Below are 576,716 nucleotides of genomic sequence, written 5' to 3'. Positions count from 1 at the left end.
TTTGGGCTCTATTTCTATTCCAAGAATAAAGAATTACTATAGCTTTGAAAATTGATTACTAGAATTTACTAGTCATATGAACTGATATGAAGCAAAGAAATGGAACCAGGAAAACTATATAGAGTGATTATATCAATAGAAATGAAGAGAATAATAATGACAAATGAATTGAAATTGACTGCTATGAAATGACCAAGCTCAGTCCTGAAGAAGAGATACAAGAAGGCACCCTTTCGGCACTCTTTGCAAAGGGGGAGATCACTACAAATAATGCAGACACTTTTGATGTGTCCATTAGTGTTGCTGAACTGTTAACCCCCTCCACCACCACCCCATTCTTATTCTAAAAGATTGTTCTCTGGGAAGGAAAGAGGAGAAAAAAACAGGCTGGGAAGTATAAATGATATAAGGGACCCTGCGTTGTTATTGTTGTTCAATTGTTTTTCGGTCATGTTCAACTCTTCATCATGCCATTTGGGGTTTTCTTGGCAATGACACTAGAGTGGTTTGTCATTTCCTTCTCCAACTCATTTTGCAGATAAAGAAACTGAGGCAAACAGGGTGAAATGATTTACCCCGGAATCATACAGCTAATAAACATCTGAGGCTGGATATGAACTCAAGATGAGTCCTCCTGATGCCAGGTCTGGTACTGTGCATTATGGTACCATTTAGCTATCCAAATATTGCACTAAGCACTTTTTAGTAATATAATTTCATTTGATTCTCATAATAAACCTACAGGGTAGATATTATTAGCATCCCCATTTCAGCTGAAGAAACTGAGGCAAATGGAGGTTTACCTAAAATCTAAAAGATAGTAAATTTATTTTAGTTTTAGTTTTTTAAGGTTTTTTTTGTTTTTTTGTTTTTATTTTTTATTTTGAATTTTACAATTTTCCCCCCCAATTTCACTTACCTCCCCCCCAACCCCACAGAAGACAGTTTGTTAGTCTTTACATCATTTCCATAGCATACATTGATCTAAGTTAAATGTGATGAGAGAGAAATCATATTCTTAAGGAAGAAACATATAGTATGAGATATAGCAGAATTACATGACAAGATTTTTTTTTAGATTAAAGGTAATAGTCCTTGGTCTTTGTTCAAGTTCCACAATTCTTTCTTAGGATATAGATGGCATTCTCCATCACAGATACCCCCAAATTGTGCCTGATTGTTGCCCTATTGGTATGAGCAAGTCCATTAAATCACCCCCATGCTGCTGTTAGGGTGTACAATGTTCTTCTGGTTCTGCTCATCTTGCTCAGCATCAGTTCATGCAAATCCTTCCAGGCTTGCCTGAATTCCCATCCCTCCTGGGTTCTAATAGAACAATAGTGTTCCATGACATACATATAACACAGCTTGGTTAGCCATTCCCCAATTGATGGACATTCCCTCGGTTTCCATTTTTCTTTGCCCCACAAACAGTGCTACTATGAACATTCTTGTACAGGTGATGTTTTTACCCTTTTACATAATCTCTTCAGGGTATAGACCCAGTAGTGATATTGCTGGATCAAAGGGTAGTTTTAATTTTAAAAATATATATTTAATATCATTTGCTCTGATAGATGCAACTGGTAGAGTAGTGCTTCATATACTTATTAGCTGTGAGATCCTGGACAAGTCATTTAACCACTAGCTACCTCAGTTTCCCGATTATTTTACATATCTTGACATTTTACCTACTTGAGAATCAAATGCTATAATATTTGTGAAGTACTTCACAAACTTTGAAGCACTTTATGAATGCTTACTATTATTATTATTATTATTTTAAATATGAAGTCAGATAAGCAAGCCAAAATGCCTGCATTGGCAGTGCAAATCCAATGTGTCCTTAATTTATGCTTAAGCCTTCCAAATGGAAACCCTTTTTTTTAAACAGCGGAAACTCACTCTAGAGAAGAAAAGAAATATCTTGTCATTAATCAGATTGATCTAGCCTGGCTCTGAAACCACCCTCAGCTATTCTAGTGGGGTAGGAAGGATATGAAGCCAACATGTGGCCAGTCTGCTGAGCATTTTCTTGATGATATTGTTGATGGCAGTCTACAGTCTATTGATTTCCATCAGAGGAAATGAGTTAGCAGCATCAGAAACTCTCCCATTCTAAGTTAACCCTTCCCTGCCTTATGTATTTCCTGGTCCTGCTTGGTAAGACTAAGTGTATCATTACTGGCATACATATACTAAATATACTTAAGTTTTGCTTCTCAGTAGGGACAGTAACTTGACTGCACTAAATTTAATTCTATTTGTTAACACAGAGTTAAACTGACTCACTTTCAAATGAATGATTTTTATTTCAGTGCTTTCAGTGGCTTCTTTGTTTCATGGGAATGAAAGGTAGGATGAACAAACAAACAAAACAGTCCAAGGATCAACTAGTAAACAGGAAATGTAAAAAGACTTCCTGGGAAGACCTTCAGTCATTAGGGGGATCCTTCCATGAAGGAACTAGGGGAGGTCATAGTTAAGAATCATATTGGATGAAAAGACATAGCAGCAGGATGGGATTGGGGGGAGGTCAAGTTTGGAGGAAAAGGGGAAAGAGGAAGGGAGGGGGATGAGGACAGGGAGAAGGAGTTCAGAAAAGGGGTAAGGGTTATAATAGTCTAAAAATCTAAAAGATAGTAGGTTAGTAAAATTTGATGGGAATATCTACATTGTAAATACATCTTTTGCAAATATATATAATTATTCATAAATCTTTTAAAAGAGGCTATATGGTACAACAAAAAGATTGTTGTTGTATTTGAAATAGAGGTTCTGGGTTCAAAGTCTACCTCTGCCATTTATTGGCACCTTGGGCAAATCAGTTAATCTCTCTGAGAGTTAGTTTCATCATCTACAGTATAGTTTCTATACACTAAGAGAATTGGGCTAAAAAAATCTCCTCCCTTTCCTCAAAAATCTTTTTTTTTAGCTCTAAATCTATGACCTTGTGTACTCCAAGGAGTAAATAAGGCAGGTGAGTTCAAAAGTGAGCACTTTACTGCATAGGCCTAAATTTCTCTTTAACACATGGATTTAACAAAAGACCAATGTCATAACTCCCATTATTTTGTGATTTATTTACATCGCTCTGAGTGATTGTTATTTGTCCTTCATTCTCAAAGAGAACCAATGACTTCAGGAAGATGATGTCTCCATTTACAAGTGGATTGAATTGAAGTGAGGTAGAGCAGTGCAAAGTCATCAGTCTAGCTCTCTCCTCTAGAGTCATCAGAATCCAGTGGCAAGACAGACTGGTGGTAGTTCAGGAGGCAGTGAAAGACACTGGTCTTTTTAAAGTTTAAGTCTTCTCTGAGTGAATCTCATTACAAGAAGGGACCTATTTGGGATACAACTATTTTCTTTGGTTGACTTCTTTTGTTTGATACAAAATAATACATAAAACGTGAGAAAGTCATAGACTTTTAGAACTAGAAATGATCTTAGAAGTAACTCATAGCATGTTTCATTTCACATACTAAAATAATATTTCATACTTAGAAATAGATAACTCATGAGCATGTCTCATATTTATTTACTAATATTATATTGCATACTTTCACAGAAATGGGAAAAAAATTTGCTCTTGGGTCAGGAAAACCTGAATTCAAGTCCTGGTCTGACTCCCACTGGCTGTGTGATCATGAGCAAAAATTTATAAAATCTTTGTGCTGCAGGTAACTCCTTAAGACTTTTTGTTCTGTCATTTTTCAGGTGTGTTTGACTTTTTTGTGACCCTATTGGAGGTTTTCCAGGCATAAGGTACTGGAGTGGTTTGTCATTTGCTTCTCTAACTCATTTTACAGATGAGGAAACTGAGGTTAAAATAATGTTAAGTGCCTTGCCTAGGGTCACACAGCTAGTAAGTATATGAGACCAGCTTTGAACTTATCTTCCTGACTTCAGACCTGGTACTCTATCCACTTGCCATCTAACTTGCCCTTAGTGGTGCAATACCTTGCTTAATCTGCCTCTCTTCTTTGTCCCTCCTTGGTTCCATCTCCACTGCTCATCGTAGAAACAGCTTTTTCTCAGAAAATTTTTTGTGTTGATCAGTGTATTTAAGGACCTCCTTTCTGCCAAACCCAGAGTCATGAATTCTTCATGGAATTCACATTTTCTCAAGGAAATAACAAAAGCATTAGTAAGAATATACAAAATAAAACACAAATGCAAGATAATTATTGGGGCGGCTAGGTGGCACAGTTGATAGAGCACCAGCCCTAGAGTCAGGAGTACCTGAGTTCAAATCCGGCCTCAGACGCTTGATAAGCTGTGTGGCCTTGGACAAGCCACTTAACCCCCATTTGCCTTGCAAAAATCTAAAAAAAAAAGATAATTATTAAGTAGGGAACATTCACATTGGGGAAATCAGGAAGGTCCTCAGACAAAAAGTCAGACCAGCTAAGTTTGTTTTTTTTTTTAGGGGGCATGGCAATGGTGTTAAGTGACCTGCCCAAGGTCACACTGATGCAGAAAAACCTGCCCATGGGAGTAATTAGATCAGTTAGAGACAAACTTTGTAAATCTTTTGTTTGCTTCTTAAAGGGAATCTTCCTTGTCCTTCTACACCTCAGGGCCTGACCTGCAACCTGATTTGGATTGCATTTTTTTTTTTGATGGGGCAGCCAGGGAGTACAGGTCCAGGAAGATCACCCAAAAGAAACCCCCTCCCCAAAGAGGCAAAATCTCCAATGAGGGACCTGAGTCACTCCCAGGTCACCACCCACTTCCCATGGACTCTGGGAGAGAATTTAAGGAGATCAGAGGGAGAGGCTCAGTCTCTTTTACTTTCCAGCCTCCTGTTGAACCCTGGCCAGCTGACCTGGCCAATTCAATCAGCAATCCACATGATCTCCTTTAAACTCCTTTTAAATTTTCTGTTACTTTCTCAATATGCTATAATTTCCTTTAATAAATCTCTATTTTCTTTCCAAATCTGCATTCCTGAGTCTGAGTTGGGGGCAGAACCAAACCCAAGAAATAAATCGGGGGCAACATTTTGGTAATTATTAAGTATCTGAGGCTGGACTTGAACTCAGGTCCTCCTGACTCACAGGGTCAGTGCCTATTACCAAGCTGCCCTTGACCAGCTAAGTTTTAAAGGGAACCAGGGATTTTAAGAGTTGGAGGTGAGGAGGAAGGGCATTCCAGGTATCAAGAATAGCCTGAGCAAAGGTGTGGAGATGAGAGATGAAGTGCTATCTGTGAATAACAGTAAAATGTCACTTTTGGATTGGATTGTAGAATGTGTGAGAGCAGGTCCAACATAAAAATTATATAATGTGTTGCTGTTTACAGAGTATTTTACTTATAGCATCCTTGGGAGACTTCCCACTACATGGGGGGGGGGGGGGAGAATCCTGCTTTGGGATTCAAAGCAACTGGGTTTAAATCTTGAATCCTGATAGTCATTTACTGCCTGTGCAAGCTTGGGAAAATTACTTCATATGTCTGAACTTCAGATGCTCATCTGTAAAGTGAGGAGATAGGGCCACATGACTTTAAGATTTGAGTTTGAAATCTACTTTGTAACTTCTTTTCATTCCAACTTTTATTCTACCTCCTACCCCCATTGTCCAAACAATATAGAAATGAAGAAACCAAGACTCAAAGGGTTGTTCCAGGTGATATGCTGATCTTGAAGAGTCAGACATGACTGTACAGCAGCAATAGTAAATTTCTACTTAATCGAGTATTTATCCTACTCTGATACTTATAGTGGTGTTGTATTTCCTCAAGGATAATAAAGAAGGGGGGCAGCTAGGTAGCATAGTGAATAGAGCACTGACCCTGGGAATCAGGAGGACCAGAGTTCAATGGGACCTCAGACATTTAATAATTGTCTTGCTGTAGGACCTTGGGCAAGTCACTCTTAACCCCATTGCCTTAAAATAAAAAAAATACAATTTAAAGAAAATACTAAAGAATTCTATCTCACTTTTCTTGTATTAAGGAAGAGAAAAAAAAAGAACTCTGGAAAACTCAGTTTATTGGTCTTTCCAAAGATATTTCTGACTTTTTGTGGGTTTTTTTTTTTAACAAGGCAATGGTGTCTGAGGCTGGTGCTCTATCCACTGCACCACCTAGCTGCCCATATTTCAGACTTTTTGGTTACTATTTTTAGCACAAGGGAATTTTGATTTCAGTGTAGATATGGATTCCTTTTTAGAATGATGCTTTTTAAGTATAACAAAACACCCAACCTAAAGTCCATTCTAAGATACAGAATTCAGGTTTCTAAGTCATTCTAGCTCTACTACATGTAGAATCCACAGGCTCCTTTTAGGCTTGGAAATTGTATCAGGTGAGAGTGCCTCTATTGATGCAATTAATCAAAGGCATGAAAACAAATGGTTAATAAATAATTACTTAAGTTAGAAAAGCACAGAATGTTTTAAGTAATTTTATGAAATGAAATGATGCCATTTAGGGATTGAATTTTGTATTAGTTAAAAAGACTCAGTCACACCCTACGGAACTGTAATAAAATGTAAACCAGTTTGACTCTCAAGTTTTTGAGTATCTGACTAGTCTATACTAATGATCAATTCCAGTGAAGCCTCCCCTGCCTCCCCAAAAGTTGACCTTATAAACTTCAAAATGTCAAAAGATTTTGGATTTCCCCACTGGCATCCTACCAGTATTCTCAGAATAGCTAATGGCAATATCTATTCTGGGAATTGTGGACCATCTAGTTGAGTCTAAAGAAAGACAATTATAAGGAGCTGAGAATACCACCCAAGGGAAACATCATCAGAATTCCACTAAAAGAAAAAAAAAGGTTTTCTGTCCAACAAGGGCCTGTGTATTACACCTTTGTCATATATTCTTTCTAAGTTTGAGCTCACTTTCTCTGAAATTCTGTATGTACTTGTGGGAAAGTGTATCTCAACCTTTTTGGGGGGGGGTATACTTGTAACAGCTGTTCTTTCTATACCACTTCAGTAAATTTCTGGTTTTAAGGTCTAATTAAGCCTTCTTGATTAATTGTTATTAAGTGATTGAGAATGGAGGAGTCAGACTAATGGGTGCTTATTAGCTGCAGTTCTAGAATAACCTCTCAGGGTTACCTCTTGAACCTCAAACCCTAAGGACAGAAGCATCTAGCCCTGCTCCTGAGAAACTAACCTGCTACTGCCAATAGGTGTTTAGGATAGTTGTTCCAGAACCTGTTACAAATCTAGGTAGTTTTGTGTGTGGGGAGGTATGAGTCACTAGTAAATGAAAAAAGTCTTTATACAGAAGGTGAACTGAATTTTGAAGGAAGTAAGGGATTCTAAAAGCAGGAGGTGAGGAGGGAATGAATACAGACAGAGAGTATGTCGTTAGAGCTGTGATTCAAACCCACATCTGTTTCTGAATCCAATGCTCTTTCACATCACAGTCAGGAAAAAAACCCAATTTGATATCTAAGACCTTAAATAAACTAGATTTCCTGGGGTCAATTATACCACAGAGGTGGATCTTCAGACTAAATTCTCTCTTCACTCCATTGTCAACATAATGACAGCAAAATAATACTGGACAAAAATGCATTGATATAGATTTTTATGATTATTTTATAGAGGATACCCTTACCTTGTAGATAGTAGTCTAATAGTTCAGGCAGTCCCCATCCAACTTAGGAGATACAGAAGGAAGGGATATCAAGAGTCTTCCTTTCTTCCTTCTTGGCCCTGCCCAAATTCAGGTTGGGCATATGAATGGCCTCTTATTTAAAACTAATGGAAAGTGTTAAAAAGACCACTGGCTCTGAAGTAAGAGATTCAAATTCTGTCTCTGATTTTTACAACCTATGTCATTTTTAGACCAATTCCTTGACTGTAATATCTGTTCTTGGTTTTCCTCCTCTACAAAGTGGGAAGGGTGTACTAGATGGTCTTCCCCAGCTCTAAATATATGAATCTGTGAGTTATTTACTTTCAAAAGATGGAAGGTATAATGGATTGATAGTGATGCTTGTTTGATTTGAATTGACAGGTTTTCAATGATGAGTATTTTGGAGCTTGTCCAAAAGAAAGCAAACTAGATAGTGAAAGGGAAGGCCAAACATTGTTAATTTGGGGGCTTTTAATTTTTTAAAAATTGTGAGTAGGTATTTTCTTATTTTATGAAGATATTGCCATTATATTTTCCACTTTGGTTTTCAAGGTTTCCAGCAGAATAACAGAACTGCCTGTTCTTGCTCAGGTAAACTACCCATAAATGTCCTGTCAACAAGGGCAGCGTGAAGGTTGTTAGTCTTAGCATTCCAGCCTTACTGAAAATATCAGCCTAGGGACAGGAGCTTATAGAAGAGAGCATTCCTCAGGGTGGCAAGAGTCAATAGTGCTAAAAATGAAGAGGTGAAGGAACACATAGTTTTCTCCACTTGCCCAAACTTGGCAGACCCACATAGGAAATGGAATTTCAAGTGACTTTCTGGCAAGGCTTGGCAAGGGGAAAAAATCTGGCAAGGACATGAATTCAGGGCCAAGCTTACCTTTAGAGAAGAAAATGGAGGTCTGTTGAGAAAGTCCCTGACACAAACTATTTCTTCTCCAACTAGTCCCGGTACCTAGAATTCTATTACTGCAGAGGATTGCTTTGGGTTAAGGTACTGACATATCTAGATATCCCTTTATAAGACACAAATATTTTAGGTGATAGATTAAGAAGTTGCTGATTCAATATTTCAGTGTAAATTATCACCTGTTTTCTTTAGATTAGAGCCTGATATAAGACCCTTAGAGGGAATTAGTTTTAATGAAAAAGTTGGGAGATAAACCAGTTTTGAATCTTGGAGCATGGGGAGGGCATGACTGGATGAGAGGCACATTGGTAGAAGATGGTAGTCAGCAGGAGAATGAGGGGATGGCCAACAAAGTTGGGGAGAGGCTTTCACTTAAAACACAAAATCTACTCCTCATCCTTTTCTTTCTCCAGTTTTTTCTTCCTCCTCCTCCTTAAGTTTAGTTTTGAGAAGACTGAGAAAGGGACAGAGTTGTTTTCAAATATTTTAGATGTGAAAAGGGGATTAGATTAATAAGGTAGAAGTCAAAGCAACCATAGAAATTGAAAAGGGGCAGATTTTGGGTTCCATGTAAAAATAGTTCCTTGAGGATTAAAGCTAAGGGATCAGTGATTTGAAAGGGGGGAGAAGTTCTTCACTAGGTTTTTAAGAAGAGACCAAAGGACTATTTTTAGAGGAAATTCCTCCTCAGGTATGGAATAGACTAGATGACCTCTAAATTTCCTTTCAGCTCTGTGATTCTGGGATTCTCTGACTGTTATGGCCATCTACCTCCCCTTTCCCCTTGAGCTAAATAGAGTTCAAATGTAAACCTGAAACTTGAAAGGAAATCAGAAATGTAAACACTCACTTTCAATTACTTAAAAATTATCTCCCTCTCCAAATCTTTTTCAAGACAGCTCAAACCTTTTATTGGAGGATTTTCCTGGTCCCCACCTCCCCACCCTCAGGGGCTGTAACTTTTCCCTATAAGATTACTTTCCCTCTCACTCAAAATTATTTTCTTCTTATCTCCCCTATTAGAATGTAAGCTCCTTTAGGGCAAGGACTGTGGTTTTTGCCTTTCTTTGCTTAGCTCAGGTGGAGGAAATATTGATGTTGTATAGTCATTTGGGGGGTTTTCTTGGCAAAGATATTGGAGTAATTTTGCTATTTCCTTCTGTTGCTCATTTTACAGATGAGGAAACTGAGGCAAACAATGTTAAGTGACTTGTCCAGGGTCACCCTGCCAGTGACTAAGATCAGATTTGAACTCAGGTATGTTTCAGATTCAAGGTGGAGTTCACTATGGTATTTCCAGCTATCCCACCTGGAAGAGATGGCTGCATGTTGATTGATGGATTCTTCTATTCTCTTTCTTTTGGACTCATTAGATGAATTAACTCTAATATTTTAAGATTTAATAATGAACCAGGGAGAGACAGGCAGTAAGTACAATGGAAGGAACATTGAGTCCGCAGTCTGAAGACCATTATTAGAGAACCCCTCTAATGCTTTCAGTCCTTCTGACTTCCAGTAAATGAGAACTCTCTAGGTTTCAGTTTTCTTACGATATGAGAGACTAGGTAAATCTTCCAGTTCTAGATCTACAATTCTCTGAGGAAAAGGAGGGAAAAGTCTCTGCAGTTTTTCCAACCTGTATATTTTCATAAATAACCAGGACAACAGCAAAATCAGTCAAGTTACATTGATTGAATAACTATTAAGTGTACAGTTTTCTTCTGGGCATACAACCAGTATGGTTTATGGCAAATTTAAGTTCTGAGGAATTGTTGAGAACTAATGCAGTAGGACTTAGCATGAATTTTTAATACCTGTGAGCTTTATGTGAGTGTACAAAGACCTTATGGCTTAATCATACAATTACCTTTGGATTATTTTTCTTGAGAGAGCTAAGTGGGAAGCCTAAGATTACAACCAACCAGTTTGGCACTGGCAAAGGCAAAAAATGATCCTTAAAGTGAATGGTAGGATTCTGAAAGGTATTGTGATTATTGTGCTGAGCCATTTCTTTTTCCTAAAGGATTGCATTTTAGACATTTGAATAAAAGTTGGGAGGAAATGTGGTTAATGAATAAAGCAAGACTCACTTCTTTTCCTATCTCCTAGTCTATGATGAATTTATTTGTTTGCATTTTTGTCTTTTCCTTTAAACTCCTTGAAGGTTGGCACTATCTTTTACCTCTTTTTTGTATTCATGGACTGACCCATGGTGGGCACTTAATAAAAGGTATTTGAATGAATGAATGTATGGAATGCACTTCTTGTTCCTTGCAGAACTCCTTCCTTCCTCAAGCAGAGCTTTCTAGTATAACCATTTCTGGTTTCCCCTAACTATTGATGCTCTTCTGTCCAATTAATTTGCATTTAACTACTTTGTATTATGTTTTTATTCTCTTTATATTTATTCCATATGTAACACTAGCTAACGTTGCTTTAAAGAGTACTATTTGTCAGGCATTTTGCTATCTAAGCACTTTACAATCTTTACAACAAGGCTGGAGGTACTCTGTACCATTATTTCCCTCATAGGTGGCACAGTGGATAAAATATTGACCTTGGAGTCAAAGAGGACAGGAGTTCTAATCCAGTCTCAGACACTTGACTCTTACTAGCTGTGTGACCTTGGATAAGTCATTTAATCCTGATTGCTTTTCATCCAGGACCATCTCCAGTAGTTCTGATTCATATCTGACCACTGATCCCAGATGGCTCTGGAGGAGAAATCGAGGCTCTACCTAGCCCCCCCCCCCCCCCCCCCCCCGCCTCAAATCTAATTCATAGGCTTGTCATGGTACCATGTTGTGATCTTCTTCAAAAATGAACAAACATCATTATCATTTTACAGTTGAAGAATCAAATAGGTTAAGTGATTTGCCTACACAGCTTGGAAGGCCAGATTTGAGGTCATATTTGAAATCAGGTTTTCCTGACTCCAAGCTCAGTACTTTCTATGTAATATACCATATATTTGTATATATGTATTGTCTTACTCAATAGAACATACATTCCTTGACAGTTAAAGATTATTTCATTTTTTTTTGTACTTGTATCTATTACACTTAGCACAGGGTCTGGAACATAGTGATGATGGTGATGATTATATGATAATTATCCTTCATTCTCTAAGAAGACCATGACATCAGGGGAGGTGATGCCATAAAAGCCCATGAATTGAATTTGAATGAGGGGGATTCTATGCTAAGTCACCAGTCTCACTTTCTCTGTCAGAGCCATTTGGGTCTAGTAGCCCCAGATGTGAATCAGGGTACCTGGAGATGGCCCTGCATTCAAGGCAGAGTTAAGTGACTTGTCCAAGGTTACACAGCTATTAGGAATCAAGCATCTGAGTCTGGAGTCAAACTCCCATCCTCTTGACTCCAAAGCCAGTGCTCTATCCATTGTGCTATCTAGCTGCCATCATCAAATAAAAAGGTTCAGTATGAATCATTTTCCATACTTGTTGAGTGACTGATGAGAGAGCTACCTACGATCAATGGTGTCACACTCAAATACCTACTGGCCACATACTGACAAAGAAAACTACAAATTAACATTACATATGTTGTATTATATATTTGTGTGTGTGTGTGTGTGTGTGTGTGTGTGTGTGTGTGTGTGTGTGTGTGTGTGTGTGTTAAGCACTTCCCAATTACATTTTATGCTGGTTCAAAGATCTTAATACCTTTGACCTGAGAGCATTAAAAAGTTAAATGATTTGTCCCAGTCACTTGTCAGAAGTGGGACTTGCAGGCAGGTTTTCCTGATAGAGGCTTGCTCTGTCCACTATGCATCACAGTTTCCCAGCAGAAGAATTGAGAAGACTCTAAGAAGCTGACATAAGTTGCCAGAGACATTGCTCACCTTGGTCCAGGGAGACCTAAAAGGATGAACTCACTGGATTCAAGCTATAGTGAATGACTTTAAATGGGTCTGCACCTGATGTATTTATCTTGAATTTTGGTCTCAAGGAGAGGCACTCTTTGGGGCTAGAGCTGGCTGGCTGCCAGGTATGTTCTCAGTGATATCACCTCCAGAGATGAGCCAGTACAGAAAATGAAAGAGGGAGGAAGCATGTAATCCATTGCCTTGCTCTTCCTGTCCCAAACCCTGACTTCTATTCCTAGGTGACCTTGAGGAAATTTACAATCTCTGCCCCACTCAGGAAGAGGGAATGATGATGTATTTGTAAAACACATTAAGTTCCCCAGAATAAAGGCTCCATAGAGAATTCAAGTATTATTATCTTTGTTTGCTTAGCCTTTGAAGGTCTATATAGTTATGCTTTCTCCTGAGGGGAGACAACTTCCTGTATTGAGTCAACAATTTAAGAAACTCCTGGACACACCTTGAGTCTAAGATGTATGATTAAAAGTAGGGAGCAGTAAGAGTTTTCAAAATAACTTTTCTTTCTAGACTTTTCTGTGCCTCGTTGAGTAGTTAAGATGAGTGTTTGATAGCTTGGCTTCTCTACCTACCCAAAGGAACCAACACTCCAACTTCTTTTTTTTTCTTTTCATCTTTTAACAATCATTCCATACTGTCCGTCCCCCACTCAAACAGTTGGTTCAGTCCTTCATTTGTTTTGAGCTCAATAAAAGGAAGCAGCTGAAAAGGCAACAAAAATATGACTTAAGCCGTGTGTGTGTGTGTGTGTGTGTGTGTGTGTGTGTGTGTGTGTGTGTTTAAATCCTATTCTGGGAGTGAAGAAAGCCATCCATGCAGCAGGATGTGGTGAATGACTGTCAGTTTTGTTAATATATTTAACTTCCACCTTCCCTTCCTCTGTGTTTACATTTACTTTTCAAGTAGGTGGAATGGCATTTTCAAATTTACTCAGATGGAGTTGCATATAAAAGAATATACTGGGTCTCTGAACTTCTCCTTTGAGGCAGGGTCAAGGAGAATGAGAATTTATTTATTTATTTGTTTGTTTAGTTATTTATTTATTTAGATTTTTGCAAGGCAATGGGGTTAAGGCCACATGGCTAGGTAATTATTAAGTGTCTGAGGTCGGATTTGAACCCAGGTACTCCTGACTCCAAGGCCAGTGCTCTATCCACTGTGCAACCTAACCGCCCGAAGAATGAGAATTTAGATACTGATGTAGGGATGGTCAATCCCCAAATCCATGATCTCTTGGCTTTGAGATTTAACTCTTCAACACAGAAGCAATTCAATTCACCAAATATTTCCCCTGTGTTCATAACAGGGAGAAGATGGTATTTGAGTTGGGTTTGAGAAAGCAATTCAATTTGAGAGTTAAATGAATAAACTTCCAAACAAAGTGACCAACAGGTATGATAAGTGTAAGGCATGTTTGGGGGACAATTTGGCTAGAAGCTAACTAGGAGTAATGAGACTAGGTGAGAAAGGGAGAGTGGAAATAGAATGAAGAGGGCTTTTATATCATTGGATAGGCAGTGGAGAGCCACTGATGATTCTTTGAAGAAAGAAGTGAATTGATATGGTCTTTGGTGGCACAGTTGATAGAATGCTGGCCTTGAAGTCAGGACCTAAATTCAAATCCAGACTTAGAAATGGCCTAGTTTGTGTCCTTGGGCATGTCTCTTAACCTTTTTTTTTTTTTTTTGCCATTGGAGAAGGGAATGGAAAACCACACTCCATGAAGTGTCAAGAAATCTCCATGAACAAAGGTCCATGGGCACACAAAGAATTGGATATGACCTAAATAATTATTAACAATATATGTATCCCTGGAAGGATAAATAAGAAAAGGGAGGAATGATTTGAAATAAGATGATCTGTTAGGAGCCTAGGTGGTAATGAAGTTCTGTGCTAGAGTGGTGTTAGTGAAATCAGGGAGGAAGGGACAGAAATGAGAAATGTTTCAGGGTGCATGTCTATGTGTAAGGAGAAATCAATAGAACTGCAATTGACAACAGAATAGAGATGATAATGGTAGCTAGCATTTATTTAGACTTTAAGTCTAAATGCAAAGCATTTTACAAATATCATCTCTTATTATCCTCAGCAATCTAGAAGGTAGGCATTATTATTATTCTTATTTTACAGATGAGGGAACTGAGGCAAACATTAGTTAGTGATTTCATGTTGGGGGGGGGTAACACAGCTAGTCAGCTTCTGAGGTTATATTTGAACCCAGATCTTCCAGACTCCAGATTCAACTTGGTATTCTTATTGGGTTATTGAGCTGCCAACTAGGTAAGCGAGATTGAGAGGTAAAAAAGCAAAGAATCAAAGAAAACATTAAAACTATAACTGTTTATTTGGAACTATGCCTATACGGGAAGAAAAGAATCTAAATATTTGGGGATATTTATAGCAGCTCTTTTCTGGTGGTGGGGAGCTGGAGATTAAGGGGATGCCCAACAGCTGGGGAATGATTGAACAAATTGTGGTTTGTGATTGAGATGAAATGCTGTTCTATTATGGGAAATGATGAACAGGATGCTCTCAGTATAAAAAAAAAACTTACATGAACAGATGTGGTGGGAAATGTACCTTATACAAAGTAACAGTAAAATTGCTGGATGATCACCTGTGAATGACCTACCTTTTCTCAGCAAAGCTGTGACCCAAGAGAACTCTGAAGGACTTGTGATAAAGAATGAAAGATAGAGCATACTTTTTTTTCACTTTATTTTTCTTTAGGTTTCTCTTTTTTTTTTTTGTGGGGTGGGTTATGTTTACTTTTACAACATGACTATCGTAATTTTTTTCATGGCTACACATTTTTAACCTGAACCAAGTAACTTGCTTTTTCAATGAGAAGGAATGGGGTGGGAGGAAGAGAATTTGGAACTCAAGGTTTTGGAAGTAAATGTTGAAAATTGTGTTTGCATGTAACTGGGGAGAAAAAACTTAAAACAAAACAAAACAAAAAACCCCAGACTGTAACTGCTTTTGTTTGGGAGTAAGTCACTTCCATCAGAGAAACTATATCTGTCTCTCCTTCTCTACCCCCAGTTTAATTTCCTTTAAGACTCAGCCCCTTCTGCAAGAGTGGCCTTTCTCTGTTGTCTCAGTTCTACCCCCCAACACTCTCTCCACTATCCATGAATAGTGTGCCTCTCTCTAAGATCATCTTTCATTTACATAGTATATAACTTGCCTGTATATAAGGGAATTGAATTATCTGTGGGTAGAGAGGATGAATTCTACGAGAAGACTCCAAGGTGCTATATGTTCATCAGCTTTTGACAGCTAGGTGGCACGGTTGATAGATTGTTTGGTATGAAGTCAGGAGGACCTGAGTTAAAATCTATCCCAATCTTCTTAATCCAGTGTCTTCTCTTTGTTAATTATTGTTTATTTATCTTGTATATAGTTTGTTGTATATAGATTTGTTTGCTTATTGTCTCTCCCCTTAAATTGTAAGCTCCTTGAGGTCAGGGACTGTCTTGCACTTCTCTTTGCATCACATGTTGTCTGGCACATAGGAGGTAGTGCTCCGTATACCATCTGATATATAATAAGTGCTTACACCTGTGCAAGGAACCATGCTAAGCACTGAGGATGCAAAAAAGAGTAAAAGATAGTCCTTGATCTTAAGGAGCTTATAATTTAATGGGAGAGACAAAAAACAAATTTATACAAAACAAGCTATATACAAGATAATTAACTGAGGGAAGGCACCAGAATTAAGAGGGTTGAGGAAGACTTCCAATTGGGACTTTAAGAAAGCTGAGGATATCAGTAGGTAGAGAGGAAGAAGGAGAGTATGAGGACAGCCAAAGATAATGACCAGAACTGAGAAATAGAGTATCTTGTTTAGAACCAGCCAAGAAACCAGTGTCATTGAATCAAGGAATATGGTGAAGAAGACTGAGAAAATGGGACAATCTTAGAGGGAAGGCATTGGAAGGAAGGAAAGGATAGGAAGGTATGTATTGTCTGTCTACTCTATTACTCTGATCCACTTTTATGTTTCTTAGCTAGTACCAACCAGTTTTAGTTATTTAAGGCAATAGAATTAAGTGATTTGCCCAAGGTCCCACAGCTAGGAAATTATTAAGGGTCTGAGGTTGCATTTGAACTCAGGTCCTCCTGACTCCAGGGCTGGTGCTCTATCCACTGTGCCACCTAGCTGCCCCAATCAATCAGTTTTGATGACTGTTTTATAATATAGTTTGAGATCTGATATTACTTAAAACCTCTTTGCTTTACATTTTTTCTAATTAATTCCTTTGATATTTTTGACCAATTAATTTTGTTATTATTACTTTTGTAGCTCAATAATAATCCTTTGTAGAATGTGGATTTTGAGCTGAGTCTTAAAGGAAACCAGCCAATGGAGTTGAGGAAAGAGAATGTTCTAGCATGAATGGAGTGTCCTATGCAGAGGCACCTGAGACAATGCCCTGTTAACCTTAGGAATTCAGGAAATTTCTGCCTATAGATCCAAGTGACATTAGTTGTATGTGGATTTAATCCTTAGGAATTTTAATAATTCAGGAAGTTAGGGAGAGATCAAGGAGACATAGTCCTTTAATCAAGTTATTTATATCGTTAATGTTAAAAAGGAGTGTTATGATTCCAGGAGTGAGCCAAGGGCTATAAAAGCATTAGAATTTTGCCAACACAAATACAGATTCTACAATTTTGCAAAATAGTAAGCATTTTTATCATCATAGCCATCTTTCTCCATGTGCCTAATCACAAACTTAAATGATTTCTTTGGCATCAATCTCCCCTAGGAAGCTGGGAAAAGATGAGACCAAAAGTCAGAAGACCAGGGTTCAAGGTTTGACTCTTCCACTTGGGCAAGTCACGGCATTTCTTTGAATCCCATCTTCCCCAGTGTTATAATGGGAGTGGAGCAGGCTTAGACTAGGTGACTCTTCTGATTCTGACATTCTATGACTCTATTCTGTGAATTTTCATATGTTCTGGAATTCATTGGGATAAGTTGCACAGAGTAAGAAGTCTCATTCCAGAATCCAGGAAGTTTTTTTGAAGAAAGTTATGTACAATGTCATTGGCTTTTTTCTTCTGTGATGATCTCTCAAGTTATTACTGATCTTAAAATAAGAAACTGTATTACCTAAATGTCTTTTGCAATACATGCATCATATAATTTGAAGTTATAGAACATCTCTGACAAATCTGAAACTATTATCTCTAAAAATTGCTTTGAGGTGAGAGTCTCCCCATCACTCCCTTCTCTCTCTCTCTCTCTCTCTCTCTCTCTCTTCAGTTTTTTTTTCCTTACATATTAAGGAAAATAGAAGTAAGCTGCTGAAGTTATTTTACAGGCCCTTCAAACTTTTGTGAAGGTATATAGGCTATATTTCATCCCACCCTCCACCCCCATACTTAGTAAGATAAATTATTCATCTATTTTTGGGGATCTACTATATTATACTTTAAAATGAGCCAAAAATTTTCTGAATTTATGTTTCAGATACAGCATTAGTTAGCTGTTAACTCCTGTAAGGGTTAACATAAGGCATAAGAGGAAAATCACACATAATCTGCAGGGGTTCTTAATCTTTTTTGGTCATGAACCCTTTTGTTGTTCTGGGAAAACCTGTGGATCCCTTTTCAGTTTCATGCTTTTAAATGAATAAAATAAAATACATAGAAATATAAATTGTGACAGGGACAGAGAAAGCAGCCCAAGACCAGCGGTGGTGGTGGTGTGTGCCTGGGAGAGGGAGAGAAGATGAGGAAACTGAGGCCCAGAGAGGGGAAGTGACTGCCAAGGTCCTACAAGTCAGTAACTGAGTTGGGACTGGAATCAGAGACTTTTGATTCCTGTTGGGGTGGGGCAGGGCGGAGCAAAGATGGCAACAAACTAAGGACTCTAACTAAACTTTCCAGAGATAGAATCTACAAAGGGACCCAGAGAGGCGGTTCTCCTAAGGCAACCTGGAAAAGAGCAGAAAGGCTTTGCTCCCCCGGGTCGGAGGGGCAGCCCGCCAGAACAAAAGAACTTCAGCCTCCTGGAGGCAGCCCCAGGGTGCTGGGATCCGCAGCTCACAGCAGCGGGGGAGTCTCCTGAGCTATACACCCCATGGAGCACCAGGCACAAAGTGGGGGAACAGAGGGTGACCTCTACCAGAGCTAGCACGTGGAGCCCAGCCCTCAGGGCACACAGCCACCAGAATGGTCTTTCAGCAGCCCAGATCCAGAAACAGAAGCAGGTAGAGCCAGTAAGCAGGAGCCTCCAGGGCATGAGCCCATTGAGCTGAGGGAGGGGAGTGAAGAGAGACTGCAGAGCTCTGTCCTCTGCCCCTGGAACAGGACTGTGGGGCTCTGACCACATTCAAATCCTGATCGCAGTCTAGGCCCCTCCATAGAACAGCAGCCCCCCCCACCTCAGCCCCGTGGCAGAGGGGGGCACTTATGGTCATTCACAGACCAGGAGGGAGGACAGAACCTCACACACTGAGACCCTTGTGGGAGTGTCCCAAAAGCTCAGGAAGCACCCCAAAGCCAGGCCCAGGCTGGGAAAATGAGCAAGCAGAGAAATAAGAGGAACACCATTGAGAAATATTTTGCAAATGAGCCCAAGAAGGATCAAAATGCTCAAGCTGAAGATGAGGAAGCACAAGCTCCTGCATCTAAAGACTCCAAGAAAAACAGAAATTGGGCTCAGGCTATGACAGAGCTCAAAAAAGACTTTGAAAATCAAATGAGGGAGTTAGAAGAAAACTGGGAAAAGAAATGAGAGAGATGCAGGAAAAACATGAAAATGAAGTGAGCAGCCTAGTCAAGGAAATCAAAAAAAAAATGCTGAAGAAAATAGCATGCTAAAAACCAGCTTACGTCAAATGGATAAAACAATTCAAAAAGTTATTGAAGAGAAGAATGTTTTAAAAAGCAAAATTGGCCAGATGGAAAAAGAGATAAGAACACTCTCTGAGGAGAACAAATTCTTTAGACAAAGAATAGAATTCAGGGAGATGGATGAATTTACCAGAAATCAGGAATCAATACTTCAAAACCAAAAAAATGAAAAATTGGAAGAAAATGTGAAATATCTCATTGAAAAAACAACTGATATGGAAAACAGACTTAGGAAAGATAATTTAAAAATTATTGGAATATCTGAAAGTCATGATCAGGAAAAGAACCTTGACATCATTTTCAAAGAATTACTACAGGAAAATTGCCCTGAGATCCTAAAAGCAGAGGAAAAATAGAAATGGAGAGAATCCACCAATCCCCCTGAGAAAGAGATCCCCAAAAAAACCAACCCCTAGGAATATTATAGCCAAGTTCCAGAACTCCCAAGTCAAAGAGAAAATATTACAAGCAGCCAGAAGGACACAGTTCAAATATCGTGGAGCTGTAGTCAGGATCACACAGGACTTAGCAGCAACTACATTGGAAGCTCGTAGGGCTTAGAATATAATATACCAGAAGGCAAAAGAGCTTAGAATGCAGCCAAGAATGAACTACCCAGCAAGGCTGAATGTCCTCTTCCAGGGAAAAAGATGGACTTTCAATGAACCAGGGGAATTTCAAATGTTCCTTTTGGAATGGCCAGAGCTGAACAGAAGGTTTGATCTTCAGATACAGGACTCAGGTGAAGCATGGAGATTGGAGGAGAGGGGGAAAATATGAGGGATTTAATGATGATGAACTGCATGTATTCCTGCATAGAAAAATGACACTGATAATACTCATATGGACCTTCTCAGTTAATAGAGCAGGTAGAGGGAGCTTTTATAGTTGAAGCACAGGGGAAAGCTGAATTTGAAGATAAAATATGGTGCAAAAATGGAGTCAATAGAAAAAAAAGGGAAATGTAATGGGAGAAAGAAAAAGGAGAGGGGGAATAGGCCAAGATATTTTATATAATAAGATTTTTCATTATTACAATGAGCTATTGCAATGATATGGAAGGGGAGAGGCAAGGGGGAATGAGGGAACCTTTGCTCTCATCAGAGGTGGCTAGGAGAGGAAACAGCATTCATACTCAATGGGGTATAGGCATCTGGAGTAAGAAAGAGGGGGGAGTAGGGGGAAGGGGTGGGGATGTGAATAAAGGAGGAGAGGATGGACCATGGAGGGGGAGTGGTCAGATATAACACATTTTCTTTTTTACTTCTTGCAAGGGGCTGGGATTGGAAGGCCTGTCCAGGACCATAGGGCCAGGTGGATGCTGGGCCTAAGGGGTGGTAGGGGGGCTCAGAGCCTCTTGGCCCCAGGACCAGGGATCTGTCTGCTGTGCCACTCAGCTACCCTACAGCAGAGTCAGAGTGAAAGGAGAGAGAAAATATAGTACATGGTAGTGGAGAAATAAGAAAGGAGGGAGTTTCGGTCAGCAATGGCAACAGTGGAAAAATATGGAAGTAACTTTTGCAATGGACTTACCATAAAGAATGTGATCCACCCATGACAGAGTTGTTGGTGTTGGAACAAAGATCCAAGCACATTTTTTATTATTATTATTTGGGGGAGGGTGCAGGGCAAATGGGGCTGGGTGGCCTGCCTGGGGCCACATAGCAGGGCGATCTTTGGGTGCCTGAGGCCGGATTTGGACTCTGGTGCTCCTGACTCAAGGGCCAATGCTCTGTTTGCCACCCAGCCACCCCTACTATTATTACTATTTTATTTTATTTTGGGTCTTTTTTTTTCTTCTTTTTCGTTTTTGCAGGGCAGTGGGGATTGGGTAGCTTACATGTCACACGGCTGGGTGATTGTTGGGTTTACGATGCTGGATATGGGCTTGGGTGCTCATGGCTCCAGGGCTGGTGCTTCGTCCATTGTGCCACCTGTCCATACCTACAATTATTACTATTTTTTTAATTTTAATTTTTTTCTCCCCTTTACTTTATTGCTCAAGCAAGTGTATATTCATAGGGAGAGGGGTATTTCATTTACTCTTATACAAGAATATTTTATTAATGTAAAAAAAGCATTTGTACAAAATGAGAATAAAAAAGAAAAAAAGAAATATAAATTGTACACAGAAATACAAATGCATAACAATACAAACTGTATTAAAATATAGTTGTCAAAATATATATATATTTTAAAGTTCATGTGTCCAAGGTTAAGAATCCCTTTTTTATTGAATAACACAATCTAAGACATGAAGCAGATCTCAGAGGTCATCAATTTCAACTTCTTATTGAAGGTGGAAATCTCTATCATTATGGATCTATGGCCCATACATTATCTTATTGAGTACTTTGGAGGTAGGGAATTCACTAATTTATGAGATAGTTTATTCAATTTTTGAATAGCTCTCATTGGTAGAAGGCTTTTTCAATATAGCGAACAAAAATCTTTTTCTAACTTCCAACTCCTGAAAGTTCTTATTCTGCCTTCTGGAAATACATATAACATACCTAATCCCTCCCTCATTTACATAAAATCCTTCAAATATTTGTAGATAGATATCAGGTTCCCTCTACACTTATGTTCTCCAGGCAACCCAAATTCCTTACAAAACTCCTCATGTGTCATAATATCCAGACCTTTCACTAGTCTAGTAGACAGACTGTGAAAACTCGATGGATTGCAAATATATTGTGAACAAAAATCTAAATGGGTCTGTGAATAACCTCTTAAAATGTGGTTTTTCAGAATGAAACAAGATTCTAGGTAGGTTCTGATCAGTGTCAAATGGTTGGATTACTTTTGTTTTTCAGAAGATTTCTCTTAAACCCAAGGATCTATCATTTCTGCCAGATTGGATATTCCCTCTATGAATTCAAATCATCATTTTACTATAATTTAGCAGATGATCTCTGAAAGTTTATGTGGCAGAAACATTCATCACTACTGGCCAACTTTGTAAATTGAACAGTCTTGTCTGGAGATAGTTCTGTCATCAGGCCCTATGATTGGAACACAGACCACTTTTAATTCAGAGGATATTTTATTAGTTTTTTTAAAGTAGTAATTTCACAGTGTTGTCTCATGAAAATCTTGTAGTCAGCTCATATGAACGCAGTCCAGTCCTCTTTTTAATTAAGTGGCACAGTGAATAAAGCCAGTTCCAATATTTACCTTGACCCATTATACCATAGAATTGAAAGTGATATATATATATATATATATATATATATATATATATATATATATATATATATATATGAAGGTATATAGGAAAGATGTCCAGTAGTTTCTCAAACTGGAGGCAAACAGGTTCTTAAGAAAGACTGGAGATTTTTAAAGGGGAAAATTCCAGCAGGATTGGGGGGGGGGCAGGGGAAGATAGGGGGAGAAATCACGTGCTCCCTATCTAATTCTAGTGTGAAACAAAAGTGACACACTCCCTTGCAATTTGGGTGTTAGGGAATCAGTAGCACCTTAAAAATAGAGAGTAGAGGAAAAAATAAACACTGCTAACAAAACAATTTATTAAGGAAGGAAATGAAGAGGAACAAACACTGAGCTGGTCATGTGAAGAGCAAATAATAAGACTTCATTTCCAGATCACACTCCAAAAAAAAAAAAAGAAAAGAAAAGAAAAGTAAAAACCAAACCTAAATACATACAGACTGAAAGGAATTCGGGGACAGGGTGAGAGCTAAGAAGGCTGAAATATGACCCATTATTTGTAAGGAAAAGGACTGCCTTGGGCTCAGGATATGGGATGCTGAAAGAGAGTGGGTGGTTTTTTTTTAAGATGGATTGAGAAAGGAGAACTTGGGGTGGGGGCTTTGATGGGGAGGAACATCAGTAAGATGTGGTAATGAATTCCACTCTTTACATTCTTGTAAGGGCTTGGAAAAGGCCAACCCTCCAGTTCACTACAAGTTATAACATCTCTCTTCACTGCTTGTGAAGAGATTGCTACTCACTAGACTCCAGTCCTAATTTCCCCTCCTCCTAAGGAAAACACAAAGGCAATCTAGCTCAGAGACTGAAAAGGTGCAGTCTCCTGCCTCAGACCTCTTCCCCCTTCCAATTCATCCTCCCACCCAGCTGCCCTCCACAGCTTAATTAACTCCTGTGACTCTATTGTCTCTAGGAGTTGAACTTGACTGACTTTTAAAGCCCTTCATGATCAGACTTCAGCCTCCTTTATTTCCTGGCTTATTACACATTACTCCTCTTCACATACTCTATGACCCAGTCAAATCGTTCCTCACACATAGCAAGCATTCTGTCTCCCATCTCCATCTATGGTATAGGCTGTCCCCTAGACCTAGAAGACCTTCTCTCCTCACCTCTCTGTTTCTTTGCATTTCTGACTTCCTTCAAAGCCCAGGTCAACACAAATTCCCAAACAAGACTCTTCTTATTCTCTCTGGCTACTCAAACCTCCCACCAAATTTTTTTTTTGTATTTATATCAATTAATATGCTTACCTGTTATGTAGAACAGTGTTACCAGATGACTGTAGATAGCATGACAGATCTGGCGTTAGGAAGACTCAAGTTCAAATCTAGCCTTCCTGGGCAAGTCATTTAACATGTCTGCCTCAGTTTCCTCACCTGTAAAATGGGGATAATAATGACATCTACCTCCCCTCTCACTCCCCTTCTCTCCTTCTCCCCTCCCCCTCCCATTCCCTTCCCCCTCTCCTCTCCCTCCCTTCTCCTTCCCTTCCCTTCTCTTTTCCTTTTCTCTTCTTCCATTGTCTTCTCTTCTTCCCTTCTCTTCTCCACTCCTCCCTTCTTTTTCTCCCCTTCCTCTCCTGCCCTTTTCTCCTTTCCTATTTCCTGTTTCCTTTCCCTTCTTTCCCCACTTCTTTCTACTTCTCTTTTTCTCCCCACCCCCCTTCTCCTCTCTGAGTGCACGTTGTATTCTTCCATTAGAATATAAACACCTTGGGAAGAGGCATTGTTTTCTTTTTTTTGTATTTTGTGTGTGTGTGTATGTGAGACAGAAAGACATGGGAGATGGCTTTTTAAGCAAAACAGTGTTGATTGAGGACAGCTTTTCCGGAGTTAAGTGGGTGGCAGAGAATTGAAGCTAGAGAATGGGGAAATTTGTTTAGCAGTAAAGGCAGGCTGAACGAGAAAGGTGGGGACAGCTAGAGGGGTCAAGGGGAAAAGTCTATTGTCATTTTTTTTTTAGGATAAGGGAGAGCTGAGCATATTTGCAGGCAGAGAGAGAGAGAGAGGAAACAGGGTGGAAAGAGAGATTGAAAAATGCCAGAGATAGGATGAGTGGATGGTGTAAGGTTTTGAAGGAGGCAGCAAGAAATGGAACAAAAGTACATATGAAGGAAAGGGCAAGGAGGAACATTCTCTTCTACTTGAAGATGAAAGGAAGGAGGGGAAGGAGGGGAAGGGGACTTATAATTTTGGAGTAGAGGAAAAGAGAAGAAGGTGCCCACTTTCCAAGGCAAAACTTCTTTGATGATCAATATTACCCGGAATCTCCTGGAGCAGGCATTCTCTTTTGCTTTTCTTTGTATTCCCAGGGTTTAAAAAAGTGCCTGAGACAAGGCCATTAATAAATGTTTCACTGACTGAAACTGAGGTGCCAAATTTCATGTTACTGTTTTGTGCTTTTAGCATAGGAAGAGATGAAAACTTCTACTCAGTTGTTCCCACTTGTATGGAAATGAGGAAAAATAAAATGTCTGGAATTGGCAAAATGGAAGGTTAATTATTTGCATCATCAAAGAATTCTTGATTTGTAAAATAATTTCTACGAATAGTGCCCTTGAATAGCACTAAAAGACAATATTAATTTATAGATTATTTATTGATAGAGACTTTGAGGAGGGAATGATCCAATTGCAAGTCAAAGCTTTAAAGTCATTATTATTGAAGATCAGGCTGATAAACTAGTTTAATGGTTCAGTGCATAAAGTCTTGGACCCAAAATTAGGAAGATCTGAATTCAAATCCACCCTCATAGCTATATGATGGTAGGCAAATCACTTGACTGCTCTCTGCCTCAGTTTCTTGCCTTTAAAATGACCACAATAAAAGCACCTATCCCCCAGAGTTGTTGTGAAATAATACTTATGAAGCACTCACTTAATGTGTCATAGGTACTATATAAATGTTAGTTATTAATATGAACACATTTCTAAAATGATAATGGAAAAATAAAATCTGATTTATATACAAAATCCAGGAGACAAGTCAACACTAGCATTTCCCCCTTCTTCCTTCACTGCTTTATAGTAGTCAGTGTTAATTTAGTGACTGTTTTTGGGTGGAGATGGAATAGGGTAGAGTGATGTTCAGTATGTGTAGGGAGGGACTGACTATCCTCTTTCCTCTGAGTCATAGTCACTATTCATCCTCAGGGTAGCAACCTGCAGCTAGGAGCTAGCTTCACACTTGTTTTTTGGGGAGATCTTCAAAGAAGAAGGCTGGGGACAATTTGGAGGACCCATTCCAGTTGTCCTGGAGATAGAGGAAAAAATGGAAAGCAAAGATGAATACTTTTGCAAACTCCTGAAAAGTCCATGCAAAGTGCTAGCAAGCTAAGTGGCTCTGTAGATACAGCTCTGGACCTGGAGTCAGAAGACCTGGGTTCAAATATGATCTCAAAAGCTTACTAGCTGTTTTGCCCTGGAAAAGTCAGTTTTCTCATCTGTAAAATGAGAATAATCATAACATCAATTTCCAAATGGTGTTTTGAGGATCAAATGAGATAACAATTGTAAAGCTTTTAGACACAATTATTATAAATGTATAAACCATGCAGGTACTTTGATAGTGAAGAGGTAAATAGTTATGGAATCACCACAAGGTGACCTGGAGGGGAAATCAGATAAGTTTTATGTCCAGTAGAGGAAAATCTATCCTCATGTCACCTGCATAGACCTCTTAAGTGGAGGTGCAAGGTTCCTTGATTCTTTTTGGGTTTAGATACAAGTCTTTTCTTTGTCTTTTGCTGCACTTAAACTAGCTGTTTAAAATGCACAGGTAGGTGGTACAATAGAGTGTCAGCTCTGGAGTCAGGAAGATCTGAATTCAAATCTAATCTCACTGTGTGATCTTAGTCAAGCCACTTAATCCTGTTGATCTCAATTTCCTCATCTGTAAAATGAGCTGGAGAAGGAAATGGCAAGCCACTCCACTATCTTTGCCAAGATGACCATAAATGAGGTCTTGAAGAGTTGCTGGAACTGTTAAAAAGTCATATAATCTTGAATGTTTGTAAAGAGAATTGGGAGCTAGGAGTTGAGGGCTCTCCCTGGAGGAGTTAACAAGTATCGAAGATCTTAATTACCATCTAGTTTGAGGTAATGAATTAGAAAAATGTTACCCCAAGTATACCTGGATCATCCATGCCATTAGGGAACTTCTTGCACCAAGGTTACATAGTTGAACAAAGAAGGATTAGTTTCCTCTTCAAAACAAATGCAAACTCTAGTTTTGAGTTTGTAACTTTTTCTCTAATGGATGGGGAATGGGTAAAAGAAGATTAGCTTTGCAAAAAGACTAGATTCTGGATCTTTTAAGGGCAGGTCCTTTAAAACAGTTGTTATATTGGAAAAGGACTTTGAAAAATTCAATTAAATTTGACAAAAATTTTGTTAAAAATTTGCTATTTGCTGAGCACAGTTCTAGGTTCTGGAAGAGGCTTTTAAAAAATAGATGAGGGGTGGCTAGGTGGCGAAGTGGATAAAGCACCAGCCCTGGAGTCAGGAGTACCTGGGTTCAACTCCGGTCTCAGACACTTAATAATTACCTAGCTGTGTGGCCTTGGGCAAGCCACTTAACCCCATTTGCCTTAGAAAAAAAAAAACCTAAAAAAAAATAGATGATACTTATTGTCAGACTTTATGGGACCGGAAGACCCATATGCAAATAATTCTAATACAAGATAAGTATTTAAGATAAAAAGGGACTAGATAAAATGGGGAGGGGAGAGGAGAATATGGTTACTAATTGGAGGTGACTGGGCCTCAAGGGAGATTTTAAGATAGACTTTAAGAAAAGGATTTTTTTTAATGGCCCCCACATTGGGGCAGCTAGGTGGTGCAATGGAGAGAGCACTGGCCCTGGAGTCAGGAGGATCTGAGTTCAAATCTAACCTCAGACACTTAATGATTGCCAAGCTGTGAGACCTTGGGCAAGTCACTTAACCCCATTACCATGACAACCCCCCCAACAAAGCACCCTCAATAAATGGCCTCCATGTAACTCTACCCTTGAAATATTTTCCTTTCCCTAAAATTAAACATTATAGGTAAACAGGGAACAGATCCTCTTTTCCTTATGCATAAGAAAAGTAGAATTCATCAAAGGGAAGGGAAATAATTATTTTGACATTTTTTTTATCTTCTTTATTACTCTAATTTGGAAACTACATATTTTTGTTTTTTGTTTTTTACAAGGCAGTGGGGTTAAGTGACTTGCCCAAGATCAAACAGGTAATTATTAAGTGTCTGAGGCTAGATTTGAACTCAGGTCCTCCTGACTCCAGGGGTGGTGCTCCAGGGTGGTGCACCACCTAACTTCCCTGAGATTACATCTTTTGAAAATCATATTGGTACCTGCAGGAGCTAAAGATCAAAGTGATAGGAACCACTATCCATAATTTCATTGGTATAAGTAATTCCAAAGGAGGGTATTCCCTATACCAAAATAAGTTTGCACCTTCTCTGCAACTTATAGAGAGGTGCTTACAGAGTAGAAAGGCTCAGCCAACGATGCCTTTAACACTGCTGATGAAGGTTAGAGCCAGTTGACAATGTTAGGAATATTTAAAAAATAGATAAAAATATAATAGAATATAGATAATATTACTATGTGGTTTTCTAAGTCAATGTGGAGTTTGGAGATATCTGTAAGTATGGTTTAGGTATCCCATTTCTATTTGAGTTAGTCACCATAGGTTTAGATCATTGAGCAGTTAAGAGATTTACGGAGGCTACATAACCAGCATATATCAATGGCAGGACTCAAATGCCAATCTTCTTGTTTTTGAGATTATTTTACCCTGAACTACACCATACACCCTCTCCAAAGATCAAAATGCTGTTTGAGAATGACATTTAAAATAACCCGAAAAGAGAAATGTAACCAAAAACCAAAGTACTTTGGAAAGGAAAAATATTTCCCCAAGCATTTACTTCCCCCTTCACCCTACTTTTGAACTTTAAGGTTACCAAGTTTCAATGTGATTGAACCGGTAGTGTATTCTTAGTACCAGGAACCCTGCTGGTTTTTTGTACAGCTTTATTTCTTTTCTTTTTAAGCATTTTTTAAAAATAATTTTTAACTTATATACAAAAATGACAGAAACAACATTTATATAATAATAAGAGAGAAGTCAAATACAATCATCAATTTTTATTTTAGACTATTCACTTAAAAACTCTATGTAATAAATACTACATTGTTTTCAAAGCTACCCTACTTTTTTTGTGCTTCTTTCTAAATATTCTTTTGTGCTTTTTCCTTCCCTCCCTACCTCACCCTACCCTAGAAAAGATTACAATTAAACATAAATCTTTCTATGTATCAGACCTAACTGGTCAGTTCTAGTCAAACAACATAGTTCCTTCCTTCCTTTCTTCCTCCCTCCCTCCTCTTCCTCTCATGGGGGATATCATACCCTTATTGGCCCATGCTCTGCCCAAAAGAATGTACATTTTGATTGTCGAAATCTAGCTAGATTTCTTTCTTAAAGACCTTTCCTTAAGCCCAAATCATTTAGTTCTCTCATAGAGCACTAGTCCTGGAGTCAGGAGGACCTGAGTTCAAATTTGATCTCAGACACTTGATAATTACCTAGCTGTGTGATCTTGGGCAAATCACTTAACCTCATTACCTTGCAAAAAAAAAAAATAGGGGACTCTGAGGATCTTCCCTTCCCTACCTAGTTTTTTAAAAAACTAAGTAAAAGAAGGGCTTCTTCGATTCATTTCTTTTCTAGCCTTACTCATTTGAATGGATGATGCCTCAGCCAAACTGAGCCTGGAAAAGATCTTAAACTAAAAAACTTGAGGTTTCCCACTTGACCCAAATGACTAGAGAAAAGAATGAGGCTGGTGACTTTGCATAGCCTTCCCTCACTTAAATTTAATTCATTTTCAATCATGGTTTTACCTTTCTAATGTCACGGTCCTCTTTAGGAATTAAGGGCAACAACAGTATGTATGTACTATCCATGTCTACCTTAAATTTTATTATACATATTTTTGTTTAACCATTCATTCTCAGAAGGGGATCACATCTTCCTTCATAGGTACTTTAAATTTGGTTTGATTATGATACTCAAGCTGAATTAGTCATTCAATGTTGTTCCTAGGACATAGTTTTTGTTAGCTTTATTTCTTGAGGTTGAATGAAGGCACATAATAAAAAGGAAAAACAGGCTTGCTTTCTGAATGGTTCAGTGATTATACTAGATTTTGGAGTCAAAGTATTTGAGTGGGAATTCCAGCTCTGTGAATGACAACTGCTATAACCTTGAAATGATCTCTGGGCCTCAGTTTCCTTATTTATAAAGTGAAATAGTTGGACAAGACCTAAGGAGTCTCCTCCAGACAGGGGTATGCCTGTAAATATTTAATGACTGACTCTTCAGGAAAAAAAAAGGATAGATAACACATTTTAAAGTTTAATCTAAAATATTATCAGCATTTTCTCCATCACTTTTTTTAAGGCTAGACAATCAATAACACGGTAAGTTAGGCATTAATTTGTAATGTGTACTGATTTCAGAGGTTTAAATGCTCCCACTGAAAATTTAACAACCAGCTTTTGTCATCAGTATAAGCTGACTCCAGAACACTCCTGCTGTTAGCCCTAAATCTGTGATTCATTTGGAATTTCTTAGAGCCAAAAATGATCTAAAAGTGTTTTCCACAACCACCATAAGTTCCAGAGAGGGCCAGTTTTATGTAATATGGGATCCTTGATATATAGTTACTTTACTCAAATTATAGTTGGCATTTCTGTAGTGCCTACTATGGAGCAGGAATTGTTAAATGCCTTTATAATTATCTCAATTGATTCTTATGCCAGCTTATTCTTATTTTCTTATTTTATAGTTGAGGAAAATGAAGCAAATAGAGGATAAGTGACTTACTTGGGAACACAAAGGCAGCAAATGTTTGATGCAGATTTGAATTCAGGTCTTCCTGACTCCAGGCCAAGCAATCTATCCACTGCACTGCTTTAGCTGGAAATGATGCCTAATCTTGACCAAAGAAGTTAGTAAATATAGACCTTCAACTCGGGGTAGCTTAGATGATCCAGTGAATAGAAATTGGAGTCTGGAGTTAGAAAGACTCCTCTTCCTGACTTCAAATCTAACCTCAGACACTTACTGGCTGTGTGACCCTGGCCTCAGTTTCTTCATCTGTAAAAGGAACTGGAGAAGAAAATGGCAAGCCACACCTGTGTGTGCTTTTAGGTTTTAGGGAATCCTAAATGTTTCATTTAGAGGCGTACACAATTAGAAAATGACTGAACAACAACAGATACCTTCAGCCTAGGAAAAATGTATAGCAAATGGTTAATAAGGTGAAAACACTTAAGGAATAGGAGGATGTTATTAAAACTAAGTGACTGAGTTTTTCACTATTTGACTACAAATTTTTCCCCCTAGAAATGTGACATCTAAGCATATTTGAATATACAGTTACATACTGCATTTTAAATGTTTTCTATTTTCAAATATTCATATAGACCTGTGATTTCATTATTTTGGCAGATGCTTCTACTGATGCATGTTGACAATTTGTCTGTAACTTAAAGTCTTAAAATGGTGATTTGGGGCAATCAGAGTGATTTGGGACAATCAGAGGGATTTGCCCATACTCATCCAGCTAAAATGTAGCTGAGTTGGGTCTTAAATCCAGGTTTTCCTTATTCTAAAGCAAGTCTTCTATTTATGACTCCACTTGAAATTTAAAATATTTTATTTTTTTCCAATTATATGTTAAAACAATTTTTTTAACATTTAGTTTTTTTAAAGTTCTGAGTTCCAAATTCTATTCCTCCTTTCTTTCCCCTTCCCTGAGACAGCAAGCAATCCTGTCAAACATTTCCATATTAGTCGTTTTATACAAGATGATTCAAATAAAGGAAAAGGAATGAAAGAAAGTGAAAAAAATAACTTGCTTCAGTCTATATTCAAATAGTATCAATTGGATGTGAATTCTATGCTTTATCAGTAGTTCTCTAGACTTGTTCTCTCATTACTTCACTTCTCTTAGTTTCTGTATTACTCTCTCTCTCCTTCTTTTCCTCCCCCTCCTCTTTCTCTTCCTTCTCCTCTTCTCCCCTTTTTTGCTTCTCCCTCCTCTCTCTCTCCCTCTCCCTTCCTCCCTCTCTTTTTCTCTCCACCCCTTTCATCTACCTGTAACTCCTGCATTTATGCATATATGTATAAATATATATCTATTCTATATGTATATATATATATCTCCTGTATATGTCTATTCTTTTTATCTATCTATCTATCATCTGTCTCCTGTATGTGTTCATGTCTTTCTACTTTGCGCATCTATTTACCATTTCAATCTATATCAAGATCTGCCTATATCTAAAACATATAAATAATATAAATTAATTTATTTTTCCAACCACATGAAAAGATAGTTTTCAATATTCATTTTTTGTAAGATTTTGAGTTCCACATTTTTGTCTCTTCCCTCCCCCCTTCCCTTGACAGTGAGTAATCTGATATAGGTTATATATATGTTAAGTATATTAAACATATTTCCATATTAGTCATGTCATGAAAGAAGAATCAGAACAAAAGAGGAAAAAACTATGAAAGGGGAAAATATAAAGCATAAAACAAATTTTAAAAAGGAAAATGGTATATTTTGGTCTTCATTTAGACTCCATAGTTCTTTCTCTGGATGTGGATGGTATTTTCCATCACAAGGCCATTAGAATTATCTTTGATCATTATACTGTTGAGGAGAGCTAAGTCTATCATAGTTGATTAACATACGATATTGCTCTTAATATAGACAAAGTTCTCCTGTTCTGCTCATTTTACCCAGCATCAGTTCATGTAAGTCTTTCCAGGTTTTCTGAAGTCCTCCTGCTCATAATTTCTTTCAGAACAATAGTACTCCATCACATTCATACTCCATCAGTCATTCTCCTTAGTTTCCAATTCTTTGTTACTACAAAAAGAGGAGTTATAAATATTTTTGTACATGTGGATCTTCCCTCCATTTTTATGATCTCTTTGGTAGTGGTATTGCTGGATCAAAGGGTATGAGCTTAGTCCCAAATTGCTCTCTAGAATCGTTGAATCAGTTCACAATTTCACCAATGTGTATTAGGGTCCCAATTTTCCCACAAGGCCTCCTATATTGATCATTTTCCTTTTTTTTTGCAATATTGACTAATCTTATAAGTATGAGGTGGCACCTCAGAATTATTTTAATTTGCATTTCTATATTCAATAATGATTTAGAGCATTTTTTATGAGTATAGATAACTTTAATTTCTTCATCTGAAAACTGCCTGTTCATATCTTTGAGCATTTATCAATTGGGAAATGGCTTGTATTCTTATAAATTTGACTCAGTTCTCTCTGTATATTTTAGAAATGAGTACTTTAACAGAAACTAACTATAAAAATTGTTTCCCAGCCTTCTGCATTCTTTTTAATCTTGGTTGCAGTGGTTTTATTTGTGCAAACCCTTTTTAATTTAATGTAATCAAAATTATCCATTTTGCATTTCATATTGTTCTCTATCTCTTGTTTGGTTATGAAGTCCTTCCCTCTGCAAAGATGTGAGAGATAAACTAAAACATATGAATAGATAAATAAAATGTGCCCTTTTGTTGGTTTTACATGCACATGGCAATTAATTTAATTGATGCAGCCTGCATTTCTACTTTTTTTTTTCAATTGTTAGATGAATTCTTATTTCCTGTTTCACATCAGTGGCTCCTTACCATGTGGAGCCCCCCCCCCCCCCAACCAAGATCAATCTCACTCTCTAGGAGGTCCCAGCCTTTTGGTTTCATCGTCCCTCTCTACTCCTCCCTCCACCCCTCCCACTCCCCCTTCAGTTCTGGTGGTGATGCTCATTCACCCAGCATTGTTTGCCCAGCAGTCATGGTGGTTCCCAGTGAGTGGCCAGGAAGAGACCAATGTGAAAACCCTAAGGAACCCACATGTGGTATTACAGGCAATTGCTGCTGGCTCACAACCAACAGCGACCAGGGGACTTTGTAGTGGCCTTTTCAAAAGCAGTTGCTATGCAGCTTTTACAATGAATACTTCCCAAAGAAGCCTTTCTTCGTTTGCCTCTTGGTTGTTAGATGTCCTAAATGGAGAAATCTGGTGTCATGTATTGATGTGTGAATGAGCCAAAATGAACAACTTGAGTTTTAGACCACCTTGGGAAGTATTCCCAAGGAAGCCTGGCTCCCTCTTGAGTCCCTGAAACCCAAGTGGCATCTACAAAGGAGGCCCGGGAAATTGAACCACTAATCTGAGTTTTTAGAAATTGTTCTCACTCTAAAAGAAAAGATTGCTTTGTAGGCCAGGCTCTTTTCCTTAGGGGGAAAAGGGGAGTGGAAGGAGGAAAAGGGAGAGCTGCTCTTAACACATATGGGCCCAAGCTTTTAGTTTTCAATTCATGGACTTTCACACACTAGTATCCCAACTCAGCTCTTTTTCCAGCCCCTACCCTGAGGCATTCTGTTATAAACATGCCTCAGATAACTGTCTATTTAGCTAGTTAGCTACCTATCATCTATTTAGTTAACTTTCATTAACCAGTTCCCTTCAGGTTCAACAGGAGGCTCAACATTGTAGATCTCTAGAGATCTTAAGAAATCCTCAGTCTCCCCTTTTGTTATAAATTTTGTTCTTCTAACTGGAAAAAAAAGTCTTTAGTAAGAATCCAAGGATTCTTCAGGCTGAGGTGAACTAATAACTTCCTGCCATGAGGTAATAGAAAGAGACCCACCCACTTATGAGCCTGCCCTTCAGCTCTGTAAATATTTGTCCAAACCCAAAGAGACCTCCTTTCACAGACAAAGTGGGGAGGGGAGTAGGGGGAATATATGGATAGAGTTCAGATCTGGGAGGCAAGCAGAGAATTTTACAGTGGACCTTTAGCTTCACTGCTGACTCACCTGGTGGTTTCTGATAAGAAATTTCCTCTCTGTGCATTGTTGTCCATATCTGGAAAATGTGGATAAGAACCTATATCATTGCTCTGTGACTTGATCCACCCCCAGTTTTTTTTAAATGGTCAATTCAGTGCAAAAAAGAAGTAGTTACTCAACTAAGTTGTTATATTTTGAATGATCAGATCTGGAGCAGACCATGGTTAAGTTTGAGCAATGGGGAGGGAATATATGAGAAATGATGACAAAGAAAATGTCTTATTTAGGATAGGCATATTAACAGTTTCATGACAGTTACCTCTTTAAAAATTACTTTTTAGGAATAATAACTAGTATTCTTTAACACTAAAATTCGCAACCCACTTTACAGATGTCCTATTTTAGTTACATAATAATCCCCATTTTACTGATGAAGAGATTAAGCCTAAGAGTTAAATAGTGAGTTGATTTGAACTCAACTTTCTGAATTCTCAGTTTAATATTTTATTCACTCCATAACCTAGCTGCCTTTTTTTGCATACTTTGCCTAAGGGGCAAAGTTGTAAATCATATATGTAAGCCTGCTTTATATACATACATATATAATATAATGCCCTTCTTCCCCAGTTTTGCCTCTTGTCCTGGTTTTCTTCAAGATACAGCTCAGGCAGGGGGGTAGCTAGGTGGTGCAGTGGATAGAGCACTGGCCCTGGAGTCAGGAGTATCTGAATTCAAATCTGGTCTCAGACACTTACTAATTTGCCTGACTGTGTGACCTTGGATAAATCACTTAATCCCATTGCCTTACACAAAGAAAAAAAAAAAAAAAAAGAAGATTCAGTTCAGGGTCACCTTCTACATTAGGGATAGGGAACATTTTTTCTTCTAAGGGTAGTTTGGATATTTATAACATCATTTGAGGGCCATAAAAAGTTATCAACTCAAAATTTAGCCTGCTTTATTTGGTCAAACATTTAATTAATTTACCCCTAAAAAGCTCCTAGAGTTTTTGAATTTCAAGTCTAGTCTGAGGTTGCTGAGGCAGTGCCAGAACAAATGATTTTGTGGGCCCCATATGGTTTGCAGGCTGGATATTCCCCAACCCTGTTCTACATGAAGCCTTTCTCGGATCCCCAGCCAAATGTATACATCCTGTATTGATTTTTTCAAATGTGCTATCTCTCACATTGGAATATAAGCTTTTTGAGGGCAGGTTTTTCACTTTTGTCTCTGTATTTCCAGGATTGACACAGTGTGTGGCAAATAAATACTTATTGATAGGATGAATTGAGCTCTTGGGAAATAAATATAAAAGTCAAATAGTGCATGCCCTCTATGAACTTACATTCTAATGGGGAAACCAATATATATATATATATATATATACATATATTTATATATATATGTATATATGTATATATGTGTGTGTATACACATTCATATGTGTGTATGTGTATATATATATGTATGTATATATACACATACATATAAGTATATGAAGTAGCTACGAGATTAGATAAAAAGGGAAGAACCCTAACAGTTGTGAGGTCTAGGAAAGTTGCAAAAGGTGGCACTAAAATTGACTAAAAGAAACCAGGAATTCCAAGAGAGGCAGAGATGAGGAGAGAAGAATATATCTACCTACATATAAATGTTTAACAACCAGCTCTCTGGGGGGGAGGGAAATGTACACAATCTGCACTCTTTAAAGTTTAATCTGAATTATTAACATTTTCTTTACCACTCTAAGATAAAACAGTAAATCAAGACCTGGTTTGTAGCATTTGATAATTGATGATGTATAAATGCTCACACTGAAAATGTAATAGCCATCTCTCTTGAGTTGGTTCAAGCTAGCTCCAGGACACCCTTTATTCTAAGCATAGTGGATAACTGATGCTATAGTTAGAAAGATAGTGACTGTGATATTCTGGATAGTATTATTGGATTGTAGAATATATGGGAAGAAATAACATATAAGAAGACTAGAAAAGTAGGATAGACAGGTTGTGAAAAGTTTGAATGTCAAATAATGGAGTTTATCTCTGATCCTAGAGGTACAAGGGAGCCACTGGAGTTTCTTGAGTATTACAGTGACATGACTAGACCTATATTTTTGGAAAATCACTTTGTTAGCTGTATGGAGGATGACAGGAGTGGGGAGATATTTGAATCATGGAAATCAATCTGGAAATATCTCCACTTTCTTCTCAAGTTTCAGTCACGATAGGAAAAAGAAAATTATCAAGAGAACAAAGTGGGAGGTAGGGCAGTAGATTCTAGGAGGGAGTCAGTAATAGTGACTGCCTTTGATATAGCTAGGTAGTAAAAAGAGAAGAAGAAAATTTGATTTCTGCCGCTCAATCTGAAGGGAAGAACTGAGATTTTTGCTGTCTCTGATTTTTTATTCATCTCCTGTAATATCTCCTCATCAGTTATCACTCCCACCCCTTTTTAGGTTTCTCTGTCTCCCAAAGGACTATCTATTACTCTTACCCTGTTTCATTCATTTCCTTAATCTCTCTGGGCATTGATATATCCATTTAATAATGTTGCTGATGAAGGCTTTCCTCTTAACCTCTTAATTCTATATGCTATTCCTGACTAAGTAAGAGGTTATTCTCTCTCTAATACCTTTTGCCTTTTCTCTCCAACTATCAGAGTTAAACTAGTTTCAAAAAATGGAACTAGTTCAATTGTGAGAGTACTTTGACTTTGATATAATAGATCATACTGTTGCCGCTGATTTATGCTCAGGTTTCTCTGTATCAATACTGTTAAGAGTTAATAGGATATTCTAAATTACTTCCTTTTCCTTCACCAGGTCATCTGTACTACTGAAATCCTTTTTTTTTTTTTTTTTTTGAGGCAATGAGGGCTGAGTGATTTGTTCAGGGTCACACAGCTAATAAGTATCTGAAGCTAAATTTGAACTCAGGACTTCCCAACTACAGGCCTGGTGTACTATCAACTGTATTAACTACATTTTTTTAGTTTTTTTTTTTTTTTTTGCGCAAGGCAATGAGATTAAGTGGTTTGCCCAAGGCCACATGGATAGGTAATTATTAAGTGTCTCAGACCGGATTTGAACCCAGGTACTCCTCACTCCAGGGCCAGTGCTTTATCCACTGCGCCACCTAGCCACCCCTGTATTAACTACTTAAAAAAAATACTTTTGGCTTTGTTTTGGTATTTATTTAGAAAATATAACAAATTTTTATATCTATAAGAAATCACATCTAGTGTACCTAAAATTTTTGACAAGTTTAATACCTATTTATATGATAGATTGGATAGATAAATTAAATTCAAGTGAAGTCAATAAGAATATATTAAAACTCCTTTGTGGCATAATGGACATACTTGGAGTCAGGAAGTCTTGAGTTCAAATACATTTGTTTGCCATATGACCCTGGACAAGTCATTTACTCTCTTTCAGCCTTAGTACAAAATGTTTTATGTCTATGTATTTGGGGGAGGGGGTGTGTGTTTGTGTGTGTGTGTGTGTGTGTGGTGAATGTAGGTGTACTGGTCAGCTAAATGGTACAGTGGATAGAGTACCGGACCTGGAGTCAGGAAGATTGAGGTCAAATCTGACCACAGACACTTACTAGTTGTATGACCTTAGGCAAATCACTTGAACCCTATTCATCTCCAGAGAAAAAAATGACAAACCATTCCAGTATTTTGTCAAGAAAATTCGACATGTGGTCATAATGAATAGGATACAACTGACACAGTTCAACAACAATGTATTTATGTGTATCTGTATACAAATATACAAATGTACATATAATATACATATATTTAACATTACCATTGATGTAAAACATAGATCATATAATGTTTATGTATTTAAGTATACATACATATATACATATAAAAATATGGGCAGCTATTGGATAGCAAATCTATTGGATAGGTCCTGGAGTCAGAAAAACTCATCTTCATGAATTTAAATCTAGCCTCAGATAATTGTTAGTTGTGTGACCCTGGATTTTATCCCATTGCCTCAGTTTCCTCATCTATAAAATGAGCTGGAGAAGGAAAGGACAAACCCTTTCAGTATCTTTGCCAAGAAAACTTTAAATGGGGTATGAGGAGTCAGAAATGACTGAAAAATGACTAAACAACAATATATAAGCACATATATGTAATATAAAAATATACTGTATACAAATATAACAAGCAATGCAGAGCTAAAAGTCAGGAAGACCTATATTAAAATCTTCCTTCTGATACCTACTATGTCTATGACCTTAGACAATTCACTTAGCCTCTAAAATCCCCAGGCAACTCCCTAGAATTTGGCTCTGAGTCATAATTACCAGTAGAGAGAATTCCCTAACCAAGTTCCTCATGTTGATGAAATGTCAGATTTTTTAAATACGAAGTATTTCCTTGGTAACAGAAGCATGGAGCAGCATAATCTCTGAAGTACCAAATCTATTTGTGACCCCAAAAGGCAGTGGAGTGATTTATTAGAATGCTGCCAGTGATGATCTGTGAACAAAAAGAAGGCAAGTGTTGTATAGATAGAATCCTGGACTTGGAATCAAGAAGACATGAGATTAAATAGGGCTTCAGACACTTTATTAGTTGTATGGCCCTGGGTCAGTCAGTCTGCCTTGGTTTCTTCAACTGTAAAATGAGGATAATAATAGCACCTCCCTTATAGAATTGTAAGCTCTTAAGTGGGAGTAATGGAAATCTTTAAGAAAATAAGGATCAAATGAGATAATATTTGCACAACTAGTTCACAGTAGACATTTAATAAATGTTTGTTCCTTCTCTTCCCCCAAAGATATCATGAAGAGAATGTATGGTTAGAAAAGAAACTGGGCCAGTCATGTATTGAATGCAAGGGACAGCATATGGTAAGCACTGTACAACACTATTTCCTGTAGAATATTAATAGATCTAGAGAAAAGTTTCTATGTGCTGAGTAGATTATCTATGGAAGATTTATGAGAGGACATGGACAAGGACTGCACAGGATGAGAGGGCTTGTAAGGGTTATAATCTATATCACTAGAAGACTGCTTCTCTGGGTGGACTGAAGTCTTAACTTGTGAGAAAAAAAAATGTTACATCTCCCAAGAGTAAGCACCTTCCAACTTTCTCACAAAGATCAGTGCCAAGGTAGACTGAAGTCATATCATCATCATTTCTTTGGAAAAATGTGATTTGTTGTCTTTTTTTTTCAGTGATACCAGACAACAGGGCTCTTACTTCCAGAAAATATGGAAAACTGCTAGAACTTTGCTTTTCTGCCAGCATCAAGTACTGTGTCACATAGATTTGTTCAATTAAAGCTTATGCCCTTTTTAGAAGAGAAGTAAAGGGTTTGAAGAACTGTTTTACTCTCCAAAATATCAGGACAAATAAGTGCTTTTTTAAAAAATAAAACAAAACAAAACAAAACAAAAAACAGAAGAAAGATTTCAAAGTTAAAAAAAAAAAAGGAAAAGGGTCTGAAAGAGGCAGAGGGTAACCATGACCTGGGTTAGGAGGAAAGAGGGCAAGAATTGAACACAAGGAATCACAGAACCTAGCAAGTGTTTTCTTTAGCAAACATCTGACTTATCAGGTCATAGATTTTGAAATCTTAGAAGTTGAGTCCAACCTTTTTATTTTACAGATGAGTAAACTGAGGCAGAGAAGGGTTACCCAGTTCACATAGTAGATTTCTGAGGCAGGATTTGAAATGGACCTTACTCCAAGTCCAGTACATTCTCCAATGTGCCTTCTAGCTTCCTAGGAGAAAAGAAAAAATGGCTAGTGAGCATTGATAATTATTAGATATGGACTCTTCCAGAGAGAAGGGAGCAAAACCCTCTGATCACCAAGTAGCTACTTGTTCTTTTTGAGAGATGTGGTAGCTTCATTGATGTTGTCAGATGAAACATTATCTGGTAATGGTCAGAAGGAGGGGAAGTAGTGGTGGTTGCTAACTACATACTAGGAGTACCAAGGCAGTGATTTACTGTTCTAATAATGACAAATGAGAGATCTTCTGTCTTCCCAGAACATAGATCCAGGATGTGGTAGAATTGTCTCAGAAGAACTGTCAAATCTGATATCAGCTACTCCCTTCCAGTGATTCACATGAGCACAAAAGATATGGCCAGAAAGAATCTAAGAAGCATTGATGAAGATTATGAAAACTTGGGGTAAAAAAACTCAATAACTAAAAAAAAACCCAACCCTAAAGATCTTAGAGGCATACATGATCTTTTAACTATTGTTTTTGATTAAAGGCAAGGCATTTAGAAGAGGAAGACAGAGTTGGAAAGTGAATAGCAGATTAATAAGATGGTAACTGAACTGGGTATGGTGGTACATGCCTGTAATTTCTGCTCTTAGGGAGACTGAGACTGGTGGATCATTTGAGTTTGCTAGCACTGGGGTCATTCAGATGTCAGCACCCAATATGGTAGTATTGAGGGTGGGGATCAATGGTAGTGCCTAAAGAGGGGTAAACCTGCCCGGGATGGAAATGGAGCAGGTCACAATTTCTGTGACCATCAGCAGTGGAGTCAAATCATGGGTGGTCACTGCACTACCATTTTTGGCAAAATAAGGAAACCAATTTTTAAAAGAAAAGGAAAAAAAATCAGTGTTTGAGACCAAAACCAGACAGAGGGGGGACAGAACTTCCTTTCCTCTCCTTGATGTTTTGGGACTCTTGAGGACCATGTAGAAAGGAGAAGAGAGAGGTCTTCATCATCCTATAGAGACAGGGAGACAGGAACAGCAACTGGCAGCTGCCAGGTTTTTCTTTAAGGCCATCAGAGATGGCATCGATCTGAATGACCAAACTAGGAAGGATGTGTGAGTGTGTTTGTTTTTAACAGAGCAGCTTGCAGGAGAGAAACAAGCCAGCTGAGGTTCACCCTACATTGTGCCCTAATCTCACTTCTATTTGTATATTTTTAAATTTTATTCTGTTAAAAAGTACATTTCCTAAATTTAATATTATCTGTCATAAACACCATGATTGACTATGTTCAATCCTTTGTAGCATGAAGGTACAATGGGAACTACATAAGGAAGAGGAATCTTTCTTAGAAACTGAGATCTCCCACCCCCAAGTCCCCAGACCATTGCTAGAGAGTTTTGTTCTTTAAATGATGACATATGCATGATTCACTTCATAAATATCCTTCTGAATACAGAATTACTATGAATTCAGGCCCTGTTTTATAAATATACCTTATTTCTATTATGTATTTAGACTCAAGTTAAGGTTACAGCTATACAAATGCTAACCATTAATATTAGGAGTAAGTAGAAGGAGGAGAAAGAAATGAGAAAAGGGAAAGGAGGAAACTATTTCTTTATATCCAATAAACTGTATACATAAAGAGTAGCTAAAATATAGGATAAAGAATAGCAATGGTGATGCTCAGAAACTCATAGGAAATCAAAATCCAGGAAATGAGTTAACAATAAACTACATGACTCTATCTAGACCAAGAGTGTACAACCTTAGGTTATCTTAGGGTTGCAATAAAATAATTATTCGAAGGCCCCACCCAGAATAAAAAATACAGTACTCTAATATAATCGTTAATTTGTAGTCTTACCTTAGCTAGGTTTAGCAAGTGCTATGAAAAGTCATGGTACTTTTAACTTCTTAGAAAGTGGGGGAGGGCCAGTTAGATGGTCCAGTGGACAGAGCACAGGATAGAGCAATGGTCCTAGAGTTCAGTGAGGACCTGAGTTCAAATGTGACCTCAGATGCTTAATAATAATTACCTAACTGTGTTGACTCTGGGCAAGTCGATTAACTTCACTATCTTGAGAAAAAACAACAACAAAAAAAAATAAAGTGGGGGGAACTAAAAGGAGCAAAGTAAGAAAGCAAACACAAAACAACCAAGCGACATCGCAACAGTATAAGGATAGGTGCATAATGAGTATCTGCCTCATACAGATGGAATATATTTCACAGATCAATTAATACTGCTTAAAAACACCAAAGAAAATTAACATCAATGAGATTATTTATTAGTGATGGAATTAAAATCTAATATGCATTTCAGACATAATTATTATTTTACTTTTTTGCTTGTGAAAATTGAAGTTCAGAGATAATGTATTTTGGACAGCCCGGATCTAGATGCGCAATGTATGAGCAACAAGCAAGTAGGATGATTGACACCAAGGTGAGGAGGCAAATTTGACTTGAGATTAAATGTGAGAAGTTTCATATATGGAATGTAATTCTGGAAGAGGATAGTTTATTCTAAAGAAACAGGATACATGAAAGGTGGGGAGGTAGGAGTAATAAATAGCATTGTATATTAATGAAATACACTCACACAAAGAGACCTAGGAAACAGAATGGGGAAATATGGTGAAGAGTACTTGGGGAAAGATAATAGAAGCAGAGATCGAAGGATTATTGGGATATAGACCACCTAGACACAAAGAGAAAATTGATGAGAAGTTAGGGAAACAAGATTGCCATGGTGGCATGATATTATAGCCATGAGGAAACTTCAATAATGATAATATAGAATGAGTAATCTGGAATAATCTAGACATCCAATTGAACTCTGTTATGGCAGACTAAGGATTTCTTGACTTGTTTTAATAATAATTTCATTCTTCACTAGAACTAGTTAGTGGAACTACTTTTCTCCACCTGTTTCTCAGGAAGGGGTTAGAGATGATGGGAACCTGGGAAGGGGGGGGAGTTACTATTACATTTTATAATTTGTGGTTGAGGAATAGAAAGCTGTGAATATTTTAACAGCTATTCTAGATTTTAAGAAAGTTTCCAAGGGTTCATTTCTTTTTTCTTTTTTTGGCAAGGCAATGGGGTTAAGGGACTTGCCCAAGGTCATACAGCTAAATAAGTATTAAGTATCTGAGATCAGATTTGAACTCAGGTTGTCCTGATTCCACTGTACCACCTAGCTGTCCCCAAGGGTTCATTTCTTGTGGAAGGGGATAGAAATTTGACTCTGCTTCAGACACTAGACTCTTACTAGGCTGGGTGATCTTGGGCAAGTCACTTAACCCTGATTGCCTCACATCCAGGTCCATTTCCAGTTATCCTGATTAATATCTGGTCACTGAACCCAGACGGTTCTGGAGGAGAAAATGAGGCTGGTAATTTAGCACAGCATTCCTTCAATCAAATCCAATTCATGTACTTGTCAATGGCATCACCACCCTGATGTTGTGGTCTTCTTTGAAAATTGAGAACAAACATTTCTTGTGGACAAGGATACAAGTACAGATGATTTTTCATCCATCCATCCATCCATCCATCCATCCATCCATCCATCCATCCATCCCCATGTATTAAAATTCTCCAGGCAAAGTCAAACCGGTAGGATGGAAAGCTTCTAAGAAACAAAATTCTGAAGACATAAAGTTACCAAATAGTATATGGCCTTGCCCTTTGACCTCATTATACCACTGCAAATCTTGTACCCCCTAAGGAGCCCCACATGTGTCAAGAACTGTTCCCCACATGTAGCATGAGGGGGTCATTGTGTAAACTTAAAGGGAAGCAGAGTAGACTTTAGCCCCTTCTGCCTCCATCCTTTTCCAAAGGAAACTTCAATTCCTGCTGGAGGGGAAGCAGGAAGTTGGAACCAGAGGCCTCTCTGTCCTCCTCAGAAAGAGGGTACCAGGCTAGAATTCTATCTGTTCCCTTAAATATTTTTTCTTTATTTTTTTTCTAATTATATGCAAAGATAGTTTTCAACCTTGATCCTTTTGCAAGCTTTTTGAGTTCCACATTTTTCTACCACATTTCCTTCCCTCTCCCCTCCCCATGGCAGTCAGTCTATACTTCCTCCTATTACCTGCATTTTACCTTTCTCTGAATGGAACTACTTGGCTTAGAGACTTGCCAGTATGGTCTCTTTCAGAAATATAAAAGAATATGTTTGACTCTTGGCTCTTTGACTCCCATTGTCCAGAATCTCTGTTCTCTGAGTGTTATTTTCCATGTATTTGTACCTGTAGTATAATGAAACATGACTAGTTCTTTTGGGTCTTCAGAAAATCTATTGCAAGGTCCTGCCCCTGGAGCTTGACTCAGGATTGAGTGTTTTCTCAGGAAAGAGAAATGAGCCCAAAAAGGTAGACAATGATTTTTAAAAATCATATTCAGCACTCTAAAATATTGCTTTAATGAGAAAGGTCAAACAGTGTCCCCAAATGCAGGAAATGAAAGAAGCATAGAGGGTACTCTTAAGGAAATGTATTTGAAGACTGACTCCTAGCCATAACTTATACCTTCCTTTTCCACAGGCTTAAGGGGAAGTGGTTTCTAATTTGGAGATGAACATGAATCACATAAAATCTGAACTCTACACATTCCTGAGTAATACTTTTTTTTTCTCAGAAAAATACCCTTCGGAGAACTTATTTTTAGGATTTATGTGTGTGTGTGGGGGGGGAGAATTACTAGAATGAGTTTGCTTTTTCCTAACTATAGGTAAGTGACAACCCCATTCTAAGATTTGTTTTCCTTAGCTGTCAATTATGAGTTGATGTCAAAGTGAATAGAGTTTAAGATTTAGAGTTAGGAAAATCTGAGTTCAAATTCAGCCTGGCATTCACTAGTTTATCTGTAAAATGAACTGGAGAAGGAAATGACAAACTGCTGGAGTTAGTTCTGCTAAGCAAACTCTAAAAGAGGTCACTAAGAGTTGGACACAGCTGAACAACCACAACAAAGTAGGATTGGATGAGATTAGAACTTTATAGATTTAGGATGGAGGGGATTTCATAGATTATCTAATATAAAACCTTGATTTTTAGAGAAACTGAGTCCCAAAGAGGTCATAGGGTCACAGACTTGGAGTTGAGGGCATCTTTGCCAATCCCCTCATTTTACAGGTAAGGATAAAGACTAATTTGCTTATGGTAGAAAATGGTAGATCTGGGATCTGAATCCACATCCTCTCCCCCTGGGAGGTCCAGCATGCTTTCCACCCCTGCATGTGGTTTCTCTAAGTCTATTTCTATTTCTATAATTCTATGATTCTCAGGATTTAAATTTGGCCAGAGCCCCTCCAGAAAGCAGATTTGGTTTCTGTATTTTTGATGATAAAGAGAAGGGGCAAGGAGAAGGTTGGGAGATCCAGCCACCTTTATTTGACCATTAAAGACTCCTTGTGGATTCTGGATGTTTATTTTCTGTACTGGGCCAAGCAACCTTGCTGGAAGTGAGATGGGTAAAGGAGGAGTTCCTCCCCCCCCTCCCTTTTTACCCAGGAGTGAAAAACAGAAAGCTGATCTTTGGTGTGAAACCACAGCTCCAAAGTTAAAACGTGTTGAGTGTTTCAGTCCTGGAAAAGGCGACTGGAGAAGCCCTGCAATTATGTCCTTTGCTCAATCACAGTCCAGGGTGGGAAGAGAGAGAGAGAGAGAGAGAGAGAGAGAGAGAGAGAGAGAGAGAGAGAGAGAGAGATGGAAAGAGAGAGAAAGGGAAAGAGAGAGGGAGGGAGAGAGGGAGGGGAGAAAAAGGGAAAGAGAGAGAGAGGGAGAAAAAGGGAAAGAGAGAGAGAGGGAGAAAAAGGGAAAGAGAGGGAGAAAAAGGGAAAGAGAGAGAGAAGGAGAAAAAGGGAAAGAGAAGGAGAAAAAGGGAAAGAGAGAGAGAAGGAGAAAAAGGGAAAGAGAAGGAGAAAAAGGGAAAGAGAGTGAGAAAAGGGAAAGAGAGAGAGAAGGAGTAAAAGGGAAAGAGAGAGGGAGAAAAGGGAAGGAGAGAAGGTGAAAAAGGGAAAGAGAGAGAGAGAAAAGGGGAAGAGAGAGAGGGAGAGAGAGGGAGAAAAAGGGAAAGAGAGAGAGAAGGAGAAAAAGGGAAAGAGAAGGAGAAAAAAGGGAAAGAGAGAGAGAAGGAGTAAAAGGGAAAGAGAGAGGGAGAAAAGGGAAGGAGAGAGAGAGGGAGAAAAAGGAAAAGCGAGAGAGAAGGAGAAAAAGGGAAAGAGAGAGGGAGAAAAGGGAAAGAGAGAAGGTGAAAAAGGGAAAGAGAGAGAGAGAAAAGGGAAGGAGAGAGAGGGAGAAAAAGGGAAGGAGAGACAGAGACAGAGGGAGAGGGAGAGAGAGGAATGAGAGCATTCTGAGAGGGAGGAGGGGAGGGGGATGATTGCAGGGACACAAAAGTCAGGAAATGACCCCTGGGATGGGATTTCAGAGGCGGTAGATTAGAAACAATGTAGCCTTATAACTTCTGTTCCTTTGGAACATACCATCCCAAGCAAAAAAAAAGGAAAAAAAAGGAGAAAAAAAAAAAGAAAGAAAGGTGGGGGCGGGAGAGAATGGGGGTGGAGGGGGAAAGAGAGCCGGGGGCGGAGGTTAGTGCAAGCTGACTTCTTCGCTATAATGAGCTGTGATTGAACGGAGGATTTCCTCCATGAAAAGATGTCAGTGTGCATGTACTCCCTCCTCCCCCAGTGCAGAAACGCGGGCGAGCGACAGCTGATTCTCATTGTAGGGCCCCCCTGAACAAAAAGGAGCCCACCAGACAGCCTCGGCGGGCCGAGCCGGGAGCCTTTGAGCGTTTTGTTGAGCCGGCGAAGCCCGGGCCCGGCCCCTGGCGTGCCGGGAGCCAAGCCCTCGGTGGCCGGAGCAGCGAGGAGAGGAAGCTGCCCCGGCCCATGAATGGGGGTTTTGTTCCCGCGGCTGCAGCGGTTACATTCTGCAGGCCCCGCAGATACAACAGAGGCTGTATGAGAGGGCCATGGAAATGGGGCTCTGGCTCCCCCCGAGAAAGGCCTACTCCTTGCCATTCGGAGGGCAGAGGAATGCTGGCAAGGGCCCTCTGGAGGGAAGGCCACTCGGCCTCTCTGAAGCTCCATTGAGAGCAGCCAGCCCTTTGATGCCGTTTAAAGCCCGTTTCACTGCAGACGTGGGGAGGAGGAAGGGCTCCCAAGACTCCTCTGTCCCGGGGCTTGGGACCTCTCTGTTGGGGTCTCCCTGGACGTCTCTGACTGACTTTGTGGCTCTGCCTCTCCCTCCCCCCACGTCTCCATCCTTCCTGTTTTCTTTTTCTCCCTTAATTTCCCCCTCTTTTTCTTGTTTCTCTCCCTGTTTCTCTCATCACTTCTGCCTTTATCTCTCTTCTCCCTGTGTGTGCCTTTGTTTCCTTTCCTTCGATTTCTTCTCTTCCTTATCCTCATCCCTTCCTCCTCCTTTCTTCTTTTCCTTCTAATTCTTCCAATTCTCCTTCTAATTCTAATTTTTCTTCTTCTAATTCTTTTCTCCCTCTCTCTCTTTTCTTCTTTCCTTTGCTCCCTCCTCTTCCTGTTTTTTTGACTCTCTTGTTTCTTTATTTCCCACTATTCTCTCTTTCATTCCTCCTGTCTCCTTCCTTTCCTTCGGTATTCTCTTTCATCTTCTTACTTGTCTTTCTCTGGTTTAATCTGTCCATATCTCTGTTTTCTTTTCCTTCTTCTTTCCCTCCCCACCATGATCTCTCATTCCTCCTCCTCCTCTTCCTCCTCCTCCTCGGTCTCCCTCTTTTTTTGATCAGTATCTTGATTCTCTTGTCTCTATCTCTGAGTTTTATTCTGTGCCTCCCTCAATAGGTCTTGTTTCTCTTTTCCCTCTTCCTAACATCTCTTCTCTCCCCCCCCTTTCCTTGTTTCTTGGATTCTCTCTCTCTCTCTCTCTCTCTCTCTCTCTCTCTCTCTCTCTCTCTCTCTTTCGGTGTATGTCTTACTTTGGACCTCTCTTTCTCATTCCCAGACCCTCCTCCCCTTTTCCACCATTCTTGTTTTCTGTTTGTCTCTGTCTTTAGTTTCTGGCCTCTCTGTCTTTCTTCTACAAAATCATAAAGTTCTCCATTGAACAAATCAGATTTTCATTGTGGGTGTGTCTCAGTCTGGACCCCTGCCAGACAGACCCCACCCAGAACTGGGGATTTGAAAGGCTTCTTTGGGCCTTTCTTTAACTCACCTGTCTTAACTGCAAAAGTTGAGGGATACAAGAAAATGTATTTTGGGGTATTTTGGTTCTGAAACTGTTGCTCATCTTTTTCCATGTTCTCAGAGACAGGGTGTGGGTCATACTACAGTGGGCCCAGAGACAGTGTCATATCCAGACCCGGAATATGATGTAACTGGGCCCATCCCTGAAATAGTTTATTCTTTTTGGAAGAGCTAGGGTATAACAGGAAGCACAGTGCCTACACACATAGTAGGTGCGCCATAAAAAAAAAACACATAGACACAAAAAAAACTTGCTTTGGATAACAGTTTATTGGGGGGGGGGGGTAATTCCATTGGATTCTCAGGTAATAATAAAGAATATTGCCCTAGTTCTAATCCTGACTAGTTATATCACTTTGATTAAAAAAAAAAAAAACTTAGTTTGTATTTCATTTTCCCCCTCATCTCTATGACTTAATACAGGGGTAGGCTAGAGTGTCTTGAACTGAATAGAGAGTCAGTTGTTAAATTTTCAGTGGGAGCATTTACACCTGGGAAATCAGCAAATGCTACAAGTCAGGACTTAATCTATCATTTTTATTGTCTAGACTTAAGAAAAGTGATAGAGAAAATAACGATGCAGATTAAAGTTAAATGAAAAATGTGTCACTTGTTGTTAAATGCTTGCCAACACACACCCCTGCTATGGTATAATGAGATTGGTGAATTAGAGAGGTCAAACCCTTTTAATGGAAAGGTGACTGAATTAGGAGTTAGGAAATCTGGATTCTAGTCTCAGCTCTACTATAAGAATTATAGAATTTCAGAGCTACAAATTTTTGAGGCAGCTAGGTAGCATACGGAACACATCATTGGACCTAAAGTCATAAAGACAAATTCTAATTTGGGCTCAGACACTTAATAGCTGTATGATCCTTTAAACATTGCTTGCCTCAGTTTCCCAAGCTGTACAATGGAGATAATAGTACTTACCTCCCAGGATTGTTGTGAGGATCAAATAAGCTACTAATTGTATAGAATGCTTGGCAGATAGTAAGCCCTTAATAAATTGTTTCCCTCTTCCATTTGTGGGTAAGTGGGATTAATGTCTTCATTCCTCCCTTCCCTCATCTACAAAGATTAGGGGAGTTAGATAATGATTTCTAGTTTTACATTTGCTGATCTATGACATGTTAAAGTTTCTTAAGCTCTTGGGGAAAAAAAAATCTTTCCAAATCAGTTGGGACTTTTGCTGAACCTTCTGTTCTTGTATATAGTCTACAGCTATTGGGGCTCCATCATACTCAGATTTCAAATGAGTATTTGCATCAGGGCCTGCGGACACTAGCCTGCTCATCGTGTTATCCATTTGAACTAGAAGGAAGGGAAGACAGGTGGTAGTTGGGTATATTGGCTATTCAGAAGAACAGGAGGAGTTGGAGGATGAGGAGGGAAAGGTTTACAGAGTAAGAGATGATTGCCAATGCTTCCTGAAATGACCCTAGGGAGTGTGGGGGCTTTCAGAAGAGGAAGGTGTCACTGTTTCTGAGTGGATGCTTCACCTTGGCAAGGCTGAATCACACTTTATGTTTGCACAGTCATACAGTCCATCATTCATTCATTCTTTAAACATCCCAGGGAAGTGGGTCAGTGTCAGTAATGGTTATGAAGGCTGTGTATCATCGGTTGCTTCATGTTGCTTGAAATATGCCTTGCCAGTTATTTTAATATTGCTATTTTAAGGGTGGTTTGATCTGTAACCTGGGTGTTTCCATCAGAGGCCTGGAAGGGATGGAAGCAATTTGAAAAAAAAATTAAAGAAATTTTTATTTCCAACCAGAGGATTCATGAATACATAAAGGTGAGATGAGTAGGGGGCATACCACCTCAACCCAACAGTCATATACTTACAGGAAATGCCACTTAAGGGAAATGGCCATGACTTAATTAGGGTTAACCATTTCAGCACAGTGTCCAGATCCCATCTTCTCCCCTCCAAATCCCCACCAAATCCCCACCTCACCTTTCCAACACCACATAGGAATAATTAATGAGTAACTTAGAACAGTTTGGATAAGGAACCATTCCAAAGGAGTCCTATTTTGTAGATTCACTTCTATCAGAAAAAAAAGACCCAGTTAATCAGTAAAACGTGTATTAAGAGCCTACCAAGTGACAGATACTTAGTGGTTTGGCGTCCATGGCCTCACCCTCCCATCAGAAGGACAGAGGGTAGTGATGAGTTAAGAGTTCCAAGGCAGCTACATCTGCTACTTCTCTGTTTCATGTATGGCAACATTGTGGGTCTCCATCTTGCTTTCCCAATGGTCTCCCTTAAATCTTTTCCACTTAATAGCTAGAGCCCAGAGGTGACGAAGCAACCAAGAAAGTATACGTTTATTAAGCAATAACAAAATATTATGTTTGGTGCTATAGATAGAATGCAAAATAGTTTGTAGGGAGCTTTACATTCTTTTAGGCACAAAGATAATTTTTTTAAGTTTGATTTTTTGCAAGGCAATTTTTTTGCAAGGTTAGGTGACTTGCCCAAGGTCACACAGCTAGGTAATTATTAAATGGCTGAGGTCCAATTTGAACTCAGGTCCAGTGGCTCTATCCACTGCCCCTTATACTGGATAATTTGAGGAGGCAAAGAAAAATAAAAAACTAGGGGAATCAGTAAAGACTTCCTGTAAGTAGGGAAGGAACAATTATTTATTAAGCACCTACTACTGATTCCACAATAATCTTGTGAGATAATTGCTATGATAATCTTCATTTTGGGAACTGACACAGAAAGAATTTGCTTGGTGCCACATAGCTAGTAAAGTGTCTGAGACTGGATTTGAACTCCAGGTTCTACAGTGTCACCTAGTGACCTCAAATTAAAATTAAGGAAAAAAGGGTTACAATAATACTAATCTGAGTATATCTTACTTTACATAATAGATATACTTTACTCAAAATTAAGTATAAGCCAACGTTGTTTTTTTTTTAACATTTGATTCCATCTTTCCTTTTGTATTACATAAAACTCTCAAAAAGATATGATTATCATTTCTTATTACTTTTTAGTTGTCTGGTGGTTTAGATATTTTAACTTCCAGTATTTTCTGCTAGTCCATTAAAACTTTAATAGTCTTAAACAAACACAAGCGAACATGCACTAGAGAAATCTCTTCTAAAGTTCTAGATTCACGATCTAGATTTGATCTTCCACTCTCCATCCCACATATTCATTCCATTGAGAGATGCTATTGATTTTGCCTTTACAGCATTTTTCATCATTGGCTTTTACCTGGACTATATGTAAGCATATGTACCAATTTCTCCTTCCTAATCCATCCTACCTAGAACTGCCAAAATATAACATTCAAAACCCACTTTACTCCTTTGCTCAAGAATCTTTTGTTACTCCCAATTGATTCTAGGGTGAAGTACAAACTCAATAACTTGACATTTAAAACTCTTTCAGGCGTGGCTTGGTGGCATAGTGGATAGAGCACTGGCCCTGGAGTCAGTTGGGACCTGAGTTCAAGTTTGACCTCAGACACTTAATGATTATCTAGCTGTGTGACCTTGGGTAAGTCATTTAACCCCATTGCCTTAGATAAAAATTTTTAAAAAAGGAAATATAAATCTCTTCCAAATTGGACTTCAGTTTACTTTTCTAGATTTATGTCACATTATTCTTTTTAACTCACTGTCTTCAAGTAAAACTGGTCTCCTCAATATTCCTTGAACTTGGCACTGGACTGCTCCCCTTACCTCTATCTCTTGGAAGCCTAAATTTCTTTTAAGTCTCAGCATAGATGTTACTTTCTATGGGAAACCTTTCTTAAACTCCATAGTTATTGGTACTCTTTCCCTCCTTAAATTATTTGGCACTCAATTCATCCATATAAATGGTGTATTTCCTCAGTGAACTATAACCTGCTTGAGGGTAGGAACTACTTTTTTGGTCTTTTTTTTATCATTAGGGACTAATGTAGTTCTTTGAACTTAGCAAGTGATTAGCAAATACTTGTTAAATGAATGATTTGTGATTCCTTTTATAGAGTCAAGAATTCTTTGTATAATTTATCCCTGTTTCTTCCCTCATCTTTTGAAGGACAAAATATTAAGACAAGTTAGGAAATAATTAGCTTTTCTGCTCTTGGCAGAAAGAAAACTCTAGAATATCTCTGAAGGATGGCCATTTTTCATGACAGCCCATCTGGGTAGATAACCTCCACCTGGAACTGTTGTAAAGTATCAGTCCTTTCTCTATTGACCCTCTATTGATGTTCCTGTCAATGTGCTTTTCCACTTCCTCTCTTGCTGATGCGGATCAAATATCTCCCATATCTCCACCCCTCCTTATGGGAACTCAGAATTTTAACTACATTTTGATTCTTATTCTCTTTCCAATGGTGCCTGGCAGCTCCTCTCTAGACTGTAAGTTCCTGCAAGGCAATGAACTTTGAAGACTCCTGGGACTTTCCATCTGTCCTTTTACATATTTTGTTTACCCCAGCTGTGAACATTTTTAAAACATGGACTATCTTTTATATTTATATAAATATCCACAAATAAAAACATATTTATAAGCCTATACATACATATATTTGTAAATCTTGGCACATAGTTTTTCCATTCATTTATTCATTCATTCAATCACAATATGAGCAAATACTTTCTAATTTTTCTGTTTTTTAAAATGCGGATTTATATATCCATTTTTTCTTAAAAGAACATTAGAATGCCTGATATTGATGGCTTCTTTCAAAACAACTCAAAATTCTTCTCATGTGATATTTTACAATTACACTTTTCCTGGGAATTGAGTGTAGAGATTGAAAGGAATGAAGCAAGGGTAATTATTTCCCCTTTTTTTAGATGGAAAAATTGTCTCAGGGAAGTAATTAGCATATTGGGGCATAGTATAGAGTGTAGAGTGTAGAGCCAAGACCAGGGCAGGAAAGGCACCCACAAAGTACCAGACACTAAGCTAAGGAGTTTTATAAATATTTCATTTGATTATCACAGCAACCCTGAAAGTTGGGTGCTGGTGTTATTCCCATTTTATAGTTGACTGAGTCAAACAGAGATTACACGACTTGTCCAGAGTCGCATAGCTGGGAAGTATCTGAGGTTATACATGCATATATTTATACATGCAAGATGACACATGTATACTATATGTATATAATCGCATGTATTTATAATGTAATATAATGCATATTTACATATGTCATATAACACACATCTATACATACATATAGCCTTGCACCAAACAAATATGTAATTTATGTATTTATTATATATACAATAACATGTAATATAACATCATGTAGCATCATATTAATATAATTATTAATGTTACTGTATTACATTAATGTTATATATGACAAAAAGATAATAATTAGAGAGAGGTCATCTACTGACCTCTCATTTTAACGAAAATGACACTGTCTCAGAAAATAAGCAACTTGTCCAAGGTCAAACAGCTAATTTGAGACCTAGGTCTCTTCCTAGCATAGTGATCCTTCCAGTAATAGCTCCTTGTTTCTCTTGACTCCCAGTCCAGGGTTCTAGCCAGTAGACATCTTAAATACAAGTAAATACCAGTGGCTTCCACAGTATGGACAACAATCAAGAGACATGTGAAATCAATATCATCAACTAAGGTAAAAATTTCCTTTATTATTTAATACTGTATTGATTCCATTTTTTTGAAAGATGTGAATCAGGTTCACTTACCCAACTCCCTAGTCCTTTTCTCTATTGGTGATTTGTCTAAATGCCAGAAAAATCAAGACAAGACCTCCCCTTTATTTACCAGCTGGCCCTTAGCCCATTGGTTTCTATGCCAAGGCTCTCTAGAGATCTAGGTCAAGTCTTTTATTTGCCATGCTCTTTGCGCAATGAAGAGGAGGGGGTGTCTTATTCAGCCTGCCTTGGGCTCCCTGAACATCAGAAGGCAATGTTATTTACTTAAATACGGGGCTTCTAAGTGCTGGGGTGGCCCATGTCTACTGAAAGAGCAGTATGGGCAGCTAGGTGGGGCTTTATGGAGCTGCTGGTGATGTGAAGCTTGTCTGAGCAATGCAAAACCTCATAAACCAAAAGACTTGGGGGGCTACAAAGAAGGGACTAGATGGCATTCTGCCCTTTATGGTCACATGTTCATTAAAGTGTCATCTTTGGGCAATGAGAATTTTATTTGATTGGATTTTAAGCATCAAAAGACATATGGAAAGGATGATGGGGGTAAGGGGATGACAGAGACACAAAAAGGGGTAGCCAGAGAGATAGAAAGACAGAGACAGACAGTAACACAGGGTAAGACAATGACAGGTTAAGATGGAGAAGGGAAACAGAGAGGTGGAAAGGCAGCAAGAGGAGAGTTATTTCTGTTTACTATGTAGGCAAAGTTTAAATAAAGAAGATCTGGGCTGAGAGCAACACTTTGCTTCACCTAATTGCACCATCCTTTGGTCTCATGCTAAATCAGTGACAACTGACAGGCCTGGAGACCTCTTCCAGCCTGCCACATCGTCGGGGGGGTGGGGGTGGGGGTGGGAAGGAAGGTTCCTGTTTTATATTTAAACCAGGGATTGACTCATAATTGTAGCTGTCATGAGGGGGGTGATGGAGACATTATGTAATCTGGTTCTTATAGCGATGTGTGTTTAAGGTTTCTGCTCTGTTCATGCCAGAGGAAATTTTGTCAAAGGGACAAAAAAGAGGCCGTGCCCACTGAGGGAGAGCTCAGCTGACCGATTTGGTGTGGTGAAGGGACCCACAGACTAATGACAGTGACCTCTATTAGACTTTCTCAAGTTTATCCAAATCCACAAATGAATGAATTTCCTGTGAAAACCAACTACCGCCTCCCTCCTTCTTGTTTTTCCACAGATTTTAAATATGGATGTTGTTGGTCAAAAGCTGCAGTAATAAAACAGTGACATAATGCAGTGGAAAGAGTGAATTTGAAATCAGAGGATCTGGGTTTGAATCCCAGCTCTGTTGTTTTGTTCTTGTACAGTCTTGGGCAATTCATTTAACTTCTCTGGATCTCAGTTTTTTCATTTTCAAAATGATGGGCCTGAGCAAGGAAGGGTCTAAGATCCTTTCCCATTCTAGATTCATAAGTCTATGCCTAGAGAATTGTCTATAAAGAATCTTCCAGCTTTAGATCTACATCTTTTCACATTAAGGATAAATGTAATCAGGGTCTTTAAATATATTTACTAGACTACATCTCTTTTCCCTCAGTTCTTTTAGAGTCAACAAGTCTCTCTGTGGTTTCCAATGGCATGAGATGCTTAGGAAGGGCTTGTGTTGTCATCCAAGTGAGAGGTTTTATTTTTCATTTAGGTCTTTTTACCTGCCCATAGTGTGATTTCTTGTGGACTAGGGATAATTTTCATTTAGTGAATGGTTTTAGAGAAGTCCAGTATTCATTATCATGGAATGATATCTGATGAACTCATTTTATTTTAATCTGAAAGGAATGAAATTTCAAGTAGTTTGCTAGAGGGAGGACTCTCGTTTGGTTTCCATCCAATTAGTAATATCTGATTAAAAGACTTATTAGAAGATGGACAACATTGGAAGAAGAACAACATTGAAAGTAAAATCATTTTAAAAATGAGATTGACAGGATAAAAACTAAGACCCCCAAAAATTAGTCTCTGAGAATGGGATTGACTTTTACCAAAATTGTTAAGTAAGCAAAGTTTGTTTTGGGGTCCTAACGTATGAAGGAATCATTGTTTCCTTGATAGTTCTTGAAAGCTGAAATGAGAAACTTTACAAATCCAAATATATATGTTCAATTGATAATGATGATTATGATGTTTGTCTTTTGCTTTTGAAGAGGACCATGACATCAGGGAGGTCAAGCACATGAACTGGATTTGAGTGAGGGGATGTTGTACTAAGTCACCAGCCTCACTTTCTCTTCCAGAGCCATCTGAGTCCAGTGGACAGATATGAATCAGGATAACTGGAGATAGCTCTGGATGAGAGGCAATCAAGGTTAAGTAACTTGCTCAAGGTCACACAGCTAGTAAATGTCAAGTTGTCTGAGGCTGGATTTGAACCCAGGTCCTTTTGACTCCAGGGCCAGTGCTCCATCTACTATGCCATCCATATGTTCAATTAATCAACCAACAAACATTAATAAAGCCATTACTGTATTGGCAGGCACTGTTCTAGGTGCCGGAATAAAAAGATAAAGCAAAAGAGGAGGGGGTGTTCCCTCTAAGGAACTTACATTCTGATAGAGACAATATGTGCATACATAAACATATAGTAAAACAGATATTTTTGGATTTGTAAGGATTCTCATTTCAATTTTTAAGGTTTTTTTTTTTTTTAGTTTTTGCAAGGCAATGGGGTTAAGTGGAAGTGGCACAGCTAGGTAATTATTAAGTGTTTGAGGCCGGATTTGAACTCAGGTACTCCTGACTCCAGGGCTGGTGCTCTATCCACTGTGCTACCTTAGCTGCCCCAATTCTTAAGTATTAGCAATCAAGGAAACAATGATTTTCACACAGAAAATTAGATCCCCAAAACAAATATAGTAATCCAAGTACAATAAAACCTTGGAAGGGAAGGCATTAGCAGACAGGGACTAAAAAAGACCTAATACAAAAAGAGGCTTTGATCTAAATCTCAAAGGGAAGCAGGGATTCCAGAAGATAGAGATGAAAGACAAGGACAATCAACCCAAAGACCTGGAGTTTGGAAATGGATTATTGGATGTGAGGAACAAGAAGGAGGGATGTAATGTATACGAAACCTGGAAATGTAGGATAAAGCCAAGCTTTAAAGAACTTTCAATGCCAGAATATCCTAGAGGAGACTGGAAGTCAATGGAGTTGGTTGAGCAGTTAGTGATATGTTAGGACCTTTATTTAGGAAAATCACTTGGATACTAGATGCAGGATGAATTGGAGAAGGAAGAGACTTGAAATAGGGACATTAATTAGGTTCTTATTATGAGGGTTCCTGTGATAGTTGAAGATCATCGGAAGTAGGTAGTGGCTGTGTGAATAGAGAAAAGGGGATATATGGGAGAGATATTTTAGATAGAGAAAAAACAAAATCCTTGTCACTGATAGAATATATGGAATGAGTGTGAATGTGGAATTTGGGATGAGGTTACTAACCTGGGTGACTAGAAGGATAATGAGCCTTTATTTCAGTAGAAATAAGAGTGATCAGAAAAGAAGTGTATCTAGGAGGGAAAGATAGTAAATTCTTTTGACCCATTGAATTCAAAATGACTATGGAACACGTAGCTAAGACTATCAAGGGTGTATTGTTTGGGACATAATGAGTTTGAGAGATGTATCTAGTTCCAAGTGTTCTTCTCAAAGCCTCAGTTATCTTCATCAGCAAAATAGAGATAATAACACCAACTCCACAATATTGTTGAGGGTTCCAATGAGCCAGTGGATGTAAAGCATGATTCAAACCATAATGAACTATGCAAATACATCTATTGTTATTATTTGGAGCTACCCTATCTTTATGATCTATGTTCCTGGAAAAATCAGAATTGGTACACCATCTCAAATGTTGGAGTATTATTCGCTGACATCACCTAAAAGAGGAAAAAATTCTCCATCAAAGACTCCTATACTCCAAAGTCCCAACCCTTGTTTCATTTCCCCCCATCCCATTCTAATACCCTACAATCTAGCTTATTTTAGATAAAAATTTATTCAGTACCTTTCATGTGCAAAGCATTATGCTCTGTGCTGAAGATGCAAAACCAAAATGAAAAACAGTCCTTCTTCACAAGGAACTTACTACTTTTCACTGGGGATAGAATTTTCAGTGATCAGTTCTGTATAGTTAAGGTGTATTACAAGTTTATTTCACATGAGTTATGCTGATGATGGGGTTTTTTTTGGTCCTTTGTTCTTTTTATTTTTATTTTATTTTTAGGGGTTTTTTTGCAAGGCAAACAGGGTTAAGTGACTTGCCCAAGGCCACACAGCTGGGTAATTATTAAGTGTCTGAGATGGTCCTTTGTTCTTAAAGAAGACTATGACATCAGGGAGGTGATGCCATGACAAGTATGATAACTGAATCTGAGTGACGGGTGCTGTGCTAAGTCACTAGTCTCACTTTCTCTTCCCGAACTATCTGGGTCCAATGGCCAGATATGGATATGAGGCAATGAGGGTTAAGTGACTTGCCCAAGGTCACATAGCTACTAAGTGTTTGAGACCAAATTTGAATTCAGGTCCTCATGGCTTCAAGACCAGTGCTCTACCCACTCTGCCATCTAGCTGACCCTGGGCAAATCATTTAATCTTTCTTTGCCTCAGTTTCCTTATATGTAACATGGGGATAATAATAGCCCCTACCTCCCATGGTTATTGTGAGGATCAAATGAAATGACAATTATAAAGTGCACATTGTAAACATGCTATGCATGTTAACTATAAATTATTCATTTTGAAAGCCCTTAAGATTCCTTTCCAGGCTGTAAATTTCACCAGTTTACATTTTTTTCTCATCTATCTACCACCAGGTCCTAACCTTTGGGTCTACATTTCTTCTAGTCAGTTCAGTCTATTTAATCCTAGTTTTGACTTTTCTTTGACTACTGGAGGAGTTCAAGTACTCTTCTTTTGGAGCCCAAGGTACTTTCCTTCTCACTTCAGCCTCCACAAATATGAATTTTTTCCCCCTCTATTTCTTCTTTATCCTATTTAACACAAACCCTCTGGACTAAGATGGATTTTTTAACCTTTTGTGTCATAAACTCAATTGGTTATCTGGTGAAACATAAAAATTTATTCTCACAATAATATTTTGTTGCCTACATTCAAAATGGAAAGAAATGCTAAATTTCATTTGTAAGTTAGGGAAAAGAAAGGTGACATTGTTGTCCTTTCCAAGTTCACAGATCACCTTCCCCCCTCCCCAATCTGTCCACAGACCCTCTCATCCACATTAAGAAACCCTGTTCTGGAGACTGTTGCCATTCTAGATCAACCTTCATGAATTTTCCTTTCTCTTCTATCTTCTTTCTCTTCTTCTTGCCTCTCTCTCTCTCTCTCCTCCATAAAGAATAAAACAATATTTTTAGAAATTTTGTATCTACCGGAGCTAGCCTTGGAATTGGAACCATATAAGTTGAAATCCTGCTTGTGACACATGCTTGATATGTGACCCATTTAATTCAGATCTCTAGACAACTCTCTTGCTATTGTTTATCCTTCATTCTTGAAGAGGACCATGGCATCAGGAAGGCCATACTATGACTTGCAATTAAATTGGATTTAGGTGGTGGTGGGGAGGTGCTTTGCAGAGTTATGAGCCTCACTTTCCCCTTTGCATCCATCTGCATCTGATAGCCAGATATGGTTTAAGATGATTGGAGATGGTCCTGGTTACCATGGGAGACTCTGACCTTTTTAAACTAAGAACTTTTCCAGGTCTCAGTTTGACTGAGCTCTTCACCTTCTAATGGGAGAGATAAGACATCCAAGGACTCAGCTGGAAGTCAGATGGTAAACTTCCATGGTCTTTAGGGTGTGATGTCAAAGGTGATGGTGATGCTTTTTCATCATTTCCACTGATGAAATCACATCAATTTCTAATGTCAAACAGTTTAATAGGACTTTGATGGAAGAATTCCTTAATAGACAATACAAGCAATTGAGCATGACATACTTTGGTTTAGGGTTTCAAGAAATATCAGTGTCCTTATTAAAAATAACCTGGAGAAGGTGAAGAGGGAGAATGTGTGGAGATTTGAAGTATTCCTCAAATCAAAAGATATTAAAGAGAAGGTCCAACCTACACTGAGAGAGGAAATTCCAAACTGGGAGGACCCTATGGCAATGAAATCATAGGTCTGATCATTATTGCCCTTCCGAAGGTCTACCTAAGTTCTAACCTTTCTTGGGGTGGGGGTGGGGGGGTAGGTCACCAAGATAAAGTGACTTGCTCAGGGTCACATAGGTAGGCAGTGTCTGAAATGGGATTTGAATTCAGGTCCTCTTGACTTCAGGGCCAGTGCTCTAACCACAACCCAGCTACCCCAGGTCTAGTATTTTTGTGATTCTGTAATAGAAATCACCCCTCCTAGTTTCATTGATGCTTTTGTTTCTGATATCTTGTCAGCACTTCTGAACAACCTCAGAGGGTGTTAAGTATTTCCTTAGCAACCTTTAGAGGCAAAGAGAAGGAAGAACAGGAACCAGCATTATGGGTGCTTTCCCCCCTCCCCCTCCCATTTCCAGAAGAAAAGCTCAGTTCTCAGTCTCAGTACTTGGGTTCTTTTATCTAGTGTCTTAGGGAAATGGGAGTGTCCCTTTGCCTATTTGTGGGGTAATAACCCTGCTTTCAGTACTGGGTTATATTTCTCAAATATTAAAGCCAACAGACTTCCTTAAAATAAGAGTTTTCTTTAAAAATGAAAAGAAAACCATTTTCAATGAACATGAAATTTCACCTGGAATTTCACAATTTTAGGTTGTTCCCTTAGTGGGGGAGTGGTGCCAAAGTGATGACTTTGGATTTCCCCATTTGAACCAAGCTATTGTTTTAAATGAGTCCAGTCATTGTAGCCTGGGACATTATAATATGAGTGATAGGTGATGCAGGACTGCAGTCTAGTCTGGATTTATTCATTTTTTCTTAGTTATGGAGGATGAAAATGCTTGATATGACCATCCTCTACATCTCTTCCTTTAGATGCTTTGAATGGATTTTTTCCATCATAGCTTGAGCAAAACTTTGAGAACTGATATGTCTTTTTCCTTATATCTCTGCCCCCCCATAATCTTATCCTACTCCTGAACAACCATTTTTTTTCTGTCAAAGACTACTGGCTAACAAAAAATGAAGACACATAAACTAAAAGCCTTTAATCCATATTCTTATTCATTGTAGATTATTTAAAATAATTTTTTTACCTTTTTAAATTTAGAAAAAAGGAATATGAGAATTAATTCAGTGAGTGAAATATGTATTTCAGATCCATATGATGGCTAAAAATAGGTTCAAAAGACAAAGAATAGAGGAAAACTAGTATTAAGTAATAATGGTTGAGGCGAGAGGGAAAAAAGAAAGAGGCAGACAACAGAAAGAGAGACAAAGAGATAGAGACAAAACTATAAGAAAAATTGAGACACGGATAGACATATGAAAAAGAACAGAAGAGAAGAATAAAATAAGGAAGGGGTTAGTAGAAGAGGAGGAAAAAGAAAAGGAAGAAAGGAAGAGGAAGAGAAAGGGAAGGCGTAGAAGAAACAGTTCGAGAAGAGAGGAGGAGAAAAAGAAAGGAAGAGGAGAAAACTTAGGACAGAAGGAGAAAGGCTGAATTTTAGTGGGAATTCACATTGTTTTTTCATTTTGGATGAAAGCTTCAGAGAAATATTTGTTATCTAATGCTCTTGGAAATTTGATTAATTTAATGATATTTTTCACAGTTCTTTTTCTATGAGTGGAATTACCTGAACAACCTACCGACCTGGGTATTGTTCTCTAAGAGGAAGCAGTAACAACCAGCAACATCAGCCCCAAAGCCAGATGAAATTAAGCTGAGGCCTGATTTGACCCCTAGACTGGAAGTTTCCCTTGGCTCCCTTGGATGCTTGATTGCTTATTCAGCCAGACAACTATGAGGCACCATCTTTAGAAAGGATGAACTAGCCAAAGGGGATACTTGCCAAAGTAAATTGAAAGAATACAAATAGAAGGGGTGGTCTCCATCTATTACAGTGATTTATTTAGGAGTGAATATGAACTCAGAGTTGCTTTCCTCTAACCTTTAACAATTATGATCTGTTTAACATAAAATTTTCATCAAGCTCATACCCAATAAACCTACATTTTCTCCTTCCATAACTTCAATTTTCATGAGAAATGAAATGAAGACATTGATATAAGGCTTCTCTCAGATGTAGCCTACCATTAGGGACTTCTCATTCCCATGTTGTCAGTCTCCACACCTCTTTTTTCCTTTCCTTTTCCCTTCACCCACACCCATTCCACTTTTCATTCAGACCTTGTAAAGCCTCAGAAACAGACTTGGGAGACAAGCCAGCTAAATGTTATTGTAGAGGGAGCAGCAAACTTTTTCCAGGCTATCAGTGGGTCTTTTATGCCTCTAAACTGATGTATGCTGAGGTGAAGAAGGTGCAGAGGAAGGGGGCAGGGAGTGTCCATTAACAGAATTGGGTCTTGAAAGGCCTGTGGTTCACTGGTATCTATTTTCTCTGTGTACTATTTTAGTTAATTTGTCAATATTGGCTCATTTTAATGTGGACATGGAAGAGTAGGAAGAACATTGAACTTAGACTCCTAGGATTATGAATTTCATGCTGGAAGGAACCTTAGAGAAGGGGCCATCTAAACCAACCTCCTCAATTTTACAGATTAGGAGTCTGAGACTCAGGGAAGTTGAAGAGACTGCCAAAGGTCATGTGGCTACTAAGTAGGCGAAAGAGAGACAGACAGACAGACAGAAACAGACAGACCAGTGATACAGAGACAGAGACAGTGACAAAGACAGAGTCAGAAAGTGAGAGGCAGACAAAGGAGACAGAGACAGACAGACAGAAACAGACAGATAGACTAGTGATAAAGAAAAAGAGACAGTGACAAAGACAGAGAGTCAGAGAGAAAGACAGAGACATAAAGACAAAGATAAATCAGAGAAAAGAAAAAGAGGCAGAGAGAAAAGAGACAGAGAGAGACAGACAGAGAGAGAGAGAGAGAGAGAGAGAGAGAGAGAGAGAGAGAGAGAGAGAGAGAGAGAGAGAATTAAAACCTAAGTCCTTTGATTCCAGGTCAACTTTCTTTCCATTATATATGACTTTATGACTTGGCATCTACTACTGGCTTTATCAATAACTCTCTTCAGGACCTTGGGCAAGTTGTTCTCCTACCTCCCTTTCCTCTCCTTTAAAAATAAAGAAGAGGAAAAAAAACCAGCCTGTGCTACCCATGAAAGGATCAAATAAGATAATGGATGTATTAATGCTTTGAAAAGCAAAACATGGTCTAAGTGTGAGGAATGATTGTCATTTATTCAATAAACCTTCTTGAATGTCTGCAGTTTCAAGGACACATACAGTTGCAGAGGGAGTGCAGCTTGCTATCTAGCAAAAATGTGACACATCAGGTAGCCAAGTCAAATGGTACATTGCTACTCCCTAGGTACTAAGAGAACAAGACTAAGGCTTTTAGAGTGTTACATAGATTCCCAGTGGAAGAATAGGGAAAAAAAAATCTAGACAAGCCATAGAGCTCTGGACCTGGAGTCAGGAAGATATGAATTTAAATCAAGCCTCCAACACAACTAGCTTTGTGACTCTGAGCAAATTATTTAAACCAAGCCTTTTTTTGCTTCAGTTTTCCCATATGTAAAATGAGCACAATAATAGCACCTTCTTCCCAAGGTTGTCCAGAGGATTAAATGAGATAATAATTGTTAATTGCTTAGCATATTTCCTGGCACACAGTAAACACTATGCAAACGTTAGCAATTATTATATTGTTATATTTACAGAAGGCGTTACTGGTGGAACTCTGAAACACATCAATGGAATCATGGATCTTTTTTTGGGGGTGGGAAATTATACTTGTGATTTATATATGTTCATGTTATCTGTTAAGAATTATTTTCACTTTTTCTTTGTATCCTTTGTATCCCCAGCACTTAGTACATAGTAAATAATTACTTGATGCTTTCTTACTGATTGATAAATAGATTCTATTAGTTTCAAAGATTCCCTGTGAGAAAATGCCCTCTACTAATGACTCTTTCCATCTTAGGTGTAAGGTTGAACTTGAAAGTCTTCCTGATTTCGGAGGTTTCTTCTTTACCAATTATGTTAAGCTAATCCATTAAGTACCAAAATAATATGTTCAAGTGATACTGTTCCAGTAATACAAAGATGAATGACAGAATTCCTGATTTCAGGAACTATTATCATTAATAATGATGATAATAAATAATATTAGTAGTTACCAATTTGTTTTGACTCCATTTAGCTCTGTGGACCTCATCCCAGATTGCTGTCAAACCTATATCAGTGTGAGTAATAGAGATGTGGCTATACCCTTTCTCTTGCATTCCTAATAATCTAACCTGATGATCCTGGAGCCTTGTTATAATTCTATCTTGGGGCTCTATGCTATGAGAGTGACTTATGAAAGAGAATATCTTCTGATGAGATCTTTTTTGCACTTAATTAACCAAACCCTCTGGAATAGTTGATAAAAGACCCAATATGATCATTTTTTATAGCAAAAGTGTGTGGATTACCAAGCTTTCTTCTATTTCCCCTTTAACATATCTGCTTGTCTTTTTGTCCCATCTCTGTGTATTCAGCCTAGCTATGTCTGTTACCATTAGTGGGTTTTTTTAATGTAAGGTTTTATTTGTGGCATTTATTTATTCAGTTGACAAAATGGAAATGATAGCATGTATCATAGTGGTAAGAATACTGGCTCTAATGTTAAAGAGCCTAAGTTCAAATTTCTCTTTACTACCTTATGTATGTGACCTTGGACAAATTATTTAACTTCCTTGTGTCTCAGTTTCCTTATAAAATGATGGGTTTGACTAATTGGCCTCTGAAGGTACAAGTCTTACCTAAACTTGCCATTCTTAAGAGCTGGTTTTTTTTTTTTTGACCCTCTTTGTATCCCTAGTACTTAGTTAGCCCAGTATCTATCACAAAGTAGGTGCTTGATGATTAACTAAACCTAAAAAAAGCATGATTATCTTATCAACCTAGAATTGAAATATGGAGTTAACTTCTGGTTTTTGGAGGAACCATCCAATTTAGAGGAAGAAGCCTCGAGTGGCAGTGTACTTCCAAAGTTTGAATTTTAGAGTTGCAGTGAGATTACAAGTCTGAAGAATTGGGGTTCAATAAAGTTCTGAGTGCAGCCTGGAGAGGAATAAGAGCATTTCCCTCGGTTGGGATTGTAGACAACTAAACCATATGCTGAGAAGAGGTCCTTAAGCTATACCATGCTGATTTACCAAAGGGGTCCATGACATCAAGAAGCCTAGAACCCTGGGGCAGCTAGGTGGTGCAGTGGATAAAGTACCAGCCTTGGAGTCAAGAGAATTTGAGTTCAAACATGATCTCAGACACTATTAGCTGTGTGATCCTGGGTAAGTCACTTAACTTTGATTAACTTGCTTTAAAAAGAAGAAAAAGAAGCTCAGAAGCCTTTAACTAGATGACCTAGAATGTATATTCAACTTTGCTGTCTTTGACATGCTCATCTTCTCATATTTTACTGAAGCATCTCTGGCTTTCTCCTAATTTAATTCCAGGAATCATCATTAGTAAACAAAGAAAGGAATGAGTATTTACTAAGCTCTTATTATGTGCTAGACTCTATGCTAAGCCCTTAGAAAAAAAATCTCATTTGATTCTCACAATAACCCTGGGAAGTAGGTGCTCTTATCCCCATTTTGCAGGAAACTGAGGCAGACAGATGTAAAGTGACTCTCACCCAGGGTCACACAATTAGGACATATCTGAGACCAAACCTGAGTTCAGGTCTTCTTTACTCCAGACTCAGCTCTTTATCCATGTGGCCACTTAGTTGTCTCAAAAAGCAGTTAGACTTTCCTTTTTTTAAATTGTATTTATTTATTTCTTCCAATTGTATGCAAAGGTAGTTTTCAACTTTCATTTCATTTTCACTTTTTTTCTCCCCAAGGGAGCAACCATTCTGATAAATGCTGTACATGTAGGGGCAGCTAGGTGGTGCAGTGGATAGAGCACTGGCTCTGGAATGAGGAGTATCTGAGTTCAAATGTGACCTCAGATGCTTAATAATTGCCTAGCTGTGTGATTTTGGGCAAGTCACTTAATCCCATTGCCTTAAATTTAAAAAAAAATAATAAAAAAGTTGTTAAGTTTAACATATTTCCATTTTAGTCATGTTGTAAAAGAGGAATTAGAACTAAGGGGGAAAACATGAGAAAGAAAGAATAACAAAAGAAATTTTAGAAAGTGAACATACTATGTTGAGCATGTCAAAGACAGCAAAGTTGAATATACATTCTAGGTCATCTAGTTAAAGGCTTCTGAGCTTCTTTTTCTTCTTTTTAAAGCAAGTTAATCAAAGTTAAGTGACTTACCCAGGATCACACAGCTAATAGTGTCTGAGATCAAGCAGCCTGACTTTTCATCTGGAGATATGCTAAGGGAGAAATGGTTAAAACTAGAGAAAAAAAGCTTCTACTCAACTTCTAAGTATGTTTGCAATGAAACTACTTTAGTAAGAAAAGTAAAACATTAATTTATGTTTGTGAAATACAAAAAAAATTCACATGTGGAAAAAATTATGTTGATGCATGTTCTATGGAACAGATAGTGACAGTCTTCAAAGTTCACTGGGATTTCCCTTATATGATGGAGTGGGGCATTTCAATCCTCTTAAGATTCACTGCATCCCTGTGATATCTCCTATGTCTCTTCTTATAAAAGTCAATGGTTTTTATCATTAATCAAATCATAGACTTTTTTTCCTCCCCAGTAGTTTGAACAATTTGCTTTAATCTGGGCAAACAAATCAATAGTCTGATATATGTGTGTTTGTGTTCTCCTTAGGTCAGTGTGTTTTCGAAACTTTTTCAGAATAAAACTTGATCTCACCCCTGGGAGAGTATAACCATCCTTCATAATGGTAGGACACTTCTTTTGGGAGATCTTTTTAAAAAATATATTTTATTTTTTCCCCCAAATACATGTCAAAATATTTATTTAACATTTTTTTTACATTTTAAGTTCCAAATTCTATCTTTCCCTCCTTCCCTTCCTTCCTTTCCCTCTTCCTGACATAGTAAGCAGTTATAGGTTATACCCATGCAATCATATAAAACATTTTCATATTAGCAATTTTGTATAGGAAAACTTGAATAAAAATGAAAGAAAGACAGTGAAAATGTTTCAGTCTATATCTAAATAATATTAGTTCTTTCTCTGGAGGAGGATAGTATGTTTTATCATTCATCAGTCCTTTGGAATTATCTTGAATCATTGTATTTGAGAATAGCTAAGTTATTCACAATTCATCATCATCCAATGTTGCTATTACTGTGGAAAACATTCTCCTGGTTCTGTTCACTTCACTTTGCATAAGTTCATGGAAGTCTTCCTAGGTTTTTCTGAAATCTGCTTATTCAATATTTCTTATAGAAAAATAATATTCTATCACAATCATATACCATACCTTGTTTAGCCATTCCCAATTGATGGGCATCTTTTGGAAGGTATTTAAGCATATGATTAGATGCTTGACTGTTAGTCAATTATAGTTCAGTAGGATTCATTAAGTTTTTAAAGTAATGACTATAATCAAGGAGAGGCAGTATGGAGTAGTGGTTAGGGAATTCTCTGAGGTCAGAAAGATCTCATTTCCAGTGCTACTTTTGACATAGGCTCATAACAAGACATTAGGCTAAGAGTCATTGGGCAAATCATTTAACTTCTGAGTGTAAAGGCAACTCTCTTAAGACTAAATTGCAGAGCAGACAAGTGCCAATTTATAGATTGCTCACCTGGAAGTTCCTGATATTAATGAAATCACATACAATTTCCTCACTTCTCCTCCACCCCCTCAACAATAGACATTGTGCTAGATCTTAAAGACACACAGGTCAAAATTAAACACTCAAGGAACTGAAATTCTTTTATCTCCAGTATGCAAAATTTTATAATGGGGAAACTAGCTCTGGACTCTGGGTCCCAATTTCACTGGCATGAACCTGACTAGTGGGTTTTGTGTATCCTATATTCCAATGATTCATGTATAGACCTCAGGCTTCCTGATTCTTTGATAACTTGGTCCTATGCCTATCCTTTGATTCTTTTTCTACTATACCAAAGGTACTTGAATATTCTTGTTCTTTGAGTGAATCTTTCTTTTTAGCAGTTTTTAAGGTTTTTTTTTTTTTTTGCAAGGCAAATGGGGTTAAGTGGCTTGCCCAAGGACATCCAGCTAGCTAATTATTATGTGTCTGAGTCAGGTCCTCCTGACTCTAGGGCCGGTGCTCTATCCACTTCACCACCTAGCTGCCCCTATCAATCACATTTATATACCATAGTTTGTCCAGTCATTCCTCAATTGATGGGCAACCCCTCAAAATTTCCTATTCTTTGCCTCTACAAAGAGCTGCTATAAATATTTTTGTGCACTAAACTTATTTTTCTTTTTATTGATATTTTATTTTTCCAAACACATATTATGATAGTTTTCAACATTCATCCATACGCATATGTATATTTTTAAAATGTAAAATTTCCTTCTGCCCTCTCTTCTTATTCTTCTCTTCTCAGAGGCAGACAGTCAGGTTAATATTGTACATACATATTTGTGTTAAACATGTTTACAGATTAGTCATTTTTGGTCTGAGGAATTAGGATTAAAGTAAAGAAATACATAAGGTATTTTTTAAAAAATGAGTATAGTGTTCATCAGATTCCAAAGGATTATTTTTTTTTGGTTTTGCTAGGTGCTGTTTTTCTTCCTCTGGATGGTGCTAGAATTGCCCATAGTTAGGGCTAACAGGGTTGTCCTAGCACTCAGAACCGCTGAAAACAGCTGCATCCATCAAGGTTGATTATCTCATAATGTTGTTAATATGTATATTGTTCTCTAGGTTCTGCTCCCTTCACTCAGGATCAGATCCTGTAATTCATTCTATGCTCCTCTAGAGTCTAACAAGTTATGGTTTCTTATACAACAATAGTATTCCATAATATTCATGTACCATGACTTGTTTAACCATTCCCCAATTGATGGGTATCCCCTCAATTTCCAATTCTTTGCCGCTACCAAAAGAGCTGCTATGAATATTTTGGAACATATAGAACCTTTCTCATTTTTATGATTTCTTCTGGATATAGGACTAGAATTGGAATTACTGGGTCAAAGGGTATGAACAGTTTTATTGCACTTTGGGCATAGTTCCATATTGCCCTCCAGAATGGTTCGATGAGTTCAACCTCCACCAGCAATGCATTAATGTCCCAGTCTTCCCACAGCTTCTCCAACATTGATCATTTTCCCTTTTTGTCATCTTTGCCAATCTGCTAAGTATGAGGTGATACCTCATTGTTGTTTTAATTTTCCTTTCTCGAATAAATAATGATTTGGAGCATTTTTCATATGATTATATATAGCTTTAATTTCTTCATTTGAAACTGTATTCATATCCTTCAACCATTTATCAGTTGGAGAATGACTTGTATTCTTATAAATTTGATACAGTTCTCTATATATTTTAGAAATGAGACATTTATGAGAACTCCTAGTTGTGGATTGTTTTCCAGCTTTCTGCTTTTCTTTTAATTTTGGCAGCATTGATTTTATTGGTGCAAAAACCTTTTTAATTTGATATAGTCAAAATCAATCTTTTTGCCGTTAATGTACTCTATTTCTTGTTTGGTCATAAATTTGTCCCCTTTCCATAAATCTGATAGAGTATTTCTTGGTCTATTACTTTATCTATGTATCACCCTTTATGTCTAAATCTTGTACCCATTTTGACCTCATTTTGGTATAGGGTGTGAGATATAATTCTATGTCTAGTTTTTGCCGTACTTGTTCCTTTTTTCCCTACAATTTTTGTCAAAAAGTGAGTTCTTATCCCAGAAGCTAATGTTTTTGGGTTTGTCAAACAGTAGATTACTGTAATCATTTACTACTATTTCTTTTGAATCTCTCCTAATCCACTGATCCGTTCCTTTATTTCTTAACCAGCACCAGGCAGTTTTGATGCATTTTATAGTATAGTTTTAGATGTGGTAGAGCTAAGCTACCTTCCTTTACATTTTTTTTTATCAGTTCCCTTGCTACAAACTTATTTTTCTTAAAAAAAAAAACAACCTAAACCAAATACAACTCACTCCTGTTTCCCTCTTCTAAAACACACACACACACACACACACACACACACACACACACACACACACACACACTTTCATTCGCTCTGAAAGAGTCACCATAGCTGCCACCAATTGCTCTTAGTGGCTTTAAGAATATCAGTCAGTTTCACAGCTGAAGATGGAGTGATCTAAACATTTAAGTTTTAAAGCATTTCCTTGTGGTAAAATTCAGTTTTCCATTAGGTAACTTTTTTCCTATAAAAATAGAATAGTCTTGTCCTGTTTAGGCAGAGAAGTTAAATTAAATTAAATTAAACAATCAACAGCCAGTGGTCTGACTCTTAAGAGGGTAAAGGGAAGGTGCTCTTGCTCCATTCCCCTCCTCTACTCCCAGCCTGGTATTGCTTACCTGTCAGTAAAATATGATGACCACCATCAAAAAGGCATGGATGGCTCCTTTGAGTATGCGAATTTGGGAAGTACCCTAAGCCCTGTAAAAGTACTGAAATAGTGAGTTGATTCTGAAGTAGCTTCCTGGTCCTCCTTTCAAAGATGCTTAAGTCCTAGACTTGAAAGAAAATTCTAAATCTAAATGAAAAGACTATCATTTAATTACTTTGTATTCTCACTGTATTCTCTCTGATAAATGTATTTTCATTCACAAATTAACACTTTCACAAATGGAGAAATCTTAAATTTCCCAAGAACAAGAATTTTCCCCCTAAACCCTGATTCTGACAAACTTCATTGTTTTGTTTGAAGGTATCACCATCCTTACAGTCTTCCAGGTTAATAGTGTTGATGCTATCTTGGCCTGGACTCTTCACTTTCTCTCATTCCACATATCTGATCAATCGCCAAACCTTGCTTTTTATACCTTTACTACATCTCTTACAACTAACTCAGCTCCTTCCTTCAACTTATATGCCATATTTTCCCAAGTATAAGATGCATGCTTTTTTTTTTAAAAATTGGGGTCTAAAAACTGGGAGCGTCTTATAGAGTGGTTGTAGGTTTTTTTACTTGCATTTTTTGCACTTGTCTTTGCACTCATTGTTTTGCATTTGTTACCGGTATATTAGATTAGGTTTTTCCATATTCTGCTCAGAAATGGCTCAGAAGAGTTTTTCGTGCAGTGCTGAATTCAAGTTCTAAGTGATGTAGTTTGCAAAAGTGAATGGTAATTGTGCTGCAGAACATCACTTTGGTCCTCTTCCAACTGAGAAAGCAGTCCAAGACTGGCTATGGGAAGAAGAAACCCTCCTGACCATGAGAGGGCAAGGCAGACAAATGATCTGAGTTAGAGAGGGAATTGAAGAGATGGGTTGAAGAGCCTAGGGGAAATTGGAATTCCTGTGACCATAAAGATGGTTCAATGTGAGGCAAGAAGAATTGCTGATGAACAAAAAGTGACTGATTTCAAAGAAGGATAGAATTGTTGCTTCAGACTTGAACCAAACTTGCCCAGGGAGTGCTTGTGGTCAACTACAGACCAGAGCACAGGCAGGAGAGCAGTCAGAGCCTCTCCTAAGATGGTGAAGCATCATCAAAAACAGATGAGGATCAGCTAATGGATGGGAGTTTTGAAAGTGATGAGGAGTTGTATGAATTTTATGATGAATAAAACAAGTTCAATAACCTTATTAAATACATTTTTTTCAAATTTTGGACCCCAAAATTAAGGTGCATCTTATACATGGGGAAATATGATAGTTACCATCTTAGTTCAGGCCTTTATCACTTCTCATTTAGATTATTACTGCAACTTCCTAATTGGTATCATTCCTTGCCTCAAGTCTCTCCCTACTTCAATCCATATAACACACTAATGCCAAAATAACAAAAACACAGTTCTGACCATATATCTTTCCTACTCAGCTTATCACAGTGACATTCTTTTATTGCCTTTAGGATCAAATATAAAATCCTCAGGTTGGCTTTTAAACTCCTACACAACATGTCAGCAACTTATCTCAGGGAACTTTTCTCTCTCACACTCTGAGACATAGCCAAAGTGGCTTTCCCTTTGCTTTTCACACCTGGCATGTCACCTTCCATTTCAGTGTCTTTGCACTGGCTGACCTCCCTTCTTAGAATAAATTCTTTCCTTGCCTCATATCTTTATGCCTTATCCTTTTAACCTGAAGCTTTTCCATGAAGCCTTTCTTTCTTCCCCTCATCTGCAGGTGCCCTCCCTTTTAAAAAAAATTGTATTTAATTTACTTTGTACATATTTGTATCCATTAGCTTAATATTTATGCATATATTTTATAAGAACATTTTATTTTTTATTCTTATTTTTTTTATATGTAATAGCTCTCACTCCCATTAGAATAGTAGTTAGCTTTAGAATATAAAGCTCTTTGTGCTGTAGAGATTGTTTGATGCTTTGTCTTTGTTTCCACAGAGCTTAGTGGAGTGACTGGCACCTAGTTACTTAATAAATAAATACTTGTTGACTGATTGGAATTTTCTGTTGCAATGTTATAATAATGTGTTAGGGAATCAGACTTCTTGCCTGAAATTCATTGACTAATATGACTGAAGCAAGTCAGCTACTTTCTATCACTAGTCAGAAACCTCAGGATTCTTAGAGACATATCTAAACACAGAAATCACATCATGAAGATCAGATTCAGAAGAAGAGAGCAGTGAGAAGGCAGGTTTGATAGCTACCATGCATTACAAGGTGGGGTAAGATTGGGAGCAGGGATGGTAATAGGAAGCAGGCAAAGCCTCTTGCAGAATTAGATTGCCTGTCATTGAGAAAAGAGGGAGTTGAGGAACATAGAGATTATCTGGCTATATCTGAGAAGAGAACCTTTGGGCAGATTAAGAAGGAAGAAGGCATTTTAGAGTAAGGGAAAAAGACAAGCACTTGAGTCAGCTCTAGAATCTTTGAATCCAGGATTCCCAGCAAAATGCTGATGTTACTGGAACCACCTCAGTGAATGACTGTACCCAAGAGGCATCTGTAGATTCTCATGCTGGTTACTGAGATCAGGATGAGAGGAAGTGGAGAAGGATGGATTGATTCATAGCTCTGTTTATTCCTGCATAGGAGGGATGAGTTTCCCTAGAAGTTATAGGAAATTGTATCCATCTTTTTGTTTGGAGGGTAGAGGGGTTGAACAAGTAATTCTGTTGATCATTTATTTTCCTCGTAAGTTATCTTGCTCTTCTGCCTTAATTTGATATTTTACTATTTGATTTGTAGTTTTATATAGCTTATAAATAGTCTATATTGGAATGTGGATGGAATCATATTTGCATAATTACTTTTACTTCCAAGCACTATTTTTTTTTTTAGGTTTTTGCAAGGCAAATGGGGTTAAGTGGCTTGGCCAAGGACACACAGCTAGGTAATTATTAAGCTTCTGAGACTGGATTTGAACCCAGGTACTCCTGACTCCAGGGCTGGTGCTTTATCCACTGAGCCACCTAGCTGCCCCCTTCCAAGCACTATTTAGAACCTGTTTTTAAGAGTAGGAGGCTTGGATTATTATAATAATTACTATTTTTCTGAACTGTAAAGACAAATTGACTAACTTAATTGTTTCTCGGAAACTTTGTTTTTAAGTCATCTTCATTTCTGAATATATCTCTTTCTCTTCTTTTATCAGGAAGCTGTCCCTTGTAACAAAATTTTTGAAAAGAAAGAAAAAAGAATTTAACAAAACTAACCATAACCAGTACATTAACTATATCTGACAATATGATCACTTTTCCATACTTGTAGTCTTCTACTTCTAGATTGAAGGTAAATGTTTTCTCATTTCTTTTTCATTTGTTGTTGTTATTGTTCTTTAGATTTACCTTGTTTAGTCTTTCTGTATAGACAGCTAGATGATGAAATGGATAGAGCACCAGGCCTAGAGTTGGAAGACTTATGTTAGTAAGTTCAAATCTAGTCTCAAACACTTATTAGCTCTAGTGGACAAATCATTTTAACCCTTTATGTATCAGTTTCCCCTCTGTAAATGAGCTGGAGAAGGAAATGGATAAGCCTTCAAGTATCTCTGCCAAGAAAATTCCAATTGGGGTCCTGTAGAGTCAGACATGACTCACCCACAATGTCCTTATGAATATAATATTCCTGGTCTTATTTTACTTTAAGTTCCTATAAGTCTTCTCATGCCTCTCTAAATTCAATCTACAAGTCTTTATTAAGTACCATGCCATTAAGCATAAGAGATACAAAGGCAAATTTTTTTTAATATTGATTATATTGATGCACTACTTTTTGTTCATGTATCACAATTAATTTAAATGTTCCTCAAAGGACTTCTGCTTTGCTTCTATATTTCTATGTGTGCTATAAATATTTTGTTGTATGTGGAACCTTTTGTTCTGTCTTTGTTAGAAGAAATCTGGTCAATTAGATGGTGTCAGGAAGACTTGAGTTCAAACTTGACCTCAGATACTAATTGTGACCCTGCACATGTCTCTTAACCTGAGTTTTCTCATTTGTAAGATGGGATGATAATAATAGCCCCTATCTCCAAGAGGAATGTTGTGAGAATGAGATAATAGTTGTAAAGTGCTTCATATGGTGATGGTAAATAGTACTTTAGAATATTACTTATTATTTGGTCTTTTATGTCTTCTCAGTGAGATTTCTGGTTCACAGAGTATGGGCATTTACATCTTTTTTAAAGTCAGTTTTTACATTTTTCCAGGAATTTGTATTGACTAGAAGGATTTTTCATTCCCCTTAAAGTTTCTAATAGAAATTGTAGTTTAGCCTTGGCTCCAATTTGGAGTTAAGAAAATTGGGTTTGTTTCTTGGCTTGCCATTTAAAAGATGTGTGAGTTTGAACTTATTTTTCCTCATCTATAAAATACCTAAATCTTGCCTTAAGCTACTTTTTGTTTGAAGTGAAACTTTTAAAGAAGGACAGAGACAAAAGAAACGACTCTATAGGAGGTCTAGATTCCAAAGAATATTGCTTCTCATTATTTAATAGGTCAAACTGTCTTCTAGGAAATGGAGTTGAAAAGATCAAAATAAATAAAGGTACCAGAATGTTAGATTCAAGTATTCCCATGATTCCTTCTATCATGGGGAAAGAAAGGAGAGGGGAAATAGAAAAAAAAGCATTATTGTATCCTGATGTCAACCTAATGTACCTAATAGTGCCTGATATCATCATTATATTTTTTAGAATTCCTGGTTAATCGTGGTTCTGCCATTAATTGTAACAAGTTTGACTCCACTTGTACATAATTAATTGTGAATTTTGCTAGCGGAAATAATAGACTATTTAATTTTTTGAAAGACAAGATGAAGGTAAATATCACTTTTTATAAAGGAAACATCAATCAGGCATTACTTATTTCCAGAATATGGTACAAGATCAGAATAATATTGTTGTTGATACTGTGAATGCTCACATAAGCCCCTCCCCTTCCCCAAAAGGAAGGAGGAATGACATATAGTCAGAAATAACCAGAATGACTAAGTGGAGACCCTGATAATGGAAGGATTTCAAGACATCTAAAGGGTGTTTTATGACCAGCTATACCTGCTTTCCAAAGTCAATCATTAATTTATACCTCCAAAATCTGCATCATGGGCAGCTAGGTGGAGCAGTGGATAGAGCACCTACCCTGGAGTCAGGAGGACCTGAGTTCAAATCCAATCTTAGACACTTAATAATTACCTAGCTGTATGACCTTGGGCTAATCACTTAACTCCATTGTCTTGCAACAACAACAAAAAAGCAAAATCTACAATTGCAAGAAATCAGGGCTTTATCATTTTACTGATTGCTTCAATTTCTCAAAATAATGGAAAATATTAATAGTACAGATTAAATGGGAGGTTCAGAAAACATTTACTAGCACCCCTACTTGTGAGTGTCCTTTATTAAACTTACTCATGTCTACTATATTTAGAGGTACACGAAGTTGCCTTTCAAACTAGAAGGCCCATGACGAGTTTGATTATCACAGATTGATACATTTTTAAAGGGTTCTAGTTACTTTTGTCCTTCTGATGTGATTTAAATCTCAATGTTCAGAATTTACTCAGGGAAATCTATAATCCTGGCAAAGTTGGATATGCTCTGGCATGTCCTGGTTCAGGACTAAAGGGATCTTGCATGGTAGTGTCACAGGTTGTGATGTGCACATTTTGTTTCCTATTGGAGAAAAGTTTCTTTTTTCCCTAGCTCAAAATAGACTGTTAGAAAAATTAGGCAAGAAAATATGGTGTTTTTCCTAAATAATTTATGGTACTGTCTGGCTACAAATAAGGGCCATTTGGAAATTACCTTTAAAATTAACTTAATCTAAGTTTAGAGCCCTGGACCCTTCTTTAGGACACTTGATGTCTCTCATTTGAAATCTAAGCCAATTCTAATTTTTTTCTGAAATGAATGTTATTTGGAGAATTGGTAATAGTGGGTAGAAGTCTAATTAAGAAGACTTGGGTTTAAGATCTGCTTCTGATATACAATAACCTTTCAATTCCTTGGGCAACTGATTTCCAGACCAAGAAATCACAGGTACTGACTTCTTTATATGGGACAACTGGATTTCTTTTGTTAGAGCAGGTAGAATATGAACTATTTCAAATTCAGAGAGGTGGTGTGGTATACAGGATGAGAACTGGCCTTGAGGCTAGAAGCCTTGGCCTGTACTGAGCCACACTGACCAGGAACTAGGTAATTCATTCAACCTTTCAAGATTCTAGTCTAGTCAGCCCTCTAATCTGTCAGGTTCAAAAGAGGGTACCATCCTATATTGGTTGTGAGGAACTGAAGGCTCTGTAGACTAATGAAAACAAGGGGTCAGTCCCTTATTCCCATTAAGTTCAGAAAACAGGTTGAAACTGGGATGGTGATGATGTATTTTATTTACTCTTAGCCTGAGATAAAAGTTAAGTGATACTTCATTTATTCATTCAAGAAATATTTATTAAGTACCTACTATGGACATTATATTATGGACCAAGGAGACAAAGATAAAACCAAAACAGATCTTGCCTTTGAGCAGCTTACATTCTATGGGAAATCATATATATAAGGTGTCAATATAATATCTATTTATCCATCTGTCTATCCATCTCTTTCTCTCATTAATATTTATCTATGTATCTCTCTTCTATTATCTATATCTCTATGTATCAATCTATCCTTATGTATATATTTCTATTTTCTATCTATATATTTATAGATATCTATATCTATATTTGCACATGTATATTTATCATCCATTAAGCATCTCTAAATCTTTCTATATATGCATTTTCTCTCATCTATATATCAATCTATGTATCTATCATTTATATCTATTTTTCTATGTATCTGTCCAGCTATTATCTATACATTTATCTATGAATATATGTATCTATTAGCTATCAATCATCTCTACATCTATTTATCTGTATATCTTTATTGACTATCTTCTCTATATCTATGTATCTGTCTAGTTATATATTATCTATCACATATATAACTATCTATGTGTCTTTATATATATATTTACCATCTGTCTATTAACATCTCTATATGTGTGTATTTGCCTATCTTCTATCATATATCTATATAATCTATGTAGTAGAGAGTGCACTGGCTTTGCATTTGAATTTGTCCTCAGATGCTTGACTCTTACTGTGTGACCTTGGGCAAGTCACTTAACCCTGATTGCCCCACATCCAGGCCCATCTCCAATCATTCTGATTCAAAATTTGGCCACTGGACTCAGATGGCTCTGGATGAGAAAGTGAGGCTAGTGACTTAGCAGAGCCCCCTTCACTAAATCCAATTCATCACCTCCCTGATGTTGTGGTCTTCTTTGAAAATGAAGGACAAATATTATATATTGATGTATTTATGTATCTATCAATTATCTATATTTCTCTACACTACTTATCTATGGATGTAAATATCATGTATATATTCATTTATTTATGTATTTATTATCCATTTTTCTATCTAATCCTTCTGTCTCTCTGTGTTTTTATTTCTGTGTCTGTCACTATCTTTCTCTCTCTCTCTGGAAAACAAACAAACCCAAAATAACATTGGGGTCACTAACTGTTGGAGAATAAGGAAAAGCCTCCTATGGAGGAGTGGGACATGAGCTAAACCTTAAAGGAAGTTTCCTTTTTGCTGAGACTGATGATGTCCAGTTTGAAGAAGCTCTGCATCTTTGTGGGAACCAGCTGTATGTAACATTCTATTTGAACCACTGAATCAGACTTCCCTAGGGCAAGTCATCTGACTTCCTTATGCCATTCAGTGGAGTTGGAAAGTTGGGCAAAATGCAGGATCTTACTGGAAACTCCCCCAATACCATTTGGTGTTTCTAGCTAGTTGTGGAAACAATTCAGGGTGGCAAAGCCCCAGATTCAGTCCTTTTGTGGATTATCCTTTGTTCCTTACCGTCAGGAAGGAAAGAATGTGATCCTCTATTCAAGCACGGGGTAAAGAGAGGAGTTTTCAGTTCTGGCCTAGTTTCCTGGACAACTTTTAGAAACTTGTTAATTTTGCTTGCCTCAGTGGACCTTTCTGAGGGAAAGATTTGGAGGCTATCAGCAAAAATGATACATTGCTGATCGATCAAGGCCTGAACTCAACCATTTTGACCTCTGAATCTTTTTCTGTCATATTCATACAAAGGTGACTTTCATTTGGAGCCCCGAAAATTATAGGTTCAGATTCTACCCTCTGATTTTAACTATGATATATGATCCCACAGTGTCCTAGAAAATTACAAAAGGGTTTGACAATCTGTAGTGGGAAAATAATGAACACTTTGATGAACTTCTCCAATGGAATTGTGCCCTACTCCCCAATCCAAATATTGTTATTATTATAGCCACTCTCTCAACCATTTTGTTGTGTACTTTATTTTTACTCCTTAGAACTTATTACTGGGGTGATCTCGGGCAAGTCACTTATTTTGCTCTCTCTCTTAATCTTTAAAAGGGAGGGTAGGGAGGGAGGGGGAAGGAAAGGGCAATAAGGTAGTTAGAATGCCATGCCAGAAGTCAGGAAGACATCTTTCTGAGTTCAAATTTGACCTCAGATACTTACTAGCTTTGTGACCCTCAGTTTCCTCTTCTTTAAATGAGCTGGAAAAGGAAATGGCAAACCACTCCAGTCACCAAGTCAGTGACTGAGAACAACTGAACAACAGCAAAAAGTGTGTGTGTGGGGGTGTGAGACAAGACTAAATGGTTTTTGAGATCTTTGACTCTGCTCCCACCTCCACTTTGCCTTCATTAAAACTCATTCTGTTTCCTATTGCCAGCTTCTTCCAGTAAAGAATTTGTATGGTTTGGATGCATCTTCCAGAGCAGTGATAGCAAACCCCAATAGAAACAGGGACTAGCTAGTAAAACATCTATAAGGATTCAAATGGGCCACATACCAACTTAATTTTAAAAATGTAATGTTATCTATGTTTCATTGTATTGTTATTTATTTTGTTAAATAGTCCCCATTTTAATCTGGTTTGGACTTTACTCAAGATGGTAGGTGATGCGTTTGAGACCTCTGCTACAGAGCATAGGTCACTTACTCTCACTTCTCCCTAAAAGATCTTTAAAGCTCCTTCCAACTCTAAATCTAAAATCCCATGAGTCTAAGCTAAGTACTAGCTAGATATTGATGATTGGTGGCTGGATAGCCTTGGGGATTTCTCTGTCCATTGAATCTTGGAGAAAAGCTCCTTAGGCAGAACTGGCTACAGCATTATTAATTAGACTTGAACTAGGGGAGACCAAACCCTACATTGTTGCTGTCCAAGGGCAGTTTCTACTTTAAGGGGTTCAGGGGCTTTTTTCTCCTCCCTCTTTTGAATTGAACTAAATTCCTTCACTTCTCTGCCAGCAAGAAGGAAGAGGCCTTGGTTTGTTAAAAAGCACCCCCTTTTGGTAGATTTTCAGTAGTTAAGTGTAATTAAAGTCTTCTGGCTTCCCTCGGGGCTGGCTGCTCCAAGGCCACGTGGTAATTGTTTTCTGAGGACTTTTGTTTCCCAGATCTGAGGAGGGAGGGAAATCACACTGGAATTAGTCTGCTTGAGTCTCCACATCTGTTCCCTGTTGTTTGCAACTTCCCCAATATTTTGCCCCTCCTCCCTTTTGCTACCTCTTCTCCCACCCCCCCCACCCCCAATCTCCCCCCCTTCCCACTTACCCCACCCTCTGGTCTCTAAACCACTGGAAGTTCCTCAATCTCAACTAAATTTGCAAACATGTGGGCGGGTGAAGCAACCCAACCGACTTGGGGGTTAAGGCTGCTCACTATGGGGACCCCTGGGACCTCCTCCGCATAATATGGAAATAGTCAGGGAGCTTTATTGCATTCCTGGAAACCCGGCCCCTGGCTAACCTTGAGACAGCTACTGATTGAGGGACTGCAGGGTGGCCTGTGGGTCCCTTAAAGTGGATACATTGGTTTTTCTGAGGGATCAGACTTTTAAAATTTAAGCTGTGTGAAATAAACGTTAAAATGCAACTCTTGCAAAGGCAATAGACTCTATATACTTTAGAAGACCCTGGAAAAACCTACATAGTACCAAAATATGGAAGGAAAAAAGCAACAGCTTTCCAGAGAAGGAGCAGGACAGCAATGAAATGAATTTTTTGGGGGTTTTTTGTTTCGACTTTTTTTTGGAAGGGCTGATTCTCGAAGACTCTTTACAAAATGTCTCTGCTCTATCCCTAGGAAGGTGAAGGAGTTGCTTTTCTCTTTTTTGATATTATTTTTCTAGTATTTGTTTAGGTTTTAACGATTATGGATTTAGAGCTGAAAGGGATCTCATAGATCATCTAATTCACTTCCTTCTTTTTATAGAAGAGGAAATAGAGGTTAAGGAGCTAAATGACTTGCCCAGGGTCACACAGGTATTAGGAAGCAGAGTGAGGACTTGAACTCATATCATTTGACTCTAAAGCTACTCTGTTCTTTCAGTATACTTCAGTATGCCTTTGAGAAGTAAAAAAAGTCACCAAAAGACAACATGACTCTTTAAAGACAGGGTTGGGTTTTTTTTTTGGTGGGGGTGGGGAGAGGTATCAGATGTATGATTTCTTTCAATCTGGGGTACTCCTAGTGAGGAAACTCAGCTGGTGCAGATCAACAATGTGTGTTAAATTGTTGTTGTTTATTCATATTTGACACTATGGGACCCCATCTGGGGTTTTCTTGGCTAAGATACTAGAGTGGTTTGCCATTTCCTTCTCCAGTTCATTTTATGAATGAGGAAACTGAGTCAAACAAACCAACTAGCCTCTGAAGCCAGATTTGAACTCAGACAAGAGGAGTCTTCTGACATCAGGCCCTGCACTTTAGGACCACCTTGAGAAGTATGGGTCCAAGACTACATGAACCTGAGACTTGAGTCTAAAGTTCACTTTCTGACCCCAGGTTTTACAGCCTAAGGTAAATGTAGAATAATAACAATTCACATTCACATAGCACCTTACTCTCCTTGAAGTATTACTCTCATTTTGCAGATGAGGAAACTGAGGCAGTATTAGAACCCAGTCTTCTGATCAAGTAGACCTTGGGGGAATTTAACTGTCTTTTTAAGGTGTGAGGTATATTTATGAGTCTTGAGTTTTTTTAAGTATTAGCTAACAGCAAATTTCTTGTCCCCTACTCTTTTATCCTCACCATGTCTAACTCTCAAATTTTAACTGAATCCCCCTGAGTTCACAAAGACAACTTTGCAAAGCACAGCTAGGGTGATAAGCCCACATTCACCTTGTAGTAGAGTAGGCATATTTTGGTAGGTAGGGTGTCCTAAGACCTTGTAATGTCCAATCCTTGGTGACACTTCTTCTTTCTCTCTTTTTTCTTCCTTTCCCTTCTTTCCTTTCTTTTCCATCCTTTCTCTCTTTCTCTTATTCTTATTCAAATCTTATTCTGTTTCAAAGAGTTATTACATATATCATAATTTTCTGAAACAGCTTCAAAGGACCCCTAAGATGAAGTGGAAGTAGAGGGACCCAAAATGGATGGGAGTTTGGAAGGGAGAGCCTCATGATTCTCTTTAATCCCTCCTTAGGGAGTTTGAATAATTTTTTCAGACCACTAGGGGGTTGTATAGTTTACTACATAGTAGATTTAAATTGGTAGTCCTTGAAATGACTTAAATTTTTTTGCCCCATTCTCGTCTATTTTTTTCCACATTGTAGTGTCTTTGGTTGTTCTTTCACTGATTCCCACTGGTTTTCTGGTGACTGTTGGACATAGAAACTCAGGTGAGCTCTCCTTTGCTGTTTCCATAGACATGGTAGTCCCTTTTATTGATTGACTGATTAGGTGAAAGAGGCCATTATTTTAGTCTCATGGTGGCTTCTGGGTATTTCTTCTTGTTACTAGATCCTGGGTATCATTCTCTTCAAGACTACCTAGGAATGAGGCAACTAGGTGGTGGATAGGTGGATAGAGCACCAGGAGGACTGGAGTTCAAATCTGACCTCAGATACTTAATTGCCTAGCTGTGTGACCTTGAGCAAGTCATTTAACCCCATTTCCTTAAATTTAAAACAAAGACTTCCTAGGAGACACTTTCTTGTCTTCAAAGGTTTAATTACTAGAACTTGTGTCTGATAAGGGCAGATTAACAACTCTTTAATTATCACCATCATATCCAGCTAATAAAAACTAGAAGAATGCCTCTTTGATAGGACTTTCTATCACAATTTCCCTGAAACATGGGTTAAGTCCATTCCTCTTCCTTCCTTTCTACAATAAGGATTTATTTTCCCTAAAAGGAAATAATGCTATTTCTAGGATCTGTACTTTAGGAAGATTACTTTCAAAGCTAAGGGGAAGATGGATAGAAATGGGTAGAGATGAGGCAGAGAGTCTAACTAGAAGACCCAAAATAGTTCAGGTGTGAGGTGGTGAGGGTCTGCCCCAGAGTTGTGGCAATATGGAAGAAAAGGGAGACTATAGGAAAGATGTTATGAAGGTAGAAATGACCAGATTTGACAGTTGATTGACTATAGCAATGGAAGTGGGTGAGTTAGGAGTTTGGATAATATGAGGATGGTGACACCTTTAATTTTAATAGACAAATTAGGAAGAGGAGAGGGTTTTGGAAAAAAGATAACGAATTCACTTTTAGACATGTGTGTTTAATATGTCTGCAGAAACCTTGGTTCTGATTAGAGATGTCTAATAAGCAGTTGGAGATACAAGACTAAAAGTCAGGACAGAGATTATGACCACACAAGGAGATCTTCATGCAGATGACAGTTCTTGTCTAGTCTTCCAAGGAGAATTCAGTACCAAAGAAAATGGCTTAGCTAGGTAGTCCTAGAGTGCTGGGTCTTCAGGAGGAAATCTTCCTTAGTTCAAATCAAGCCTTACCTGTGAATGCTCTACCCAAAGGAATATAAATTTTGATCGCTGCAGCCTTGCAAGCTATTTTGGGATTTACAAGCTAGATTTCTCTTTTAAGGACCATGCCTTAAACCCAAATCACCCAGGCTCTGATGGATTGGCCAACAATTCATCCCAGCCCAAGCCTCACTTGATCCATTCATTAGATCCTGATGGCTCAGAGTATAATTAGCAATTGTTTCTGTTTTGTCCCTGAGTGTCTTTCCCTCCCAGATTTTGTTTATTTATTTGACTAGGTAAGAGAGATCATTCTTTGCCTCATTTTTACTTAGTCTTAATCATTGACTGGACATTGCCTCTGACAAACTCAGAGACCTGAGAGAGATCTTAGCCTAAAAAGTCCAAGATCTCCCATTGCATTACAGGGCCCTCTCCACTCCTATTCTTTATCTTACCACTGTACCCAGATGGTACTGAAAGGAGAAAGTGAGGCTGTTGACTTTGCACCTTATCCCCTCACCCAAATCCATTTCACTTGTGAATAATGACATTTCCTACCTGAAGTCTAGGTTCTCAGAGAAGGAAGAACAAACAACAATAATATGTTACTTTAGGGCAGGGACTACCTTGGGGCAACTAGGTGACACATTGCATAGAGTTCTGGGCCTGAAATCAGGAAGATTCATGCTCCTGAGTTCAAATTTGGCCTCAGACACTAGTAGTATGGACAAGTTACTTAACCCTGTTTGCCTCAGCTTGCATAACTACTCTTCTTTATGTGTATGGTAGCAATGTGACCTTGGGCAAGTCACTTTACCCTGTTTGCCTTAGTTTCTTCATATATAAAATGAGCTGGAAAAGGAAATGGCAAACCACTCCAGTGTATTTGCCAAGAGAACCCAAAATGAGATCATGAAAAGTTGGACATAACTGGAAGATCGACTGAACAGCAACATCAATGAGGAGTGAGGGTGGGAGGTTTCAGGAACAATAGGAAAGGTTTTTTTAATCATTGTTGGAATTCTTCACATCAGAATAGTAATTCTTTTAAAGGAAATTAAGGACTAACCCTGTGTGATTCAATTGGCCTAAGAAACAACCAGATGAGGAAACTTCCTTTGCCAGTATATGTTGGTATCTTCTCTTGCTTCAAGGTTATTAGTCAAAAACAATTTGTTGAGCACCTACTAGGTGTCATGCTTAGCACCTGGGCTATAAAGCAAGGCAAAAGACTATCCCTTGTCTTAGAAGAACTCTATCTAATGAGAGAGAGACAGTATACCAATAACTGTACAAACAAGCTATATTTAGGGTAGTCACAAAAGTTACCAGCATCATTTCCTTGTGGGAGACAAGATACCACCTGTGATACCATTGGACTTCTTTGAAAATGATAACAATGTAGGATAAATAGAAAATAACAGAGGAAAGATACCAGAATAAGGATGGGGGGGGGAGGTTTTTTTGTAGAATAAGGGTGGGGAACCTTTTTTTCTGCCAAGGGCTATTTGGATATTTATAACATTATATTTGGCTAAAGATTTAATTGATTCACCCCTAAAAAGGAACCAGGTTTACTGACTTTCAAGTCCCACCTGTGGTCGTCTTGGTTACAGCAGAACAACATAGTAGAAGTTTGGATTTTACCTGGGACTTGAAGAAAACCAGGAGGAAGAGATAAAGAGAGATTATTAGTTTGGTGAACATCCAGGAAAAATGCCAGCTGTTGGAAGATGGAAGGTCTTGTTCAAGAAACCCAATGTCACTATTTAGAAAAGTACACAGTGGACAAGAAGACTGGAAAAGTGGGAGGGAGTAGATTATGAAGGGCTTTGAACATCAAGTAGTTTTATATTTGACCTTATAGCTGATAGGGAGATACTGGAGGTTATTGAATCACGAGGTATCATGGTTAGATCTGTGCTTTATAATAATCACTTTGATGGCTAAATGGAGGGAGGATTTGAGTGGGGAGAGATTTGAGTAGGCAGACCCCTCAACAGGTTATTACAGTACTTCAGATGTAAGGTGATAAGGGCAGTGCAGAAGAGAGATGGAGTTTATTCAAAAGATGTTATGAAGATGAAATCAGACAGGTCTTGGAAACAGATTAGATATGGGGGTAAGGGATAGTAAGGAATCAAGAATCATTCCTGGGTTATGAATCTGGGGGACTTCAAAGATAGTGGTACATTTGAGAGTAATAAAAAGGGTAGGAAGGGGGTGGAAGGTTTAAGGAGAAATTTTAAATTTAAATTTAAAATGTCATATCAACAGAGAAGTTAGGACTGGATTAGTGGATTTGAGAATCATTAGCCTAAGGATGGTAATTAAATCCATGGGAGCTAATGAGATCACCACATTTAAATAGTATTGAAGGAGAAGAGAAATGGGCCTAGAACAGAGTTCTGTGGGATACTTATGATTAGTTAAATAGGCATAACCTGCTTGAAGATCCATCAAAGAGTCTGAGAAGATATTATAGATAGGAGAGGACCATGAGAGAGAAACTTAGAAAAAAGTAACTTCAGAGAGGTAAAGAAGAATGAGGACTGAGAAAAAAATCATTAGTAACTTTGGAGAAAGTGGTTTTGGTTGAATAACTTGCCCAGTCATATAACCAGTGTGTGTCAGAGGGACAGCTTGTACTCAAGTCTTCCTGACTCCAATGCCCATTCTTTGTCCACTATTAGTCTGCTTCTCAGAGCTTTAAAAAGGGAAAATATAAATGAGACTGTCAGTCATTTCCAATTTAGTGTGAATTAACCCATTAGTATATATTTCCTTCAAACATCTTTGTGACTTACTGATAAGTTTTGGTATGATAAGGTGGAGGTAGAAAGAATTTTTGAGTGAGAAAGGAGAGGCTTCTTTAGGGGCACCAGTGTATATGTGGGATTGTAGATTCAGGCATCAAGACCCAGAATTGCCAAGAAGTAGGAAAGGGACTAAAAATGGGAGGAGGAAGGATTCATAAGTCAAATTTCACTGACAACATTTTTGTTTAAGACTTTGGACTTTGAGAATGCAGTAGGTGTCAGTTCTGATAGGTACCCAGATCTCACCAAAAATCAAAATGACATTTTATATTATAAGTAGCTACCCTTACAGGGGCTAAAGCAGTCCCTTATACTCATCTCCCCTTCAGGTCTTTTATGTCTTCCCCTTTGGCTCCCAGTTATTTTCCTTTGCCAGAATCAAACTTTTTGATCTTCTTTTTCAACTATTGTAGCAACTCTCCTTTTGCTTGGCCTCTTTTGTCTCTTGGTGGTTTATTGGTTCCATAAGTTTACCAGCTGTAACACCTCTGGGGCCCCTAGCAACCCTGCTAAATACCTTCCTATACACAAATCTCAGAGAAGTTGATGCATCTGCTGCAGGAATGGGAAGTCTTAACAGCTGGAGCTGTGGTTTCTCTGGGAGGGAGGGGTTTGGGGCCCACAGAGGGTAGGTCTGAAACAACCTCCCTCAGCTCTGGGAGGGAGGAGATAGGGCCGGAAGGGGCTTGGGCTTGAATCAACTAGTATCCTTGACCCTCTGGCAGTAATCCCAGGTTTAAGAAATGCTGGGTTTTTTTTTTTTTTTTGCTATTTTTTTTTTAAAGGGTAGTGGGAGATTAGGGAGTTGTAGGAATGAGGGGATTGGATTTGCTTTTTCAGAGAGTGAATTTTCTTTTTTCTGTGTTCTACATGTTAAATTTGGTGATGTTTTAATTTTCTTCTCTCTTCCCCCCTTATGGGGCTGGTGTATTTCTGTAATGTTTGTTTTGGCTGCTGGAGGAAGTATTGACAAAGGAAATATGAGGACAAACATAATTGTTTAAGCAGCCGGGCTGAGAGGAGCAATAAAGGAGAGCTGGAGACATCTTGACTGGGTTGAGATTCATCAAAGCTGATTAACACCATTTCACTGAAAACTTTGTGCTTTTGACTCATGAAAAGCGGGGGGGGGGGGGGGGGGGGGGGGGATCATAAGTTCAGAATTTCAGAACTAGAAGGGACTTTGGAGATCAATTTGTAAGATATATTGAGTTATAATTTCTAATTGTGATGTATCTAGGCAGATTTATATTCTGATTACCTCCATTCCCAGGCTATTACGTGAGGATAGAGGTAAGGTCTAGGGTGATCCTACTGGTTGTGTTACATTCCCTTCAGCAACCTTGCCCAGAACTTGGCAAACAGCAAGTGCTCAATAAATGTGTGTTATTTTGCAGTTAACTGTTAACTATTGACCAATATATGTATGGGCTCAGAAAGCAAATTGAATGAAAAAAGTCAGGAGACTAAGACATTCCTTTAAGTTTTTCTCTTGGAATCCCTTTCAGGTTATGAATAGTGAAAGTGTATATATAGAATAATTATATATGGATGTATATTATATACATATATATATATATATATATGTCTGTGGATATTTATCCATGCACATATACACACCTCTATTTGTGTCTAATGTGGCCATTTTTATGGCAGCTCAAATGAAGAGGGAAGAAAAAAAGAGAAAAAAAGAATTTACTTGATTATGTGTGTGTATATATATATATGTATATATATATGGAACAGTAAATCAAAGCAATAGATTTGCAGTTTCATGTGCTATCTTCTTTATTATACTGTATTATGGAAATGCTTGTTTTATTTCATAAATTAAAAATTAAATAATTTTTTTAAAAAGAAAAGAGTTAGGACTTAGGCTCAAATCTCATCAGATACTTATTAGTTGGATGACTAGACAAGTCCACTTAGCCTCTCTGTGCCTCAATCTATACAGTGATGGGGTAGGACTTTATGATTCTCAAGTACCCTTTCCTCTCAAAATATGTCAACTTTTAAAGCTTAGGAAAATCCTTCTAGAAAAGAGATGATAAAAACACATATATATGGAGATAATCCCCCCCCCCACATATACTTGTTGATGGGTCCACCTGGCACATGGACTGCAGCCAGGATCGAATCTTGTCTCTGATACTTATTGCTTTAGGATCATGACAAAGTTACTTATGCTCTCTGAGCTGCAGCTTCTTCATCTGGCTTTAATAGGCAGAAGTTAAAGGATGACAGATTTTGGCTTAGTGTAAAGAAAAGAAAACTTGAGCTATTGAAAAGAAGAATGGTCTACATCAGATGATGATGACTGGTGGATTCCAGCTCCATGGCCATTTTGGGGGAATCTTGTAGAGGACTGGTGGATTCCAGCTCCATGGCCATTTTGGGGGAATCTTGTAGAGCAGTCTAAGCTTACTAAACAAAAAGTTCTCTGAGATACACCAGAAATATGGTCATCTAGCTTTTCTGTGAATAAGACCTCCAGAGAGAAAAATACAGTATCTGCTATGGAGCAACTTACTAACAATTACAGTTATCTATGGAATCTTCATGGATTTGGAGCTGGAAGAGATCTAATCCAACCCCCTTGTGACACAGATGAGGTACAACTGAGTTTAAGAGACTTGCCTAATATCTCCCAGGACCTAGGTGTGTTTGGGGAAGATTTGTTCTCCCTGGATAAAGTGTCCTGGGACCAAAGAAACAGAATTGTAGAATTTACAATTTCCTCCTCTTCCTATTGGCCATGACAGGATAAACAAAAATGATTCTAATTTTAAAAAGGAGTCTCTGTCATCTTAGATTTCCTGTCAATACTGAGAATTCCGATAAGACTAACATCAGAGATGTGTGTTTCCCACAGGAATAAACTTGACCTGTAGTAACTCTTACAGTCCTGCCTGTACAGCTTCCCTTATTTGCTTTCTGTGTACTCTTCTTGTTGTTGTTCAGTTGTTATGTCCCACTCTTTGTGACCCCATTTGGGGTTTTCTTGGCAAAGATACTGGAGTGGTTTGCCTTTCCCCTTCAGCACGTTTTCCAGATGAGGAACTGAGACAGAGTTAAGTGACTTGCCCAGGGTCATATAAATATCTGAGACCAGATTTGAATATGAGTCTTCCTGACTCCAGGTCCAGTGCTCTATGCCCTAGTTCGCCATCTAACTGCCTCTCTTGTACTCTAAGTGAACCTAAAATACCTAATATGTAAGGGCTTCCCCCCTCCCCCTTAAAATTTCAGACATGATGGTGAATAAGATTCTTCCTGGCCTCTCAAGGAATCCAGGCTAGGAAATTCCTACAACACTCTAAATAGTTTACTGATAAAACGGATAACTTCTAGTACTTGAAAATTTTCAAGACAGTTTACAAATATCATTTCATTTGATCCTCATGTCAACCCAGTGAAGTAGTTTTTTATTATTACCATTATTTTACAGAGGTAGAAACTGAGGCTGAGAGAAGCTTAGGGACTCACCCAATGTCTTAATAAAGGCTTAGGAAGGACTAGTCCAAGGAAACATATAACAGGCAGCAGGAGAGTAAAGAAAGCTAATTTTATGAAGAGCAGTTAGAGAGCTTGGTGGAAATAGATCAATTCCTTTAGGACAACCCAATGGAATTGGATATATCCCACCAGGGTCACAGAGAGAATAATGAACTCCCCTTTTCCCCCAGTCAGTAAAGTGTGGTAGATTTTTTATAGAGCTCTTAGCTTGATCTAATTGGATCAGACACTTGGGTAAGGGATCCTAGAGAGAGGCATTGGTGTTGATTTTATGCAAGTAGGGGAAGGAAAAAATTGTAGTGTATTGGAGGCTGGTTGATATACAACACTACACTCCCTCCCTACCTCCATTGGAACTGCTGGTCTTACTCCATTGGGATAACTTGGGACTTTTTGAGCTTCCCTGTGACTTCTTTGTTTAATGCAAGAGGCTCTTGGGGTTTTTCCTCCAGGTCACATGGCAAGTAAGCATTTGAAACAGGTCTTCCTGACTTCCATTCCACAAATCTATGCCAGATAGCTGCTCCCCTCTACTTTTGAATAGGAAGCAATGTGATACATTTGGTACCTGAAGATCTGGGTCTGATGTTTGATCTTGGACAAGTCTCTAAATTGTACCTCATCTTTGAGAAAAAGGGCTTTCACTAGGCCACCTTCAGCTCGTAATCTATGAAGATTCTGTAGATTCTAATTGTTAGGAAATTGTTTCTTATTGTTAACCTAAATCTGTCTCAGCAGTCTCTAACCATTGTTCCTATTCCAGTAGTTCTACCCTCTGGGGTCAAATAGGAAGAGCCTAATTAATTAATTACCCTGATGCAACCTTGAATTACTTTAAGAGAAGCATAATGTCCAGGAATAAGGAGATCACAGATCTAAGGCAGCAAGGGACCTCAAAAACTATGCAATCATCTTTGTTTCTCCAGTTTTGTAACCCCATTTCCTTCAACCAATTTTCCTTTAACCATGATCTCAAAGCTCTTCACTATCTTGGATATCCTCTTCTAGAAACTTTCCACCTTATCACATTCTCCCTAAAATGTGGTACCTGAAGTAAAAGCAATACTTTAGATGAGACATGACAAAACCGAAATATAACAGGCTTATTAGCCACCTCCCTAGTCTTAGAAGCTATACCTATTATAATGTAGCCCAAGGTCAAGTTAGTTTTTTGACTGCTATATATTAATACTGACTTGTATTGAACTTGTAGCTTAATATCTGGCACAATACTAAGCACTTAATAAATACTGATGAACCATCTTGATCTTAGTCTACTTAAACCTCCCCTCCCCTCTTTTTTTTCCCCAGATGAAATGTTATCTAGTCATGGCCCATCCAGCTTTAACTTGGTTATGTGTTTATAGTTGAATTTCTGGAACAAATTTTTCATAAGATTGTTAATAGCTTACATTTCTTGCTTTACGTATTGTTTGCTAACATCTTTTGGCTATTCATACATTGGAATAAATCTTTTAGATACCAGAGAAATTTGGTGCAAAAGACGTTTTCCCAGTCAACAGTTTTTCTTATTTTAGGTGCATTGATTTTGTCCTTATAAAAACCTTCAATCTAATTATTTTACTTTACTTCGACCAACATTACTTTATCTTTTTATGATCTCATTCTTTTCTTTTTATCCCTTTTGAAATTCTCCCTATTAAACTTGGCCATTTTTCTAGCATTTCATTATCTTTTTTGACTACCTTTTAGATGAGATCATTCAGTAAGGTCTGAATCCAGCTAAAAAGTGCCATTTTCTAGCTTCAGCCACTTCATCTTTTCTAAAAGACAAATGAGAAGCATTCAAATATTTTGCCAAATACTAGCTAAAATATATGTAATAAAACCCTTTCAGGAACCAAGGTGATATAGAGAGTTTCCCTAAAGTGTTAGTATAGTTTTAATCTAGTAAAGATTAAATATTTTGGAACACACTGTATATGCTGGGGATGGGCATCTGCAAATCAAGATAGAAATTTCCATAATCTTTCTCTCCTTGATCCTCTAAAGGTTAACGATCATAGACTAACTTGAGCAAAGTGTGATTTATAAACAAGACTTCTTTTCCTGAGGAAAGGGAAGGGAAAACCATCTGAGAAGGATCATCATAATCAAAACAATCATCTTCATGACAATAATAACTAGCATTTATAGAGATAGAACTCTATGGTTTGTGAAGAGCTTTATAAATATCTGATTTGATTCTCCCAACAAACCTGGGAAATGGATGCTGTTATTATTATTTCCATCTTACAGATAAGGAAACTGAGGCATATAGGGTTTAAGTTGCTTGCTCACAATCACATAAATCTGAGGCTAGATTTAAACTCCACATCTAATGTTCTATCCATAGAGTCATCTAGATGCCTCATAAAGAACCCTGGGGGTTTGGCTACCATTGATTGAGGGAGTCCTGAGCAGGTGCTCAGAAGTGACTTCTTGTCAGTGTCTCAACTGAGAGGGAAAGAACTTAATATAGGGCCATCTAGACTAAGGTAGAAAGATTGTAGCTAAAAAACATTTATCAGCTTTCTGTTTCTTTAAAGACTATTTTATATTTCTGGTCTTTTAGTTTCTAAAAATCAGCATAAAGATAAAACTAAGGTTAAACTAATGTATTGGTGGTCAGTAAGAATTTCTTTGCCTCCTTCCACTCCACCTTCAGGTAGTGTATACTCACTCACAGACACACAGAGTCTCAGTGTCTGTCTGTCTGTCTGTCTCTCTCTCTCTCTCTCTCCTTTTCTAACTGAGCTTGGGGCTCAAGACAAACCAAAGTAATTTTAATTGGTTAGCTAATATATTAGTAACCTTTTCAAAAACAGAGAACAAAATGAATCCAGTTCATATTGGATTTCCTCAGGGCACAAATGAGCTAATTGGTTGGTGGGATGTGAAGATTTGATTAAGTGACAGTAGGAGGAAGTCCTATATAGATATTGGCCTTAGATAAATCCCCTCCTCGATTCTCTCTCCAGCAGGTTCCAAAAACCCTTCAGAAAGACAGAGTGTGTGTATGTAAGTGTGTATGTGAATATATGCACATTTACTAAGGGGGGGAAAGGAAATCTTCATGACTAGAACTCTTGAGGAGAATTGGGAAATAATGGCACAATATAATGGGGACTTGAGAGAGGAGTAGCCAAGTGTTTATCTTCCACAAGCAACTCCCTACTTCCAGCTACTGTTAGAGATAGCTATAAAAATTCCCTAATCTACCCTTCTAGTTACCTTGTTAAAAATGGAAATTAGGTTTGTCTGGTGTGAAATGTTCTTGATAAAGCCATAAATGGTTCTTTGTGATCACTGTATTCTTTTCACCATTCTTCCTTTAATAATAAAGTCTAGAATTTTCCCAGCAGTTGACTTGCCTACTGACCTATAATTTGTGGGATCAACTCTCTTCCTATTTTGTTTATTTTGAAAAGTTGGGACAACATTTGTCTTTCTTCATTCCTATGATGCTACCTTCATTCTCCTTGATTTTCTAGCAATCATTTCCTCAAGCTCATTTAGTGGCTGGTGAAGTAGTTTTCCTTGGCCTGGTGTCTTGAACTCATCCCAGTCATCGAGGTGTTCTATTTATATGTGCCAACTAATTTTGGATTTTTACCTATTTCATGCTGTCCTTTCTAGTCCAAAGATCATTCTTCTTGGTAGAGAAAAAAGAAAACAAGGATTGAACATGTCTTCTTTCCTTCTTGGCTCTTCTTACCTTGTTTGTGCATTAGTAGTTCTGATGTCATTCTTACAGGATAGTGCCAAGCTTTAAAAATTATGTTTTCATTGATACATTTTTTTTTAGGTTTTTTTGTAAGGCAGACAGGGTTAAGTGGCTTGCCCAAGGCCACACAGCTAGGTAATTATTAAGTGTCTGAGGTCAGATTTGAACCCAGGTACTCCTGACTCCACGGCCAGTGCTTTATCCACTGCACCACCTAGCCTCCCCCTTACATTTTGTTTTTAAGTCATGTTTCTTTCCAAATATCTCCTTTTCTCTGCTTATTCAATAATTCTTCTTATATATTAAAAATTAAAAAAACAAAGGTTAAAGGAAAAACAGTTTAATAAAACCAACCATCTGATGGTACATTTAATATTTGACAACTATTGCTCCCCATTTCTTTCATTGAAAAATTTTCTCAGGTTTTCTCTGGGGCTGAGCTTGATCATTGTAATTGTATAGTGTTACTTTATTTTATTATTCATTATGATATGTAGTTACAGTAAATATTGCTTTTCCTAGTTCTTACTTTCATCTGAATCAGTTTGACTCTCCCCCCAGTCTCCTCCTCCCCAATTCTTTAGTCATTCATTCTTATGGCACGGTAATATTCTCCTACCTTCATGTACCACCATTTCTTTAAACATGCCCTAGTCAATGGACATCTACTTTGCTTGAAATTACTTTGGTATTACAAAATGACTGTAATAAATTTTTTGTTTTGTTTTGTTTTTAGGATTAGGAATTAGGGACTATCAATCTTTATTATCTTTAAGGTTAATCCCTAATGATGGAAACTCTGGGTACTGATACCTATTAGAGCACTTTTTTTTAGCTTAATCCCAGTGAAGAAGAGTTGAACAAATTCACAGTTTTGCCAAAAGTACAAGTGTCCTTATCTTTTCCCTCCATGGACTAGTTTCATCTTTGTTAAATTTCCAAGTCTAAAGGCAAACCTTTGATTTGTAATTTCTCTAATTATTAGACTTTTGTTCAGATCTGGCTTTTAGATACTTATTAGCTGTGTGACCCTAGATAAGTCACCTTTCCCTCAATTTCTTCAACTACAGAATGGGAATAATAACAGCATCTGCCTCTCAGGGTTGTTGTGAAGATAAAATGGGATGACATTTGTAAAATGCTTAGGATAGCACCCAGCACATAGTGGATCCTATGTAAATATTTAGTCCCTTCCCTCTCTTTCCCCCCTCCCCTATTTGTGATCTGGAGTAATCTTTTAAATGATTGTCAATAATTATCTGGGCTGGGCAGAGTGAGAGGGTGTTCATTATATTCAGTGTCTTTATTCCAGTCACTCCCACTCATTGCAGGTATTCCTCAGGGTTCTGTCCTGGACCCTTTTCTCTTTTCCTTTTTGGAAAAGAGATCTCATCAGTTTCCATGGGGAATTCTCAGATCTACTTATCCAAGTACTAAATTCTCTGTTAGCCTTCAAGTCCAGCTTCTATAACTGCCTTTCAGACATCTTGAATTGGAAGTCTGGTAGATATCTCAAAAACACTGAGCTCATCATCTTTCCCCCTAAACCTTCTCCCCTTTCAAGCTTCCCTATTATTGTCAAGGACCTCGTCTTCCTCCTAGTCTTGCAAACTTGTAACCTGAGTGCCATTCCCAATTCCTTTCTCTCTCACACATCCCTCCTTGATTCAATCTGTTGCCAAAATCTGTTTCACCTTTGCAACAAAAATGCCCCTTTGCTCTTTTTGTTACTGCCACCACACTTTTACAAGCCCTCACTTCCTCACACCTGGAACTATATGTCACTGCCTGCTGGTTGTTCTACCTGCCACAAGTCTCTCTCTACTCCAGTCCATTCTCCATTCAACCACCAAAGTGATTTTCCATGTTACTAAAACTTTAATGGCTCCCAATCACTTCTAGGAGCAAACACAAAATCCCATTTTTGCTGTTCAAAGTCTTTCATAATCCAGGCTCCCCTACATTTCTGATCTTCTTTTACTCTACACCTCCACCATCTCCACATACTGTTTTATTCTTCAATCCAGCAACACTGGCCTCTTTGCAATTCCTTGAGCAAGATATTCCATCTTGTGTTAAAACTGCATCTTGGGGGTGGCTAGGTGACACAATGGTTAGAGCACCGGCCCTGGAGTCAGGAGTACCTGAGCTCAAATCTGACCTCAGACACTTAATAATTACCTAGCTGTGTGGCCTTGGGCAAGCCACTTAACCCCATCGCCTTGCAAAAACCTAAAAAAACCAAACTTCATATTGTTCTTGTCCCTCTGATTACCCTCACCCCTTCTAGTTAGTATAGTAAATAAATTTTATAAATAGGCAGTATAAAGGTACAATATTAAGATTGCAAAGAGGAACCTGAAATCATGCATAAACAATCCCAAAGATCAAAGGAATATAATTTGCAATTGATATCCTATTCACCCCAGTTCATAACCAGGGGAAAAGCATCTAGGCTTTGTTTGTCAAGGCTCTGGTCCTATGTGTAAATTCCAGACAAAATCCAGCCCTCCCAGCTCTAGAACAGTGGAACATCAACAAACAAAAAAACAAAAAACTAAACAAAAACAAAGCAAAACAATCCTTTCTTTTAAGGAGTTTTCATTCTTATGGAAAAAACTTCATATGTATTAAGCCTCAAGGTTTCAGTGGTCCTTCTCTTTCTCCTATGTCATATTTTCCCACTCTGTCTTTAGATATAGCAGGATGGCCTTCTGATTCACCAGATTTTTTTCTTTTTTCTTTATTTCCTATTGATAATCTGTAGAGTGGAAAGGCACTCTATGGTATCTTTTACTTTCTCTTATAAAAGAGAAAACAACCTGAATTTCAAATATAACTATTAGTCACTTGACATTGACAGAAATACAATCATCACATTGACTATACCAAGAGATCTTAACATTTTTAGTGTTGTGAATCCCTTTGTCAGTCTGGTAAAACCTATGGACTCCTCAGGAAAATGTTTTTAAATATATACAAAAAAATAGAATATCAAAGAAAACCAATTGTATTGAGACAATTATTAAAATTTTATATATGAATATATTGGTATGAATTTGCACATCCCAGGTTTAACCCATCAATGCATATCATTTCAAATTTTTCTGCTTGTTCCTTTGTTGTTCTTGTTGGTAGTAGTCCCTTGGCCATTTCTGTGGCACACTGCTGGTGGGCATCTAGAACTATTACTTTCCTTCTTAGTTTATTTCATTCCATGAATCTTTAACACTTTCTTATCCTTTTAGTACCATATCACCGTTTTTTTTTTTTTTTAGGATTTTGACAACTAAATATATGCAATTTTATCCTTTTCTTTACTGCTTATTGTCTTGTCAACTTATTTTACCTATTTTGGTTTACTTAATTTGCTTTTCAAACTCTTCCTCCTTTTTTCTTCCTGTAATCTTTTTGCTCCTTCATTATACATCTTTCCTTTTAATTTCTCCTTTTCTTTCAGCAGGAAGTATACTCTTATAATCCCTGAGACCTCATCTTAATGGTATTTGGTGAGTCAGTGATTTTATTGGTACTTTATTGGCAGTATTGAAAATATGATTTGATTAAAGGGGTAATTTAAAAAGCACCTGTGTTTTTCTAACAATAATTGGTGATATGCCTACTACATATAGAGATCAAAGTTAGAGAGGAAGTATCATTTATTTGCAGAATCATAACTTATCTGTAGCAGAGGGATGACTCACAGATATCAGCTTCCTGGGATAAGGTTCCTTTTCCAGACCAGTCTTAAAAGAGACATTGAAAGTGCTTTGCTAGTCAGGGTACTGTGAGGGATAAAGGAGACTTGTGAATGAGTAAGTCAAAAATTGATTGAAATAGATCTGATTTTGCCTCCAACCTATTATCAGCACACCTATCCCCACATTACTTTAGCTTTTCAGAGATATTTGCCCCCTAACTTCCGTTGAGACCATTAGTTTCGGTATCTTTTCTTCAAACTCCCTCTTTTCCCTAACTTTTCTGTTTCTGTCCCTGGTACCACCATCTTTCCCACCTTCAGGTTAGCAATCTTAAAAGCCATCTTCTCTTCCTTACTCTTTGTCTCTCTTCATAATTCAATCAGTTGCCAAGTCTTGGTAATTCCACCTCCATGACACCTTTCATAGTCATTCCCTCTTTCTATCCACTGGTCTAAACCTTTAGAAGCTCTTGCCTAGACTATTACAATTTATCTTTATCTAATTTGTTTTTCTGATTCTTAGCTCTCCCCTCTTTATGCATCTTGAATACAGCTATCAAAGTGATATTACTAAGCATGTCGCCTTCCAATTTAGCAACTTTTAGTGTCTCTCTGTTGTCTCTAGCATAACATGAGAACTTTTATAAAGGTCATTAAAAACCCTTCATAGTCTGGCTCTAGTCTTCCATTCTAAGCTTACTATACATTACTCCTTTTCGTTATACTCCATATTCCAGTCAAATTGTCTTTGGTGCTGTTTCCCTTATACTTATCTCCTATCTCCATGTCTTTGGTCAAGGTGTTCCTCAGGTCTTTCCCTTTAGGATGCTGATTTCTGCCTTGTAGAATTTCTAGAGTATACTCCCTTCTTTCAAGTCAAAGTGACCCACTAACTCTTCCTCAAACTTCACCCTCTGTCTCCTGTCTCTAGGTAGTTTTACAAGTTATTTTCCATTCCTAGGTCTCAGTTGAATCTCTCAAATTCCTATGTCTTCTTAAGGTGTCACCACCTTTATAAAATGTTTCCTGATCTTTGAGTTTCTATTCTTCTCTCCTTTTTCAGGTTAACTTGTATATTGGTTTTATTAGATTACAAATCCATATCCCACTCCCTTAAAAGAATGTAAACTCTTTTTTGGATGGCATTGATTAATTTTTACCTTTATATCCCTTTTGTGTTCTGTCAGGTGGTTATTTAATAAATGTTGTTGAATTCAGTTGAATTGAATTAAGTCTCCCCCCCACACCCCGAGTTATTGTGAATTTCACTTCTGTTCTCTGTACCTTGGTTTTGCCATCTGTATAAATGTCCTCACTTTACCTCACAGAAGGTGTGGGGGAATGTGAGAAGTGATGAGACGTTTCTGGAGCTTGCTGGCATCTGCAGCTTGGGGGACTGCTTGTCTTCTCAGTTGTTGTGGTGCTCAGGGTGCCCTCTGGTGTTTGGTGTTTGGTTCCATTATCCAATCTGGACAGTTGGTGAAAGTCTTGGAGGGTACCTACTTGCTATTTAGACAAGTTAAATTCAACAAAATTTTAGTTTGATTATCAGATTCTCTTAAGCAGGGTCAAACTTTCCCAAAAAGTATTTAGACACTGATGATGGGCACTTTTTTAAGAAAAAATTTTAATTTAATTTTAAAGTTATAGAATAAAACATTTTTATAACAGTACAATAAAAAGATGATTGTACATGAAATTGTGAATCTACTATGCACATCTTGCTATTCCTTTTAAATGTATAACAAAATTATCATGCAAGTTTTTTTCTTTCCTCCTCTCCTTCACCTCTGCACCAGAAATGGCTACCATACACACAAATAGGTATATTACATACATATATTTTTATTTTTAGGTATTATATTTATATTATATTGAATTATATTTATTATTTTATATTTATTAGACAGAAATAGTTTTATTTACATATATATGTAAAATTATTCTGTTTCTTATATTTATTCATTCTTTTTCTGGCTGTAGATAGCTACTTTCTTTATATGTCCTTTTATAGTTAGCTTGAGTATTTATAATGGACAAAATAATTTGCTTAAAGTTATTCCACAAATATTGAATTAGTGACCCAATTTTTTCCACATTATCTCCACATTTTTGGAGTACTTCTTGAGGGGAAAGGATCATAGATTGAGAGCCAGAAGAGACCTCAGAGGATATATAATTCTACCTGTCCTTTTCGTGTCCCCCTTCTGATTTTTCAGAGGAGGAAAATGAAATACAGAATTTAAGTGACTTTCCCAAGGGCATATAGGTAGCAATCAGGAGTTTTTATTTTGTCCTAGAGGCAATAAGGAGCCACTCATACTTCTTGAGTAGGGTCAAGTGACAAGGTCAAACTTATGCTTTAGGAACATGGTTTTGGTATATATATATATATATATATATATGTATATATATATACATATATATATATATATATATATATATATATATATATAGAGAGAGAGAGAGAGAGAGAGAGAGAGAATAGATTGGAGAGTGGAAGTCCGCTTAGGCTGTGGCAATACTCAAGGAGAGAGAGAAGATCTGAACTAGGGTGATAACTATGCAAATTGAGAGAGAGGATAATTGTGGAGATAGAATTAATAAAACTTGGCATCTGATTGGATATTGGGGTTGATGGAGTAGGAAGAAGAGATTGAGGCTAAGATTAGGAATCTAAATTCATAAAGTGAGTGTAAGGGTGCCCATGATAAAAGTAGGAAAATTTGGAGAAGGGATAGGGGGATGGGAGGAAGACCATGAATTCTGTTTTGAACATGAGTTTAAGATTATTACAATGAAAGGAAGAGCAATATATTGGAGAGTATGTCTGATTTGGAGTCCTGAAGACTCAACTTTTAATATTAAGTCTGATCATTAGCCGATAAGGTTTAACCTTTTTGAGCCTCAATTTTACCACCTGTAAAATAATGCCATTATATTCCCCAGGATTGTTTTGAGGCTTAAATGAGATAAAGTTTATAAAGTGAGTTAGTATTTAGCAGAACTAGTTAAATACTATACAATAATATCATAAATGCAAGGAACAATAAAATGAAATTGAATGCTCCTATGCTTGGACTTAGAGAGGAATGATGAGAAAATGCATCTCCCTCTCCCTCCCTTCATTGGAGAGATAGGGGACTTTTGGTATTTAATTTTGCATGTGTGTTCAGATATGGTTGGTATTTCAGTAGACTTTTGCTGAACTGCTTTTTTCTTTCTTTTAAAAACTTTATCATAATGAATAACTCACTGGGTGGGGGAGGCTCGATTCAGAAATAAATGTGATATAAATACAAAAAGAATCCCTCCAAGTAATGTTTTGTTTTTTGAAAGGTATTTACAGCTCCAGTTAATAAATGATCAAAGGATATGAACAGTTTTCAAAGGAGGATATTAAACCTAACAACAGCCATATGAAAAAAATGCTCCAAATCACTAATAATTAAAGAAATACAAATCAAAGAAACAATGTGGTTCTACTTTCCACCCATCAAATTGACAAAGATGACAAAAAAGGGAAAATAAAAGATGTTGGCAGGATTGTGGGGAAAATAGGCTCATAAATGTCCTGTTGGTAGAGCTATGAATAAATCCAAGTCATTCTAGAAATCAATTTAGAACTATGCCCCCAAAGTCATTAACCTATGCACACCCTTTTACTTGGCAATATTTCTATCCTAGCCTTATACCCCAAAGAGATCAAAGACAGAGGAAAAGGACCCAATTGTAAAAATATTTACAGAAGCTCTTTTTATTGTAGCAAACTAAAAATGAAATAAAAATGGGGAATGGCTAAGCAAATTACATTATAGTAATGTAATAGAATACAATTTTGCTATAAGAAACAATAAAGAAGACATTGTTTTAGAAAAAAACTCAGTTGACTTATATGAGCTAATGATGCAAAATAAAGAGCATAACTAGGAAAACAATTTTATTCAATAGCAACACTATAAAAGCAAACAACTTTAGAACTCTGATCAATACAGCAACCAATCATGATTCCAGAGGACCAGTGATGAAACTTACTACCTATCCCTGAAAGAGATGTGATAACCTCAGAGTACAGAATGAAATTTCTTATGATATTTTCATTTTGTTTGACTACAAATATTTGTTACAGGGCCTCCCCCTTTCCTCCCCAATAGAGGGAATTGTAGAGAAAGAAAATAGAATTTAGTCAATTGTGAAAAAAAAAATTAAATTTTATAAAGATGACCACAAGACACTTAGTTGGAGGAAATGCAGGAGAGAACTCAGGAAAAAGATGCAAACTGGACACATAGACATATATACACATACACACATATACATACATAGATCTAGAAGTTATCTGCAGAGATGTCATAATTATATCTATGCAAATTAATCTCTATACCCCAGAGTTGGTATAGAATGAGAAGTGTATCCTAGGATAGAACCTTTGGAGGACCCATAGCAAAGGGATAGGTAGGAGAATCAATCAGTCAATAAACATTAAGTACCTATTATGTGCCAACTACTGGAACAGAGCAATTTTATCAAAACCCTGGAGTAAAAATACCTAGAATTTCACTTGCTGTAGAGATCTGGAAAGAGGAAGATTAACTACAGGCCACCATATTTAGAATTAAAAATCATTGGTAACTAAGGAGGAGCAGTTTCAAGAGATGCCACCATATGGCATCAACAAGTTATCATGAAGAGAACAAGTTGGGGACACTAAATATTATAGTTTTTTTAGGAGAGAAATATAATAATCTTTTTTTAAGTGTTTGCAAGGCAATGCAGTTAAGTGACTTGCCCAAGGCCACACAGCTAGGTAATTATTAAGTGTCTGAAGTCACATTTGAACTTAGGTCCTCCTGACACCAGGGCCAGTGCTCTATCCATTGCACCACCTAGCTGTCCAGAGAAATATAACATCTTGAAGATGGTAGACCCAAGTGAAAACTTTTTAAGGATGGAAGAGATTTGGGGCATGTTTTTAAGTAACCAGAAAGGGTATGGTTAAAAGGACAGATTTAAGATTAGAGGGGGGGCATGGTCAGAGAGAAAGGCTCCTGCAAGAGGTAGGAGGAGATAGGATCAAGTATGAAAACAGAGGACTGACTTTGGTGAGATGGGCTACCTTTAGATTGGATTAGATTAGATATGAACAAATGAGAGAATAGGGGATGCTATTAAAGATAGGGGAGGTAATGGGATAGGGGAGATAGTGGAATAGGGGAGAAGAGAAAATTCAGGATAGGTAGTTTCTAGGTCTCTTTTGTTTTAGTACAGTAGTTGTTGAAATCTTCTATTAAAAGATAGAAATGAGAAGGTGCTGTAGGAGTCTTCAGAACAGAAGAGGAGGTTTGGGATATTCAATATGGAATCCAATGTGATACTCTATCCAGTGTGGTAGTATTAATTTAATGAAAAATTCCAAAGATGATTAGGGGAAAAAGGAAAAGAATCTGTATTTTCAAAATATTCATAGTAGTTCTCTTTGTGGTGACAAAGAACTGGAAATTGTGGATATATATACCTGTCCATTGGGGAATGTCTGAACATGTTGTGGTATATAATTGTGATGGAATACTATTTTGCTATAAGAAATGATGAGCTCAGGGGGCTAGGTGGCATAGTGGATAAAGCACCGGCCTTGGAGTCAGGAGTACCTGGGTTCAAGTCTGATCTCAGACACTTAACTACCTAGCTGTGTGGCCTTGGGCAAGCCACTTAATCCCATTTGCCTTGCAAAAAAAAATAAAAAAAGATGATGAGCTCAATGATCTTCGAAAAAAACATGGATAGATTCGCATGAAATAATGAAAAAAAAATGAATAGAATGAAAAGAACAATGTATACAGCAATTGCCATGTTGTTTTAAGACCAACTTTAAGCAAATAAGCTATTTTGACTATTACAAGAATACAAATTAACTAGAAATTGCATATGAAGGAAGATGATATTTGCATCCAGAGAAAGAACACTTATTTTATCTAATGGTAGTCATCTCTATGGAGGGGAATAGGGAGGGAAGGAAAAAAAAAGAAATTTACACAATAACTTTTATATATTTGAAAAGAATAAGCTATATATATTAGATCTACAGTTTCAAGAGTAATATTCTTTTTACATTTTACTATATTATGGAAATGCTTTTATTTCACAAATTAAAAATGAAATAAGATTTAAAAATAAATAAAAGGTTTTCTATATATCAATGAATCCAGTTGAAATTAGAAAACAAGAATTTGGAATAGACTCGTTAAGATTGTGTGACTTTTTCCAGGCAAATTTAGTAATACTGGTATAGAATCAGAAAACAGGTTTGGTGGATACAGTTAGGATTTGGCAAAGCTTGAGCAATATTGAGTAGTATTAGAGTAAGGGGTCAAAGGTTTCTGGAGTAGAGAACAGTATATGCAGAAGTTGGATACACTAAAGGTTCAAGATTGTGAAGGGGAAAGTGAGGACATAGCAGAGTTAGAGAAGGAGGGATAAAATGTAAATCATTGTATTTCTTGTTGTAGGGGATACATAGAAAAGTTATCTGGTTCATTCTTTACTTCCTCCTTTGAGGTAAGATCACAATTATAATATGATAAATATGCTCTTCCTCCTTCAAACACTACCAAATAAGGTGATTCCACCATATCTCCTGGTTGGTGTTTTCTGAGTTTAGCAATTCTTTCAAGCAGAATTCTCTCTCATTTCTAATGTACCATGTGTATTCTAAATTTTAAGGCTCATGATGTTTCTGTCTCTTCTCAAGCAGTATTGAACTTGTCTCTTTACCTTCACAAATCTGATGTTCTCTGCATGTTTGAGTCCTGAGAATATTGTGGGTGGAGAGTGAGCAGGGTCTCACTGTGTGTGTGTGTGTGGGGGGTACAGAGGCATGTGTAGTGCCTTCATAATTCTCTTTGTGATCTGACTCTAATTTCCTACCAGGCAACTATGACTCAATGTGCAGTAACTAATATGAAAAGTCATCGAATGCTGCTTATAACATACATCCAACTATCCAACCAGACTTAACCTCAGATGACATGGGAGTTCCCCATTTATGGGAAGATAGTGGTTGAAGTTGATGGGAAATGGATTTTTGGCAGAGTGGAAGATTCAAGTACCCTTTATATTTCTATCTTGGCATTGTTTATCTTAGTAAACTTTTCTCTCCACTCCTTTGTCTCCTGCTCTAGACCTCATTGCCTTTTACCTAGTCCTGTAGCAGCTTCTTAATTGGTCTCCTGACTTCTAGGGTCTTCTCTCTCCATTTCATCTCCCACACAGCTGCCAAAATAATATTCCAGAGGCTCAGGTGTGACATCTGCTCCAAAATCTTTAGTGGCTCCAACAGGGGAAAAGGTACAAACTTGTCACCCTGGCATTAAAATTAATATGACTCCAATTTACCTTTCAAGACATTTATACTATTCCCACCTCAATTTGCTCTATGTAAAAGTGGTGTCTTAATTGTTTTCTGAACTTAGCATCCCATCTCTTGTCACCATGTCTAGAATGGACCTTTTTCACTTAAGCTTCTCAGAATCCTTGTCACTGTCAAAGCTCAGTTCATAGACACCTTCTATGTGAAGCTTTCCCTGAAGCTCCACACCCCTGTGTCTGTTTCTCTCTTGCCCTCATTTTCTTTCTAATTTTTTCCCTTCTCTCTTACTTTCTCTGTTACCCCATCCCTCCCTTCCTCCCCTCCCTCCCTTCCTCCCTCTCTCCCTCTCTTTCTCTTCAAAATAACTTGCATTTGCTAATCTGTATGCATTTCTGTTGTTATGGCAGAATGTGAGCTTTATGAAACCAAGGACTATTTATGAAATTGGCAGAGCCAAGCATATAGTGAATACTCTTAGTTGAGGAGGATGACTAACCTGTAATCAAGGTCACCCTAATAGGAAGTATTACAGCCAGGATTTGAACTAAGGTCTTTTGACTCCAATTCCAGCATCACATTGAAGCCATACAACTATTCTTAGGCTAGATTAGACTTAGACTAGAATCCAAGTTTCCAATCTACCAGTCCTGTGTTCTTTTCAGTATGACCCTTATGTAGAACACTAAAGGATATTTTTAAGAATGAAGAGAGTAAAGAGGGAATTGGGACATTAAGGAAGGAAAGAAGAGACCTCTCTTTAGAGATGGGAAGTTCTGAAGGTTCTCTGAGTAAACACAGTTCTGTCACTGGCTAGTTATGCTGCCTTCTTGAGGTAACAAACTACTCTGGTTAGTTCATTAGAAATCTTAACCAAAGATACCTTGTACAACTTGAGCATCATTTCCCCTGATGCTACTCTTCCCCCCACCCTTCCAATAGTCCTTAATATTTTTTGTCAGAGTAATCTTTCTTATCCACTCATCTGGTCTTGTGAAGAAACCACTCTTGTGCTCAAAGGTCTTTAGTGAGTGGTTTACTACTTTCCTGAATAAGACTCAGACTTTTTTTTTTCCCTAGGCATTCAAGCCTCTTTATACCTCTTTTCCAGCCTTATTTCATAGTACTACCTTCTATTATATAAGTATTCTTTACTTACCCTGGACAACTATGGACCCAGATAAAATTTCATTAATGGTGGAAAGTAAAGTCAAGTTTGAGGGGTTGGTTCATGTTTTTAGGTTAATAGGATTTTTTTTTTTTTTTTTTTTTTTAGTGTAGATACATAGATGCCAATGGCTCTTGCATCATGGTAACTGTATTGAATCCCTGCTTTTGATGCTTACTGCTTATGTGACTTTGGGCAAGCTGCTTTCTCTACCTGGGTGTTTTGCTAGCATTCAATGGCATCTGAGATCCTTTTCAGCTCTTTGCCTCTGACTGGAAATGGCCCCTACATAGTCAAAAAGAACAAATTTGCTTCCCCAGAGCAGAACATTGGCTTTCTCCTGGTCAGTCAGAACAAGCCTGTTATTTGCAGAACATTCTACCTATCTTAGAGAAAGATGTAGTATACATTGCCAAAGAATTACTGTTGATTTCTTGACTTAAACTGATTTCTCATTGTTTCTGGACTGGTTAGATTCATCCATTATGAAACTCAAACCGGTGTCATACTTTCTTTTGAATAAGGGATCCCACATGTACTTCCCTCAGGAAGCAAACATTCTTTTATGTGTGTGTACACATGTATGTATGTATGTATTCTATTCAGGAGTCTAGTCATACATAAGTAAGAGTGAGGAATTCAGTTTTTCTCAAACACAGGGAAGCCATGAGGCAAATAACTATCTACCTCTCTCTCTTTCCTCTCATTCCCACCAGACCTTTATAAATTCTGGCATCTCTGATTCACCAACCCCTCTTTCTTCTCCTCCTCTTACAGGACCAACTAAAGTGATTTTTTCCTTCTTTTTCTATATATAGCATGGAATATCATCCATCTGGAATCCCAGATGCCAACTTTCAGTCCCTTTAATTTAGAGGTGCCCTGTCTTTGTTTCTGCATCTGCCTTTCTCCCTTAATAAGGAAGTCCTTTTAGCTTGATGGTTACTTGATGACTTTGACTGTGGGCAACTGTTTGGCAAAAATTGACCTTGAAACATTTTTACATGGATGAAGTTCTGAGCAGTTAAAAAGCAGCAGCAGATCCTCTCTTTCCTGTTGGTAACTTAGGTGTCTAAATTCTAGAATAGCCCACTCTGACTTCCTGTCTTTTTGGAGGAAATCCCTGAGCCAACCACAGTTATCTTGACTATGCTTGTATGTGATTGATTGATTTTGTGTGTTTGTGTGTGTGTGTGTGTGTGTGTGTGTTGTTTTCTGTCTGACTCCATGCTGTTCTCTTCCAGAATAACTGTTTGTAATAGGAAATAGCAAAGATTTCCTTTGCTATTAATCCCTGTCTAGGTGCCAGGCATCTTGGGACTTGTGGGCAAACCAAGGTGGCTTTGTAAGCATCCTCTAATGGCGTGGGTAAACTCTGTTGTTCCATATTATATACAACTGTGGGTGAGCCATCAGCAGGAGCTAAATACAGCTGAGGGAAAACCTCTCAGACCTTCATCAATATTTTTCCACTTCTTCCTTTTCCCTTGCTCCTGCTCTTCCTGGAACCTTCCATTGTCTCTTCTTATGAGTACTCTGTCTAGTCCCATTTCAGACAAAGCTTGAGCCCATATGTCAGACATACCAGTTCTGGTGGGCAAACTGAAACCACACTAGAAGCATCCATTAATAGCAAGGGTGATACCTACTGCTCCCTGCATTTCCTAGGGAAGTTAAATCTTAGGCTAAAGTTGGTTTGCATTTCTGTCTTTGAAGAAAATGAATAAGTTGAGAGGCGCAGTGGTCACCAAGCCTGACTACCTGAACATCAACAACCCTGCTCCTACTCTTTACCCCTTTCAATAGTCCTCAATATTTTTGTCAGAATAATATTTCTTATACACCATCTGGTCTTGAGAAGAAGCCACTCTTGTGCTCAAGGGTCTTTAGTGAGTAGATCACTGCTTTCCTTCTGAATAAGGTTCAGATTCCTTTTCCAGACATTCCAGGCTCTTCAAATCTAATACAAACCTTCTATTTAACAGAACAGCTTTTTATGATATGAACATTCTTCAATTACTCTGGACTACTCTTTTGAGATCCTCCATTTCCACTCCAAACTCTTTCTCCATCAGGCATTACACTATCAAACTTTGAGCCTTTGTGCAGGTTATATCCTATTCCTGCTAGGAAGCCTTCTTTAATTCCTTTGATTGGGAATGACTTCACCATTCAGACTTCTCTTAGCATTTTATTTGTTTTTTAACATTCTGATGTACTTATGATATAGCATTGGTGTAGTCCATCTGATTTTTTTTCTTATCCTATTAAAAGTTCCTTGAAGGTAGTGTTATGTCTTATCTAAATTTCTATCTTTCCAGTGTCTAGAACAATGTGGAATCTGAGGCAGTATATATAATGGATATAGTGATGGAACAGGAGTCAAGAAAACCTGAATTTGAATCTACCTCAAATACTTGCTGTGTGATCATGACCATAGACATTTAGCATCTTTGAATCTCAGTTTCCTTATCTGCAAAATTATTTCCAATATTTGTAAGGTACTTCATAAACCTTAAAGTGCTATATAAATGCTAGGAATTATTATTATCTAGGACCACTGGGTGGGATATAGCAATATTGATTTTAGTTCAGTAAAAGAAGACATTTCTAACAACTAGAGTTATACCCAAATAGACTGTTACCCTACACAGTAGTGAACTACTGGTCATTGGAGATGTTTAAGTAGAAGCTAGATGACCATCTGCCCAGAGTATTAATATAGAGGTTTTTTTAATGGGTGTGAAGATGGACTATATTATCTCTAGGCTTCTTTTTTCTTTTCTCTTTTTTTTAGGTTTTTGCAAGGCAAATGGGGTTAAGTGGCTTGCCCAAGGCCACACAGCTAGGTAATTATTAAGTGTCTGAGACTGGATTTGAACCCAGGTACTCCTGACTCCAGAGCCAGTGCTTTATCCACTATGCCACCTAGCTGCCCCGCTAAGCTTCTTTTCAACTGTAATTTTTAATGATCATATGACCTTGAATCTTCAGGAATAGTTTTAATTATCTTCAGTGTACTTTGTTTTCACATAACAGATGTACATAATACATAGCAAAATGACTTTCATCCCATGTTTGAAACAAAAAAGATTCTGTGCTTAGGGTTAACTTTCATTTATCTAATATTGAATTAATTATGATTTCCTTCCTTAGAAATTCTGGATAAGGCCACACAGCTAGGTAATTATTAAGTGTCTGAGACTGGATTTGAACCCAGGTACTCCTGACTCCAGAGCCAGTGCTTTATCCACTATGCCACCTAGCTGCCCCGCTAAGCTTCTTTTCAACTGTAATTTTTAATGATCATATGACCTTGAATCTTCAGGAATAGTTTTAATTATCTTCAGTGTACTTTGTTTTCACATAACAGATGTACATAATACATAGCAAAATGACTTTCATCCCATGTTTGAAACAAAAAAGATTCTGTGCTTAGGGTTAACTTTCATTTATCTAATATTGAATTAATTATGATTTCCTTCCTTAGAAATTCTGGATAACTGAGAAACCACCATAATTCTCACAAGGTCTAGAAGAATTATATGTATACTTAGGGGCTACTGCATAAAGGTCTTTTATGATGATAGTGATACCTTGCTGTACTTAGAGGGGGAGTATCATTGGTTTTTCTCATTCCTTCTTTAAAGCCACTCTCCTAAAACCCTGCTAATCCTTGTTCTTTTACTTTGAAAGAAATTATTTTCTATCATATCAATAAACCATTATTAATTGAGAACCAGATGATTTATTTCCTCATTCAAAGATCAGTCCCTGTACTTCAGATAGCCATCTCTGCCCTAATCTCTAATGAGATGAGATTACCCTAATCTTCCAAGGAACATGCTCCTTCATTTTAGGTAGACCCCACCCAACTTGGAGATCCTAGTTCTATTTAGAATGTAAACAGACTTTAATCTAGATGAATTCCTACCCCAAAGCAATGAGCTCATGACCTAGTACCCCTTCACTGGAATTTAGGGTGATCCAGCTCTCAGCTGGAGAGTACCAATCAGAGAGGAAGAGGTGGAAAGGGATTCCCCTGTCCAGATTGCTAGAGGTGGTTGAAGTTCATGATCAAACCACATTCTTAGCAGGAGGAACTGAAGACTTTTAGCCCACCGTCTCATTAATTGCTCGTCAATCAGAGTTGATTTTCACTTGGTAAAGGCATATCCTTTTCCAAATTTAGTATCAGCTAGCCTAATTAATAATTACCCAGAAACTCATTTCTCAGGTTTTTCATTAGTCACAGCATTTGGACAGTTAAATCCTATAAAGATAAAATAAAGCACACGTGGATTTCATTCAGTGGCAAAAATCACAAATAGAATACACATGGAGTAGTTCAAGGACATTTCTAGCCCAAAACAAACATGCAAATCTATGTATAAATAGTTTCTCTAAATGGAAAATAAACTCTTACATTCTATTCCCTAAATATCATGACATGCACATGTTTATGCTTGGAGGGAAGAACTGGACTGCCTCTTACTGGAAACCCCAAAGACAGACACAGGCCTAGAAACTCTGAGTCATATGTATCTAGCGAAAACCATAGGAGAGAGATGGCAAAAGAAAATCAGAGAAACTGAGAGATGGAAGAAAATTGAGAGGCCAATCATTCCAACTCATATATCATATACCTGACAAGAAGTCATCCAGTCTCTGCTTGAAGACTTCCAAGACAAGGAGATCACCACTCTTACAGTGGTTTATTCCATTTGGAGATGGCTCTAGTTATCAGGAATTTTTTTCTTGTCATCAAAACTAAATTTCCCCTTTGTGAGTCCCACCATTTGCTCCTGGCTCTGAGTCCAAGCAGAGTAAAGCTCATTTCTCATGCTAGTCATTCAAATATTGGAACACTGCTATTACATCTCTCCCCTAATCCCCTAAACTAAACATGCCCAATAACCAATCATCACGTGACATAGATTCAGTCTTTCACCATTCTGAGTACCTGCCTTATCATAGTCTCCCATTTGTTATTAATAAATTGTAGAGCTCATTCCTGAATAGTATATTTTGGATAAGATCTGATGAGGACAGTCCATTGTGCTCATCATCTCTTTATTCCTAACATTTCATTAGCTGTTTTAGTTGTTACTCATGTTGAACTTGTATTCCACTAAATCCTTCAGATCTTTTTCACAAATGCTGTCTAACCAAACCTCACCTATCTTGTATTTGTGAGGTCGATTTTTTTTGTAATTAAATTGATTTAAATTGATCACCATCTTACTAGATTCAGTTCAATGTTCTATCCTATCATGATCTTGTTCAGTTCTGACCTTGCTATATATGTGTATTAGTTCTCTCAATTATGCATTATTTGCAAATTTGATGAACATGCTATCCTACACCAGAGGTATCAGATTTGAGATCACATGTGGCACAAAACTCTCAAGCTGCCTAAACCACATAAAAATGTAATTATTAAAGTTTAACAAAATAAACAAAAATACAACACAAAATAGATAATGTTAATTTGTGGTTTTTCTGAGACAATATGCTGCTTGTTTCTATTTGAGATTTACTAAACTAACCTACACAAACATGAATGCCATAAATAAAAATGCTAAATAGTACAAGTTGAAGAAGAGATTCATGGGGTAATTCACTGGAAATCTCATTCCATGTTGATATTGAACTGTAAACAACTACTCTATTAGTTCAATCATCTGACTAGTTTTGAATCTATCTAATTATATTATCATCTAGGGTTGGCTAGGTGGTGCAGTGAATAGAGCACCCGCTGTGGAGTCAGGAGTACTTGAGTTCAAATCAGGCCCCAGACACTTAATTACCTAGCTGTGTGGCCTTGGGCAAGCCACTTAACCCCACTGCCTTGCAAAAAAAAAAAAATATTATCATCTAAATCATATATTTTCATCTTCCCCACTATGAAATAAAAACTTGGTTAAAATCTTGGTAAACTATAATCAGCATTCTTCTTATCTATGAATTTAGTAGTCCTACTTTTAAAAAAAGCATTGAGGTTATTCTAATATAGCCTGGTCTTTATGTTATAAAGTTGACTTTATGATCATTACACTTTTTTCTAGACATTCACCAATTATCTCTTTAATTATTTGATTATAGAATTATCCTATGAATTGAACTGAAACTAACTTAGTTTCCAGATTGTTTTCTTGATCCTCCTCCCCCTCCCCCTTTCCTCCCCCCCCCCCATCTTCTCTTTCTTCTTATTCTTCATCATCATCTTGGGTGCCAATTGATTCTTTTATTTTTTTTTAATTTTAATTTTTTTTTTTTTAGGTTTTTGCAAGGCAAACGGGGTTAAGTGGTTTGCCCATGGCTGTACAGCTAGATAATTAGTGTCTGAGGTTGTATTTGAACTCAGGTGCTCCTGACTCCAGGGCTGGTGCTCTATCCACTGTACCACTTAACTGCCCCGTGCCAATTGATTCTTAATCATTTTTGTTCTATTCTATTGCCAAAGTCATTCCTTGGTAGAGAAAATAGAAGCAATATAAGAATCCAGTACCTTTAACATTTTTTCTGTTCACATATTATTGTATCAAATGTCTCCAAAGTCTCATACCTTCTTTGATCCTTCTTTTTCTTCCAATGTAGCTAAAAAGAACAAAATAAAAGCTTTATCCTCCATTTCACCTACTTGCCCACACCCCTTTACCTTCATTTGACTACCTCAGCTCCTTCTGAAAGATTCCTTGATTGAGTCCACAGTGGTGGGGGTGCTTGCCCCTTCCTGTCCTGTATCCAACTATGCTTTTTGGTCTGGTGTCAGACCTGGAAAGACTAGACTCAATTGAGAAGAAGGGTTGCCTATTCTCCTACTAATTGATTTATTTTAAACAAGCTTTTTTTTGGCATTTTATATCACTTTAGTTTCTTTCAGTATCCCTTTCTCTTTCCCTCCCAGAGAGCTGTTCCATTTAACAAATAGTATTTTTAAAAGACAGAAAAAGAAAGGAAACAGCATAATACAGAGAAAAAAAAATCTGAAAACTTGTGCAGTGTGCAACACTTGTGAACCTTTCACCTTTAGGCTGAGAGCTTTTCCCCTTCTCTCTCTACTTTCAAGCATTCTTGTTCTTTTAATTTTATAACATTCTCAATTGATTTTTTGTGGTGTGGTTATTCTTTCCAATCATATTTTTGTAGTTATTGTTCATGTTGGTTTTTTCTTGGTTCTGTTTGACTGAACTGTGTATCAGTTCATAGAGATTTTATCAAACTTCTCTATATTCATCACATTCATCTTTTCTTAAAGTAATATTCCATTACATTATTGGCTTTTTAAATCTAACATTTCAGCTGCCCAAGGGAGGAGTTTAATTATAGTAACAGAGGTAAAAGATTTCCCAAATGGAGGAGACTAAAAAAAAAGGTATCAAATATATAATAAGAATTAGTTATGGAATAATTTAATTCATTGCTACCTACAAAAAGAAATGTTGAACATAAAGAATTGTAGTGTGCATTAACAGAATTAACAGACTTCAAAAACAATGCATAATTATATTTTTATTTATTTATTTATTTATTTTGGCTATTTAAAAGTTTATTTTTTAAAAAAATACAACATATGTAAACATCTTTCAGTCATAAGGCTTTGTAAAATAGCATATCAAGTAGATACCTTAAATTTCTGCAGTATAAGCACCTTAAATTGTTTACTAACAGTGATCACCTTAATTTATCTTTTATCCTAGTAAGACTATTCAATCACGAAAATAAATACAACCACATAGTAGTGCTATAATCAGCAACACATTAAAAGAAATCACAAATTTACAACAGATCTCGATCATCTCCCCCACTTCCCTACCCCGAATTATCTGCAGTGTCATGTAAGATTGAATCCATACTTTGATAGATAATTGTCTTTATTTATAATATATTTTCATATCTCAGTTCATCAGAATGCAAACTGGCCTGGTAAAGCTACTAAGAGGTCTAAAGTTGTATGGTTAGGAAAGGTTATATTATAAGGGAATACAGTATGCAAACATATGCTGTTTCTGTAGAAATAAAATTATAGGTAAGCAACTTAGGTTTTTTTGGAGGGATTTTGTGCACAAATTCATCATTTCAGGCATTTCCTGCAATTTTGTCTGAAGGTTACAAAAACTAATGGCTGAAAACTACGTGGTCAACAATGTTGGTATGATGTATTAATAAAGACCAAAATCATAATTTAACAATTTATCAAAAACTGAAGTTTACAGTGAACAATGATTTAATAAAATAATAATGAATTAAGTACCTGAGATTTTATTGCAACCTAGAAATTGTTTCCTTCAGGATAAAATGTAAGATCATTATCATAATCCTTTTATACTCTGTTTATAGTACCAAAAAATTACAAAAATGTACCTAAAAGATATAGCTTTATAATTTAAGCTATGATATTTTTTGAAAAATTGCTTACTATGCACTTCAAACCTGAAATTCCAATTTTCAATCACTAAAATTTCAGTTTAGTAAAATGTATCTATTTAACTTGAGCAGAAATCTAAAGAAAAAATTAAGCAATATTACTTTAAAAATTTATGGCAATTAAAAAAATAAGTGTGCTTCCAAACTGATAATAGTAAACAGAGGTGATAATTCACATAAGATTTTCTAGAAAGAAACTCATATAATTTGACAAGAGCACCATCATACAAATAGAATTACAATTTTTAACAATTCAGTAGTTTATGAAATTCTTAGCGGTACTCAGGTATATAATTCTATACTCACATTTTTGAGTAATTTCTAATTGCCTTTGTCTTTTAACAACTAAGATTACCTGACAAGTCAAATAATTTTGCAAAATATTTAATTCCCAAGAGCTGATCTCTGATCTTGAAATGTGTTTATTTAAATAATAAATTCCTTTTGGTTTATGGTGCTAGGTAATTTTGTTGTCACTAAAATTATTTTTACAGTTTTACTTATTACCAAAACTATTTCTAGAGACTAGAGTTGTGCATTTTCAGGTACCAAATAAAATGGTTATTTTAGTTTAGGAGAGAATTTTAGGACTCTCTCACCAAAAAAAGAGGCAACTGAAAAAGTTTTTTCAATGGGTACAAGATCATCACATAATTATATTTTTAAAGGAAAAAATTATAATTTTAGTTATTAAACCTTAGAATATTTTTGGAGAGTACTAATTAAGCATTTTACCTAGCTTGGTACCAACCAGTCTTGGACTACCCTCTAAAATACAAAAGCTTTTCTAACTGGTCATATCATGTCTACTCCAGGGGGCATGATCATAGTAATTATAGTAGACGTTGCCTCCCTTATACAATCAGACCTCCAGACCCTTTAAACCTGCAAGGTCACCCACTCAGGAAAGGAAATACAAAGCTGAAAAGGTTGACAAAGGCAGCTGCAAGTTCACTTAGTTGGGATGAGATAATATTACTGGGCATATAGGAAGGTGTGTGTGTGTGTGTGTGTGTATCTTGTAACATTCCATGTTGTGTTTTTTTGGTGTTGTTATTCTTTAAATTTCCCTTTTTGGGGGGATGAATGGCTAATAAATGTTTAACTGTATTTCCTTCCTTTCTTTAGCTACTAGAAGTAGAGTCCACAGAAAGAGTGCTACCCATCCCCCATGCCTTGCCATGAAAGAATCAAAGCAGTGTATATTGTTTTTGGCCACATAGAAGAGATGAAGCCAAGAATGCAAAACTGGAAGTTATTTCTTCTTTTAAACTGATACACCAGAGGGCAGGAAAAGACAAAGGGACAAAACTCAGCATTTACCACATCCTTAAATAACAAGCCCCTTTAAGCACTGGCCATCACATGCAAACAAACCACAAATTTATCATCACTGAAGAGGCCCAAGCAATGTGTTACCATGTTTCTGGAGTTCTTGAAGGATTCTGGAGAAGTTCTGAGTACATGATATATGTAATGGTTCCTTATAGGTTCATGCAGCATCTATTACATGAACTGAAGTGTTCATTCCTGACCCATTATTTTGTAGGACCTGCTGTGCTCTCATAATTAAACTATCTTACTTGGCTTTGCTTCCATCTTCTGTACATTCCTTGTTAAAATACAAAGTTTATCAGTTATTACCTTGTATAACCACCCCGGTCTGGTCTCTTCAAACAAAACTCATTTTTTTCTCTCATTCCTGGAATTGTTTCTTTTTATCTTCAGAATTTCATTCATGAGCATCTTGCATTCTTCTTGAATTCACTTTCTTCTATAGCACTTTTATCTATGGGGTTCTATCTATCTTTCCTTTGAACACTTTGAAATTTGCTTTCTAAATATCTGGGCTATATGTCAGACTCTGCCCAGATTTCTCACAAATTCTAAAAGAGAGTGATAACTTCCCCACCTCCCCTTGTTCTCATCATTTCCACCCCAGCACCAGTTCCTTTTTGTTTCAGAATAGAATTTCCCTTTTTCAGTTCCTCTACCTTTTGAGGGATGAAATTATCACTAAGGAGAACCAGAAGTTTTAACCTTTCTGCTTTTTTTTTTGGAGGTGGGGAGGCAGGGAGGAAGAGAGACAGTGAACAAAATAAGGAATCAAACCTTGATTTGTAAATCTGTTTAATTTGCTTGCTGATTTCTGAGGTGTAAATGATCACACTGAAAATTCAACAATCAACTCTCAAGAGTTGATGAGAACTGGTTCCTAATGATGAAATAATTTTTGTTTTTCCCTCCTTCATTCAAATTCTTTCTTTTCTAGTTTCCATTGATTCCTGGATTTCTTTATATTTGTATGTTAATTGTATCCAATTCTTTGTGACCCCATTTAAAGTTTTCTTGACAAAGATACTGAAGTGGTTTGTCATTTCCTTCTCCAGTTCATTTTGTGAATGGGGAATAGGATTAAGTGACATGCCCAGGGTCACTCAGCTAGTAAGTGGCTGAGAACAGATTTGAACTCGGGAAGATGAATTTTCCTGACTTAAGGCTGGCATTCTGTCTACTATGTCACATGACTAACCATGTGCACACTTTTAAAAAATAAACAAGGCTACTCTGTTTCTTTGTCCTCTCACCTTCTTTTCAACACACATTTTTACCTAATTTCTTTTGAATAGGACCCATGGTTCATTCATGGATTTCGTCCCACCAAATCCCAGTGATAATCATGAAGTTAAAATTTTCCTCTTTTGTGAGGGCATCTAGTTTTTTTGCTTGTTGGCAAACAAGATCACTATTCTTTTTTTTTTTTTTTTTAGGTTTTTTTGGCAAGGCAAATGGGGTTAAGTGGCTTGCCCAAGGCCACACAGCTAGGTAATTATTGTCTAAGGACGGATTTGAACCCAGGTACTCCTGACTCCAGGGCCGGTGCTTTATCCACTATGCCACCTAGCTGACCCAAGATCACCATTCTTTAAATAACTGATTTTTGTTTATAGATATTAGAGGCCATTGGGCTATATTCCTTTCTTGGATTTTGTTGCCTCTATTATCTTTTTTCCTTTTCTATGAGAAAATTCTTCTCCATCCTGTTTTTTTTTTTTATCAGTTAAAGCCTTTTTTGATTAGTTTTGAAAGATGCCTGGCAATATAATATGTACTCTATTTCTGACTAGGAAACTGTTATTCTTGTATTTTAAGCTATGGTCCAGAAATCCAAATCTCATTCTCTAACATCACCTTAGTGACCTTAGTCAGCTTTTCATTTTTCAATTTAATTTTTCTCTTCTGTTAACTTCTGTCTTTAATGAGTAACAGTGAGAAAAACACAATCTATACCTCTATAACTTATTTTTTTTCCAGGAAGTTTTAATCATTGGCAATACCTTTTAGGTATTGTTCTGGCAGCATCATTTGTACTCATGAATCACCAGAAGACCATATGTTACTATTCATTTTCATATATCCTAGGAAGTTCTTTGTTTTGTTTCAAATATATACACACATTTCCATTTCAAACTCTGATCTAAATCTGTCTTAACAATCTATTCCCCACCCCAAACTTCAACTGATCTGTATTCTGAACTTTTGTTGAGGGCACTATTATTTATCCAGGTTTTCAAACTTAGTATTATACTCTACTCTTCACTCCCTGGTTATCCCTACATATCTACTTGGTTCCCAAACTTGTCCCCATGAAATAAATCACATCAAACCTCTTCCCTACACCCTTTACATTGCACAGCTCACTTTATCCACCACCATGATTCAATCCTTTATTACTTCTCACCTGAACTTTTGCAATATCTTCCTAATTGATCTCCCTGACACCAAATCATCTTTCGTAGGACTGCCAAAGTGATTTCTCAAAAGTATTAATCTGACTCCCCTACTCAATAAATTCTAGTTTATATCCAGGATCAAATATGAACTACTTTGTTTGGCATTTAAAGTCATTTATGATCTTCTAAAGTAATGATATTTGAAATAATGACTCAGAAAGAAGAGTTAGTAGGGAGAAGAACCAATTAAAATAGATTCTAAGTACAGTTATTCCTTTCACATCATAAGAGTTAGGGGCATGGAGTCCTGGAAAATCTGCAAAAAAATTTTTGGCACTCCATATTAAAGGTCTGAATTTTTTTTTTCTTTTATGGGGTATTCACAATACCTTATTGTAAAATTTGGTATGAATATTTGTTCATAGTCTCTGTGTCGTCCTTGGGCTATTGCGTGCCATCTATTGCCTCTGCAAAATTCCTAAAATTCCCATTTAGGTTTTTTTTTTATGCTGACCCATGTAATGGAGAAAGTTGAGATGCAGAAGGGATAACTAAAGACTGAAATTCCAAATTCATCTCCCTACTCCCAAATGAAGAAGTTTGACAATTTTAGGAGGGCAAAGATTGAAAGTAGGAAAAATAAATATAGGGGGAAGGTCAGGGAGAGGTATCCATAGATGTGGCTCTTTTGCAGGACAAAAGGAACTATGTCCCTCCTCTGAATTTCCTATTCCCCCTGTTAAGAATGCTGTCCTATGACAGCTTCTTTCATCTCTTTCTCAGTCCTCCCCAAGAACCAGAAATCTCAATCCTGTTCCTTAGAGCTGATGACCTCATCATTCTCCATTTCCACATTCTACAATTCTGTAGTTTCCTTTTCCATCTTACTTTATCCATTCCATTGTATCTCTTTACCTACTTTCATTGATGGCTGTTATTAGACTATATGTTAATGCTCTAATATTATGTGCCACTCCTTCCCTCTTCTTTCATGTTGAAAAGTACATGTAAAGTAATTTTAGACTCATGCTGGGTGGGAGGGACAAGCATTCTTTTTTTTAAGCTATTTATTTTGAATTTTACAATCGCCCCCCCCCAATCTCACTTCCCTCCCTCCATTCCCCCAACAGAAGGCAGTCTGTTAGTCTTTACATAGTTTCCATGGTATACATAGATCTAAGTTGAATGTGATGAGAAAGAAATCATCTCCTTAAGGAAGAAAAATAAAGTATAAGAGATAGCAAAATTACATAATAAGATAATGTGTTTTTTTTTAAATAAAGGAAATAGCCTTTGGTCTTTGTTCAAACTCTACAATTCTTTTTCTGGATACAGATGGTATTCTCCATCACAGATACCCCAAAATTATGCCTGATTGTTGCACTGATGGAATGAGGAAGTCCCATTAAGTTAGATCATCACCCCCATGTTACTGTTAGGGTATACATTGTTCTTCTGGTTCTGCTCATCTCATTCAGCATCAGTTCTTGCAAATCCTTCCAGTCTTCCCTGAATTCCCAACCCTCCTGGTTTCTAATAGAGCAATAGTGTTCCATTATATACATCCATTACATACATATACCACAGTTTATTAAGTCATTCCCCAATTGATGGACATTCACTTGATTTCCAATTCTTTGCCACCACAGAGTTACTATGAATATTTTTACACAAATGATGTTTTTATCCTTTTTCATGATCTCTTCAGGATATGGACTAAAATAGTGGTATGACTGGATCAAAGGGTATGCACATTTTTGTTGCCCTTTGGGAGTAATTCCAAATTGCTCTCCAGAAAGATTAGATGAGTTCACAGCTCCACCAACAATGTAATAGTGTCCCAGATTTCCCACATCCCTTCCAACATTGATCATTGTCCTTTCTGGCCATATGGACAGTCTGAGAGGTGTGAGGTGGTACCTCAGAGATGATTTAATTTGCATTTCTCTAATAATTAGTGATTTAGAGAAATTTTTCATATGACTATGGATCACTTTGATTTCCTCATCTGCAAATTAACTTTGCATATCTTTTGACCATTTGTCAATTGGGGAATAGCTTGTTTTTTTGAAAAAAAAAATTAACTCAGTTCTCTGTATATTTTAGAAATGAGTCCTTTGTCAGAAATAGTAATTGCACAAATTGCTTCCCAATTTGCTACATTTCTTTTGCTTTTGGTTACAATGGTTTTGTCTGTGCAAAAGCTTTTTAATTGAATGTAATTGAAATTATCTAGTTTGTTTTTAATGATGTTCTTCATCTCTTCTTGGTCATAAATTGCTTCCCTTTCCATGGATCTGACAGGTAAACTATTCCTTGATCTCCTAGTTTGTTTATAATATTGTTTTTATGTCTAAATCCTGTATCCATTTTGATCTTATCTTGCTATAACTTCCAATTTTCCCAACAGTTTTTATCAAAGAGAGAGTTTTTATCCCAATAGCTGGTCTCTTTGGGTTTATCAAACAGCAGATTACTAGAATCATTTCCTGCTGTTTCACTTAGTCTATTCCACTGATCCACAACTTTATTTCTAAGGCAGTTTTTATGACTGATGCTTTATAATATAATTTTAGATCTGGTAGGGTTCAGCCACCTTCTTTTGCACTTTTTTTCATTAAAAGGGATAAGCTTTCTTGAACAGGCTGACTATATCATTCAACTGGCTTGTACATTTTCACCTCTTCTCCATGAACTCAGGAACCCCTATAACTCTTCAAAGATAGTTTCAGACGATATTGACAGTTGAAAAAAATGTGTCAGTTGAAAAGAATGTTGACAAAAGTTGTTGGCTAGGAAGAAGCTTTTCCCATAGAAAATTCAAAAGCTTTGAGGATCTTCTACTTTATTACTTAATGACAAGTAATGACAAGTAAGAAGAAAGAGTCAGGGAGAAATTAAACATGTGGAAATGGAAGAAGCATCAGAGATATTTGGAGACTAGGTATGAATTTATTTTAAAAAAAGAAGTCATGGTAGGTTAATCTTTGAGATCTTTTTAGATTGGAGAGTGGATGTAGAACATAAACTGAAAAACACTCAAAGAATTATATTTTAGGATAAAGTACATTTTTCATTTTGAGAATTTTTCTGGGAAAAATATAATTAAAGGTGTGCTTTGTATATGTAAGTTCTAGGAATTTTAGAAAATGAGACTATGCTATCATTAGTAAGTCTGTTGAATTGATTCTGAGACTATTTTTGGCCACCCGAGTCTAATGGATTTTATAGGCTAAGTTGAACAAAGAAAAAAAATCAGGACACAGAGCAGAGAAAGACAATTGCAAAGAGCTCGTGGTTAGTCATCCAAAAATCATTTATTAATCACCTCCTGTTACCTGGCACTGTGCTAAGTGCTAGAAAAGGCAAAATTCAGTCCCTGTACTCAAGGGGTTGATAGCCTAATGGAGTAGACGATATGCAAACAACTATGAACAAACTAATTATATATAGGATAAATTTGAAATAATCAGCAGAGACAAAGCATTAGAATTAAGGGGAATTGGAAAAGATTTCCTATAAAAGGTGAGATTTTAGTTGCAACTTGAAGGAAACTAGGGAAACCAGGAGGTAGAAATGAAGAACATTCTAGGCATGGGAGACAGCCCATGAAAATGCCTGAAATATCTATATTGTGGAATGACTAAGAGTAGAGATTAGTTCTCTCATAGCTTGGGAATGAAGCAAAGAAAAAAAAAATCAAAGGTCACAATATACTCAGATTTGAAACATGAGCTTTATTTCCCACCAGAAAATGCCTTCCTCCAGGGTTTTTTTTGGTTTGTTTCACTTAAATCTAAGTTTTTTTCAGTTCTGAATATGAAGTTATTCATACATGTTCCTTATGTTTTGTGTTCTTGGGAAATGAAAAGCATATATAAGAACTGTGTTGGAATAGCACATCAATGAGACCTCCAAATTCAGACTATTACGTATTTAAGACCTTTATTAAAAGCTTTTACAACCTTCATCTTTCTCACAGACACACATACACAAATCTTTAAATATTTCCAAAGAAACAATATCGACTGAGAAATAAAAATGGTGTGCTTGTTTACAAACTGCCCCAAAGCACCATAACATTTACAATGTTTTTGAATGATTTTTTGACAAACCTTTGACTAAGTTCTCCATTTATTATTTATTCATGTGCTACAAATGTATAACACAGAGCCATATATATATATATATATATATATATATATATATATATATATATGTATAGTGAAAATACTATAGGGTATGATGTCCACATAAAAACCCATTATCTTTAAAACATGATTATGACATCACAATAATGTCAAGAAAAATTGACATGACATTTTTCATGGGAACCTTACATGGGTTTGTCTACCATTAGGTTAGTTGTCAACTTTCCTAAAATAGGATTAACTATGATGACATATACATCCACTTGATCAACAATATGTTGACAAAGAAGTGTTGAACAAATATTCAGATTTGTTTATGGAAATGCAATGGTTTTTGAAGGATCGGGTCATTTGCACCAGAAATTATGGAAGTTTTGTATTCTTAAGGAGCCCATATTTTGTGACTAATAACAGATCACACACAAAACTGTTAGAAATTGTGCAACATATAACTGCAGGCTTCAAAAATGTTGTAATGATGATATCAGTGCCTAACAAGACATGACCTGGTAGCTAGAATAATATAACAGAAACTCACTATGTTTCATGTCCTTATAGAGGACAAATCCCACAACAAAAAATAGGAAACTCAAATATACTTGAGAACTTATACAATGATCATTAATACAACTCAAATATACTTGAGAACTTATCCAGTGATCATTAATACAACAGGGACATTATCATAGAATCATTAACTACAATAACCTAGATAGACTATTGATCCATAGAATCTAAAAAATATTTATTAATAGAAGTTACCATACAAAATACTCACACATCTCTAAGCTACATGGAACAAAATACTTTCAAAATATAGAGAACTAATAGAAAAATCTAAATAGTATGAGAATTGTGATGAGGTATATAATGTCTCCATCATTCTTTCTGCTCCTGGGATTGTACTAAGGACACTTTCAGTTAACCTGCAGAAAATAAGCCTATATCATAATATCCTTATTAAGTGACAGAAGAAGTTCTTTTTATCAACTTGTACAATAGTCCACTGAACATTAAATATATAAGAATAATAGCAGGAAAGTGATTGTTATAATATGAACTCCATCATATAAGATGGATAATAATATCACTCATTATAGGTCATTAGATTTTTTTTTTTGTAAGGCAAATGGGGTTAAGTGGCTTGCCCAAGGCTACACAGCTAGGTAATTATTAAGTGTCTGAGGCCAGATTTGAACCCAGGTACTCCTGACTCCAGTGCCGGTGCTCTATCCACTGCACCACCTAGCCACTCTATCATTAGATTAAAGAACTAGAGCCAAAAGTGATATTACAGGTTATCAAGTTCAACTTTTTCACTTAAATTGAGACCCAAGTTTGTGTCTTCTTAAAAGTCATGTAGGCAATGTCAGAAAATATGTTGAACCAAGACCTTCTGACTTTAGTCAGTGTTTTTTTTGACTGCCTCCAATAGTTATTTTATCCATTTGTGCAGTCATCCACAGATGACTGCAAGATAATAACAAGATGGCAACTTGTCCCAGAATAATTTGTAACTTAACTTCATTGATAAGGATGAAAAAGTGAGAAAATACTAATATTGTGAATATCACTATAATTGTAATTAATTGTAAAAATAACATCGTGGTTTTCAGGTTATAGAACTTTTTCCTTGCAAAAACCTTACAAAAGATGTAAAATGAGTATTATTATTATTTCCATTTTAAAGATGAGAAAACTGAGTCTCAAAGAAATTAATTCAAGTCATCTCAACACATTTATTAAATTCCTTTGAATTTTGACTCTTCCTCCCCAAACATACTTATATATAGTTCCTGCTGGTCTTGTGCATTGTCCTATGTCTAATAATTTTTGATTCCAAGTCTGGTGCCTAATTTTTCTGAATTTTAGTTTCTTCATCTGGAAAGTGATGTAGCTGTGGTGATTTAATTTCTTTCTGCTTTAAATTTCAATGGATTTCTAAGTATAATATCTATTTTGTTATAAAGATGCTAAGGAGATAAGATGATAAAGTTATGCTATTTTGTTTTAGGATATTTGGGTGAGGTGGTTTGAGGCACTTAATTATTTCTCTTCACTCATTAATTCAGTCCCTAATGAATGAATGAATTTGGGTTAACTTTACTGAATTTAATTATAATATCCTGGAGACTAAGAATAAGTAAGACTTTAGAGCTTATCTATCCTAACTTACCTGCCTACCGACCTTTAAAAGTTAGAATCCCTATATTTTAATTCCAGTCCCAAGTCATATGACTTCTCTGAACTCTTTCCTACCTTCAGACCTTTACTGATTCTCCTTAAGTGCTTTTGCTTCTTCCTGAAATTGCTTTTTGTTTTTTAAATACTTTAATGTACAGGTTGAATTCTCTGATATAAGGTAAGCTCCTAGAGATCAGAGACTGGTTCACATTTGTCTTTGTACCCCCAGTATCTACCAAGCCTGAAAATTTTGAGGTCCTTAATAAATACTTGTGAATTTATTTATTTTTAAAATAACCTTTCTGGGGGAAAAGGTGTTCAAGTAATACTGCAATGTGGTTAAAAATATCCTTTTTTTGTTGGTTGATGTTTGAAATTAATGAACATATTGGTTGGCCAATATTCATAGATAATCCTGATTCCCTACTATTTGCTATGACAGTTCTTCAGCAAAGTGTTCTTTTTCTACATGTACCTGTCTTCTTTGGCTTTGATGGTTCAAAAATGTTGATGGAACAGAAGATCTGGGACATACAGTATTGATTGCATGATTCCATTTTCAACTTTAGTTTGTTTTCTTTTAGAATAGATTCCAAATTTTAGAAGTCAATGTTATTTGGAACACAGAATTTTGTGAAGAGCTGCATGAACTGTTCTTCTATAGCATTAAGGCTTGCCTTTCTTAATTCTGTTAAAAGTTTTGCCTGATCAGTTGTGCAGATGGTCAAGAAAAACCTGAGAGTATTCAGAGGAGAAGCCAGGATGGCCAACTTTTCATAGCAAAACCTTCCATTCAGTAATATCAAACTGGGCAGGCTACCCAGTATAATAACAGATGGTACCTCTGTGGCATAGATCCATCATTGTGCTGAACATTCTGTCATTCTTGGCCATCCAACTCTTTATATGATGATGGTCTTTATTTCTCATAGTGTTGATGGTGACTATTGTTTTCAGACTTAGGATGACCATGTAGCCTGTATGATATAGCAGCAAAGTGTCTATGTAAATCTTGACAGAGTATTGTTGGCAATCAAGAAATAATTTTATTATATTGATAATAGATTTGTAAGAGGTAGATCTGTAAGATAGATCCCTATCCTAAGCACCAAGAAGTACTGGATTGCAAGAAACTTCCTATCTGACAGATACTGAATGTAGGGTCCTGGGTAAATTAATCTCCAGCTACTAAGTGTATTTTTTATATATACACGCATCTATTTATATGTCCTGAAGGCATACACTGTTTTTAACCCCTAGTGCTCAGCACAGGGCCTGGAACATAATAAGTCTTTAATAAATATTATCTGACCAACTACTTCTCAGTTCTGTCTTGGGAGTAACTCTCTATTTTTGATTAAATTGGAGGTAGGGAGGGAGACACACACACACACACAGACAGACAGACAGACAGACACAGAGAGAGAGAGAAAGAGGGGGAGGGGAAGGGGGAGAGAGGGAGACAGAAAGAGAGAGGGAGGGGAGAGGAAAAGAGGGAGAGAGACACATACACAGAAAGAGACAGATAGAGACAGACACACAGACAGGGACTGAGAAAAAGACACATGACACTGAGGAAGAGACAGTCACAGAACTACAGATAGAGTAAACACTTGAAAATCTTAAAATTCTATAAACGCCAATTATCTTCATCATCATCATCATCATTATTTATATTAATAGAAGCTTTGCCCCAAACTCAATGAAAACTTATGGAGATCATCTCCTAAGGGACGTGATAGGGGTGATGATCAGCTGTCATGGATAGCATACTTACATCTAATGAAATCTTAAAACCTGAAGTTTAATCATAATACTTTACTTTTACCTGGTACTTTAATGTTTTCAAATCTCTTTGTACACAGTATCTTTGATCCTCCTATCACTTGGGTAGGGTAGGTACTGTATTGTTAGCCCTGTTTTTTTGCAGATGAAGAAACTAAAGCATAGGGAGGTTAAGTGACTTGCTCCTGGTCACACAGGGCTTGTGTCAAAAGCAGGATTTGAGCCCAGATCTCTCATGACTTCCAGGTTAGTGCTTTTTCACTAAACTTTGTTTTTCACTAAACAAAATGGTTTTCCTAAAACATTGACTTAACCATGTTGCTGCCCCACTTAAGAAACTCACTGACTCTTGATCATCCAAGAGTAAAAATGAAGCTCCTTCATTTGATTTTTCAGGACCTTTACATGCTGCAACCTTTGTTGCTAGCCTTATTGATGATGATGATGATGGTGACAGTGACAATTTGGTAGCACAATGGATTGAGTACAGGGCCTAGGGTCAGGAAGACATTTTCATAAGTACAAATCTGGCCTTAGACTGAATAGTTGTGTGATCCTGTTGTGTGGGCAAGTCGCTTAGTCCTGTTTGCCTCAGTTTTCTCATCTGTAAAATGAACTGGATAAGGAAAAGGCAAACCTCTGTCTATGCCAAGAAAACTTCAAATGGAATCATGAAGAGTTAGACATGACTGAAAATGCCTCAACAACAACTTTTTACCTAGAAATTAGTATGCACGAAGCACTTTACATATTAACTCATTTGATACTCAGGGAGATAGGTACAATTAATACCTCCATTTTACAGGTGAAGAAATTAAGGCAGGCAGAGTTAAATGACTTGCCCACTATCTCACAGCTAGTTAGTGTCTCAGACAGAACTGAACTAGGTCCTATCCACTTTGCCATCAGGTTGTGCCATTCTCTTTCACACACTCCAGTTCAGCTAAATTGACTTACTTGCCATTCAGCATATGTGTGGCATATTTCTTCTCTATGATTTTGTCTCAGTTGTGCATGCCTCAGATTTACTCCTTCCATTTTTTTTAGGGTTGTTTCTTTTTTGCAAGGCAGTGGGGTTAAGTGGCTTATCCAAGGCCACACAGCTAGGTAATTAAGTGTCTGAGGCTGGATTTGAACTCAGGTACTCCTGACTCTAGGGCTGGTGCTCTATCCACCACCCCTCCTTCTTCCATTTTTAACAGTAGTTTGTGAATTATTTGGGACAAAGAATATTTTGATATAATTTTTTTATAAAAATAGTCAGATGTGTGTACTTTTACTGACACTAGTCATTTGAATTTGACCATAGTAAATTGGATTCAGTTGGTTTCCCCACTTATAGTTAGTTCTCTCATAGCTGAGAACTGAATAACATATCATATATAAATTTTGTTACACTCTCTTTTGTTGTATTTTTAATTCTGTGAATTTAAGAATGAATATTACTACAAGAAAACATGTAAAAGTCATAGCTTTTAAAGAGTACACTTTAATGACCAACAGAGATACTGTAACAGTTGCTGCTATGGGGAAAATATAGCTATTCAAGTATCATTAAGCCTATAATGAAATATGATCTCATACTCAAGCACAAAGAAAAGTACAGTAAAAAACAAAAACATACCAAGAACTGATAAACTATTCCAGCAAAATAGTATAATTCATACTCAAGAAGCAAGTAAATATCTGGGGAAAGGAAGGACCTGACAACTGGATGGTTTACTATTAATTCCTATACAATGCACCATAAGCTTCTCGAAGTTGGAAGAACAGTGAGAAGACAAGTTAAAAACATCTATCTACCAGTCATTACTATGAAGAACGTAGATCTTGTCATGTGCAAGACAAGAAACATATATTGAAAAAGATTTGAAGGTAGAATAAAGATATTTTTTCTTGATGAAGCTCACTTTTTTAGACAAGGCTATTCCAAAACATGATCACCAAAAGAAAAAAAAAAAGTCTTGTGAACTCATAAGACTTAGCCGTCTTCAACTGGGGGGGGGGGATTTTTTTTTAAGGTTTTTGCAAGGCAAATGGGGTTAAGTGGCTTGCCCAAGGCCACACAACTAGGTAATTATCAAGTGTCTGAGACCGGATTTGTACCCAGGTACTCCTGATTCCAGGGCCGGTGCTTTATCCACTGCGCCACAATTTTTTTTATTTCTAGTAATTCTGAAAATCTTATGTGCATAAAAGAAATGACCTCTAATAAATATATTCATAAACTGAGGTACAGAAATGTACTTCAAGAAGTACAGAAATCCCAAGATAGAGGTGGGATATTGCGACATAACTTGGTATGAAGGGCAAGAAATTTTCTTAAGAGATGGAGATAAACAAGCTTTGATTTCTTGAGGATTCTTATTTAAATTTAACTGAAAAATCTATGGCTTATCTTTAAGGCTAATCTTGGGGAAAAAATGAACTGTCAAAGGTAGGTTTAATATGTAACGTGATGTAGTTTCATGATAAAGAATGAAAAAACAGATATCATATCTTGTGAATTTAATGCTAATTATATAAAACAGATGGTTTCAGCATAAGGGGGCATATTAAAAGTTTTTTAAAGATGGAAAAAGTTTTAAGTTTTACTGAATCTCAATAGTTAATTTTCTTTGTCCTAGGCAATTCACATATGATTTTCTAGAATTAGCATCAGTATTACATTTTTACATAATATTTTTCCCTTTTCTCTTCAACTGTTAATGCTTTTCCTCTCATATATTTATAAAAATATATGAATGGATAGATACTTACATGTGATGGTCTTTCTTAACAATGTAAGCAATTTTATGGTTTCATTTTTGTCTTTGTATACTCAATGTTTGGCACAGTAGCTGATTTAATAAATATGCACTTAATAAGGGTTTTTCAGAAAACTGAGGGTTAGTGAAGTTAAGTATGACACCATGGTCTGGTGAAGAAGAATTTGTGTTATAAATATTCCTTCAGATTTTTGAGATGGTCTAATGATAGTTATTACATAATTTTCTTCACATGGAGACCCCAGTTCTAGTCCCCATTCTACCACAGTCCTCAAGTTCTTCCTTTGTAAGATGAGGATATTGAATAAATTCTTAAGGTGTCCCTTCTTGTTTTTAAAATTCTTTAAATATCACTAAGGTTGAAAAACAAAACTCCAGAAGCTATTATCTTTCAGACTTTTTGTCTAATGCAAAGCCATCTTTGATTCAGTTGAATGCCCTCACCACTCTTTGTCTATATGGATTGTGGGAAACAGGACATGTGAGACCACATCTTCATCATTTTTCTGTTTTCCACAGGAAGCCTTTCCTGATTTCTAAAGATCACACGACTCATTAGTAAATCTTGTGGTTTGTCTTTCCCTAAGTCAAAAATTGAGATGCAGAGAAATTTCCTAATAATCAAGTTTTCAAATGTCTCCTTTCTCACACTGTTCCCTTCTTTGGAATTTCTGCCTCCTCTCTGCCCAACCTAATTTATAGTCTGCTAAGGATTAATTTGCTCTTGTTACTATATGACTGTAAAAACGTGGTCTAGGCTTTGTGTGTGTGTGTGTGTGTGTGTGTGTGTGTGTGTGTGTGTGTGTGTAGTATAAGATTATTTCTTGCTTATTTTGATGCTTTCATCTTCCCTCTGCCCACCAGGAGTGCTTCTATTATTTTACCCTCACTTTTGGTGCCCTTTCTAATGTACTTCATTAACCAGGAGAGGTCTCCTTACTTCTGTGTCCACTTGTTCTTCTCAGATTGCTAGGTTTCTAACAGTAGATAGGTCTGTCTAGGTCTGTCTGCCTACCTTCCCTGTTTGGGGTTATACTCCATTACTCTTTTTGACCCCTAGAGGCTTGTCACTGCCTTACATGTGGCATAGGTTTAATTAAATGTTTATTGAATGAATATTTGGATTTTTATCTTATCCTCCCTTCTAGAATATAAATTGCTTGAGAACAGAAACAAAGTATTTATTCTCTCTCTCTCTCTCTCTCTCTCTCTCTCTCTCTCTCTCTCTCTTTGGTTTTGCAAGGTAATGAGGTTAAGTGACTTGCACAAGGTCACATAGCTAGGTAATTATTGAGTGTCTAAGGCTGAATTTGAACTCAGGTCCTCTTGACTCCAGGGCCAGTACTCTATCCACTGTGCCATCTAACTGTCCCCAAAGTGTTGATTCTCTCTGCCTCCTCACATCCCTGTCTTCCCTCAAGTCTCCCCTCAAATCTCATTATCTATAGGAAGCCTTTCCTGGTCCTGCTTCATGTTTTTCTCTATATTTACTTGTCAGCTTTAGGAGAAAAATGTGGGAATTTTTTGGTAAATTTTGCAGAAGTCACAGACAATACATGAAGACCAGTAGACAATGTGGAACTGATGACCAAATACTTAATCCAAATTTTCCAGTAAGGTTCTATAAACATCCCATAAAAGAAAATATTCATTTTTCTGTGGTTTGAAAGAAGGGTCAAAAATTTTTTTTCCAGATTGTGGGACATTATGCTCCTAATTCCCATGATGTGGAAGGGATAACTGTATTTTGTAAGTTTGCATTTGTTTGCATGTTGTTACTCCTCTTAGAATGTAAGGTCCTTGAGGGCAGGGACACTTTTAGTTTATCTTTGTATCACCAGGGCTTATCACCATGCCTGCCTGGCACCCAGAGTTATTTTTTAAAATTTTTTTTAATCACCCCATGATTATAGTATATTTGTTGAATCCATGTTATATCCATCTCCCTCAGCACCCTCTGTCCAATTAAAAATATAATAGCAATTTATATTTATAGAACACCTCATTTTATCTCATTTAATATTCAAAACCACTCTGTAAGTTAGGCTGGGCAGTTATTTATTGCCTCTAACAAATGAGTGACATTACATCATAGCAGAAGGAAAACTGGTCTTGAAGTTAGGAAGATCTGAGTCCAAATCCTGTCCTGATTGTGTGACCCTGGACAAAAGACATAAAATCTCTTATTGCCCCTGTCTCATTTATGTTCTCTAAGACCATAAATTACAGAATAGGTGCTGATCTGCATTGGTAGAGAGTGTCTCTCACTGGGAGTACCCTATGTCAATGAAATCATAGATCTAATTAAAAAATTAAAATGAGGAAGTCTCAGGGAGGTTAAGTGACATGCCCAAGGTCAACCACAGTTATTTGAAGGGCAAAGTGAGGACTATCTTCTGATTCCAATTTTATTTTAGTTCCTTTCCACTCTTCCAGGTTAGTTAAACAGATACAACCAGTCTTTGCTAATGGAGATAGTCTTTATAGAGTTTTCTCTTCCCCATGACTAGCAAGTCTTCTAGAGACAAATATTCCTAGTAATTTTTACCTAATTGAATGGAATAACTCTAATGGTTACAATTAAAGGTGGAAACTAAATGATGGGACTTGAAGAAAGAAAGAAAGACAGAGAAACATCATAATAATAAAGGATTTAGCTATTATGGTGTTTGCATTTTCAGATTTCCATATGATGGGCACCCACAGGTATATTATTGATTTTGTACAAATCTTTCCCATACCTGGGCCCTGTGAAGTGTGTATTAAGTAGAGTGGGATATCTTTGACTACCTTCAGCAGGTGGATAATTGCTCTTCAACCAAATGCACAGTTATCACAGACTATTCTTGGCTTAGATTCTGCTTCTCTCTTCCTGCCTGTCTCTATGTTCTACATAGCATACCACCTCTAGCTCCAGCTTCCACCTCCCACTGGAATTGAAGGCCCCCCAGACTGGCAAGCATTTCATCTTGCCATGCCTTGTCCCTTACTACAATGCTGCTTCTTAACCATCTTCATGTTATTCATACCATTCTCAAGCAGGCATGCCACACGTTTCCATCTCTGTTTTTCAGAACAGTAACCATGTCAACTCTCCCATTCTTGGCAAAGGCATCTCAATTAGAGGCTCTATTATTCTAATCACCATTCTGACTTCCTTATTCAAAACATCCTTACCTGGCTTCTACTTCCACCTATGTGCAATCTTCCTCTCTTAGAATATAAGCTTCTCGAATTCAGGGATTGTATTTCTTGATCATATCTGTTTCCTCAGCATTTTTTTATTCATTCATTCATTTTTGCCCTGGCTCAAAAGTGTATGTTGTTTTCTTGGTTTTGCTTACTTCATTCTGTATCAGTTTGTACCCTTGACTCTAGCCCAATCCTTGGTACACAAGGCCTTCCTGAGGGAGGACACACATGCCATTTGTTCTCTTGGCTTTATCCTCAGAAGGGTGGGCAGATCAGTGTAGAACACAGACTCAGATGAGATGGGAAATATCCAGAGACCACTTGAACTCCTTCCTTCTCTGCTTCAAGACTGGAGACCCACCTGGCTCTGTCCCTTACCCCAATAGCCTTTCCTCCTCCATCCACAGGGTCCTAAAGGGATAGTAAATATATACAAATGTAACATCTTTTGCTTAAATACACTAGCTGTGGGAAACTTCCATGTGGGTGGAAAAGCTGGCATTCTACCAGGTCAGTCAGCCACACCTGCTCCCTTTCTGCCTCCAAAGTTCCGCTTCATTGATCTCCCTATTTTGCTAACAGTATCCCTGCCCTTTCCCCTTAAGATCCATTCTCCTTCATCCTCCTCTTATCTCCTTCCCAGCTTCTCCTCCCACCTCCCACCCCGAAACATCTCCCTGTCCCGATTGTGAGGGATTTCTCCTAAGACAGCAGGATGGTAACCTTCCATGCTTCTGAATATAGCTCTGACTACACATTTCTGTTCTCCCTTATTTTCATCCGAGGTCTTTCTCTTGTGACCTTTTGAAACTTGTGGATATACTACTTCAAGATGGCCAGCTTGGGTTACTGCTCCAATTTTCTCAGGTGTGTTCCCTCCCTGATCTTCCAGGAGAAACTAAACCTAACTGAATGGAGTTGCCCATATGCCCATAGGACCATAGGTTTAGAGCTAGAAAGCACTTGAGAGACTTTCTAATCCAATAAGTTAATTTTTGAGGTGAGGGAACTGAGGCTTCAAGATACTTAAAGGCATACCATTATCAAGCAGCAAAACCAAGTTTGAAACCCAGGTCATGCACACAAGAGAAATTAGGTTAATTCCTAATTACCTCCTTGGTGACCCTCTCCAGGCATCTTGATCTATATCTGACCACTGAATCTAGATGACTGAGAAGGGGGAGATGGTGACTTGGTAGGGTCTTGACTCATTTAAATCCAATTCACTTGTAAGTCATGACATCACCTACAATCACCTTCTTGCTAGAGTACATAGGCCACATCTGTTCATTTAAATTCTCTTAACCTTAGTCACCTCATCTGTAAAAATGGGAATAATAATATTTATTGTACATATCTCATAATTTTTATAAATATCTTATGAGATTTTATATATATATTAAAAGACAAGATAATTTGTAAATTTCAGATGTTATTGCTGTTCTTACAAGGACTCTTTCTAATATGCCTAAATTATCCCTATGCATGGGCACAGAGTGTGCTAAGCTAAGTATTAGTGATACAAAAAAAAAAATACTATATGCTCGGTGATTGGTACATAGTAAACACTTAAAAAAATGCTTTCAGGTCAACTGTGTCAGCTCAACCACAACACAACACACAGACAGCTGGGCACTATCTGTTGACTCCATTCTAACAAAGCTATGTTGCTATATTGAATATCTAACTCATACTACGCCCTATCTATACTTTCATTACCTCTGTTGTTCTGCAGGCACAGTGTCCTAGAGTAATGATTGCACATGATAACTGGCCAATGATTTGCATCTTCTGGTCAGTTTAAATATATGGGCTTCAATATACCTTTGTGAGTGAAAATACCAAATGTGGGAGCTAGCCTAGTGTGTGAGGCAGCTAGGTGGTGTTTGGCTAGAGCACTGGGTTGAGAGTCATGAAGAGTCCTCTTTGTGAGTTCAAATCTGGTCTTAGATATTTATTAGCTGATATATATTAACTTAGATATTTATTAGCCCAGGGCAATGTCATATGAGACAAGTCACTTAACTCTTTTTTGCTTCAGTTTCTTCATCTGTCAGAAGAACTGGAGCAAAAAAGAGCAAACCACTCCAGTATTTTTGCCAAGACTAAAATAGGGTCTTGAAGAGTTGGACATGAAGGCAAAGCAACACCCCAGGGTAGACCTAGTTATACCTATCCCCTTTTCTGCATTTGCTTCTCTACTGCACTTATTTCCTGGTTGTGCTAAAAAATCCAGGTGAAGAGCTTTTATTAGTTTTCTTTCTAAAGACTGAAAATATTTTACAAGGATATCTGATGACTTGACTTTTTATTTATATTATTTATAATCTGATAATGGTTTAATTTAGAATCACTTTGGTTGCCTAAATGCAATATAACATACTTCTATAAAATTCACCAGGATTGTTTTTTTTCCTTCTTTCCTTCCTTCCTCCCTCCTTCCTTTCTTATTTCCTTCTTCCTTTCTTCCTTCTTTCTTTCCAAATGAGGAGCTTTTATTGCTTTTCTTTCCAAAAATGGAAAGTAATTTATAATAATACCTGTTGATTTGCTTTTTAGTTTGTATCATTTGTAATCTGATAATTGGCATAATTTTGACATTCTTAGGTTGCCTAAATGTAACTTAACAAATTTCATAAAATTCATCAGGATTGTTCATTTCTTTCCCTTTTTTCTTTCCTTCCTTCTCTTATCTATTCAAGTGAAGAATTTTTATCACTTTTCTTTTTAAAATTGAAATATATAATAATACCTAATTGATTTACTTTTTATTTTGTATTATTTATAATCTGATAATTGGTATAATTTGACATCTCTTTGGTTGCCCAATTGCAACTTAACAAACTTTATAAAATTCATCTGGACTACTTTCTTCTTTTTCCTCCTTTCCTCCCTCCCTTCCTCCCTCCCTCCCTCCCTTCCTCCCTTCCTTCCTTCCTTCCTTCCTTCCTTCCTTCCTTCCTTCCTTCCTTCCTTCCTTCCTTCCTTCCTTCCTTCCTCCCTCCCTCCCTCCTTCCATCACATTTCTTTATGTCTCTGGGTTTGTCTTTCTCACTTTCTCTGGGTGTCTCTCACCCCTCCCTCCCTCCCCACTTCCTTCTCCCTTTTCCCTTTCATTTGTACAAGTTGTACAAAAAGCATCAGCAGCTGGTGAAACTTGGGCATGTGACAGGTGGACAGCAGTGGCTTCAATTCAGAAGCTGAATACACAGGCTTCTTTTTTTCTCTCCTGGAGAGTGTGCTGTGTATGCACTCTTGCCCCTGTTTACCCTGGCCTCCTGTTAGTCAGAAAAAACCTGATCCTCTGGAAATATACCCTAAAGTTCCTTTCTTCCTTGACCCAATAGTAGGATATCTAATCTTGATGCAGAACCACACATTTTGCAAAACAATGGGATCCCTCCCTTCCCCTCCTCTCCCTGAGATGGTCTGAGCAACCATCACCATTATGTGAATGGAAAAGAAAGAATGCAGATGATTCTGTTCATTGGACTGGCTGGAGGCTTGGGAGCTTGGAAATTTCAGGGACTTTTATTTGCAAGGCTACTGTAGGGAACCTATAAACAAGCCCCAACATGAACACAGAGTATGTTTTATCACAGGAAGAGAAAGTGGAGCTGTTTTTGTTTTCCTTGGGACAGCTAACAGGGACAGACAATTCTTAGAGAACATTGCCATCCTGTGGATAAAGTTAGTTATAGACTCTTCCTGTGATTGTCTAATAGACTCCCTAACACTGGGCTTGTGGAAATGGCAAAACTCACTGGCTCTTCATTTATTCTGATTGTTTCAGAGTTACTCTTAAGTAGTTTGATGTTTAAGAGAAAAAAGAAAGCAACAATTTGAGGCAGCAGAGGAGAAAGACTGGTGCTTCTGTCAATTGAATTCTGGCAGGTCATCCGTTTTATAGAATTAGTTGAATGTCTGCCTACACGAAGAAGATGGTTTATTATTTAAATTATTTATACATTGCACATATTTACTTATGTATTAAATTATATTTTATTTAAAATGTTTTATTATCTTTTTTTCTTTACAGTTACTTCAACATGATTTCTTCTCTCCCAGATAAATACTCCCCTGAGACAAAAAAAACAACAGTCAAGCAAAACTATCCCATACAATGACTATGTCTGAAACTGTATAGAGTTGTATTTGGAGGTCTGTTTTTATGAATCCCCTCTTCTTTTGGGGTTATAATTTATCCTCTTCAAATGTCAGTTTCTCACAGTTCAGCTTCTTTGGAATATTGTTTTCATTTATATTGCTATGATAATTGTGTATATTGTTGTCTTGGTTCTACCTATTTCAATCTGTATCAGCTCATAGAAGGGAGGCAAGCCTAGTGGATTAGACCAGGGTTCAAGCCTTGTCTCTGACCTATATTAGCTGTATGATTCTAGACAAACTACTTAACTTCTCACTGTTGCTCTAAGTGACTATAATTTCAGAGAAAACACCTGGGACTTCTTTATACCAATGATATCACAGTCCCAGTCTTTATTCCTTTCAATTCACACAAACCCTCCTTCATTTCTGTGAATTTTTCACATTTATCATTTCTTTGTTGCACAATACTGTTTTATTATATTAGGATATCTTAGTTTTTTTTTCAATTGTTCCTCAGTCAACTGGAAGGCTTGACTTCCAGGTCTTTGTTTTCAGAAAGATTGAGGTTGCTCTAGGAGGGGGCAAGAACAGCTTTGCATCCAGATAGTGGAATAAGTTAGAACATCTGATTCTAGATCATTCACTGAGAGAAACTTTGAGCTCATTGGATCCTGTGAAGAATGCCCGAGTCATGTCAAGTTAGCGAAATTTGACTAAGCAGAAAGTCACTACCCTCAGGGAACTTATATTCTAAAGGAGGAAGGCCATACATAAGAGGAGCTAAAAAGGGAGGAGTATCCATTTGAGAGAAAATCTAGTCCAAAGAGGAATGGAGATATAGCTGGAATGGCACTTTTCTTAAAATGGAGATTCTAAGAAGAGCTAGGCAACCTGATGAAGGGACCATCAGAGTAGATTGTATTTCTGGTAGAAGGCAAGGAGTAGGGCGGACTAACAGGATAAGGAGGCTTCTGAGTCGTGGTGGAGAAAGTCGAGTCCGAGAGGAATTATTCAGAGGGAACTCTGAGATGTCTAGTAACTATAGGATTAGAACTAACTATAGTATAGCATAGTATGCTATGGGATGGTGTGGTAAGGTGTAGTATGGTGTGGATGGTGTAGTGTTTAGTATAGTATAGTACAGTATAGTGTGGTATAGTGCAGTGTATAGTATGGTGTAGTGAGGTATGGTATAGTACAGTATAGTATAGTATAGTATAGTATAGTATAGTATAGTATAGTATAGTATAGTATAGTATAGTATAGTATAGTATAGTAATAGTATTAAACTAACTATAGGAATGAAGTCGAATCAAGAAATAAAACACAGGTTGTTGGATGCAGTAGAAGTGAATTTCACAGAACCCATCCACCTCCTGATTTGGGGAGCAAAAATCTGCTTATGGCTATCATTTGTTGTTGTTCAGTTGTTACTGGTCTGATTCTTTGTGACCCCATTTGGAGTTTTAGTGGCAAAGATACTGGAGTGGGTTGCCTTTCCTTTTTCAGTTCATTTTACAGATGAAGAAACTGAGATGAACAGGGTTAAGTGCCTTGCTAGTGCTAAGTGCCTCTAGATCCAGAGCTCTATCCCACTGCTCCATCTAGTTTTATATTAATGAGAGCAAAGCAAAGAATAAGAGTATTATATTTTTTGCTGTTTTTGACATTAAATGGGGGTGGGGGCTACAATGAATAATTAAATGGTGACTTTTTCATTCAGCCTTTCATTCAGAAGGAAAATGTATCTTGCTAGTACTACATCTTCGTGTGTGTGTGTGTGTGTGTGTGTGTGTGTGTGTGAAGTAATCTTTCCTAGGATCTTAGGTGCTGGAGTAGACAAGGATGGAGAATTCACCTGGTTGGCCCTCTGTAATTATCTCCATGAGTTAATGAAGACAGATAATTTTTTTTTTTTAAGGAACAAGGAAATTGAAAGGAGGGTCTCAAGTTTCTGGAGTTCATTGAGAAGTAAAAAGTATCATATAGGATATAAATGTTTATATTGATAAAATGGTATAGGGTTTATAGGGTTTACAAAACACTTTATATATTATCTTTTTTTTGGTATTCAAAATATTTACTTTTTGATGAGTTATTTATACTCCTTTTCCAGTTGACCATACTCCTTTTCCAGTTGATCATTTTTACTTTTAAAGGAGCTGATTTCTTCTATCAGTTTTTCTTTTGTTCTTTAGTTCTTTAGTTTTTGCAAGGCAGTGGGAGGTCAAGTGACTTGCCCAAGGTCACACATAGTTAAGTAATTAGGGTCCTCCTGATTCCAGGGCCAGCTACCACCTAGCTGCCTCTGTATCAATTTTTCATAATTCTCCTGCATGGCTCTCATTTCTTTATAAAATTTTTCTTCTTCCTCTCTTCTTTGAATTTTAAAATCCTATTTAAGCTCTTCTATGAGGTTTTGGTATTTAAAATCAAAGTCATATTGTGAATGGATGGTACAGTGGTACAATCCTATAGATTATCTTCATTATATATAGTAGAGAATTGTGATTCAGAAAGAGTCACTAATTTGAACCAAACAGCAGAAAGACCAATCTGAATTAGTATGTAATCTGAATATATTTTATTTATTTATTTATTTATGTTTTTGCAAGACAAATGGAGTTAAGTAATTGACAAATGGAGTTAAGTAATTATTAAGTCAGGAGTACCTGAGTTCTAATCTGACCTCAGATACTTAATAGACTCCATCCACTGCACTACCTAGCTGCCCCTGAATATATTTTAAAAGAAACAGTAGTTTGAAGAGAAAGAATCACTAATTAGAGGTCTTACTTTAAATTATAGATAATAATGACATAATAAACCCTAGTTTAAGTAGTATTTACCTTTCCCGACATTATTATTTCATTCTGTATGCAAATATGTGCCTATAAAATACTGGGAACATTGTTCTCCTAATTAAGTAAATATTTTATTTGAAATATTCATACTGTTAACTTGCTTGGTAAGAGAAAGCAAGGGTAACCTTCAGCTTAATACCATCGTTAAGAAATTTCAATGTATTGCTTTGCCTTTATTGCCACACGTCTCTGAAGAGACTTTAGAAATGGTAAAGGCAGTAAAGCCAAATGAATTATTTTCTAGGAAATATGGATGCATGAAGCAGTTGAAGAGGAGGAAAATCTAGGCTTAACACTAATATTTCTGATACTATGATAATATACAAATCCCTCAACTTTATCAAAACTAAGATACATCATATTTCACAGATAGGATTCTTATCCTTATTTCACAAATGATAAATCTGAGTTTTGATAAAGTTGAGGGATTTGTATAAGAATCCTATGATGCCTGCCTCGTAGCATTATTGTGTGGTATATATAAACTTTGAAAGGCATAGTTTCTGGGTAATTAATCATTTTATTAATCATGCTAGCAGTTATTAATTACTGCTAGTATAATTTATACTGGACAAATGATATTCTACAGTGCCAAAGCTCCCACTTGGAACCTACCCAAGACTTATTTTATGCCTTTGGAAAAGTAATTCTTCCTGAGGGTGGTAATAAATTCTGATCGGTAATAAATTCTGATTGGTTAACAAATAATGAGACTGAATATTATAATGAAAGGCAGGGGGATATGACATTTCCTTCCAGACCACCCCGGTCTTGGGCAATCTAATCAAATAATTTATCCCCAATACAATGAACTGTAATTTACCACAAATGAAATTCTTCAAAAGATTCTCTAGGTGTAGAGAGCAACAACTCCAAGATTTCTTCTCATCATCCACCCTACCCCTCAGAGAACCAAGCCTTGACCTAATCTCCAAATGAGAAAGGATTCTGTATCCCTCTAATATTAACAATTAGTTATTTAATAATCATTTCTAATAATCATTTCATCATGTATTCCAGACTCTAAAGTGATGCATAAATGTCTATTGGTGTCACTGAAAAGAACAGAATGAAACTGAGTCATCACTTTGTTTTGTATTTCTTTAGCATGGATATAGAAAGAGAGTAGATGAAGTCACTGAACCCTGACTGGGATCTTGCTATGAGATCCTGCAGGCTTACTGCCTTTACCATTTCTAAAGTCTCTTCAGAGACCTGTGGCAATAAAGGCAATTAATTCACTTTACCAACAATTGAAATAAACTGTGTTCTCTCTCTCTCTCTCCCTCTCTCTCTCTCATCTCTTTGTCTCTCAGTAAACCATCAAAGCAATTGTTTTTCTCTTCTGTTAAATAAAAGAATTTCTTCATTTTTGATAATTGTATTTTCATATACTTAATACATTTGAAATCTTTCTGAGAAGGGATCCATAACCTCAGCATCCTTCCATCATCTACACTGAGAGTTGTTAAAAATCTCTTGAAGGCAGGGGAGAGACTGCATTTGGAGAGAAGGGAGGGGAATGGAACAGAAAACTGGCCAAATCTTTCTTTCCCATCTGAGTGTCCTTTCTACTATACTGCAAAAGAACCTTAGAAAGCAACTATGGAGTCTTGTTCTCCTGTCAACTCCCAGGATTTTTTTTATGACTTTCCAAGACTTTTTTATGACAGTCCAAGACTTTCCAGAAGAACTGATATTCACTATATACTTATTTTCTCTCCTTAGCATGTCATAGTGACAACATAGGAAGACCTGAATTCAAATCTTACCTTTCTGATATCTATCATCTGAGTAACCTAGGGCAAGATATTTTCCTCTTTCAAATTCCCCATCTAACTTGCTGAGACTGTTTTGGAGTAGATGCCTGTCTTCATTGATAAGGGAATTTCCTGTTTCAAAGAAATCATAGTTCTCCCTACTTCCCAACCTCCTCCCTCCCCCCCCCTTCTCTCCATGTTGAATATATGTATCTATATGTGTTTTTGTGTCTTTTTGCCTATCCTTATATTAGAATTTCCTCAATTACCCCCACTGACTGGTACACAATAAGTACTGATTAAATGATGATTGAATTGAAAGGATTACAGGTTAACATGACAAAGAATTTAAAACTTCAGTCCTACTGGGTTCATTCATGCACTGGAAAACTTTCTGAGAAAGGGTCCATAGGCTTCACCATCCTTTCATCACCTACATTGAGAGCTGTTACAGAGGAGAGACTGCATTTGTATAGGAGGAAGGATCAATGGCACTAAGTTCAACACACCCATTATTTGAAGCTGTCTTCATGTAATGGGACAGCTTCTGTTTTTAAACCCAGCCTCTGACCTGTGATCTACCCATGGCAAATATACTCACTGTCAATGATCAAATCCTCTGAAAACTAAGCCCAAAGGAACTAATCAATTTTTTGTTATCTGGTGTGGTTAGAGAATGTTATTTAGACTTCCTGGTTAATAGTAATTATGTTTGTCCTTCATTTTTGAAGAAGGCCTTGGTATCAGGGAGGTGATGCCATGACAAGCACATGGATTGGATTTGAGTGAGGAGGTGGCTGTGCTAAGTCACCAGCCTCATTTTCTCCTCCAGAGTCATCTGGATCCTGAATCAGGATGACTGGAGATGGTCCTGGATGTGAGGCAATCAGGTTGAGGTGACTTGCCCATGGTCACATAACTAGTAAGTGGCAAGTGTCTAAGGATGGATTTTAACTCCTGTCCTCCTGAATCCAAAGTCAGTACTCTATCCACTGTGGCATACTGTATATACCATATTTATAGATTGTTGTTTAGTTTCAGGTTTGTCAGATTTTTTTGTGACGTATTCTCAACAAAGGTACTGCAGTGTTTTGCCTTTGCCTTCTCCAGCTCATTTTACAGATGAGAAAAATGAGACAAAGGAGGTTAAGTGATTTGCCCAGGGTTATACAACTGATAAGTGTCTGAAGCCATATTTGTACTCAGGAAGTTAATTCTTTCTGACTCCAGGTTGGGTGCTCTGTCCACTGTGTCACTTATTTGCTCTGTATACATAGATTATTTTCAAATAAATTACTCATTGCACATAAAGAAAATTAAAATTTTTTAGAGAAAGTGTAATTTTCCTTGGATGTTACAAACTGTTTTTGGGTCATGATTATGAATACCATCATTGACCAATAGATGCATGTATGTAAGGACTGTTTAATAAGGAAATTGGATTAGCTGAATAGATAGAATGCTGAATTTGAATCTGGGAAGAATTGAATTTAAATCCTCCCTGAGATATTATTTAGCTGTGTGATTATAAGTCACATAAAACATCCTTAGTTTCTACATCTGTACAATGAGAATATTGTATTGTCATTATAGAAGCATTGTCAGATAAGATGTAAAGCACTTTTCAAATATTAATGTGCTACATAAATGCTAGCAATCATTAACATGATTACAAGTTAGAAATAGCCATTTAAGAGTAGATTATATTCAAATGATTCAAAATTCTTTAACTTTGTTTAGTTCTTGGACACATATTTCTGTAGCTAATATATGGAAATCCATTACTCTTTTTATGTGGAGCAGCAATTTTCCTGTAGCAAATTGAGGGCTAAATACAGGAATTCCATGCTGTTGATGTCCCCAATAGAGTGATGAGGGTACATAAAAATAGGAAATTTCTTGAAGAGGGAGGAGACCAATTCTACATCTCTCTTTTTCCTACCAATATCATTGTCTGACAGCCAACTCTGGACCAACTAGCAGTCACTTGAACTGGTTGTTACACTGTTCCTGACTGATCTGAATAGCATTTTGGTTAGCCAGTAGCAACAGTTGAAAAGAACAAAGGAGGAAAATGAATGGGTCCTCTGTCATTCTTCCCCTCTTCCTTTATTCAGCACAAAAAAGAAAGACTGAGGTATTTAACTCTAGGGACATTGGACTTGAAAGGCAGACAGCTGTTTATGGAAAGAAACAGCTGCTTGAAATTTTTAATTATTCCCTGAAGAATATTTTTAAAAGCATCAGAATCTTTATGACAGAACTCATGAAGAGAGGAGTATTGAAGCATTGGGTATGTTATTGAGAGTGATGAATAGAGAGCTGAATATGACTGGGAATTGGTGTGAGGGCATTTGGGGGTATGAACCTCTAGCACTCCAGGTGGGGAATCCCAAGGACTTTTGAGTTAGGAAGACAGTGTGGTATAATGGAAATGGCTCAGACTTTCTAGAGCTGGGCTCAAATTCTGCCTCATACTACCTGTTTGACCTTTAGTTAGTCACTTAAGGGTCAGTTAGGCAGTGAGGTGGCATGGTAGATAGAGTGCCAGACTTGGAATCAGGGAGACTCATCTCCCTGAGTTCAAATCTGGCCTCAGATACTGTGCAAGTCACTTAACCCTGTGTTGGCTCAATTTTCTCATCTGTAAAATGAGCTGGATGAGGAAATGGCAAACCACTCCAGTATCTTTTGCCAATAAAATTCAAAATGAGGTTACAAAGAAATGACTGAACACTGAGATGACTGAACAACAACAAAGGTCATTTAAATTCCCTAGACTATATTTAAAATAAAGTGGTTGGACTAGATGAGTTCCAAAATCCCTTCCAGCTTCATTCAGTTCTATATCTATGAATGAATATTGGTTTCTGAGAATGGAAAAAGTGGTCTTGGGAGCCTATATAACATCTTGAGTGTAGTGCTCTCCCCTGAAATGTTATTAATGTTTGGATAACAGAGATAAAAGAGCCTTAACTGATATTGTTTTAGCAGATGTTAAATATTAGGAACACAACTTTTTCAGTTTCCTAATCTATGAAACATTGACTACCTTACCCCTTCTGCCTTTAAGCAGGTCTGCTCTGTTTCACTCCTCTCCTAGGTTTTTTCTTTCTTTTTTTTTTTGAAGAGGATGTCTAGGCTCTCTTCCAATGACTCCAGCCCCTCATTAATGGTGTGACTCCATCCTGTGCCTCAATTTCATTTAATCACTAACAGATTGGCTTTTATAGCAGAATATTTAATAAGTTTGTATATTTGTGATTATATCTTAGAAGTAAATATTCTTGTATTTACTTGTATTTACCCTATAACTCACACCTCAGTCTCTGAGGAGGAAAAAGGGATTAGGTTCAAAATTAGCTCAGTTCCTATAGAGCACAGTCCCAAGTTCCAATTCTATTTCCCCACCCCCTTTGTAGTCAAATCCTAGATGACTTGTCTTTTCAGAGCTTCTCTACCAAACTGCCATATCCCACCTAGAATCCTGACTCTTGAACTCCCAGATCTGCAGGGGCTGAAGACAAAAACAAGATAGAAACAGACACCTTAAATCTTTGGGTCTAAAAGGCAGGGAGGAAGATATGCCCTCCTTCCTAGTCAGTTCATGGCATGTATGCTTGGGTTGAATTTTGATCTTCATTTTCTGGATCTGAGAGTGATTGTCCCAGTATGGCAGTTTATAAAGATGCACATTGTTCTGGCGACAATCAATTGAAGGAGGCTTCTCCCTACATTTGGTAGAATGGTAGGATGGGATGGGAACTCCTCCCAGGAATAGCATAGCTGCAAGATTTGGGAATGTACAAAGTAAGCCTAATTACATCTGTGAGTTAAGGTTCTAGTTAGCTTCTGAGGCCCTTGACTTAGAATTCATGATACAGTCATTGTATATATATATATATATATATGTATATATATATATATATATATATATATATGTTTCCACAGATAAAACAATGCCCTTCTTCAATCCTCCAAGGGTATCCCCCTCCTCCTCCTTTCAACTGAGAGTTTTGCCCTATAGATTCCCAAGAAAATGAAGCTATTTGTTAGCTTCTTTTCTCTTCATTCCATAATCCTGGCCTCTTGTGTCCTATAACTCCAACCATCTACAAAAAATTTCTCTGAAGTTCAGGTCTGATTATCACAGCCTGACTTAATTCCAGTGGTTTTCTATTATCTCTAGGATCAAATATAAACTCCAGATCTTATCCTACTCTTCTAGTTATATTACCCATTACAGTATTGCTATGTTGGCCCTTTTGCTATTTCTCATTCATGACACTATCTTCCCCTCTCCATAACTTTGGTGGCATGTGTCCCATTCTTAGGATGCTTTTCCTCCTTACTGCTTCCTCTCAAGATTCCCTAATTTAGGGGCAGCTAGGTGGCACAGTGAATAGAGCACCAGCCATGGAATCAGGAGGACCTGAGTTCAAATCTGACCTCAGACACTTAATTGCCTAGCTGTGTGACCCTGGACAAATTCCTTACCCCTTTGCCTTAAAATTTAAAAAAGGGGGGGGGGAGAAAAGCTTAAAGATTCCCTAATTTACTTCATTGTATGCCAATGCATGAGTTTTCTCCTGGTCTCCCCAGGTGCAGGTAGCCTTCCATCTTCAAAGGTCATCTTGCCATCTGTTTTGCATATTTTTTGGTTGATTATTTTTCCAATTATGTTTTGAAAGTTTTTCAACATTCATCCACTTACACATTCCTAAATTACACAATTTTCTTCCACCCTCTCTTCCCTGCAGTGGCAAACAGTCTAGGGAATGTTATATATGTACATTTGTGTTTAACATGTTTACATATCAGTCATTTTGTATATGAGGAATTAGGTGGAAGGGAAAAGAAAACCATAATATAGGAAGGAAAAACAAGAGAAATTTTTAAAAAGTGAGTATAGTGTTCATTTTGATTCTGCGGTGTTTTTTTTTTTTTTGTTCTGGATGTGGATGGTGTTGGCCATAACAGGCTTCCCAGGGTTATCCATCATAGTTTATCAACTCACAATAGACCAAAACGTACTCTGTGGAAAAGGGATCTATGGAAAGGGATAAATTTATGACCAAATAAGAATCAGAGCAGATTATAAACTGCAAAAAGATTTTGACTAAATTAAAAAGGTTTTGCACCAATATAATCAATGCTGCCAAAATTAAAAGGAAAGCAGAAAGCTGGGAAACAATTTTCACAACCAGGAGTTCTGATAAAGGTCTCATAAAATAGAGAATTGCATTAAATTTATAAGATCACAAGTCATTGATAAATGGTCAAAGGTTGTGAACAGAGTTTTCAAATGAAGAAATTAAAGCTATATATAATCATATGAAAAATACTCCAAATTACTATTGATTGGAGAAATGCAAATCAAAAGAACAATGAGGTATTATCTCACATCTATTGCATTAGTCAAGGTGAGAAAAAAAGGAAGATGATCAATGTTGAGAGAGGTTGTTGGATTGGAACATTGATGCATTGCTGGTGGAGTTGTGAATGGATCCAGCCTTTCTGGAGAAAAATATGGAACTATGTCCAAAGAGCAATAAAACTGTTCATACCCTTTGACCCAGCAATTCCAATTCTAGGACTATATCCATAAGACATTATAAAATATGGGAAAAGTCCTACATGTTCCAAAATATTCAGAGCAGCTTTTTTTTTGTAGTGGCAAAGAATTGGAAATTGAGGGGATACCCATCAATTGAGGAATGGCTAAACAAGTTATGGTACATGAATACTATGGAATATTATTGTTCTATAAGAAGCCATAAATGGTCAGACTGTAGAGGGAGAAGCATGGAATGACTTAAAGAATCTGATGCTGAGCGAAAGAATAGAACCAAGGGAACAGTGTACATATTAACTACAACATTTTGAGATGAACAACCTTGATGGAATCAGCCCCTCTCAGCAGTCCAGAGAGCTAGCTAGGACAACTGTATTTGCTGGTAATGGACTATATTATCCTCAACCAGAGGAAGAAAAACAAAAAACACAGAAAAAAACCAACCCTTCTGAATCTGATGAACACTTTATAAATATTATCTCATATATCTCTTTCCCTTAATCCTAATTCCTCATGCCAAAATTACTAATTTGTGAACATGCTTAACAAAATATCTATGTACAATGTTAATCTAATTGTTCCCTGCAGAGGGGAGGAGATGGGAAGGGAGGTGGAGGGAAATTTTATAATTGGGAAATATGCATGTACATATGGATGAAAATAAATTAAAAAAAACTCACAATGTTGTGGTTAATGTGTATAATGATCTCTTGGTTCTGCTCCCTTTGCTCAGTTTTAGTTCATGAAATTCTTTACATATGCTTCTCAACCATTCATGGTTTTTTATATAACATTCATATACCATAACTTACAACCATGCCCTAATTTCCAATTCTTTGCCACTACAAAAAGCTGCTACAAATATCTTGGAATATGTGGAACTTTCCCCATTTTTAATTTCTGGGTATAGACCTAGTATTGGTATTTCTGGATAAAAGTATGATCAGTTTTATTGCTCTTTGGGCATAGTTCCACATTGCTCTTCAAAATGGTTGTAATTAGCTCACAACTTCAATGTCCCAAAACTCCCAGAGTTTTCCTTTGTCATCTTAGCCTATCATGTGTGAGGTGGTATCCTCAAAGAGTTGTATTTTTCTCTCATCAATGATTTGGAACATTTTCTCATATTTATATTGCTTTAATTTCTTCATTTGAAAACTGCCTGTTCATATCCTTTTGATCACTTATCAACTGGAGAAATGACTTCTAACCTTATAAATTTGATTCAATTACAGAACTTGTGAAAATTGTTTCTCAATTTTCTCTTTTACTTCTAATCTTGGCAGCACTGGTTTTTACTTTAGTAAAAAATTATCCATTTTGCAATCTATAATTACACTATTTCTTATTTGCTTATAAATTTCTCCCTTTTCCATAGAACCAACAAGTAAAGAGTATATCTTGATGTTAATTGGTCTATGGTATCACCCTTTGTTTAAATCCTGTACCCATTTTGACCTCATTTTGGTATAGGGTGCAGAGTATTTCTTAATGTTAATTTGTCTATGATATCATTTATGTCTAAATTTTTATTATTTTGGTATCGGGTGTGATATGTGGGTCTATATACTTAATCTTTGCCAAACTTTTCCAGCAGTTTTTCTTGAACAGCAGCTCTTATCCCAGAAAGTCTTTGGGCTTGTCAAACAATCTTTTGCACCTATCCTAATCCACTGGTCCAAATCTATTTCTTAAGCAGTACTAGGCAGTTTTGATGACTGCCAATTTAACGTATAGTTTTAGATCTGGTACATTTGAATGTATTTTGAATATTCTCAAAGTTTTAGTGTGATTTAAACTTTGTGGGATGCTCAGGATATTTGAATGCTGAGTGCCTTTTTAGAATGGGACTCTTGTTTATTTCCAAAACCTAATAGTCTAGTAAATTAACAAATGCTTCCCGATTATGGGTGTGATTACCTTTCAACCTGACCTGGCTAATTTTGAATGGAACATCATTTGCAGTATAGTTAAGGAACTGGTTTCAATCCATAAATTTGAGAGGACATGAGAATCATAATCAGAAGGTGGACGAGAGCAAAGGTTGCTTAGTTATGTCAAAGATTGCATTTTGCACACAGTTCTAACTGACTTTACTCCTCCCTCCCCCTACCCCTACTCAACTAGAACCTCTCCTACTTAGCAAAATGAATCTAGAAAAGCCTAATGGACAATAAGATTATAAAGAGGAGATAGAGAAGCTCCGCAAAAGTATTAAAATGTTATTAATACATTATTTTGAAGATAGTCATTTCTTTATGCTTTTCCCTCCACCATCTCTACCCCCTTTAATGAAACTTTTACACCTCACATTATATAAACACAATGACAAATTTATCGGGGAGAAAAAACTTGGAAGTAAAACTAAATGGGAAGGTCACCAGGACAGCAGAACTTGGGAAAACGATGGCAAGGGCATATAAGGACAGATCACTTTAGGAAAGCAACTCTTATCCAAAGTTCATCTTCTTTTCTTTTGACCTTGTCATACTTTGTTTCCAGTCACTCAAGTACATCACACAATAGGGGTTAGTGAGGCAAGACATCATCTGCCTCCAGGTATAAAAATGGTTGTAAGAAGCATCTCAGTCTATGCAAGGTGAACCGGGACATCATCTTAGGCAGGGCATTCATTATCACATCTGAATTTACATAATTAATATGGAAAACCAGGAAGCTTTGTAACTTGGTCATCAATAAGATTATAATGAAGAAAAATCCAAAACACCTGAAAAGAGAGTGCTAGATTAGTTGTTTCTCAAACACACTGAGGTAAATTGAAGTCTTTTCCTCTTGGACTAGGTGAAGGCTAACTTTAATTCTATTACTCATTCTAGGAATTGAGAATCCAAGAATGGGCTGGGTAAGGAAATTTTCATTTTTAACCTTATGTCTAGATAAACAATAAATCAAGTCCTGATTTGTAGTGTTTACCTTTGTAGTGTTTACCTTGCTACTCTAACAATAGATCCTCATGAAGTATAAGCTAGTTCTACAATAGCCCTGTTTCAGAACCAAAGGATCACTGAGAAATAGAATCTGACATTGTCCAACTATTTTTGGATGCAGAAATAGAATCCAGCTCTCTGAACTTGGGAGCCCCTTAACCATCCAAAAACCTATATACTCACCAAAAGAAGCTGGACAAAGAAAAGCCTTTTTTAAAAAAAAAGTTTCATGTACTGAAATCAGGAATCTTCCATACCAGGTAGCTCTAGAACCTAGGGAGCTTATCTGGGGATTAGTGGATCTTTGGGGAGTCATCTTCAGGGATAGTCCTATCATCTCTGGAGGACTAAATATTTTGCAAATTTTGCAGATAAAATGAAACATCCCCTTTATGCATTCCATTAAAGCATTCCTGGGATTTATCTTTATGATATCTTGAAATATTTTACCCTACCTTCTAAAATAGAAAACTAAATAAAACTAAAATGACTCAGGTTCATTTTTATGGTATGATAAGTGCATCACATTTGGAATCAAAGAGATCTGGATTTGAGATGGGCTCTATTATTGACTTACTTTAGGTAAGTCACTTAACTTCTCTGGGTCTCAGTTTCCTCATATGATTAGTGATCATACTATTAAGTAATATGGTACTACCCCCTCAAAAGCTCCAGGGATATGGAGTACAATGTGCCCTTACATCCAATGATCCCTGAATTCTCATGTTTAGTCATTTCACTTGTGTGTGTCTGAATCTTCTTGACCCCATTTGGGATTTTCTTGGCAAAGATACTGGAATGATTTGCCATTTCCTTCTCTAGTTCATAATACAAATGAGGAAATGAAGGTAAACAGGGTTAAATGGCTTGCCCAAAGTCACAGATAAGCGAGGCAAGATTCCACCTGAGGAAGATGAGTCTTGCTGACTCCAGGTCCAACACTCTCTAGCTACCCTTTGAATTCTCATGTCATACTTTCAGTACTATTTTCTGCCTCCCCCCATTGTTAACTATCAAATGAGACAATGAATATGAAGTAGTGTCCATGAATATAAAAATTCTAATTAAATTTAATTGAACAAAATTTCTCTTTAAATGGAAGATTATTAGTTACTTCTTATTGATATCAATATGCTTTTGTTTAGCAGCTTTCCTCCCCTTTTGACTTAAATCCCCCCCCCTTTGACTCACAGCTTTCTAATCTATTGGGAAATAAAGTAATTAGGTATGTTAGAATTTGGCATAAAGCATGAACAATGGATTCTGAGTAAGGGAATCTTTTATGTGCTAGCATTAGTGAATGAATTTTGTAAAATCATTTTGACTGCTTAGAAGACTTTCTGGCTCATTTCCAGATTTTCTGATAAAAAGTTGAGATTATCAATGACCTTAGAATAAATGAAAAATTACTGTGTAACATAAGATCTAATCATTGATCACAGTACTATTAAATAGTACTACATCTAAAACACTTTTTTTTTTGACAAAGTTATCTCCTTTCCATCACCCCCACAAGACTCCCTTGTTTGTGGAAGGGCCCATTATGGTAGGCTTGGGTTTCAGTAATTTAAGACAAAGATTTTCTACCTACTTGTACCAGAAGTAGTTTCTCTTTTTTCCAATAGAGATCTTCTCCTGTAGTGAAGAGGGAAGGGTACTAGTGAGTAAGTATAAAAGGACCTGTGATTTTTTTTTAACTCCTCTACCAAACTTTTTTTGGAGAAGGCGGGGCCAGGTTCTAAGCCCTATGATATCTGAAACTTTCAGTGGGGAAGCTCCCTCTACCAAAGCAGAGTAAGTGTGTTATGTTGAGTACTGAAAACTTAGGTACCTCATACCAGAGTTGCTCAGAATATGTCAGTGTAAAGCTTGAATTGTTTCTGGTTCCAAGGTCTGTTTATTAATTATACCACTTCTATCAAATTGGTTCCACTATCCACTAACTAGATTACAAAAGGTATCTAAATGGTATGTCCCTATTCCCAGAGAGAAGATACAAGTCTAAAAAAATAGTGATTTTAGTAGCTTGGAATTCTACAGTACTTTCCTTCCAAAAGGCTAAATAATAATTAAGTGCTCCCTATTTACGACTTGCCATTTGATCTGACCTTGGACATTGCCTCTGTGGATTGAGTTCTGGGTCTGGAGTCAGGAAGATTCTCATTGTTTAGTTTTCAGCTTGTGTCCCTCCTCCCCTCTGAATATATGTGTACATTTGTTTATACCCTTAAGTGAATTTGTTCATAGTCACAGTCACTGTGTTAGAGACAGAACTCAGACCTAATTCTTCTTGGCTTTGATGCTAGCTCTATTTGATATACCAGGCTAGTTCTCATGGATAAAAATTTGTTAAGATTTTTTGGAAACCAACCTCCCCTCTAAAATTGGGAAGAGGGAAAAAAATGCTCACCGCATCATTTTGGATGTCATCCACCAGCAATAACCCTGGTCTTGTTGGTTGAGCACTTAGAGCTTTTGATCTGGGGAAAAACCCACAAGAAAGGGACTGAACAAAGTATATTTAGGCCTTTACATTATAGTAACTGAGGAAAAATAGGGGCTATCTTTCATAGGGTTCTCTTAGCTAAGTCATAATCTGAATCCTAAGCAAAGGTGTTGGAAAACACTTTCAACTCCCATTTCACAGTTACTTTACAGTTTTATGTGGTTAACCTACTATTATATCCAAAATTCAGATTTGAGATAATATAGCAACCTGAAAGGAAAAGTCACTTAACTTCTCAAGGTCTCAGTTTCCTCATCTGATTAGTGATCATACTACTAAGTAATATGGTACTACCCCCTCAAAAGCCCCAGGGATATGGAGTACAATATACTCCTACATTAATTTGGGAGTTATGAGATTTATAGGATCATAGAATTTGATCTGGAAGAGATCTTCAAGCTCATCTACTCTAATCTCCTTACTAGTTTTGCAGATAAGGAAAACTAGTTTACCTAAGATCATGCAACTGTAAGTCTTATGAAGCAGGATTTGAATTCATTTCCTTCTGGTTCAAGTTCAGTCTCCTAAGACCTGACTTTTAAATTCCAGATTTGCTCTATGAATCTATATCCTTATGGATAAATTGAAGTGTTGGATTGGATATTTCCAAGGTCCCTTTCACCTCTAGACCCTAATAAAATCTAAAAGGAACCTTGATCAGGGTAATCTTGTGTAGCATCTGCTATTTCTCCCATTCCACATTACCAACATTGTCAGAATAATGCTAAAAGAATCTACTATTGCATTGATCTGTATTAGCTATTTTGTCATTTAAACTCTTCTCATGATTAAGTAAAATTTTCCCCTCCTTTTGATCTTAATTTTGAGTCTCAATTGTTGTGAATATTCTGGAGTTTTATAGAAATGGATAGCTTAGACTCTATCCAGGAATTTTTTTTTATAGAATTGTCATGTTTTGGGGCTTTCTAGCCTGAGAACTTCCCCCCTATAATTTACTACAATAACTGTTTTTTTCTATAACATTCTACAATAAAAATTACATTGTAAAGTATAGTATTTCCCCTGTCAATGTTATTTTGATTCATGAGTACTAAATTGTTAAAAGACCTCGATTAAAATTTTGGTTCTGCCACTTAAAACTTCTGTGTGCCTATGGGCAAGTCATCTAACATCTCTAGGTTCCTTATCTGTAAAATGAGAAGACCCTGCAAAGTGAAGTGGATGTTACTATTTTGTTTAAAAGTGGAAACAGTAGATTTTAAATCTATCATCCTATCATACCCCCAATACCAATAAGGATTATAGTGAGCTTTGCTCCCCATGCAAAATTTATGTCACTGATCACATAACAAAGAATGGAGATGATCCTGTTTGCTGCTGAGAGGGATTGGGAGAAGGGACTGAATAGGATGAATTCAAGTCTGTTCAAGTTGGGATGATGAAGGCCAGATTGGTTGGATGGGTAGAATTGTTGCTTATTTGACTTTGGTTAGGAAAGGGTAGTAGGAATATTTCTGTCCCAGGTTGTCCTAATCTTAGCAAGTTTCTGGGAATGTTGCTAAAACGCGGGTGTGATTGTTTTCCAAAGCTCACACTTCTCTTTCAAGGAACCGAGTCTCTATTTCTTCTGCCATCTTTCTCAGGACTTCTTGATATTTCTTTAAACAGAAATAAAGGAAACTTCAATCACTTATTGGAAGGTTCAAAAGTTTTAATAAAATTATAGTTATTGTTTTAATTGTCATCATTGGGAATCAGACCCTGTGATTTCATTGGTCTAGGAGATTTTGAACAAGTGAACTCTGTGAATGCAGACCATCAACTGTTCTGCATCTATAATTTAGAGAGTTTCCTGGGGCACTGAGTAGTTAGATTTGACAAGGTCACTCATCCAGCCTGTTGTCAGAGGCAGAACTTGAACTCATATCTTCCTGATTCCAAATTGGGCTCTTTACTGGTTTTCTATCTGCTATAATATATTAGGTTTCTCAGCCAAAACTTGAACATTGTCAAATTGTATAAGTATATGACTTTCCCAACATTCTCATCCTTTAACCATTCCTTCCCTTCTAAAAGTTGTACAACAAGATAGAAGACTTTGAAGGTGGTTGGGTTGGGCATCGTGAAAGTTGGGAGGATGAAAATAAAGTGATTAAGTTAGTTTAAGGGATAGGAGTAAAAACCCTAGGGAAGATATTGCTAGGAATCCAGAAAATAAGCGGCTGGGGGATGCCCACTTGCAGGAGTTTAAATTGACCTGGCCATAGGGGAACATGACTCTGGTCCATTCTATACTTTCTGCCTTTGTACCAAAAACTGTACCTTTATACAATAAGCCTGGGTCTCATAGAGATGTTTCATTGTTTCATATTCCACCAGGACCTGGAAGGCCAAAATTCTGTGTGAGTTGATACAAGAATGAAAATGTTTCTACCTATGTCCTGAATCATTTGCTTTACTTCTGTTACTGCATCAACAACCATTTTTATTGTGTCTCTGGGCTCCCCTTTTAGGAAAAATCTTCCCTTAAAGGCAAAATTTGCTTTCCCTTTTAGATCTAGATTTTGAATAATTAGTGGTTAGAAAATTAATGGACTGTTGGGCTCTGAAGTTTGTAACCATTTATAGTTAATTTAGTTAGGAAGTAGGAGGAATTAAGAGAGCAAGGGGCAGAATAGAGAGCCTGGAATTTATCCTGTTAATTTTGAGATGGTTCCTTTTCCTGTATCATCATAAAGGGACCTAAATCTGAGTATCTGGTAGCTGACACATAGTAAGCTCTCAATGCTTATTGATTTACTAAGCTCACTTTTGTTTCCTTCCCTCCTACTTTGGGGAAAGGAATGATTTTACCTTGAATAGTTCCTTTTCCTTTTCTGCCAAACAGGCTTCAGTCTGTTGTATTTTTGTCTATGGAAAGAAAGGAAGGCATGATACTCAAAGCAAGTAGAATTAGAGAAACAAATGGTACTCTTACTTGGAAAATGAAACTATATAGTCACTTTCCAATTTGTCCATCTTGAATTAAAAGAAACTCAGAGGATATTGGATGGCATCTAATCCAACCTTCTCATTTGATTGAAAAACTGGCCTGGAGAATTGAAGGTGCTAATTTGACTAAGATCACCCAGATAATAAATTGAAGACTCAGAATTTAAACCCAGGTTCTTCAATTCCTGATGTAAATCCGTTTGTCCAGTTGTATTTTTCATAAAAGGAGATGTTACTTTAGGTCTAGGAATATGTTTGTAAATGTTGAAAAACTGATACCCCCCCCCCAAAAAAAGTCAGGACATACTTTTAAAAGTTGAATATAAATTTTAAAACATTTTCAAAGACAATTAAACAAAATAGTAATTGGTTTGATTTATAGGTTTGTCAATTTTCAAAATGCGAAAGCTCACTCACACACTGGAAATTTAACACCTGGCTTCCGCACAACCCTGCTTCAGATCCTATAAATAAATTCTTGTTATTTAACTTTACTATTGTTTGATAATACTCTATAAATTCATGCTATTCAGCTTTGCTATTGCTCAGTAATCCTATTTTTCACCTCTTCCAAATTTTTTTAGCTTATCCCGCCCCCTTCCTCAAATATTGTCTTCTAACCTCTCCAGAACCTACTAGCCTACTAATTTTCTTTTTTAATTTAATTATTTCTACCAGTGGTAACTACCATTTATTTTCCCATTCAGGTATGAAATATTTAACTCTTCATACTCTGATTTCAACTAGATTGGATATGAGATTAAGTCAGTTATTTGACCTGTTGAATCCTTTTCCAGATCTTACCCTCTAATCATAGTGGCCATTCAAGGTATTGTCCTGAACCCTCTTCTCATATTCCTTTATATTACCTTCCCTTTGTGATCTCAACAGCCTCCTATAGTTTCTAGTTTGGTTTCTTTGTATGTTTCATATTTTTAAAAATTTCTTTTTCATTTATTTAAGACAATGGGGTTAAGTGACTTGCCCAAGGCCACACAGCTAGGCAATTAAGTATCTGAGGCCACATTTAAACTCAGGTCCTCCTGACTTCAGGGCTAGTGCTCTATCCACTGTGCAACCTAGCTGCCCTCTCCTATGGTTTCAATGATAATTTCTATATTAATGATCCTTAAATCATTAAACAGTAACTTTTCTCCTGATCTTTGGTCTTCCATTTACAACTTTCATGATACTTAGAAAGATTCTGTGGTCATTTCCTTAAAACCAATAAATATCATCTTGGATTCTTTTTAAGGTTGTGTGCCTTTGCTTGGAATGCTCACTACAACCTCTCCTCCTTGCTTTTGCCCAATTCTAATAGTCTCCATCCAAAATCCAGCTCCATTCCTTCCCTCCTCTCTCTATACACACACATGCCTGTAACCCCCAGAAGTTCTAGTGAAAAGAGCACTGGACATGGAGTCAGAGGACATGGGTTCAAATTCTAGCTCTCTGACTTAAGTAGCACAGAAATCACATTAATCTACTGAACTTTAATTTCAGTATCTTAATTTGAGGGCATTGGAGCAACTGATTCTTGAAGTCCCATCTAGATATTATACCTATGATCTTATGCCCAATTCTAAAATTTGGATGCCTTTCTGGTATTTTGATGAACATGCTCAGGTCATTGAACCTGCTTTGGGTTGTATTGGGTTCCTCATCTAGAATGCCTTCTTGCTCCATTTAATTATCCTAAACTTCTCATTTTTTATGACCCCACTCTAGTCCCATTTCTCCAAGAAGGCAGTTTGCCATGAAATGAATGGAATTGGGAGACCTGGGTTCAGCCCCTAATTTTATCACTTAGTCCTTGTGTGAACTCGAACAAGTTACTCTGATTCTCATTTCTTTATAAAAGTATGCAATTGGACTAGATTGCCTCCAACATATCTAGCTCTAAATCTATGTCCTTATGAAAAGCCTCTCCCTTTTCAATTCTCTCAGCCTATTGCAACTCTTCTTTCATCTTTTATGCCAGGAGGACAGTTATTTAGGGCCTAGTATGTACTGGGCATTAGACAATACAGCATTACCTGTTACAAAAAAACTCTAGGGTTGTTATGAGAATCAATCAAATGAGACAATGTAAGCAACAAGTTTTGTAAGCCTTGACATTTCTGTGGATTGATATTCCCGTATTAGGAAAGGTATCTGCAGGTCTCAGTCCTTTTAAGCCTTAGGGTAAATGATGCAAACTTCATATAACTATGTGCTTTTATAGGAAGTTATTCAATAAATACTCAAGACAATTTTAGATCACAGCAAATACTGGTCAAATGAATGAGTAAAGGGTCAGGGGTCAACTCTGAAGGAAGCTAGAATAAGGAATTTGATTTCAGACTGGAATTTTGAAACTAAAATCAAAGGTAAAACTTTAGAAGCTCTTGGCGGGGTGGCTAGGTGGTGTAGTGGATAAAGCACTGGCCCTGGAGTCAGGAGTACCTGGGTTCAAATCTGGTCTCAGACACTTAATAATTACCTAGCTGTGTGGCCTTGGGCAAGCCACTTAACCCTGTTTGCCTTACAAAAAAAAAATAGAAGCTCTTGGCTCATGTGGTTTTAGCAGAATCTCAGATATGTGGAATTGTGCTGACCTTGAGAGCTAATCCCTAGGGAATTAGTAGGTCCCTAAACCTAAACTGTCTCAGGAATACATTTTCACTCACCTTTAACACTTCTGGGGATTCCAAAATGACTTCTTCCTGAGCCACAAGTGCTTTGGATGCATGAGATTTCCCTGAAAGCTGTAGTTTTACATAAATGCATAATGAGCTTTCTGAGATGCATAAATATCCTGTACAAGGCTAATGGGCTTATTAATACTTATCAAGGGAGGGGAAGTGGGCAGAGGAGTATTGGAGATCCTGAATAGGAATCATGGTGGTAAATAACTCCATTTTGTTCTAGCAAGCCCGACAAAATCTCTTTCCTTATTTCTGGGCCTCTCAGTTTGTGCCAGTCAAGTTAGATAGAACCTTAAATTTGAACCTCATATCCATCCTAAGTTTGAACCTGAACCTCAGATTCATTCTAAGTCACTCAGAGTTGGATTTGACCTTCTCAGAGCAAGGAAATCCTAGATAGGCTTATTCTGGTTTAATCCATGAAAGATTTTCTGGTCATTTATTTAAACCTAATGTGTGTACCATTGTCATCGCCATGTTCTATAAATCCATTATATTGAAGTGAAATGGGGAAATTGGGAATCCTTTGGGAATCAGGTATCATTAGGGAAGCTAAAATTCCCTTGTGAAATTGTCATATATCATAACCATAGCTATAACTCCCTAAATATGGCACAAGAGATACCCCTCAGTGCTTTTTTTTTGGGGGGGGGTGGAATGATGGAATGGACATATCCCATAAAGAAAAGAAGACCTATTCTGAATAGAGGCAGATCTTTTCCCTCATCTCATCTAGAAATGAAATATTAGGTAGTTTCCTTTTTATACTGACCTTGGGATCTAGTTATCAAAGATAATTACTTCTTTACACTTAACATAAAAGAAATCTTATTAAGAAATGTGGGCTGGGGTGGTTGGTGTGGAGGTAACCAGTTTATAGTAAATAGATAATTGCTTTTGAGGAAGGGAATGAAAAAGTGCTTGAAATTCATTGTCAAACCCCCACTGTCCTCAAATATTTTAGGGATGGAACTTAGGGATTCCTTTCATTGTTTATGGGACCATGCAGTCTAATACTCGCCCAGCATGGCCAGAATAAAATTAAAATATAACTGGGAAGTATTAAACAAGATAAAAATACAATAAAATATTACAACTTATGGTTTCCTAAATCAACATGTGACCATTTCTATTTGAGTATGATACCATTTTCTCTAGTCAAATTGAATATACTTATAACTGTCATTAGATCTTTGGATTTCCCCACCCTGCTTAATTGTCCTTGGGTAATTCTTCATCTGAGACAGAGCCCATATCACCCTATTATGTCCCCCTATTATGTTGGGAAGGCCTATGTTCAATGCACACATATATACACACGTGCATTCATATAATCTCATATCATTTTACAAAGGGAAAATTGAGGTTCTGAGAAACAAAATGACTTAAATACATAGGGTCAAGCAGATGATTAAGTTATCAGAAGCAAGGTATGAAGAAAGGATTTTGACTCCAAGACTAAGACTCTCTCCACTATGTTGCCTCATAATCTAAGCAAAGGGAAGGAAATAATTGCCCTTTTTCAGGTGTGTGGAGCCTTTCTGGTCTCTGCTTGATGCCTTTCATCAAGGTTGCTGCTATGGGGACATTAGTAACCCTATGGGACTTAGTTGTGTCTAGGCCTACCTGATTCTGAAGTGTTCTTATACCATGGGTCAAAGCCTCATTGACCTTTTCCTGTGAAGAGAGAAGGAAGGTGAGTGCCTCCAGCTGTCCATATAACCCTATGCTCATTTGAGTTTTTTCTATTTCTCCCTATTAATACTTCTTTGGAATTTGGCCTGTGGACTAATATAGCCCTTTTACAGGATTACAATTTAGCATTGAAAGGGGGTTTAACAACTATCTGAATTTGACCAATATCACCCCAAAAGGAACCCCCTCTTTAGTGTATCTAATGAATCAAGGGATCAGCAAATGAAGGCTCATGGGGCAAATCTGAAATAAGGTTTTTTACACAGTCAAATGTAAAACCATTCTTAGTTCACAGGTCATATAAAATCAGGTGGCAAGTTGGATTTTGGCCTGTGTTTTAGGATGCTTTTCCTTAGATCAAACCCATTTATTTTCTCCTTATCTCCCCCATCCCCCCCATCCCCTACTATTTTGCCTTTTAGGGCCAAATCAAAATAAATTTCTTTTCTCTTCAGGAGGACTGCCCTTCAAATACTTAAAACCAGTCATTTCCAAGTTGCTTCATTCTTTTTTTTTTATGTTCCCAGAGCCAAGCATAAAGTTTTGACACATGGTAGGTATTGATAAATGTTTCCTTCAATTGACCATTAAATGATATTAATAGTCAGAATTTTAAACTATCCCAGTTATTTTTTTTCTTTATAGCAGTTTGTACCTGAGTTCTGTAAATTAAAAAATATATATTTTGAAAACTTTCAATTTAGTTGTTTTCCTTTGTAATCCTATTTCTATGCATTATTCTATGCATTTTATATTCTGAGGAATCTATAGATTTTACTTGACTGCCTAAGACAAAAAAAAAAAAAAGAGAAACCTTGATCTAGCCTCTGGATACTTTTTCTACCTATTAAATGGATTTATTACATTATAAGGAGCAGCTAGGTGGTTCAATGGATTGAGGATTGGGCCTTGGAGTCAGGAGGACAGGAGTTTGACTCCAACTTCAGATACTTGACACTATGACCTGGGGGGCAAGCCATTTAAACCCAATAGTCTCACATCTAGGGCCATCTCCAGACATCTTGATTCATATCTGATCACTGGACCCAGATGGCTCTGGAGGAGAAAATGAGACTGGTAACTTTAGCACAGCCCCCTCACTCAAATCCAATTCATGGTATCACCTCCCTGAAGTCATGGTCTTCTTTGAGAATAGACAGACATTCAAAGGATATGAATAGACAGTTTTCAAATGAAGAAATTAAAGCTATATATATATAATCATATGAAAAAATGTTCCAAATCATTCTTGGTTATAGAGAAATGCAAACAACCAAACAGGGATCAATAAGGGCAAGAAAAAGAACATCCTTGGATTCTCCAAACTTTTCCATTGCTCCCACCTACCACCAAACATAGCTTGCAAAAATTATCTCCATTAACAAGAATGAAATATATCTTTTATGTATTTCTTTTTCCTTAATCCTAACTCCTCATACTAAAAATGACTAAATTGTAAACATGTTTGGCACAAATGTGTGTATACAATATTAACCTGACTGAGGGAGGGTGGAAAGGGAGAATGGAAGGAAATTTTTTAACTTAAAAAATATACATATACATATAGATTAATGTTGGAAAACTTTCATAATGTGTATTTGGGAAAAAATAGATACCATGTGGATTAACTATGTGAAGTCTCACCATACCCTATAGCTCTTACAGCATTTCCAGCATTAAATAATTTCAAAAGCAAATGCACCTCCCCCCCCTTTTCCTCTCTTTATGCCTTCAAAAACTGATTTCCTCTCTATTAAATGTTCTTAATATAGGACCCATGAGAAGGGAGAAGAACCTTTGGGAATGACTGGGGAGTGTTTTAATAGAATTAGGATGAAGGCCTCCTGTAGCTTCTTTGCCAGCCACCCTTACCAGTTTTGATGTCTCCTGTTCCAGTTCTTTCAAATCCTGCTCCTTTTCAGATAAGGAATTTTCTAGCTCTTTCCTCTCTCGTTCTTCTGCTAAGGATTCTAGCTGAGCTAGCTCACTTTCCAATCTATATAATAGCACAAGAAAATGAAATGAGGAATGAGAATAGCCTCGTTTCAGTGTTAGACTGGGAAGACTTGTAATGACAACTAAACAGGGATCAATAAGAGGCAGGAAAAAGAACACCCCTGAATTCTCCAAACTCTTCCATTATTCCCACCTACCACCAAACACAACTTGCAAAACTTATCTGTTAACATGAACACACAAACATTTAAAACATGAAACATTTAAAACATTCACTTTCTCAGGGATCAAGTTACAGAGAGATTATTGGACCTCTAAATTTGAACAATCTGGGCTGCAATAGAACTTCATAAAGCTACTACTGGATGTCTGTTCCAAGTCTGACACCAATATGGTGAGCCTTTGGGAAAGCCTGTCAGGCTGCCTAAGGAGTGATGAATCTGAACTGGAAGCAGATTGAGTCAAAAGTTCTTTTGTCAATTGATAGTGGAAATGGGTCTATGGGTGGCCACTGCATTTCTAGCTTGGGAAAGTGTAAGACCTAGTTTTAGGAGGAAATAAAGAAGGAGGAAGGGCTTTATAGTTTGACCATTTGGGGAACAGGCAGGGAGGCTGCCTCTATATTCTATTCTATCTGTTGATAGGAGCATTACCTTTAATCACTTTCAACCTCAAATACTCACCTCCTGTTCTCAATTTCTTCTTTTTGAATTTTTAATAGAAGAGACTGATTTGCCTCATCTATTCTATGCAGATCCTTTTCAAGATCCATGTTTAGACTGTTTAGATTCTTCTTGGACTGTTCCAAACGTATGATTTCCATCCTTTTGGAGGACCTGTAGACTCATTCAGAAAAATTGATAAGGAACAGATAACCAGAGAACAATACTAGATGACAGGGTCATCTTTTTTTTTTTTTTTTAGGTTTTTGCAAAGCATTGGGGTTAAGTGGCTTGCCCAATGCCACACAGCTAGGTAATTATTAAGTGTCCAAGGCTGGATTTGAACTTAGGTGCTCCTGCAGGATTCCAGGGTCAGTGCTGCTCTACCCACTGCGCCACTTAACCACTTAACCGCCCCCCCCAGAAAGAATTTCTAAGAGTCATAATATCTATTTATTTCCTTTGGGGATTACTCAAACCAATATCCCTTTTGATATCTTGAAAAAAGGAAGATTTCCTATTTTTACCCTTTAATCTCTATAGTCTCTTATAACCAAGGTAGCCAGGGAGATAGTTCCTGAATCTTCTCCAAATTATTTCAGGGCAGAAAAATCTTGTTTTGTCCCTATAAAAGACTACCTCCTCCCTTTTTAAGTCTGATAAGGGTAAATTAAGGGTATATAAAGATTCAAACTAAAGGCAGGATTTGTTTTCTTGTGGGTTTTTTTCCAATTTCAGGGAGAATGATTTTCACTTCTCTAGATTTTGTGCTTTTTTTTCCCCAGCTAAGTGGAAGAAATTTGTATTGTGCTATTGTTATGGGGTGAATCTCTTCCTGAGCAAAGATTATCTTTAAATATAATAGGGACAGGGGGCAGCTAGGTGGCACAGTGGATAGAGCATTGGAGTCATCCTGGAGTCAGGAGGACCTGAGTTCAAATCCACATCAGGCACTCAATTGCCTAGCTGTGTGACCTTGGTTGGGCAAGTCACTCTAACAGGGATGGTATTTGATGGTATTTGAGGACTATTTGTCCCTGAAAGATATCATTTAACCTAAGAGTCATTCCTCAAATTTTTTAAAATGCATGAATCTTAGGAGTAATTCCACTAAACTCTGGAGTTATTAAAAGCTGAGAGTGAGTTAGTTTAGTAGTTTTCTCCCCTCAAAACCATCTGGGAACTGTGCTCTGACAGCACATCACTGAATGAATGAGTTTTAAGAGGAGAGAAGGGAGAGAGGGAATGGGTAATTCTGTAGTTTGAAGGAATCAAGATAAGGTGTCTGGGTGGGGCCTTGCAGTGGTTCTGGCAAGCATTAGAATGCTAGATCATCACAGTGAGAGTAGGAGAGGAGTGCACTCACTCATTATTCAAAGGGATTTGCTCCTCTTCTTCCATTATTGATTCCTAAATACAGATATATGGTACATTAGTGAATTGGAGAAACAGATCACATCCTAGTCTAGGAATACAACAGATATGGAAAACTAGTTATCACTTCCCATATTTCCCTCTTATCCCCAGATCTAGGCCTTCTGCTTCCTAGCTTCACTCTCCCTCAAATTGTTTCTTTTTTCCCTCTGCCTTTTTTGCTTTTGTGACTCAATTTATCCATTAAAAGGTTATAGTTTGGGTAGGGGCTAGGGATCCACCATCAAGCAGGTACATTGACTTGTCAATAAACAAAACATTACAATATAAGATATAGTCATTAATTACATAAATAATACATTCCCATGAAAATAAAAAAATAAAGATGGAGCAGAGGTAATTAAAGAAATTCCTAGGTTCTAGTTTCCTGTAGACCCAGTCTCATTGTTTTAAAAGACCCTATTCATGGGTGTTCATGACTTTAAAAGATCATATAAACACTTTTATTTTGTCTTCCTCCTAAGCCAATAGTAAGCATGAGTAAAACATTTTACTCTATTTCTGACCAAGTTTCAAAGAAATCAAGAAAATAGTTCTTAACCATTAAGTGGAAAAAAGTCTGGTCCTCTTGCTTTTTCCTTCCTCAATCCAAATGAATATTTGTCCTCTCACCACCCCAGAACAATGTCCCAAGAATCACTTCTGTCTCCCAACTGAAGATTGTCTTCAGAATCACTTCTCCCGACTCAAATCTCCCAACTGAAGATCAAGTGTCAAAGAGTCATTTCCTGTCAATTCAATCTTCCAAATGAAGTTCAAGGCTGCTGGAATCAAACAAACTCCCTGAAGAAGTTCAAGACTGCCAGAGTCAAAAGAACCCTCTGTTGTTTGATGTAGCCTAGGAGAAGCTGAGCCTTTGTTATGTCATACGGAGTCAACTGGACAGGGCAACGGCATAGAAAGTGGTAGGTAGAGGAAGTAGCTCATCATCTCTATGAGTGTTTTCTGTAACACGGATTAGTTCATCTTTTGTAATCATTCCATTGGTTCAAACCATTGACTTCCCTTTGCACAGAGAACTAACTTTTTTTTAAATTAAAGACTTTATTTTGTTTTACAATTTCCCCCCAATCTTACTTCCACCCCCCACATAAAGCAATTTGTCAGTCTTTACATTGTTTCCATGTTGTACATTGAGCCAAATTGAGTGTGATGTGAGAGAAATCATATCCTTAAGGAAGAAACATAAAGTATAAGAGATAACCAGATCAGACAATGAGATAACAGTTTTTTCCCTAAATTAAAGGGAATAGTCCTTGAACTTTGTTCAAACTTCACGGTTCTTTATCTGGATACAGATGGTATTCTCCATTGCAGACAGCCCCAAATTGTCCCTGATTGTTGTACTGATGAAATGTGTGTGTTCATCAAGGTTGATCATTGCCCCCACGTTTCTGTTAGGGTGTACAGTGTTTTTCTGGTTCTCATCTCACTCATCATCAGTTCATGCAAATCCCTCCAGGCTTCCCTGAATTCCCATCCCTCCTGGTTTCTAATAGTACAGTAGTGTTCCATGGCATATGTATACCACAGTTTGCTAAGCCATTCCCCAATTGAAGGACATTTACTTGATTTCCAATTCTTTGCCACCACAAACAGGGCTGCTATGAATATTTTTGTACAAGTGGTGTTTTTACCCTTTTTCGTCATCTCTTCAGGGTATAGACCCAGTAGTAGTAGTAGGAGTATTGCTGGATCAAAGAGTATGCACATTTTTGTAGCCCTTTGGGGGTAGAGTACTAACTCTGTGGAAGATCCTTCCACCAACACAGATCATCGACTGTTCTGTGACTTATAATTTTGAAGAGTTTCCTGGGGACACTGGAAGGTCAGGTGATCAATGTGTCCAGAAATTGGGTGACTTGTTAAGTGACAGACACAGTAATTATCAGTGCTAGGATTTAAATCTTGCATCTTCCTCTTTTGAGGCGAGCTTTCTATCTACCATGTTTGCATTGCTTCTCTGGGGCTGCTGCTGATGGTATGAATATATTATATTTGTATATTAGGGTGCCTCAAAAATCTTACTCTTGTTTTAAGTTATTAAAGCTTTGGGACACCTTCTAAAATGCACTTTACCAAGGACTTTCCCCTATAGTCCTTGGATTCCCTTTGAAAAGATAATTTGTGCCTGGGTGTATTCCTCCACTAGCATGCATTATAATCCCTTCATGGTTTGTTAGTAGCCATAAGTAAAAATTATTATCAGCTGGTAGCCACCTTCCTGACACCCTCCTTTTGGGTTTAGTGAGATTGATCCTTGCATAACAGGCACATTTTGTTATTGGAAATCTTGTTCATCTTCAGAATAACAAGCTCTCCCCCAAACCCTCTGATGCTTCCTTCAACTTTGGAGGGGATCCTAGATTCCTTTTCTTAATGTTTTATTTTTTCCAATTATATACAAAGAGTTTTCAACATTCATCATTTTGTAAGATTATGAGTTATACATTTTTCTACCTACCTCCCTTCCCCCCCATCTAGGTTATACATGTTCAATCTTGTTCAACATATTTTCATATTAGTCATGTTGTGAAAGAAGAATCAGAACTAAAAGAAAAAAAAAAACTTGGAAAAAGAAAAAAAAGTTTTAAAGTGAAAATAGTATCCTTTGCTCTGCATTCAGACTTCATAGTTTTTCCTCAGGATGTGGATGGCATTTTCCATCATAGTTCTTTTAGAATTTTCCTTGATCACTGAGCTTCTGAGAGGAGCTAAGGGACCCTAGAATCTTGAAAGTAGTACAAGAAGAAAGAAATCTCAGGTTAAATTAAAAAAACAAACAACTTCTGATCCGTGTGTGTGTGTGTGTGTGTGTGTGTGTGTGTGTGTGTGTGTGTATACTTTATTGGACTTCAAAGGGAGGGAGATATCCCAGGCTATATTTTGGGCTTTATACTTTTTCCTCTCATCATCTTATTTGGTGAGTTTTAATGTTATGGAATTTGATAGGGATTCATTAGGATTATTAGGAAGAAAATGTAATGTCATCTTTGTGCTAGGATCTAGGCTGTCTGTGTGTGTGTGTGTGTGTGCCTATGTGTGTATACACCAGCTAATATATTTGGACATGAACTTTTAATATATAACCTGAATTTATTAAGGTCTTTCTGACTCTTTAATCATGATTTTCTGTTGCTTTTGACTGAAATTATACATATAAAAATAATTTTTTCCTGAAGACCATTAGGCCATGTAATCACATGTAATCATATCCATATATATATATATATATATATATATATATGCAACCAACTCTTGACTAATCATGTATTGTATGTATTGAGGGGAGTAGATTTAGAAAATATTTTTAAAAACCACCATTATACCATTTAGTAGATATTCTGAAAAATGTCTAGTGATGAGGTTACAACTTTTTTGGGGGGGAAGGGTTTTATAAGGGGAGAAATGTAGCATAAATATTCTGGGAAGATCCCATTCGGATGGGACTTTGGGTCTTCCAACTTTGTGTTCACTTTTTGCATTGTAGGTCATGGAACAATGAAGTGCCATACTTTACTGAAACCATTGTAGAGGTAGCATGTTACAGTGGAAATACTTTGCTTTCCCCTTCTATCTGTATGACATTGGTGTGAGTCACTTAAAATTTATGGGATCTAGTTATCTGTAAAATAGTAGAGGTAGTGGTGGGATGGGAACTGGATTAGCTGCCTCTGAAGCAATCTATATCTAAATCTATTAAACTATAATAATATAACTCATGAAATCATAAAGGAACTGATATCATCTTTTATTATGTTTAATTCTTTTTTAGTCCATTTGCTAGCTACATAAGTAAATATTTTTGTTGGTCTGAGGAAAAAATGCATATATTTATTTTTTAGAGTTTTTAGAGGAGAGAGGAGAAAGTTGAACCCTTATCCATGGATCATTTTATTTATGTATTTAAACTACTTGGCTGGAACCTGGACAATCTACAGAAAGATTCCATAGAAACCCTCTGTGTTGTAGGTCCCTATTAATAAGGACCATCCTGAATTGATTTGTGGACCAATGTGACTTCTTAACATACTGTAGTTTCTAACAAACTATTTGTAAAATTAATGGCCTCTGATGACCCCCATTACCATCTTCCTCCTTCCTGAGAGAAGGTATTTCACTGTTTTATGAAGCTGTACACAGAAGAGTAATTAAGTAACAATTCAGGCCAATGGCCTCTCCTAGGAATTAATGATAGGGAGAGTTCATTAACCCCAGGCTGGTTATAGCTTCTTCAGGAAATGCCCTGGACCAAGGTTATTGTGACTATTAATGTATTACATAGAAGCTTTAACTCAGATGAAAAAAAAATTGGGATCTCCTTCTCAGGGAGCCTTTCTCCTTGCTGGTCTCCCAAAAGAAAAACTGGTAGCTGGGGATTTTTCTGAGGATTTTAAAGCAATTGCCGATGGGATATTTCTAAAAGTGGGGGGAAATGAGGCTACATTTTGACAAAACTATGGCATGCCAAGTTGTATGATGAAACTTTATAGCTATTCTTGAAGTCTCATTTCTAGTTGGCAATGGATGATAAGAGTGTTACAGGAAGATTATATTTCTATCTCCCTTGGTTTCAAACATACAGATAAGTCTGATTCATAATAACTCAGATTGCCATAGCATTTCATAGCATAAGGGCTTTCAAGTGCATGATGTCATTTGAGCATCACAATAACTTTGCATGGTAGGTCCTGGTCCAGTCATATTATCATGTAGGGAGCATGAGTAAATACCGTCTCACAGAGCCTATCAGGCAGCAGTAACTTAGTCTTAGAAAGTTGTTGGAGGATATTGCAAGGTCACAGCTGGCTTAGGTACACAACCAATAGGGCTTAGAGGTGCACATGAACCCCTTGAATTCCTAGTTGTTGTCAACTCTCTATCCATTATACCACAGTGACTGATGATATATCCATACATCATCTATAGCTCTATCTATATTTGAATTTTGATGTTTATTTTTGGAGGCAAACAGTGTGAAATAACAGGCCCAAGGTAACACAACTAGTATCTAAGGTTGTATTTGAACAAAGTCAAGGGCTAGTGCTGTCCTCTATATACTATGATCTTACAGTCCCTCATCTTTAGGAATTGTTCTCCTCATTTTATAGAATATGAAGGACTAAGATGTTTGTTCAAGGTCACTGGAGCAAAGTGTGTTAGGATTTGAACCCAGATTTTTCTGACACACACTCTTATCTATTTTATCACATGGAATCTAGCATGAAAAAGACAGTCCACATTCCAATCCAGGGCTGTAGCTTCATTGGGTGTGGTTATATATCCTGGTGTAGAAGCTAGGTCTGGTTTCCTGTCTGTCCCAAGTGGATTGGGTTATCTCTACTGATATACTATCAAGGTAGGTTTTCCAGCTGCTCTTGGATAGTATCTCTATATATAATAGTAGAACAGCATGGTCATACATAGTATTTACCATCATGCAGTTGGTGGTTTTTTTCTGTGTTCTTCTGTCATTCATCTTAATCTTTTATGCAGTTTGGGAATGCTAAGAAGGCTCAATGAGCCTAACAGGACTGTATGATCTCAGAATTGGTAACCTGTTCTCATCATTCAGAATTACTTTTTGCACCATTTCTATCATCCTTACTTTTTCTTTTAAGACCTAAGGTTTAGGGGTGGCTAGGTGGCACAGTGGATAGAGCGCTGGCCCTAGAGTCAGGAGTACCTGAGTTCAAATCCGGCTTCAGACACTTAATTACCTAGCTGTATGACCTTGGGCAAGCCACTTAACCCCAGTGCCTTGCAAAAACTTAAAAAAAAAAGAACCTAAGGTTTAAAAAGTGATTTTGGAAATAACAGAACATTTCCTTTTCCTTAGTATTGTTTTCAAGGGCAGGCATTTAGAGTGGAGTTGGAAACCTACAGAAGAAGTTTCCTTCAATTTGAGCTGCCACAGGGTGGGGCAGCTAGGTGGCATAGTGGATAGAGCACTAGCCCTGGAGTCAGGAGGACCCATTCAAATCTGGTCTCAGACACTTAATTACCTGTGTGACTTGGGCAAGTCACTTTACCCCATTGCCTTGTAATTAAAAAACCAAAAAATGGAGTTGCCACAAATAATTTTAAAATAATAAAATCCCACCTTTATTTAGTGTTTTAAGGCTTACAAAGCACCTTCTATACATTATCTTATTTAATTTTCTATGATAATTCATGAATAAACCAGATCTTTTTTTTAAACAGGATTTTAAGCTAGAATAAACATAATATTTTCTAAAACTAATAAAAAAAATCTGAATTTTAGAACTGATTCTCAATCTTGAATCCCATCTTCAGGGAACTAGGTAAACCATTTGACCTCTATTTTATAAATGGGGAAGTCAAGGGTCAGTGAGGCAAAATATTTTTCCAGAAATCATAGAGCTAGTCAAAAGACAGCCTCAATAATAGACTTTTCTCCTTTTATAATCCTGTTCTTTCTCCAACCCTACCAACCTTTCCTCTTCCTCTTTCCCTACCCCCAATCCATCCCCCCTAACTATATAGCACTTTCCTGCTCTCCTATGAGCTTGGGAAAATGGAATAGAAAATGGAAACTTATTGCATTTTAATCATATTCTATATGGCAGGAGACTCCTCATTCAGAGTCCTTTGAAATGGGTGAATGTAGCTCATAGGGTCAGTTATGTCTCTCTTATTCTTTCCAAGGTAACTGACCCTTGGTCTCTACTATATAAGGCTGTTTCTCTGCCTGTCATTTTGCTAATCTGAACCTTAGAAATGATCGGTTAATGGAGGACAAAGAAATGAACAATGATACTCAGTTCTCAAACTCTAGGGAAGAAAATTATTTTGCCTTAATGTTTTGATACTAAACATAACTCCCAAATCTCCATTAATTTACCATGTTTGGTCTTTTCCTACATTTTATTTAAAAAAACACTTAAATTTACTTATTCTTTTCTGTTATTATTAAGTTCATAGCTGAAAAATTTACGGATTCAGTTATAAGGTATTTTCAAATGATAGTTTTTAGCTTTAACACTTCATCACAAATCTATAAATTTACATATAGCCCTCTTCTTTGTTGTGCATTTGTACCATATTTTATGACTTATTTATTGAGATGTGTCCATTTGCAGAAATGGAGATATTTCTGGACCCTATTTGGAGGACGTTTAGTTTTCTTTTAAAAAACTACCAACAAACCAGAAACAAAAAAAAAAAAAAGAAAATCATGTCCCAAGGCCAATATAATTTGTGCCCCATTCTATTTTTGTTGCTTGCTGAACTTGATAATGCCCCCTGTCTATTGTTCACACCATGAATTAAAAGAATACTATCCTTAGGGTAAATTTATCTTTTCATGCTGTTTAATATTTTCTGCTGGAAATATGTTAGAGGCATTTTTTTTTCTTAAAATTTACCCTCTACTTTTGGTACATAAAAGTGAAATAGAATCAACTCAGTAAGAAAGAAATATAGAAAGACTTGGAGTTAAATGATATGGTTTTGATCCTGGCTTTTTCAATACCTATTTCTTCTATGCTCCTGTGCAGGTCAATGAACTATATTTAAAATCAAGAATTTTATCTCTGAGGACTTTTCTACCTCTAAATTTATTGCTTCTATTTATCCTAAAATCTTCTCCCCTTCTACTTCTAATCACAGTAGGAAAATGACATATCTTTCACTTGATGAGCTCAAAATGAATATGTCTTTTTTGCCCCACCTCATTATTTGTAAATACTTCTAGCTTCTTTCCAAGCAGCATTTTCGGTTCCATTTCCATTACTTCTTCTCTATGGGATAGAAATGTTAGACTTAAGTCAGAATGACCTGTGTTCAAATCCTAATCCTGACAGTTTCTATCTGTAAACAATCTCTCACAATCTCAGCATCCTCATTTGTAAAATTGAAATAAATAATACCAGTAATACTTACCTAATTAGGTTGTTGTGATGTTCAAATGAGATAATGCATTCAAAGAATTTTGTAAACCTTAAGTATTTATAATCTAAGACTCTTAAATTGGGGTTAACACAATTGATGATTATATATATATATATATATTTAATACTATGAATTTTGTTTTCTGCATTAGGTACCATAGGTTTCACCAAAAGGGATCAATAACAAAAAAAAAAGCAAAAAACCTGATTTATATAAATACCTGTGTTGGTTTTTACTTTAGTCTCATCTCATCTTATATTTGATGGAGTTCTGGGCCAAGGATGAGCTGTTATCCCACTGCTGTTATTGTTGTTGATATTGTAACTGTAAGGTAGGGAATTGCCTCCCGCTTCATTTGATCTCATAAAAGGATTATCATGTAGTCATAAGGTATTAATGAGGTGCTAAATTAGTCATAAGGGGAGTGTCTAAGCCCTGACCCTTTTATCAGGTGTGAATATTTTCTAAGTAAGTCAAGAAAGAAGAACTGGATTGGTTGAGATATTAAAATAACTATACTGAGGGCTTTATATAGCTAAGCCCTGTGGCAAAGATTTAGTAAAGTGTAAATATAAGAGTGGAATGGACTATAATCAGGAGCTGATGGGGGTGGGATTTCTCTATCCTTGATCTTCACCATTAACCATACATAGTTTTGAAGGGAAGGTAATGGATCAGGAAGGAACACTGAATCCAACAGGGAGCAGAGCTCTATTCCAGACAGACAAAAATATAGAGTGAGTGACCATGGGAGCATGACATCTAGCAATCATGTTTTAGAATACATGAAGGAACAGATCCAGAGAATTCAACATTGGGTTTCTATGAAGACAGAAAATACTTCCAAGCCCTACTGATGCAGGGGAAAGATGAAGAGAATTGTGAATGAAACAGAAACAGTTTGTAATCTTAAAAGGCTGCTCAAATTGGGGGGGAGATCCCCATTAACAATGATTCATTGTTTAATGTAAAATTTATATCCTGATCTCCTTAGGCTTTACCTTCTACCTAATTCCATGTCAGTATAGGGGATGGGAGTTCACCCTGTGCCCTCTGGATGAGAGGCAAGACATAAAAACCTGCATGGACTCCCACTCAAGGTCCCAGTCTTCTCTGACCATGGCCTAGCCAACACTGCTTTGTTGGTTGTTCTTTTCTCTCTCTCTCTCTCTCTCTCTCTCTCTCTCTCTCTCTCTCTCTCTCTCTCTCTCTCTCTCTCCCCCTCTCCCTCTATGTGTTATAACCTTTTAAAATAAATTTTTGTTTTATTTCCACTCTTGCTTTCCCGAGTCTGAATAATGATTACTCATAGGCAGATCTGAACTCAAATAGTCACCATCTATAGAATGGCGAGCCATCTAGGATAAAATTCTCTGCCCAGACTTGGGAAACTGGATTGAGCTCCATAGGTGAGAAGCACAACCCTTTCTTTTAGATCCTAAATTTTTAGAAAAGTAGGAAAATTATTGTACCTCTAGCCCTCCTTCTGTGTTTCCCTTTTTTAGGAAAATGGAAAAAAGGTTGAGTTTTGTGGGGAATCAGTTAAGCTGATCCCATGTGATATTTCACAGTAGCCCTTGTGTGGGTCTGCCCTGTGTTGTTCAGACCGACCAGTATAGGCAGTTCTGGGGTGTGAGGGTTCTTAAGGAAGGATGTTGGGTGTATGTCCAATTGATGTGTTTGCCTACCTCTAAATTGATGGAGAATTGAAATATGGGGGAAAAACATGGTACCCCAAACTCCCAACCCCCAGCTGTGTGCTTGCTCCTTGGAAGGAATTAGATTTGACAATAGCAAAACATCTGAGCTCCCAGAAATTATCTTTCTTAACTCTCTTTCTCTCTTTTTGAAATGCTCTCTCTAATTCTCTGTTGCCCCCACCGTCTGTAGGGGGAGGGAGAAGGAAAATCTTCCATTTTAGAACTTTGAAACTCCAACCTATGTCTCAGATGGAATGCATGATTCACTGTAGGAAGGGTAAGAACCCCCTAAAACTTGTTTTAGAAAACAGAGGACACCCATGCCTTCTTCCTAATTTGGGGTGGGGGGAGTTGGCCAAAGACCATTTTTTCAATTCCAAACTTCATTCCTTAAAGACATTAGCTAGGCTGAGAACATCTCACCCTTGGGAGGGGGATGAGGAAATGGGCAGATTGATTGAGAAGCCTTGGTGGTCAATTAGTTAAAGAAAAAAAAGGGAGAAGATAACTTTTTCTGGGACTAGGAAATTCAGATTTCATCTTTTAATTAAACCTATGCTTATAAGCAATCTTTCTGTATTAGAGTAACTGGATTTGAACTTTATAAAGTTTCTTAAGAATGCATTCAATTTTAACTATTGGTTGGCTGTTTCAAAATCTTAATGAATATATATATATATAAGGTTCTTCAATAAATTCTGATTGATTCTAAAAATTATTTTTTTTGACTGGTCTTAATTGGTACATCATATATATATATACATCTCTCTCTCTCTCTCTGTATATATATATATATATATATACATATATATAAATATATGTTGTATATGTGTATTTAAACATCAATGGAACGTTTTCACATCTCTCTACTGGCCTAGAGAAATGGGAAAATGATTCTATATTTTGAGATTTGCTACTGGCCAGGGTATCCAACAATCTCAACTTGAATAAAATTGAAACCTTTATACAAAAGAGTTGTTTCTGTGTGTTTGTGCCTGTGTCTGTCTGTGTGTAATTCAAATCTGAAATAGCTGAGTTAAATGTTACTCCTTTTAATTTGGGTTTTGGATTTGCTTAAAAAAGGTTTAAAATTAAGTTACTAGTGAATTTGGGATCTGAGCAAATTTTGAGTAGACTTCCTGCCCTCAAGAGGCTTTGAAAAGAGCGTGGCATTGATAGGAAAAGGTCACCACCTTGTGTTTTAAAAAAAAGAAAGTATCAGGGTGGCTAGGTGGCACAGTGGATAAAGTACTGGCCCTGGAGTCAGCAGTACCTGGGTTCAAATCCGGTCTCAGACACTTAATAATTACCTAGCTGTGTGGCCTTGGGCAAGCCACTTAATCCCATTTGCCTTACAAAAACCTAAAAAAAAAAAAACAACAAAAGAAAGTATCTGAGAGCTAAATGAGAGCAATTTAGTCACCTAAGTTCTGTAACAAGTCTTGAGAATTTGTGTGTTTTTTATTTAAGAAGGAAAATATAAAAATATAATTGGGATAAATTGCATATCAAGGAATTTGGGAATATTGAATCATATATATATATTATATTTATGAGAAGTATGGAGATGATGGGCAACCTCCTAGCCAGAAGGAGAGGGTTATACTTAAAACATAGGAAATAACTAAATGGGTTCATTGCATAAAGTTGACTTTATAAAAAATATGAATTAGTAGTATTGTTGTTTTTTACATCTCAAAATCTGTTGATCACATTTCATTTATAGCACTGTACTTATATACATGAGCAACAATTGAATTATGCTTTTTTTTTTACCATAGATCTCTTATACCAAATTACAGCCTGGCATACTCTTGGTTCTACTTAGTGCTCAAGTCACCTGAAGCTCTGGTTATAGGTAATTGCTTTATTACAGTGTATTGAAACTGATCTGCCTGACATCAGTTATGATAAACTAGAAAGACAATATGTCAAGAAACCATGGGGTTTGATGCTAAATGCTACAGATGGAGTTAGTGACCTTTGAAAGAATGACCCTAGCCTCATCTGGGGTAGAATTCTCTTAAAGAAATCCCTCACCTGGCTCATTGAAAAGGATTGTCTGCATGACTTCATAAGGGAACATGTTCTTGTGTCCCTCTTTGCTCTTTAATAGCAAATTGCCATGATCATTCCAAGTACAACATAATTAAGTATGAGAGTGAACCAGTGGATCAGGATAATGCCTATTGGTATATTTTTTAACTGCTTTAAAGAGAGATCCTTTCTTCAATTGGAATTTTTCTTCATTCTAAACATGGCCAAAGCTAAAATAGAAAATTTGTTGTAAATTACCTTTTGGACACATGCAGTTTTAAAATGCTTTTTCACTACATTTGTTTGTACTATTTTTGAGCTTTTGTTTACAACTTATGTGGCATCCATCAATGAATCTGTGTTATATTGGAACCCACATTCTTATAAAAGGTATTTTGATACTGGCTTAGGATCATAAAATGTAATTCTTGCCCCTTATAAACCTTCTAGTTTTTTCCTACTTATTGGACCTCTGTTAAATAGCCTTCTCTTGTTACAATATCTGGTTTTTGCTTGCCCAATTTTTCCCTTGAGTTTTGTTTCTCTTAGCTGTATAGCTCCAAGACCAGCCTCTGCAAGAGCCGGCTTTGCCAGTCAATCATTCTCTGGACCCTGCCTCAATGAAGTCCTTGCTTAACTGCTGTAATGCATTCATCTCCAAATGGACTCTAAAAGACTCAGAAGAATCTGGGTCCTGAATAATTTTGAGGGGGGGGAATGATGCAAGGAAAAGGTGAAGAGAACTGTGAATGTAGAAATTGGGTGGCGATATAAATTGACTACCACCTGCCAACTCTTGAGATGTAAATTGACTAGAAGTAGAAAATTATGATTGTAACAGAAACAATTTATAATCTGCTCAAACTGAATGGAGATACCCATTACCATTGATTCATTTTTTTAATGTAAAATTTGTATCCTAATCTCCTTAGGCTTCACCTTCTATCTAATTCCAGATCCAGTAAGGGGAAGGGAGTTCACCTTTTGCCCTCTGAATAAGAGTCAAGACATAAAAACCTGGTTTAGACTCCTGCTGAAGGCTGCAGTCTTCTCTGACCATTGCTCAGCCAGTGCTGCTTGTGCTTGGCTGTTCTCTTCTCTTCTCTTCTCTTCTCTTCTCTTCTCTTCTCTTCTCTTCTCTTCTCTTCTCTTCTCTTCTCTTCTCTTCTCTTCTCTTCTCTTCTCTTCTCTTCTCTTCTCTTCTCTTCTCTCTCCATATTTATATATATATATATATAATTAAATATGTATGTATGCATATCCACCAATCTCTTCCTATGTGTTGTAAACTTTTAAAATAAATTTTTGTTTTATTTCCACTCTTGCTTTCCAGAGTCTGAATAATGATTCCTCATAGGCAGATCCAAATTCAAGTAACCGCAATACCAGGAATTTTGAGTTCCCTTTGCCACATAAGTACCTTATATGTGCAGTCCCTTCATTTTGTTCTAAGTTTAAGCTGAACTTGTGTGTATTTGTGGGAGAGTACATACTAGACTTACGATGGTAATGTTTTCAGAGATTCTAATTGTACTGTCATTTTTGTAAATGCCTATGCCAAGAGCTAATTGTGTCTATTCACTTAATGTTAATGGAAAGTTTCGTGTGTGTGTGTGTGTGTGTGTGTGTGTGTGTATGTATATATATGCATACATGTGTATATATACACACATATATATATATATATACACATATGTACATACACATAGATATAGATTAGGTTTGTAGACTCACACAGTAAAGACAAGATAGCATATTACCTCTGGGAACCCAAACAATTCAAATTAAAGAAAAAGTCCAGAGGGGATGCTATAATTATATTGAATTCTTTAGATCAAGTTTTGATCCTCTAGTTATCACATGCTTGGATTATTTTATTTAGCTCATTATTCATTGGATTTCCTGCTTCCAATTCCATCCCTCAAACAGATGGTAATCTGTGTTGCTGCCAAAATAATTTTTCTCACCCATTGCTTTGATCATATCGTCCCTAAAGTACAAGTCTGTAATGTCTCATTTGACTCAGTTTATTTTACCTTTAACTTCAAAACTTTCTATTTTAATTCTTATAATATTCCAGTGGGAATGAAACAATGACATAAAAGATAACTTTAATACTAGGGTGGAGCCCCAGAAGAGTTTAGGTAGATAGAGCATATAATATATTTTGCTTTTTATAAATTTAATGTTTCTCTTAGCTCCTGACAGGGATTCTACAATGCAAATCTTTGGAACTTAATGTTTTAAATTTACTCTCCCTCGTAAAGTTTGCATAGCTGGCGTTTTTTAAAAGATTTATATCACATAGTGTAAAATCTTAAAACAGGCCTCTGAAATAAAATGATTTGTCATTTAGCAAAGGGGAGTTTATTAGGGACCAATTAGGGACAGAAATACCTTTACATATGTACAAATACAGGCTTTGCACCTACAAACAAATGTATGAGCCAAGTTGTAAATTTAAGATGCTAATACTTTGGGGGAAAATTTTGCATATAGATGTTCTGGTAAAATTTAATCATTGTACCAATAATGTTCTGCAAAATAAAGCTGTGATATCCTAGTGCCCCCAAAGAAATCTTGTCACTAAAGAAGTTAGTACTTTTATTTCCAGTATTCATTATCTTGGACTGTTTTCTGTTAACATTGAAAAGATTTTTTTTGTTTTTTTCCCCTTCCCTTGAAACATAGCAATGAAAACAAAGTATAAGGAGTATTTTCTCAGGTTAGTTTTAGGTCTGAATGAAACACATCCCCATGAGGTCAAATTCAAAATAATTTCAGAATTCTAAACAGGTTTTATAACCTCTATTGGCAAGAGATCTATATTTGCAGAATCCATAAAGCTTTTAAGGGATAGTTGATATTGAAACAATAATGACCCTGGTACAGGATATTTCCTGGAGATTAATGACCAGCTGGGAGGAGTTGATGGCCTGAGGTGTAGTTGAGGGCCATTAACCTCAGACAGTCATTAAAGCCCAGGAAATGTCCTATGTCTAGGTCGTTATTGTTATTATAAATTGAAAATGGAAAAAAAGAAATAGGCGTGCAGATTATCTGAAGGGCGACTCCATTTCCAATGGGTTGAAGAGAGGTTCTGGGAGAATTTATTCCCTTGTCCATTAGCCAAAAAATCGGCTTGAATCCTCATCCCCAGTTCTGTTCTGCTGATGGTTCTTTGTGCTGGAAATCCCTAAATTCCCCAGCTGCCCAAGCTGAGTGCACTGTTTCTGAAGTTTCAGTGAATTATTCTTAGAGTGATTTGGGACACACACACACACACACACACACACACACACACACAACAGATCACAATGCAACACAATGGTGATGAACCTTTTATTGCTCATAATGATATTTTATGTAGATATCCATTTACTTCATTCAGAATTGCCTTCTCTTCCCCAGCACCCCACCCCTTCCTCCCTATTTAGTTCTGAGATATTTCCCACTGTTACATTTTAAGACTTTGTGTTTTTGTTTCCCAGGTCCTTTAGGGGTGAAAGGGTTTGCTCTTGTTGGTTCTAGTTAAGTGCAAACATTCAAATGCTTATTCATTGCCCAGAAGTTAAAAAGCACAGTCATTATGGATCATAGAATCATTGATTTAGAACTGGGAGATCCTAGAGATCATCCAGTCCAATCCCTTCATTTTCTGATGGAAAACTGAGGCCCAGAGAGGTCAAGAACTTTTCCAAGGTCACACAGTAAGTGGAACAGCCAGGATTCAAACTTAGGTCCCCTGACTCCTGACCTAGGCTTCCTTGAAGCCACTAACGAGACAATCTTAATTTTGGACAAAGTTCAACCACTTTTCTTAAATTCTGTGTGACATAGAGAACATACCTCAGCTTCTCAGCAGCACTGCAAATAAAGAAACTTTTTTTTAAACTTTTCCATAGATACACTGCCTTGTAATGAAGAGTAGCCTATAAAATATTCAACCCAAATATTTGGAAATGCTGCTTCCAAAACTGATTTTATTCATGTCCTGTAGGATAAGACCTGAGTAACTTTTAAAAAATCACAACAATTTTCCTGGAAGCAAGGGAGCTCCTTCTCTATGCCTCTGCCATGTACATTGCTTCAGTGCAAAGCTGGTGGTCACAAGAGGATTTAGATGCTGTGGACTGAACAACACAGATTCATCACCCCCTGCTGGCAAAGGAAGCTCATTCCCTGCTAATGACAGGTTAGGAGGGACATGTCTTTGATGAAGGATAAGACAATAGGCATTTGATAAAAATTTTGTTTAACCTGATTCCCTGCCATTTGTTCTGAAGCAGCAAAATACCAATAGGAACTGCATTGCAAAGACTTTGCTAAAGTTATAGAAGTCACCCATCAATAGGTGACAGGTGACCTGGTATGGATGGTTAAGAACTGGAACACTTGGTCAACCCAGAACTATCCGACCCTGGTCATACACTTCTGCTACAAAGAATGTTGCTATAAATTTTTGTTGGCCAGTCCTTTCAGTTGAGTCACTCCATTTGGGGGTTTCTTGGCAAAAATACTGGACTAATCTGCCATTTCCTTCACTGGCTTATTTTACAGATGAGGAAACTGAGGCAAAGAGGGTAAAGTGATTGCCTGGAGTCACTCAGCTAGTAAAGGTCTGAGACCAAATTTGAACTCCAAACTTCCTGACTCCAGGCTCAGCTTTCTATCCATTGTGCCACCTAGCTGCCCTGCCATGAATAATTTTGTGTATATTGAACCTTTGTCTTACAACACTCCCACCTCCTCAAAAAACTACAATTGCTTCATATTACTTCCAATATAAAATATGACAATGTTTTGGTTTTTTAAAAAATGAAATGTTATTTTATTTTCAGTTCCAAATTTTCTACCTTTCTCCCTCATTAAGGAGATAAAGAAAACAAAACCCATTTCAAATACTGTAAATAGTCAAGCAAAACAAATTCCTGCAATGGCCACATTTGTTTGACTTTTAAAGACCTTTGCAGGCTAATCCTCTCCTAGTGTATTTGCAAATTGCTTTGTTCTATTTTTGCTCCAATTATCACACATTCATTTTTTCCTCCTCCCACCTTCCCTCACCTACTAAAGAACAAACAAGAAAGAAGTCTATATTTATATCACATAAGGCCAGTTGAGGAAAATAAATGCCTAAATTGGTTACAACAAAAAGATATAATACCCTCACCTGTGGGTACTCTGCCCAAAGTAATGTAAACTAACCAGATTTCATAAGGACTATTCCTAAACCCAAATCATTCTGGTTTTCCTTGATTGGCCAAAAATTGGTCTCAGCTGTTGGGGTCCTACTGGCTCAGTGAATGTAAATAGCAATTGCTTCTGTTTTGTCCAGAAACTTTGAGTTCTTTCTCTCCCAGAGTATTTTTTTTTTTTTTGACTGGGAAAAAGAGGCTATTCTCTGCCCTATTTCTTACCTAGTCTTAATCATAGAATGAGCACTGCCTTGGTCAAACCAGGACCTGGGAAAGAGCTTAAAAAGGCCAAGGTCTCCCATTGCCATCTTCAGTTATCCTGATCCATATATAACCATTGGACTCCAGACAGCTCCAGAGGGGGAGATTGAGGGAGGTTACTCTCCTTTCTTACCTCATTCAACTTAAATCCAATTTACTTGCAAGTAAATCTTGAAAACATGGATTAAAATCCTGACTCATACTATTTCTGACTGAATTTCTTAACCATTGCTCTAACCAGTCCTCCTAAGACTATTAAGTTGTGGAGAAAAGTGCTCACCTGGGAGGGAATTTTTCTCTTGGGAGTTCCCTAAACCAGTGAAATCACAGATATAGTGTCTACCTTATCCCTACAGAAGTAAGTGATGGGCTATCATAAAGTAAGAATGAAGAAGAGAATGCTTAAAAGATAAATTGGGACCACTAGTACCCTAAAAACCTGGCTATAAAGCTTCCAATATGGTGAATCCTTGTGGAAGGTTTGTGGAAAGATGTGGTACCCAGAGATAAAACCAGTAAGAGATGCGATCTGAATCAGTGGAGAAAGAAGCCACATGAATGAAATCATGAATCTATAGAATTAATGGGATATTCTGGTCAGACAAGCATAAATATTCATTAAGTGAGGAGGCAAATAGTGTAGGAAATAAAATGTTGAACTTGGAGTCATGAAGACTTTACCTCAAATTCTGTCTCAGACATTTATTAGTTATGTAACCCTAGGCAAGTCACTTACCCTCTCTGCCCCAGGTTCTTCATCTGAAAAATAGAAATAATAATGGTATATACTTCAATGGAATGTTGTGAGGATCAGATGAAATAATGAGTGAAGCACTTTGCAAGCCTGAAAGTTTTAAAAGACAAACACACACACAAATATTATGGTATATAATTATGCAATATATAACCTATACATAAATTATAGATAGAAAACAAATTATACAATTATACATAAATTTAATATTAGATATTAGCTCATATTGTTATCTCAATGAAAAAATTTAGGAGAAAGTATCAAAAGAAATTCAGGTTGTTATATAAGGAACTCTGATCATGTCCAGAAAAAATATATAGATGCATAAATTCAAAAGATGAATGGATTGACATATGGCCAAAGAAAAATAATAGAGTGGTAGAAACTGTTGAAGAGTAACATCAGGAATTCAGAACTAAAAGAAAATAAAATTGAATTTTATAAAAGGGTAACATCAGGAATGTTAAAGCACAGAATGTACTAAAGACTGTGAAAAAAAGCCAAGGATAATAGGATTTTAAAAAAACAAACCAACAACCAACCCAACTATTATATAAAGTGGTATATGCCTATAATTCTTGCCATTTACAGAGGCTGAACATGGTGGATTTGTTTGAGTTGGGAGTTCTGAGCTGCAGTGGGTTAAAGGTTGACTCTATGGTGAGTCCCCAGGAGTTAGAGGCATTAAGCTACCTAAGGAGGAGTGGATTGGCCCTTGTTAAAAATTGAAGTTGGTTAAAAGCTCTTGTGAAGATCATTGAGTGGGGTCAGGTCATTTGGTAGTCACTGAGCTTCCAGTATTGGTGAGAGAAGACCAAGTGTCTGTCTGTCTCTCTGTCTCTGTCTCTGTCTCTCTTCTCTCTCTCTCTCTCTCTCTCTCTCTCTCTCACACACACACACACACACACACACACACACACACACACACACACACACTCTCTCTCTCTCTCTCTCTCTCTCTCTCTCAGGGAATAGAATTATGTTTCAAGCAAGCAAGAATATGAACAAAGATAAACCTATAGCTTGATAAATAGGATCTAATGATAATTTACATTTATATAGTACACTTTATTAACCTTAATCCTATCAAACCTTCACAACAACAGTCAGATCCTTGGCAGTTGAAGTGATTTTCCCAAAGGGTGGGTCTGATCATTTTTCCCTTCTCTCCCACCATTCAACAAACTCCAGAGACTCTTTACATCTTGTAGGATTAAATATAAATTCCTCTGATTGACTTTTGTCATGCTATCTTGACATTACTCTCCTTCATGTACTCAATGGGCTGGGCATATTAGTTTCCTTGATGTTTCTCACATATAACAGTCCCTCTTCCATACTCACCTCCCCGATGCCTTTGCCCTGGAATAACCTTCCTCCTCATCTTTACCTGGTTTACTTCCAGACTCAGCTTAATAGTCCTATTTTGCAAGAAGATTTTCCTGGTTCCTTCCTATTTCCTCCCCACCATCCTCTTCTCCTTGGGATGGGTTGAAATTGATTGTTCAAATTGTGAGCATTTACACCTTGGAATTTGGTAAAGGTTACACATCATTTATTGTTTTGTTGATTGTCTAGATTTTAGAAAATGATGGAGGAAATGTTAATATGACAGATTAAACTTAAAAGTGTGTTCTCTAGATCTCTATCTCTATCTCTGGAGAAATTAAGGATTTATTTGCTTAGGGTCATCCAGTACTAAGTGAGAGAACTAGATTTGAACCCACATCTTCAAAGTCCAAATCCTTTTCATTGCACCAACACAAATAAGTGAGATGATAGTAAAAGTACATTGAATGATTTTAAATGAGTTCAAGTCTCTATACATTAATTATTAGAAGAGGTGGGGAGGCTGAGGATGAGAATTTGTAGAATTGTTCATGGAACAACTGTTGATAATTTTCAAGTAGTCACAGAGAGGGAAAAATCCCATATGGCAGAAAAAAGTAATACAGTCAAATAGAGCAAACAATGACAATATTACACTAATGACAAGAAGATAGAAGATAAAATAATGACAAGAAGAAAAAGCTGAAAACCATCATGGGTAATTTTACTACACACATCTCTCTCTTTCTCCCCCTGCCCCATCTCTATATTTGTCTATTTATCTCTATTATCTAGCTTTTACCCGATCTGACAAACAGCCTGTTTACTCAGCCCTTCAGCTCCTGGTCTCTCTATCTTCAATAATTATGGGCAAGAGATTTGGGGGAATTGTTTTATTTCCCTTTTGACAAATGCAAGATTATAGGAGAAGAATGGATATGCACAACTATTTAATATGGTGGAGGAGGAAACAAACAGTCAACAGGACTAAAAGAAAGGTGGTGAAGAGAATCCATGGCAAACTTCTCTGAGTATTCCCTCACAGATATGTCCTTGGAGACTCTCTCCAACCCACTGTAACCAACTGAGGAGGCAGTCCAGAGACTGAAGAACATCTTTCTTAGAGAAAGGAGTGGAACTTGGAAGAGTGGAGTACAGGTCCAGCTAGAGCAGCAATGACCCAACAGATCATACTGACTATTTGACCTTATCCAATTCAGGTGATCTGAGAGATGAGAGAATAAGAAGAAAAGGCTGGGGAATGGGCACAATAACCCAGGGCCTACCAAAAAGGGAAAGGACTGATGGTTAAGGGGGGAAGAAAGGCATTTACAGATTCAAAGTCAGAGAAAAATAAGTCAGAAAACAACATTCAAAGAAGAGACATGCTTCAATAAGCAAGTACTTAGCAATAAAGGAACTTGAGTCAGAGTCCTTTGAAGACAAAGAATGGATTAAGACAAAAGTCTATAAGGTACGAAAAGGAGACAATTCTAGGAATCTACAGAATGACTCAGAAGAGCTAAGAAGTGGAAATATTTAATAAATAAGGATAGAAATTGGCCAGGCCACAAAAATATTGAATTTAAAACACTAAAGATTTTTTTAATTGTCAAGTAGAACAGTTGAAAAAAGCAAAAGGCAGAATTAGACTGTGAGATTCCAATTACAGTATCAATAAGAGCTCACATTTATATAGTGTTATATGGCACCACATTTGATCCTTAGAATGAGGTATATGCAGTTATGATCTCCATTTGACAGTTGAGAAAACTGAGACAAACAGAGATTAAGTGACATGCCCAAGATCACAGAAATAGTAAGTGCCTGAGGTCAGAATAGAATTTAGGTCTTCCTAGCTTGGGGGGGGGGGGGGTCCAGTACTCTAACCATTGAACAACCTAGAGACAAAAAAGAAAGATAATGACACAAAATACATAGAAGAAAAAAACCTCAGCAAGGAATATAAGAAAGCTCATAAAAAGGAGAAATCATGGAGGAGGGAAATGGTGCCCCAAAGATGGGGGGAAATGCCTATATTTTCAAAAGGGGGGAAAAGTAGATTTTGAATCTAAAAAACTTATTCCTGTCAAAATTCTAAAAGTACCTAATCTTCAAAACCATGAAGAGTTATTCTCTCTTATTCCTCTGGACAAAGCTGAAGACAAATGGGGAAGTTATAAGGAAGCAGAATTTGTTCTTTCTAAGAACTTGGCAGAAATTAGAAATATTTTCAATTTACTGAGTGACAGCATAGCCAAGTGGATAGAGGGGTGACCTTAGAGATTCTGGAAGATCTTATTTAAAACCTTGCCATTTACTTATTACTGGCTGTATGATCCCAAACAATTCACTTAACCTGTCAGTGCCCCTCAGGTAACTCCCTAAGACTGTAAGTTGAAGAGAATTAGTTATGGAAGAGCAGGAAAATATTTCCTTCTGGGAGCTCTCCACCCTGACCAGGGCAATAGTGGGACAGGCTTCAAGAAATGAGTCATCTGTAATTGGAAGTATTTAAATACTTTTCAGAGGGCATACTAGCTATGGGAAACTACCTTCTAAACTCTGATTCTTTGCTTTTAAAATTTTTTTGATCCTAAGATTTTAGTAGAGGTAGTGAGGTGGCTCAATGGATAGAACACCTGGTATGGAGTAATAATAGCACCTACCTCCCAGAGTCATGGGAAATGAGAAATGAGAATGAGAAAATATTTGTAAAGCATTTCACATATCACCTGGTATGTAATAGAAATTATACACATGTTAGCTATGATGATGTTGGTGATGATGACGATTTTCCTTAAGAATCCTACAGTAGCTTTACTGAATGGGGAAAAAAACCAGATAAGGCTATGATAAAAGGTGATCAGGACAGACTCAGAAAATTTTATCTTGCCTGAGAAGGCTGCTGTACCAGGAGATCCTGTGGGGCTGGTGACAGATTTTCTCATTTTTCTCATTCTCATTTTCTCATCCTACTCCCTTCAGTTGGATCACACCAAGCTGTTACTGAAAATGGAGCAGGGCAGTGACCCTACACCACCTTCACCTACAGTCAGGAGCAGCTTAAGGTAAAATTGTGGATGAAGCAGTTTTTCATTGGTTCATTCTAAGTCCCCTTCTTGTGCCCTCTTCCCTTATTTTAGTACCTTTTCTCTCCCAAGAGCCTAGTGTTCTCTCATTCCCCTCATGTTGAAAAAAAAGCATCTGTTAGACATTTGTAAATTAATGTGTTGCTCCTTCCAGGAGCATTTGCATCTCAAAAGACCAGAGAGAGAAGGGAATTCTTTGGTTAAAGAAATAAATCCCTAACAGTGGAATTTCAGACTACAGTGATAAGCTAGTGGGAGAAATATTTTTGGGGGGTTAGGAGGGGTTTTCCTGTCACAGGTTAAATCATAGCACAAAACTATCTACTTTGTGTATTTATAAGGTTGGTTTTATCTCTACTACCTAACTTTGCTTTTTTTTTTTTCAATATCTAAGAGGACCAAGATTTAGGATTCATCCATGCCTTCCCTATTATCTAGCTATGTCAGTAGCCATAGGGCTGTTTGGGAACTCAAAATAGCTGTTGCTAAAAGATTTGTTGAAAACTTGATCCTCTTTTTTAGGAGTCAGGTTCCCCAGGAAAAGAATTTAGATCTTCCTGAACCCAGAACCAGAGCTGTTTCTGAGAGGGGGTAACAATCATATCATGATTTTTTTTTTGTGGGGACAAAAACAAATGACACATTTCAGGAATTGTCAGAGAGATGTGTGCATCAGATATTAGCTGGCCCAGACAATTTCTGAAGTGTGATGGAAAGAGTAATTTATTTAGAGTCAGAGTTACTGGGTTTTAAGCCTGATTTTTCTGTTCATAGCTAGTGGGTCCTTCTCTTCTTTAAGCCTCAATTTCCCATTTTATAAACTGGGGAAGTTGGATTAGATGATCTTCAAAGGTTCTTTCCAAATTCCATGAATATCTATCTATCTTAATTCTACAATTTTGTGGTTGTTTGATTCTGGGCAATTGTGGTGAAGTTCATTATGGCCCCATGAGGAATACCTCACTATTATGAGATCTAGGTTACATAGAACTTAGTTTTTTTAGATATGTACCCCTAATGTTGCATTAATGGAATGCTTGGTGTCTAATTGATACATTTTGGGGTATGTCTATGGAATTTTAGTGCTGACAAAACCTTTCCAGGGAACTAAAAGATAAATTTTTAGCTGTCTCTAAACTGCCTAACTCTTCAGTACTTGCAAAGATAAAGCAGCTCTGGGTAGCCCCTCAATGACATCAGGATATGCTTTTTTCTTCATTGATTCAGATAAGTGACAAGATGCTGTAGGTCTGTCTTTTGAGATGAAAAATCTCCTTGTGATCATAGGTTCTAATTTATCTTGTAATGGTCATATTAGCTCTATCACTTGCTTGTGTTCTATCATCTGGGGACCCCTGAGAAGTGAGGATATTACCCTTAAAGGAAGATGCTGACTTACTCATTCATACTTTGGTTACTTCCTGGCTGAATTGCTGCAACTCTATTGTTGGAAGCTTTCCAACAGGAACATCCATCGTTTACAAATTGATCAGCCTGGCCAGGGCCAGCACATTTTAATTCCAGTTCCAATTTCTTCTCATATGTCACCTCTACTGAGAGCTCAGCTCAAGATTCCTAATCAAATGCCATATAACTGCTGTATTGCTTTTAAGTCACTTCATTAGCTCAACACACCTTCTCTTAGAGGATGGATCACCCTGTCTGGGCCTCTGACAGTTGATCTCAGTTTGAGGTGACTACTTTATTGTCACACAAAATCCACCTGGACCTTTGGGTATTTTGGTGAATATTTTGATAAATCCAATCCAACCCAATAAACATTTATTAAGCATCACCTATATAGACCATATATATAATATATTATTAATAAGAAGAAAAAGTATCATTGCCCTCAAGGATCTTGCAATGTGATGAGAGAAAACAACACACAGAAGGAGAGAAAGAAAGAAATGTTGGGGAAGGAAGGAAAGGTCAATCCTTCATATACTATCCATTTTAGCGAGGTCCCCTCAAGTTTTACCTCTTCCATTTAAAGAAAGTAGAATGGAAAAGCATTTATTAAGGACTAACATTGCTAAGTCCCAGAGATGCAAATAGAAATGTAAGACAGCTGCTCTCAAGGCACTTGAAATCTAATTCGAGGAGACAATACATATTGGAGGGTTCAGTGACAGGATAAATGGAAAGGTCCTATCCTTGGCATGCACCATTTGGGCTGATATACCTTAGAATGCAAAACAGGCCAATTAGCAATACTCTGGTAAATAGCAGCAGGACAGTTAGTCTGAGCAGAGGACTTGAGTGAGCTATCACTGGGCAGTTAGTAAAGTCCAGTTGTCTACCATCTTATCAGTAATATTTTAGTGAGTTATTCCCTGATCATGGCCAGCCCACGAAAACTCCTAGAACTAGTTTAGCCTACAGTCTTTAATGCATCCTCTAATTTATGGGGATTAACTGTATTACTCATTTGACCCTTAATTAATGACTGCCTAATAGCAACTCTGATATAATCCTATTGTTAATTCTCATATGGTTGATTAAAATTTCCATTCTCTACCTAGTTTAATTCCTCTTTACTTCTCAACTATACAAGCTCAGTATTCATTTATCAACTTTTATTCTCTCAATATACCTACTTATCTCTTGTCAGATTAGATTTTTAAAGCGATTCTGTTTATGTCATCTGCTTATGATTCTCTTCTCCTTCTACTCCTCTTTTCCTTATATACCCATTAGCTTACCATGATGTCAGTTAAGGCAGTTTAGAGACAGCCAAAAATTTATCTTCTAATTCCCCTGGAAAAGTTCTGTCAGCACTAAAATTCCATAGATATATACCAAAGTATTCTTTAGAAGATACTCAGCAATGTGTGTGAATAACTGGATGAAAATGTAGTTATAACCCAATTATTGGCAAAAACAGTGCTTATAGACCTGTGTGAAGACCAAGCAAAATAAACTTTTTGTTTTTGATGATTGGTATTTTACTTATGGGTTATTCTCATTGGTTTCTTATCTTTAACCTGCAAAATGAAGACATTATCAATTACTATATACAGTTTGGGTTGAGATGGGAATGGGGTTTAAAGGGGCATTGCTCTGAGAATCTCAAAAATCTCTTAAAATTTGTTGATCTTTCCTTCATACCAGAGAAGAAGTCTTATTTTGTTTTCTTTTTCTTTTATGTGATGTTTATAGTATCTTTATCATAAAATTTGGGTTAAGTATTTGGTCAAATACTTTGTGTCATATGCTGGCCTTCTTATGTCATCTGCAGCTTCAACAACCCCCCCCCCCAATTCTCATTTAATTTCTTATTCCCACCATTGATATATTGAAACTATGATGGGGGAAAATCCATATTGGAAGGGATAAGTATACTTCCTTGGGTTATGGAGAAGAGCATTGAATGGGAAAGTATGGGTGAGCTAGATTCTACTTAGAAGAAACACCTACATCAAAGAGACCTTATATCTGAAAAAGGTACATCAAAGCATCAGCGCACCTCCTTCACAGGGATGTATAAACTTAAGTAGCATTAAAATTTTGATGTATTTAATCATATACCAAGTTTGGAAAAAATTATTTTATGATTGGTCTGATCCTATCCTGCTAGACTGGTCCAAATCATTAGGAAGTTACATTGTACAATGGAAAGATGGTTAGATTTGGGGATAGGGCCTAGATTCTAATCTCAGTAAATACATAGGTACTTACTACCCATATGATGATAGGTAGCTCATTTGAACTCTTTGGGCCTCAGCTTTCTAGGTGCCTAAATAGAATTTTTCTTAGAAAAGTCTAAATTTGAATCTTGTTTCAAAACTTGAATCTTGACCCTGATCAAAGATTATTTAACTTTTGTTATCCTCAATTTCCTCATCTTTAAAAATGGGGATTATAATTTGTTTAATTGCGTCCAACTCTTTGTGACATTGTATGGGGTTTTCTTGGCAAAGATACTGGTTCTCATCAGCTTCCATCAGTTATTATCTTTACACAGTTGGCTTCCAAATATTTATATATAGTTTTAATTTCTTTTCAGAACTCCAGTTCTGTATGAACTGAATATTATACATTTCTATTTGGATGTTCCAAGAACATCTCAAATTCAACATGTCCAAAATGAAATGTAGTAACTTGCACCCTAAATTGACTTTGCTCTAAATTTCCTATTTAAGTTAAGGGCACCCTTATCTTCTTAGTCTCCTAGGCTCAAAATATTGGTGTAATCCTGAATTCTTCCTTCTCTATCACCTTCCATATCTAATTACTTATTAAGACTTGTTTATTTTACTTTTCTCTAAATATCCCCTTCTCTTTATCAGATCTTCTTAGGATTGAATCTCTTCTGATTTCTACTATTTCAATATCCTTGCAGCTTTGTCTCTTGGATACCACTCTCTCCCCTTTCCAGTCCAGTCTTTGTAGACATGCCAAAATTATTTTCCTAAGGCAAATATCTCATTCTGCTGCTACTGTGCTCAAAGACTTTCAATGACTTCTGCATTCAGTTGGCATTTATTCCAATCTTCCTTCATAACTCATTTCATATAACCTCCTGCACACATTCTGTTTTCTATCCAAAATGGCTTGCTAGCTATTGTCTGAACTCAAAGTTCCATCTTTTTTCCTCAGAGAATTTCTATAAATGTTTCTCATGGCTGTAATATATTCTCTGCCTAACATGATATCTCAGAGTTCTCATCCTCTTTCACATCTCAGAATAGTTATCTTCTCTATGAAGTTGTTCATGATTTGACCCTCTCTACTTTCATTTATTTCTCTGTGAATTTATTGTGTTTTTATTTCTCTCACACCAGTAGAATATGAATTCCTTAAAGGACAGGATCCATTTCATTTTTGCCTTTGTACCTCTGGTGCCTAACGTATTAATGTATTTTATTTATAAACATTCATTGCCAAAAAATTCTGGTCCACTTATGTGAAAATTATTTGTCCTTCATTTTTGAAGAGAACCAAAGACATTATAGGGTGATGTCTTGACTTGTGAATGAATTGAATTTAAGTGAGACAGAGTTACACAAAGTCATCAACCTTACTTTCCCTTCCAGTCATTGAAGTCCAGCGGAAAGACAAAAATCAAGACTACTGATGATGGCCTGGGTTGCAGTGAATGTACCTTGGTATTTTTGATGTCTGACCAAGCTATAAACACTCCTCAGCACTTGCTTCAGCTGCCTTCTTGGGTACTGGAAGATATTCTCCTCCACTCATTCCACCAGGGGAAGTTTTCACCTGCTAGGAATAGACACTCCATGAACTCACCAAGAGATCTGTAACACATTGGTTACAGGCAATCTGGTTTAGCTTGCCTTTGAAGCTGGTTTACTGGTGGGGGTGGGGTGGGGTGACTGCTATGTATGCCACACCTTCTTGGAGTTACAGGTCAGAGTTGAGTGTCAGGTGGAAATCAAGGGTGGATGACCAGCCCTGAAAACGCTCAGCAAATTCTCACAACACAATTCCTTCATTATTCACATACCCCCCATTATGAATGAATAACTATTCCCTAGCCATATTACAATTAGTATAGTTTAATGAATATGATGTCATAGGCATAGTTAAGTACTTTAGAGTTTGCTGAAGTGAATTGAACTATTCAAAATGACTTGTTTGGGTAATCTTATTGGAATAAGTTTTTAAGAAATGGTTTCTTTGCTTCTTAATTTTTATTAACTTTCATAGAAATTGGTCTGATCTTTTAACATTTAGGTCTTGCAATACATTTGAGAATTATTTAGGTGACGTTGAATAATCAAAGAACTTTGCAGTTCTTTGGATAAAAGTTGAGATAGTTTTTACATGTTCTTATAAGTTAGTATATTTCTTGGACTTAAATCTCACTATCTTTTTCTTATTCTTCTCCCAATATTACCTTCTATTTTCCTCTCAGAAGACCAAAGATAGGTACCCTTTGGTTATCAGCTTCAAGAAAGCAGTAAAAAGAAAGATTTAGAAATTTAGAGAGTCCTCCTATCAGGGACTCACAATTTTCCCTTGACCATCCCTTGAGACCATTTTTAACTTGGGTAGTGCAGCATTCTCTAATTTGCCTCTAATTCCCATAAAGGTAAAAGATACACTTGGGGATTAAACAAGTGAACAAATAAACCACCTTTTGTTTTACAATGCTATTAGAAATCTGACCAAAAATTATGACAAAAAAATGGAGTGATTCTGCCTCCTATGCTCACTACCTGAGTGATATTTGAGGTAAAGTCACTTTACCTTGATGGACCTCACTTTCTTTACTTCTAAAATAAGAGCGTTAAAGTAGGTAACCTCTTGAGGTTCCTTCCAACTCTAATCTATGATTCTATGAGAAGAGCAAATTTGTAATTATCCTATATAATTTGATCTTTAATGCTTAACTGTCACCCCCATTTTGGATGAAGACCATGCCATTCTGGTGTCCTTAAGACCCAACTTGAAATCAGGAAGTCCTAAATTTTAATCCTACCTATCTGGAAAAGCCTGGACAGGTCACTTAATCTCTCTGAGTCTCAGTTTCTTCATTTATGTAAAGGGAATAATGATAACATCTACCTACTTGGGTTGTGAGGATTAAATGAGTTAGTATATGTCAAGCACTTTACAAACCTTAAAACTTCAGTTGTTACCTAAACTCTAGATTAATAGAATTAATAGACATATATCTCTTTAATATTCCTAAAGTTCCAAGATTCCAAATTGCAACCCCCCCCACCTTGCTTTACCAGCCAAATAACTCTTAATAACTGACAACTAGTGATTCCGACCTCCTTGCTGTTCCTTGTACAAGATATTATTTCTTGTCACTGCAGACATTCCTGGAATGCTCTGATCACTTCTGCTTTCTGAATTCCCTAGCTTTCAAAAATTTCCAGCAGAAATTCCACCTTCTGCCAGGAACATTTCCTGGTCTCCCTTAATTCTGTGCCTTCTCTCTGTTGATTATCTTTAGTTTTCCTAATATAGATCCTGTTTGTCCATAGCTTTTTTCAAGTTGTGTCCCCCATTAAACCATGAACTCTTAAGAGCAAGTATTGTTTCTTACCTTTGTATCACTAACACTTAGCAAATTGTGTGAAATATATAAAATATTTAATAATTACTTATATATTTATATATTATATATAATTATATAATAATAATATTTAATAATATAAATTATATAAAATAATGCTTAACTAGTGATGAGTCTCTCTGAACCTTGGTAAGGTTGGTCCTCAGACACAAGACTCACAGTTTGTCAGTAGCCCTGTCTTCAGATCTTGTACTGTGCTGGCATAATTCATGAGAACCTAGGATTCATTGCTACATAGACACAAGGCATCAAATTAGAACTTTGAGGTCCACATTATAGGATCATAGGTTTAGACTTAGAAGGGATCCCCTTATTTTTACAGGTGAAGAAAAAATAGAATCAGTGGCTTGCTCAAAACACATCCAAAGTCTTAGGGTTTGAACCCACGTCTTCCTGACTTAATGTCCAGTGCCATGCTGGAAGAGTCTTATCATAAATTCCTTAAAATAATTTTTATCTGCAAAAAGAAGAAAATGAAGGCTCCTATCCTTGAGTCTTATAATTGGTCCTCTAGCTCCTCCTCCTGACTCCAGGACCAGTGCTTTATCCACTGTGCCACCTAGCTGCCCTAAGGCAATATGGTTAAATGACTTGCCCAAGGTCACACAGCTAGGTAATTATTAAGTGTCTGAAGCCTGATTTGAATTCAGGTCCTCTAGGTCCTCAAAGATGAGGGGATTGCTTTCTTAGGGTTGAATTTTCTGTATTGATAATTTTTGGACAGTATTTACTGGATGTTCCTACACCATTGAAATGGGTGGATGAGTCCAAAGAAGTAAACAAACCAGTGAATCTCTAACAATGGTCCATGAACCTCTAAAGTTTTGCTTGTTTTTTTAGGTGGTATACTGTCTTGTTCTAGTAAAAACAATATCCTTGTTATAACTTTTGTTATGGCATCAATTTCTAATTAAGCCAAGTCAACAAACATTTATTCTTATTATGTGGCAACTGTATTAAGCTTTGGGAATAAAAATAATGGCAAAAATAATCTCCTTAAGGATTTCACCATCTAATGGGATTCCACCATCCTCTTGGTTACCCTTTCATCCTCAGCTCCTTACTCTCTCAATCCTCATATCCAATCTGTTGTCACCCTATTTGATTCTACCTTTGCAATCATTATGTCTGGTAAACAGCCTTTCTCTCTTCTGCCACTGCCACCACCTTGGTACAAGCTATCATTAATTAATGCCTAAATAATTGTAATAACCTTCTGTGTGATTTCCCTGTCTCCAGCCTCTCTCTACTCTAGTCCAGACTCCATTCAATCATCAAAGTGATCTTCCTAAAGCATAAGTCTGATCACATCACTCCCACTCTCATTCAATAAATGCCAATGACTCCCTTAACTGACCCTTTCCTAACTTTTAGTCTTCTTATATTTTATTAATTTATGAACCAGTGACATTGGTGGTTTTATTGTTCTTTGTACAAAGCATTCTGTTTCCCAGTTCAGTGCATTTTTACTGCTTGCCCCCATTCCTGGAATGCTTTCTCTCCTTGTGGCTTTTATAGAATCCTTTAAGTCTCAGGCACAATTCTATCTCCTGCAAGAAGCCTCTCCTGATCCCACTTAATGGGTCTTCCATTTGACATCACCTTTAATTCATTCTATATAGATTGGCCCTATTAGTATTAGATTTTTGCAATAACCATCCAATTTAATTCAGCCCAACAAAAGTTTATTAAGTTTATACAGTCTTTCATAAATCATACCATGCATTGGGAGCAAAGAAATGAAAAATAAAATTTGTGATTTTAAGGAACTTACCATTTCATATGAAGCATGTGGCATGTATGGAAATAAGGTAGACAGCAAGGTACATTATGATAGAAGTAGGAGAGATCTAGTCAAATTTGCTCAATGCTAATATACAATTGATGGGGCAGGTAGGATTGGTGATATGTGGGGGCACTTAGCTCTAAGAATTACTATATAACCCTAGAATTGTAACTGGATTTTTTTTCTACCTAGAATAAGTAGTGAAAGTTGTCTCTCAGTTGAACAAGAAAAAAGGTAGAAAGAGATCCCAGGACGCTGACTATGAGGTTCTTGCTGAATGTTTAAGGTTCTGAGAAGCAGCTGAATGCAGCAAAGAAAGTCTCTCTCTAGAATCTGTTAGCTTTTGCTCTTAACTAATTATTCTTGCCAACTAAGTTCAAAGATCTGTTACATCTGTGATGCTGATATATTGCAATCAATGTTCTTTTGATTAGGCACCTTGGTGCAAAGCTCTAGCTGCCTTGTCCTAGTTTTGATTCTTTGTGGACTTCCACAGTTTTAAGAATAGTGATTAAAACCAAAGGTACCCATAACAAATTTAAATAGAATGGACAATCTCTAGAAAGAAAGAAGTCATTTCTGTAAAGCTGAAATTTATGTATAGGATATTAATGCAAAAAAGCATAATGTGAAACTAGGGAACTAAGTTGATCTATACTCTAGGCCTGAATCTGCTGCTTAACCACATGACCTTGGGTAAGTCACTTAATCTCTATAAGTATGACACAGTTTCTTTATCTATTGGGTCTTGGAAGGGACTTGGAAGGAAGATCTTGTAGTTTCATTATAGCATTAAATATCTGATCTTTTAAACCCATGAATTTGAAATAGACCTCTAGGTTTCTACTAACCCTTTGCTTCCAAGATTCTGTTGACGCATCTCTTGTACTAAAGCTATGCTACTAACATCACCTAGATTTGTTCACTATGCAAGAGATCCTAGAAAGATTAGGGGTTTGCTATAACCTCCATGATTTCTTAATTGGGGATCTTGGTGAGGTTTTTGGTGTCTATTCCCTCAGGGAAATCTTTGGGTGAATCCAACCCCTGCTTCATCCTGGGTGAAGAGAGTTCATATCTCCTACCAAGGGAAAGCCAGACATTCAAATGACATGGACTTTTACAGATCTATATTATCTTATCTTTCCAGACTTGAGACAGGTGAACCCACCTCCTGACACATAAGGTATTTCAGTCTTTGAGAGAATAATAGCTGTGTTTTGAATGAAGATAAGACAGACAATCAAGGATGATGCCAGTGGTTAGGGACTGTCTGTTTTGGCTCCATCTAGTCCCTCTTATCTCACCTAATGGCAGAGTGGCTGCCAATGTTTATTTGGCCATTTCCATTCACCAGCTGCTCCTGGACCATGTTGTTTGTCTTCCCAGATGGCAACACGATGTTCCACGATAAAACCGACACAAAAAACAATGCAAAATTTGTCTAAGAGAGGTTCAGCAAGCATGAGAAAAACATCTGATATCTCTCAGAGCACGCCAAGTTGCCTGCTTACAGTGCCAGAGTAATTATGGGATGATTTGAACAGAGGGTGCGCGTGGGGAAGCCACTTCCAAATTTATCAGGTATGTTTCTGGAGGAGCCAAAACATTAGGCTCACCCTCCTCTTTTTGGCACCCAAACAGAATCAATGACTGCAGTCTGCTGGGCTCCCAGAAGTCTCATACATTACTGAATTCCTTGTGTTGCCCCATGCCGACTAATTAATGGCTCACTATTTTAAAAACTCTTTTATTCAATTAGACTCTGCTTTAAATAATATAAACATTTGGGGTATCAAAATATCAGTAAAGCAGTACTTTCATGCAATCCCCTTCTAACCAAAACAACTATTTTTAGACTGCTGTCCTGTTCTTTGTGCACAACTCATTGCTTTTATTGGCTATTGATTTCCTTTGATGTTTATTTAGGCTTTTTGTTACCATTATAGATATTTAGGGTGGTAGTATTCTCTGCTTTGCACAGTAGCATGTATAAAAAAGAAATGTTTATTATATTTGATTATAAAGAAGCATGGATGTCACCTAAATAAGTCCTTCATTCCATATATTTAGTTTCAAAAAAATATGCTCCTTTAAATTGCTATTCTAAAATACATTTTCCATCTGAAATTCTGATTGTCCACTTGACCTTTTAAAGATAGAAGGAACTTAGAGAATCTTTAGTTCAATCTTTGTTTAGTTCAATCTCTTTTTTAAAAAAAATATTTCATTTAATATTTCCAAATTACATTTTTAAAGTTTAACATTCATTTAAAAAAATTTTAAGTTCCAAATTCTCTTCATCTCTCTTGCTTCATTTCTACCCATCAAGAAGCCAAGCATTATGGTATCAGTTATACATGTGAAATCATGCAAAACATTTCCATATTAGTTATTAAGTAACTTATCCAAGATCATATAAGCAGTAAGTGTTAAGAGTTGGGACTTGAACTAAGATCTCTTGACTCCAACATATTAAGGAAACAGTTCTTGGTAAGATCTACACTCAGACCTAAAGAAGTTAAATTCTGAATAGCTTAAGCAACTTTATAATTTTTTATTTAGTGAAAATATTAGAAAAAAATCAAAATTTTCTTTAAGAGTACATGACAGGAGGTAAAGTATTTTGTTCAATGAAAAGCAAGGGGACCATTCTCATTGGGTAATACAGGATTGAGATGTAAGAAGATTGGAAAGGTAGAAAGGGGCCAGATTATGAAAAAACTTTTGAAGCCAGATAGGTTATTTTCTTTGTTTAACAGGCTCTTGTTGTTTCATGAAGTCATTAGTTTCCACAGACTCCATTTTTTTTTAGAGAAGAGTTTTCTTCATTTATTTTTTGCAACTCCTTTTCCAATTGGTCAATTCTATTTTTGACAAAAACTTTCCATTTGACCAATTGAGGTTTTGAGAGATTATTTTCCTTTTGCATTTGCCCAATTGAAGATCTGAGAGAATTATTCTCATTTTGTATTTGCCCAGTTGTATTTTTCAATGATTTGTTTTCTTGTTGCAAGGTGTTAATCTTCTCTTGGGTTTCTTTTCCCAAATTTTCCAATTGATTTTTTTTGCAAGGCAATGGGGGTAAGTGGCTTGCCCAAGGCCACACAGCTAGGTAATTATTAAATATCTGAGGTCAGATTTGAACTCAGGTACTCCTGACTCCAGGGCCAGTGCTCTATCCACTGTGCCACCTAGCTGCCCCTCCAATTGATTTTTAAACTCCCTCCTGATTTATTCAAGGAAGTCTTTCTGTGCTGGAGACTGGATCATATTCTCCTCAGAGGTTCTAGGTCTCTCTGAGTTAACATCTTTTCCTTCCAAGAATTTTTCTATGAACCTCCTTCCCGCTGGCCTTTTTGCTAAGACCTTGAGTTGGGGAGGGGCTGGTTCACAGAGGTTTGGTGTTGGGATCCCTAGAGGCTTTAGTCACCGAGTATAATATCTCCAGCTTTACTCACTGAGTGTAATATCTCCAGCTGGCCAGTGGGGGAGTGCTAGAGGTTTTGGTCACTGAGTGTGATATCTCCAGTTGGCCAGTAGGGGGTGCTTATTGATTTCTCTAGAGTGTCTGTGACCTTGATTGAGGCCCTCTCCCTTGGCCTGGAGGGAGTGATTGAAGTCATTAACTACTTTTGTCTTTGATCAATAGTGGATTACATCCTGGGGTGAGGTCATCACTCTCCCTATTGTCAGCTGAGGTGGTTCTGCTGCTCACATACCTGTGCCCGGGGCAGAAGGTCTGTAATTGTTTTGGTTCTGGGAAGAGGCTTCAGCTGAAATGGAGGTCTGGACTCTGAATTCCTCCTGACCAGAGGAGCCCAGGGATGATGTCTGCAGCTCTCCCCACCAGAACTCTCCTTCTAGTCCTACCAGCAGCGCCAACACCAATGCCTCTACTCCTTAGCTGACTCAAGCCCCAGTGGTAGACCAGGCTCTAGCCTCACTGCTGCAGTCTGGTTCTTGGGTCCTCAGGCTCCCAGGTGCCAGACCCTCTGCTAATCAGGCTAATACACTGCTAATCCAGGCTCCCAGGCTCTCCCTAGTCAGGCACTCCGGGCAGAGTCTGCCCTCTGCACCTGGACTCACCTAGGATTGCGGAAGACAAATCTTGGGCTAGAAGTTCTTTCTCCTGGTTTTTCTTTCTGGGTTTTATTGACTGGATTTCTCTTAAGAGGTTTGTTTCATATCATATATAGAGAAAGATTAGGAGATTTTAGAACTGTGCCTGTCTTCTCTCTGCCATCTTGGTCAGAAGTCCAAATAGGTTATTTTCTAATTGATTCTGATATTATTTGAATTGTTCAAATGGTGTGTGTGAGGCATGGTCAGATTTGCACTTTAAAAGGAAGATCAATTTGACAGATGAAGAGAAGACAGTCTATAGAGTTCAGAAAGACTTGTGGCAGTGAGGTTGACCAGAAGGCTATTATAATAGTTTAGGCATGAAATGATAAGGGCCTGCTTTAGGGAAATGCTAGTGTCAGAAGAAAAAAGGAAGCATATATGAGAGTTGTTACAATAGGTGAGTAAACAGGGTTTGACAACAGTTTGGTGGGAGCTGAAGATTGACATGTAGCATCTAGGTGACTGGGAGGATTGTGGTGCTCCTGATAGTAATAGGGGAATTGAAGGAGGCAACTGGGCAAAAAAGATTAATCAGCTTAATTTTGACTATGTTGAGTTTAATATATCTTCAGTAATACAGTTCAAGATATCTAATAAGCACTTGGAGATGGGAGAGTGGAGGTCAGGAGGGGAACTAGAGCTTGATAAATAGATCTGAGAATCATCTAAATAGAGAGAATGATTAAATTCATGGGAGATAAAGAGAACATCAAGCAAAATAATATAGAGGGAAAAGAGAAAAGAGTCCAGGATGGAGCTTTGGGGGAAACCTTTCCCCTAGATTAGTGGGAATAAGCTGGATGAAGATCAAAGGAGTCTGAGGAAGAATCAGAAAGGGAGGAGGAGAACCAGGAGGGATCAGTTTCACAAAAATTTAGAGAAAAGAGTATCAAGGAGAAGTTGATTGATACTATCATAGACTTTAGGAGATCAAGATGAATGAAGATATAACAGTGGATTTAGTGTCAGGAAAAACCTGAGTTCAAATCTTCCTTTAGATACTTATTAGCTTTATGACTCAGGCAAATCACTTAATATCTTTCATCCTCAGTTTGCTCATTTATAAAATGTAGCTAATAATACTACCTACCTCACAGGCTTATTGGGTGAATCAGATGAAATGAAGTGTAAAGTGTTTTGCAAACCTTAAAATACTTATTGGTAATGATAGCTATCATTATTTTTTCCTCATTTTTATTACATAAATATTTGATTTAGTTTCAATTACACATAATGGTAGCTTCTAACAATCATCTTTTTTGCAAGGTTTTGAGTTTTACAATTTTTCTCCCTCCCCTTTTGTTCCCCCTCCTTCCAACAGAAGGCAATCTGACATAGGCTTCATATTTGCATCCATATAAGCATAGATTGAAAATGAATGTGTTGAGAGAAGAAATAGATCCAAAAGGAAGAAAGAAAGCATTAGAGATGGCAAAATTACATAATACATAAAAACAACTTTTAAAAATTGAAGATAATAAGCTTTGGTCTTTGTTTAAATTTCATAGTTCCTTCTCTAGATACAGATGGTATTCTCCATATAAATCCCCTAAAATTGTCCCTGATTATTGCACTGATGGAATGGACAAGTCCTTCAAGGTTGATTATCACCACTATATTGCTGTTAGGGTGTATAATGTTCTGGATCTGCTCATCTCATTCAGCATCATTTCACGTAGGCTTTTCTGAAATCCCATCCCTCATGATTTCTTATAGAACAATAGTGTTCCATCATGTACATATACCACAATTTCTTCAGTCATTCAGCAATTGATGGACATTCACTCAATTTCCAATTCTTTGCCACTACAGAGCTGGATAGCTATCATTATTAATATTAATCCAAGATTCTCATTTTACAAATGAGGAAATTGAGACCAGAAAGTTTAAGGGACTGGCCCAAAGTCAATGGAAAAACTTTATATCAAGAAAATTCTTTCTAATAATTTAAAGTACTCAAACATGAAATGGACTGCTTTAAGAAAGGGTAAGTTCCCTCAGCCTGGGCTCTTCAGGCAAAGGCTGAATGATCAATTGTTAGGAATTGTTACATGGGAGATCTGTTTTATGCATAGGTTGGACTAGACGACTTGCAGCCTCATATGTCCAGAGGCTGGAGGGACTTTTTTTTTAGGTTTTTTTTTTTTTGCAAGGCAAATGGGGTTAAATGGCTTTCCCCAAGGCCACACAGCTAGGTAATTATTAAGTGTCTGAGACCGGATTTGAACCCAGGTACTCCTGACTCCAGGGGCAGTGCTTTATCCACTGTGCCATCTAGCTTCCCCCTCCTTTATTCTTTTAAAAAAAAGACAGCACCCAGGAGAGATGATTTACTCAATATTACATAGGCAATAAATGGCAGAGGTTAGCTAAGGTCACTTCAAACTGAAATTCTTTCACAAAGTAAATTAGAGGGAGAACTGAGATTTGAATCCAGGCCTTCTGATTTCTACCATAGCACACAACTGATGAAAATTTTTAAATATAACCACCTTCTCTGCAATGGGGACTTTTCACTTTTGTGTATTGTAATTTGTTATTGAAGTCTTAGAGATTCCAAGAAGCCAGGGAAGTATAGATTTAATGACTGCATTGAATATCTGACCTTCTAAGGACAAAGGAAAGATTTGAATTCCATTAACATTTGGGGTCATATTCTAATTCAGTTTTGTAGAAAGCGAAGTCTTTTGACACACCGACCTGCTGTAGGACAGATTGTTGGGTATTTTCCAAGGTTGTGAAAGATGAGGTTTTTCTTCTGTTATAGAAAGAGATTAGCAAATAATAGAGGAAAAGCTGGGAAACAGGAGAAAGGGTGCTAGCAATGGAGACTGAGGATCTAGGTTCAGATCTTGCCTTTGACATTGCCTATTTAATTTTGGGCAACTCAATGAACTTTTCTGGGCCTCAGTTTCCCCATCTGTAAAATGAGGTGGTTGATTCTCTTGAGTTCCATTATAGCTCTTGAAACTGTGATCCTTTGAGTTATTTCAAATAGTTTGAAAAATAAAGAGGGTTTAGCTTGAAAGTCCTTTGTTCCTCAATTGTTAATCTTGATAGCCATTGAAAGTTCAATTAACTTTCAGGTGAATAATTAACATCTGAAACATATGATGTCATGTAATAAGAAAAGATTATTTTAGTAACTAAGTTTCTACCTGTTTGTATGCTACAGGTACCAATATCTAACTTAATAAGTTGTTTTCTTCAATTTATAAAATAGGAAAATTAGTATTTGGGGCATTTTTGTGGGTGCTCGCTTTCTTCTCTGCCCCATTTGTTCTGATTTAGAGATGTCAAGCTCAGAAGTTAATTAAGTAAAAGATAGTTCCTGCCTTTGGGGAATTTATAGTTTCAAACTAGCTTTATGAATCATAGACTTCTCTCAGAGCTATCATATATCCCTGCCTGTGTACTAAATTTAATTCATTATTTATTTTGTTTTAGTTCATGCCTTTGATTTCATTGGTATAGGGAATTTCTCTTAAAGGGAAGAAAGTCTCTTTATCAGCATATGGATTAGCAACTATTCAGTCTCAGAGAATTATCTGGGGTACCAAGAGGTCCTGGGCAAGTATGATTATATTATACTCTAAAATATGCATTTGTTTATAAAGTTTTATCAGCTACCGTTTAGTTTCTGTCTTCTCTCTCTCTCTCTTTTTTTTTTTTTGGCAAGGCAACAGGGCTAAATGCCCAAGATCACACAACTAGGTAATCATTAAGTGTCTGAGGTCAAATTTGAACTCAAGTGCTCCTAACTCCTGGGCTAGTGCTCTATCCAGTGAACCTAGTTGTCCTTACCATTTGGTTACAAGATGATGAACTAAGTTACAATTCAAACTAAAAGTATATTTGAATATGCTTTAAAAGGGAAGCAAATCTGACCCGACCTGGTCAATTCTTCAAAAGCAATCATGTAATTAGGAAATGCAAAAGGAAAAAGATAACAAGTGGCATTACACTACGGCTAGTCATTTTATTGTTGTTTGAATTATAGAATGGTGAGAGCTCAGTGATCCAAAAGGATGAGAAGTATAGTTTCAGTCACAAGATTAAACCCTTAGGGAAGAACTGGAGTCAAGTTGGGAATATTGAAAAGGAAGCTTTTAACACATACAAAAAAAGTTTAATGTCACTCACAAGCTCTTATTTCAAATATATGAAGTTTATTATGATATTATTCTTGTTGATAATTGGGTTGATAAATCTAGCATAGTCTAGTGTTGATATCTATAAATTATGTTTTTGTGTTACCTGGGACCTAAGAATGGTTTTTACACTTTAAAATAAAATTTTATTGAATTAAAAAAAACATTCTTAACTTTTGGGTCATATAAAGACAGATAGTAAACCAAATTTGACACTCAAGCTACAATTGGCCACCTCCTAGGTTTTTTAGTAGATCACCCTGTCTGTACCTTACCTTTAAGTGGTTTCTACCCCAGTTATTTTGTGATGTAATGAGCAGGGGTAAAAATGCCTGGGATTTGGGAATGTATGTGTGCATGGAATCTTCTTAATGTCACTTGAAGTTGCTGTTGTGCATACTCAGATAGTTAGATTATAATTGCTCTAACTGATCCATACCAGCATCAGTAGCTTGAACTTGGACAGAGAATGAAGGGAGTAGAGGGAGGAAATATTACAGATAAATGTTTGTGTTGTAGACCAACTCCATAACTGAATATTCCAGGGAGGATGGGAAGTACCTCATCTTCCTACCTTTTGATTGATTGATTATTTACTTCTTAGGGTCAATTCTTCAGTCACCAGGTTGCCTTGACCTACACTATGGAGCTCACTGGTTTGATTAAGTTGTTAATAGCTTTTTTGAGTATAAGGACTCCTTTTTCAATATTAAAAAATTTCAGACCTCCCATATTAGTATTTAAAGCTTTATTATAAATATATCATACATTATAAATATATACATTGTCATTGAGGAAAATACATGAAGATTAAAAACTGCTTTGAATTCAGTAATATCTTTATAAGTGGATTTGTATTTTATTGATCACAGCAGAATCAACATATAATTTTAAAATATTAATACATATGTGAAACAATATTTATTCAACCTATAGAAATTTTATTTACTTATTTATCTTATTAAGTCTTTAATGAAATTACTGTTGCCATTTTAAAGTTTTGAGATTGGAAGGCTTGTTTCAGCAATGTAAGTTTCCATCTTAGATTAAGGCCTAGACTTTTTGGTATTTGGATTTGTTCACAAAATACAAGGAATCCACCTTCACAAACATTTGTTGTGAGAAGGCATCACAGCTTTATAAGGACCTCTTTGAGGTCTTCAGGCTATAGACTGTGAACCCTTTGTTCTCTTCCAAAGGATCTTAGACTTCAATTTAAGAGATCTGACTTCTGCTTCTAGAGCTTTTTGCCATTGGGCAAGTCTTTTTAACTTTTCTGTCTCATTTTTCTTTTCTGTCAGTACTACTTTTGTATTTGCAATGGAGGTGTGTGTGTGTGTGTGTGTGTGTGTGTTTGTACATATATATAAAATCCCTCTGTCTAAACCTAAATAATTAGAATGTATTATAGATATATGTCAAATACCATCACTAGGAGTACCATTATTGTGAAAACGATTGTGGTAAAAGAAAAATTCCAAGTCTTAATCAGTTATCCATTAATTTTAAGCAATAGTCAATATAATAAGGATTCATAATTCCAACACAACAAAATTACTTAGGTTCTTGGAGATCATTTTACTGAGTTTTGACATATAAGTCAACTAAAAGAAATCGACTGAAATATAGAAAATGATCAGGTGGTATAACAGTTTCATGCAATTAATTTTTCTTTATTCTAAACTGAATTTTTTAACTGATACTCTAAAACTGATTCTTAATGATATTGGAAGCTGAAGGAGGGGGGCAGCTAGGTGGTACAGTAAATAGAGCAGGGGCCCTGGAGTCAGGAGGACCTGAGTTCAAATCCAGCCTCAGACACTTAATAATTACCTAGATGAGTGACCTTGGGCAAGCCACTTAACCCCAATGCCTTGCAAAAAACTAAAAAAAAAAAAAAAGGAAAGCTGAAGGAGGACTTAGAGGCAAATTCATATGATAGAATGGGCATTCCATTCATTTTTGTATCAGGGACTGGATTTGAATACCCTTTGTGTCATTTACTAAATATGTGATCTTGGTTAAGTCATTTAAGTCAACTTGGACCTTATTTTTCCATCTGTATTTAGACTAAATTATCTCTAAGCTCTCTTCCAACTCTCCATCTACAAACTAATGACATATGCAAATAATATTTGGTCCTGTGATGAACTTTTGGCATTATTCCTTCTGAATTCAAAAGAAGTAGCACAATCAAAGGACCAAAACCAGAGAAATGTCTGGTCTTATTCTAATTTTCTAATTTTTTATTCTCATTTCGTGCCAATGTTTTTTTTACATTAATAAAATATACTTGTTTACAAGTAAACAAAATACCCCTCCCCCATGAATATAGATAGACTTGCTTGGGCAAAAAAGTAAAGGGGAGAGAAAAAATTAAAATTAAAAAAAAATAATAGTAATAATTGTAGGTATGGCCAGGTGGCGCAATGGACGAAGCACCAGCCCTGGAGCCACGAACACCCGAGTCCATATCCAGCCTGTAAACCCAATAATCACCCAGCCATGTGACATGCAAGCCACCCGATCCCCACTGCCCTGCAAAAACCAAAAAGAAGAAAGAAAAAAAAAAGACCCAAAATAAAATAAAATAGTAATAATAGTAGGGGTGGCTGGGTGGCAGACAGAGCTTTGGCCCTTGAGCCAGGAGCACCTGGGTCCGAATCGGGCCTCAGACACCCAAAGATTCTGCTATGTGGCTCCAGGCAGGCCACCCAGCCCCACTTGTCCTGCACCCTCCCCCAAATAATAATAACAAAAAATGTGCTTCAGTCTTTGTTCCAACACCATCAACTCTATCGTGAGTGGATCACATTCTTTATGATAAGCCCATCACAAAAGTTACTTCCATATTTTTCCAACGTTGCCATTGCTGATTGCAACTCCCTCCTTTCTTATTTCTCCACTACTGTGTACTAAATTTTCTCTCTCCTTTCACTCTGACTCTGCTGTAGGGTCGTTGAGTGGCTCAGCAGACAGATCCCCGGTCCTGGGGCCAAGAAGCCCTGAGCCCCCATACCACCCCTTAGGCCTAGAATCCACCTGGCCCTGTGGTCCTGGGCAGGCCTTCCAATCCCAGCCCTTTGCAAGAAGTAAAAAAAATGTGTTATATCTGAACACTGTACCCCCACGGTCCATCCTCCCCTCCTTTATTCACATCCCCACCCCTTCCCCCTGCTCCCCCCCTCCTTCTTACTCCAGATGTCTATACCCCATTGAGTATATTTGCTGTTTCCTCTCCTAGCCATCTCTGATGAGAGCAAAGGTTCCCTCATTCCCCCTTGCCTCCCCCCTTCCATATCATTGCAATAGCTCATTGTAATAAAAAAAAAATCTTATTATGTGAAATATCTTGGACTATTCCCCCTCTCCTTTTTCTTTCTCCCTTTCCATTTCCCTTTTTTTCCTATTAACTCCATTTTTACACCATATTTTGTCTTCAAATTCAGCTTTCTCCTGTGCTTCAACTATAAAAGCTCCCTCTACCTGCTCTATTAACTGAAATGGTTCATATGAATATTATCAGTATCATTTTTCTATACATGTAGTTCATCCTCATTAAGTCCCTCATATTTCCCCCCTCTCCTCCAATCTCCATGCTTCACCTGAGTCCTGTATCTGAAGATCAAACCTTCTGTTCTGGCCATTCCAAAAGGAACCTTTGAAATTCCCCTGGTTCATTGAAAGTCCATCTTTTTCCCTGGAAGAGGACATTCAACCTTGCTGGGTAGTTCATTCTTGGCTGCATTCTTAGCTCTTTTGCCTTCCGGTATATTGTATTCCAAGCCCTACGAGCTTCCAATGTAGATGCTGCTAAGTCCTGAGTGATCCTGACTGCAGCTCCATGATATTTGAACTGTGTCCTTCTGGCTGCTTGTAATATTTTCTCTTTGACTTGGGAGTTCTGGAACTTGACTATAATATTCCTAGGGGTTGGTTTTTTGGGATCTCTTTCTCGGGGGGATCGGTGGATTCTCTCCATTTCTATTTTGCCCTCTGCTTCTAGAATATCAGGGCAATTTTCCTGTAGTAATTCTTTGAAAATGATGTCAAGGCTCTTTTCCTGATGATGACTTTCAGGTATTCCAATAATTTTCAAATTATCTTTCCTAAGTCTGTTTTCCATATTGGTTGTTTTTTCAATGAGCTATTTCACATTTTCTTCTAATTTTTCATTTTTTTGGTTTTGAAGTATTGATTCCTGATTTCTGATAAATTCATCAATCTCCCTGAATTCTGTTCTTTGCCTGAAGGATTTATTCTCCTCAGAGAGTTTTCTTATCTCTTTTTCCATCTGGCCAATTTTGCTTTTTAAAGCATTCTTCTCTTCAATAACTTTTTGAACTGTTTTATCCATTTGACCTAAGCTGGTTTTTAGCATGCTATTTTCTTCAGCATTTTTTTGGATTTCCTTGACTAAGCTGCTGACTTCATTTTCATGTTTTTCCTGCATCTCTCTCCTTTCTTTTCCCAGTTTTTCTTCCAACTCCCTCATTTGATTTTCAAAGTCTTTTTTGAGCTCTATCATAGCCTGAGCCCAATTTCTGTTTTTCTTGGAGTCTTTAGATGTAGGAGCTTGTGCTTCTTCATCTTCAGACTGAGTATTTTGATCCTTCTTAGGCTTATTTGCAAGATATTTCTCAATAGTCTTCCTCTTATTTCTTTGCTTGTTCATTTTCCCAGCCTAAGCCTGTTTTTTGGGGGTGCTTCCTGAGCTTTTGGGACACTCCCACAAGGGTCTCAGTGTGTGAGGCTCTGTCCTCCCTACTGGTCTGTGAATGAACATAAGCGCCCCACTCTGCCACAGGGCTGAGGTGGGGGGGCCCTGCTGTTCTTTGGGGGGGCCTAGACTGGGATCAGGATCTGAATGTGGTCAGAGCCCCAGAGTCCTGTTCCAGAGGCAGAGGACAGAGCTCAGCAGTCTCTCTCTTTTCACTCCCCTCCCTCAGCTCAATGGGCTCATGCCCTGGGGTCTCCTGCTTACTGGCTCTGCCTGCTTCTGTTTCCTGGATTTGAGCTGCGGAAAGACCAAGCTGCTGACTGTGTGCCCCGAGGGCTGGGCTCCATGTGCTTGCTCTGGCAGAGGTCCCCCGCTGTTCCCCCACTTTGTGCCTATGCTCCCCGGGGTACAGCTCAGGAGACTTCCCAGCTGCTGGGAGCCACAGCTCCCAGCGCCCTGGGGCTGCCTCCAGGAGGCTGAAGTTCTTTGGTTCTGGTGGGCCACCCCTCTGGTGGGTCACCCCTCCGACCCTGGGGAGCAGAGCCTTTCTGCTCTTTTCCAGGTTGCCTTGAGTAGGAGAACTGCCTCACTGGGTCCCTTTGTGGGTTCTGTCTCTTGAAAGTTTTGTTAGAGTCTTTAGTTTATAAGTTTTTAATCAGAGAGCTCCTAAGACTCGATCCCTTCATGTCGCCATCTTCTGGTCTTATTCTAAATATAACCTTTTGCTTTTCTATGGTCTGGATACATACCTTGGGTGACATTCTAGTATTAGATATGTGCTTTATTTCTTTCATAGTAAATTTAGGAATTAAGACTCAGTTACTATATATTTCGAGCCAAAACATATATGTATGAGTTCCATTATCTATATAGATTACTATGTGATCATATCTACAAAGTCAATTAATAATTTGTAGGAAATTCTCATGCCAATATAAATGATCTATTTTGTCTCTGATAGGAGAAAATTGACTTTAGTAGTTTGCATTCTGTTTTTTTGATTAGTTTTGTATATACTTTGGAACAAAATTGTTATAGTTCTTATGGGATGTTCCATGATTTAAAAGTCCTCCATTTTAGAGCCTACTCTTTTTTTTTTTTTTTTTTTTTGCAAGGCAGTGGGGTTAAGGTCAGATTTGAACTCAGGTACTCTTGACTCAGGGCTGGTGCTCTTTCCACTGCACCACCTAGCTGCCCCTAGAGTCTACTCTTGATGTCTATTAGGTAAATTTTCATCTCTGGCTCTGTCCCATGAATTTAATTAGATCCATTTTCCTATTCAATTATTAATGGTTCCCCAGAATTTATCAGTGTCTTAGCCAATCAGCCCTTTTTACACACACACACACACACACACACACACACACACACACACACACACATTTATAAATATATATATATATATATATATATATATATATATATATATATATATACATATATATATCATATGACTACAGAGGAGAATTTATTTGTTTGCTTCTTTGAAAAAATACCAGCACAGTCTGGGGATTAGATCCTGGTTGAGTAAGTGAAAGGTTAATAAATAAAGGCTATTGCCAGTTTAGAGCTAACTTCCCACCTCTATTCTTTACAGATGAATGACTACATGGAAAAACTTCCTTTGCCCCAGACAAAGAGATCTCTGATGGGAGATGTGGCGCTAACTTCTTAAATTAGATAGCGGTTCTTATAGAAAAATTTGTTATATTATGGGTTACATCACTATTACTGGACTGAACTAGGAATCTGCCCATTACATATGTAAGATAAATCTGTTCTATTTTCTAAAAATATTGGTTGGTTCCTGGGGGCAAGGAACACAAAACAAGACCTCAAATCAATTTTATGATTTGCTATGTGAAAATAATATGAGAAGTAAGATAAATTCAGTTGCAGTGGTTATTATAGCATCTTACAGTCACTAACATTGTTAATTGTTAATAGCAATGTTTCTAATTTTGCCTAATTAGTATTTTTAAATATGTTCTAACTGTAGTTATTTCTATATTGCTAAAGCCATGAATGTGTTAAATTTTTAGGCTTTCTTGTTTTTCTTGCTCTATCCTAGCTTTAATTTATGGAGAAATTTTAAGCCCACCACCTGTTCATGATTTTGGGACTATGAGGCAGGGTCCAATGGAAATTCTGGCTTTGAAGACAAACAACATGGGTTCATACCTGATTCTTCTTCTAACTTTGACCCCTTTCAGTTAAAACCCTCTAAGGTCTCCATCAGTTTGAAGTTTATGATTGCTAGGCATGGTGGTACACAGCTGTAATCTCAGCCCCCAGGGCTACCAAGTGTGGAGAATCTTTTTGAGATCAGAAATTCTGAACTTCAATGGGCCATGAGCATGTATCCATACTAAGTATGGCAAAATGTGAACTCCTGGGAGTGGTGAGTGAGCTTGTGGCACAAGGTGGCCTGAGGAGGGGTGCCCCATCCCAGGTTGGAAAAGGAATAAGTGAAAGTTCTCATGTTAATCACCTTCCTCACAAATTACGGTTTTAAAGAGTTACACAGAGTATTGAGAAGTTAAGTGCTATGTCCAGAGTCACCCAAGTATATGCCAGAGACTGGGTTTGCCATATTGCTTAAAAAAGAGGAATAACTGATAAAAAACAGTGGAAAGACATTTAACAAGGAAGGAGGTGGGATAAAATGAATGAGACATTTGAATCATCTAGTTCAGTTTTTCCATTTTGTAATAGATGAAAACAACTGAGATCTAGAGAAAGAAAATAATTTGACCAAGGTTACACAAATAGTTTTTTGCAATCCAGAGAGACAGGATTCAAACTCACGCTCCGTTTACAAATCCTGTGTGAATCAGATATATAATATGATTTAAGTTTTATTTTCTCTTGCCCAGATATTCATGAGGATGACAACTTCCCTCCCTTTCTCAGATTTGTTGCTCCTCATTTTGCCATAATTTTTTTTGGGGGGGTCTAAATCAGCAAGTTATTTCCTCAGCATTAGGAGCCATTAGTGAGGAAATCTACTGTAGCAAATGAAGCAAATTCCCTACCACTCAAGAGTATTAGAAAATTGTCTTAGGATGTTTTTAGCATCATTTCCATTTCCAATAGGAAAAATTTTTAAAGGGTTGTATTTTCTTATAATAAGTAGATCAATAGCCATAAGAAGAAGATACTAAAACTTTTTTTTAACTTTTTACATTATTATCTTCATTCAGACATTTAAGTTGAAGTATTTGAATGAAGGATGTGTACACATGCTATTAGTGGACCCCAAATTTTCATTAAAATAATTAAAAATAATTATCTAAATGCCATAACTATGAAGACAGATTTCCTCATTTTGTCTCTTCTAATTCCAGGAAGCATTGTTTTTGGTTATGGATGATTAGACATTTTGGAGTCTGCTTTTATTGGCAATTTAAGTGATTATGAACAACTGGACTGATTTATGTTCTTCATAAGTGAAATATATAAGCATGGTGATCAGTTGGAGTATAGTTTTAGTCCAGGAAGGTTTTCTAAATCTAAAACAATGTGGGTCACATGAATAAATAAATTGTATTCAAATCAATGTATTGGATATTTGATTGTTTAAGGGACTATAACATACTGGTTTTATGGGAGATATTCATTTGTTAGTTATTTTATTTGACTATCTTCCCAAGTTAATTTCCTTCAAATATGTATTATACATATACACATATACAAACAATAATATAGCTACTTGGGAACTTTTCATACTGTGCATTTAAAATATGATTTCATTTATGATATACATTACATATGAGTATTCATTTTTTAAGTTAAGTAACACATTTTCTTAAACCTCACTTATTTATTTCATTACTTTGTATTTTCCTGCTTCATAAGGTTATTATTGCTATTTCTATTTGTTATAATTAATTTTTTCTGTCATTATTCATTGTATCTAAGGAATCTATAGAAGTTCTTATTGCACCTATGCAAATGAATGATCCTTTATTTTTCCTTTCTTTTTTTTTTTTGAGGGGCAAAGGTTCAGACTTTGATCTTATAAATTTTAGGAACTCCTGGTATTGAAATTTCATTCCCTCATGTAGATCAGCAACTGGCCTTGCTAGCATGTTGCTTGGGGAACTAAGAGATTATGGGACTTGTTCATGGTTCAACAATTATTATGAGTTAGAGATGAAGCTTGCACCCATGTCTTCCTGACTTCAAAACTGTTCTCCCTACTATACCAAGGTTGCCTCTAATTTAAAGATTAATAATAAATGATAGAAAGTATTATATACATCAACAACAATCTAGAGACTTACACTTCTCTATTGAGTAAAGATTTTGTTTTTTAAGAGGATGGTGGATTTCCCCCCCTTCTGTTAAATTTACATTGCTCACCAATTCTTTCCTCCTGTTTGATAAGGTACTAGTTGATCCATAATTCCCATGCAAGTTTCCTCCCCACACTCTTTAGATATTTTTAGAATATAGAGTGAGATAGAAAAAAATTAATCTTATTTTTTCTTTCTCATTTTCTCTTCTTTCCCATTTGACTTTTCCATGTAAAACTCGGAAAGTCAGAATTTAAGCTCATTGGCTTTATGTCTTTCTCTATATGTCTTTCCTCATCAAATGGTGTTTCTAGATTTTTTTTCTATTCATATCTATATGGATATGGATTTACTTTGAGTACGCTTTTGTCCCATGTAGATTCTAGACTTCTAGGTAGTATGTCTCCATTTTTTGTAAACCTTGTCATTCATTCAAAAATACATCATAATAATATTTATAGGATAAAATGCTAATTTACATTTATATAGCTCTTCCTGCATATGCTTACAAAGCTCCTACATATTATAGGAGCATAGATGACAAGGAAGTAGCCTTTAGAGGTCATCTGTTTCAACCCCTTTATTGGTCAGATGAGCAAAGACTTAGAGTAGAAGTGACTTGCTCAAGGTCACATAAGTAACAAGTGAGTAAGGATTGGAATTCTGGTTCTCTAATTCCAAATGCAGTGTTCTTACATATGTCTCCCTTTCTGTTCCCCAAAACAGTTCTATTAGGTGGGGGTGAGGCTGCCATTATTGAATACCTTTTGCAGAACAGGAAACAGGCTCAGAAAGGGCAAATAACTTGTTCAAGATCACACAACTAGTATGGGGTGGAACTACTGGGACTGAAACACAATTCTGTCATTCAAAGTCCAGAGATCTTTCTACCACCTGAGGCTGCCTTAACAATATGCTTAGTTCTGACCCTGTGAAAGGTCCACAGAATGTACCATAACCTCTTTCCTGAGCAGTGTCTGTGGTTACTGCTATTCAGTAAGCATAAGGTAATGACAAAGACATGTCCCTTCTGAATATAAATCAGCCTGAGAAGTCTGAAATTTATTTTGCTGATAAAATTGATTCCTTCATCATTTGCTGGGGATTTGAAGTTATACAAACTGTATAGAAATAGATTAGTAAAGGGAATGCTGAAAGCATTCTGTCTTTGAGAGGTTTAGATTTCTATGATCAATGTAGATGTCACACATGATCTGAGGTGCTCTGTCACTTTAAGAAATATGAATTACTGTAAACTGTCAAGCAAGCTTTTCTTAAGACCTGTCCATTTAGTTCTCAGCAACTGCATTGTACAAACATTGGAGGAATCATTATCAGGAGTCAGTCTCAGCCCTATCACTAACTTTTGTGACTTTTGTTCCTTAATTTCAAAACCCTCTGGCCCCTCATATGTCTGGCCAGAATATCTCTAAAGATCCCATCAATTTTCAAATTCTATAGTCCTATGTGACTCCTCAAAGATGAAACCCTAGGTTCTTTGCAACAAAATTTGATAAAGAATTATGGAATTTGAAGTTATTCCAATAGCTTTCAAGAATTTGGTCTTTCAACATGAAGGATGACCATTTGGACATCATTTTTTCTGAGTTAGATTGTTGATAACTACAAAAGTATTAATCTTTATAGAGTTTGATCTCTAGGTGCTCTCAAACATTAACCAGGGATACCGTAAAATTTTTGATTACTCTACCCCCTACTCCCTCAACTTGCTTCCATATTTAAAAAAAATTCCTTGAAGTCATTTCTACTTTCCTGATGGCTGTGGTATGTAAGATCCTAAAGAGGTCTCCCTCCTCTGTCAAGCATATTTTGGTGGATGGGGCAAAACTCATCTGGAAAAGATGAAGAAAGAAAAATGATTTAAACAGTAGAATACAGTGCAGAATGTTAGAAATCAGACTCCATTTAGAACCAGCAGATCTATGAATTCTGTCTTATGTCCCTGGGCAAATCAGTTGAACTTTCTGAACCTTTGTTTGCTCATCTTCAAAATGGGCATGATAGAAATACCTAGATTACAGGATGATACCGAGAATCAAAAGGTTTAATGTATGTCAGTTGCTTTGCGTACCCTAATGTACCAGATGTATATCAAGAAGACCTTTAGTAGAAAAAAAATGAGTTTTTCACCAAAAAACATTGGAAAATTCAGTACCACACTTTCTATGAACTTATAGGCAGAATGAAAGTTAGTGCATTCACTTGAAGCTTGCCTTGATGAATTGCCATGAAAATCTAAGTGTTTAACTTGAGAGAGTATTAAGAATGAGCCTGCTTGTTGACCAGGCTGGAGAAGGATGTATAATGAAACTCATCTAATGAGGCTTTCTGTGAGCAGAAGTGCTGTGACTAGAGGCGATTTCCATTTGTCTGGTGAGTACTGCAGAGCTGCTCATAAGTAAAGAGATTTGTTGTAAACACATTATTTTCCAAAGGGTCTAATCTGACAAAAAGAATACATTTGCAATTCTTCTGACTGACCAAGAGAGGGCACTTGGAGCTCTTGAAATAGAGGTGAAAGTACTGCCTTTGAATCTAGTAGCTTAGATTTTTCTGAAGACCTAGGCTAGTCTTGCTGCAGTGGAATGGGCACTATGAGGTAGGGTCCATCCCTGATAGCATTTTGCAGATAAGGACACACACACACACACACACACACACACACACACACACACACTTATTTATGAAGCAGTGCCTACAGGGAAAACCTCTAAACTTGGGGATTCAGGTCCATCTATGCCTTTATAGTTTGAATGTTTTTGCTTCTCCTTTATGAATTTCTATTACTATAGATTCTATTATCTTGGACCACAAAGTATCTACTAGAAGCAGATAGCATGAAACCACCTATTTTTTTGAGGCATTCCAAAATTTGCTTTTGTGGTTCTGAAGCCAAAATCTGCTAAAAAGGATTGGTTTGAGTGCTTAGATGTCTTCTTCCTCCCATGTCCTGTTTTAGGCTTGACATCCAGTTTCTTGTTTCAGAGTCTTATGACAATTGTCAAGATTTTTCAGCTGGTGGAAAAGAGGGGTATGAAAATAAAATCTTTGATGTTGATACACATATTAAAGTTGAGTATGTAGGATTGTTGCAAATATAAAAATCCTTTAAAAAATTGAGAAATGATTATGTGATCTATTGTGCTTCAAGGGAAATGTTGCCTGGAGGCATGAACGAATCCTCTGAATACTAGGTTTCTATTAGGATTTTCATTCATCCTTCCTAAGACAATAAGGTAATGGCCAGAACATAGATTGGGAATGGAAACCAGAAAACAGATTAACTCATCTATACCTTAGTTTCCTCATAAACCATGAGAAAAAATTGTTTTCTCTAGCTTCTTCATTAGGATTTGTGGGAAGGTCAGTCATACTGATAAAAAGCTTCAGCAGAGACAATAAAGTGTATTATTTCCTGAACCAACAAATTATTTTGCTGGGGAATCTTTTAATTTGATTTCTCATCTAACTCATCTGAACTTCTAAAGGGATAATTGATGATACTTAAATTGATGACCTTCAGACCTTGTATCATCCTGAAAGGTAATATGACTCATCAGAATAAAATTAAGTGAAGCACAACATAATTTTAGTGCTACATGCATCTCACCCTTTTCTAATTTTTAAAAAATAATTATTTAAGGCATTGGAGTTAAGTGACTTACCCAAAAGTCACACAGTTAGGCAATTATGAATTAAGGCTCTGAAGCTGGATTTGACCTCAGTTCCTCCTGACTCTAGGGTCAGTGCTCTATCCACTGTACCACCTAGCTTCCCCATCCCCTTTTCTAATTTCTTAAAAAATTAGCACAATATATATTTGGCAGTTTTCTATTATCATAGCTGAATTTCCAGAAATTGCTCCTGCTCCAAATTATAGTTTATTGTAATGTTTTTTTCCACATTTTGATAATAATTTGCATAGAATTATTTCCTGTGATGAGTCTTCCAATTCACAAATGAATTGGGCTGGCACAAAGATATGTCAAATGTAATCAGTTTTCAGGTCAGGATTCAAAATGCAGTTCAAATTCCCAGGGCTTTCTCATCATCACCAAATCATCCTGTTACTATTTAACTATCATTTGCTTTCTTGTTTTCTGATGGATTTTGGATTTGTACATATTATAGTCATTAATTCTCTTAAAAGTATCTAATTATTCCATACTCATTTGATCCATAAGCAGAAGTTAAAATAATTCGTTGTTCTAGTTGAATTAATAAAGGACTGGTTTTTGAAATATATATATATAATGTAATTATAAGTTAAGAAAACTAGGAAAAGAGGACAAAATCAGGTATTCATTAGGTTGATTTGGTGCTTTGCTATCTGTATAGCTTTCACAAATACCTGACTCTTTTTCTGGAGAATTTGGTTTCCTCATCTACAAAATAAGGCATAGAGGTGAATTTTCTAAAAATATTTTTAGCTTTTATTAATGTCTCATGTTTTCTTATCTGATCAACTCTCCTTTGATACATTTTAACACATTATTCAGGTGTGAGGAAACATTTATTTAATAACTAATGCTACTTTAATTCCATAAGGCTTAAAGATCCTTGAATCCTTGAGGCTCTTATTTGATCTTCATAACCACCCTCTGAAGCAATCAGGTAGGTTGTATGGTGGTTAGAGACATGGAATTGGAAAGATCTCATTTCAAGCTCTCAGTTCATCATTTGTGTGCCCATGGCAAGTCTCTTAACCTTCTTAAATATCAGTTTCATCATCAATAAAATGCAGATTATAACAGTAACCTCCAAAAGTGGTTGTGAGGATCAAATGAGATATTTTTATAAAGTGCTTTGCAAACCTTAAAGTGTCACATAAATATGTCTTGACACCTTAATCATTCCCATTTTGCAGCTGAAGAAATTTCAAGAGGTTCAGCCCTCATCCCAGATACAAATCTTCCCCGAACACATTCAACATCCCTCATTGATTCAGAGTTAGAAAGGACTCTTTAATCTTATGACATGCCCTAGGTACATGAACTAATGAGCATCAAAGTTGAGATTTGAACCTAGGTCCTCTGATTCCATAGGCAATGTTCTTTTGACTACAGCCCTTTGTTTCCATATATATTATATAATATATATTAATACTTACATAACCCTTATTTTTATGTTTCTTATAGTTCTATTTTTTTAAGTGACTTACTAAATGACTCAGTGAATTCTTTTCCCCAGAAAGAGAATTCCATGTTCTTTAGCTGTCTTTTGCTAAATCTTTCTGAAGGCTGTTTCATTCTATACTTTTCTATCACCAGTGCTTGAAGAGGGAAAAAAAATGAAACATGTGGTTTCAGTGGTTGAAGTAAAGAAACAGGGTGGGGTGGAGTGGATCTTTTGGGGATAATTGAAATCATTCAATAAACATTTATTAAGCACCTTTGATGTGTCAGATACTGCTAAACCCCAAGAATAAAAAATTAAAAAAGGCAAAGTCAATACTGTTCTCAAGGAACCTATGAACTAACAGGGGAGACAAAATGTAAATATATGTTTGTATTTCTATAGCTGTTGATATGTCTTGTTATAGAGCTCTGTCTACATACATTTATATCTCTCTATATAAATAGACATGATATAAAGAATATATATATCTATATATAGAATATATATAAAACACTATAATAAATAATTAACACTATAAATTAAAAAAGGTGTGGGAAAGGCTTCTTACAAAAGATGGAATTTTAATTGGGACTTAAAGGAAGACAGGGAAATCAGTAGGCAGAGTTGAGGAGAGAGGCTTGGAGGACAATCAGAGAAAATGCCCAGAGCCAAGAAATGGAGGGTCTTTTTATGAAGCAACCATGAATTTAGATGTTGCTAGATGCAGGAAACAGACATGTTGAAAATCCTTGAAATCTACTTTTTCAAGTAAAGTTTAAGCAAATGTTTCTCCAATTCTATGCAGATTATGCACAAAGCATGGCTGAAAATTATCTAAGTATGGCTTCCTGATTTTTTTAGGGGGGGTGGGTTTTTTGGTATTACAGATATACAGGAAAGAATGATGAATTGACTTTCTATGGTGCTTTCTGGCAGAATAATCTTTGTCTCTATCCAAAATTTTCTCCATAAAATACTGATGATGATGATGATGTATTATATTTGCATATCAAAGCACCTTCACATATATTGTATTATTTGATCCTTACAAGGTAAGGTGAGGTAAGGAGGGCTGATATTATTAACCCTATTTTACAGATAAGAAAAAAGAGTTAAAGTGAGTCTCTTGTGTTGAGCAGAGTTCTCTCCCAGTCTTTTGAGTCCCAGATCTGAACTTTCCACAAGTGATGCTCTTCCCTCCAATTTTTTTCTTTATAACTTTCTAAGTTCCACCATACTATGTCCTGTCTTCTATAGTCTACCCCCCCACCCCCACCCCAGACTGCTCTTCCCATACCCTTTCTCCTAGTCTCTGTGGAAGTGGGTAATAGGGCTTGTACTGCCTTCAGTCATTTGTTCCCATTAGACTCAACTAGATTTTTTTTCTTTAATTTCATCACATGGTGACTACAAGTGATCCCTACTTGTCTCCTCCTATTCTGTCTTCAGCATTCCATGCATCCCTTGTCCTAAGTGATCTTGGTCAAAATCTGACATCTGGAAAAAAAAGATTGGATGAACCTCTTCTGCAATTCCCATATAGCTCTTCTCAGAGCCAGGCAAAAAATGAAAAATATTTGTAAAAAGAAAACAAATGATAAGTGAATTAACCCTTAAAAGTTTATTCTGGTTTGAATTATTATTGCCTGACCTTTCTGAATCTTTGGAACAAAACTGCTATTAGAAATAGGTCCTGCTATCTGGTCTGTGTTGTCACCATGTAAATGACCCCATGGAATTCAAGGGCTGGCTTTCTATTAAATGATGCTTTATGTAACTGAATGGAACATTTTTCAGAGTTTTCTTTGAGTTGGGGAGTGAGACTGTGGATCAGGGCATCATCAATAACTCTCGTGACATTAATTCTAATTCTCTATGTGAAATTCTTTTACTTAAATTTTTTTTTCTTAACACATTATAATGTTTAGAGAATTTACTCAAAATGTACTCTGGATAATCATGAAAAGATGCCAGACATATACCCATACACATTACACAAATGTACAATGTATATATTACATCCGTGTTTGTACATACATACATTCAATTCAATAAATATTTATTAAGCATATATAGAATGTCCCAGACATTGTCTTAAGTGCTGAAAATACAAATAAAAAGAAAGATAATCACTGCCCTCAAGGATCTTACAATCTAAATGGGAAAAAACACACAAAAGGTAGCTAGAGGTTGGGTTCATGAGATGCTCTCTTGTTCCTTGGAGGAGAAGCCAAACATACCTTCAGATGGAAAATGAAGTCAGTAGGAAAACACAAATGCTAATCTCCATAAAGGAAAGTTTTGGGGTTTACTGCTCTGCCCTCCAGGCCTGCCCCACCTCCCCAATCAGAGGAGAAAGGAGACTGAGGAAGCTGGGAAGGTATGAGATGGCAGCATGTTGCAAATTAGGAGTGATCCACTTATTGCATATATGTATATGTATTAACACATACATACAAAAGTAGCAAAATATTCTTTACTCTGATCTTGGCATAAATAATCATAGGCAAATGGTAATCTACATGAATACAATAAATGATGCATTTATACAGACTTCATGAATTAGGATTCATTTTCTTAAGGGCATTTCTTCCTAACATCTTTACACTGGCTAACAAAAAACAACCAGTTTGAAAAGTAAGTGGAAAGTAAGAAAATATCAATAGCAAAAAATATCCAGCATAGATTTAATGTTGTAAAAGATGTTAGCAGTCATCTTGTCCATTTCCCTTAATTTAAAGATGAGAAACTAAGGCCCAGAGATAATGTGATTCGCCCATGTTCATTTAAGTATCAGAGTTACAATTGAATTTAAAGTCCTATGATTCTGTAGCAAATAAATATTCTTCTACTTTGGAATAGCTTATTACCCAATCTAGCTAGAAAAATCATTTTAAAGAACTGTGCCTTCCATTCCAAAACAACCATATTGGAAAAGACTGCCAATGACATTTAGAAGTCAGAGACCTCTGAAATTTCCTAAGGGGTCACATCCACACTTAATTCCTGCTTATTTTAAAAATCTATTATGAAGTTCAAGAAATATATACATAAAAGAAAGAAAATAAAAATCATTTCTATATTCTGTCTGGTAATTCATACCGACTGGGAAAAGTCTTATGAAGGACACACATTAAAATCTTCTGGTCAAAGAATAGTATTTTAAAATTTTCAAAGGTGATTTGAAATCTCTAGAGCATAGATAAATGTGCAGGACAGAGTTGCAATGGTCACCCCTTCTATTTAAGAGAGGAGTTTTTTTCCTCTCATCAATGAATTGTACAGGGTTAATAGTTTTCACTTTTTGACTTTGAGGAGGTCTTCATGAATTTATCCTTTCCCCTTTGTGAGAAAAACATGAGGCAATAAGTTCAATATCTTGTGTTTTCAAAACAATCCAATATCTAATACCTCTTACAGATGAAAAACAGTGTGCAGAAAATAGGTGGTCCGGTATTGAGAGATAAGAAATATTTCATCACAAAACTGTTTATCTGAGTTTCTTCTCTGTGACATCTTTCTGCCTGCTGTTTGTGGTTGATATTAATGTGGATAATATGCTAGGCACTTATTTAAATAATAAAATAATTACAAACTTTGCTAACTGTAATTTAAGCTGTGTAAAAAGAAAAACAGACTCTCCTTCCGGCCCCCACTTTCTTAAGGGATTAGAAGTTGGGGAAGAAAGGGAACAGTATTATATTTATTTGCAACCTCCAGATTATTTGTTTGATTATTCTCTTTTTTTCTTGCTGCATTGCATCGTATTCTGGTCTTGGAGGCAGGCAGTATTTCTTTGGTCACCATTTCTTCTTTTATTTTTTAGCACTTTATAGAAATGTTAATTATTTTTTATGTAGTTATCCCTTCTACATTGCTATTTTCCCCATTTGGTTTTGATATTTCATGGATTGGCTTGAGAAATTCCTGGGAATTTCGGGGGGAGAAGTTTTGCAGAAGCTACAGGGAACACACGAAAGCCAACAGATGACACAGAAAAAGTTTAGAAACTCAGAAATGCATAAATATACATGTATAGTATTGTATAATAATACAAACATTTTATTTTATAATAACTTGGTAATTCAGACTTCTTCTCTGGTATGAAGGGAGGGCCAAAGATTTTTATGCAGATTTTTCCAGATTACAGGGGTGCTGCACCTCTCACTCCTGTGATGTGGAAGGAATAACTAATTATTTTGTTGTCTGATACTCTACTAAGACTATTAATCATTTATTTGGTTTTGAATTGATTTTCTGGAGTTTTACTATCATATCTACAAATAAGGATGATTTTTGTATCTCTTTGCTTATGTTTATAACTGTAATTTTGTTCTCTTGTCTCATTATTATAGGTAGTAATATTGTTGTTGGTTTTTGTTCTTTGTTCTTGAAAAAGACCATGACATCAGGGAGGTGATGCCATGAAAAGCACATGAATCGTATGTGAATGAAGGAGTGCTGTGCTAAGTCACTAGCCTCACTTTCTCCTCTGGAGCCATCTGGGGCCAGGGGCCAGATATAAATCAGGGCAACTGGAGATGGCCCTGGATGTGAGGCAATCAGGGTTAAATTTCTTGCCCAAGGTCATGCAGTTAGTAAGTGGCAAGAGTCTGAGGCTGGATTTGAACTCCCACCCTCCTGACTCCAAGACCAGTGCTCTATTCACTGTGCCACCTAAAGAAAGAGGGAAGTCTTAGAAGACCTATATCTTAAAGGTATTACTATTAGATTAATTATGGGCTTTTCTCAACCCTCACCCTTTTTGACCTTTCTATATCACTTCCCTTGATGCTTTCTTCTCTCTAGATTTTCAAGACTATACTTTGAATGGCTTGTAGACATCTTAAACTTAATATGTCCAAAATAGAACTTCTCTGACTGCCCCCCTCTCCAATTCCCTATTACTGTAGAGGGGAAACATCATTCTCCCAGTTCCTCAGGCTCACAACCTAGGAATCATCTTGGGTTTCCTTTCTTTTACCACTTCTCCCCACCCCACTCCATCCCCCTCCCTCCCCTGCCCCATGTTCAATCTGTTGCTAAAGGCCTACTGATTTCAGCTTTGCCACAGCTCTCAAATATTCTCCCTTTTCTCTCCCGGCAAAGTGTAGACTCTCATCACCTCATATCTGGATTATTTCAGTAGTCTACTGGACAGTCTGCCTGCCTCAAATCTTACCCATTTTCTCCTTCAGTCACAGGTTCAATCATTTCCCCCCCCTTTCCCACTCAATAAATGCCATAGAATATGCCTAGATATTCCATTCTGACTACTGACCACCCTGGTTTACTTTCAAATTTCAACTGAAATCCTACCTTCAACAGAAAACCTTCCCCAACCACTTTTAATTCCAATGATTTCCAATGTTTATGATTTTGTCATATTTATTCTGCCTGTAATTTGCTTTGTATATTTTTCTTTGTATGTTGTTTCTCCAATTAGATTCTAAGATAGGAGCTATCTTTTGTCTCTTTTTATATCTTTAGTATTTAGCTATTTATTGATTGAAGAGGAGAAATTCTTGATGTACCCCTATTAATAGAGTATTTTAGTGCTTTTTCAATAGAAATAATGGTAGTTTTCAATTATTTTCTAAGAGTTTTAAACAGAAATTGATGCCCCATTTTCTAAAAAGCTTATTCTGGATTTATTGAAATGATCTTTTTTAAAAAATTATTTCTGTTGTTTTGATAGCAACTGTAGTTAACATTTATAGATCATCTATTATGTGCTAGTTACTGGACTCTATGTTTTAAAAATATTATCTTATTTAATCCTTACAAGAGCAGATAAGGAAACTCAGATAAACAGAGCTTAAATGACTTGTTTAGGATCAAACAGCTAGAAAGTATCTGAGACCAGAGTTGAATTGAGGTCATTCAGAGTTCAGGTCCAATGCTCTATTTATTGTTCTACTTCTCCCATGATGATTAATTGTACTAATTATCTTCTAAATTTGAGTAGTCTTTGCTGTAATTCTGACTTGATTTTGAATTATTTTCTAGATATAATATATTCTCCTTGAAAAGATTTTAATTTAAAATTTTGACATCAACATCCACTAGAAAAATTTGTGTAACATTATCTTTTTCTCTTTTGCCCCTCCCTGGTTTGGGGAGCAGAAACATAGCTATCTCATAAAAGGAGTGTAATAGAGTGACTTTTGTTTTTAATTTTGTGGCATAGATATTAATTGCTCTTTAAAAATTTGAAAAGACTCATTTGTAAATTGATCTGTCACTAGTTTCATCTTCCCTCCCCCCCTTTTGGACAGCTGATTTACCTTTATATATTTATCTGGAATTGCATTAAGAATTCTATTTCTTTTCTAATTAATTTTGATAGTTTATATTCTTATTAATACTCATCCCCTTTTTTGCATTCAGATTTGCTGGCATATTTTATAGTAATTTCCTAATTTCCTTTATGTCTTATCTAGACAGTTTTCATTTTTATTTCTGATTTTAATTTATTGATCAAGTTAGTTTATGGTGGTTTGTTAGTTTTTATAAAGCTCTTACTTTTAATCAATAGTCTTTTAATTTTAATGATCCTCTATTTCTCTTTGAATTTTTATTGTACTTGATCTAGGGTTGCTGATTTGCTTATATTTTAGTCTTTTAAATTACATGTATCATTTATTTCTGATCCCTCTATCCATTTTTTCATTTTTATTAATATTTCAAGATACATTTTTCTCTGAAGACTCCATCCCATAAGTTTTGAGTGTGTTGTTTCATTGTTATTATTGTTGTTCAATCATTTCAATTATGTCTAACTCATTATCTTTGCAAAGATTCTCAAATGCTTTGCCATTTTCTTCTCCAGGTCATTTCACAGTTTAGGAACTAAGCAAATAGGGTTAAATAACTTGCCCAGGGTCACACAGTAAGTGTCTGATGACAGAATTGAACTTCTGAAGTTGAATCTTCCTGATTCCAAGTCCATGATTTTATCCACTGTTCCACCTAGCTTCCCTATCATTATATTTGACATAATTACTTATTTTTTTAGTATTTAGTACCTAATCTCTATCTCTACTTTTTTATATCTTTTAATGTTCTTGTTAAGATATTACCAAAGATTGGTGAAAAATAATTTTATCAAAAGTATATTCAGCTCTGTATTTTGTTTTTTAAATCTTTCTTTTAGATTTATCCAGCTCTTGGATAAAATTTCTTATTGTGATCTTATCAATATTTTGAAAACAATTTTTCTTTGTCTTTTCCTTTATGAACTTATTTGTCCCATTTTATGCATATATATATATATATATATATATATATATATATATTTAAAATTTTTATTTAAGGCAATGGGGTTAAGTGACTTGCCCAAAGTCACACAGCTAGGCAATTATTAAGTGTCTGAGGCCAGATTTGAACATAGGTCCTCCTGGCTCCAGGGCCAGTGCTCTATCCACTGTACTACCTAGCTGCCCCTGATGCATCTATATTTTAAAATAAAATTTGTCTGTTGTGCTTTTAAATACAATGTAGTTATCTGTTTTTAATCAGTTTCCATGGCTTCTTTGTATGAAATCATAATACTTTTGAGTCTTTAGAGTCACATGAATCATAACAAATTTTGTTCCATTTTCTCATTTTCACTCTGTAAGTGTCTACATGAAATGTTATCCTTGAATTCAATAAATTTTTGGATTTTTTAAAAAATCTGTTCCTCTATTCTTTTTTTGTTTAGAGGAATTGAATTCATTTATATTTTGTGTCAAAATATTTGTTTATTTTTCCCATTAAATACACATACACATATATTTGCTTTTTTCTCTACAAAGTCAACAGTCTCTGTAGTTCTTTTGTTTACACTAAGTTCATGCCAGTGTTCCTTCCAGTTTCTCAAATAAACCCTCTCTCTCTCTCTCTCTCTCTCTCTCTCTCTCTCTCTCTCTCTGTCTCTCTCATTACTTTTACTATTTTCTTTCCAAATTATAATGAATATGGAACCCAATCCCCCCTCCTCCACACTTCCCTGCCCTATCTTATCCATTCCATTATTTTTGGTGAGATTAATTTATTACATTATTTCCAAAAAAGAATTGTTTTTCATTTCACTTTATATTCAACTCTGATTTCCTTTCTCTGATACTATAAAGTCTTATTTCTAGTCATGTTAATTCTCAATGGAATCAATAGGATGCAGAGAGAAGTACTTTGTAATCAAAATCCAGAGTGCCTCTATCCTTTTTTTTTTAATTTTTCTCATTCTCTGTAGCTTTTAATGTAATGTCCATTCTTTCTTTGAAACTTTAACCTTCTTAGGGGAGGCTAGGCAGTGCAGTGGATAGAGCACCGGCCCTGGAGTCAGGAGTCCCTGAGTACAAATCCGGCCTCAGACACTTAATAATTACCTAGTTGTGTGGCCTTGGGCAAGCCACTTAACCCCATTTGCCTTGCAAAAAACTTAAAAAAAAAAAGAAACTTTAACCTTCAAGTTTCTGTCTAACCAAGGAGTTTTACTATTTTCTTCTTCCTAATGGGAATTAGCATCAATAATATGACCTCAACTTGGAGAAAATGATATCTTTGTGTCGACTTCCCTATCCTCAATGAAGAATACTTTGCAAATATCTGTTCCAACCACTTCAATGTTTATGAGATTTTCACTTTTTTATTATACTTCTAGGGGAAATCCCAACTGCTCCTCATCTGAACTATGTTCTTATATTATATCCTTACTTTTCCACTACCTATAAAACAGAGGACAACTTCTCCCTTCTTTTCTTGTTCCTTCCCTTAAAAGAAAGGCTTTTTTGTTCACCTTTCCTCTTGACTCTTGACCAGTCTTTTCTTGGGCTCTTTCTGATCTACTTTTCTTTCCCTAAGATGATTTTTTTTCTATATTATTCCCATGATGATAATACTGTTTTTTATTAAAATTTTCTTCTGAAATATTAATTCACATACTCCTACAATCATTTTTATTTTATCCATAATCTCTTTAGCTTCTTAGCATATTAATGCCCTTTACTTTTCACTATCTCTCACACAATGTGAAGCTTTTTTCTTTAAGAAAATCAAACAAGCAAAAATACAACTTCATATTACATGGATATCCTTGAACAACATTTAGTTTCATTACTTTCTGAAAAATTTTAATTTTCTTCTATTTGGTCAGTCTGCATGTTGAATATTCTGTTCAACTGTTGGCTCTTTTGAATGATTCATTTGAATACTTTCCTTGTGATGAATATTTAATTTTCCCCTTTGACTCTTAGGTTCATCTTTAGATGGTATATTAAATTTAGTTGTCAACTGGTCTTTGCTTTTTTTTTTTAGAATGTTATATTCCCATTCCTCCTTTGATTATTTCCAAACTTGGGAGTACTATTTTGTTTGTTCCTTAGAATAGGATTTTTTTTTCATTTTTTTGCCTTCAAAATTTGTTATTTGAAGTTATAATTCTGAAATTTAACTACAATGTTTCTTGGTGAGCTGAATAAGGGTTTTCTTCCTCATGGTGTCCTATAGAATTTCTAACTGAACTTTGCTATCTACTTTCAATGTTTCTCAGCCATTTTTCTGTATGATTTTTTTGAAGTATGATTTTTGTTTTTTTCCGTTTAGAAGACTTATAGTCATTAGAAGATCACTTTGCAACCTATCTTCAAATTCAGGATTTGTTTCTTATAGAACTCAGATGTGGTTTGTTAATCTTATTGTCTTTTGATTTTATTTAAGTAATGATCTTTTTGCTTCCATATTTTTCTTTCAGTTCTGTTGTTTTCTTTTTAAAAGAGACTACTGTGTCAGCTAGTATCTGTATTTTATATTGACTACTCTTCTATTTGGTTAGACTTTTATTGATTTTTTCCCTTAACAATTTTAATTTTTGTTATTTCTTTGATTCTTTGACTTGACTCTTTAGTTACTTTTCTTAACAATTCTTGAGATTATTGAAATTGCTCCATTTTCATTACAGGGGGATTTGCAGATTATGTTTATTAATCTCCACTTTTGTTAGATAATGTGAACTCCAAACATTTCCTTTTAAAATTTTATCCTTTGAGAGATGACTCCTTGATTATTTTTCTTTCTGAAGAAGCTTTTATATATGTCTTTATTAGTAACTGATGATTTTTCTGTAGTGTTTCTCCTGTAAACTTGCTTTCTCCCCCCTCCCATCAATTCTTTTCTTTCTATAGGACAAGCACTATTGTATGACTTTTCCAATCCTTGCTACCTGTTCTTCATTCTTTAATATCACTAGAATCAGAGTAGATCTGTGTCCTTCAAAGCACAAGTGTGACTATTGGAATGTTCTTTTGACTATTTAGAAAGACTGTAGTTGAATATATTCTTCCCCTCTCCTAGTTTCAGTCTTTCAAGGTCTGCTATCTTTTTGGTGGTTACTTTCTTATGTTCTAAGCCTACTTCTTTAAATTGTTGGGTAAGGTCCCCTGAGGACAATTATTATAGAAAACTGAGAGAAAGATCTGAAAGTGAGTTTTGTCTTGTTTATTTTCTCATATCAAATATTGTGATCAGCACCGCACTTTTTTGTATCTCTCTTTCCTTCAATTTTCTATCTCCCTCTCCATCTATACTCCTCTAAAATCTTCTCCTTTTTAAGGTTGGTAATCATAGAATCTAAATATAGGATTTTAAAGGATCTTGAATATCATTTAATCCAAATGTCCCATTTTATATTAAATAAGAATTCAAGGAAGGGTAAAGTGACTTGTCAAAAATCACAGAGGTTGAAATTACTCATTCTCTTGAACCTTGGAACTTTTCTGATCCAATGGAAGAGTCCTTTGGAAATCACTAAGGGGTTAATTCTAAAACAGTTGCCTGCAACTATGACCTTATGAGGTCCAGAATCATCTGGGGATGATAAGGATGTAGGCTTTGGGAGAGAGTAGGAATATCAGAAATATTTTTATTCTGAGTTTTTTAGATTTTTTTCCTGTAAGAATTAACTTCTGTTCATTTTCTTTTTGATTTTCTTCTTCTGTTATTGTTACATTTGCTGCATTGGGGGTATTGTTCTAATTTTTTTCATAAGGTGGCAGAACAGAGCTACAATCAAGGTTTCCTTTCAGTCATTCATCCTCCAAAGATTTCTTGTACTTCTTTCTGTAAGTTGCACGTAGGGAGTTTGGTGACAGTGTGGCAAACCATTAATGGGAGTTCTTTTGTAAATGTATCCATCTAATCCTGTCCTCTCAGGTCTTTGTCTGCAGATGGATGTTAATAATTAGCAGTTGCATCCCCTCCCTCTTTATCAAATTGAATTCTTCATAAATTCATCACTTTTTTCTCAAAGTAGCAGCAGTCATGACAGCCTCTCTTTGTTCTTGTGTTTATAAATAATTTATAACACAGAAATATCTCTTCTTAGTCTTAAAAAATAAACTAATGGAATAACACAACATCCTGCCATATCAACCTTCCACTTGGGAGGGAAAATCCAAGGAGAAAGAACTTCATACTTAACAAAGGGAGATGGAAGATCACATGGAAAAAACACTTATCCATGTGAATGTCGGATTTTTTTTGTTTGTGGATTCTAACAGCATCCTGAGGTATAGTCTAGAAACACTGGTAAATCCCTGCTCTATCTCTTATAATTTCTTTTCCAAAGAGTACACCTTGTCTGATTCCCCAAATATACACCTCATTAAGCTATACCGAAAGGAGACTATTATTCAATTAAAACATCCACAGATGCTAAAAATGTATCATGCTACATTTATTCAACAACTGCATGCCCATAACCCATGCACAATCCTTAAGCACCAAATTACAGGGATCTGGTCCAAATTAGCAATAAAGTACAATGTGTTTGCCCTCTACTGGGTAGTAATGACTGCTCGGTTTTCCTTGCATACCCAGTGGCCTTGTAGGCAGCTTTATAACTGTTTCCTGTAGTCAGTAACATAGTGTTATAAACAAATATGGCTAGGATTGGTGCTAATTAAAGTAAATAGAGCAGCATTGCATCGGTTTGTCTAAGCTAAGATCTGCAGAGGAGGTGGGTTTTTTATTTTTTTATTTCTTCTGTTACTCTAGGTTTGCACAACACATCACAGGAGATAGCTTATAAGTCATCATTTGATATCCTGAAAATATATTCAGGTTGTAGATAAATAACCCGCCTAACAATGCTAATGCGGAGTGTCTGGCATGTAATTTAGATAGGAGTCTGAACACCTCCTTACATCAGCTGTTAAGATTTTGCACTGAAGCAGAAATAACATCTTATCTTCCATCTGGAAATGGGACATAGAATGGTGACACAAGTTATTTACAGAGTTACCGCAAAACAAGAACGGTAACAGAGTAACCACAAAGCACCTCACAGGATTACTGTTGCAATTTAATGCAAGATAAATAATCATGCCAGGGTAAATAAATTGGGAGATGCCTTATTTTATAGGATATAAATGTAACTTGCTTCTCTGTTGTGATAGGGATTCCTTTCGCATATTGATTACAGAAGTACCTTTGCCAAGTCCCAGCCTGCACTGCAAAGTAAGAGATGTGGGTTGGGTCCTTTGGTTTTCTCCAGTTCAGCTGATGGGGCAGTATTCTTGGTCCACCATAAGTAGGCTAACCTCAGTGAAAAGCCTATCCCTGCAATATAAAAATGACTTCTTTAAACCATGTTTCAAAGAGATGTAGATGAAACCCTGTATCAGAGAGATACAGATGAAAACATTTAGGGGTTGTGGGAGGAATTTAGCTAGGGTTAGGGGACAGTCTATTTCTCACCCTCCCAATTGTTTTGCTTTTAGCAAACAATTTTGTGTTTTTAAATAGGGTGACATTATTATCCCTGATTTGGAGGTTGGGATGTTTCTTCCTGAGTTGCCTAATGACATAGGCTATGTCATTAGATGGGATGATTCAAGCAGAAGGCAGACAGAGTAGGATCTAGCAGTCATTCAAATCATTTTAAGTAGGAACTAAGGGACAAATTAATTACTGAATTGAATCTCAGCCCAACAATTAAGAAGAAATGGAGTCATTTCTTTGACTGCAAAACATTTCTGCAAATGCACTGGTCCTTTTCCATTTTCTACTGGCTCCTAAGTATCACTGCCATCCACCTCCAGGAAATCTTTTCTGGTCCTGTCTTTATCCTTGAGGTTGCTTAAATCATCATCATCATCATCATCATCATCATCATCATCATCAATAAACAATAATGACTAACCTTTATATTGAACTTTCTTTGTTCTAGGAATATATTTTGCAATTATTAATCTCATTTGATCCTCATAACAATGGTAGGAGGTATGTACTATTCTTATTTCTTTTATACAAATAAAGAAACTGAAACAAACAGGGGTTACATGACTTGTCCAGGCTAATATAACTAGTAAATATCTGAGATCAAATTTGAACTTAGGTCTTCTTGTTTCTGTGCCCCCTAACTAGTTCTAAATACATCTTGGGACTCTATTAAAGGAAAGGAACATAGTTCATTCAAAGCTTATTGAGAAAAGCATCCTGGAGTTTTCACTTCTCCAGATAACAGTAATCACCCTCAATTTACAAAAGAGGAAACTGAGGTTTTAAGAGATTGCCTTTTTTTTAGGTTTTTGCAAGGCAAATGGGGTTAAGTGGCTTGTCCAAGGCCACACAGCTAGGTAATTATTAAGTGTCTGAGACCGCATTTGAACCCAGGTACTCCTGACTCCAGGGCCAGTGCTTTATCCACTGTGCCACCTAGTTGCCCTGAGAGATTGTCTTTGGAGTTCATCTCTGTTTAATGCCATTGGCAATAAAATTTTAGACTAGAGGAAAGCTGTATTGAATAGAATGAGAAAATGCAAATATTTAGAAAAGGGAGGAAAAAGAAAAAATACTCATAAAGTCAGTTAGCTAAATGCTGAGGAAGAATTCTGGTAGATCTAGTTTTAACCAGACATGTTTCTCAAACTCTGGAATTTTCTTTTTTTTCCTCCTATTATATGATGCTTTTAGAATAACATATCTATTTCTCTATTCAGGCACTTTCCAGAAGAGTAGAGCTACACTTGCCAAGACCACACATCCCCTTACAATCCTATCCTAACCCTCGTCTCACTAATTCTGTTAGAAACTGAATGACTGAAGATACTCTGGTATAATATGAAGCAGTCTTAAGTCCCAGCTGCATTAAACTGCTATTATTAATTACCTCCATTGGCCTAACATTATCCCTTTATAACTGTGCATTGTCAGGCTCTCCAGTATTATTGGGAGGCTGTGCCATACACAAAGGCTTTAAGCTTAAAACAATAGCAGCTGCTTACTTGATAGCAGGAGATGTCAGGTGGAGACAAGCACAGTTGGCTAGAACTGACTTGAAGCTCGTCATCAGGAAATAAGGGGTGAGGTGATCACAGCACGGTATTAACCGTGTGTGAGAGACATACCATTCTACATGGCAGCTTCCATCATGTGTTTCCCATGGAAGAAGGAAAAAAAAGGGTGGGGGTTCTGAGTAAATGATGGGTGAATACAGAATCAATTGTAGTCTATGACAAGATTCTCTTTGTTTAATATATAAATCAGGAACACTTATGAATTGATATTAATTAAAATAATGTATTTGCTTTCTTTCAACAGTAATGTCAGCCTTGTTAAAAAAAATGGAGTGCTAAATCTTCATTAGATTCTCAATATTAAAAAACTTGTATGAAATATGAATTAACATTTAACTTGTTGCTAGTTAGATGAAGGGAAGGAAAATGCATTAAGCTTTTGGCTATGTGGACAAAAGGAAAAAGCTATTGCCCCAAATCATGGGATAAGTTGGTCTCCAGAGGTTATGTCGACCAATGATTCATCCATCATTACTTTCCTCTCTGTCTTTCTAAGTAGAGTGACTATCATAAGGGGAAATGCCGAATGCTTTTGTACCCATAAAATTAATTTAATATCAAAAGGCTAATGAGAAGCACAACAACAAAAGCATTTGAACATGACCACTCAGAACCGAAAAGATGCTTCTATATTCTCTATTTTAGGGGAAATGACTGAACTATTTTTCTTTGATTAAGATATATTCAAATTTATTTGTGGATCTAGTTCTATTCAATTTAAAGCTATCAATTAAATGAACACTATGTAGTAATTAGTACTGTGTAGTTATTACTACCAGGTTGTATCTGTATCATGGAACCTTGCAGGAAAATTCAAAGATCAGTTGTTCATACCTTCTTTCCTTGGAGATTTTATAATCTAGAAAGGGGAAATCTAGATTTCTGAGATTTCATTTGGAGATTGTTTATACATGTTTTATCACATTGTCCAGTGTTAAATTTCCCTTCAGCCCTTTCCACATTTACCCACATGTTTACTTCCATAGACTAATGCTTGGAAAGAGGCTGTATGTTAGTTATACTGAAATACAGAGATCCATTTCTTTGTGAAGAGCCAAGGTAGTTGGTAGTTACAGGTGAACAGGTGGCCACAAATCTGTCACTGAATCTACTGGGGTGAGTGTCTATATATTCCCTGGTTTCTGATACTGCAATACTTGTAGGCTGTATCCTAGAATAGATGTAACTAGAATGACCAGCTTGGCCCTTCCATAACATCTCTCCAAAAAGGATGTTATGAAATTCCAATGATCGCATCTATAATGTGTTGTCTTAGGTGAAAATGGCTCATCAATATGCTGGTGTATAAAGTACAACATCGATCTTATAATTATGTTTCCTCTAGATTTATATGGTTGGGAATATGTAGTGATTGAATCTTGGTGTCTCTCTGGGGCCATGTGTGCTTCCCCAAAACAGCCACAAGGTGGTGGTATGGTGTCATTTTATTATTTTTTTTTAAAGAGGGAAAAACAAGAAAAGGGGGTTTGTTTAATGAGCTTGCACTCACAAGCCTGCTCATCTAGTGAACTGTGACTTTTCAAATACCAACCTATTAATGTCAAAGGCAATACTGAAGGGAACAGTTCTGTTTGATTTAAAAAATACAGACAATGTGAAGTCCACTATGGCCTAATATCTATCACCTATGGGGTTCCATTCATGCCTAATGCTTTATTCAAGCTAAGACCTAGTTTTTATATATCAGATTAATACATATCTACAGCTTTGCACCTTTCTAGTTTGATTTTTTTATCATCAGGGCTCGCTGGGGCCGTTTTCATTCCCTTACTATAGCATCTGCAAGCAGGTGGATTAGAGATAACTCTCATTGTGCTTTGTTTTCTCCTGACACTGTCATTAATCATTCCTTAAGCCACACTTCAACTTCTAGTAATCAGGACTGGCTGCTCCTGAGCTGCACAAGAATTGCCTCTCACAATGTAATATGGAATTGGAAGCGAATGGCTGACGCCAGACGCTTCTTCTGCATTCCCCATCTATCTCATCATTTAGGTATTTATCCATCTCAGGCTTGTACAGGGAGCATCTCTCTCCTTCCCATGAGGGCGCAGATTGCAAGAGAGGATCAGATTTGTTACCCGGGCTTTGGGCTTTGATTGTCCTCTTATAAGTTCGGGATTAAAGTGAAATTTCCCACAGGGCTATGCAGGATTTGCTAGCATTTAACTGTTTAACCTGGCTGTTTGTGAATGAGAATCCTGTGGTCAACTATTCCATAGAGAATATTATGGTAAGCCAGCCCTGAATGACAGACACTTAGGCATATTTCTATAAAGACGGGTACAGTTGATTCCAATTAATTTCATATCTGATGACAATTGTTTTCTCATATGGGAGGAATAGGGATATTAAGGTTAAAAAAAACAAAAGCAATCTCCATTTTCTGAAATAAAGATGTCAATTTTTAAATAAATGCAAAGCTACTACTCAAATTAGTCCCCCCCTGCCCATTTGTGCCCTCCTCTTTTTTTTTTAACAGGAACTAGAACATTAAACTGTGTTGAATTGGTTTATTTTCTAAGGTAGACATTTATTTTATGCTTGCTAATATATTTACTGATTTTAATCTTAACAACTAGTTGATTCCTTCTACGATAGCTAGTTTTTGAATAACCCTTTAAACTGAAATACCATTGTATATTTAACAGCATTTGCAATATTAATGATGATAAATGCATACTTAGAATGCTCTATGTTATATGTGGGACTTAATAAGAAATCTTTTTTTCTAATGTCTCTGGATGTCACTTATAAGAAAGAGGCTTCTTCTAATACACTATCCATTCCTGAAAGCAAGGGGGGTGGGGGTGAAGAGTATTCAGTCCACTGTGAGCTGTCTTTTAATTTTAGCTTTGTAGTCATTTAAGGAAAAGATGGAAAAAAGAAGTCGTGATCATTTTGCTGTCTAGTGTTAAGGGATTGCATGCCAAATCACTGTATGTAGTCTATTTAATGTGGATATGTTTTTCAAACACCTAAGAGAGTGGTGCTGATTTTATGTGCTTCCCCAAAAGAAGCTTAAGGAAAAAAGTACATAATTTTAGCAAAACATTTTAAACTTATGGTGAAATCTGTTCTTTTTAAGGGAATGGACAGAAATTCATACTCTTTCTTCTCATCCTCCTACCAGTCATTTATTGAAACTTTTCCCACTCAATAATTGGAGAGAACATATATCAAATTTCTCCATTTTTTTTAATTTTAAAATAAAACTAGATATATGAGATTTTTTTTATTCCTATTTTGACCATGGAGCATTTAAACAGTTTTAAATATTTAATTGACTAAGTTTTTCTTAGCCGAGAGCTAATGGAGACAGCACACTGGGTGGGATGTCCGTGGTGGTATTAGTGAGGAATGCAGGTAAGCTATAGACTCATTTTTTCTTTTTGTTGCATTTTTATTCAGAGACCCTTCCTACCAAGGTGCTAGTCCAAACAGTTATGATGGACACTGATCTTGTTTCTGGTGTCAGCTCGGCTTAATGCTGGAAAATATCAAGATTGCAGGGTTGTTACAAAACATCCTGAATATCATTTCCAATGTATTCCATGAAATTAAGAAAAAACTGGGTGGGCAGTGTGTGTGTGTGTGTGTGTGTGTGTGTGTGTGTGTGTGTGTGTGTAAATCAACTCCCCCATTTTCTTTCTTCCAAATGCAAGTGAAATCTCCTCTAGACTCACATGAGTAATTTTCAGCTGTGTATTATGCTCCTGAAGTAACCTCTTCATTTCCATTGTTTTAGTGTGAAATCATTTCCTCAGGAGATAATTAGGGTTGCTCCATTTATTACATTAAATGATTAGCATGCACTTGAAATGATCCAGTGTATTTTTCTTTATTGCTGATGACTCTTAAATATGGGCCTACACTCTTAATGGATAAATTAAGGTTGTCTTGGCTCTTTGTAGCTTTCCCTGTAGCCAAACAAGAGAGACTTTCTTTTCCAAACATAGGCCAGGTGTGCTGTGGCAAATAGTCCAGGGCTGAAGAGCTTCTATTCATATAAATGTCCCACCTGGTTCAACAAAGAATCCAGTAACACTGTTTGAAGTGTTCTTCCCTCCCCCTACCTTATTTGCCTTTTTTTCCCTAAAAAAAAAAGAAAAGAAGGGTCTTTAATGACAGTACTTTATCGGGTATTACTCATCCTATGTGTGGAATAAGTCAGTTTTAACACAAAATGACCCAGGATCGCATTTCAAAAAAAAAAATACCTCACTGGAAAGGCATGCCCATTATCTGAGTAAGCAATGTGCCTGACAAAACCTCTGAAAAATGATGCATTAAGATCTCCAAAATAAAGGTTTCATTTGGATACAATCCTTCTTTTCCGCCTTAGTATAGTCTGATTTTGTGATGGTCAAAGTTTTCCAAAATACAATTAAAAGTATGGTTGAAGGAGGTCCTTGCACATGAAAATGACACTAGAATACATATTTTGGGGGTTTTGAATTAAGGAAGGATGGAGGAGAATAGAAGTCAACATATATATATATGTACATACATGCACACACATATATATATACATATACACATTTATATCATATACACCTATGCATATATATGTATACTTTTTACATATATATATATTCTTTTTTCAGTAAATGAGAGATTTAGAATTTAGAGTGAATGTTAACATTACAGCCTTTCATTAAAATCTAGTGCTTTGCTTTAGGGTCATTGCAATAAGCAACCTTAAAAAGAACTATGATGTGCAGTTACAAGATTTGAATTTATTTATTCTTACTAAATCTCTAATGATCTTTAATAAATTTCAGTATTGACATAGTATTTCATATATAAATAAGGCAAAGTTGAAAGCCTGATGAACAATCTTTAAGGGACTGACATGCAGAAAGCATTTAATACTTTTCCGAGAACTTTGAACAATTTTATCAGGTTGGAGGAAGAATCCTTTCCTCTCCTCTTTAGCCATAATGATTTTTAAACCTTTATCATTTGTGTGTGTATCTTTTTTTAAAGCTTAAAAGGTACCTTTGTTTTCTAGAGAATACCAGGCAACAGTACATGGTTTCTGGGAACCTCTTCGAGAATTAGAAAGGAGGAGTAGAAAGAGCACAAGCAAGATTAGGTCATTTTACACTCGTGGTAACAATGGTCTTGGCTTAAATGGGGGTGAGATCTCCTATATTCTCAGCTTTCCTATCTCTTATACAGCGGGCATGGGGATAAGGGACTGGGAATTAGACAATTACTTAATAGGAGAGGAGAGCAATCTAATCTCCTCCTTCCACACCCCTTTATAATAAAGCCCTGAAATGATTACAATAACATATGGGAAGCAGTGACTGGAATTTTAGGACTACAAAACTACATTAAAAAAAATTAAACCTCTGAAAATGGTAGGAGAGGAAGATCATTTTTGTTGTGAGATTTTAGGTGCTTTTATAGGCACAAGATTTTTGTTACCTCATCTCAATACTCCCATTGAATTACTAGCACAGTGACTTGCATGTAATAAGGGCTTAATAAATGTTTGTTACATTGAATTAAATTATACTTCTTGTCCCTTATATCAGAAATATGGTCTTCAAACAGAAATGCCCGTTAACATCTAATTGAGAGAGGCTGCTTATATATATATATATATATATATATATATATATATATATATATATATATATATAACCAAAACACATTGATTTAAAAAGATCTATCTTTTGTTTGTTAAGGAAACGGGGCACATCTTATCTGCATGACCAATCATGAGAAATTCAGCAGAATAATTTTAGGCAGATTTCTTTTTTAAAATGAATTAAAACATTTTTTTAAAGAAAAAAGATGGCTAAATGACTCATTCACATTGCTTAAATGCTTTTACAAGATACAAGCTTAATTTTTTAAAAAAATTTCCTACTTTTCTAGGTCACTGAATTTTGTATTTATTTTTCAGTCTTTAAAAGTGAAACAGTATGCTGCAGTGGATCAGCTTTGGAATCAGAAAAACTTCATTTCAAGCCTTTCTTTTAAAATATACTCACAACCAAATGCTTTAACTTCTCATAGCTTACCCTCAGTTTATTCCCACCATTACTTTCATAATTCTCTTAAGATTAAAAGTTACAGGCACATTTCCAATCTGCATTTGAATAGAGTTTCTACCCCATGGAATTCTTTGATGAAATTGCAAGCTTATACCAAAAAAAATTCCTTCTTTAAATATTGTTGTGCCCTAGTTGAGAGATGCTTGCTTTAGGGAAACACTTCCTGAAGATCCACTATGTAATGAAATCCTCTGAACAAAGCCTCAGTTTACCCTTTGTAATTTATTCCTTCATTGAACAACAAATACAAGTGAAACAATCTAATATTAGAACTGGAAGGGACCATAGGGAACATCTTGTTAAAGCCCTTCCATTTTATCAGACAAGAAGGCTAAGACAAGTTAAGAGAACTTGTCTTACGTCATGTGGTGAACTACCAAAAGAGGTAAGATTTGAACACATAGATCTTATCACAGTATTGCATACCATGCTGAGCAAAAGGCAACTAAGTTTTTGGAAATCAAGTTCTAGTGTTATAATTAGAACTTAATCCACAAACTGAACATATTTATAAACTGAACATAAAAACTTTTCCCTCTCCAGGATTCTTAGATTGGATCCTTGCTAATGAATACAGATAGCACCAAAATTCAGTTCTTTTATGCAACACTAGATTTTATTTAAATGAGAGCAAGTCATTGTTGTTAAAGTTTCTTAATGTGTTCCTTAAATCATACAAAAAATCTTTGGAAAAATAAAACTCAAGATTTAATAAAAAATAAGCCATTGGCAGTCCAAATATGTTAAACACATTTAATTTCTTTAAAAACTTCGGTGAGTCATCTCAACAGATACCATTCAGAGTGAAGATGACATTAATGTAAAAGAGTGCAATAATGCTGTTTATATATGACAGGCATTCTACATTTAAGAATGCTGAAAATCTGTGATGGTGTCCTTAAAGGAGAAATGATATACTATCAAGTGATAGAGGCACAAAATATAGGTTTTAATCTACATTCCTGGATAAGTTTGCATCTTCTTTTTAGTGTCAATTCAGTCTCTCTTTTTTAAAGATGAAGTTATAACAATACCAACACTAGTGGCTGAAAGGTTACAATGGATGAACACCATCTTTTTCAAACATTTATGCCATTTAAGTAAAAATACCTGATAGAGAGCATTTCTATTATTCACGAGAGATCATGCAAAATAATGGTTCCCAGCACTCCTTTTCTAAGAGCTTATTTAAATACTTGGGGCTGCAATTCAGATTTCCACTTTGTTCAGACTTCACAGAAATACTTCTTACAATTGATCCCATTTTTATTCTTTATTGTACTCTAAATCGCCTTTGATTTCTCAGAACACCGGGAGGAGAAATCAGGTTTGCAGTCTTGTAAAGCACAATCCTACTAGTGCTTAAGCTCTCACTAACCTGTCTGGACCTTCCCTGGACAGAAGAAGGAAAAAAAACCCAGTAAGTTATACAAAGACTGATGGACTACTGTGCGTTGCAGACTATTTCATATTGTGTCAAGTCACTTAACCTTTCTGCCCCCTCAGTTTCCTCATTTGTAAAATGAGGAGGTTAGACTGAATAACCTCTAAGGACCCTTCCAGTTCTAAAACTATGGTCCCTTGAAATTAGTGGTTTTCTTACCTAAAAATTATTTTTTAAAGACAAGTTCAATTAGCTGATAAAGAAACAAACTTAAGTCCTTTTTGATTTTGAACTTTTGCCATAAATTAAAGGTAGAGGAAAAAAACATTGAAAAAAAACCCCAATGTTAACTTTTGAATTTAGAAAGTGTGGGTTTTGGAGATTTTAAGTTTTTCTAAATAGAATGTTTATTTCCAAATGATTGTAGAACCATATTTTTGACACATGAAGAGCATAACTTTTCTAAAACTTAAACTTGATAACAGGAACTTTAGCCTTAGAAAAGTCTTTTTTTTAAAGATTTCTTTGAAATTTTCTTGAAAACATGAACTAACGTCATCATTTATTAAGCTTATTTCCCAAGTGTATTTCATAGTGCTTTTATGCAAATGAGAAAGTATGTTGGAATTAACTTAGAAAAAGGGGACAATTCAATAAATACAAAGAAGATGACTTAAGCCCCCCAAATGAAAGGAATTCAGTGTAGGCAAGAAGTATTCTTTTATCTACCTCCCTCTAGGTTTATACTATATACTTCCACTGTCCTATGTGGTATTTGGTTTATGATGATAATACTGTAGTCTTTAAAGTGAAAGAATAAGGAAATCATACCAATGTGTAACCTGGCAAAGAGAACAGAAAGAGTCATCTAATTTAAATATAAAATATCATATATAATTATTCATAATGATTGATTCCAATGTAGTAAGTTGGTATAGGGATTTTCAGTATCTTTTAAAAAGTTTTCCATTGCAAATGTTCTAAAAATTTTATAATATTTTAGAATAGTTGTGATTTAGCTGCTACTATAATTTGAGGCAATAAAGTGCCACTGGAAAATTCATTTTTAGGTAAGCTAAGCATATTTTGAATAGATTGGGGGGAACTAATTACTTAATTATTTGAATTAATTCAATGATATTCACATATTATGAATATTGCACACTTCATGAATGTAACTGTTTGGATAGCAATAGTCTTAATGTTAATTACAGTACTCACCTATTTACATTTTTAACAATTCCCAGGTGACCTAAAGATTTTTCTTGTAGGTACATTGTTTATGTTTTTATACCTTGATGCAGGCGTTCAGAATCCATTCAGAATATAGCTTCTGGCATATTAACCCACATTGCCAGCACTCACTCCAGAGAGACTCCATCTGTTTGTGAAAAGACTGGAAAATGAAAATATTCTGTGATGACTTCACTAGAGCAAGCAGGATTTCTCTTAATTAAGGAGATCATGCTTAATGATCGTGCAGTACCTGCATTCTGAGGAACTGATTTTCAAAGCAGAAAAAGATTTTCCTTCAATATTTCATTTTAATTTCACATGAAGGAACATTATTTAGTTATTTGGTAAGTTTTAAATGTTAAGGTTTGATTTATATGGAGCCAAAAAAAATATGCCCCTTAAAACATCAGGAACAAAATATCCCAAAGACATGGTAAATATATAGTTTCTTAATTGCAGAGCCAAAATAGATTACACACAGGCTTGCAAAATCTAAGACATCTGCTTTGTTTGAGGCAAGAAGAAAGACATCTGGGGGCTTGAATCTTTCTTTATGACTCTTATCTGGAGTAAGTGTTCTAGTAACCCTTTCCTTAAATAGGCATTTAGGAAGACCCCTAGCAGATATTCACTTGGACTGGACCTCTGAGGTCGATGAGGAAGGGAAAAGGTGAAATAGTATATGCAAAAGACAAAAAAAAAATCACTGGATACAGGAAATCAAGGTGGAAATTCTCTATTCCTGCAGCGCCGGGGGTGTGGGATAACATCTAGGGCTCTACCATCCATACCTCTAGCAATCACGATCTGAGTGTGAAATAATTAGTAAAATAATCATAAGTTTAAAAGAGTAAAAATGAAATGGCCAGAGTTCAAAACACCCTAGCTTCTTTTTAATCTGTAGCATTTATTGCATTTTAAAAATTCCCCAATGCAAGATTTTTTTTTCCTACCCCTTGCTGATCACACTCTAGTAATCTGCAACTTCCCATTGATTCTATGCTGAAAAAAACAGCAGCAGCAGCACTGGCTTCTTAGTTACTTTTGAATTGAACTTCTCTCCCTGGCTAGAAAGTCAGAGTAAAGAGGTTGGCTCTGCCTCTGTCTGGTTATATTCCTGGGTAATAGTCTTATGTGTCAACTTTGCACAGAACAGTTTATTTGTTTCAAGTGATTTTTTGTAAAGATTTGCACATATGTTTGTTAGCTCGCTCAAGGGTCCTTCTGAAGGCATCTCTAGACACTGATCTGACTTTGCATGGACCCCCAGTTTCAGTTTATTTATTTTAAGAAACAAAACCAAACAGAAATTGCTTGGTAGTGAGTCTTTCTGAAACAGGTATAACAATTGCCTAGGTCATAGAGATAAAGACTTCAGCATCTGAATTTGCAGAAGGCAAGCTTAACTATTCCCTACAGATCAGAATTTGGCAGAGAGAAAAGCAGCATGTTTAGTCCCTCTTTCTGTGGTGTCTACACATTTAGGTTGGCGTTCATGTGCAATAAAAATGTACATAGAGTTGAGAAGTGTTTTTGATGATGGATAAACAAGTTTAGTTTTTGCCAGATCCTGTTTCCTGCAATTGTGATGCCCACAACACCACTGGTATGCAAAGCATTTTAGTTCTGTCTGCCACTTCTGTCTTGTATCAATGAGCATTGTAAACTGAGGGCAATCATCTGTTGGCACTTTGGAAGAAGTGGGGAGTGAAAAATTACCCTAATTGTAGGACTGCTCTGAATTAAAGTAAAACAGATTTTGTAAGAGAAAGTTCTTAGACTTGGATGGTAAAAAGATACACACTGGTTAACCAGATATCGAAGAATTTTCTTTCTTAGAACTGCTTAGAGATATTCAAATCTACAGCATAGCTAAACTTGTACTAATGGAAGCAAGTAGTGATCACAAGGACAAATGAAACTCAGGAAACCCTAAATGTTCAAAACTAATATTGATCTCTGCTAAAAATAATTAGATTTAAAAAGCAGTTTTCTTTGCAAAAATTTATTTTGCTTTGGTGTCCCTTATGAATTACCATAATGCGAGACCTCTTCTAAAGTTCACAAACAAAACCATCTTTAAATAGCTGTTTAAAAAATAAAAGGAAAATATTATACATACTTTATTTTTTCCACATTTTAGCTTGTGCCATTGAATTTTTTTTACAGGAAAGGAATAAATCAATAAATATTAAGTGCCTACTGTATTCTAGGAACTGGACTTAGTGCCAGGGATACAAAGAAGAAAAAATAAAACCATCCATTCCTTTAAGAAGCTTCAATCTTTTAGGATTCAGTCTGGTATGGCTTATTGAATAGAAAATCAGTCTTTTGGAGTCGAGAAGTCTGGGTTCTAACTCTGACATGTGCTACCTGTGTGACAAATCAGCTTCCCAGTGCCCTCCAAATAATTTTCTGGTTTGTAAGTTACAGAAGAGATACAATTCTAACTTGAGAGAGGGAGTTTCCTCATTGGGAGTACCTGGCACTGATAATAAATGCATAAATCAGAACTATTTTTCACCTTCAATGAATATTAAATGCAAATTATATAACTGGTAATTGTTTTTATTATTCCTACCAACAACTCTACCTCTGTCATTTTACACTTGTATAATGTCTTTAACTTTTGAAAGTTCTTCCACTAGGGATTTGAATTTGAATTCCACTTCTGTTTCTTCTCTGTGTAACCCTGAACTAGTCACTTAACTTAAACGAGCAGCTGTTTCTTCAACTGTAAAATGAGAGGGGTTAGACTAGATTGCTTTACATGGCATTTTCAGGGTCTAAAACCACGATTGCATGACCCCACAACTGGATTTAGAAAGAAGTGAAGTTGGGGAGGTAGTCAAACTGGGCTCCTATATAGACTCTGCTGCTAATTAACTCAGTGACCTTATGCAAGTCATTTGACCTTTCTGCACCTCAGTTTTCTCTTCTGGCTTAGGGTGATGATAATGCCCACCCTCCCTTCCAACAACTCCACAAGGAACAAATAGTATTCTGATGTCCTTGGGTGAAAGGGTATGGTAATTCTTTTCTTCTCTCATGTATAAGTATGGCATTTACTAATTTGTAGTAACTTCAAACATATATACACATATATATTCAGTAGTATAAAATGACACATATACCTACAAATTCTTTTGTTTTCTACCTTGTCAGGAAATTAACAATAAACCAAATAAAAAAGAGGTGATAACGACATGTAGTTGGATGAGATGTTGGAAACAAATGCAATTGTGGCTGCTGGCTTGACAGCTAAGAGTGAGGAATCTTCTCTTTGGGGGTGGTGGTGGGGAGAAAAGATTTATCTATAAATTTAAAAGAATTTCTCCCAATTACATTCCTGTAAGGAATACTTTGCTAATCTTTAAGAGCGATATCCTTTATTACTCTGCTTATTATAGCAAAATGTAAGAATGCACAAGTGGTGGGTGTTTTGTTGTGACATCTGAACTATTTGTAAATATTGTTCACAGCTTTCTTAGCATATTTTAGTGAAGCAACATTTCAGCAAAGTATAATTTATCGCACATGATATAGACGGTGAGCTTCTCAACCACTTGCCTAGGATGAGCATGGCAAAAAAGAAGGTGCCACTGGGCATGTCAGACTTTGAAGTAGGATGTTTCAATCTGTGGGTCTGAAGGTCTGAAGGATCTGTCCTGCAATCATAAAACCATAAGTGGCATTCAGAAAACTGCCTTTTCAATGATTCCAGGGCCCAAAATAATACCAAAGCTACCATGTACTAGAGAGCTGGGAGGAGTTCTGAGCTGTCTAAAAGTCTTACTTTTCCTTAAACTTTATACTTTGGCAGATTTCCTCTGATTTCGGCATTGCAGCTTCAGTAATAGCATGCTTTTAATGCTGTTTTCTTCTTTCAAGTCCTATATGATAAGAATATTTCTTCTGAAGAGGCTTGGCTTCACTTTATTGTGTTAAATTCTCCTAAAAGCAGGCAGGAGACTTGGGTCTTAGTGGCTTTTTCTGTTTGTCTGTCATTCTCTGTCTGCCTGTCTCTATCCATGGCATTAAAAATGGGTTCCATATCCTTTTTTAATTGTCATTTCTGGAAAGAAAAAAATGTGTCTGTTTTGAAAAACTGTTTTGTTTTCAGAATATAAGTTAACATTGAATTATTTGCATGGTAAAGTCTGTTTTTAAGGAAGTAAGACATGGACAGGGTCCTCTGGTCCCTATTGCTTAGGTGTGTTATGGTCTGCCTTTGAGTAGGAGGTTCTGCGTGATTGAAATTGTTTTTTTTTTCATTCAAAGAACTATATCTTTGTCCAGTGGATTGCCATAAAGAATAGTTACCTTCTCATCCTCCATAGTTAAAAGATCAAGGGTATTCATCAATGACACTGATGATGCTTTCTTTGACAAGCTGGCAAAAGAGAGTGGGGTACTTATCAATCCACAGTATATTCAATATGCCATTGCATCTAAGATCCTACAAACTATTTTTCTCCCTCTTATTCATTTTTCTGTGGAAGGGTACCATCACTGTCAACAGAGTCCAGAATGTCTTCTGGGAAACGCTGGGTGCCTTGGCAACTGACATCATTTTTAGAGATGCATTACTTGTTAAAGATAGCAGAAAATGGTCAACAGTGAGTTGAAGGCATTTACAAAGTAACCTGTAATACAGAACTGAGTGACTTTTCAAAGGCTTCAGCACTGAGAATTGGTTCCCATTTGATTGTGATTGCCAGACCCAGACCTAATCCCCAGAAGCATCAATATCAATCTTGAGAGGCGTCTTAACCATGAAATTTTGTTTGCAAAAACAAAAACAAAAGATCTGTTTCATGGTGCTCATATTTTGGTATCCTGACATATAAACCAATCAGCATTGAGAAGATATACAGGAAGCCAGGGGTGCTGCTGTTCATGCAGTATAACTCTCCAATAGATACAACATCATGACAGGACCATATGAAGAAGCTGAAGTCTCTATGTTTGTACCAGCTCTTAACCAAGAGCTCTTTGTGATTGCCAAAGTCATGCTTCTAGAATGAAATCTATGAATGGACTAAAATGCCTCTGTTTTACAATTGTTCCATTCATAGTTTGTGCCAGTAAATGTACTGCTGGCCAAAAATGAACAAGATATGAAAAATGTCTTTAAATCTTTAGCTTAAGGTTTTATAAAACTGGAAAAAAGACACATACTGTTTTAATTTTTGAATGCTTCCAAAGCATCACAGAACTATTTGAGCTATTTTTCCATTAGTGAATATCAACTGATGTGATAAGGGACTAGAGCATCTGCTTTGACCCTATGACCTGTTCACCTAGTAATATTGATATCAAATAGAAATGACCAAATATCATCAAAAGTCTAAAGATGTCATTCCTGGACCAGGTGACTATGCTGAAGGGAGGGGGGAAAAGAAATCTGTGCTCTATGTAAAAACAAACGTTTTCACAAAATGCTCCAGTGTTTCAAAATTACATATTCCTAATATGTTTCAATATTCCAATTGTATAGTAGGTTAAAAGTTAGGGCTATTGGATGTTTTCACAATTAAATCTTCCCAATATATCAGCAACTCCATAGAAATAAAGGCTTAAATAATTACAAAGCACAGCAATGTCTATATATAGTCTTTACCAATCCTATCTTTATCTCTATCATGTCTATACCTTTATCTCTATGTGTGAAGATGAGAAAATATAAACATATATTTATATGAGTGTGCATATAAATATGTAGGGGTATTTATCTATCTATATATCCATATGGAATCTCTCTCTGTATACCCATGTCTGTGTCTATTACCTTAATTTTTCTGTCTAAATTTCAAGACATCTTACATAGTTACGTAAAAAGCAGAACTATGTTTTCCTATGAACAAACACATACAACACACACCCCTATTTGTATTTATGTTTTTGGCTAGGCCTAGGTCTAGATCAAGAGTTCTGGACCTAGGAGTCACAGATTAAGAGTCATGGATAGATTTCAATGAGTCTATGAACTTAGATGGGAAAAATTCCTTTTCTTTAGCATTTGGCTGCCCTTAAAAATCTATGTATTTTGGTTTATGCATTTAAATACATTATTCTGAGAGTTTCTAGATTTCAACAAAATAAGAAAGAGGTCCATGACACATAAAAGAGGCAATCTATTGCCTAAATTATCTGTATCTATACTATTGATGTCTGCTTCTACACTTCTACTCATATATCTCTATTTCTGTCTCCACCTCGATGTCTATCTCTATATCATTATGGGCACCTGTATCTGCATTGATGTCTATCATGTATCTTGCTCTGTTTCTATTTCCATCTATCTCTATAATGTGATATAAAAATAAATGGTCCTATATTAATATCCCTAGCAGTATGAATCTATGCCCCAATAAGCCCAGCAAAGATCTAAAGGAATCAGGGATTGCTTCCAAAGGTTATCACCTTCCTTCTAAGTAAAAAAACAGACATTGAAAATGAATAGCAGAGGGTATCTCAGTTTTTCTTTAAAGTATAAGCAGCAAAGGTGTGTGCCTGCTGTCTTAATTTTCGGTTTAAACTTCAAGACATCCTACACGGCCATGGTATGAAAGCAAAAAGCAGGACTACATTTTCCTATTCAATAATAAGCTATGGAAGTTGCATGGGGTCGAGTCTCTAGGAAATCCCCTCTTTCTTTGAAAAAATGTCATTGGTAAGATAGGAGATTGGCACCACAATGAGCAAAATATAGTGAGGGCTGATACGCATTGTCAGGTAGAATTTGGGTTGAGACACTGACTTTTGTCTGCATGGTGTCTCCGTTCCAAAGAAGATGGAAGATACAAAATTGCAAGTTTCCTATCTCTGGTTAATGCGGTCTATACAACTGAATAATGTATAAGGAGATGTTCCTTTGATAATGTCACAATTATTCATTGTACAGCCATAAACTCAAATATTCACATTAACAGCTAGGTATTATTTTTCTTCTCTGAAATTAAGTGAGTGGCATCAGTGGTCATAAATGAGAGCATTCATCAAAGGCGTCGGCCATGGCAGAGGATTAAGTGAATGCTGATGAAGTGTCCAGATTCCCATACCTTGGAATGGAGCTGCATTCAGCATTCCTTCATTATCCATCTGCCATATAACAAAAAGTCTCCTATATTTAATGCAGCTCTGCCCTAGGCCACGTAATAGGATTAGGAATAATTTCTACAAATTTACAAAAACAAATCACATGGGAAGGCTTAGAATTTGCTAATAATTTCTCCATAGCTGGGAGATCAAAGGGATGTAAGAGTCCCCAGTCAGGGGGTAGTTTGACCCGGGCCAGGATTTTTTAATGAAAGGGTTAATCTTCTCTGAGGTGACCATAGAGGAGCAAATAGTGTGACCAAAGGCAGATTCGGGGACCTAAAAAACAAGGAAGAAAATAGTCTGAAAGTATGACAGCACGAAAACATTTACAGAATAACACTACATTTTCTGGTTGGAAGAAAATAACAATAATAATAATAACAATAATAAAAACTCCACAGTACCTCATTGAAAAGGGTCACACAAAAGAAGAGGGCTGGCTGAGAAATGAACACAGGGAAGATCAAAACCCCTTGCTGCTGCTTAGTGGAATAATAGAAATTAGACTGCTTGCTTTTCACTTGAAGGAGTTTTCCTTTGTGATCAGGTAGTCTGAGCCCACTCACATTGTACCCTTGTTTAGGTGGCTACTTGTGGTTTTTTTAAACCAAGGGCAGCCCTTCTTATTGCAGTATGTGCAGCTGAATGTGGGCATGAGGGGCACTCACCCACACTGTCTGTCAAAACAGTCCCCTTGAAAGGTGTATCACCTCTGGGCCAGATGGATTTAGATAGTGTGAGCTGAACCCTCATTCAGATTGTTTATTACCTTTTTACTTTTTTAAAAATGTTTTTTAGCATTTTATTTTTCAGTAATTACTTGTAAATACAGTTTTAATGTTCGTTTTTAAATTCTCTTCTTTCCTCCCTTCAACATATATATATATCTATAGTCATGCAAAACTACTTTTTTCTTCTTAAAAAGGTAAAGGAAAATGAGAAAGAACAAAGAAGTCTTCATTAATTTATTATTTATTTTTAAACATAAAAGTTTTGAGTTCCAAATTTTCTCCCTTTCTACAACCCCTCCCCCATTTACTGAGAAGGCAAAGCAATATGATACCCATTATTCATGTGAATTCATGCAAAACATATTTCCCTATTAACCATGTCAAAAAAACCAATAAAAATTAAGAAAGCCAGAAAATTGTATTTCAACTTGCATTCAGATTTCATCAGTTCTCTCTTTGAAGGTGGATGGCAATTTTCATGAGTCCTTACAAATTGTCTTGGATCATTGCATTGATCAGTGACTATGTTTTTCACAGTTGATCATAATTATGATATTACTATTACTGTGTACAATGATCTCCTTGTTCTCCTCACTTCACCTTGCTTCAGTTCCATAGATTATTTTTTTCAAGAATATGATGGAGCATTGAATAATTGCCTGTGTTCCATTTCTTCCTCTGAATTATATCAAACAACTTTTCTATGATAAAGTGAGACACGTAATCCAAGTTGTCCACTTCATGTTTTTCTTTTCTCCATGGGTTGGTCTGAAATACTCTCTGTGAAGCCCTTCTAAGTTACTCCTCCCATCTAACTTTTCTTAACAGTGGAGATGCTGATCCCATCACCATTTGGCTTATAACATGTCCTGATGAACCTGACCACAATGAATGTCTCTCCTTAATCTAAGATGACATTCATGGAGTAGAAGAATGAAACAGAGCATTTGTTTAATGGTATAGGCAGGGGTAAATAATTCTCACAGAATAATTTTCACAGACCTTGAACCTATATGAGAGGCTTCAAGGTGGTCAGAATTATTCAGTATAAAGAATATTGGATTTGGAGTAAAAAATCAGGGCTAAAATCCTGTTTCCTTTTACTCTTATTGCTTCGGGTCCATCACCTCAGTTTCTTCATCTGTAAATCAAGAAAACTGGAATAGATGATCTTTAAGGGTCCTTCAGCTACTAATTCTATGATTCTGGAAACCTCAGTCTTAAAAGGACATCTGAGTTTACACAATTTGATCCAAGACTAAGAAAATTAAAGTATCCACTTTTCCAAATTCTTCCATTTTTGATACCTTCTCTCTGAGATTAATTTCTATCGACTCGATATTATTTTGCATATTACATTGATATTTGTATGTTTTCCTCTCCAATAGACATTGGTTCCTTGAGGACATGGATTGTGTTTTTGACTTTCTTTTTATTCCCAGTAGGTATTTAATAAGTGTTTGCTGTTTATAACCCTCAATCTAAAGGAAAGTAGATGTTCTTGTCTTATTTGATATCACTGATTTAGAAGAGAATGGAGAGTATTAAAGAACCTCTCACTTCATCAAAATAAAATATTTAAATACCTAAAAAATGGGACGAGTATTTCTAATCATGGTTGTTATTCATCCTTAATTCTTGAAGAGGGTCATGGGTCCTAATAAGAGGGAAAATCAACTCTATCATTTGTCCCTATCTGTCTTAGGAGAAATGGAAATTGCTTTCTACTTACTTGCTGAAGTCCTCATGGAGAGCTAGTGCAAGGTATGGAAACACAATGTTTTTAATGAAGTTGGCAGAAAGTGTTAAGGGAATTGATAAAGAAATAACTAATATTTTCTGGGATAAGGCCAAGGTAGATTTTGTATTTATAGCAAAGAGCCTTCCCCCAAATCTGTACAAGTCTCTCCCATACTTCAAGTCTACCATCTTTATAGCTTTGTTCTGACTATGCTCCATTCCTGGATTTCTCACCTCAACCTCTTATGATCAATCCCCTACTCATTCCAGACTCAGTTTAGACACTATCTTCCACATGATACATTTCCTGATTTTCCTGTTGTGGTTGACTACTGTCCTCTCTAAACCATCCTCGCTAAACTTCTTGAAAATATTTGCCTATGTTTGTTGACTCTTTTCTCCTCACTCTCATTTTAACTCTCAACACTTTGGTTTCCAATCTTATCAATCAACTGAAATCGCTCTCTTCTCAAACTTTCCAATGATTTCTTAAATGACAAATGTAAGGGCCTTGTCTCAATCATTATCCTTCTAGACTTCTCTGCAAACTTTGACCCTATCAAACATCTTTTTGTCTTTGATTTTTCTCCTACTCTCTTCCGTTTACCTTATTTCAATATTACTTCTTTCTTTTCTCCTTCTACCTATCTGACCATTTCTTCTTAATAGCCTTTTCTAGATCTTCATCTAGAGCATGGTCCATAGTTATGGATGTCTCCCAAAGTTCTGTCCTGGGCCCTCTTTTCTTTTTCCTTCATATTCTTTGCTCGGTGATCTTCTTAGCTTCCTTTGGTTCCGTTTTCACCATTCAGTTATGCAGACAATTCTTAGACCTATTTATCCAGCCCTAACCTCTCTTAATGTTCATTCTCTCATTTTTAACCTCTCTACTCAACATACTAGTAGTCTGAGACATTCTGAAAACTGAACATAATATCTTTCCCCCTCTTCCTAAAGTCTCCTATTGTCATATCACCATCCTTTCAGTCACCAAGAGTTTCAATCTAGGTGGCATTCTTGACCCCATACTTTCTCATGCCTTCCATATAATCTGTCACCAAGTCCTGTTGATTCTATCTTTGCAACTTCTCTCATACAGACTTCATTCTCTCCTCTAATACTGACCCTGGTACAAACCTTTACCAGTTCAAGTCTAGTCTATTGCCTCTGACTTGACTTGTTGATGGAAAAATTTTCCCATTGTAGTCCATTTTGGACTTGACTAACAAAGTGAACTTCCAAAAGTACAGGTTTTATTATTGTTCTTCTCTCCTTCTCACCCATTTAATATATTTTGCAGCAGTAGGGGGGACCTGTTTTTCTGTCAAGGACCACTTTGATATTTATAGTATCATTTGAGGATGATTTTGGTCAAACAATCAACTCACCTCTAAAAGATACTAGATTTATTGAATTTTGAGTCCCACCTGCAACTTCCATTGCCTTGACAATGGCTCACCAATATGACTGGTGGGCCAGAGGTTCCCCACCCCTGAAAGCCCTCTATATCCTCTAGGATTAATTAAAAATCCTGTTTGACTTAGAAAGCCCTTCAAATGCTGCCCTCTATCTATCTTTATATTCTTCTTACATATTACTTCCTTCAACATATTTTATGGTTAAGTAACACTGGTTTCCTTACTATTCTTTACATAAAATCCTCCCTCTCTTGATTACATTTTTTTAGTGACTATTTTCCATTCTTGGGAGTTCTCTGTCCTCATCTCTGCCTCTTTATTTTCCTGGCTTCTTTTAAAACACAGTTAAAATCCCACTTTCTTTAAGAAGTCTATTCTTAATGCTAATACATTCATTCCCCTTTAAATACTTTTTATTTCTTAATGTATTATGTATACATAGATGTTTGTATACTGTCTCTCTCAATATAATGTGAGTTCCTTAAGGAAAAAGAATGTGTTTTTGACTTTTTTTGTATCCCAAGTATTTATCATAGTACCTGAAACAAAATGAGTGCTTCATAAATATTTCCTGGCTGACTGGCATACTACTTTATTATATTGTGTGCTTACCTTACTAGAACTAGACTATAAGTTTCTTGAAGACAGGACAGTATAATTCATCTTCAGATTACTCACAAGGTCTAGAAATGACTAGAATATTTAACTTCCTTCAAAATTCAGTTTAAATGTCATATCTTATTGTAATTACATAGGTGGCAAATATCAGATTTAGAGAGAAAAAAGAGAGTCAAAGAGGATCTGTTTTTTCCTTTTTTTGGTTTTTTTTGCAAGACAATGGGGTTAAGTGACTTGCTCAAGTTCACACAGCTAGGCAATTAATAAGTATCTGAGGTTGGATTTGAACTCAGGTCCTCCTTATTCCAGGGCTGGTGATCATCCACTGAAACCCATAGCTGCCCCCAAAGAGGATCTTGATGGATATTCACTTTAAGTGATTAAAAAGAGGATGAGGAATTTGTAAAGGAGAAAATAACATCTAGTTAAGAGAGGCAGAATAAGTAGAAACTGGTATTTGGAAAACCAGAGTAAGAGGCTAAAGTCAAATTATCAGGGATTGAAGAGAGAGTGTTGCAGAAATTGAAACACTAGAAGCAGAATTTTTTTTGACATTTAATTCAATTTATTCCTCTTTTTAAATTTGTTTGTTTTTTACAATCATTTATTATTTCTGTCTCTCATTTTCCTTCCCAATTGAACACACCAAAAATAAAACCTTCATAATAGATATGCAGAGTCTAGCAAAACAAATTCCCTTCCCCTCATTTTCCAAAAATGTATGTCTCATGAAAACATCGTTTTCCAAGAAGTTTAGCAGTACTATAAAGGAAAAAGGTAGAATAGTAGCTGGATGGAATAGAAGAATAATAGAGAATCATTTTAAGAATTGAGAAGAGTTGAGAATGTTCCTAAACAGATTGGAAAGGAAGCACTGAAGGAGAGATTCAACATGCATGTGAGAGAGAGAGGAGATAGTTACTGAAAGAAAATCCCAGAGAAAGAAGAGGATGAACTCAAAGGCTTGGGTCTGAGGACTTAATCACAGAAGGGAGGATACATTTTTTCTGAGATCAGGGGTGAGGAGAGAAGAATGGTTGATAATATTTTTTTTTTTAAAGAAGAAGGGAACTTGAGAGACATATTTTTTGATGGCTTCAATCTTTCTCAATGGAGTAGAAAACTATGTCTTCTAAGTGTGTGGGATAAGAACTGTAGATGACTCTAGAGGAGAAGAAAATGTTTGGGAATGTTTGGAGAATGAGATAAGGTGGCAATAAAAGTAGAGACTGGATAGAATGCTCAATAGTAAGGAACTAGCTGAGATCATATATTATGAATCTATAAGAGGTGAAATCAATGTTTCATGATTTCATCCTGAAGTACTGTATCTTGAGATGAGAAGTGGAAAATTTGGCTTGTAGGAACTGACAAGAATTCAGGTCCAGAGTTTAGTGGCAGAAGGGTCTGAGGGTAAGGGATTTTAGAATGCTGATTAGTAAAGTATTAAAAAGAAATCAGAGGGCAGCTAGGTGGCACAGTGGATAAAGCACCAGCCCTGGAGTCAGGAGCACCTGGGTTCAAATCTGGTCTCAAACACTTAATAATTACCTAGCTGTGTGGCCTTGAGCAAGCCACTTAACCGCATTTGCCTTGCAAAAACCTAAAAAAAATGAAATCAGAGTGGAGAGAATGGACTGGAAGAATAGTGTCCAATGGAAGTCAACAGAGCAGATTTAGTGGTTTGTGGTGGGAAGAGAAAGAAGGTCATTAGTTGTAGAGGGAGAGTAGAATTTTAAACACTGAGATCTTAAAATGCTGTAGGATGGTAAAGTATAAAGCAATGATTTTGATGTTATTTTGATATACATATGATGAGTTATGCTAATAGTGTCCATTGAGTGAGAAAATACATGATGATAAAAACTACTATGAATTCAGTAGTGTTTTTAGATGTGTTCAATTTTTCATCTTTTGTTAATCATAAGAGCATCTGCATTCACTTGAAAAATAATCATGCATATATGTGCAAGGCATTATTCATTTCATAGAAGATATATTTGCTTATTTATCATATTAAGGAAATATTGTATATTTTGTTCAAAGATAAAATCAAAACAACAATGCTCGATGAGAATATGAAATTATAAATTCTCTGTAATTACTCCATGGTTGTCCAAAGTTTCTTGGCTCACAGTTGGAGAAAGATTCATGTTGGATTGAATTGGGGTATGGAAAGAAATCACTGGATTTGAGGAAGTTGAAAAATTCTATTTTCACTTGATCTTAGCCAAAAGGCCAAGAAGCGATGAGAAATTCTATTTTCAAAGACAAAAATTGTTAACATGAATGTTGAAGTCCTTGAACATGAAGGATGATTATGAAGAGGAAGACTGCTCAAAACACTGAAGTCCCTGAGAATATTCGATAAGTGACCAGGAGATTGTTAAATGATGACAAGAAGACTGTGAAGAGGGCAGTTTACATGAATAGCATACAATATGGTAGTCAATGTATAAACTATTCTCTGGTTCTGCTCACTTCCCTCTGTCTCTGACTCCATAAGACTAATGATGAAGCATGCTATCCATCTCGTATTGGAAATGTGATAATTTGTAGGCATAGAATTTTCAGATTAGATCAATGTAACATATCTTTGTTTTGCTTGACTATATTTATTTGTTGCAAAAGAAGATTTATCTTGACAATGGAGGAGCATTTTAGGAATCAATAGGGATAGTAGTAATAGTGATACTTAAAAAAGTTTCGATAGTGGAGTTACAAAAATAAAAACAGTCCCTGTCCTCAGTTTCCATTGGAGGAAATAAATATATAGTAAGTAAATGTAAACTATATATAAGATAAATATAAAAGGATTTAAAGATAGAAGAAAGAAGGCACTAACAATTGTAGGGCAATAAAGGGTTAAGAAAGAGGCTTTTTGTAGGAAAGAGCACTTGAACTGAGCCTTGATTAGGGTTTTCAAGAGTCAGAGATGAAGTAGAGCATTCTAGGCTTGGGCAAGAGTGTATATAAAAGTACAGTCAGGAGATGGAATGCCACATATAGGGAACAAAACAGCAAGTAAAAGTCATTTTTTCTAATTTGTGGGAATGGAATTTCCAAAGTCATAACTATGTTTTGTAATGGAATATTTTGGGAGAAAGTCAAGGGGCCCCCCAAGACTTGCAAGCCTTGGAATATCCATAATCCCTTTTTTTCAATAAATGTATGATCTTATAATTTGATGGTCCCATGAAAGTGATCTGGGCAGTTGTAGGTGAGAGAGAAAAAATTTAAGGTAAGTCATAGGGAGAGGCAGAGGTAAGTTGTTAAGGGCTGATTTTGGCATACTAGGATTTTTTACCCACTTCTATCTTGATTAGATCTTATAATTTCAAAAAGTTAATCAGCTTCAGGGGTAGTTAGGTACAGTTTATAGAATACTGGGACTGGAGCCAGAAAGACCTAAGTTTAAATGTGGCTGCAGATACTTACTAGCTATATTATCTTGGGCAGATCACCACCTTGTTTGCCTCAGTTCCTCATCTGTAAAAATGAACTGGGGAAGAAAATAGCAAACCCCTCCAGTTTATTTGTCAAGGAAATTCCAAATGGGATCTGAAGAGTTGGATATGATTAAATTAGGACAACAGCCAGCTTCTTTTATGTATATATGAATACACACACATATACACAAACTTTTTTTTTTTAGGGTTTTTTCAAGGCAAATGGGGTTAAGTGGCTTGCCCAAAGCCACACAGCTAGATAATTATTAAGTGTCTGAGACAGATTTGAACCCAGGTACTCCTGACTCCAGGGCTAGTGCATTATCCACTGCGCCACCTAGCCACCCCCTGTGCCACCTAGCTGCCCCTACACAAACTTTTAAATTTATTTTTCATTGTGTTTTGATGATCTTTGATAGACTTAGTTTTCAGCAGATGATCAAAGACAATTCTAAAGGACTGTGATGGAAAATACTATGGAGTCTGAACTATGGAGTCTGAATGCAGACATGCAAAGATAGTTTTCAACATTCTTTTTTTTTTCTTTGCAAGGCAGTGAGGTTAAGTTACTTGCCCAAGGTCACACAGCTAGGTAATTATTAAGTGTCTGAGTCTGGATTTGAACTCAGATCCTCTTGACTCCAGGGCTGGTGCTTCAACCACTGCACCACCTAGCTGTCCCTCAACATTCTTTTTTTTTTATTTTATTTTTTTTTTAGTTTTTGCAAGGCAATGGGGTTAAGTGGCTTGCCCAAGGCCACACAGCTAGGTAATTATTAAGTGTCTGAGGCCGGATTTGAACTCAGGTACTCCTGACTCCAAGGCCAGTGCTCTATCCATTATGCCACCTAGCCGCCCCAACATTCTTTTTTTTGTACAATTTTGAGTCTACATTTTCTCCCTCCTTTCCCTTTCCCCTTCCCTTGACAGTGAATAATCTCATATAGTTATGCATGTACAACTACATTAAACATATTTCTAAATTAGACATGTTCTGAAAGGAGAATAAGAATGAAAGGGGAAAAAACCATGAAGGAGAAAAACATAAAACATAAAACAAATTTAAAAAATGAAAATAATGTGCTTTGGTCTACATTCAGACTCCATTGGATGATATTTTCCATCACAAGTCCTTTAGAATTGTCTTTGCTCATAGTACTGCTGAGGAGAACTAAGTCTATCATAGTTCATCATCACACAATGAACAACAATCAATTTCACCCAACCCTATTTTCTTATCCTATCCTTCCATCCATATGCATGGATGAGGCTATCAACAAAAGCATAAATAAGATTTGTATGCGTGTGTGTGTGTGTGTGTGTGTGTGTGTGTGTGTGTGTGCGTGCACCAAGGGAAAAGGATATTGCCCTATGTCTGGGAGACATATTCTAGGAAACGGATGTGAAGTTACTCCTGGGGAGGTGCTATGAAGTTTGTGTAGGGGAGGGGGCTTAGTGGGGTGAGAAAAGAGACTGCCATCTGCTAGCTTCTTAGTTCAACAAATTATTCATTCCAATTAGTGCTAAATTCTGTTGATTCTACTCTGCTGGATTACAAGTGCTGCCAACCCTCTAAATTTGGTGCCCTGGCACAAAACCCTTGTTGTGCCACCCTAGTTACAGCTTTGCATAGCAATAGCATCATGTATAGCTTATTCTGTTCTCAAGACATTCCATCTGAACGTCATTGCTAAATGTATGCCAGCTGCTTCTTCTAGCAATAATGATGTCTGTGAGCACAGACTGAAACCATTGTCCAGTGTCAAAGATAGGGAAAAATGATGATATATGCAAAAATGTATTTTGTGTGACTCAGATAACAGTGGGCAACTTTGATAACAACTCTGGAGGAAAATAGTTGTCAATCAAGGAGAGTTACTTTGGTAGAATTTGTTGCTATGACTCATTTGAACACTTTCAGGTGTTCGTAAATGGTTTGTCTCTCATGGAAGCAGCAATTTGAATTCTTTTCTTAAGAATAGGGCCTGTTTTTGCATCTGTAAAATGAAGGGGTGGGCCTTCATGATCTCTAAGGGACCTTCTAATTCTGACTCCTACAATGATGACTAATTTATTTGATCGAACAAAATCAGTTTTGTAATCACAAGATCTGGAGCATAATGCTGGTTCTGATGCTTATTTGTTTATCATTGGAAAAGCCACTCAACTTTTACATAGCTTATTTTTTTCAGCTCTAAAATGAAGGAGATGGACTGGCTTTCCTTCAAGGTCCTATCCAATTCTTAATCCATGATCCTCTAATTAACAGAATTTATCTATACAGTCTATGTGAAGACTTAAACAAATGACTAGCAGTCACAATTGGCTGTGGATTATCATTTGTGTCACGATGTGGTATATTGGCACCACAATACTCATGATATGACATTTAAGGCTAGGTAGAAAAGTATGAAGTGGGGGAGGAATTTCTTGGTTGTTTGTTTCTATTATATGATAGAAATAAATGTGATCTTCCAAAAATCTTCCCCCTTCTATTTTTCTAGCTCTCATAGGTTCATAATCTAGATCTATAAGAAGCATCGGAAACTACCTAGTTTAATAATTTCCTTTTAGAAATAAGGACTAAGGCCAAGAAAAATGAAATGACTTAGCCAAGGTTTTGTTCTTACTCTGTTATTGTGGTTGTAGATGACTCTTCATGAGCCTGCATGTCCTGCTTCATCTCATTTTGCACATGAGGAAATTGAGACAAATAGGGTTAAGTGACTTGCCCAGGGTCACACAGCTAGCAAGTATCTGAGGTCTGTTTTTAACTCAGGGATTTCTGACTCCCTACTGTACCACCTAGCTGCCCGACTAGCCAAGTGACACAGGGAGTAAATAGTAAGGATTGGGATTTGAATTCAAGTCCTGTTTCTCCATGTTCAGTGTACTTTCCATTGCACTATAGCATATGATATAGAGAAGGTTTGCATTGAGGGGAAGGAGAGAAATTCCATGAAGGCAAATACAAAGAGTTGAGAGTAAGAACAACTGGGGTGGAGCTATCCTTTTCTTTCCTGGAAATGCACATTTGAGTCCCTACTCAGCCAAGCTTTTGCCAGATGCTTGGCTTTGGCTACAGATGTTGACATTTGGGGCATCCAGTGACCATATGGGGAAGCTGCTTAAAAATGACAATGCACAACATCTTGGATCACCTACTTAACTGGGGAAGAACGAATATGATGTGAGTAAAGCCATAGCATCACATTCCATTTTCCTCTGGGAACAGGCAGAAGTCTTCTACTATTAAGGACTTCAGCATCTCAAGAATTTCTGATGAATTTTGTCCCTTAGGATATCTCAAAGGAATGACTACATTTCTTATGTAGGATGGGACATATATTAAATCTCACATTAGAAAGTCTTAATTTTTTTTTAATGACCTGCTAGGAAGCTAAATAAATGATCTGGAATAAAAAGGGGAGGAATTATACTTCCTGTCCTGGGATGGTCTGGGAAGGTATCCAGGTACTTTTTGGCTTAGAGGAGGCCACTGGGGGGGTGTATTCTTATACTTCTCTCCGAAGGACTGCCATGTAACTCTCTACCTGATAATTCTCCATATGCATTCACTTAGGTTCTTGAAGAATGTTTTCCACATTATAGTCAAGATGCATAGCCTTTCCAAAGTCTCTTTTATTTACAATGAATCTTTGTTGAAACCCCTTTAAGTGGAGAGTTGCTGCTCATGGAAATCACTCCTCCCCAATCCTCAATCAAAATATTACAATATAATTGCAATTAGATTAAAAAATTAAATGACATTTTGTGAACTGTTTAAAAGGGTCAGTAATGTATTTGAGCAGAACCAGATTAACCTTTGTTCATTTGGGAAAATGCAGACTTCGACAGGGAATCTCTGGCTAGGGTTGCACTTGCTAAAAGTTTAAAACAGTAATTTTTTCCCAAGAAAGGTCATCTTGAGCTAAAATGTCAAATAAATTATTTAGATTACTGAATTAGAAAAGTGAGGATCTGACAGCCTGAATTTTTTATGCACATTAGCCACAGTCAGGGTCTCTCTATGCTCTTTTTATTGGGTAAAGTGCACCCCTTCTTTGCTTATTAAAAATCTCTCCATTCAGTTCAATATACTCTCTTTGATAGATTGCTGCTGCATTTGAGCATCTAAATACATGGGGCTGTTGAATTCCTATGATAAAGATGGATTTTGCAGCTCTCCTAATCTGGATTCTAGAGGAATTGGCAGCTATTCTCAAGTGCAAGAATATAAACATAAATTTGTAGGATTATTAAAAAAAATATGTCTCTCCCCCGCGTCAGTCTCTGTGTCTCTTTCTTTCTTTGTCTTTGTTTCTGTTTCCAAATCTGTGTCTATGTCTTTCTCCCTTTACCTTCCATTTTTTTTAGTTTTCAACATTCATTTTTGTAAGATTTTGAGTTCCAAATTATTCTCCCTTCCTCCATTTCCATCCTCTTCCCCAAGACAGCAAACAATTTGATAGAGATTATACATGTATAATCATGCAAACATTTTTCAATTAGTCATGTTGTGAAAGAAGAAATAGACCAAAAGGGGAAAGCTAAAAAGTGAAAAGATGCTTCTATCTGCATTTAGATTCCAACATTCTTTTTTCTGGATATGAACAGCATTTTTCATCACGAGTCTTTTGGAATTTTCTTGTGTGGTTGAGAAGAACTAAGTCAATCAGAGTTGATTATTGCACGGCATCATTGAGTATAATGTTCTTCTGGCTTTGCTCACTTCATCCAGCATCCAGCATCAATTCATGTAAATCTTTTCATTTTTTTTTCTGAAATCCACCTGCCCATCATTTCTTATAGAATAATAGTATTCCATTGCATTCATATACTACAACTTGTTCAATCATTCTCCACCTGATGGGCATTCCTTCAATTTCTAATTCTTTGCAACCATAAAAAGAGCTGCTATAAATATTTTTTGTAACATGTGGGGCTTTTTCTCTTTTTTATATTCTCTTTGGGATATAGAGCTAGTAGTGGTATTTCTGGATAGATGTTTTTTTGCTGGATAGTTTGTCCTTTGGGCATAGTTCCAAATTATTCTAAAGAGTTAATTGGATCAGTTTACAATTCCCCTAACAATATATTAGTGTCCCAACTTTCCTACATCTTCTCCAACATTTATCATTTTCCTTTCCTGTCATAGGTGAAGGTAGAACCTCAGACTTGCTTTAATTTTCATTTCTCTAAATAATAATGATTTAGAGAATTTTTATATGACTATAGATAGCTTTAAATTCTTCATCTGAAAACTGTTCTTATCTTTTGACCATTTAATAGTTGGGAAATTACTTGGATTCTTAAAAATTTGACTCAGTTTTTGATATATTTGAGAAATCAGGCCTTTATCAGAAATACTAGCTATAAAAATTATGTCCCAACTTTTTGCTTTCCTTCTAACCTTGGTTTGTTTTTGTTTGTGCAAACCTTTTTTATTTTGATTAATTTTTTTGATTGGTGGTGAATTCACCTTTTTGATTTTTGATACTGGTATTTTTTTCTTCTTTCTTTTTTTAAATCAAATTAACCAAAATTTTATCCATTCAATTGTTTTCTTCATAAGGCCAGCTGTTAAATTTATTAGTTCAATAGTTTTCTTACTTCCAATTTTATTATTCTCTCCATTGAGTTTCAAATCTTAAATTTTACTTTATATAATTAAAATTATCTATCTTATATTTTAAAAAGTTCTCTATCTCTTGTTTGATCACAAATTTTTCCATTCTCTATATAACTGATGGTAAATTATTCCTTGCTCTACTTATTTGCTTATGGTATTACCTTTTATGTCTAAATCACATACCTAGTTTGTTTCTTAGTATAGAGTGTGAGATCTGGTATGACTAGGCCACATTCCTTTGCATTTTTTTCATTAATTCCCTTGATATTCTTGATATTTTTTTCCTTCCAGATAAATTTTGTTATTATATTTTCTTGCTCTATAAAGAATTTTTGGAAGTTTTATTGGTAATTTATTAGTATTAAGTAAATTAGTTTAGATATAATTGTCATTTTTAGCTTAGCTTACCCTTGAGCAATTGATATTTTTCTGATTGTTTAGATCTTACTTAATTTGTGTGAAAAGTGTTTGGTAATTTTGTTCATATAGTTCCCGGGTTTGTCTTAGCAAGTAGTCTTCCAAATTTTTTATATTGTCTATAATTATTTTAAATGGAATTTCTCTTCCTTTCTATTGCTGCTGAGCTTTGATAGTAATATGTAGAAATGCTGATGATTTATGTGAATTTATTTTGTATCCTGCAACTTTGCTAAAGTTGTTAATTATTTCAGGAAGTTTTTTAGTTGATTCTTTTTCTAAATTTAAGGCAATGGGGTTAAGTGACTTGCCCAAGGTCACACAGCTAGATAATTATTAAGTGTCTGAAGTCAGATTTGAACTCAGGTCCTCCTAACTCCAGGGCCAGTGTTCTATTCACTGTACCACCTGGTCAGTTCTTTAGGATTCTTGAAGTATACCATCATATCACCTACAAAGTGATAGTTTTATCTCTTCATTGTTTATTATAATTCATTTAATTTCTTTTTCTTCTCTTATTGCTAAACATAGCATTTCTAGTATAATATTGAATAATAGTGGTGGCAATGAGCATCCTTGTTTCACCTCTAATCTTATTAGGAAGGTCTCTATTTTATTCCCATTATAAATATTGCTTGCTAATAGTTTAAGATTTTATTATTATACTCTCCAGTGTTTTTAATAGGGACAGGTACTGTATTTTGTCAAAAGCCTTTTCTGCATCTATTGAGATAATTGATTGATTTTGTTATTGATATGGCCATTTATTCTGATGGTTTTCCTGATATTGAATCATCTCTGAATTCCTAGTGCAAATTCCACCTGGTATATTATCATGGTATAAATTGCTATAATCATTTTGATAATATTTTATTTAAAAATTTTGCATCAATATGCTTTAGGGAATTGGGTCTATATTTTCTTTTTTTTTCTCTTTTTTCAGTTTTTTTTTTAGCAAGGCAGATGGGGTTAAGTGGCTTGCCCAAGGCCACACAGCTAGGTAATTATTAAGTGTCTGAGACCAGATTTGAACCCAGGTACTCCTGACTCCAAGGCCCGTGCTTTATCCACTACGCCACCTAGCCGCCCCCGGGTCTATATTTTCTTTTGCTGTTTTGTCTCTTTATGGTTTAGGTATCAGTATCACATTTATGTCATAAAAGGGATTTAGAAGGACCCCTTCTTTTCCTAATTTTTCCAAATAGTTTATTTATTATTGGAAATAATTACTCTTTAAATGTTTGGTAGAATTCATTTTTAAATCCATCTGGCCCTGGAAATTTGATTTTTTCCTTAAGGAGTTCATTGATAGTTTGTTCAATATCCTTTTCTAAAAATAGGGTTATTTAAGTATTTTATTTCCTCTTCTGTTAATCTGGGCAATTTAAATTTTGGTACATTTTCATCTGTTTCACTTAGATTGATGTACATTGACAAAAAAGCTTCTAATTATTGCTTTAATTTCCTCTTGAGTGGGGATGAATTCACTATGTTCATTTTTGATATTGGTAATTCTTTCTTTTTTTTCCCTTTTTTTTCTTATTTATTTATTTATTTATTTTTTAAAATCAAATCATTTTTTTTTCATAAAACCAGCTGTTAATTTAATTTATTAGGTCAATAGCATTCATACTTTCAAATTTATTAAACTCTTTTTTGAGTTTCAAAGTTTCTAATTTGGTGTTTAATTAGGAAATTCTAATTACACTATTCTGTTGACCCTTTTCCTCTTCTCCCAGTACAACACCTTTTTTAAACCCCTGAAGTTTTTTAATCAAGGTCAATTTATACCCACATCCTTTAAGTATACTCCTTCTAACTACCACATTAGAGATACAATTCTTTTTTTTTAGAGATACAATTCTTAAGAGATATAAATATCGTCTTCCTATGTAAGAACATAACCTTATTCAATCCCATGGTTTTTTTTTTCTTTTCCTGTTTTCCTTTTTATGCATTTCTTGAGTATCTGAAGATCAAAGTTTCTGTTCAATTCTGGTCTTTTCCTCAGGAAATTTTGAAAGCCTGTTTCATTGAATGACCATCTTTTCTCCCTGAAATATTATCTACAGTTTTGCTAATTAGTTGATCCTTGGTTATAATCTAAGCTCCTTTCCTTTCTGAAAATTCATATTTCAAGGGCGGCTAGGTGAAGCACTGGCCCTGGAGTCAGGAGAACCTGAGTTCAAATACGGCTTCAGACAGTTATACTGTTTGACTTGATAGTTCTGGAATTTAGCTACAATATTCCTTGGTGCTTTCGTTTTGGGATCTCTTCTAGTGGATGATTGGTGAATTCTTTCAATGACTATTTTACCCACTGGTTCTAGGATATTAGGGTAGTTTTCCTTGATAATTTCTTTTTTTTCTTAAATTTATTTTCAAATTACATGCAAATTTCTAAATTTCTAAAGCCATTTTCAAAATTCATCCTTTTGCAAGCTTTTGAGTTCCTCATTTTCCCACTACCCTACCTTCCCTCTCCCCTCCATATGACAGTAAACAATTTGTAGAATAATATTCTTTTACTGTATTTTCATATTAGTCATATTATAAAAGAAGAATTAGAACTAAGGGGGAAAAGCCCTGAGGAGGAAAGAAAAAACATAAAAGAAGTTTTTAAAAATAAACATAGAATGCTTTGCTCTGCATATTTCTTCTCTGGATGTGGATGGCATTTTCCATAACAGGTCTCAGAATTGCCCTTGATCACTGAATTACCCAAAGAAGTTGCTTCTATCATATTTGATCATCTCATAGTGTTACTGTTAATGTATACATGTTCTGGTTCTGCTCACTCACTCACTCAGTATCAGTTCATGCAAAGTTTTTCCAGGCTTTTCTGATGGTTGCTCACAATTGTCTTAGAGAACAAAAGTACTCCATCACATTTATATACCATAGTTCTTCAGTAATTCCTCAACTGATGGATATTATAAGGAGTATTACATATAATTTTACAAATACATCTATTAGTTAACCTTACCATTGTGATATCTTTCTCCTTCCTTATCCTTTTTAATTAGATCAATTTTTGCATTTTCTTTGTCTGAGATCAGGATTGCTAACCCTGTTTTTTTTCCTCTTCATCTAGAAGTATAATCTATTCTGCTTACTTTTACCCTGTGTGTATCTCTCTGCTTCAAAGGTGTTTCTTATAAACAACATATTACAGAATTCTGATTTTTATTCCACTCTGCTATCCATTTCTCATCCCATTCACATTCACACTTAAGATTTCTAGTTCTGTATTTTCCTCCATCCTATCTTCCTCCTCTTTGTACTTTTCTTTCTCCTTTCCCCTTAGACCTTCTCATCTATGTTTTACTTCTAACTGTTGCATCCCTCAATCTGTTCTCCCTTCTACCAGTCCTCTTTCCTTTTTTTCTCCATTTCCTCTTTAATTTTTTTTAAACTTTAACTTTGCTTTTATTATCCCTTTCTTTTTTATTAGCCTTACCTTCTCCTTTCTTTCCCCTTACTGCCTACCTGTAGGGTAGGATAAATTTCTAAAGCCATTTGGGAAATTATGTTATTTCCTTTTTGAGCCAAATCTATTAAGATTGACTCAGTGCTCACACCCTTCCTTCTTTACCTTTGCTATAATAGGGCTTTTGTGCTTCATCATGTAGTCTTTATCCTCTAATGCCTTCTTCTCCTGATCTAATTCTCTTTTTCAGTACTTGTTTTATACCCATACCTTCTTTCAAAGTATATTCCTTTCAACTGTCCTGATAGAAGTACAATTCTCAAGAGTCATATGTATCCCTACATCATAATCAATTTAATTTCACGGCCTCTTTTCAAGAACAATCCGCCTAATTGTCGCATTATAAATATAACCTTCAAGAGTTAAGGATTTGATCATATCACAGTCAATTTATACCCACATCCTTTTATCTACTACTTATCTTTCCGCTGACCCAATAGGAATGCAACCCTCAAGAAATAAAATGTTTGATTACATCACAATCAATTTATTGTAATACTTTCTATTATTTATTTAGATTTTTTTTGTAAGGCAAATGGGGTTAAGTGGCTTTTCCAAGGCCACACAGCTAGGTAATTATTAAGTGTCTGAGGCTGGATTTGAACTCAGGTACTCCTGACTCCAGGGCCAGTGCTCTATCCACTGTGCCACCTAGCCGCCCCTGAATTCTAATTTTTAAGGAATTATTTTCTTTTAGTTTACTCTAATATCTATTTTCTCTCAAATTCTATGATCCCTATTCCATTAGTAAACAACTCATTAAATACAATTTACTGAATGATTCCATTAATTTATACTTCCACTCAAGATCCTTCATTGCAGTTTTAATATGGTATTAATTCTATTCAATTCAACTATCTTTTATTAAATAACTACTATATGCTGGTCACTGTGCTAAATGCTGGGAATATAAAGTCAAAATAAAATAATCACTGCTCTCAAGGACCATTGTTCATTCTATGAAATCTGTTGCATCTTTCTTGTGGAACAGATGAAGCACCAATCACAAGATTTCTGTTTCTCATACTTCAAGTTTTTAATCATGCCTCTGGTGTGGTCATTCTATCTAAAGTCACAAATCACAACCCCTAAGCAACGTGGTACATGATCGCTAAAATTTGCTGTTCTCCTGCCTTCCCAAACCATTATACTAAAGTTGGTTATTGTTGAACCTCAGCTAACAGACCAATAGTTCAACATTAAGTTTATGCTCAAAGTTTTCCAAATTAGCAGGACTATCCAAATTCTTCGCTTCTTTTGAAATAATTTTTAAGAACTTAAGATCATCTTTGTGACATTATAAGATACTGGGGTAGGATTTCGGTGGAGAATATATGATAAAATACATTAATTTTCAACCTATTCCAGAAAAATACTCAATTTAGCCCAATGTGCTGTCTTTGACAGATACACTGAAGGAGATAGATTGTGGAAGGATTTGTATTCAAGCTGTTCATTGCCCTTTCCTGATATTAAACTAATTTGAAGTTTAAGTACCCATCTATATAAGCTGATTTCTTCAAGTAATATACTATGAATCTAATCTATGTGTTAATTTATTTAAATTTTAAAAGTGACATCTTTATTCTAATTGTCATTTTAGAGTGAAGATTCTATATCTTCTACATGAAGTAGTGCTCATATATTCAAGTGGACATCTGATTTTATTATTGTGTGTTTTCTCTCCAACTATGAGTGGTAGTGCTTTTGTTCATTTGTCCTTTGTTTAACTTTTTGAAGTCATGAGAAAAGTTTTTTCATTTTTTTTCTAGTATTTTGCAAATGTTTGTGTTCACTTTTTATTTCTTTTTATATATTTGATTTGTTGTTGTTGTTGTTGTTGTAGGGCAATGGGGTTAAATGACTTGCTCAAGGTCACACAGCTAGTAAGTATCAAGTATCTGAGATCGAATTTGAAATAAGTCCTCCTGACTCCAAGACTCCAGTGCTTTTATTCACTGTGCTACCTAGCTGCTCCTGGTTATATGTGTTTTAAGAATTTCATTAATTTCCAGCATGACTTTCTTCCATATGTGTTACTTAAGCCCAAGTGGTTATATTGAATTTAATTTTAAAGTTTTTTTTCTACTTCATATGGCATATTAAGTACTGGGGTGATAGCATTGAAATTATTATGATTGTTCATAATTACATCTTTACATTAATTTTACATCTCTCTCTATGATGTCCTCACAGTTTCAACCACACATGTTCTTAGGATTGTCTGGTTTAGCAGAGGTTCACATCAAGTTATCTGCAAATTTTCTTCCCCCCCCCAGCTACTTTTCTGTCTTGTTCATCAATATTGTTCATTCTTTTCCTCTACACTTCTTAGGAACATATATAAATGTATGATCTCATCAATGTGACTATATTTCATAATATTTCTGATAATACCCTTTTCATTCCTTCCCATCCTATGTAACTTCATCCATGTCCTCCTATAAATCCTTAAGTGGGATTCCACTCATCATAAGTGCCTCCCTATAAAACATTTTACATTACATGGGTACCAGTAGAATGCATGAACTGACCATCTTTCATAATATTTTACAATACTCATGAACTTTGTTGCCCTTGGATATCATATCTCTTTACTTGGCAAGGATTATCTGTATTTTTTGATTTACATAGTTTCTTGATCCTTCTTTTTCTAAGACTGAAATTTTCTAAGCCTGAATCATAGCAAGACTCAATATACTTATGACCATTTCCTTTTTTTTTAAATTTGGAAAGGTTGGGTTGGAATTTCTATATGATTATTTAGTATCTTCCAATTTTCTCTTTTCTTCTTATTTGTTATTGATTTTAACTTTTTAAAATCATTTAACGATATTGCTTCAGAAAGATTTTTAAATAACTTTTGCATTAGTTACCAGTTGTTTTCTGTTTATGAAGTTCATTTTATTTAGGGTGGTGGTAGTAGAAAAGGATTTTGTTCAGTGCTTTTCATTTCTACTTCCTTCCAAATCTTTTCTTGAAGTATTTATTATGCCCTGAATGTGTTATCGAAAACAGTAAAAAAAGAAATTACTATTCAAAGACTTTTCAAAGCAGCATTATATATAACTGAAAATCTGGATGCAACCTAAATGTCCAACAGTAGGGAAGTGGTTAAATAAATTGTGGTACATTAACATAATAGAATATTATAGTACAATTAAATTCATCATGCACAAGGAATTAAAACAAAATTCTGGAAAGACTTTTCTTAAATTATGCCAAGTGAAAAAAATAAGAACAAGAAAAAAGAGGACATATTATATAGGACTATGTAAGATGAAAGTGAATGAGAGTGATTGAAGAAACTTTATGCCTTCAAATCAGCTCATGTAAATGTAAATAGGTACTAAGTTTACTGTGTGTTGTATTGATATTTGTTATTTTTTAATTTAAAAATGATTTTTTAAAAAAATATAAAATACAATATTCAAAAGTGAACTTTCTCAAAGGATGTCTACAAGTCTTAGACTTTTTAAATTTCCTGTTTTTGAGTCATGTCCAATATGATTTTTGTCATCACTTCATGTGTCCATATTTTTAATTAAGAAACTCATAAACTTTTATATTATTTGATGTTATTATTCTATTATTTAACTTAGGCTAGGTGGTCTTAATGTCCACAGAAACATAGAGACAAAACAATTTGTATTTTTTCACCAATAACTCTGAATAAGATGGATAAGGTTTATAGCTTTTTTGATGAGATGATTTCTTGCTCCACTGCAGAGTCATTCTCCTTCTGATGCCATGGAGAAACTCTCCTTACTCTGAACTTAGTCCAATCTAAGGATCTCTGACAACTTTTCTGCTACTGTTGGGTCTAATTAGGAACACCCTCTCCTATGTCTGATATCTATTACCTGTTTTCAACCTAAGTCTACCTGGATACCAATTTTGGGCATGGTTCCTCTCTACATTTCTTCCTCATTCTCTAGGTGTGGAGTGAGTTTGTTGCTTATATGAACAAAGCTCTGTTCGTTTTTATCACCATTTGTTATAAATGTATATGTTTTGTTTGCCTGCTTCCTGCATCACATAATAAGCCCATGATTTTATCATTTCCCTGAGTTCAAATTTTCTAGAAATTCTCAAATTCAGATATTTGCTTAAACCCAAATCATAAGGCCAAATAAAACAACAATGAAGCCAACCAAGTTTTGAGTTATATGTTGACCTAGTTTGGAAGAATTTTTTTCAGATAATTCATCACATTTTCCTATTTACAAGCCTTGCTAATTATAGACATCTTAATTCTAGAAGGTTGACCATGTTATAATGGATACTTTAGTCAATGTAACCCTTAACCATATTGAAATACAAGCTGCCAATTCTGAATGGCAATAACATGGTAAAAAGAGAGAGAACAGAAAATTCAAAGAATCTCAAAGGTCTTAAAATGTCTACACAAGCAAGATTTTCATATTTGTGAGCATTATGGCGATAGCATGGCACAAAGGATAAAATACCTGCCTTAGAGTCAGAGTTCTAATCCTATTTCTGATGAATCCTGTCTGTGTGATCATGGGCAAGTCAATTAGCTTTTCAGTTGCTAGGCAACTTAAGACTGAAAATTGCAGAGCAATTGTTCATTTTTATAGATAGGGGGAGTTTCCTACTCAAATGAAATCATAAGGCTGGTCCCAAAAATGAAAACCAATGATTTCACAGGAGCATTCATCTTTCATCTTTGACTTTATATGATTTTAAGACTGAAGTCCTCAAAGCATTGTTTTCGCTTCATCTTGAAGCATCCTATTTTAATAGTTTTTAACATTTAAGCAACATTTGATAACATTGCTTTAATACTTACCCTCTTGCTCCATTTCATTTTTAATGAGATGCAACAATGCTAGTATATTATTGTTTTGTAGGGTGTAAGAACCTTTCCCTATTTATTTCCGATATTCTTCTTGTGTCTAAAATTTAATCTCACTCTTTGTTCACCCCTTTTGGCTTAAGCAGCAACAATAGATGGCATTCACTTAACATAAAGTTTTAAAGCTCTTTGCATCTATTACAACATTTGATTACCACAACAGACTGATAAAGTAAGCGCTATAGGCATTATTATCACTTCCATTTTAAAGATGAAAAAAAAAAACAGACTCAAAGAGACTTGCCTATGGTCACATAGCTTATAAGAATTAGAGGAAGAATTCAAAACCAGGATATCCTCATACCAAGTTGTGCATTCTATCCATTATACCAAATGACTCAATTTTTTTTTTCAGGGGAGAGACTACAATGAATTATATGTCTTTGAGCTCGTTTGTAACATTTAGAAGGGAACTCTGTTCTAAAGCATATATTTTCCCTTCAAGATTTGTAAGGTTCACAATTTGGACAGTTTAGCCACAATCTAATGATTTCTAGACAAATCTCTAGTGAAATTATGAATTATGAAAAGATAACTCACCTTATTAAGTAAACAGAGGTTCAATACTTTAGTTCTTTGATTCTTTCAAAAAGTCCCATGCTTATTATTCTCTCAGAAAATCCTTTATGGCATTTAATGTGGTTCTTTCTTGATATTTCTTCACATGTCATTTTCAGGTCACTACTCTTTCTTGATTCTCCTCCTACTTCTCACTTTTCCTGTTGACTCTCTCTGTTGGTTTAGCTTCCTTAAGTTGATGTATTTTTTTTGGTAAATAATTTTATTATTTTTTATTTTGCAAGGCAATGGGGTTAAGTGGCTTGCCCAAGGTCACATGGCTAGGTAATTATTCTGTGTCTGAGACTGGATTTGAACTCAGGTCCTCCTGACTCCAGGGCTGGTGCTCTATTCACTGTATCACCTAGCTGCGACCAAGTTGATGTGTCTTTAAAGGCCCTGTTCTTGACTTTTTTTTTTGCACATTCCCTTGAAGATCTGACCCATTCCTTTGACTTCAATGATTTTGTCTGTGCAGATGACTCCTAAATCTACATCTCTAATCCCTGAGTCCTGAATTGTCTTCTTCCTTTAGGCCTCAGCAATCTGCTTTTCTGGCATCTCAAACTCAGTACATTCAAAAGGAGGTGATCATCTTCATTTCCTCTCTCCCAGCATCCCTCCCCTCCTGGCTTCCTTAGCACCACTATCCTCAACATTATCCAAACTCAACTTCTCTGAGTCATCTTTGAATATTTCCTCTTTCCCAACCTCTAGATCCACTCAGGTGTCAAGTTTTTTAAATTTCTAAGTTCTAATTTGGCAATTTCTTTGCCATTCATATTACTATCATTGCCCTCTTGCTGGGACAATGACATTGTAATTTTGTAACTGGTTTCCTTTCGAGAAGCTTGCTCTCTTGTGACCTTGAGTAAGTCCCATCCTCTGGTTGCCTCAGTTTCCTCAACTGAAAGAATGGGAGTGATAATAACACCTATCCCCCAGGAATCAAACATAATGATATTTGTAAAAAAGCACTTAGAGATATGAATACTCATGTTCTATTTTTCTATCACCCAGATCTGCCCAGTATTATTCCTTTGCTCAAAAACCACTAGTCTTCTTACTGCCTAATGGATAAAATATCAGTCCCCCCCCGAAATTAAATTTTTCCATAATTTTATCCCAATTTACCTTAAGAAAAATATTTCATTTCCCCCCGCCTTGCATCCTTTTTTGCCAATTAAAATGAATTAGTAGCTGTTTCCCAATTTTGACCCACAATTTTTATGTTGACTTTTTTCTATGCTCCTTGAAATCCTTCTTTTCCTTTGTGTCCTAGTTCAGGAACCATGATCTCCATGGATCTCAAACTAGCAACTTTGGTTCCTGTGATAAGTAATACTAAATCACATATCAATAAATCAACAGTGGGAGGAGAGACCTCAATATTAGCCCATGAGCAGGAAAGAGAGACACAGGGACATTATTCCTATTCCTATAGGAGACCTCATAATACTGGAAAGTGACTACGAGAAACCCTATGACCTGGGAAACTCCTGAAATGACTATCTGATAGCTTTCCAGTTTAGGTAATTCTGTCAGTCAGTAAACTTCCTCTCCAAGAGTTCAGAGCTGTTGTCCAAAGGGCTTTTATTCTGAAGTAAAAAAAAACAAAACCCCCAAAACCAAGCATGTTCAAAGACAGTCCCATTTATGAGGTGGTCTTTTATTTTTAGGTTTTTGAAAGGCAAATGGGGTTAAGTGGCTTGCCCAAGACCACACAGCTAGGTAATTATTAAGTGTCTGAGACTGGATTTGAACCCAGGTACTCCTGACTCCAGGGCTGGTGCTTTATCCACTGCGCCACCTAGCCACCCTGGTAGTCTTCTTTTAATGCAGCATCATAGTGACATAGTTGTCTCCTCAATGGTCAAGGAAAGTATGGTTACTATAACAAACTCAAGAATTTGTATCTTGGCATGTCAGCTCATTACTGATTTTGCTGACATACTTATTTAATATTGCATTTTCTCTGTATTCCATGTTATTATGAAAAATGAACAAATGATCAAATAATGCATCTAAAAGAAAGCAAAGTTATGAAATAATTTTTTTCCTTGCTGAAACTGTAAAATGAATTCCAAAGTAACATCCCCTTTAGTCTATTTCCTGCTATGTTAGACTGTTGGCTGTACCTCTGATTACAGTTAATAATCCCCATCTGTAATCCTTTTAACCCCTCCCATGCCCGACTTCACAGCCTTATATATCTCATCAGGGCAAACAGGGCTGTGTAGCATCTCCCTATGCAGTCTCCTGGATTAGTGGGTTTCAAGCTAAAAGGCCTCCCCTGAGATACTGTTAGAGCTCTGTCTTCAATCTTAGAAAGAAGAGATTTTCAGGGACATTTACAATACCTCCCCATCCCTATTGACTCAAAGGTCCTTGCTACCCCTATCCATAAACAGCTCAGACATATGAAGAAGGCAACTGACTCCTTGGGAATTCCCATCACCTGCTTATTTATTTTTCTCCCTGTCTAAGCACAGTTTTGCCTCTTCACAGCCAGCTCCCTCCCACTCTGACCCTCCCCCAGATGCTTCTGGCCCATTTTCAACTTTCATTCTTTCTGAGGAATTGGAAGTAGTTAGTCATTTGTGCCTCAGTGAGAAGAGGGATTTAGTGAATAGGAAGACCATAGACTTTTCTCTTTGGTCCTTCCTTCCTTGACAAAGTAAATCCCACAGAAAAACAGCATTAATAGAGCATGACGGTTTGAAGAATAGAGCCTTAACTGTTGACATTTCTGTTGTCAAGCTAGGTATTATGCTGTGATAAAGAAAAGACGCATAAAAAAAAGACAGTCTCCATGGCTTTGGGTTTATGAGTGCAATATCATTGCCATTGCTCAGGACTCCCCAATACATTTAAGGGCCTATCAATATTTCCATTAAAATTTCATTTGCTATCATTTATGAGTAGCTCAGTTATGTCAGACCCTTTAAATTGAAATTATAGATCAATTATTTGGGGGGTTATTATTGAACTTTAAGGGTAGTTAAATTTTCTGAATTTGGAAGGTTAGAGGAGGGTGAATCTAAGACTTCAAAAGAAAATTGCTTAGAGTACCAGAAAGATATTGTATAGATCATAGGGACTAGATAAATCACAGTGTTTTTATCCCCAATATTTTATTAGATATGTGATGTTGAATAAGTTGAATCAAATCACTAAGACTGAGTTTCTTTGTTCCTAGGAAAAATAATAATACTGCCTAACTTATAGGGTTGTTTTGAGGAAAGAGCTTCTTAATAAACCCTAATGCACTATATCAGTGTGGGCTATGCCATTCTATGTGAACAGTGCCTGTCACCGAGTGAATGCTTAACAAAAGCTTATTTATTTGATATATTGACATTGGTTTTATTTTTATTTTTGTTATTTGCCACATGATATAATAGATAGTTAACCATTCTTGTAGTCGGAAGATTCTAGATTCAAATCCTACCACTTATGAATATCTATTATCTGGGCAAGATCATTAACTTCTTAGTGTCCTCAGCAACTCTGTAAAGAAACGAGCTATTGAAGATACGCAGATCTGCATATATGAATAGAGTTGTTATTTTTTTAACATCCAGAATTCTTCGCTCTATTGAAATCACACATTAAGACCTCTATTCATATTCACTTCTTTATTCCCTAACCATTCTTATCCCTCTTCTTCTTCTTCCTATCTCCATGTTTTTATTTCTATGTTGTTATTAGCATGTTACCTTCCAAATAGTAGGTTCTTAATAAATGCTTGTTGACTAGGATTGGTAATGAAGTTTGAAATTATCAGGTTCAACTTTTATCGCCAACAAATGGTTTTTAGCCTAATATGTAGCATAAATAGATCCTTCTAGTATAAGCCAGTAATACTGATTTATGTTCATCAATGGGGAGTACATATTAGATCTGAACAACTATGATCAAATAACTTTAGCAATCCTTTATTTGAGAAGTATTAGATTTAATTATAGGTTATATGCAGTATGACATCAGTTATCATCTTATGATATGTGTGAAATATTGTCATATATATTTTTTTAGTGTTACCCTGTTTATAAGTGTCATTATGCTTTTGAGAACCACTGATAAGGTGATGTTAGCTATCGATAAATAGGTAATAACCCAACTCCTTCAAGAGTTGGCACCATGGGTCTAACTCTAAACAAAGCATTGAAGTAGATTAAGTTTGTTTTTGTTGTCTTCTATCTCAATCCCATAAATTAATGTCTTTTTTTCCTTCCAAGTCTTTCAGTGATCTCATTTCAGCTTCCCATATTCCTCCATTATGGTTCTTTATCCAAGCCTTTTCTACTTCATAATGTCCCATGATCCAAAACTGCCAAATTGATTAAACTGTAAGTTAAACTCTAATATATGCTGCTCTCACCAAATGAATCTCTTTGAAAGGAAAAAAAAATCAATAGGTTTACACTGAACAATAATGACACAAAATTACCATATAGATATATTTACTGTGAAAGTTGTATTTATATTCTTTCAATTTGAATAAAGATGTTTTATTCATTTTTATAATTGTTGTTCTCTGTCTTCATCAATTTCATTGTCATTCTCTGGCTGAAAGTCACATTTTGACCACAGTTAGATTTTATACAAGACAGTATTAGTGGGAAAAGTATAGTTTATAGTCTGACCAAGATGGTAAGTCTTGTCTTCTCTTCCAGAATAAGGTGGCTGCCAAGAGGGAGAATCTTTCAGGATATTCCTTGAAATATGTAGTTTGGATGGATAATTTAGCAATTTTGAAAATATAGTCCATAGATGAAGGAAGTGGTAGTAGTTGGGAAGCCAGAATGAAAGTGAACTAGAAAGGGATATAAAAAGGATAAATTCTGACAAGCTGGGTCAAGGTATAAGAAAACTCCAATCAATCATTCAGCAAGAAACAGAGCAGGGTAGATATAGAGAGTTAGAGTAAGCTATCTAGATCATTGCTGACTCTGAAAGAAAGTCAAGGTATCACCCCATGATGTCACTGGTCCTTTTCAAAAATGAAGGATGAACAACCACAACAATAACAACAATAAGATACTTCTGAAGTAGAAGTGGAAGGATTGAGCTCCTTTTTCTCATTGGCAGTGAGTCCTGAGGTTAAGGGATTAGTTGGTTATATCCTACTTGCAGGGACATGAAAAAGAAGACACTGAACACATGGCCATAGCTCTTTCTTCTCCCTTTTTTTATCTTAGTTCTTATTTTTTCACTGTTTTAGCTAGATTTAGAAAGATGATCTGATTAAACTAGTCTCCAATAAAATATAAATATCTTAATCTAATTTGAGAAGTATTTGATCCAAGAAGGCCCCTATTGATTCTTTAATTGAAAGAATTATTTATAATGTGATAAAGTGAAGATTTTCAGATCATATGGACAGATATAATGAAACATGTGGGTCTTTTGATGTGCTAAAACTATATAATATAGCTTACTCTGCTTATTTATGTGGCTGGTTTATATTCCTGTGTCCTTCTCTTTTTTGAGTCAGTATTCAGTTATCCTCTCCTCATCTTGTCATGCCAAAAGAACAGGACTTTAACCTTGACACTGTTTTTGAAATCTTGCCATCCCCTTCAGTAAGATATCAAAATTAATTTTCCAAACAGTTCAACCATGTTTAAACCTCTAAGTGCCGTAATAAAACCCCAGAAATGTGTGGTCACTTTTATGACTAATGAACCTATTTTTACTTCTTATTCATCTCAAATAACATTAGGGAATTAAGCAAGAATTATATTTTTTTTGTTTCTTGTTTTTTCAAACCACAAATTTCAATACCTGGTTGATACTGACTTCTAATTAAATTATTAACTCTAGAAAACATTTTGTCTCTAGAATATTTACTGTGTTGTGATTTTAATATGAAGGTTTCTCCCCAGTATAAAAATACCTAAAAAAATTCTGCAAAACCATCTGATTTTTATGAGGAAGACACTAGTATATAAAATTTCAATATCTCTACATAAAATGACCAATAGGTAGCATTTTGTTTTGCAGAAAAAGATCATTGTATTCTGAGACACTCTCAAAAGAATCACTGAATTTTACTTTCTAGTCACCAGTAATGTGCCGCAGAAATATATTTAAAAAGCCTAATTTCCTCTTATTCTTGTCCTTTTCAATACTTTAATAAACATTATTGTTAACGATGTTAAGATGGGAATAAAAGGAGGCATAAATGAATATGAAAAGAATGCTGTTTTATCAAAAGCATAGTCCAGGAAACAGGTGGAAATTGTGGACATCTTGAATTGTATTTGAAATGCTATTAATGCAATCTACAGAAGCATCTTTCAAAAACAAATTTGAGATTGCTGGTACTATTTTATAAGTTGTGTCCATATCTCACCTAGTTAACATAGCATATGTTCATCATCACAAAACTACCTTTCCCATTCTTTTGCTTCCCCTTGAGTGAGATGAATTCAGACTTTGAGATATTTGAGTTGGGGTATAAATTCTTTCCAGCTCCCATAATGTACTTGATTAATAGCTACAGATCCTTGAAGATTATCCTGGAGCTTCATTTAACACTACTTTAGGGTCAGAGTAGAGGTAGAAACATTTGTGTTACATTCTTTCAGCTACAATCAAATTGAAGCCACCCTTACATAATCTTCAGTGTCAAGAAGGAATTATTTTATTCAGTTATAGTGCTTTGATTTCAATTCAATTAATATTTGTCAAGGAACAAAGAACTAAACTGAAAAGATAAAAGACAAACATGTAAGATCCCTTGCTTCATAGAGCTTACATTCTCTGAGGGGTCAGGAAGAGATTTTAAATATACACAGAAAAGTAAATGCAAGATAATTTGAGGAGAGAGAGAACTTCTATAATACTTAAGACAGATTTTGTGTAGGAGATTGCCTAGGTAAGAACTGTTGAAATGAAATAAGATTAGGTTAAGGTAGACTTGAAAAGATTATACTAACATCTGTTCCCTCCCTGAATTACCATATATTTATCTACTTACTATTTCATATGCACTTATATGTGGATGTATGTATATAAACTTTGTATTTACTTATATATGTACATGTTGTCTCCCCTATAGAATATAAGCTCCTTAGGAATAAGGACTGTTTAATTTTTTAATTTTTATTTCTAAAACCTTAGCTTAGTGACTTTAACATTGTCAACAAGCATTCATTAAATTCCTGCTATGTATCAGTAATTGTCCTAAGCACTGGTAAAAGACAGTACTTGTTCTCAAAGAACCTACTACAATCTAATGGAAGGGATAAAATGCAAACAACTACACACTAACAAGACATATACAAGATAAACTGGAAATAATAAGGGGGAATTGGGAGGGGTTTCATACTGTAAATAATAAATACTTTTAAAAAGGACCTGTGACTTTTCTGGTATAGAGAACATTTGGCAAAGATCCCTACTAAAACAAATTGACATTCTTCAACTGAGTAGTTTTAGAGAGTTATCTAAGTAACTTTCCCAGGGCCACACATCTGTATCAGAGATAGATTTTGAACCCAGGTCATACTGCTCCAAAGTTGACTCTATTCCATTATGTCAGACTGCTTCTCAATAGTTGCTTATTGAACAATTGAAGACTTGAAAGCTAGATGTTTAACATGAAATATGAAATTATTGGATTAGTTATTAGTAGTAGTAATAATAATAATTTGCAATGAATGTGGTTTATGTGAATGATCAGCCTTGAAGAAAGCGAATAGATTGAGTTCAAAAAACTGAAATCAGCTGGGAAGATATATCAGCTAGAAGTTGGTGTGGCTCATGTACGAAGCAATAAGTAAGAGTTTACTATAGGGGGCATTAGTGGAAAAAGAGAAGGACCAATGAATGGATTAAAGAAATATTCTTTAAAAATTCAACAGGATTTAGTGACCAACATTATGGGAAGAAGGATAAAAAAACAGGATGACCTCCAGTGTTCCAAGCTTAAATTCGAGATTTTTGGCTCAGTAATGATAACTGATGACTTGGTCAACACAAAAATTACATTGGTCAGTACAAAAATCTCTTTTACCACCTCTGCTATGCATTTATAGTTCTAAGCAAGGTACCAGATTATGAATAAGGGAGAAGAAACAGAAAGAATAACAGAAAATTCATCACTCAGGGTTATCAGTTGCACTTTTAATTGGCAAATTGCTAAAGAGGGGATAGTACTGTGTGGACATATGTTAATTAAATGTAAATACACCTGTGAACTTCTAATTATGTCAAAAACTAGTGTGTGGTCCTCAGGAAAATACTTTGGACAGCACTGGAGAACTCTGTTTCCCTAGGTTAACTAAAGGCAGATTTTTCAGTCCTGTTTTTGCCTGCTAAGGTACTAAGAAAATTCAGGATCTAAGATTCTATGAGCTAAGTCCCTCCTTGAGAATGACAAAAGAGAACCAGTATGATATCTATTCCCTAGATTTTAAAAGTCTGTTATGGCATGCTCACAGTAAGGTATGCCCGTTGTATTGGCTGTTGAAACTAGTAAAGTATCTGTTCATTCGATCAATAATGTTACCCATGGCTTCAATTCTGAATGGAGTGATTTTAAAACAATTCACTGAATTCCAAGCCAATATTTTTCTATTTCAAAGTGTGCATTTGCTCACTGAAGATGGCAGTCCTGGTAGGTTTGTTTTCCCTCTGAGCCACTGAAACACAGTTTATTTTTTCACCTTATAAAGAAAAGAACGTTTTTTGCCAATGCTCTAGCTATTAAATGGAGTTCACTCTAGTTCTTAAAAAATAAAAGCTTCAAACTGATGGGGAACAGATATGTATAGTTTCAAAGAGTGCTGAAAATAGTTGATTTGATTCCTATGACAATCTCCCAGGTTCTAGGGCCTTTCATCATTATGATTGAAGACCTTATATGAATGTGTTGCTTGGCCCCAATACTACCTTCTAATACCAATAATTCCTGAAAAAATATTTTCTTTTGCCCCTCCTCCTTCTCCTTTCCTGGATTCAGAGTTTAAAAATTTTTCGGGGGGGGGAGGGACATAAAATGGAATGAGTGGTAGAGGAGGAGTAGGGAATAGCTGATTCAATTGATATATTTTCTGAGCCATAATATAAAATGCTTTGTTTGACATTCAAAGTCTTTCATACTCTAGCCATCTCCTATCTTTCCAATTTTCTTATACCTTACCTACTCCTGACTATAGTCTTTGACATCGACTGTAGTCTGTGACTATTCTTAAAAAAGACATTCCATCTCTTGGATCTAGACATTTTTTCCCTGGCTTTCTCTCATGCTTGGAATGTTCTTTCTTTGCCCAACTTTTGACCTTTTTGTTTCCTTTTAGACTCTGGAGGAGAGAGTGGAGGTGATAATTGCACAGCTCTGCCTCACTTAAATTCAAATCAAAAACAAGTCAAGACATCGCCCTTGTGATGTCATTAGTCTTCTTTAAGAACAAAGGATGTGAACAATAATAAGGCAAATAATAAAAGTTCATCTCCTATAGGAAGTTTTCCTTAACTTCTCTAATTTCAGTGTTTTTCCTCTTTTAATTATTTACTAGTTGTCCTATATATTGCTTGATTTGAATATATTTGTTTATATATATATTGCCTCTTCACTTAGCTTGGAAGCTTATGGAGGGCTTCTTTTTATATGCTCATTGCTTAGCTGAACATAGTAGATGCTTAAAATGTTCATTATATTTTTTAATCATATTGTATTATACTGTACTATACTGCACTACACTGGATTGTATTGTAAACACTACCTCTGACACCAGGTGGTCCTAGGCAAGTCACTTAAGTGTCTTTGAGCCTCAGTTGGTTTATTTGAACATTGAACAATGAAGATAATTATGCCTATGCTATGTTATAAGAGGGAAATAAAGTATCATATATAAAGTATTTTATAAACTTTAAAGTATCACAGATATATGAATTATTGTTTTCTACCCCATTAAGTTACATATATTTTATATATTCTCAATTTATTTTTGACTCCAGTTTTAGGGCACTGTGGCTTAGAATATGAAGATATAGGTCAGAGTTTTTGCTAACTTAATGTTCATGGAACTGTTGATAAATCATTTTACCTTTCTGAGTCTCAGGTCCATCATTTATAAAATGGGATGATAAAATGGATATTACCTGTCTTGTAGGGTTGTTTTTAAATGGGAAAATGCTATATAACCATGAACTGTATTATTCTTTGTAGTTCTCTTTGAATTGAACTGTGTTACCTGAAAAGGAAAACTCTATAGAACCAGCATTCCCAAATATTCTCCCATATAAGTATTGTGAATTCAAGTCCAAATTCATTTATTAAGTGCCTACTGTATGCCACTTATATTACATAGAGTATGTACTATGTGTGTGGTAACCAGGATTTGCTCTGCTGAGCATCGTAGCTCAAGGCAAGAATGGATGTGTTCAGGTTACTTTAGTTATAGACCAGGCCTTCTGGTTTTAGATTCAGTGATACATCACCATACAGAGTGTTATCAGATTAAAATAGCAGACTTTTGAAAGGGGAAGGGCAAAATTTAATTGTGTACATTGTAGATAGTTCATATTTTTGTGTTTGTGTGTGTATATGTGTGTGTGTGTGTTTATAGTCTCAAACAGCCAAGCAACTGGTGTCCTTTCTCCCTTCTTTGAAAATGTCATCCATAATGATACCTACAGTTTCATAGTTATTCCAGGACCCCTTATGTATAGATGATGTAATTTCTTTTCTTAGTCCTTTGACTTCATTGCATAAGAAGGTTCTGAATCAGGAACTCTTTAGAATACTCACTAATTTAAAGCTTACTGACTCTTTTCTGACCTTTTTCTACTTAGCAATAATCATTGGGAGCTTACCAAATGTTAGGAAAGATTAAGAAGACTATTATCATGTAACAAGAAGCTTTCTATAACCAGAGGTCAAGATACCTGCATTGGGTCCTCATCTGTATGAACAAATACTTTTATCCCCCATAAGTCAATGATTTCATCACTTTGTGCCTCTATTTTAACATCTGTAAAGTGATATGGTAGTATTAGGTGACCAACTCCAGTGTTCTGTGATTTCAAGTGATCCTTTCTCTTTCTCCAGAGAATTTTCAATGATCTGGTTTAATGGTCTTATGCTAGTTGGAGAGATGAAGGATGATGGGGAAGGGCAAAGGAATGACCTGTTCAGAGGCAGCATTTTTTTGATATGTTGATTTCCAAATCAATTGGGCAGTTCTAATCATATAATTAGCCTTTGTCCTACCAGTTCACTTAATGATATAATCCTCTTCTGTGGCCTGTTTGACATAAGACTTGAGCAATAGATTCAAAGTTCCACATAATTCTTTTTTATAAAACCTAATTAAAACAAATTTAGGCATTTTTCTCTGTTGTTCATAAAGAGTATACCATTAGATGTTTCAGTCATTAGTGATATAGTTAAAAACAAATTTCAGGAGAATATTGTAATGATTAGTAAATTTAATGACAATCTAGATATTTATTAAGTAACAAAGCCCATCTGAACTCTGTACCTTGAGTCCATGTTGATGATATATGAAATGGAGACATCGGGAAGAAATATTTTTTTAAGTGAGCTAATTTATTATATTTATGTAAATTTCATGCAGCTTTATATTTCATAAACTTAGCTCCTGACTGTCTAACCAGGAAAGATGTAAAATTGTGTTTAAAGAGATGACAATATAAACATGCTCTACATTTTCTTTATAAAACCTCAGACCTTGAGTTTAGTAAAGGCAATTGCTACTTAGACTAGATTTAATTTGAACTCTATAGGAGTCAATTCAATTTAGCAAACATTTATTAAACAACTTCTCTTTGTAAGGCACTTAGCCAGCTGCAAGAGGAGATGTATTCCTTTTCAGTATCTTGCTGGACCTTCATCTACTGCTCTTTTCTTTTTTCCATTAGACAATCTCTCTTAGTGATCTCATTGATTCCCATGGGTTAAGTTGTCTCTATGTGGATGATTCCCACATTTTTAAATCTAGCCCTAGTCTCCCCTCTGAAATATAATTCTGTATCAGTAACAGTCTTTTGGATTTCTCAAACTGATTATCTGGGAGTTTCTTAAATTTGACTTGTCCAAAAAAGGAAATCATTATAATCATGAATAAGTTCCCCAACAAACCCAACTTGTCTCCAAAACTTTCCTATTACTGTCAATGGTACTATCTTCCTTTCAATAATCCAAGTTCACTTTCTTGATGTTATCTCTGATTCCTCACTCTTTATCTTCACAATGTCTCTTATATAATTCCCTTTCTCTCTATTCACAGTCACCACCCATTTAAAAGCCCTCATCATCTCTCAATTTGAATATTACAATAGATTTTTAATATGATTTTTCTGCCTTATCTCTCCCCATTCCAATCTATTCTTTATTTGTCATTTAAAGTCCTTTATAACCTTCTTACCTTCCCAATCTTCCTTTTCTTTGCTTTCCTTCAGAGATTCTATGAAGGATTCAGCTACAATGATGTGTAATTTCATCTATAGTTTCTTGAAATAATCCACTGAATTATGAAATGTTTCCTATTTGCCTGAAGTGGATATACTTTTCATTACCTAAATAGAGCATTTTGGAAAACATAACTTATTGCCTTTTCTGTGTGGTTGAAATAGGCCAGTCCCATATATCTATATATCTATATCTATCTATATCTATATCTATCTATCATCTATCTATCTATCTATCTATCTATCTATCTATCTATCTATCTATCTATCTATCTATATATCTATCTATATCTATATCTATATCTATATCTATATCTATATCTATATCTATATCTATATCTATATCTATATCTATATCTATATTGAATCAACAGACTTCTGCTTGTGAATTGACAATTTATCACTCAGTTTGCAGGGCTAAGTAAGTGAAAAAAATTTCCACTTTAGAAGTAGAAATATAAGATCATAGAGATAGGGATGGAAGGAACCTCAGAGGCTATTTAGTCTAAACTTCTCTTTATGGATGAAGAAATGGAGGCCTAGGAAGAGTAGGTGACTTGCTGATTGTTTCACAGAGCATAAGTGGCACAAATGGGATTTGAATCTAGGTAATAATCCAAAGGCACTGATCTTTTTACAATTCCACCAAGGCCCAATCATAGATTATGTCACTACAGGAAGAGGGTATTGGATCCTTCTGTGTCTAATTTTTATTTTTAGGGTTTTTTTGCAAGGCAAATGGGGTTAAGTGGCTTGCCCAAGGCCACACAGCTAGGTAATTATTAAATGTTTGAGAGTGGATTTGAACCCAGGTACACCTCACCCCAGGGCCAGTGCTTTATCCACTGTGCCACCTAGCCGCCCCTTCTGTGTCTAAATTTGGAAGAGATAGTTCACAAATTGTAATCAAGGTTCAAAAGATCTTGATGAGCTAAAATTTTTGGTGAAATCTGATACATTGAAATTTAATAGACATTTTTAATGGGGCAGTTAAATAGTCCAGTGGATATAGATGCTCACTAGCTTTGGGAACTTTGGAAACTTAATTTCTGACTAAAGATTCCTATGGTGGTTCTATCAAATGAGATAACAATTGTTGAGCACTTAGTACTGACCACATAGGAAGCACAATATAAAATGGGGAAGTTATAGCTAGTGAGCAGTTTATTTGAAGATATTCAAAATGTTCTAATGTTCTAATGATGTATAAACTCAGAATGAGCCAGAAATATGATATAGTAGGCAATTAAAATAATTTGATCTTAGGCTAAATCATATTGCCCCAGATTGGTGATAGTTAAAATATACTCTGCCATAGTGAGATCACATCTGAATACTTGTATAAAAATTCAGCCATATTTTAGGAAAGCATCCAGAGGATGACCAAGACTGGTTCATAGATTGTTTCAAGATTGTGTGGGCCATATGGAGATCCAGGAAGGGGACTAAGGATTTTTGGATGAGAGGAAAAAAAAGAATTTGTTGGCATAAATAAAAAACAAATGTGATAGTCACCATCAAATCATTATAGAAGAGTTAGATTTGTCCTACCTAAGCTCAAAAAGAAGAAATAGAACAGTTATTAAGAGCAGATATTAGGAAATATATACCTAACAATTAGTTATTCAAAAGTGAAAAGAGTTGTTTCAAGGGGCCATGGATTCAACACCCACCATGTAAACTAAACTTATCTCATCAAGTTAAAATATGATTATCACTTTTCAAATAAATTATACCATACTAGAATCTTCCCTAGGTATGGGTAGGATTTAGTGGCTTCTGATAACCTTTAACAATGAAATTCTATAATTTGATTTTCTTTCCATGTGAGGGGGTCTTGGAGCTGTTGAATGTGTAAGTTCCTTGATACTTAGGGGTATATAAAAATTTATTTAGCCATTCCCCAGGAAACTACTTTGTTTTCTGTTCTTTACATTCACAAAATAGTGTTCCTATAAATATTTTGGTATCTATGGGGGCTTTTTTCTTATGGATATATTTCTTGAGGCATAAACCCACTTATGGAATCTCTGGGTCAGTGTATGGTCATTTTAATGACTTTATCTGCATAATTTCAAATTGCTTTTTAAATTGCACCAATTAACAGTTATGTATTAGGGTACCTATCATCCTACAGCACTTCCAACATTATTGTAATTTTTTTCATCTGTCAATTTATAGAATGTAAGGTGAAATCTCAAAGTTATTTTGTTTTCTCTTATTGATTTGGAGGACTTTTTCATGAGGTTGTGAATACTTTGTAATTATTCTGAGAATGTTGTATTGTAATCTTTTGATTACTTATTTGTTTTGTTGGAGGTATGATCAGCATAAATATTTATTTTCTAGGTCAGTTTAGTTTTGCAGATCATTCTTACATTTTTTTTTCTTCTACATGGTATAAATATTGTAGTGGAAAAAGTGAAGGGATGGAGGGAAGAAATAAGCCTTTATTAAACATTTACTATGTGTTAAATCTCTAGCTTTATAAATATTATTTCATTTGCTAAACAATTGTGAGTAATTATGTATACATGAAATCAGGCTCCTCATTGTTTTGGCCTTTGTGTTTGAGTGTAAAGGAGAGTTATGAGGGTTTCAATTTCTGTTAGAGAATAATAGACCTGAGATAAAGCATATTTTATTGTATTCAGACAACTTTCAATCAATCAATCATTTAAGAAGCACACACCAAGTATCTACTAGGGCCAAGTGTCATTCTGTGTGCTGGGGAATACAAAAATAGAGAAAAATACTTGCTCCCCTCAAGGAGTGTATATTCTAATGACTGAGCCTGTGTACATATAAATAGGTATATGCATCATATATAAGAGTCTTGGGGACAAGATGGAAATATTCTGTTTTTAAAAACAAAACAAGACACAACAACAAACCTGATCTACTGTCCATTTGGGCTTTGCATCACCAAGGAATTGCATGAAACTAAGTAAATTGCCTTTGCTCCTATTTTGCCATCACTGGATAGAAGCATCAGTATTTACCTGAACATCTACTTGTATTTCTTCATTTCACTCTTGCTGTTAATTGAAGTTTGCTTCTTTCAGGGGAAAAATAATAAAAAAAAACAGCTTAAAGCAACATTTTTCTTCATTGTGTTTCTTTCTTTAAAAGGGTTTTCACATATAATTCAAGGAAGGATAGCTGCAAAGTCCTTTTGGTTCTGGGAAAGCTGTCTTTGTGGAGATGGGCAATTAAGTCTCCTATTTTGGTGTGTTTTCTTGAAGAAGGGCCTCTGTTGGAGTGGCAGTCTATTCAAGTGCCTACTCTACTGATTATTTCCCATTCTTTGAGTGGCACTTCCCACCCACTAATCATTACCAAAATACACTTGGCTGCTAATTTCCTGGAAGATTCAAATGCTCCCACTTCAAGGTCATCTCAAAGGAGAGTTTAAAGAGCATTTGCTGTCTCCCTCCCCCTTCCCTTGTAAAATATGTATATTTACAAGAGCATGCATAAATGGTCACCAGGGAAGATAAGCTATCAGAGAGTAAGGAGATGTCTTTCCTTATACAGTTCACACATCACTGAAGCAGATAAAATTGGTTTTGTACCTAGTCTCTGAATGCACTGTTAAGGACTCTGTCCTGAAAATTGATCTATACCACTAAGATAAAATTCAGTGCATCTCATTTCATAAATATCTAACAATGGCTTCAACTGCTGCCACTCATGCATGAATACCCAGGGCCTGCTGTCCTAGCGGGTAGCAAGTAGCTTGCCAGCTTGCCACACTTGTGGCATAATTGGCTGCATCAGAACTTAATGAAAGCATTAGCTTTAGTGCTCAGAGATGTGAACCTAAGTTTACCGTTATTAAAGTCAGTTGCATGAGTGGTCATGGAATGTTAGACTAAATTCCTGTTTAATTTTAATAATACTAATCATAGCAGTCATAATGGTTCCAGGATCTGGGAACTTGGCATACTCCTACCTCCATATGTAGCTTTCCTCCTTCCTGCTCCTTATGGTTCTGAGTGGCCTACATGTTGCTGTCAGACTTTTGAACTCCTTAAAAGTCAATGAGATTGTGGGTTCTCTTTGTTCTACACTGATGCTGTCTAAAAAGGAAGCTGATCCACAAGACAAGGGTTTGCCTTAATGTGTCACCTGGGGGCCAGATGTGGGTGATATGGGATTCGTATAAAAAAACAAAGGCAATGTGTGGAATCAAATAAAGGCAAGGGTAGTCTATAAAGATTGACCTTAGATTGATATTAGACAAGATTTTATTGACTAATATTGGTAGGACTGCTCTTTTTATGTAGAAAAGACAGACAAAAATTTTAACTTGGTGATGATACCATTCTAACTTGGTTTTGGTATGGATTACGTCTTTTTATGTATTTGCCACATAGATTGAATTTTTAAAATTAACTGCAGGAATGGTAGATAGGCAATGGATAGAATCTTGGACTATGAATCAGGAAGATTTGGTTCAGGACAGGTAAATGACTTTCTGAAGCATTTAGGAAATCCTTTTCATTTCATTCATTATTAACAGTTCCCTCATTACTTTCTTAATTTAGAGACCATAAACAAAATGATCTCTCTGGCCTTCAATTGTAGCCTTTGCAGATTTCTGAGGGAGAAAATCTTCACAGTGAAAATTTAACAGTATACTCTTGGATCCAAATGAGCTATACCCTCAAATTCTGATCTCAAGTCAAGCCTCTAATATTTTTCTGGCTGTGGGACCTGAGGAATACCACTTAGATTTTCAGACCAACTAAGACTACATAGAAGACAGATTTCCTATCTTCCTTGACAGAGGAAGGACTGTCACTGGGGGTTCTTCACACTGACGAATTTGCAAATGTGAGCCAAAACAATATATGTAATAGATTTCACTTAAGTGTAGTATATTTGGACAGGATAGGGAGGTGGGAAGTATATATGTATTTAGACATTTAAATAAGTCTTAAGATTTAAGCATCATTTGGTCCAAACCCCTCATTTTATTTTAAAAAAAAGATAATTTTTGAATTGTATATTTGTTTCCATGACATTATGGATAGAGAACTGTCATTGAATATCGGGTGAGTGATTTAATTTCTCACAACTTCAAGAAACTCAGATCCTAAGTTGCAAAGAAGGTGTTGACTTGCATTGATAGAGAGAGTTTCTTCACCAGGATGATCTCTCTATTAAGGAAATCACAGGTGCAATCTTCATCTTTATCCTTTTGATTTTATATCACTGTCATTTCCTATAACTACCTCTTTATACTCATTTTAAATCTTTCCTGGTAACAAAGAAAACCAATGAAATGAGCATTTCAGAAAACACTGAAGCCAAGCCAACCACAGAGCACATCAGTCTAATAGTTTATACTTCACCACACATTTGAAATATTCACCTCATGAAAAGAAGGAAAAGGTATATTTTCTGTCCTGTACTCCAGAATTTCATCAGAATTTGATTTTTAGTGTTATTATTATTTAAATTATTGTATCCATTGCACATATAGATTTTTGACTCTTCTCTCTTCATTTTGTATCATGGCATACAAGTCAACCTAAGCTTGTCTAATTCCTTGTATGCCATTTCTAAAAAAGTAATCATATATTCATTCATTCTTCAATTGAAAGGTATCCATTTTATTCCCATTATTATACTATATGAGATGTACTACTATAAATATTTAATTATATATAGAACTTTTGTATGTTATTACTTCCTGGAGCATATATGCTCATAGTAGACTTGCAGTATCACTCAATATTATTAGTTTAGAGGCTTTTCTTGCATTGCCCCAAATTGGTTTCCAGAATTGGTCTAATACACTATTCTACTAATGGCATAATAATATGCCTATCTTCCTGAGGTCACTCCAGCAAACTACTCTTTCACTGATGAATAGAGAAACTGAGACCGATAGGGGTGAACTGCCTTGACTATAGTCATCTCGATAAATAAAATAATGAGAAAAAAGGAAGAAGATAATGAGGTAAAAAAAATGAGTCTTAAGTCCAGTTCCTGACTCCTCTTCCCATTATATCAAGTTGTCTCTCCTAAAGTGCTTATAAGAAATGTTATTTTCGATTTTAAGTGGGCTGTGAGATATTCAGATTGATATACAGGGTGATATGTTTCTTAGGATTATGCCATTGTTGCAGATTGGCAGTGGGAGCAGCTTGGATGTTCCAGGCAGCTCTACTGGAGGAGGTAGTAGTATTCTGGAGGCTGAGTCATACCAGAGAGATCTTTCCAAGGGGAAAAAGAGTCTGAGAGCTAGGTTTCTTATAAGGGAGATATAGGAAATGATATGGGGGAGGGGGAGATGGAGCCAAGAAGACAGATAGAGCAGAATCAGCAATAACCCAAATGGAGAATCAGGTAATGGTTTCAATAATGCAGATAGGCTAAGAGAGGTGTGCTATTATTAATTCTATTTTATAGATGAGGAAACTGAGGCAAATAGTGGCTAAGTGATTTGCCCAGGCTCAGACAGCTAGTAAGTGTCTGATGTTGGATTTGGACTCAGCTCTTCCAGACTCCAGGCCTAGCATTCTATCCACTAAGCCTTAGCTGCCCCTATAGATTATAGACAGTTCTCTAAGAATATAAGTAAAAGAAAAGGTGCTGAACTGAATTAACAGAGTGAGTTTATTTGTGGAGGAGTTGCATGTATCAATGAAATTTATGGTCCAATCCTTAACCTTTTTCAGATTTAAACTTGGCAGCTAGGTGGTGCATTGGTTAGAGTGTTGGCTTTGGCCTCAGGAAGACCTGAGTTCAAATTCAGATTTAGATTCTTCAGGCAAATTACCTAGCTTCTCTGTGCCTCAATTTCCTTAACTGTAAAGTGGAGATAATGAAAACACCTACCTTAGAAGGCTGAGGTTATATTTGTAAAGAGTTTAGCATAGTGCCTGGCATATCCTCTTTCCTTTCCTGCTTTACAGTATTACCTTCTTAGTATCTTAGGTTTTCTGGAGAAAAAATATAAATGCATATATATATATCTTATGAATATATATATAATGTATCTGTATATGTATATTTATATATATCAAAAAACTATTTAAATGTGAAGAAAAGGCATTTATAATATAGTATAATTGAGTACTGGCTAGATTAAAATTCAGAATACTTTGGTTCTAAATCCAACTAACCAAGCAATTGTGGGTAAATATTTTAAACTCTATGGGCTTTAGATTCCTCAAAATGAGGGAGCTGTACTAGATAATTTCTAAAGTTCCAGCTCTAAATACTTTTGCTTCTATGATCCTTCTAACTTTATGATTCAAGCAAGAAGAATTTGACCATAATAAAGGGCAATTTTTTGTATGAAGTAGTCAGTCATTTCTTAGATGATCACAGATGCCATGCCAAACTAGCTTTCAGTTGAAGACTCATCTTACTCATGAAATACTGGCACATATATAAGAAGAAATTCAGAAAAGAGGAGCAATTAGGAAGATGCAAAACTAGTCATTTAGATCCAGTGGTTTTCTATGGGAAGACCAATTCATATTTTTGTTTAATCATACCTTTGAATGTATTTAACTCTTCAATGATTGTTAGTCTCTTTGGGGTTTTTCCTTCTTGAATTCTACATTTTGTTTGTAGATATCATATTAGAAGATTCATGAGCTTTAGCTATCAACTGACATTAATAACAGCCTTCCTTGATCTTCTTAGCTTTGCTATTTGAGAGTAGACTGGAAGCAGCCTAGTGGTCCCAACTGGTGAATGCCTTATTTACTTTTCAATATGATAGCTGATTTATAAAGAACAAATCAATACTGAAATTTTGATTTAAGTAAATAATAGCAATCTGAGCATTTTCTGAACTAAAAGATAACTCTCTCCCATATCATAGGGGGACGTCATTTCTACCATTCCCATAGGGTTCTAAACAATTGCAATTTTGGGATAGAAATTTTCAACCCTTTACTGAATGAATGAATGAACGTGCATTTTAAAATTTCTTACCTATCATCTCCTTACCTCTGGAAACACTTCAACTAGAAAATGAATAACAATATTCAATAGTGACCATAAAAGAATATGCAACTACCATAACTGTGAACATTTTTTTTCTTTGATGTATTCCTGATGATAGTTAGATACATTCTTTAAAAAGAAAATTAAAGTCCCCAAATCTAATTATATTTCTGTAAAATGCTATAAGGAGACCTTTCAATCTTGGGTTTAAATTGATTTGAACTATATGGCTTTCTATCTTTGTTCTACTTCAATTTATTTCTCTAGTATTCTTTTGTGTATCAGTATCCTGAAGCAATCTGTGCCTGGGTCCTTTGCTTGCTTTCTTGATTCACCTCTGTGGTGAAAAGGGACCTAAAAGAAAAATAGACAATTGTGCTCCAGGGAAAGGAGAAAATAAAAACAACAATAAAACTTAACTATCTTATCTCATTTAGTGTTTCCCCCTGAACTCTCTTTTTATCTAGGCTCCACTTACTCCAACCCTAGGCTTGTGGTCTTGTTTAATATCAGCCAGTAATAAAGAGCCCTTCAGCTAAATACCACTATATTCCCCTCTTAACTGCAGCTCTTGAAGCAGTCATCGGGGAAAGGGGAGTCGGAACCCTTCAATGTCAAGGCGTTTAGAGGCACTCTGGCATCAATCAACATATACGTCCGCTAAGTGCCTGCTTTCATTTACATGAAATATTCATACAGCATTCCGTTTTGCTTTTCTCTCTCCTAATCATCACTTTTCGGAAGAAGCTACAATCATCTCAGTTAGGGGAGGGTGTTATGGGACGTGCTGTACCTTTCAAAGTCAGACTTCCTGCAGATAGCTAGTTCTGTAATGAGGCAGCAGACTGGATGGACCACCAAAGGTCTTCCTCACATAAGCTAGCCTTGTTATCATGTACCATTCATCTTCAAGTATACAACTTAGTGCAAATGAAAGTAATTAATTAACCATAACAAACCTGTCAAAAAGCTATTTAGGATTTTGACAGAAAAAAATAATTTAACATTTGCTTTAAGTGGAAAACAAAAATCCTCTTGCTCAGGAAAATTCCAAAGCCCTTCTCTTTTCTGCCAGCACTCTTGTAGCCCTCTTGTTACTACACCAGCTTAATTACATAAGTAGAATTTAATTTAATTTTCAGATCTTTTTTAACTTATATGAGTATATGACACTTTGGTAGTTGATGTTGTTTTTCAGACCACTATGAGCATGGGATTATATATTTATGTATGTCTATATTTATATACATTCATATGCATAAAACACACACACACACACACACATATATATATATATATACATCAAATATAGACTAGATTAAGTAATTTCAAAAAGTTTGTATCCTTTACATCCAGCCACTTAGCTATTAAGTGTTCACTAAAGCATTTTTAAGGAAAATATTGATTAATTTGTGAATTATATTATTTTCTTAAATGTTATTGTCAAATCCCACTTTGAGGGAAGCAGAGAGGGCATATCCATTCTTAAAATTCTGAAAATTAGCCAATTGATTTTTGTCCTTAGTGGGTAAAATAAGGGAGATTCTGTTATATCAGAATATTAACATTGATATATTATGCCACAGAAAAAATTCTTTATCTATCTCAAGGAAGGTGTTTTTTTTTTAAGAATTTTTGTTTGGTCCCCTTGCAGCTCTATTATTTGTCATGATTTCCAATGAAGTTTTAGCTTGTTGGAGATAATTTTTGAAAAAGCATTTTTTTGGGAAAGGAGGAAGTGTTAAAGAGAAACCATCATAGTAATCTTTAAAACCTAAGGAAAATGAGAAGAAACATGAAACGTGTTAGTTATGAGAACTATATTTTAACTGACAATCTTTTACATGAGAAGTCTCCAAATGAAAACACCAGAAACGTTAGTGGCCATGAAGCAGTTTATGATGCTTGCCCCCACCTCCTCCCCAATAAAATGCAGACCAACATGATATGCTAGATGACCACAGAAGAAGCTCCAGGCATCATCTATCTGATCCCTGTTTCTGGCTTCAGACTTTTGCTACATAACAAATGCCAAAATTATAGATGATTGACTATAAAAGGCAAAGTGCTGAAACCCTAGAAAATTCCAAAATGTCAGTGCCATCTTGAGTACATTTTTATCAAGCAGATAAGTTTAACATATTTGTTTACATTCAAAAGAACCTCTTAAAATTAGTCATCTTTTTTAAGTTTCATTTCTTTTCTTTAAAATTCTTTTTTTCGTTAGACTTATTTCTCTCTAAATAACCAAAAACACCCTGTGATTATATTTAGAGAAAAGTTACCATGAAAAAAATCTAAATTTCAACTCTTTGTGATTCTAAGGATTCGAGTATAAATAATCTAAAACGATTTGAAACAATTTGGGTCAATAATGTTCAGTTACCTTAAATAAAGAAACAATCATACTTATACAGAAAAAGCAATTGTATTTTTGTGGAATATGAAAGTATGGGGAAAACTTCAGAAAGATTTATGTTATTTTCTCTCTCTTCCCAACATGTTGTAATCTCAGAACCAGAATGAAAATCAAAGTTTTAATTTATTTCACATTTTGCTCTAACAGTATGCATTGCTTTTTAAAGACAAACAACTTAGAAAAGGTTAAGAGTTGGTATCGAGGAGGTTCAAAGTGGCTTTGAGTTTTAAAATGCTATTTTGCAGTTATAGCTCCTATCTAATATGGAGGTGGTTCTTTATTTTTTTTCCCTTAGTTATTTAAGTTTGTTAACTATGGCGAGAAGTTTAATCTCTGAGTGTGTTTTAAATGTACTTTTCTAGGAACAATTGAGAAAAGTGATAGAAGTTAAATGTCGAAACTAAATCAAAGTTCCCATGGGCTTGTAGAGTGAACACGATGGAGTATAATTTTGAAAAGTATTTGAAGACAGGAAGAAAGGAATGAACCCATAAGGTTAAGACCTAACCTATTAAACCTTCAAATACACATAATGAAGTGAGAAAAAAGTACCTTTTGAGAATAAACAAGTTGCAGAACATGTATATTCACTCACACCCCCAAGTCCACCCATGTTGAATAAATTAAAGCTATTAGAAGGGTGAAGTTACAGATTTTTTTAAAAAAAAATCTGAGTCATAAGTGGCATAATCCATTTCTTACCCTTTTGTATGTTACTTTTAAAGTTGATTTACTTCTATTTCAGAATCTGACATTTGCTATTGTGCCCCTATTTGAACCTTTCAAATAACTAACATCAAATCGGTCATTTTCCTCCCCTGCTCACCTCCTGGATCCCCCTCCTTTCCAAATCATGGTTTGACTCAGGCTGCAAGTACTGCCGAGACCAGCTTAAAGTTTGTAGGGTTTGACTCAGTTGCAGCCTATCATACCTGTGGGATATCTTTAATCCAGCAAGTTGTGGGAACTTATGTACATGGTTAGCTTTTGATCTCATGACAATGGTTTTGAACATAACTAGTGAGGCAGACATAAAAGAATTGATTCTCCCTTGTTCTGCTCTCCTAAAGTGCTCTCAAAGTAGTGAATACCATTAGCCTCTGAAGTTTCTGGTGGGTGTTTTCTGGGGGAGGACTAAGGGAAGGGAAAGAAGGAGAGTGTGAGATACAATGATTTCTACTGAGTTTTTATATCAGCCTGACTAGCCTTGGGTAACAGCTGAGGAAAACAATTAGCCTTTGTTGACACATTAGGTAATCTATTGTTCGATTGCTATTAATGCTCCACCAACAAATATTTATTAAAGTCCACTGTGTTCAGGCATTTGCCTAGATTCTGAGAATATAAAGAAAGACAAAAATGTCATGATCTCTGTCCTAAAAAAACCTTAAATTCTCAAAAAACTTAAACAGTGGAGACAACATGTTCATTTGCAGATATATACAAAATCTATGCAAAATAAATACAAAGGAATTTTAAAAAGGAAGGTGTTGGCAGCAAGGGGATCAGGGAAGATTTCTTGTAGATGTAGAAGGTGGTCCTTCCCATGTCTTGTAGAAAAGTTGGAATTCTTAGGAAAGGAAATTCTCAAGAGATGGAGTTAAGAAAGGTGTGTAGTTTTACCTAGATTAAAGACTATTCTTTCTCTCGGCCCCCCCACTCATAATTTCATAAACCAGGGAGGCAATTACCTCCTATCTAAGTGAATCTTCACCAATTCTGTGACAGTCGTAGAAAGTTGCAGCAGTGGACAACGTGGGAGGGCATATATTCATGTCTTCCTAACTTTGAAGTTTGATTCTCTTACCATCACCATACCCTGATTCTCTAATCCATTCTTCTTGAATAAATAAAATATTGTTTCTGTTTTATAAGCAGAACTGACTATAGAGTCACATGACTGTTTTTATAAACTCTAATATCCCAGAATTTATCCAGTCAAGTATGTGTTGTCCCTTTCAAAGTAATCCCCTTGAAATACTTTGTCCTTATTTCAATAATATTCAGAACTATGTGGAAATGTCTTTGCTGCCTGCAAATGTTCTTTTAAATATCTTTAAAAGTGGCAAATATTTGTCCTTTGAGATCAATTTGACTTAAAAATAGCCCAAAGTTATTCAAATCCATATCGGATAAATAAAGTGGGTATTCAAGCTAGTGAATGACTTTTTTTTAAATTAAAATATTGTGATTCTTTAAATCTGTGACTCCTGTATTAGTTAAAATGGTTAAACTGGTGATCTAAAATCAGAGATGCAGCATTGGTAAGATTTATAACTTCCTAAGGAGGCTACAGTGAAGGGCAATACTCATTAAGATGTATGAATTTTGTTTTGTTGGTTTTTTTAAGCAAATCTCTTTATTTTGTAATCACACCTTGCAGGTGCATTGCACATATTTTGAGGTTTGTGCTTGAGGGAGTCAAGCTCAGTCAGTCAACAATTTCATAAGCATAACACCTTTGTTAGCCATAAAAGATGAATTTAAACCAGATCACATTTAACCTTCAGAACAGAAGCATAAACACAAGGAAAAATTAATTAGTGTGGCATTCTGACTATTTATAGTGACCAGATTCCAAATGCTACTATGCCATTATCTTTTAGGTGAATTGTTACTATGGAATAAACATAGGTTTTCAAAGTGTAAACAATTGCTCATCTACAGTTCAAGATGTACTCTCTCTGGATCTGTCTTTCTCTCTTTCTCTTTCTTCCTCCCTCCTTTCTTCCCTCCCTCCCTCCTTCTCTCTGAATCTTTTCTTCTCTCTCTCTCTCTCTCTCTCTCTCTCTCTCTCTCTCTCTCTCTCTCTCTCCCTCCCTCCCTCCCTCACACTCCTCCCTCTCCACTCTCCTTTTCTTTCTCTTTCTCTCCCCCCCACCCTGTCTCCTCTATGTAATGTCTATGTATATATTGAATACAGACTAAAACCTCTGTAGGTTTCTGTTTTGAATATTTCTTTCATGAACACATTTATACATTAAAAAAGGAGCAGTATCAGCATCTTTAGTGACATTTCATTTTGGGTCAGGCTATGTGATTTCATCAGTATAGGGTACTCCCAATAGGGAGACTCCCTCCATCGATGCTGAACTACAATATCTGTAACTTAAAAAGCTGACTAGGGCATTGAGTAGTTGGCTCAGGATCATATAACCCGTGTGTTCAGAAGAAGAATTTTGACCTGGTTGTTTCTGACTCTGGGGCCTTGCCTCTCTCCCTGACACCACACCACCACTGCTTTATTCACAGCATTTTAACTTAAAATGAAATTATTGTGGGTTGTAATGACACTTTTCTAATTTCCATATTATTTTCAAGAGACAAATAAACTATTTGAGATCATTTGCATTTAAGGATTTAAAGGAAAGAACCAACTTCTAGCTTTAATTTTTATTTTCATATTTCTGGCCTTATTTGCCAAGATCAAGCATAAATCCATCAAGCCACTTTGGAACTTTTAAACTTGCCTTCTTTTACATCTCTTGTTCTCATTATCCAGAAGTTATTCTGTCCCCTGTGTTAAATTACTTTATGCTGCAGCTTAAACGAACATGTCTTGCTTTCATCTAGCATTTCAAATAGGGCAAAGACTGCTGTACAATTTCCAAACACAACTGTGCTAACAGAGATGAATTACTAGAGTTTATATAATTTATATTAGGAATTCATAGACCTAGCAAAAGGGATTAGTACATTTTATTTCAGGGCAGGAGATGATCCTGTCATTAATGGTCGATACTTTCATCATCTTTTAAACCTGAGGAATTTCCTGGGTGACAAGACTGTAAGGACATATCAGAGATTCACAGCTGTGAGCTTTATCTGGCCATGTACTGCTTTACTCACAGTATGTGGACTACATTCCATCAAAACTGGATTAGACTGCCAATCATGCCCTCCGATGTATATTGTATTATGATTTTTTGAAAATGTCACTGAGATCAGAGTAATTTCTTGGCTAATTGCATCTTGTCTCTTCTTAATACTGTGCATTTAATGGTTTCATTACCTTACATGACAATCACAGCTCCTAGTCCAGTATTAAGGGCAGTCTCTCTCTCTCTCTCTCTCTCTCTCTCTCTCTCTCTCTCTCTCTCTCTCTCTCTCTCCCCTCCTTTATTCTTCCCTCCCTTCTCTCTCCATCCTTTTTATTCTTACCTCCTCTCTCTTTCTCTCTTCATTCTTTTTATTCTTCCTTCTCTTATCTCTCCTTTCATTTTCTCTCTTCTTTTATTCTTCCATCCCTTATCTCTCTCCATTCTTTTTATTCTTACTTCCTCTTTCACTTTCTCTCCATTCTTTTTTCCTTCTCTTCTTTCTCTTTTTATTTTTCCCTTCCCTCTCTTTTTCTATCTCTTCATTCTTTTTGTTCTTCCCTCCCTTCTCTCTCTTTCTCTCTCTCCATTCTTTTTTATTCTTCCCTCTTCTCTCTCCATTCTTTTTATTCTTCCCTCCCTTCTCTCTGTCTCACCATTTCATTCTTCCGTCCTTTCTCTCTCACCATTCTTTTTATTCTTTCCTCCCTTCTCTCTCCTCTCTCTTCATTCTTATGATTCTTCCCCCTTTTCTGTCTCTCCATTCTTTTATTATTTCCTCCTCCTCCTCCTCCTCCTCCTCCTCCTCCTCCTCCTTCTTCTTCTTCTTCCTCTCTCTCTCTCTCTCTCTCTCTCTCTCTCTCTCTCTCTCTCCCCCCCCTCCTCTCCTCTCCTCCATACACAGATTCAAAATTTAAGGCATCACTTTCATATGAGAACCAAAAAGATTTTTACTTCTTTTGTTATTCCTGAAATGAGATTTGTTTGTAGGTTCCATGAGGCTCCCTGTGGTCGAAGATATACAAAATAACTGAGATTGTTTTTGTAATCCCCAAAGCAGATCCTATGCCTAATACAGTATTTTCACTTTCTGTTATGGAAATAGATTAAAGAAGATATTAACCTTTAAGAAACTGTCATTCATTACTCACACTGCTTCCAGGTTCCCTGAGTCTTTCTCTAGACAATTCTGTCCCCTACACAAAAATATTTGTGAATTCTTATTACTAATTTATCTGGGGGACACTCATTTTGGTGAAAATAGGTTTCATTAAGCAATTCTTTGTCAGCTATTTGCCCATTACCTGGGGAGAAATGAGGAAGGAGAGATGAAAATCCATATAATAATAGATTTGTCTGAAAATATTTTTTATTAAAATCCTCCCTAAACCCACTTTAGATTAGAGTAAAACAAATATAGTACATGATTATAATGTATAAAACTCTTGAAAGCAAAATACTATTATTTCATTAATAATAATAATGGTGGTGATGATAATGTTGATAACAATATTCTAGATGAGAAGAAAGAGGTGATGATGATGATAGTGATTATTATTGGAAAGAAAAATTAACTGATTTTCAATTAAAATTCCAAAAATCTTTAAAAAGTGTCAGCAACACTCTGTAGGCTGTCTTCAGTATTTAGAGTTCTGCAATGATATCCTAGATCTAATGGGGTGCTTACCTCTTTGACAAACAAAGACTTGAACAATAGTCTAATTATGATGACATTCAAATGGCTCCCAACTGGTTTCTCTGAAATTATTACATTAAAACATATATATGATGAATGAATGAATGAAAAAATATTAAGCTCTTACCATGTACCAGTACCATGTTAAGTAGGAAGGAAGTAAAAGGGGAAAAGACTCCATAAACACTAAAATATTTATAGCATTGCCTTTTGTATGGTAATAGAAAAAAGGCAAAACAATACTGGAAAGAAACTTGGGCTTCTTTGATGGGAGAGAGATGGTGGAACATATTTTGGATTTTTCAATGTAATAAAATGTTATTGCACTATTAGAAATTATGACTATGAAGAATTCAAAGAAATGAGTTGATGTGAAATGGCATACAGTGAAGAAAGAAGAACTAAAAGAACAATACTCTGATGACCACAAAATACAATGAAAAGATGACTAGACTCAGATTAATTGACATAATCAATCTTGGTTCCAGGAGAATATATGATAAAATAGACTTCACTAAGTACTGGGGTGGGGAACCAAGGAGTGGGATGTTGCATATTGTATCATATAGGGTTCATTCATCAGAAGATTTTGGTTTGTTTCAAGGGAGGGTTCTTGGGGGGGATTGTATAGGAAAAAATTTTCTTAAAAGGTTTCAATAAACTTTCAAAAATAAATGAAAGTAGGTACTATCAATATAGGTTTCAGAGAGAAGGGATATTGTCAAGGGCTATTTCTTATATCTCTCCCCTTCCAAAGTGGGAGGGAGGAGAGGAAGGGAGAAGAGGAAGGGAGAAGTAACCCCGCTAGTTTTCTTTGGTTTGTCTCTTTCCTTGAAAATGATAATTGTCAGCTATAGGATGGGAGGCATCGTAAAAAGATAGGCATATTCTGCTTGGCATTCTTGGTAGGGGGTTGCTGCTGAAAGATGCACTTGTGTCTGGATCTGACAGCAGCTGTGGTATCCAATTCAGATTCAAGGTGGCAGGGAGAAAGAGTGTGAATACTAACCAACTCAAGGTGTTTGTAAATACGCTGCTTTGCTAACCATTCAGAGCTGGTTTGCATAGCTTGTTGCATTTTCTTTTATAAATGTAAGATGACAGTTTTTAAAGAGTGCAATCAGTGATGAGTTTTTCTTGTAAATGTTTTCTAAAAGAGCCCCATGCAGTCCATTGGTATTCAAATAAAACAGAAGAAGAGAGATGATTAAAAAAGCAGTTTCTGATCATTATATATTTCATGGGAGAATATTAACTGTGATATCATCCTATAGCTATGCAGCCCCTGAGTTCAAGGATCTCTAACCTTCAACTTCAGGTAGGGTTCAAAATTCATTACAAAACTTTTTAATTGAAATCTTTTATTTCTATGACATATTACATTCCAAATATCCCTGTTTTCCTGCAAACCTTGTCTTGCAGCAAGGATGAAACAAAGAATAAAGTAAAAAGAAAAGTTAAAAAAGAATAAATAAAAATCACCGAATAAGTAATATTTCACACCCAAAGTCTCCCACTACTCCAATGAAAAGAGAGGAAAAGATGCATATTTTTAATCCTTCTTTGGCTAGGTTTGGTCATGTTTTAGTATTCTTTTCACTTATATTGCAGTCATTATGCATATTGCTTTTCTGCTTTTGCTTTTTAAAAAAATTCCACATCAGTTCCATAGAAATCTTCCAATATTTCCCTTAATTTTTTTATTAATTGTTTTTAGGTCTAAAAACCTTCAATACATTCATATTCCACAATTGGTTTGGTCATTCCCTACTCATTGAGCATTTCCTTTGTTTTCCAATTCTTTGCTAGTTCAAAAAAGCACTCCTATGAATATTTGTGTCTATATGGACCTTAGCTTTTTTATCTTTTATATTCTTGTGGCTGGCTATTTGTTATGCAGAAGGGTCTTGTCAAAATTTTTGGGAATTCCCTTTTTCTATTCCTTTCCCTCTCCCAAATCTTTCCCTAAACATGGTGGACAAAGAAATAAAGAAAAATCTGCTTTGAGAAGTTCTAAAAATATTTCATATATCATTAATTAATTTCTCTTGACTACTTTCTGTGAATGGAGGAATGTATTTCTGAACAACTGACCTATTTGGATCACTAAGGGTTTATTTACTTAGGGTAAAGGTCCCAGGTTTTCAAAATGATAGCATAAAGCTCCCTATAGATAAAGAAAAAATGATTAGTGATAATTCATTGCTTAAAAGATAAGGGGTCTTTTTTCAGGATTAGTCTGATAAATGGTCATGCTAAAACCAGCAGCATAGCATATTGGATAAAGTATCGAAATGACATCATTGTCTTGAATCTTCCTTCTGATATCTGTATGGCCTTGGCTAAGTCACCTTTCCCAGGTTCTCTTTCCTCCTTTGTAAAGTAGGGATGATAATCCAGCCTCATTGAGCTATTGTGAGGATCAAATGAGGCAGTATATGAAAAGCGCTTGGCTGTTACAATCCAAGCTTAATGTTAGTTATGATCATTATCATTTACACAGATGGCAAGGTTAGGATTGTGGGTAAGGATAGAAGTGTCCTTTGAATCTTATTGCCATTTTGGTTCTGCAGACATGAGGGTAGTAATCTGATATTCTGTGTGTCCAGCAGGTTATTGCATAACATATATTTGGCAAACATCAGAATAAATGGTAATGCAAACACATGACTTTGAAGATGGGAGTGGGAGTACTCAATTTTAATCAAAGTTGCAACCTAGAAAAATTATTTAATCCTTTTTAGTTTCTATTTTTCCCAACTCTATGAAAGGAGATGCAAAAGAGAGTATACGAATGGAACATCATAAATATTTTGTAAGTAAACTCAACTCAGTGGGATGGGAAGAACATTAAACTAGTTTAGGAAAGACCTGGATTTGAATAATGCCTTTGTTGCTAACTAACTGATTCTGGATAGGTCACATAAGTACTCAGAACCTTAGCTTACTTTTGTAAAATGAGTTAATTAAAAGAGTTAATATCTACCTCATAAAACTGTTTTGAGAAATAAAGGAATAAATAAAGGAATGATATGTTATTATGCCATCATTTCAGTCATATCTGACTCTTTATGATCCTTTTTGGGGTTTTCTTGGCAAAGATCCTAGAATAGTTTGCCACTTCCATCTCCAGTTCATTTTCCACATGAGCTAAACTGGTGAAAGTGGGAAAACTTCCTTTCCTTGCTTTTCCTCCTTAACCCAGGCTCTGAAAAATGGTCTGGGGAAGCAGAGGAAGAGGTATTTCTAACTATTGTTTCCCTATCCTTAGTTTCATGAACTGTCCAGCAACTTGAGCCAGAAATAGAGCTATTTTCTCAGCATCATCAGTTCAAGAGATGCAATCTATTGCTATCACTGCAGTGAATCAAAGAAGGCTACAAACACTCATTTGGTAGGGGGCTTCATGTTAGGTGATTTGGGCATACCTAGGCAAATCTCCATTGAATATATAAACAAAATAATGTTTGTAAAGATACATATACTTTCTCACACATAAACAATATGTGTGTATATATGTATGCATGTATACTTGATATAGAGATAGATAGTAACTACATCAAAATGAGGAAAGGTAAGGTCTAAATGAGGGGTTCTTAGCTTTTTGTGTGTCATAAATCCCTTTGGCAGTCCAATGAAGTCTATAGAATATTTCTCAAAATAATAATTCAAAAGGGACAATAAATGTGTATATTAATATATATAGACATATATGTATATTTATATAAACACACTTACATACATATTTTATGTGTATATTGTATGTATGTTTATATAGACATGCTTATTTTTGGTGTATGTGTGTCTATACTCATACATCACAAACATTATTTTGAAAAAGGGTATACAGACTTTATTGGGTTGCTAAAAGTATATATGACACAGAAAAGATTAAGAACCTCTAGTTTAGGTCATTGCCTTTCCCCCTAGGCATCTTCTTTCACTATGAATTAATTAATTGCTCTTAATTGGTATAGTTGGTCTTATCTCCATAGGACTGAGGGACATGATGTTTTTCTTAGCATAGCCTTGCTACTTAGGTTTATAAACCAAATACCAACCTTTTGCATAGCCCCCTTGAGAAGTGATAGATGGTGTGGCAAGCCTCAACTGTTTTTCAAACTGTCTCCTGAATGGATAAATGTGTCAGAATTAAAAGATAGTTTATGCTTCAACACCAGTGGGGGAAAAAATGAAGCAAGGTTATGGTGCCACCTGCCTCATAATGAACAAACAGAGCAGATGGATGCTTGTGTCCCTTAGGTAAAAAAGGTTTACTTAGAATATGGAAAGGAATAACTTTGTAAGGCAGAAGAGGGTAGAGGATGTCTTTTTTTAGTTTTATAGTACTATGGTAAACAATTCTAAATATGCATTCTCCTGTGTGGGAAGTATATTAGAAAGGTGAAGATGAGTAATAATTATTATTGATATTTCATATAAATAAAACTAATATTAGGAGGTAACTTTTAAGGTAAGAAGTAAAAATATAAACTCCCAAAAGAAAATAATGAGAAGTCGGTAATAGTAGTAGTATTACTACTACCAGTAGTAGTAGTAGCAGAAGTTGTAGTGGTATAATGGTAGTTATATAGTGGTAGTGGTAGTGGTATGGTGATGTTACTGGTGGTAGTACTGGTGGTAGTTCATGATATGAAAAGAAGCGGACTCAGAGTTAGGAAGATCTCATTTCAGGTTCCCCTTTAAGTGTCCAAGGCAACTCCATAATGCTATGTTTCCTAGATAATTTTCAACCTGAAACAGTAGAGAGTTTTAATACTGGGACTTAACTACATTATTAAAATAACAGGCCTATCCTCTCAACTCATGCACAAAAATTGACACTATTAATATAATTAATGGAGAGAAACAGCTTGAGAGAGCATAGCAATTCTCAAACATTTTGGTCTCAGGACTCTTTCATACTCTTAAAGTTATTTAGACTCTCTGCCCCAAAACTTTTGTTTATGTGGGTTGAATTTATCAATATTTATTGTATTAGACATTAAAACTGATAAAATTTAAATATATATATATATATATATATATATTAATTCATTTAAAACTACTGGAAATAAACACATTTTATGTTAACAAATAACATTTATGAAACTATTGTCTATAAAGATTTAGTGAGAAGTGTGATATTGTTTTGCCTGTTTTTGCAAATCTCTTTGATGTGTGGCTTAATAAAAGACAACTGGACTGTCATATCTTGTTCTGTATTTGTTTTATTGATATATTGTTTTGGTTGAAAAATATGAAGAAAATCCAGACTCACAAAGCTATGTAGTTGGTAAAAGGAAGAGTTTTAATTGGCAAATAACATTTTAATATTACTGTTTGATCTCTTGACACCCCCCCCACTCCCACCCCAAAAGGATCTCCAGTCCTCTGTGACTGCACTTTGAAAACTTCTGGAGTAGTGTGGATAGGTGGATAGAAGACCAGGCTCAAAGTTGGTGATACATGGTTGAAGTCCTGATTGTTTCCTACCATGTGTCTTTATATATCAATTAACCTTTATTATTTGTGTCTGAACTATGATAGAGTGTTATGAACTTATATTGGTCTGATCAGCCTTGGTTGGAATACTGTACCTTGACTTTAGCACAGTGATGTTATTTTAATCTTCTTTGAGAAAAGTCACCAAGCCCCTAAGCAAACAATGCAACCAACCAAACTTTCGGTTCCCTAGGCAAATCTCAAATATCATATGTTGCATGACATTGTTAATCTGTGTCGATAGAATGAGTTTACACATTGAGGTGTTCTGTGCCAATGAAATTACAAATCTTTGCTCTCTGCTCACCCCCATTTCCCACCAAAATAACAAATAAACAAAAACAACCCTGGCAATAGTAGTGGAAAGGATAGGAAAAATGTACCTGTTAATTTATTGATTTAAGCACATCCCAGTTTAAGAAACTGGGGCAAACAAGATTAAGTGATTTGGCCATAGTCACATAGCTAATAAGTATGAGGCCATATTTGAACCCAGGAAGATGAATCTTCCTATGCTACCTGTTGTTTGTTCTTCATTCTAGAAGAAGACCGTGAGGTAATGGAGGAGATGCCATGACAAGCACATGAATTGAATTTGAGTAAGGGGGTGCTGTGCTAAGTTACTGGTCAACTCCTCCAGAGCCATCTGGGTTCAGTAGCCAGATATAAATCAGGACAACTGGAGATGGCCCTGAATGTGAGGCAGTCAGGATTAAGTGACTTGCCCGAGGTCACACAGATAGAAGTGTCTGAGGCTGGATTTGAACCCAGGTCCTCTTGACTCCAGGGTCAGAGTTCTATCCACTGCTCTACCTAGCTACATACACAAACATAGATGCCTATGTATATTTCCTGAGTCAAATAAGTGGATCTGTTGTTCTTATCAATATGACTACATATATAGATAATTCTAACTTTAAAAAACTGCATACACAAATAAAACAACGCAGGATAAGCAAAATACAATTGCAGTTCTGGAGGATATATGATTGAAATATCTTGACAGTGCCCCAAAACTGAAGTAGACAGGATTTATACTAAGTGGTACTTCAGGCATTAGTTAATGTCATTCTTCCCACTATATATATGTATATATATATATATATATATACATATATATATATATATGCTGCTCTATTGTATCTTTCTTTTTCTTTTTCTTTTCTTCCCCACTATCCAGTTCCTTTCCTTTTTTATTTCTCCCTTTCTTTTGTTCTCTTTCTCCATGTGAATTTAAGATAACTAGTGACTGTGTGGAAATTGTTTAGCCATCCTTGTGGCAGAGAGGTCATTGACTTCTGTCCTAAGGCAAGACCTTGAAAAGCCTGAGAAAATTGCTGATAAGAATACAACTAAGGGAAGTCCATAGCTGCCCATGACTCAATAGTTAAGAATGTAGTCAGTAAGACTGACTCACCCAATAAAGGTAGGAATGGTCATAGCAAATGAGTAAGTCTTATATCCTGGGTAAGTTTTGGATAAACAACTAATCATTGTTGCTTGTTAGACAATAATATAATATTTGATGGAGGCAAACCAGGCATATGAAGGATTTAAAACATTTTGACATTAAAGGAAATATGTGGAGCAAGTAAGTATTCTTAAACTGGAACCTGGGAATTTGAATTAAAAATATTTTGATATTATATTTCTATTTGATAAATATTTCTATATAAATGGTTTCCTTTGTAATCTTATATACTTTTTTGGACATTTAACAATGTTATAATGAGTAGGATTTCATTGACTTCACCAATGGTTTATGAAAAAAAAGTAAAGGACCATTAATGTAGAGGTTTTGCATTTATGCATATGATTGAGATAACTATATTTATCATAAACATTTTTTCCCTAATTGGACTTTACCTCAGTTTAGTTAAGCATAGCCCCCAAAGAAGCCAGTGATTACTTAAATACTACTAGATTTAGGTTTTGTACTTGTATTAAGTTACAATTCTCTTGTATGAATCTGTGGGGATTTTTGGCTTGCCAACTTGATACAGATTCTTGAAAAGCAGAATGCTTAAACTTAGATTCACTATTCTTAGGAACCTGCTAAATGATTTGTGTAAAGAATCCCTAACATATAGGACTACTTTTTTTTTTTTTTGGATTTGGTCCAGGTTTAATTCATCAACTCATAGATTGGTGGTCCTGGGCCAAGGTTCATTCTCAAGGCCCACTAGTAAGGGAAATGCATGGGGGAAGTGGAAGAGTTCCAATCAATTCAAACAATATCCACCATGAATAGCACATTGTATCTTGTTTCATTATTGCCACATAGAGTAAGCTACGGTACTAGTCATACCATAATCAGGTGCAATTTGGATAGAGTAAAGACTTTAAAAGAAATGTTGGGAGATAGGTTTTGTTCTTCTAATAGAGAATTTCTCTTTTCTCTAACTAGAAAAATAGGATTAGTACATGGATGATACATGATAGAAAGAAGATTGATAAACTGGAGAAGAATCCATATATTGAAAGTCATTTCATCCATGAGTATCTGTTGAAGGAACTGGGAATATTTAGCCTGGAGAAGATAGGGATTGATATGGATATGACATGATAGCTGTCTTTAAGTACTTGAAAATTTCTGATGTAGAAGTATTGGACTTACTCTTCTTGATCATCCAGAAAGTAGTACTATGAGTAATGGGCAGAAGTTGAGAAGAGGTAAATTGTCAGAAGAGATATTGTTAGAGCTACCTAAAACAAAATGGACTTCCTTAGGAAGTAGTAGGTTCCTTCTCAATGGAATTCCTCAAATAAAAACTATATGATGGTCATGGTGGTGGACATTCTTGCTTAGATATGGATTGGATTGGATGGCAATTATTTCTAACTCTAATTATGTAGCAGCTATATCAGTCCTAGTGCTAGGAAAACATGAGTTCAAACTCAGCTACAGACAGTAGTTTTGTGACCCTGTGCAAAAGACTTACTCTCTGTATGTTTCAGTTTCCTTAGCACAGCACAGCACAGCACAGAGGCTAGTACCTAGAAGTCACTTGATAAATGCTGATTGATTGATTGATTGATTGATTATAATGGAAGTAGTAATAGAACCTACTTTCTCAGGATTGTTATGAGGATAAAATAAGTTAATAATTAGAAAGCATTATTGTGTATCTTAAAACACTAAATAAATACTAGCTATTATTAGTTATGTAATCAAACTAAACTAGCCCTGAAATATTAAACCCTGACTATAAGCCTTTCCTAATTCATTTGGTTCAAAGGAAATCAGCAATTGATAATAATGACAAAGCATTTCTCAGTTTCTAAATTGTTTTGCTTACAAACATATGAAGAATATAGCACAAGTAGAATTAACCTCATTTTACAGATGAAGAAATGTTGACATAAAAAGTTTATTGTCACATTTTTTTGAAGGGCATTGATAAATTGGATAAACCCTACCTTTCTTGGCGCTCTTCCCCCACAAGATGAAGCTGATGAAAATGGTAAGATGGTAGGAGATCCTGCCATCTGAAGACTGACTAAAACAACACAGAATGTTTAGCTTAGAAAAGATATGGTAACCATAGGATAGGCATTTTCAAGTATTAGAAGGACTGACATGTGAGTGAAATAAGAAAACATTTCTAATTATTACAGCTAAAAGTGGGATGGAATACTTCCTGACATATTAACTTCTTCACTAGAAGTCTTTGAGCAGAGATGGGATGATCATTCATTGGGGACATTGTGGAGAGGATGACTATTCGGGTCCTCTCCTGCTTTCTCATATCATCCTGATCCATATTTGGCCTTTAGATCTAGATGTCTCTAGAGGAGAAAGTGAGACTGATGATTTAGCACAGCAACCCCTCATTCAAATCCAATTCACTTGCTTGTCATGGCAACACCTCCCTGATGTCATGATCTTCTTTGAGAACTAAGGACAAATGTTAGGTCCCCAGATACAGGGGAGAATAGATATCCTCCGAAGTCCATTCTAATTCTTTGATTCTGTAATCTTCCTTGTCTGTAGAGCTGATCTTTTGTTCTTCTATTCAAAATTTATTAAGTGCCCACAAAAGTTCAAACTCCTTAGCCTGGTATGTAAGGCCACCATAATCTTATGCCATCCTTGCTTTCCTGTATGGTTCCTATTTACACTATTTTTTTGTGAGCTATACTGTACCAAATCAGGACTAGTCTTAAACCCATGCTATTCATAACCTTTTACCCATCCCATGCTATGCTCCCTCTCAATCCTTGTTTTTATACTGTTTCTTGCACTTGGAAGTCTCTTTCATTACATCATCTCTGCTGATCAAATATTACCCATGATTTAAAGTCCTCTCATATATTTATTACATATCCTTTTTATTATAGTTTTTTTTGTATAATGCTTCATAATTCCCTACTAGATGTAAACTCTATGAGAGTCTAGACTGTGGCCTATTTATTCCTTATATCCCCTCTGATTTGCCTGACCATGGTGATTCATGCATTTTTACTGACAAACAACAATCCAAGGAAACCTGTTCATAAAAGCATTTTATAAAAATATCCCTGTTTGACCTACTGATATTTCCTATTAGTTACAAATTCAAGAAAAGAGCCAAGAGATTTAAATACATTTATTCAGCGAAATGCATTGAATTTCAAAATGCTTTTTTTTTTATTATTTCTAGGTTTAGAGTGGTTTTTTTTTAGTTTTTTTTTTTGTAAAGCAAATGGGGTTAAGTGGTTTACTCAAGGCTACACAGCTAGTTAATTATTAAGTGTCTGAGGTTGGATTTGAACCCAGGTACTCCTGACTCCAGGGCTGGTGCTCTATCCACTGCGCCACCTAGCTGCCCTTTTTTTGCTTATTTCTAAAGGTAAAATATTTAATTATTGAGTAAAATACTTAAATATACCAGTAATGGTAATATAGTTAGGCAAACTTAAACAACCCAACAATACACTTTAAGGAAATGAAAGTTACCAGAGAAATATGTTGGTTTTTACCATCCATGAGTGGGGGAAAAAACTGGAAAAATTTGTAATTAATTTGTGTATTTTTAAAAAGTAGCAAAGCCACTTAATCTCATTTTCCTTGCAAAAAAGTAGCAAATTTCAGCAGTTTTTAATGAAAATTATTATGTTGCTTAGGAGCATACATTATATTTTCTAAAATAAATGAAATATTGGGGCAGCTAGGTGGCATAGTGGATAGAGCACCAGCCCTGGAGTCAGGAGTACCTGGGTTCAAATCCAGCCTCAGACACTTAATAATTACCTAGCTGTGTGGCCTTGGGCAAGCCACTTAACCTCATTGCCTTGCAAAAACAAAAAAAAATAAATGAACATTGTAAATTTTTTTTATGATGACTACTAGATAGATGATATTTATATAATTACATCATTTAGCACTTTCTAACAGAATCTTATGTATTTTTTTTTTGTTTTTTGTTTTAGATTTTTGCATGGCAAATGGGGTTAAGTGGCTTGCCCAAGGCAGAATCTTAATATTTTCCACCAGGATCAACTGTTTTTAAACCCAACATGTTTTTAAAGCATATCATTTACAATGAAAATTTCCATAATTTGTGTCTTTAGTCTTTGGGAGCTTCTGTGTTTGAACACACAGTACACACGGTCATACCATTTGGGTACCATATATGGTGTCATGGTGAAAGAAAAATCTCTCTTGCTAGCGTGTGTGTGTGTGTGTGTGTGTGTGTGTGTGTGTGTGTGTGTGTGTAGGGTGTGTAGGGTGAGGAAGGGGAGGTAGATGTGGATGTAACAAGGGCAGATGGTCTCAATTTTGGTCAATTTCTTTTTTTTTAGGTTTTTTTTCTTCAACATAAATCATTGACACATTTTATTCAAACACATGTACCATTTAATTAAAACAAATAGAGAGTGGAATGGACATTTGACTTCAGTGAAGCAGTGTTGAATGAAGAACCAAGTCATGGAAAGAGGGCTGTTCTCTGAGGTGGTTGGGGAACAACAACAAAAAGGTTAGACAGATTAGTCTTCTCAATAATTTAATAGAAATAGTGATTGGTACATGTAACTTATTTTCATCTACACAGAGTTAGATGGATGGGTCAAGGAAGTAAAAAGTTGTTCCCTGTCTTTTGATCATCAGTTTATCAATAAGAGAGTTGATTCTTGTCCTTTGTTATTGAAGAAGACCAAAATGAATCACTATGTTTGAGACAAATTACAGTGTGTCCAACTGTGATTAATCAGATCATTGTGAGCTCAGAATGCTTTACCACAGTTCAGGCACAGATAGTCTATGGCACCTGGGGGGGGGGGGGACTCTAAACTTACATATATCACATTTCCTTTGAGTTGCTTCCATTTTGCATTCCTCATAGAGGGCAACACTCTCACTGATGAGGGCATGCCAAGCCGGGTGGTCTTGTGCCATTATCTCTCATGCTGTTCAATCAATTCTAAAGTTCTAAAGTATACTTCTGGAATTCTAACAGCTTGCTCAGCCCATCATAGTTGCATGTTTGTAGTAATGTTGGAATGCCAGGTAGTTTAGCTTGAGAAAGGACCTCAGCATCTAGTATCTTCTTCTGCCAGGTGATCTTTAGAATCTTCTTAAGACAATTTAAATGGAAGCTACTCAGTTTCCTTACATAGCACTGGTAGACTGCCCAGGTTTCACAGGCATAAAACAATGAGGTCAGTGCAACAGGCTGTAGACCTTCAGTTTGATAGTTAATCTAATATCTCTTCTCTCTCCAACTTTCTTTCAGAACCTCCCAAATACTGAGCTAGCTTTGGCAATGTATGTGTCAACCTCATTATCATTGTGTACTCCTTGGAAAGGACACTGCCAAGGTAAGTGAACTTGACCATAATACTCAAAAAACCTCTATTTGCTGTAATCAATGGTTCCACATATGGATGGTGTGGTGCTGGTTTATGGAGCACCTGTGTTTTCTTGGGGTTAATTGTTAGAACAAACTTAGTACAAGCCGCAGAAAATCAATACATACTTTGTTGCATTTCAGCTTTAGATGCTACATTGAGTGCACAATCATCTGCAAACAGAATATCGTGCACCAACACTCCCTTCCACTTTTGTCTTGGCTTATAGCCTGCTTAAGTTGAAGAATTTGCCATCAGTGTGGTAGTCGAGTTCATTCTCAGTGAAGGTTTTTGATAGCATGGCTGAAAATATCATGCTAAAAAGCATGGGAGTAAGAACAAATCCTTGTTTCACTCCATTGGTGACTGGGAAATCTCGAGAACATTGTCCACTATCCAGAACCTGGGCATACACGCCATCATGAAATTGGTGTACAATGATGAACTTCTCCAGGCAACCAAATTTGACATAATTTTCCACAGGGGTACTTAGTTAGAAAGACCCACTATTGATACAGATCAGGGAAAAACTGCTCAAAGATGAGCCCTGGGCCCCCCAAAAGGCAATGGATTCCAAGAAGGAAGAAGGGTCCTTTAAGTGAGGAGCAAGTGAAGATTTTTAAAGTGTGAAGAGACATTGGCTATAATGAATTTGCGTGGGGTCAATCCTGATTGTATAAAGATTTAAAATAATTTTTGTAATTTCCTATTGATAGCATTCTATCAATAGGAATATCAATATATCATATCGATATATTTCAGCTTATTATTAATACTGACCAGAGGACCAGTTTCTAATGTTTTTTAAGGTGGTTATAATTTTAATAACATTCCCCCCACTGATGAAACTTCAAAAATTTAGTTTCATGAAGAGAATACTTTTTTGATTCTTGATTTCAAAACAAGAATTGGTTGATGGATAACTACTCCTCCCTCCCCCAATTTATTATTATTTTTTTCCTAACTTTTTTTTGACAAGGCAGTTAAGTGACTTGCCCAAGCTCACTAAGTATCAAGTGTCTGAAGTTGGTTTTGAATTCAGGTTCTCCTGATTCTGGGGTCAGTGCTCTATCCACTGTGTTACCTACATTTTCCTATTTTTCTAACATTCTTAATTTTTTTGAATTCCAAATTATCTCCCTCCTTCCAATCCCTCTCCTACGCACTGAGTAGACAAATAATATATCAGTCTTTCATGTGAACTCATGCAAAATATATTTATTAACCATGCTTCAAAAAAGGATAAGTAAAGTATGAAAATTATACTTCAATTTACATTCAGAGTTAATTCTCTAACTTGAAGTTGACAGAATTTTTTTATCATGAGTGAATAACTATTTATGATAGGCTGTAGAGGGATTTTTTTAGGCATAACTGTTAAGGTCCCTTCTAACTCTTAAAATTCTGTGATATTGGGATTAATTAAAGAAATACTGTTACTAATGCAACTTTTTGACTCCTTAGGATAATTTTCTGTTATGCTCCTGAATCTCTTTTTTTCACTCCCTTTCCCTCACCTTGTGAAATTATCATTTTAACTGTTGATTTAGGAAGATTGAAGGCCTTTAAATAAAAATTGAATGACCACTTATTTGGTATGTTTTAGAGAGGTTCTTTTTTTTCAGGAATGATGTAGACTATATGCCTTCTGGGATCCTTTCTAACTTTAAAATTTCCTGATATTTTACATTTAAGTTTTTGTAGCACTATTTAGTTTTGAAAGCAATTTCACAAAGCTTCTTGTCTTTTACCCCAAACCTACCCACTGCTCTAGCTCCATAAGGAGTGTGTCACAAAGTCTAAAATTCATTTCATTATGTATTCTATGTTGTTACTGAAATGGAAGCTCTTGATGAAATATAAATATTTAGTCTGGTACAGATAACACATAAACCATTCAATATCTTTTAGCATATTAGCAATGGACCAGTTTGGGGGCAGCTAAATGATAGAGTACTAGTCCTAGATGCAGGAACACTCATCTTCATGAGTTCAAATCCAACTTCAGAAACTTTCTATCTGTGTAACCCTTGGAAAGTCTAACTGTTTGTCTCAGTTTATTTATCTGTAAAATAGCTAGAGAAGGAAATGGAAGATTACTCTAGCCTCTGCTGGATAAAATTGTAACAACTGAACAACAAAAACAGATGGACCAATTTACCAGTTTATCAGACTGAAAAAGACTTGAAGGGGTGAAACACAGGACAGTTAAGTTTTGATTGGGAAGAAAAGTTTGGAAAATTATTCAAGAAATGTTTGGACACTGAAAGGAGATCAGAGAGAAATTCTACAATAAAGAACCCTGTACCACCAAAGTTAATAACATATGGACAATGAATTCCAAGAGAGTGGAAGTGGATCCTTAAATGAGGAGCAACATTGAATAAAACTAGTTTAGATGGAGCCAATCCTGATTCTACAAAGATTTTAAGTGTAAACTTTGTATATTCTCATGACAGTATTCTATTATTATACACCTACCTTTCCCATGGAACTTAAGAGGAAACTCAATATAGTAGATAGGAAGAAGACCTAGTTGTAAATTCTACCTAAGTCATTTATGGGTTGTGTGACCTTGAGCAAGTCATTTAACCCCTCTATGCCTCAGTTTCCTCATCTGTAAAATGAGGGACTTAGACTTTGTAGCTTCTAAGTTTTCTTCCTGCTCTAAATCTAAATTCCCATGAACTTTCAACTGAATGTGTATATGCATATATATATATATATGTATGAGTATATAATTACAGAAACAATTATATACACATATATAAAAGGCAGAATGACTAGATAGTAGCTAGCCTCAGAACCAGGAAGATCTGTGTTCAAGTCCTACCTCTGACATATACCGTGTGACCCTGAACTCCTAAAGGCTCTTTAATTTGAAGAGAAGGTGACGCTCTGGATTGATAGGGGATTTATCATTCAAAGAATTTCCTATACCTATGAAATCCCAGTATCTATTCCTATCCATATATATATATATATATATATATATATATGCAAATTTGTGAATATTATTAGAAATGTATATACACATACAACATAGATATATATATATAATAGATATATATGTAAGTATATACATGGGTATTATGCATTAATATATGTTTATGCAATGTACAAGCATGCATTGCTTATATATATTTAATGAATAATATCTATGCATGTATTTATATAAACATATAATTTAATAATTTTTATTACAAAGCATATTGAATCTAACTATATGCTAGAAATTGTGGAAATAAAAATTAAGTAAAAGATACTATCTTTAATCTAAAGGAACCTGAAATCTACTTGGAGGAAATGAGATAAATACATGTGGAATAGCTCAAAACAAAATTTGAAAGTGTGATATAAGAATACAAGTAAAACTGAAAAAAGAATATAATTCAGAGTAAAGGTAAGATCTTTATTAGGTAGATCTTTCAAAGAAAATCTCACTAAGGAAGTCAGGTTATTCCCCAACATCAAAAAAGAACCCAAATATGCACTAGACTCTAAAGACTAACTAGATTTAGAAAGATGGTGCATTGGCACTGGTGAAATACAGGGATTCTTTGATAAAATGACCTTTTTTAAATGCATAAAATAAAATAGGCAGAATACAAAAGGACCCAAGTCTATTGCTATATAGTTATCAGAATATTTTTTGAAGGGGACAAATCACAATTCCAGGTTAAGAAACTCTAGTCTAGAAAAAGGATACTTTCTACTGCCTCTTGTAATACTTATCTCTATTATAGTTCCCACAGGGAACAATTCATGCTTGATATATTACTATATCTCACCTTGCCACCTCCTTTAGAGAAAACGTCAACCAAATGTGTGATGCAAAACCCATGCTTCTCCCTCTTACATTTTAGGAGCAGTCATGGTGAATAATCCAGATTATCTGCCAAAATGAAATGGAAAGTGGAGGTTAGATTAAGAGCATGGGCAGTCACATAGCCAGCCTTTCGGAATAACAGGAAAGAGAGATGGGTTTGGTACCAGGAAACCTAACCCTGGAATGGCAATGCTAAGAACTTTTAATACAGAATCACTTGTTGTTTGTATATCAATAATATTCAAAACCATGGTTTTATCAGGGTGGGTACTCCTTTCACTGATGTGTATACCATCCCCTTGTCACCATAGTAGATGATATTCAGACGATGTTATGACCATCACCTGGTGGCTAACCTTTTGATAATGTTATTTCTTAACAGTTTTGTTGCATAGGTCTACCTATATTAGCAGGAAGATGGAGAAAAAGTTACTGAACTAGCTTTTGTTTGATTTGGCAGCTTGTCAAAATCTTCATGGCAGGGTTAGGATTAAAAATGAATTTCCAATTTCTAGTCAGTGACATGATTCTGAAACTTCTCTTTGTTTGTTTGTTTGTAGCAATCTTGGATCTCTCTTCCTGTTAGTGTTTAACTCAGTCGAGCTTATTAAATTGAAATAATCAGTAAGAAAATATTAATCACTTAAGTATCAGCCACTGTGTTGAGAACTAGAGAAATAAAAAGTGGGGAAAAAAGTCTCTGTCCTCAAGAAACTTACATTCTAATGAAACATTTCCTTCTTGAAGGAATTCTAGAATTATAGAGTTAGAATGAATCTCCTGAGAGATTATCTCATTTATTTCACCTCATGAAGGTCCACCTCTAATGTCAGCAAAAGAAATGACTTTTGTCCTCCTTTTAGGGATCTCTAGGGAAAGTCAGTAGCAACCAATGATGGTCTCTTTTCTAGTGGTGAATCATCCTTTGAAGTCATTCTTTAAATAATTTCCCTTTGTCCTTTCCCAGCTTGCTTTCTTTTCATTTTTATTTTTACCTGTGCATATTTCTTTTTGGTGAAAATGATTAATTCCCCCCCCCCCCCCCATTTTGCTTCCTGCCCCAGTCTATTTTCTTTTTGTCATCTGCCCTGTCGGCTCTCTTCCACTTGGCTCCTCTTCACATGCATATTTCCTTTCTACTTAGAAATCTGAAATCCTCCCAGAACTCCCCGGCTTCTTAAAAACCCCCATTTTTAGTTATCTTTGCTTAATACATATTCTGTGAGTATTATTTCCACTTGAATCGGCTTTTGTTTCCCTGGCTAAGAACTCTAAATTGCACCTATCTTCTAGCCCAGAACCTGTCCACAGTCTATAACATGCTTTAAAAAAAATTTTTCTCATGGACTTCCCAGATCTGTGCCATCCTTATGGATTTACTATATGAAAACCTGTGGCCAGTGATGGGCTAGAGTTAGGCTCATGCCAATTACCTTATTAAGTAAATTCCACCCTTTGGATTTATATATTGTCTGACAGAAACATATAGTTTAAAAAAGGAATTTAATCACCATACCTTTAAAGCTAATTAGAGCTCATTAAAGAGTTCATAGAGGGGTGGTATGTTTTAAAAAATCATTAATTCTCTCCCTGCAGGTATCCTGCAAAATGTAGTTTCATCGAGTACATAGCATTTACAAATTCTGATTGGCATTTCCTTCTTTGTTGAAAAGAGAGCCTGGCTCAGTTTGCAGCAAATATGACAATGGGCTGTGCAAATGTACATCTGAAATACAGCTCTGTGGGGGTTAAACATTCAAGCTTATATGAGACAGCATCAGTTTCAGGTCAAAGTGCTGTTCTTAAATGATCAGCATAGAACAGGAAAAAGGCATTGAAGTGACCTTGCTGAGGGTCTAAAACTGTGCTGAAGCCTTTTCTGCATGATTAAGTGAGCAGAATCTTAGATTAGCTAAAAGCAGTGCAGAAACATAATGAGTTCACTTATTTTGGAGCATTTAATAACAGTTATAGACAGTTATGTGATCAGGCGGAGTTATGACTTATTCATTCTTTCATTGCTATTAAAATTACTGCATTTGAGGTTTTTAAAGTCATTGAAATAAAAAAAGTCTGATTTATGTTAGGAGAATTTAGCTTGGCCTTTGGTCTCTCAGTTTTTAAATGATATAATTAGACTTTTTAAAGACCATTCTAAAAGCATTATTAGCATTTTGTATAGCTGAAAGTAAATGCATGTTTTGTGGATAGTTTAATTTTAAAAAGGAATAATAATACTTGATTCAGGCAGTGATATTCATAGATTATTAAGAAAAGATTTTTTGTATGAAATTTTTAAAAAGGCAATTGTATAATTTTAGTAATAGACTATATAGAATGTGTGTGGATTCTGCTGTGTGTACACAAAGACACACACACAGACACACAGCACACAGACACACACACACACACATAGACACACAGACACACAGCCTAATTTCGTTTTTGAATGGATGGTACAAAGACATGGAATAATGCAGTTTAGTTATTCCCTCTACCCATTTGGAAAAGAAGGAATGGGAAGAACAAGTATCAGAAGACATGTTAACTCATCACCTTTAACATATTTCCTCTGAAATTATAGAACTATTTATGGGGGGGTGGGGATGGAGGGAACTAAAAAAGCCCACTTTAGTCGTAGCAAAGAGACTCTCAGGTGGTTTGAATTAGCCATAAACAAAAATTATTAATAAATCATTTGGGAGGAATATGGAAATGTCACTGATCCATCAATATTTTCATAGGATCCTATACTTCAACTTTTTCCTATGTATTTCACTGAATGCAAATCGGAATCCCCAGCCCCTGCACTCCCACATGAAGCCTGGCTTCCACATTCAAGAGGGTTATTGCCCAGCACATAAAAAAGCACAGAGGAAACATATCCTCACCATAAAACAGTGAAATAAAGTGCTGGTTCGAGTTGGACACTACAGTAGGATTATTCAATGAGCACATCTTTGCTCATAAAATCGAGCTGACTGCAGCCTCCTTAAATGACAGCTATTTGTGCCACGTGCGTGAGTTCGGTAAACAGTTTGCTTCTCTCTCTTTTGGCTGCTCAAGATGCAAGGATACTCTGCTGCAGAGAGGCAGGAACTTGAAAAGTCGTTCCTGAGGAGAGAGCATAGGGCTGCCCTTCAATTGCCCATGGATGCTGGGATGAGTAGAAGCAAAGGACGGCTCCAATTCCTAGCTGATTTACATGGGACTGGGGACCTCACGAGACATCTGCAGAAATGAATATCCTTCTATTTACCTTTCAGAGGGACATTCCCCTATTTCCTCTAATCGGCTTGATTTGAGGTTTACCATCTTCATTATTAGGTAGCACCCCAGGTGGAAAAAAAAAAGAATCAAGCCTTGGTAGGACGAGACATGTAATGGATCAGATCAATTCTGTTTGTTCTGGGCTATTAATTGATAGGAAAAGATGTCGTTTGATTTTCCAAGAGGGGAAGGTCAAGTTATTTGGGTGACAGCTGAGAGGTCAGAGAAGGGAAGCAGCAGCCTCCAGTGAATCCCCACCACTGATGTTATTTGAGGCGGCTGATCTGAAAACACTCTCACCATTTCCTGACAGTGATGTTAACTCCAATCTGGACAGTTTCCAAAGGAGACAGGACGGTCTGTAGCCGCTTAACGCATCCCTACCACCACGGGAACAAGCTTGCCGAGGGGGTAGCTAGGGGAGCTCATGCAGTGCAGATTTCTGTCCACTAGAGACTGATCTCTGCCCAGTAAACATTGCATTTAAGGCTCTGCAGTTGAGACTTGAACTATGGTCTTAGAGGTGAGAGGCTAGCGTTTCATCCACTAAAGCCATTTAGCCTTTTCCTTTGAAGGAAGATTGATTTTAAAAAAGCTATTAACCTCCAGTGATTTATCTCATCAGATCATCTTCATTTTGTTCTGCTTATAATAAGACTATATTGCATAGTTTTATTCTTCAGTTAATTCAGCTAGGCTCTCTGAAAGGGAAATACATGGAAAAACATAAAGAAGGAGGAGATAATAGAAAATTATCAGCACCCACTGAAATGAAAACGGTTAACAGGAAAACAAAAGGTTCTGAGCAAATGTTATTAAAGATCTCAGAGGTACAATCCTGTATGACAAAAAATTGTTTCTGTGTTAACCCGGTTTTACAGAAAAGAAAAAAAAAGTTTCAGTATGTCCTATTGATTTTAAAGCTAGATGCCATGTTAACAAGGAGACAGAACCTTAACTCCTTTAGTAAAAAGACAAAAAAGAAAAAAGGGAAAAAAGAAAACGGGAAAGAATTCATTTCCTTTCTTGAGATGGTTAACAATAAAACCCAAAGAACCAGCAGTAATTAATTCACAATCAGAATAAATACAGAGGTACACACGAAACAGAAATTTCTAAGGAAATTGTACCAAATACATTCTGGTAAGAGCTTGAAGTTAGACATTTTATCCATTTTCAATGAAAAATGGGGAAAATGTGCTAAGCAGAAACCTGTTTTGCTGCTCTGTCCCCTTTCCTTTCAAATGAACTAGGAGCCAGTCGCTTCCTGGCTACAGACTCATGTTTGATTTATTGTATTATATTGATTGAGTTCCGACTTTGGGGGAAAAAAAGACTTATGTTTTGTGAATAATGCCTTCCCATTAATGACTTTAATTCATCCATCCCCCCACTCCGAATTTTATGACAGACACGAATTTACATTTTTCCCAGAATACCTGATAGAAGAAAAAGTACTGGCATTTTTTTATATATGTGGATATATATCTATATCTATATTTATATATTTATTTATAGTTCCACTCTGCAGTGCTTTGTGAATGTATATACACAGACCCAAGAAAAGTTGATTTATCTCAGGGGGTGTGAGATTTGTCCTTTCTCTTCTCCCCACAGGTATTTAAATGGAAGGTCAAAATGAAGGCTTACAATAACATTTTGATGTTTGATCAAGTGTGCAACAATAGGTTTCTGTCACTGCCCCTTCCCTCTTGAATACTGAGGCCCAGAAGGTTCTTTTGTTTCTAGGATTGTTCCCTTGTTTGGTCTAATGTTTGGGCAGGTGAAACTAGATTCACAAAGCCAGCTCTGACAACAATATCTGAAAGAAGGCCCACAAGTTCTCCCAATAAACATTTGTCCCATGTCTCTTAAACTGGTCAGTGACCAAAATCAGATAAACAAATCTGAAACCAGAGAAATGTGTCAAAAATCAATGAAGAAACCCACAGTTTATCATTCCCTTTTCTATAGTTATGAAGAAAATGGAAATGATGATAAAGTTAATGCTACAGAAATTTGCCCTAAGTCCCTTTCATTCATATTTAACAGTATACAATGAATAGGATTAGTAAGATCTTTCATCTAATATGTCCTCAGAGTTCTCCATTCTCTGTGGTGCTTCCATCAAAAAAAGAGATGTTCTTCAGTTTGTTTTCCATAGCTAAAGTGACTCTGGAATTGAGGATTATTTAATGGATTTTGAAATTAATTCAGAAAACCTAGGATGAGGGTTAAGAAAATCATAGGAAGGAATTTAAGCAGAATATCTTAAAATATCTCAGAATATCTCAAGCTAGGGTAATGCCAAGGGTTAAGGGAGGAGGAGGGATATTGTCTTTCACCTCCATGTTCTTAATGAGGTTATATGCCAGAAGGAATATAATCTTCTTATTCCCTACCCCAACCCCATTCCTATGACTTTCTTTACCTCTTATTTGATAATAGCCCCTGTCATTCCTTCCTCCCTTTAAGCAATAACATACTGTGGTGGAATGAGCTGTGTGACCTTGAACAAGTCATTAAATTTCTGTAAGTTTCACTTTCTTCAACAATATAATTTGGGATACACTCTAAGATCTCTTCTAGCTCTAAATCTATGATTCCTTAGTTATAGGTACTTTTCCTTTCTTTTGATTTCTGCTTTTAGAACCATGACCCTGTGATGTTATAACAGCCCCTTTAACTACCACCCTGATGTACTTGTAACCTGTGGAGTATCAATCCTCGCTTCCAGTCCTAATTCCTCCACTGGATGGCAGAAAATAAAAGGAGAGATATATTGGGGTTGGGGGTGGGGAGAGGGAAGGACTTAACTAAGGCTTAGCTTAAAAGATGCTATTCTTACAGAGTTTTACTCTAATTCTAGGTGGTGCAGTGGATAGATCATTAGACTAGGAGTCAGGAAGACCCAAGTTCAAAGTCGACTTCCTATTCTTACTGTGTGACCCTGGGTAAGTCATTTAACCCAGTTTGCCTCAGTTTTTTCTACTGAAGATGAATTAGAGAAGAAAAGGGCAAAATCACCCCATTATTTCTTCCAAAAAACCCCAACAGGGTCATGGAGAGTCAGACATGACCAAAATGAACAATATGACATAGCTACAAATGGAGGAGCTATTAAACAATGATTTTCTTTTTTCTTTTGTAATGCTTACTTAGGGGAAAAAAATAGCACTTGGTAAAGCTAATCTAAGCTAGATCTCAATTCCTGTATAATTTTTTATTTCAAGCATTTTGCTTCCATTCCTTACTTCTTTTGTTAACTATCAAGAATTGTGAGCACTTCAATCTATATAAATGTTAACTATTATTATCATTATTTGAATGATCATTATTATCAGTATTTGAATGTAGGGACTGTTCTTATTCATTTTTGTATCCCTCCCCTACCTGGCCCCCACCCCAGTGCTAGCACATAGAGGATTCTTAATAAATGTTAATAGAATTAAATTGAATTTGATTGCCTAAGTGAATCACAACAAGAAGTACTCAAAAGCTTTAAAATAGGGCAGAATTTGGCATTTGATTTTTCTATTTAGACATAGCTGTTAATGTTCTTTATCTGAGACCTAGTGAATTTGAACATGGGTCTAATCTTGAAGACTCCTACATAACATGCTCTTTAACTGAAACTATGATCACATGTTATTGGAAGACCAAACAATGCTATGAGGGAAGAGTGGGAAAGAATTGTTCCAGTCATAGTAAGCAAATTTTTTAATTAATTAGATTTTTTTGGTACAATCTAATATAGCTCCTCTACTCCCAATATAGAAAGTTATTAATAGGAGCAGAGAACTTTAGAACTGGAAGTCTTAAATAATATCAAAGTCTACCATCTGGTTTAAAAATATTTATATAATTTTTATATCACCTGTTTTTTTGAATTTATTCTTTTTTATTTCCCTGCTCACTAAGCCATCATTTAAAGATTAAATAAGAAAGAGGGACAAAAAAGCAGCTTAGTAAAACTAATCAGAATATTGCCTTTATTTTAAAATACATGTAATATTCCATACCTACAATCTCCTACTTCTCCAAAAATCTGTAGATAGGTCTGTTTTCTTCTTGGGTCAACATAGTTCATTAGAGTCATATAGTATTCAGTTTATTATAATATTGATGCTATTATTTCCATTTATACTGCTGGGAGTGATTATGTATGTTGTTCCTCTGGTTCAGCTTACATCAGTCTTTATCAATTTATTTCTTTTCATGTTTCTCTTAATTCTTCATATTTCATTTCTGAACTACACAGCCCTCTTATTTTACATTATAAGGAAATGGAGATCCCCTGAAGTAGCGACTAACTCAAGGTCACATGTTAAAGTGGTGGTAGACTAGGACATGAGGCTACCCTTGATCTAGGAGATAGCAAAATTGGGTGGAATTCAGAGAATGTTTAGTGGAAAGTTCCCTGAACTTAGAGTCAGGAGACCTGGGTTTAAATCCTGGCTTTTCCTCTTTTTCTGAAACTTTGCAGTATGTTGTGATGCAGAGGATGTCAAACTCTGTAGACTAGTGTTTTGAGTTTTACCAGATCAAAATTTACTGGGAAACCTTTAGCAAAAGAAATAATTCAATCTGACCAAATAATTTGATAAACATTTAATACATTCTTCATTTCTCCACTCACTAAGCCATCCTTTAGAATAAAGAGTAAATAAGAAAGGACTGTGTGAGGGACTGTGGATACAAAAAGAGGCTAAAGTCAATCCCTGTCCTCATAGATATTCCAATCTAATCAGGGACCTAATAGGCAAGCAAATATCAAGCTATTTACTTGGTAAATAAAGAAAAATTTGCAGCAGGAAGGGATTGGAATTAAGAGGTACTAGGGAAGACTGCCTATAGAAGGTGGGATTTTGGTTGAGATTTAAAGGAAGCCAGGGTGGTCATCAGTGAGAGAGGATGGGGGGGAACATTATATAGGAAAGGAGGACATCCAGAGAAAATAGAATTTAAAACAGATGTATTATATATACATACATATACATATATACACGCACACTTTTATGTATATATGCAACAGAGAAAGAGGAGACAGAGACATAGACAGAGTCAAAGACAGAGAGCCAGAGAGAAAGAGAGAGAGAGAGAGAAAGACAGAGACAGAGACATAGAGAAAAGAGCCAGGGAGGCATACACAAGCAAAAACAGAAAAAGACAGAGACAGAGAAGAGACAGACACACAGACCCAAGAATTAGATCAGAGATAGAAACACACACAGAGGCAGACATACAGGAACAGAAAGACAGGGGGAAAGACAGAGACAGAAAGAGAGATAGAGAAAAACAGACAGAGACAGAGGCAGAGACAGGGAGAGACAGAATGTGTGTTAATATGTGATTGTCTGAGTCAATAGGTGGTTGGCAGGCACCTTTATGTACAAGTGTCCTTCTTTCTATTTGACACCATTGATATAGAGGATAGAGGCTGTGTTTGGAATCAGAAGTCCAGGGATCACATCTTCACCCTGAGACTGTACTAGATGTGTGATCTTGGTGAAATCATGGAGTCATTCTGGATTTTTGGTTTCCTCATTTGTAAAATAAGTAAGTTGGGCTAGGTGGTTTCCAAGTTTCTGTCTAATTCTAAATTGACAGTTCCTTGATCCTAAGGCACATATCTTCTCTAAATCTCATTTTTCTCTTCTGCAAAACAGAGATATGAACACTTACTTTACACACTTCACCATGGTTCTGAAGGTAAACCTCCAGAGGGCAGGGACTTTCATATTGGTCTTTGTATCTCCAGTGCTTGGCATATAAAAGTGCTTAAAATGCTTGAGGATTGATTATAATTCTTAAAATACTTTGCAAATGTGAGTTATTATCATTAGCTAGCTCTCTTTCCATTCTTATTAAGGGGTCATTTCTTGGTCATTTCTTTTGAAAACTAATTGAATATAGCAAGAGCTCTAAAAATAGCAAGGTACCAGATCTCAGGTTCTGGGAGATCACATGTAATCAAAGTATGAAGTAGAATTATCCAACGCCATCCTGACCCTCACTATCCTCATCAGGCTCACCATCCTCACCATCCTCATACCATCACCATCGCCATCGCCATTGCCATCATCATCACCATCACTATCACTATCATCATCAGCATCACCATCCCATTATCATCCAAGCCAGAATTCATATGATGGCTATTATGTCCCAGACATTATACTAAACCTTTTATAAATGTTATATTATCTTATCCTCACAACAACTCTGGGTGATAGGTGCTATTATTCTCCTCATTATATAGTTGATAAAATGGAAACAAACAAGTTAAGTGAATTGCCAGGTTACACAGTTAATAAGTGTCTGAGGTAAACTTTGAATTCAGGTCTCCCTAACACCAGATCCAGTGTTCTATTGACTAATCCATTTTGCTGATCTTAAAAGAGTCTTTCAATATGGGACTGGTTAAACTCTATATTTATAATCTAATGATCCTATTTGTCCCCCCCTTTGGGTACTTTGGGGCTATTATGGGAACAAGAGGATTCTGAGAGTTAGATCTACCAGACAGTGTTTAGAAAAGATACTTTAGAAAAGATACTGGCAAAACAAAGTCAATTGTTAAATTTTTTTTAGCATGAATCTTTCTTTACATCTCAGAAATTGATAAACATTAAAAATCAGGACTTGATTTATTGTATTGTCGATCGCCTAAACTTTGGGAAATGATAGATAAAATGTTAATAATGAAAATTAAAGTTAAAGTATTTTATGAATAAATTTATAGAGTGCCAATGTTAAACATATAAACACTAAAATATATATATTGTGTGTGCACACAGACATATGTACATATATGTGTTTATACACACATGTGTATACATATAATTCTGCTTCCGTCCATCTTTGCCAAGACAGTGTTGCTGATATTTCTTTTTCTACTTCTCCAATCCCTTTAACTAGTACTTAAAAATCATTTGTTTTCCCTTTCTGGAATACCATTGATCATCATCTTAACTAGAAATCTTCTTTATAAAAATATTGGGGATGGGGTGAAAGGATGGGGCCTACCATGTAATTTGTCCTCAAGGGATAGCCTTGGGCTCTGCATGCCCCTGAGGACAAATCTAGCCTTGAAACTCAGAAAATATTAACTTTCCTTCTAGGTCTGCCCCTGGCTCTCTTTGTGACCTTAGGAAAAATTGCTTTCATCCTATGAGCTAACATCACATCATCTACTTCCTTTCCAGGGCTAGCCCAAGAATAAACTAAGCTTTCCTGGTGCTTTGAGATCTTAGCAAGTAGGAACATGTAAATGGGATATGTCACTAGGTATAAGAGGACAATTTAGTCTTGTTATCTGGTATAAAAAAATGTGGACTTGCATGCCAGTCTTGATAGCTTGATTTGAATTAATTAGGCTCTATATAAAGATAGTAGCTAACCTCTCACTTAGAATATATTATAAGATAAAGGTTTTGAAATATACTTGTAGAAATTTTAATCAAGCAAGATCTAAGTCCAGCAAGCAGCCCTGCTTAGAGGGAGCTTAGAGAAAATCTCTTGGTGGAGCACAGGTATAAGAGCAGTGGCATTTTTCCCCAGAGACTTTGTTCTCTCCTGTCCTTTGGGTGGTGAAAGTGGCAGTTACCCAGACTCAGTTTCCAGGTCAGGACAGAGACTTACAAGGAGTTGAAAATGTAAGTTATTCTGATCTCTTTTTCTAACTACCACCTCTCTGGTATCTTTTTATTATTATTATTTTTTAGTCATTTCAGTTGTGTCCAACTCTTCATAAACCCATTTGGGATTTTCTTGGCAAAGATTCTGAAGTAGTTTGCAATTTCCTTTTTCATTCATTTTACAGATGAGGAAACTGAGGAAAACAAGGTTAAGTGACTTGCCCAGGGTCACATAGCTAAGTAAGTATCTGAGGCCAAATTTGAAGTTAGGAAAATGAGTCTTCCTGACTTCAGGCCCTGTGCTCTAATCTAGCTGCCTTCTGATATCATTACATAAGTAGAATCTATCTAACTCCATCAGAAACCATCACAACACAAAAACACAGAGATCAATCTGCAAGAACATTTGCATGGTAATGCCTGTTGGAGCACCCTAAACTACCATCCTTGATGGAAAACTGCAGTGGGAAAATGATCTCATCAATTTGATTCAAATCACAACCCAGTGCTATCATCATCCATGAGAAGGTCGTTCATACAGTATAGAGAATATGCCTTCTATCCTCAGGGGATTTAGCTTGAAATTTTCTCTCTGATGGTTATGATCTATGTGACCTTGGGTAAGTAAATTAAGCTGTTGTGGCCTCAGTTTCCTCAACTTTCAAATGACCTCAGGCCTCTGAGATTCAATATAATGATTGTTCATATCCTTCTGCAAATCCTCTAGAGAGGACTCAGTCAAAGCTCTGGAGGCCTTGTCTTGATTTTTTTTTATTTCAATCTCTTTGGAGTAGTGTGACCTGAAGACACTTCAGAGGCTACTAAAATATATGTAGCCAAAGCCAATGCATGCTATAAAAGAATATGGAATATAGAAAACTGTTTGTGGGTTACACTTCTTGAACAAGTATATAAAGTCACCTTACTCAAAGTCAGGTAATTCAGGGAGAGATAATATCAACAGATATTCCTTAAACCATGTCAATATACTGACTTCCTTTGTAATCATATGTATTTTAGTATAGTGTCTAGCACATAGTAGGTGATAAATTCTTGTTGACAATTTTATTTTATGAATTTTAATACATGGTTAGGTGAAAGGATTTATGGGCTATATTACACTGCCAACAGGGTTCATGTCACAAAAGGTTAAATACTTTTATTAAAAAGTAATTAAATGGAATCTACACATACAAAAGTAATATTACTTTATAGCCCACACCTCTTGCTCTAGCATATTTTGTACAATATCCATCATTTTGCTTATTCTGCATAAATTCTTTAAGCATATAATTAGGGGTTTGAGGGTAGAGTGGACATTTATAAAGTATAACACACAGCAGTGAGCACCATGGCTAAAATCTAGTCAATACTGCATAAATCCTGTTGTATTGAGGGTTGAATAAAGAAAGGAGCATATCTATGCTTTTTAGAGTAGGTAGTTTTTTTGAAAGTATATCACTTTTGTACAATATGAAATCAGTAATATAATGAATCCAACAGCTTTACTTTTTTTTTTAGTCCATATTGAACATGATTCTTTTCCTTGTGTAATATTTGAGAAAAGATAGGTTCAAAAGTGCTCTAATCCCAGGAAAGTAGAGTACTAGCCTTGGTGTCAGAATACCTGAGTATACACTTGAACTCTTAACATCTACCCTCCCCAGTTTCCTTGGAGACAACAGCAGCACTATTATTGTTGAGTACTTGAGGTTGCCAAGACAATTTTTTCGAAATATTTCACACCTAATTTGAAATACAGTAGGTGCTTAATAAGTTCTTGTTTCCAATTTTTTCTTTTACTTCTTTATAAAGGTTCTTCATTCCACATAGTTGGGACCACTGTAATAAAATACATAGGATTATAAAGGAAAACAATTATATGGAAATGGTACTATAATTTTTCCCTCAACCAAACGCACATACCCAAAGTTAACAACCTTTGCTGCAGTATACAGTAATCACCATCACAATAGTCTACTTTGAAACAAAGAAAGTAATAGTGATGAAGATGATAAATGAAATAATAAAATGAAAATTTTATTATGCCTCTGGATTTCTGAGTTCTTTTTCACTCAGAAATCCAGAAGTGTAATAAAATTTTCATAGAAACAGATTTAGAGCTCAAAAGAGAGCTTAGAGAGATATTCCATTTCCTTTATTTTCTAAATGAAGAATCTGACACCCCTTCCCTGCTCCCACCTTCCCCAAAAGAATATAGGTCTGGGATTATCTCCCTTTTACATTTTTATCCTAGTTTTAATGTCTAATACCTGCTAAAAATTTACTAACAATTGTCGAGTGAGTAGGCAATTCATTCAAAGTCACATAGTTGTTAAGTGGGAAAGACAGTATAGGAGCATCTTGCACCCTAAATAAAGTAGGGCAACCTAGCTGTTATATTTTTCTAAGTCAAGTAAGGAGTAACTCATATATCCAAAGTGACTAAGGTTATGACATCTTTCAATGACACTTTTTTCTTTTTTTTATATTGTATTTGTTTTCCAATTATATACAACAGTAGTTTCTATCATTCTTATAAGGTTTTGAATTTTACAATTTTTCCCCACCCTCCCTTCCCTCTCCCCATGCCACCCCCCACAAAAGGCAGTCTGATAATTTTTACATTGTTTCCAAGCTATACATTGATCACAATTGAATGTGTTGAGAGAAACAGCGTATCCTTGAAGAAAAAATAAAATATTAGAAATAGTAAAATTATGTAGTACATAAGACAACTTTTCTTTTATTTATTTTGGTCTTTGTTTTATTTGTTTTGTTTTATTTGTTTGTTTTATTTATTTTGGTCTTTCTCAGGATACAGATGGTATTCTCTGTCACAGATATCCTAAGATTGTCCCTGATTATTGCACTGATGGAATGAGCAAGTCCATCATGGTTGATCATCACCCCATGTTGCTGTTAGGGGGTACAACGTTCTTCTGGTTCTGCTTACCTCACTCAGCATCAGTTCATGCAAGTCTTTCCAGGCTTCTCTGAAATCCCATCCCTCCTGGTTTCTAATTGAACAATAGTGTTCCATAACATACATACATATAACATAATTTGTTCAGCCATTCCCCAATTGATGAACATTCATTCCATTTCCAGTTCTTTGCCACTACAAACAGAGCTGCTATGAATAATTTTGTATGAATGATATTTTTACCCTTTTTCATGATCTCTTCAGGATACAGACCCAAAAGAAGTGGTATTGCTGGATCAAACACTTTACTCATTTTTATTGCCCTTTGGGAGTAATTCAATGACACTTTTAACCAAGTCTGTAACAGAATGGGGTGGAGGGATGTGTGTGTGTGTGTGTGTGTGTGTGTGTGTGTGTGTGTGTGTGTGTGTATTTCTATGTGTGGCTGTGAACATGTAGATAAAAGCATGACAAGGGGTTAGAAAGAGTGATCAGGAACTTCCTTGAGTCTTTTTTGGTTCCCTCTACTCTCAAATGCTGAAATCTTTAACTACATACTTTGAACAGACTCCTGTGTTTTGTCAGACTGTGGTATCTTAAATTTGTGTTAAGGGGCTCCTTGGCAGTCTGATGAAGTTTATGGACCAATAATGAATAATGTTTTTAAATGCATAAAATTAAATGCAAAGGATTATAAAGGAAACTAATTATATAGGAATATACTTATAAAAATATTTCTAAAATTCAAGTTTGTGGATCTTAGGTTAAGAATCCTAGTCTTAAATTAGGAAAATTCTCCTATAAGATGAATTATTGCTCTAACAGGAGATGTATTTTTTTTTAAATTCAGTGACAAATTTTATTCCCATCAAGGATGAAGAAGAGTTTTTTTAAAATTGAATTGAAAACATCACCAATGTTTTGGGATCTCTCCAGAGATAAAATACTATTCCTAATAGGCTAGAGTTAAGGACAAGGTATCTATTTTGATCCACAAAGGCTTACTATATATAAGGAAATGTAAGAGTGTAACATCAATCCCCACCTTTCTTTGAAAGAAAAAAGCTTTAGAAATGCCATAGGTTCTCCAAGGCAGAACAAACTTCTGCCAGTAATTAGGAACTAACATTTATGTTTCAGCTTAGGTGTCATATTGAATAGAGCATAGGACCTGGAGTCAAGAAGACTCTTCTCACCGAGTTTAAATCAGACACGTCCTAACTTGGTAATCCTGGGATCTTAACTTTGCCTCAGTTTCTTTATCTGGGAAAATGAACTGGAAAATAAAATGGCAAACTGCTTCAACATCTTTGCCAAGAAAATTCCATTTGGGGTCACAAAGATTTGGACATAACTGAAAACAACTGAACAACAAGTTGTCATTTATTAAGCATCTACCTTTGTTTGCTTATTGTTCAATTGTGTTCAGCTCCATGATATGGCACACCGATGCTTTCCATGGGGTTTTCTTGGCAAAGATACTGGGGTTGTTTGTCAGCAACACATATTTCAAAGTTTGCAAAATGTTTTATATATATTCTATCTGATTTCCACAACAACTCTTATCAACTTGATATTATTTATTGTTGTCTTCATTTTACAAATGAGGAAATTGAGTTTTGGAGAGGTTAAGATTTGTCTTGTTTCTGGGTTAAAATTTGAATTCAAGTTTTCCTTACTCCAAGTCTGGGTCTCTATTCATTGGACCACCAGTAATAGGGATATTTCACATGTTGAGATGAGAGAGGATAATTTTTACCAAGGATAAATGAGGCAGTGCTCATGGAAGATCGAGAAGTATATTAGAAAGGCAAAGCTGAGATCAGATATCTGAGTGATTGGGAGCTACTGATGTCCAAAGGCTAAAATGAGTGAGGCTGCTGTTCACAGCACTGAAAAACTAAATGGATATGATGAAGATTAGGAAGCAAAAATTTAAGGTGCATTGGGAGGTAACTCTTTGTTTGAAACCACACTGCTTCCTGAAATCTCATTTCTTTTGACTATGGAGGCAGCTCTACATCACCTTGGCTGATACTGCTGGCTACCCAAAGGGATGGGTCTTAGGCCTCATACTCATAATGCAAACTGGCCATGCTTGAAATGAAAGATTATTGATGGAAAAGGAGAATTACTTTATAGCAGCAAAAAGCCCAACACTTCCAGATGGCGCAAATAAATGAAGATCTAAGAGCTTAGCAAGTTTGACCATTTACTAGAAACAGCTTTTTAAACATTGCCTATGTAAGTTTATTTTTCACTTAGTCTTTCAACTGTTTCCCATTTAAGGTCATTGAAAGAAAAGGTATTTATGGATAATAAAGTAATGATACTAAAGAAAACAAAACTCTAACCCCACGTTCACTGAGAATGCCTCTCCTACTGCAATTACTTAGAAAGGACAGTTTAGGTGTGCAGATGTATTTATATTTGGCAGATTTTTCCTGGTTTCCTGACTCTTGAAGCAATATTGCTGATTCTTTCATCTACATTTTAGGTAGGGCAGTTTTGTGATTTTTGAACAGACACATACAGCAGTCTACAGTTTTCAGAGGACTTTCTAATCAAAATTTAAACTTTATGTATTATTTTTAAAAGCAATAAATTAATAATAAATTGCTTAAATATGGAAATAATGGTTAGATTTCCAAGTATATAGACTTCAACAACATTTTTCAAATGCTTCACATGGATTCAGTCAGACTTGAATTAAAATCCAGCTTTAGAGAATTACTAGCTTTGTAATTCTGGTCAAGTCACTAAAAGTCTCCTTTACCTCATTTGTAAAATGGGAATCTAATAGCTCTTACCTCCCAGGGTTGTTGTGAGGCTCAAATGAGATATTTGCAAAGTATTCCTCACTTTTAATTTCTTTTCTACTTGCTTTACTTGACTCTCTTCAAATTTTTTATTTGACCAACTGAGAAAATTGGTTTCCTTCTTGAAAAAGTCTCTCTTTTAGAATATAAAATCCTTAAAGGTAGGGGCCATATCACTTTTGTCTTTTTATCCCCAAATCCTACCAAAATACTTGGTATCTAGTAGGTCCTTAGTAAGTGTTTGTTGATCTTCCTCTAATCATAATGTATTTTATTTGATTAATTTAAAAGCATTATTCTGAAAAGGGGCCAATAGGTTTCTAAACACAAAAAAGGTTATGAACCCCTAAGCAAAAATACTTCACTGAGGCACTGTGATAATAAATTAGAACATAAAAGTCTCATGGTGTTGCTATGATAACTGTCACATTTGCAAAATAATTTGAATTTCTGGATTGAAAGTTTTCCTATGGTGACCTAAGGTTAATGGAGGTCTCTGGGTATTGAAGGATACTCTCTACTTTTATGATCTATGAAGGAGAATAGGTTTTGAAAGTAAATATCTAGCTCTAGAAAAGAAAGGGAAGATTTGTGTTGCTAGGACCAAAACATTTTCTTCCCTTATTAATATTTCTAATGTTCCAATGATTCTATGATGGTGGAGTTTTGGATTTGGAGTTAGTTGACCAGGGTTCAAATCTCCACTCTTCCACTTACTAGCCCTATTAGCTTGGGCCAATCCAGTAACTCTCAGGGTTTCATTTTCCTCAGCTGTAAAATAAGGAGTATTGATAAATAACTTTTGAGGTCTCTTCTGGAGACTACAATGCTTGAGTCTTGTAAATATGGGTATACTCTCTACCAGCACAGATTACTACCACTTCCAATCCTTGGCATAACAATTAAGTATGTTAATTAAAGAACCTAATATATAATGCCCTATGGTACTAGGTGTTACAAAAATAAAGTTACATGCCCAAAGGGGAACACAAATGTGCATACCCTTTGATCCAACAATACCACTACTACGTCTTTACCCTGAAGAGATGATGAAAAAGGGTAACAACATCACTTGTACAAAAATATTCAGAGAAACCCTGTTTGTGGTGGCAAAGAATTGAAAATCAAGTAAATGTCCTTTAGTTGGGGAATGGCTTAGAAAACTGTGGTATATGTATGTCATGGAACACTACTGTTCTATTCGAAACAAGGAGGGATGGAAATTCAGGGAAGCCTGGAGGAATTTGCATGAACTGATGCTGAGTGAGATGAGCAGAACCAGAAAAACACTGTACACCCTAACAGCAACATGGGGGTGATGATCAACCTTGATGGACTCGCTCATTCCATCAGTGCAACAATCGGGAACAATTTGGGTCTCTCGGCAATCGAGAATACCATCTGTATCCAGATGACGAACTGTGGAGTTTGAACAGAGACCAAGGACTATTACCTCGAATTTAGGAAAAAAACCTGATATCTTATTGTCTTATATTGTTATCTCTTATACTTTATATTTCTTCCTTAAGGATATGATTTCTTTCTCATCAGATTCAGTTTGGATCATTGTATACAATGGAAACAATGTAAAGGCTGGCAATTTGCCTTCTGTGGGGGGTGGGGGGAGGGAAGTGAGATTAGGGGAAAAATTATAAAATAAAATAAATAAAATCTTTATAATTCAAAAAATAAAAGTAAAGTTACATAGAAAGCATCCTTTTCTCAAGGTGCCTATCATCTAAAAAAAATGGCAGGGTACAGGGCTTGGATTACCTATCAGTAAAAAGCACTGAATTTGTTCCTAGATTATAGACTCAAGCACTTAAACCAAACTCCCTTTCTCTAAATATATGGATTTTTCCTTTTCATTTTGGTTTAATTCTACAGGGTTCCCCCCCCCTCATGTTTATAATGTTCTAGGTACTGTGAATACAATAACACAATGAACACAGTCCTTGCCCTCAAGAATCTTATTATATTCTACTATGGATATGATTTTTATTGATGTTGGGAAATTTCACTAAGGAAATTTCCTTTGCCAATACATTGGCAGTTGTCCTTAGTCTTTAAAGGTTGCCTGGAACACTAAGAGGCTAAGCAATTTGTCTAGGATTTTATCATTTGTTATCAGGTGTGGGGTGTTGGTGGCAGTGGTGGAGAGGAAACTATTTAAATAGATAAATGAATATGATTTAATTTGAGAAGGAAAAGAGCATTAAGAACTGTGAGGATCAAAAAAAGGCTTCCCATATGAGGTGGTACTTGAGTTGAACCTATAAGGAAATTAAGGATTTCAGAAGACAAAGTTGAGAAGGGAATACATGATGGGGTGCCTTGGGGACAATCTGTTTCAAGGCATTGGAGGGCAAAGGGGGGAGGGAGAAGAAAATGAAATGTGGAGGGCAGGGAACTGCAAACAGGACTGTTATATTGGATCATAGAATATATGAAGGGAATGATGTGAAATAAGTCTGGGAAGGTAGACTGGAGGCATACTATGGAAGGTTTTAAATGCCTAGCTGAAGAGCCTGCATTTCAACCTACCACAGAGATGACCTCAACCTACTGACCTGGAAACGATGAGATATGCCCATTTCCAAATTTTCAAGGCAATAGATCTCAGAGAAAGTATTCTGGGGATGTTGCTAGCTAGAAACCTAAAATAGGTTTTCCTTGAGGCCAAGAATAATTTATGACAGGACATTTGGAAAGAATGTATATTTGAGTGACAACGCACCCTGTACTGATTAAGGAGAGGCTGACCTGGGGAAATATTTAGTAACTAGCAAGTTTTGTACTTTCTATAAGAATATAATTTAAGACTACAAAACACTTTGTGAACACAATGTTTTACTAAAACATAATTGCACAATAATGAAACAGTTCTAAATATATGTATTTTTATGCAAGTTCCCCATAGGTAAGTATCTAGAGGTTTTTCCATTTAATTAGTTACTGCCTACTTCTGGATGATGATGATGATGATGATGATGATGATGATGATGATGGCTACATTTATATATTACTAGCTGCCAGATACAGTGCTAAGTATTTTGCAATTATTATTTCATTTGATCCTGGGAATTAAATGGTATTATTACCATTTTGTAGATGAGGAAATTGAGGGGAATAGGGTCTAAGCCATTCGCTTTCGATCACAAAGCTAGGTAGGCCGTTTGGAAAGAATGTAGATCTGAGTGCCTGAACATCAGTCAGTTTATCATCAACCTTCCTAAAATGTTATGCTCAGCATTCAGCTCAAAACTCCTAGATGTTGTCTCAGTAAAACAAAGTGAATAACAGAAATATCACTTCCTATTCTTGAATTTGATGGCTTTGTTAATGAAACATAGCACTGCCACACACATAAAATACATATAGACATGCATGTATGTATGTGTTGCTCTATATCATACTATTGGCTCATACTGTACTGAGTTTAAAATTCACTTATCTGTACTGCCTATCCCCCAATCCTCCAGTCATTTTGGGGGGTATAGGTAGAACTAGATTTTTCAATTACAAACAAATTAATTTTTTTGTAAGACAAAGGAGTTAAGTGCCTTGCCCAAGGTCACACAGCTAGGTTATTATTAAGTGTCTGAGGTAGGATTTGAACTCAGGCCCTCCTGACTCCAGGGCCAGTGTTCTATCTACTGTGCCACCTAGCTGTCCCCCAATGCATGCATAATTATTATTCTTTAAAAAAATTTTCTACCAGATTTTCTCCCTCCTTTCTCTCCTACTTCATTAAGGTCAGAAATTTGATATGTTATACATATGCAGTCATATGAAATATATTTCCATTTTAGTCATGTTGTAGGAAAAAAAATCCAAAAAAATCCCCAAGAAAAATAAAATTAAAAAGTGTGCTTTGATTTTCATTAAGACTCCATTAGATCTTTTTCTGGAGGAGAATCCTAATACTTTTTAGGTGAAATTAAATTCAGTGATGCATTACCTCAAATTTTTCCTTTTAGAAAGATTCTTTCTTCCCATTCATTTCGTCTCAATTCATTCCATTTTGAAATTAATTATACCAAAAAATCTTAGTTAAACCAACAATATGTAAGACTAAAGAATGGGGTTGTCAGGCATATGTAACAACCCAATTCCTGATGCTCCAGAGACTTGGGATGCCTTCTTTCATTAAGCAGTTCAGTTCTAGACTCATGGGCACTAGATCAGTGTTGGAAGGTTTTAAATTTGGATTTTTTTTGCCTCTTTCCTAGAACCCTTGAGAAAATTACATAAAGCTTAGATTTGGTTTCTGTCTAAGAACTTTTCAAACAAGATCAAAAAGGAATTCAATATAGAAGGCAGGTTTATATATATATATATATATATATATATATATATATATATATATATATATATATATATGTATATGCATGTATATACCCAATATTTTTCTTCCATAGCAAAAAGTAAAGGTTACAGCACAAAAAAGTCACAAGAATTCCTTTATGAAGACTTAAAATGGGATATAGAGATCTATAACTTCAATTACATTCTTGCAGGAGGTTGATGAATGATACGTAAAACAAACAAAAAAAATGGCATATTTATTGGAGCTGTTAATGAGGTAATTGACCTTTACTTCAGCTCTCCACTTTTTGAGGTATTCACTCATGTATTGTGACCAGTTGGGCATGACGTGGAGCCCATGGTGGCTATCTTCTCAAAGAAATGTGTAGCTGCAGAAAAATCTTCCTGTTGCTAGTCAACTCCAACTGAGATAGCTAAGAAATTCCAAACCTTTAAATTCATAAAGTTTCTGCCAATGTTAGGAGCATGTCAGTATTACTACTGGTCATAAATATTTTAGGAAAGAAACACAGCGGAAGAGGTGACTAAGAGTTGAAAGTCTGTGTTCAGATTCACCTAGACAACACTTCTATCTGCTGCTATATATGAGTAATCATTATAATCATCCAGTTCTTTCTTCATAGGAAGTCCCAAAGAATTCCAGGTCACAAGAAGAAAGTGAGAATAGATGATGTGGTTTCTTTCTTTAAAGTATTCATTCAGTAATGATGATTCTTTTTGATCCAAGGTCAAACTCCTTTGACAAAGTCACTTCTCTATTTTACCAGCATAAGGACCAAGGACTGCTGCTATACCATCTCAAAGTCCTTCAGTCCTGAGAACAAGAGCAAACAGTGAATACTCTGATAGAGTAAATTGTAGCCATATCATATTGGGCTATGGAAGTTCATTATTATCCACAGGATTGCTACTTGTTTCTCTACTCCTAGGATAAGAGCTTTTGTATAAGTTGTTCAGCTTCTTAATGAGTTTTCAAAAACTGTCTCTACCTGGATAACAATTAAATGATGTTGTATTTCCTTATTATTTCAAATTTGTTTGGAAAATATTCTCAATTGAGTAAGAAAGAAATTCAGATCTCAATCTCCTAATATGTGTTCAGATTTTAAAGACAAACATTTCAATGAACTTCTGACTCCTATAAGGTTGATTGCTGACTTCTCTAAAGTTGTACTGCTTGATTCTGGGTTATTTGGATATATCTATATATATATATATCTATATATATATATATCTATATATCTATATATATCTATCTATCTATCTATCTATCTATCTATCTATCTATATATATATATATATATATATATATATATATACACACACATATTTGCAAGGCAATGGAATTAAGTGATTTGCCCAAGGTCACCCAGCTAGGTAATCATTAAGTGTATGGGGCTGGATTTGAACTCAGGTCCTCCTGACTCCAGGGTCAGTGCTCTATCCACTGCATTACCTAATCACTCCCACAAATATTGTTAAAACTGGAAAAATATCTTTAGCTTTTGGTAAACGTGCTACTTGCTGTTCACACTAAGTAGAGGGAACATCATCTTTTGAAGATGGACCTTGAGGTCAAGATTGACCCTCTCAGAACAGATGTTTATTATTACCAATGCCTTCTGACCATCTCCCACAGAAGTTACTATTTCTTCTCCATTCCCAGTTTATTCATTTGTGAGGGGGAGGGACAGGAAAAGAAATTCAATCAATCCTAGAGATCTTAAAATACCATTGACTTTGCTTGTCTTTAGAGCTGTGTGAAACTTAATGTTTTCAGTTCTGGAAGTTTTCAAGTCTTGGATCATTTAGGTTCATATCCCTTGGGTGTCATTAGAAATTCCAATTTGAACTAACGGGAATTCTCAGAACTAAATTCACCAAAAATGACTTCATGTTCCCAGAGGGATTTCATGTTTAGGTGAAGTACTGCCTAGAATCAGGAGAATAGAATACATGATCTATTGCAATCCCTTCAGGGCCCCTGATTTAATGATGGTAATTTTCAGTATATTTAAAAAAACTGGTCTGTTTTTGAATTGGTAGCCAAAACTCAATCACCTCAATTTATAGTTCATTGCAAAAAATATTACTATTTTTGCTTGATGAGTTTAATTACCATGTAGCCACAAGGTGGCTTTTTGAATAGTTACTGAAAAGTTACAGAAATGAACACTATTGGAGAAAGTAGACAGCTTTCACTGGATTTTGTAAAAGACTTAGAAAAAAAACAGGGGTATGATATACTCATTTAACTCGGGGCAAATTCCTTAATCTTTCTGGACCATAGTTTTCTCATCTTTAATATAGTCTTGCTTTGTCCTTTTCAGTGGTGTCTGACTTTGTGAATCCATTTGGGTTTTTCTTGGCAAAGATACTGGAGTGCTTTGCATTTTTTTCTCCAGCTCATTTTACAGATGAGGAAATTGGGATAAACAGGGTTAAGTGACTTGCCCAAGGTCACATATCTAGTAAATATCTGAGGCTGGATTTGAAGTTAGGAAGATGAGTTTTTCTAGTTCTAGGCCTGGCATTCCATCTACTGTGCCACTTGCTATTTAAGCTTTAAAATGAGGGAGCTGAATTAGATAGCTTTTAAAGTCCCTATAAAAATTCTAAATCATGATCCTGTGATATAAGCATAATAATAATAATAATAATAACTGACATAGTAGGAGTTTAATAAATATCTGTCGATTAAATGGCATACACTTTAAGGTCTGTGAAATACTTCAAATGTATTTCATAATTACATAATATATCATTTTGCTTCATCATAATTTTTTGAAGGTGCTATTTTCCTTTTTTTTGTAAATAAAGAAACTGATTCTGAGAGAGTTAAAGTGACTTATCCAAGGTAATATAATAAGTGAATGCTTGAGGAGGGATTCAAATTCAGGTCTTTTGATTTCTTATACCTGTTCCAACATTTTGTCCTTTATTCCCCACTGACTCTCTCAGGAAACTAATACATACATCATCTTTTGAATGGACATAACAAAGAATACATATAGCTTTCAGCTTCACATGAAATCTTAACTAAAAATAGAAGAGAAAAAAAGTAAGAAAGGTCAGGATCATCTCTATACTCTGATGAAGCATCAGAGAGGGATTATGGTGGAGTATGTCTGCTCTCTTTCATCTTGTCTATCTACTTTTATATCTTTATAGCATGCATTAGAACTAGTTTTTTTGGGGGTCATATGCATATATGGCAATGATGAATTTCTCTGCCTCTATCTCTGCCTCTCTCTCTCTCTCTCTCTCTCTTTCTTTCTCTCTCTCTCCACACACACACACACACACACACACACACACACACACACCCCACCTCCAGAAAACTGATGCATAATATTATTCTCAAGAAATAGGTAATCCCATCATTGAAGAATTAAGGATAAAAAGTGACATTTATGTAGCCCCTTAAGACTTGAAAAGTATTTTATATTTGAACCTTACAACAACCTTATGAAATAGGTATTACAGCTTGTCCCCATTTACAGATGAAAAAAAATGGCCTTGAAAGTCTTAGTTCCTAATGTTCACAACATTAGTAATTGTTAAAAGCAGGATTTTGAGCCTGGTTGTCTTTCATGATTCTCCCATTTGGGACAAAAAGAACAAGCCTAACTTATCCTTTATATAGAAGTTCCTTAAATGTTCCAAGAAAGCTCTCATAACCCATTCCATTCTTAGTCTTCTATTCTCTAAATTAAAGATTCTCTGTCTCATTAGCTAATCCTCTTGTGACAGGGACTGATCAAACTTCCACATCCCACATGTCTCCTCTGGGTCCTCTCCAGCTCACCAAAATCTTTGAGGGCATCTAATAAAAATCTACCATGTCTACTATATTCATTGTATTGTGCTAGGTAGTGTATGCATTATGAAGATGAGTAAAACTTGGCCTTTTGCTTAAGAAGATTTCAGTCATTTTTAGTAAATAAGAAGGACCGTTACTGAAAAAACAAAACAGACATTGCCTTCAAAGCATTTAATTTAATCAATCAATATAGCAACACTTATTAATAGCCTATTGAGGATTAATAGTACTGAGGATATGAAAGGAGACAAAAGACAGTCCTTATTCTCAAGGGGTTTACTTGAATTTACTATGTGGAGGCAGCTAGGTTCAGTGGGTAGAGCACTGGCTCTGTAGTCAGGAGGACCCGAGTTCAAATTTTACCTCAGATACTTAATAATTACCTGGATGTGTAACCTTGCAAGTCACGTAATCCCATTTCCTTGCAAAAACAAACAACAAAAAAAGAATTTACTATATGACTTTGAACAAGTAGTTACACTTAAGACTTTTTTGGGGGAGTGGAATGAGGTAGAGATAGAGGCTCATTTCCCTCATTTCTCTAATTGGATTAATAACACCTTTAATAATGATATCTCAATTTATTTTGAGAATCAAAAGAATAATAAATGCAAAACAGTATAAATATTAAAGTGATATCAATATCAATTATTATTTTTACATTAAGAAGATTTATAGCTAGAAGGAATATATATAATCAGTTATATTTATATCTAGGATATACATATATAGCTAGAAGGAATTTTAGTCATAATGATGCTTCAATTTTATTTTTATTTTTATTTTTTCAATTATCAATTTCAATTATATATTATTGTTTCTATGTATATATATATATATATACATGCATACATATATGGAAGGAGAAGACAGGAGAGAGAGATCTTTATCAATATGAATATATCTGAGTTTAAGTCCCTTTTCTGACACCATATATATTGCAAATCTGGAGGGTTAATGATAATCTGCATTGGTAGAGGTTGTTCTTTCTTTACTAGTCAGACAGTCAATAAACAATTATTAAATACCTTCTGGGTCTCAGGTACTATGGGAAAACTGAGGATATAAAAAGAGGCAAAAGATAGTCCCTACCCTCAAAGAGTTCACAATCTAATGAGTTCTCTATAATGAAGAAATCACAAGTGTGATTTTATTGTTAAAAAAAGTAACTTTCAATTAACTTCATGTTCAGTTAACTAAAACAATCTATTTTGTATTTTCCTGGGCATATCTAGAGTGCCTGTTTTCTGTATGTTTTACATACACACACACACACACACACACACACACACATATACACAATCTTCCTGAAATTAGGAAAGCCTGTGTCAAAGAGATGAAACCCTTTGAGAAAAATGGGGAAAACTGATTCTTGTGATAAATCCAGATCAGAAGAGGCTGGATGTTGCTTATCTGGTAAGGATTTTGATGTTATCTCTTGAGGCAAGACAGCAGAATTTTATGGAGGTCATATGAGTTTTCAATTTTAGAAAAAGATTGGTTTCAATAAGATATGATAATAATCTGAGAACCTGATAAACAAATAGACTAAAAAAATAGCCTATCTAAATATCTAATTATTTATTCAGGAATAGTGACTGATTAGATCATTCTACCTAACCATTTTATATTCTTCAGGAAGGCTAATTCATTGATCAATAAAAGCCTGCTGAGAATTTCCTGATTTGATCTGAATTCTTCCTCTTTAATTTTCTGGTGTGCATGCAGCTCCCATTTACTTACTTATTCATTTTTTAATATTTATTAGATGTGCCTATCAAGGTAGTCTCTAGGTGCACTTACCAAGTTTAATAGCAAGAGAATGATCCTACATTTTAGTTTATGGCAGCACAGACGCAGGGCCTCAAAGAAATTAATCTGTGGGTGGGCATGTGAGAATCTGAATACAAATCTCCTGTGCCAGGCTATTGTGATGCCTTGACCCTCACAATTATGACAGGAGTAACTCATGTCAAGGAAAGTTGGCTGAGTGGTTTGTAGGTGGGTGTGGGTGTGTATGTGCCTCTGAAGACCAAATACTTTTGAAGTCTCTCTCTCTCTCCAGGGTTTGCTTATAATCTAATACAAAAGACAGGAGGATAGCTTACACTACCATAGCTGTAGATGGAAAAGGGTTGGAAGGATCCACTGTTAGGTATTTCTATCCAGAGGAAATTTACCTTTATCTTGCTGGTCTAGGGTTTCCTAACTGTCATGCCTTCTGTCTTATAGCCTAACAGATCCAAAGTTCATTTCAATCCAATTTTCATTACAATGGCTGCTACAGTCCAAAAAGGAAGGTGATTGAGAGAAGCTAAGACTTGGGGTGGGTAAAGTGGTCTTTATGGTCCTAGAATAACAACGAGTGCTGCAAACTCTGTGGAACTCACTCCTACCAATCTGTTTTAAGAGCTCAGACTTGTTATTCCCTTTTATATTTTAAGATCATGACCCGAAACCTTTGCTTTTTAAGGCATCACAGACTGAAATAATAGTTGATTTTATGTATATCACTTTGAGAGATAATCTAGAATAATGATCAGCCTTGATAACAAAGTGCTGGCTCTGCTAAAATAATGACCAAATGCCCCAGATCATCATTTTTTGGCCTGGATAGTTCTCTTAAGACTATACATTAAAGACATGTTGCTGATTTTTAAAAATAAAGCAGTATAATAGGTCATAATGAGCTCAATAATCTTAGAAAATATGGAAAGATTTGCACAAAGTGAAATGTGAAATGAACAGAACCAAAAGAACATTGTATATAATAACAGCAGTATTCTTTTGAAAATGACTTTTGAGAGAATAAATAATTTGACTATATTAATACCCAAATTAAATAAAAAGGAATATGAAGAAATTATCTGTATCCAAAGAAAGAACTGATAAATTAGAAATATGTATGGAATAATTTTACTTATATAAACCTACTTGTATTTAAAGGTAGCTCTCTCTAGAGGTTGGGGGGTTAGGGAATAAAAAAAATAAATTTATATATCTTTATTATATTTAAAAAGAATAGCAAGTTGTACATAAAAGATTTTCAATTTCATAGGCAATCATTTTTTAATATACTGCAGTGTTAGTTATGCTTGTTTTATTCCATAAAATAAAAAAATTAAATGTAAAAATCAGACCACAATGGGAGTTCCTCACACCTATCAAATTATATTTCTGTATGAAATAAATATCCTTGTAACCTCATACACTTTCATTTTTAGGACAACTTTAAGTAGGTAAAACAGGTATTATATGTATTTTTACAAATGAAAGACATCATGACAGATTTGGCCTTGGAGCTGTAGTTAAGACCTGCCTTTGATTCTTCCTGGCTGCTTGACCAACATTGTCACTTTATCCTTGAATGCTTTTGATAACTCTTTAAGATTTTTGTTGTTTGGTTGTTTTCAGTTATGTCTGACTCTTCATGACCCCATTTGAAATTTTTTTGGCAAAGATACTGAAGTGGTTTGACATTTTCTTCTCTAGTTCATTTTACAGATGCTGGAAATGACGATCAGGGAGATTTCAATAACTTACCCAAGGTTACATAATATACATTAATGAGGATCCTTGAATCCAACTCCTTTTTTCTTCAAGTCTATCTTTCCACTCACTTCACTGTGCTATCTCTTAAAGCTATATTTTGTATAGAACCTGGGAGTTTGCAATATGTTTTCCTAACAAAATAAAGTAAAAACCATGAAATAGTATTATTATCCTCATTTTATTGATGAAGAAATTAAGACTGTGAAATTTCCTTCATTAGCAATCATTATACCCATTTTATTGTTGAAGAAATTGAAGCCTAAAAATTTTAAGTGGCTTGCCCAATGTCACATAACTAGTAAATTAAAGAAAAGATTCATAATTAAGTCCGTTGTTTGTCTCACTCTACTGCTTTGAGTAAGACCTGCACTAAAAATAACAAAGCTCAACCTCCATGTTCAATTTGCTTGTTTTCTTGCTGTGGATATAAAAAAACAGAAATAGTATGAAGAGCTAGTTGGAACCATAGAAGTTGTAGGGCAAATATTAGTTCTATTTTGAAAGATAATTTATAGGGAGTTTCCTTATCTTTAAATTGGAATTATAATTATATGACAGTGCTGTGATATTTTTAAGGTCAGTAAAATATTACACCAATATGACCTGCTATTTAGCTATTTTAAAATGATGATCAAATGTATATAATATCTCTATGGCCCCCTTTCTCATTCATAAAAAGAAAATAATCTTAAAAATGTAAAATTCTCTATTAGACTCTAAAGTCCTTGACAATAGGTATCCATTCATTCTTTGCATTTGTATACCAAAGATGTAGCCTAGGGTCTGATATATAAAAGCACTTCATACATGCTTGTGGATTGATTGAATCATCAAAATTGACTTCTCTGTCCTTTACATCTGTTCTAACACAGGTTTAATAATAATCTAGATTAATAGAGTTAGAAAACCTATTAAGATACCGACAACTGAATAGCATAAGGCACATTATTGGTGACAATGTGCATTCTGTTCTGTAGTATACTTTTACTATATTTGCTTCTTTTTTCCCTTTTCCATCTATTTTTCTTCTTTCTCCTTACCTACTGTGGTGTGTAAATTACTTGGCATAAACAATGATTATAAATATTGTTTTATTTTGAGTAGTAACTCTTATGCATCTAAGCACCTCTTACCATTAGACGGACTCAGAACACCTGACCTCAATTAGAGGTAATCAGATCAACCTAGTTTCCTCTCATTTAGGTAGTCCTCAGTCACTGAGTATAGATTTTGTACCTTACACACATTTTATTACTCACTTTTGATGAGTTTTCAATTAAGTGGTTTTTTAAAAGAAAGGATATTAATTATTCTGATGAAATGTATGAAAATTGTAACTATTGAAGAGCACACTTCAATAACTAGTAGACGTATTACAGGGTCTGTTAGTGTGGGATTTTAAGGATCATTCAAGTCCACAGTGAACAGGATCAAAGTGCAAATGAAAATGTGATTGAAAACAAAACAACTGACAAATTATTGCTGTAAAACAGCCTAATTGATCTTCAGAAAACAAGCAAAGACCTTTAGAACTATCTGACAACTGATTTCTTTACAGTAAAGAAGTTAAAAGAAAATCAAGAAAATGCTATTTTTAAAAGCTACTAACCTTTTCTATAAAGAAAAATGTGTTTAATGGGCAAAGCAATTTAAAGACTGAAGAATTCAAATTTGGATTTTTTTTAACTTAAAAGTTTCATTTTATTTTCATTCAAGGACATATAGTAACCATTATTAAAAAGTCTGGTTGGACAATGAAGATTTGTGCATTTTCCTTGAACTATATATCATTCACTCCAAAGTTGGGCTGGGGTATTAAAAATATTTCTATGAGGCCTAGTTCCCATTGAAAAATGATGAGTTCTGATAAATATGCTGATACAATGGAAAGTAAAATTTTTCATAAATTAAAAATATTTCCAAGATGGAATGGAGATGGAATCCATGACTTTGGACCATTTTCTATCATCATGAAAATTTAAGAAATTTATTCAAGAAATGGATATAAACAAGATTCAATGATTAGAGAAACTCACCTGATTTTAACTGCATTGAAAAGATAAGGGCCTCTATCAAGGCTAGATTTAGAAAATGGCCCATTCATCAAAGGGACGATTAATATCCAATGTGATGCATGATTTCATGATGAAGTATTAAGGAATTTTGTGTCAGAATCTTGTGAACTTAATGACAAATTATCTAAAATGAATGTAGCAAAGGACATATTCAATATGAAAAGTTTTTTAAAGATATAAAACATGTCTTCTACAAGTCTGGAAAATCTATTATTTTACCTTGACCCAATTAATTCCTATCTCACTGTATTTCCTCACTCTGTTTCTTTTCATTTTTTCTGAGTCTCCTTTTTTACCCACCTTTGCATATGCTTGACCCCTGCCAAAGGGCATGCCCAAGAAGTATAACACTGTTTGACTTCTGTCCTAAAATGGGCTTTGAGCTCTTAAACTGCTCTCACACACTAACAAGCACTGAAGTAGAACATTATAGAAGCACAAAGCACTCTCATTAATCTAAAGCCTTAGAATCAGGAAGACCTGGGTTTAAATTCTGTCTGTGACAGATACTAGATGTGTGATGATGGACAATTCTCCTCAACTCTAATTAACTCAACTCTCAAGATTTATAAATGAATGAATTGTTCTGTATCAATGGAGGTAATTTTCCTAATGGAAGTTCTCCACACAAAGATCTAGATCCAACTTCTTTTTAAAAAATTCAATGAAAAGCAATATTTATATTTCACTATCCAATAAATCAAGCCTTTACTAAGCTTAGTTATGGGAAAATAAATCCAAAATAAGGAAAACAGTTTCTACCCTTAAGGAACTTACAACCTTATTTTTATTTTTTTATTTTAAGATCATTTTCAATATTCATTTATGAAAAGTTTTGTTCCTCCCAACCTTCCATCCCCCTGCACTATGATAGTAATTAATCTGATTTAGGTTATACATGTACAATTACCCACATTTCCATATTATTCATCTTATGAAAGAAGAATCAGGAGTAAAGGGAAAAAATAAAACAAAATTTAAAAAAGTGAAGATAATAGGTTTGATCTGTATACAGATTCCATAATTGTTTTTCTCTTGGATATGGATGGCATTTTCCACCACAAATCTTTTAGAATTGTCTTTGATCACTGTATTGTTGAGAAATGCTAAGTGGATCATAGCTGATCATCACACAATGTTGCTGTTAAAGTATAATGTTCTCCTACTTCTGTTTATCTCACTCAGCATCAGTTCATGTAAGTCTTTCCAGGATTTTCTGAAATCTGCCTCTTCATCATTTCTTATAGAACAATGGTATCTAATTAAAATCATATATCACATACATAACATACACCACAATTTGTTCAGCCATTCCCCAATTGATAGGTATTCCCCTTACTTTCCAATTCTTTGCTACCACAAAAAAGATGCTATGGATATTCTTTTCACCTTTTTTCATGATCTCTTGGGATATAGACTTAGTAGTGGTATTACTGAATCAAAGAACAATACACAGTTTGCTTGCTTTTTGTGCAGAGAGGAACTTGCAATCTAATGTGGAAAACAAAACACAAAAGGAAGCTGAAATGGGGGAGGGCAGGAGAGGGAAATGCACATGGTGGAGAAATAGTCAGTGAAGTCCCAAGGTATTGAAGCAAATGAGAAAGGGGAGATAAACTGAGTCAAACTCTCTCCTTAATTGGAAGTGCATAATTCTCCAATCACAGAAGCAGAGGGTAATAATAAGGTGTAACCCCAAGGCAATGAGGTCTTTCAGGATGATTAGGCTGTCCCAAAATAAGCTTCCTGGGGCATAGTGGAAAGGTAAGTCAGAGAAGTCCCAAAGTAAATAACAAAAAACAAGATTGGAGGTTGAGACCACTGACAAATGATATCAGTAGCAATTCAGGTAAGTGTCAAAGTAAGTTGATGTTTGTATTTGGAGAACACAGGAAAACAGGCACATAGGATCTAGTTTACAAGAAAAGTGGTCTAAACAAGGAAGCAACAACACATCAGCAATAGTAATTGTTTTTCAACAGAAAATGTATAATTTTTAGCAAATGTATTTCCCCTGGCATAATGAGAACATATAGGTTCCTTAAGATCTCTGCTAGTCTGTCATGCTATTCAGTAGCTACAGAGAGACATTTAAAAAGTTTAGGGTCAAATTTTTAGTACACGTGCCCTCAAAAACTTTCAGACACTTGATTGCTACCCCTTCCAAGTCCTATCTTAATATGCTGGAATGAAGTGTCAATTTTAGTTATGAATGGAAGAAATATTTGCTCATTTGGCCATTGGGGAGTTTGGCAAAAATACTTTGAGGGATAGAGGAGTCTTTCTGAAAAGTTGTCTTGTGTCCTCAGGATATCTGGGGTGATCAAATGGAAAAATGATCATTTTGATACTTGTGGGTCTGTAGTATTTTTCCTTTGTTTTTTTTGGCAAGGCAACAGAGTTAAGTGACTTGCCCAAGGTCACACAGGTAGTAAGTATCACATGTCTGTGGCTGGATTTGAACTCAGAGCCAGTTCCCTATCCATTGCATCACTTAGCTGCCCCTATAGTATTTATTTTTGTTTTTTTGCAAGGCAATGATATGACCTGCCCAAGGTCACACAGCAAAGTAATTATTAAATATCTAAGGTCGTATTTGAACTGTGTTCCTCCTGATTCCAGGGCCATTACTCTATCCACTGTGCCACCAAGCTGCCCCTGTAGTATTTTTTAATAGGAAATTACTTCCTCCTTGGAAAGGAAGAATTTTTGAAAGGTCTGATAAAATTGGTGCATTCATGTGGTTGTAATGCTATCCATGGAAAGCATTCAGAAAACAATATTGCCTTTTTTAATATACTCTTGTACCAAGAACAGCTTGCTCCATATTGTGGGAGGAAATATTCAGACTGCAGAATAAAGTACTGGTGTAGAAACTAAGTGGATCCAACATGATCAATGTGGATCTATTGTTAATCATGGTTATAAATGTAGAGCCCATATCAGTTTATTTTTTGTTAGTGGGAAGGAAAGGAAGGGAGGGAGAGAGGGAGAAAAATGTAAAACTCAAAATCTTGCCACAAATGATTGGTAAAAACAACTGTTACAAGTAGTTGGAAAAATAAATAAAATATTAAATTAAATTAATAAAGTAAATAAATAAAAAGAAAAAAGAAACTGAGTAGACCAACTGGTTTCTATTCTTTGGAGTCAGAGAATCTGGGATCAAATCCTCCTTCTGAAACTACTTGTGCAAATTTGGGCAAATGAGTTATTTTTTCTTCGCCTCATTTTCCTAGGTAAAAATGAGGGAATTGACTAGAGATATTTCTGATGTCCTTTTTAGCTCTAGATTTAAAAATATGATTCATGAACTAAGTAATCAAGTATTTCTTAGATACTTATTATGTGCAAAGCATTGAAGAAAGTATTAGAGATGCAAATTGAAAAGTCAGACAGCCCCTGCTCTCAATGGGCTCACATTCTCAAAGGGGAAATGACACATATGGAAGTTTCCAGTGCAGGTCAGATGGAGATGTCCAAGGTCTTCAGGGGACAACAGCAAAGTAGGTGGTAGTGCTTTTTCTTTAATCTCATTTCCATTGATAAAATCAAATTACTATATTTTGAATCAATTGACATTGTCAAGGACTTTTTCCTGAGCCTTCAGTAAATCTGGATGCAGCACCTGCAAGAGCATCTCTATAGGAGTTGTTATACAGGTTGATGTCTATGAGTACTGGCTTGGAAGCATTGTGTTCTGAAAATTCTGTCATCCAGGATCCAGGGTTATCTCCATCATGATCTGAGGGGAGATATTGGTCAAGTTGGTGGTAATTTGTTTTCAGAGCACATGCTGCCTCTTGTCTCTCCCTCAGAGTGCCTTGTTTTTTCCCACTAGGATAACTTACCTGTCAGATGACTGGCAGGTGGTTAATTGATGGGGATAACTGGTCCCTTTGCCACAGACTTAGATAATGGTTTCAAGGGACTGGTTGTAAGCAGGATCCATAGTCTGAGGGGTATTGCCACTCTCGGGGCTCTCATTGGTGGTAGTTGGTCAGCAGTTGTTGCTGGTGATGTTGAGGAAGGTGGGCTCCTTCTTCATAATCATTTCTCCTCTCAATTCTGTCTTTAGGGGCTGTACTGGGAGCAGGTCTAATGGTTTTCAGGGTTGGGGAAATCTTATTGCCAAGGCTCTTGGCTCAGTTTTAGTCTATTGCCATCAGGGTTTGAGAGGAGTTGTTGGTCAAGGTGGTGATGGTGGTTTAACTTACTTGACCCTGCCTTCTGTCTCATTCTGTCACTTCTGAAAGCTCATAACTCTTTTTTGCTTTAATTTTTCCCCACATACAATTGTCTAATGCCTCATTTCCTTCCTCTCCCTGACCCTCCTCCATCTCCCTACTTTCATATTCCCCACCCCACCCCCCATCCCCAATCTCTACCTCTCTGCCTGTTATCACTACTTCCTTCCTCTTTCCCATGGAGGTGAGAATTAATTAGATGCAATCTAAAGTGTCTTGTGTTTCTCAAAAAAAGCACTCTAAAATACAAGGTATCATTATTATCTCTGTCTTTCAGACACATTTGGCCACAGATGTCTCCATCTTCATTCTGTGGCCGTCAATTTGAGATATTTAAACTTCAGAAAACAGTTGGAGCTATCTGCTGACTTCTAAAGAGTCATAGATCTGTCGAGCTTAGTGTGAGACAAAGCAGCAGGTAGTGTGGTCAGAAAACTGGATGTGAATTCTGTGTTGTTCTCATTCCCGGTCCCCCTCCATCTTTCCCAACACTCCCTGAACTCTCCCCCCCCCCCCCCCCCGTATCCCTTTTCCTAAAAAAAACCCAAACATATTTCTCATTAAAGGGAGAAGATCTTTATTAGGGAGGAAAACTTTGCAATGACAAAGAATCTTTATCACCTCATTTCCACTGGTCCCCCCCACCCACCTTAAAATTTAGAAATGGGTGTGAAAGGTTTGATGTAGAAAACAATATCATCTTTTCTACTGATCTGTAGCCTGGAACAGGAGCTCAAAGACACCAGTCTTTCTGTTTCACACTGTGCAAGGGGAAATGGCTGGTGCTTATGTTTTATTGGAAAGACAGGAACAAAGGATGTTAAGAGGACTACAGAGGGGCCATGTGAGTCATAACAAGGCTTGTGAAATTGTTTCAACTCTTCTTCAGCTCTTAGCTGTTGTGACAAATGTGTCAACCCTTTAGACAGGGAACAGTACCGGGTCTTCATGGAGTTTGGTGCGATGTAGAACAGGATTTTGCCTCCAATTTGGGGGAATGAAACAGGTAGAAGGGAAAAGGAAAGGTTTAGGAGCAGCGATGGAGGTTGCTGAGATTTACTCCTTCTCCTGTACATTTGCTAAATGTTAAATACTTAAAACAAAACAAATTGAGTTCTGCCCTAGAAACAATGCTGGCCTTTGCTCCAAAGGTTGTGGATATCTTTGTAGACCATCATAAAGTCTTTTTATGAGCCTAAAACTTAGAAATTATAGTGGGTTTTTTTTTAGATAAATCAGTTTTCTCTTGTGCTGAAGTTGCTACCTGTAATAATGAGGACATTCTTATCTTCCTCAAGATCAGTTACCATTAATCTGTTGCTTTGTTTAGAACTTGAATTTGAACAATTTCTATGCTGCTGGCTAGACATAATATCCTTGGGAAATTGTTTTTCAGTTGTGTCTGACTTGGCAAAGATATTAGAGTGGTTTGCCATTTTCTTCTCCAGATCATTTTTCAGAATAAGAAACTCAGAAAATAGGGTTAAGTGACTTGCCCAGGGTAACACAGTTAATAAGCACCTGAGGTCAAATTTGAACTCAATACCTCAGGTATCGACCCCAGGCCTAGCTGTTTATCCTCTGTGCTAACAGTGATTTAATTTACATGATTTAATAACCACCTTATTCCTGTTGCAACAAAAATGGTGTGTGCAAATATATAAACATGCATGTGTGGTGATGAAATACAGATATATATATATGTAGATATATATACACATAAATATACCTGCAAAACAAATGTGCATGTATATATATATATATCTATTATATGTGTATACCTATGTATATTTACACATAGAGACTTGATAGTTCTATAAGGTAGATTATAGTACTTATTTAAGGGACTTTTGCAAACATTCTAAATTTTATATGTGTATGTGTGTGTTTGTGTGTATTTTCAGACAGTAAAGTCTCTATCTACAACCCAAGATTATTTCAAAATTTGATTTTTCCTCCCTAAATTATTTCCCTTCATCTTTCCAGGTCATCCAATAATAGAGAGCTGGTTCCCTTTACTGAAGGAAGTAAAGGTTAGTATGTGTCTTGTGAACAGAATTTGAAGTATCATTGGCTTGGATCCTACTTTAGTTTTAATATCAAAGGGTTCATGACTTGGGACCTGGACTTGATTAAAATTTTTCTTTCATAACTGTGTCAATATAATTGGATTCCTTTGTAGTTCTGTGTATTTTATTTTTTACATCTAAAAATAATTCTTCTTAGAAGGGTCTAGGGGTTTCACAGATACCATCATTCATAGATAGGTATATGTCACAAAAAAAGGTAAAGAAGAACCTCTGCTCCAAATAATTGTCTAGATTTGAGAAGAAGTAGAAGCAGAAAGATGGAGGTTTCTATGGAGCAAAGGAGAGATCTAGCCTCACAGGATGGTGCTTTATTTTTTTTTTGTGTGTGAAATACAATGAAAGGGGGGTACTAGATTTGAAGTTAGGGGACCCAGTTTGAATCCTGCCACTGTCTCTTTTGACTTATGTGTGGCAGAGAGGTGGCACGGTGGATAAAGCATCAGAAAGACTTGAGTTCAAATCCTGACTCAGATACTTACTAGCTGTGTGACCTTGAGCAAGGCACTTAAACTCTGCCTCAGTTATTTTATCTGTAAAATAGGAATAATAACAGCTGGCTCCCAAGATTGTGAGGCTCAAAGGAGTTGATATTTATAGAGTGCATGGCATATGCCTATTAGCACATTAGAAAATAATAAGCACTAAATAAATATTAGTTATGATGATGCTGATAATGATATGACATTGGTCAAGTCACTTAATCTCTCTGGATCTCATTTTCAGCATCTGTAAAGTGAGGGGGTTGAACTAACTTACCTCTAAGGTTGTTTCCAATCTAGATCTATGATCTCAAGTCAAAAAGTGATAGGAAAATCAGATCTGATTTTCATGGCTTCTTTTGACTCATTGACTTGGCCAGATAACATTGACTTTCTGTAGTATTTATACTCTTGTCTCTGTAGTTACAAAAATAAACAGATCGTTCCTTTGGAGAGGCATTTGTAGTGAAGGAGTGAAATAGAGTACTGTCATTGGAGTCAGGATGTAGACCCATAGTAGATCTTTGGAATCATATGATCATAGAAAGATCTGTTTTCAAGTCCTGTATGAACCATACTAGCCAAGTATCATTGAACAATGAAAGTGTCATGTTAGACTTGAAAGGGAACCTGATATAGCATCAGGGAACCTGAGTTAAAAATCTTAGTTTTATCATCATTTAGCAAAGTCACTATTGTTCTCTGCGGGTCAGTTTCCATATATGAAAAATGAAGAAAATTTGATTAGATGACCTCTAAGGTACTCTCCATCTTGAAGGCTGTGATCCTAAAAGCCTATGAACTTCTCTGTGCACCCAGGTAACTATTTAAGATTAGCATATATATAGTTAGGTTACTGATTTGCCTCAGTGGAGGACATTTTTATACCAGAAGTTCTTTTTACTTGTGAAATCATAGGTCCAGGACCCTTGCTTCCTCCATTAAAAATGAAAAAATGTAAGAAGCAGAGGAGGAGGAAGAAGAGGGGAGGGAGAAGAAGGAAGAGGAAGAGAAGAGGAACAAGAATAGGAGGAAAAGGTGGAGGTAGAGAAGGAGAAGAAGAAAACATAATACCTCTAGTGCCTATAAGAAAATAACCTAATTGGGGGGGGGGTGTAGTAAATAGAGCATCAGCCCTGCAATCAGGAGGACCTGAATTCAAATCCAGTCTTAGATACTTGATAATACCTGCTTAGCTGTGTGACCTTGGGCAAGTCACTTAATCCCATTGCCTTGCAGAAATCCTCCCCCTCTCCAAGTGACCTAATTGATTTAAGGTAAAAAATAAAAACAACCATTATTGTAATTCCATTTATATAATGGGGGGCATATTAATGACCTGTTTTTTTTATTTATCTAATGTTTAAAATTCTTAAAGTTCTTAGGGAATTACTTTTATCAACTGAGCTCATGGGGAGTTCTAAATTTGACTACTCTTTGAAATTAATTGGTGAGAAATTTCTGTGTGATTTTGGGTGGATCCTATTGTTTTCTCTGGTCTTATCTTTCCATTTGGAAAATAAGGGAAATCCCAGGGTTCTTGATAGAAAACAGAGATGAAAGGAACCTCAGTTTCTTCATCTGTAAAATGAAATAGACAAAGGTTTCTATGGTCTCTGTGAGCTCTAAAATTCTATGCTTCCATGATTTTAGATAGCATCTATGTTGAAGATTTCAGATTAAAAATGATAAAAAATAATAACAGTAAGAGCACTTATATAAAGAACTTAAAAGTTTTACAAAGCACTTCACAAATATTTCATTTTATCTCCAAAACAACCCTAGGAAGTGGGAGATATTCTCCTCATTTTATAAATAAGGAAAGTGAAGAAGACTGAGCATAATTGATTTGCCCATGGTTACATAGGTAGCAAATATCTGAGAAAGAATTTGAACTCAGGTTTTCCTAACTTCATAGCCCATGAGCCATCTAGCTTCCTATAAAAGAAAGGCCAAAAATAGAGGCCAGTAATTCACAGGCTCTTCTTTTACATAATGACTTTAGAATCAAAGGACTTAGGTTTGAATCCTAGCTCTATCTGCCACTTACCACCTGTGTAATTTGGAGAAAATTACAAATTCTCAGGGCTTGAGTTTCATAATATCATAAATTTACTTTTTAGATTTTTTTTATTTTTACTTTTTTTTACCCCAGTTACATGCAAAGCAAGTTTCAACATTTACTTCCAAATTCTCTCCCTTCCTTTCACCCCATTTCCCACCCCCACCCCTGCATTGAGCAAGCCAATTACTGTAATATCATAAATTTAAAACTGGAAACAATGAGAGAGGTCTTTGAGGACTTTTTTGTCTCAGTTTCCTCATCTGTAAAATGATCTGAAAGAAGGAAATGTCTCAAAAGGGGTCACAAAGAATCAAACATAGCAACAAATATGTCATGGGCTTTATTAAGTGCTTTACAAGTATCATTTCATTTAATCCTTACAACGACTCTGCAATTAGGGGCTATCATTGTACCCATTTTATAGATGAGGAAACTAAGGTTAAATGACTTACCTTAGGTCCCATAGCTAGTAAGTGTTTGACACTGGATTTGAACTGCTCTTCCTGACTTCAGACTCTCTGCTATATCCAACACATCTCATTCACCATTCTTTCCAATTAAACAAACCCAAGGAAGTAGTAATGTCAGAGACCCGTTGAATTCCAGTTCTACCATCTACTACTTGTGACCTTATCCTGGATCTCTTCTGGTTCACTGTGTTAGGCATGAGGATTAAAAAAAAGTTTTTGCCCTCAAGGACTTTACATTTTTTGGACTTATTCAGCTAATTGTATGCAGTGATATGCTGGTCATTGGCAATGACGGGAGTTTAAATAGCAAACTCACCATTGAAAGTAAGCAACTATAAGGGCTGCTAGGTGGCGCAGTGGATAAAGCACTGGCCCTGGAGTCAGGAGTACCTGGGTTCAAATCCGGTCTCAGACACTTAATAATTACCTAGCTGTGTGGCCTTGGGCAAGCCACTTAACCCCATTTGCCTTGCAAAAAAAAAACCTAAAAAAAAAAGTAAGCAATTCTGATGCCAGAAAACATAAAGGACATTAAAGTTGAAAATTAAGAACCCCAAAATATTTCACAACTGGTCAGCAAAAAAGACTAATGCCATGACAAATAAACATGCTTCTCTTCCCCCTCCTTTATGAAAGAATTCAAAGCCCAGGGTATCAAAAGCCAATCACCTGAGAAACCTAGGAACTAACAACATCGCTTCTTCATCAGGAATTGTCTCTATTTCTTGCAGCAGATCTAAATACCTTTCAGCTCTTCTCTGCATAGTTGATAATTCAGAAGCTTTCCCCTATGCAGTAATTAAAGGTGAATTTTCCAACTCTGTTGAAAAACCCCCTCAATTTAGCTCTGACAGGTTGTATTTTATAATGAGGTGAAAGGATATCACTGTTGGAGAAAAAAACACACCCATGGACTCTGCTACTCACAAAAGGCTGTCAAATAAGATATGCTTCAATGTAGTGACTCATTGTGAGAGATATGCTCCTGTTTGGTTCCAGATTTGCCCTGGCATATTTGTATTCTCAGAACAAACAGAGGGGAAAGATACCAGGAAACTCTAAAAACACTTAAACTCGCAATAACAGCTTAGACTCTTTCCCCCTTAGAGATCCCCACAGCAGAATTCCATAGGCATAAATGGCCCTTCATTACCTCTCTGCTGCCCGCTTAGGAGATGCCTAATTAAAGCCAAGCCCTCTATATTAAAGGCAAGACAGAGGTGAAGGAGAGAGTACCACAAATTTCTCCAGCATGATTGTAAGTCTGGGGGTCTTTAGCTATAATGATCTCTTCTTAGATCTTAGTGGTGGGCTTTCATCCCCTGTAATTCCCGTGAGTGTTCTTCTTTGAACATGGTTGACAAAATTAGAGTGATTATCTTGACCCTAACAATAATAAAAGTTACCTAGTCTTATTTCCTGTTTAAATTTATACCTGTGTATCTGTTAGAAATAAATATTACACTGACTGGCTCTTTGGGGGACAGGGAGGGAAAGGTAAAGAAAAAGTACATTCCAAGCCAGAGCTGTCAGACCAAGGTCAGGTCACAGTTTTTGGTGCCACCTCCAATGGGGCAGCTTCACCTCACAAGGACTTCCAGGCATTTTGCCCTTTGAAAGTGGTTGTCTAAGGCTGGGGCTGGTTCATGTCCCGTGATTCTTTTAAACACAGCCAGCTGTGGGAAATCATGAGTAGGCAGAAGCCTTCTTCATTGTTTCACTAGGTATTTCAAAAACTTCCTGAACAGGGTTGTGTTGGTTTCATTTTTTTCTTTCACTCTCAGTAAGTTGAGAGACGTTAATTTTTTTGGGGGGGGGTTGGGGGGAACCAGAAGACCTTAGGGAAGGAACACGGCTGTGAATGATAGATAAGAAGTCAAAAAGGAAGTGTGGAACAGGAGCCCCTAGTTTTGTGCTTAGATCTGTGGCACTGGGGAGTCCAGAGTATAAACAATCTCAAAAGGGGAAATTAAATTTGTCAGTTAGACAATTTCATTTAAAAAATAGTCACTGTTAAAGGAAATATTACCGATTAGATGACAGTGCTTCACCTTTATTTATCCACTTGTTCATTGTCACAGAGTACATTCTAACCTTGAGAGCAACTTTAAAAAATTTTTCAAGAGATTTGAGTCCTTGATTTTCCTATTTACTTTCACTAATAATTCAGGTTTTGTGTCAAGCTAATGATAAATATTGCCAAAAAGAGACAAATTATTTTTGGACTTTGGTTCACATTAAAAACTGGGAGGAAATGTGTTTGTTAAATATTAACTTCAATAGCTCAAAAGCACAAATATTGGGAACCAAAATATGTTGGACAAATGGCTTTATATCTTAGTGTATCTAGGAGAGAATCTAGTCATAAACTAAGGTCTTTTAAGATTTATGTCCCATTGGGGTATTGCTATTTCACTATATTTTGTTTGTTCTTTGTGCAGGTCTCTATATCACTCTCATGTTTATTATATTTTGGTATATGCTTAATCTTTATTGCTTTATCTCTAAATTGTTACATCTATAAGATTATGGTCCACTGAGTACAGTCCATTCTAATTTATTGCAGTGCCATCTAGTGGCTGAATGATTGATTTTTCTCCTTTGCTATAGGAATAGTATTGGATAAAAGAGCATGCTGGGAGTGGAAGCCATATTGCGATGCTCAGAGGATAAATAAAATGGAATAAAGTTAAATTCCATTGTTATGTGCAATATATATATATATATTATTTTAAATCATGAAGTTCTTAGAAGACAATAGTGGCATACTACAATTTAATCAGTGTGAAAGTAAAGGCCTTTGTTAATGATGACTTCCACTTATCCCATGCCCAACCTATAAATGACATTTGCTTTGTCTCTTAGATTCTCAATATCTTCTGGAAAAATAGGGAAGGAAGAAATACTGTTATATAGCCACAAATAGATTTGCATAATTATAGTATTCATGTTTGACTTCAGAGTTGTTCAGCTTTGGGAGGGATTACTTGGTTAAGTTAACTAAACATCTCTCTACTTGGAAACTTTTTTAAAAATATGAGTTTTTATGATAGGAACCAGGATTCAATTATTTCTTGAGTCTTTCAGGTTCTAATATTCTATGATTATTTTCTGGAAAAAAGAAGATTTGAATAAACTGTATATTTGAACCCATTTGAATTAATCTTGATTCTAAAGTTTCCTTATAATGAAGTAGAAAATAAAATAAGACAAATTGAGGAAGGGGACATACTTTTCTAATAAGATTATGTATATTACATATAACATTAGCATAATATGCTCTATTTAACATATCTATGTATTTTTTGTATTATTTATTATATATTTTTTATTAAGTACCTATATGTACACATGTAAGTGAAATGAATAGATCTTTCAATGTCAGCAATATGATGAAGCATGAACAACTGTATTTGATCACAGTTGCTTCAACTGTCTAGGCTAGCTTTATTTCCCTTGTTTCAGTCATTGTGCATATCATTTTGTTTGTGTTTTTGTTTTTTCAGTTTGGGCTTTGGTCTCTTCACTCTGTAGTACTTCTTAAAAATCTTGCTCTGTTTTCTCTGAATTTTTTATGAGTTAATATCTTATAGGACATCCCATGACATTCATATACCTTAATTTGAACTATCATTTTCTAATTCCTCAGCATATATGTTGTTTCCAGCTTTTTGTTTTCACAAATACTGCTACCTTGAACATTTTTTTGTTCATATGACTATTTACTATCAAGAACCTCATCCCATGGTCCTAGTAATAGAATCTATGTAAAAGGGTACAAAAAATTTCATTACTTTTCTTACATAATTTCAAGTTGTTGAATAGTTCCAAAACTTGAGTAAATTCATATTTCCTCGAATAGTTAATAACCTCTCCTTCTGCCTTTCCTTACTTTATCTATTTTTTAATCTTTACTGTGACCCCCAATGATCCCTCAGTTCTTTCCCAAGCCATCTCCCCTTGTACTAGCCATTCTCTACTCTTTCCCCCAACTTCATTTCTTGGTGAATCAATTCAACTCTATACTATCCTCTTCTCTTGATTTCTTAGACCCCTTTAACATTTTCCTAAGTCTCAGCTTTGGATAACCAAAGGTGATGACTATTTTTTTGGATCACTATTCACTGTCTTCACTCCTACAAGTCCTACTGAACAAAGATGGAGAAAATCACACAAATATTCCTTCATTTGTGTTATTCTACACAACCTCAACTGGACCCTCACTGCTGCTACACAATCCTATTATGTATACTACCATCATCAATTCACTGTCTCACTCTCCATAATGACTTGACCAAACCTTTTCAATTCTATTTGAATCTCTAATGGCTCCTCTTTCTCACACCCTCCAAATAGGGAATGTTGCCTCATATTTTCTTAAAAAATAGAGGCCATTTGCCTTAGGCTCTCACTTCTCCTTTGCTCATCTCATACCTCTCAGATGCCATTATTTCCTCCTTCAACCCTGTCTCATGTAATTATGAGATTACTTTTAACCAAGGCTAACCCATTTACCTGCTACAATGATACCATTTTACTCTGTCTTCTTCAATAGATTGTCCCCTCTATCATCCCTACTTTATCTCTTCTTTTTAATGAATCTATTTCCTACCGACTACAAACATGCTCATGTTATCCCTAAGTTTGTAAAAAACAAACAAACATCACTTGATCCTGCTACAATTCTATATCCCTTCTGCCTTTCATGGCTCAAATGCTTGAGGCCATCTACAATAGGTACCTTCACTTACTCTTTTCACTCTCTCTTCTTAAGCTCTTACAAGACAACTTTTGACCTCATGCCTCCACTAAACTGCTCTCTCTAAAGTTACCAAAGATCTCTTAATTGACAAATCCAATGACCTTTTTTCAATTCTCATTGTTCTCAATTTTTTTGTAGCTTTTGAAACTGTTCATCTTTTTCTCTTCCTTGATTCTTTCTTCTCTTTAGGATTTTGGGACACCACTCTTTCCTGGTTCTCCTCCTACATATATGATCTCTTCTCAGTCTTCACTGCAGGATTCTCATCCAGATCATACCCTTTAATTGAGGTGCCCCACAGATTCTGTCCTAAGTCCTCTTTTCTTATCCATCTAAACTATTTCACTTGGTGATCTCATTAGCTATCATGGATTTTAATATGATATGATAGCATGATATCAATCTATGTTGCCTCAACCTCTTTGCTAACTTCCAATCTTGCAACTCCAACTGCCTTTCAGATGTCTTGAAGTCGATGTCCAGTAGACATCTTAAGCTCAACAAGTCTAAAATTGAACTCATTATCTTTCCTTTTAAGACACAAGTTCCCTATTTTCAAAAGGAAAACCATTCTCCCAGTCCCCCAGTATCATATTTGACTCCTCACTTTGCAACATTTCTCAAATATGCTCCTTTTTCTCCTCTGATGCTGTCAGCACATTAAATATAGGCCCTCATCACATCTTGTTTGGACTATTATCATAGACTTGCTTGCCTTAAGTCTCTCCTCACTCTACCCTCCATTTGGTCACTAAAGTGATTTTCCTAAAGTCTATGATTATATCACCCTTTCTCCCCTCCTATCCCCCCCCCCCCTTCCTCCCAAGCTCCTAGTCAATAATATCTGTTGGCTCCCTATTGCCTCCAGGATTAAATACAAAATCCTGTTTTTCATTCAAAGTCCTTCATAATCTGACATACTCTTATCTTTTTATTCTTCTATCACCTGTCTCCCCAGTGCATGTTCTGTCATCCAGTAGCTCTGGCCTGAAAAGACACATAGTATCTTAGTTCTAGTCATTTTTTTTAATGCTTGAAATGTTCTCATTCCTAATCTTTTCCTACTGGCTTCCCTGTGAAATTCTGGCTAAAATTCCAGCATTTTATAGAAAAAACGTCCCGATCTTCCTTAGTTCTAGTGTCTTTCTTTTATCTTATTTATCCTTTGTATGAATTATTTTTACATATTTGTTTATTGTCTCTCCATTTGGTTGTATGCTCTATGAGGACAAGGACTATCTTTTGTCTCTTCCCCACCTCCCCCTGTACTTAGCAGTCTGACACATGTTATTGCTGTTAAATCATGGTCAGTTCTTCCTGACCCCATTTAGAGTATTCCTGGCAGAGATACTGGAGTGGTTTGCCATTCCTTTCTCCAGTTCATTTTATAGAAACTGAGACTAACAGGGTTAAGTGACTTGCCCAGAATCACACAGGTAGTAAGGATTGGAACTCATAAGATGAGTCTTCATGCTTCAGACCTGGAGCCTAGTAGGTTGTTAATATATGTTTATTGACTGATTGATTAGTCTTCCTTTAGTTTTTTAATATTTCTTGTAGCTTGATGGGCTTAGGGTGAAATTGAAGGGTTGCTTTAATTAGCATTTCTCTTATTATTAGTGATTTTGGACATAATCTGTATTTTTTGGTGGTTACTATTTCATATTTTGAAATCTAGCCCTTCATAATCTTTGATCACTTGTCTAATGGGGAATGGCAAAGTGAAGTCTTTAAAAAGTAAGTAGAGAAGCAGATCTCTGATTTTTCCCTAGAAAATAGAACTATCAATTTTTCCCCGCAAAGCCATTTAATCATTCATTCACTTATTTATTTATTCATCCAAAAACATGCTAAGTATTCAGTATATGCTAGCCTATGAAAGATGCAAAATAAGGTTCCTGCCCTCAGGTGTTTATAATCTCATAGGAGAGTTGACATGTAAAGAGAACATGACAAAAATAGGCCATTATAAGTGTGTGAGAGGGATATAAACAAAAGCTACATATAACTTTTTCCAAAAGAGTAATATTAAATTTAATGTATGCTTAACTAGACTAAATTAGACATTGGATCTAGAAATTCTCCTTTTTAATGTTTAATATGGATGTACAACAATAAATTTCAATCTTATATATAAGTCTGAGTCACATACTTACATCTTTTACAATAGATTTTACTATTGTACTCTTCCCAGACATAATTTCCATATCATGATGCCTCTGCACTGGCTATCATCCTCATGTGTCTTTTCTTTTCTCTTCTTCCCTCTCCCCACCCCCAGCCCCCAGTGAAACTGTACTCTTCGATTCTGATAAGTGGGTTTTGACATATCGTTTTCAGAACCAGGCCTCTATAGAATTTCCCGGCTACTTCTTTCATATCCTGTTGCATCATACTCCAACTATCATTCTTTTTTTTCTAATTTTTTTTTATTAAAGCTTTTATTTGAGTTTTACAATTTTTCCCCCCAATATTACTCCCCCCCCCCGGGAAAGCAATCTGTCAGTCTTTACTTTGTTTCCATCCAACTATCATTCTTATCCCCTTCCAACTCTAACCTTATATTCTGTCTTTATCTGATGCATGAACTTTATCTTTTCCATAACTAGAATTTTACCATGTCACTCTTCTATTTCCAAACCATGTCATTATGTGTATCCCCCCATTGTCTGCTTTTGAGCTCCCTTTTTTTTTACTATCTTCCTTTGTTAGACTAAAATCTTCTTGAGGGTAGAGTCTCTCTTGCCTACATGCATCTGTATTCCCATGACCTAGTACAGTGTCTAATAGTTTTGAGCTGGGATTGGTTCAAATCAGTCCCTTGGTAGGTTAGATTCAATATTGGATCACAACAATCCAATTGTCTAAGTCACTAAAAAGTAGAGAATCAAATTAAAACAGCTCTGAGAGTCTACCTTACATCCAAAAATGCTAAACAATTGAAGGACTATTAGAAACAGATATATTGATGATTATTGATGAATAATCATGAAACTGAATTGGTCAAGCCATTTCAGAAAGTAATTGGTCTGTTTGTTATTCACTAGTTAAAAAAAGAAAGACGGATTTACATGACTTTAACAGGAAAAGGGTAGACATTGAAAATACCTCCTGTTGACTCTGAAGCTCCTTTGCTTAGAGGGCTCATTGTGATTGAAAAGCCAAAGAATCTGGAGTTCCTTTTAGAAATTTTGTACTCAGGCAACCAGAAAGTAATTTCAACAATCTGAGCTTTTGGTATCCTGAGTCAACCAAGTCTTAATATTTTTAGAGGAAAAACTAGACTAATATATTGAGGGGATGGCTTACGTATTGTTCCTACCACACTGACACAAAATAGACATTGAATTCATCAGAGTTCATAAGATTTCCAAGACTTGTCTTTACAATGTTGTCATCAAATACATTTTTACACGGTCTTGCTCATATCACTTTGCATTATTTCATACAAGTTTTCTCCTGTTTCTTTGATAATGTCCCTTTCATTATTTCTTATAGCATAGTAGTATTCTATCAATTCTTATACCATAAATTGTCAGTAAGTTGGGCTTCTTTTATAACCCCTTTGTCCTCAATTCTTTGCTACTACAAAAATAGCTGTTTCATGCATACACATGGATGTTTATACAATATACATATTAGCAGACATGCATATCTAAACACACACACATATGAACATATGTGTGTGGGGGAATTCTTTGATTTCTTTAAGAGAATAGTCAAAGAATTTGCACAACTTGATAACTCTTTGGCTAAAAATTATCAATTACTTTCTAGAATGGCTTGACCAATTCAGTTTCATGATTATTCACAAGTAATCATCAATATCTATATTTTAACAGCCCTTCCATAGTTTATCAATTTTTGTCAACTTTGGATGTAAGGTGGAATCTCAGAGTTGTTTTAATTTCCCCTAATTACTAGTGTTTTAGATAATGCTTTACTTGACTACTATTAATTTGGATTTCTTCCTCTGAAAATTGCTTATTCTTATCCTTTAGCCATTTAACAATTTGGAGAATGACTTTTTTGGGGTATAAATTTAAATTGATTCCATTATCAGTATAGTAAAGATCTTCCCACTACCACTATCTGTTTATTTTCTATTTTTCCTTAAAAAAAAGCATCACTTTAAGAATACTGCTTTTATTTATGGAAATCATTTTTAATTTTATGTAATCAAAATTATCCATTGTATCTTCTGCGATCCTCTTTTTCTTATTTGGTCATTAATGCTTTCTTTATCTATATCACTGACAAGTCATTTCTATTTTGCTTCTCTAATTTCTGATATCAACTTTATGTCTAACTCATTTACCTTTTTTCAGAGTTTATTTTGTATATAGTATGAAACATTGATCTATACCTATCTAAATTTTTTTCAGTTTACTCTACACATTCCCCAACAGCTTTTGTCAGAGTGAGTTCTAATCCAGATTCCTGGGATCTTTGTTTTTGGGTTACTGTGCTTGTTTCCTTTTATAAATATTGTGTATATAATCTATTCTTCTCATTGATCTACTTTTTTAAACTAGTGTCAAATAGGTTTGGTGATTTCTGCTTTTTGCTATAGTTTGAGATTTAAGTACTGCTAGATCTCCTTACTTTCCATATTGTCCCTTCCCATTTTTTCTCTTGATATTCTTGATCTTTTAATCCCTCCAGATGAATTTTTAAATTATTTTTTCTAGCTTAATGAAGTAATATTTTGGCAGTTTGATTGGCATGGTACTAAATAAATTAATATCGGGAGTAGTGTCATTTTTATTGTATTGGCTCAGCATATACATGAGGAATTAATATTTTCCAAATATTTAAATCCATATTTTGGTGATTAGTGTTTTATAGTTTTATTCATATAATTCCTATGTTTTTCTTGGCCAGAAGTCACTTAGTGATTTTCATATTAACTAAATATTTTTAAATTGAATTATTTTATTTTTTGGCTGCATTTTGCAGCTTTTGAAATATTTGTGTTTGTTGTTTGCAGTATTTGATATATACTTTTTTGCCATTCAATAATCCTCACGGACTCATGGTACTTAACCTTTAAAAATATTATTGGGTCTTTAACTTTTATTTTATAATTTAATTTTCATATGTGAAGAAATGCTAATAATTTGTGTGGGTTTATTTTGTAATCTGAAACTTGCTGAAGTTGTTATTTACTTTCATTAATTTTTTTAGTTGACTTTCTAGGATTCTTTAAATAGTATTATATATATGATATTACCTACAAAGAGTGATGATTTTGTTTTGCCAGTGATTGTTCACCCAGTTTTTTTTTGTTGTCATCATTATAGTTAGCATTTCTCATAGTACATTGAATAATATTGGTGTTAATGGACATCCTTGTTTTACTTTTGATCATATTGAAAAGGTCCTCTAGCTATCTTTTGCTTTTAAACTAATGTTGGTTCTTGATTTTAGATAGACACTGCATACATCATTTTATTCTATTTCTTGTGGTTTTTTTAAGGCAATGAGATTAAGTGACTTGCCCAAGGTCATATAACTAGGTAACTATTAAGTGTCTGAGACCAGTTTTGAACTCAGGTCTGTCTGCCTTCAGGACCAGTGCTATGCTATATCCACTGCATTAGCTAGCTGCCCCCTGTACATTATTTTGAAGAAAGATATATATATTTCTATACTTCCTGATTTTTTAAAAAATAGGAATATATTATGTCTTTCTTGCTAAAGTAACAATTGCTGGTGGTGGTGTGATTTCAGAAATCCTCAATTTTTTAATTTTCTAATCGGAAGGAAAGGACCCCAGTAGATTGAAGGATGCCTGGATTCTATGTGATCTCAGAACTCTAAATATTCTGACAACCATGAATTGTTGGTGATTTCCAGTGAACTGTATCTGAGTGAAAACAATTTTATATTTTTGTGATTCTATTTTTATTAAGTAGAAGTTTACTTAACTTTCTAGCCAACCAAATTTCTACTTTGAAGTCAATTCAGATTTAACTTTGGCTACAAAGAAACTATTGGTTCTGAATAAATAGATTTTGATTAAGTTGACTTAAAAAAACTTTTTGAATTTTTTGAAAGGGAAGTCATAATAACAAATATTTGGTTTATAGGTTTCTTTCCTCTCTGGTAGATGTTTGATAAAAGTACTTTTTTAAAAAAAGAGCTATGAACAATGGACACAGTAGAATCGTGTATACTGCTGTATAGAGTGCTGTAGAAAAATCATCTATGGTAGACTGAAGGGTATGTATTCTTTTTGTCTCTTGGCTTCTGTCTCTCTTACTCTCTGTCTCTTAAAAGGAAATATTAAGGAACCATAGTAAATTGCTGAACAAATGCCCTAATTGGGTCATCTGGAGAGTGAAGAGGATTAATTTATACCTATCTTGCCCAAATCTATACCTTTCTTGCCTTTTTGCTAAAAATAATATCTACAATCTTTTCCACTCTTTTGTAGTTCTTGCTTCTTTGAGATACCTTGAAAACTATTTTTTAGTGTCTTTAGAGTGTTTTCTTTAGCACAATTTATTTAGCATATACTCTGATAGGTCTAGTTATTTCTCTAACTTCATTTTTTTAAATGTTATTGCAATATACAGTCTATTGGATACTGAGGTAGTATAGAGGATTGGCATTGGTCAAAATAAAGAGGAGAAATGTTCTAATTTATGTATATTTGCTATCTTTTTTCAGTTTCATCTCCAAATATTAGGTCTGTGTGGTCTCACACTAAACTTTCCATTTAATTTCTTTTTATTTTAATGTCCAAGAATTTATAATCTTCTGCCATCCTCTTTATAAATGTGCAATTTTCATACCTTTGGCAAAGGTTTCAAATATTTACTGACTGAGACAATTTCTGGGTTCATTTGGTCTCCTCATTATGATGATTGATTTCAACAACTACATTTCTCTGAAAAACTGAAACTGAAAAATACTTTGCTTTTGCCTATTTCTCATGTTTTTCAGAGTTCATGTCTTCTTTAACAGGTTTTATCAGTACTGTTAGAATTGCATGATATCTTTGCTCTTTATCTTTTCTTCTAATTTGGTATGACTTTTGACCTTTTTTCTTTTTATCTAATCTGACCAAACTGAAAATAGTGCTCAGTTAGTAATCAGAAAGAGAGAGTGGAATTTATTTTTTTATGATGTTGTGTGGTATATATGGTATCTAAAACTTTTCAATTTTCTTTTTGTAGAAATAATTCATTATATATAAATGCATTTTCTACTCTAGCACTATTTTCTTTTGTCCCATCACCTTGGTCTTAAAGTCTCCTTTCAAGCTTCTTGTCATTTGAGGGAGTATATGAGATTGTAACTTCTTTGTGATCAAGGAACATGTCTATACCTTTATATTTCCCACAATTCCTAGCATAGTGCCTTATGTAAATTCAGCAAATATTTTGTGAGTTAAAGAGATATTTCCTTGAAAGTGCTCTTCTAAAAAAAATAAAGATTATTTAAGGGAAAAAGGCAATTTTGTCTGTTGTGATATTTATCAATGTTTTGATGTTAACACTTGTCAATTGTATTATTGCAGATTTTTTTCTTCTGTTTTACTTGGAACTCAAAATATAAATTTAATAAGTTGTTTCTGCATTTTTTGGTGCATTGTGAATTATTATTTCTGTTCCCTCAGGCATAACAACACAATTCAGATACCTTTGAGAAAGATAGCTTTACAACTTAGCCAAAGTATATATTTGTAGTATTCTCTAAATAGAGAAAAATCTTCTAAGTACATTTTGCCTGAAGACTTGTCTATTGTCTCTTTCCTTGTCTGTCTGCCTGCTTTAGACATGTACAAGATGGAGAGATAAAAATATGCCAGAACCAAAATTCATTATGATATTGTCCAATGACATAAGATGGTACCAATGAGAAAACCATCTGGGAATATCTGGAGTGTAGATGGCGTGAAGCATGGAGGCTTATGATTAACCTACTCAGATGAGATTATTTGGTAGTTTCTGTCTGAAACAAATAGATTTTGCTGCTCACCTGAATGATGGTGAGTTAATTCTATATCTTAATAGATCTTAAGGACTGCCCTTCATATTTTGTAGTAGGATAAATGTGCCCCAAACTCACATTGCTACACTATAGTTTTCCATTTCATTATTCCTCAATGTGACAATACAAGACAGTCTATTCTACCATTACCACCCAAAGTATAGTAAAATTTCTCTGTTTTTAGAATATTATCTTAGTATTGCAGCTTAGATACATATTCCTAGTCTAAACCTCAGTTCCTCCATAGTGAGTCATCTGTACATTAAATTCTTCATCTTTTTTTTTGGGGGGGGGAGTAATCCAGACTGGTGATTTCATCTATGTCAGAAGATTCTCAGTGAGTATATTCTTTCTGATATTGCATATTAACAACTTCTCTGACACAGTCTTACAGAGTTGACTGGGAGAATTGAGGGATTAGTGACTTACCCAGGGTCACAAATCTAGCATATGTTGAAACTGAAACTTGAATTGATGCCTTTATACTGAATACAAAAACTTATTATAGTGAAGAAATTTGGGATGCATGCCACATCTATGAATATGCAAATGCCTACGTATCTATTTACTTTCTGAGTTGAAGAAAATGGTATTTAACATGGAGAAAAAAAAACATTGAGGGATGGCATATCCATTGTTTACATTTATGAAATACTTATATTGCGCAATTCATTTTATTCTGCTTGACCCCAGAGTACAAAGAAAGAAGCTGTGGATGGAAATTATAGAGGGGTAAATTTTTGGTTTGACATAAGTAATAACTTTATAATATTTAGAGTTGTCTAACATTGGCTATCTGTGATGTAATGGATTTTCCATCACTGTAGGGCCTCAGACAAGAGACTGGATTACAGTTTGTGAGGGATAACTGTAAACTTGATTCCTATATATATATATATATATATATATACATATATATATATATATATATATATATATATATATTTGTGGTTAAATGTTCCCTCAGTTCCATTTCAATTAGGAAATTATAATTTTGTAATGCTTGCATCAAAGGCTCCCTCATGACACAAAGGGCCCAGCTATGTTGGAATTAGATAGTTCTTTCACTTATTGCCCTTACCCAGATGATCAGGGAACCTCATTATCTTATATTCCCTCAAGGGTAATCATCATATTCCCCATATAAGCATACAGTCTCCTTAGGCTCAAAGTATTATAAATTTATTTACAAATAAATGGAAACTAAGGGGCAGCTAGGTTTCTCAGTGGTTAGAGCACCGACCCTGGAGTCAGGAGTACTTGAGTTCAAAGCCAGCCTCAGACAGTTAATAATTACCTAGCTGCCTAACCTTGGGCAAGCCACTTAACCCCATTGCCTTGCCCAAAAAACCCCTAAAAAATGCAAACAAATAAATGGAAACCAATCATTTAACAAGCATGTACTAAACCTATATGATGTGCCAGTAGCTATGGGCTACAAAGATAAAAATGAACCATTCCTGCCCTCAAGGAGCTAATTGGACTTACCTCCTGTTTCCTGGAACCTCAAATTGAGCAGTGACTATTAGAAATCTTCACAGCCTCTTGAGGGACTGTAGTTTGGAGTGTTTTGGATTTGTTCTGTCATATTGGTGATCTATTTCATGACTCTCCATTGGAGCCATTTTACCTTTCTTCTAGCATCTCTTATCTCTTGTCACTCTTAGCAGAAGTGACCAGTTACTGCTCTGCATTTGTATTTCTATCTTTTCTTGTTCTCTACCACTCAATAGCATTTTTTCTTAGAACCCTTGCCACTGACATTATCCTATGCAATTCCTGCATCCTCCTGCTTAGTTTCAATCTTTTCCTTTACCTCTACTCCCAGAACACTATTTTTCTTAGATCATTATTTCTATTTTTCTGCCAATTTCTATTTTTTGCCAAATTGGACAATTCTGCCAATTTTCTTTTCACTTTTGCTTTCTGTAGTTTAGCTTTCACTTCCCTTTCTCTCTCTCTCCTCATTTAGCTCTTTATCAGAAAATGATACTTATTCTCTTTCAAGGCACAAACTATATAATCTAGTCTTCAGGTGTTTTTATACCTCAAAAACATACTTGCCTCTTTTCTTTTGCAAGGCAATGGAATTAAGTGACTTGCCTAAAGTCACATGGCTAAGAAAGTATTAAGTGTCTGAGGTCAAATTTGAACTCAGGACCTCCTGACTTCAGAGTCAGTGCTCTATCCACTATAACACCCAGCTGCCCCTGCATCATTTTTTATAAATTCCCTACAATACAAAAAAATGTTACAGTAGGTTTTCTGGTGGGATTTGGACTAAACATTTCTTTTTTCTTCCTGAATGTCTTAGGTGAACTGACTTTCTTTTAAACTTCCCTGAGATTGCTTCTAGAGGAGAGGGGGGAATGACACTAATTCCTCTCAATGTGGGTATGTGTTTATGTATGTATGTATGAATATATGCATATATCTCTATATATACATTGTATATATATATGTATACATAAGCATGTATTTTGAGATATTTGAATAGTTTTGAGGTTCTGAAAAAAGGAAGAATTTGTAATTACTTAGCATAATTCCCCAGTGCCTGACACATATAAGATGTTTAATAAAGATATATATGTATTTTCCCAAGGAGAGATAAAATGGAGAAAGAAATTTATAGACTCAAATCTTTTCTGCTATTTATATGAAAATACTAGCTATGATATTTGCAAGTAACACCCAATAATGATGTTAAATATATAATAATAGACAAATATATCATTAAATTAGTTCAATAAACAAAAATCATTAATCATTGTGCAATGTTAGCATTTTACCAGTAATTCAAGTCACACTTTTAACTTATATCAATCAATAGTAAATAATTTCCCTTCTCTGAATATCTGTATATACAGATAGTATATACATATTTATACATGTACCTTGATGTGTTTGGATTTAAAGTTTTGTTACTAATATGATTACTCATATAGTTTCTTAGTATTAAACCATCCTCAAATTCATCATATAAATCTAATATTTTTACAATGAATAGTTTTTAAAATATTGTGATAGACTCTTTGCTAATATTACATTTAATAGTTTTATAGCAATAGACAGTAATGATGCTCTTTAGTTTATTGCATTGTTTCTTCTGTATTTTTGAATCCTGACCATGTTTGTATAATAGCATGTTTGTTAAAATGTCTTTTTGTTTTAATTTTTGAGGATTCTTTATGTAGCACGGAAGTTATTTGTTCTTTAAATGCTTGAGTAATCCTCTTATAAATCCATTGAATCAAGATTAATTGTATGGTTTTTCTCTTGAGGAACTGATTTATTACTTTCTTGACTTCTCTAGCCAATGCTAGTTTACTTCCTTTTTTGGGATAATTTTTCATAATTTTCCTATTTTCATAATGGGATCATTTTATACTTTTTTAAAATTTAAGAGGAATTCCTAGAGTCTACTCTCAGAGGGCCTTAGTAAGTTCCTTTTCCTAGATCCTTCCTGCTTATAGTAATTCATTTAAAAGGTCTCACTCCTTTCTCTTTTGCCTTGACTTTGTTCTATGAGCTATTCATAAATCTATTTTTTCTTTGGAAGATACTTTGTCTCATCTTCCCTTCCTCACTGTTTAAATATCCAAAGGTGTGCTGGAACCAGCTCAAACTGACTTGTGAGAACTGTTTGTTGAATTTTAAATGTGAACATTTCTAACTCAGAAACTGGCAATTGGTACAAATCAGGGCTTGATTTTTTGTTGTTAATTTTTAACCTTAAAAATGTATTAATGTAAATATCCCTCTCATCTTCATTCAGAGAGTCAGTTGAACATTTACCAGTGTACCCACCCCTTTATTGCCATATAAACATTTTTTGAGTTCATCAGAAGTCTCAGGAAATGAAGTCACCAAGAGACTAGAGGACTGGTGCCTATAGGCTAATAAAAATTATGCTAATAATTATTTTTTAGGTAGCCCTTTAATGTGTGCACAGTGCTTTAGTCCAGTATCTCATTTGAGACTCACAATAGCCCTGAATATGTCATTTCTCCATTATTACCATTATCTTCCCCTCTTCTTTGTGATTTTTTTCAAGAAACATTGTAAAATAAAAAACAAATGTTATGAAATAGAAATAAAGGGTACTGTTTTTTCCCATCATTTTTAACAAATCACTTTACCAATAGTAAAAAAAAAGGAGATACAACTGATATATGAATACATAAGTTCTAAAAATTCAGATCAGTCATTAAATGTAGCTTAATGTCAATCAAGTTGAATTTAGTCAGGAAGAGTGGTTCAGTGGAAAGGGTATTGGTTATAAAATCAAAAGATTTGAATTTGAGTCTTTGATTTAAGATTTCCTTCCTATGTGACATTGGGGAAGTCTCTTTATTCTTCAATTTTCCTCAGTTTCTTAATCTGAAAAATGAATAGATTGGATAAGATTAGAGCTTTATAAACTTTGGTAGTCTCATTCCTTCACAAGATCATCATCACAGAGGAGAAAAGAATAAAGACCTTCTTAGAACAAGTATGAAGTAAAATTATTAGATATTTTTACTATAATTTGTGAATTAATATATTCCCCTTTTCAATAAAAACCAAAATCAAATCAAAGTCAACAAATAACTGACAATAAATTTAGGACCTCAATTATTTTAATATGGTATGTGCAGATGAGGTCAAATTTGAATTAGCACATCTTGAATTTCATTATGGATACAATCCACCACTATTGTTGACAGCAGGCTAATGATACTCCTTGTCCTTTATTGTTTTCTGTAAATGTGAAGTTAAATAATAATTGAATAAAAATCAAAAGTTTAGACTTAATCTGTTATGTTTCCCAATATTATTAATTTAGGTAAATATAATAAAAATAAGTGTTTCCAAAATAATTTATTTTAAAGACATGAAATAAAATTTTAAAATAGTTAATTTAAAATTTTTGCAATTCTTAATTTAAATTTAATTATCCTAATGTTATCATATCTATTTTTTAGAAAAGCATTCTTTTTTGATATAAATATATATAAACATTTCAAGTAGCAGTAGTATGAGCAAAAATTTAATTTCAGAAAGTAGGAGTCAGTATATTTATCATAGAGATTCACAAGTTTTATTATTAAAATTGAATATTATACAAGTGCTTTAGTTACTAATTGCATGGAACATAATAAATCAAAATGACATCTTAAAAGTATATGTGCATGTGTTTATGAATATGTACATATAATATGGTGGCAAGGCAAAATAATTTTCTATAGAAAATTAGTGTTTTACATCAAAAGGTTTATCAATAAGAGGTGAAGCAAACTTAGAGATTCCTGATTCCAAACCTTATATCTTTACAGGTGAGGAAACAGGCAAGGAAAAATTAAGTAAAGTTACTTAACTGGACAAGTACTCAGAGTCAAAGAAGTTGTAAATGTCTGAGATGAGATTTGAACACAGTTCTTCCCAACTCCAGGACTATTGCTTTTTCTACTATACCATGCTGATTCTTTCAGGAAGATTTTTTTAAATTGCTTAGTAAAAAATAAACAATTTAATAGGAGAAATGCTGTTATTAACTGAAATTATTGATATAGATACAACTATCAACATTTAAAACAAATAGCTTCACTGAATAATGTGTTCAGAAAGGAAATTGTGCATATTTTTGAAGAACTTTGTGATAAAAAATTACTGGAAAAAATAAACTATTTTGCATCACAAGTGGATGAAACAACAGATATGGTTAGAGGTAATTCAGGATATATAATTGAAACCAATGTTAGAGATAATTTTATACTTTGAAAACCAACCCACACATCAGATCAATATGATTGATGGTTTTAAAAATGAAAATGATGATACAGTTAGTTTTATACCTTGGAAACCAACACATAACCAGGTCAATATGATTGATGGTTTTGAAAATGAAAATGATATAATAGGAGAATTGTGCTAAACTCTTTGCTGACAGAATTTAATTGATGTGTAGCTTGTATTTAAGTATATAAGTATTAGGTATAAATGTGGCCCCTTTTGCAAAATTTATATTTTTGCATGCTTCATAGACAATCGCTTTTATAATGAAATATGAATAAGAAGCTTAAGTGAGTTTTTCAAGTTATTATTAGAGTAATCATCAACATTTATTAAAGTCTCTTAAAAGTAAGGTTCTTTGCAATATTGTATGATTCAAGGGTAAAGCATAGGCATCTTTATGTTATTACAAAATACCCTAGCTTTTTCATGAGGATGTTTGAATTAGGATAAATTACTATTTTTTCTTATTTCTAAAATAATAATAATGATGAAGCAAATGCACTGAAGAACAAAGATGCATAGTTACTGTGTATTTTTGAAGAAATGACTATTCTAAATAAATCAATGTAAGGTTCTCTAATTCATGAACTAGTCTAAAAAGATAAAGTGATTGTATTCCTAAAAGTTAGAACTATAATGCATTTACAAAATATTTTGGTCATAAAAATGAAATAGAAGAAAATGAATACCTACTTATTAATCACTAAAGCTGTACTCAGAAGCAACTTATAATTTATTTTAAAGATGTAGATATTTCTAGATGTAAGTGGTTAAGGAACCCATTTGTCATGGGCATATATGATATATTTTTCTTTTTCTATTTGAACTAGTAATTCATAGACTTGCCTTATGATAGTACATTAAAACAAAAGTTTTAACTTTAAAAGGTGTTATCTATGGGTGAAAAGAGATTTTTTTAATGATACAAATTTTACTAATATGCATCATAACTTATTTGTATGAAACCGAATTTTCTGTTGTACTTCTATAAAGACAAGTTATTAATCTCAATTATTAATTGAGAAATAATTACAGAAAATTTCAGTATCATATACAATGAATTAAAAAATTTGTTAAGGACACATATTACATTGATAATATTATTATGACCATTATTTTATGATTTAACTTAAATTTATTAGGAATTATATTGATAAATATCTCTGTTTAATAATTTTATCATATGCTTAATATTTGTTTAGTAAAATTTGCTTAGTAAAAAATAAACAATTTAATAGAAGAAATGTAGGTATCTGAAATTATTGATATAGATGCAACTATCAACATTCAAACAAATAGCTTCATTGAATAATGTGTTCAGAAAGGAAATTGTGCATATTTTGCGCATACCATATTGGGCATACCAATTATTAATGTAATTTAATAGAATGAGTTAAGAAAATTATGTATATATGTATATTTGTATATATTAAAAGAGAATGGTGCAGTTTTTAATTTTTATTTTTTAAGCTCCATTATGTTATAATTTCACTTGAATAACTTCAGATGCCATTAATATGAGTTGATAGTACCTACTCTCCTTATCAAAGTTGAAATGCTCAGCTATGTATATATATATGTTGGCAAATATTTAACAACCAGCTGTCTAGATGAAAAATGTATTAATGACATACTGTTAAGTTTTAATTTGCATCATTAGCATTTTGTTCATTCTTTCTTAAATCTAAAAATCAACAAAATGATAAATCAAGCCATGATTTGCATAATTCACAGATTTTGAAGTGTAAATGCTTAAACTGAAAATTTAATAATAAACTCTCTTGAACCATTTTGAACTGATTCCAGCTCATCTTCTCAGTCTATTTACTGATGATCATATTTATTCAAAACTCCTTTGTTCGTTTAAGAACTCCATTATGCTTTCAGTTAGCACAGGTTCGTGACCTCAAAATTTGGCTTAATTCCCTACTTTCACACGCACATATTCAATAAGTTGCCAGATCTTAGTTGTTAGTTAACAAGCAATTATTAGTGTTTATTAATATGCTATTCTCCTAGGCATCGCACTATGTGAAGAGAATGCAAATAAGAGCAGAAAGATAGTCCCTGCCTTCACAGAGCATACATTCTTTTGCAGGGAAGACAGTACATAGAAGGAAAAGTACAAAGGGATGAAAGATCGAGCATGATGGAGTAGACTAGCCTTGAGAAGAATTAGACTTGACTGGCCCTGGGTCACTTCTTTAAAAGTTGGTTTTGAGAGGAGCCAAGAGGGAGAGTCTTGTGGAGGGGTACATTTAGTATGTCAGTTCCACAGCTAGAGTAGACTTCAGGCATAATGTCTCTCAAATCTGTCTCCTTTCCACTCATGCAACCATTACCAAAGTTTTTTTCTCTTGTGCTACAATATTAATCTACTGACAATTCCCAGTTAGTAACTCAGGATCTTTAAGCAGTCAATAAAAAGATACCTGCTTACTGAATCCCATGAATGGAATGAAATAAACAATTTTACATGAAGAATGGGTGAAGAACATTTACATGCTTGGTAAAATTTCTAGTTCAGTTAAAACATATAAAATCAGCAAAACTACATTAGACTTCAATGGATCAAAGCATCTATGTGCAAGACACTGTAAAAATGTCTTCTGAATACTTAGGATGCAGTTCTAAGTAGGTATCTTCAAATTACAAGAGGTATAAGTATTTCTGTAAGTAGGATTATAGTTGATTGTCTCTTAGGACTCATTGAGGTGTTTTTTTTTTTTACATAAGACCATGATGACTTTCTCAATCCAAACCAGAGATATAGAGAATGAGAGAGAGATACAAAGGATAACACAGCCAAGTCCTCTCCACTGGAAGCAAAAAGGAAATAAAAAAATGAGATTAAAAGAGTTTTACATTTTTATGCCCTTCTAAATTCTTTTGTTCTGTGAAATTATATATATAATCCTGTTCTTCTCACTAGTAGTGAGAAAGTTACCTCCTTCTTCTTGAGGGTAGGAAGCAAAAAGTCACCTCATATTCTCAACTTTAGGCTCGATCTCAGGGCTAATAAGGAGAACTGCTGCCTTATATGAGTACAAGTTGGTTTTGATTTCAAATAGGCCTAGCCTTGAGAATAATAAAAAATTACTTCCTTAATGCAATTGCAACAGTCTAAAACTGACCCCCTTTTACTGAGACAATTTTATAGCTAAAGCTCAGTGGATGAGGGCCATCCTATTATTTCTATAATTTCAAGTAGTTAGAAGGTAGCCAGAGGGTCAGTTTAAATTTTTGATAATTCTAAGAAAGTTAAGCATTCAGATATCTAAAAAGACCTTGGATATAAGCCATGTCCCTAAAATGAAATCTCTTTGAAAGAAATTTATCTATGTAGGGGGAGAGAGAGAGAGATCAGAAGGGAGATTAGAGAGAATAATATGTGAGGTTAATCATTTAAAATTTTAAAATATGGTGGTTTCTTATTGAAATTTACATAATCACAATCTTATGCTATATAGTGTTCTTGTTTTTTAAAGAAAGATTTTATTTATTTTGAGTTTTACAATTTTTCCCCCATTCTTGCTTCCCTTCCCCCACCACAGAAGGCATTCTGTTAGTGTTTCCACTGGTTCCATGTTATACATTGATTTTAGTTGAATGTGATGACAGAGAAATCATATCCTTAAGGAAGAAATATAAAGTATGAGATAGTAAAATTACATTATAATATAATGCTTTTTTTCTAATTTGACAGTAATAGTCTTTGGTCTTTGTTCAAAGCTCATAATTCTTTTTCTGGATACAGATGGTATTTTCCATTGCAGATAGCTCAAAATTGTCCCTGGTTGTTGCACTGAAGGAATGAGCAAGTTCATCAGGGTTGATTATCATCCCCATGTTGCTGTTAGGGTGTACAATGTTTTCCTGGTTCTGCTCATCTTGCTCAGTATCAGTTTATGCAAATCTCCCTAGGCTTCCCTGAATTCCCATCCCTCCTGATTTCTAATAGAACAATAGTGTTCCATGACATACATATACACCATTTGTTAAGCCATTCCCAATTGAAGGGTATTCACTTAATTTCCAATTTTTTTGCTGCCACAAACAGGGCTGCTATAAATATTTTTGTACAAGTGATGTTTTTACCCTTATATGGTGTTCTTGTCAATTTCAAACTTTGTAAAAATTTTCATCAGCTGTTACTATGAAAGGATGGCATTTGTAATCCTGTCCTTAAGATCACCCAAATAATGAGATTTGGGGGCATTTATTGTTGTTGGTTTGTTTTCTGACTCTTTGTAACTACATTTAGGATTTTCTTGGCAAATATACTAGAGTGGTTTGTCATTTCCTTCTCTAGTTCATTTTACAGATGAAGAAAGTGAGGCAAACAGGGTTAAGAGACTCGCTTAGGGTCACACAGCTTGGTAAGTGTCTGAAACTGGATTTCAGCTCAAGTCTTCTTGATTCCAGACCTAGTACTCTCTCCATTGAGCCATCTAACTGCCCCTTTTGAGGCATACCTGATAGATTTTTTTTTCATGATCATAATGGAAATAGATCAAGTGACTAAAATGGCTAAGCAAAAATACCTCTTCTATTGATTTCAGTCTTTTAAGAAAGTGTCTTACTACCACAAATGCATAACAGACTAATTTTAAAAATCAAAATTTATCATTCAAAATTATTACATTATTCAAAATTCACAAAATAAGTATAAAAGAAATTTAAATAATTATTTTTCCAATGTTTTTAATAAATTTATAGCATTTATATTTCTGAAGTTTTTAAAAATTCAAAGGTACACTAAAACTTTGGGGACACATTGTATATAATTTATATATATATATATGTATGTATACACAATGATAAATAATTACACAAAAGTTCTTTGTGTATAAGTGAGGGTTTTTAAAACATGTTTTAACATTTCTTTTCAGTTAAAGATATCATATTCATTTTCATCATGACTATTTCCCTATTATTGCTAACATTTTCCTTGTCATTTTGTTACTGAAAGTGGGATTACACATCACAACTCAGGCTTCATACGAGTCAGAATTTGGAGGAAAAAAAGTGAGACCTATATTAGAACCAATATGGTAGTACCTCAATTAAAATTTGTTGAATAAATGAATTGAACAAGTCTATCTAGAAGTTTAAAGCTGCTGATGAGATTGTGTCTCCTATTCAACATCTGCCTTCAGGTGTTGATAAATTAAAGCATTTACCCTTTACAAAGCAGTTCTTCCTGTAGGTATGAGTTGCTTTTTAGGCATATCAGGATAATTAGATATAATGTGCTTGCTAGCAGTGAGAGAGGTTACTGGTCCAAATTCATATTTTTAAAAAGCTGTCTCTACTGAGAACACCTTTCTCTCCCATAGTGACCTCTTCAGCTACTAGCAGATGTCCTTTTGTAAACAGGAAACAAAAATCAAGACAAAAGAAGCAACATCCCATATTATCCCGCTCCACACCCTCTTCCCCCTCCCCCCTCCTGCCCAACCCAAGTGCTAAACATGTTTAGTACCTTCAAAACATTTACTGTTCCTTCGGCTTTTAAAGAAAGCCCCAGACATGAATGTAAATACAGTATGTGCCTCTCTTATATTCTGACCTATAAAATTACATACTTTTAAACTTATTTTGAAACTCTGAAATAGAAATGGGAGCTTTAAAATGTAACCATTGTCAACACATTCAAAAATTTTTATAGGTTTGAGCTTTCAGGAAGGTACTTATTATTATCATTTCTCCTGCTTAGAGTCCCATTTATAGAGTGACTTCTTCCCCAAGGATCCCCCAATCTGCTTCACCCATTTTGCCTACCACTGATATAGAGAGCCACCCCTAGGGTGGAATGCAGCTACTGTCTAATACTGAATAACAACACTACCAGGCTGTCAAGCTATGACAGCTTGAATGAGGGAAGATTTCAAACAATTATGAGTGGGATTTTAAATGCCTCACCTGAAATACATTGCTGGGGCCTTATCATAAAAGGGAGAGACTTTCAAAAATACTGCCTTAAAATCTATCCAAGAGGAATTTAAGTGAAACTTGGCAGGTGTTCATGACACAACAGTTGAGAATAAGAAAGGAAGAAGGGTACTGAAGGGATTTCGAGAGGTTGAATATAATCACTGATGTAAGAATGAGGCCAAGGCCCAGGAGAGGAACCTTCTGCCCTTTGCAAAGGGGCCTTCAATGATTGCAAATATCTGGGTCCTTCATTTTTGGTATCGTGTGCCAAGTGATATTTTTTTTTGTTGAATAAAAATAGCCATTATCTAGTGCACTCATGACTAGATCAGAGAGGAAGGCTATTGACATTTATATATTCTTCCTTTTTTAAACCTTTGTTAATGCTGAATAATACCACTATGAAGTTGGTTGGTGTTATTAAGTTGGCTTTGCTGATAAGGACTTGAGGGCTAATGCGACTAATTGGATTCCTTGCTCTTAGCCTTATTCCAATTCAAACTTTGTTCATTGAGCTGCTTAAATCATCTTCCTAAAGCACAGGTCTGAGTATGACCTTGCCCAGATGAAGTTTTTCTTTATGGTAACTTTTGATTGCCACTAGGATATGATTTAAACTTCTCAGCTTGGCATTATAGCTAAACTGGCCCAAGATCCTGTTCACATCAGCAGTGGAGAAAAGATTAAGGCTTTGACATGTCCCACTTTCTCCATTTTCTAGAAAGCTCTACCAATGTCCAATAATGAATTGTGAGTTTGTGCCTACACCATCTTGGAATTTGTAGGCAGGCTTCTCAGAGCACTGAGTTCCTATTTGAATAGTTCTACTACTGTCTTTTCACAGAGAAACTTTGTTTTACTTTTAGGCTTGACCATGTTGAATTGAAATGAAATTAGGGATTCACAGGATAACATCGATGAAATCTAAGCTGCCTTAACCATACTCATGAACATGACTTGCTTCTGGCAATATTCTGAAAATTTCTAAGCCTCTCCCTTAATTTCCAGTTTTTATTTCCTTCTATTACCTTGATATTCATTGGTCCATAATTATTTGGGTAGTTCTTATTTTGTAGACCTAGTCTAAGTAGAATGATAAGCGCTAAAAGACACTTGATTCTGAAAATCAGCATAATTTGATACCCTATAAAATGCTACTTACTCCCTTTTGTTGTTCTTTAATTGTTTTCTAGTCATATATCACTCTTGGTGGCCCCATTTAAGATTTTCTTGGTAATGATACTGGAGTGGTTTGCCAGTTCCTTCACTAGATCATTTTACAGATGAGGATACTGAGGCAAATCAGAAGAAATGACTTGCCCAGGGTCACACAGTTAGGAAGTATCTGATCCCATATTTGAACTCAGGAAGTTGAGTCTTCCTGACTCTAGCCTTATCATGCTATCCACTGTATGATCTAACTGTCCACTTTATTCCTTACATTCATTTAAATATTGGAACTAGGTAGAGAATGACTTTTCCTTTCAAGATGTCTTCTTGACATAAAACCTCAAAATATTTCAGTTAATCTTGGACAAATTGGCTTAGATATATAAAAGTTCTTGATCACCTTGGGGTCTTGTAATGTTCACTAATCATTTTGTAATGAAAAGGAAATGGGTATTACACCTTCATATTTTATTTGTGGTTCTGATCTCTAGAGTATAAGTAGAAAAAGAATTACATTATTATGAAATTGTGGGGAAAATGGTTTGAATTTAGCTTCTGACTCTGGTCAATTCATTCTAGAAGGAATCTTAAACAAAATATCTACTTCAGAGGTGTCAAACTGAAGCCTATGGACCAGCTTCTTCCTGATGCACCCAAAACTTGTTAAAATGTAATTGGAAAATGTTCAACAAAATAAATAAAAATACAATGCAACATAGATAATATTAATCTATGGTTTTCTTACTCAAAATGTGGCTATTTGATTTTTACATCACTGATCTAATCCAATCCCTCATTTTATCAATGAGGAAACTGGTGCCCACAGTTTTGCTGATTGGGCAAGATGGCCTCTAGAAGTCCCTTCCAACTCTTTAGAGAATGTGATTCTGTGATCCTAAATGAAGTGACAAAAAGATCTATAGAAAAGATTATCCCAATGTTTTCATAGTATCTCAAACTAATGTTGACCTTACTGACAATAAACATTCCTTAGGTCTACTCTCTACTTTTTTTGTTGTAATTTAAGACCACCATGGACTCATTAATAACACATATGTCATATAACTAGATGTGTTATGCCTAAACTATTGACTGGTCTTCCTGAATCAAACATCCACACACTCCAGCCTATTCTCCTCATAGCTATCAAAATCATCTTTCTAAAATGTAGGTCTGATCATGTCACTACACCCCTGCCCCTCATTCAATAAATGCCAATAGCTCCCTATTACCTGCAGGACAGATTATGAAATTCTTTTTCTTTTAAAGTCTCTTCATAATCTAGACCCTAATCTTTATCCACTATATTTCCTTCTATGTTCTCTTTGAGCCTATAATTTTGGCCACATGATACTGTGTCTTCCATGTCAAATCCATGTTTTCTTTCCTTCTCTCTTCTTCATTCCTTTCTTTATTCTTCCCTTCCCCACCTCTTATCTCTAGTGCACTTTCATTGGCTATTCAGCATTCCTAGAATTATTTCCCTCTTTCTCTCTGCCTCTTAGCTTCCCTGGCTTCCTTCAAGTACCAGCTCTAATTTCAATTTCAATCCAAAGTCTTAACCAATCCTCTTTGCCAATTCCCTCTGTTGATTAATCCTGTTTATATCTTGTTTGTACATAAGCTGCTTGCAAGTGTGTCCCTCATTATAGTATGGGCTTCTTGAGAACAAGTATTTTGATTTTTTGGTTTTTCTGTGTATTCATGGTACTTACCATAATGAACATAGTAAGTGCTTAATAAAAGCTCATTTAATTTTTAATTGACTTGTCACATCTTTTTCACACGCAAAAGACAACTTATTATACCATCATTAACCAGAAAGGTTAGAAGTTGAACAAAAAATCTGTATTTTAGCTCAGGACCACCTTGGGGGGAAATAAACAAGCTGCAGCTGTTTCCAAGCCTCCAAATGCCAGATTCACTTTGCTTGTCCCAAACTATGCTCTCTGGACCCTGTAAACATCTGAAAATAAATTGGCTTAGATTTATTTATGGCCACTTACTTCCCCAAAGGGCAATAGTCTGTTTCAGGAGTTTGGAGCTACCTGGCCACTCAGAAGTTATCACAGTCCATCCAATGTGGGGCTTAAATTTCCCAGGAAAATAAAGAACACCTTTGTGCAACCTTCTTATTCCTCCTGCCTTACAGTTTTTTAACAGCTGAGTAACCTGCCTCTGCTAATGCAGATTCTTTGAGAATCTCATTCTAAACAATCATCTTTGCTCTGGAACAGGTATTGTTGCTAATATTAGTGATATTTATATGGGGGTTGTATGTGTTTTTTAAAGACCCATTATACAGTATGGAAATAGTTTGTTCAGGACCAGGGAAAGGTAATTTAAAAAATTTATTAAGTGTTCTTGAGATGTTATCTCTGGGTTAAAAACTGCTTTGTAATAAAAAAAATTCAATGATAAAGATTTCCATAATTTCACTCTGGATACGGAAACCCTTTATATCAAAAGGAAATTGTTTATATGCAATTAAGATCTTCAGACACATCAGATAGCTGTAATATTCTGTTTCATAAGGTCAGCAACACCATCAATTCAATTAATCCTCTCAAACTATCCCCTACATTATTAAAAAGCTGTTCTTGACAGAGTAGCAAATGTGATAGCATCAGTGATCAGGAAGGCACATATTAGCATTCTGGAGGATTTTGTTCATTGTTTCTCTCTACAATATCAAAAGATTTATAGGAAAAGACTTCCAGTGCCTTGGTTTTCTAATTTTTTAAGTCCTCTCATTCTGCCTCAACTTAATTAATAATGTTCTCTAAATCTGGTTGAGAGACAGTAAATATACTTTGTCAGCATTTACTTTAATTGTTCTGTATATCTATTTGCTTGCTGTCCTGGCAGACCATAAAATTCAAACCTCTTCTGACTCTGGGTCCAGTTTACATTCAGACTAATTTTGTCATGTGCATGAGACATCCCATACTAGTTTTACCATTATGATCTAGCAAGGACATCATAATCCTGGAAAATTACTGTATCTCTTATTTAAGTTACAGGTGTATAGCTATTGCACAGATCAGAGATATAACAGGCTAGCTGGGAGAACTCTCTCATTTCTTAGATGAGGAGACTAAAGCCCAGGAAAATGAAATGGTATGTCCAGTATTGCAAAAGTAGAAGATATTGGAATTTGAACCTTTGTATTCTTATCCTAGGTGGGTAAGCTTGGTAGTGCAGCAGATAGCATGCCAATTCTGGAGTCAGGAAAACTAATTTTCCCAAGTTCAAAACTATTTTCAGACACCTATTAGCTGTGTGGACAAATCACTTAATCCTGTTTGCCTCAACTTCCTCATCTATAAAATGAGCTGGAGAAGAAAATGGAAAATTGCTCCAGCATCTTTGCCAAGAAAACCCCAAATGAGGTCATGAAGAGTAGGATACAACTATACAAAATTTCAATTCCCAATTTATACTTTCCAACTCTGCACATTTCTTGAGCTATTCACACATAAAGTTTTTGTTTGTTTTCCCATTAGAGAGGAAGTATGGTGATTTGGAAAGAAAGCAAGCAGTCTTCAGAGTCAAGAAGATTTGGGTTTAAGACCCACCTCTAATCTATGCTGGTGAAATTAAAGATCTGATCCATAGGGAAGGAAATAAGCTTTTATGTTGTGCCTACTATGTTTCAGGGTACTGTGTTAAGTGGTTTTACAAATATCCCATTTTATTTTCACAATCATCCTGGGAGGTAGTGCTATTACAATTCTCATTTTATTGTTGAGGAAACTGAGGCGGACTGAGGATTTGTTGAGGGTCATTTTGTAAGTTTATGAAGACAGATTTGAATTTAGGTCTTTCTGACTCCAGCCCTAGTCTTCTATTCATGGTGTCTGCCACCTAGTGGCCTCTGGGGGGGGGGAGTTGTTTTTCGTTTGTGTCTGATTCTTCATGACCTGACAGATTTTCCTGGTAAAAATATTGGAGTGGTTTTCCATTTTTTTTTCTTTAGCTCATTTCACTTCTGAGGAAACTGAGGCAGACAGAGTTAAGTGACTTTACCAGGGTGACACAATTACTAAGTATCTGAGGCCAGACTCTTCCTTACAAAAGGGTTTGCCTTAAATATCTACTACTAGAGTAGAATTGGAAAGAGAACACTATTGAAAAGAGACACAGATTTGAATCCTTGTTTTCCTCTTTGATTACATAACTCTGTGCAAGTCACCCATACAGAATCATGGAGTCTTAGAGTTGACAGAGTCAGGATTTGAACTCATATTTTTCTGATTCCAAGTCCAACATGGTCCACTGAACCATCTAGCTACCTATTAATCCAGCTCTGAACTTTCCATCAAGGTGAAAGTATGTTGTTTGTTTTTATAACTTGACTAAGTAACCCCATCCCACCCATCCTCTGTCCCCTGCCCCCAGTAGAGGATGTAGGGTACTTTTACAGTAACTCAGAAGAATGTATGATTCACCTAAATCACCTGGCCCATTTCTAACGAGAGCTGTTACACTTTCCTAATATTGCAGCAGCTGCAAAAGCATTTTAAGGGTCTTGGTGAGTGCCAGCTAAGTTATCCCAAGAGAAACAGAAAAGTGGGAGGATAAATAAGAGAGCAACTGAAGATGACAAAAACTTCAACATGTATAGAAACAGATTAACAGGATGGAAGATTAACATTTTGGAAGGAAGAAGTGGTGGTAGAGGACACAATTCCAGCAGATGGTAGAAGTATAGTAGAGAGTAGCAGCATAAAAAAAGTTTCATGACCATAGGAATAGAGCATAGTTAGTTATTGGGATGCATATCTGGGAGTCTGACAATTGTAATATGAAACAAACACCATTGAAGCAATCAACCCATTCTCACCACTGATCTTGACTTTTCTGAGATCTTACTGGCTCTCTAGTTATGCTGACATATTTTACCACTCTACTCTGATGACTGGAGGAGAAAGTGAGGCTGATGACTCTGCAGAGCTCTGCCTCCCTTAAATCCAATTCACTTGCAAGTCAAGAAATCACCCTCTCGTCATTGTTCTCTTCAAGAATGCAGGATGAATATCAACAATCTCTATCATCTATCTCCTTCCATATCTGACATCTATCTCCTCTATCTATTGATCATCTATCTCCTTCTGCATCTGTCATCTATCTCCCATATCTATCATATTTCCTTTCATATCTCTATCTCACTCTCTCACCATTAACATAGGCTAGGACAATCAAGGATCTCCTGCATGATATGATGAGACATTAGAGTTGTACAGTAATGAAAACATTAATCCTTATAAGAAAGGAATAAAAAAGGAATAGTAATAAATTGGGTGTTTTTCAGTCTCATTCTCTCTTGCCTATTATATCTATAAGAGAAGTTGAAGAGAAAGGAATAAAAAGGAGGAAGTTCATCCTTCTGATCAGCCTTAGTATTGGCTTGGTGAACTTAATTTCCCCTTAAGTTTGCAATCTAGTCATAAAATGAGAGAAAATGGGCTTTTAGATCAATGTATTTTAAACAATAGTTTGAAGAGAGAGAGCAAAGAGGTGACCTTCATAGCTATATAACAGTATATCCATAACCTTTAAAATATCAATAGATCCAAAATGAACAAAACCCCACAAGACAAAATGGGCAACCCATCCTTTGCTACCTTGACTCACCTTACATAGTCATCATCCACAGCCTCTCCATTAATCATTTTTTGATATTTAAATCCATTGAACTCTCTTTAGAAATGGATCCTTGAAAATTAAAGTGGATATAATATTACATAGCATCTCATCATTCTAAAAACATCAGAAAGACATTTTTTTAACATAAAGGGTTTGCATGATATCAATCAAAAATAGCATAAGCTTCCTAACTAGCTTTCTTCTCTGATTATTTAGATGTTCATTTTTTTATTACAAGATTATTTTTCTTGTTATTTAATAATCTATTTAGTAGATTTATTTAATCTCTTGTCTCTTATAAATCTTATACTAAATTATTTTTTAATTTATTTTTGAGAACTGGTTGTAATTGTGAGGAAAGGATAGGGTCTTGGAGTTAAAATTCTAGGAAAACCCTGAAGCCAAACAATCGATGATAAGTAGCTGCCACGTACAGCATAATGAGTATGAAGCAATGTTCTTCTTTCTCTATTCTGATAATGAAGAGCCAAAGACCTCCCAAATCAGAAAATGGGTGACAGCATCAAATTCTTCTTATACGGGGTTATAAAGGAAAGACAAGGTACAATCAATTTAGAAGTTATCCTGAGAGAATTTCTCTCAGCTGGCTTAAATTGTATGTGAAGGCAGTTCAATCTGTGGCAAGGATAATGAAGGGAGTGAAAAAGAGATTGTATTTTCATTTCTGTTCTTATTATATCTAAGAATTTCTAATTCTTTTTTTAGGGGGGGGATATCCTTCATAAATCACCTAAAAACTTTGATTTCATCACATGCTACTCAATGGACAGGAGAGAGGTACAATCAGGAGTATACCGGTGAGTGTTTAACAACCAGCTCTTGAGGTGAAGTGGGGGAAATGGACTTAAGTGTAACTGCATTATTATCATTTTCTCCATAATGTTCTTAAGTCCAGACAGAACAATGAATCAAGCTCTGCTCTCTAGCATTTGTTAATTTATGAGGTGAAAATATTCTGACTAAAACATTTAACAATCAGCTCTCATAAGCTAGCATGTCACTAGATATAGCAAAGAAATGAATAAGCTGAGGAAATGTCCTTTAGCAGATAGTGTGTCTTACCAACAAACAGTAACTTTTTCACCCCCGAACTATCTGCTAACATTTAGGACCAGAGAAATTAAAAAAATACACTTTTTTTCCACCTCTGAATGGAATAGAAAATAATGTGTAGAAGCAAATAGAACTCTATATAGTTCTGACAGTTCAAATGATACATAAGTACACAGGCTGACAAGGGCTGGTTTGTCACTGTAGTTCATTTCGCTCAACTCTGCATGGTTCTAGAGGACAATGAAATTCAAAGCACTTAGAATTTCCCCAAAAAGTGAGCTCAGATTCTTTTAAAAGCATTTCTATGAGAAAACGGATCATTTACATGCCAAAAGCACTTTTAATGTGACATATTTAGCGCATGTATTATTTAGAAGGAAAGCTGCTTGAACTTGGTGAATTTTAAAGTCTATAAAACGGCACCCTGCTGAGCAGAAAGGGAGCTATTCCCCGTTATGTGATTATTTTGAATAATAGACTTGTACATAACTTTTTACGAAATTAAAGGTATGACATTTGCTTCAGTTTCGCCCCATAAATTGCACTTTAGAACATAAAGAATGGGCTGATGTATGAATTTGTTGTTCCTTCAAGCAATTTAACTGATTTTTAAAGAACAGTTTTTATGTTTCAACTATTGAGTAACACATCAAACAGTTATCTTAGTAGATTTAATGAAGACCCATGGATTACTTAACTCTTCAACAGAACAGTTAGAGACTTTTCAAATGAGAAAGGCAGATGTCAAAGATTTCTTTTATGGTTGAGGTTCCATTTGAACCCAGAACCAAATCAAGACTGACAAATTGTTTGGTTGGAATTTTTTGGTCTAGTGACTTATCTGGTGGACTTGGTCAGGAAAATCCCCTCTATTATAATTATTGGCAACTGTCCTGCAATTTATAATTATCTTTCTGTTGTGGCAAGAAGATTGTGAGTTTTACCAAGGTCAGAGACATAGGGCTTCCAAGACTGACTTCTTTATCAAGTGAATACAGTCTGTTTGATAGCTGCTTTGTAGGTAGTCACCTGAATATGTCTTATCTAAATGGAACTAAAAGAGGTAAATAAAATCTTTCCAGAGAAGAATAAGATTATGAAAGGAATCAGATGTGGCACATCTCTCCTAAAGATTTCCTCAGATCAGCTCCTGTTTTTTAGTCCTAAATTGCAAAAAAAAAAACAAAAAACAAAAAACCTGACAGTGTAATAAATGAACATAAAGTCATCTACTGAATTTTGTTTTGACTGATAAATATTACTTTTTTTAAAAATGGAAGATATTAAAGCCTTCAAAAAAGCCTGTTGAAAAAGTTGAGTCTGAAGATTCTATTTTCCCCCATGAGTTAGAGATGTTGACTGAAATGAAACATGCAGGTTACAAACTAAATTAATATATATATATATATATATATATAACATATATATTATTTATACTTATAGTAGTATAAGTATTATTTACATTATTAATTAGAGGCAATGTGGGATAGTGGATAGGAAGATCACCATAGCTACATGCTTATGGGCAGGTAGCTTAACGTATCAATTTCAGCTAACAACATTCTAAGTCTAAAACTTGATGAAATTATAGGTCTGATTTCCCCTTCTGCTACCCTCATATCTATCTCCCAACCCTAGCAAAATAACTCATATTTCTATTTTGCTTTAAAGTTTTCGAAATGCTTTCAAAGTGTGTAAGTTATTTTCCCCTTTTTTACAGATGAGGAGACAAAGAGAAAAAATAAGTGACTTGTTCATGGTCATATTGCTTCTAAGTGCTGGAGTCAGAATTCAAACATATCCTAAGATTCTAAGAGCAATGCTATTTCTACTACATGATGCTGCCGCTCACAGAATGTTTTCTGTAGCTTGGCCACTCAGAATTACACACAACTCCCTTGCTAGTCTAAAAAAAAAGAGTTTTGAAACTAAGATACTGGGAAATATCACATAACATCTTCTGGGCTATCTATATATGTATTTACAAAGCCTACCACATGAATGTAAGCCAAAACTTTGCTCAAAACACTGAGTCCATTTGTAGTTGATTATTAGAACAGTTATTCATGAAGCTGAATGGAAGGGGGTTTTACTATTTCCATTTTTAAATCCCATCCCCATCCCTACCCCAGTCCCCCCCCCCCCCAAGAGATTTCAAATGACAGTGTTTAAATTTGCTTCAGGCTTGAAACTTGGCATTCAGGAAATTGGCTCAGAAATCCTTCTTCAGTCATTTTCTCTGAGTTTCCAGAAAGACTCTAGCCCCTTTTAAAGTCATCGAGATTCAATTCAAAAGCAAGAGTACTTTGGCAGTCTCCTGTATTTGCTGTGTGTTCTTTCAACTCTAAAAATGGGGTTTGTTTTTCTTGAAGGAAATGTTGCGTTTGCTTAATACACAACATGGAGGTTTTGTTTTGACTTTCCAAATTAAAATATCCAACTTTTGGATATTTGAGAATTGGCACTAACAAATCCGCAGTATTTTTTTAATGTTTGAGAATTCATTTCCATACTGTCATTGTCATGGGGCTTATGCAAAGCAGGATGAAACTGAGAGTGGATGGATGAATAACAGACCCAAAATGTGTAACTATGGTCATCTGAACCCATAGATCGAGTTTGTATATTTATCAACTATGTATCCCTTTGTATCTCAGTATAAACTCTTGACTAAACTTTGTAGCCCCCTTGAAATAATTTATATGCCATCAGGGAAAAAGAAAATTACTTAAATCATACAAATAATTTTAAATATAAGCTAAGATTATAGCAAGTGTCAGGAAAACTAGAGCATGAGATTCTATTTCTTGAGTTCACATCTTTATGCCTCATCATACATCCTTTTTGATTAGTTTGCCCCTAAATGAAAAATACTGATTTTTTTAAAAACCAATTGTATGTATCAACAACAGCAGCATCATTTAGCTAGTGCTACACATTACCATTCAGGTAACAGTCTCTTACTCAGAAGGGCTAGGATGTCTAGAATGTCATTTGAATCATGTTTTCCTGGCATAGATACTAAGTTTCTACTGCCAATATACCCCTCACTCATTACCCCTCCACCCCCCATCCTGTGATTATGAAGACTTATTTTTTAACCAAAATTTTAACATTGTTTTGAAGTCTGGTTCATTTCACACCTTTTCCATGTTATCTTTAATGCAAGTAAGCAGGATTCCCTAATCTTCATACCTTGCCACAAATCCAACCGTTCCTAATATACACATGTTTGTGTTGGTGAAGACGAAGGTTGCTTTTAGCAGGCATGAGGCAAGGTTTTAATTTGTAGCTGATAATTTGCTACTGGAAGCTTACCCTGATTAGTCTTCTTACTGCACCAACAGTTTCCGAGGTGGTGTGAATTACCTGCTGTGTATGTTTTTACCACTCACTCAGGGATGAAAATGAGTTACAACCTAGCCCTCAATTAAAGCTCGGAATAAGACAACCTCAAACTTCTTTTTTATGTCCTCACTTCTAAAGAATAGAATTAGTTGCTTCTGATATTATTGGAATTGTAATTCACACCCTTGGAAATCCTGCAAGGGATCTTTCAGCCCCACTCAAATAAGCACATTTCAGCTGTTACCCAATTACGCTGCCTCTGCTCCAAGTCAAATCATCATCCAACAGCTGAGAATTGAAACAGACTCCATTTGTGAAAATGAATGGTGTGTTTATCTGGTAATGTTGAATGTTTTTAAGTGTTAGCTCTCCTCCTCCCAAAGAAATTAATATGGTATTATTTCTTGCGCTGTTAATTGCAAAGTTGCAGACACCCTAGTTGAGGGTTTCTGTTGCATTTAATGTGAATATGTTGGATGAGTGTTTTGTATTTTATGAGGAGTTTGTATTTTATGGGAAGAATGTGGAGGATGAGAGAAAAAAATAACAAGGAAGATAGTGTGTTTTTTTTTTTTAACTGAACAATCCAGGTTCACGTTTTAGTTCCTAGGTGAAAATGTCGAACACTTTTGGTCAGTTGTCTACCAGTCATTGCAAACAATAAGGGCATTTGCTTTAAAGTCTAGAAATCTAGTACAGAAGCAAAACGTGCCTAGAGTAATCTGTCTAAAATATTCACATACATTTGTTGAGCATCATCTATCTTCTGGCACTACAATGGGAAGAGTGGGGTGGCATTAGAAGGATAAAACTGGTCTCTGCTTCTTTACTTTAAAAATATTTTTAAAAAATCTATTATCTCATCAGTGTGGGTACTTGCTCCATTTATACTAGATTGAGCAACCCTCTCTTCAAGAGGAGCCGTGATAGATACATTCACTTCCATGAAGCCAGACTGGTAAAGAAGCTCAGAAGACAGTCACACAGCTACCATAGGACTGACCTGAAGCCTTCCCAGTTTTGGGGAACCAGTCAGAGCATATGTACCCCAGGCAGAGTTTTTGAGAACCCAGGCATGCCATTATGAGGAATCAGAGTAGTAGTAATGAGACAGCATGTCAAAGTGGGGAGAGTACTTGTCTAGAACCCAGGTAGACTCAGGGTAAAATGCTACCATAGAGTCTTGATGTGTGACCTTAGACAAATGACTTCTCTTGATACTTGGGGAGGGAACTTATACTAAAAGGATTTTAACTTTTATCAAAAGAGTCTTTTTTTATCCCATATGCTATCTACATCTTTATCTTTGTCAAAGGTTCAATTCAGGTGATACCTCCTAACTCCCTCCAATCTGAAGTTAAAAGTAATTTCCCCCTTTCCCCTCTTTTTTCTTCCTTCCCTCCTCCCTCAATTCCTTTCTTCCCTTCTTCCCTTTTTCCTCCCTTCTTTTTTCTCTCTCTCTCCCTCTTTCACTTTCTCTTTTCTTCTCTTCCTCAATCCTGTCCTCCCTCCCCCTTTCTCTTCCTTTCTGCCTTCCTATCTGTCTTTCTTTCTCTCCTTCACTTCCTTTTTCTTTCTTTCACTTTCTCTCCTCTTTCTTCTTTTTCTCTTTCTTTGTCTCTCTTCATTTCTCCTCTTCCTTCCTTCCTTCCTTCCTTCCTTCCTTCCTTCCTTCCTCTCTCTCTTTCTTTCTTTCTTTCTTTCTTCCTTTCTCCCTTTATTTTCTAAGTAAATTCCTCTTATCTCCCTCTCATCATTATCAATTATTGTGTGTTTTTCTTTATCTCAAAGAATTAGAAATTTAGAACTCAAAGCCCCCTAAGAGACCATCTTATCCGATCCATTCTTTTTACAATGAAGAAACTTGAGGCACAAGGAGGTTAAATGACTTGCTCAAAGTTGTACAGGTAATAAGTTGTAGTTGCAGAATTTGAACCTATATCCTCTGACTCCAAATCCACTACATTTTTTTCACATTGTATCATGTAGTTTCCAACAGACTATGACTGCCTTGATGGAGGATTGAATTGTATTCTATTCCAGTACTTCAAACAAGTCTTTTGACTTGGTATTAACAATTATTTCTTAATGGGTAAAATTGAGTGTGTGTGTGTGTGTGTGTGTGTGTGTGTGTGTGTATTCTTTTAAAGAGACAGGGATTAGGAAAATACAGACTTTGTAACCAGAAGAAGGTGAAGCAACTGGGTAGAACTTGATGAGTTTTGGATTTAGAGGATTTATTGCTTAAGAAATAAAAGAGGGGTGGCTAGGTGGCACAGTGGATAGAGCACCGACCCTGGAGTCAGGAGTACCTGAGTTCAAATCCAACCTCAGACACTTAATAATTACTACCTGTGTGGCCTTGGGCAAGCCACTTAACCACATTGCCTTGCCAAAAAAAAACGCTTAAAAAAAGAAAGAAAAGAATCTGTTTCATATCATAGAAGTATGGCAGAAGGTTCTACCTCTTGGCTAAACTTCTATTTTTCTGACAGGAGAAGTTCCTCATATACATACTCAGGCAGTAAAATTAAAGGTGAAGGAAGAAAGGAAAAGAGAGGCTGATAGTGGAAGCTATCTGACTGGGGGGCAGTAGAGAATAGAGAATGAGCAAAAGGTTTAGAGTCAGTAAACCTTAGTCCAAGTACTGAGTCTAATTCCTAATGACTTTTAGACCTCAGCTAAATCCTTTACCTTTCTTCACAGTCTCTTGATCTGAACTGAATGGCCTCTGAGCTCCTTTAAAACTCTAGATCTATGATGCTATGATCTCCCTGGGCCTTAGTTTTCTCATTTATTAAATGAGGGAATTGGACTAGATTATCTTTCTAGTTTATTCCCAGATTTAAGTTTGTGATACCGTGATACCTTTGCTCACTACAACTGGTGGGTGAAGGTTAGAGCCAGATGGATATGTCTGTATTCTATGAAATTATGCTGATGTCTTTGTAGAAAGTTGGAATTTGAATACTTACGCCATCTCACAGGTGAAAAAAGGAAGAGAGTGTTGCATCAATGGCTGTGTAGTCCAAGTGTGGTCGGTATTTTGGAAGAAGAGGAATAAACTCATAGAACCTGTTGTTTGTGTTTCTAGCTCAATTATAAGCTCCTACAATGCTTATACAAAGTCTTTGTCTTTTATTTCTTTAATATCTTTGATGGTAACTATATTAGTTCCTAGAAAGCAGTAGATGCTCAACATTTTTTTTATTTGAATCAATATTTATTAAACCTTTACTATGTATGAGTCACTGAGTTATGCCCAGACTTCAAGGAGTTCATGTACTTTAGCTAAATGGCTCATTGATTATTGTGCTGGATCTCATGCCAGGATGATTCAAGTTAAAATCTGACCTCAGACATTAATTGTGTGAACTTGGATAAGTCATTTCACCTCTGTTTGTATTAGTTTTCTTATCTGTAAAGTAGGAATAATAACTCCAACCTTTTAGCATTTGGTATGGATCAAATGAGAAATATTTGTAAAGCACTTTACAAAACTTAAAATGATATTTAAATGCCAGCAATTACTGCTATTACTACAATTATTATTACTACTACTACAATAACAATGATCCTCCACCACCACCACCACCACCACCACTACCACTATTACTTTGCTGCTACTACTGCTGCAATTACTACCATTAATGTAATGACAATGATTACTACCACTATGACTACTGATATTTGATTGATTAAAAGTTCTGAGCTCTAAAATTATGATTTAGCTTTATTGTGTCCTTGAGAATATTCAGAAGCATATTGAGGGATGAAATACCAGCATCAGAAAATCCACCTTTAGCTATATTTATTTTACTGCCTAATAGTTAGGGGCAGCTCGACAACGGGAATAGAGAGGTGATTAAAGAGTCAGAAAGTCCTGAATTCATGCTGTGCCTCTTTCTTGTCTCAGAGGCTAGATCTCTGGAGATATACTATATATAAATTATGTACTGATACTTTCCTGAAGCAAGCTGCCTCTATAAAGTTAAATGACTTTTGTAAAATAAAGAAACAATAAGTTCATAAAGATCTTATATTCTCTCTATATGCCAGTCAATTATATGACAATAAAGATGGCCATCTGTTATAGAAAGTCATTCATTAAAACTTTCCTATTCTTTTATGTTTTTCTTGAGAATAGTTTCAATTTTTGCATCCTAAACCAAATTGGAGAGTGATTTTAGCTTTGCCTTAGGGCATCAGATTTAGAGAGCTTTGAATTTAAAAGATACTGACAGTCCTTATATTCCTTTAGAAGCTAGATGATCTGTAGGGTGAAGTGCTAGACCTTTAGTCAGGAAGATCTGTGTTCAAATTTGGTCTCAGATACTAGATGTATGAGCAAATTTCTCAACTTTATTTACCTGTTTCCTCAACTATAGAAGGTGATACTACCTCCATCCTAGGATTATTGAGAGGATCAAATGAGAGAATATCTATAAAGCTCTTGGTTGAAAAGTACCTGCATGTAGTAGGTGATATACAAATTATTTTAATCATATTTTAAAATTATTATTTAACAAGGAATGATGAACTTGGGGACAAAAGTGGTTTCTTGGCATTATCCCAGGGACCATGTATCTTGAGAATGACATAGCATATTGTTTCCCCCTCCTCTCATACTCAACTAAGGGTGCCCTATATGCCACTACCCCAGATGCAGTTTGTGACCTATTAATACCTCTGCCTTCATAAACTATTCTAATGATTTTTTTTGTCAAGATGAAGAGATAGACTTTTGGATTGATGGTTGCTAAGGATTTCTTGGCAACTTTCTGCTAAAAGCATTCTTCATTGTATATTATTATTTTTAGCTCCCATGTCAAACAAAAATGACTCTCTAGATGAGAATGGGGTCCCAAAGCTGGACAAATTAGAGTCTGTATTAGCTATGAGAAGAAAATGACATTTGCTATCAAATGACATTTACCAGTTTATCCAGCATACCTTTCCTCATGAATATTTGAAAATTTAAAATTTAAAACTGCGTAAGAAAAAAACAAAAAATAAAAAATAAAATTGCATAAGAACTTTATGATGAACATGACCTTGTATAATTTGGAAGCTAATTATGAATTTGGAGGAGGTAGGGTATGAGGAAACTTCAGGTTAATCCACATTCAGGATTCATTTTCAAGCACATGAAAATGAGAAACATCCAGACCATATTTTCTGGTACTTACTCACTCTGGTCACTTAGAGTAGATGAATTCCACATATTTTTGTTGTTGTTCAGTTGTTATTAATAGTGTTTGTCTCTGTGATCTCCTTTGGAGTTTTCTTCCCAGATCATTTTATAGAGAAGAAAACTGAAGCAAACAGGATGAAATGATTTGCTAGTAGTTGTCTGAGATCAGATTTGAACATCTTCCTGACTCCAGGCCTGGCACACTATCTACTGTGCCACCTCATGGCCCATGCTCCATGAATTCTTTACTGTCATTTGTTTTAGAAAATTTTGCCATGATATTTGGTTAGAGTTGGTGTCACTCCACAGGACTCTTTCTCCTTTGCTCTCTCCCTCTCTCTCTAAGATTGTGTTAGATATCTAGGAAGAGTGGCTATACTTTTATTGGCCCAATGATGAAATAAATAAAAATATAAACTACCTTTGGCTTTAGTATGCTCATTTGTGCATTAGATAGTGTTTAATAGTGAAATAGAGAGTCTGCTGAAGTCAGTCCTTGTAGCCTTGTATTGATTAGGTATTTAGGATGATATAGTGTATTGTTTCCCCTCCTTTTCCACTCAACTAAGGGTGCCCTTTATGCCACTAACCTAGATGCAGTTTGTGACATAGAAAGTCCTAGTAACTCCTCTGCATTATAAACCATTCTAATGAGCTTATGACTCTGATGTCAGCATCAAATAGGAATAGACTTTATTTTACTAAGAGGACATGAGTTGGATTTTGGCACATCTGTTATTTCCCCTGAGAAAATTCTTGTTGTTTTTTTGATTAAAAAGATTGACTGCCAGCTTCAAGAAAACAACTCTGATTTGAGATTTTGGATTATAGATGACTTTCCTCTGGGGACTAAGTGGCAGCCACTAACCTCATTATCAATTTAGAGTATGGCTTATACAATAAAGCTAATAGTGAATGAAGTGATCTGTGGTCACTGTGGATGAAGGAATGGGAGAAGGGTATCTGAATCTGAAAATGCCTGGAAGTGGGGATCCCCACTGTGGAAATTCTTTCCACAGATGAGGTCTGACAATTTAAGAGAATTGCTTGGAGTACTGAGGGTTAAGTCTTTGTTGACTGATTGAAATGTTTTTCCAAGGTTCCCAAGGCCAATATGTGTAAAGGATGAGAGTTGAACCTAGGTCTTTCTGACCACAAAGCTAACCCTCATTCCACAACACCACACTCTCTGCCCTATATTTTCAAAAACTGGAAAATTGTATATGGTCTGAATGTTTTTATATGTAAGTTATTTTAGTAGTATGTTATCTGACTTTAGTTATATCTACAAAAGCTTCTTGGAACAAGACTGAATTAAACTAGGATTTTCACTAGCACATTAAAAGTGACAGTTAAAATCATTCTTCCAAGTGACAGTTTTCCCCAAGTTTTGTGATTTACTCCTTTTGAAAACTAATGAAAGTCCAGCTTCATATTAGACAAACCCTGTCCTCTCCATTCATGTGACAATCTAGTCAGATAAAAACAGAAATTATGGTAATTCTGGGTAGACATAGTTTTAATAATGTATTCTCTATATCCCCTCTAAAATAGAGCACACATTAACATGTAATTTCTAACTGCATTGTACTGTGCTATCAATTTATGATATCATCTATTGACTAGAAAGGTTAGAAAGTATGAAATACAATTCTAACCCATAGGATCATTTCTCATTGTAGTCAATTGGGTCACTTAAAGTGAAGAATGCTCCAGATTCTATTTTTGTTTTTCTTACAATCAGCCAAAAATTCCAAATACTCTATAGGAAGTCAGACTGGGTAATGAATTGCCAATAGCTGAAGTTTTAAAGTCATTATCAAATACTTCCAAGTTTCTTTGAACAAAATATGGAAATTTGAGTGATTTTGGATTCACATCCCATGGAAAAGCATTTTGCTTGGCTTTCAAGTAATTTATTATACTTAGCATGTGATAGCATAAATTACCATAAAGTGAGATAGGGTTGGAAGATCTTTAAAAAATAGCTAAAAATGGTACCTTGAAAAGGTACCCTTATATTTTGGGGAAAAAGGACTTAGGAGGCTTTAAACTAAGTAAATATTGTCTTAATGGTTCTCCACTATTGGCCCTTTTTTCAAATAGTAAAGTGAAAAGTCAGAACAAAGTGTCAAATGGGTAATTTTAATGTGGAATAATGGATAAGTTTAACTTTTAATTTGGAAAGAAAATTCTGAATGTAATTGTGTTTTTTTTTGCAAAGCACTGGGGTTAAATGACTTGTCCAAGGTCATGCAGCAGGGTAATTATTAAGGCCAAATTTGAACCCAGGTCCTCCTGACTCCAAGGATGTTACTCTATCTACTGTGCCGCCTAGCTGTTCCTTGAATGTAAGGTTTTGAGATCTGTCCTCAAAATTACAAGTATTAACCACACATATCTCCTTGAATATTTTTAGTTTGTCTGGATGGATAAAGAACTGGGTTCCGGTCTTACCTCTGACACATATAGACTAGATCACTTAACCTATCAGTGTTCTGGACAACCATTTAAGTCTAAGAGCTTTACATTTAACAAAGGAATTTACTTACCATATATATGTAACCAGAGTTCATTGTATATAATATATATATATATATATGTGTGTGTGTATATATATATATATATATATATATATATAATCATAGTTCTTTATATGGAATAAATTATATTTTTAACCACTCCACAGACCTGCATTTTATTATCATCATAGAGATCATCTTGACATCATTTATATAATGCTATGAAGTTGTGTGAGATAGATTGTATTTTGGGATAGCTTCTCTTTGTATATGATATGGAATAGGCTGAATTTTGTATGAAATTGCCTGTACTTCCTATGGGATAAACGCTCTTTGTATGGAATAGACAGCACTTTGTACCAGTCTACAGACCTGTAGTTCATTATCATCTGAGCATCATAGATATCAACATATTATAATTTACAGAATGCTAGAAGTTGTCAATTCACTTTTTCACAATGTCCCTGAGGTTAAAAATACAAATGTTATTATTTTCATTTTTTTTCAGATAAAGAAGCTGAAGCACATAGAAGTAAAATGGTTCTGCCAGAGTAGGCATCAAAGTAAAGATAAAAACCAAGGTCAATACTTTTTCCATTAAATAGTGCTGCCTAATAGACAAACTATTACTGATTTTTCTTGCCACTACTCCTTCCTCTCCAAGAAAAAATATTTCTTTTTTTGTTTTGGCAGTGGGATTAAGTGACTTGTCCAAGGTCACACAGCTAGGTAATTATTAAGTGTCTGAGGCCATAATTGAACTCAGGTCCTCCTGACTCTAGGGCCAGTGCTCTATCCACTGCACCACTTAGCTGCCTCAGAAAAAATATTTCTGAAGAAAAATACAGATAAAAATGAATAAAATTGCATAATTCAATCAGTTGTTTGAGTGGAGGACTTTAAAAACAAAATGAATTAATCCATTAATTAACAGGCATTTATAGATGCCTACTGTATGACAAGCAAAGTGCTAGGTTTTAGAGATAGAAAAAGAAAAATTAAATAGTTCCCCCTAAAGGAAGCTACATTTTATGAGTAAGACAGGACTCTCACATATAAATAATTCACAGAAGAAAAAATACTAGTTTAGGGAAGGAAGGCAGAAAAAGTATCATAAAGAAGGAAGGAGTAAGCATTCAAACCCTGATTGTTTTAGCAAATGTTGGATTCTTTATACTACCTATTGTCAAATATGTTACTTTTATAATGTCTTTTTAACCACAATTCTAATCTGTCTCTACTACTGCAATTTGTTAAATAAATAATCTACATTTTGGTAAGGCTCAATTATTAACAATTTTTGTTTGTTTTTGAGATATAGATCTTTCCACAAAAAGATTACCAGAAAAATAGAAGTTGAGTTGGCAGTATACTGGAGAAACAACCATTTATATATTGGGATCATGGAGGTATTAGTTCTTTCAAGGCATGTTTCAAGGCATCGTCCCAAAGGAGAAAAGATGTACCCTTTATTTTTCTGAAATCTGGCAATTGCTTAGACAGCACTCAGATATGTCTCCAACATTCTAGGTTTAATGCTAATCAAATGGCAGAATCAGAGAAAACTAGAAGGTGATCTGACCTCATAGCCCTCCCAGGACCCAGAGAAAAAAAGTGAGGCTCACTAGGTCCCCAATTAGGGCTTGGTCAAAGATGAGCCTTTATTATTCCCTACAGGTCAAAACCCTTGGGTTTATAACAAGAAGAAAAAAGGAATTTGAAATATTAAAAAGTCTATACATAAATCCCATGTCTACTGAAAAGCATTTTGGGGGACTTCTCAGAAATTGGGCCATGCTAAGTATTCATTACTAAGTGAGAGAATGGAAATCCATGAAGCTCTCTAAAGCAATGATAATATGTAAGTGAGCTGATAGTTTATAGAATTGTTTACACATTCTTCAAGAATTTACAAGGAGAGTCAAAGTTCATTACTTTGGCAATATTAAGGAACTGTTTTTGTTTATAAATCATAGTTCCAAAGAAAAATGGACTTATTTTGGCAGGTGGACTTTGGATATTAATTTCAAGTTTAGAATTTGTGCTAAGAAAATTCCCTCACTAAGGCAGGCACTATTCTGGTATGAGTGAAGTCCTAGACAATATTATTGACTGAATAGATAGTAATAGTGTGCTCAGACATTGAGACATGAATGTACTCAAGCAGAGGAAAAGAGATGGAAAGACACGAGAATGAGAAAAAGAGAGAGACAAGAGATATAGTCAGACAAATACAGAAATTCAACTCCTGCTTTCCTCTGCCATATGCCCCTCCAAATAATTGTAATTTAATGTTCTATTCAGAAGAACATATTTATACCAGGGCAGCTCAATATTAATCTAAGAATCAGAAAAATAACTTGCCATTTATTTAACCCCAGCAGGATGGGAGGTTAGATTCACTACTGAAAGCCTGTTACAAATAGCTGGGACATTCTAAGGTCACCAAATGACGGCTGTCATTTTTGTATTCAGCCCAATGATAAAAGAGCTTTTCAATGTTTGGACATTCAATCTATGTAGTGCCACGACCTGGACATACCCTTTTACTAAACACTGGCCCACTAAATCCTCCTGGAATGTTGTTTACCTCCAGATAAATCAAACCTGACAATGTAGGTTAACTTCCCTGATTCATTTTTCAGCCGCAAATGATTAATAATTTTTTACAGAACGAAAGCTACAGACTTCTTATTACACGGTGGACTACAGGGAGTGATATAATTCTTGGATGTCATGTGAAATGTGAGGCCATTTTTCTTGGACTGATGTCCCCAGTTCTCTACTAAACACAGTGGCTCCCTTGCCTCTTCTAGAAGATCATCCAGCAATGAATGACCTTATCAATTACAGTAAGTCAGCATCTTTTCCCCCCAGAGTTTGAGCAAGCTGTTCTGTGCAATTTGTACCAGTTGGCCCAGGACTAAATCCCGAATCCATTTCCAAGCCTAAGCATGTCACATACTGTAGTGGTGAAAGACGTATTGCTGTGGTAAGCAGAGCCATGGGGTCTGTGAGAAAAGGAGAGTTTTGTTGGCTGACCAACAGCCTTGTAGAATGGAAAGGAGCCAAAGCACAGAAAAGGAATGACAATGAGGAGAGTCAGAATGGGGAGGGGGGGGGATCCCAACCAACAATTATTCCCTCAGGCTCCTGAATTTTGTGCCCTAGAAAGAATAAGTGGCAAGGGCAGATGATACCCTTGAATGAATCCATTCTTGTTGTTTTTGGCAAACGGCCCCTCCTCTTCTCATGACTCTGGCACGTAGCTCCATGATACATTGGAGTTCAAGGTTTGGGGTCTAAGACCCATAAGTTCTTGGCCACAAGGTCCATGAAAAGTCACATGATAACTTTGGAGTTTGCTTTGCTAGAATCTCATTGATATCAAGATTGGAGTAGGGGAGGGGGGAGGAAACACCATGTCTCCAAAAAGAGTTGGAAGAATAACTTCTTCCCTTTACCTGACATGATCTCCTAAAGGTTACCTCTTGGAAGTCTCCTGTTTATTCAAGACAAACCTCATGTGTCACATCCTATAGGAAGCTATTTCACATACCTTCCCTACTCTTCCCTACCTTCTTCAGTCTTGGCAGCTAGGTGACTTCACAGGTAGACTTCTCACCTTATAGTCAGAAAGACATCAAATCTTGCCTCCTACATTACTGAAATGACCCTGGGTAAGTCACTCATTGTTTCCTAGCCTCAGTTTGCTCAACTACAATAATAGTAGTGTAGGAAAACAGTAGTAACTACCTCACAGGATTCTGTAGGTACTAAAATGAGCTATTATATGTGAAGCCTTTGCAAATGTTAAATTGAAATTTAAATTCTAGCTATTAGAAATTTTCACTGTTTGTTATATATATATATATGTATATATATAGACAAACTAAATAAAATGTATAAATATAGAACATATATAATGTGTTATATCTGTATGTGTGTCTATATACAGAGAGAGACACACACATAAAGACACAAATATGGAGAGAGACAGACAGAATGTGTGTTGTATTCAAGGCATTGTAACCTAAAGGATAAAAAAAGCAACCTTCGAGTCAGGAAAATGAGTTCAAGACTGACAGCTTAGGCAATTTACAACTTCTGGGTACTTTATTTATACTTTCTCTGGTAGACAGTGTTTCTCTATGCACTAGTAAGGGGAGTTTTCTCATCAGCACTTCTCTTTCCTCTGGAAACCCTAGTTCAGTCCTAATCAATATTTCTTTTTTACTTATTTGCATATATATATTATATATATATATATATATATATATATATTTCCTCTGCTTGGCATTTGGAGACACAAAAACAAAGAATGAAACAATTCTTACTCTCAAGGAACTTATGTTCTAATGGCAATATCCATTTCATATAGTGGCATAGATAATGTTCAAGTGTCTTATACTCTTTAGGAGGAAAAATGTGTCCAACAAATTTCCTGTGATGGGTGGGGAACTGCTCTAATCAACTTCACTTACACAAAGTAAATTCATAGAAACAATTCCATAAAATGGGAAGAGAAAAAAAACACATTTATTTGACACCTCTATATGTCAGCTATGCTTAGACATGCTAAATGCTTTTTACAAATATTATCTCATTTTATCCTCAACCCTGTTCTTATTATCCTCATTGTATTGTTAAGGAATCTCAAACAGAGGCTGTGACTTGCCCAGTCAGCAACACACAGCTAGTTAATGTTTGAAGTCAAATTAGAATTCATGTCTTTCTGACTCAAGCACTTTATCCACTTTTCCACCTCAATGTCTGCACATCTAGAATTGGAATCTAAGGATTTAGAGATCCTTCCATTTCATAGATGAACCAATTAAGGTCCCCAAAAAGATTAAGTGCCTTGCCTAAGATCTTAGAATCAAGACTTGTTTAAGTTTAAATTCTGCCTTTGATATTTATCAACAATTTGTTATACCTCTCTGAGCCTCAGTTTCCCCATTTGCAACACAAGGATAATAATACATGTAGTACTGCTTATACAATATTCATTATCTAACCTCTTTGAGCCTCAGTTTCTTTATAAAATTAGAACAATAATAGCTGTTTTAAATTTTCCATAGAATTATTAGAATAAAATGATATAGTGGATATATATTTAGAGATTTGAAGAACCTCCATGTACTTTAAAAATGTTAGGTTCCTATTTTAAGAATTCCTGACTTGTACATGCTTTCTTGACTTTTGGGTCCTACTCCTACAATTGACAAGGAGTTTGTTCAATTGGTGAATAGTGGTGAGAGCACACACACCATATTTTCAAGAATGATCTGGAATGACAGCTAGAGAACTCTCAGGGACCACTTCCCTGGTTGTAACAGAAATGTCCTGTACAGGCTTTTAATCTAAAAAAAAATATAGTAAATTCTCTGAGTTATGGGAGACAATTTCAATATTGGACAAAAATTATTTGCTGAGAGCCTCATATATATATATATATACATATGTATATATATGCTTATTACTTTTGTTCCTGAGTGAGACAATCCTAGATCTAGGATAGATTCCTCATTGTATAAACTATGCAAATCTATGTACAAAATTTTAGTGTATTGAGCCTCAATATCTATTTTAAAAATTTTATTCATGCTGTTTGTTTTTACATCATAATATTTTTCAGATATATCTATTCCTATATATACCTTACCTGCCCAGTGAGCATTTTCTTACAAGTTTTAAAAAAACTGAGTAAAACTGTTAGACATAGAAATTATATGTGATGGGACAGACAGCTTTACATGCCTGTCAGTCCTTCACATCTTCATTAAAAAGGAGGTATTTTGAGTCTAAATATTAGTAGCTAATGAGTTTAGGTTTTACATTTCTTTCTTGTTTTTGCGTCCATTGGAAATGAATAGATAAGAGTGGTGTGGAACAGATAAACTGTCTAATGCATAGTATACATTTAATATATGCTTATTGTATTTGACTGAAGATGGTAAATTGTGGTGCATCATGATATAAGAAAGAGTTGATTTGATTGGTTAAGATTTGGATTGAAGCTTTAGGGTACCTCTAATTTTATCTTTGTTGACTGATCCATCTATATTCCAACCTCTTCTGAAGGCCACCATTTCATTCTTTCATAATGAAATTATGGTCTACTGTGTAGTTGAGGACTTGAGTCGTTATGTGAGACATACATTAGGCAGGCATTGGACACAAGGCTGAAATGATTTCCCTTCAGCTGTTCTTTTCTACTGTGTAATTACATAATTAGGATGCAGACTATCCATCATAAAATTCTTTTTGTAAATCCATGGGAAAAGCTACTGAATATGGACAACAGATGATTTTTAGCCCTCAGTATCACAGCTGGTTTACATTCCCCACCCCCCCCCAGATCCTGTGAGTAGGCAGGCCACATTACACAACCCTTTCATACCAAATTTCCTTTTAAAAATTGAAACCACTTTGGAGTTAGCTAAGAAAGAGGCAATATTTAAGATTACCCAACTTCTACTTACCTGAAGTTTTGAAACAACTTAACCATGTTGTTGTTAAAAGAACCTTTCCCTTCCCTTTGAAGTTATCCCTTGTCTTTAATCCTTAGGGCTATTGCTGCCCCTTCTTCATTTCTTTCTCCTTCTACACCTCTTCTCTCCAGTACTCTTAGTTACTTAACTCTCTTCTTCCCTTTCTATTCATAGTCTTTCTCACCTTTCTGACCTTTCCCACAATCTCCAGCCCATAAGTAACCTCCATCTTGCCTAAATGACCGAACCTCTAAATTCTTTGAGAGCTTGGTTTGACAGAATCCTAAGATTTATGTTCTCTTTAATGCCTGAAGCCCTCACCCAAACTCCATCCTTTAAGCCCCTGCAATAACATAAGGTCTCTGTAGGTCTGTAACATATCTAAAGATAGTTTTGTTCAACAACTTTTGCAATATATTATTATTGGCACAATTAAGAGTTACATAAAAAGGAATGACTGGGGTTTGTGTTTGTTCCTGGGATACTTTCAGTTCTTTTACTGACTCTGAGTCACTCCACATAGGTCCTACTGAAAAGCTTCCATTTTATGGAGGGATGAGTCTGGAGAATAGCACAATAGAACCAACATTGGGTTTGAGTATTTTCAAGTCTTGCCTCAGTTATTTAATAATAATTAGCATTTGTATAGTGATTACTCTATGCCAGACACTCTACTAAGCACTTTATAAATATTATCTCATTTGATCCTCACAGCTATCCTAGAAGGTATTTACTATTATTATCCTTATTTTAGAGATGAGGAAATTGAAACAGAGGTTGAGTGACCCCAGCCTCACATAAGAAATGTGAAGTTAGAGTTGAGTTCAGGTCTTTTGATCTCTGTGATCTCTAGTAATGGGGCTCAATTTACCTATCTGTAAAAATGAAAAGGCTGAACAAGATAGCCTCTGAGTTCATTCTGGTTCTAAATCTCTAATTCTTTTGAAGATTAGGTTAATCGAGCATGTGCTTTGGTAGGTTCTATTAAAAAAGAGAGCCTCTGAGACATGATGAATTATGTCTTTTGGCCAACCAAAGAAACAATAATTTCTAATAGTTTGGCTACTAGGAAACAAATTCTTCAGCCATAGCTACTCAGGAACTGGTTTTTAACAAAACATGACACAAAGTAAAACTCAAAATAAAAGATGGGAAAATACAAAATTGAAATAATGAAGACTCAGAAAGAAAATCAGTTTGTGAGTAAGGAGATAGTAATTTTATCCTCATTTGGTCAATTAATCATAGTAGCATTTAGATTTAGTATACTAGCTTCTCATTTCTTGAGTTTTTTCATCTTAAAAGTGAGATATTCCTGGGAAGGAGAGGAGTCAGGATTTGTTAAATGAAAATGTGAAACTAGAGGTGATCCTTAGATGCTATATCAGTACATAGAAATATCCTTTTTGCAATATTGATGAGGCTTCTGATGGCTGGCATATTAGAACAATGTTAGTTTGATAAAGGGAGGAACAAACATGAAACAATGAGAAAAGACTTGGGTTTGTGGTCCCTGGAACTTGACCTGATTTCTATAAAGATTTTTTTTCTCTCCCTGTTTCTGTGTCTGTCTCTGTGTCTCTGTGTCTCTGTTTCTGTCTCTGTCTCTCTCTCTCTCTCTCTCTCTCTGACTCTGTGTCTCTGTCTCTCTGTGTCTATCTCTGTTTCTCTGTATCTCTTTCTCTCTCTTTTTGAGAGTACAAGTGAAGTTCTATCTCAGTGGGCACAAGTCAGTATTTTGCTTCAGTATATGCCTTCCAGATAGAACAAAATAATTTCCTAACAGGCTTAAAATAGAACACAAATTCAGATTCAATCCATTCTCTCAGCCCTAATGCTTACTCTAGATGACAATCTGAAACTAAATTTCCTTTTTTTGAGTGCATGAGAGAATGAAAGGGATATAAGCATAAGGGAGAGGTGCTTAAAATATGGGAAAGAAAATATCTTAATCTTACTTGTTCTCAATATTCATAGAATATATTATGGTCTTACAATGCCTACTCATAAAATTATTTTTTCTTTTGTGATAGTGTAGTTATCTGGAGTTCTGTTTGTAATTCTGATTTTGAGTGGAGATCTTATAAGTAAAGTATTATTTACATAATTTATTATTTTCAAATTTTAATAAGGAATATGTGATCATTCATAGGATGTGATTCCACAAATTCACAGAATCCTATTATATTAGAAGGGACTTCATAGGCAATTTTGTCCAAAAAAAATGTATCTGGTCAGGAAATCAACCTCTATAATATTCCTAAGGGGGGTGGTCATTCATATTCTGCCTGAAGTTCTCTTCTGATGTGAAAAATCATTCCTTTTTGGAGATAATTCTTTCATTTTGGGAAAGCTTTATCACCAAACCCTCTGAATTTCTACCTAATACTTCTAATTCTGTCTGCTGTGGTCAAGCAAAACATTGCCCATTAGTAGGCACTTCATAAATTATTATTAACTGACTGACCTCTTTTTTTCACATGAGGGCTCTTCAAATATCTGAAGACAGATATTTTAGTTTCCCCATCTCTTCTTCTCTCCAGTCTCAAAATCTCTGAGATCTTCAGTCTGCTACTGTATGGTTGCCAGCCCTATCTCCATTGTTATCATCTTCTAGCTGTGCTTCATCTGGCCAAGATCCTTCCAAAAATGTGCTTCTGAGACATTAATGTAAAGCATTAGATGTGAGTTTATCAGGGACAAAACTACAGCAAGACTATTACTCCTTTTGATACAAACACTATGATTATTTTTATGTATTTTAAGTTTATATTCATTTTTAAAACAATGTTTTTAGCCTTTTGTTTTTACAGAACTTCTTCTAAAACATTTTTCCTTCTTCCCATGCTTGGAAGAAAATTTATTAGTTCTTAGGGTGACCAAAAACACATCTCATGTAGAATGATAAGCTTGACTTGACTCTTAAAGGGAACTAGAGATACCAAGAGGCAAAAGTGAGGAAGAAGAGCATTCCAGCAATGGTGAATGCTAGTACAAAGAGAAGGAGATAATTGATGTAATGTTTGAGAATAGCAAGAAAGGGTGAGTAATGTTTAATAAAACTAAAAAGCCAGGTTAGAACCTTTTTTAATGCCAAAAAGTCTTTTAGATTGATCTCAAAAGCAATAGGAAACCAGTAGAATTTATTGAGAGTGATGGGAATATGATGAGGTCTTCACTTTGGAAAGATATGTTAAGCAACTCTGTGGAGAAAGGATTGAATTAGGGAGAGACTTGAATCTTGGAGAGTAAGTGGAAGGATATTGCAATAATCCAGATGAGAGACAACAAAAACCTGAACTATGGTGGTAGTTGTGTGAGTGGAGAAAAGAAGACATATATGGAAGATTTTTGCAGAGATAGAATCGAGATTTAGCAATTGTTTATCATTATTCAATCTCATTTTCAATTAACATTTAATGGCATGTATTCAACATATAGACTTTGTGTAATTCTTTATTCACCCTCAGGAATTTGAGTTATATCACATGCCCTTAGAGTTGGAGGGCCCATGAGTTCATACCCTACCCCAATCTCTAACCTAATGTAAAGTTCTTTCAATTGACTCTTTGGAAGATGGTTATCCAGACATCCCTTATTTGTTTCATTTTGTTCTGAATTCTAAAAACTAAACCAATGAGGGTTGATTCCATTTCAAATAAGTTTAGAGAAGGTAAAAGAATAGGAAGAGACTTTTCTGGATTAAAATAATAAGAATCCCTATAATAAAAGGGATCCCATCCAAGTATATTCTCTGCTTCTCAATCATTGATAATATAGATGGAATTAACAAATTCTGTTTCCAATCATTTTTCTTTTTTCCATATCTATTCATTTTCAGCTAATATTGGCCAAAGTTTCCTATAAATGGAGTGAAACTTTATTCAATATTCTTAGTCTTCCAATAAAACTTTTAGTGTTAAAGAGAAAGTTATTCATTTTCTTCCAATCCATTATTCCATTCACAGAAAAGCTTTTAAACAACCATCTAAGAACTCAAATTTTAGCTATTCTAAACATGACTGTCTTTTCAGTAAAAGGAAAGTGAAACTTAACTTTTATTATGATTGTTGAATTATTTCTAAGTGCCCTGGGAAATTTTGAAAATCAAAGGCTATCCCCTTAATCCTTACATATTTCATTTTGATCCTGATTCAGAAATCTCAGGAAGATCATCATATCCACATCCCCGATGGTAATGTTAGCATCAGGAAGATTAGCAAGAAGGATTTAAAGAACTAAGGACTCGGGCATAGAAATGATGAAGAAGAGTAGGATTCTCTTTCCTGCAGGACTGATGAAAAAACAGATAAATTTCCTCTTTAGTGTCCCATTGTCATTTAGTGTTCTCCCTCTTCCTCTCTCTCTGTCTCTGTAACTGTGTCTATCTCCTTCTTGTCAGTCTCTGCCTCTCTCTCTCTCTCTCTCTCTCTCTCTCTCTCTCTCAATAAAATCAGCTACTTGCTATAAATTTGAGGAAACTGAATTCCAACTCCAACTCTAGATGAATTTTCTTTATTTCTTGTTCTCATGGATTTTCACTCTTAATTTACTATCATCAGCATGCAAGTGACTTGTTTGTTATCCTTTTTGGCGAAAGAAAAGGACCACCAATGACCATTCATCAGTTTTTCACTGATGCTTTTAGCTACTTGCTGACTACTCTCCTAGTGTCATAATAAATGCAAGAAAATACTGTGACTTTCTGGAGCATATCCATGTTATTCTATATCTATTGATGAGTATACATACTTGTGTTGGAAATTTGGTATCTAACCTCAACTTTGGAAAACTCAATAGATCTTTGTTGTTATATTTAGTTGGTGGGGAGGATAATAGGAAATTATGGTGATAGAAAAAAGCATCAATAGTATATTTTTTATATGAAAGAAAAAAGAAAATGGGTAATTCATATTTATATTTATTCTCCTTTTTAAAAAGTAAACTGTAATTTCTCTGGTATAGGAAACTTTTAATGAAGGCCTCCCTCACCCCTACCCCCACCCCCACCAAAGCATATTAGCTTCTGCTCTGCAACTTAGAGATGTGCCTCTTAAACCAACAGGGTAAATGATTTGCCCAAGACCACACAGCAAATATGTCGGAGGAAGGAATCTTTTTGATTGTGAAGCCATCTTTTTTTCCATTAGACCATGCTACCTTTCAGATAGTATTCTTTTCATATATTGCTCCTCTTTATCCTCCTCTTCCTTCTTTTTCTGCTCCTCATTCTCCTTCTCCTATTGCTCTTCCTTCTCCTCTTCTTCCTCCTCTCCCTCTTTCTCCTCTTCAGTATAATATAGTTTGCAAAACATTTTACTTTTACTTACATTATCTGATTTCATCTTAATAATAACTCTGTGATGCAAATGCTACAGCTCCTTAAGTGCTAGGCTCAGTGTAGGAAGATTTGAGTTTGAATCCTGCTGTAGCCACTCATTAGCTAGATGACATATAGACAACTTACTTGACTTCTTTCAGCCTCACTTTCCTCATCTGCATAATGAGGATAAGAATAGTGCCTACAACTTTACCAGGGTGAAGATAAAGGGAGATAATACATGCAAAGAGTTTGAAAAATTTAAAGCATTGTAAAAAATACTGTATAAAACATTGTTATTATCCTAATTTTGACAATGAGGAAACATGCTGAGAGCATTTCAATAATTTGCCCAAGGTCCAGAAAGCTAGCAAATATCTAAAATGGTTTTTCAAATGCTTATTGGTTCCGAGTTATTAAATAATTATTGCACCAATAGTGCAATTCTGCACTATACTCCAGAATTCTATAAATTATAAATGCCATTGTAACAACTCATCCTGTAGATTATGTGTGATGCTGAGTCTTTGTACTGGTCACTTCCTATGGTACATGCCCTTTGACCTCTTGTGGAACCGGAAACTTCTGGTTGATCCCTATATGTTGCTTCCTGTCTTTTCCTCCAATCTTCCTAGGGACCCTAGTCAAAAAGGATTGTCCCCTAAAGAACAGGAGCTGTCCATTCATCACACATTAAAAAGTGAGATATCTTTGACTCTCACTCATTTATTCTCTTCTGAATGTGAACCATGGGATTCTTATATCTCTCCACTCAGAAGTTCAGACTTCATATGGGAGGAGGCAAGGGGGGGGTTATATCTTCCTCCCCTTCCTTCCACTGTCTTCCAGTCACAACAGTTCTGAGCATAAAGTAACTTGCCTAAGTGAACCTCAGATTGAAATTCAAGTAACTGATTGCTTCTTCTGTTTTGTGTTTCTTTCCCAGAGTATATCATCACTCAGTTGAAACCACTCTTTCCAAAGTTACCATTTATTTTTTCTTTGTCAAGACTTAGGGACTTTTATCAATTTGCATCCTCACTCATCCTCATCTTTCTTGACCTCTCTGCAACCTTTGGCAGTGCCAATCACTCTTCTCTTTAAGTTTCCATTAGGTGCTCTTACCTGCGGCTGCTCTCTTGGTCACCTTTGATGGATTTACATCCAGGTCATGATGGTGTCTCTGTTTTGTTCCCTCTTCTCTATTCCATCAATGTTATTTCATTTAATGATCTCATCAGTTGCTATGGATTCAGTTATCCTTTTTATGAGGATGCTTTTCGGATTTATTTATCCAGCCTTAACTTCTCTCCTAACATCTAAATCTATTGGATATCTCAGTGGAAGTCAAAAACTTGATTCATATCTTCCCTTTTCCAACTATATCAGGTTACATCTCCTAAGATGCTTATAAGAAATATTATTTTCAATTTTAAGTAGATTGTGAAATGTACATTTCGAGAGACAGGTGATATGTTCCGTTAGGATTATGCCATTGCTGTAGTTTGGTAGTGGGAGCATCTTGAATGTTCCAAGTAGTTCAACTGGATGAAATTGTATGTTGTAGGCTGAGTTATACCAAAGAGATCTTTCTGGGGGGGGGGTCAGATCTGAGAGTAAACTTTGTGACTCTGGACCAGTCACGTAGCCATTGCTTGCCTCGGTTTCCTCAATTGCAAAATGGGACTAATAATAGCAACTATTTTGTAGGGTTGATATGAGGAAAACATGAGTAAAAATTTGTAAAAAGTACTTAGCAAAGTCCCTAACACATAGTAGATACTTAATACATTCATATATGTGTTTAATCTTGTAAATATAACAAATAATTTTGGAAGCTTCAGAAGATCTTTCACTTAAAAAAGATCCAGAAAAGTTTTGAATATCATGTAATAATTCAACATTCAAAGTGAAGATGAATATTCATCAGTTGAAATGACATCGACAAAAGTTCATTATCTTTTTTTGTTGCTTCACGCTAAGGACCATGAGGTCTTTCCATCTAACTTGCAGCTGAAACCTCCCATATATGCTGTTTACTCCCATTAGAATGTGAGGGTAGGACTCTCTTGCTTTTTTTCTCTTTGCAACCTAGAACTCTGCATATCTTAGCTTAAATAAGAAATGTTTTTTCATTTATTCATTCACTTATCACATTTTGCTATTCACCTTGAAAATTATTGGTGTGTCTACTTTTGTTTAGTCATATCTTGTTTTTACAAAGCAGTTGCAAGTAAGCCTTCTTGAATTGTACATAACTAATGGTCTGGCAAATATTGAACTGCTTTATACTTTCCTGCTTTTGTCCCTTTGTTGTTCTTTTCTGGGCATTGAGTTGTCATAAAATTGATTGGAAAACCATAATGCTTGGCACTGCATTAACACTTATGATCCTAGCTTTGAGCTCTGACCACTTGACTCTAACAAAGGTAGAAATACCTTAAAAAATTCCACTTATTAATTTAATGTTATTTTTAAACTTTCAAAAGCCATACAGGACTGCCTCAATGATACTATCCCTCTCTGTGAAGGACAGTGATTTCTGTTGCTATAGTTTCCTATCTATTGAAAGAAACTGACCATTCTATGGCTTTCTTCCTATTACTCTCTTAATGTTTACATTTCAACAAGCAAGGAATGAGAGTATGATATCAATAGTTTCCCCTGGCTGATGTATTTTTTTCAAGAGTTAAATGCTTCAACGGATCTGTGTTCTCTTTGATGGTGGTACTCTTACCTTCAGTGCATATTGTGTCCTCTTTATGCCTTTTCATTGAATAAGACTTTTATAATGTACTCAGTCTTCTTTTCTGTCCACCACCATTGCTGCTGAAATGGACTTTACGAGACTGAAGTCTGTTGCAAATTTTTCTTTGTTTCAGATTTTCACTGACCAAAGAATTTTTCACTTAGTGACCAATCCACTGAGGATAAATCTTTCTGTATTAAACTAGGACTCATAGGATAGGTACATATATATTAGGAAGATTATCCTTCAAGCATTTCCAGCTTGGTAGAATCTTAAGTGAAATTGCATTCCATTGATACAGTCTTAGAGAACTCAAGGTGATCTCTATGACATGATGAGGCATTAAGAATAGGTGTTTTTGAAGAGGAAGATAAAAAAGCACAGTTTATCTTTGATGAGCAGGCATAAATGTTATTTCCATTTCACTGGGGATTTCACTGAAACAAATTCAAGAGATGAAGTTTTAAATATAAGATTTTGTTCATTTTCCTTTCTTTTTTTTGTTTTTACTTGGAATTTTAATTATGTACATGAATAGTAACATGAGGATGAGGAGTCCAGGAGCTTAAACTTATCTCTAGATGAAAGAATAACAAACTAGTCCATTCAGCAATATGGCATCACCAGAGATAACAAAGAGGGCAAAGATAATCTTTCCTGAAAAAGAAAGACACTTTTTTTTTCATTCAATAGCAATATCTCTGGCCATCTTTCTTTATCTGTTCAAAATACTGGTTTCTGCATGGAGTCTTTGTAGTACTTCTGTTGAAAATGGGCAGCACTATGATCATTCTATTTATTTCTTTGTTTAGATGACTGCTTCACATCTTCAGCCTTCTCCTGGTTTGCCTCCATTTGAAAGTATGTCTTCCATATATCTTCTAGGACTATGAATATTCGTAAGCTCCAATCATACAATTTCTCCCCATTGACCTGGGCAAATTCAAAAGCCTCTTGTGGATAATATACAGCTGCAGTAATGTTCATAAAACCAACTGTATATAAAAGCTTCTTTACTTTTGAACCTTTACCAAAAAAAGTATCCCAAAATTCCAGAAAAAACCAATCACACCGAGTCTTGGCAAAAATCCTAGAGGTGGATTTTGGAAAAGTTCACAGCTGGCCTTTCCATATTGAATAGCAGTATCTATTGTAGGCTTAGTTTTGTCATAAGCAACCTGAAACCAATATGCATATGGTACAGCATACTTTCTAAGTTGTGAGATGCCTTTTCCAAGGGGCTTCTTGTTTCCTCCACATATTTGGACTCAAAGTTTGGAATTGAGTAGAGTGAAAGCTCATCAACTCGGACTGAAGATTTGTCCCTTTTCTCCTTTTTATGAGATGCATAGACTTTGAAGGAGAGAAGACTCAAGCTGGCAGAACCCACTGACCATCGAATTACCTTGAACATGCTGGCAGCAGCCGCGGAGCCAGCTCGGGGGTCCAATTTTGTTCATTTTCTTTTGCAACACTGTTCATCCATGTTGTTCCCCTTTCCCTTTTTAAAAAGTCAACACTTAAAACAAAGAAATTTTTTTTGGGGGGAATAAAGATAAAGGGGAAATTATGAAAAATGGTCAATAAATGAAAAATAATAATCCATGGTCTATATCTATGGACTCCCCACTGTAGTACTAATGGAAAGAGGTATTTTTCATTTTCTCTTTGTGGGACTAAGTTTACTCTTTATAATAGTTTCATAGCATGCTTCTTTGATTATTTTATTTTGTGGTTGTGAATGTTCTTTCTATTCCCATTGTTATAGGATTTACATACTGCTTTTCTGACCCCTGCTTACTTCACTTTATATCAGTTCAACTAAGTCTTTGATACTTCTCTGTATTCATCATTTATAATTTATTATTATATTAATATTAAATTACATTCATATACTACAATTTATCCCTTCCCCAATGTATAGGCATTTACTTTATTTTGCAGTTCTTTATTACCACATACTAAAAGTGATGTTATAAATATTTTACATAAATAGAACTTACTTTTTTGCTGTTACCTCTTTGGGATATATGACTAGTAGAGGAATTTGTAAGCCAAAGAATATTTTAGCTACTTTGTCTAATTTTAAATTGCTTTCCAGAATGGTTGTACAAATTCACCCTTTCCTCTCCCTCCCCTTTTCATCTTTTAACACTTTAAAGGTAAGATAAGTTTCTTAACTTAACTGAGTGTGTGTATGTTAACTTAAAGCCAATATGATGAGATTAAGAATCAGGCAGTTCAAAAAATGTTGTCTTACGTAATTCTACTATATTTCATGCTATATGTTTCTTCCTTAAGGATATGATTTCTCTCTCCACATTCAAAATTAGATCAATCCATACTATGGGAATGATGTAAAGACTAGAAAACTGCCTTCTGTGGGGGTGGGGTGGGGGAGGGAAGTGAGGAAAAAAAATAATAAAAAAAGTCTGACATCATTTGAGCTCAGGTACTCCTAACTCCAGGATCAGTACTCTAATCACTGTGCCACCAAGTTGCCCCTCTTATGGTTATTTTGAATGGTATTTCTCCTTATGTAACTGCCCATTGAATATTATTGTATAGAAATGTTATTCATTTTTATAGGCTTGTTTTGTGGGCTACAAATTTGCTGAAGCTTTTAATTGTCTCAAATAATTTATTTATTGATTCCCTAGGATTTTTTAAGTAAACCATCCTGTTATCAGCAAATAGAGTTAGTTTTGAGGATACAGTCCTGTAAATTAAATTGAGAAGACAGTGTCTTGATAGATTGTGATTTGAAAACGGTATCAGTTATAAAGACTAATATAGAATAATTGTGTGAATTGAAAATGGGAATTCATGAAAGAGGAAGTCAATGTATTTAGTTAGGTAGCATAATAAAGGAAGGTAAAGAGGAAGGTTCATAGGTGATTAGGTAGAAGGAACTTTAGAGATCTTCAGGGTCAAACTCATTATACAGAGGAGAGAATTGAGGTCCTTTTAGGTAAAAGTGACTTCTTCCTGTTCAAGAATTTTTTTATATGTGCATTCATTTTAACATTTCCATATTATTCATTTTGCAAAAGAAGATTTGAACAAAAAAAGAAAATGAAAAATAGCCTATTTCAGTTTATATTCAGACATCAATTCTTTCTCTATAGACATTAGTCCTTTGGGATTGTCTTGGATCATTATATTGCACAAAATAGCTGTCATTTATAATTCATCACACAATTCTAGTGATGTTATATACAATGTTCCCTGGTTCTGATTATTTTGGTTTGCATCAGTTCATGTTTACCTTTCCAGGTTTTTCTGAAAACATCCTGCTTGCCCTTTTATACAGCACAATACTATTTTATCACAATCATATGCTATAGATTGTTTGGCTTTTCTCCAATTTATGAGCATCCCTTCAATTTCCAATTCTTTTCCCCCACAAAAAACCTGCTATAAATTCTTTTGTACAAATGGGTCCCCCCCCATCTTTTTTAGCTCTTTGGGATGCAGACCTCTGCTCAAAAAATTTTAATGGCTATTTATGGCATTTAAGCTAAAATACAGACTTCCTTAAGTCTTAATATTCAGTGCCTATTACAATCTGGTTCCAATCTACTTCTCTATACTTATTTCGAATAACTTCCCTTCTTGTATTTTGTGTTCTAAACATATAGTTACCTGTTCACAATGCTCTTAACATTCTATCCCTCATCTCCATATATAGAATGTCCCCAGGTTGAAATTACCTCCCTCCTCATCTATACCTCTTAAGGGTACTGATCTTCCTTCAAAGCTCACCTTAGGTGTTGTCTCTTCCATGAAACCTCTCCTGATTTTCCCCATTGTTATCTAGACTCACACTGTCTCTCCCAGTAGCATGTAAGCACTTCAGGGGCAGGAACCTATCACATTATCTCAAAGTAAGTGATTTATGATTTTTTTAAAATAGAACTGTTCTCTCACAAGCTAAATAGTGGCAGAATTCAGATTAATGCAGGTCTTCTCACTTCACTTTAGATCATCAGAGTCAATGTGAAATATTGAAAATGATTAGCTTGGCAATGAGGAACGTCTGAGTTCAAATCCAGCCTTAGACTCTTATTATCTGTATTACTCTGACCAAATGACTCTCTCTTCTTGGAAAACAGTTTCCTCATTTGCAATTTGAGTTCTATGACCTTTTCCAATACAAAATCCATGATTTTTTAATGTGCCCTTCTAGTTTTTATTCATATACAGATCTATTTAAATAGTTCATATAGAAAAATATACTGCCTAAATTAATGGAAGAATGGTACATTAATGAAAGAATGGATGTAATTGGAGATTTTAATATTTTAATGTCCAGTTCATATTCTATTTATTACAACTGTACTATCCTAGATTAGACTCTGGGTAGACAGTTTGAATCCAAATTGGGACAACCACATAGCTATTTTATTTTTAAATAAAAATACTACTTGTTCTGTAGCCTTTCTGAAAGGTTTATATAAGATAATTGATTTCTCTTGTGAGCATCCTTAGCTAATCTAAAAGTTCACCTATTGGAGATGAGCAGGAAATCCAGTCCAGTTTAGGTTCAATTTTTAGGTATAAATGGTCTGTATTTGCACATAGATACACTATAGGGGCTTTGGTTTCGACTGCTAATTTGGACTAAGCATGAGCAAATGCTGGAATGTATATGTACATCCCTTTTGCATGGGTGTCAGTGAGGTCCAAAAGCTTGGAAAATGTTATTTGTCACATTTACCAACCAGAAAAGAGCCTAAATGTGTCTAACAAAAAAGTGTCCCAGCTGGTTAAGTTCAAGGCAGAGTAGCTACCGATTCCCTTAGAATTCACAGAAATGTGGGAAAAAGGACTGCAACATTACTAGGGGAGAAGTCAGTTTGTGTAGGGGGGAGGTGACTTAGATCTCATAAGCATCCTCCTGGGATCCTAAAGATAAAAAAATATGGTTTTCCTTCCATTGAAAAGACACTTCAAAGGGTTAGTAGGCACATCAAAGGATTGTAGTGTGAGTTGTGTTAGCATGTCATTAACACCTTGTGTATAAGAAATCCCAGTAGTTTAAAGTGTCCTTATAGATACTGCCTAAATTTAGGTGCAACTCCACTTCCATTTTGAGTTCAGATGATTTTTGGTTTTGGGGAGAATTTTTTGATGGGCAAGGAAGGTAGAGGGTTATTTATTTAAGCTTTGTTCCTTTAATCTCTAATATAGATGGATAGATAATATATGCATTACATATAATATATAGAATTTTGTGTCTAAATTTAATCATGATGTTTAATTGATTTTTTAAAATTCTTTCCTCACTGTTACAGGTATTGAAGAGTTAATTAGTAAAATGATGGCTACTGTTGAATAATTCACATATAGAAGGTGACTTTTTCAAGGACATATTTTTTAACTTTATATTTTGAATATTCATTTTCTATTATGGATAAAAATTAAGTCTAGAAATTAACTGGACACATGATATTTATTTATAAGTACCCTCTATTATAGAGATTCCCCCCAGCAAAATGATGTTACCATTCTATTTCCCCTCTAATCTTATCTCCTCTTTCTTCTTCTTCCTCCTCCTTTCTTTTCTTCTTTCTCTTCTTTTTCCTGCTCTTCTCCCCTCCCATTTCTCTCTCTCATCTGTGATTTTATCAGTATGGGAACCTCTTATTATGAATAGCCTCTTCACTGATCAGGTGGACAATCCATATTTGATTATAATCTTAGTTGCCTAAGGCACTGAGGTTCAGTGACTTTCTCAGGGTCATAAAACTGATGTGTTAGAGGCAGGATTGAGTTCAGGTCTAAATTTCTCCAAGACTAGTTGTATAATCATACCTCTCTATATCTCATTGCATACATTTCAATTTAATTTGAAGTTACAAGTATATTAGAAAGGGCTCTAGATCTGGGATCGTAGGACCTGCATGAATTCTGCCTTTTTTGTTTATTTCCTATGTGAATTTAGGCAAATCATTTAACCTCTCTGGACCTTAGCTCCCTCATCTATAATGGAAGGAAGCTGGATTAGATGACCTTCTAAGATCCTTTTCATACTCTAAATCAGTGGACCAATGAAATTAAAACAAGGTAAAAACAAATGTAGCAGGATAATATGAATGGAATTTTTAAAAGGTACAAAGCTTTCAGGCTCAATGCTCTAGAAGGATCACTTCTACTTTTATCTCATTCAAATTACTATTTTTCTTTGTCCTATTCTATAATCAATTAACTTTGCTTCTATAGCAGGCTTACCACAGCTTCTGGTTGGAAAAGGGAAAAAAAAGTAAATTATTGACCTTACACCATTAGATCTTTTTCAGAAGGTTTTACTCATCCAAGGTATTCACAAAAATGCAAAACTGAAAAATGAGATTCTTTTTTCCTATTGATTTGGTCAGTTGGTTAAAAAAAAAAGGAAGGGGATGGGGGAGATGGCAATAAGAGGAATTCACAGTCCCTACGCTTTGATCTCTTGGAGGGTTGCGATAGAAAGGCTACACATCTCATTTGAGCTGACAGGAGTTTGAAATGTTATAGATAGGTTTCTTGTGCCTGGTCATTATTTACCATGTGACGGTAATGTCACTCTCTTTCTGCTTTTTCAATATTGTTTGCACTTTACCTTTGTGAAAAAGGGCTAGATTGAACCACACGAGGAGAGATAATTCTATCTGCTTGCAGGATCAATGAAGATGTGTTTACAGGTCCAGGGCACAGTGTACACACCACAATAATGGATTGGAGTTGTGTTGACTGAAAGCTCTTTTTCTTTGTAACATGTCAATCTTGTATCTATTACTTGATTGCGACATAAAAGGCTATTTGGGCAAGACCTGAAATAACAACTGTATCAGCCTTAGCTGAAGTGGTTACCTGAGCTAAATATTCAGCCTTGAGTAAGATAAATCACTTAAAACTTGAGATCAGGCAGGACTATTTACCTCTCCATCTGGGAACTATTTCATGCTTAAGTTCTTGGATTTCAAATGCTTATCCTGAAAGTGTTGTAATTAATGTGTAGGTGCAATGAGGAAGTAACTTTAGGCTGTTTGGAGACTTTCCCACAGAAGCTCCTCTCCCAGAAGGATGAAAAAATTGTCATGGTAGGCACATCTACAGAAGCATCCCTGTTGCTGCTCCCTGAATTCCTAGAAAGGGGGTAAAAAGTTTTCATTGCTTGTCCATTAAATCATTCAGTTTGGTCCTTCTCTGTGTTTGAGGTATTCTTTGACCATCAAAAGAAAATTACCACCCTCCCCATACAGCTCTCTTAGCCAATGATGCAATGCTGAACGAGAAGCCAAGTCCCCCTTCTTGTGCCACTTCAGTGACAGCTGATGCTCTGAAGCATTAAATTAGACTGCCTTTCTCTAGTCACTTCATCTCCATCATTATTCATAGTTGTGAATGTCTCCAAGCCATTGCAAATATGGTCCAAGATATTTGAATGTTGTTATTTTGTTGAACCAGTGATTTATTTGGCAGAGGAAACTTCTAGTGAGTAAACCCCCTCTACCTTAAGACCAGCAACTTTTCAGGAATTTATACTCTTAGAGAGTAGCCAGGGGACTTCTTAAAAGTTAAATGTCATATGTAGGGATACATAGTCATTACGTTTTAGGGACAAGACTTAGATCTTCCTCATTATGAGACCAGCTTTTCATTTATACTTTGCCTTGTTGTCTCATGCATGGAATAACTAGGACTCCACACCCTGAAGTTTCTGACTGGGGTTCATTTTGAAGTAGGCTCGTCCTGGCAGATGCATTGGATTGAAATAAAGGATGTAAAAGGACCCTTTTTCAGTGACTCACCATCTCACCCTATCTATGGCTACACTTCTGCCAAGGTAAATTCCTTTCCTCAACCAGGAAAACCTTGATGAAATGAGTTTGAGAATGAGATAGACATAGGATGGTAAATGTGTCAGAGTACATGTATTAGCCAAAGAAATAGTGGATTTGTATTTTACAAATAAATGTATGTTTCACTTTAAGCAACAGATGTCCTAAAACTTGTGCATAAACCACATTAAAATTAAATAATTACTTAAAAGTAAAAGATATTAGAATTACTACAACAGCTTCTACATCAGCCTCCTATTCCTGAAATGGTTTCACCCATCTCTTTCTCTGAGAATCTTCCATATTCTTTAAATCACCAGTTCAATCACCTCTTTCTATCTTAAAACTCTTCTCTTTATTCATCTGCTGTACTACTACAATTACAACTGCTACTATACTACTTTTCTACTATACCACTATGACTTTGCACCTGTTGTTGCTCCTCCTCGTCGTCCTCTTCCTCTTCCTCCTCCTCCTCCTCAGATTGGTGTCTTTATTCTGAATTGAGTAGGTTACTCTAGGATGTTGAACCCTTTTGAAAACAGATGAAGGCAGACTAGGACATTTGTATGAGATGGAAGGAAATAGATGATAGAAGAGGAAACTGAAGGAAGGTGAGATAACCTGAGACAGAAGCCTCTGTCTGGGAAGGAGGTAAAATTCTTGATTTTCTGTGACCTGGCCTAATCCAGATTGGTCAAGTGGTTCAATTCAGGATTAGAGATCAATGAGACATTTATAGATAACTAGATAACATTTTACAAAAAGTTTATTCAACAATAGTATGAAAAAGATCTATTTAATAGAGTTAAAGCATTGACTTAGTTGGGAACAACTTAACCTCACCTCCATATTTTTCATTATAACATACAAGATCAGAAGAGTTTGATGATTCCAATAGGAGAGAGAAGTCTGTCAAACCTGGTGAACCCTGAATATTCATGGGTTGTGTCTTTTTGTCTTAGGTGAGTGGGGAAATTATGTCAATCATTCAAGACTCTAAAGTATGGTGCAAGTGAAAAACCAATTTCTTGGTATGTATGATAACTAGTGAAATGAAAACACTATACATCTCAGAGCTAGCTATCAAACTTTATTCGTCAAGAGCAAGCAAATATTATTTTATATTTTCTATTAATAATAATTCCTACTAGGAACAAACCACTAATATGATTTCCTAGGGCTTTCCAGTGTGTCTCATACTGGTACTCAACAACAAGGCACTATCTCTGTTTAGAAGAGGCACACACTGTCCTCCAAAATAGCTGCCAGTTGAATTGAGTCTGTCAGTCATCAGCACTAGTGAACTTAGTGACACTTGAGCCTCAGGTGTGGAAGTGGGATGCAGGAACCTGCACTAGTCATAAATCAGAAGCAAGCTGAAGTGTGAGGCATCTGGTGGGTTTCTTATAGCTTTAACTATGGGCAGGTTATACCCAAATTCTGAAAGATTGCTAAGTGACCCAATTTGTTTAACATCAATTCAACTGGTGGCTAATGACATAAGCTTCTGAAGTTGTTCACCAAATTTTCCCATTTGTAGTCAGTTCTCTCTGAGGATCTCATATATTTATCTGTTGTTATTAACACACATTTATTGCTTACTAAGCTACATCATACATGTTTATCTTATTATTACAAAATAAGAAAAACAAACATCAAAATACTTCAGCAGAAAATAGTGACCTAATAAAAAGTTGACTGAGTTATTTCAAGGCAATAAATTTATTTTCACTAGAAAAGCTGAGTTCTCTAACTTAATTATCAAAGCTAATTGCATTGCCTTTTTTGGGACAAAAAAACTAGTTCTATATAGCAGAGATATTCTATCTTCTTGGGCCATGTTTAGCAGTGCAACAGGACTTACTTTCATGAATTCAAATCAGATTATGTTGTTGCTTATGTTTATAACGTTTTATTGTTGTTGTTATTCAGTTATTTCTGATTCTTTATGTCCCCCATAGACCATAGCAAGTCAGGTCCTTCTGTCTTCCATTATCTCTGTTCAAATTCACGTTCATTGTTTCTATAAGACTATCCATCTCATCTTTTGCTGTCCCCTTTTCCTTTTACCTTCAGTCTTTCCTAATACTAGGAATTTCTATTTTCTTTTTATGTAAATAAATCTCATCCATGATTAGACAGTTTGTGAACCTGACTTAAAAGTTAATGTTGGTCACTATACTTGGGAAAGTATCATGTACTATGATTACTGTGTTCACTTTTTTATTTTTTTCTGTGTTCACTTTTAATAGAGTTATTACAAAAAGTTAAATTGGGAGACATAGATATCACTTATCTTAATATCAGCAAAACATTTTGTATACTCTCTAAAGACTCTTCTCTTATTGGTAAAGGGAATTGTTTGTTATTAATAAATATATTTGAAATATATTTTTCTATTACGAACTTATATTAGAAGGTATTTTAGAAGACAAATTCTCTAGGAAGAAGGGGCTGAAGGGGAGTCATCAAAATTGATCTGAGAAATGAAATACCTGAGCCATGTTTCTGTATTGAGTGAATTACTTTCTTATTTCAGCTCTCTCTATGAATCAAGGACTATAGTGAAACTAAGATTGAAAGCAGATTTGGTTAAGAGCAAGCATAATAGTAAACACAGTAAACACACATGGAAGAGAGAGTTCTTGAAGGGACTTTAATGAAAGCTTAGGCTTCATAATCCTATGGTCTCCAGAGATGATGGAGTCTAGTTTCTAATACTGAGAATGAGCTTGATGGGGTAGAGTCCTACCTGACAATGGTTAATGAATCTGCTTCAAGCAAGCTAATTAAGACAGAAAGGAATAGGTGGGGGGTGCCAAATATTATAGAAGATGAAGAAAGTTATGTTATATAAGTGACAGTAAAATCTAATGATTAGGGAAGGATTCCAGAGGATGAAGAGGGAAATATCTAAAGGAACCAGGGTCATTGAGTCTTTAAGTAGGTAGGAGAGAGCTTGGTTAAGTTGATGGGGAAAGGAATTATATATTCTATAATATCCTTGTAGGACAGCCTAAAATCTATAAGAGAAATCTTTGGAGAACCAAACAAAAGTGCTTATTACAAACTAGAAATTCCATATACAAGATAGAAGTCAGGAGAAATTCTACCAATGACCATGAATCCTCTCAGACTTGACAATATGAATGTGTCCTGGCTAGGAAAGTAAGTGCTTGAGTCAGGCATTATTAGAACTGCTGACTCTGAAAATGAGATCTAGAGGATGAATCCAGTAACAATAAAATGGGGAAACTATAAAAAAAATCAAGGATGCATGGAAAACTGGGGTAAACTTTCAAGACTTCTATAACCTTTCCCTCTCTTAGTAACAGAAGAAAAGTTAGATTATAAAGGTGCTATGGATTCTGGTAAATTGCAATTTCCTTGTGATCAAGATGGTACAATTAATTGGATTCATACCTGATTGAACCAATGTACCCCTAAAATTCATTGGCCCCAGCATTTTTGAATATGAAGATTTTCTTTTAATCTAAAAATTTAATTGCATTATATTAGTATCAGACAATTGAGAGAGCTGACAAAACATAACTATGAGTTATAAACAGCTTGGTGGCACAGTGGATATAATGTTGGACTTGGATTCAAGAAGACCTGACTTCTAATTCGACATTAGAAACTGACATAATTATGTGATCCTAGGCAAGGCATTTCACCTTTCTTAGCATCAGTTTCCTCATCTGTAAAATGGGAAAACTAATATCATCCATATTGTAGGAGTTGTAAGAATCAACTGAAATAGTAGGTTTAAATTGCCTTGCAAACCTTTGAGTGCTTTATACAGACTATTCCATAAGTCTTAGTGCAGCTCTAAGTTTAGTATGTTAAAAATATACTAAATAGTATGTTAAAATTTCTCTAAGATTTGGAATACCTTATAAATTCTAAGTATTATTATTATAATTAAGTAATGCTTTTAAATGACTTGCATCTTAATACATATATCAGAATATATACTTGTATTTGAAAAACAATCAATGTATCTATATGTACTATTTATAATTATTTATAAAATCTTAAGTTACACTATTTTCAGACATGCTTCATATTTTATAAAATCTAAATAAGGATTAAAATACCAATGCTAGGTGAAATTTTGGATCTTCTGCCTTATCTTCATGACTTCTTTATGATTTTGGTACACAGACTAAGAACCACTAGATTAATGAATTGGTATCAACATGGAGTGAGGTCTTTACCAATATACCAAAGAATTTTGTATTTAACCATACTCTATTTGATGTTTTTGTCAATATTGGAGACTCAGCAGATAGAGCTCTGGTCTTCAAATTAGGAGGACCTGAATTAAAATCCAGTCTCAGACACTTAGTAGCTGGGTAGGCAAGTTACAATCTCTGTTTGCCACAATTTCCTCATTTGTAAAATGGGGGGGGGTGTAATAGCTTATTAGGGTTAGAGTTAGGGGAATAATAATAGAGCACTATATATGAGTACTAGTAATTATTATTGCAATCATCATTGTCCTTATCCTCATCATCAGTATTTTGACTGAACACAACATTTGCAGCTATCATGAAATTAGAAGGAAGTAGGAAAAAGATGAATGATAGAATCAAGACTGCAAAAGATCTCAACTAGTCTTAAAAAAAAATCGAATCCACAAATGGAGAATGATGGAAACCTTGTTTAGCAGCAGTTGATTTCAAATAAGACAAAGAATTTTAATCAAAGTGGACCCCAAAAGGAGTCAGAAGTATGATATAACTGTTTAAATGCTAATGTAATCTGAGACTGTTTAACAGAAATCTAATGCTCTGAACAAGGGAAGGAACAATTCTACTGTATTCTATTGTGGTCAGGCTGCATCTCTAGTATAGCTTTCCATTCTGTGCTGCACATTCTGTGAAAGTATTGACAATCTGGAATATGTCTCCCAAAAAGGTTAACCAGTATGACAAAAGCTCTGGAAACCAATAACAATTGAAGAAACTGGTGATAGGTATCCTGAAAAAATAGAAGAATTGGTAGAGTTATCAACTCCATTCTTTAAATATTTAAAGACTTGTCCCATGGAATTCAATTCAACAATTTAACTACCTAATAGTGCAAGTTACTATGTTGTAGTAGACAAAAACCAAAACAAAAAGTCCCCTCACTGAAGGGATATGATTAAAAACTAGGTGGACAAATAGAATTATACATATGAAGCTAAAATAAATATATATTATATAATAAATGATGATCATGAAAAATTGATTTATATTGGTAGGAAGGTGATGTAAATATAATTTATATGATGAATTGCCCTGAACCCTTTTGGCAAGGGGTACAATTTTTACTAGATTTGGAATTTGGTACCACTTACATCCTTTTATGCTTGTAACAAATATGTTCTGTGTTCAAAATGCTTATTTGTAGTCATAGTTGGTTAAAAATAAACTGTTTTCAATCTCCTATGGAAAAAGAATAAATACACTAAATTCAGATATTGGAATGGTTGGGTAGGAGAAAGGAATTTGGATAGGAGAAATACATGAGAAACGTTAATATTTAGTATATAGCCCAGGTTATACTGGTAAATGTTTAGCAATAGTTCTCTGGACAAAAAAGGTACCTGACACCTTTTTAATTTTAATCTTCACTGTTTAATCTTCATTCTTTAGGTGATCAAAAAAAATCAAGTCCTGATTTGTTAACACTTGCCAATTTCCAATTTAACAATTGACTTCAACTGCTTGGAGCCGACTCCAGCACCTATCTGAGAAAGTGACTGTGCTGAGAATTGAAGGTTGAGTTTCCTCCCATTTGTAGTCTGGAGTCATACTTCATTTTTTCTGCTAAACTCTACTCCCTGAGGTATCATGAGAAGTTAAGAGGGGAAAGCATGAGGGAACAGGATTTCTCTCAGCATGGGCGAAGACTTCAGATTTGTTTTAAATGTTTTTCCTTTTCTTTTTCAGTAGGGCAGAGATGGGAAGAAGAGAAAAATGTTTGCCTCTTGGAAGAAATGAAATTTAATTTTAAAATGAGAGGAAGGATAGGTAATAGGTTGCTATGTTTGTGTGTGTGTGTGTGTGTGTGTGTGTGTGTGAGAGAGAGAGAGAGAGAGAGAGAGAGAGAGAGAGAGAGAGAGAGAGAGGTCAGAGAGTGAGAGAGAGTGGGAGAGAGAGGAGAGAACAAGAGAAACAAATTCTGTTCTGGTAAAGGAAGTCAGGGCAGTTGTGGTGGTAGCGGGGAGATAGCAATACAGGTCACTTCAAGGTTCTGTTTACTTTGAGGAAAGGCACTTTGCTTATCTTAAGAGATAGAAGAGATACTCTGGATCAGGTGCTTCAGAAAGATAGTTTTTCCTCTAGAGGAGTCTTAAGACAAACTGCTGGCAGAGGGGTACCTATTTGTAATTAGCCTAAAGGAAAAGGGACTGTCAGGGGTCATGTCTTACATAGTAGTATGGCAAGAAGGGGAAATAGAAATTTGATCAGAACACATTTATTATCCTTGAGATAGGAGATACCACATCATGCTATGCCGTCCAGTGGTATTCTTAGCCTCACTGATCCTGAGACCCTTTTTTTTCCTGTCATTTTTTTTCAGCACAGTAGGTTTCTCAAACTTTTCTTTAGACTAGATCAGAATGTGGGATGAGAAAAAGGAAATGATTGAAAGAGTGGATGGAAAAATAAGAACTAAGCAACTGGCTGGTGGTGGCAGCTGGGCATTTCAGGGAATTTAAGGGGAGAAAGGATAGGATTATTAAGGTTCCCAGGTAAGAGGGCAGGTATTGTAGATGAAAATTGCAAATCAGAATGAACTGGAGACCAGGCAGATCAGATCTGGAGAGGCTGAGGAAAAGAATAAACCTCAAAATCCAAGTCATGGCAAAAGCCATAGGATCTGGAAGAAACAATAGGGAACAAGAAATATGTCTATTTCTTTTACTCCATGACGTAGCACAGCATGAGAGAAGATGAATCTATTATTAAAAGCTGGACTTGGATGCTATATCTTCTGGGAAGGAACCAGGTTTCCATGGTAAGAAACTGGAAGGAGCATTAAAGGAAAAGGTATAAGATGGGGGAAAATGAATCAGTGATAGAATGGAAATTACAGAAGGCACAAGAAAAGGGGAGGGCAGAGCAAGATAAACATTTTGGAGGTTGAAGTTGAAGTAAGAATAAGAAGAGCAGGGTCGAAATCTGGTCAATCATTTAATCAACAGGGGTATAATTAAGCACCTACTGTGAGCCAAGTACTATACCAGGTACCAGAATGCAAGGACTCTGCACTTGACTGTCTAATTCTTTGTGACCCCATTTGTGGTTTTCTTGGCAGAGATACTGGGGTGGTTTGCCATTTTCTTCTCCAGTCCATTTCACCATGAGAAAATTAAGGCAAATAGGGTTAAGTGACTTATCTAGAGTCATACAGTTCATAAGTATCTGAGGCCAGATTTCAATTCAAGATGTCTTCCTGGCTTCAAGTCTAGTGTGCTGGTCCACATGGCTGTGTGTGTATATATATATATATATATATATATATATATATATATATATATATAAATATATACATACACATGTATATGTGTGCACACAGGTGTATGGCTTACATATAGACACATCTAGGCATGCACATGTATATATCCAAAGACATGTACAAGCATTATGTATGTATGCATGCATACACACATATGCTATGGTTGCATGTGTGTATATGCATTTACACACACATAAAGTCAGCATGTTTCTAAGTCAGGATTTAAACCGAAGTCTTCTTTGTTCTAAGACTCACTATTCACTATGACATACGAAGTAATCTGAAGGGGGAGACAATAAAAACTGGGTTGAAGGGATTAGAAAAGACCTCATAAAGTAGGACAGGGTTGTCCAAAATATGACCTACTGAGTTTTAGTGTGATTTTATATGGCCCACCTGTGGGTTTTAATTTTCATGAGAGGAAAAAATAAAGTAATAATTTGCATGGAATGCATAATAGGTTTTTTAATTCCATCACTAATAAATAATCTTTTTAATGCTTATTTACTTTGGTGTTTAATGTTACAGATGGAACAAATCCTAGGAATTTTCAGTCAATCTGTGGGCTGCTTCTGCTGTATAATGCAGACTAATCAGTATGCACCTACCTTAATATTGTTGTTTTGTAGCATTGTTATTTTGTTTTTGCTTTTGTGCTTCGCACCTTTGCCTGTTGTGTTGATGATAAGTGTTCTCCTATTTCCAAGAAGCTAAAAGTACCAAGACTTTTCTTAGAACTTGCTAATAAGGTAAGACTACAAATTAACTATTATATTAGTATATTGCATTTTTTTTATTCTGTGTGTGGCCCTTGAATAATTATTTTATTTTAATGAGGTCCTAAGATGACCTAAGGCTGGACAGCCCTGATCTAGGACATAAGCTTTGAAGGGAAATGAGATGATTCCCAGAGGAGAGAGGAGACTTTACTAGCCATAGGATCATGGATTTCCTCATCCCCTTGGCCAAGATCAAATGAATTTGCTCCAAATGTCGGAATTCCTAAGTAACTGTACCTCTGGTCTTGTGACTTTTCAAATCATTGTCACGTCAATCAGCCATTTTTTTTCTCTACAAGAAGTCTCTTGGTGTCATTATCAGGTAATGGACTATAGACTGGACAGAAAGACCACAGACCTAGAAGAGCCTTTTTTCCCCCCTATTCTGTTACTCTACCCATAGTAAATAGATATGGCCAAGACTGTTTCTGCAGGTTGATTGCTCCTGGAAGGAAGTTAGGAATGTCAATTGTCATTAAAATATGTCCTTAGTCCTAGCAAGGAATGCCTTTGGAACTCTTATGCTGCCAGGCAGAGCCAAATGAGCTGATTTTAAAGAAAGCATTTGAGTGATGTTGAACCGACAGTGACTCCATGGTGGATCCATTGTTCATTGTGAAAGACTAGAAAAGAATGCAGCCCAAGGCAGTGATTGGCACAGTGATAATGGGTAGCATTATGCATTGCTGTCATTTGCTAATGTTTTGAAATTGTTATTTGCTAACTTGGTTCCTTAAAAATGCTTGTATCAATAAAAAATTACCGGTAAGGTCCGTTTATTTTGGTTGGCTGCAAAATGCAGTTGAAAACATTAAAAGTAGTGGGCTTTATTTTTGCAAATACACACATACTCAGGCTCTTAACTGTGAGCACTAACCTGAACACGTGGCCCTCAATGATCTTTAGCCTTCAGAGTAATAAAAATGACTTCTACCAAGAAAATGGGGAACTCCTTCATCTGGCTGCTGATATCACAGCCTAATTTCAGGATTTTAAGTCTAGAGCAGGAAAGAAACTCAGAGGTTAGTTTGTCCAGGATCAGAGGAATATAGGAGTAATTGAAAGAGACTTTATCAAACATCTGGTGGTCCTACTCCCTCATTTTACAGTTGGAGAAACTGATACTCACAAGTGATTTGATTAAGATTACACTGGTAGTAAGTGATAGAAAAAAATATCTGAATTCATACCTCATGACTCTGAAGCCATTTTTTTTTCTTGTTTTACCACCATCAAGATAGAATTTAAATTCTCTACAAATGAAAAGAGAGGAGACATAGGAGTATACTTGCCCAAGGTCACACTATTTAAATAGTTTAGTAAATGTTGTAGCTCAAGTCTTCTTATTCAAATACTAATGTTCTATGGGGTAGCTAGGTGGTCCAAAGGATGGAGAGCCAGGCCTGAAGGAAGGAAGACTAACTGTGTAATTCTGGGTAAATTAATTGACCCTGTTTATCCCCAGTTTCCTCACCCATAAAATGAGCAGCAGAAGAAATCGGTGAACCACTCCAGGATCTTTGTCAAGATAACCTCAAAAGGGATCATGGCGAGTTGTACACACCTGAAAAATGGACAAACAAATATTCTTTACTTTTGACTTTGTTGATATAGGGGAATCAGACTAGAATCAGGAAGACCTGAGTTGAAATCTAGCCTCAGGCACTTGCAATAGTGTGATCATAGATAGGCAATAACTTCTGTTTGCCTCAGTTTTTTTTCAATTATAAAATAAGAATAATAACACCAGATTTGATGTGAGGATCAAATGAGATAATTTTTAAGCACTTAACACAGTGATAGATACATAGTCACATAAGTCACATAATATAACCATTAGCTGTGATTTTGATTAAGAGAATGTATATAGCTTATACCATGGCCATTGAAGAACTTTGTCCCTAATTATCTATATGTAAGTTAGTCACTTATACTTTCTGTGTATCAATTTCCTTGTCTATCCCATAAAGTGTTTGGACAATCTATAAGAGTTCTCATTGATAAAGAACTTTGCTCCTAATTAGCTATATGTAAGGACAGTCACTTATCCTTTTTGTGTATCAGTTTTTCTCATCTATCCCATAAGGTGATTTGACTTAATCAGAGAAGTCAAACATGAATCTAGCTGTGTGATTCCTAAGTGTGGGTCAGAACCAGAGAGAATTGATAAACTCTGTGTACAGATAGATGTCTACTTTTTTCACTTATTTTCTTTTTCTTGCTTTTTTTTTTTGAAATGCATGACTTTGCATATATAATTGGCATCATGGTACTTGCCTTCTTCATAGAATGTGGGAGAGAGGTTGAAGATACATAGATAATTTGAAAACAAAATTAAAAAATTAATATTAAAAATATAAAGTTTTTAACCAAAAATATAATTGGGAAACATTTAACAAAATAACAAAAATACAATAGAACATAGATAATATATATATATATATATATATATATATATATATATATATATGTATATTGTAAGTCAATAAGTAGCCACATGAATCCCCCTCTATGGTTTTGTGGCCCCCATTTCTGAGTTTGACACTGCACAGTTACATGAACTTTTTGGTTCATCTAGCCTAAATTTCTCAAAAGGCAAGATGGCAGTATACGAGAATGAGAATTTTGTAACTATTTTCTATGATATTAAAGTAAAATGGTTGTGGATGTACCCTCAGCATTCCTAACTTCACCTTGAAAATCATATTTGACTGAGCATTCTGATGATTAAGGAGTATTATGGAAGTAACACTCAACGGAAATCAGGACCCTTCTTGGGTCTTGGTTTCCTCCTCTCTATCATGGGAGGAGAGAGGGATTCAATCATCTCCAAGGTCCCTTACAGATCTAACATCCTATGATTCTTCTAATTGAATCTGACTTCTGATGCTCCAACACCCTGGCAGGTTTAGCTGACTGAGACACTTTTCTCTTTGCCTACTCTAACATTTGGAACTGTTTGGCTGTTGTGACTGCTGAGTTTCACCTCAGGGGCTGCTGTATTTCAGTAGTTAATTCCATGATCCGTGAATAGATAGTGAATATATAGAGTAATATGGGCAGATAGGTCTGCTCCAGTATGTGATTTTGTTGTTTTCATGAATAAAAAGTTCTACTTTCCCTTCTTTCCTCTTCCCCCACCTTCTGGAATTTCCACTTTCTCATCTTTTAATCCACTCAATAGAAAATGTTAAACATATCCTAGATCTTTCTCCTTAAAAATGCAGAATGAATACAGTGCTGTAATGGTATTACAGACAGAGGGGAGGGGGAAAAGAGTGGGTTGCCCATTAATGCTATGCTAGAATCACCACGTAGAAGTAGAAAATTCAGAATATTTTTTACATGGGGCATTTTTCTGATCTCACCTTTGACAGGTCCTTGTCATTGCAGTGCTGCTGCCACTGTCAATTTCCATCAGACTCTCTCAGTTGGGCTGCATACATATAGATAAAAAAAAATTAAAAAGAAGAGCAGGGATGCTCTCTACTGAATTATGAAAACAAAAGCATTTTCCTCTTAGTCAACAGACATCAATTGTCAGATCTGTTTGTAGTCAGGGGCATGCTAGAATCTTGCCATATCCTGAGAGCTGATTGTTAAATTTTCATCTTGAGCATTTATACTTCAGAAATCAGCAAATGCTACAAATCAGGGTCCGACTGTTTTCTTGATTATCTAGACTTAAAGTAAAGGCACAATGTTAGATTGAACTTAAAAGAGCATCAAGCATACATTTTTTTGGCTTATGAATCTTTTTTAATTTTTTTATTCTCATTTTGTACAAATGTTTTTTTACATTAATAAAACATTTTTGTTTAAGAGTAAATGAAGTACCCCCCCCCCATAAATATAGACTTGCTTGAGCGATAAAGTAAAGGGGAGAGAAAAAATTAAAATAAAAAAAATAATAGTAATAATTGTAGGTATGGCCAGGTGGCACAATGTACGAAGCACCAGCCCTGGAGCCATGAGCACCCAAGCCCACATCCAGCCCCGTAGACCCAACAATCACCCAGCCATGTGACATGCAAGCCATCCGATCCCCACTGCCCTGCGAAAACCAAAGAGAAGAAAAAAAAGACCCTAGGGGTGGCTGGGTGGCAGACAGAGCATTGGCCCTTGAGCCAGGAGCACCTGGGTCCAAATCCAGCCTCAGACAACCAATGATCACCCTGCCGTATGTCTCTAGGAAGGCCACCCAGCCCCATTTGCCCTGTACCCTCCCCCAGATAATAATAATAAAAAATGTGCTTCAGTCTTTGTTCCAAGACAAACAACTCTGTCTTGGGTGGATCACATTCTTTATGGTAAGTCCATCACAAAAGTTACTTCCATATTTTTCCAACGTTGCCATTGCTGATCGCAACTCCCTCCTTTCTTATTTCTCTACTATCATGTACTCTATTTTCTTTCTCCTTTCACTCTGACTCTGCTGTAGGGTCATTGACTGGCTCAGCAGACAAATTCCTGGTCCTGGGGCCAAGAAGCCCTAAGCCCCCATACCACCCCTTAGGCCCAGCATCCACCTGGCCCTATGGTCCTGGACAGGCCTTCCAATCCCAGCCCCTTGCAAAAAGTAAAAAAGAAAATGGGTTATATCTGACCACTCTTCCACCATGGTCCATCCTCTCCTCCTTTATTCACATCCCCACACTTCTCCCTGCTCCCCTCTCCTTCTTACTCCAGATGCCCATACCCCATTGAGTATATATGCTGTTTCCTCTCCTAGCCACCTCTGATGAGAGCAAAGGTTCCTTCATTCCCCCTTGCCTCCCCCCTTCCATATCATTGCAATAGCTCATTGTAATAAAGAAAAATCTTATTATATGAAATATCTTGGCCTATTCCCCCTCTCTGTTTTCTTTCTCCCATTTCATTTCCCTTTTTTCTATTGACTCCATTTTTACACCACATTTTATCTTTGAATTAAGCTTTCTCCTGTTCTTCAACTATAAAAGCTCCCTCTACCTGCTCTATTAACTGAGAAGATTCGTATGAGTATTATCAGTGTCATTTTTCTATGCAGGAATACATGCAGTTCATCATCATTAAGTCCCTCATATTTTCCCCTTCTCCTCCACTCTCTATGATTCACCTGAGTCCTGTATCTGAAGATCAAACATTTTGTTCAGCTCTGGTCATTCCAACAGGAACATTTGAAATTCCCCTGGTTCATTGAAAGTCCATCTTTTTCCCTGGAAGAGGACATTCAGCCTTGCTGGGTAGTTCATTCTTGGCTGCATTCTAAGCTCTTTTGCCTTCAGGTATATTGTATTCCAAGCCCTACGAGCTTCCAATGTAGTTATTGCTAAGTCCTGAGTGATCCTGACTGCAGCTCCACAATATTTGAACTGTGTCCTTCCGGCTGCTTGTAATATTTTCTCTTTGACTTGGGAGTTCTGGAATTTGGCTATAATATTCCTAGGGGTTGTTTTTTGGGGATCTCTTTCTTGGGGGGATCAGTGGATTCTCTCCATTTCTATTTTGCCCTCTGCTACTAGGATATCAGGGCAATTTTCCTGTAGTAATTCTTTATGAAAAGGCTCTTTTCCTGATCATGAATTTCAGGTATTCCAATAATTTTTAAATTATCTGTCCTAAGTCTGTTTTCCATATCAATTGTTTTTTTTTCAATGAGCTATTTCACATTTTCTTCTAATTTTTCATTTTTTTGGTTTTGAAGTATTGATTCCTGATTTCTGTCAAATTCATCAATCTCCCTGAATTCTATTCTTTGTCTGAAGGATTTATTCTCCTCAGAGAGTTTTCTTATCTCTTTTTCCATCTGGCCAATTTTGCTTTTGAAAGCATTCTTCTCCATAATAACTTTTTTTGAACTGTTTTATCCATTTGACCTAAGCTGGTTTTTAGCATGCTATTTTCTTCAGCATTTTTTGGATTTCCTTGACTAAGCTGCTGAATTCATTTTCATGTTTTTCCTGCATCTCTCTCCTTTCTTTTCCCAGTTTTTCTTCTAACTCCCTCATTTGATTTTCAAAGTCTTTTTTGAGCTCTGTCATAGCCTGAGCCCAATTTCTGTTTTTCTTGGAGTCTTTAGATATAGGAGCTTGTGCTTCCTCATCTTCAGACTGAGTATTTTGATCCTTCTTGGGCTCATTTGCAAAATATTTCACAATGGTGTTCCTCTTATTTCTCTGCTTGCTCATTTTCCCAGCCTGGGCCTGGTTTTGGGGTGTTTCCTGAGCTTTTGGGACACTCCCACAAGGGTCTCAGTGTGTGAGGCTCTGTCCTCCCTCCTGGTCTGTGAATGACCATATGCGCCCCCCCTCTGCCATGGGGCTGAGGTTGGGGGGCCCTGCAGTTCTATGCGGGGATCTAGACTGCAATCAGGATCTGAATGTGGTCAGAGCCCCCGGGTCCTGTTCCAGAGGCAGAGCACAGAGCTCAGGGCAGTCTCTCTTCACTCCCCTCCCTCAGCTCAATGGGCTCATGCCCTGGAGGCTCCTGCTTACTGGCTCCGCCTGCTTCTGTTTCCAGATCTGGGCTGCCCAAAGACCCCTGCTCCCTGTGTGACCTGAGGGCTGGGCTCCACATCCTCCCTCTGGCAGAGGTCCCCTGCTGTTCTCCCATTTTGTGACGGATGCTCCCTGGGGTGTAGCTCCGGAGACTCCCCCACTGCTGTGAGCTGTGGCTCCCAGCGCCCTGGGGGCTGCCTCCAGGAGGCTGAAGTTCTTTCACTATGGCAGCTGCCCCTCCGACCCCAGGGAGCAGAACCTTTCTGCTCTTTTCCAGGTTACCTTGAGTAGAACTGCCTCACTGGGTCCCTCTGTTGATTCTGTCTCTTGAAAGTTTAGTTAGAGTCCTTAGTTTATGACTTTTATCAGAGAGCGCCTAAGACTTGATCCTTTCTTGTCGCCATCTTGGCTCCCAAGCATACATTTTTTTAGACAACTGGATTTTAAACATTTTCCGGTATACTTAGGTCAGTGGAAAGAACACTGGCTCTGGAGTCAGAGAACCTCTTTAAATTCCTCCCTCAGCATTTTTTTTTTAAATCAGTCCCTTTCTGGACTTCAGTTTCTTCATCTGTAAAATGAAGGGTTTGGAATAAATGGTCTTTGAGGTTCTCACCTCTATTTCTTACTTCTTTATTCCCATATATAATCACATCTTATAACCCCTCCTGGGTGCAGACAGGAATAGTTCTCCTTGTTGCTTTAATTTGTATTCTCAGCACTTGACTGCCACTCAGTGAGGGCTTACTTGGTGCCAAAGAGTTCACCAGACTGAAAGGCAGGAACCCTACAAGTTCCAGTTTCTGATCCATTTACTGTTTGATCATGTTGTTGAGTTCTTTTTCAGTTGTGCCTGACCTTTTGTGACCCCATTTGGGATTTTCTTGGCAAAGACACTGGAACTGTTTGCCATTTTCTTCACTAAATCCTTTTACAGCTGAGGAAACTGAGACATACAAGGTTAAGTGACTCGCCCAGGGTCACAGAACTAGTAGGTGTTTGAGGCCAAATTTGAACTCAGGAAAATGAATCTTCCTGACTTAAGGTTGGCACTCTGTCCACTGTGCCACCTAACTACCTTGAGTAAATTACCTCAACTCACTAAGCTTCAGTTTTCTCTTCTGTAAAACTGGGATCATGACTACTGTTACCTACTTTATAAGGTCATTTTAAGAATGAAATGAGAGCATAGAAGTAAAAATATTTTGCAAAATACTCAAAATTAAAACTCTGCATCTATAAAGAGATAAAACCATTAGTGTATGTCTGTGACATGGGAGGTAGTGTTTTGATTTCCTATCAGGTAAAACATTCCTATTGCCACCGTGATATTCATGACTCTGTGTCTACTGAAATGTAGAAATTTACTTGTTGCCAATCTAATCCCTATTATCTTTTTAGGATTAAGACATAGCATCCCAGACTTAGAGTTAGAAGGGGTCTCAAAGATCATCTGATCTAACTTTCTCATCTTATAGTTGAGAAAACTGAAATCTCTATAAATTAAGTGACTTACCCAAGGTCACATAGGCATTATCAGAGGGACAATTTTGACCCATGTCCTATGACAAGGCAATAATTCCCATATCCTATGACATGTCCTATTTCCAAGTCAATACTCTTTCTCATGTCATTTTTTTTTTAGATTTTGCAAGGCAATGGGGTTAAGTGACTTGCCCAAGGCCACACAGCTAGGTAATTATTAAGTGTCTGAGGTCAGATTTGAACTCAGGTACTCCTGACTTCAGGGCCGGTGCTTTATCCACTGTGCTACCTAGCTGCGCCCCCATATGTCAATTCTTGTAATTATTTTGAAGAAAGAGGGTGTTTTGCTTTAGTTAAGAATGTGAAATTTAAAAAAGTACATAACCTTGGTTTATCTCTGAAATGCATTCCGATTAGGCTACATTTCCCCAACCGGACCCAAACTGTAACTAGTTATCTGATTGAATCCAAGTTGTGGTTTTAAGATTTCCTCTATGATATTCTAATAGTAAGATATTATTCATGTTTTTCATAAGTGGAATCTTGCTTGAGAATGTGAATGGAGGAAAACATAGAATATCATCAGTATGTAATAAAAACCAAACTAGATCCTTTGTTGGAGTGACAAATGCCCATATTTTTAAAATGTTAAAATTTTTGATGTCTTTTATTTTTATGTCATTTTCATTTTTGGATTGCTTGCTCTTGTAATCAAGAATAAAAAAGAAAACGAAGGAAAAAGAAACTTAGCAAAAAAAAAAAAACTGACCAACATATCAACTGAGCCTGACAATCTAGGAAAAATTCAGAATCCACAACTCCCTCTGAAAAGAAGAGAGGGAACTACGGATTTTCTTATTTCTTGTTTGGTCACCATAATTACGCAGGATCTGATTTTTATTTTGTTGTTCTTTCTATTTACATCACTGAAGTTGTGGAAATTGCTTAGCTTACCATATGCTTTTGTCTTCTCTTGCTTCTATGAATTCTTCATCTTTTTTCTTGCAGAGGATCAATATTCTATCATGTGTATGGGCATCCTTCTGTACCCTAGTTAATTAACATCTTTTATTTAAAAAAAAAGATTCCATTCTTGTACATGAGCCTTGTGGTATTGTGAAAAGAGCAAAGAGTTAGGAGGTGGAAATCTTGGTTCTAGCACTGACCTTATATAATGTAGAAGAAGTCATTCAAGTCTATGGGTTTTGATTCCATTGTCAATAAAGTTTGAAACTTAACATCTGCTTTATGGTTGTAAGAATCAGATAAAATGTTAGATATAAAAATGATTTACAAAAAAAGGGTATTATCAAAAATTGGAAGGCAAAGAACCACCTCATGAAAGCCCTTGAAAGTCATCTTGACCTCCTTCTTGCCCAGCCATGTCATACCTGGCAGAGCATTGAATAATCTCTGTACTTCATTCTACTCATAAGCCACTCTAATTGTTAGAAAGGTCTTGCTAAACTTGAACAAAAAATGTTTTTAGATGTATTTTTCACTCACTGATTGTTATTCTATGCTCTTGAATCATACTAATGAAACTGGCTCACTTTTCTTTCTAATGGATCTTCCTTGAGATTTTTGAAAATAGTTATCATGTGTCAGGCAGCTGGTTGGTACAGTAGATTGAATGATAGTTCTCTTCTGTTAAGTTCTTCTTTAGTTCAAGTCTGACCTCAGAACTTATTTGCTGTGTGACCTTGGGGAAATCATTTAACTCTATTTGACTCATTTTCCTCATTTTAAAAATGAGCTAGGTAATGAAATGGCAAACTATTCCAGTATCTTTGCCAAGAAAACCTCAAATGGGATCATGAATAGTCAGACATAACTGAAAGGACAGTCATGTCTCCCCTTAGACTTCTCTTCTTCACCTTAAACGACTACCATTTCTTTCCCTGCTTTTCAAAGAACATGGTTTTCAGAGCTGTAACCTGGTTACTCTTCTCTAGACACTCTGTCAGTATCCTTGAATTGTGGTATCCTTTACTAAACACAGTGTTTCAAATGTGATCTGAGCAGTGCAGAATACAATCAGACTATTAACTCCCTCAATGTGGGCCCAATGTTTCCATTAAAGGAACTAGATTGAATTACTTAATTTAAGTATTTGGATGGGGATAATGCAAAGGAATCTTTTAAAATTAAATTTAACAGACTTTTGTAAACTTTCTCTTGGGGTTTCAGTTGGAATAAATGTGCTGTATGGTCTATGCCAATACTATCTTTCTATTATTCATTGTAGTACTGACTGGAGATAGTTATTATTACTTTAAGACTGGAAAATTTGTTCTTGTTCTCTCTACCTTATCATATTCTTTTTTTTTTAAAGAAAGATTTTATTTATTTTGAGTTTTACAATTTTTCCCAAATCTTGCTTCCCTCCCCCACCCCATAGAAGGCAGTCTGTTAGTCTTTACATTGTTTCCATGGCACACATTGATCCAAGTTTAATGTGATGAGAGAGAATTCATAATCTTAAGGAAGACAAATAAAGTATAAGAGATAGCAAAATTACATAATAAGATAACAGGTATTTTTTCCCTAAGTTAGTCATTTGGTCTTTGCTTAAACTACACATTTTTTTCCTCTGGATACAGATGGTATTCTTACCTTATTGTATTATTACAGAATTGGCAGCTAGTTAGTACAGTGAATAGAGTACCAATCTGAGTTCAAATTTGACCTAAGATACTCGACATTATCTATGGTAAGTCACTTAAACCTATTGCCTCACATCTAGGGCCATCTCCAGTCAACCTGATTCATATCTGGCCATTGGACCCAAATGGCTCTAGAGAAGAAAGAGAGGCTGGTGACTTAGTATAGCACTTGCTTAGTCAAATCCAATTCACGTTCATGTCATGACATCACCTCTCATGCCATGGTCTTCAAGAATGAAGGACAAAACACACTTACAGAATGACCTAAAGCAAATTACCTCAAGTCCTGATACCTCCCTTTTCAAATGCAAACAATGAGAATTATATCCTGGTTTTTTCATGGGAATGTTTGGAAAGATGATTGAAATGACATCAGCAGAATATTTTGAGAATGTGTATTCATTGATTGATTCGAGTTTTTTCTCTTTCTATTTGACTTCTCAGTATTTCAAGTTTCTGGTTGTTTCCAAATAGCTTTCAAATTAATCATCCTGTCTTGATGAAAGAATTCCATTTTTTTACTTAAATTTTATTTTATTTTCCCAATTACTTGCAAAACTAGTTTTCAACATTCATCCATTTGAAAATTTATGAGCTCCACATTTTTCTATCATCCTCTCGTCCCTTTCCCCTCCCCATGGAGATGAACAATCTGGTAAAAATTATACATGCACAATCATGTTTAACATATTTCCTTATTAGTCCTGTTGTAAAAGAGGAATTAGAACCAAGGGGTAAAAATCATGAGTAAGAAAGGAAAAAAATATAAAATAAGCTTTAAAAAAGTGAACATAATAGGCTTTGCTCTCATTAAGACTACATAGTTTTTTCTGTGAATGTGGATAGTATTTTCCATACTAATTCTCAGGATTGTCCTTGATCACTGAATTGCTGAGAGGAGCTTTGTCCACCATAGTTGACCATCTCACAGTGTTGTTAATGTGAACAATGTTCTATTTGTCCTACTCATTTTACTCATGCAAGTCTTTTCTTGCTTCTCTAATGTTCAGTTGCTCATGATTTCTTACAGATTAAAGTGCTTCATAACATTCATATACCATAGCTTGTTCAGCATTCCCCAATTGATAGGCATCCCTTCAATTTCCAATCCTTTGGAAATTTGCTATAAATATTTTTGAACATGCAGGACTTTTCCTGTTTTTTTTAATGATATATTTGGAATATAGACTTAGAAGTGGTATTACTGATCAAACAGGTATGCACAGTTTTATTTCCCTTTGGGCATAGCTTCAAATTGTTCTCCAGAAAGGTTGCAAAACTGCATTAGTGTCCAGTTTTCCTACATACTCTCCAACACTGATCATTTTCCTTTTTTGTCTTCTTAGCCAATTTGATAGGTATGAAGTGGTACTTCAGAACTGTTTAATTTAATTTGCATTTTTCTAATCAATAATGATTTGGAGCAAATTTTCATATGACTATAGATAGCTTTAATTTCTTCATCAGCTGAAAACTGCCCATTCATATCCTTTGACCATTTATCAATTGGGGAATGACTTATAATCTTAAAATTTTGTTTTAGTTGTCTGTATATTTTAGAAATGAATTCTTTATAAGAATCAGCTGTGAAAATTGTTTTCAGTTTTTTCTTCAAATCTTGGCTACCTTGGTTTTATTTGTGTGAAAATTTTTTAATTGAATGTAACTGAAATCATCTATTTTGCAATTTATAATATACTCTATTTCTTGTCTGATAACAAATTGTCCAGAAATACAAAACAAAAGAAAACAATAACAACCATAAAATTTCTCTTATGTTATTCCTTCCTATCTCATGGTTTTCTTTCTTTTCCCTTAGTCCTAATTCCTCATACAGAAAATGACTAATGTGGAAATAATGTGAAATACAAATGCATATGTATGATGTTCACTAGACTATTTGCCACTGTGGGGAGGGGGGGTAGGAAGGGAGGGTAGAAGGAAATTATGTAACTTATAAATAGGCACATGCGTGTGAATGTTGAGAATCTTTCATAACATGTAATTGGAAAAATAAAACAAAATATCAAATGGGAAAAAAATAAAGTATCATGCAAGGCAAAATTCCTTTAAGATCCATTTATATTTTTACCTTTTGAATACACTCCCTCCAACTATATACTCAACCCTGATGAGCTAATGTATCTGCTAAAGCATCAACACTGTCATGAGCTTACCTTCTCTCTAAGTATGCTTCTTTTAACTATCCTACGAGAAATAAAATTCTCAAGAGTTACAATTATTATCTTCCCATATAGGGATGTATATAATTAAATGTTATTGACTAATGCCCTCTCCCACCCCCTCCCACCCTGTGTACTTTACATATATATATATATATATATATATATATATATATATATATATATATATATATATATATATATCTTGAGTCTTGTATTTAAAGATTGCATTTTCTGTTCTATTCTGGTCTTTTTATCAGGTAATTTTCAAAATTCCCTAATGTATTGAAAGTTCATCTTTGCCCTGAAAGACTATGCTGAATTTTGCATAGTTGATTCTTGGTTGTAGTTCAAAGTCCTTTGCCATACTGAAGACGATAAGTCCTGCATAATCCTGACTGTAGTTCCTTGGCAATTAAATTGCTTCTTTTGGGCGATTTGCAGTATTTTCTCTTTTTGCTGAGTTTTCTGAACTTTGGCTATAATATTTCTTGGAGTTTTTATTCTGGGATCTTTTCTGGAGGTGACTGGTAGATTCCTTTAAGGACTATTTTGGCTTTTTCTAGGATATTACAGCAATTTTCTATGATTATTCTCTTAATATTTTCTATTGAGGCTTTTTACAAAATAATTTGTAAATTATTTCTTCAAGATCTATTTTCCAAAGTGGTCATTTTTCCTAAGAGAAACTTTACATTTTCTTCTATTTTTTTCAGTCTTTTGGTTTTGTTGGATGGAATCTTGGTGTATCATAGAATCATTAGTTTCCATTTACCAATTATATTTTTTAAGGTTTTATTTTCTCCATTTAACTTCTGTTTTTCCTTTTACAGTTGGTTGATTTTAGTTTTTAATTAGTTATATATTTTTTCTAGTTGGTTATTTTTACTTTTAAAGGAGCTGATTTTTTCAGCCAATTTTTCATTAATCTCTTGCATGGCTCTTATTTCTTTTCTCCATTTTTCTTTTTTTCCTCTCCTTTGGTTTTTGAGCTCTTCCAAGAGGTCTTTTTGGATTTGAGGCCAATTCATAAACTCTCTTGAGGCTTCACATGTAGTTATTTTGTCACTGTTTTCCTCTTCTGGGATGGTGTTTTGTCATCCCTATCAGGATAGTAGCTATTTATGTTTAGCACTTTTCTCATTTTGATAGTTGATCTATCAAGGAGTATAGGTCCAAGCTTTTTGTGCTGGGACCAGGATCTGGTCCCTGTTTTATTGTTTGCCTGTTGTTTTGCCTATGTAGTGGGAGTTCCATCCTTTAGGGTAGCCCTTTTTTTTCTGCTTGTCAACTTGTCCCCAACCCAGTCCCATCTATTGCACCAATGTTCTCAGGCTTCAAAATATGTCTTCCAAGCTGGGGTTGGTACCCTCACTGTTGGGCACTGCTGCTGTCTTAGCTTGCTGAGCCAGTACCTGAGCTTCTCTGGGACTAAGAACTTCCCACTGACTTTCCAGCTTTCCTACCTCATTGGGCTATATTCTCCTTTTTACCTAGAAGAGACAGACCTCACTGAAGTTCCTCCATGATATTCTGAATTGAGAACTGTTTCACTCCTTTTTTTGTGGGATCTGTAGCTTTAGGGTCTGTGTGGAGGCTTCATTTGAAGTTGTTTTGTGAAGAGCTCTGGGTGTTTCCTAGCTTGCACTGCTATTTTGGCTCTGTCCCAGAATCAGTTGTTAAGGGATATCAAAGCTCGTCTTTGATTTGACTTTTGCTATAGTCTAATATCTTGAAGGCAGCTAGATAGCTTAGTGGGTAGAATCCCAGGGCCTCTATCTTTCTAAAGACTTATCTTTCTCAGTTCAAATCTGACCTCAGATACTTACTAGTTATGTGATTCTGGGCAAGTCACTTAACCCTGTTTGCCTTAGTTCTTCATCTGTTCAATGAGCCAGAGAAGGAAATGGAAAACACTCCAGTCTCTTTGCCAAGAAAAGCTCAACTGGGGATCATGAATAGTCAGACATGACTGAAACAGCTGAACAGCAATACCAAAATCTTAAAACAAGGTAGGAGTTGCTAAGAGTTTTCAAGTATATTAAAACATCATTTAGTGAAATTTGGTCCATGAGTAGTAAGACCTATAAATAATTCAATAAGCATTTATTAAGTGTTTACTATGTGATGGAAAAGGAAATGATAAATTATTCCAGTATCTTTGCCACAAAACTCTTGTTAGGATTCATGAAGTCACAAAGAGTTGGACATAACTAAATGATGGAACAACAATAGCAACAACAGTATAGATGTTATGTACTAAAAATACAGAAAGCATAAACTGTCCCTGTCCTGAAGAGGCATGTTTTCAATATGTATAAAGATAATAAATGCAAAATGTTACAAGACAAATACTAAGAAAATAAATATGATGTCCAGGGAAGGTCTCATGTAGTGGTAGCTACATGGTCTATGTTTTAAATGAAAGTAGGAATATGGAATATGAGGGGAGGGTTCATAATGGGAGATGCAATGTCAGGGAAAAGGTTCAACTGATAACACGTAAGAAAGTGTTGAAAATAATGGTGCAAAAATCTCTAGAAAATGCATCCTGTTGATGCTTCTTTGCAGATCATATGGGCTTCCTTACAGGCCTAAATATTATATTAGAACTGGAAATGTTAAGGAAAGCTCCTTGGACAGGGAAGAGTGAGGGATATATTTGGAAATGAAGATTTGTAAAAATAATATTTCAACAATTTTTGAAAGAAGTAGAAATGTAAGAAAGGAATAATCTATGCTTCCTCTTGGCTTATATGCTACCTGTGTGACTGGAAAAGTCACTAAAATTCCTTGGACTCAGCTTACTCATATATAAAATCTATGGGTTGCATTAGACATCTTCAGTCCCTTCTAGCTCTAGATTTATAATAAGTTCAGTCTTTGTGCTGGAATGCTATTCTCTACATAATTGGGCCATATTTGAAGGGCCTTTACCTCTGGGTATACCTAGATAAAAGGGAAGGCAGAGTCACTTATGATGATGACTCTGCCCTTTAATAGCTGAACTGCCTTGGCTCTAACAAGGAAGACTAATACCTTCCTAAAGCATTACACTTACATGAAACCATACTATAAGATGCAACTTGACCCTGGCTTTATCAATTTGCAAATCTAACCATGTCTATACTACCTGAATCTTTACAAAGTACCTTTCTTGTTAACAATCCTTTGAGATAATAATGCAAGAATCATTGCCCCTATTTTATACTTAAGTAAAATGAGATACCTAAAGGTCAAATGATTCACCCAATGTCCATAAAATTAGCAAATGTTGGAGCCAAATCTTGAACCTGAGTTTTATGACTTCAAGTCCAGAACTGAGTTCATATCCATCCTTAGAGACTGTTAGCTTTGTGAGTCATTTAACTATTCAGTTTTGCTTAACTATAAAATGAGGGTAATAAGAACACCTACTTCTTCAGGTTGTTCTGAGGATCAAATGAAATATGAGTTGTACATAATTTAGAATAACATAGTAGGACCTTAATTAATGTTTATTCCCTTCCCCCTTTCCCCAATTGCTTGTTACTTTACCATGCTGTTACAGCAGCATGGTCTGAACTCTATCCCAATAAATGTGCAACCAACTTCTGAAGGTAGATTATCTCCCTTGGAATGGGATCTTTTCATATTTAATAGAAGACTAGAAGTGAGTATCAATGACAAGGAACTACTGGGGTCTGAAGTGCCTGGGAGTCATGATCTTCCTAATGGAAAAAATCTGGTGCCTTTTCTTCTGAAGGACAGGGAGTAGGAAGAGTAATTTACTCAATGGTTTCTCTGTTAGATAGAAGTCTAGAAAATTTTAGCATTTTGGGGGGATTAGAACATTGAAGAGCAAATTTTTGAACTCCAAATTTCCAAAGTAGAATTTTTGAACTGAAACAGTACCTGTGATTTGCTCTTGATAATGCATCTCTGCTTCTTGTTCTTGCTTTTCTTCTATTTCTTGCTCTTGTTTGAGTTCTTATTCTTCTTGTTCTTGCTGCTCTTGTTCTGCTCTGGTTCTTATTCTCCTCTTCTTCCTTTTCCTCTCTCTTTCTGGTGTTCTCCTCCTCCTCCTCCTCCTCTTCTTCATTTTCTCTTCTTCCTCCTCCTGTTTCTCCCCCTTTTGCCATGTCTTACTCTATCTTTTCCTTTTTTTCCCTCCTTTCTCCTTTTATCTTCTCTTCATCTTCATTTTTCCTCCAATGCTTCTCTTTCTCTTTTATCTTTGCCTTCTTCATCTTCTTTACTTAGAGTACTTAGAAAAGTGCATAAAAACAAAGTCTGCTGCATATCAAATAACTCAGTGAAACACTGTCTTCATGAGCTAAGCACACTTACATGCCCTACTTATGCATTTCCTTGCCCCCTAAATTCAGAAGCAGGAAAAATAAATTCCTTCAAAGTACAGGGTAGTTTAAAACACAGAGGGGGAGACATTCAGTACAATTAGCTTGGGCTTTTGTTGAACCTATAATATTTCAAATTGAGATGTTTAAAAGATTTGACTTAGGATGACTTTTCATGTCCTTCCTTTTCTTGCTGCCAAATGAAAACAGGAATTACTGTGCTTTCTCATTATCTCATTATCAGAATCCATCGCATTGACTATAACCAATGAAAATCAAGGGGAAGAATGTTGGTTTGATTGGCCAAAGTTCACGACAGGCAAAAGTACTATGTATGGTTTCTACATTTTCATTATGTTGTCATTAGAAATGTTCAGAGACTTGTAAATCCCACAACTAAACCCATTTCACAGTAATTCACATCTTTGTATGTTAAAAGCATAGTGGTATTGTGGTTTTAACCAAGCAGATCATACATTTCAGTATATTTCCCTTTCTTCCTTTCAACAGAATGCAGTCTGCAATAATGAGGTTTTGGAGCAAAATCAGCACATTGTCTCAGAAGCTCTCTTCAGAGCCCTGCTTTATGAATGGGTTCATGTCTTGAGAGGAGAGAAGGAGGAAAATTGAGTGTAAGGTAAGCTCAAGAAATGCTGAAGTGAAATGAAGTAGCGAAGTGTCAAAGAAACAGGATATTCCAGTAAAGCTATTAAAGATAGGATGAAATGGGGATTGGTGGGACTTGGCTAGTATGACACTAGCACTAAAGTTGGGAGAGAAGTCTTTACTATCATAAGATGTGTAAGGTACATTTTGATAGCTGAGTTAATAGAACCTATCTTTGGAATCCAGAACTGTAGGTATCCCAAGATCAATAGCATATGTGAATGACATATTTTAGAGGCACTGTGGTTTAATGGAAACTTCACAGGACTACTCATTAAAAGACTAAGATTCTTTTTCTATTCCTGGCACTTTTTAGATTTCTGACCTTGGGCAGATTATTGTAGATTCTTTTGGACTTTGTTTTTTTCATCTGTAAAATGAAGAAATTGAATTAAATGATCTCTAAACTTCCTTCCAGTTTTAATGATATAGGTTAAGAAAAAAATTCTTGAATTCAAGCATGTCTTGAAAGCAATGTCTAACATTTTAATGTGTTGGAGATACACACACACACACACACACACACACACACACACACACACAAACAATTTCATTCCAGCTTAGATTTGGAATTTACCAAGATATAAACTATTTGGTTTGTCATCTAAGTAATTATCACTTCTGTGAAAAGTGTATTTGTCAAGCTAAGTTCTGGATTGTGATATTATATCATGAATAGGTTAGCATGATATGGCATAAGGCCACTTTCCTTATCCCCAAATTAATAATGAATTTCCTGTAACACTTTCTCTAGGGCAGTCAGGTAGTACAGGTCAGCCAGATGGCACAGTGGAGTCATGACTGAAAACAACTGAATAACAATATCCTCTCTGTGTCTACTTCCCTAGTTCCCACTTACAAATGACAATCTTAATATTCACTTACTTCCCTTTTTAATAAACTAAGACTAACCCTAAGATGATGGAGAATTCTAGTACTGCCACTCCTGAGCCCCCATCTAGTGTGTGCCACTTGATTATGTATAAATCAGTTTTAATTAGCTTTTAGAAAGGGTATTTGTTAATATGGTACAGTAAGAACAATTATTACAAACATCAAACTTAATTTTCACATGAGCATATATAAGGGAATAATGAGCTCATATTTAGAAAACAATGCAGGTGAGATACCTGTATTGAATATACATGGAAAAGGGTAAACCTACAACTTCTGGTTCCTGGAATTCTTTTCTTCATTTCCTGGCTGTCATTGTATTATGATTCAAAGGTTCACATGCCTTGAAGCTACTTTCTTAAATGACTTTCTTTATCTAGTTATTTTTTACTGTATTTGTCCTCATTGGTTTTATCTCCTGATTTAGTCTCTTTGATGATAGAATCAATAGAAGAGGTAGGTTAACATTCCTTCTGGACTCACATTCTTCTTGCTCTTCCTCACTGACTTCTGGTACAGACACAGGAATATGCTTTTCCAGGAATTCAGAAACCTGGAAGTTACTCAAGCTTGACTTCTTCATTACTGGACTTAGTTTTTTTAAACTGGTTAAGGTGGAGTGGTCAAGAGGAAGGTTTAATTTTTTTCATCTAACTACAAAATGTGTGTGTGTGTGTGTGTGTGTGTGGCATTATCTACTTTCATTCAATGAACTAAAGCAATTCACTCCTTCTAAATCAAGTACTTGTGGGCATCTGAAATTTGAGTCTCCTACATTTATATTAATGGGCAAGAAAATACAAATTCTCATTGTTATACTCTTATGTGAACTTAGCTATTCACTATCTCTTACTTCCTATATTCAATCTATTGTCAAAGCCTAATTCACTTTTGTGTTATCTTTTGAATATATCCTCTTCTCTCCTGTAACACTACCATGACTCTAGTGTAAGCACTCATTACCTCAGGAACTGATTATTATAATAGCCTGTTGGTGGGTCTGCCTGTCTCAAGTCTCTCCACTTTTGTTCATTCTCTATTCAGTCACTAAAGTGATTATTTTTTTCTTAAGTGTAGGTCCTCCCCTACCTTTTTTACAGACATACACTCTCAATAAACTTCAATAGCTGCTAATGCCTCCAGGATGAAATATAAAATATCCTATTTGATGAATGTACTTGCATAACCTATATTAGATTATTCGCTGTCATGCTTCTCCCAAAAGTTATATAAGATTCCTTGAGGGAAGGGACCTTTATTTTTGTCTTTGTATTCCCATTTCATAATCCAGTGCTTGGCTCTTGATAAGTACTTGATTGTTTGCCATTCTATAACATATTGGAGTGCATTATTTTAAACAGCTGAGTTGACACAGTTATATCTTTATGAATTTAAATGACAGAAAAGTATACTCACATTTGTATATATATATATATATATATATATATATAGCAACTTTGTAAATGTTCCCATTATTTTCTAATATTGCTTCAAAAATTGTACATATGCTAAATCATATAAGATATTAGGGCACATTATAATGCCAAAGAAGGCAAACAATAGCAATTTCTTCATATATAAAAGGAGAATAATAATATGCATGTTGACTACCTCATAAGTTTATTTTGATGGAAAGTGCTTCACATACTTTAGGACCCCATGAAAATCTGTACAATTATCATCATCATTTTGGTTTAGACTTGTGATTTCATTGTTGTAGGTAATTCCCAGTGTGAGAATTCCATCTACCAATTAAAATCAGGAACTAATTTGTGACATAATTTTAGAGTTGTCTGTGTTGTCATTATTGCTTCACTTTTATAGAAAAAAAATCACTTGTAGAATCCTACATTCCAGAGAAGATGGTCCAGGCCAAAAAACACAAAGCACAGCTACTATTTTATTCTTTGAAATCTATGTACCAATCCATAAATAGGAATCTTACACAAATAAAAATACAACTTTTTGTAAATTCCTGTAAATATAATGTAAACAAAAGACATTTTTTTCATAGATGCTAACTTTGTAAATCACACAATATAATATAATGTCCTTATATAAGAGAACATAGAAGTAGTGGGAAAGTTAGATGTTAACTTTGTCAGTCTCCTAAACCTACTCTCACTCAGTAGAGTCAGTTTCCAGCACATTGGTTTGAGAAAACTGGAAAGTACTGAAATGGAAGACCTATAAAAAAGTCAGATCCATACATGAACATATAGACATCCCCAACTCTAGTTTATATGTAGATTACATGCCATCTCTGTGGACAAATACTCTTTCATGTGTCTTTATGAGAAGCAACAGTGACACACAGTGGTAGATTGAGTCAATCATACATGTTCTCCCTCCAGATATCCCAGGAGGTACAGCAGATATCTCTCCGACTTTCTTTCTTTGGAAAGTTTGGTTGTCTTGTTAATTCAGGCAGGTATTAACTACCCAATATATTCAGCATACCCCTCGTTGTAAGCTGTCAGGTGGTGACATAACATCACATAACATGACGCTACATGATACATAATGCCTGAATTGAAAAAAAATAAAAAAAAATCCCAGACACTTCTTTCAGTGAAATAGTAGGTAGCTAATCTGAATATTTGGGGTAATTGGCTCGAGGAAGAGAGAGGCATCATTATTTCAGGCTCCCTAGTGAGCGTTAATTAGCCATATTGCTTCATTGTTTGACAAAGAGAGCGCTGCTAGTAGTGCTAAATCTATAATGACACATTGGCTTTGGGAGCACAGGTATTTTAAACTACCTTGACTGACTGACATAGAAGTAATTCTATTCAGAGTTGAGTGAGGAAGTCAGACAGAGTTCTCTCTTTTCAGAGGTGTACAAATTCACCTGTAGAGATGGCCATGAGGTTTCCTTTCTTGATCCTTACCTCCAACACAACTGGTCTTCGTACTGGGAGAAGGGGATGGAAGGGAAGCAAAAACATCAGAATCTCCTATAACTTAGTCTGTGGATTCCCTGGGCTATATGAACAATAAATCTCATTTAAGAGGCATTGAACCTTATAGGAACAACTATATTTGCTATTATATATTTGCAGATATCACATTACATCCAGAGAAGGTTTTCTAGACTCCTGAGGACTATCCAAATCAATATTTGAAATGTTAGGAGGATTGGAGGAAAGGCCACAAAAGGGTAAATTCTGTAGTGAATAATAGTATATTATATTTTATTTGGGACTTTAATAATAATAACAGGAAAAGGGAGACTGACAGTAGATATTAACCTCAAAGAATATACTGGACTTCCTAGGGGAAGATAATACTTCAGATTCACCATAATTAGTTATGTACTTTGATTTGTTTTCTCAGGATGACCCTGGAGTTTCCCCTCATCCAACCATGTGTTCACATCATGTCCCCCAGATGATAAAAAGTGCATTTGTGCAAATGGTTAGTTGGAATTAGGAGAAGCAAAATACAATGTCCCAGATGGGGACTGAACCCATCACCTTGATCACAAGTTGCATTAACTAACCAAAAGAAAGGATTGCAATTATTTGTTTCAAGGGAAGGGTCCTATGAGAGGAATAGAATTTATGAGTAGGGGTAGTGATACTGAAAAACAAAGGATAGAAAGAAAAGAGCATTAACAAAATATTAAACAAATATATATTATGTAATATATATTATATGCATATATAATATATATTATATATATATGTATAAACAAGCACACACAAATCTATCTACTGTATCACTTAGATACTTAGTGAATTTCACACTTTTTTTTAAAAATCTGCCTTGAACAACAAAACATTCCTAGATTCTTTTGGACTAGTAGACTCTTTTCTTCTCCAACACTCATTTATGTGACTCATACTTCAATGTCTCATCTCTCAACTAAATACTCAGGGTAGTTTGTTACTGCTCTGTTAAATTAGGATCACAGATTTAGAGGTACCTCAAAGGGTATCTTGTCCAGATTTTTATAGATGAAACCAAGGGCATCTTGTTCATAATTTTATAGATGAGGAAACTAAGGCATAAAAAAGCAAATTAACTTGTCTAAAAATCACACAGGTAATAAGTATCAGTGAGAAAATTTCATCCTATGCCTTTGATTTCAAAGCAATTGTCTGTTTTCACCACTTTATCATTTACCCTTTCATTTACTATATAATTTAGAAAAGTTGCATGTAATAAAAAAGTTTCATATAAAATTTTCTTTTCTGGGGGTAGCTAGGTGGTGCAGTAAATAGAACACCAGTTCTGGAGTCAGGAGGACCTGAGTTCTAATTTGATCTCAGACTCTTGATAATTACCTGGCTGTGTGACCTTGGGCAAGTCACTTAACCCAATTGTTTTGTTTTTAAAAAAACCCTAAATTATTTTCTTTTCTCCCCTAGTTTACTGAAATGTTCTTTTTTTTAATGGTTAGGTTAATAATAAAAAGCCTATTAAAAAAAGATTGAATGGCAGATTAATTAGAATTTGTTGAATTCCTTAAAGAATTCTTCCCATTCTAGGAGTATTTCAAAGACCATATTCTTATTTCTGTGAGAGGAGTAAAAAATTTCTGTCTAGAACTAAAAGAAGGGAAGCACTTTTTTTCTTCTAGATTATAAGGAGGTAAGAATAGAATATTATACATACCCATTTGCAAGTAAACTTATAAGTATATCATAGACTAGATTTTCAGAAACATGACCTTCGATATCAAATCGAATGGACATTGAAGTATGAGTCATATAAATGAGTGCTGGGGAAGGAAAGAGTCTACTAGTCCAAAAGAGACTAGGAATGTTCTGCTGTTCAAGGCAGATTTTTTTTAATAAATGTGAAATTCGCTGGGTATCTAAGTGGCATAGTAGATAGATCACTGAACCTGGAGTTAAGAAGATATGAGTTCAAATTCAACCTCAGTCACTTACTAACTGTGTGATCCTGGGTAAGTCATTTAACCCCATTTTTATCTTAGTTTCCTCATCTGTAAAATGGTAACTGCTGAAGTAAATGATAAATCACTCCAGTATCTTTGATGAGAAAACTCCAAATGGGCTAATGAAGAGTTGGACACAACTGAAATGAGAGCAACATCTAAGAAATGGCTTGCCAGTCCTAAGGGAGGTTGTGTCAAAATTTTAAAAGTATCCTGAATTTTTGACTTCTGGTCTTGAATGACATTCAACAATACAACAACTTTTTATCAAAATCTAGTTCTTTTCCTTTGTTATTGAAGATCAAAATTACATCACTAGGTTAGAGACAAGTTAGTGTGTCCAACTGTGGCTGATCAGACCAAATACTAACTCAGGATGCTCTACCACAGATTGGGCACAAGTAGTCCATGTGAACACCTGGAGTGGGTACTCTAAACTTATGGATGTCATATTTCCTTGGACTATTTCAATTCTGCCTTCCTCATAGAAGCCAGCACCTCACTGATGAAGACATACCATGCTAGGAGGTCTTGTACCAGTGTCTCCCATGCTGCACAATCAATTCTAAAGTTCTTCAGTGAGACCTTCAAGGTTCTTGGTATCATTTCTGACTCCCCTTATGAGTGCTTGCCCTGATTGAGTTCTCCATAAAATAGTCTTTTTTGGCAAGCATATGTCTGGCATTCTAACAATGTTCCAGCCTATAGTAGTTGAATTCTCTATAGTAATGTTGGAATGCTAGGCAGTTTAGCTTGAGAAAGGACCTCAGTGTCTGGTATCTTCTCCTGCCAGGTGATCTTCAGAATCTTCCTAAGACAATTTAAACAGAAGTGATTCAGTTTCCTGATGCATGGCGCAGATAGATTGTCCAGGCTTCACAGGCATATAGCAATGAGATCAGCACAACAGCTCTGTAGACCTTCAGTTTGGTAGTCAGTCTAAAACCTATTCTCTCCCACACTTTGTTTCAGAGCCTCCCCAATACTGAGCCAACTCTGGCTATGCAAGTGTCAACCTTATTGTCAATGTGCACCTCTTTGGAAAGGACACTGCAAGGTAAGTGAACTGTCCACAGCACTCAAAACTTTTCCATTTGCCATAGTCGATGGTTCCACATATGGATGGTGTGGTGCTGGCTGATGGAGCACCTGTGTTTTCTTGATGTCAAAAATCTACTTCTGTAAAAGCCACCATTCTGTAAAATCTTTGAAAGCATCTAACATTAACCAACCTCCTCCCTTCTGAATACTCTTTTTTTTAAGGTTTTTGCAAGACAATGGAGTTAAGTGGCTTGCCCAAGGCTACACAGCTAAGTAATTATTAAGTGTCTGAACTCAGGTACTAAACTGGTCATAAACTACTTCCATTTCTATAGATCTGACAGGTAAACTCCAGGGCTGGTGCTCTATCCACTGTGCCACCTAGTCACCCCTGAATCCTCTTTTAAAAATGTTTTTTTAAATCTTAATAGTATTTTATTGTTTTTTTCTCAATTACATGGAGAGACATTTTTAACATTCATATTTGCAAAAATTTTCTTCCTCCCTCTCTTTCTTACCCTTTCCTCAAGACAGCAAATGATCTGATAGGTCATACATGCACAATCATGTAATTATACATATTTTTTGTTTCCATGGTATGCATTGATCTCAGTTGAATGTAATGACAAAGAAATCATATCCTTGAGGAAGAAAATAAAGTATGAGATAGTAAAATTACATAATAAGATATTTTTTTTCTAGTTTGAAGGTAATAGTCTTTGGTCTTTGTTCAAAGTCCATAATTCTTTCTCTGGATACAGATGGTATTCTCCATTGCAGACAGCCCAAAATTGTCCCTGATTGTTGTACTGAAGGAATAAGCAAGTCCATCAAGGTTGATCATCACCCCCATGTTGCTGTTAAGGTGTACAGTGTTTTTCTGGTTCTCCTCATCTCACTCAGCATCAGTTCATGCAAATCCTTCCAGGATTCCCTGAATTCTCATCCCTCCTGGTTTCTAATAGAACAATAGTGTTCCATGACATACATACACTACAGTTTGTTAAGCCATTCTCCAATTGAAGGACATTTACTTAATTTCCAATTCTTTGCCACCACAAACAGAGCTGCTATGAATATTTTTGTGTAAGTGATGTTTTTACCCTTTCTCATAATCTCTTCAGGGCATAGACTCCGCAGTGGTATTGCCGGATCAAAGGGTAGACATATTTTGTTGCCCTTTGGGTGAAATTCCAAGCTGCTCTCCAGAAAGGTTGGATGAGTTCATAGCTCCACCAACAATGTATTAGTTTCCCAGATTTCCCACATCCCTTCCAAGATTGATCATTGTCTTTGGTCATATTGACCAGTCTGAGAGGTGTGAGGTGGTACCTCAGACACTTTAATTTGCATTTCTCTAATAAGTAATAATTTAGAGCAATTTTTCATATGACTATGGATCATTTTGATTTCCTCATCTGTAAATTGCCTTTGCATATCGTTTGACCATTTGTCAATTGGGGAATGACTTTTTTTTTTTGAAAATTTGACTCAGTTCTTTGTATATTTTAGAAATGAGTCCTTTAGGGGTGGCTAGGTAGCACAGTGGATAGAGCATTGGCCCTAGAGTCAGGAGTACTGGAGTCCAAATTGGCCTCAGACACTTAATAATTACCTAGCTGTGTGGCCTTGGGCAAAACACTTAACCCCAATTGCCTTGCAAAAAAAAAAAAAAACCTAAAAAGAAATAAATGAGTCCTTTGTCAGAAATACTAGTTGCAAAAATTGTTTCACAATTTACTACAATACTTTTGATCTTCATTACAATGGTTTTGTCTGTGCAAAAGCTTTTTAATTTAATGTAATCAAAATTATCTAGTTTGTTTTTAATGATGATCTCCATCTCTTCCTTGGTCATAAACTACTTCCATTTCTATAGATCTGACAGGTAAACTACTCTTTGATCTTCTAGTTTTCTTATAATACTGTTTTTTTATGTCTAAATCCTGTATCCATTTGGATCTTATCTTATAATTATACATATGTCCACATGAATCATGTTATGAAAGAAGAATTAGAACAAAAGGGAAAAACTACAAGAAAGAAAAAATATAACAAGTGAAAATAATATTCTTTGATCTGTATTCAGGCTTCATAGTTCTTTCTCTGCATGTGGATGCATTTTCTATTGCAATTGTATTGCTGAGAAGAATTAAGTTTATCATAGTTGATCATTGCTATCACTGAATATAATGTTTTGGTTCTACTCACTTTACTCAGCATCAGTCCATCTCAGTTGAATGGGATATCATTTCTTATAGAGCAATAGTTTTCCATTACATTTATATACCAACTTGTTCCCCATTCTCCAATTGATAAGTATCCTCTCAATTTCCAGTTTTTTGCCACCACAAAAGAACTGCTACAAATATTTTTGTACATTTGGGTTCTTTTTTTCCTTTTTTGTCATCTCTTTGGGATATAGCTCTAATAATGGTATTGCTGGAGCAAAGGATATGCAGAGTTTTATTGCCCTTTGTGCATAGTTCTAAATTGCTTTCCAGAATGGTTGGATCACTTCACAAGTCCTCCAACAATGTATTAATGACCCAGTTTTCCCACATCCCCTTCAACATTTATCATTTTCCATTCTGTCATATTAGCCAATCTGTAATAGTTGTGAGGTGGTACTTCAGAGTTGGTTTAATTTGAATTTCTTTAATTCTGAATATACTCTCTCTTAGTTATTTTTCCCAGATGCTATTCTCTCTCATTTTACTTCCCACCTATTAAAGTGATCCTTCTATAGTACTTTATAGGTCATCTAGTTGGAATCTCTTTTTATTAATAAGGAAACTGATGTTTAGAGAAGTTAATTAGTTTTTCTAGAGTCAAACAGGTAGCAAGTGACAGAGCTGACACTCACATTCAATCTCATGACACCATATTCAGTGTTCAAAATGGAGTATCCCTTCCATTGCATCATAGACATTTATTTATTTAAGGCAATGGGGTTAAGTGACTTGCCCAAAGTCACCCAGATAGGCAATTATTAAGTGTCTGAGGCCAGATTTGAACTTAGTTCTTCCTAACTTCAGGGCCAGTGCCCTATCCACTGTGTTACCTAGCTTCCCCTATCATGGACATTTTAAAGCACAAGTCATCCATTACTAAAGTTTCAGAATTATTTTTATCTTAATGATTTTAAGGTTTGGGCTTCAGAAGTGGTGAAACAATCCATTATTGCCACTAGATCTAGTTTGAATAAATTCCCCAGTCTTTGGGACTTAATATAATACATGTTATAGAAGAAAACTCCTCTATCTTTGTAATTCTTAAAGAATCTTAAGAGAGTTGAGGCATATCTTTTGGATAGCTTCCAGAAGACTATTCCCAGTTAAGATTCCAAAATCTTTTTGATACTACAAATGATTTACCATAGCATTGCTTGAATTGCAAATTCTCCCTGAATTGGTCAAAATCAAGTTAAAACAAGTATTTATTCAACACCTACAATGTGTCAGAACTGTGTTATGTACTGGAGGTAAAGGAAGACAACATTCAAACACTGATCAATGTCACTGATCACAGTGAGAGTATGGGGGAGTGATGTATAAGAAAACTGGAAAGATATTACTAATACCTTCCTTTTGGAGAAAATTCTTCCCAAAGTTTCTATGTCTACAGATTTGGGGGTATAGAAGATGCTCCATGCCTTTTCTTTTGCTTGAATGAAAGTATTAATGAGAGTCTGGGACATGCTCAGAGTCCTTCAGTTTGCTAAGATGTTGCCATCTGTGATCGTAACTATGGAGCTCCTTACAGGAGAATCACAATGGCTGGAGACTGGCTCTGGTTGGCCTATCAAAAAATTGAGAGGAAACTTTTTTCTGCTGATCATGGAACTTAAAGTTGTCAGCATCTTCAAAAGAATTTGGGTCAATATCAGCTTTGACTTTGATTGATTCAAGTCTGAGAAAGTGAGATGATTCCTTTACTAAGAGCATCCAGTAAAGAAACTAAGATGTTAGGGAAGGTTTAGTGCATTTCTTCAGCTGACTATATACTAAGGAATGCACCTGGATCCTTTTGGCTCTTGTTTATTTCTGCTCTAGGTCTAGGGAGTTTACTCTTTCCCATTAGATTGTAAGCTCCTTGAGGAGAGGGGCCTCTTTTGTTTCTCTAGGGCTTATCACAGTGATTGGCAGGTAGTAGGTATCTAATGCATCTTTACTAAATTGTACTGAATTGAATGTCTGACCTGGGCCAGGAATGTTAGCCACAGGGATCTAAGAGTTCAGGAGTCTAGACTGGGTTTGGTATTCAAAACTAGTATCAAAGTCTTAAGAAAAATAGATCTAAGAAAAATCAGGCATTGCTTTGGAGTAAAACTTGTATAAGGTTATGTAGGAACTGACTACAAAGCTAATTGATATTAAGTGGTAAATAGAACTAGTCACTAGTCCTGTAAATAAATTGAGAGAATTAAACTGATAGGGACTTGAGCTGTGAATAATAATACTGCAAATATCAGTATTGCCATTCTGTCCTTTTGTGAAAAGTTAGTTAATAAAAGAGAGATCCAAATTGATAGAATGCTTGCTGAACTTTCTTTTTAATTTGTTGCCATGTGAAGGAAATAGACTATAAGTTCTGAAGTCAAGAACACATGTTCAAATCTTGCCTCAGACACACTAATTATGTAACTGTGGAACTTTATTTCATTTAATCTCTCATTGTCCCAAGAAACATAAAATTTAAGTTTTGAACAAGTGGCTGAATTGCATTACTGGAGGGACCTCCCATGATGGAAATTCTCTAATTAGATGAAATCACAGATTCAGGCCCTGCCCCACCCCTTCCCCCAGAAAAAAAAAAAAGAAAAGAAAATGGTATTAGAATATTAACAGGAGATTATTTATAAACCTTTCAGATATTTTCTAAACTTTAAAGTTTTTTCCTAAACTTTAAAGAGCAGTTTGTGAACTTATAAACTGACACAACCATGCTGAGAAGCAATTTGGAATTATTCACAAAGTTACTAAACAATGCATACCTTCTGATTTAATTATGGGATTGCTAGGTCTTAACCCAAAAGAAGTAAAAAGATTCTCTATATACAAAAATATTTGTAAATTTTTTTTTTGTGGTGCAAAAAACTGGAAACTAAAGGGATGTCCTTTGAGGAATGGATAAATAATGTGATTGAATGTGATGGAATACTACTGTTTTATAAGAAATGCAATAAGATGATTTCAAGAGACATGGAAAAACTAATATGAGCTCATTCAGAGTGAAGAGAGGAGAGGCAGAAGCAAAATATATAGTATAATTATACTAAAATGGATAATTTTGAATATTTTTATAAATGGATAAAGAATGAAATGAGCATAATCAGAACATTTATACAACTCTTCTATAAAGATAAACAAATATGAAAACTTTAGAACCATATTCAATGCAATAAACATTTGTGATTCCCAAAGATCAATGCTGAAGTATATTTTACTTACTTTCTGCCGAAAAGGAAATGGACTTAGGCCACAGGATGAAATATATATGTTGTATGCAGCCAATAAGGGAATATATTTTTCTTGGCTATGCATATGTTACATGGAATTTTAGTTTACTCCCCTCCCCTCCCCTCTCCCCCCCCTTCCCCACTCTACTTCCTCTTTCCCCTCCACATGGCTCTCTACCCCCTCCCCTCTTTTCTCCTCTTTCATCCCTCCCCCCCCTCCCTTTCTCTCTTCTTTTTCCCTTTCTTTTCCTTCCTAATGAGATGATGGATGGGGAATGGAAGGGAGAGAAAAGAGATTTCTATCAATTGAAATACATTTTTAAAATAGAGAAGTTGGGGGGGTACAAATGGAATTTTCATCTGAGTTCACTGTAGTGTTAGTTTCATTTCATTTTTTTTTATTTTGCCATAATAAAGTTTTCATGAGGTAAGGGTAATCTGGAAATATTTGTAATATAAAAATAAAATGTTTCAATTAAACTTAAAACCCTTAGATTTGTCTACTATTAACTAAAAAAAACAATATTATAAGCAAACTAGAAGTTGGATTTTATAGGTTGAAGTAGTTTCTCTTCCTTTCCTCCTTATCCTTCTTCATTCCAACCTCCCTATACTGCTCTTTGCTCAAAGAATTGTATTAAAGCTAGATATTGTAAAGCACTGCAAAGTATTTCATAGTCTATGAATGGTAAAAGGTAATACAAACTATCAAACAACTTAGAGAGTAAGAACATCCCTTTTCCAACAGGAATATTTATGGCTCTCAAAGATACAAGCCGACTCTTCACTTGAACTAGTAGGTTACTGATGACATCATGCTCTTCAAGGAATAATCTGCTGCTCTCCAGAAATGCTGTGCACTGAAATCTTCAGGCTTGATTAGTTTATTTCAAGGGAGAATGGAAAAAAAAATCCCATTCGCCTTGCAGTGTATTGTTCCTGGGGGAACACATGTTTACATTTTGCTGAATTACACAAATCTACAGCAGTTATTGGAGAGCTAAAGATATATTAATATTGAACTGTAGGCAACCACATGTTGATAATGAGCCATTTTGTGTTTTGGCTTGTAGAAAAAGAATGTGGAAATGCCTTGTTCTGTGTGTTTTTTTCCTCTGACAGTACTGATACCCTGCCGCAGGCGCTCTGAAAATAATACCATAAGGTTAACTGACAATTGCAGGTATATTTACACTGATATCCTGATATTAGCATGTTGCTTTAAAAAAATCCCACTAGTGATACAATATGCATCTAAATAAAGTTTCTGCTTTGAGAGGAAAGTAGTAGAAATGATATGGATTGGTCCTATCAGTCACTTTTTAGGAACAATGAATGTTTACATGTGTAAGACAACCTACTAGATCTTGATAAAAGCAAAGTATGGTAAAATAAACTCACCCACCCACCCCCGCCAACCCCTAACTCTGGCCCAGGAAAGAGAAAGTTCTGGTACTGAGAGTCAGAGGAACTGGGTTGTAAAGTCTTCACACTGCCACTGATGATCTGTGATGTTGAGCATATAGCTTGATCTACCTTGGACTTTGGTTTTTCATCTATAAAATGGGGGATGTGGGTGGGAATGGTAGAGAATATGATCAAGGGTTCTTAACTTAGAGCTCATGAACTTAAAAAAGTTCATTACTATCTTTCAATATTATTGGTTTCTTTTGTAATCTAATATTGTTGTTGTTTATCATATGTTTTTAAATATTATGTTCTTGCCATCAGGGAGGTGATGCCATCACAAGCAAATGAATTGGATTTAAATGAGAGAGGACTGTGCAAAAACACTATCCTCATTTTCTCCTCTGGAGTCATCTGGGTCTAGTGGCCAGATAATTCTATGTATTTTATTAAACAAATTTAAGAAGCAATCCCCAAGCATTCCAGACTGATAAAGGGATCCATGAAACACACACACACACACACACACACACACACACACACACACACAAATATAAAAACTACTGGATTATATTCATACTAGATCTCTATTGTAATTGAGGAGATGAGACTCAAAGAATATTTTAAAAGAGATTCAGTTCAACTCAGCAAGAATTTTTAAAGTTCTTGCACTGCATTGGACTCTGAGGACTCAAGGACAAAAAAAAGAAATAGGGGAGGCTAGGTGGTGCAGTAGATAAAGCAGTGGCCCTGGAGTCAATTGTACCTGAGTTCAAATCCGACCTCAGACACTTAATACCTAGCTGTGTGGCCTTGGGCAAGCCACTTAACTGCATTGCCTTGCAAAAACAAACAAAAAAAAGTGGAAAAAGAAATAGTCCTTATCCTCAAGTCCTTATATTCTACTAGAGGGGAACATCATGCACATAGACAAATAAATAGAAATTTTATATAAAATATATATATATATATATATATATATATATATATATATATATATATATATATATGAAACAGGGCTTGGGAAAGGGATAATAATTTGGAGAATTAGAAAAGAGCTAGCTCTGCAATGGAGGTAAGATGAAGCTGAAATGAGGAAGGAGAGTATTTCAGAAACTGGGCTACAACTTCTGTAAAGGGACCAAGGCAATGGGTTGACTGTTGAAGTATAAGAGTCAAGAGGAGTGTCATTCAATTTCCTTTTTGAGGTAGAAAATTGAAAAAAGATAAAAAAATGTACTTTGAGAGATATTCCAAAACAATAAGAAATTTCAGTTACCCACAAATGTAACCCTGATAGTTATAACCAAAATGTAATATTCTTAACTGAGGAGTGGGTAGAGGCCATGGACTATAATGAAATGGTCTCAAAGTAGTCTGAAAGGAGATATGGGTTCTAGTTCAGTCCTATTAAATGATTCCAAACTTTGATAGATGCCTAAGTTCATCCCTGTAGGTACCTTTTAATTAATGAAGACTACAATATTTATGTTTTCTCATCCTGAATTTTTTCCCATTTCTTCCCTTCAATATTCCATAGAAGACTGAAATAGTGCCCTAGAGATCTTGCTGCCCAAATGTCTATCTTGTCTCTCATCTATGTGTTTAATCTACCCATTTATCATCTATCTATCTATCTATCTATCTATCTATCTATCTATCATCTGTCTGCTCTCAGTCTCTCTCTCTCTCTGTGTCTATCATTTATCTAGCCATCCATTCATTGTTTGTCCATCTATCTATTAAATCTATCTATCTGTTTGTATGTCTTTCTATCTATTTCAGGGACTCCATTTTGCATTCAGGCTCATTTCTCATTCTAGCTATTTAACCTGAAATGGATTCATAAACTGAATTAGAGAGTCTAGATGTTTAAGAAAAACATGCTTGGATTTGAAAATAAAATAAACAGAAGCATGATTATAATGTATACTTTGAAAAAGGACATCTTGTTATTTATGTCAAATTCTTTTTTTAGGGTTTTTTTTTTTGCAAGGCAATGGGGTTAAAGTGGCTTGCCCAAGGTCACACAGCTAGGTAATTAACTGTCCGAGGCCGGATTTGGACTTAGGTACTCCTGACTCCAGACAGGTGCTCTATCCACTGCGCCATCTAGCTGCCCCAATTATGTCAACTTCTTCACAAATGGTTAGCTTCCCATTTTTTTAAAAATCGGGAAAGGAACTAATTTGAGGCAGATGAAAAAGAATAGTAGTTTTTTTGAGAAATCCTTGACTTTGGGGCAGCTAGGTGGCACAGTGGATACATCACTGGCTCTGGAGTCAGGAGTACTTGGGTTCAAATCCAGTCTCAGACACTTAATAATTACCTAGGCAACCCACTTAATCCCATCTGCCTTGCAAAAACCTGAAGAAAAAAAAGAAATCCTTGACTTGCAAGATTGATTACACTCATAGTGAGATTGATTATAGATAGGAATATGCCCTAAGATAACCCTTCAAAAATCTCCTATGATAATGACCCAAATTCTCCTGAGCAGAGATTCAATATCTGTAACCACCTATAGAGTACATCCAATGCAACCCACCCCTTCATTTTATGAATGAGTAGATTGAGGCCTAGTGAAATTGTGAATTTTTGTTTAGGTAAATTGGCAGAGAGATGGGGATTGAATTTGCATTGTTTGGTTCCAAATTCATTTCTTTTATACCAAATTTTCCTGACTTCAAAGCTACTCTATTTTCTCCTGTATAAGATACATCCCTTTTTGAAAAATTTGGGATCTAAAAACTGGGAGTGTCTTACACAGTGTTTGCAGATTTTTTATTTGCATTTCCTGTTTTTTTATGCTCATTGTGGTAGACATTTTTACTTGCATTTCTCACTTTTTCACGCTTGTTGTCTTTGTGCTTATTGTTTTCCATTTGTTATCAGCATATTGTTATGTTTTTCCATGTTCTACCCAGAAATGGCTCAGAAAAATTTTTTGTACAGTGCTGAATTCAAATTCAAAGTGATCCAGTTTGCAAAAGTGAATGGAAATCATGCTGCTGAATGTTAAGTTTGGACCACTTCCAACTGAGAAAACAATCTGAGACTGGCTACAGAAAGAAGAAACCCTACTGAAACGGCCAAGGCATAAGAAGGCCACAAGAGGCAAGTTAGTCAAATGGCCTGATTGTGGATTGAAGAGCTAAGGGGCCATTGGAATTCCTGTGTCCACAAAGATGGTTCAGCGTGAAGCTACAAAAATTGCTGATGAAAAATAAGTGACTTATTTCAAAGGAGGACACAAGTTGTGCTTCAGGTTCATGAAATGGAATGGACTAAGCACGTGTTCATTAACCAGTCTTGCTCAGGGAGTGCTTGTGGTCAATCACAGACTGGAGCACAGAAGGAGAGCAATCAGAGCCTCTCCTGAGATAGTGATTTGTCATCAAATGCAGATGTGGATGAGTTAATGGATGGGAGTTTTGACAGTGATGAGGAGTTGTATGAATTTTATGATTAATAAAACTTGAGTTCAATAACTTTATGTAACAAATTTTTTTTCAAATTTTGGGCCCCCAAATTAAGGTCTTATACATGGGAAATACAGTGGTTCTTAATAGATAAATGCCATTGCCTTTCATTTCTTTGCCTCTTTTTTCTTTTCCTTATGCTGCTGTAATTATGGAAATATTTTTGCTCAACAAGAGGAATAACAATTTATATCTAAATATCTTTAGACAAGTTTGACTCAACTGAAACGAGAACATAGAAAGACAGAGATAGAGGAGAGATAGAAACAAAGACAGAGAAAGAGAAGAGGGAGGAGAGGGGAAGGGGAGAGAGAAGAGAGTAGAGGGAGTGATGGGTGAGAGAGAGGAAGAAGAGAGGAGACGAAGAGTAGAGAGGGGGAATGAAATAAAGAAAAGAAAAGAGTGGTAGGAGGGGGAGAGGGAAAGAGAGACAGACTGTCAGAGGGGGAGAAAGAAAGAGAAGGGGAGAGACGGGAAGGGAGAGGGAAGAAGAGAGGAAAAGAAGAGAGAGAGGTGGGGGGGGAGAGGAGAGAGAGAGAATCTCGTTCTTTGAAGAGAGACAATCTCATTTCAAAAGGCTCATAAATGTGGATAAGCTTTAAAAATGTTAGCCATCACCGGATTACATGACCACCCACACATTTCAGAAGTCATTTTCTTATCCAGAGCAAAAACATAAAAAAAATAAGCTAGAGAAGACCATGATATTGTGCAAAAAGCAGTGAGAGAAATAAACTGCAGTTTGTCTTTCTTTCTTATTACAGAACTCAGCGTTTTTATGTTTCTTCATCAAGGAAAAGGCCTCCCCCCCTACACACACCCTCTGTGCTTTCTACTAGTGTTCACCTGCTACTCAATTAACACCCCATCAAACTCCATACTCACAGGGGGTTTATTGTCAGACCACGGCACTTGGAGCTCTTAACCCTCTATCTCACCTATATTACACATGGAGTTAAAAACAGTCTCCTGACTGTGCTTAGAAAACATGTCTTTTCATTTGGTGTTTGTGTAAGGTTTGCCTTGTGAGAGTTACCCTGGGTGTTTGTAAACTTACAACTGTATCTCTGTGTGTCTGACGTTTATTGCCTTCCACAGGACTGTAAAATACACTTTACTCTTTTAACTGCTTCTGCTGACATGGTATATAAAACAACATTTAAATATTTCCTATAAATTAATTAGCAGCTTTCTGTATTTGAAGGAATAGAGTAGAATTGGTTGACTCTGCCTGGGTTTATTTAGAAGTTTATGTGGCAGTTTGGGCCTTTTCTAGTTGAAAAAGAAATCTACCACTCTCCCCAATCTGGATTTTTTGGAAACCTAGTTCCTAACTCAATTTGAGTTCAAATTCTACCTCAGGAACTTCCTAGCTATTTGATATTGAGCATATTGACCTCTATAAAATGGTGGTGGGAGGGGGTATATAGATTAGATGATCTTCTTTTTCAAAATTCATAATTTCATGAAGCATTTTCTTGCCAAAATTATAAGAAATTTATAATTTTATTTTGTAAAAAATGCTATTTCCCTGAGGATTGAAGGAAGTATACCTTCTTTCTCTTTTCAGACACTAATTACCATGAGGATAGGGATTGAGATTAAATCCATGATTTCATTCATAGGAAAGAAAACTCCATCTACCAAGGCACTTGGCATCTTCCCTGCAAGAGATGGGTTCCTGGACCACTAGGAGAGAGATGAAATGACTTGTCCAGGGTCATACTCCTAAGACTTACTAGCTTCAAAAATGACTCTCTTGCCTGTATGACATGTTGCAGCATTAGATTTAAATACCTCTTGACTCAAAAATTTTCCAATTGACAAAATCTATTTTTTTTAACAAGGCAATGGGCTTTCCCAAGGCCACACAGCTAGGTAATTATTAAGTGGCTGAGGCCAGATTTGAACTCAGGCACTCCTGATTCCAGGGATGGTGCTCTAGCCACTGCAGCACCTAGCCACCTCAACAAAAACTATTTTTTGAAAGCTCCAACACTAATCTGGAATTTGTTATAGAGTAATAATTCAGATTGTCATGTTGTCCAGCAGAAATATTATTGGGAAGGACATTATTAGGTAACTGCATTTGAGAAACTCCATTCCATATTAGTAGGTGTTGGAGACTTTCTGTATCATGTATCTGTATCACACCATAAAGCATAGGAACTTATTCATGTTTTCTACCAGGAGTCAGAGCCTCCAAAAAACCAATACTTTGTCTTTAAAGATAGAACATTGCACATCTCTTCATCTGTGTCTATCTATCTACATAGATATAGATATGACATTCCCTATCTTTTGAGCAAGACTAAGGCCTTAACTAGTAATTTGATGAATATAATTGCTTCTAAAATAAACGTATTTGTAAGCAAGTCGGGAACAGAAAACACCGTTAGAAATAAAGATTTAAGTTCTCAATTCCTATACATTCTTATCCATATCTAAAAATAGTTCATGACTAGTAATGGTTTCATAGGATTTTTCTGGGGAGGGGGCAGGGCAAACAATAAGTTGCTTAAGTCATTGCACCCCAATTTTTTAAAGTTTTTGATAGATGTATGGATCACAGAATTTTTTTTGCAAGGCAGTGGGGTTAAGTGACTTGCCCAAGGCCATACAGCTAGGTAATTATTTAGTGTCTGAGGTCGGATTTGAACTCAGGTACTCCTGACTCCAGGGCTGGTACTCTATCCACAGTGCCACCTAACTGCCCCATCATAGAATTTTCTAATTGGAACATTTGAAAGAACTTTGGCACTCATCTCATCTAACCCACAAACAAAAGAATCCCCAATATAATATTCCTGATAAGTGGTCTATATAACATTTTAGAAGATAAAGGGACAGGCTCAACCAGAGAAAATATACTATATTAAATAATATGTTCATGCTTTCCTCATGAGCCATCATGGTTATAGCTTAGTAACTTTTTAAAAAGTCATTTAAAATATTCCTTCACAAATATTCTTCACATGTGGAAAAACCTTCTTAGAGAATTAAAACTATCCTGTTAATTAATCAGAAATATTTATTCTAAGTTCTTACTATTTTTCTGGGTACTCTGTTTGAATTCATCAAAATATATGTGGAACTGATTGTATAGTAGGATTGTATATTTTAATTGGTAATTCTGGTATGATTTTAAATATGTTTGGAGGCATTTTGATTGAGGAGAGCCTTTAAAGTTAAATTTTGTTTTGCTGGACAAAAAAAGCTACTTTGGATTTTTTTTTTTACAATTATAACTCTTATTTTATTTCTAATGAAAGGACCAAAAACATTATCCCAACTTAAAAAAAATGTGTGTGTGTGTGTGTGTGTGTGTGTATACATATATATGTGTATATACACACACACACACATATATATGTGTGTGTGTGTGTGTGTGTGTGTGTGTGTGTGTGTGTGTGTGTAAACCTCCAAACAGCTTTCCCTCCCTAGATCAATTAATGTAGATTAAGTAAGCAATAAAGGTGCCATTTCTGTTTTTAAATACAAAAACTGCCTTTGCCCAATCATGGTCCTAGTAAAATTATTAATTTTTTTAGCAACCACCAGAAATCAGAGAAAAGAGAACTAGTATTATGAAGGTTAACCTCTTTTTCTCTAGAAATAATTTTCCACAATTCTGGACTGTCTGTGAAGCCAGGAGGTCAGCAAGAGGAAATATAGGGCTCTGCAAGGGCCTCAGGTATCTGGGAATAAATTAAATCTATGATTTTAATCCATCACTAGTTGTTCCTTCAATCTCTCCATATACTTCAGGATTACAATGAAAAAGTATTTCTTGAGATATTTCCTGTTTTATTACAATTCAAAGAATTGAGCAAACTTGGCTTACTTTTCTTCCTGCTTTGGAAAGGACAAAGTTCAATGTAGTCAGAGTATAGGATTTTGGAGGAGCTGAAAATCATATACAACATCTCCTAAGGGAGATAAAGTTCTCTTACTGGTAAGAAAATATTACTGCAACAAAAGTAGCATTATTTTAGTGTTTCTTCTTGTGATCCCTCATGTGTGCAGCAATTGAACCAGCTATTTCTGAATTCTTCTTGTTTTGGCCAAAATAATCCAGAAATTCACCATCTGGGCCAATTAAGTACATTATTATTATTATTATTATTATTATTATTATTATTATTATTATTATTATTATTGTATGGTCCACTATATAGTCTTCATCTTTGTCCTTGGCTGTAATAGACTTTGTAAACTCTGGCAACTTGATCAATCTCTTTTGGACCACCTGCCAAGCCAATGAGCTTGGGAGAAATTTCTTTTTTCTTTTTTTTTTTAGGTTTTTGCAAGCAAATGGGGTTAAAGTGGCTTGCCCAAGGCCACACAGCTAGGTAATTATTAAGTGTCTGAGATCGGATTTGAACCCAGGTACTCCTGACTCCAAGGCCACCTAGCCGCCCTGAGAAATTTCTTTCACATATCTTGCAACAGCTTCTCTGTTGTCTCTCTGGGTCAATAGTGATGAAAAGTGGTATTAAATTTGGCAGAGTTAGAATACTATCAATTTCATCCACTACAGCTATCATTTTTCCAGTTCCTCTGGACAAATATCAGGACAATGAGTGAAACCAAAGTAAATTAGTATCCATTGTCCCAGGTACTCTTTATCTGTTTTTGGGTTCTCCATTGTGATCCATAAGTGAGAAAGGTCCTCCCAGTAAAGGTTTTCCTATGGCTCGCTTCCGTTCCTTCTCTAACTTCTCTGACTTTTCTTTCTTGAAGTACTTCATTCCAGCCAATAAAGCTCCATCAATAGCAAATGCGAACGCCAGGGACTTCTAGGAAACGGGCCGAACGCGCGGGGGCCCACTCGGGCCCTTAGTCCCTCGTGGCAGTAGCCGTGGAGAAGGGCTGGCTCCCGCAGAGCCCACCCGCGGGCGGCCAGCTTCCCCCGGGGCGGTGGCCCCGAAGTATCCCCTCCTCTTGCCTCAACCAGGGTCAGGAAGTCTCCCTTGCTGCCCAGAGTCTGGCTCCGGCACCACAATTCTCACAGTGGCAGCCCCACAGGGAGCCTATGAGGGGCCAAAAGCGCCCTGCTGGGCCACGGCGCCAGCAGGGTGCTCGCCATTGGCTAAGAAGGAAGGACCCGCAGAGACTGCTCTACTTTGGATTTAATAAACAAAAGATATGAGTGATCGCATAATCTCTACATCAGCATTTCTTAAACTTTCTTGCAAGGAATCTCAAAACATTCTAATTTTTAAAAATGAACTTTTTATTATTTGTCAATAAGCACGAAAATAGCAATTTTAGGAGATTTTGCTACAAAGATTCTGCCAGTCTAGCTTAAACTCTAGGCTACTACCACTTTGAGAAAGTTTGAGGACAACTGTTCTTCTATACTGTCAGATCAATTGAGTGACTGAAGATGTCTGCAAAAATCTTGTCTCTTCCCTTCTCATTTTTCCAATAAGAACAACATTGACATATGTATAAACTATTCTCCTAAATTGAAATAATAATAATCATGGCTATCATTTATATAAGGCTTAAAAGTTTGGAAAACACTGTCACTATGTGATCTTATTTGATCCTCCCAACAATCCTATGAGACAGGTCATTATTGTCCCCATTTTACACATGAGAAAACGAAGACCAGGACAGGAAAGTACCTGAGGCTGTATTTGAACTGAGTTCTTCTTAATTACAAGTTCATTGTTCTTCATTCTGCCATCTAAATACTTGGAAAAATAAATATTTTTTTTGTTGTGTTTGAGTCAATTTAGTTGTATCTAACCCTTCATGACATCATTTAAGTTTTTTTTTTTTTTTGAAAAAAGGTACTGGAATGGTTTGCCATTTCCTTCTCCAGCCATTTCCTTCTCCAGTTCAGGGTTAAGTGACTTTTCTAGGATCACATAGCTAGTAAGTATCTGAGAACAGATTTGAATACATAAAGACAGATGAGTCTTCCTCATTCTGAGTCCAGTGTTCTATCAACTGTATCTCCCAGTTGCTAAGTAAATAGGGGGTGGTAATGGCTAATGCATTTTGGGGAAAATATTCTGGTTGAAATAGCATGTCTCTTTTTCCACTCTACTGAACTTATCCTCTTTAAACTATCTTGAAAAATAATCTCTATGTACCTTTAAAAGTACACCACCTCTGGTAAGAATTTCTTCTATATGGGTTATTTTTTAAAAAACTCCATTGATTCAAGGATAAAACAAATACTTTTGATCATATGACATTGAAAGTGTTTTACCCTAAGTATCTCTTATAAAGTCTAAGATCCAAGAGATGTCTTTATCTAACGGAAATATGTCATTCTGAGATGGATTATTAGTCAAAGGATATAAGCAAATTTTTCTTAAACCCAAGAATAACCATACAGAAAGCTGCCCAAATTATTAAAAATAAAAGGAATGCAAATAAAAACAACTGAGATTTTATTTCCTTCCCAAATGATTGTCAAAAATTGCCAAATATAGGAATAGTTAATGTTGGAAGAATTGTGGGAAAGATAGAAACAAATACACTGTGAACTGTGAATTAATCCAATCATCTAGAAAGCAATGTAGAATTTTCAATGAGAGTAAAATGTCTATTCTTTGACTCAGAGATTTCATTTGTAGGTATATAACCTAATGAGATTTTTGACAAAAACAAGCATTCCAGGTACATCAATAAATCAGCCAATCAATAAATATTTGTTAAGTGCCTACTATGTGCCAGACAGTGTAGTAAGTGCTGGAAATGCAAAAAGTGGCAATAGTTCCTCCCATCAAGGGATGAAATAGATCAGAAAATATGCAAGTAAATATATATACAAAGCAAACTTTATGCAGGGTAAATAGGAAATAATTAATACAAGATAGGTACTGCTATTAAGAAATGCTAGAGGGATCAAATTCATGGCACTATTTGGTAGAACTAAGAAAATAGAATCCCCTTATTTGGAAAACGACTAAATAAAGTCAACAACGTAAATGTCTTCAATGTTACAGCTCTAATAAAAATCAAGATTAATATGCAAAATTTAAAGAAGCCTGGGAAGAATTATCTGAATGAAAATTTGAGCAGAACCAGAAAAGAAATATGCACAGTGTCTAGAACAATATTCGTAGAAAGAACATCAAAAACTGAATACCTTGTAATTATAATTACCAAATTTGATTCTAGGCAAGAAAAGAGAAAATGCACCTTGATCTCTTCTCTGTAGAAGTGGGGGACTATATATATATGTTCATTCTTTGTGGATATGTTGCTCATTTTTTGCTCTTTCTTTTCAGTTTTTTTGTTGTAAGGGTTAGATTTCTGCCCAGGGAAGGAAAGGATACCTTTAGAAATTCTCTAATGATTCATTTTGTTTGGCACAACAACTGCATTCCTGGAAAAAAAAACGCTGTTGATTGGTTATAGAGAAGACAAGATATGCCTTTTCACTTGGTACTATGTTACTAAATTGACCATAGTATTTTGACCTTATACTGTTTGCTTAAATTGTTCCTTTGGTTCTTCTTTCTTCACTCGGCATCACATCACATCAATCTTTCCATGTTTATTTTCATTCTTTGAGATCTTCATTTTAATGGCATATTAATAATCCTTCACATTCTTACATCTGAATGATTGCACTATTTGTTCGATAAATTTGCATGTATATTTTATTTCCACTTTTTATCATAAATAATGAAGCTGTGATTCCTTTCTTATTGTCAATTACCTCAACTATAAAATAATGCCATAGTAGAATTTCTGAGTCAAAGGGTACAAACCAATTTAGTAACTTTTCTTGCTTAATTCCAAATTATTTTTTGTACTAATTAACAACTGTTTTCACTATGAATTATTATGTTTCTATTCTCACAATCCCTCCTACAATGATCTTTCTCATTATTTAGCATCTTTGTTAGCTTGATGAGTATGAAGTGTTATCATAGGATTGTTTAATTTGCATTTCTCTGGTTATTTGTGATTTTTGTGCATCTCAGGTGATTATTCATAATTCATATTTCTTTTGAAAACTATTCCATTTAACAATTCAGTATTTTTAGTGTCAAAAATATTTTTGGCAATTTTATAAAGGCAATGGTCTCCCTTTCAGAACAATATTTTAAAGAGTATAAAATAAGAGATATAAAATTACAAAGAAAATTATATTGAAATCCAGAATATGAAAAATATCAAATTCATAGACTCCATGTTTAATACTCCTGGTTTGAGGAAAATTTAGCATTATAGCAGGCATTCTTTACTTAAGGTCCATGAGCTTTTTATTATATATTTTGATATCTATTTAAATATAGTTTATTTCTTTGATAATCCTATGATTTTTTAATTATACATTTAAAAATATTTGGAGAAGAGATTCATTTTGTCAGACTATCAAAGGGGTTCATGACTAAAGATGTTAAGAACTCTTTCTATAAGGAATTGGTATTTATTATAAAGGCTTTTATGTTTTATATCTATATTTATACACATATTATTTATATTTATAAATATTATAAATATTTTTTATATTTTCTTATGATTCTAGCTTCACTGATTATATTTTTATAAACACTTTTTAAGTTAAATTTAACTTAAATTGTCCTTTTAATCTTTTATGATCTTTTCACTTTTTTTTCTGGTTTGTAATTCTTCTATGTATGCTTGTTAAAAATATAGTCTTCATTTTCCTCCTGTTTTTTTAATGGAATAAGTTTTGTCCTTTTCAGAGTCTTCCTCTGATGAACCATTATGAACCTGGGACCTCAATGGCTATACCGATGGGTTCTGGCAGTTTATACCATGAATAATGTTCTTGGAGATTGGTTCCAGTAATGACAACCTATCTACTGAGGATCTGAGATTAATCAAGGACATTCCTCATTAGAATGACTATGGTTCAATGACTTTTTTGCCTATCACAAGCCATGAAGCAAAGAAGAGTCCAAAATGGACCTGAGTCTAATGAAACCTGCTTCTACACTGATAGTGCCCCTGATAAAAAAAAAAAAGAAGTTGGTTGGTTCTTGTTGGGTTTTGTGCTTGTTATCAAAGAAAACCAAAATGGCATCACTGTGTTTGAGACAAATTATAGTGCGTTCAGCTGTGGCTGAGCAACCCAATACCAGGTCAGAATGCTCTACCTCAGGTAGGGCACAAATTGTCCATGTGAACATCTGGGGTAGGTATTGTAAACTTATGGATGTCATGTTTCTTTTGAGCTGCTCCAATTCTGCCCTTCTCATAGAGTACAGCATCTTCACTGATGAGGGTATGCCATTCTGTACCATAGTCTCCCATGCTGTACAATCAATTCTGAAGTCCTTTAATGGGACCTTAAGGGTGTTTCAGTATCACTTCTTTTAACCTCCTTGTGAGTGCATGCCCTGGGTGAGTTCTCATACATCTGGCATTCTAATGACATGACTAGCCAATCATAGTTGAACACTCTATAGTAATGTTGGAATGCTAGGCAGTTTAGCTAGAGAAAGGACTTCAGTGTCTGCTGTCTTCTCCTGCCAAGTTATCTTCAGAATCTTCCCAAGATTTAAATTTAAATGGAAGCATTTTAGTTTCCTGATATAGTTCTGTTAGACAGTCCAGGTTTCATAGGCATATAACAATGAGGTCAGCACAGCAGCTCTGTAGACCTTCAGTTTGGTAGTCAGTCTAATAATGGAAAATTATGTCAAAATTTGGTTACTTGGAGAAGTTCATCAGTATTGTACATCAATTCCATGACGGCATGCTTGCCCAGGTTCTGGATAGAGGAAGATGCTCTGGAGATTTCCCAGTCACTAATGGAGTGAAACAAGGATGTGTCCTTGATCCCATACTTTTTAGCATGATATTTTCAGCCATGTTATAAAATGCCTTCATTGAGGATGAATATAACCTCATGATCAGCTATCACATTAATGGAAAATTCTTCAACTTGAAAAGACTACAAGGAGGGCCAAAGTAGAGGGAATGTTGATGCATGATCTCCTGTTTGCAGATGATGGTGCACACCATGAAGGCTCTGAAGCTGAGATGCAACAAAATATGAATCGATTCTCTGCTGCATGTGCTAAATTTGGTCTAATAACACCAAGAAAACAGGTGTTCCAACAGCCAGCATTACACCATCCATATATGAAACAATCAATTACAGCACATGGAGTTTTGCAAGTCGACTTACCTTGTCAGTGTCATTTCCAAGGAGGTACACATTGACAGTGAAAGTTGATACATGCATTGCCAGAGCTAGCTCAGTATTTGGAAGGCTCTGAAAGAAAGTGTGGGAGAGAAGAGATGAAGAGTGAGAAGAATGACACAATATTAGACCACTGTTTAAATATGTGATCCTCATCTAGAAAACAAGTAGATATAATCCTGAGGCATATGAATCATCAATCTTGATATATTTTATTTTTCAGGAAACCTAAATAAAGAAATTTCAGCTCAATGGAAAGCTATTTCCCAAATGAAGGGGCAAAAAAGGAAAGAAAGACAAAATATTATATAATGAGAATTTTGATCATTTCATATTGCATTGCTCATGATCAGTATTTGCAAAAAATGCCATTAAAATTTTAATATATGTAACAATATGGTTGTATCAGATGAAGAGTATTCTGCATCATAAGTAAGTTACTCCTGTTCTATGTTTCAGGCTTAGGAGAATACAATGAGATCCTCAAGAATCATAAAATACAATGAAAAAGATTTTTTTTAACTAACAAAAGATTTTTTAATCCTTTTTAGGACACAGTTCTAAGGTTTGAAATGATAATTTAGAAGAAAAAAATTCAGTTACTCTCTTCTTCCTTTGCATTTATTAAGGCAACAAGTCATACTAGATCAGAAAAGCATTCATACAGTGCAATCGAAATAATCTTTGACACTGGCAGCCAATTGGCTATGACTTTTATGCCACAGGCAGCAAAGAACCAAACTAATGATGATCCTGAAAATGATCTCCCCACTTTGTTAAAAGAAGACCATCAAGTCTAAATAAATCAGATGCCTTTCCTACCACAACTATGAAATTCAATGAAGAACTTGATATGATTTTCTTAATTAAATAAAATTAAACATTGATATTTGGTGACCTGAATTTAAATTTGAAAAAGGTCAGCATGTTGAAAAATAGTTTAGAAAACTTTGACAAGGAATAACAAATTAGAGGAGGAAAAAGACATTGTATATACAAAAGTCTCATGTTTCTATATTATCTCTTATCTTCTGAAAAAGATGAATTGGTTGACACTAGGAATGGCAAGCACAAATTAACATTATAAAATTAAAATTAGTTATATTTTGACAATCAAAAAAAGAGCTATCATTTGCTCAAGCAAGAATACCTATTGTCCATAATATAGCTAGCACTTAGATGGGTCACTCAATAGTATTTATTCATCAACATGTACATCTGGGGTATAAAGAAATAAATAAGCTGAACTTGGAATTAAACAGCAAGCTGAATTCCCTCCAGGAAATTGCAAATGATAGTAACTATTACCTTAAAACAAAAAATTATCTCTTTGACTTGAATTTTCTTCTAGTATTGTGTGGTTGCAAGATGTGGAATGATACTTCATGTGACATAGTAAAAATAATATTAAAGAAAGGGCAATGGAGAAACACATATGGAAGTGCATGTGAACAGGCAATAGAGGATAAATGAATTTTAAAGAATGTGAGTAAAGAAATCATAATATGTTATTGTTTGTCTCACAGAAAAAGATGGGTTTATCAGATAATACGATTAAGGGGTGACAAATATAAAACTTTACTATTTCACTGATATTTCCATAATCTGTGGAAGGAACAAGGAAGTACTCCAGCATATAGAGTATAGCATCTGTAGTATAGTTAAGGAAAAACTAGGACATGAGTAAAATGAAAAGGGTAGTAATGGATAGACTGCTTTTCAGAAAGTAATACACAAATTGTTGAGATTGCAGATACATTTGAGTGTTTTCTTTTTTATATTGTATTTGGAATTTCTCATGACCTAAAGTATAAGTTGATGCACTGAACTTCTACAGTTTTCACAATCTTTCCAGTCAAATAAAGTCTTACTTATTGCTTTGTGCCCTTGAGCTCCTGAAACACCTGACTACTGTGGGCATTGGTTTCTTTTTCTTATATAAATATAAAATATCTTCCACTTACCTGGTTTTTAATATTTTTGTATATTTCAAATAGCTTTTATTTTCATTGCTTTAAGTTTAGTTTCTTATCAAAGTTTTACTTCTAATTTTTATGTACCTTTATTTTATTGATATTTGATACTTCCAAATAAGTTTTGTTATTATGTATAATCCTATAGAGTAAAACCTTACAATTTGATTAATACTAATCTACATAGTTATTTGAGTAGTGTTATCATATATATATATATATATATATATATATATATATATGTTTTTTGCAAGGCAAATGGGGTTAAGTGGCTTGCCCAAGGCCACACAGCTAGGTTATTATTAAATGTCTGAGACTGGATTTGAACCCAGGTACTCCTGACTCCAGGGCTGGTGCTTTATCCACTGCGCCACCTAGCTGTCACTGTATTATCATTTTTAAGACATATTCATAGTCCAGTTGTGATCACCGAATAGCTCTCCAATTATTTAGGTCTCATTTTATTTATGTAAAAAATATAATGGCATTTACATACTTGACTGGAATAATTCTCAAATATTTAATGCATTCTGATATTATCTTTAAAGAATTTCTCTTTCTATCTTTTGTTCTGAGTTTTTATTAGCAATGTATGGAAAAGTTATTTTTTTCTGTATGTTTATATCCCCATAATTTCCTTAAGCAATTATTTTAATTAGTTTTGGTGATTTTCTTAGAATTCTAAAAATAATTTACCTTTGTTTATACTCTCAATTTCTATTTCATATCATATTGCTATAGATAGCCTTTCTAGTACAATGTCTCATAAAACTGTAGACTGTGAATAATCTATCTCGCTGCTCTTATTGAAAGTATCAAATGTTTCTCCTTGTTAAATGCTAGATTATAAGTTTTGATCTTTCTAAGGAAAAGCATTTTTCTTCCCTTGATTCTCAGTATTTTAAATATAAGTGAATACTATATTTTGTTGAAGTTATTTTCTGTGGTTTTTCAGATTATTTGTTGTTTTAGTATTTATTTATGTGATTACTTATGTTTATAGTTTCTCAATGATTGAACCCTGTGTGTATTCCTATTCAAAGTCACTAGTAGAACCCTACATATTTTTAAAACTATATTTTAAATAAATATACATGAGCAATAATAATCTATAGTTTTCTTTCTCTGTTTTGTTATCCCTAATTTTGGTATCACAATCATATTTATCTTGGTATGATAACTTCCTTGGTTTTTATGAAGAGGTTTTTTGTTTCATTTCCTTAAATGTTTGATAGAATTTCTTTGAAAATCAAATCCATTTAGATAATTTTTTTTTGGTTGGGCAGAGAGCATAGTAGTAAGCTCAAGAAGAAAGGTAATTTATAACTTGCATGATTTTCTTATATGACTGGGTTGCTTTGGCTCTCTATTATTCATGTTTCATTACCCTGGGTATTTTATATATTTGAATAAATAATCATCCATTTCATTAACATTTTGTAAGTATGTAATTAGATAAAGTAGTTATTGGTTATTTTCTTTATTTTTCCAATTTGTGAATTTCTTGTTCTTATTTTTTTGCCATTTGGTTTATCCTAAAACTGGCTTTAAATTGGTTAAATTGCTTTCACTGTGTTGAGCATTTTAATGATTAAAATGTTAAGCTTTTATTTAGCAGCTTATTTTTTGTTTCTAATTTAATTCACTGCTAATATTAGATATAAATGTAAATATGTATGAATAAATATTTACACATATATTCAATTGGGATTAAAATTAATTTATTATCTATTTTTGGTTGCATATTTAAATTCATTGGTTTTCTTTCCTTTTTTGGTCAATATAAAGATTCTTATACATACATTTTCCTCCAAGGTTTGATTTTCAAACTATAGATGTGTTATGTTATTTCAGTGGTATTATTTTCTTCAGTTTATTTGTTTATCATTTCTAGAATTTGTTATTTGATATACATTATTTAGGGCAACAAAACATAGTCTTCATGTAAGTTTTATTGCTCATATTTCCTATTTCCTTCTTTCTTTCCTTCCTTTCTTCCCTCTCTCCCTCCTTCCTCCTTCTTTTTCTTCCTCTGTCTCCTCCCTCTTTCTGTATCTGAAGCTTGTTTTCCTTGGAACAATAAGATCCTAATTCTTTCATTTCTACTTTGCCACATTGTCTAGACCCAAATAGCCGAGTCTTATACTTTATCTGTTTTTTAATTGTAATTATCTTTTTCATTATTTATAGTTTGTTGTTTGAGTTAATCATCTTTCCAATCTTGCCTCTGATTAAGATAGCTTTTTGCCCTCTGTATCCTATCAGTCTCCTTCATCCTTTATTCTATTTTCAGTATATATGCATATATGTATACATTCACATATATGTTTGTGTGCATGCATACATGCACGTTTCCTGTGTTCCTAATATATATTTGGCCAGTGGACTCAGATGACCCTGGAGGAGAAATTGAGGTTGGTGATTCTGTACAACCCTCTAGAACTTAATCAAATTGAGTTGCATATCATGTCATCACATCCCTCATGTCATTGCTCTTTGAAAATGAAGATAAAACAGAAACCGTAGTACCACAACAGCAACCACAACAAAAATAACAAAATATATCATATAAGTATCTTTCTACATCCTTCCTTTTGCCAATTCAGATAGGAATGAGGTTCATGAATCTTCTTTTCTCCTATTCTTTATTTTCAAAACATCTTCAATTGCTGCACCCCAATTTCAAGAAATTCAGTCTTCTCTTCCACTTTATAGTAAGATTGAGAAGGTCTCCAAACCATCAAGTAGAGATAATCTCTGAGCCATGTATGAAATAAGATGAAAAATAACTGGATAAAATGACAGAATGAAAGGGCATGGAAGCATTGTTGCACTAATGGGCAGAATATTTATATCAATGAGATCACAGATTCATGGAAGTATTTAAATATATAGATAGTTCAGTTATTCTAATTCCATCTTCTAAATGCTATTGTCACTTCTCTAATTCTATGGTTTGGGCATGTTAAAACAGTAGTTCATTGAGAATTGTAACCAAGAATTTATTAAGAATCCATGACATGGTTGTGAGGGATTGAAATGAAAGATATAAGTATTTGTCAAATACCTACTTGATTTATTTATTAAATTTATGGAATAAAACTAACATTTCCATATCATGATATAATAAAAAGATAATTGCTCATGAATATGCAAATCTTTTATGTACAACTTGCTATTTATTCCTTTAAAGAACAAAGTTAACTTTGAAATTTCTTTTTCCCCCTTTCCCCCCAGCCCCAAAGATGGCTACCATTGGATGCAAATATATATATATATATTTATGTAAGATCATTCTATACATTTTGCCAGATACTATACTGAGCACATTCTTATCTCAAAACAACCTTGAGTCTCACAAGAAACTTGAGAACTATTAAGATTCCCATTTTAAAGTTGAGGAAATTGTCACATAGTTAGTAAATATCTGAGACTAGCTTTGAATTCAGTTTTCTTGACTTCAGGTATAGTGCTCTAACCATTGCATCACCTAGCTTCCTCAGGAACATTAGGGCAAATGAAACCTAATTGTCCTTGCCTTTGTAGGCACATGCTGCTACCTCAATATCATATGTGCTTATTAAAACTTCACTTGGGTTCTTTGTAAATTATTATTTATGGTATTGATTTGGCATGTTTTAAATTTAAAATCATAAAGTTTTATTAGTCAGAAGTTTTTGACCTTTTTTGTTTCATAAAACCATTTGGCAGTGTGGTGAAGGCATGGATATTTTCTCATAATACACTAAATGCATAAACTAAATTCAAAGGATAACAAAGGAAACCAATTATTGAAATATAGTAATCAAAATACATGCAAGAACATAGACAGATACATACACACATATATGTGTGTAGACATATATATGTATATATACATACATATATACGTATATGAAAACAGGTTTTTGTGGACTCTAGGATAAAAACCCCTTTTGAAAGCCAATACCCTTATATAGATAAACAAATGGATATCTAAAATTTCAAGGAGATCACACAGCTGCTTAGTGAAACATCTAGAACTAGAATTTAAGTCTGAATGGTTGTCATCCTTATTTGATAGATTTCTTAAGATATATCTTTAGGGAGACTCTAAGAATTTAATTCCTCAATAGTTGAAGTATTATTTGTCTATTGTCTAATCATTTCATTATAATCTGGTTTATGCTTTGTGGTCACCTGGAGAGAACACTGAACTATACCAGGTAATAGACTCCCCATAATGACTAAATGAAATTGAGAAATATTCTCTCCCCCATGCATTTTTTAAACTAATCCTTCTTTTTTAGTGCTTCAGATATGAAAACCACAGGGGAAAATGGAAATTGTAATCATATTGACCTCCAAATAGTCACTGATGACATTGTGGCAAAAGACTTTGCATTGGGTCACACACCAGAATTGAAATATTTAGCCATTTCCAGGAATAAAGCACTCATTTCTTTGTAACACAAAGAGATACTTGCTATACTATTTTTTCTTTTTTCTGTTTTCATGCCCAGAGAAAAATCCAAACAGGAAGTGGAAATAGAATTTTGTAATAAACTGGGAGGATAATCAGATAGGTAACAGCTCTGGCATGCAATTCATTTTTACTACACATCTGTTCTTTCATTTTTACATTCTTTGTAATAAAATAGTCCTTTTATAATGCATATGATAAGCCTACTATATTTCCATAATATCATGCACAAATGGTTTGGATACTGTCATTATAGGCTGACTTTTCAGTAAACAAATGTATAATGCAGTTATAATGTACCTGAAAGCGACCATATTTGGATTTTTTTTTTTTTTGCTTTTCATTTCTCAAAGTGAATGTGGAAGTCCCTGGTTGGTGTATTGGTCTTGTAGTTGTAAATATATAGTGAGGCCTCTTATGTTTTTCTTTTATTGTTGATCATATTAAAAACAAACAAACAAAAACCAAGTTCATATAACCTATTGTTATGTTTTCTGGCAGTGACTTCTTTTTCATGTCTAGTATGTATCTTAATAATAAAATCATGTTCAGGGGATTTGTAATTATGAAATGTGTTTAATGATTTAATGGCATAAAGGAATTTCTAACCCTATAGTTGCCCTATATTCTTAATAAAATGAAAATATTATCATGCATTATGCTCAGTTTAATCTTGACTAAACTCTTTCTTAAAAATTTAATATCAAAGAACATTTTATACATCAAAGACAACGATGGGTGGAAAAGCTGTCAAATTGATTCCAAAAATTCCTTTAAACAGGACAGATTAGGGGTTGCTAGGTGGAACAATGGACAGAGCACTGGCCTTGGAGTCAGGAGTACCTGAGTTCAAATCTGGCCTCAGACACTTAATAATTACCTAGCTGTGTGGCCTTGGGCAAGCCACTTAACCCCATTGCCTTGCAAAAACCTAAAAAAAGTCATTTTCATAAAAATATGATATTAGGCAGAGAGGAAAATATTGAGAATCAAGGTGATTCAAAACTAAAATCAATAAATGTTTTCAAAAGAATAAGGTGTCTTGACATCTGAACTTTACTAAGCACTGACACTAACTCACAAGACTAGGAATGATTCCCCAGTCAGCAAGTGATGAATATGAATATTTTTCATAAAAAAGAATTATTAAGTTTTAATAAACCACCTGAAATTCAAAATAAACAGAAACACAAAACAAACAACTAACCAAAGAACAATAACATGAAAATAGAGTCTCACTCCCTTCACATTAGCACACATATATTAAAAGATAGGGAACTCATTGGAAGGTTTGTAGGAAGGCAAACCCACCACTTTATTTCTAGTGAAGCATTCTTGAAAACTCTTTATAATTATTTAAGAAAAGTCACTAAATTTTCCTCCTCTGCCTCAGAGATTCACTGACTGGCACTATAAGCCAAGAAAGTTATTGTTAGCAAGTGGAGACCTATATGTAAAAAAAAATGTCCATAGCAGCATTATCTGTGATAACAAAAAAATTAGAAAAAAAAATTGCTTAATACTGAGGCAATAGTGATCAAATTGTACTATATATAATGTATGAAGTGAAAACCTAAATTAGGATATTGAGCAAAGATCTATCTCTGTGCATGAAAATATGATGATTTCTACATAGCTATGTCCATTGAAAAAAAAATTAAAACATTGTAGTAATAGAGATAAACAAAGTCTTGATTTTCCCAATACAGAGACTTTTGAAAATCAGAAGACAACAAATGGCAGTGTTCTAATCTCCTTATAATTACTCAGAACAGTTTCAGCTTCTTTATTTGTATGATGCATATTAGATACCCTATAGTTTTAATTATCAATATGAAGATGCTTATGAACTTTTAAGAAAAAAAGCAATTTGCTTTGGCTACAATCTCTCATACTGTCAGGCCTATATCATGTCAATCAATAGGACATGATGCCTGATTATCTTCAGCTGATCATCAATCACTTATTATTGACTGTTGTGCTCAACTCTGATTGGAATAGTGGATGTGGACCTGAAATTTAGTTGGTGCTTTTAAAGTTTAGTTTCCTTACCCTCTTGTGGAACACAACTGAAATTTTCTGACTATATTTTCTCTTATGAATCATTATTCTTTGTGAGACTATCCTAAAGAATGCTTATGGCTCATTTTTGGTAATTAACACTTTTGTAAGTCAATTGGCCATTTCAATAAGAGGCAGAGAAGACCTTCAATGCATAGAAATTATTGATTTTATAATGAAGTGAATTTTTAAAAATATGTATAAAACAATTTCATTATCTTCAAAAAATGGTAAATGAAAAAACTGACTCTTTAGTTAGTATATTTTTAACCTAAGAGAAATCTTGTTTTATTATTTTAAAAACATTAACTTGGTAGCTTGACTCCCTTCTTACCTTTCCCAGTCTCCATGCACTTTACTACCCTCCACATATATTCTATGTTCCAGTGACAATAGCCCCCATGTCATTCCTCTCACAAGATACTCCATCTCCCTACTTCATTAATTTTCTGTGTACCATTGCCTGAATCTCTTTTTCTCCTAGACTCTTCTTCCTGAATTTTTTGATTTCTTTCATGCTTCATCTAAAATCCTACCCTTTAAAAGAAACTTTTCCAGTACTCCTTGATGCTAATGCCTTCCCTTTGAAGGGAGTCTAATTTATGCTATATGAATTTTATATATAATTGTTTTCATATTGTCTGTGTCAATAGAATATAGGTTCTTTAAAGCCAGGAACTATCTTTTCCTTTCTTTTTATTCCCCATACTTAGCACTTAGGAGGTGCTTAAAAGTAGATTTAATAAAAGTGAGTTTTAAAAATTAGCTTCATTACAAATAGGATGATTATGCATATATAGAACTAAGCATGCCTATAGAAAAGTTTAAAATGAAGTTAACCTCCAGTAATTATAAGGTCTAGTCTCTTAATTTCAGAGAAGCAAAAAAATCACCCCCCCATTTTCTTTTTTTCTAATTTAATTCCTCAACAACAAAAATCAATCCCCCCCACCTTCCTATGGTGGTGATAGAATGTAATAGGGAGCAAAACTCTTGTCAAAACTATTCATGTTCAAGGAAAACCAATTTATACATTGACCATAACTGAAGTCTATGTCTTTTTAATTGATATTTTATTTTTCAAAATACATGTTTTGAAAGTTTTTTCAACTTTTATCTATATGCAAAATTTCCTTCCACCTTCCCTTCCTACCCCTCTTTTTTTCAGTGGCAAATTGTACGGAGATATTTTTGATAAACATGATTACAGATTAGTTATTTTTAATATGAGGAATTAGTATTAAGGGAAAGAGATTCATAAGAAATAATTTTTATAAAATATTCGTAAGATTCTGAAGGGGTGTTGTTTTTGTTGTTTTGTTTTGTTTTGTTTTGTTTTGTTTTGTTTTTCTCCCTCTGGATGGGGATAACATTGTCCATAGCTGGTTAATATGGTTGTCCAGCTCTCTGAACTGCTGAGAGGAGCTACTTCTATCAAGGATGATCATCTCATAATACTGGTGTTTGAAGTTTTAATCTGCATGCTGAATTCATTACCTCTCAGAAGGTGTAACAAAAGTACAAAGGTTCAATAATCATCTGGAAATATTTCAAAATCAAGAGAAACACAAAAGAAACCAAATGAATAACCAGAGAACAATAACTCTAAGATCGGGCCTCACTCCCTTTAAATTAGCACATATGTTAAAAGATAGGAAATTGTCCTTTAAAGACCCAAGATTTATCATTTTGGGGGGAAGAAGGGGTTTCAAGGCAATGGTGTTAAGTAACTTTCTCAAGGTCACACAGCTAGATAAGTATTAAATGTCTGAGGCTGGATTTGAACTCAGGTCCTCCTGACTCCAGGGTCACTGCTCTATCCACTATACCACCTAACTCCCCCCCCCCCATTATTTTTAAGTCTTCTAAAGTTGTTTATATTTTCTAGGCTGATATTATTAAATAAATTATCTTTCTTTTAATTTTACTCTGCATAAGTTCATACAAATCTTCCGAGTATCTCTAAAACTGTGTCCATTGTTATTATGGCACACTAAAATCTGATAATTTGAACAACAATTGATGGGCATTCTTTTAGTTTCCAGTTCTTTGCTATCACAAAAAGAGCTACTAGAAATATTTATGCACATTTAGGATCTTTCATTCTTGGATCTTTCTAACAAAAGTAGTGCCTTTTCTTGCAACCCTTCAAATATTATAATTTTCCTTTTTCGATCAGTCTTACTCATTTGATGGATGTGAGATAGAACTTCAGAATTACTTTAATTGCATTTTTCTAATATAAGTGATTTGATCATTTTTCCATAAAACTAATTGATTGGATTTCTTCCTTTGAAAACTGATACTTTATATTCTTTCACTTTTGGTAAATCATTCTCATTTTATAAATTTGAATCCATTTCTTACATATCCTAGAAGATATAAATATATATATATATATATATATATATATATATATATATATAACATTTCTAAATTTCAAACATTTCCCTCCAGTTACCTGCTTCATTCTAATTTTAGTTATATTACTTTTGTTTGTACGAAATTTTGCATTTTACCTTCTACAATATTTATTCATTCCTTGGGCATGAACTCTACTTATTGATAGACTTGAAAGCTATTTTCTTCCTTGCTGTGTTCATGATAACACTCTTTTGTCTAGGACACATGTCCCTTTAGAAACAATCTTAACATAAGGGTAAACAATGTATATACACTTATTTTCAGACTACCCCCTCACCCACCACAGAATAATGAATTTTTACTTCAGTAGCTAGGATATTGGAGTACTGAGTGTCAGATTAACGAACTCATTTACTTCTATATATTAAATATATAGTCTTTTCCAATGATCAGCCTCTCCATTTCTTAATCAGCAACAAGTCAGTGTGATAATTTCTGCTTTGGAGTATAGTTTGAGACTTGGTACTGTTAAGTCCCCTTCCTTCTTACTTTCTTTTCCTATTTTTTTCTTCTTGATATTTATAAGTTTTTGTTTCTCTAGGTGACGTTTGCTATTATTTTACCTAGCATTGCAAATTAATTCTTTTTAGCTTAAAAGATGACACTGAATAAGTAAATTAATTTGGGTGGTATTGTCATTTTATTATATTGACCTAGCTTACCCATTAACATTTAATATTTCTCCAATTATTTAAGTCTGCATTTTTGTACAATGCTTTATAGTTGTATTCATGTAGTTTCTGTATCTTTCTTGGATGGAAGCATTCCAAGTAGTTCATATATTATCTAATTATTTTAACCGCAATTTCTCTTACTTTCATTTCTGTTGAATTTTGCTGGTAGTATACAGAAATGTTGATGATTTATGAGAATTTATTTTATGTTCTGCAAGTTTGCTGAAGTTATTAATTACTTCAATTAATTTTAGTTGAATTTTAAGTTTAGGGTTCTCTAAGTAAGCCATAACATCATCTGTAAAAGTGATCATTTTATTCAATTTTAAAGTCTTCATTTGTTTTTATTATTCCTTGTTGTATCATAAAGTCCTTAATTCCTTTTTTTTTTGAGTTCTTCATTTTTTTTAAGGTTTTTGCAAGACAAATGGGTTAAGTGGCTTGCCCAAGGCCACACAGTTAGGTAATTATCAAGTGTCTGAGACCTGATTTGAACCCAGGTACTCCTGACTCCAGGGCCAGTGCTTTATCTACTGTGCCACCTACCTGCCCTGATGTTCTTCATTTCTTTCATGAATTCTGGTTGAACTAATGTTCAATATGTGTTTTTCTTTGAGATTTTGCTTGCAGTTATTAAAGAATCATTATTTTCTTTCTTACAAATTTGCATCTTGTGCATCCCTGTGATTATAATAGCTATTTATAGTTGAAATCTTTCTATTTTTATTATTTCTTCCAGAATTACTTCCTAGCTTCATTTGATTCTTCTTTGTTTTTTTAATGGATCCTACTATTACTTTCTGAGTATTGAAGGCTATGTTCTTCAAATATCTCGGGGCTCAATCAAGATGGTGATTTCAGTTTCTGGAAAGTACCATGATTTTATTATTATTATTATTATTATTATTATTATTATTATTATTATTATTATATAATAGTAAAAGGAGTACATTTTGGTCTGAGCTTTCTTCCTTTGTTATTTCATTGCAGTTATCAACATGAGTTTGGAGTTTAATTCAATTCCCTGTTCCAGGCTTGCAACTATACACCTGCTGTTCACAGCTGTTCTAACTCATTGTCCAGTACACTGAACTGCATACTGACCTGTATTCAAATCTGTGACTATTCTTTGCCCTGGTTTTCCAAACCTAAGCTCAGGTTTTTCTCCTCAATTTACACCAGATCTGGGACCTAGAGCTGAAATCTGAGTGATTGAACTGTCATTTGCTTTGAATTGTAGCTTCTTGAACAGTGTTGGAACCAACCAATTTAGATTTTGGACCTCTTTTTGACCTAACAAACAGCTGAAACCATCTCAGTCTCCACAGTGGAAGGGTCCACATGGAAATCTTCTGGCTAGACCTTGTCCTTAAGGACCACAGGTTTCTTTCTGTCACCTTATGCCACCCAGTCATAGAAAATGATTCACTGTAATTTTTTCCCCCCATACCTCCTAATCAGGATTTGGTCTATTGTTTTTCTTAAATATTTGTTGGAGTAGTTATGGAGTAGAGCTGGGTCTCCCTGCTTTTTCCTATTTTGCCACCTTGACTGGTCTCATCCCCATTTTAAAAATGAACCTCCATGACCACATTTCCATTAGTCATTTGTCAAAGTTGTTCCATTTGTCAGTTGTCAAACACAAGTCAAACAACTTGTGTTGTTATCATACTTTGATGTAATATCTACTTACCAAGGATGGGAATGAAAGTATCTTAATTAAAAAATGTAGACGTTTCCTTTTTGAATCAAGTTCAGGCATTCCTTGATCTTTTTTTTTTCTCATCTTAAAATGGAGTTCATAGTAACAGGAATGTTGTGAAAATGAAATGAGAAAATATAGATAATATAGTTTATAATCCTTAAAGTTGGAAAAAATTATGATATATTATTATTTTTAGACAGTTGCCTAAGCAGTTTTCTCTTAAACTTAATGCAAGGTTTCCTAAACTCTTTCGCAAGCATGATATAAAATAAATTGTATTTGGGGATACACAAATAGTGTCATCAACATTTTGTTACTGGAAAATAATGGCAAAGTATGGAAAAGTTATTTATCCATTTTTCACTGTTTTCTTATGTAAGCCCACTGAAACTAAGGCAGATAATATAGGACTAGCAAATGGATCATATATAGTATAGTCTTTTAAAACAAAATATTTATTTTTTCATCCATATGCACATGTATATTTTTAAGTTACAAAATTTCCTTCCACCCTCCCTGCCCACCCTTCTCCCTCAGCGGTGAACAGTCAGCTTAGCATTGTATATATACATTTTTGATAAACATATTTACAATTTAGTCATTTTCAGTATGAGGTATTACAATTAAGGGAAAGAGATACATAAGAGATAATTTTTATAAAGTGTTCATTGGATTCTGAAGGATTGTTCTGTTTGTTTTGTTTTATTTTTCTTTTTCTAGAGGGGTATAACATTGTCCATAGCCAATCTGATACAGTTGACCTAGGTCTCTGAAATGCTGAGAGGAGCTGCTTCCATCAAGGTTCATCATCTCACAATATTGTTGTTAATATGTTCATTGTTCTCTTGGTTCTGCTCCCTTCGCTTAGCATCACATCCCATAAGTCCTTTCATGTCTTTCTATATTCTGACCATTTATGGTTCCTTATAGAACAATAATATTCCATAGCATTCATGTACCATAACTTGTTTAGCCATTCCCCAGTTGATGGGCATCCCCTCAATTTCTAATTCTTTGCCACTACAAAAAGAGTTGCTATGAATATTTTGGAACATGTGGAATTTTCCCCAATTTTTATAATTTCAGTGTAGTCTTGCAGATGAGACTCTTCATTTCCTAACATTTGCACTGCTTGGGTTTTACTCCATCATTGCCATACCCTTTCCTCCCCTCTGCCCCCACCCTCTGCCCCAAAACTGGGAACTCAAAATCACTGGGATTGTATCAGTTTTGATGCTCACACCTCACCAGTTTTCGCAGCTGCCTCTACCCTCCTGAATGAAGGGGACAGCAAATCACTTCTCCCTCAAACCCCTATTTCAAGTGGATTCATAAGTTGAAACAACTCTTCATTTCCCACCAGTTACATTACTTGGATTCAGCTCCATCAGTATCATGTCCTGTTTTGGGTACTTTCTCCCCTGTCACTTTTCAGCTTCTGTTTGTATGTTGTCTTCTTCCATTAGATTATAATTATGAAAACAGAAGGTTTCTTCTTGTTTCTTATTTATTTATTTTTATGGCCATAGTACTTAGAACCATGCCTGAGACATAGCAGAAGCTTAAAAAAATGTTAATTATATTGTATAGAAGGAAATGAGGGAAGGAAGGAACAAATGGCAATATTGTAAATTTGTTCATCTGTAGACACCTTCACTAGGGTAACACCCATGGTGGCATGTACCATATTTTTCTCCCAATGATGATTCAATTTGACACATACATACTGCTTTACATGAATTTGATGTGTCAGGCTGTGTGACATGAAGGAACCAGACACAATTAACTCAATTTGGTATAATGTACTGTCAACTCACCATCATAAAGAAATGTTGCTCTTTGCCAAGTTGGTTATTTTTAGAAAAAAAGAGGGAGTTTTGTGGATGGCATGAAGTGAAGATAATTGATTGCGCATGAGTTGAGGATGACTAACCCTTTGGGGGAAAACCTGCCACAAATATATCAGCATACTTTAAAAAGATCCACCAAAAAGGCAGCCCAAACTTGGTCTTTGCAGATGCTTACCCTGATTCTAAACTGAAGTGGCTGACATTTCTTCTGTATTTCTTTAATGACCTTAAGAAGATAAACCAGTCTATTGTTTTTCCTCTCAGAGAGGGATTGACTACACAACCTTTTCTAAGTCTAGTAAACTCTTAGGTATCTTTCTTTCTAATCAAATAATATCATGCTTCTTCATGCTGTTTTATTTATAATCTAATTAGCAATAAAGGATTTTTTTTTATTTCTATTGCTTTAAGCTTAGTTTAGGGAAAACCTCTTTCAACATTTGGAAGAATTTAGCTGAGAAAAACCAAGTAAACTGCAATCCAAAGTTCTTTATTTAGACAATCACGTATATTCTGTGTGAACATGTAGTTTTAAAGAACAAAATTCCTTCTTGGGGGAAAATAAATTCATTTTTGTGAAAAACAAAACTAAACAAACAACCTTAACACTTCCTTCTTCATTCAGTGTCACCTAGAATATGTATCTGTAGGTCAAACCATGCCCACAACAAAATAATAAGTTGAGTTTAGAAATATGGACAATGAAATATTTATCTCCTATTTGATGATCAAGTTATTTACCTATTTCTAACAAAACTTAGGATGTTTTACTGAATTCTGAGGAAAAAGTGCTATTTTAATAATTAAGCAGAAGATTTGTAAACAGGTCATTCACTTTTGTAATGATAAGAGACCTTCCAGTTGACTGGTAAAGTCACTTAACCTTTCTTCTTTTAAGTTGCCAAAATAAGAGAGATAAACCGGAACATATCTAATGTCTAGCTGGAACCATATGATTCTAAGATCTATGTGGTATGTTATCTTTAATAAACTAAACTTTGCTGTTCAATTATTTTTAGTCACATCTGACTCTTCATGACCCCATTTGGTGTTTTCTTGGCAAAGATTCTCAAATGGTTTGCAATTTTTTTCTTCAGCTCGTTTTACATATGAGGAAAGTAGAGTAAATGGGGTTAAGTAATTTGCCATTTCCTTTTCCAGCTCATTTTACTGATGAGGAAACTGAAGCAAGAGCTAATAAGCATCTACAGCTAGATTTGAACTCACAAAGATGACTCTTCCTGACTCCAGAACAAGCACTCTATCCACAGTGCCACTTAACTGCCTCAATAAACCAATAGTTTTCCAGCATACTTTATTGGAATGATTACTAGATTTTTATGATTTAGAGACTACTTTCCTGGTGGACATTAGAGAGAAACATTTTTGTTTTTATCACAGTGTATTTTCATGTAGGCATTTTATTTTTTTAAAGAAAGTAACACCTTTGTAACCATTAAAACTATTTGCATAACTTAAGATATGAAGGCTCCCTAAATTTGTTTTTGTATTTCATAGTTTCTATATAAATGTATGTGCTACTAATTTTGAAAGAAGAACAAAGCCCCTGTGAGACATATTGTAGATGTTAATGACATTGTTAAAATGATGACAGATTGCTTTAATGGTAGATATGCACTTAATTGGAGGAAGTCTAACAAAATGCTCTATTTCATATTACTTTAAAGAGTCAGTCAAGAGCCATCTTCCCTTTACAATCCTGTCTTAACTGCACATCACAATGCAAGTAGAGGATCATAACTGATAGACATTGCAAGAGGCATGTATTCATGCACTGTACATTCTTTTAGACAACCCATTAAATTGTGTTTGTTAACCTTTAATTCAGATGTCTGCAATAAGATAATATAATGTAAAACACAAGTCAATGGAGGGTCGTAAAGCTGTTTCTGCTACAGTTTTTATTATCCTGTTAGTCAATGCTAAATGCAGTTACACCCTGAAGCAAGTCTTGTATAAAAAGTACAATGTCAATATATTATGATATAAACTTAACCTATAAAATCAATAGCAAGTATTAGATTTGTTTCCAGAACATACTAAAATTTAGAAACTCATGCCACCATCATGGATACCACCAAGGGCCTATGAAAGTTAACCCCTCCCTGCTACTCAGAAAATATTTTGGATTTGCCATTTATTTTAGACTTCTCCAGAATCCACCATTGTCTCAGAGGTCTTTGTGGATAGAACTCTGGCCTTGGAGTCAGGACTTGCCACTTATTAGCTGTGTGTCCTAGGGCAAGTCACTTAACCTCAGTTGTTTCACATCCTGGATCATCTCCCATCTTCCTGATTCATATCTGGCCATAATGAAGCTGGTGACTAAGCTCAGCACCCCCTCACTCAAATCAAATTCATGTGCATGTCATGGCATCACCTCCCTGACATCATGGTCTTTTATTGAAAATGAAGGAAAAACATTATTAGAGGTCAGAGAAAATGAGAAAGAAAAAGCTACATTAAAGAATATATTGTCCAGTCCCTTCGTTTGACAGATGAAGAAATTGAGACTAAGAGAGTGTAAGTTTTTGCATTACTTTCTGGAAGAGCCGAAACTAGAACCTAGGTTTCCTGAATAATGATTAAACATTATTTCTATAATTTTGTTTTCCAAGGAAATATATACATTTTTAGTATTTAGTAAAAATACTAAAGTATTAAAGTAAAAATACTAAAGTAGTATTTTAGTAAAAAGAACTTTAGTTGATTTTGAGAAAAATCTAGATAGGATGACTAAGAGAAAAGTCATAGTGAAATCATTGGTATTCTCCCTCACTCCCTCCCCCTCCCCCAACATACTTCTATTTATTTAATTAGTCATTCCCTCAGCCATTTTTAATCTATTTCTCTTTTGATAATTCTCTTATACCTAAATACTCAAATCTCTCTTATCCTAAAAAAGGAATGATACTTTGATTCTGATGCATCTGAAAGCTTAATGCATATAAATATACATATGCAAATACATATATATCTCATATAACATATATGTGTTTTTATATATATTTAATTTAAACACATAATATACATACCATAGTATCAAGATGCCAGAATCAAAGTAATGTTCCCATGAATAGATATATATAGCTAGGTATGTACCTGTAATAATGTCCTCTCTCTTGACATTATGATATATACATATCTGGCTATATCTATACTTATATTTCTCTATATATATCTATGGCTATTATTTATATATACATGTATCTATTTATCTATCCATCATATATCCTTCCTAAATTTATATATAGCAATTTGTATATAGGAACAAATAGATAATTTGAATTATATATAACATGCTCTACTATTCTATAATATATGATATATTTTTGAGGTCTACTATCATCCTTCCAGTTCAGAGACATTCTTGACTCTTCATTATCCTTCTATGTTTCTCATTATTTGCCAAGTCATGTAAGTTTTACTTCTATGATATTTCTCATAGCTTCCCTCCTTATCTATACTCACATAATCACAACCTTTGCTCAGACCCTCATCAGTTCTCACTTAGAATATTGGAATAGTCTCCTAATTAGCTTCCCAGACTAAAATCTCTCCCTCTCTCATCTACCTTCATGCATCTGTCAGATTGTCATTTGTAAAGCTCAAGTCTCATCAAGAAAGGCCCTTCAAGAGAGGAAGGATCATGAAACAGGATGGAGGAGGATGAAAGGAAGGAATTTTCTTTCGGTGACCTAGAGTAAGTCACCTCTTCCTTCTGAGTTTCATTTTCTTCATTCATAAAATGAGGAGATTGGATTATTTAATCTCTAATGGGATTTTTTTTAAGTGTCTGAGGCTGGATTTGAACTCAGGTACTCCTGACTCCAGATCTGTGCTCTATCCACTGCAACACCTAGCTGCCCCATGAAACCTGTCTTTTTAAGCCTTGATGTATGTTGATTTACCTCAATTGCCTTTTTTTATATACAAAATTTTTCTGATCCTTCAAGCTTATCCCTCACTTAATATTATATGTATTTATATCAATACACAAATTATATTTATACACACAATTTATCTATGTCCTTTTGAATAAGGGAACAAACTGTTTCTTTCTTTGTATCCTTGGTGCCTATTTTTTGAAGAAAGACTTCCTTTTTTTTTTTACTTCTCACTCATTCCTCACCTGCTTGCAATTTGACTTCTAATACTATCATTTTTACTGAAATTGCTTTCTCCAAGGTTACCAGGGGTATTTTAATTGTTAAATTGAAAAGTATTTTTTTTTTTAGCATTTATCATCCTTGACCATACTATAACTTTTGACACTTTTGACCTTTCTCTTCTTCGTGATATCCCCTCCTTCCTTAGATTTTATGACCCTGGTCTCTCTTTGTCCCCTTTTTTTACACACAGATACTGCCACATCCCTGATTCTAGTCTTTATCCTCTCCTGGCTGCACTAGCCAATCTGGTTTCTCTTTATTTCCATTTTCTCTTTTTTCTGATCTATCCTTTATATAGGTGCCAAGACCAGCTTTCTAATACACAGGTTCCTGCCAATGCTCAAATGCCTTCAGTGTTATCCTACTGCATAGCCTTAGAGAAAAGAATAGAAAAGTTCCTTCATCTGGAATTTAAGTCTTTGTGATCTGTCTTTAACCTACCTTTCTGATCTTATTTCACATTGCTCTTCTTCCTCCATTCTGTCTTTCATGAAATCTGAGCTATTCTCTTTCTCTCTTCCATATGCCACCATATAGATTGCTCCAATACTTGATATGCTAGACTGTATTCCTTCCATATCTGAGACTTCAGAGCTCACCTTTAGCGTCAACTCTTCTGCAACACCTTCGCTTATTTTTCCCAACTAAAAATTAACTATCCTTCCTCAAACTTTTCCTAGAACACTTATTCTGGAAAGAGTCCTTTGTCTCTACTTTAATTTACACTGTCTCATACTTATCTTTGTAAATAGACCATACTTTTCCTTCCCCTCCAGTCCTTGTTCCTCAAAGAAACCAAAGACTACTTTGAAGGCAAGGGCTATTATTTTATATTTTACATAGAAAGAATGCATGCTAAATGTTGTAAACTTGAATTATGTGGAATTATGATGGTAGAGGACTTAATTATACTTTACCCTGGAGTGGGGTTATATCACAATTTAACTTTCAGCAGATCCTTTCAAAGAATAATTGTTAATGGTTGCTCAGCTTCCACAGGAGTGGTTTGATTGAGTGAAAATAAATGCAATGGCAAATTTATTATTTTGGGCCTAAAATTGAATAGAAGCAAGAGAACAAACTGAATCATCTCAAAGAAACTATACAGTGCTTTTAGCCACCTCTTGCTTCTCTCTAAAGCAAAAATTCATCATTCAATATCAGTATTCTTTCAGTGATGTTTTAAGGCTATAAATCATGAAACGGGATTAACTCAGTAGAATAAAAATTGTGAGTCACCCTATGAACAGTGGAGAGATGCATGATGGGTATAAATAGATACAAAATTATTGCTAATGAAGAAATTCACACACAGAATTGTTATAAAGTATATCATTAAAGAACTGCATTTGGGTGGTGGTGGGTCAATCATATAAGCAAGAGAGAAGGTTAGAATGAATAAACCTTCCTTAGTATCTATGAGTTAAAAAATGCAAGTTGGATGTCTGTAGTAGGTTAGGTTGTCTTCCTTCACAGATTTAAAGGAGGTTACGTATAAGTTTCCCTGGATGAGAATCCATTGAGAAGATGTTTTATATTAATGAGACCACAAATCCATCAAAGCACTCATCAAATTTAAAATGTATCTCCCTATGTTCCTCATGCCTTATGTACTGTTCTACAGCATATAAATGGAGATTGAGCAGCTATCTATTTCTAATCTATATATCTATATACAAAAATTTATATGTGTATGTATATACATACATATATTTCTTTATATTTAAGTAGTTTCTTTATAGAATCAGTTGCAAAGTTATCTCATGTTATTTGGTTTCATTGTGAGGGAGATATAGGATTCAAACTATACCCTGCACTCATATAGCAAAATAGCTAAGTAAATAATTAGATGTCACGCGTATTTCATACAGGGTTTCATATACTAATGAGTAACATTTCTTACATACTCGTGAATTGATAGGAAAAAGAACAAATCATCCCCTAACTCATGCTCCAAGGTGTAGAAAGTTTGCAATTTTACTGCTATCTGTCTTGCTTTAAAGTCTTCCTGTCTCAGTTATCATGGCTGTGGCTGACACGAGTTTCCTGTGCCTTAGTGTTGCTATTAGTTCCATGTCCCCAATTCCTTTGTATAGTTCCAGTTCTCCTCTGCTGCTGGTGTTGCTGGGATAGGATGAATAACCTACATTCATCCTTGATATTTATGATCAAAAGAGCAAGATATATGCCAATAGTAGGTTGGGTGAACTTCCTGTTGCAGTAGAAACAGTTCCAGCCTACCTACACAGATGGAGAAAGTTATAAAACTTAGATAAGATGAGGCCCCTGAGTTGTTAGCTTATAGACTAGAAGAATCACATAAAAACATATTTATAATGCATAATAATATATTACAAATGCATTAGAGTTATGCAAAGCAAACATCATGTGACATTTGAACAAGTCTCAGGCCATTATCAGTGGTGTAATTCAGAGACGTCTTGATGGGAGAAATACTGTTTGAATTGGGCTATAAAGTCTATATGGGATTCAATGAGTCCTGAAGGAAGGAACAGGATCATACATATAGGAACTAGCATGAGCAAAGAACTGGAAATAAGAATCTGTAAAGCAGGTTCAGAGTTCAAAAAGTACCATTTGGTGTGCTGTGCTCCATGGAGTCACAAAGAATCAGACACAACTGAACAACTGAATAATAAGAGTGTAAAGCATAAGGAGAGAAATAAACTAATACTAGGAAAGGAAGGTGACAAACTTTGTAGAGTTTCTTGAGAGTCAGACAATGGAACTTTGTTCAAAAATCACCTGAATTGTTATTAAGCAGAAGTGTGACATGAATAGTTCTATAAATATAAGAATGACTAGTCTGTCAACAATATGAAAAATGAAGGTAGTGGAGAGAATGGAGGTAGAAAGGCTTAAATAAATTACCTGGAGAGGAGGAGGCTTAGGTATCTTTCCTAGCAAAGCTTTCCCTTATTTTTGAAATCAGTCATTGTGATGTAGATTGAGACAACATTGCCTGGTAACTAACAAATGTTTTAAACAATAAAATATGAAGACATATTATTGGTCAAACCAATAACCATTTTTAAGCACCAACTATATTCTAAGTTCTGTTGATTCAAAGAAGAGCAAAAACCAGACCCTATCCCCAAGGAGCTTATAATTTAACAGTGGATAGGGTTCATAACTCATCTCAAAGAAAAGTATACAGGTGATTTTCTTGATAGGCAACATGGCCTAGTGGAGAGAGATTCAGCACCCAGAAATTTTGGGTTATTATACAACCTGTAATTTGTATGGACTGCATAAAAGTGAACAAGACATTTGACTTCTTGTACCTCTAGACAAGTTTCTTAAACTAAAAATTACAAAATAGTTACTAATCTTATTTGTAGTGATTATTTACTTACTGCAAAGTCTTATACTGATGAAAATTGCAGGTCCTGACAAAAAAGAAAATAAAAAGTTGAACAAAGTACTTCTCGTATTTCCCACATTTTCCCCTTTTCTTCAATACCTGATTTTCCTCCAGGATTCTGCTGTCATCGTTTTTTTTTTGTTTGTTTTTTGTTTTTTTGTGATACCTAATTTGCATTTCTTTATCTTCTCTGGCTCCCTTGTGCTTCTTCACTCATGACCAGTGATCCAATCTACAGTAGCTAATTAAAGCAGCTTTGGCATGAGCTACTTCCCTAAATAACTGAACACTGGACCTTTGACTCTTTTGCCTGACAACATTAAGCAAACTATATGGTAGCACAGACTGCCCTTGAACCCTGTGGCTATTTTATTTAGCTCATTCTGGTTTATGGAGGGACTCCAAAGAAATGCCTGGAGGGTTATACTTAAAATCACTTCCTCATACATCAACCAAAACTCAGTGATCTAGCTAGACAGTCATCCATAGAAAGTGTTATGCTATTTTTCTCTAAACCGATTTTGGACTGATTTTCTAGACTGATTTTCGAATAGCCTTCAGTCAGGTAAACAAATTTAAAGATTCTTAGTTAAAACCATCAGCACCTCTCTTTAGGACTATTCATTGCTAACAGGGCTATGGGATTATATGATTTGTTCATGTAAACAGTGTCATTTTTCCAATTAAATGAGCTACATGAACCTCTTCAGTTGTTTATTAAGAGAGTTGTCAAGCAGGTTATATTTTTAATTAAGCCCTCACAATGATTTTGGCTACTTTTAAAATTAATCAAGAGAAAATAATATATTACAGTATTTTGTAAGGAGTTCTAGCGAAAGGGTCCTTCTTGCATCAAATCTATATTCTTAAGGTGCATTTTTATGTGCTTGTGAATACATATATTGGATGGGGGGTTGGATAAAGTGTTAAAATTGCCTGGAATAGGAAAAAAGATTGTTTTCAAAGATTTCTTCTCTCCCTGTGATTCTATGAAGTTTGGATAATTTTGAGTCCACATATTTGAATAGTTTGAAATCTCTTGTGAAACCTCATCTTTTTATTTCTTGGGAGTTAAGCATGTATTTCATGGTTGTTTCCTCACTATTCTTTCAACTTCTCATTGGATAGCTCACTATATATAGACTTAGAACTAGAAAGGACCTGAGGTAATTTTCAAACCCATACCACTATCACTATGCTGAAATTACTTTCTGCTAGTTGACTTGTCTTTCTTTGTCTAATTGTCTAATGCATTCAGATTAGAGTCAGCCCTTTGAATAGGAAATGGACCTGAAAATGTGTGAGTCCTTTTAAGTGGATTTCAAAGGATCTCTTTGTCAGTTCCATTTATAATGTTCCACCCTTCAGAAATGACTCTTTTTGGAATTTACTCAATTGGAATTTCAGTCAAGTTTATGGATTTCCCCCTGCCTCCTCCTTTGAGCATGCACAGATAACTTCTAAAAGTGTCTTTCATTCTGCTCATAGCTATACTTTAATTTTCTGGACTGTGTCACCACACCTTAGGAGTGATTTAATGCTAAGCTTTCCCTTTGCCTGAGTCTTCATCCTGGAATATTTATCCTTTGCAATGGTTTTCTCTCCTTGGAATATTCCTCTTTCATGGAACTAAAGGTGGATATGTTCCTCTGGAATATGAATTATGTATATAATTAAGCACAAAGGAACAAATCCCAAATGGAAAATACAGGCAACTATAAAACAATACGAAATGGGTAAAGGTAAAGGACTAATACTTAGTGTTATAGGCCATTGAATTTCTGACTTTAACCAAACAATGCTTATGTCACCACTATCTTAATCAAAAAAGCTCCATCGTGGAAAAACCACATAGGGAAGATGACAAAATCATTTTTATTCATTGTAATATTTATATAGGTGAAGTTTAAAATAGTCAAAAAATTAAATTTATCCTTTACCATATCTTCACAGTGGTTGTTCCATACTTCCTTTCCTTTCCCCTCCCCTTTCTCCCCTTTCCTTCTCTTCTCTCTCCTTTCCTCTTTACTTTCTTCTGTTTTCCTTTTAAGCCTTCCATATCACTCCTATTACTACCCTTGCAACAGAGGATCTTTCTTGATTACTTTCCTGGGAAAACAGATAGCATTCTCTCCTTTCTTCTCTCCTTTTCTGTATTTCTGTATTTCAAAATAACTTGGAAACATCCTCCCTTCTTTACTCCAAGTTCTAATGAAGAGGTAGCCCTTTTTCACCAAGGATTATCTCTCTACTTGGACCCTTGGCTCTATCCCTTCCTATATCCATGGTTCTATAACCTCAGCAATAATCTCCTCTATCTGTAACCTTCAATCTCTCCCTGCCCACTTGTTCATTCCCTCTTGTCTATAATAAACTTAAATATACTCCACCCAGTCCTAAGACTCCTTCTTTGAAGTAAGCATTGCTTCAAGCTCTAATCCTATTTCCTACCTTCCATAATAATCAAATTCATAGAAAAAAATTCTCTATCTTCATACTCTGACTTCCTCTTCTCTGATTCAGTTCTCAACTCTGAAATCTTATCAGTCAAAGCTATTAATGATCATTGAATTGTCAAATGCAATGATTGTCATTTCATATTCTTGACTTTTTGACTTTCTAATCTGATGTTGTTGACCATTCATTATCTCAGGATTTTTAATTCCTCACTTGAACACCAAAAATTAGGATGTTCATATACAGAGTACAATACGAAGAAGGTTCTATATGAAGCTATGAATCTCCATTTTATACTATTTGGTTTTTTTTAAAAAGTATATAATACATTAGACATTACTTTAAATACTTTCCTATTTGTTTGTGCTTCCTTCTAAAGTTCCTTCTGTTCTTTTCTGTACATTTAAAAAATGTTGACATCGCTATTCTTAATCTCCCTTTATTCTCTTTCCTACCCAATTATCTGAGTGAAAGAAAGGAGTGCAGTGCTAGGAACACTTATAACCATTAATGATAGTCAAACTAAACTAATTCATAGTGTCCATGTACCAAAAATAAATCTCTGCTTCTTGTACTCCTCATCTCTCTATATGGAGGAATTTAACATGCTTCATCATAGAATTTCTGGAAAAATGGTGGCTCAAGGTTTTGAGCAGAGTTCAGAATATTTCATTTTTTTTTTTACTTTAAAAGATTGTTTTCCATTTATAAAGTTCTGCTTGCTTCATTCTTCATTAATTCATTTTATCCAAGACTCCATGAAATAGTCTCTTTCATCATTCATTACAATACAACAATATTCCTGCCCATCTTAATTCTACAATTAATTCAGCTATTCCCCAGTGATCTCTAAGGCACTTTATTTGATTCTAGATCTTATAAAAAGAGCAAGAGATAGAAAGAGAAGTTCCATTTGAAGTAACTGTAGACAACATAAAATACTTGGGTATCTACTTGAAATGACAAATGCAGAAATTAAAAGGAACACAATTAAAATACTTTTCACACAAATAAAGTCAGATTTAAACAATTATTAAAACAATAATTGCTCGTGATTAAACCAAATTAAAATAATAAAATGACAATTTTTTCCATACTGAATTACTTATTCAATGTCATACTACCAATCAAACTACCAAAAAACCATTTTACAGAACTAGGAAAAATAGTACCAAAGTTCATCCGGAACAACAAAAGGTCAAGAATATTAAGGGAACTGTACAAACTTCAAAGGAAGATGACCTAGCTGCATCAGATCTAAAACTATACTATAAAGTGTCAGTCATCAAAATTGCCTGGTACTGACAGGTTAAGAAATAGAGTAAGGGAATCAGTGGATTAGAAAAAGGTACAAAAGAAATAGTCACAAATGACTATAGTAATCTATTGTTTGACAAACCAAAGACATTAACTTCTGGGATAAGAACTCACTATTTGACAGAAAACTACGGGGAAAGCTGAAAAATAGTATGGCAAAAATAGGACATAGACCCATATCTCACATTCTATACTAAAATAAGGTCAAGATAGGTACAGGATTTAGATTTAAATGGTGATATCACAGACCAGTTAAGAAAAGAAGAAATACTCTGTTGAATCTATGGAAAGGGGAGAAATTTGTGACCAAACAAGAAAAAGATTGCATTATAAATTACAAAATGGATGATTTTGACTATATTAATGTTTATTTATTATTATTATATAATTTTAATTTTATAATTATATAATATTAATATATTTAATACTAATATATTTATAGTAATAAAACCAATGCAGCAAGATTAGAAGGAAAAGAAAAAGTTGGGAAATGATTTTCACAGCTAGAGATTCTGATAAACTATATAGAAAAATTGAACCAAATTTATAAGGTTTCTTGGGGCAGCTAGGTGGCACAGTGGATAGAGCACTGGCCTTGGAGTCAGGAGTACCTGAGTTCAAATCCGGCCTCAGACACTTAATAATTACCTACCCTTGTGGCCTTGGGCAAGCCACTTGACCCCATTGCCTTGCAAAAACAAATTTATAAGGTTGCAAGTCATTCTCCAATTGATAAATGGTCAAAACATATGAGCAGAAAGTTTTCAAACAAAGAAATTAAAGCTATATATAATAATATGAAAAATGTTCCATCATTATTGATTAGAAAAATGCAAATAAAAACAGCTATGTGGTGCCATATCACACCTATCAGATTGACTAAGATGACAAAAAGGGAAAATGATCAATGTTGGAAAGGGTGTGAGAAGACTGGGATATTAAAGTACTCTTGGTGGAGTTGTAAACTAATTCAACCATTCTGGAGAACAATATGGAACTATGTCCAAAAAGCAATCAAACTGAAGTCTATATCCAAAAGAAATCATAAAAAATGAGGAAAAATCCTACATCTTCAGAAATATTATAGCAGTTCTTTTTGTAGTGGCAATGAATTGGAAATTGAGAGGATGTCCATCAATTAGAGGATGGCTGAACAAGTTATGGTATATGAATGTTATGGAGAACTATTGTTCTATAAACAATGAAAAGGGGTGGCTAGGTGGTGCAATGGATAGAGCACCAACCCTGGAGTCCGGAGTACCCGAGTTCAAATCTGGCCTCAGACACTTAATAATTACCTAGCTGTGTGTCCTTGGGCAAGCCACTTAACCCCATTGCCTTGCAAAAACCCTAAAAAAAAGAGAAACAAAGAATGGTTGAACTTTAGAGATGGATGGATAGAATTGTACAAAGTCATGGAGAACATTGTATACATGAATGACAACTTTGTCAGTTGATCAACTATGCTAAATGCAGCTCCTCTCAGCAGTTCAGTGATCTAGGACAATGTTGGGAGATCTGTTAATGGACAATCCCATGTACATTCAAAGGGAGAAAAACAGTGACTATAATCAAAAAGCTCCACAGAATCTAAGTGGATACTATATTTACTTAAAAAAAACCCTCTCATGTTTTTCCTTCCTATTCCATGGTTTTCTTTTTTCCCCCTCATACATAAAATGACTAATATGTAGGTGTGTTGAACACAGGTATACATGTACAACTTTTCCTGGACTATTTGGTACTAAGTGGAGGTGGAGTTGGAAAGGGAGGGTAGCAGAAAAATATGTCATTTATGATTATGCAGGTGGTTGAATGTTGAAAAACTTTCATGACATGAAGTTGGAAAAATAAAAATAAAGTGTATAAAAAGATTTTAGTTCTTATAATTTCTTCCCATATTTTAGTTGTCCCTTCAAGATTGATTTGTTTTGCTTATATCTATTCTTACCCTAATTTGAACTTCCTTCTCTATAAATCCCTGCTCCTTATCCTTCATTCACTTTTGAATTTGAGTTTCAGATAAGAGTGAGGTTCATTTTATGCCTCTTCCCTCCATTCCTTTTTTTCATTTTTATATTTTCTTCATATGCTTCAATTAAGAGAAGTTGTATCCATTATTCCTCATTTCTATACTACGGTAGTTATCATTTTATCCTTCCTTCTCTTTTCTCTCTTCCAACACTTAAAATAGAACAAATTTCCCCACAGGATATCTGTTTTTCTTAATTAAATTCTTCAATGTACTTTGAAAATATTAATGTTTGAAGATTTCTTCTTCCCTTTATTAGAATAAGTTAACTAGTATATTGTTGTTGTTTAGTTGTTTTTCAATCATGTCCAGTGTTTGTGACCTAATTTGGGGTTTTCTTGACAAAGTGGTTTGCTTTTCCTTCTCCAAATGAGGAAACTGAGGCATAGAGGATTAAGTGACTTTCAAAAAGTCACACAACTAGAAAATTTCTATGGTCAGATTGGAACTCCAGTCATCATACTCCAGGCTCAATGCTCTGTCCACTGCACCACCTATTTGCCACATACTAGTATACAGTCCCTTCCAGTGGTTTAACCCATATGTTCCTTTTTTTTTTTTTTTTTAGGTTTTTCTTGATTCTTGTGTTGACATTTCAAAGTTCATACTTAACTCTGGTCTTTATATCAGAAATAATTAAAAACCAGAATGCCATTAAAGATCTTCCTCTCCTCCCCTCCTTCCCCCCCCCCCCAATAGGATTATTCCCAGCTTTGCAGAGCCAGTTATTTTTGTATTCTTGCTTTATTTTGTATTACAAAATAGTTGTAAATTTTGTTTTACAAAATAGCATTCTAAGGTCTCTTCTAGTTTTTAGTAGAAGCTAGCAAATCTTAAGTGATTCTGACTATAGTTTCTTTGGTACTTGAACTCTTTTCTGGATGCTAGAAGTATTTTTCTTTGACATGGGTGGTCTGGATTCTGGCTATGACTTTTTAAGGTTTCTTTCAAGAGGCATTCTGTGGATTCTTTTAAGTCTTTATTGTTTTTAATAGATCTAGGTGTATTTCATTTATAATTTCCTGAAACATGATGACTAGACTTTTCAAAAATCATGGTTTTCAATAAATTCAGTTAATTTTTAAAATAGTTTTTTCAATTACCAAGTATTTCTTTTGTTTATTTCCCCTTTTCCTTGCTGATTTTATTTTCTGGTGTTCAGAATTCATAGATCTGTGAGGTTCAGGGTTTTGATCTTTAAGTCCTCTCTGGTGTTTTATGATCGAATGTTAGGGACCTTTGGTCTTTGTCTTTGTCTTTGTCTTTGGTCTGAGCACCATGAAGGTTTGCTCATCATTGACAATTGCCTATCCAAGAGTCTTATGAGGTTCCCATCTTTGTACTTCCTCACCATCCAGGTCTTTCTTAAGAGGGCCCTCCATTTTTGCTCCCCTTCAACAGATGATTTTGAAGGTTGTCTCTATCTCTCGTTACTTCTCTTCATGATTGGGAAAATTCCTTCACTGGCTCTGGATTTGCTAACAGGGTCTTCTGCTAGCCTTTTATGCAGTTATAAACTGGAAGTTACATTCTGTGATTTCTCAGTGGATTTCTTGATTACAAGTAAATGGGAGCTGGGAGACCTACCTCCCCATTCAGGATGACATCTTGACTCACAGTCCCATTCTCCATTTTCTTCCATGTATCTGTCTGTTTCCTCTTAGTCTCCTTGGCTAGATCCTAAACCATATCTTGCTCCTTTTCTGTTATCATGCTCTCAGGACCTCTATTCTCTCTATGTTTTTTCCCCCCTAGGTAACCTCATCAGTTCCCATGAGTCCAATTATCATTTTTATTCAGATGATGTTAAGGTCTACAAATCCAGTCTTACCTAGTATGTCTTCTGAGCTCCAGTATAGCACCACAAACTGCTTCTTGGATATTTCAAACTGGATATCTTGTAGTCATCTCAAACTCATCATCATCATCTTCCTCTGAATCCAACTTTTCTCCTAAATTTCCTATTTTTGTCTTGGCTATTGGCTTCATTCAAGTCACTGATATTTTTCATTTCAGTGTAATTTTCCCTTGATCAATTTACCCAATCAATTAATAAGCTTTGCTATCTCTCTGTTCATAACATCTCTTCAGCCCCTTCTTTCCTCTTACATTAAGATAATAGTACCCAAGCTCAGGTACCCATCTCCTCTTATCTCGGTTATTTACAATCCTTATCAGTTTTCCTTCCTTAAATATCTTTCTTGCCCAATCTAGTCTTCAAATTAACAAGCATTTTTTAAGTACTAGTGTGCTTAATAGTGATCTGAGCCTCCTCTTTAAAAATGCAAGTTCTGGGAATCACCAGATGATAGAGGGAAGTTGAAAAGGTGGAGAGCACCTCCAATGTGTAAAGAGTCCAGAGATAGAATGAAATAGATAGTAGAACAGTCCTTCTAAAGATAGGTTCCATTATGTTGCTCTTCTTTTCAATAAATTTTCTTTAGGTTTTTTTTTTTGCAAGACAATGGGATTAAGTGACTTGCCCAAGTCCACACAGCTACATAATTATTAAGTATCTGAGGTCTGATTTGAATTCAGGTCCTCCTGACTCCAGGGCTGGTGCTCTATCCACTGTACCACCTAGCCTCCCCTTCAATTTAAAATATCTTTAAGATCAAATTCCCAGATTGGTATTTAAAGTCCTTCTCAGTGTGATTCTACCCTACTTTTTCAATCTGATTTTAATATTTCTCTCCTTCATAAATTCTTTTGAAAGGTCAACCTTGTTCTACATCTCACACATTCCATTCTAACCTTTCGAGTACAGTAACTATTTTGGACTCTCTTTGCAGCTCTAGTAATTAGCACAGTGCCTGAAATAGAATCATTGTTTAATATATGACTTTTAATCAATTGATTATTTATATAAATTAATAGATTAGTTTGATTTCCAAAGTCTTTAATAAATGACCTTGGAAAGGCTATTATTACTCATGCTTAGAATGAACTCTGTCCTCACTTTTGTCTTTTAGAATTCACATGTCTTGCAAATATCTCCCCATAAATAAGGCTTCCCTGATCTCAGTTGCTAGCATTTCCCCATTACATTCATTTTATATATTTTTTTGTGTTTACTCATATATACATATATATCTATATACATACATACATACATACATATATATATATATATATATATATATATATATATATCCTATGTATAGTTTGAGGACAGGCCCTATTTTCATTTTTAGAACTCTCAGTCTACTATTTAACTTACTACCCAGCAATACATACTTATTAGATGCTTACTGAGTGATTGATTCATTTTATATAAATTATCTCATATGTGGGCTTGCAGCTATTATTATATGAAGCATTTATCATCTAAGACAGTTAAGGTAGTTTAGATTGAGTCAGGAAGATTTGAATTCTTATCTGGCCTCTGATACTAGCTGTGTGACGCTGGGCAAGTCATCTGCTTCAATGTTCTTAACTGTAAAATGAAGAGAATAGCACCCATTTCATAAGATTAGTATGAGAGTCACATGAAATAATATTCATAAGGCACTTAACATATTGTTTAGCATGCATTAGTTACTATAAATATTTATTCCTCTTTCTTTCCAATAGTACTGTTGAGGAAACTGAGGCTTAGAGAAATTAATGGTCACATAAGTAGTGTCAGAACAGATTTTGAACTGAAATTCCTTTTGATTCTGTGACTGTCCCATTACCCTCAGACATTTCCTCCAGAGCCCCAGAATCCATTATAAAAAGGACTTTACCATCACCAATATGGCAGACTGATAACTAGATCCAATGCATTTTACTACACTATTGATTTAGAGGAATGTATTATGCCAACCTTTGAGATGTGGTGGAGCATAGGAGGTGGAAAAGGGGTTAATATTCTTGTGTGATGTATTGTAGTTTAATGGGATTTCTTCCATTGTTCATATGAACTAAAAAGCTCTAAATACCTCTAGAATATTCCCTAGGGCCAATCACTTTGTTAATGCATAGTGAAGGTTGAGAATATATTCCCCCTACAGAAAGCTAAGTTTACTACGACATTTGAGTTAAGATTTCTTCCCTCCTCCTATGTCTGAGACTTATAAGAACTATAGTTCAGTTAGACATTGCTCACTTGGGGGAAAAATTACTGGTGAGAAGTATTCCTTTGGGAGATCAACACTCCCAAAGGTCCTTTTAAAGCTTTATAAATACACTACTCTTTAGAACAACCAAACCTGCTCTGAACAGTATATGGAGAATAGTAGATTTAGAGCTTGAAACAACCTGGATGATCATCTAGTTCAACACTCCCTTTACAGAGAAGAAAACTGAGGCCAAGGGCGGGGAGGGGAGATAACTTGCTCAAGGTCACACAGCTAATAAGTAGCATAGTCAGGATTCAGACTCAAAACTTCTGACTTCACATTCAGTACTATCTCCATACACAGACAACTTATTGATATGGTACATAAGGGTGAGGTATATAGTAAACACCTAATGAATGCAATGACACATTTTTTAACCCTTTGAAGAACAACTAGGTGGAACAGTGAATAGAGTACTGGGTTTGAATTCAAATGTGGCCTCTAACATTTACTAGCTGTGTGACCCTGTACAAGTCACTTTTCTCAGTTTCCTCATTAGTCAAATAATGTGGAGAAGAAAATGGTAAGCAACTATGGTATCTTTGCCAAGAAAACCAAATAGGGTTGCAAAGAGTCAGACATGACTGAGACAACTAAATGACAACAAAATCTTTGAGCTGTCTCAGAAATCCAAGAAGGTCTTGGGGGAAGCAAGGCACTTCCAGGAATTATTAGGATTCTTTGACATGCCCTGAGTTGCTCAATATGGTAGGGTTGAGAGTGGAGAGTGAGCTCTCCAGTGTCTTGAAATATAGAACATTAGTTTGAGTTCTCTGGCTAATTGCTAATTACCAAAAATTCCTGTGGACAGCTCTCCTCTCTGGCTCTTTCCCTTTGGTGCTCTCCCTTCATCCAGTATCTTCCATTATTTCTTTCTCTTTTTGATCCTAGGCACCCCCTTTCTTTCTGTCAAAATGTTTGAAATGTTTTTCAACAGTTATTCATTTGTGCCATTCAAGGGGGGAAAGCACTACATAAAGCTAATAAACAATAATCAATTAAATGGCTCATTCAGCCAGACTCAATGGGGAATAACTCCACAGGAAATGTAATTCAGTATTCACACCAGATGCACACTTCAGTAAAACTTTACCCTACAAAGGGAACATGCTGCCTCCATCTTCTTGAATCAGCAGGTTTCAATGAAGCTGTTGTGAGGGTATTTAAAAAAATAAAAATAAAAACAAACAAGCTATTGAAGGACATGCAACAGCAATGCCAGCAAGGAGTTAGAATAAATTCCTTGGGGGGAATACACTTTTAGTAGCCCAGTGGCACTCAAAGGAATTAGACCACTGATTGATCTATGGGGGAAGTTCACAATGGTGTCCACTTGAAGTAATCAGATAACATCTTTAGAGGTTCTCAAATATGTTGGGTGCACATAAAATGATATTTTCCATTGGGGAAATGATTAAATATTGTCTTCCATTTGGTGGTGAGTGTGGGGCCAGATCTATGAATTCATCCTTAAGAGGAATTCCCTGGCATGAAATCTTTTTCCACTAATGCAATCTGGCAATTATCTGACTTTCTGTCTTATATTATTAGTTGCCTGAGGCTCAGAGAGGTCTAGCTACTTGGCTGGGGTCACATAGCCAGGAAGTATCAGAGCAGGTCTCCTAGACAATAAAGATGATCATCTATCCATTCCAATTATCATCTTAAGTTTTTCAAAATTTCTTTGGTTTCAAAGTCTTTGACATAAGTTCAGCAGTTTAATTTTTTCCTCTTACAACTGAATCATGCATACTATAAACGATCACATGAAGACCATATCTTATTCAACTTTGTATCTCCTACAGCAATTAGAATTGTGCATTGCATATAGTATAGACACAAAAAAAACCTGTTGGATGAGTACAAAAATGAATATCAAAGGGTAATTTATAACTGAGTTCCTTTCCTATTCCCAGTTCATTAACTAAGTGCTAGGTGATTGACTTCATTAAATAAATATGGTGACATATGTATGGGGAATTAACCTTTGTGTGCAGAATTGTCCTAGAAACTTTGTGGATAGTGGAAGTAAATAAAAATTATCTACTCTTGAGAAAGTTTTATCCATGGTATGATAAAGGAAACATTCCCAATGGAGAAGAAAAATACCTAAAAATACCTACAGAATGATAATGTATAATAATAATAATAATAATAATCCATAATGAATTTCAATTAAACTAGGAAATTTATTCCAGAATTCTGAGAGGATGAAAGTAAGACTCATTTGGGAAAGTTTCATGGAGGAGGTGAATTCTAAGGATCATTCTAAGATGAAAAAGTAAGATCTGTATACTGTATAACATTTTAAAGGATCTTTTTAACATTTACTATGTTAGAGCCCTGTAATATTAAAATACATCAATTACTTAAATTCATATAACTAGTTATGATAGTGACAAAACTGGCATTTAACCATCTTATACAAAATAGCTAATAGGCAATAATCATTTTTTTTTCTGTTTTCATCATTCTGGATTTGATAGCTCATACTTCTCATTTTTATTTTATTTTTTATTTTTACTATTTACCTTGCAGGTAATAGCTTTGCAATACTGGACTAGATTTGACTATCATAATATAATCTGTGTATATTTGTAATCTATTGACTTGGCTCTGAAGGACTGTATCTTGCTGACAAATTTCAATATCATGGCCTCATTGTAACTACAAATTTATCAAAGAAAAGGTTTTTCTTATCAGAAGCTTCACATTTTCCAAGAGCAGCCTAGTGTAATTCAGAAATGCATTGACAGGGATATGCAACTGTAAACATCACAGACATTACATTATATCCTCCTCCTTGATGGAATCGTTCATCTTGGTCTTTCTTGCCAACAGCAATGGAGCAAATTGAATGTGGTGGCTCACAGATGGAATTTTGGGTAATCATAATAAATATGTACACTCAGCTCTGAAATATGCAAGAGACCGCTGAGGTCTTTCAAAGACCTATGATTCTCTGACTCCAATTAGGAAGGAAATGGAAATAATAAAGATGTCTTTAAGGAGAACTCATTCCATAATGAAACAGTTATAAAAAATTAAAATTGATCTCTATTGCTCCAATGGCTACATTCTTTACAGTCAAAGTCTGAATTTACGGGGGGGGGGGGTGAGGGGGGAGATCTGAGGCAGACTATGATAAAGTCCCTTTGAGCAGAGATGACTTCTAACCTGACAGATGGGTGATCAAAAAGAGTTATTCAATTTCTTTCATTCATGAATGTGTTTAATGACAAAAGGCAGTGCTCTCTATGAGTATTTTCCCAAAGTCCATAACCAAGGATATTAAATAGTCAGGAGGGCTATATGCATCTTTTCCTTGTAAAAAACGAAAGAAAAGATCATACAATCAGTTATATCATTTGCATATGTCCACTCAGCCCTTGCTTTATAACTTTCATGTATTGTTGCCCCTAAAAGATTTTCATTCTTTATTTTTTTGTTTTATTTCTTTAACACTTATTTATCATCCTTGACCAGAAGAGAGGAAGAAGACACCTGGAATCAAGGGAAAGAACCTAGGAAAACAATGTTATATATCTGACCTACAAATGATCTCTGGATCTCATCTTGCTGAAAGCTGATTGATACAAAATTGACTTTCCCCTTGATGACCTTTAGTTCCATTCCATAACCAAGATTCACAAGTATTTACATCATAGATATTTTTATATGATATCATCAGAATCATCAAAATTTTATAGCTTGTCAAATACTCTGTATATGGTGGTATTCCATCTTACAGCTATTCTTGTGTTCCAGGTGGTAGAAGAAATTACAGGTAAAATTGCATTATGATTGCAGAGGCCAAACTTTAGCCCATTGTTTCTTTTCCTCTACCTCAGGATATAATCCTCTTTCAATCCAGGGGTTGTGGCAGAAGAGATAAGCTTAGGAATTATAGAGCACAGGGTTCCAGAGAAAGCAGATGGTTTTCAGGATGATCCCAGTTAGGCTCCAACAAGAGTCAGAAGGGATTTCAGAGGAGTCTTGTCCAACTTTCTCACCTTACATTTGAGGAAACTCTGGTCTAGAAAGATTAAATCACCACATAGGTAGTGAACATGAAAGGCAGAATTTGAACTCAAGCATTCTAAATCTGAAATTGATGCTCTTTCACTTGCCTACTCAAGACAAATCCATAGAGAAGATTATGTCTTGAATTATGATGTGTAAGGAGTTTTAAATTATATATGTATATGTATTTGTATGAATGTATTTGTATGGGTTTATATGAGAGAGGCAGAGACAGTCAAAAAAGCAGTGAGATAGGAAAAAACAGAGGCAGAGAATCTTTAAATGAGTTCATTTGCCATATTTTAGAGATTTAGAAATTATTTTTTCTGAACCTATGATTTCATTGGTTTAGATAATTCCCAAGGAAACACATTTTACTGAATTCAATATCAGTTTTTCTGCTTTTTTTATGGTCCTAGAGAGTTGTTTGAAGGCCATGGAAAGATAAAGTGCCTATCTCAGGGTCAGGTAGCTAATGTGTCAAGGACAGTACTTTAAATTCAATATTTCTTTACTTGAAGTTAGCCATACACATGTACAAGTATTTATGGGAATTTATATTTGGTCCCTGGAGAAATTCAGACTTAAAGTGATAACTACCATATTCTTCCCATCATTAGCAAGTTCACTTCCAGGTATGGCATAACCTTCTTGCTAAAAAACCCCACAATTTTGCCAGGTCTATCCATGACAGATCTGTACCAAGCCAGAGCAAGCAGTTTCTTAGGTTTGGCAGCTGGATCTCAGGAGGCCCTTATGACTTTTTTTTTAGGTTTTTGCAAGGCAAATGGGGTTAAGTGGTTTGCCCAAGGCCACACAGCTAGGCCATTATTAAGTGTCTGAAACCAAATTTGAACCCAGGTACTCCTGACTCCAAGGCCAGTGCTTTATCCACTATGCCACCTAGCCGCCCCCCCCCCACCATGACTTTTTGAGATCTTATAAGACCTTGTACCAATGAAAAGAAAACACAGATCAGAGGAAACAGTCCACTGTCTGCAAACATTGGTCTGCCAAGTTAAGAAGAAAGGATTCCCTCTCTCAAGGCTCAGCGAGCTGTCCTTATACATGGTGGTCAGCAAGAAAGTTAAAAAAAAGGGGGGATTTGACCTGTATGTGTCTTTTGCATTCACACTCAGTTCTGGTCCACTTCAGTTCAATGCTTAGCACACAGTGGGCACTTGATAAATATTTGTTGACCGCCTGAGTAACTCAGCAGATAATTAAAAGGCTTTTTTCCCACTACACAGTAAGTGAACTGAAAACAGTGACACACTAATCTGAGCATGCTCTGAATGGGGAAGGGGCAGGGTTCCCTCTATCCTGAGTCATTATTCTTACAAGAGCAGATCACACCCCCCCCCACCATGGGTTGCCAGTAAGCAGAGCCCTCTGTGCCTGCACTGAAAACTAGATCTATGTCAGTCAAACTCTCTCTCTCTTTCTCTCTCTCTCTCTCTCTCTCTCTCTCTCTCTCTCTCTCTCTTGCAGCTAGGTAGCACAGTGGATAGAACTCTGGTCTTAGAGTGAGGAGGACAGAGTTCAAATGTGACCTCAGACAACTGACACTAAATACTTGTGTGACCCTGGGCAAGTCACTTAACCCTGGGTGCCTCACATCCAGAGTTATCCCCAGTCATCCTGATTCACATCTGGCCACTAGATCCAGATGAGTCTGGAGGAAAAAGTGAGGCTGGTGACTTAGCACAGCACCCCCTCACTCAAATCTAATTCACTTTCTTGTGATGGCATCATCTCCCTGTTGTCATGGTCTTCTTAGAGAATGAAGGACAAAACATTATTATTATTATCTTTCTATCTCTGTCTGTCTGCCTGTTGAATTCTTAAATTAGTCTCTAACTTGTATTTAAATATCACCAGAATACTGAAAACCTTATCTCAATCTGCACTCTCTCCATTTTACTCTATTGAAATTTTAAGCACTTGACAAATAGGCTTAATTCTTTCTGACCATTCAGGTCTTCTAGTGGAATGAATTACTATTGCTATTCAAATTTCTGCCATAATTGTTAAAGTGAATTACTAGTGGTAGTAATAAAAGTAACTTTCATGCTACCTCTAGCTTGAGAGGTTATAGAAAGAACACTATCTTACATCTAGAAGACCTGAATTCCAGTTCTGATTCTTTTACTGTGGGCAAATCACATTAAGTTTTCTGTGCTTGAGTTTTGTCATTAGAAAGCCTGGGGTAATAGTAGTAGCATTATCAAGTATTATTTAACCATGTTTTGTTATTTTTTTTTTGTGAGGAAAGAGCATTGTTAATCACACTGTACTATAACAATGTAACATCATTAAGAATAAAAAGTCCAAATAAATAGTTCAATAGAAGTTGCTTCTTTTGTATAATTTATACTTTTGAGGATTATCTTTTCTAGCTTGTTAAGAAACCTATTTTTTGCTTGAGTATGTTGTTTTTGGGCATAAATATCTGTGTTTGCAAATATGTGATTGCTTTCTCGTATCACTCCAATATACTCTACAGATTTAGAAACTAGACAAACTCAGGGAAATTGCCAGGATGACCAAAAATCAGATGAAAAATAGTTTTCTCTTTAATCTTTAGAGACCATTTGATTCTTTGCCACTCTGAGAAATTTTTTGAGAAATTAAAGAAAATATGCATGACCACAACCATTTGGTGGGTGTTGATGATGGTAATAAACAATTATATAGCAATTTAAGGTTTATAAAATATTTTTTTAAATATTTTCTCATTTGGACCTCACAAATATCTGGGCTCAAGTAATGAGAAACTTAAAGAACTTTGCATATATTTAGTTCGGTCATTTAACAAGTGTTTTTTAAGCATCTTTGTGCCAGGGACTATTTATATGGTGGGAATACAAAAACAAAAACAAGATCATTGAATTCAAGAAGCTTATATTTTATTAGAGGGTCATTTCCTCATTCTGCAGATAAAGGAAATTGAGATTCATAGATACATCCAATGCCTAATGACTGGAAGATTAAAGTAACAGAACCGCCACACAAACCATCTTCCTTTGACCTCAAATCCAATGTTTTCTCTGTTGTATCACAGAAGAAGGTAAGTTCGGTTTAAGGAAACTGAAATGAGAGGGGAAGTTATTTATTTGTCTTAATTATAAAACTAAATAGAATTTGAACCTAGATCTTTCTAGTTCCAGATTTCACCCTTGCTTTGCTATGCTATAAAACTCCAATCATGCTAAAATAACTAGGGCCTTTTCTAATTTTTTCTTTAGGAACTTAAAAAATAATTCTTATAATAATAGAGAACTCTTCCCCTTTAAGACTACTAACTGGGCAACTTGAGAGGAGGGTGAATAAACCGCCTGTGATTCATTTCAGGAGAGTGTCTGATTATGAAAAAACCCAGCTGGGTTGCATAAGGAAGAGAATAAAGCAGTTCACAGAAAGGAGAATGGCTGGTTAGGCAGAGAAAGATTTTTAGTGTTGGGATGAACAGTGGAAATGCCTTGAAGGCAATTAAATAATAGTAGTAACAATAATAATGATAATAATAATAATAATAATAATAATAATAATAGCTAGTATTTATACAATGCCTACTATGTTCCTGTTACTGTACTAAAAATTTACAAATATTGTTTTCGATCCTCAACACAGATTCTTATAATTATCCACATATTAACTAATGAGGAAACTGAGGCAAGCAAGTTGAGTGGAAGGCAAAAAAAGCGAAGAGGGTTAAATTTGGTAGGAAGGATATAAGAAATGTCTGCTATGCCCAGATTAGAGAGGTCACAATTTAAGAACTTGGCATATTCCCACTCAGGTTCTTTTTGGTATGTTTTTGAGAGGCAGTATAGTTAGAAAGCTTGGCTTTGAGTCAGACAAGTTTAACCTTAGACACTTATTGTTTGTGTTCACCCAAACTCTCAGTGTCACCAGGCAACTCACTCACACTGTAAGTCACAAGTGTCCATTGGAAAATAATGCTTAATTTTTTTACCTATGTGCAAGGGATTGTGCTGTGTCACAGCTGCTAAAGTGAAAAAGAAATAAATCCCTGTTTTCAAGACACTTCTTTTCCTCTGAGGGAATGGAGATGGTAGAGCTACAATAGGGACCCAGATAAGCAAATAGGATGTTGTTTATCCTATGTTTTCAGAGAGGACATCACAGTGATATTATAGGGCAATATCTTGACCTGTGCATGAATTGGATATGTGAGACAGAGTTTTCAACTTCACAGTCTCTTCTAGAATCATCTAAGTCCAGTGATAAGGCAAAAGTCAGGATAACTAGAGATGGTGTTGGTTATCATCCCTGTCTGACGGAGCTCTGTGTGCTCTATAGTAGCTGCTTTAGTCACCTTCAATGGTTGTTGGGACACATTATTCTCATCTACTCAGTCCACTGGGGAAGTCTTCACATTCTTGGGGTTAGCATCCCCCTAACTTACCATCATTTTGAGATCCATTGGTTACCCTCAACCTGTTTAGTTCATCTGCTAAATGGGATTTTCAGGGAGGACTAGCATCTCTGGTGTCCTTTTCAGTATTGCTCATACACCTTTGGTGTCCACCTCTTACCGAGCTCTCTTACCTGTGACTCCAAAAAAACTACAGTATTCCATAACCCAGGAAAAATAGGATATAATTTGAAAGGGAGAGAACTAATTCTTGGGGTTACTAGAAAAAGCTTTGTAGAGGAGGGAGTAATTGAACTAGACTTGGAAAGAAGAGAAGGATTTTGAAAGGGGAGTAGGAGAGAGAAAGGAAGAGAAAGGAGTGTTTTTCAGATATGAGGGATGTCTTAAGTAAATGTGCAAAGGAAAGTTGAATTTGAGGGATAGTTTATAAAAATGTACAGGACTATATTATTATAGGACTTTGAGGACTGTCTAGAATGAAAACTGAAGTACAAAATTGCAAGTATTAAGAGCTTTCTATTAGGTAAAACCTAATAAGAATTTTCTATGGGATGAGATTCAAAACAACTAGATGATTCTAATAGACCCTATGATGCAAGATTTCAAAAGTCTTAGTGCATTTAAGAGCTATGACAGCTTTAAATTGCACTAAAACTTTTGGAACTACCTGTATTTTGACCTCTCGATATGGAAACCAATCAACAAAACAAAACAAACAAACAAAAAAAAACAGCAAACATGTTTTCATAAAAACATATGCTAAAGACTTTGTCAAGAGCAGATTTGATGAAACATGTATTTGTGATGCGAGTTTTCCACAGAGCTGAAATCCCTTAAACATTAGAATGTGAAGCATGGATCAACAAAGTCTTTTCCTTAAGTTTTGATAGAAGAACAAGTCTTTCTCTACTCAAGAATGTTAATAGTTAAGTTAATAAAGTCAGGTTTGTTGCCACTTATGTACAGAATATTCTACTCCATATAAAACTATTATGTCCTTTATTCTTGGAAATGCAGAACATGAGGAAAAATACAGAAAGTGAACAATGTGTTCTCAGTCACATGATACAATATTTAAAGTGTTTTCTCCTTGGGGAATATATAAGTAAATACAAGAAATGTAAAAAATAGAATAATATAGCACAATAAGCTTAAATTACATCAGGAGAGACTTAGGCTATATTTTCAGGATGCCACAACTTCTGCAACTTTTAAATCCAGTTAATTCATTAGGAGCAGAAAAATTAGTCCACTGTTATTGGTCATCTGGAAGGCAAAAAGGGATTTTTTTTAGTCTTTTAAATGATTGATATGCTATTTTTAATCAATATAACCTTAGATTAGACAGAAGGATTATTAACAGCTGAAGAGGCTCTGGAATCTACATGTAGAGAAAAAAATTGAGGCAGAAAATGTTTCTGAAATGGATGATTTTAGATGATCTAGACTTGAGAAATACTTGAACTCCTAAAGACCTGTGAACTTACATTAGACTGTTGAAAGGATGAACATAACAAAATTTTCTTTCATTTAAATGTGGTCTAGTATTGTTCCAGAGATTATGCATTCCTTACCAATTCATTTATTGTGTTTGTCTGAGAAAAGTCAGAGGAGGAAAAGAGAAGTACAAAATGAGTCAAATTCAAAATATTTTACATGAATTTAAGATAGAATTATACCCTAATAACCAATGATATTTTACTTTTCTAGGATTTAAATTTCAAATGATGACAAATATTTCCTGCTTGCATGCATTTTCCAAGGTCTATCCCCTCTCACTAATGCTGAACATTAACAGAAATTCAATGTTTGTTTTAAAAATCTAGTTATTCATTTAAAGACCTTTTTTTTTAAAACAAGGATGGACTGCATTTTTAGAAAGTGGATTCTTCATTACTGGAGTTCTTCAAGTCAAGAGTGGTTGATTACTTTATTAGAAATGTTTTAAAAGCCACTCTAATGTTTGTATAGGTTACACTAAATCACCTCTGAAATCTCTTTTCAAAACTTTGAGATTTGATGATTTTATACCACCTTTATGGTGCCCAGTGATTGAATCATTCATTTTAGTATTCTTCAGATGCCATATCAAAGATTATCAGGCCTCATATCCAGAAGCAATGCCACAGAGGGTGTTCATTGAACTGGAATCCTGCCTCAGACAGTTACTAAATGTATGACCCTGAACAAATAATCTAAAGCCCTCTAGGTCTCAGTTTCCTCATCTGTAAAATAAGGGGCCTGTATTCAATAATTTCTAATGTGCCCTCTAGCTATATATCCGTGATTCTATGTTATTATGACCTTAAGAATAGTTTAAATAAGAAAGTGTTAACTAATATAGTAAGAGTCAGGAGAAACACATTTTTATTTCTTGCCCCCATGTTCTAGCTTGATTCTTCATTTCAACAGCAAAGCTGGCCAGTTTTCTATACCTTATATTAGATAAAAGCTTTGTAAATCAATGAGTTGGAGTCCTTCTGCCCCATGAGGCACTTCAAATATTCTTAGAATGAATATGGGTTTTTATTTTCCCAAAGAACTACCCAAATTATGCTGTCTCTTGCTTTGAAATGTGTTTTAGATCCTGTCAATGGGAGCATCACAAATACATAATTTATTTGTCAGTGCTGCTACCAACTTCATTATTCCTTTTGCCACCCCCAATTCACCCCCCTGCCTTTAGTTGCAATTTTCTCTCTCAGTTTCTATTCAACTTTTTCTTTCCACAAAAGTGGGTAACTATTTCATAGAATTTTTTTTGGCATTGCCTATTCAAACGGAGATCTAATTACTTTGTAACTTTGGGGCACATCTTAACTGCTATTCATTATTTCTACCCTGAAGTTATTATATTGGACATACAGAAGAGCATACCCTTCTATTTCAGTAGTCATCTGAAACTCAGTTAGGGCTTAGTATAGATATTAGCATAAATAAAGGAAACAAGATGGCTTTGACTATATTTATGATAAATCATAATAGATCCTTCACTACAAGTCACAAATAATAATGGTAGGATTGTTGATTTGGAACATTTTGTCAATTAATTCAATCTTTCTGCCTGGGGATTGATCCTGCTTAATTAAGAGTTTGAAATTTACACAAATTTAATAGGAACTCATGGTGGGAATCTCCATGACCTTTCCTACTAATTCTGCTTAAGGTCAACATGATGTAAATATGGCTTTACTTTACAAACAACAGAATATCTCCTCAATGATTCCTAAAATTGATATCATTCAACCCTTTCAAATGCCTTCTTTCTTAGGATTCTTCCCCCAAAATGTAGCTTAGCCTATACATATACACCCCTTGTTAAATCCTCATTTTTGTGAGTCTTTAATAGTTTCATAGGAATGGAATTTAAAAGCAGGTAGAGGTAGAAGGTAAAATTTGGGTCTAGGTATCTGGCAAGATAGGAACCAAATATTAGTACAATGCTCAAACCTAGTAAAAAAATTCCTTTTATGTTGTTATTGTTTTGGGTGATATTATCATGATAAAGTATGTAAAAGTATTTTTGTTGGAGAGGAATATAACTATTTTGTGTGGAAGAAATAACATTTAAAATAAAAGATTTGGAACATATTAGAGTCTTGAGAAGAGCAGAGCATTGTCTGAGCAAATTCTTTCTGCAGAATCAAAAGGAACCACAGGAAAACTATTTAAGTTGCAGCCTAACTTTGCATTCCTTAACTCCAAAATCATCTTCTGTGATAAAGTATCCCTCCTAAAAGCAGGAATAGAATGTGAAGGATGCTTATTTTTGTACAATTAAAAGCAGAATCTCTTCAACCATAAGGGGATAAGGTTAGATGTTTCAGTCAGTTACATTTATTGAACACCTACTGTGTTGATATTCTATAGCAGCAAATCTTGGATACAGACTATTTGTGGAGCCTTCCTTCTCTCAATATGATTATTCAACAATTTTGCTTGAAGAGCAACATAACTCCCAACTCTTAAGAACACTTTGGAAAGGGTAAATGAAGTGGCAGCACTAGGTTTACTTTTACAACTGAAAAAAATGTGTCACATGTATTAATGTCAACAACTGGAATTTTACCTCATTAGGCAATTTCTGATCTAAGGCTCTGATTATTATTCTAAGCAGAAAAAATATGCTAATTATTCACTCTGAATATAGAAGGAAAAAAGGTGTAAAATCTCCCGTTAGCCGTGTGACCATGTACTAATTGCATGTCATGTGTCAAAATAATGCAGCTCCCTGTGCCTAAAGCAATTAGACATACAGAACTCTATTAATGAAGCACTGTCTGTCACTAAAAATGTTTTCTGTGCTATAGTGGAAGATTAAAATATTAACTTCTCAAATATTTATGATAGTTACTGACAGCATTTCAAAATGTTACTTTTAACAAAAGACTTCTATTCAGCTCCAGTTTTTAATTTGGATTTTGTATTCAAAGAAGATATTAACATATGGAAGATACAGGGGATTTCTAAGATATTTGGGGAGTTTGTGACAAAGGTTGGATTTTTCCTCAAAGAAGTTTAGAGAACCTTTGTCACATGATAACCTTTTTTTTTATCCTTTCCCCACAGCCTGGGCTTTTCTGAGACATTTCTGAGACATTTCTGAATGGTCACATTATTCCAGATTGAGTTTTCTATTTCAAGAGGACATACATATGAAAGCTATGTATTATGATTATTTTTGTTGCTTTAGCTCAGATTAATCTGTTCTTAATTCATTCAATTCAAAGTTAAATATTAGTAAGTACAAACAGGAATAAAGAGGTGAAAGAAAAAACAAGAAGTATTTTCTCTCTGAAAAAAAAATTACGATTTATTAGGGATGGGAGAGATAGAAGAGAAGCATAAGATGCATACACTCTTAGGTAAGAAACAAGATAGAATGTAATACAAGCAATGTCATATAATAGAATGAAACTAAATTTGGGGTAAGCTAGACTTGAGTTTGAATCTTTACTCTGGTTCACACTACCTATGTGATTTACCTTATTTGACTTTGCTTCCTTAAGCCTGGGTCTCTATATTTTATCCATCATGAAAATGCAATAGTCATTCAAGGATTAACTTGAAAGGCTTTGATCTTCCCCTTTTCCAACCTGGGCCTGTTTGCCCTCTTTAGCCAGTCTGATGACACCTCCCTTCCAGAAGGTCACCATATTGGTCATAAACCAAATAAATACCTGATTGACTTAACCCTACTGTAGCTCAGAACTCTCAAGCCCTGTTGGATCTACCAGTCTCAGCCTAACCAGAAGCAGGGATTGTAGGGATATATCATCATGCCCATCCTACCTGTGGTAATTTTTATACCTCATTGTGCCTTGGTTTCCTTTTCTACCAAAGGGCAGATACCACATGCTTTCTAGCATACCTTCAAACTCTATCAAAATTTTTTGACATTTATGAAAGGAAAGATCTAATCAGGATTTGCTGCATAATCTGAGAGCAATTATATGCATGAGAGACAGGAGCATTCACAATAGCACAGCTTTGGGTGAGGACAGAGCAAAGTCAGAGAATGATCAGTAGTCTAGTTTGTCTTCAATATAGAATGTATAAATAAATAAGGCTAGGTAAAGTATATCAGTGTCCTATTGTAGATGGGTCCAAATGTCAAACTAAGGAGTATACATAAGCAAAGAAAAATAACTGAAGAGTTGTACAGTACATTTTTCAGTACAACTGAAGTCTTATGTCTCCTGATTAGGAAGATTAATTTGCCAGTTCTCAAAGATGAATCAGTAAAAGGGGAAGATGGAGGAAGGGGAACCATTTAGAAGACTATTAAAATAATCCTGACAAGAGGCTTTGAAGACCTGGACTAATGTAATAGAAATATGACTGGAGAGAAGGCAACCCAGAAGAAATATTTTTAAGGAAAAATTCATAGAATTTGTCAACTTATTTGGATGGTTGAATGGATGGTGGATGGTGGCAACTCAGATCTTAACTGAAAAAAAGGGTTTTGGCGAGATGAATTGTAGAGGGGTTGATGGTCAATTCTATTTTGAACTTGTTTGAGATGTTAGTGGAACTCAGAAGGGCATGGTTAACAATAATAATAAGGTATTTAAAATTTTCAGAATGCTTTACAACTATCATGTCATTGGAGCCTCACTACCCACCCTGTGAGGTTGTTAATATGATTATCCCTATTTTACAGATGAGAAAAATGAGACTGAGAGTAGTGAGGTAACTTGACTAGAATCACAAAGTTTGCAAGTGTCTGAGTAAGAATTTGAATTCAGATCATCCTGATTCCAGGATCAGTGTCCCATCCACTGAACCATTTAATTATATATGTGTGTGTGTATATATATATATATATATATATATATATATATATATATGAGAGAGAGAGAGAGAGAGTCAGTTGTCTGGCTAGAGGTTTAATCTGTAATTATTAGTGTAGATGACATCACCAAAGGAGAGATTATGAAGGGAAAAAAAAGGTAATAGACAGAGCATTGGAAGGAAAAATGTACTGAAATAGGTTGTTAAATTTTTCAGAACATTTATCCCTCAGAAATCAATAAACAATACAAATCAGGTGTTAAGTTATTGTTTTGTTGCTTATCTAGACTTAAGAAAGTAGTGGGAAAATATTAATAATGCATATTGAACTAAGAAGAGTATGGATTTTTAAATATTTTTTTGGATTTTTTTTTTTAGAGAGCCGATTGTCAAACATTTACTAGCATAGGTTACCTGGAAGAAATAATGAAGTAGATAGGACAACCAGGAGAGATCTAAAAAAGCCCGGGAATAATATCCTTTAGGAAGTGGTGGTAAGTAGAGTTGAATATTTCAAGAAGGTCAAGAAGGATGAAACCTTAGAGAAAAAAGACAACTGGATATGGCACTTAAGATGTCATTAGTAATCTCAGAGATCTCAGTTTCACTAGAGTGGTAGAAACAAAAGCCATATTGTCTGGAATGGAGGAGGAAGTGGTCATGAGGAGGAAGGAGCAAACAGAACAAATAGAAACAATAGGAGGAGAAAGGTAATAGATGATGGATATTAGGGAGACTGATGATAGCTTAAGGGGTTCATAGGATCAATATAAAGGTTTCTTTTTTATGTTTTTGGTGGGAAATCACAGATTTATTTTTTTGTAAGATAAGTAAGACATTACAATAACACCAAGCCTGTTGGACAAACATATCATGCAATCATGCAGCAAATTCATAGAATATTTATAGAGTGTCTAGAAATTCCTCCTTTTGAAGTGATCCAGAGTCTAGTAGATGCTAAATCCTGTGATATGTTGTTTATTATCTTTGAAAGAGCTTTAGCTCCATGACCAATCTCACTCTTCCTATTAAATTTCCAATTAAGATATCTGGACACTGTTAAGTCCAACAGCCATTAGTATTAAAACCCTGTCATGGGTTTTGAGTGAAAAATAACATTTAGAAAAGATATAGTATCCATGAAGGAACTAATATATTAGTAGGAGAATATGTAATGTATGATGGTGAGTATATTAGATAGGTGCAAATAAAAAAAGGATTATATGGCATCAGTGGCAAGATAAAAGCCAGTTTCATGGTGGAAGGTGGCATCCAAGGTGAGCTTGTATGGTTATATTATCCAACAAGTGATGTGGGATGGGACATGATATATAAAATGAAAATCACAGAAAGTAGTAAAGGGTTTGAATGTTCTCAAATGAGAATACATGGAGGACAGTAGTATGAGTTAAGTTTGGAAAGACAGAATGGTAACAGGTTGTTAAAGAGCTAGAGAGAGCTGTTAGGACTTTGCTTAGTGGATAATGGGGAACCACTCAAGACTCTTCCTTAGAGGAGTCTCATGGTTAGATCTGTGTAGAACAAAGATTAGTTTTACTTTGAATTCTATCTCTATTTCTTGCTAGCTATATGACAATCTGATACTACTTAATCAGTTCTAAAATGAGGTTTGTAACAAGGCTTCTTGTAGGGAAATTCTGTAGACTAAATCTATGTAAGTGTAACTCACTGCTGTTTTTAATTCTAGAATTCTGATGAAATGGGAGTAGAGAACTCCCTATGTTGACCCACTCTCCACTTTCATGCCAATGCAAATAGGCAAATTATAATTTACAGTCTTAATGTTGCAAGAGGAACTGTGAAGTCTAGTGACTTGCTAATGGTCACATAACCAGTATGTGTCAAAGAGGCAGGTCTTGAATATAGGGCTTCATGATTCTAAAGCCATCACTTTGTCCATAGTTCTATGCTAATGAGATTGCTATTATTATCTCTAATAATCTTCATAGAATTTTACAATATTTACAGCAAGTGGAATTGTTTTAGCAAAAGATCTCACAGCAATATTATTACTGTTCATGAACAAGGAGCATCACATAGAGACCAGAATAGATGGCCTTCAACTTTACTTATAAATCTAAAATTCTGTCATTCAATTTATAGTCCAGATGTATTGATCATTATGCTTTATCTCAGTTGATCTTTTAGCAGTAATTTCCTAAAATTCCCTTAAATTTATACAATTCAATCCTTTTTTATTAACCTTCAGTCAAGTACTAACAGCTGGTATAAATGTACCAACACTATTATGCTGAGTGGTACAAATTGTAATATCAAGATGGTATATATTGTACAGCTCCACTGGCTGAATATATTCAAGGCATTATTTCAACCATAGTTACTTCTATGCATATCTTTTTACTCTTTAGGTCCTTTTAGTGCCAATCACCCTATTCTGAACTGACACAACGAGCTCTCTATTCTTAGCAAACGATATGCTTTGCTTGCTTCAGCCAAAAATTAGACAATGTTTTTGCAGATATTGTGAACTTCTTTTTATCCCTACTTCCAAACTTCTTGGGTAATTTGTGGATTTTATGGTAACTTATACTTCAGTTTCCCAAGGTTTAGTGGTATAAAACTAGAGACATTTCTGTTTGTGTGAGTTGAAATCAGATCTGCTGGAAAAGAAACCCCTTAGTCTTAAAAGCTGGGAGTTATACAGAATGTAGTCACAGTAATTATTATTCCCTCCTATCTTCATGAGCTGAAGTCCTTTTGTCTGATGCACAATATTTTAAATGGATGTACTCCAAGGTCTCTTCAAAGATCTGTGATTTTTGGGAGGGGAACACCCCTCTATGCCTTAGTACCCAGACAGCCTTACTGAGTTCAGACATTCTTGGTGTGTATGAGAAATGCATCACCTTGTAGCCATTTTGGTGATGAATCTCTCTGAACTTCATGAGATTAAGAGAGGCATGCAGTTCCTCATGGGTCTTTATAGGACCAATTCTCTGATGATATTAGTTTTTGACAACCCAGGGTAAGTTTGCCAGCAGGTGAGACATAAAGAGAAACTTCAGTGGCAGAAATATCCAAGGACTGGTACTACTTACTGTATTGTTATTATGGTAGTAGCTTCCTTTTTTGGTTTCCAATGGGAATTCCAGTAGTTCAAGAAGTGGTCCTATGAATTTATCTGATATAAAGGGGCAATTCTTTCAAGAACTTAGCATATTAAGTCTAGACAGATTTTCTTGGAAAACTATTTGGCCAAAGATATCAAAGATAAATAGAAAGGTCTGTATATGCCAAAATATTCATAGACACATTTTTTGGGGTGGTAACAAAAAACTATAAATGCAGTAGATGCACATTGATTGAAGAATGGCTAAATGAATATTTTTATATGAATATTATGGAATATTACTCTATTATAAGAAATGATGAATGAGATAAATCCAGAGAAGTATGGGATGAATTATACAAACCAAAGTAAGCAGAAACATGAAAAAATATACAAAATGGCTACCACAATATAAATTTATTGAACAACAATAGCAAAAGACTGAATACCATGTTTTTATATTAAGCAAATTTGACTCTGAAGAAGGGATATAAAAATGCATCATCTTTACTTCTTTGGAAAGATGATGGACTAAGGGAGTGGAACATTATAATGTATCACAGAACTTGGTTCATTTTACCAAAAGTGCTTTTTTTTTCTCTCTCCCTTGATATAAAAGGGATGGTTCTCTGTGTAGGGGAAGCCAGGGCTAAACTGGGAAATGAAACTGATGTAAAACCAAAAGTATATCAATTGCATTATTGTCTTTACTTTTTAAAACAAATAAATACTAATTGAGACAACAAATTCTTCATGATTATTTTTGTTAACTGAAAAATAACAATCTCAAAACCAGTTGAATTTCCATTTGATGAACTTAACTACTCAATGAAATTCTTGGCTGTCTCCACAATCCTTTTCAATTTGATTTAATTCATCTCAATTCAATAGACATTTATTAAAGGCCTATTAATATACACCAGGAACCGTGCTCAGTACTGGGCTACAAAGACAAAAAAAACTAAATTCTCTTTGCCCTTAAAGAACATTCTATGAAGATACCAAGGTTAAATGATTTGAAATTAATCTCAGAGTGGTTCTTAAATCACTTTTCCAGGATGCTTTCAAATGTGCTATAATAAATAGAAACATTGACTCATTTTCATTCTCTTTTTACAACTCTACAATAATTCTAGATTTGATGAAATCTATTTTAGCAACTTCATTTACTTAAATTGTACACAAAACACTTTCTTTAACCTGAAAAAAATAATTCCACCTTTTGAAGGGAAATATCAACTTCTACTTTCTTTTCTTTTCCTTCATATTGCCAGTTTTTAGGTCATCATGTGCTCTTCTACTTATTCACTTTCAACTTTTAACTTAAAAACATTGTAATACTATTTGCTATATACAACTGACCTTGAACATAACATTTCTGACTTGTAATTTTTTTTACCATTTCTAACTTGGACAAATAATTTCATTTCAACTCAATTCACATGATTTCCTAAAACATTCTGAATTTTCTTTTTCTAGATGAGAGTGATCTGAAGTCAGGAACCAGAATGTTGCTCTCCTACCTCCTGCTCTTAGAAGCTTGGTGACCAAAATAAGTCTCTTAATCAATGAGTCATTTTTTCTCATCTATAAAATGGACCCTCATTTCAATCTGCTTCAGAAAGTAATTAAGTACTGAGAAGTGTGCATATGGAAAGGCAATGTAGCATAGCAATTTGTGGAACAGCTTTAGAGTAAGGAACATATAGTTTAGAGTCTTGATTATAACCTATACTGTGTGACTATAGACAAACACAACCTGTCAGTTCCTCCAATAAAAAAGACTGTAAATCTACTCTCCAACTGCAGGTTTGCCTGTTTTCAGTGCTACTCTTTGAATTTTTTTTAATATTTTATTTTATTTTTCTACACCTTCCCTCCCCCCCCACAATGGTGAACAGTGTGGTAAAAGTTATACATGTACATTTGTGCTTAACATATTAATAATTTTGTATATGAGGTATTAGTACTAAGGAAAAATAAAGAAAACCATAGGATAGGAAGAAAAAAACATAAGAGAAGGTTTTTAAAAATTAACATTCAGATTCTGTGATTTTGTTTTTTTTTTTGTTTTTTCCTTCTGGACGTGGATGGTGTTGTCCATAATAGGTCTCCCAGGATTGTTCTGGGTCTCTGAACTGCTGAGAAAAGTTACATCCATCTTAGTTGATCAGCTTACAATGTTGCTGTTAATGTGTACAATGTTCTCTTGGTTCTATTCCCTTCTCTTAGCATCAGCCCCTGTAATTTATTCCATACTTCTCTAGAGTCCTACCATTCATGGTTTCTTAAAGAACAATAGTACCTCATAACACTCATATACTATAACTTGTTCAGCCACTCCCCAGTTGATGATTTCCAATTCTTTTTCAGTGGCTATTAATATGTTTAAACATGTGGGTCTTTTTGCACTTTTTTGTGATTTCTTTGGATACAAGCCTAATATTGGTATTGCTGGGTCAAAGGGTATGATCAATTTTATTGCTCTTTGAGCATAGTTCCATATTGCTCTCCAGAATGATTGGATTAGTTCACAACTCAACTAACAACTCATTAATGTCTCAATCTTCTCACAACTCTCCAGCATTGATCATTTTCCCTTTTTGTTATCTTAGTCAATCTGATGGGTGTGAGGTGGTATCTCATAATTGTTTTAATATGCATTTCTCTAATCAATAATGATTTGGAGCATTTTTTCATATGATTATATATAGCTTTAATTTCTTCATTTGAAAACTGTCTTTTCATATCCTTTGACCATTTATCAATTGAGAAATGACTTATAACTTTATTAATTTGATTCAATTCTCTATATATTTTAGAAATGAGACCTTTATTAGAACCCCTAGATGTGAAAACTGTTTCCCAGCTTTCTGTTTTCTTTCTAATCTTGGCTGCATTGGGTTTTACTACTACAAAACCATTTTTTAATTTAAAATAGTCAAAATCATCTATTTTTCAATTTATAATATACTTTATTTTTGTTTGGTCATAAATTTCTTCCCTTTCCATAAATATAGCAGAGTATTTCTTGCTCTTTAATTGATCTATGGTGTCGTCATTTATTTCTTAATCCTGAAGACATTTTGACTTTATTTTGGTATGGGTGTGAGATGTGGTCTATGCTTAGTTTTTACCCTGCTATTTTTCAATTTTCCCAGCAGTTTTATTGAATAGTGAGTTCTTATTTTAGAAGCTAATGTCTTTGGGTTTGTCAAACAATAGATTCCTATATTTATTTGCTACTGTTTCTTTTGTAACTATTCTAATCACTGGATCCATTACTCTATTTCTTAACCAGCACCAGGCTGTTGTGATGACTAATACTTCACAGTATAGTTTTAGATCTTGCAGAACTAGGCCACCTTCCTTTATATTTTTTTCATTAATTCCCTTGATCATCTTGAACTTTTGTTGCATCAGATGAATTTTGTTATTATTTTCATAACTTTAAAGTTATTTGATTGTTTTGTATGGCACTTAATAAGTAATTTAATTTGGATAGAATTGTCATTTTTATTATATTAAGTTGTCCTGACATGAGCAATTCAAATTTTTCCAATTGTTTAGATCCATTTGTGGGGTTTCTTCATCTTTTTCCCTGAAATTAGGCTAAGTGTTTTATTTCTTCTTCTCTTAATCTGGGTAGTTTTTTTTTGGTAAATATTCATCTATTTCCCTCAGGTTGTCAAATTTGTAGGCATACAGGCAGGCAAAATAGTTCTGAATTATCTCTTTAATTTCTTCCTCATTGGTAGTGAGTTCACCCTTTTCATTTTTTGATACTGGTATTTGGTATTCTTCTTTCTATTTTTTAATCAGATTAATCAAATTTTTATCTATTTTATTATTTTTTATAAAACTAACTCTTAGTTTTGTTTATTTGATCAGTGGTTTTCTGGAGTGGTCTGGGGGTGGGGGCAGAGTTGCCAGGATTTCCTGCCTTCACTGCTCCATCTTGGCTCTGCCCCCTGATCAATGGCTTTCTGGCTTTCAATTTTATTAATCTCTCCTTTCATTTTCAGTCTTTCTAGTTTGGTATTTTATTAGGGATTTTTAATTTGTTCTTTTTATTTTTAGTTTTTTTAATGCTATACCTAATTCATTGATCTCCTCTTTCTCTATTTTATTCATATAAGCATTTACAGATATAAAATTTCCCATATAAATTGTCATTTTCTTAGATGAAATTGATTATTTTCTATGATTTATTGGTTTCCAATTAATTTTTGGTTTACTTTTACCCTTTATTATATGTAATTTTTATTCCATCATGATCTGAAAAGCATATATTTATTATTTCTGCCTTTCTGCATTTGATTGTAAGGTTTTTATGCACTTAGTTCATTGTCAGTTTTGCTAGAGGTGCCATGAACTGCAGTGTAAAATCTAATATTCTCCTCTAGCCTCAGTCCTTTTTCTACAGAGGTCTATCACATCTAAGTTTTCTAAGATTTTTATTCACCTTCTTAACTTCCTTCTTGTTTATTTTGTGGTTAGATTCATCTAATTTGGAAAGAGGCAGGTTGAGGTCCCCCATTATTATAATTCTTGTGTGTATGTATCCTTGCAATTTTTCCAGTTTTTCTAAAAATTGGGATGCTATACCACTTGGTGCATATATATTTAATGATGATATAACTTCATTGCCTTTGGTGCCCTTTAAGAATATGTAGTTTTCTTCCTTATCCCTTTTAATGAGATCTGTTTTTGCTTTTGCATTGTCTGAGATCATGATTGCTAACCCTGATTTTTTAATTTTTAGTTCCATTGAGGCATAATATATTTTGAACCATTCTTTTATCTTTACCCTGTGTGCATCTCTCTGCTTCAAATGTGTTCCTTGTAGGATTGTAGAATTCTGATTTTTAATCCATTCTGTTATCTGCTTCTGTTTTATCCCATTCATATTCCTGTTCATCCTATTTACATTTATTCATTAGATTACTAATTCTGTATTTGCTTCCCTGCTATCTTTCCTCATTTATATTTTCTCTTTTCTTTCCTCTTATTCAAAAATTTTCTAATAAAAAGACAAGAAATGAACAGAAAATTTGATCTTTAAATACAAAACTCAAGAGATGCACAAAAAGGAAAATGGAAAGAAAAAACACTATTCCAGAACATTAAACTATATAATCCTTACAAAGAAAAATAATACTAGTAACTCTTGAGAATTACATTTCACTTAGGATAGTTTATTTAAGAGGTGAATCTAGTTGAAGGTATTATACTTAGAGGATATAGGTATAAATGAGATATGAAGCAATGTTGATTATGACAGTGTAGTCCAGAGTACTTAGAGAGAGAGGGAGGGTACTTAGAGGCTCTATACATAATTAAATTATGAAGTCTTATTTTACTAGATTCTTTAGGTAAGAAGAATTGTAGTATAGTAGGGACAGAGGGTAGAAGTATACTTAGATGGGTTGGACATAAATAGATCAGGAAGTGATCTTGTCTTAATTTACTTTATTTAACAAGGACTATAGTGCTATGATTGGAGTGCTAAATGCCCTCCAGTCCTTTAATGTTGAGGTTGATAAGTCCTGTGTAATTTTGATTGTATTCCTTTATATTAAAAAATGCTTCTTTTTTTGACTGCTTGCAATATTTTCTCCTTTAGTTGAGAATTCTGGAATTTGATTATGATAGTCCTTGGAGTTTTTATTCTGGGAGTCTCTTTCTAGAGATGTTCTGTGTATTCTTTCAAGGATATTTTCTTCTTGATCTAGCATATTAGGATAGTTTTCCATGATGATTTCCTGGAAGATATTTTACAGGCTCTTTTTTTTAAATGTAGGCTTTCAAGTAGACCAATCATTTGTAAATTATCTCTCCAGTATCTATTTTCTAAGTCATTTGTTTTTCCTAATAAATATTTTATATTTTCTTCATTTTTTTCCCACTGCACCACCCAGCCACCCTTACCATGCTGCTAACTTAAATATGGAGTGCCATTTGCTTCAGGCTTTGCTCCATTCTGGAGAACTGGAGAATGGAGTACCAAACTCCTTGCAAAACTTCATGAAACTGTCCAGTTGAACCCATGGGAGACAATGAGATCACCAGGTTACACAGTACAGGGTAAGAAGAGATGGTTTCCAAATGGACCTTGAAGGACAACCAAGCTTGTGTGTGACCTGGATAAAAATAACTTCAACAAATCTAACAAAAGATATCTAGAGGGATTGTTCAGAAAGGTAGGAGAAACGCTGAAAAAGGGAATGTCATAAAAATGAAAAGAAGAGAATTTCCAGGAGGAGAGAATGATTGACAGTGTCCAAAAACACAAAGAGGTCAAGAAAGATGAAGAATGAGAAAAAGACCATTAAGTTTGTCAATGAAGAGATTAATGCTAACTTTGGAGAGAGTAGTTTCAGTTGAATAAATTCAGTTGAATGAATCTAGATTTCATGGGGTAGGATAAGGTAAGAGGAGAGGAAGTGAAGACCTAGAGTATAAACAATTTTCTCAAGGCAAGTACTATGAAACAGAAGAGATATAGGATATAAAATGATAACTAAATGAAATAAGTATGAAGGAGGAAATTAGAAGAAAGGGGAAAAAATAAAGCAGAGAGATTGACAATATGTTGGAGATATAAAAGGACTGAGATTAAGCAATTAACTTCAACAAAAGGGGAAAAGTCTATTCTTCACCTGAGACTTTAACAAGGACAAAATATGAGTGAAAAGAGATGAAGAGGGTAGAAAGGAGCTCTCAAGAAGTAGTCTTTTTTTTGATAAAGCATAAAATGAAGTTTTCTGCCACACTCCTACCCCTCACCCACCCAATGAGAAGTCAAGTGTAAAGCAAATTGGGACCAATTTTACACTGAAGTCATACAAAACATTTCCATGTTAACCATTTCACAAAAAAAAACCCAAAAACAACAAAGTAAGAAAACTAAAGGTGGTGAGAGAGCAGTTCTCTGAAGAGAGCTTGAAGACAGCTAAGACATTTTGGAATAGCCAACAAATAATTAGTTCTAACAATGTTTTATTCTTATCTGTTCGGAAATTATGATTTCATTAGCATGATGGACTCTAATGCATATGAGAAACTTTACTGTGAATTGTATTTTTGGACAATTTCCTGAGGCACTAAAAGTTTAAGTGACTTCCCCAGGGTCACAAAATTGCTGTGACAGAAGTAGGACTTCAACCCTGATTTCCTCACTCTAAGGTGGTTAGATCATCCTTGCTACCTCTCCTAGGCCTTCTCAGAGATTGGAAAAAAAATAGTTCAGGCTAAGTCTGACTTCTTGTCAGTGTTGAAATTCACTCTTTCCACCCTCTCATCCGCAAACTTTTTTTTTTTTGCTGTTTTCAATTCTAGTAGGCACTAGGTCTTAAGGTAGGAAGAATGGAATTTTAACAATCTGTCCCATGTCTATACCTATACTTACACTTTGAGTTTGTGTTGGGTATACGGAAGAATGAAAAAAATGGAAATGATGATCAGATCACAGGAGAATAGATTTAGTGTTCAAAAGAATCTTAGAGGTCATTTAGTTTAACTCATGTTTTTGGAATGAGAAAATGGTCTCAGGGATATTATGTGGTGAATTGAAGTATCTTATTCCAAATCTAACACCTTTCTTCTGCACACTTTCCTACGTACTTATTCATAACCCTTACTCAACAAATATCATAACCCCATTTCTGATCCCAAATCATTGTTTATCATTGTTTCCATGACATCAAAAAGAGATTTAAGAAAGACTATCTAGGATATTCCCCACAGAAGAAAATTTCTAAGAGTTTTAATGTGCTTCTTATTGCAAAAAAAATCTCTGCATCTTTTAAATCTGAATTATCACAAAAGCTACATTTTATTTCTATCTCCAGGTTTTTCTGTGAACAAATTGTCTCTTGTTTCCCTATCCTTATTTTCTCCAGTTATACTCTATCTTGTGGGCTAATATTGGTGCAAGACCCATCAATTTTTAATGTAAAATTCTAACATTCTCCTAAAGCAGTAAAGCTTCCATATAATGCTTTTGTGGAGTTCAAACAAATAAAAGTATGCCCTTTATAAACATTAGGAAACTTTCCAGTGTCCTTTATTAGATGCACACTGTCATTTAATGATTAGAGAGATCTAAAAGTACAAGAAAGGCCAAACTTCTTTCACAATTTCAAGACCATTTTCTCTGATGGTCAGTAGGTCATTCTGGAGGAAAGGAATACTCAAAAATGAATTCTTAGATCTGATCCTTATGGTGATGGGACATCTTCCTATCCCCATAACAAAACTCAGCATGACTTCATCTGACTAGGGCCTATGAGTAGGAAATCTAAGCACTTATTATGTGGCAGACACTATGCTTACAAGTATCTTATTTGATCCTCACAACTGTGGGAGGAAGATGGTTATTATTAATCCCCATTTTGAAGTTGAAGAATGTCAAGCATAGAGAGATTAAGTGACTTGCTTAGTCAGTTGGCTAGTGTCTGAGGCTGGATTTGAACTCAGATCTTTCTGACTCCAGATCCATTACTCATCCACTGCACCAACCAGGAGTTTTAATTATTGTCCATCCTTTATTCTTGAAAAGGGCCAACGACATCAGGAAGGTGATGTTTTGACTTGCAATTGAGTTGGATTTAAGTGAAGAAGAGCTGTGCAACATCGTCAGTCCATTCTCTCCTCCAGAGTCATCAGAGTCCAATGGCAAAACATAGGTCAGGATGATTGGCAATGGCCCAGGATGTGGTGGGAGATCTTGGCCTTTTTAAACTAAGGTCTTTCTGAGAGCTCAGTTGGTTTAAAGCAAAACTCATTTGGTAGTTAAAGGCTAAGGGAAGAAATGTGATAAACGATGGTCTATTTTACCCTTCATAAAAAGAATCAATTAGGGAGGGGAAGACTCTCAGAGTTTAGGGAAGAACAAAAACAATTGCTATTTATACTTACTCTGAGCCTTTGAAATCCAAAAAATGAACAAGTTTTGCCTCAATTCTTACCTAGCTTTTAACTACTACTCTCTGTCTATAAAATAATAGGTCTAGAGGATTTTCAAGAGGAAGCTGTTTATTGAAATATATTTATTATAAGCATAGACTCTGGACTGGAAGAGACCAAAGAGAAAAATTCAGAGAGAAGGGAGCATTCAAAGTCAGTTTTCTTATGTTCACAGTAAGAAAGCCGATGTTCAGAGAAGGTCAGTGATATGTTCAAAGTTATGCAAGTTGTAAACAGTATGAAACAAAAGTAGGAACCAGCATTGGTAGGGAAAAGTTGGGTGAGGGCCTGGAAAAATCTCTGCGGTCAAATAGAATTATGATAGCCAATCCATAGAATTTGCCTTTCTTACCTCAGTTTCACTTTAACATTGTTAAGATAGTGGACATTTCTTAGCCTTCATGAGTTAACAGACCCCATAAGCAGGTAGTTCTAAAATGTTCCATGTTAGAAGATGCAAATATTATCTTAGGAAATCAGGAATCTTAATGCAATACCTGAAGTTATGTACAAACCTCTCTTCATGGTTTTCTAATTTCATTGTCTAATTGTGGGAAAATAATTTACTGCTGAATTTACTTACTGAGAATAGCAGTGCTAAATAGCAACCACACTATAATTCAAAGCATTTTTTGCACTTTTGCCTCCAAAAATTGTCTCTTCTTGAAAGAGCTATGTATAAGGCCAAAGAAAATCTCAATTTTCCATTTCATATATACATTGATAAAGACTTCTTAGATCATGTGTTCTAGAAAATGTTTCTTACTTTAATAATGTAATCCCTAAGAAATTCAGTCCTAATTGCATTTTACTAGTAGCATATTGTCTTTATTTTTTATTTCTTTATTCATCTTTAACATTCTTTTTTTTTAGGTTTTTGCAAGGCAAATGGGGTTAAGTGGCTTGCCCAAGGCCACACAGCTAGGTAATTATTAAATGTCTTAGACCAGATTTGAACCCAGGTACTCCTGACTCCAGGGCCGATGCTTTATCCACTACACCACCTAGCCGCCCCTTTGGCATTCTTTTAAAAAATTTTTACTTCCAAATTCTCTCCCTCATTCCTGCCTTCACCCAGCCATTGAGAAAGCAAATAAAATGATATCAATTATACATGTGAAGTTATGCAAAACATTTTCCTATAAGCCATGTTATAAAAAACAAAAACCAAAGCAAGAAAAATAAAGTGAAGAAGATATGCATTAATTTGCACTGAGAGTTCACCAGCTTTCTCAGGCTTTGAATAGAATTTTTTTTTTATCATGCTTCTTTTAAAATTGTATTAGACTATTGTTTTGATCAGAGTAGCAAAGTCTCTTACTGTTGATCAGCCTTACAATATTGCTGTTTTTGTATATAATGTTCTCCTGGGTCTGTTCACTGCACTTTATATTGATTCATATAAGTCTTTCTAGTTGTTTTTTTTTTCCTGAAAACTTGCTTGTCATTTGTTATAGCATTTCTTACTCCATCACAATCAAATAACACAACTTGTTCAACCATTCTCTTTAGATGGGTATCCCCTCTTTTACCAGTTCTTTGCTACCACAAAAAGATGCTATAAATATTTTTGTACATATACAACACACATATGTATATGTTCTTTTTCTTTTTCTTTGACCTCCCTGGAATACAGACTTTGTAGTGGTATTATTGGGTCAAAGGATATTCACAGTCTTACAGCCTCTGGGCATAGTTCCAAATTGTTCTTCAGAATGGCTGTATTAATTCACAACTTCAACAATAGTAGCATACAATATTTAGAGACAACTAGATAGCGCAGTGAATTTAGAGTTACAAAGACCTGAATTTTAATCCATTCTCAGTCACTTATTAATTGTGTAACACATGGCAAGTTACTTAACTTCCAACTTGGTCTCCATATTTGAAAAATAGGGATAATAATTAGACCTACTTCACAGAGTATATCGCCAGTGAAATGTTTTGCAAACCCCTAAAGCATTTTATAGCTCTAGTAAATGCTATTTATTATTATTGTCACAAAGTCAAGGTTATACATATTCCAAATTCTAATGTAGATGATCAAAACTTGTTGGAACTGTGTAGGTGGAATGAATACACTGAATTCTCATCTATTATAAAAGAATCACTGATACACTATTGTTCTTGATACTGACCCAAAGTGCCACCTACCTATACTGTAACACCAGTTGCCAAGCCATTTTTTTTAGCCGCCATCTATTTATTCCTGCATGTTGGAGGAGAGCTTTGCCATAGTTTGGAAGCTATTATCATCTATCAGGATCAATTGTACATACTTGAACTAAGAAAAATTTCCTTGACAACTCTAATGGCTCTGAAAAAAGCTATTACAGTCATGGCAAAAGAAGCGGGGGGAAAACTCAGGAACACAACCACCAATATAGAAAGAAAACCAGATAAAAAAAGTTGCACCCACCCCCACCTTCAGTAACTTCCACAATCATCCTTATTTTTATCCCTAAAATAAATCCTTTTTTCCCTTCCTAATCACTGTTTAAGAAGGTTTAGCTACAGATGCACTGCCCTTGACCACACACTCCTTTATGTTATGTTAGCAACAATGTGCTGATTTGACACATAGTTGTTGAAGGACTGTCTTGTGAAGAACAACTGGGAAGATAATCCTCAGTGGAGTATATTTTGATACATTGTGCCCCTCTGATGATATGACTGCAAAGGCAAAGCAAGGCTTTGTTTGTTTGTTTGCTTTTTGTTATTGCTGTTTTTTTTTTTTTTTTAAGAAATCCAGGAGGCATAAGGAAGATCTCCTAATGAATGGTCTTTGTCAAGCTCCAAGCTGGGTCACTATCTCAAAACCATGGATTCCACTCTCCTTGGGAACATTCTCGAGCATCAGATAAGCCATAGAGCCCATTGGCTAGTAGGGTCATTTTTCAAGAATTGCTTGGCTCCCTCCCCCCTCCTAAGACTATATCTAAGGCTCTATCCCACTGGCTTTATAAAAATATATTTCAAAATCCTTTGCTGTCACCTTTAAAAGTGTATACGTTTAGGAAGGCTGATTACTGTGTCTCACATAAAAGCATTGTTAGTTCAGCCAAGCACTTGCAGCTAGACACTGCTGAAGAATTTGGGCAGAGTTAATGAATTTTCCTTTAAATAAAACAAAAAGGCAATAAGAGCAGACATATAATTCATGTCACCCATTAATGTATTGCCATTTGCTTCCTAATCCCCAGCATCATTAGGATTTTTCTTATTCTCACTCTTCCCATTCTTTCTGGTGCAATGTATATACATACACATATGTATATGAATATATATGCATATGCATACCTATATAGACATTTGTACTATATGTGTGCATATATGTATACATATCATATATATGCATGTATATATATTTGCATATCTCTCTATAAATAAACAAACAAATAAATAAATAAAAACAAGCATAAGTATAATAAGGTGGCAAAATGAACAAAAATACATCCCCCAAAAACCATTGCTCCAGAGAGCAGGTGGAGAAAGGGATGAACCAGAACCATTTGGTTGATCTAGAAATCCTTCTGCTTGTTTACAGGTCCTGTTCTACCATCACCTCAGCATTTCTTTAGACTGCAGCGAGGCTCCTTCCATGGGGAACAAATGCACCCAAAGAAAAGAAACAGAGATTTTACTTTTCGTTCATCTTCAGATTTGCAAAGGACAATAAGGGAGATTCATTAGGCCATTTGTTTCTGTCATCCACCATGATTCAAAATGAAATACTAAATGTTTCATGGACTCGGAAAAAGAACAGTATTTGTCTTTGTGTTGGCTATGCAAAGACCGCATGGCTTACAGCCTCCATACAAGAGGTCTGATGGATGAAAGGGGGAAGGGTGGTGCCAACTGAATGATGATGGGCTAATATCATCATCCTCTTGTCAGCTGTAATAGGCTTTTCCTCACAGAAATAATTCATAAAACCGCTACATTATATTCTATCCCTGACAGGCCCTATCTATCCTCCAACCCAGCAGGCTCACAACTAATAAGAAAATATGTGGTTCAGGAACCCTGAAAAATTAAACAGGTAGTTTATGAACAATTTGTTTCATGGGGATGTTTATTATGTTTATTAAATATTGAGCCTTTAATGTTTTCCCAGTACAGATGATATCATAAAAATGCTGACTTAAGCCTTGGCTGTATTCTTAGAAAATGGTATTTTACAGCAGTAGGACTGCACAGTAAATAACTAAATTATAAAAGCTTATGTGTGTATGTAGACACAGCCCCGTAGCAAATATAATTCATGATGTATCTTTATGGACATGGATATGTGGAGTGTGTAACATGTATAAGGAAGCACATGCTAGTTCCCTAAGTGCCAATTGTGTGCTTGTGTTGAAAACTAAGTTTTGGGGAAGACCATCATTTCTAGAGTTGTCTTGGGGAAGGTCAGCCAGAGATATGCTTTATTGCTTGTAGTTAAGAAGAAACCTTGAGCCGAGTGTTTGAAGCATCAAGAATACAAACACTCTGGACACTAATAATAAACTTAATCAGCAGTGTTACTTTGTAAGAACAATTTTTATATAAATCCTTTATCCAGGTTTCCTCTAGAGACCTATGTGGATGAGGAAATGGGGACAAAATGGCTCCTGGTAATGTGATGTTCTTTGCTTGAAAAGTATCAAATTAGATACAGGAAAACGTGGTGAAGAGAGCAGACAGAGGAAGCACATGAGGCATGTTCTTTCTGTGCCCATACATTGTGTAGGACTAGCTCTGCTGTCATAATAGATTTAATCATGGTGACAGTAGATGATCTTCTGGAGACAAGCCAGTGGGAGATGATCTGCATCATACAGGGTTAATGGCCCTTCTATAATAAACAATACCCACAGTATGAAAATAAGGCAGTAATTCACATACAGATTTCAGAAAACACATGCCCAAGGTAATTGACAAAGTAAGTTGGACTAAGCCTGTGGTAAAAACTCTACAGAATTTTAGACCACAGATTTACTGATTTCAGAAGAACACATCTTAATTTACTCTACAGACCCACAGAGAGACATCTACCCAGGCACTTTATAATGAACACCTCAACAGCGCAGCTCACTGAGGGGAGAGATGGATGTAATGTGGAAATTTAGATGAAATAGAAAATATCAGCAGGAAGAGGTTAAATGTACTCTCCACTCAGAGAGTACTTATCAATGAATCAGTGTCTGGCTGAGGCTGAGATGGGAGCTCATATTGTGTTGATCATCAATGTGGGGAGCAGGCAAGGCCCCTGTATTGTTGAATTTTTTTTAGTCATTGGGTTGAATGATGGACTAAAATGAAGGGTCATTGAGTTTGCAGATGACCCAATGCTTGAATATTTCAGGGTAGTCAAATATTTTGAAAGTTTGGATCAGAACACAAGGTGACCTTGGTGAATTGGAGAAATAAGAGATGGGCAGAAGAAAGTTCAGTAAGTCTAAGTACAGGGTAGAATACTCAGTAAGAAAAGTAAATTCTGTATGTGTGTGTGTGTGTGTGTGTGTGTGTGTGTGTGTGTAGAAAGAGGAGGGGAAAGAGAAAGTGGGAGAGAAGAGAGATGGGTAGAGAAGGAGTAAAAAGGTAGAAAGAGGAGAGAGAGGGGAGAGGGGAGAGGGAGAGGGAGAGGGAGAGGGAGAGGGAGAGGGAGAGGGAGAGGGAGAGGGAGAGAGAGAGAGAGAGAGAGAGAGAGAGAGAGAGAGAGAGAGAGAGAGAGAGAATAGAGAAAGGACTATTTGTATATATACAGAAGAAAAAAACTAGTTGATAATAAGCTAACTGCTAAGAATACAATTCAAGAAACACAGTATTCATAGAAGAGTTAATATTTATTTTATTATAGAATCATAGAATTAGAAGGCATTTCTGAGGCTCAATCTTACCAGATCAAGAATTGCTTTTTTACAAGTTAGAAACAATCCTCCAGCCATGTCCTGAAAACACCCCAGGAAATGGAGACCTGCTACCTCCAAAGGCAGCTTTTGTGCAGTTCTCATTTTTCCTTACCTGTAGTTGAAATTTGCATCCCTGCAACTTCTATCCAAAACTCCCTATTTGGCCCTTGGGGAAGAATCAGAGCAAATCTCACCCACTTTCCACACTATATTTAGCCTGGTTAGCTTAATAGAAGAATCGTTTCCATTTCTGTGTCCAACTCAAGAAGGGTATGAGGTATTTAAAGAAAAAAATTATAAGACCTTCGAGGACAGGTTAAGGAGATTATGCACCCCAGGAAGAGAAGGTTGAGGGAATGATTAAGTAATAAATCACTCTATGCAGAAAGGTCCTTACACAGAAAAAAAGGAACAAGATGAGTTGATGCTTAAAATGTCAGTGTTTTCTTCTTTTGAAATTGTATTGTACTGCTTTCAATTTATTTGATGTATATATGTTATTTCCTCCCTGCACCCTCAAGGAGAATGTAAGTTTCAAGTGTTCAGGAGCCATTTTGGTTTTTTGTTTCTGGTGTCTAAATTTGTTCTAGGTGTGAATTACCCTGAGAAGTTCTAGAGGCATAAGATAAGGAAACTAATGGACAGGTTGTAGAAAGAAAATTTGTCCTGGGGTCTTTCAAGAAGCTTGAACATCCTAAACAACTTCAAACAGTGTTGCATCTTAGGGGCATGTGTCATGCCATTGATTTCAGAAATTCCACTTGTATAAGAAGACAGTTGGGAGCAATTAATTACCCCTGGATAGCATGTACAGCTGCAGCCTATGTATGGAAACAGAACAGAAATTAGATTTAATTGGTTTTCGCACAATCAAGAATGTGACATTTATTTAATTATGACTTGGGGATGGAGCCTCTTGATTTGTATTTTATTGCATTTTTATTAATAATATAATTAATAACAGATACAGTGCATAAAAAATGAAATCAGCTCCCTTGGATGTCATTGTAAGGAATTGTGTAGTATTTTTGGAAAAAAGATGATTTTTTTTCTTTTGACAATCAAAAAAATTCACAGCCATATCAAAAGTGAAGGGTTCCTTATCCCTGAGAGCCAGTCACATCGATTATTTTAAAGTTTCCCTTTATCACACTAGTATCTGACGCATTCTCAACGGCATTTGTATTAGCCTGTGAAATGATTCATTTAAAACCAATTTATTTTCTATTTTGGTCTCTTCTTCAGCTTTGAACTTTGAAATGATTGGTGGCACAGTATGATATTAAAAGTGCTGAATTTAAGAGTCAGAAAAAGACCTGGGTTTGAATCCTGTCTCAGACATTTTCACATTGTATGACTCTGGGCGAGTCATTTAACCTCTCTGGGACTGAGATTCTTCATCTGTGAAATCAGAATAGTAATGTAATAGATTTGCATTTTCATGTACATTCATCTTTTTTCCTATCCTACTATGTGATAGAAATGCCTGTTTTATTAAGTTCAGAATAAAATAAATAAAATATATAAAAAAAAGAAAAACATTAAAATGAATAAGAAATCAGAATAGTTGTAGCATTTACCTTCCAGAATTGATGTGAGGATTAAATGAGTGATTTGTAAACTTTAAAATGTCATATGAATGCTAGCAATGATTAACATAGAAAATCAGAGTTTGACATTATTGTTGTTTTGTTGTATTTTTATTTGGTCAAATTATTTTGGTCAAATGTAATTTCCAATTACATTTTAATCTGGTTTGTGCTACTATCAGGAGTATCATGGGTTATAGTGTGGTTGACACCTCTGATAATGGATAGAGAGCCTGGTCCAATTTCCTTCCAAGGTGTCTCAAATGCCACCTCCTACAGGAGACTTTCCCTGATTGCCAACAATTGTTCATGCTTCTTGTCTCTATCAGACAGTGTATACAATATTCTGACCTAGTGATTCCTTTCCTCTTAGAGGAAGTGGAAAACTAATAATGGAGAGGGAAGAAGAGAGAGGGAGAGATGAAAGAGAAAAGGAGAGGCAGGGAGGGAGATTGATTAAGAGAGGGGGACAGAGAAATAGAGGGCAGAAGAGAGGGGGGGAAGGTAAAGAGAATGAATAAAGAAGAGGAGAGAGGTTGGAAGGAAGGAGGGAAGGAGAAGTTCAAAGTGGAGAGGGCAGGGAATGGAGGAGAGGAGATATAGGAAGGAGGGAGGGAAGAGGGAGCTAAAGATATGAATAAGGGAGAGGGAAATGGGTTTGAAGAGGGGAGGAAAGAGGGAGGATGAGGTAAGGAGAACCAGGGAGAGAAGTGGAGGAAGGAGGGAGAAAAAATGGAGGAGGGAAGAAGAGGGAGGAAGGAAGGGGAATAGGGAGGGAAAGAGAGAGAAAAGAGGAAAGCCTATGGAAACTTCTACTTCCTGCCTTAATGAAATAGAACTTTGAAATGGCTGTACTTGTCAAACATCACCAGAATCCTCTAGGAATTAATATTTAGTCTGTAAACTGCCTTACGCTGTGCTAACAAAACAATAACACTCACACATCTGATTATTTACATGCAATTCATACACTTTAGTGTTTCCTAAATCAACTCTTTCTTTCACAATAAGCCCCAGATTTTTACATTATGGTTAAATATAATGAACATTTGCTAGCAATTCAATGTAACACACCATATTATGATCTGCATTTAAATTGTGTCTCTTTGATGGGAGCTTCCGTCCCCCTAATGCTGTGCAGACTAAACAAAATGAACACTTTGGACTGCCAGGCCATATTAAAAAATATCTGTCTTCTATTCCACATGAAGCAGACAATTTCTCTCCACTGTTTCACACCAGGGCAGTAGAGCTACCAGTCTTTTGCTGGTGCCTCAAACTTTCTTAAAAATGAGAAAAACAATATACCTTGCCTCCATAGGTGTTTAACACATGAAAGTGACCTTCTTTGCTGGAGGAACAGTCAGTGAGAGGCAGACATCTAATGCAGTGGAAAGAGGCTGTGTAGAATCAAGATTTAGGTTCATATTCCATCTCTGACAATCCCTCTGTGACTATGAATGGGTCTCAAACTTTTCTGGGCCTCAGTTTCCTCATCTTTAAAATGGGGGGAGAAATGAACTAAGTGATCTTTAAAGCCCTTTCCATCTCTCAATCTCAGATCTTATGAATTCTCTTCTTCACTTATACTACTCATAAGAACTAGCTGTGTGACATGGAGCAACCTGCTTAGTCTTAGACTTTTGAAAATATGTATCTTTGGGCTTTCTTTGATTTGGACTAGACTTGTGACAATTTTGAGGGGGAGTACAGAGAGAGAGAAAAGACTATTCCAATATAGAAAATCCATCCATCCATGCAAGAATTCATCTGTAGATGAACTTAGAGAACTGACTTAAGTGCATGAGGTTAAGTGGCATCCCTGGTCACAGAGATAGGATATGTTGGACAAGACTTGAACCAAGGTCTTCCTGACCCTAAGACTGGCTTCCTTATCAGCTGCAACATACTGCCTCTTCTGTAATAATATGACCAAATTAAGGGAATAGTAACGACATCTTTTCACTAAACACAAATGAAGAGTGGCCTGGGTCTTGAAGCATGAGTGAAAATCTCATGATGGTAAGGATAATACAGTTCTAAGAGATATTGGAGTGATTCCATTTGATATCGATGTGCTACCATCCTCCATTGTTCAAATGTTTTTAGTCAGTAACCTAAGAATGCTTTAGTCAATCAAAAAGAACTGATTATGGACCTACCATATACCAGGAACTCTTTTATGTGTTGAAGGTACAGATACAATCAATGAAACAATCCTTACTTTAAAGGACCCCAAGGAGATACACCAGCTGCTACTCTTATTTACCTATAAGAATGAAAAGAAAGGCAGACTGGCATAATAGAGGGGAGGTAAACTTTGGAGTCAGGAAGACCTGTAAGAGTGTGAGGTCTAGGGGCGGCTAGGTGGTGTAGTGGATAAAGCACTGGCCTTGGAGTCAGGAGTACCTGGGTTCAAATCCAGTCTCAGACACTTAATAATTACCTAGCTGTGTGTCCTTGGACAAGCCACTTAACCCCATTTGCCTTGCAAAAACCTAAAAAAAAAAAGAGTGTAAGGTCTGCCTCTCTGCCTCTAATACTGATTATCTTGAAGTAACTTGCAGGCAAGGTGCCAATCTACCTTTGTGGAGGAAATGTTCACACTGGGCATTCTCCAAGTTGATGGCCTTACAGATCTAGACCATAAAAATAAATAAGTTAATTAATGAATAAGGAAACAAAAATAAACAAATGAATGCACGAATAAACAAATAAACAGTTAAGCAAGAGAAAATGTGGTCAGTTAAAATGTTTTCTCAAATGATAGAGATATTCAAGGTTTGATCCTTAGCTCTCTAGAAACTCAGATCAAGCATTGCTTTCTATACAAGACCTTTCCCATGACCTCCTTCTCTAGTTTCTATTATGCCTCTCACCTCCCAGATTACTTTGCATTGTGTTATCTTCGTATGTGTTATCTCTGTACCCCTCAGTCAAATTCTTGGAGGGTGGGGACTGTTTCCTTTTTAAACCTTCCCTTCCCATCTTCCTCAGTTTTCTTTTATGCATTGTCTTCCTTCACCAGACTGTAAACTCCTTGAAGACAGGGATTAATTCTCTTTTTTCTTTTTCTTTTTTTTTTTGCATTTATAGCCCCAGGATCTAGCACAGTGTCAGAAATATATGTTTTTGATTGGTTCACTGACTTTGTATCTCCTTCACCCATCCACAGGGTTGACATAGAAAGTGCTCAATAAATAATTCCTAAATGGAACTGAATTGAACCAAAGGAAAAAAAGTAGCTTAAATCAAGAAGAATTTATCAAGCACCTACTTTGTGCCAGGCCTTATACTAGGTGTTGGATAATATCAAGTATTTGTCTACACAAACACCTTCATATATTTGAGACAAACAGAAATAGTCACCCATATCCCAATAATTTGTCTCACTTGATCTGCCTCCAGAGAGCTGGATGTTTGATCTTTTTATTGTTGGAGCAATTGCCTGACCTGTGATTGGGAAAGTTATATTTTGTAGAATTCAATGAACTTAGGAAAAATCTGTAAATAAAAATCTATGTAAACTAGTAAACACCAAATTCCTTCTTGCTACTTTCAGTCCTTGTCAGGTATCAGCATTGAAAGTGTTGTTGATTTGGTGTATTGTGTGAAACAAGTTGTTTGTGCTCCTAATGGGCTCTTCTTTACCTTTTAAAAAATCTCAGGGACAAGTAAAAGCAGCATGTATCTGTCTTTCAATATAGGAGTCCTTAGCATTTGTCCATCTAACCACAGAACAAACTGCACATTTTCCACAGCTGGCAAGCACAGGTGAAAAGCCAGGGTGTCCAACAATAGCACCCCAAACACTGGAGGCTAAGTATAAGCAGTCACTAAAGAAGTAATGCAAGTCCATATCTTGCTCCTTTCCCCAAGACCATTCCCCCCACCCCCCCACCCCCAACATTTTCTCCTCTTTTGTTCCGAATGTGTAACAGTGTTAACGGAATCTGATTAGAACAAAGAAACAGAGATCACTGTGACAATTATATTCCAAATGAAATTGCACCTAAATCTGGAAAATAAAGCCAGGTGAAGATGAAGGTGCATCCACCGAGAACAATTACAGAGCAGATGCATCCAAAAATTCATTAGTAACGTATAATTTGACATGTCCCTCATAAATGCAATTCATTACATTTATAAATAATCCATCACAGGTGCTGTGAATCTGAAAGGTTTGCAAGAGTCTTTGCTTTATTTAGGAGGAAGGGAGGAGGATAGATCTGAAGTCTTATCTAGTTATTTAAGTGGCCTGATTTTATAAAAAAAGAGTATTTATTGTTGTCTGAAGAATAAACTGAAAAGGAATTTATTAAAATGAAAATAGTGGAGGTCATGGCTGTTCCATATGTATATTGCCTTTTTCTTCCCTGCTATTGGAGTGTTAAGTGGCCTTGAAAGATGTCAGAGCTTAATTTTGCTTCTCATCAGAGAGAACCAAATTTAGTCACCAGATAGGCAGGTTTTGGGGAATCAATTTGTCCAGGTCTATCTTATATATTACCCCTGTGTCTCATGCTTGTTTTGATTCTGTGAATTGACCAAAGAGCATTTGCAGGTAAGTCCTAGGGTGCGAGGCAACTAGTTGTTATCATGGATAGAGGTCAGTGAACTGGGTTTAGAGTCATAAAGAATTGAGTTCAAAGAACTTATTATATTGTGACCCTAGGCAAATTATTTAACCTTTCTTAGCCTTAGTTTCTTTAGTTGTAAAATGAGAAAGTTGAATTGCATGGCCTTTTAAAGTCCCTTCCCACTCAAAATCTATGATAGCATGTTCTGAAGAGGGGAAAAGGTGGGTTGCCTAGAGGAGAGAGAAGAAACAACTTAGGAGCAGTTGAGCATAATACAGAAATATGAACTTACATATTCTTAGGGTCACTGAATTTCCATTTACAAAAATAATAAAATGCTCTCTTAGGACTGCTTTATAGGATCTTATTATAGGACCAAATTCTAAACCTTTAAGAAAAAAAATGCTGGTTAGAAACTATGATTTAAATATATGAATTTAAAAATAAAACAGACTCAATTAGACATGGTGAAGTTTAGCTACCTTAATCATAGAAAAAAGGGGACACTATTACAACAAATATATTCTGGATGGGGGTCAGATTACCTGTCCCAGATGTTTATGTTACCAGGAAATTTTCCTTGCCTCAGAAACCACTCCCTCATCATATGCTTTCCTCTCCAACGATAAGCTATTTCAATTCATCCCCAGATGCACAACAGAAAAAAAAAAAAATCACATCCCTGACACCAGAGGGGGAAATAAAACCAACTTTTGAAAAATGTGTTTTTGCTTCAATGTTCTCTAATTTTGAAAGGGGGGAGTGGTGTCTTTTCAACATGAGCTCTGAACAATGGGATACAGAGACTCAAGAGGAAAAAAAAATCAAACTTTTGCCTCAGGGAGAAATAAATAGGAAAGGATTTTGTTGTTGTTTCCAGGTGTTATTTTGAAGGTACTGTTCTATAGAGCACTTAGCACCTTACTAGAGCTAAATCAATTTAAAGTGATAATCTTCTTCTTACTAAGTGTCCTCTTCTCACTCACTACTTTTTTGAAGCTTTTGAAAGTAAAATATTTCTTTAGCAGTGAGGACAGGTGGCATGGAGAAGAGTTTGTAGAAGTTATATTCTATTACCATGGTAGAATAGTTTACCATATGCTCTCTAGGCATGTATCTTCTGGCCACGGCATGTAAATTCCTTATAATAGAAATAATGAAAATAGTAATAATAGCCAGCATGTATATATCACTTTAAGATCTGCAAAACACTTTACAATCTTGTTTTCTCCTTACAACTATTCTGGGAGGGAAGCACTATAATAATATCCTTGTTTTACAGGTGAGGAAACTGAGGCAGACAGAGCTTAATTGAACTTTCCCAAGTTAACTCACCTAGTAATTGTCTGAAGCTGAAATTTAATTTTGGAATGCCTGACTCCACATCTAGTGCTTTACCCACTGAATCACCTAAGGATGTCTCACTTCCCTCTTTGTAAAAACAAAGGAGTTGGTCCCTTCTTACTCTAATTTTTTTGCTCCTGTGATCTATTTTAAGTTTGTGTTTATGTAGATTTTTATGTTTTCTAAGGTCCGTATACAATCACATTTGTTCTGATCTGCATGACATTCTTGACCTAAGATTTCTGAAGGTATTGCTGAAAATTGGGTGTTTCTTATATTTTAAGGCTACCTAGAAATGATTTATCTGGATTTTTGAGAATATTCTCTATAGAAAGACCAAACTATAGGGGAGTTAAAATAGATCACAGGATAGTAAAATACTTTGTAAGCTGTAAGATGTTTTATTAAAGTCAACTACTATTGTTATTGTAATCATCATCAACGATTATTTTACTTTTTTAGAAAGCTATTAAAAACCAAGATACTTAAGTTATAACAGTGTATAAATTAATCTCTGGGAATAATAGTGAAGGAAAGAGTTTCTGTGGCCAGTTTCTTATAAAAAATGTGGAAGAATGGTGAGTTATTTTCTTGAGCAAAAATGTTGAAATTCTAATATGTGAGGAAGCTAGGTGACACTCAAGAAGACTTGAGTTCAAATCCAACCCAAGACACTTATTTGCTATGTATGACCCTGGAAAAGTTGTTAAAAGCTATTTGTCTCAGTTTCTTCATATGTAAATAATGTTTGTTCTTCATTTTTGAAGAAGACCATGACATCAGGAAGGTGATACCATGATAAGCACATGAATTGGATTTGAGTGAGGGGGTCAGGCACCACCCCAGTAACCTTGCCCAGAAAATCCCAAGTTCAATCAGAATCAAACATGAAAGCAAATGGTTAAACAACATCAAAAACCTCTTGTAATCTCTCTATTTTTACCCTCTTCCCTCTTTCCAAAATGTGCATATTCCCTATAATGAATCTTCTGGCAACAATGCCCAAGTTGCTCCAGAAGAGGTAGCTTCATTGTCATATCTTCTTTCTGTAACTCCCCCCTTTCACAGTTCTCTCCCAATACCTCATTGCAAGCCTCCCTTTGTCCCTCTACTTCTGTCTTGTCCCACCTCCTGGACCAAATTTCGCTATAAATTAGTGAGCTCCTAGTTATCTTTAAGCTACCACATCCATAGAAAGTTCGATTAGGAAGGGACCTTAAGAAATCATTCAATCAATCCACCTCATCTTACATTAGATTTTTGTGAGATTTCCCCTGCATCAAAACCCATATCTATTGTGACCATGGAAGGCTAAGTATCTTGCATAAGAGAATCCCAAAAGCATACATAAGAGCAGGCCTCTCAAACCCAAGTCTTTGGTCTCTTGAGGCTGCTATGTGGCACAGTGAATAGAATGTATGTATGACCTGAAGTGAGGAAGATTTCAACCCCCTGTGTTCAAATTTGGCTTCAGATACTTACTAGCTATGTGACTGAGAAAGTCATTTAACCCTGTTTGCCTCAATTTTCTGAAATGTCAAATGAGTTGGAGAAGGAAATGGCAAAGCACTGCAGTATTTTTGTCAAGAAAATGGGATCAGAAAGACCACAATTTTGGTCTCCCCTACTCTAGGAGTCTTTCCATTATATTCCTCTTGAAAGAGTTTGGGAAGAAAGCCTAAGAGTCTTGGACCTGACATGGACAGACTGATTATCCTTTTAAAGTACTATCATTTTAAAGTGCTAAGGATTTGTGTGTAGGAGTATATAGGTACTCATACCTTTTGCCTTTTTAAAAGAAGAAAGTACATATGCAAGTCAAACTGAATAATCAGATTTGGAGAATGGTCTCAGGCTTTTTTAATTGTATAGGCTTGGAGACTGAATCAAGGGCAGTTTGAAAGTTTTGTCTTAAATGCTTTAAGAAATCAACCATTTCCTAATGATTAGGAGGACTAGGTCACCCAGAATTATTAGTACACAAGTTTTACAGATATTGTAGCATTCTGGAAGGCTGTAAGCAACCATTCACTAGGACAGCCATATGTTCTCTCTCTCTTCCTGTGTTTTTAATAGCCCCTTCTACTTTTATTGAATACATTGCTACCACATCTGTATAAGCCTCTAACAATAGGAACAGCTACCAAATGGATGGCATTCTTCATGTTCTAATAGTGACAGTAGCTCTGAGATCTGTCTGATATCAAGTGAGCATGTGTGTGTGAGTGGGGGGGGAATGTGGATGTGGAATAATCCTCCCCCACCATTAAAATCTGAATCTACTTTATACATTTAATTCACTTCTCACTTTGAAGAAATTCTTTTTAATTAATGGAAAGTAGGGTTGCTTTGAGTATTTACAAAGGGCATGTTCAAATAAAAAGATGACACAGTCTGATACTTCATTTTACCAGAAAAGAAGAAAACTGAGGCCCAAAGTGGTTAATTGAATTGCCCAAATTCATTACAGGTAGATTCTGTCAGAAAAAAAATCAACAGTAGAGATAGAGATTAGTACAAGAATATGATAAATTAGCTGTTCGTCCCAAATAAGGCTAATTCAGGCAATACCAAAAGGGTAAATCAAATCTGTATTAGATACTTCTATGGCTATTTCTTTTTGTTTTCCTTTAAAATGTGTTGATATATTGTGTTTATACATTACCTTCATTTTTTTTGCTGGTATTTAAATAGCACTTTAAGATTTTATTCAGTCATTTCAGTCATGTCCAACTCTTCATGACTCCGTTTGTGATTTTCTTGTAAAAGATACTTGGAGTAGTTTGCTTTTCCTTCTCCAGCTCATTTCACATATGAGGAAACTGAGGCAAAAAGAGTTAAGTGCCTTGCCCAGAGTCACATAACTAGTAAGCATCTGAGCCCACATTTAAATTTCCAAAGATGAGTCTCCTTCAGGTCAGGCACTTTACTGTGCTGCCAAACTGCCCACTTTAAGGTTTTCAAAGTGTTAACTTTTTTAAAAGTTAATTTGAAATTTAATTTTTTAAAATGTTTACTTATTTTCTCCTCACTTTTAAATAATGCCACACTATTCAGAGAACTATACTGATATGAAATAGAAGGGGGGAAAAGTGAGGTAAACTTAACCAACATGTCAACTAAGACTGAAAATATATATACAACAGTCTATGATTGTATTCTCTCATCTCTACAAAGCTGAGAGGTAGTTGGAGTATCTTGTCTCTTCTTTGGAGCCCAGTTTGATCAAAAAAAAAATTATGCAGTTTTTAGTTTCTATTGCTGTTGCTGATTTCAGTCTCATTACTGTAGCAATTTATATGCATGTATAGGCATATTTATAGATAAAATTATATTTGTATATATATATGTCTCTATATAGTTAGATCTACACACATACATATATGTGTATTGATTTCTTGGTTCTGCTAACTTTACATCAAATCACATGTTTCTTTCTTTATGACTATTGCTTCTTGTTGAGGAGTGATAGTCTACTAATTGTATGACATGATTTGGTCAATCATTCCCCAATGAATGCCTTTGTGTGTGTGTGTGTGTGTGTATGTGTGTGTGTGTGTGTGCGTGTTACATGGAATATATTGCAATATAGAGTTGCCAAAATTATTTTAGTGTATATGATGCCTTCTTTCTCTCTTTGACCTTCTTGGGGTTATATCAACTAGTAGTCTTGATCAAAGGGCATAGACATTTTTGTCGCTTACTTAGTATAATTTCAAATTGCTTTGCAGAATGACTCAATGAATTTATAGCTCCTTATGTGTGCATAATAAATAACAGCTTAATCTTTTCCTTCTATATGAATAGAGTGTGATAATAGACATCTTTCCCTGTCATTTACTTTTCAAGAAGGATGAGGGAATAGAGTGACTTTTCAAAAAGTAAAATTTATAATGGCTCAGACAAAGGAAATGATACAATCACAAGAGAGAGTGAAGGAAGCTGAAGGGCTAAATGAGAGTTTGCTGAGGGAGGAATGGTAGAAAATGTTTCCCCTAATTGCCAACACTGCTATCTGAACTGTAGATTCCTCTCCAGATAATTATAGCAGAGGCAAACAAATCTATTTGTGGCCTCTATAATCAAGGAGTGAGCTGCAACGAGTTTTCTTCTTGTCTTGGTTTTTCCATTGCAGGTTTCCCTACCCATGTTTTGCCTCCTGCCTCTATGTTGCTTTTTTTAACAGCCCAAGGGAAATGGAGATGGAACTGGAAGATTTCCATTCCTTTGGGTTCTCTCCTTTCCACAGGGTAAATCCTTAAAAGACAAAAGTTAGAAAATACTCCAAACACCCATATTGTTGTCATTTCAATCAAGTCTCACTGTATGTGGCCCCATTTGGGCATTTTCTTGGCAAAGATATTGGAGTAGTTTGATATTTTCTTCTCTAGTTCATTAAGAAGGAAAACTTCAAATAGGGTTAAGTGACTTGCCCAGGGTCATACAGCTCATGTCTGAGACCAGATTTGAACTATGAAGATGAGTTTTCCTGATTCCAAGCCTAGAACGCTATCAACTTTGCCACCTGGGGGCCCCCAAAAACCCATAGTTCTTGATTATTTTAGTAATGAATTTTTCCAACTCCAAAATCAATTATTTATTAAGTATCTACCATGTGAAAGGTATGATAGGCACTGGAATACAAGGACAAAAATGAAACCTTCCCTGCACTTAAGGGACTTAGGTTCTATGGAGAAGACATGAATATATAGACACATGAATAGGTTAGACTAGAGGATCATTGAGCTTCCTTCCAGCACTCTAATGTTGGTAATTAGTAGAATTTCAGTACAATCCATCCTAATCTGGGTCAACTGGATATTTTATGTGTATCATTTTTAGAGTATGATTTCTCATTATTGTTTTCTTTATTCGTCCAATACAGTTTATAGTCACTTTAATGTTCACAAAGGGGACGTGCAATGGATACAAATCAATCCTTCCATATTCTTACATTATTTGACCTAACAGGCTCATCTCAAAAGTTTCTGTTCTTTTGGAATGGGTAAAGAAGTGATGTAATCAAAATGTTTCTTATCTATTATGTTGATTATTTTGTGACTTCTTTTGTCCTCTTTTGAGTCCCACAAGGAATCTCATTAGAATGGAATCCCTACCTTCAACATTTCCAGGTCTATTTGGATTTTGTTGTGTTTCACTTTAAATAAATAAATTGACAAACCAAAATTATGTTTTCATTGTTGGTACTACAAGGCTTTTAGAAGGGTTCCCCATTCCCCTATCCCTTGCTCATCATGTCTGTAATACCACCATCATTACATTTGCATGCTTTTATTATGTAGTCTACCTATGTGAGGGCAATGTGTCAGGAAGCATCCGATCTGTAAGTGACTAGAGTTAAAATCATCTTCAACAAATCGTCAATGCGGCCGTCTCTCAGCCATGCTAATAATGCCATCCTGTCAGCTCCCACACTTTTGATAAACAAGGCTCTCCAGAGAAGGATGTGGGGGAAGTTATGTAATCATTTGGAAATATGTCAACATAGCCGTGGGATGGGGGCAATTAAGCCTACTCTTCCCTAGTAAATGCAGAATGGGGTCAGAAAAGTGGGTACTTATACCCAATTTAGCTGCCGCGTCTGGAGCCAATTCGTTTGTTTAATGTCTCCTTGTTTGTGCATAGTTGGGATTTCTCCTGGGTGGGGGGTGGCAGGAGGTGGGGAAGGTAGGTGGAGGGGGAAGTTTGAGAACAGCTAAAGGGAAAGGAGTTAAAGCAATGGCAGACGCTTCTGGGAACTGTTGATGTGGTTTCCTTTTTCCTCCTTTCCCTTCCTCAAAAAAAATAATAAAATAAATCTCTTCTTGTCCTCCTGGCCAAACAACCTGCTGACTTGCCATGTGTTTATCTCCTGGAAGGGAAGGGAAACATCATTGATGAGTGTATCATTTCATGGCTACATAGCTTGGTTGGGACACTGTCATTTGCACATGATAGGCAAGAACATGACTTTTTGTGAGTTTTTTATTTGTTTGTGGCAAATGGATTTTAAGAACTGGGATATGCAACTCCCCAGTCCTAAGAAAACATCCATTAATTAGTCTCTTTTGGTTAAATCCCCAACACACCTCACCCCATTCAGTTTATTTGCTGAATGTATTCTTCTGATCATGGTTCTTAATGGGGAAACCAAGAAAAGTAAAGTTAGCATTTTCCTCACTTTATCAGGATATAGACTCAAAGCCAAACAAATTTGGGTGGGTTGGTAGTTAAAAAGAAGAATTAGTTGGTAGGTGCTTCCCTTTGTCAGAGAACAGGAACATCAGGCTCATTTCTTTGGAACCTTCATGTCTGGCAAATGGCTCCCTGTCATTTGTGGGACAATACATCTCTTTTGGCTTCCTGTGGCAATCTATCTTGCCTGAAACCACTTCCTTGGTGGGTTCTTGCTTTCCCTGCTCCCTGTGGCTAGTGCAGCTGTTGCAGTGGTGGATAATTTGAGGTAGATTTGGATTTCCAGGAATAAGAAATGTCATTTCCTTGCCAACTAGTGGTTGTGGTCATTGTGATTTTATATTCTAGGCCCCAACCCTAGAAAGAGAATGATAGTTTAGCTACCTATATTGTTGTCCTTAAATTGTGGTTGAAAGTATTCCTTCTCCATGTCTCTAAGATTCTTAACTATTTTTTTGCATCATGGACTGCAGGCAATCTGGAGAAGTTTATGTGCCTCTTCTCAGAATAAATGTTTAAATACATAAAATGCATTTGATTATAAAGGAAACTAATTATAGTGAAATAAAGTAATTTTTTAAAGATCACAGAACCCAGGTTAAAAACGTTTGCTCTAGGGATTCTGAAAAATGTGGAGTGAGGTAGACTATTAGCGGGGAATTTAGCAGTATGAGAAGGTGAAAGGAAAGCATTTGTGTTCTGATATTTCCTTCCTCCCAAACCCTCCTTTGTCCCCTGCAGCCCTTCCTTGTTCTCTCCAGATTTTTCCCCCCTCACTGTTTTCATCTGGAATCAGATCAACCTGTCTCTCTATTGTCAACAATCATGTTAATGCCTGCCAGGTGTTTCCCACTATGGGACTGAGTATTAATACACAATCTTTCTGGGGAGGAAACAATGAGGGTGAATTTCTGGGGTTTTTGAACAAATGGTTGTGTCCCATAGAATAGTAGTATTTATGTAGAGGACAATAGAAAGTGGGATTCCTAAAACGTATGCCCCCGTTGTCAATCCATCAGGAAAGACAAACAAATCTAATCTTGTTATATTTATTAGTGTCCTTATTCACAAATACCTTGAATGTAATTCTGAAATATCCAATCTGCCATATAAGGTTGTTGCGAAGAAAGTACTCTGTTCACCTGAAGGTACTATTAAAGTGGGGATTTCCACAACTTCCAGGGAGCTGAGAATATATCACTGAGTCAGGAAGAACTGGTTTCAAGTTCCATTTCTGACAGGAACTGACCTTTGTGACTTTTCAGACAATGAGTTTTAGAGCATTTGCAAATCTGAATGCAAAGGGAATTTCCTATACCAAGGATATTTCATGACAAAGTGAAGCTATATAATGAACAAATTTAGCACCCTAAACAACTCCCCTGCACAGTTGTGGAATATCATATGTGAAATAATTTATAACTAAATTTTTTAAAAAAAATCAGATTGTCTGGAAGCCCCCATTCTCCCACCATATGTGTTCATTCCTACCATAGTACATTCAAAATTTTTAAAAGAGAACTTTTTTTAGTAAACTAATGGAGTATAAAGATTTATATGGATTTGATAAGCTTATATAATTTTAGACCATAATCCTTTACATGTCAGATTTCTCCTTGGGTAAAGTGATCATTTTCATAACTCAGTGATGGAAGAGAAAAAACATTTTGAAGTCAACACTGGGTCTAGATTAAGTATAGTAATCCCTTCCATACCCTGACTTTCCTCATTACACTTTCAAAATATTGTGGGTTGGCATAAGAAATTAAGTGCAAATTTTTGAGGAATATGTTAAGACCAGAAGACAATACAGAGCCTATGAGCAAATACTTAATCCAAATTGTACAATAAGGTGCTGTAAATAACCCATGAGAGCAAATAGAAAAATAATTCAGACTTCTCTGATAAAGGGGGCCAATTCATTTGTTCAAAAACCCTAGAAATTCATAATCATTGTTTCCTCTCCAGAACTGTGTATCGCAAGCTAGGTAATTATTAACTGTCAGAGGTCGAATTTGAACTCAGGACTTAGTGACTCCAGGGCTGGTGTGCTATCTACTGTGACACCCAGCTGCCCAGGGGGCCAATATTTTTATGTGGGTTTTCCAGATCACATGCAATCGCACCCTCAACCCCTGAGATGTGGAAGGCATAAGTGTAGTTGAGTGAATTATGTTGGTAAACAATTTGCTTCTTGATGACTTTGATAAGCATTCTAGTGGCTGTATCCAAGTCATTGATGTCACTAAAGATAGCAATATCATAAATTTAGTACTCGAAAGGAGCTTAGAGATCAGTTAATCCAACTCAATCCATTTCCAATAGAGGAATCTGTGGTACAGAGAAGTTAACTGACTTTCTCAATGTCTCTCAGGTAGTAAGGAACAGAGCTTGGATTCAAACCTAAATCCTCTGATGCCAAATCTCATGCTCCAGTGTTATGGTACATGAAATGTATACAGAATGAAATTAAGGATTCTAGGAAGAAGAGGTGAGGAGAAAGAGAGTGCTTTATAGTCATGGAAGATGCTATTCATCTGAAGTTGGGTTAACTGGGAAGATGGCATCTTCAACCAACACAGGAATCTTAGAGGAAGAGTATGGTTAAAAGGAAGGGTAGAGAAATATTTATATTTTGGATATGTTGAATTTGATAAACTGATTAGCTATGCAACAATCCCTAATGATGCAGGAGAAAAATGGTGATGTGTGGTTCTTCAGAGTAACTAGGGTTAAATGTAAAGGTTTAAGAATCATTTGTATGGATACAATGATTACACTGTTAGGAGGTAATAAAATCATCAAGAAAAAGAGCCAAAAAAGAGGTAAGAGTAGAAAAATCTAAAACAGAGCATTAGAGAACAACTTCAATTAGAGGACTGGAAGAAGATGATGGTCCAGTAGCAGTCAGTTGGATAGGTGGAGAACAAGGATTGAATTCAGACTTCCTCATTCTACTCAGAACTTTTTACACTAAAACTTAGCTGCCTTTGTTAAAACATAGTTATTATAATATTACAACCTTTATTTCCCCCTAAAAGCTAGGATTAACATACCCCTATTTTCCAGAAAAATAAGGAATGATATTTGGGATTAGAAATTCATGAATCTCAGGTCTATACATTTTCACAGGTAAGAAGGTGTCAAGGAGGAAGGGATAATCAACAGTGTCAAAATCTGTAGAATGATCAAGAAAGATGAAGAAAGAGAATAATTCAATAGCTGACATTTAATAATAGCATTCAACTAAACTAAACTGGATACTGTGAAAATATAAAGAACAAGCTTAGCCCCAAAGACACCTCCCTCTGCTCAGTTCAGAATTTGTATGTGTCATTTTTTGGAATATACTGATCATTTTTGCTGATTTCTTTCCTCTTCTCTACCTTGCCCATCTTAAAAAATTCTTTGTTATAAGGGATAGATTTCAGGAAGTGGCAAAGAGGAGGCATAAAAGGGGGACATCTAAGTAATTAAAAAAAACCCAAAATATATCAGTTAAGACCTATTTTTAAAAGTAACAGTTGAAATAGCCTTTTACATTTGATACATACACTATACAATACAGTTTAATATACACTGCATTATATCATGTCATTTGATTCATACAATAATCTTATGAAATGAATTTTGTCAGTATTGTGACTCCCATAGAATTGATACCGAGGAAGATTATTGTTGTTTATACTTTGTTCTGGAAAAGGACCAGGACATCAGGAACATGATGCCATGAGTTGCAAATGAATTGGATTTAAGTGAAGGAGGACTGTGAAGTCACCATCCTTACTTTCTTCTCAGAGTCATCTGGGTCCAGTGGCAAGATATAGATTAAGATGGCTGGATCTCAGGGCAAGATTAAATGACTTGGATGAGGTAAGTACTAGAAATAAATGGATTTGTGATTTGAATTCAGACTTCCTCATTCTAATCAGAACTTGTTACACTGAAACTTAGCTGCCTTTGTTAAAACATAGTTACTGTAATATTACAACCTTTATTTCCCCCTAAAAGCTAGGATTAATATACCCCTATTTTCCAGAAAAATAAGGAATGATATTTGGGATTAGAAATTCATGAATCTCAGGTCTATACATTTTCACACAACTTGTCCATTGGTGGGAAATATCAAATTGAAAAATAAAACATTACCAAGATATGGGCTTGCGCTATCTTCCTTGAGATAACAAGCTCAAAGCTTAATAACAATATAACTCATCTATTAGCTAATATATATTGGAATGCAAAGAGAATGGCCATTTTGTTAGCTTCATAATTAAACTAGAAAGGGAGAATAAGCTAAATTGCCTCTGGAAAATTACAATTTTTTAAAATGATCTTAAGCTTCTTGCTGAAACAAACAGCCATCTCTTTTTTAAACAATATTCTTCTGTAGATCTTTTATGCCAGTGAGCACTACAATTTTTAAAGATTTAAAGTTGGAGACCATACCACAAAGTTTTGGGATTAAGCAAGCTTCAGTGCATTACAAAAGGGAACTACCCAGGAGAAGACATTATCAAAGAAATATATATCTGTGAAGATGGACCAGTCATGTAGGGTTAGCTAAAGATAGCTGGTGTATTCTGCTGATATCCTCATGACATTGAGAGAAAACAAGGAAAGTCACCATCATGCTAGGTGAACCCCCTGTGGAAAATTTAATAGGGTATTAGGAGTATAGCTAAGTGGATATCAATGGATTGTTTTTTGCAAAAAAAAAAAGATTGGAAAATTGGAATATAACAGCCTTGATGGGATATTTAGGGCATTGTTTACATGTATTTTTGGAATTACCAGAATTAGAAATATAAATTCCTTGTATCCTTTCCTTCTGTAAAGAGTGAATATGACATTATTTTTGTTAATTATTGTCTTTGAAGGAAGATAGACTTTCTAGGGAATTTTAATTGCATTTTCCATGACCCAGTGAAAGAAATTTGTGCTTCATCCTGAAAAGATATCTCTAGTGCTATTTAATTGTAATTTGGTTACAAAAATTTCTATGGTTTTGAACCACATAATTTGTCATCCTAGTTAAAAGTGATAGAGATCAATATAAGAAAGTTTTTTAAATCTCAATTGATTTATTGATAAAGACACCATTCTTTTCTGTAAATTATTGTGTTTAAATGTAGCATAGGATTCAGAGCTGACAATTCTGAGGTGCTTTTCTAAGACATAGTTATGCCTCTGAATTAAGAGCAACAAAGGTAAAATGCAGTCTTATTAAATCTCAGTTCATTGGAACACAGATTACAGAATGTTTGTGTGTGTGTGTGTGTGTGTGTGTGTGTGTGTGTGTGTGTGTGCGTGCGTATGCATACAAATTCCTCATTTAAGAGGAAGAACTAAATCAAAAGAAAAATTCTGATTTTGGGTAGTAAAAGTGATTATTGCAGGACATATCCTGGGATCTATATAAATTTGGGCCCATATCTTATATCTTTCTTTCATACATTATGCTTAAAGCATTCATACAATGAAAAATCAAAGTTTAATTCATTTAACAGGGATCCAGGTAGTGGTTTTATCCTGCAATGAGGTTAATGGCAACAATAAAAGATCCACCTGTATCTATCTATTCTTTCCCCTAAAGAGCAACATTATTTCTAGTAAAAGCTAGAGACCAAAAAAAAAAAAAAAAAAAACCCAAACCCAACAATTTGGTAGTAACTTAACTTGTTGCACTTTAAGGAATGACAAATATAAAGAGTTCAGTCACAGGGAGAAATTTGTACAAAATGATGTAGAGGGAAGAAAACAGAATTGAAAGAGAACATAACAGTCGCAATAAAGTAATTCAATAATCATGTTAAACAATGTAAAATATTGGCAATGTACTATAAAAATTGAAGTACATTTACTTCCTTTTAACAATGGATAATCAGCAAATGTTGGAAAGTGAAGAGCAACAAGCATTGATTGAGTACCTACTATATACTAGACATTGTGTTAGACACTGGAGATATGAAAAGAAATAAAACAGCCTCTGCCTGCAAGGATGACCATTCATTTTAATCTGCTTATTATATGACATGACAACTACTTTTTAGGAAATGGTCTTTGTTGGGGGAGGGTAGATGAATTTTTAAAATCACCATATAAAAATGATGATCTAGAGGCACTGCAAAGGACTGTCATTAAAGGAAAAAAAATTGTCATGCTCATTATATTACATCTTTCAAGGTAGGAGAGTTCACTAATATATGTTATGAAAATGATATCAAATAAAACAGCAATTGAGCACAACTACTAACTGGACAGAACATTTTCTTAATCAGAATAATTTTCTAAGAATTTTGCATTTAGTAGTGATTAATTTTTCTCAATGGAGTTAATTTAGCAAACTATCAAGTATTTTTTAAGTGTTAACTGTTTACTGGGCATTGGCAATATAGAGACAAAAACAATCCCTGTCCTCAAAGAATTTATATTCTTTTTTTTTTTTTTGCTTTTAGGTTTTTGTGAGGCAAATGGGATTAAGTGGCTTGCCCAAGGCCACACAACTAAGTAATTATTAAGTGTCTGGGGTCGGATTTGAACTCAGGTACTCCTGACTCCAGGGTCGGTGCTCTATCCACTGTGCCACCTAGCCGCTCCCAAGAATTTATATTCTATCAAGGAATATATTGTCCTTTTTCTCTTATTACATACACACATATATACATGCATAAATATACATACATGCATATACATGTAAAATAATATTTAAATAAACTAATATAATGCTCCTCAAGTATAATGTAAACATGTGTGTGTATGTATTTATGTATGCATGATGTGTGACTTGCAGATAGACAAGAAGAAGAAAAAAGAAAAAGACATCTCTAGCTTCTCCTTCCTCTAATTTTCTCCAGGGAGACAAATTCATTTCAAGAAGGGGAAAAGGAGGGGCGGCTAGGTCACGCAGTGGATTGAGCACAGGCCCTAGAGTCAGGAGTACCTGAGTTCAAATCCAGCCTCAGACACTTAATAATTACCTAGCTGTGTGGCCTTGGGCAAGCCACTTAACCCCATTGCCTTGCAAAAAAACCTAAAAAAAAAAACGAAGGGGAACAGGGACTGAAGGCTAGCTACTCTGCTTTTATTTGAGAGGAGGGTTGGAACTATTATCTGTACCATTAAATATTGTTATTCTAGGGTATTAATTTAAAGTCCTAAGTAAACTTCTGATTGTAATTTTTTTAATGAAGAAAGGAGGCTGACCCAAGTAGTTTATCCAAAACTTGGATACCTATTCTTTGAATATTAGTTCTATAATGAACACACATAGCAAACAAAGCTATTTATCCAAGTCAATAATAAAAGAAAGCAGAGGAAGTATACATATGAGAATACAAATACATTGTACGCACATAAATATGATACATGTGTACACATCTGACACATGTCTATATGTGTTTATATATAAATATACATATATGTATATGTATGTATATATATATATATATATATATATTTATACATACACACATATCAAGGCTTACTGAATGAGCTTTCTCCTTGGGAGCAAGAGAACTCATCTTATTCAAAATTAAGTCCCATATATCATCTGAAAGGAAAATTTCCAGAAGTCCCTAGTATAACAAGCTAAAAACAAGGACATGATAGAGATTGTTAACTCATCTGAGGACAGTTTCTTGCCAGAGTCTTATTCTCCCATTAGCGACTTGAAAGAAGGATGGAATCATATGTCTTCTCTCTTGAAGTTGGAAGGCAGGAGAGCTGAAGATACCATTTCTCTCTTCTTTCTCCCTTTCACCAACTACTCCATTGAGTCAATCACAAACCAATGAATTTTGAAGCTTAGGTTAATTACATATAAATACACACACTTACATACTAAATATTTGTATATTTCATTTGGATACACCTTTATACACATATGTAAATATTTGTATATTATTGACTATACCTTTAATATCAATAGGGTAAGGAACTTCCTAGTCAATAGGCATTCAGCAAACTTTTATTTTATTATTATTTTTTGTATTTTTTGTTGGTTTTTGTTTTGCCAGCAAACTTTTATTAAACTCTTAATATGTGTCAGACACTATGCTGGTTAACTAGTGATTAAAAAATAGGCAAAACCATGGTCCCTCTCTTCAAGGAGTTCACATTCTAATTTATAAACCCTTCATTCAATATAGTTTGGCATTTATCCTGCAATTTTTAAGTTTAAAGAATTGTCTTGGTTAACGGAGGGTTTAAATGACATGTCCAAACTCACCTAGGCAATATGTGCAAGAAGTGTTATTCAAACTCATATTTTCTTGTCATGAGTTTCAGCTCTTTATCCACTCTACCACTCTGATGCACATGTATATATGAAAACATATACAGAATACAAAATAGGCATGTTACTAGGGGTTAGATTCGGGAGAAGAAAATGATACTAGCACCAGAGGAAATTCATTTCGTGGGTGACATTTGAAATGAGTCATGAAAGAAGTCAGGGAATTTTAAGAAGTGAAGTTGAAAGGAGAGAGGGCATTTCCAGAATGGAACACAGCCAGTACAATAACACTGAAGTGGGAGGCAAGTATTGTGTGAGGAATATAGCAAGTAATATAATAATGAATAAGATGGAAAGATAGGTTGGAGATTAGATTGTGAAGACTTTTAAATGTCAGAATTTATATTTTATCCTATTAACAATAGGATTGTAGTATGTTGAGTTTGTTGTTCATTTGTTTCAGTCGTGTCCAAATCTTCATGGCCCTATTTAGGATTTTCTTGGCAAAGGTCCCAGAGTAATTTATCATTTCCTTCTCCAGCTCATTTTACAGATGAGGAAACTGAGGTAAAGTGGGATATGTGACTTGCCATGGCTAGTACATATCTGAGACACAATTTGAATTCAGGTCCTTCTGATTACAGATGTAGCATTCTATTTACTGTACCATCTAGTGATTCTATAAGGTAAGACCTATGCTTTTAAAAAAAATTCCTTGGATAGTTGTGTGGAGGATGGATTGGAGTAGTAGAAATCAGGAAAATGAGCTTTCTGGAGGAGAACCCTAGCACATTAGGTAGATCCTATTACAGTAAATATTTATGGGGGGACTAGGACAAGAGTTTTCGAGGACAGGAAGGCATGAATAGGTCAAATTTTGCATCATTGTGAAATGTATCTACTTTGTGAACTCACAGACCATTCATAATACTCTATCCCATTATGGTTCAGAAACTCCTTTATCCTAAAACATCATGGAGCCCTGTAATGCAACCCAGAAGTCCCTTTCTATGACTGTATAGTTCTTCCTGGACTTTCCATTGAAGGAGTATGCTTAGGTCAGTCATCATTTTTTTTCTTTTCAGGCTGCAATCCAGACTTCTCTATCATGCTCCTGAGCTGCATACTTTCCCATCCCTTTTTAGCTCTCTTATGGGTTATCTATCCCCATTAAGATACAATATTGAGGACTGGGACAGTTTTGTTTTTGGTTGAATTTGTTTTCCCAGAGGTTAGCACAGTATATAATAAAAGCTTGTTGACTGACTGGACATGAAAGAATGGTACTGAATTTGTTCCAGTCCTTGGAAAGAAGCTTTGTTGAGTACCTGATTGTGACAGAAAGTCTACTTAATTATAAGGAAATTAGTGTGTGTGTGTGTGTGTGTGTGTGTGTGTGTGTGTGTGTGTGTGTGTTGTTTGGGTGGTTGTGTTATTTGTATATATTTTTACTTCCTTGCAGTATCCTGCCCAAATCATATTAGCTTTGATGGATCAGGACTTAATACAATTCCCATTGTTGTCAAAAGTTACTTAAAATGGAATAATGGGGGAAAGTAAAGAATGTTTTAGTAACTAGATTCAGATTATATCATAAATGAAAAATTCTTGTAATTGATTCCATTGAAAGGAGCCCAAAAGATCCCAGTAGCATCACCCTATCTTAGTAAAGTGTAAAGCACTCTATCCCCTTCTCATTGCTGTCTTGTTCAATAACTGCATTTCATTTTATTTCTTCTCCAGTACCAAGCATTTCTAAAAGCCTTTTATTCCCTTGATACTTTCAAGTTCATTTACTTTTACTCAACTTGTTTTCTAGTCTATCATCTCAGCTCTGACTTTGACTTCTATAGTTTTGTGGAGGAGGAGATGCTGAAACCCCAAACTCCCAGCCTCATCAAGATTTAAAACAGACACAGTGAAGGATTCTCCAAACTGCATAACATACTATTTTGATTTTTGATTAGAGGACTCTATTTCCTCCAGCCTATATTTTTATTTTTGTCTCAGGAATAAACTTGATTTGAGGTATAACTATACAAAGCAATGGAAAGGACTTAAAAAAACAAAAATACGAAGAGCAAGGTAATTATTAACAATAAATCTTCTCACTGAAGAAAGTGACAACCTTGAAGCGTAGTACCTTTATATCTTTCTCTCCACAGTCCATGTAGTAAATTCTTAATAAATGCTCATTGAACAAATAAACAAATAAATGAATGGATAGACCTTGCTCTAATGAAATGAAAACAAGTGGTGTGACATGGAATTTTAAGCCATTTTTTAAAGAACATTAGTTCCTGTAATTAGATCTATTTTAAGGTGATACATGGTTGTTGCTTTTAAAGAATTCTACAATAGATTACAAAGTACATCTATTGACCACTCAACATTTGTTAAACACCAACATTATTCAGTACTTCTGATTCTTTAAAATTTGGAATAGTTTCTGCCATTCTACCAAAAATTCCAAAGTGATTTTGTCGATTAATTCCAAAAGATAGAGATGTAGGTGCATGTAAGAGTAGTATTTAATCTTTGTACCTCCAAATCTGGCTCTTCCATTACTTGTGTTGATATTCAACAAACTCCAAATTCTTTGTTTATAATAGAATCTTCAATTTACTAAATCCATAGGAATTCCTCCCACACTTTCCCAACATAAAAGAAATCCTTGCAATGATGAAATCCCCTTGCAATCAAAAAAGGTTTTGGTATAAAATGAAATGGCAGACTGTACTGGTGGATGATTTCTGAGCCATTTTTGTCAACACTAATTTTTGAAGGGAAATATGGATACCTTTTGGTACTTCAGAGTCTGAGATTCAATTTCATTTGGAAAGTAGGCCATTAAGGAGGGAATGGGGGCAATGGATCCTCAGAAAAAGAGACATCAAAATCCAACTCTTAATTCACAGTAAGTCTCCAACTAGCATCTTTATCCCTCTTACATCCTTACTTTGTTAGCTAAATGTGCATTGTGTACTTGAAAGCTTTAGCTTCTCAGCTAACAATGCACTTTTCATTACTCAAAGCTTTAAAAAAAAAGATCTCCTCCTTGATAATTTTGCAGTTATAAAGATGAGATTGTCATAAAATGTCCAGCCATATAAGATTAGAATTAAATCATTTGCAAGCAAAGTAGCTTAGAAACTAGCAAATAATATCTTAGACTTCCTGTATTCTTCTCTTTATTCACGACACTATACCACAGGTAATTTTGAAATGGCAGCTCTCCATTTATTGTACAATTACGTTATGTTATTTTCCTATTGCCACAGAGCTTCCATGAAGCGTGCTCCATATATGCCTGAAGAGTTTACCTTGTAAGAATATTTGCATTAAATAAATGAAAATTCACCTCTTTCTAAAGATATCATGCAGAGACACAAAAGTGTTCCCTGCTATTAGGAATGGGCTCGTACAGACTATAAAAATTGTAAATGAATTTTTGGTTGATTTGCTCCATTTATATAAAATAGATTGAACATGCAGCTTTATGAAAATGTGTTTATTTAACCAGAAACCACAAATATTTGTAAAAATGCACTTTCCTTTTTAACTTCTAATTTTCTGAAATTTTTTATGAATGTTCACACTGATTTTATTGAATGGTAAGCTAAAATAAATGTACCAGTGGGATTTTGTTGTTCTTTTTTTCCAACAAAATATTTTTTGGGGAGGATACAAGTTAAGTTTTAGTGATATGCTTGATGTCTAGTTGAAATAAAATGCATGCAATAGTAGGTAGAGCAAACCCAAGGCTACTTTTTCTGTGAATATTAAAGTGTTCAAGTCTAAGCATCAACTACAATGGGTGATTGAAAGCTCCCAGAGTAATTATATATTTTTATTGTGATTAAAAAACCCCACATGTCCATAATTTTATTATTTGTCAGCATAGAAAGACAGAGGATTATTCCTTTATTTATACAGTAATTTCATTACTATTCAAAATGGTTAGGAGGCCAAAATCGAAATGGCAATCTCCATTGTGTATGTTGGCGATTGTTTCCTATTCTCCACAAAGAACACATAAATATACATATATGTAATATAATAATTAGTGTTTTGAAATAGAAATTAAATAACAGTTGAAGAAAAAATTGCATATCGAGAAAGGAAGTCGAGGAACAAATCTATTTTGGTTATACTGTCGGTAATTCATGCTGGATAATCATGAGCCCAGCAGTTAATGACCTCTACTCTGATACATTAAGTCCAACCAAAGATAATGGTGTCCTGTGTAAATTAACAAACCCAGTGGTAAACTTGCTTCTGATTCAGCGGGAGACAGTGTGCAAATTAGCATTAGTTCTTAATAAGATCAGTGTCCTGCAATCTACAGTTCCATAGTGCTCATAACGCTGTCTCTTTTCAGGTGAAAATTTTTTCTCCCGAGGACACTTGCACAATACATCCCCTTGACAGAGGATTGTCGTCCTCCTAATCAGTCCCCCACTTTAAAACTTTCCCCATTTCTTACACTTTCCCGCTGTGCCAGCCGCTGTGAGTTGTTGGGAATGATTATTCATTTGTAAGCTTCTTTAATAACATTTTCTTTAGAAGTTGAGGTGCCCAGCCGAGCCAACCAAGGATTTGATTTTATAATTATAACTCCTCCACAAAAGTAATGGTCACTCTCTGGGCAATCCTGGGTGAATTTATCGATCGCAGCTGATTCTTTCTGAAAAGAACAAATATTTATGAAATGTTTTGTCAAGTGAATAGCTGCAGTCACCTCAGTGAAGGTAAAAGTATTGAATGATTGTTTGGGACACTCCATCCCTTAGGCTGTATCTCTGTACAATACTAGATTTGAGCAGAGAAGAAAAACAAAAACTCTGATATAAAGAGTTTCTCAGTCTATTTAAAATCATTCTATTTAAAAAAAATAAAACAAAGTTTGGGAAATTACACCTACTGTAATTATCTGAATTTTTAAATTACTTTGAGTTGAGAAATTGATGTATATTTGCTATTTTATTTGAAATAGATATATTTGGATTTTTAATGGAGTACATCCACAGAAATATAGGGTAGTCAAATTTGGTTATACAACTTAAGTAGTAACATATATATGTGTGTGTATATGTATTATATGCATACATGCACATGGCTATATTCATACATATACTAGTGTTCATGTATCTATTCTAGGGTTACAGAGGCATGACAAAAGTATGCAAATTTATTTTTATCTGGAATGCTGGGCAAGTCTTTCTACATTTATCATGAAGTTCTTCAAGAAAAAAAGTTTAATCTGTGGATCTTGTCTGAAGAAGGCTCTCACTGTAAAATGTTTACCTTCTGTGACACATACTATTATTTCATGATTATGTTAAAATACACTTAAAGAGTTTTACATGTTAACCAGCTACTAAGAATGCCTTAATAGAGTACTAATTTTTGTTCGAGGTGTCTCGACAATTTGAATTTTATATGCATGCATTATGTTTTCTTAAAATGGGGAAATTATGCATCTGAAGGAATCTGTCTCGAATAATGGGGTGCTATAGAGGTTACTTTAATCACATTCACCAGCAGTTATAGCTGTTTTACATCTTATTTGCAACAAAAGGGAACTCTAATTATCTTCCAAAAGAGCATAAAATGGTGTGCCTTGCTGCTGATGTAATGTTGATTCTTGAATGCCGCTGATAGGAACTGACAACTAAATGCATGTCACACTTTTCAGAAATCAGTGGTGGTGACAGGATAACCACCTTTTGTGACCTGGGAACCAGAAGAGGGGGGATATATTTGCCTGTTAAGTAGAAACAATTTGCTGTTGGGGTTTTTTTCACTTTTTAAAAGACATACTCTTGTGGCTGGGTTATCAATGATTTCTTTAATTATATTAAACTTCCCTTTGTGGCTTAAATTCTAAAAGCCACCTACTGTAATTATCTGAATTTATTGAATATTAGTATAACATACCATAGATAGATAAAGAGAGAGACACAGAGAGAGAGAGAGAGAGAGAGAGAGAGAGAGAGAGAAACATTGACCCATATTTCCTTCTATGGTTCTTCTTCTCATTCCCCCACACAGGTAAGCACATATTTATACATGATATTAAAGTCCTGGACATATGATTAACATGTGCTTGCAGTTTTATTTCCGACACACAGAGATCTCATTTATAAATACAAATGAGATGCACAGAGCCTATTACAAAATATTAAAATTAGAATTGAAGAGAGGTGTGCACGTTTTAAGGACTGACTGCAGCACTCATATTATACAGTGTTTGTAAGATTGAACTGGTCGACTCTAAGCCCCAGATATGAAATTAATCAGAGCAAGTATATAATATACTGCAAATAACCAACCTGCACCAGAAGACTTGATTTAAGATTCACATTAAAGGATGGTGAGCTGGCCTGGAAAAAAATAGTCATACTCATCCATACAGGGAGTATTCAGATATACAAAACTGAACCTGCCAACCTGAGGTTGAACATTTGTTCATAATGCCTATCCAGGGCATTGCTATAGTTTTTGTACTTTCCCTCCCCCCTTCCTCCTTCTTCTCCTCCCTCCTCTCCTTCCTTCCTTCCTTCCTTCCTTCCTTCCTTCCTTCCTTCCTTCCTTCCTTCCTTCCTTCCTTCCTTCCTCTTTCCTCTTCTCTCCCTCTTTCTCCCCCCTCCAACTCCCTCTCCCTCTTCTGTTTATTTTCCTTTAAATAGCTGTTGATTGCTACATTCTGATTGAAAATATAGTAATTTGAATGAATGTCAGTAACTGATGCCTTTTGTAAATGCTTCATGAAATGTTTGGTAGTATATACTCTATATCCATTGATACTTAGAAAATTCTAATCTTTTTTGTCCTACCAATTTCTATTCACTTATATAATCAAAAAATATAGTTCAAAGTTGAGGTTTTAGAGAAATTCTCCTAGATACTTAAGCATTATTTAAGATTATTAGTTTGAACTTCAGAATTATTTTTAATGTATGTCAGACCAAATTATCAGTTTGCTACAAAGTATGGAACTTGAAAAGTATAATTAGGCTGTTTTTTATGTTTTAAGAGTAATTTATCTACATTTTAGAATTTTTTTCCCTACTTTATCCAGATTGCTTGCTTCACTCACTATTCAGCTTATAAAAAAGACAACCAGAATATAGTGGCATTATAGGCTAAGATGAAAACTTAAAGGTCATCTAGTTGAAGCCCCTAATTTTACAGATGAGTAAACTGAGGCCGAGAATAGATTAATGATTTTCCTATGGCACAAAGGTAGTAAGTAATAGAACTGGAATTCAAACTTGGGTTTCTGCTCCAAACAAAATCTCTCTCTAAATTTTTCATTCTGGTGGAAATGAAAAATAAAATTATTGTTTTTTAAAAGACTCACATGTTCTTGATTTATTATTATTCACAGTCTGGAATATTCTTTTTAACTCGTGTTCTAGTTTTTAGAATCAGAGAACAAAAGTTTGAATCTTGCCTCTTCAATTTACTATGCACTTGAGCATGGATAAATTATTTTCTAAACTTCACTTTTCTAATCTATACAGCAGGAGGAAGGTGAAATAAATGACATCTAAAATTCCTTTTAATTCCAATCTAAATATTTTCTTCTCTAAGGAGCTGTCTATGAATAACTTTTTTTCACTTGGACCCAGAATTTGTGATGTTTTTTGATGGTGTTAATCAGGAGAGCTTCCCGGTTTCCTGACCTGGACCTCATGTACACTATAGCCATGTGAATTAGTTGTCATGCTTTTGTGCCTTATTCAAAGATATTTGCAACTAGCATCTCCAGGTTGGTTTTATGTCTCCAAGGGAATGGAGAATATATTCAAGATTATTAATTAATTAGTGAGGAAGAGTTGATACCTCAGTAGAAATTAAGAGCTATGGGAAAAATAGTCCATATTTGCCTCCAAACAGCCACAAAACAGCACCCCAAAACAAATCCTGGAATAGCAAACAAGCAAAAAGCTGGGGTGAAATAATCTCTTAGCCCAAGAAACTTGTAATATCAGCAAGAAAGGGCTGCCTCATATGGGTAAAGGGGAGCCCTCTCTAGGATCAGGGGTTTCCCAGCAAGCCAGTGGCAACTTAGTAAGAGATCTTGAGCCCTGGGGTGGCGAAGCCAACAATGCCAACACCAGGACCCCCATGGGTCTCAGATAGCTGCAGAATGGGCAGACTCCAGCTCCTGGAATTGCCACATGCTTCAGCCAAGGCCATCTGGTCCTGACATCAGGAAAAGTAAAAAAAATGATAAAATAAAAAAAAATACTTGCTCACTGTAAAAAAAATAGTATTTCCTGTTTTAAAGTTAGGCAACAAGGTGGCACTATGGAAAAAGTCCTGGGCCTACAGTCAATAAGACCCAACCAAGATCAAATCTGTCCTCAGACATTTACTAAGGGTAAATGTCTTTTTAAGCAAATAATTTAACCCTGTTTGTCTCGATTTTCTTATCTGTAAAATGAACTGGAGAGGGAAATGGCAAACCAGTCCAGTATCTTTACCAAGAAAACCAACCAAAAGACTCATCAAGAGTTTGATATGACTAAAAACAAGTCTTTTTTTTTAGGTTTTTGCAAGGCAAACAGGGTTTAAAGTGGCTTGTCCAAGGCCACACAGCTAGGTAATTATTAAGTGTCTGAGACCAGATTTGAACCCAGGTACTCCTGACTCTAGGGCTAGTGCTTTATCCACTGCACCACCTAGCTGCCCCTGAAAACAAGTCTTAAAGCAGCTTCATTGTTAGGAAATAACTTTTGACTTTAACAAAGGAAATTTTGACTTTCAAGTGGGATAGTGGTGATTCCCTCTTTTCCCCAATAGCTAGAGCAGTAAGTTACATGGCAACAAGAACATGTCCTTTTCCAAGAGAGCTTGAATCTAGACTTCAAGTCTCTCTCTACTCTTTCTGATTTGCATCTATTTCCCTAAATACAGGTGATTGAACAGTATTTCTAAGATAAAGAGATATTGAGTTTGGTTGCTAGTTGCCCATCAGGATCTGCTTTTCACAAGAGTTTTTCAGAAGAGAAAAGGAGAACTACCAAGAAAATTCTGTAGCTGAAGAATTAAAGACAAAATCGTATTTGTCTGATAAGGAAACCTAGTCTTGTGAGATGCTCACAAAGAGTGTCTGAGATGAACAGTATTTTTCTGCATTCCTTGTCAGTTATTTTATGCCTTAGATTAATATAATATTGTTGGGTTATTTCTTCATATTTTCAGTATTTGTTATTGCATACTTACTCATCTTGCTTTCTAAACATTTCTTTTGTGGTACAGGTAAACAAAAACTGTCCTATACTTGATTTAGGCTAAGCATAATGAAAACTTTTCTAGGAAAGATTCTGTTAGTTCACTTAATAGGAGACCCTAGACATTACTCATAGCTCAGTTTTGCTTTGGAGATTTTCTCCAGGACTCTACTCTGGGATGTGGGCATAATGAATCTGAGAATTCAAGCAAATGCCCTGATCCTTTCTCTTTGGAATCTTGTTTTTCTAGAATTGAATCTAATCTAGTGTTGGCCTTAAGTCATGGATGATATATGGAAACATATATGTCCTTTCTGTGACTTCAAAATTTTGAGAGGCACTTAAAATCATGTTTTAATTAGTTTAGAAGTGCTCAAATATAAAACCATTTGTAATGATTTTAAGTATCTTTGTGAGTCATAGAAAGTGACAAGTGAAAAACAATCACTATTTCTTTTCATTAAAAATTCACTTTTAGGGGCAGCTAGGTAGTACAGTGGATAGAGTACTGACTCGAGTCAGGAAGACCTGAGTTCAAATCTTCCCTCAGGTCCTTGATACTTACTAGCTGGGTAACCTTGGCCAAATCACTTAACCCCACAGCCCTGCAAAAAACAAAATAAATAAATAAAATTCACTTTTATTTAGCACTCTTTGAGTGCAGAGTACTAAACAAGTTGCTATATGAAGACATAGTCCACACTCTTGAGGAGCTTACAAGTCTAATTAAGGTGATAGGTCACATTAATAATGACTTACAGACCACCAAAAAAGAAACATGTCAACAAGTGCAAATTAACTTGATACTGAGCAGGTAACTTGGTGATTAATCATTAATGCTTGCTGAATTGAATTAAATTCAATTAAGGACAAATGGATTTAGAGTAGAGTGGAAGAGTAGGGGCTGAGGAACATTGCATACTTCATCTTCCTTACAGTTATGGAAACCTTCACCATATATTATCCATATCACATTTGATGCTCATGTCAACTTTGAGAGATAGCTAGATATTTTTAAAATGAGAAAACTGAGGCATAGAGAAGCTAAGTACTTTGTAAATATCAAAACACTATGATATTTGTCAATGATGAAGATGATGATGATGGTGATGATGATGATGATGAAGAGTTCTTGAATCCAATTCTTTTATCTTACAGAATAGGGAACTGAGACCTAGAGAGATCAAATGACATTTTCAAGGGCATACAGGTAATAAGGCCATCTGGAACCAGCAATGTAGAATGTTGGATTTGGAAAAAAATAACTTCTGAGGTAATTTACTTTAACTTCTTTCTATGATATTCCTGTGTATGGACATCAAGTGCTCATTCACTACTCATGACTACGAACTTGCTCACTACTTCAAAATGCAGTTCATTCTATTGTTTAATTACTTTTGTTAGAAAATTGCTATTATATTTGACTGAAATTGGCATCCTAAGTTTCACCTCTCAGCCTTGGTTCTTCTCCTGGAACTAAATAGAATTAAGACAAGTCTGTTTTCCATCTGATCTGAAAATTCTTCAAATATTTGAATACTAATTCAACAAACATGTGAAAACAGTGTCATGTCTCTTTCTTCCTTCTCTCCTCCCTTTCAAATCTTCTCTTTTCCAGCACAATTATCACATTTTCCTTTAATTATTCCTTATGATGTGGCTTCCAGTAATTTTATTATCCTGGTTGCCTACCTTTGTATGCACTCTAGTTTGTCAATGTCTATTCTAAAATGTGATAATCAGACTTTAACAATATTTCAATGGAGTCTGACCATTGTAGAACATAGTGGGACTATTACTATTTTGATCTGGACAATATTTCTACTAATTCATCCTGAGTTCATTAGCCTTTTTCACATCCAGGTGCTGGTGTTGGCTTTTATTGTGTTTGTGAACAAATCTCTAGGCTTTTTCCACATAGTTTGGTATAATGCCACCTCATTCTGATCTTGCATTTATGCATTTGATTTAAGTAATTTCTTTCTCTTCTAAATGCTTGTGTCATTTTATTTTTAACACTCTTGTATATTTATCCCATTCTACTTTATATGATAATAATTTTGTAGTATGACTCACCCCCCCATTACTAATACCTTGAGAATATTTCTAAGAGAAGATGAAGAAAAAAGACTAAAGAGAAGAGAAAGTAGAGGGAAAGAAGAAAGAGCTGAAGGAAGAGAAAGAGAGCTAATAGGAAAATAAGAAAGGAAAGGAAGAACAAGGGAATAAGATTTATATGGCACCCACTATATGTACTATATGACACTGCTTAAGCACTTTACAAATATTTCATGTGATGCTTACAACAATCCTGGGAAATAGGCTATACTCATTTTACATTTGAAGAACCTGGGGCAAACAAGGTTTAGTTACTTTTCCAGAGTTACACAGCGTGAATCTGAGCCTGGGTTATTAGTGGTAATTGGTATAAAAATGTTGCAGGAACATTCCCAGTGTTTTCCTGCCTACTTCCTATGCACCATGTGCTTTGTCTTGGTGCCGAAGAACTTTAAGATCATAAACCAATTCCTTTATTGACTGATGAGCAGAAAGAAACAATGATTGAATCAGTGGAATGTTAAAAAGGGTTCACTCTACCCTAAGTCTCTCCTTTTCCTTTTCTGACTGCATATCATGTCAAGAAGGAATATATAATCTCCAACATCATACATCCATGCGGTAACTAGAACTGTGGCTCAGCTAGGGAACTTCACCTTGTATTTTCGCTTGAATACAAAAACAAACAGTGATTCCCACATGATGTGTTGAATCTTGGAAACAGCCTCATCAATCCTAGAGGACAGGAAATCTTAGATCTACTATTCAGAGATGACTGATAACAGGAAGAGTTTTTGCATCATAGATTATTATGGGAGAAAAACCACATCTTTACATTGATTTACCTCTAAGTGAAATATAGAATTACCTTCAATTATGAATAAAGGCAACAAGTCACAATATTATTAGCAGCCCCTCCAGGTCACCAATGAAAATTCAAGCTATTTTTGAATAATAATACAAATATTCTAGATATCTTAAAGTACCATTTATGCTCATACCTACTTCAAAATTATTGTACTTATTAAACTTGTAGCTAGATCCACATGATTACATTTTTTTAGGCTATAGACTATATTTCTACACTCTTGGATTTCTTTGTAATCCTATGCATTTTATTTTATATATTTTAAAATTTCATTCAGATGATAAGTTTATAAATTTCAGAATTATTGATGATGAAATATTCATGATATAAATAAGATTAAGAATCCCTGTCCTTGAGATTGTTGGGCTTGGCTAAAATCTTTCATATCTCCATCTTTGCCATCTAGAAATATCTTCCATCTGCTCTTCAGGCTAAAACATACAAGTTTCCTCAATTATCACTACATGGCACAGTTTCAAGGCTGTCCCCATCCTGGTTTTTCCATTAATGGAGACAACTTTTTTTACATGCATACACTTATAACTTAATTGGTGTAGGGAACTCCTGGTATGCAAACTCTCTCCACCAAAACAGATTAGCAATGAACTTGTCTTTTATTTTTCTGCTTGCTTACATGACCATAAGAGTTAGCAGCAGATCTTGAGGCCCAGGTGTTCCTATTTCTGAGTTTACCTCTCTATTCACTAACTCATATTGTTTCCCCATTTTATGCTCAGTCAGTCACACTATTGTCACAGATCAAGGACCTTATCTTAAATATATGATACTCAGAATTGATTACAATAGTCTAGGTATTATTGTAGCAGGGCAGTATGCAATAGGATTTTCATCTCCCTTTTTCTTGGTACTTCTACTAGGGCAGCTATGTGGCACAAGAGGTGGAATGCCAACCCTGGAGTCATAGGGGCCTAAGTTTAAATCTGGCCATAGACACAAGTCACTTAAGCTTGTTTGCCTCAGATTCTTCAAGTATAAAATGAGTTGGAGAAAGAAATGGCAAATCACTTCATTATCTTTACAAGGAAAACCCCAAATAGGGTGACAAAGAGTCAGGCATAACTAATAGAGAAAGCAATAACAGCAAATACTTCTATTAGTATAGCTTAAGATTTCATTAGCTCTCATTGGACTACCCTGTCACAATACATACTGAATTTTATTTCCAATTCTATTCCTTTATTCCCCTCTTCCCAAGTACCCACTATGTGCAAGTTGTCTAGGATACAGAAATAAAAATCATTCATTCTCTGACACTCCAGAAGTAGAAATGAAGCATATTCAAAATAAAGCAAGCTAGGATATGCCTAAGACAGTGCATGAGAGGTCAGAGATAAAAGGGAAATGACAGGTGGAAGGGGCTGAAGTTATCTCTGCCTGTATCAAAGTACTTTTTATTCACCAGTTTTGAAATTCTATGAAGATGATTGGAATTGTGTGGGTGTAGGATTGATGAGAGGAAGAAGGAAGGGGAGAAAGATCTGCAAACCCTAAAAAAAGTAAAAAATCAACCTTAGTGCAATGGGAGAAGAGACAAAAAGAAAGAATTGGGTCATTTTTCTGCTTCTTCTTCAGGCTAAAGAATCTTAATAATTGTTAAGTATTAAGAATTTTTATGTGAAATCGGATGACAATCTATTCTCTTGTTCATTAAAAAAGGGGAGAAAAAACTGGGAAAGTGAAGTGCTTATTATAAATAGGTGTATGAGCATTTCCCAGAATATGTTTCAAGGAAATAACATCCCAGGGTGAAAGTTATTTACTGAGGAACTCCACTGAGAGGGATTCTGTTACATGACCATGATGATACAAACAAAAATGAATAAAGGAATAGATGAGTGAATGAGTAAGTGAATGAATGAAGCATTTATCAAAGGCATAAGATGGACCAAGTATTATGCACTATTCTCAGACACTAGCTGTGCGACCCTGAGCAAGTCACTTCAACCCTATTTGCCCTAGTTTCCTCATCTGTAAAATGAATTGGAAAAGTAGATAACAAACTGCTTTAGTATCTTTACAAAAAGAGTTGGATATGGCTGAAAATTATTAAAGAACAATGACAACAGTGCTTAGCAGTGGAGATACAAATGTGAAAAAAAATGCAGGAACATGCATTTTAATAGGAAAGGTCATTATTATTGAATTCAGGGACAGATTAAGGACAGATGAGATCCATGTGCAAAATAGTCATAAGGAATGTATTAAACATAAAAAATTACCCTCAAAATAACAAATCACTCTCTATCAAAGAGTGACTCTAAGTTCTCAAAGATTATGGAGAAGAGAGAAATTAAAGTTTACACAGATTCTATCAAACTCGCAATACTTTGACAATGAACGCAGTAGCAGAATAGATGTCTGTTGCCTGAGGACCAGTATTCTACACTCACCTCCACCCCGTCTCACCAGCCAAAGTTCATTATTAGGTTGACTGCAGTAAATATGTAAGGTGTTTGTCTTTAGTTCTTGAAGATTATGGTATCCAGGGAGGTGATGCCATGACAAATACATGAACTGGATTTGAGTGAGGAAGTGCTGTGCTGTCATCACCTTTACTTTCTCCTCTAAACCATCTGGGTCCAGTGTCCAGATATAAATCAGGACTACTGGAGATTGTCCTGAATGCAAGGTAATCAGGGTTAAATGACTTGCTCAAGGTCATGCAGTCAAAGTCAAGCATTTAAGGCTGAATTTGAACTCCCATCCTGACTCCAAGGCCAGTGCTCTGACCACTGCATCACTTAGCTGCCCTCTATTAAGGCAAAGAGGACTTACGATATCTATTAATGGAAGTAGTGATCAACATTGCTGAATCTGTACATCCTTGATTCAAATATTATGCAATTCACTTTAAAATAGGAATGAGAAATTTATTTGGTTCCCTTAGAATCTTAGAATCCCTTACTTTTTCTGGAGTTGCAGAAAGATCTGGGTTTAAATGTTAGTGCCTCAGGCATTTCCTAGCTGTATCATTCTGGGTAATTCATTTAACTTCTATGTGTTTGTTTCCTTATTTAAAAAAGGAGAGAATCCAAATGCATGATTCTTCAAAAGGCTTTGAAACTCAGTTCAAGTCCAACCTCCTCTTGAAATCTTCCCTGAGCCTTCTAATATTTATTCTATATTTATCCTATTAAAAAAATGTGCTTCCCCCCCCCCCAGGAGAATGTAAGCTCCTTGAGGACAGGTACAATTTCATTTTTTGTCTTTTTATCCCTTACTATATAGTATACACAGTAGATGCTAAATAAATGGTTATTGCTTACTAGGTTGATCAAAGAGAATAATTTAATAGGAAATGGAGCTAAGTGATCTCAATAATTAAGAATGCTAAGACAATTGCCTCCTTTGCTATTGTTCTGTTCATCTCACAACTATAAATCCTTCCAGTGATGTGATTGAAATATAAAAGGGGTATTTTGGTTTGATATTTTTGTTTGGGAGAATGGAGTGCTGTACTTTATTCATTACTTCTATAAACCAATGGAAAAAAGTTATAAAATATTCTTTTTCCAAATTCCTTCTTACTCTGAATCAATGAGTAAACAACAGCATAATGATTTCTATGTGCTAAGCTTCTTTGTTAGATCTCAGGTCTAATATTTTAATGATTCATCTTTCTGCATAGACTTCCCAGACTGAGTTGGCTTATTTCACTGTATGGTACATCTGGTACTTCATACACCCTCTATTGTAGTCAGCACTTTTGTAATATAGATTTGATATTCATAGAGCATTCATGTTTAAATCTTCAAGAGGCATGAATAGAACTTGCTGAAATACCCTTTTTTCATCTAAATGTTTAGTTCTATTCTTTTCTAATATTTAGGTAGA

General features: G+C 35.6%; 1 protein-coding gene, 6 long non-coding RNA genes and 2 pseudogenes across 18 annotated transcripts; 4 read left to right on the top strand and 5 right to left on the bottom strand.

Moving 5' to 3' along the window:
• The first annotated feature begins 38,785 nt into the window (after positions 1 to 38,785).
• On the top strand, positions 38,786 to 39,759 carry LOC141520255 (uncharacterized). The gene is made up of 3 exons (XR_012477568.1): positions 38,786 to 38,948; positions 39,233 to 39,305; positions 39,636 to 39,759. It is a non-coding gene; the product is annotated as an uncharacterized LOC141520255 (long non-coding RNA).
• Positions 39,760 to 97,226: 57,467 nt separating this feature from the next.
• On the bottom strand, positions 97,227 to 104,127 carry LOC141520254 (uncharacterized). Its single transcript, XR_012477567.1, has 3 exons — positions 104,057 to 104,127; positions 98,607 to 98,791; positions 97,227 to 97,370 (listed from the first exon to the last, which is right to left on the bottom strand). It is a non-coding gene; the product is annotated as an uncharacterized LOC141520254 (long non-coding RNA).
• A 157-nt stretch (positions 104,128 to 104,284) lies between these two features.
• Positions 104,285 to 115,832, top strand: LOC141520253 (uncharacterized). The gene is made up of 3 exons (XR_012477566.1): positions 104,285 to 104,629; positions 113,122 to 113,194; positions 115,375 to 115,832. It is a non-coding gene; the product is annotated as an uncharacterized LOC141520253 (long non-coding RNA).
• Positions 115,833 to 120,768: 4,936 nt separating this feature from the next.
• Positions 120,769 to 475,492, top strand: LOC141522010 (uncharacterized). Of its 8 annotated transcripts, none has more exons than XR_012478106.1 (12): positions 120,769 to 120,924; positions 174,605 to 174,681; positions 309,501 to 309,676; positions 310,433 to 310,517; positions 386,182 to 386,273; positions 398,102 to 398,174; positions 398,915 to 399,002; positions 400,266 to 400,445; positions 445,940 to 446,066; positions 450,052 to 450,149; positions 452,868 to 452,952; positions 471,971 to 475,492. It is a non-coding gene; the product is annotated as an uncharacterized LOC141522010 (long non-coding RNA). The 8 variants fall into 8 exon arrangements; XR_012478108.1 differs by lacking the exon at positions 471,971 to 475,492 and adding an exon at positions 462,732 to 463,249; XR_012478111.1 differs by lacking the exon at positions 471,971 to 475,492 and adding an exon at positions 459,146 to 460,738.
• On the bottom strand, positions 130,938 to 171,455 carry TMCO5A (transmembrane and coiled-coil domains 5A). 5 transcript variants are annotated; one of them, XR_012478105.1, is made up of 14 exons: positions 171,344 to 171,454; positions 170,903 to 170,972; positions 163,142 to 163,185; positions 161,797 to 161,949; positions 161,030 to 161,153; positions 159,089 to 159,139; positions 157,445 to 157,522; positions 154,638 to 154,694; positions 154,107 to 154,166; positions 153,378 to 153,442; positions 151,728 to 151,797; positions 150,909 to 150,952; positions 132,046 to 132,471; positions 130,946 to 131,028 (listed from the first exon to the last, which is right to left on the bottom strand). XR_012478105.1 is itself a non-coding variant. In XM_074235072.1 (13 exons), exons 2-13 carry the CDS (start codon positions 170,960 to 170,962, stop codon positions 130,953 to 130,955), a joined length of 882 nt encoding a protein of 293 aa, XP_074091173.1. In that variant the 5' UTR covers positions 170,963 to 170,972; positions 171,344 to 171,455; the 3' UTR covers positions 130,938 to 130,952. The 5 variants fall into 5 exon arrangements, 4 of the variants coding, with proteins under 4 accessions (XP_074091173.1, XP_074091170.1, XP_074091172.1 ...); XM_074235072.1 differs by lacking the exon at positions 132,046 to 132,471 and having other exon boundaries at positions 130,938 to 131,028; positions 171,344 to 171,455; XM_074235069.1 differs by lacking the exons at positions 130,946 to 131,028; positions 132,046 to 132,471 and adding an exon at positions 148,682 to 149,097 and having other exon boundaries at positions 171,344 to 171,453.
• On the bottom strand, positions 309,560 to 341,046 carry LOC141522011 (uncharacterized). The gene is made up of 4 exons (XR_012478114.1): positions 340,987 to 341,046; positions 339,567 to 339,604; positions 314,339 to 314,442; positions 309,560 to 309,646 (listed from the first exon to the last, which is right to left on the bottom strand). It is a non-coding gene; the product is annotated as an uncharacterized LOC141522011 (long non-coding RNA).
• LOC141522008 (MICOS complex subunit MIC26 pseudogene) lies at positions 412,859 to 413,570 on the bottom strand (annotated as a pseudogene).
• LOC141520252 (uncharacterized) lies at positions 419,857 to 425,957 on the top strand. Its single transcript, XR_012477565.1, has 3 exons — positions 419,857 to 419,987; positions 420,948 to 421,016; positions 425,631 to 425,957. It is a non-coding gene; the product is annotated as an uncharacterized LOC141520252 (long non-coding RNA).
• LOC141520484 (protein SCO1 homolog, mitochondrial-like) lies at positions 467,196 to 468,375 on the bottom strand (annotated as a pseudogene).
• Positions 475,493 to 576,716: the final 101,224 nt, after the last annotated feature.

This window comes from Macrotis lagotis, chromosome 4 (genome assembly GCF_037893015.1).
Source record: "Macrotis lagotis isolate mMagLag1 chromosome 4, bilby.v1.9.chrom.fasta, whole genome shotgun sequence".
NCBI classification, from domain to species: domain Eukaryota; kingdom Metazoa; phylum Chordata; class Mammalia; order Peramelemorphia; family Peramelidae; genus Macrotis; species Macrotis lagotis.
The sequence above is the reverse complement of the archived record's forward strand: the minus strand, read 5'-3'. Positions and strand labels throughout refer to the sequence as shown.

Coding starts and splice junctions, on each gene's coding strand:
- TMCO5A (XM_074235069.1), bottom strand. CDS start 170,962: ATGGAAATGGAACCGAAAATGCTGCTTGGAAAGAAGCTAGAAGTATTT. Junction 154,695..157,444: donor AATCCCCAGAAGTGTTAAAG/GTGAGTGAAAAT, acceptor TTCTTTCCATAG/ACAAAAATACAACAGACTGA. Junction 153,443..154,106: donor CCCAGGCTTATTGTATAAAG/GTACAGTTTTTG, acceptor TTCTGTTTAAAG/AAATATCAAGAAGTCCTGAG.